Here is a 534,581-nt window from a genome sequence, read left to right as displayed (position 1 = left end):
GTTGATCAACCGGCTATAGCCTGCAATGTTAATCAGTGTATTTTGATGCCGGGAAGTCTCCCCACTGTCAAAATACAATATCTCAGTGGGACGGATTCCCTCAACCAAGTGTGTGAATGGGGGAATCAAGTCAGTTTTTTTCAACCTACTTATTAATCTATGGGCTGCTTTAAAGACCGATAAATGTGCTTGAAGCAGAAGGAGCCTGCCTTTACAGTGTGTCCAATTGCTTGAGGCCCTGGAGCGTTACCGAAGATAGAGGAGGAACAACAGATGAGGCCTGAAATGAAGTACCAGAGGTCACTCTGTTGCTCCTGGGTGAGGAACTCATGGAGAGCCTGGGGATACATCAAGATGGGATTTTAAAGGAGGCTTCTGCTGCTGCTACTACTGGGAAAGATCTGGTCCCTAACAGTGGATAGCTATTACTAAAAAGGTTCAGGTTCCTGGATTCTGCATAAAAGCCCTTTTCTTCTAATGGGTTTTATTGTTCTACTATTAAGTCAGGCTAGTAATGGGTGTTCTAAAATCCTTACCCCCCTTCCCTGGAGTTTAGGTGTGAGTTAATAAACTCCTTTTTGTACATGTCTTAAGGTGACTGGTCTGGCACCCATCTGTTCACATTTTCCACTATTCTTTACTACACCCTGAGGTAAAATGGTAGCCCATCCTGTCTATGGGGGTACCACCATTCCTTCACGGGTCAAGTACAATTACAGTAAGAATTTAGAAGTCTGGTAACATAAACAGTAGACATACGAATATTAAGTTGCATTAGCTTGGTAAGAAAAGGGTAATATGTGCCAATATAAACCATAAAAAATGGGGAAAGAAAATAAGTAGTTGGGAGAAACCATAGGGGTGGATGGGAAGGGACAAAAATGGGGGGGGGGGTGGGGGTGGTGTAGTGCTTTTGGACAAACATTCCAATGCTACCCCACAGAGGCTGCTGGAATTAACTAGTTGCTTCTCAAACACTGTTGAGGCCTCCAGTCACTCAAACAACAGTCCATTCACTCAGGCTTCAAATGAAAATTCTGGAGGTTGTCTTTTTGTATTTTATTGCTAAAATAATTGAAAACAGGAGAGGGGTGGGGATATGGGACACTGCCAAATGCTCAGCAAAATAAGTAAGGGACCCTTTTCTCTCAGTAAAGATAGCAAAGCTTGGCTCCCACAACTGGGAACCATTACTGTAAATTGCTTTAGATTAGTTTAAAGTCTCATTCTGGGGACCATGAGATAGCTTAAAGTATAACTAAAGGCAAAAAACTTTTTTTTTTGTTTTAGTTTTGGATGGAGGGGAAATGGATTAGAACACCTGTCAGATTTTTTTTTGCTTTCTGTGCCCCCGTTAGAGAGATTCACCCTCCCTAGCTGTCCTGTTTACCATTAGCATTGATAGTGAAAAAAAAAAGAAAATCCAATTTTTTGGGTTGTCCCCAGAAAGGCAATAGAGGGTATATCTTCCAATGGGGACACTAGTTCTGATGACCTGGGGGTCCCCGAGGAAATTCCCATAATTTGCAGAGATTTCCTTTCACCTCCTGTTTGGCTTTGGGATAGGAAGTGAAGGGAAATCTCCTCAACGTGATAAAGATGGCAGGGAGAAACAATCAAAATTCCAGCCTGTGAAACCATAATCAGACTAAAGCAACCCAGTTCAGTTTTGGGCACCAGTTCCTTAAAGCTCATCTCCCCCACTCCAAAAAAAGAAAATAAAAAAACAAAAATGCTCTGCCGTCAGCTAAGGCGAATCATCGAATGCCTAGCTTGCCGTTTGACAGTTCGTATAAAGGTAAGGGGCGGAGCAACCTGGCGATGTCACCTTGTGGCACCGCCTCCTTGTGACATTACCAACCAGTGATGTCACCAGGGGCTCTGGCGGGTGGTGGCGGCGGTGTGATTCGATAGATCTACATTGGGGCGAACTGTTTTTTATTTTTAATAAAGGAAATTTCAAAAACTGCCTCCTGTTTTTATTTATTTGTACACTTTTTTGGTAAATGGGTAGGGGTACTATGTAGCCTATACTCATTCACATGGGGGGCGGAATCTGGTGGGTCCCCTGTTAAAGGGGACTTACATATTCCGATAAGTCCCCTCCCGCAGACCCCCACAACCATCGTGCAGGGTTGTCAGAAAGAGGCCTTTGCCCCCACCATGTTGAGGGTATGTGGTCTGGTATGGTTTAGGACAGGGGGGGGCTTGCTCATTCCCCCCAGCATTTCCTGACCTGCTGGGCTGCATGCTCGGATAAATGCCTGGTATGGATTGGGGGGACCTTACACAGTTTTTTTTTTTAACTTTTCTATTGCTGACAATGGTATTGTATTGCGGGCAATCTAAATGTCATTTAATTCTTTTTTATTTTCTTTAGAAATGTCAGTTTTGCTGCAGTAGGTTCTATACATGGTACGGATGTGCCACTTTACAGGCAGACTAAGGGGATCCCCCAGGCACTATATTTAAAAGATTTTTTCATATTTATTGTTTCACTTTAAGCATCATTAAAATCACTTGAACAAGCAGGATAAGAGTTGGCGCATCACACATACCTATATAGCATCAAGGGGTATGCAGTTCATGTATAGTTCATTATTAAAATCACTGGTCCTGAAAAAACGATCTTTTTATAAAAACAACTCTGCATTGATACATATCCCCCAGGACAGTACCCAGACCTCAATACCCTTTTTATGGCCAATAACTTGCACATAAGCCTTCAAAATGGGGACTTTTAATTTTTCAAGCTTGGGTTGCCTTTTGGGGGATATGGAATGAATTTTTTTCCCCTGGGGTGTTTTTGCCTTCCTCGGGGTCAACTCTAGGTATAGAATTGTGTGTATAGGATCATTGGTTGAACTGGATGGTCTTTTTTCAACCAATAATATACATTTATGTTTTTGGTTGTAACATGACAAAACTTGGCAAAATTCAAGGGGTTTGAATACTTTTTCAAGACACTGTAGTAACAGTCAGCAACATGACATGCTGGCGACTGTATTCTGTCTGTAGCTGTCTTAGCACATTAGGTCTACAATCTATGTTGGCTCTGCAGAAATCCATCCATGGCTACCCTGAAGAGCAAGGGACACTGTGCACCTATACTACCTTGGTGGTCATTTATTTTATGCTAATTCAGTACATCTTATTCCACCGGCAGAAGACTGAACAGCACCCACTACAATTACTTAACAAACAATTAGATTAATGTCACCACACAGCAGTTGGTAGTGACCCTGGAGACAAGAAAGAACGCGAGCAGACTCGCTTCCAAGTTCAGTGCCAATACACATCAGAGGTATATTCAGCTTCCTGGCACTGTGCCACCTTTACAAAGAGAATTTTCTCTCCCCTGATAAGTGAGCTGGCAATGTGCAGTCAAAGGCATTATCTCAGCCCCGATAAGGATGGTGACAACTATTTTAGGTGACTGCTAATATGCTTAAAGTGTAAAAGTTTGCTGAGGAAATGACAGCAGCGGTACAAGTCATCCTGACATATCCCAGCCATGTCAGCTCGCCCTTGTTTTTTACCCCCTCATCCTGTCACCCTGTGTGATGTACAAATCTCCCTTGATACCTGACACTCATCAGGGACCTGCATAGCTGCTATGTGCCTTTGCTGTGTAAAATACCATAAATCAAAATGATTGTAACTTTCCAGTCCTTACATATGGTGGCTGCATTCATTTCTTTCTTCAGGATTTCTTTCTCTATAATTTCATCCGGTAATGCTGCCAGCAAGGCACTTTCTGTCTTAGAATGACAATACTTACCCTGTGTACTGTATCAATGGAACAGTGTTGTCACCCTAGGACAGGGAGTGTGTCAGAGGCGTAACTAGAACCTTCAGGGCCCCGGTGCAGGAAACCATGAAGGGCCCCCTGGACCCCTGGCCGGGGCCCTTCCCTTCAAGCCTGGGACTCTTCCCACTGATCCTGGGGCCCTTTACTCTCGTTGCGGGACCCTTTCACAAGTTCTGCAGTGGGCCACCTTCCTGCGATGTTGGGGCCTCCCCACAGTGGTGGAATGCCAGGGCCCGGTTGCAAGTGTGACCTTTACGATCCTGGAAGTTCACTCACTGGTGTCAGTTGTTTTTATTTTTTTGGTATTTTAATTGTATTATTTTTTATCATTTTATTTTATTTTTTTACAATGTCACTGACTATGACTCTGTCCATTCAGAAAACGAAGGAGCTGGCTGGTAAATTACCTATTTACCGACCCCTTCCTGGTTCTCTATTGTGACACATCCCCTGCAGCAGCCGGCAGGAGAGGGTAGGGAGCACAGTAGGGGGGGGGCAGCTCAGTAGGGGGGGGGGCACACAGGGGCCCAGAGACAGCAGAACACAAGTGAACTGGATGGATAGGAGGAGTGGCGGGGGCAGCATACAGAGGAACCAATCTCCTTCATTTTCCCCCTGCAGCTACAGGAGGAAAAAGGAGGGCAGTGATTTCTCTACATGCGGCCCCTGCTGCCCCTCCTATCCAGGTGTACAGGGGAGCCGCACAGGGCCCCCTGGAGCATGGGGCCCGGTTGCGACCGCAACCCCTGCAACCCCTGTAGTTACGCCCCTGGAGTGTGTTAGGACTACAGAACACCCCTTCCCTTATCCATAACATGTGGGGGGGGGGGATTCTGTATTCCACAGAGAGGGCTGGGAACAATTTCATTTCAGAAGCCACGCCCCCACCCCCACAGTTCAAATCACTCCCCTAGGCTCACATTTAACCCCTTGATCACCCATAATGTTAACCCCTTCCCTGCCAGTGTCATTATTACAGTAACAGTGCATATTTTTAGCACTGGTTACTGTAGCAATGTCACTGATCCCCCCAAAAGTGTAAAAAATGTCAGTCAGGGGTCCGATCTGTCTGCCGCAATGTCGCAGTCCTGCAAAAAATTACAGATTGTCGCCATTACTAGTAAAAAAAACAAAAAAACTATTAAAATGACATAAATCTTTCCCGTAGTTAGTAGACGGGATAACCTTTGCGCAAACCAATCAAAATACGCTTATTGTAATTTTTTTTACCAAAAAATATGTAGCAGAAAACGAATTTAGCCTAAAATGTTAAAAAAAAATAGATTTTTACATTTTTTTTTTGAGAATGTCATATAGCAGAATGTGAAAAATATAGCTTTTTTTTTTTCAAAATTGATGCTCTTTTTTTGTTTATAGCGCAAAAAATAAAAATCGCACAGGTGATCAAATACCACCAAAAAAAAGCTCTATTTGTGGGAAAAAGGGACATCAATTTTATTTGGGTACAGCGTAGCAAGACCGCGCAATTGCCTGTTAAAGTAACGCAGTGCCGAATCGCAAAATAGGGCCTGGTCAGGAAGGGGGCAAATCCTTCCTGTCTTAAAGTGGTTAAACAATGCCCAGGTTTTGAATAGGAAGCTTCTTTTAAATATCATACCTGTAGGCTGTCTGTGACCTCTTCCAAACCTGTCCTGAAAAACTCCCAGTTAGGTGACCCTCCCTGTAGTCCCCAAATGACAGACCATGCCAAATATTGGACACGTGCCCCCAGCTTTACAAGAACAAGCTTATTCAAAACTCTGTCAGACAACACTGAACTGAGTTCACTGTGCACATGTGGGTTCTAAACGAAGCCGAATGCTTGTTCCCGAGAAGCTGGAGGCGCATGCCCAACATCTGGTGCATTCTGCCAACAGAGCAGGGTGGGGAGAGGGTTACCTGTCTGGGAGTATTTTGAGACAGGTCACGGGTGGCATACAGGTATTACATTTTGTAGCGCTACCCCCGGAGGAGCCGCTGATTTTCCCAAAATGTGCACAGGCAACCAGGCACGCAGTCTCATTCACTCTTCTTCACAAACAACTGGCAAATGGCTCAATGATTAAACTAAAGATATCCTTTTTTGATGCTTTATTGAAAACTTGAACTTGGATGAATGCAGGGTAACCATAGGATACTCCAGCAATATTGAGAAGTAACTTGAGAACACCTATCTTCCTCCTAAAGATTCTAAACACAGTCCTTGCAGCAGGAAATAATGGGTTGAGCTATGCAGGGACACCATGAACCATGTCGCCTTTTAGGCCCCTTTCACATGGACAATTGGGTCCGCCTATCAGTTTTTTAGGCGGACCTCTTTGGAACCTCCATTCTTCTCTATGGTGCGGCAGATGTCAGCAGACATGTGTCCTCTGACACCCGTTGGCATTCAATCTGGTCTGCTAGAAACAGACGAATAAGGATTAGTTCCCCACCCTCCAGGGGATAAGATGACAGTCAGATGGAAACGGATAGACGATCCAACCGATCGCCCTATAGAGAACACCGGGCTGTATCAATTTCCCCTCTGCAGATGACAGACCTGTCATCTGCCTGCTCAGGGGGGATCAGCGGAGAGATCTCCTACTAAGAGGGGGGAATTCGCTGCGGGCGTGCACCTGTGTGAAAGGGGGCTTAAGCACAAGCTGATTCTTATGTTAGCAGTAGCACTCAGACACTAGAGTCAGTCTAACACAGCTGTATCTACTCAGACCTAATGACCTTGGATAGCTGAATATCTCCTTCCAATATCTGCCAGACATGTTCCTGTGCATTCTTTAAGCAGTAGTAAACTTGCCTAAAAAAAAAAAAAAATGCAAGTTTAGAGCATAATGTGCTTGTATGCATCACATACTAGCACATTATAAAATACTTACCTGTAAAGCTAATCCGTCCAGTGGCGCGCTGTCATCACTGACAGGGATTCCATCTTCATCACCTTCCTCCCGGGTTCGCAGTCTCTGCTGAGGAGGCGGCACTGATAGGCTGCATTGATGGGCACAGATGAGTCAGCACTGATGAAGAGGGACTGGTGGGAGCTGATGAGAGGCACTGATGGGCACTGATGAGAAGGCACTGAGGAGCCTGCATTGATATGCGACAGTGATGGGCATGGAACGGCACTAGTAGGTGGCACTAAAGGGCACTGATAGGTGGCACTGGTGGGCACTGGTAGGCGGCAATGATGGTCTCTGATAGGTGTCACGGATTAGCATTAATAGGCAGCACTGAAGAGCACTGATAGGCGGCACTGATAGGGGGCACTAATGGGCACTGATAGGTGGCAATGATGGGCACTGATAGGTGTCACTGATGGGCATGAATAGGCAGGATTGATAGGCACTGATAGGTGGCAATAATAGGCAGCACTGATGGGCACTGATAGGTGGCAATAATAGGCAGCACTGATGGGAAATACTAATAGGCGGCACTGGTGAGGAAGCACTAATAAGCACTGATTGGGGCTGCACTGATAATCAGGACACTGATGATCAGTGTTCTGATTAGCAGTGTAGATGTCCCCTTTCACATTGCCAGGTTACCGGCTCCTCTCCTCACGCTATGACTGCGCGGGCATCCTATTGTCGTCTTCCCCGAGCTGGACGACTGCGCTGTAGCTGTCATTAAGCTATTGCGCAAGTGGCTACAAACACATTTTCAAACAGGAGCTGAAGGATGCTTTAAAGTCTTATGTTGCAAACTCACCGGCGCCAGTGGCGGCCGGTGTGTTGGGGGCGTAGGGGCGCTGCCCCCCTATCCATGCGTCCGACCCCCTAATCTACATGCAGGCTTTTTTTTTCCATCACCTGATTAAAGCGAGAGGCTCTAATAGGGTGATGCAAAGGGTGGTCCCGGGGCGCAGAGCAGTGCGCCCTGACCCCACCCATTGTGTGACAATAGCGAATGAAAATTTGCTATTGTCACACGGATCCTCCTCCTGGCCAATCAGGAAGCGTGTCCGATATGCGCTTCCTGATTGGCCGAAAGGCAAACCCCATGCCATTGGCTGGGGAGGAGGTGGAGCCGGGAGGACTGAAGAGAAGTCGCCACGACGGGGAACTGAAAAAGCCACGAGCCGCCGCTGGACACCAAGAGCTCACCCAGAGGCTGGCCACTGTCATCATCCATGTCGGTAAGAAGAGCAGGGCGAGGCAGGAGATAGACACAGATGTGAGGTAAGTGCACTGGTCTCGCGCAGGGGGGGGGGGGGGGGGACACACGCTTACGCTGGTCACTCTGCATTGAAAGGGGGCATGCTGGCATCTCTGCATTGAAAGGGGGCATGCTGGCATCTCTGCATTGACAGGAGGCATGCTGGCATCTCTGCATTGAAAGGGGGCATGATGGCATCTCTGCATTGAAAGGGGGAATGATGGCATCTCTGCATTGAAAGGGGGCATGATGACATCTCTGCATTGAAAGGGGGCATGCTGGCATCTCTGCATTGAAAGGGGGCATGCTGGCATCTCTGCATTGAAAAGGGGCATGCTGGCATCTCTGCATTGAAAGGGGGCATGGTGGCATCTCTGCATTGAAAGGGGGCATGCTGGCATCTCTGCATTGAAAGGGGGCATGATGGCATCTCTGCATTGAAAGGGGGCATGCTGGCATCTCTGCATTGAAAGGGGGCACGTTGGCATCTCTGCATTGAAAGGGGGCACGTTGGCATCTCTGCATTGGAAGGGGGCACGCTGGTCACTGCATTGAAAGGGGGCACGCTGGTCTCTGTGCATTGAAAGGGGGCACGCTATACCTTAATTACTGAAGGCCCCTTTCACACTTTTGTGACCTCAAAGTCACGCAATTTTGTACAGAGTTACATTGCCTATTACATTTTTCTGTTTGTGCCCCCCCAAAAATTTTGAGTACCAGTAGCCACTGCTCACCACCTGTTTTAACCCTGTAAATGCTGCACCGTTGTGCCGCTAAGGTGCGCATTACACATTGTAGAGTGGCCCTATTCGCTTGAATAGATTGGTGAACGCGAGTCACGCGACATGGGGTGTTATGTTCAGGGGGGCGCTGGCGGCAAAAATGTGGCTCAACCGCCTGTTTTTGCCACCCCTGACCGCAAGCGTAAATGAGCCCTTACTGCATGGGTTATTTTTTTATTTTTATAAAATGTCCCCCCCCCCCCCCCCCCTCTTAGTTTTAGTTTTTGCCACAAGCGATACCCCCTCCTTCTCACCCCCTGTCCCGTCCTCCCAGGCTGCAGGGAAGATGGATGGAGCCCGGGGTGAGCAGAGATGCGGCGTCTATGAATGGGAAGGTGGGACGTGCGCGGACTGAGGAATCGCTCTCCTCCATGACAGCCGCCTGGACGGAATGCAGTGCCATAAAACAGCGATCACTATGACAGGCGATCACTATGACAGCGATCACTGAGCGATCCCACCGACACAGCTCAGCTCGCTTTAAGACCGGGAAGGATCCTCCCTCGGAGTGAGTCTACCTCTCCTGTGCAGGGGCTGTAAATTACCGCTGGCTGCCCTCCTCTCCTCTCTTCTCTTCTCCTACCTCCGACTCCTCCAGCATCACCTCCCCCTCTTCTCTGCTCAGCACCAGCAAATGTCCTGACAGCCAAGCAGGCTGCAGGGAAAAGTTGGCCTCCTCTATCCCAGCAGATCAGTCACTGCAGATCACAGGAGCCTTCCTTCTATGGACTGATCGCATGCACTCCGCTCCCTCCCTGCCAGCGCTATCTGTCACCCACCCCCCTCTGCTGTCATCTCATCCAACAAGTCCCAGGCTGACATCGCTTGCATGGATCGGATGGAGAAGTCCTGCCATCATTAGCACAAGTTTTGTCCCCTCTCCTGATTTCTTTCACCTTGTCAAGGTAAGGTCCCCCTGCACCCCCTGCACCATGTGCTGTCTCTGACCCCCCTCCTCATTGGACCTTTACATTCAATGAAATGATGATTTTTAATTTTTTTATTAAATTGCACCAGATGAGCTGTGATGAGGATTGCTGTATGTGGATGCTGCAGCCTGTTTAGTGGGAAGATCACACACTCATGGAAGTGATCATGCAGCAGATAGATTGTTTATGAGAGGAAGAAGTGAATGGGGACACTGCATCTGCTGCTGGAGTGTGCAGGGGAATTCAATGACAGGACTGGCTGGATCGATGTCAGTGTGATCTGATCAGGCAGGATTCCCCTTCTCTATCAGCACTGCACTAAACTGCTACTATTGGATCTTGTTTGTATTTATAGTATACACATGATGATGACTAATCATCTGATTCCTTTGGAGATGTTGACATTTTTTTTTGTAAGTGTCTAGCTGTTTTCATAAGAAAAGTTTTATATTTGGTAACTGCTTGCTAAACAACTTTATCAAACAGCTGCCTAACTACATATAGGAAATGCTGCTATAATATAATAGGTTATAATAGGCTATGGGAAAAGTGCAGCAACCTAAAACGACTGATCTCTCATGTTTTAGTTTCTTCCGATCAGATTGTTTAATAGATCAATTCTTATTAGTTTTTAGAATTTACTGCACTTTGCACTGTATACCACTTTCTCTATAGCAAATGACATTAATTACTGCAGTTTGCATGTTGATGTTGCTACACTTTATGCCACATTGTCCTTGGCTTATGCCACAGCTTACTGCACTTTGCACAGTCTTGGTGCACTTTATGTCACTTACTCTTTTGCTAATATTATGGCTTACTGCACTTTGGGCAGTGTTGTTGCACTTTATGCCATTTTGTCTTTGGCTAATATCATGGCTTACTGCACTTGTTGCACTTTATGCCATTTTGTCTTTGGCCAATGACACAGATTACTTTAATATGCAGTGTTGTAGCACTTTATCCCACTTTTTGTTTGGCTAATGCCATGTGTTGTAGCAATTTTCATGGTGTTGTAGCACTTTATACCATTTTGTCCTTAGCTAACGCCATGTTTTATTGCATTTTGCACAGACTTATCGCACTTTATAATTATTTGTCTTCGTGTTGCAGCACTTTACTTGTGTTGCAGCACTTTACTTTATACCACATTGAACTTTGCTAATGCCATGGGTAACTGCACTTTGCACATGGTTGTTGCCCTTCATACCACCTTTAGCTAATTCTTTGTCTTTGTGTCGTAGCATTTTACATGATGTAGCACTTTATACCACATTGACCTTTGCTAATGCCATGGGTATTTGCACTTTGCACATGATTGTTGCACTTCATATCACTTTTTATTTGACTAATGCCATGTGCTGCAGCAATGTTTATGATTTTGTAGCACTTTATACAATTTTGTTTTTGCTAACGCCATGGTTTATTAAATTTTGCACAGACTTGTCGCACTTTATAATGCTTTGTCTTAGTGTAACAGAACTTTACATGATGTAGCACTTTATACCACATTGACCTTTGCTAATGCCATGGGTATTTGCACTTTGCACATGGTTGTTCCACTTCATGCCACTTTTTCTTTGGCTAATGCCACGTGTTGCAGCAATTTTCATGGTGTTGTAGCACTTTATACAATTTTCTCCTTGGCTAACGTCATGGTTTATTAAATTTTGCACAGACTTTTTTTCATTTTATAATGCTTTGTCTTTGTGTTGTAGCACTTTGCATGATGTAGCACTTTATACCACTTTGTCTTCACCTAATGCCATGGGTTACTACAATTGTCATGGTGTTGTAGCATTTTATACCATTTCGTCATTGGCTAACATCATGAGTTAATGCACATTGCACAGTCTTGTCCCAATTTATACTGCTTTGTCTTTGTGTTGCAGCACTTTGCATGATGTAGAACTTTATACCGCATTGACTTATGCTAATGCAATGGGTTACTGCACTTTGAACAGTCTTGGTGCACTTTATGCCATTTTGTCTTTGGCTAATGCCATTGGTTACTGCAATTTACATGGTGTTTTAGCTCTTTATCCCGCCAGGGGTTAGGGGTTACCGGACTTTGCCGAGTTTTGTCACAGTTTATACTGCTTTGTCTTTGCCTAATGCCATGGTTTACTCCGCTTTGCAGTGTTGTTGCACCTTTTTATACAGCTTTATCCTTTGTTAATGCCATGGGTTACTGCTCTTTGAACACAGACATTACACTTTGCTCTGCTATATTGAAAGAAAAAAAAAATTGCATTGGGATTATACAAAACTGTGGATTACATGGTTAAGCAAGGTTCACTCTGCTGCGATCAGAATTTAAGCTGACTTTCAGTGCGATTATTTGATGCAACCTGGATGTGGTTTGCATATTCTATTGGGGCAGAATCATGCTGGAATCACACCAAAGTAGCTTCAGACTCTTTTCAATAATCACTCTACATTGATGTGAACACATTGCTATTTCCATTGTCATGCAATTCTATGTGATTCAAGTCACATCTGAAGCCGCACTAGTGTGAACCAAGCTTTAGTATATAAATTATGCTGCTGCAGTTGTCCTGAAATTTTCTAGATTAGCAATATGTAATTTTTAGTCAGTTATAATTGGTGTTATCCAAATTTCTATACCCCCCCCCCCCCCATTAAATGCTAAACAATCTCGGCCCCCTGACCTAGAACCTCCCATCCAGGCGTTTACTTACCTCTCAATTACTTTGGTGTCCTCCTCCAGTGTTCACATCCTGAGGCCGAAATCTTTGATGGTATTAGCTACGCCTGCTTAGTAACTTCCTAAAGACTTGAAGGCAGGCATACTACACCATTGGAGACCACCGCTTTTACAGAGAGTTACTGTATATTATGGAAAAATGGTGGGCTAGGGAGGGTGGTGGGCTGTTTTTTTTTTGTGCATACTTGTACTTTATTTCCTTACTACCTGCTCCCACAGGCCCTTAAGAGGTTCTTCACGCTGGAGGCATTACTTGGGCTTCCAGATAATATAATCATTGTGATTGGCTGTAACAATGATCATGTGATGGGGAGCCTGTCCTACTAGCTTCTGATTTTACCCGGGAGCCGTCAGTGACAGTGTAGTCACGGTACTGGAGGTACACAATTGAACATGCTCCCAGCACCAAACATATGGTTTGGCATATGCGGCAGCACAGCATAAAACCCACCTTTGTCCTTCCACGTATATGTCCATGACCAGCAACAAGAGGCTAAAGGACAACTTCATCCTAACAATGTTAAGTTACTGTACTAGGCTAGATTGATGGAGGCCTACATGAGATCAGCTCTCCTATAGGAATGAATAGGGCCGCCGTGGTGCACATGCACAGTAGAAAGAAGACCTGGGCAGGATGTTTTCTATGCAAAGGTTGTGAAGCTTCAGGCAGCACAACATAGCAAATATTGCCATAAATTGGAAGAAGGTAAGTATTTTACCGGGTGGACTTTACCCAGAGAGAAGGGCAGTTTCAGGTATGGGGAAACAGCAGCACTCGGGACTTAACTGACCAATCACCAAACCACGGAGCTGTACCATAAAGGTGTAGGGTAGACTGTTACAGGCCATTCTTTGTATTGTTTTATTATTAATCACAGATTTAATTTAACCTTATAAAATTTTACTAGCATGGCAGCTTGCAGTTAGGTGCATTTTGCTGTAAAACAGTCAAATGCCTGATAGTATAATTCTGTACATTTTTCTTTGGCTGCTTACTGCTACAATGTATCACACATCATACATTACCTTTCCTATATGTAATATATATATATATATATATATATATATATATATATATAAAAATTCAGATTTGATGGGTTGCTAGTGTCAGTTGCATAAGCTGGCCATAGACATAACTATCTGATCTTTCAATGTGGTAGTTGCTACAGAGATCATTTGTGCTAGGAGGAGGTAATAGATCAATAAAGAATTGTTTTCATGAAAAGGATACGATCATTTCTGGCAGAAAATCCAGTCGAATTCAGCCAAATTGATTTTGTTTGTCTTGTCAAATGAGCATTTTCAAGGGATCACTTATAAGGATCGACTCATTTATCTTTATGTCTGGCTAGCATAAGCCATTGCATTTTACTTTGCTTTATTAATTAAGACGTTTTTTATACAATTAGTCACTTCAGAAATGAAAGTCGGGTTGATTGGCTTGTTGAAAATGATAATGTCTTGGTATGTGACCAGTTTGATAAATGCAACCTCATTGGTCACTGTATTAGCTACTCTTATCTAGTAACAGGTTAAATTTTCACTGAGAAAATAGTTATAATGTTCTTTAAGGATTTTGGTCACTGCTGATCTATCGTTATACTACCATGACAAGCTTGAACTTTGACGAGCACAAGATAGATCCATTAATCCATGACTCTTCCTCCTGTAATTAAGGCTCACCAGACCAGACACTTTTTTCCAGTTTTAAATCAGTTTTTTGTCTTCCTATGTCCATTTTAGGCTCATTTCTTTTTCTCAGCTTGTAAGCATGGTCTTGAGATTCAATAGCCCATCACCTTCAAGCACTTTCTGCAAACTATTATTGTATTGTCTGTTTAAGCAGCAGTGTCAGGACCTCGTTCACCTGCTGATAGCACTGTGCTTCCTAGAGTGGAAGGTTGTAGTTCTGGTGTCCACCAGCAGGTGTCTCCCAGCAACCAGCAGATCCCAGTAGTAGGCTTCCACCTGAAGCTGGCTGCTAGGAGAGTATTTAGGTCCTCCCTGCTTTTCTCTGTTCTCCTTTTTATAAATTGTTTATATATTGTATATAGTTAATTGCTAGTAATGCTTTCTGTTTGTTTGGTCATTTAGTTAGGTATTCTGTCACTGGGTTTTTTGGTTCACTTATATCTTTATCTTTGCTGTGTGTTGGTCTTTGAATGGATCTTGGTTTAATGAAAATACATCTTACTTTAAACTCTTCAATACAGAGCACTTTTCCCCCCTTCCTGCCCAGGGCAATTTTCAGTTTTCAGCGCTGTCACATTTTAAATGACAATTGCGCAGTCATGCAATGCTGTACCTAAATGAAATTTTTTATCATTTCACACAAATAGAGCTTTCAATTGGTGATATTTAATCACCACTGGGTTTTTGTTATTTGCTAAAAAAAAAAAAAAAGAATGAAAAGTTTGAAAAAAGAAAGTTTTTCTTTGTTTTTGTCAGAACGTTTGGGCACTGATAGGCGGCACTGATGGGCACTGATTGGCAGCACTTATGGGCAATGATAGGTGGCACGGATCGATGGTTCTGATGGGCACTGATGCGTGGCACTGATGAGCACTGATGGGCGGCACTGATGAGCAAGCACTGATGGGCAAAGATAGGCAGCACTGACTTGCATCACTGATGAGCACAGTTAGGCCTCACTGATGGGCACAAATTGTCATCACTGATGGGCACAGATTGGCATCACTGATGGACATAGACTGGCATCACTGCTGGGCACTGTTGAGGCTGCACTGATTATCAGGGTACTGTACAGGTCTCCCCTGTGAGGAGAAGCCACTGATCGGCTCTCCTCTCCACCTGATGCAGCCTCAATAAATAAACGTGTACTGTATTTCTAAATGGGTTTGACTTACATAAAAGAGCTTATATAAAAAAGAACCTCCCCTTTTCTCTATGTGACAGTTTGGGCAGGCTACTAGTGCTGCATTATGAAATGTAGGGGAGAGAAATACAAGATACCCCATTACTGAAAGTAGTGGGTATCTCACAAGGCTTTGGAGGGAGAAATCAGCATAAAAAGTCCATAAATGTATCCCCTAGTTTGTAGACGTCACGCAATAACTTTTGCGCAAACCAATCAATGTACGCTTTTTGGGATTTTTTTACCAAAAAGATGTAGCAGAATACAGATTGGCCTAAATTGATGAAGAAATTAGATGTTTACATTTTTTTTATTGGATATGTTTTATAGCAGAAAGGAAAAAATATTGTTTCTTTTTTTTTTTCTTAAAAATTGTTGGTCTTTTTTTGTTTATAGCGCAAAAAATAAAAAATGCAGAGGTGATCAAATACCACCAAAAAAAAAAACTCTATTTGTGGAAAAAAATGGACATCAATTTTATTTGGGTACAGCGTCACACGACCGCGCAGTTGTCAGTTAAAGCAATGCAGTGCCGTATCACAAAAAATTGCCTGTTTAGGAAGGGGGGAAAATTTTCTGGAGCTGAAGTGGTTAAACTACATCTGTACTGTTGTCCAGCCTTTCTCAACTTTTTCCTCTTCAGTGGAACCTCTAAAAAATCCAGATCTTGATGTAACCCCGTTTAAACCAATTCATCAGGTTTCAGTGAGAAAGATTCTTCTTACATTGATCGTCGGTGGGAAAAATGTAACTCTTGCATTGGTGGTCAGAATGCCACCCATATAGGCAGCTAAAAAGATTTTTGGTGTCATGCTGCTGGCTCTGTCAACTTGCAATGGCCCTGGAGATATGTAGGCACCATCAAATGGGAGGTCAGTCAGCCATGTCTCAAGGAATCCCAAACAACCTTTGATGAAACTGTAGGGTTCCACAGAACACCAATTGAGGCCAGTTGTCCTAGTCCATGTGCAAGCTTAATGTATTACTTTGCAGCTATATGACTTGCTGTTTGGTCATTTACATTAACGAGTCTTAAATAAGTGGCTATAGAATTTATGCCATCAGAGCATATGTAGCCATTACCAAGTACAGTACTTTAGATAGAGGTTTTTTTAATACTTTTTTTATGCATTTTTTTCTGTTTTAAGACAGATCTCTAAGTTTGGGGTTACTTTACTGTGATATACATACATAGACATTGATGTAAAGGACATTTATTATAATTGCTCTTTTTTTTCTGCACTTAATATAATTACTTGTTTGATGATGCTTTTTTCCTGGAGTACATCGGCAATCTACCATCTTCTCAGGGGAAATCATAAGAACAAAATCTATTCACTTCTTCACTTAGTAGAAATGCAAACCTGCCACTGTGTATATAGAGCTATGAGAATCCTATAATGTTGTCCCCTGAGAACCCTGGTTATGATGTCATTGATATGAACATGCTGTCTATTATTTATAATACGAGACCTCTATATCAGTGTTTTATTCCTAGTGAAATCTACAGGTAAGCAAGTTACCAGCCATGACATTTACACACTGATGCTGTGACAATGATTACCTAGACATGTACGCTTCCCTAACCTCCACATATGTGAGTATCTTAAAAATGTATGGTTCTAAGTCACGGAATATGACTCTACCTTAAATCGTATCTAACCCCCTCCCCCCCCCCCCCCCCAAAAAAAAAGGAACACATCGCCGCTTAGTAGTCCTTAGATGTGGTGGTTGCATTAGTTTTTTAAGTCCTTTTTTTCACCTGATAGTCCTGTCCCACTCAGGCGGGCACCCGCGATCCATGTGACCAGTTCAGCACTGCCTCTTCTTTAAAGCACTCTGGCTGCGGTCACATTCCAGCCCCTTTCATCGACAATGGGTTACAAGAGTTAATAACTCTGTGCTGCACATAATAGCACTGAGGGATCATCCACAGACCACAAATAAAGACTTTGCAATTTGACACTGTCCCTGAAATTCATATAGGACATTGTAGACCAGGGTTTCTCAACCCGGTTTCCATGGAACTCTAGAGTTTCTCCAGAGGATACCAGGGGTTCCTTGAGCAATGAACAAATTCTGCCTTCCAGATAAGTTCCCACTGACACCAGCTATCTATAAGTGGGTAATTCTTCCCAGTGACCACAAGTGTAAGGAGCAATCTTCCCACTGACCATCTCACTAATGTATCATGAGTTGTAGATAGTAATTGTTAGGGGTTCCCTAATGGCTGGAATACACGATAAGAAAATTGGCTGAAAATTTCCATTCAGCGAGCGATCGGCCGATATTCTACTCGTTAAAGCCCGGCCATCAATGAGCGATATCGATATTGTGAACGAAAAATACCGTTTGAAAAACACGAAAAATTCTGTCATCTCGTTTGCGAAAGAACGATATTCTATACATTGGTGTTGAGGTCGTTCAGTTTAAATCTGTATAACCTCATCACGCATGGCCGAAAATATTTGGTCGGCGGGCAATGGTCTGGCGATATTCGGACCGTGTATGTTGGCAACGTTTTAGACCGACAAATACTTTTTCAAAAGTTGATGGTCGAATGATCGGGCAATATTCTAATCGTGTATTCACACCATTAGACTAGAAAGTTATTTCAAGGGTTCCTCGGTGTTAAAAAGGTTGAGAAAGGCTGTCATAGACTCTCATTACAAATCTAACTCCTGTTCGTGCAACAAATGGAGCAGCTTGTGACAGATTCATATAACTGTCAGTATGGTGTATCTAAACTTGCTGCAGAATTGCTGTAGACAGATTTTTTTTCTCAGGCAGAATTGTGTCTGCAGCACAATACTTACAAGTGCGACTCCAGTGTTCAAGAGGCCTTATATACCTCCACTTTTCTTATCACTAATATGGTGATATTTCTTAATTTGTTTGTTGTACTCATAGCGCTGAAATGTAAAAGTGTCACACATACTGTAAGAACTAAATGAATTTGTCGCATGTGTCAGAAATAGCAAGAAAACTGTCGCCCAGCTTTCATATATTTGGCACATGACTTTTTAATATGCCAGAAAAGTGTTGCAAAAGCTTTTTTGAATTGCCTCCTGTGCGTCTTCTGTTATTCTTTGTAGTAAATACTCAGATCGGGGATGTGAACAATAACTGTGTTCTCAACCACCCACCAGATGGTATTGACCGTACCTAGAATTCAGGTCTAAAGTGCTTATTAAAGTGGAGTTCCACCCATTTTAGTGAGTTTAGATGTATGTAATCCCCTTTAAAATGACTTTTACCAATGGAAAGTTTTTTTTTTTTTGTTGCTAGTAAATACCTTATTTTCTGCTTTATTTATCCTCTTCTCACTTCCGGGTCCGGTCGGCAATTACGTCATTCTGCGATTCGCAGTGTGTGCTGGGATGTATCTCAGGGCATGAAATCTCGCATTATTACACAGGAGATGAGCTGTACTGCGTGCTCTGCCTTGCCTCTGCCCCGCCTCCTCTCAGTGAGCTGTATGTATGTATTGTATTGAGGCCGTGCTCCGCCCCGCCTCCACCCCGACTCCTCTCAGTGAGCGAGGACTGAAAGCATTATATCCTCACTGAGCTCACTGGCAGGAGGCGGGGCGGAGCACGGCCTCAATACAATACATACATACAGCTCATTGAGAGGAGGCGGGGCGGAGGGGGGGCAGAGCACGCAGTGCAGCTCATCTCCTTTGTAATAATGCGAGATTTCATGCCCTGAAATACATCCCAGCACACACTGCGAATCGCGGAATGACGTAATCGCCGACCAGACCCGGAAGTGAGAAGAGGATAAATAAAGCAGAAAATAAGGTATTTACTAGCAACAAAAAAAAAAAAACTTTCCATTGGTAAAAGTCGTTTTAAAGGGGATTACATACATCTTTGTAATCCAATTTATTAAAAATGGGTGGAACTCCACTTTAAGTTGATTTTCACTTCCCATAGATACGTTTTCCACCCAGTCTTTCTCCCAAGTAATGTAAATAGATAAAAGACTCTAGATAAGCCTTTCTCAACAATTTCAACACAGAGTAACCCTCGAAATAAAAATGTATTAAAAAAAAAAATGATCAAATTTACAACTCATGATACGTTAGTGTGATGGACAATGGGAAGAATGCTCCTTACACTTCTGGTCTGTGGGAAGAATTACCCCTTATAGATTGCTAAAAGCTGTGTTAGTGGGAACTTAATTCAGAGGCAGAAATTTCTCATTGCTCTAGGAGCCCCTAGCAACCTCTGGAGGGACCCTAGGGTTCCACCGAACCTTGGTTGAAAAACCCTACTGTAATACTGTTAAAACCTTTCTTTTTTAAAAAACAAAACCACACTAGTTGTCAAAGGCTTAGGAATGTGGAAAACCCCTGCCGATGATATAAATAATGTTGCTCCACAAAGTCTCTTACCTGCCTGCTGAGACCGTATTGTAATAGAGTTTGGCGTTCCCTTCAGCCAGCTGAGATTTTCTACAAGTGCGTGCTCAAGCCCCTACTCCCAATGTTTTCCATCGCTAAAGGACCTCCAGATGGGGGTGGTGGAGGAGTATAGAGGAGACTTTGGATGGTGGATGGTGGATTTTTGTACAGCTGTGAGGGTGCATGTCAGTATCCTGCCTGGAAACCTGTTGGCAAGGAAAGTTACACTCTCAAAAAGTCGGGGACTGTTTAATTTCAACAGCATTTCTGAATTCTTCAAGTCGTACTTCCTGGTTTTATCTGATGTTGACCTTCCCTTACCACTGTGGCTGGTGAGCCGGTATACACATAGGCATGTGTTGACCACTTTAACATGTGGTCACACAAGATCTGGTAAGCAGGATTTGAGTGTTAGAGGTGTCACTGGGTCTACATCAGGATCTCCTACCTATCGCAATGGTTATGTGACTATCATTTTCACTGTATTTTGGGACTGTTACATATATTTTTTGGACAATTTTTTCACAGCGCTGCACTATTTTCGCTTAAAGCGGAGTTCCGGCCACAAAATCGACATAATCGATTTTGTGGCCATCCGCTTGCTTTTCGGCACCTGAAAAGGAAATGGATAGTTACGATTTATTTATTTTTTTACTTACCTTGTATTGTAGAAAAATATACTCACCTTTCTTCCACTTCCTGCCTGGGCGGCAGAGGGCCGCGCCGTCTCTTCCGGTTTGCAATGATTCCTGGGAGCTGAACGTCATCGCTCCCAGGAATAAATGCGCCGGCACCGACCCCACTTGTCATTCCCTGCTAAACAGCTTCTGGGCATGCCCAGAAGCTGTGGAGGAATGCGGTGTTGCATCGGAAGTGACGAGTGGGGCCGGTGCCGGCGCATTCTGGGAGAAGAGGACACGAAAGAGGACGCAGAAGAGGATCGCGCTGGCTTCAGCTGCCCACATCCGAGATGGCAACGCTGGAGAAGAAAGGTGAGTATTTCTTCTTGCAGGTAAGTGCAACCCGGGACAGTACAGAGGCTATCCATTGTGGAATGTACTAGCACTGACTGTCCCGGGGGTATTTTTATTGAAAATTTATTTTCATGGCCGGAACTCCGCTTTAAGGCCCTGTTCACACCTCTCAAGAGACCACACAGTCTCAAAATGCCCAACAAGCAAATTCTTATTTATTTCAATGGCCCCTGTTCACATATGAGCATTTTGTCCCCCGAAGCAAAATGCCTGAAGCTCAAAAAAGTACATGAGCTTCTTTTTTGGCAGATTACAACCGTTTTTGTTAGATGTCAATGCCTGCCTCCAAACACCTGCAAAAAACGCCTGAAAAAAGCCAAAAAATGCCTGAAAACGATACGCTCAGGTGTGAATGGAGACTTATATTTGTTGTGTTTTTGTATCATGAACACAGTGTTCAGCAGCTTTTTGAGTTTTACTCTGGTGCAGATTTGTTTCTGTTTCTGATTCATAACTGCTCACAATTATTGCCAGCCCCTCTGCTAGGACAAATGTACTACACATTGTATGTGCTTTTTGAAAATTCTTCTTCTAAATGCCTTACTTCACCTCGCCGATCTGCGGTCACATGACCGCCTGGCAGATGTTAGAGAGGGAACTTAGCCCCTCCCTCTGTACTGCATAGATGAGGGGAGGAGCGCGGGAGGCGGTCACGTGACAGCAGATCGGCAAAGTGAAATAAAGTATTTAGAAAAAGAATTTTAACCACTTCAATACAGTGCAATTTCACCCCCTTCCTGCCCAGGCCAATTTTCAATTTTCAGTGCTGTCACACTTTGAATGAAAATTGCGCAGTATGCTACACTGTACCTATATGACATTTTTATTATTTTTTTTCACACAAATAGAGCTTTCTTTTGGTGGTATTTATTACCGCTGGGTTTTTTTATTTCTTACAAAAAGAAAAAAGACAGAAAATTTGGTAAAAAAAAAAAAAAGTTTTTCTTATTTTCTGTGTCTAAATTTTGAAAATAAATAATTTTTCTCCTTCACTAATGTGCGCTGATGAGGCAGCACTGATGGGCACTGACAGGCTGCATTGATGGGCACTGATGAGGTGGCACTTGTGGGCACTGATGAGGTGGCACTGATGAGGAGGTACTAATATAGGGCAGCACTGATGAGCACAGGTAGGGTGCACTGATTGGCGGCACTGATGCGCACTGAGTGGTGGCACTGATGGGCACTGATGGACGGCACTGATGGGCACTGACGGGCATCACTGATGGGTACTGATGTGCGGCACTGATGAGCACTGACGGGCGGCACTGATTGACACTGATGGGCAGCACAGATGAGCAGGCACTGATGGGCACTGACTGGCAGCAGTATAGACACTGATTGTGGGCACTGTGGACACTGATGGTGGGCACTGATTGGCACTGTGTTTCACTTTTCTGTAATCAGGGCACTGATGATCAGTGCCCTGATTTCCTGTCCTGGTCTCCCGCTGATCGTCTCTCCTCGCCCCACACTTTGACAGTATGAGGCGAGGAGAGCCGATAAACGGCACTTCCTCATTTACATGTGACCGACTGTGATTGGACACAGCCGATCACATGGGTTAAGAGTCATGTCATTGTCTCTTTACCAAGATCGGGGTCGTGCCGTGTCCTAGCAACACAGTGCGGCCACGATTGCCGCACCGCGCGCCCCCGCGGGTGAGCGAGAGAGGCTGTTCTGGTGCACCGTCATATGATGGCGTCCCAGAACAATAGCTGCACCGCTCTGCCGTCATTTGACGGTGGGCGGGTAGTAAGCAGTTAAAAAAGCACATACAATTTGTAGTCTATTTTCTCCTAGCAGAGGGGCTAGCAGTGATTGTGAGCACTGCCTTTACAACCAATTTAATATATATGTGTGTGGTTCACAGAATGTGCTGGCTTGCTTTTTGATTTACAGTATTGATAACACTTTGTTGCGTGGTGACATTTATTATTAATTACAGTGGGTATAGAAAAGAATCCCCCCCCCCCTTTAAAATAATAATATTTTGTTGCTTTGCAGCCTGAAATAAAGACAGACAAAGTTTTTGTTTTCATCCAGCTGTATTTACTAGTGCAACTTATAACATCCAAGTGAAAGATATAACACCAACATGTCGGAAAAAAATAAAAAAATAAAAAATTACAGAATCACTGAATTCGAAAAAAGGATTACCCCTCTTATGTCAAAATTTTCTTGAACCGCCTTTTTGTTTTTTTTATTACAGCCTTTAGTCATTTGGGGTGTGTCTCTACTAACTTTACACATCTAAACTTTGCAATTTTTGCCCACTCTTCTTTGCAGAAATTAAATTTGATAGTGACCATTTGTGGACTGCAGTCTTTGAGCCATTTCACAGATATTCAATGGGGTTTAAGTCTGGGCTCTGACTAAGCCATGCAAGGACATTCACATTTTTCTCCTTCAACCACTGTGTGGTCATTTTTGCTGTGTGCTTTGGGTTATTGTCATCAGGGCTGGAAAAAGGGGTGGACAGAAGGAGAAGCGGCCCTGGGCGCAGCCTGTATTGTAGAGATGGGGGCACCGCAAGTCCCTTTTATTATAAGAAGTAGTGACAGTGGCATCACTACTTCCTTCAATCCAGCTGGAATTGCCAAGAAGAGGGGGAGAGAGACAGAAGGATGTGAGTGCTGTGCTATCTCTCCCCCTCCTCCTTATAAGCTTGCATATAATGAAGAAAGGGGGGGCGAGCGCAGTTTGGCATTTTTGCCCTGGGCACTGGATGACTTTGTCCTGGCACTGATTGTCATGTTGGAAGGTAAACTTTCTTTCCATTGACAACATTCTGGCAGAGGGCAGCAGATTTTCCTCAAGAATTTGACGGTATTTTGCCTCATCCATTTTTCCTTCTACCCTGACAAGTGCTCCAGAGGAACACCCCTATAACAGGATATTACCACCTCAATGCTTTACTGTAGGAATTTTTGTAGGAAATTTTAGACTCATCTGACCATAACACCTTTTTCCACGTGGCCTCAGAATCTTCAAGGTGCGTTTAAAGTGGTCAGAAAGGACTAAAATGTAATTATTTTGCCTCAACACCAAACAATATGTCTGGCGGAAATCCAGTACAGCTCAATATCCGAATAACACCATTCCTACAGTAGAGCATGGAGGTGGTAATATCCTGTTATGGGGGTGTAGCAATAGGGAAGGTTTGGGACTTTGAATGAGGTGAAGAATCACCTCCATCCCAGTTCAGTATACAAGAGGGGAGAGAAATGAGACCTCTGATACGGCCATAGTAGTAAAACCATGATAACAAATTTATTGTATAAATGCACATATACATGGCGACTGTAAAATGGATAAAAGAGCAGTAGATATGAGCTGGTGTACATACATATATCAAGATTGCACAATAAATTAACCAAAATTGGACAAAATAGGATATATATCAGTAACCCATAGTACTGATAATGATCTGCATCAATAGAGCTTGACGCGTTTCTGTGGACTGTATTCCACTTCATCAGGAGCATGTGATGCAAATCTGCAAAAAATAGTTGTATAAAGATGTATATCAAAGGGTAAAAATGGTAAAAGAAAAAAGAAAAGACAAAAAAAAAGAGAGAAAAATAAAGGTAGAAACAGTCCACTCAGATCTACTCACAGGGCAGCTGAGATCATAGCAAATCATGTGGGTATATGGTGCTGGAAACGGCCAAACAAACCAGCCTTGTCCCGCTGTGCATTTGCACCATACCTGTGATGTCATACCCTTGGCGCCGCGGTATTGGCTGCGCACCCCCAGCTATGCGTGTTATAGGCACCCTTCCGGGGGCTGGCTGCCAGTTGGCGTCCACATCCCGTGAAGGTATGCCTTCCTCTCTACACGCAAGTGTGGCATTGGGGATGCAGAGGGGGCTGACGGCCGGCATCCTTATCACATTGTCCTAGACCAGCCACCGCACTAGAACAGTCCGGGCCCGACACTTCCCGGTCAGACAGGTTTGTGAAGCGATGATCTGGAAGCTTTGAACACAAAATGGAGAATATTGGGAGGGGGAGAGAAAGAAGCTTCATTTTTCCTCAGCAGGGGGCTCCCATCTTAAAACGCCCACAATTAAGATGGGAGCCCCCTGCTGAGGAAAAATCAAGCTTCTTTCTCTCCCCCTCCCAATATTCTCCATTTTGTGTTCAAAGCTTCCAGATCATCGCTTCACAAACCTGTCTGACCGGGAAGTGTTCTAGTGCGGTGGCTGGTCTAGGATTACGGTTCCCTGCTGGACGTGTCAGAAAGAGGCATTACGCCACCTACAGGATCCCGTTGGAGTTTCTATTATATATTGGATGCTTGTCTTTATCTTCCCTCCGGTAAGCGTGTAGCATGCAGCACTGATTGTGGAGGAAGTCACAATATTTGGTGAAGGATTCCTTTCTTGCACCTGGCACTCATTTTTGGACTTTCAATTTTTCTTTATCTTTATGGACATTATTTACCATTAGATTGTTTCACTGTCATTATGGTATAATTTGAAGCACAGTTTATTATCATCACAATTTTTTCAGTTTGATTTTAGTATCATCGTGTCAATTTAGCGCGGCTCTTCTTTTGCATTTATTCTTTGGTGTTTCCCACTACAACTGCAGCTTTTCACATTTATCATTTATTTTGTTACCATTTACATTGGTTTATTCACTTTTCACGTTTGTGCTTAGCACGGTTATTTTTTATACACATCCTTATCACATTATTGAATGGTCCCGCAGTCTTCTGGGACCTGTGCCCAAATGACTGCGGGGAAGGAAGGGGAGAACTTCTGCTCAGAAAACCAAAACCCGCTGTCAAAACCTGGTACCCAATCCCACCCCCCCAAAGAAAAAATTGCAATTTTCTAAAAAGAGGAGGGGGGGAGCCTTAAAGGAGGAGGTCCTTTGGGGTGGAGCTCCACTTTAGGTATATTTTAATGCATTTTCTGCTGAAAAATATAGGTTTGATGAACAGCTTTCCTAATATTGTATGCCATAAAAGGATCCAACTGCCATATTCTAATTTATAATGTTTTTGTTTTAAGTACAATTTCATATTTAAAAAATGCGTACAGAAAACAAAATAAAAATGGCTCTGGCAGCGATATTGTTTAAGGTTAAACCTTAAAATAACAAAGTGGATTAATGCAACATACTAGGAGTTGGTTCATCTGGTGTAATATTCATAGATTTTTGGATTCACCTGTTACTAAATGCTAAGTGAACATGAGTGCCTTGATCTTGGATTATTTTATTGAGGAGCAGATTCTCCGAGATGTATAAAATAACCAAGAGCATATCACATTCATCTCTGAGGCCAGCTCTTGCACACAGGTTGGCGAAGCCCATTCAGTGTAATTGCTGTTGTATTTCCTCTGCCCTGTGCAGCTCAGGTGCAGTGAACAGCCGGGCATCGACATGGATTGCTGTGTGCTGCTGTACTCATGCATATGGCAATACTCTTGTAAACACAAGTACTTTTTTTTTTTGCATGCGCCCATACGCTGTACTCGTGTTTAGCACAGCTCCACCATCTACAAGAGTACAGCAGCGCACAGCTATTCATGTCAGTGGAAGGCTGCAGGCTGCACCTAGGTTGCTGGGCAGAGGAAAAATGCCGGTAATTGCACTGAACGGGCTCAGCCGGCCTGTGTGCATGAGACCTAACAACAGATTATAGTAAGCTACTCTGAATATCTTTCCAATCCCTCATCCTGGTAGGAATTTTAAACATGAATTTAACATTCTTACCATCACGGTGCTTTTCTGCCACTGATTTGTAAATTTATCTCATACAAGCTATATTAGCTAACTGATACCAGTCCAGATGAGATTGCTGGATTTTAATATAAGAAGAGATATGCAAAAAAAAAAAAAGGTATATGCAGTAAAAATCATATATTTTATTTTATTTCAACATGAAACATTGGCATAGCAGTAACATCTTTTCTTTGCAAAATTAATTCACTGTAACTTATACGTACTGAATGAAACATCAATTCCCCCTGAACATATCAAGAATCTTTAATTGATTTACCAAATTTTAATAAAGTATTTTATATCACTTGACTAAAAGGTGACCTAAAACAAGGAACGTTTTAAACAGTTGATTTTAATTAATTTGCTAATTACTTGTCTCCTAAGTGAAATGTTTGTATTTGTAGTACAGAATAGGTAACTTAACCACTTGCTTACTGGGCACATATACCCCCTTCCTGCCCAGGCCAATTTTCAGCTTTCAGCGCTGTCACACTTTGAATGAATATTGCACGGTCATGCTACACTGTACCCATATGAAATGGGGTTTTTTTTTTCACACAAAAAGAGCTTTCTTTTTGCTAAAAAAAAAAAAGAACAGTTTTTATATTTTGTTATAAAATTTTGCAAACAGGTAATTTTTTTACTTCAGTGATGTGCGCTGATGAGGCTTCACTAATGGGCACTAATAGGTGGCATTGATAGGTGGCACTGATGGACACTGTTAGGTGACACTGATGGGCACTGATGCACTGATGAGGCAGCACTGATGGGCACTGATAGGCCGCACTGAAGCGCACAGATAGGCAGCACTGATGGGTGGTACTGATGGGCACTGATAGGTGGCACTGGTGGGTGGCACTAATCGGCAGCACTGTTGATGAGGCACTGATGGGCACTGGTTGGCAGCACTGATGGGCACAGATAGTTGGCACTGGTGGGCACTGATAGGTGGCACTGGTGGGTACTGGTTAGCAGTACTAATGGGCACTGGTAGGTGGCACTGGTGGGCACTGGTAAGCAGCACTGGTGTTTACTGAGTGGAACTGATGTCCCTCTTACAGAAGCTTTATTTTTTTCTCCTCACGCTGTCAGCGTGAGAAAAAAAAAAAAAAGATTACTGGCTTCTGTTTACATCATGTGATCAGCTGTCATTGGCTGACAGCTGATTATGTGGTAAAGGGCCAGGATCGCCTTTTACTCAGATATGTGATCAGCCATGTCCCAAGGGCTGGGAGGAAATGGGAGGATGTCCATGAACACCCTCCTGGAAATTTAGGCCCGCACTGTAGCCATATTTCAGCTATAGTGCGGGCCTGAAGTGGTTAAAGTATACCTAAAACCAACTTTTTTGGTTTCAGATAGAATAGGGACCAGTAAAATCACTACGAACCAAGGATGTGTGTGAGCCGCTCAGGCTGTATGGGAGTAACCTACTGTGCCCACTGCTGTGAGTGCTGTCTGGGAAGGGAGCTTGCCTATGCTCCAGGCAATGGTAGAGAGTGATAGGTGTCCTGGGAGCCAAACACCAACTCAAGACCTGATGTATGATAGCGAATGGCAGTCTCAGTCTGGACCACCACCAGGCCACGTCTTCAACGTGTTTCACTCCACCCACCAGAGCTTACTCATGGGTACGTGGACCAAGTGAAACACATTGGAGGCATGATCTGGGGGGGGGGATCCAGGCTTAGACTGACATTTTACTATCATACAGCATACTTCAAAGACAGATAAAAAAAATCACCACTTTATGCACTGATCCAAGATTCACCGTAACAGGTTACTGGTCCTTTAAGAACATGGCGTCCGAATGTCCGGACATTGCAGTTAAGCTCCACTGAGTGGTGGGCAAGAAATCTGTACAAATAAATGAAAAAGAGAGCGCACGGCCGCCCCAGCATAATACCGCTTTATTAAAAATTACAATGGTAGTGTGCCATTGACATTCCTCTCCTGGATCGCCACCAACAGTCGCCGACAGCTTACACCTCCGACACCTCCATCCCCAGTTAATTACTTCTGGGTTCTCCTAGGTTAACCACCGACCTGATGTGCTGGAGTGCGCCTGCACCCGGAGCAGCCGGCGCTGCACTCAATGAAGTGAAGGGAACTGTCAGAGAGCACAGGCAGAGGCGGAGGGGGGAGAGAACCAGAACATGTGTTGGCTATGACAACTCATTTCGGAGGCATGGCCTCCTTCTCCAGGTCACGCCCATACTGGCACCCAGCTGCAATTTAATAGTGCTAACCCCTACCATACTCTTCTTCTTAAAATATGAAAACAAAATTTGCAGTGGTCTGATACCCCTTCCATTTCAATATTATCGCTTGCACAGTGCTCCTTGGGATGTTTAAAGCTTGGGAAATCTTTTTGTATCCAAATCCGGCTTTAAACTTCTCCACAACAGTATCTCGGACCTACCTGGTGTGTTCCTTGCTCTTCATGATGCTCTCTGCGCTTTGAACGGACCTCTGAGACTATCACAGTGCAGGTGCATTTATACGGAGACTTGATTACACACAGGTGGATTCTATTTATCATCATTAGTCATTTAGGTCAACATTGGATCATTCAGAGATCCTCACTGAACTTCTGGAGAGAGTTTGCTGCACTGAAAGTAAAGGGGCTGAATAATTTTGCACGCCCAATTTTTCAGTTTTTTATTTCTTAACAAAGATTGAAATATCCAATAAATTTCGTTCCACTTCATGATTGTGTCCCACTTGTTGTTGATTCTTCACCAAAATTACAGTTTTATATCTTTATGTTTGAAGCCTGAAATGTGGAAAAAGGTTGCAAAGTTCAAGGGGGCAAAATAATTTCGCAAGACACTGTGTGTATATATATATATATATATATATATATATATATATTGTGACAGGAAGTCAGGTAAATCTGTGGATGTAGTCACAGACAGGAGATACATTTCCACCTGGTTTAGAAAATTCACCAATTACTATAGGGTATCGGCTGCAGAGATAGTCAGCAGGAAGTTGAAAACCATTCAGCTGTTCAGAATGAGGAAATGAAGGCCTCTATAATTTGTCCAAAGGAAGTCTAAGGATTGCTGCCTCCTGACGCTGTGTGGGCATGGGGAGAGGAGGACAGTCAGATGTGTGCCCCCTGAAAGCTGTGTGAGCATGGGGAAGACCTCCTGAAGCGATGTGCGCTGAGGAGGGTAACAAGTGTAAAGACTACTCGAGGTGCGGTCTTGGATCGTTTCTATGTGAAAAGAAACCAGTGGACATTTCCTGTGTGAAGGGGATATTAATTAAGACTGAAGACTACTCAAGGTGAGGTCTTGGACTATTTCTATGTGGAAAGAAATAAATTCACTGTTTGCTATGTGAAGAGACAAGCAAAGGAATGGTTGCTATGTGAAGAGTGTGAAGAGACAAACAAAGGGATGTTTTCTATGTGAAAGGAAAGTCCAAGGAACATGTGCTGTGAGAAGAGAAAATAAATGGACTATTGAGTGTCTGCTGTAGGATCAGCAAAGTTTGCCCAACAGTAGGTTGGAGACAGACTCCGTAGGTAGGTTCTTGTATGTGAGAAGGTAGCCGCCCACAGTGGCAAGGATTTATTTTGTGTTTTATTTTTATTTTGATGTTTTTGACGCTTGTGTGAAGAAAATTGCATGAATAAACCAAACTGTTTGCAACAAACCCCCTCAAGGGGTCATCCATACCCGCCACCCAGCTAATCTCCCACAATATATATATATATATATATATATATATATATATATATATATATATATATATAAAACACACTCCTTAATTGGAATAATATAATAACCCTGGCTTTTGGGATAATAGTGATACCTGTCATCCAGGGTTATTGTATTATTCCAATGAAGGGGTAATGTGGGAATATTTATATACAGTATATATATATATATATATATATATATATATATATATATATATATATATACTGTATATATTGTTTTCATATTTTTGATTGTGCCTTGCATTAAAGTTATTGTTATCATAAGTCTATTATGGTGGTTTAAGGCCTAAAGTACTGGTGTTCCCATTAGTATCTCCCTCCTGGTATGGTCCCTTTAAGAAGAAGGGTATGGGAGGGGTTAGCGCTATTAAATTGAAGAAGAAGGAGGCCACGCCTCTGAAACGTGTTGTCATAGCCACCACACATGGGCATCGATGGTCTGGTTTTCTCCCCCCTCCGCCTCTGCCCGTGCTCTCCGACTTCATTGTGTTCCCTTCACTTCATTGTGTTCAGTGCCGGCTGGTCCGGGCGCAGGCGCACTCCAGGACACCAGGCCGGTGGTTGACGTAGGATAACCCGGAAGTAATTGACTGGGGATCCAGGAGAGGGATATCGATGGCACACTACCATTTTACATGCTTGTATTGAACTCCCCCATGTGAGTTGCTTTTAATAAGTTGCTTATAATTTTTAATAAAGCGGTATTATGCTAGGGTGGCCGTACACTCTCTTTTTCATTTATTTGTACTATCATATAGCAGGTCTTGACTTGATGTGTGGCTTCCAGGACACCTATCACTCTCTACCAGAAAAAAACACTGTTTTTCTTTTAATCTATGCCACATTCAAGAGATGTTCCTTCACTTTCTGACCTGTAGAAACAAACGGATGAGAAGCTTTCTCTCTAAATTAGAAGAAATCTCCTGTTGGACAGTTGTCCTGTCTACAGCTCTACTGGATCAACTGCCCTTATTTGACGATTTCCCTCTCTATTTCAGTTCTGTTTGCAGCTCAAATTGTACATTTTTCCTTAATTGCAGTCCCAGTCACAATGGTGACCAGGTTAAAAAGAGAGCGTGAATTTTTCCATTAGGGACACTGATGGCAATAAAAACCTAAAAAATTCCATATTTCTTCCATTCTGTGTCCACAACTATGAAAAAGTCTGCAATTTAAAACCTCTAACTGATTCCTGTTACTATAGACAGGGCTGTATTTGCTATAGGGAAGCCATGGGCCAATGTCTAATGCAGCAGGGTAAGCAGAGGGCAAAACAAAGCCTTAACACTTACAAATTGTAATATAGTAAAACCTTTGACTGAGAGTAACTTGGTTTGAGAGCGTTTTGCAAAACAAGCTAATTTTTAAAGTATAAAAGGGAAGAGAGGCACCTCTTAGTGTAGCAATATGGTTACATTTAATGAAGGTACAACATTTATCAACTCACATGGTTGATGATTAAAATAGTCACATCTAAGTATGCAGGCATCTGGGGTAAAGCTGTCCACATAGACCATCCTCCGCACCGCCATCCATGTCATCCCTTCCACGCTGCACTCCACGAGTGCTTCAAGCCTCGCTTTAGATCACTCTACTGCAGGGTAGTCTTCCCGGTCACAACTGCAGACTGACAGCGGTGAGAGCCAGCAGTGATGAGTATGGTCTATGTGGACAGTTTTACCCTGGATGCCTGCATTCTGCATTTAATCATCAGCCATGTAAGTTTCTAAATGTTGTACTTTCAATAAATGTAACCATATTGCTAGGCTTAGAGGCACCTCTCTTCTCTTTTATACTCTATAGCTCCTGATGGATGTTGCTTCTAATCACTGCCATTTGTGGATGGACATGTTATGGTTACACAACCTATCACATTGCTATAATTTATTTATATGGACTCTAAACTGAAGGACTTATGAATAAATGATAATGGAACGAATCATCTGAGCTTCCATTATTTCTTATGGGGAAATTTGCTTTGATATAAGAGTGCTTTGGATTACAAGCATGATTCTGGAACTAATTATGCTCACCCTCCAAGGTTTTACTGTACCTTTTTCCTGATATTGTTTCACTCTTCAGGCCTCCTTTGAACATTTGGCACTTGCTTGGTTGCCTCTTCAATTAAAAAGTAGCTGTGAATATAAAGTAGACCACAAGCTTCTTCAGCAGTCATTCTTGCATTCATTTTCATAAAATAATTGCAAGATAAAAAGACAGAACTAGCACAAAAGGATGTCATCATTCAAGTTTCCTGGACTCAACACCTTGAAATCTTTTTTACTGCAAGTGTAATGCATGTTACTTTTCAATTACATACATTTGTGCTTTTGAGTAGGGCTTAATACAGTGGTTGGCTGGAAGCACCAGGTAGCTAATCTTTTATGGACTACATGTCTTAGCTTTCTTATGTATGGTTGCTTTCCATTTGAGTATGTTTTTGGGACTGGTAGAGTGACTATGAATTTGACTAGGATTTATTTTATGTGTGAACGCTCCACATTTTAGTTGTGAGATGTAGTGAAGTAAATGAATAGGCATAGTGCAGTTATGTTGGAATGGTTACTTGAGCAGTCTGGATGATGCAAGTATATGCATTTGGGGAAATTCAATAAAGCTGCTGTGCCACTTTTCTATTGTTAATCACTCTTGTTAATGTATTGCACCAAACTCGTGAAGCATTTGTAACACTGCTGGTTCTAAGGCCCCATTCACACTGGGGCGATCCGACTTGGGGGGGCGACCTCCGAGGTCGCGGTGCGAGCAGCGCGCCGCGACCTTGGAGCAGCCGGCACGGACTTCATAACATTGAAGTCTATGACGGTCGCGCCGGGTCGCCCCAAAGAAGCTCCGGACCCTTTTTCTAAGTCGGAGCGACTTGTGTTGCTCCTATTAGAACGGGTCCGCAGCTTCCCTATGGAAGGCGACCTACGGCGACCTGTGAGGTGACCAGGTCGCCTCACAGGTCGCCTTAGTGTGAACGGGGACTGACAGTAGCTTATGCAAAAAAATCAAATAGTTTTGTAAGTGACCAGATTTTCTCGGATGTAGGGTGCCACCAGTAGTAGGTCTGGTCTAGGATGGCCACATGATAGTAAGAGCTAATCTGTGGTAGTCCAACACCACCTTTGTGTTGGGATCTTGTTAGAATGAAGCGAGGGCACCTAGGTTTCTTAGAATTCCGAATACATTTAGAGATGTGTCTCTGGATGGAAGAAAAGTAGGATTGGGGGATAGGTATAATCACTGTCTGAAATATGTATAGGAGTTTAGGGAGCACAATCATTTTAATGGTTGCTATTTTGCCTAGGGTAAATAGACCTGTGATACGTAGAGAACTTAGAAGAGAAGATGGTGATTTCTCAAATACATAGTGGTTATATTCTGCCATCAAGTTGGTGTTGCGAGTGATTTGTATTCCTAAATAGGGAATACTTGAGGATGCCCAACTGAAGGGAAGAGAGGCTCTCAATTGAGACTCACATTTTGGGTGTAACAAAATTCAGATAGTTCTAATATATGCCACTTTTTCATTGTGTTTCATAGATAGAGTGTAATTCAGTGTTAATTTTGTTGACTAAAACCGACTAAAACGTTTTTGTCGACTAAATTAACACAATTTTAGTCGACTACAATATGACTAAAACTAAAACAATTCAGATGACTAAAATACGACTAAAACTAAAATGGCATTTTAGTCAAAAGACTATAACTAAAACGAAATCGAAATTTGCTGCCAAAATTAACACTGGTGCATGCTCAAAGCTTAATACCATAAATAATAACATATTCGATTCTTCACTCCAGGACCCGCAGTAGTATATAATGAGTTTGTAAATTGTAGAGAAACGCTTAAATAATGCATTACGAATTACAATTGAACTACACCCATTCGATTATAGATGACTAAAATGAGTTTTAGTCAACTAAAATGTAGGACGTTTTAGTCGACTAAAATGTACTGGAGTTTAAGTCGACTAAATACGACTAAAACTAAAACACTTGCAGAAGACTAAAATGGGACTAAAACTAAAATGCCATTTTAGTCCTAAGACTAAGACTAAAACTAAATTGAAATTTGCTGCCAAAATTAACACTGGTGTAATTACAGCTGAAGTATGAGTAAAGGGTATACAGTGTTACAGAATTTTCAAGCTGTTGGCAATTGTATTCCTCCATTGTGTGCTGGGGACTCTTCTGCATGCCCAAGAGAAACAGTATTGAACCTTAAGGCTCCATTCACACTTGAGTGTAGCAATTTACTGATGTTTTTTGGATGTTTTTTTAAGTGTTTTTGCTGCTTTATATAAGCATATTTAAAGCGTTTTATAACCATATTACAAGCATTTTACAGCTTTAGGCATTGTTTAGCCAATAGATAGCACTAGGGGGAGAAGAGGGAGAGGAAATTAGGGGGGGGGGGGGGAGCTGCTGTTTGAGCAGAAAATGAGCGACAAAACCCTTGTAAAACCCTTGTAAAACGCTTGAGTCAGGTGTTTCTATTGAAGTCTGTGGGGCCAAAAATGCTTGTATGCTGCCAAAAACAAGCTCATGTACTTTTTTGAGTGACAGGTGTTTTGCTTTAGGCGACAGAATGCTTATACGTGAACAGGGTACATTGAAATCAATGGTATTTGGCTTGTTGAGCGTTTCAGAGCTTTAAGCTTTAAACAGAAAATGGCTCAGGTGTGAATGGGGGCCTAATAGAATTATGCAGAGCAGGAGGTTCTTGCGCCTTGTTGGAAAAGTGAGAGAAACCGTCTCACTGTCTAAAGCCTCGTACATACTACTAGTTTTTTTTTCCGATCAACCTAGCGAGTTGAAGGAAAAAGAACTGACAGCTCAGGTTGTTAGTACAGCGATCTCACCTGCTGTACTATTGTGTTCTGACAGGGGGGCGCCACCACTGCCATTGGCTGATAACGCTGACTGGCAGCCGGTTGGCAGATCTTTTTCCGTCAGGACCCTTTGACAAATGACCGGCTTCTGTCGGACCAGCTGCTATACATACAGGCCGAATGCCGGCTGGTTTCTATTGAACCAGCTGATGCTGCTTAAGCGTTGCTGTTTTGAGAGTATCAGCATAGAAGGACATTATGTCATTTTTAAATGTATTTGCCCGCAAAGTGTGCGTATGAAAGTCCTGACTTTGAGTTACACAGTAATTAATGTTACATCTGCGTAATTCATTGCCCTCTGCAGTGTATACATTCCAATTTTCCCAGAAAACTCCTTAAGCTGGGAGAATGTTAACTAATGTTTCTGCTACATTGCAGCTGAGCAGTCCTTTAGAAGCTGGGGAGCTAGGCTTCTTCTACAAGTCTGGAAGAAGAGATCTCAGTCATGTGACTGAATGCTGATTAACCAATCATGATGATAATTTAAAATGTAATTTAAGGCAAAACGTTTTTTCTTTTCATTTTGGATAGAGTAAAGAAGGTTAGAACCCCTGTCAGTTTTTTTTTCCCATGATGTGGTCTGTCAGTGATCCATTGGGGAGATTTCCCTTTGCTTCCTGTCCCATAGCCAAAACAGAAAGTGGGAGAAACTTCTCCAAAGTGAGGGAATCCCAGGGGGTGTGAGCAGGGTCACCAAATATAGTGTCCCCATTGGAAGATTTCTCCTCCATTAGAGTTCTGACAGTAACCCAACATTTTCTTTTACTTTCACTTTTGATGATACAGGTAAACAGAAAAAAATAGAGGGTGAATCTCCCTTGGGGGGGGGGGGGGGGGGGGGCACAGACAGTAATCCAAAATTACAGGTGTTCTAATCTCTCTCCACTCTGTCAATAATTAGAAAGAAAGAAATAATCCTTTATACTTTAAGTTCTCAGCCTTGAGGCTTGGCAGTTCCATGCAGCCTTGATTCCTGTGGAGATTCGGAATCAGTGTTATCTCTTTTCTGGAAAGGAGACAATGGGTCACCTTGATATTCAAAAATAAAAAAATAAATAAGGAAAAGTTCCAAGCCCAGGTCCCTGTTATGAAGTAAATAGATGAACAGTATGTTTGTAAAGAACAGGTAAGTGAAATGTCTATAGCGTTAATATTTATCTTCTCTTTTTAAAATGATTAACCTCTTGCCGCCGGTCATAGGCATATATGGTGCCTATGAGCTGGTGGGCGAGGCTGCATATACACGGCCCTATGTACACACAAAACTGTGCTGAGAGCTCCCAGCTCAGTCTCTGGTAGGGACCGGAAAGCTACCGATGCATGCTTGCGATTAGGAGCTTTTCCAATCATGTCACCACTGTGACAGCCAATCACAGCAGTCACATGACCCGAATGCCCGCCTTCACCTCTCAGAATTTAGGCTCGGTTCACACTATTGCGATGCGGGAAGGCTGCGAATTCGCAGCCTGTTCCCGCATCGCACACGCACCCCCGGCAGTTCACACTGCCATATGCGATCCGCTGGGGGTGTCAATGTAATCTTAACGACACCCCCAGTTTGATCGCATATCGCAGTGCGATCGTGCAGTTCGCACAGGATCGGATCGCACAAGTGTGAACCGCTGTGCGATCCGATCCTGATGCAGCAGCAAAAATGCCTCCTGTGCGTCTTTGCTGCGGGTGCGGTGCGAATTTAGCCATACAAACTGTATGGCTAAACTCGCACCGCACAGCTGATCGCATGTCATGTCGGAGCAGTGCGCTCCAACATGACATGCGAACCCGGCACACGCAGAAGTGTGAACCGGCTCTTAGAAGTTCTTAAAGGGCCAGGTGGGAAGCAGTTAAGAATGCTAAAATATTGTCAGAATGTTTACTACTGAAACGCTGCCAACTAAAACCCAACATATACACCATTATCTACAGTATACGCCCTATAAGACACAGAAACAGCATATATGTGGGGTGGCCTCAAAAACAAATATATAATTCAGAAAAATCAGAGCAGCACCAATGTTACAATTTATTCCATCATAGCTACCATTCAGTGTCATCTTTTTTAAGTTGTGTCATTTTGGGAGGATTTGACACTTTTGGTATCGCTTGGGCCACTGCAAAGAAAGCATGGTGCCAGAAAATGAATTGGAGAATTAACAGAGACTGAAAATAGAAATGGACTCTTCATTCTATGCTCATACAGCAAGTTGTGTTTCAACATAATTCGAGAGTGCTTTATAAGAACAGGTGTGCTTGGGTGGCTACTTTTAGAGACAAAGTCATTTTCTTAGGATTTTTTTTTTAATCTTCAGGGTGCTGGATTAATTGAACACAGAGCATTGTGTGAGAAAAGCCTAACTCCTTGAAATCGACAAATAGCCTAAAGAGCATGCGTTTCAAAAGCTACGCATTCTGTATCTTCAAGCTTCAACACTACTGTTAGTATAGAATGCTTGGCCACCCCATCCTGCACCTTTCTGTTAACCAGTGAGGGCACTTATCATATTTATGGGTTAATAGCAAGGTGCAGGAAAATAACAGCCTTCAACATGATCATAAAGTGTCAAAGCATGAAGAGCACCCCAGGATTTTTAAGGTTCTTGTTTTGAAGTCTGCTAATGGTGAACTTTTTGCATGTGGCCAGTTAACATTTAAAAAAAATTCAGTTGTACTCTAAATAGAACCATTTAGAGCATGGTTGTCCAACCTTTTGGCCTCTCTGGGCCACATTGAGTGTAGAGAAATTTTCTCGGGCCGCATATAAAATATATACTATAGTTTATATGCGTGTAATAAAACGCACCCCTCGCATTACTTTAACACAACTAGAGGATGATCAAATTAAATGGAATCAGTATACAGAGGTTTACTTCTTCTGAGAGACAATAAAGGAACACTCTAACCACCATGACCACTTCAGTGATTTGAAGTGGTCATGGTGGTAGGAGTCAGAAACACTGCACATGCTCGCCCCCCCCCCCCCCTCAGACTCTGCCTCTGCCTACCGTTAGTTGGAAGCTGCTGTGGCCGTGCCCCTGACTTCCTTCCTCCCCAGCAAAAAAAGATTGTCAGGGGGCAGTGGGCTGCATTGTCTGTGGTTCTGGGCCGGCCCTCGGGCCGCAGGTTGGACATGCCTGATTTAGAGCATGTTTTTGCTAATCTGTAAAGAGTACATACTAAGCTGTGTACTTAGTAAAATCCTGATCTGTCTCTATGCTACCTCAGCCTCATAGGTAACTGTCCTAAATCGGTGACAACTGCACTCTGGAGTGATTTTCACTCTACAGGTTACTGAGATGCTTACTGGTTCTCTTTAAACTGGTTATCCAAAACCATTTAAACTCCTCCAAAAATGAGAAAAGAAAACAAGGTCCAACATCAGCCCCTATGGATTTTGAAAGATGTTGCTTGGCATCTAGACTAGTGGATTGGTTTCATATTGATTTGGACAGGATGAAATGTGAATCAGAGGCTGTTCAAAGAACAAAGCACAAACCTAGGCAAGGGGAGAACATTTGCCAATATTTTGAAAACCTAAGTTTTACATAAGTGAGTATACAAATTGTTGTAAATATTGAAAAATGACTATACAAGTTTACAATTTTTTTAACCTTTGCCTTAAACTTTTGCCTATGCCTGTACAGAGCATGGAAGGAAACAAAATGATCTGCTTATTAGGGCTTACAATTTATTAGCTGGCTGGGATGGGGAAACAGGTATATAAAACATTGAGAGGAAAAATACTACACGTTTTTTAGAGTTTGTGTAAATTGAAGTTTGAGACCTAAAGAAGAAGTCCATTTTTCCACACAATTTACATAGTTTGGGCCAAGCTAGCTCAAACGAACAATGTCCCTCACTAACCTGTGAGACCACTGCATGTGCGGTGTAAACTGTATGTAGCTGCGGCCGGGACTTCCTATCTCATACCCGAAACACTGAAGAGTCTACCGTAGTCTAGCAATGAATACAAAGCTTCCTCTGACTGGCTGAGTCAGAGAGGCATGCAGATGATCTCACGACCTCTGATTAAGCCAATCAGAGGAAGCTTTGTATTCATTGCTAGAATACATGGCTTGCTCTTGACAGCTAAGCGTTGCTGCGGTAGACTCTCCTATGTTCTGGGTATGAGACAGAAACTCTCAGCTTGCACCCGGAGCACAGTGCGGTATGCTGTATGTAACCACATTCAGTGACCTCACAGGTTAGTGAGGGACATAGTTGATTTGGGCCAGCTTGGCCCAAATTAACTATGGAAAGTATGTGGAAAAATTGAGTTCTTCTTTAAAGCTGAGGCTAAAGCAGATATCTATTCTAGATGAAATACATATAAGGGAGCTGATTTACAGCACAGCCAGGTAAATAACACTGCTTGCAGTTAAGGAACACAGTGATGTCCCCTCTCCACCTCCAGGTTGCTGATTGGACAGTGAAAGAGCAGCGGCAAAATGGTGAGATCACTCCTATACTTTCTCTTACCAGAATTTTTTCTTGTCAGTACTTATGCATGCAGATAACCTGATTGGCTGCCAGTCCTGCCACTCCCTCTCCAAGTCTGTTATTGTATAGGGGATTAGAAAATGCTGATACTAAAGCCGGGTACACATGGGCCGAATGTCGGGAGACATTTGCCAGTTCAAAATAAAAAAAAAGCCAACATTCAGCCTGTGTGTTTGTCAGTCTGTCCAATGAGCGCTGATCGGAATGTTCTTGCGGGGTGAGGGGCGTCCTTGGGGGTGGACGTCCCCCTGTCAGAACACAATAGCTAATAGGGGGAGATCGCTATACTAAATTTGCATAATTAGTATATATAGCAGCTCCAACCAGAGCTGATGGGTTTTTTTTTTATTCAGGAAAAACGAATAGTGTGTACATGGATTAAGGCAAATATAAGTATTTACATCAGCTGCATTTAAAAGTTACTTTTAATAACTTTTTAAAGTGTAGGATAACTTTACAAAAAAGTTTCTTTATCCTTAAACCACCACCCCTAAGTAGGTCTAGCCCTCCCTCCAAATCATTATAATTATCTAGATCTTACTCCCAAGGACATTGTTTCAATTCTTAATATGATGCCTACTGTACATATGCACAGTTCCCCCCTGTAGACTTCTACTGAAGCTGGTAGATGGATTTGATATAAGTTGTTTAGATCTGGGTAAGCATAGTGATATGTGGAAAGGGTGGGCTAGACCTACTTAGGGGAAAAAATGTCCAAACCCTTTAAAAGAAGAAAAAAAAAAAACGGCTGCATTTGTTTTGTCTTTCATTTCTGCCCAGAGTTTGGCTTTAAATAAATACTAAGAAAGTATTTATTGCACTTGGTCTGCCATTTTTACAGCTGACAAATATTTTAACCTTGGTTACTTAGAAAAGTCAGGAAAATTTGAAATGCCTCCCATGATAAATTTAGAAGACCCACAGTTCACCATCTCAGAGCAATTGCATAATCTCTATGCAACACAGAAGGTGACTTGCAAACCTCGAGCCTAGAAGCCAGGGAATGTCTGCTTCAATGCAGCTTCTCCACTCTGTAAACCTTATTGCAATAATTTTTTTTCAGCTTTGACATTAGGTGAGACTTATCACTTCATGTATCATACAGTACGTAAAACAAGAATTACCTCTGACAAATGATGATCCATCCCAGGGTATAAAAAAGAGTTGGTAGTGGTTTTAGAACAAGCATAAATGTACTTGTTGGTCTAAAAGAAACATGCAACTCTGTAAACTGTGTCCAAAAAAGACAGGCAAAGGACTAGTCACTAGTATTGCGTGTGATTTCCATACAGCCAATCCTTCATCCAGTACTGACTTACATTGCCTTGTTCTATATCTTTACTTTGTGTGGAAGTAGCCATCTTGGTAGAGGCAGGGATTTGTTTCCTCTGAGCTGCAAACAAGGAGAACTGTGGGCAGCACAGTAGTGACATCACCAAATCACACATTAGACCCCTTGAAAAATAGCAGCAAGAGGCAGCAGTGCCTTATGTCTCACACTGCAGATATACAACCGTGAGACTTTAGGCACAGGTGTGCCTAGGCACTCTCAAAACAAGGAAATGCACTGATATTTATTAGGAGGAATTCAAAATGAAAGGTGCAATTTTCTGGGTACTTCTTAGGCCCCTTTCACACAAGCGGACCGTTCAGACTCGCCTGTCCGTTTTTCAGGCGGATCTGAAGGGATGCCCCATGCATCTCTATGGGGCATCGGATGCCAGCGGAGAAATGTCTGCTGACATCTGATCCCATCCGATCCATCCGTCTGGCGGATCGGATGAGAACGGACAGACGGTCCGTTCTCATCCGATTCCCTCATAGAGAAGAATGGGGACCTGACAGCTCTGTCTCCGCACATAGTGCGGAGACACCGCTGCCATCCGCCTGCTCAGCGGGGAATCGGCAGATCGATCCCCCACTAAGAAAAACAGAGTCCCCCGATGGACTACCGTGTGTGAAAGGGGTCTTAGATACAATTAACATATCAATTTTGCCTAAAACATAGCAAATATTCACTGTAAATACTACAGATCTTGCTGAATCCCAGTTCTAAAATGTGACAAAATGTCACATCAGTTGTGCATTGGAGGCCTTAAGTCAGGGGACTACACTGCAGAGCTGGTGCAAACCATGTGACCCTAGGGTGAGTCCTAAACCAAGATGACCGTGAGTGCCACAGGACATGGAATAGTTACGTTTGTTCTCATTCTTACTGTATACCCCAAACCACCATTTCTCCCCTTTCTTATAATTAAGATTTAGTTAAAATGTTTGAGGTTAAAACACCAGAGACATAACTTACCTCTAATAAAGTATACCCTATGTACTGCTGGCTGCCTTTTAAGGTAAAAATCCTTCCTGCACAGTTGCCAGCTTCATAGCAGAGAACTTCTGGCACTTTGGGGGTTAAATTGCACCAGTTGTAACAGTCAATGTGTGCACCACTTGCCCCCCTCCACCCTTCTTCACCATTTACTAAACGCCCTTTTTTTTCTCAGAATAAAAAGCATTCTTTGAATGGCTTAGAAGCAGTTAAATAGCAGAATGTCCCTCCTCCAATAACAGTTTGCTTTGCATTCTGGGAAAATAATTCAAAGAGTTTTGTGAATGGAGGAGTGTTGTGGAAGGGGAGGGTGAGCCAGGACAAGTTAACACATGCAGCGGAATTTCACCCGTGTAAGGAGGATCCGGCATTACTGAAGGACCGGCTTTTACAGTAAATAACAGCCAGCAGAATGTAGGATACATTTCATTAGAGGTAGGTTATGTCTCTGGTGCTGTATCCCCCTAAAAATGTAACTTTAAGTGACTTTGAACATGGTAAGGTTGATGGTGCCAGACGGGCTTCTCTTATGTTTAAAAAACTGCTGATCTACTGGGATTTTTATGCCAGCGATCTCTAGGGTTTATAGAGAATGGTCTGAAAAAGAGAAAATATCCAGTAAACGGAAGCTGTGTTGACCAAAATACCTTGTTGGTGTCAGAGGCCAGAGGAGAATGGGCAGACTGGTTTGAAATGATAGAAAGGCAACAATAACTCAAATAACCACTCGTTACAACCAATGAATGCAGAATACCATCTCTGAATGTACAACACATCAATCCTTGAAGCAGATGGGTGCCACTCATGTCAGCTAAGAACAGGAAACTGAGGCTACAATTAGCACAGGCTCACCAAAATCGGACAATAGAAGATTGGAAAAACGGTGTCTGATGAGTGTTGATTTCAGCTGCAACATTCAGATGATACGTAGGGTCAGAATTTGGCCAAAACAACCATGGATCCATCCTGCCTTGTATCAATGGTTCAGGCTGGTGGTGTAAAGGTGTGGGGCATATTTTCTTGCCACACTTTTGGGCCCCTCAGTACCAATTGAACATCATTTAAACGCCATCAGTATTGTTGCTGACCATATCCATCCCCTTATCACTACAGTGTACCCTTCTGATGGCTAATTCCAGCAGGATAATGCACGATGTCTCAAAGCTCAAATCATCTCAAACTGGTTTTTTTGAACATGACAATAAGTTCACTGTACTCCAATTGGCTCCACAGTCACGAGATCATGGACATGCAGCCGACAAATCTGCTGCAACTGCGTGACGTTATCATGTCAATATTGACCAAAATCTCTGAGGAATGTTTCCAACAATGTTGAATATATGCCATGATGAATTAGGGCAGTTCTAAAGGCAAAAGAGAGTCCAATCCAGTACTAGAGCAAGGTGTACCCAATAAAGTGGATGGGCTGGTGAGTGTAGTTTTACTTAAAGCAAACTTGAACTTTGAGTTCAGGATCACTTTAAACTCAGATGCTTCAACTCTAGAATAATTTGGAGCTCTGGTTTCTCGCATTTTGTAAATACATTTATGTTACAGATATAGCTTCCTCTAAATGTGAATTGATCCTACTATCAACAAATAAATGTCACCTTTAAGCAAACACAAATTCATGACATCGAAGCTTTAAGAGTTACAGTGGCAGCCTACAGAAAACCAATATAAATGTAACTAATATGCTGCCACAATTTACCCAAAGCATCTAAACAGTGTTTTCTTGGAAGTACGTGGTTGCCATGGAAATAAGAAAGCCTGGAATTAATCAAGTAGTCATCCTGTGTTCTCACAGGAATGGGAGTTTCAGTATGATCCTTGTGAGTTACACAGGTCAAACTTTGCTGAATCAAGGCCATAGACTGCACTGAGCTCTAAGATTGCATCTGCTTAATGACCACCTTACTTTTCCTATTTTTTTTTTTTTTTCGTTCTTGTAAATAAGGAATCACATTAAACACTAAATGTGTTAAAATCTTGAGAGGTTTGAAAACAGGTAGTATAAATTAGGCAATTAGAAATAATTGCTGTATTATCCCCTTATTGTGACTGTTGTATGAAGACTTGGCCAGCATGTCGTATTTAATGCAGTTGCTTTGTCTGACATATTAAAGCAAACCTTTAATTAGTAAAACACTGATGGTCTCCTAAAAATTCTAGCTGCCTGGCTGCCATGTGCTGAACAAACCTATAATCTGCACTCTGCAAATCTTTTTCTCCTCCATAAGCTTTGGTGAAGGCACTCCACTTAACTTCCCCTGTGCCTTTTGCCTTCTGCTGGGGCTTAGAGCAAGGGACAGAACAAGTCGGGAAAGAAAGGATGTGAAGTGTCTGTACACCTTGCTTCAGTAAAGCTTATTGGAAGAAAAAATGTGTTATACAAAATTTAGTGGGAGGTTACAAAGCGTAGAATAGGTATGGCACCTGAGGGTTGTGGGGCATGGGGACAACAAAGCACAGACAGAGGTGGTGGCATTTGTCTGGCTGCCATGTTGATCTTGTGGCTTTGACTAATTCAGAGGGACTGACCCAAAACTCCATAGTTGCTTTGCTTCATATTGAAAAGCATCAAGGCATTTGTATCAAAATGACAGCCAAAAAAACAGCATTTTTAGGAAGGAGAAGTTGGGACTGGAAACCTATTTACTTCTTTCAGCACAGGTTTCCTTAAACACCTAAGTTTGCTGTACTTATCTTTCCCCTCAGCAATGCAACACCCCTAGCTCCCTTTCCACTGCTAACATCTTTGCCTGGTCTACTTCAGAGTTCAGCTTCTTTGGACACTTTTGGCGCTTTTCCACTGCATGGAACCAAACGGTTCGGCTCGCTTTTGTGCTTTTCCACTGCTGGTACCGCATGGTATGGTGTAGGAACGGTTCGGTACGGTACGGTATGGCGGCGCTTTTCCACTGCATGGAACCGAACGGTACGGCTCTCAAAAACAGTACCACCTCGATTGTGGTTCCAACAGGTACCATACCCGGTACCATATCCCACAATCCTTTGCATGCAGTCACTACTAGCCACTGATTGGTCAGAGAATCCCACCCACCCCGTTGTTATCCCACCCACTTAACTTTAGTACTACTTTAGTGGAAAAGCAAACCATACTGTACCATACCGAACCGTTCCAACACCATACCATGCGGTACCAGCAGTGGAAAAGCAAACCCGGCCAAGCAGGGCCGAGTAGAGCCGAGCCGGTACTTGCAGTGGAAAAGTGCCATTAGATTGGTCAGCCTAGTTTAAGTTTATAACTTCTGTGCAAATGCATGAGAGTTAATTCATTAATGCACCCAAAGCATGCCAATGGCTGTGCATGCGTACTCAGTGTGCATTTGGAAGAAACAGTGCTGAAAGCAGAAGAAGATGTTTTATTGCAGATGAGATGTACAGCCTCTTCTAAACGAGTAATTTGAAAGCAACCTCCCTCATAAGGCCCTACTTCTACAACAGCTTTTCTAAACCTTTTCAAAGCAGAGGAACCCTTGAAATACACTTTCTGGTATCACATATGAAATAAGCGGCTGTGTACCCTCCCCCGCTTATTTATACTGACGCCAGCATGGCGTTGGCATAGTATGGCTCCTGCATTGTGGCGCACATGGATTTGATCGGACCAGCAATCACTTTTATTGGCGTTTTTTTAAAAAATTGGTAAATTCTGATTTTATTCTTTATCACCACCAGGTTTTTGTTTGTATATCAGCATGCTTTGTCACATCTTCCCCATATTTGCATTCACTTTTTAAATTTTTTGAGCACTTTATTTTCTGATTTATTCCCCGTCTTAGGGGATGTCTTTTTTCCTTTATCATCTAATTCTTAGGTCACTTCCCCATTCTTTTCAGCTTCTGATTCAGCTTATGTGTCACATGGATTTTTTACATATACTTCGCTTGCCATTTCTCTGGGATCTTTAAATCTTGGTGGCTTTTTTGCACTGGCACTTTCTTCCCCCTTTTTCTTTTAATCCTTTATTTATATATATACATTGTTCATATGAGATTGAATTTCTCAGTATATTTATTTTATACACCATATCTTATATATTTATTTTCAGACTGGTCATGCTTTTAATGTGCCTTCACCATCATCCCTTGAAGTGATACTTCTGGAGTCTCTCTATTTCAATTCACCTAGTGAATCACCTGGTCCTCCCTTCCCTGTTTCCCCTTTGCTGGTTGCCATCCATGCCTCAGCCCCGGGTCAGGCATTCCCTGGATCCGCTTCAGTCCCCTTTGTCCTGACTGGACCACCTGTGGATGCATGACACTGTTCTAAGGTAGAGTCTATTCCCATTCATTCCCCATTACCATTCATTTGTCCTCTCTTTACAATAGTATAATAATACAACCCTTATTTTTATTTTTTATTATTATTTTTAGATATACATTAAGTGCCAGTTCACACTAGGGCGACCTGTGAGGCGACCTGGTCGCCTCACAGGTCGCCGCAGGTCGCCTCCCATAGGGAAGCTGCGGACCCGTTCTAATAGGAGCGACACAAATCGCTCCGACCTAGAAAAAGGGTCCAGAGCTTCTTTGGGGCGACCAGGAGGCGACCGCCATAGACTTCAATGTTATGAAGTCCGTGGCGGCCGCTCCGAGGTCGCGGCGCGTTGCTCGCACCGCGATCTCGGAGGTCGCCCCTGCAAGTAGCGTCGCGGTAATGTGAACCGGCGCTTAAGCTCCTGATGAGTGGACGGAGGTCCACGAAACGCGTAGAGCCTACAATTACTCAAATGTTTCATTCAGTCATGATATATTCAAAGACTATGAGCACACAAAGCATTTATATGTTGTCATGGTCAGTTGTAAAAGGACCCTTACACAGTCAGTGGATGGGACCCCCTCATGTTGGTGGTCATTGGGTGAAGGATCCCCTTACATTCATGGTCAGTTTTAAAAGGACCCTTACACAGTCAGTGGGTGAAGGACCCCCTTACATTGTTGATCAATCAGGAAGGTCATTGATGATGATTGGAAAGAATGTCCTAATTGGTGGCCAGTAGAGGAAGGACCCTCTTATGTTGCTGGGCAGTGGGAAGGATTCCCATTTTAAATTTAGCTAAAAATATCACTAGTACCATTTGTTAATTACCTAAGAGAAGAAAAAGAGGCTAAACTGCTTCCATGCCACCGACTTTGACAAGTGACATTGGTGTTGGAACTCTGCGGGTATCCTCTGAAGGAACACTAGGGTTTCAAAAAACTCAGTTAAGAAAGCTACTATAGAATGTTGAGATCTACACTAGCTAACTCTTGACAGTTAGGTTTAAACTGAAATAAGCAGTTTGGCATTGTTGAATACCAGAATGAGTCAGCAGATTAGAATAAGTAAAGTTAAACTCTTACATTAATAATCACAACATAGATTGCTTTTATTTGTATTTAACCTAATTTGCAAAGCTTAAAAGGTTATATCGTTTTACAAAGTCTTTGCTTTACTACATTAAATCTTAACTGTCCTACACAGCTCTGGCATTTCATCAATGCAATTTTAACAGTAAAATAGATGCAGTTTTTGGATTTTGTCAGTAATTTTGTAAAAAAGGTATATACCTATCTCACTATGCAGTCAATTTAGAGGATGGAACTGTCTGGAGGCCCTGCTTTTCCTTTTGCATAGTGACATTGCTTTCAATAAATTCTATTCATCTTCTGTGTTACTATCTACTGCCTGAACCCGTAGGTAGAAACCTAAAAATAACAACAAAAAAATCAAATAAAATAATGAGCAGCTCAAGGGCTGATGGAACTTTTCAAGGTCTTTCTATATGGAGTGACAAATCATGTCCTACTCCAAGGTCTGTGATTTGTATTTACAACATTTTTATTAATACTTACATATGGTATTATGAATAGTCTTTAGGCTACGTTCACATCTAGGCTTGCTATTTTAACAGGTGTTTTTTCGGGCATTTACAGGTGTTTTTGCAGTGTTTTTGTGCAGGCGTTTTTAGCTTGACAAGTGACCAATAAAAAAAAAAAACCCGCATGTAATCTGCCCAAAAAAAAAAAAGCAGTTTTGCTTAAGGCGACAGAACGCTTAGATGTGAACAGGGGCCATTGAAATGAAAGGGATTTCTCTTGTTGGGCGTTTTTAGAGCTAAGGGTTTAGAGCAGGAAATCGCCCAAAAACACATAGATGCGAACAGAGCCTAAAAAGGGACTTGTTTTTAATGAAAACATAAAATGTACAGTAGTAAACAGTAGCGTATTTAGTAAAGTCTGTGGAAATACATTCATTTGGGGCAGATTTTATAAGGTCAGGGGCATTACTGTCCTAAACTTAACTATAAATAAACTATTGTAAACTAATGTAAAGCCACAACTGTTTTTGATTCATTGTTGGGTATAGGAAAGGGAAAGGAAAACTTTCTTCACAAAGTGAAAAAAAAAAAACTGTGTGGATGAGAGGAATTCGGAAGAGAGCAGTTGGAGAGGGGTTCATTTTTGCATGGCAATGAGCTTCAACCACTTTGCGCTGCCTCCCAGTGGACCTTTAGGTGGACCCTAAAGTTGGGAGGGGGAATAACTTCCTAAACCTTTGACCGCTGTTATTGACTCTTACAGCAGTCAGATGATTGGGAGTCAGTCTTGCTGGCTCTTGATCAAAAGCTAAGGGTTCAGTCAGTGTGCTAGGAGTGTGCAGTGGGAATTCTCTCAGCACGCAAACTGAGACCAACATGGACACATTACCACGTGGATGAGCATTTCAGACCCACTTTTCCTGTCGCCACATTACATGGTCAGGAAGAGGTTAAAGTTTTAACATATTCTTAATAAGCTGTAAAAGGGCTTTAAAACAAGCCATCCCTAACATCTCCAGCTGCATGTACTGTGGAGTAATGTATCCTCAAGGATCACAACAAAGACTTGGATGTCTAGTTTTAGTCATTTCCAAACAACTTACAATGCTTCTGTATGTTTATATTAGAGGGCTGCCAAGTTTTTGCTCTTTACAGAAAGTAAGGTCAAATGTAATTGTCTCTATTGCAAACTTTGAAGATTAATCTCTCCACAATGCCTGAAGGTACTGAGGTAAATATAAGGGAAAATGAAAAAAAACAAAAACAAATGTAGTCACCACATCCAAGGAGATGTAAGCTTTCAGTATATTAAATGTTTGTTTAGACACACTTTAAGTACCTTTTTATGTTACCTCTTTGAATAAGCTTGCAGCAAAGGGAATCAAATCAGTGATTACAACATAAGGCACCTTCAGATAACGTGAGAGAAAGGACGAAAATTAGAGAACCCCAATTTATTGTGCTATATGTTATGTTCACACTGGGTATTGAGTAGTATAAAACCCTATGAACGTATGTATTGTTTTAACATTTATATGAAATGAGCTTTCTTGTGTATTTTCTTTAAAGTTTATTGGCATATTGAAACAGTCTGGTAGAATTTTCATAATAAGCCCTGGCTAACACAGAGAACTTCTGTGTTTAAGAAAGCTTATTTTGTGCTTTCACATAGGAGACATCTGTCACTTGAACACAGATATTATATAGAAAACCAGCATCTCAAATATTACAGCAATTGGCTTCTGCCAATCTAGTTAATCAAAATGTCCTCACCAGGGATGACATTGCTAAAAGGATGACTAATACGCAAATGCATTGTGGATGAAAAAAAAAACCTCTTTGCTCTAACATTTAACCACTTCTGGACCGGAAGGTTTTACCCCCTTAATGACCAGGCCATTTTTTGCGATTCGGCACTGCGTTATTTTAACAGAAAAGTGTGTGGTTGTGTGATGCTGTACCCAAATAAAATTGATGTGTTTTTTTTCCCCACAAATAGAGCAAAAAAAGAGCGACAATTATGAAAAAAAAAAAAAAAAAATATATATATATATATATATATATATATATATTTCACATTCTGCTATATAATACCCCCCCCCCCAAAAAAAAAATAAAAAATCAAATTTTTTTAACATTTTAGGCCAATTTGTTTTCTGCTACATATTTTTGGAAAAAAAAATCGCAAAAAGCGTATTTTGATTGGTTTATCGCATCTACAAACTAGGGGAAAGATTTCTGTCACTTTAATTGTTTTTGTTTTTTTTTTACTAGTAATGGCGGCAATCTGCGACATTGTGGTGGACAGATCGGACACCTAAATGACATTTTTGACACTTTTGGGGGGACCAGTGACATTACTACAGTAATCAGTGCCAAAAATATGCACTGTTACTGTAATAATGACACTGGTAGGGAAGGGGTTAACACAGTCGGTGATCAAGGGGTTAAATGTAACCTAGGGGAGTGTTTCAAACTGTGGGGGGAGGGGATGGGCTTTTGAAATGATCACAGAGACCTGTGATCCTATATAGAAGGATCACAGGCGCTCTGTGATCATTCCAGAGAGAAGAACGGTCAGCTGTGTTTACAATAGCTGACCGTCCTTTTCTCTCAGTGGGGAGCGATCGCGGGTGCCCGGCGGCAATCGGAGCCACCAGCCCTTTGCATCGGAGTCCCCGCTGCCGAGTGGGGGTGGGAGTGCGCCGCTGGCGGCCCGCGCTCGCCCCCTAGCAGATGGCGCGCGACCGAGGTAGGGCTACGTCGGTTCGTGCAAGAGAGGCTGCCTGCCGCAGTAAATGTGTGGTGGGCGGTCCTTAAGTGGTTAAAGAGAAGTTGTCACTTAAAAGAGAGCTGTTGGCAAAAATAAAGTGTACACACCTAGAGTCAGCAGCTATCATTGTCCAAATGCTAAGCTGTTCTAAATGGGCAAACATCAGATCCTTCCCACCGCCTTGCTCCGTCATTATGATGAGCTACTTTGTTGGCTAGCGGGAATGCATGTCGGGGATGAGCAAGCTTTGGGAGTGCCAGAATGGGTGGGAGCTTTGTCTGTTCTTAACGGTCTGGCATTTGACGATAAAAGAAGGGAATGAGAGTTACTGCAGCTATTTCCAGGCTCCTCGGGGGCTGCACTTGATACCTGCTAGAGGTTTCCTTTATTATAAATAGTCACCAGGACAAACAGTAATGGTGAGTCTCCCTATGGTGCATACAGACAGCATTAAATACCTGGCCAATAGGTTTTGTCTAGAGATACATTGTAATATGTTTTCCTAATAAACAGCAACACGACAAACACTTGGGACAACTTATGATAGCTAAATTGGGAGATCATTGGTGCCCATATTATTTTATGAGCCGCCCATAGAATTTAATTCTTGTATTAGAGAAAGTGCAGATAAATATATAAGCGATAGTAAAAACGAATAGACCTCTGACACCTCCAAATTTCGTACGTTGGAATGTAATTTGTTCTGCTTATGCTTCAAGCTATCTTCTCTATATCATATCATTTCTGCAACATTTTCCCTGCAACTTGTCTCCGGCAATGCCATAATCATATTTCTTTATGAATAACCAGGCAACACTTGACCCATGCATTAAAGGAAAAACACATAGTAAAGATCCTGAAGAAAAATGACTACAGGGTTCAGTGTACAGTTTTCCCTTTCTGTAAAACAAAGAGGGCTTTTATTACACTGTATGGCAGCTTACTAAAAATTTACTTTGACCCTTTGTGGTATATATTGTATTTCTTCTCATGACTAATGGTTCTTCATATAGTAATGATTAAGTAGGCCGCTGTCCTATACTATGGAAGACATTTAGTAATGTACATTTAACCACTTTAAGACCGGAAGTATTTGCCCCCTTAATGACCAGGCCATATTTTGGGATTCGGCACTGCGTTATTTTGTTGGACAATTGCGCGGTTGTGCGATGCTGTACCCAAATAAAATTGATGTCCTTTTTTCCCACAAATGGTGCTTTCTTTTGGTGGTATTTGATCACCTGTGCAATTTTATTTTTTGCGCTATAAACAAAAAAGAGAGCGACAATTTTGAAAAAACAAAAAAAACAATATTTTTCACATTCTGCTATATAACATTCCCCCCCCCCCCCCCCCCCAAAAAAAAAAAAAAAAATTAAAACCAACATTTTTTAACATTTTAGGCCAATTTGTTTTCGGCTACATTTTTTGGGTAAAAAAAAAAATCGCAATAAGCGTATTTTGATTGGTTTGCGCAAAAGTTATTGCGTCTACTAACTATGGGAAAGATTTATGTAATTTTTTTAGGTTTTTTTTTACTAGTAATGGCGGCGATCTGCGATTTTTTGCAGGACTGCGACATTGCGGTGGACAGATCGGATCCCTAACTGACATTTTTTACACTTTTGGGGGTACCAGTGACATTACTACAGTAATCAGTGTTAAAAATATGCACTGTTACTGTAATAATGCCATTGGCAGGGAAGGGGTTAACCCTGTGAGTAATCAAGGGGTTAAATGTGAGCCTAGGGGAGTGAGTCTAACTGTGGGGGGGGGCATGGCTTCTGAAATGACCATAGAGACATGTGATCCTATATAGAAGGATCACAGGGGCTCTATGATCATTCCATAGAGAAGAACGGTCAGCTGTGTTTACAACAGCTGCCTGTCCTTCTCTCTCAGCGGGGAACGATCGCGGGTGTCAGGCGGCAATCGAAGCAGCCTGCCCATTGTATCGGCTTCCCCGCTGACGAGCGGGGGCAGGAGTGAGCCGCTGGCGACGCGCGCTCGCCCCCTAGCCTCCTGTTTGCGACCGACGTATAGCTACATCGGTTTTCCCAGGATCGGCTGCCTGCTGCAGTATAACTGCGGCGGGCGGTCGTAAAGCGGTTAAGCACAACTTTTATTCTGTATTTAATGCTAGCCAGCCACTTGCTTATAGTGTTCTAAAGTGCTCTAAAGTGTTTAAATTGAGTACATATTATGTGAAATTGTTATGGTATGTCCTTTAACCAATTAAGGACTGCCCCACGTACATATACTGCGTCAGCACGGCCCTTAAGCACAAAATCACGTACCTGTACGCATAGCTCCCAACTGTCACGGATTTTGAGGGACTGTCCCTCATTTGGAACAAAGTCCCCCTGTCCCTCTTTCCTCCTTTTTTGTCCCTCATTTTGGTCTGATCTATATAGTTGTATATAAAATATACTCATTATCTATCAAAAAGTGTTTCCCAGTTTTCAGTCACAGCGGGAGTCGGGCCAGGGGAGGTGCGGCGGCGATCGCCGCTGCCCTTCCCCGATCGTCGGGGAATCTAGTTTGGAGATCCGCCCGCTTGTGTAAACAGAGCGGGCGGATCTCCTAAGTGACAGGGAGTGGCAGATCGGAGTGTTCAGCATAGCTGAACATCCGATCTGTCCTTCTGTCACTCAGTCACCTCCCCCCACACACGTCAGTAAGCACTAGGCATACATTAACCCCTCCCTCTCCAATAAAATTAACCCCTTCCCTGCCAGTGTCATTTTTACAGTAACAGTACATATATATATAGCATTGATTACTGCAGTAATGTCACTGGTAACCCCAAAAGTGTCAAAAATGTCAGTCAGGGGTCCGATCTGTCCGCCGCAATGTCGCAGTCCCGCAAAAAAAAAAATCGCAGATCGCCGCCATTACGCGTTAAAAAAAAACACCAAAAATGACAGAAATCTTTCCCTTAGTTAGTATACTCAATAACTTTTGCGCAAACCAATCAAAATACGCTTATTGCGATTTTTTTACCAAACATAGGTAGCAGAAAACAAATTGGCCAAAAATTTTAAAAAAATTAGATTTTTACATTTTTTTGGGGGGGAATTTCATATCTAAAAATGTTAAAAATATTGTTGTTTTTTAAAATAAATGCTCTTTTTTTGTTTATAGCGCAAAAAGTAAAAATCAAATACCACCAAAAGAAAGCTCTGTTTGTGGGAAAAAAAGGACGTAAATTTCATTTGGGTACGGCGTCGCACGACCGCGCAATTGTCAGTTAAATTCGCACAGTGCCGAATCGCAAAAAGTGGCCTGGACGTAAGACAGCAAAATCCTCCGGTGGTAAAGTGGTTAAGGGAGGCGTGGCAGGGGTTGTGTTATAAGCCTACATACTTTTGCTAATAGGTGCCCCTCATTTCCATCTCAGAAAGTTGGGAGGTATGCTGTACGTTATTCCTCTGATCAGCTCTGGGGGGAGCCCTGCTCCCGCTGTGATTGGACACAGCGGAAACCAATCAGCGGGTCTGGTGGCTGTGATGGCCACCAGGACCCGGGGATCATTGACAGAAGAGGCAGGGCAGTGGTCTGCCTGTGTAAACAAGGCAGATCACCATTCTGTGAGGGAGGAAAATGGAGATTCTGTGTTTTTGCTAAGCAGAAACAAGGATCTCTGTTTTCCTCTACTCACAGCATTCCCCCCACAGTTAGAAAGCACTCCCTAGGAGCACACTTAACCCTTTGATCGCTGCTGATGTTAACCCCTCCCCTGCCAGTGTCATGTATACAGTGACAGTGCATTTTTTTTAGCACTGATCACTGTATTGGTGTCACTGGTCGATGCGCGGTCGATGTTGCAGTCCCGCTAAAAAATCACTGATTGTCGCCATTACTAGTAAAAACAAAAAAAGTCCATAAATCTATCCCATAGTTTGTAGACGCTGTAACTTTTGCGCAAACCAATCAATATACGCCTTTTGGGATTTTTTTTTTACCAGAAACATGTAGCAGAATACATATTGGCCTAAACTGTTGAGGAAATTTGAATTTTTACGTTTTTTATTTATTTATTTTTTATTTTCATTTTATTTTTTATTTTTTTATAGCACAAAGTAAAAAATATTGTTTTTTCTTTTTTTTTTTTTTTTTAATTGTCTGTCTTTTTTTGTTCAAAAAATAAATCGCAGAAGTGATGAAATGCCACCAAAAGAAAGCTCTATTTGTGGGGAAAAAAGGACATCAATTTTATTTGGGTACAAAGTCGCATAACCGCACATTTGTCAGTTAAAGCAATGCAGTGCAGTATCGCAAAAAATGGCCTGGTAAGGAAGGGGATAGAACCTTCCAGGGCTGAAGTGGTTAAGTGTCCATTCACATTGATCCGACTTGTCAGGCGACATGTCAGCCTGGCAAGTCGCGGTCCCCACGCTCCCACTGTGTAGTACAGGAGCCGTTCTAATAGGAGCGACACAAGTCGCTCCGACTTAGAAAAAGGGTCCTGTACTACTTCGGGGCGACATGGAGGCGACTTGCATAAACATTCATGTTATGAAGTCCCTGCAAGTGCACGCGACTTCACAGGTCGCCTCCTAAGTTGGAGCGACCTAATGTGAACGGAGGCTTAATCACAGCTAAATTCAGTATTAATCAGCTACATATATTTCAAGTGCATCAAAACAAATGGAGTTCAAAGTAGTACAGTTCATATCTATGCAAAGCAGCTGCAAAAACCTGTCCCCTGTCAGCATGCTGTAAAAAAGGACCCTTTCTCTATTAAAAGCAGTGGGCTATCTGCAAAGATATAAGTCTGACTCAGACCAAAGGTCCTTTTCTGCAGAATCCTGGCAGGGGACAGCCTTTTCTACTCTGTTGCTGCCCTCCAGACAAAATAAATAAAGCATTGGGAGAGCTCACTGGCCAGGTTAAGCTGCTCACAACAGACAGGACCACTAGAGCAGGGGTCTTCAAACTATGGCCCTCCAGTCGTTCAGGAACTACAGTTCCCATCATGCCAAGTCATGTCTGTGAATGTCAGAGTTTTACAATGCCTCATGGGACGTGTAGATCCACAACAGCTGGAGGGTCGTAGTTTGGAGATCCCTGCTATAATGGGTACCCCAGCAGGATACCAGAAAAGAACATGCACTATTGGAAGGAGTGCCAGACCAAAGGATAAAAGAATCCAGATACTGCTGATCAGCAACTCTCCTGATCCAGCCATTCACTTCCCTACATAGATTCACACAGGAAAGCTCTGTTTTTAATCCATTCAAAGTTCCTATTTTACCTGAAGCCCAGATGAAGGGGAGTTTCTCTGGCGCTGAATCGCGTTGGCTGTTTTTTAGTATAAACAAATTAATTTGGACTATTTTATCCTTTGGTCGGGTGCTCCTTCCATCAGTGCATGTTCTTCTCTATGTAGCACCCTTGTCCTAAACAGGGTTGCTAATAAATTTAGCTGTGCTAGGTGGTAGCCAGCCGGGTTAATTTGTAGTCTTTGTTATCATTGGATTTTCCTCCTAAGCCTGGTTTAGCTGTGGTTTCTCCCCTTTGTTAATAGGTGGCACTGTTACCTTATAGCATTCGTGTGATGAATTACAGTAGGTCTAGGTTATGAATATTTATACTTTTTCTCAGCCAATCATACTGGTCGCTGAGCATGCTGGGAGAAGGTATTTATTTGGAGGATGTCAGTTGATCTGTGTCCTTTCTACCCAGACTCCTGTGTAAAGAACATCTGCTGCTGGGTAGGCCTGAAGCCTGAGGCCTAGCCATGTGCTCAAGGCTCTGTAAGTCCTGGTTTACACTGCCAAGACTTGTCAGGTGACTTGGTCAATGGAACCGTTCTAATCAGAGCGACTCAAGTCGCTCCGACTTAGAAAAAAGGTTCCTGCACTACTTGCGGGCGACTTCGGAGCGACTTGCATTGACTTCTATTAGAGAAGTCGTTTGCAAGCCGCAATGAAGTCGCGCTGCACGGGGTGGCTTCAAAGTCGGGGCGACTATGAGTCACTCCAGTGTGAACCGGCTCTAAGGGAGAGTTTGCTCACTACCTGGAAGCATGAGGGAAAAGATGGAGACCTGAGATGAAGTACCAGAGGTTACTCTACCCTACTCTGAACCAGGAACTATGGAGAGCCTGGAAAAGCATTAAGATGGAATCATCCAGAGAGTTCCTGCACACGTTGTGAGGTGAATATTGTTGCTATAGGAGACAGCTTATGCTATAAAGTACAGATTGCTGGTTAAAGGCTCTTTTTCTGTACCGCTGTCTACCTATTCTACATTTGTGTCTCAGGAGGTTGCCAATCTGTTGTATTTGAATAAGGGTGTCTCGTGCCCTACCCCTCTCTCCCACATTTTTCCTGTTGTGAGAAATAAACTTCTCTTTGTTAAAGCATAAAAGTGACTGGCGCCCATCTTTCTACCTTGTACACCACCCACCATGCCTAGTAACCTGCACCCTGAGGAGGAATGTCGGCCCTCCATATCTCTGGGGGTCACCACTAGGCCTCTGGAGGTTGAGGGGGGGGGGGGGGGGGCGCTACATCTAGACAAAATGAACCGCAGAAACTTTGAACAAATTTTACTTTAAAAACTATAATGAATAAAGATGTGGCGCTTTACCCAATTATCAATGAATTATCCGTTAAGTGACCTGTATAGATTAAGGTGTGCATGACTCTTGCATTGGACTAATCCATAAATTAATAAAGGAAATAACAGATGATGCTATTCTGTGACACATAGATGCAAATATATAAAGTTGATTCTTCACCTTAGTTAAAGGGGCAGCTATTCACGCCTATTGCACATCGAGGACACCATCACCTAACATTAATAAAATGTTACTTTAATGTGCCTGGCATGTATATAACTGATTTAAGCAGTGCATGAAATAGGGGTTAAAGTGATATTTGATAAGGCTTTCACATTTTAACACGCCTGCTCAATGTCTGCTAGTAAATTTACTCTTGTATTGACCCCCATGAGATTTTAGTGATTAAGTCAAGTAGGGGTTTAACCACTTGCCAACCACCCGCCGTAGTTTCCTGCGGCAGGTCGGCTCTATTATGCGTAAATACGTACTTGTACATTGCTTCGTGTAACAGATAGTGGGGCCCAAGTGTGCTGCAGGAGGCGCACGCACGTGCTGATCGGCCAGAGGGGGAGTCAATCAGCGATGTTTGTCGGGCACCCGGGATCTCTCCCCATTGAGACAGAACGGCAGTCTGCTGATGTAAACACGACAGACTGCTGTTCTGTCAGAGATGAACACAGGGGTCTTGCATTCTTCCTATTTAGGAACACAGGTCTCTGTGTTCATCCAGAGAGTAAAACCCCCATACAGTTAGAAAGCACTGCCTAGGAGCACACTTAACCCTTTGAAACCCTGGTGTTAACCCCTTCCCTGCCAGTGTCTGAACACAGAGACCTGTGTTCCTAAATTAGTATTAGTACATGTCCTTAGTACAGTAACAGTGCATATTTTTCCAGTGAGTACAATCACTATACAGTTAGAAAGCACTCCATAGGAGCACACTTAACCCTAGTACAGTACAGTGCATATTTTTCCAGTGAGTACAACCCCCATACAGTTAGAAAGCACTCCCTAGGAACACACTTAACCCTTTGATTGCCGCTGGTGTTAACCCCTTCCCTGCCAGTGTCATTACTACAGTAACAGTGCCAATCAGCGATATCTGTCGGGCACCCGCGATCGCTTCCCATGGAGACAGAACAATGGTCTGCCGATGTAAACATGGCAGACCGCTGTTCTGTCAGTGATGAACACAGGGATCCTGTGTTCCTCCTGTTTATTATTTCACTATCAGTGTCATTAGTACAGTAACAGTGCATATTTTTAGCACTAATTACTGTAGTAAGGTCACTGGTCCCCCCAAAAGTGTCAGATGTCCAATCTGTCCGCCGCAATGTCGCAGTCCTGCTAAAAATCGCAGATCACCACCATTACTAGTAACAAAAATAAGTAATTAAAATAAAATGTCTTAAATCTATTCCCTAATTTTTAGACGCGATAACTTTTGCGCAAACCAATCAATATACACTTATTTGGGATTTTTTTTACCAAAAATATGAAGCAGAATACATATTGGCCTAAATTGATGAAAAAATTATTTTTTTAAATATTTTATTGGGAAAGGTTTTATAGCAGAAAGTAAAAATTATTATTATTTTTTTTTTTTTTTTTAAGAATTGTCGCTCTTTTTTTGTTTATAATGCAAAAGATAAAAACCGCAGATGTGATGAAATACCACCAAAAGAAAGCTCTATTTGTGGGAACAAAAGGACATCAATTTTATTTGGATATAGCGTTGCACGACCGCGCAATTGTTAGGTAAAGAAACGCAGTGCCAAATATCGCAAAAAAATGGCCTGGTTATTAAGGGGGTAAAACCTTCCGGTTCTTAAAGCATAACTCAACTTTTGTTGAGAAAAAAACATTCCCCTCTGGGTGATCTCTGTACAATACAAGGATTGTAACAAACTTTGTTGCAGATTCCTAACCTTTGTTATTCTGAAGAAATCATTGTTTGTTCCTCTGTGCTGAGTGGGTCAAATGGGAGTGGTTTCATAATTATCTGTCAGCTGTGGCAGCTGCAGGGCTCTAATGAGGAAAGCTGCAAGGCCTGCATCCCTTTAGACATGTTCCTATTGGGAGTATCTCACCAAAAATGACATTTTTGTTGCAGGGGATGCCAGAAATCTGACTTGTATCTTAGGCAGACTTCTGGGAAAATTGGTGAGCCAATCACACAAGCAGGAAATTATGTTTCTGGGGTGTGGTCAGTACACATTCTGTGTACAGAGCAGCTCCAGGTAGCCATATTGCATTGCATTTTCAGAAAATTACAACAGCTGCAGATTGAAAAGGAAATGTCATTTTTTAATAACATTCAATTACAATATGATTTGTGTCGCAATTGTATACGTTTTATTGATTTTTCTTTATTTGCTATTTTTTTTCACCATGAAATTGGAGTTACCCTTTAAGTGGGTAAAATTGATCAATAAAGACTGCACGCAAGTCACAAATGTGTTCATTATCTATAAAAATCACCTGTGTGCCCCGGCTCTAATACTGATCAGCGTTATCTGCTGACAGGTAAGAGTAGTTATGCTGTACTATGTGCATACAAGTAAACAAAGTGTATATGTTATTTAATCTCAGGGCTATCTCTATGAGAAATGTCTGCAGCAAATATGGAATGTGGAGCCTGAATATGATGTTTATTTCACTGTGTGTTGCCAGCCTGTGGTGTCAGTGAAAATTATAATGCTAGCCGGCTGAGTCTGTAAAATCCCATTGCCAGCCCTGATGTCAGTAAATGCATAAAGCCAACCTCTGGTGCCTGTAAAAAAATGTAACGCTAATCTTCTAGCATCAGCAAGAAGGTATTGAGATCCCTAGTGCCAGTAAATGTGTATAGTAATGCCAAATTCTTATATATTGCAAACATAGCGGAAGCCATGATGCCAGTCACATATACTTAAACTGTAATATAGCCAGTCGCAAATACTTATAGTGCAGTATTCTAAAGCCGGTTTATACAGAATGCAAACTTCTCAAACTAAAGAAAATATAATTAATTTTCCATTGTCAGTAGACCTCCGTGGCCTCTATTTGCTGTCATTGTGCAATGTGTACCTCTGAGACCTAAGAGAGTTCGATGACAGCCTATATACTGCAAGTCCCCAGCATCAGTATGGCTGAAGTACAGACCCCCGAGTGCTTATCTCTACTGTACTCACTTTCAAACTTTTTGTCAGTGAGTGACAAAACAAATATACGTTGCCACTGATGCGTGGCTGGCTTTTAAGCCCAAGTCAATTGCTGATGACACTTTGTCACCTGAGTTCAAAAAAGTTTTTCTATATTATAGGTAACATCTGAAAGTGTTAATTGTACCTCGGCAGTGCCATGAAAAAAAAAATGACCATATTGTTTTGACAAATAGCATTGCACTTCATGTGGCTAGACACCCCAGGGCTTCAGGGGTCAGAGTATATATTCTGGTCTGGTTGCCATGTTGTAATGTAAATGATAGTTACGGCAGATGTCTTCCTTGTTTCTTCTCTGAGCCCCTGTTGAAGTCATAGTGATGCAAAGCGCAGGGCAGATCAAGGTGACGCAGTCGGTACTTGGGACTGAGACGCCAACATGCCAGCAGTGGTAATGTCCCTCTGCTGAGTGAACTTTCAGATTTGTTTATGCTGTTAAAGCGTAACTCCACTTTTGTTGAGAAAAAAACATTCCCCTCTGGGTGATCTATGTACATTGCAGGGATTTTAACAAACTTTGTTGCAGATTCCTACCTTTTGTTATTCTGAAGACATCCTTGTTTGTTCCTCTGTGCTGGGTCAAATGGGAGTGGTTTCATGATTATCTATCAGCTGTGGCAGCTGCAGGGCTCTAATGAGGAAATCTGCTGGTTTTGCATCCCTTTAGACGTGTTCCTATTGGGAGTATCTCACCAAAAATTACATTTTTGTTGCAGGGGATGCCAGAAATCTGACTTGTATCTTAGGCAGACTTCTGGGAAAATCAGTGAGCCAATCACACAAGCAGGAAATGATGTTTCTGGGGTGTGGTCAGTACACATTCTGTGTACAGAACAGCTCCAGGTAGCCATATTGCATTGCATTTTCAGAAAATTACAACAGCTGCAGATTGAAAAGGAAAGGTCATTTTAAATAACATTCAATTACAATATGAATTGTGTTACAATTGTATACGCAAAATTGTTTTTTCTTTATTTGATGATTTTTTTTCCATACGAAAATGGAGTTACCCTTAACGTATTTGGTACACAATCTGGTGCATAGACCCTTGTGAATTGTTTTTATTATTATTATTTTAATAAATGTGGTACCACTACCACTATGGGGTTTTTATTTGTTTTATTCAATTATTTTTTTTTTTTTTTTATCATTGTACAACAAACAGTGAATACAGCTGCCTGATTTTGAATGTGCAATACCATTTATCCTTATTAATTGGAACAGCCCTCTAAGACCTTTTATCATATAAGGTTTATTTTGTAAGGTGAGGTCCTGTCAACTGGAGGTGTTTCATGGGACCACAGGATTGTCAAAAATTTTACGCATTGTTGGAAGCGGACTACAGAATAATTTGTTGCACAGAGCACAATTAGTAATTTTATTTGTGGATTTTTTGTGATATACTGTATAATATGTAATCGTTGATGGTTTGAAGTTTATTTGCCTCAGAGTGTTGTATAGTTTTTGAATAATTAAATATTCAGATACAATTTTAAGTATACATTTAATAGTTAAATCAGTGTGGCACGTTTTCTTTAATTGTTTAGCCTCGTAGCTGAATATCTGCAGTATGAAATCATCAAAGGCACTTTTCCTGCTAGTCTCGTAGGATTGATTGTGAGATTTGGTATGCCAGTTCTGTGCCACTGTTTGTTCCCTATGCTGGAGAGGAAGCTGTAACTGAGGAGCTGCAATGTAAGGATCTCTCTCTTCTGCTTCGTTTAGGTTGTGCATATGTTCTTTCACAACTTGCTGCTTATTAATTATCCCTGTATTAGTAATCAGATCACCAGTCGTCAGGGAGAGGCGGAGGTGGGCAGTTTTGACATGAGAAAGGAAGCCCTGCTCCTCTCTGCTTCACTAAGATGTTAGCCTCCTCACAGACAGGCCCGGACTGGCCATAGGGCACACAGGAATTTGCCGGGTGGGCCAGGCCACATATTCCAGGGCCGGCACAAGTGGTGGGCAGAGAGGGCATGTTCTCTGGGCGTAGCTGGTGTAATGTGGAGGGAGAGCACCAGTAGCGTTGTTAGCACCAGGCATTCAGCCACTTCCCTGCTTCAATCGCCGGAACCAGCACCATCTCTTACCGCCATGCTAGTCAAACAGAGCCGGGGAACCTTCCTCTAGACTCCTCCTTTACTCTGATGTGCCCTATGAGAGAAGACAAGGAGGTGCCTGGAAGGACAAACATCTCCTGCAGCGGTATTGATCCGCGATGTATATAGTCCAAGAGTTCTGTATGGAGGGAATGGCAGTGGACTTTGATCGATGACAGAAGAGTAAAGTAGAGAAGGTATGGAGGGATGTGGAGGAGAACGCTCATAGAAAGGTAGAGCAGGCATTGTTAGAAAACAATGATAGTGACCAGAGAGGGAAATGGCGGTGGATAGAAGGGAAGGGGAATGATTCAGAGAGGAGAGTGGCATGAATGAAGGTTAAGGAGAATGTTTAGGGTGCATTTATAGAGCAGAAGGATCAATATATATATATATATATATATATATATATACCATATAACTAAAAGACGTTGAGAAACCGGTAGCTGTCAAAGGTGTCTTTCAGTCTAAAATGGCCGGGTCTATTTTTTGTCCCACGACAAACAAACACAAGGGCGCACCGGCCTAGTGCATTATCCTTAAAACAGATTTATTAAAATGATGAATTAAAAATACTCACAAACGAGTTCTTGATAAAAGGCACATCAAACAAGCATAAAATCCTCAGCATCGAGATCGGGATTCCATCGTCCCCCGACTGTGCTGCTAATTTTAACCCCAAAATGTAGCGATACGTTCTGGGGAGCATCGGCCATGCTATTGAAATTGCACCCTTTGATTGGAATGTGCCGGGATGAACATCTGGTGATATGCTTTGATTTATCTATCCCGTTACACTTGTCCACTTCCTGTTCTTTCTCCCCCTTTTTATCCCCATTTATCCCCCTTCCCCTCCTCAGCATTTGTTGTGAAAATTTGTTTGCATGTATAGCCAATAGGTGCTGAGCTTCTATGGAAGGGTGACACAGGTTGATGAGTGAAGGGTCGCCATCAGTACCACCACCAATACCTTTATTATCATCTTTGGATAAGATACTTCCTTTGTAAGAACTATGCCTTACATCATATGCATGTATCCTGTTGGTCAGGATGGTTGTATATTTTTTTGCCTTTATTCTCCTTTCTGAACTTTTTGCTTAGAGTCTATTTTCTGATTATTGTGTGGACCCTCGGGTTTATGAGTGACACTAGTAACAGTGATATTAATCTGAGTGGTCCTACCTGCAACTACATTTCAATCAAGTGTAACCACAAGTAGCTCATATTGGAATTTTTTCTTTTTAGATGTTTTTGTGCGTATATGTGTGTGCATGTGTATGTGTGTGGATGCCTATGTACATTTGCGCATACGTGCATAATATTCATGCATTAAAGCAAGTTCACCTAAACCTAACCACTCAGATTCCATCTGAGTATTGCCTCTGACTATGCCCTCTCATGCCCCTTGGGGCTCTGATTCCATCCACAATAGAAAGGAGCTTGTGGGTGGGCCCCTCATGCACACACCCTGGAGTAGGAGGGACCTTTTCCTACTGCATCTGATCCACTGAGTCTTTGTTCATTGTCCATTATATAAAGCATGGGTTTAGACATGCTTTTCAGGCTCTGAAGAAGAGGCGCATCCTCGAAACCGGTAAGCCTGTACAGATTCGGGGGACGATGGAATCTGGATCTCGATGCTGAGGATTTTATGCTTGTTTGATGTGCCTTTTATCAAGAACTCGTTTGTGAGTATTTTTAATTCATCATTTTTATAAATCTGTTTTAAGGATAATGCACTAGGCCGGTGCGCCCTTGTGTTTGTTTGTCGTTTCACAGTGTTTCCGAACCACCCTGGTCTAGTGAGGGGCTGCAAGGCTGAAGCATTAGAAGATTGCCGAATGATTTTTTCTCATCTACAAGTCGAGTTGGATAGAGGATTGCACCACTTTGAGCGCAGGGAATAGGTGCAGAGCACTGACAGTGTACCTACTTGCTTATTTTTTGTCCCAGTCTGGGCCTGCCCAGAGAGACTCAGTGCTGAACAAGGCATGGTAATAAAAAGATAATAATCAGTTGGAATAACCCCACAGGTAACACTGCTGACTGGTTTTTAGTTGCTCTGTCTGTGTTTTTTTGGGCACAGCTTCCAAATTTCAAGTCTTTTTTAAAGCAAAACTACCAATAAAGGTAAAAAATCAGTTTCTAAACCATAATCACCCATTGACTATGCTTTGCTCTGTGCAGTCCATCTGCTTCTTTTTTACGTCTCCTTTGCTAACATCATTCAGAACCAAGCTGGTGAAACATAGTATGAAGGAACAGAGATCCCTGAGATTTGTAGTTTGCTGGAATCCCATCAACACGACATGCCTGTTGCATTAATTACAGTGTTAGTAGATGCCTCCAGATAACCTTCATATGGATTGCAGCAATGCCAAAAGTCTGCACAGATAGCAGTGTTTTAACCACCTAAAGACCGGAAGGTTTTACCCCCTTAATGACCAGCCCATTTTTTTGTGATACAGCACTTTACTTTACCTAAACATTGTATCCAAATAAAATGTACGTCCTTTTTTTCCCCACAAATAGAGCTCTCTTTTGGTGGTATTTGATTACCTCTGCGATTTTTATTGTTTGCGCTATAAACAAAAAAAGAAGAGCGACAATTCTGAAAAGAAAAAAAACAATATTTTTTACTTTCTGCTATAAAACTATTTCATAATTTTAGGCCAATATGTATTCTGGTACATATTTTTGGTAAAGAAAAAACAATAAGTGTATTTTGATTTGTTTGCGCAAAAGTTAGCGCATCTACAAACTAGGGGAAGATTTATTTATGTAATTTTTATTTATTTATTTATTACTAGTAATGGCGGCGATCAGCGATTTTTATCGGGACTGTGACATTGTGGCCGACAGATCAGACACCTAATTGACATTTTTGACACTTTTGGGGGGACCAGTGACATTACTACAGCAATCAGTGCAAAAAATATGCACTGTTACTGTACCAATGACACTGGCAGGGAAGGGGTTAACACCAGGGGCGCTCAAAAGGGTTAAATGTATGCCTAGCTGGTGCTTTCTAACTGTGGGTGGGTGGGGGGGGGCTCACTGGATGAACACAGAGACCTGTGCTCCTAAATAGGAGGAACACAGGATCCTAGTGTTCATCACTGACAGTACAGCGATCTGCCGTGTTTACATTGGCAGACCGCTGTTCTGTCTCCATGGGGAGCGATCGCGGGTGCCCGACAGACATCGCTGATTAAAACTGTTACTGTACTAATGACAGTGGCAGGGAAGGGTTTAACACCAGGAGCGATCAAAGGGTTAAGTGTGTTCCTAGGGAGTGCTTTCTAACTGTATGGGGACTGTACACACTGGGTGAACACAGAGACCTGTGTTCCTAAATAGGAGGAACAAAGGATCCCTGTGTTCATCACTGACAGAACATCAGTCTGTCGTGTTTACATTGGCAGACCGCCGTTCTGTCTCCATGGGTAGCGATCGCGGGTGCCCGATGGACCCGCTGATTGGCTCCCCCTCTAGCCAATTGGCGCGCATGCCCAATCATAACTGCTACACGAAGTGGCGTACATGTACGTCGTTTCTCTTAACAGAGCCGGCCTGCCGCCATAAAACTGGCTGGTCGACAAATGGTTAAATAGTTGCAATTAAAAAAATCATGGTATCCCAGAAAAATGGTCATATAGTGGGCATCATTCAGCAATAAGGGGATGCTATCATGGTGTTTGGTTAATATTATTTGAAGTTTGTATATTTTTAAATAGATTTTATAATAAACTTTACTTTACAAATTAAAGGTGTAAAAAAAGTTTGCGCTGATAAAATAAAATAAGCTGCAACCAAAGATCCAAATACTGGGTTTGGAAACAATAAAAGGAAATAAACAGTTTGGTGCGCTAAATAATGCTTGTGTCACTCTATAATGATAAATCACAAATATACCAAAACAAATGTTAATAATCCAATATGTCAAACATTGTGACAGTAATATTCCACAAATTAGATCAAATAAATAACGTGAAATCCCCCTCTGGGGTGTGGTGAAAAACCCAATGAAATATTAACACAATCCAATGAAATGTTTGAATGTCTCAATTATTTCCACTAACAAGGAGGAAATAAAACATGTGCAATAACCCCAAAAAGGGTGTGCAAAAAGTTCAGTGAATAGTGTCTCAAAAAAGTCCAAAAACTCCAAAACAATAAGCAAAACGTGAACAACTTCAGGTGGTGGATAAAATTGAAATTAAAAGGTGCTCCGAACAATCCACGTGTCTAATTCCTATAACGTGTCTTCCACACCTCGTGGAAGAGATATAATAGCCTCTTACCAGATGGATGTTAATCTGAAGCATATATCTGTCCCTGTTTAAGGGACTCTCCTCCTTCCGCCACAGTGGGTTAGTCCTTGGGTCCAGTGGCGTACCTAGAGCATTTGGCACACGGGGCGGATCCTATATCTAGCACCCCCCCTCAACTTTAAAATGTAAAAACACCCACAAAAATTTGCTCAGAGACTGCAGACATGATACAGTAGATGGTCAGAGACTGAGGACATGATACAGGAGATGGTCAGAGACTGCAGACGTGATACAGGAGATGGTCAGAGACTGCAGACATGATACAGTAGATGGTCAGAGACTGCAGACATGATACAGGAGATGGTCAGAGACGGCAGACGTGATACAGGAGATGGTCAGAGACTGCAGACATGATAGAGTAGATGGTCAGAGACGGCAGACATGATACAGGAGATGGTCAGAGACTGCAGACGTGATACAGGAGATGGTCAGAGATTGCAGACATGATACAGGAGATGGTCAGAGACTGCAGACGTGATACAGGAGATGGTCAGAGACTGCAGACATGATACAGGAGATGGTCAGAGACTGCAGACGTGATACAGGAGATGGTCAGAGACTGCAGACCTGATACAGGAGATGGTCAGAGACTGCAGACATGATACAGGAGATGCCCAGAGATTGCAGATATGGTACAGGAGATGCTCAGAGACTGCAGACCTGATACAGTAGATGGTCAGAGACTGAGGACATGATAGAAGATAGAAGAGCACTAGGGGGGCCGGTGAGCACAGGCGAAGCAGAGAGCACTGGAGGAGCTGAAGGGCATTGTGGGGGGGGGACTGGAGAGAATTAAGAGGGGGTTTGGAAATCATTGCATGGGGGTTGAAAGGCACAGGGGGTGGAGAGCACGGGGGGGGCAGGAAGCACTTGGGGGCGAGCAGGGAAAACAGGGGGGTGGAGAGCACTGGGGGGGAGCATAGGGGGGAGGGAGATGAAAAGCACTGTGGGGAGCTGAAGAGCATGGGGGGGGCTAAAGAACAGGGGGGTCTAGTGCACTGGGGGGGCTAAGAGCACTGGGGGGGTTAAGAGCACTGAGGGAGGATTAGGAGCACTGGAAGGGGGGGGGGTAAGAGCACTGGGGAGCCAGCAAAAGAAGTTGTATAGGAGGGGGATGGGGCAGCTGCATATAGATAAATTGATCTTTCCCTATTCTTCCTGCAGGAGGGAGAGGAGGAGAATCAGTTATTCAGCAGCTGCAGGAAGAATAGGGAAAGATGAATTCCTCTATATGCAGCTGCCCCATCCCCCTCCTATCCAGCACACACACTTGGGCAATGGGCACTCACCTTCTTCCCGCCGAGGCTTCGTCCCCTTCTTCCTGCCAAGGATCCGCCCCTTCTTCTTCCTGCATGGCACCCGGGGCGGGCCGCCCCCCCCTTGGTACGCCACTGCTTGGGTCACTTTTGGATGATCTTCTGTAGCCATGTATGTTCCTTTCTGGTCCCCAAATATCCTCACATATAATCGAACAAAGGACAGCCAATGGTGCATTACCCTAATTACTTTATTAACTAAAAAGTGTTGCACTTACATAGTCACCGCAATATCTGGCTGATGTAGTATAAATGTCCACGGCTGCCTGCAGTGCAGACCGTGGAAGTATTTGTGACAGAGCGGCTCCTCTTCCCTGACACGTTTCCTCCCTACATGGGTCCTCCATCCATGGGGATGCCCATGTAGGGAGGAAAAGCGTCAGAGAGGAGGCGACGCACTGTCACGAATACTTCCGCCACCCTAGACAAACATCCAAAGGCCCTTTGACTCCCTCTTTTGGGTGCAGGAAAAAAAAAAAAAAAAGATAAAAAGTATATACACGGTGGCGCAAGCAGATAGCATTACACTAAATGGTAGTCCATAAGGTAGCCACGTAGGCTGTCCTAATAGTCTTTGATGTGGGAAAGGAAGCAGTCCATGGACTCAGGGCCAGCCTAGTGGGGAGCGGAAGCAATCTCCAGACATGCAAGATACAAAGAGAGAAAACAGGCGCCTCTGAGTACAGACTGTAACATTTAATGAGCAAGGTACATTAAAAACTTACTTCAAAGTAAGTGTATGTAGGTAAATGGGTCCTCCAGGCATCGATGTTCGGCATGGGGCCACCGCTGATGGTCAATAGTCCTCTGTGTCCTTCCGGTTCCTGTCCCGCAGGAAGTGGGGTGGTGTGTCTGAAGTCAGACTGAGGCTAGGACCGCAGGGTGAGACGCAGGGTGAGCCACACTCGCTTTCTATGGATCTTCCGGCGTGATGACGGCGCGTTTCGGAGCATGCGCACTGCGGTGGAATACCAGCGCGCGCTCCTTTTTCAAGCTAGGAGCGCGCGCTGGTATTCCACCGCAGTGCGCATGCTCTGAAACGCGCCATCATCACGCCGGAAGATCCATAGGCGGCAAGTGCGGCTCAACCTGCGGTCCTAGCCTCAGTCTGACTTCAGACACACCATTCCACTTCCTGCGGGACAGGAACCGGAAGGACACAGAGGACTATTGACCATCAGCGGTGGCCCCATGCCGAACATGGATGCCGGAGGACCCATTCACCTACATACACTTACTTTGATGTAAGTTTTTAATGTACCTTGCTCATTAAATGTTACAGTCTGTACCCAGAGGTGCTTGTTTTCTCTCTTTGGAAAAAAAAAAAAAGAGCCCATTCCAGCTCTATAAGACACTCCTGGGAAAAAAAAAAAAAAGAATTGCCGCACACCAGCACAGCCCGAGTGCAGGGTCAGTAAACAAGGCCGGTGGCCATACCTCGGATGTGTTTTAATTTGAAACTTTGAAAAAACACACTACAGTAATGCTTTCTGACAGTGTTAAGAATGACTGTGAATTGTAAATATAAAAAAAAAAATATTGCATTATTTAAAGTGTGTCTACAGCAAAAATGTAATGTTTGTTTCAGTTATGGATATAGTGGGAAAGATGAGAAACTCTGTCCATTTTTTTTTTACTGCCCCTGATGTCCCCAATGTGGAGGTCACCCTCTCTATTTGTCCTAATGACCACTATCTCTTGGACAAACAGGGAGGAGAAATCTAAACTATTACAGTTGTCCTCTGAACATTTTTATTAAACCCAAAACCAAAAATGTAATATATTGCAGGTATATAATCATTAAATGTGGTGGCAGTATTATTATTTTTTTCTTTTTTCCTTCTTTTTTCCTTCTGTATTCACCTACTGATTTAGCCAGTAACACACCTCCTGTATTAGAGTGCCCAACTCTGCATGAAGGAGCACAGGAGCAGCTTTTGACAGCATCATTGGAAATCTTGGGGGGGAGGGAAGTGCTAGATGTACTAGCAGATCTTGATACACTAGCAAATTAAAGCCAAGCTCCAGCTCACACTTAAGCAAACTGTTTTTTTTTTCCATTTAGGATAATTATTTTACATAAATAAATCAAAGCAAATCATTGAAAACACCCCTTTCAGTGGTAAATGGTTTGTCTCTTCCCTTTAGATGCTACATCTGCTGGGCAGCTTGTTTTTTTGAAAGACAGCAGACTTATTGGCCTATTTACCAGGTGAAAATAAAAGAAAAAAGATTAAAACAAAAAAGTAATGCAGCCACTACATCAAAGAATTGTTAAGCTGCAATATAATAAATGTTTGCTTTTTAATTTATTACCGCTTACTAAAGGGTTTTAAGAACTCCCTACTCTATTTAAAATAATCTAAAAAGTTTTGGTTTTATATATTTACCAAAATAAAAATTTAAAAAATAAATTTTTGTTTCTTAGTATTGACATAACAAATAAAGAGAATATATTCAAAATAATAATCAGAAAAAAATATTTAGCTGCTTTTTTCTGGCAGTTCTGCTTATTTCTTAATACGTTGTTTTAATTATATATATATTATATATATATATATATATATATATATATATATATATATATATATATATATGTTTTTCACAGACACATTTAGTACTGGGATTACTTTCGCCTTCTATTTTGTAGGTGACAGCTGTATCTATTAGTAGCTGCCTGTAGTTATTTAAGAAAAATAAAATTACATTTTAAGGTTATCCACATATTTGCTGCAAACATATCACTTGGCTACCTGTTGTGCAAATTAGGAAATTCTGTAATTAGCCAATAGACTTATTAAATTTGCCCTGCAGGACTTCAGTTAATCCTCCAAGACATACTTAATAAGTCCCACAATGTCTCACCCTTATTCTACACGCTTCTACTCAAGGCCCGTACACACGTACCGATCGTCGGCATACAAACGTCGGTGGACGAAGGATCTGCCGATTGTACGCGTGTTAGTATGGTGCCTCCGACAGATGTCTGCGCACAATCCGCGGACAAAAGTCTTTCGTGCAAACATGAAAATATTTGTATGCCGACACCAGAACGGACGATTGTTCGCCTGTCAGTACACAATTCGGCCGACAGACCGCAGATTTGCAAGACTGGGCATGCTCAGAAAATAGAAAACACAGGGAAAGTTAACCATTACATGACATCACTTCTGCAGTCGGCGGACAAAATTCTTGTGCTGTCCTTGTGCTGTCTTTGCACTTTTCAGCAGACACCGACATCCCGGGGAGAAAAGAGGAACATTTGTAAGCCGACCATCGGTACGTGTGTACGGGGCTTCACTCCCCAGTTGGCAAACCCAGTTTGATAGCCAAAATCCCATCACGTGTGTTGGAGCTGCTAACTATAGCTTCTGCTTCAGATATCACCTTAATAGCTGTCTATCATAGATATTGATCATAGAAACCATGTAACCCGCTCCTTACATTGAAAATGGTTGCCGCTGTTACATACAGATCACATGCTGTAGAAACCGGTTTAGCAGGGAAAAAAAAATCAATGATTTCTTTAAAAAAAAAAAAAATATGATTTTTTTTTAATTTAACCACTTGCCGACCGCCCACCCGCCGCAGTTTTACTGCGGAAGGCTGGCTCGGCTGCGCAAATCGACGTAGAGGTATATCGGTCGTGGGAGTGGGGCTGAGGGGGCGAGCGCGCACAGCCGGCAGCGCGCTCCCAACTCCACTAGGCAGCGGAGGTGCAGATCCACAGGACTGGCAGCCGTGATTGCTGCCGGGCACCCGCGATTGCTCCCTGCTGAGAGAGAAGGACAGTCAGCTATTGTAAACACAGCAGACCGTTCTTCTCTCTGAAATGATCACAGAGCGCCTGTGATCCTTCTATATAGGAACCCAGGTCTCTATGATCATTTCACAAGTCCCTCCACAGTTAGAAAACACTCCCATAGGCTCACAAATAACCCTTTGATCACCCCTAACACCTTCTCTGCCAGTGTCATTAGTACAGTAACAGGGCATATTTTTAGCACTGATTACTGTAATAATGTCACTGGTCCTGCTAAAAGATGTCAAAAATGTCAGTTAGGGGTCCGATCTGTCCGCTGCAATGTTGCAGTCCCGCTAAAAATTGCAGATCGCCGTCATTATTTGTAAAAAAAACATAAAATAAAATAAAAATGACATAAATATTTCCCCTAGTTTGTAGACGCAATAACTTTTATGCAAACCAATCAAAATACGCTTATTGTGATTTTTTTTTACCAAAAATACAGTATGTAGCAGAATACAAATTGGCCTAAAAGGATGAAAATTTTAGATTTTTTTTTTTTTTTTTTTATTGGGAATGTTATATAGCAGAAAGTGAAAAATATATATTTTTTTCAGAATTGTCGCTTTTTTGTTTATAGCGCAAAAAATAAAAATCGCACAGGTTATCAAATACCACCAAAAGAAAGCTCTGCTTGTGGGAAAAAAAAAGTACATCAATTCTATTTCAGTACAGTGTTGCACAACTGCTCAGTTTTCTGTTAAAATAATGCAGTGCCAAATTGCAAAAAATGGCCTGGTCATTAAGGGGGCAAATCCTTCCGGTCCAGAACTGGTTAAATCAGATGTTTTTTATTTAAATCGTTTTTTTTTTTTTATCACATTTATTTTAATAAAATGTTTTTGGAGTAAAAATCTACCTAAAGATAGTTTTCTATTTAAGATACATTAATAATTTAGATTATTCAGCATGAAATTGAGCTTAGTCATGTGTCAAGAGGCTGTATATTCTGCAATATTTACATTTTTGGTAAACTCATTCAATGAATCCAAGCTATGCAAGCTGAGATAACATACTCTGCATTGATGCCTTCACACAATTTAACACTCTCTACCAGCAAAAATAAGTCCTTACATTTAAAGAGCACCTGTCATTTCGGATCCATCATGGCAGCGCCTGTTAGCAGGCATCCACTCACCTGCTGCCGCCACATCCCTCACCTTGTTGTGTCACTGCCGCATCACCAGCCGTCCCAATAAAGTGCATGGGACTCTAGGTGAGTCAACAGCGGCTCAGAGGAGGAGCCACTCCTGGACAGAGATGACAGTTGCTCTTTAAAAATGATGATTTAAATCGAGTTGATTTAAATTAAGCCTTTTTACTAGTGATTTAAATCATGATTTAAATCAATGTGATTTAAATCAATGTGATTTAAATAAAATCCACCCTGCTGTTTAGTGAAATTAATTTTTAAAATTAATTTTTTTTTTAAGACATGGGGTCTTTGGATAATTTTCTTTCCTTGTTTTAATAATTCTGTTTGTTAGTGTTATTCGAATCCTGATTAATTTATCTTTTTTATTCGGTGCTATATGTGACCAGTACTTGCTATAAGGCATGAGTACAGTCATAGGATCATTCCAGATGTAGGGAAAAAAAATAAAAAATGCCAGTCATGCACACTGAAAGCGACCTCAGGAAAGAAGCTGTGGATGCAGGAAAGAATACATTTTACGTCACATCACACCCACATAATACCAGAAACAGAAAGATTTGTATGCATAATATAGGGAATTTACTACTCATTTCTGCTATGAAATATGAAGATTATTTTCTACAAACAACTTGTTTAACTGTGTTATAAATGGCATTTTCTTTACATTGCCGTGTGTTTTAAAGCACTCTATTATATGTAATGTCTTTTGATGCTACTGTGTAATATATGCTCTTTTAAAGTATGCCACTGCTACTAAATGCAAATGTGAAGGGAAAAGAACATTCTGATAAATATTCAAAGCCCACTTTCTGTCTCGTGTGCTGCAAAGACTGCTATGGTAACTGAGACGTGCACTTTATCATTTGATTCACTGTTCGTACGTGAATTCCATTTGGTTATTGTTCTGCCTTCATTTGCATACAACAATGCAAGTGCTATTAAAGTGGATGTTATGTCGAGGAAGACAAATTATATCATGATTCATATTGAGTTATCATGTAAAAACTTTTAATGTACCCCATGAGTTATCAACATATCTTATCAAATTGCTAATTTCTTGTTAGAAAATTATGTTAGTTTACTTTATTTTTATTGAAATATCATATTTCTAAGGCCTCTTGCACATGTTACTAAATGTCTGAGCATCTGCTTTTTTAGGGCGTAAATTCAGGCATTTGTTTTGCACGTATTCACGCATATTTATGGGTGTTCTCGCATTGGCGCACACAAAGTATTCCCAGGCAAAAATGAATTATTAATTATTCTTATATGTGAGTATTTGCACACATTTCAGCGTATTTGCACATACTGGAGCAAAATACTGATTGGGAAAGCAGATTTAAATTTTTTTTCAAGAATAAGCAGCGCTTGTTTACGTGCCTTTGTGTACAGGCACATTGTAAACAATGGGCTGCATTTTAGATTAGTAAAAAAAAAGCACTGTACTGAGCTTTTTTTAAGCTGGAGAGGCCTAAAAGCCACAGATGTTTTCTAGTACATTCCTGTAGTCAATAGTATAGTGCTCATGGAGAACATTTAAAAAAGAGTAGGGTATGGTAAAAACCCTATCCCTATGCATATTTTTAGCACTGATCACTGTATTGGTGTCAATGGTCCCCAAAAAGTGTCACTGAGGGGTTTATTTACTAAAGCTAGAGAGGGAAAATCAGTCAAAATTCTGCAGAGAAACCACTCAGCTTCTAACCTCAGCTTGTTTAATTAAGCTTTAGCAATAAAACCTGAAAGCTGATTGGTTTCTCTGCAGAATTGTGACCCCTTAACCACTTGCCGACCGCCGCACGACTATCTACGTCGGCGGTCAGCCCCTCACAGGCAAAGTGACGTAGGGCTACGTCACTAGCTTGTGAGGGCCTATGGAGCGAGCGCGCGCCGCCGGAGGCGCGCTCCCGCGTGGTCACGGACCCCCCCGTGCGTGTGACCGGCGGACCCGATGTCCGCCGGTCACTCTGCGATCGGCGGGGGAGAGGGAGAAAGTCAGGCGGCTTGTGTAAACAAGCTGCCTGTCATTCTCCCCTGTGTATGAAGGATGATCATACGGTTCTACTATGTAGAACCGTTGATCACTCTTCATACATCTGAAGCCACAGCCAATCACAGTAGAAAGCACGCCCCTAGGGACACACATAGCCCCTCCCTTTCAAAAAAAGTTAACCCCTTCACTGCCAGTGTATTTTTACAGTAACAGTGCATATGTATAGCACTGATTACTGTAGAAATGTCACTGGTAACCCCAAAAGTGGCAAAAATGTCAGTCAAGGGTCCAATCTGTCCGCCGCAATGTCGCAGTACCGCAAAAAAAATCGCAGATCGCCGCCATTACGCGTTAAAAAAAAACAACAAAAATGACAAAAATCTTTCCCTTTGTTAGTAAACGCGATAACTTTTGCGCAAACCAATCAAAATACGCTTTTTGCGATTTTTTTTACCAAACATATGTAGCATAAAACAAATTGGCCGAAAATGTTAAAAAATTTTGATTTTTACATTTTTTTTAGGGGGTATTTCATATAAAAAAATATGAAAAATATTGCTATTTTTGCAAAATTTAAGCTCTTTTTTTGTTTATAGCGCGTGATCAAAAAATCGTACAGGTGATCAAATACCACCAAAAGAAAGCTCTGTTTGTGGGAAAAAAAGGACGCCAAATTCGTTTAGATACAGCGCCGCACGACCGCGCAATTGTCCGTTAAAGTCACGCAGTGCCGAATCGCAAAATACCCCCTGGTCAGGAAGGGGGTAAAATCTTCCGGGGCTTAAGTGGTTAAGCCTCGTACACACGCATCAATAGTTGGCCGTGAATTTTCGGCCAACGTCCGATCTGCCGATTTTCGGCTTGCTAGTATGATGCTTTCGACAACCGACTCCCACTTTTCGGCCGAACAAAATCTGGTGTGCAGGCTATAAAATTTTTGTTGGCCGTCAACAGAACGGCCGATTTTCCGTCAGTCATTACAGATTTCGGCAGACAAAAATCTGATGAGCAAGACTGGGCATGCTCAGAGAAGAAAAAACACACGGAAAGTAAACTAGCACATGACATCACTTCTGAAGTTGGTTTTTGTTGGCCGAGAAAATTCGTGTGCAGTCTAGAACACATTTCAACCAATACAACAACACTGGACAAAAGACGGCCGATCAGTCGGCCGATAATCGTTGCATGTGTACGAGGCTTAAGTGTCAGATTTGTCTGCCACAATGTCACAGTCCTGCTAAAAATGACTGATTGCTGCCATTAGTAGTAAAAACAATAAAAATAAAAAAAAGTCCATAAATGTATCCCATAGTGCAGGGGTCTCCAAACTTTCTAAGCAAAGAGCCAGTTTACTGTCTTTCAGCCTTTAGGAGGGCCGGATTATGGCCACTGAGTAGAAAAGATCTTGATGTCAGTGGTAAAAAACAATACCCAATCTTTAGTGTCATTGGAAGGAATTGTGCCCTATTGTTGGTGTCACTGGAAGGAATTATGCCCCAGTAATGGTGTCATTGGGAGGAATTGTGCTCCTTCATTGGCAAGGAATTATGTACCATTGTTGGTATCAGTAGATAAAATAGTGCCCCAAGGGCCGGATACAAGCAAGCAAAGGGCCGCATCTGGCCCCCGGGCCGCAGTTTGGAGACCACTGCCATAGTGTGTAGACACTATAATTTTTGTGAAAACGAATCAATATACACTTATTATGATTTTTTTAACCAAAAATATGTAGCAGAATACATATTAGCTTAAATTGATGAAAACATTTCATTTTTACATTTTTTTTATTGAGTATGTCTTATAGCAGAAAGTAAAAAAATATTGTTTTTTTTTTAAAAAATTGTGTTTTTTTTGGGGGGTTTGTAGCGCAAAAAATAAAAACCGCAGAGGTGATCAAATACCACCAAAAGAAAGCTGTATTTGTGGGGGGAAAAAGGACATAAATTTTATTTGGGTACAGCGTGGCATGATCGTGCAATTGTCAGTTAAAGCAACGCAGTGCCGTCGTGCAAAAAATGACCTGGTCATTAAGGGGGTAAATCCTTCCAGTGGCTGAAGTGGTTAATAAAATTAATTCAGCAGTCAACCCTAGTGAATCAAATTTTTAAATATGTTCACTTAACGTTCAGAAAAAGTAACATTCACCCTTTTCTAAACAGGACAAATATTGCAAGCTTTTCCAAATTTAAGAACAGGTGTTTCTTGTCAGTAAATGTATTTTACTTGTCAGTAAATGTATTTTCACTCAGCTAATGCTTTGCGTATGAACTGTGCTTTAGGAACTGAATGAATGTTACCAAAATTTGGGTGATGTTTTGTAAAATTTAGCCAGTGTCACTTTTTAACTATATGCATAAAATTACAGCGGTGTGTAAAGCAATAACTGTATATAGGGTATATCAAATGTTTAACAAAATTAGAGTTAACCTTTTTATAATTTTATCTACCATTTTCTCTAATTTAACCTACTTACTTTAGCCTTCCTGATCCTAAAATGGCTTTTTCTCTTTGCAGAGGTTTTTTAATTAATACAATGGGCCTTTGAAATTTTTCTCATTTGTAAAATTTAACAATATGCCATTTGGTTAGGTTACAAATGCATTTGACATTAGTTCAGGTCAGTTTGAAATAAGTTTAGGCTTCGCCTTTATTTCTGAATTCAAATTATTGGGATTACATTGCAAGGATTAAGCCTGATAAATCAGGCATTTTCCATTAAAGTTTTTTATTTAAGTTTTACATGGAGTGGGGAAGGTTTAGAATCCCTATAAAGTTTGTATTATTGTCTGTTTCCCTGCTGGGGAGATTCACCCTCTCTGTTAATCCTGGTGTTCATGACCAGGGTAGGTCAGAGCTCCCATGCTACCCTAAACATATTCTACACCAACTGCTATCAACTCTAACCTCCTGTAACATCCCCCCTTATTAATGATCACACTATTCCAACGTGGAGTTAAAATAGCCGACATGGCCTTTTATTAAACAACAAATCTTTTTAACAAAAACATAATCCAGTTGAAACTTGTTTGCAGGTCCTTGTCAGTACCATATTCCCACCAACTTTGTGTCTGTGTCACCATTTGGCCTAGTTACGCCCCCAGCCGTTAAGCACCGCCTCGGGGACTAACAAAGCCGACCTCAGACACCCACCTGTACCAATTAGAGGACGACATACCTCGAATGGGTCCCCACCATTTTTTCCCAAAAGACCAGCTTTTAGACTCCTGGCGAGGACCCCAAATCGCCACAACACATAAAGCGGAGAAGAAACATAAATACAGCAACAATCAGAGTTCCTCAGTAGAAAGGGCGGGAGGGAGGGACGTTCTTCCATGATTTCTCCTCAGAGAGTGATCCAAACCACTCCTACCCAGCAGCTATACTTCTACAGCTCCACCCCTTCACCCCGTCCGACTGACCAATAAGGTAAGGGTCAGGCACTGACCACCTACTTTTTACTAGTTAACCCCTGCAGCTCAGTTCTCCTTCCACCCAGTCATGTTCCTCCTAGCGCCGGGCATGTCTTTGTCTCCAAGATGGGGCGAAACCAAAGTTTTAAAGTTCACCAGAAGACCAAGTGAGGGAAGCACTTGCTCTGGTGACAACTGTCTCAAAGGGGACATTTCCTTCATGCTCTAAAGGACAATCATATTATATTTGAGACCATTTTGAGATGCCTGTGGTGTGATGGTGGCTGGTATCAGACTCCTGGCCTTCTCATCCAACTCGTGACCAAAGACCAGGCAATCTCACACCCTGCCGTCACTTGCGTAACAATGCCACTCTCAGCTGCACCCAGCACACAGATAGTCCAGCTTGCGGGACCACAATCTAGATGTCAGCAGGCTGAGAGCGATTTTCACCGGGCTAATTAAGCAATTAACCCTTTCTCGGCCACCACCGCTAGGTTAGGATGAGCCCAGTGGACGCTCGTAATTTTAGAAATACCAATTATGACAATTTAGAAGAATAGATAAAGAATTAGAAATGGAAATACTTGCATTCAAAAGTCCTTGTATTATCAGAGGTTCAGAGCTGAGCCTGTGTGATCGGTTCGTCCCTTGAGCGATGTTACTGCTTGATGTTAAAAATTAGAACTGAGAATTCCATCAGCTTCTCTCTTTTTCTCTGACCCGCAGGGGGGGTCACCAGAGGTCTTTGAGCAATAAACACAGGGGCCATGGGTGGCCCTGGGGCTCATAAACTGCTAAGGGACCTCCCGTTTAAACAGATTTATAGCAGAATATATATCTTGAAATATGTAATGCTTACATTCTTTAAACTGTGAGCTCCTCGCCCCGCATGTGATTTGCTTTCAAACGATATCAAACATGAATATTTTTATCACACAAGGAATATCTTATCGCTCTTTTCTATCCCATGTGTGACAGGATGACCATGTGTGGTCTCGTTTCATTCAGTATTTTATTTGGCATTCAAATATATACTTTTTGTTAATATGTTATGTTCCTATATGCATTTATAAATTGGGTATGGATTTGTTAGATATATTGGTTACATTTCTAATTAACAGTTTGGCTTGTGGAATTTACAAGGCAGCCTCACTGGCCATCTGCTCAGACCTCTGTCTGCGTTTGAGATAAGGTCTGCTCGTTATGACCCGGCCAGGATGTGCTTGAGATAAGGCTTTCTTTTGAAGCTCGCATACTAATGTTCAGTGACCCAGGGAGTTAATTAACAAGAGGGGGTTGGGTGACAGGCTGTGTGAGAGAGATTGCTTTGTAACTGTCATGGCAGAACTCTCTCACACAATTTGATGGCTAGACAAAATGGTTGCTTGCGACAGCTTTAAACAAAATGGTTGCCTGACAAAATGGTGTCCCAGCGCACGATACCATTACATGTGGTATCCTTGTGTGTTCCTTCTTGGGGGGCTTCTGACCTTCTTCTAAGCTTCCTTTGAACTCCCATAGACTTTTATGGATAGAAAAGCAGTTCTGGCATTAAACAATGGCAGGCTTGAATGAAACCCTGCTGTTAGGGAAACAGGGAGGTTGCCAATGTCAGTCTCTTCCCTAAAAATGCAAGTTGTTCGACTTCCATGATTACCCTCTTGACTTAGTACCCGAATCATGTACAACAATAACAAGTAAGCAGTAAGGACTTGTTTTGGGTCAGTATTTCAAAAAGTAATGAAGTCAGAGAATCAGTATGAATACCAGGCAATCAGCATTTTCAATGGGAGGTCCGCAATGACAGCCCTCATATATCTTCCAAGGCAAGTTTATTTTAAACTGAGGTCTAACACCTTTGGGATGAGAAGATCCCGTGATATGACCTAACATGAAAAGTTCCATGTCATACAAATTGCAAACTGCAAGCTTTACAACAAATATGAATCAAAAAAAGGCCTTATACCACAAAGGAAAACTGCGAATGTAATTAATCATCAAAATTGTCAGTTCTGGCCTTATAAAAAAGAAGAAAAGTTTGAGTTCATATATAGTCTGTGAAGATGACAGCTGTGTTATTTGAAGAGGAGAGATAGATGTGACAGGTCATAAGAAAAGTAAGGCATGCCTGTGCTGAGAAAAGAAAAATACTTAAAAAAGAAACATGAAAGGTAGGAGGAGAACAATTTGGTTTCTTCACTCTTTGCTGAAATTTAGCAGGTTATGCCAATCAAGGAGAAGTGACAGTTACTTTCTTTTATGGTCCTGGTTAATCCTAATGCAGTACTGTGGCATTTTTATCAACTCTAAAATTCACAGAAAGTGGCCCATATATATTGTACTATATGTAGAAACTCTTGTGTTTTTATATTTTTATAATACTACATTTCAACCCAAGCCCAAAATTCTTGGGTTGCTAGGCAGGTATTTTTAGGCTGCATTTTTTTTCTTTTAAAATTGGTCCCCTACCATCTCTTTTAAAAAAAAAAAAAGTTCCAAAAAATACTCACCATCTCCATTCTCCAGTGCTGTCCTACGTGTCCTTCTTTATGGCTCTGGGAATTGGGACTTCTTCTGTCTCCTTAGACAAAGTTACGACATAAAATAATAACAGTTTTGTGCTTGTATACCTATCTTCATGTAGCACCCTCCTAGATAGGTGCTAGAGAGTGAGTATAGTTTTTGGCTCTGTCTGCCTATCAGAGGAGCAGCAGGTAAATTCTATATTCTCTCTGCTTAACAGGGAGCAGGATCTGTGAGTTAGGTCTGCTCAATGTGCTCAGTGTGTGATTCATCTGGTCTGAGGGAGAATCCCCACTGATCCAATGGGGAGGCACATTGGATAGTGGAGGAAATCTGGCCAATGAGTACACAGGCTTTGATACAGCCCCAGGGATTGGCACAGACTGCTGTCTCGGTGCATTGTGGGGTGTAGTATAAAAAGCCAGGAGCACATGTGCTCAAGGTCTTTAGCTTGTGAGTAGAGTCCCAGAAGGAGGGTGGCAGCTGCCTCCTCTTCTGCAGTGGTTGGTGTATGGTCACAGGCAGTCGGCCTGGTGAGCCAGAAGTGTGGAGCTGAACCCAGAGGTCCAGTAGAGCTCACTGAAGGAGTTGAGGCACTGGTGATCCTGGAAAGCAGTATCGTGAGTGCAGAGGATCCTTCCTAGGGGCCTGACCAGGAAGGTAGCCACTCCGGAGTAGAGTAGTCAGTGGACGGGTGTCACCTGGTGGGTAGAAAAGTGGGTACTAGGTGTGTGCCCTGAAGATAAGTACTAAAAGGAACAATATCTCAGATTCATCTAGTGGCAGGATGAAGCTGCGGCCTGGCCGGATTCTCAGATAGAAGTCCTCAGCATTGTGAATAGTTCATCCCCTGTCCCATCCCCATATCAAATAAAACAACAAAAACAACAACCCCTAGATAGTTAATTGACTGAGCCAAGAAAGTAAGTGTTAAGACTTTGCATTCAGTTGCTACGGGTTACCCAGGGGATTCTAAAAGTGTGAAAAACCAGCAGCTCTCAAGGGGGCAGTGCTACATTCATGTTAGAAAAGCAAAGCTCTTTAACCCTCCAAGGTACCCATTTTCTTCATGGATGATCCCATTACCCAACCCCATACTTATAGCTTAAATAATCTCTTTAGTTCGATGACATCATAGATGGTGACATTACAGGTCCTCTTTGCCTTCTTCTTCCACTGGTGGGCAGATGTTAAATGTAGAGACCACGTAATGACCACGTAATGACCAAGGCACAGGATTGACACCCAGCATCATTCACCCTACAGTAAGTAGGGTGAATGATGCTGGGTGTCAATCATCCCAGAAGACATTGCTGAATTAGTGACTGCGAAAGACAGTTACATAGATTGGGTGACTATAGCATCCAGAGCTGCGTTTTTATTTTTAATCTGTGCTGGGGAGACTTTTTTTAAACTTTAATTAAGCCCAAGATGGGCTTTAGCTATCACACTTGATTTTTGAGCTATAGCCCACAGAAGAGAAGCGGTATAACCAACGTGAACATGCTGTAAGGGGTTCAGGAAGAGTAGCAGGATCTAATAACTCTGTCCTTACAGATGAATTAGAGAAGCACATCTGAGCATACTGTACATTTATTCTGTATGTATTTTACTTTTTTGATTTTTCTGCACTTTTTACATCAAATATCTTTTTTTTTTTTTTTCCCCCCCACAAGACTACAAATGTATATTTATATTCTCAGCGCTTTCTTTACCAACCTACAAATGGCAGAGTACAAGAAAATCAGGACAAATTAAATTACTATTGAAAGACGCATTGAAAATTCTAGCCTTCTCGTAGAAAATGTATGATTCATTCTTTAATAATTTAATACTGCCATCCATTGTTTGAGAACAGAGAAAAAATGCGGGCTGCTGGGATAAAAAGAATCAGCATGGTAGATATTTACAAAATTACCTCGATGGAAACATTATTAACTAAGTGTTTCTTTCTGTATTGAACTAAGTTGGGTGATTACCAGTCGCTGTTGGTGATAACATTTTCAAGAATGAATTATCCTAACTGTGTCCAAACAGAGGGAGATTGTCATCTGATACAGATTATTTTAGCTCCTTTGCATAACATAGTATGTACTAGAAACCATAACATAAGTGCATAGAAAAAGCACTGGCTATTTAGAAATTAGTATATGGAAATAGAGTAGCTGGCAATCAGGTTGAATATTAATTGTATTTGCACTTCTTTTCCTATTATTCTGCCTTCAATAATGGGCAAAATAAAAATTGACATATATGATATAGTTTGATCCACTCGTATTAAAGTGTATGTAAACCCTAGTTCGTCCCTTTTGGCTTGGTAAATATACAATTGAAAGTATTTTGTTATCTCTGTTTTATAAGTACTTGTTGATCTTACTGGAAATCTTGCAAGCTAATAGCTTTGTGAGTTCTCTGCCTGTGCTCACTGTTATCACTGACATTGTTCTCTCTGGACCTCAGGACCCTGTCCCTCTAGGGCAGTCCTATCTTATTTTTTTTGTCCTGATACAGAAAGGTGGGAGAGTGTTGTCAGCTTAGGACTGGAAATGTTTTACTGGCTGAATAATCAGGTGGAAAAAAAAAGAACAAAAAAAAAAAAAAAGCTTGATAAGAGAAAATGAATGCATCAACCACATCCAAGTACTGTACTGGTAAGCTACAATATATTACGTTGTACATTTTAGTTTTGGATTCAGATATATTTTAACACAGCCATTTTTGTTTTTCTGAGTCCCCATCCCCCTTGTAGATTTTTTTTTTAAGCCTATACATTTTTCCAAAAGAAAAGAAAAATCTGAGAACACCCCTGAGGATGAGCATTGGCTGAAAACGCATTGGGCGGAGCTGCTCACGTGACGTCACGCCTCTGCGATCGATGTCCGTGGTGGCGTTTTGCATGTGAGTGGCCGTTACTCATTTGTAAATATTGTTCTATACATTTGGGCGATATTAATAAATAGATTTTTTGTGACACACTGTCTATTCTATCTGGTTTTTATGTGGATAGGACAGAATGTGTGACCCAATGTTATTGAGACCCTGGTGACAGGATGATCAGTGATATGATTATAGTAATGAGCGCTGTGTAATCATTTATCTGGAGAGTTCACATTGCATATGGGGCAACAGGGGTGAAGCACTGAAGTCTGTGTGTTTTTTTGCCTTTTCATCACGGGTGCTCTTCCCTATCTGCTGTGCAGGACTGTACCGTTTCATCTATAAGCTACACCATGAGTGTTTTATTTTCTTTGCTTTTTCCTCATATGTCATTTTATGAGAGAGACTGAATACAACGCGGACATTCCTGATTCCCTTATCGGAGAACGTACCAGGTATTTTTATACCATATTTTTGAGATTTTTGGTGAGTGACTTTTCTATCTTAAGGACCTTATTCATTTTTGGACTTTAAAGACTTTATGTTCACCATTGCAATCAGTAAATCCTACGAGCAACCAGGTAATAATTAATTGCAGCAAGCACTCCACTATAAGGCCCCTTTCACACAGGCGGACCGTTCAGATCCGCCTGTCCGTTTTTTTGGGGGATCTGAACGGTGCCCCCATGCATTCCTATGGGGCATCGGATGGCAGCGGAGACATGTCCGCTGACATCCAACCCGATCCGATCCGTCAAATCTGGACGGATGGAAACCCTATTTTCCATCCGTCCAGCGGATCGGATGGGATCGGGTGAGAACGGACTGACGGTCCGTTGACATCCGATTTCCCCCATAGAGATGCATGGGGAACTGTCAGCTGTGTCTCCGCACACAGCGCGGAGACACAGCTGTCCTCCTGCTGCTCAGCGGGGGATCGGCAGCTCGATCCCCCGCTGAGAAAAACGGACTCCGTCCAACGGACGGAGTGTGTGAAAGAGCCCTTACACACAGTGTAAACAATTATATCAAAAAATGCTGCGCAATAAGTAGCGAACCAATTAGTGACTCAATGTGATCCAATTATCAATAGACATCAAATATATAATGAGCATGAATACATAAATAAATATATTGTTGTAAATGCATGTAAAAAAAAAATAAATAAAATGTTCACAATGTGCATGTAAAAAAAAATAAAATGTTCACAATTACTCTCATAAGCACACTTTTTAAGTGATTTTATATGGATGCTGCAATCCTTTATTTTATTGTTTTATTGAAGGTTGTGTGTTTTATCCTTTGATTGCGAGCAGCTGTATCCTTACCTGCGCTGGTCTGATTATTTATTTTCTTTTATTTATTTTCAAAAAATTGTAACTGCTTAAAAATGCCATATGTGATGCATTCTGTCACTAATACAGCAGTTTATGTTTTTCAAAGTCCCCGATAAAATAATTCCTATAACAGAGTGATTAAGATACAGCTGTATGTTTTGCAGTGAAATATCATACAGCATTGTTGTCCCACTGTAGACAGGGTGGTTTTAGATGAACATATATTTAAAAATAGACTTTAGTTAAAAAAAAAAAACATTAAAATGAATGCTCATCTCTAGCTAATATTGTTAATATTGCCAATTGTCACACTGTAATAGTGTACAATTGTTAACCACTTTACCACTAAGCCCATTTTTGAAATTTTTTGTTCACGAATTAAAAACAGTATTTTTTGCTAGAAAACTACTTAAAGCCCCCAAACATTATATATATTTTTTTACCAAAGACTCTGGAGAATAAAATGTCGGTCATTTCAAAATTTTTTGTCACGCGGTATTTGCGCAGCGGTCTTTAAAACGCCATTTATTTGGAAAAAATTAGAAAAATCACATTTCACTGCATTTAAAAAATACTAAACAGTAAAGTTAGCCCATTTGTATATTGTGAAAGATGATGTCACGCCGAGTAAATACATATGCAACATGTTACAGTTTAAAATTGCGCCCCCCCGTGGAATGGCGACAAACTACGGTCAATAGAGATCTCAATCTGCGACGCTTAAAATTTATTTAACGGTTACCAGTTTAGAGTGTAGCTCTTTTTTTAAAATTATTGCCCACGCTCTGGCGATCGCGGCGATACCTCACATGTGTGGTTTGAACAGCGATTTTATTCGCGGCTCGACTTGCGTATACGTTTTTTTTTGTGCGCAAGCTAATGGTGACGGGGGCGGCTAAATTCTTTTTTTTCCTATTTATTTTTTCTTTTTTTTTAACTTTATTACAGGTTTTTTTAAAAAAAAAAAAAAAATCTGATCACTTTTATTGCTGTCACAAGCAATGTAAACATCCCTTGTGACACCAATATGTAGTGACAGGTACTCTTTATGGAGGGATCGAGGGTCTAAAAGACCCTAGACCCCTCCACTACACTTCCCTGTATGCAAAACGCCGAAAACGGCATTTTTGCATACAGCCGTTTTTCAAATGTGCCGCCTTTTGCAGCACAGTAACCCGGAAGTGACGTCATGGACGCCGCCTCCGGGTTACGTCATCGGAGACCCGATCAATGCCATTTCCGGCATTCATCGGGACTCCATCCAGCCGGTGGTGGGACGGGAGCCCCGAGCAAAGCCACGGAAGGCGGCGGGAGGGGGGGGGACGTCCCCTCCCGCCCCCGGGTAACGATCGAGCGGCTCTCGAGCCGCATCGGTCATTACAGACGGAAAGCCGACCGTCGGCTTCAAACAACGGTACCGGGATGGTGTCTCTAGCTAGAGGCATCATCCCGGTATAACCTCTTAAAGTCAGCCGACGTAGGTCTACGTGGCTAGACGTTAAGTGGTTAAAGGGTAACTCCACTTTCATGGGGGAAAAAATAGCAAATAAAGAAAAAATAATATAGCGTATACAATTGCAACAAATATCAAATTGTAATTGAATGTTATTAAAAATTACTTTTCCTTTTCAATCTGCAGCCGCTGTCATTTTCTGAAAACGCAATATGGTGACCTGGAGGTGTTTTATATGCAGAATGTGTACAGAACGCCACCCAGAAATGTAATTTCCTGCTTGTGTGATTGGCTCACTGATTTTCCCAGAAGTCTGCACCATGATACAAGTCAGATTTCAGGCATCCCCTGCAACAAAAAATGGTCATTTTTGGGGAGATGCTCCCAATAGGAAATCGCATCTAAAGGGATGCAGGCCCCGCAGATTTCCTCAATAGTGCTCTGCAGCTGAAAAGCTGATTGATAATTATGAAACCACTCCCATTAGACTCACTCAACACGGAGGAACAAACTGATTTCTTCAGAATAACAAAAGGTAGGAATTTGCAACAAAGGTTGTTATAATTCTTGTAATGCAATCACTCAGAGGGGAATGTTTTTTTCTCAACAAAAGTGGAGTTACGCTTTAACTATATTTTGTGTGCAGGATAGCATCTCAGATCCCAGAAAAACATTTATTTCATTAAAGAAACAGGAGTTCAAAAAAATGACTTCTAAATGTCTGATTATTTTGAGAGCAAGATTCATATTCAGTCATTTATTCCCAATTTACTGGAGGTTTATTTTTACAACCAAAACTAAAATTTAAATTTTATTGCAGAGTTGAATAGTATTTTCACTGCCAGAAGTAAGGCTCCATGCAAACAGGATGTTTAAAAAAGTATTTCTAGACGTCGGATTGCTGGCAGGAAAGCGTTGCTTTAAAAACACGCTTTTAACAGTGTTTTTTTAATTGCGTTCTTTAGCGTTTTTCAGCGTCAGCTTTTTGGGTGTTTATTTAAATGACATCAGCTTACATTCAGCTCTGCAATGTAAAAAATGCTGAACACTGATAAAAGCACGTTTATGAGCGTTTATGAGTGTTTATGAGCGTTTATGTGCGTTTTTCAGCGTTCATCGTTTTTTTGTGGTAAGAAGAACTGCTTTTAAACACGATTTTTCAAAAAATGTTCAATGTTCATGTGTGCATGGACACATAGGATAACATAGAGGGGAGGTTAAGGGCTGTTAAAAAAAAGGCCCAAACTCTCAAAACTTGAGTTTATCAGCTTCAGTGTGCATGAGGCCTAAAATGCATATGTTATTTATTTATTCACAGGGGGGCAGCTGTCTGATTGGATGCTGGGGCCCCACGTGACCTCGGTGGCCATCTTGGGTCTCTGCTTGGGTCTCCGCTTTCCATTGCAGGGCAGTGTCTATTTAAGTTTTTTAAGGTTTGGCACTCTATGTGTAAGTGGCTAGTGTAGGAACAGGTTCCCCATCTGTCATGGACAGCACATAGGGGCAGGGAGGGGTTCCAGAGGAGTAGGGAAAGGGCAGGGACTACGCTATCTCCTAATAAGAAGCTTCCCATATGGGTGTTGGCCAGTCCGGCTGCATACCCGCTCTCCATAGAAGCAGCATCATCTCGGGGTACGCTCCTCTGGGGAAAGTGCAGGGACTACATTATCTCCTAATAAGAAGCTTCCCATATGGGTGTTGGCCAGTCCGGCTGCATACCCGCTCTCCATAGAAGCAGCATCATCTCGGGGTACGCTCCTCTGCTACAGTTTCGTCTGTGGCTCCGATCAGCTGTGCCTACCCACCGACCTAGTTGTGCATTGTTGGGACTTTCCTGTTCTCATTCACCACGGCCTCTGTGTGATCTCTGCTCATGGACATACCATGCTGCACCCTACTCACAAGATGTCATAGCTATAAAACAAGGTTGACTTGAAAAATTCCAGAAAACCTGGTTTAATTGGCTAGCAGCAACCAATTCAAATTAATAATTTCAAATATTTTGCTCATATCAAAACTCTTGAATTCCACTATTTTGACTCTGCACCTGTTTTTGAAGTCCCAAAAAGATTAATGAGCTCATAGTTCTAGCTGGTGTTTATCAAAATAACGATACTTAAAATGTTACTAAACCCAGGAGCCTGCATTCACTATATCTGTTCTCCCACAGTACATAAAACATGCTAAATACCTTTTTCTCATCAGCAATATATAGCAGTCTTGTGACTTCTATCAGTGCCTGGTTAAAGCTTGTAGGAGGAGTTTTCCTACTGCATTGGTTGTCCTAGCAGGATGCAGGGCCCCTGACCCTCTGTCTGGACAGTGCTGATTGGCCCTGCGTTAATCACATGTACTCTCCCAAGAAAAAAAAAAAAAACTCTCTAGCAATACACACCAAACTGAGCATTTGCAGCCGGAGTTCAGTAACTCATGCATACAGGATCAAACAGCCTTTTTACACAATGCAGAGGATTAACCCCTTAGGTTCCACAGTGAGCATAACAAGCGTGCTTTACTGTATATACCGACTAAATTTCACTGTTATGAGTTTAGTAACACTTTAATACATTAAAGTTTCGATTCTTAGGAAATTTTCCATAATCACATTGGTCCAGCCTGGATCCATGTAAGTATGAATGTGCCATACCTGTGGGATCCCTATAGAAGCTGAAAATCACTGTAGTGGGCACCACTACTTCAGTGATCTCAATTAGCCTCCGGTTACCATGCCGAGTGGCTGCCTTGCGTAGGATCTTTCCTACAACCTAAGAAATTTACACCATCTATGGTAGGGGTGTCAAACTCAATTTAATCTCAGGCCGCATCAGCATTATGGTTGCTCTCAAAAGGGTCAGTTGTATCTGTAATAATAGATGTCCAGAGCACCCCAACCCCCCACCCCCCTTACATCAGATGTCAGGGGCAACTCCACCACCGTCCCTCATATCACATGTGCTGCTGCCAAAAAGAAACTGAGGGCGGAGCTAGAAGCCAGAAAGTGCAGGGTCTGGAGGAGAACCAGAAGAGGGCTTGAGTCAGCTGCCGCAGTCTGCTGAGAAGACGGAGACAAAAGGGTCTTGTCGCTGCACAGAGAGGCGCAGGATCTGTATAAGGAGTTCTGCCCTCCTCTCTGCTGCTGACTGCTGAGACAGGGTAATGGGAGGGACAAGCCTCTCCACAGCTGAGAAGTGTAGGATCTGGCAGATGAGTTCAGTTCCTCCTCCCTGCTGCTGACTGCTAAAATAAGGTGAGGGAAGAGATGAAGAGGGTTTGGCAGCTGCAGGAAAGGTGCGAGGGCCACATGAGATTGTCTGGCGGGCAGGCCTTCTGTTTGACACATGTGGTCTTTGGCCAGCCTAATGCTGAACTTAAGGCAAACAGCTAAATATACAAATAGAATTTGCACATTTTAAGAAAAAAATTAATTCAACTGTATCTGAGCAGCACAAACTGAAAAGCCTCCCTGGTGGTATTCCCGAGTGTGGCTCGGGGTGGAATTTCAGTACCATTAGCGGTAAGGGAGGATCATTGGATCCTGGAAGAGAGGTTACTTGCCTTGTCCCCTGGATCCCGCAATGTATTCCGGCAGTGGACGGCGGCCAGATCTTCTGCCTGATGCTATGTGCCCCGGCTTCCATTCCCTGCGAGCGTCGCGTCGCAGGGGGGTGGAACCGGCGGAAAATTCAAAAAGTAAAAAACACAAAGACACTGATATATTGTAATCCTATTGGATTACATTACTAAATAAAATAAATTGACCTTAGTTTGCCCCCCTGTGCTTTCTCCAGTGCCCTTGCCTGCAGTTTTGGTGGAAACTGCAGAACGACCATGGCATCAAAAAAGCGCGCGCCACCTCAAAAGCGTTATAAGACCTGCTGGAAAACAGCGACAGCGATACAGAATCGCTTGCAGAATGGAGTGATAGCGTTTCTTGGGGAAGTTCGTCATCTGATACAGAAAGCGATTTCAGCGATGATCCTGCGACTGTGCCCAGCGATGTGTGGACTTGGTGCTCGATTGACTGCGGTACGGAGCACGTAGCGCCCCCAAGATTCCCGTTTACTGGAGCACCTGGTATCAAAGTGGATGTTGAGGATGACAACCCCTTGGCATACCTCCAACTCTTTTTGAACGATGAGGTTATTGAAAAAATTATTACGGAAACAAATTGGTACCAGGAGCAACAAGCTGCTGCGCATCGGAGGTTTTCAAGGAGCAGAATGTGGGAACCAGTGACCAAAGAGGACATCTGGAAGTTTCTGGGCCTAATTATTCTTCAGGGAGTGGTGGGGAAACCCCTGCAGAACTGGTATTGGACAACCAACAAATTACTAGCCACTCCTTTTTTTGACACGGTCATGTCGGAATACAAATTTTCTCTCATAATGAAATATTTGAACTTTGCAAATACTGTAATGAAGAATTATTTATAGATATTTAGTATATTATAATTTATGATTTTGTGTTTCAAACTTTATCATACCTGAGATGTTATAAAGAAGAACGCACAGTAAAAAAAAAAATCATATGTAAATAGTTGGTTTGGGCTGCTCGTCCTTAAGAATTACATGCAAAATAATGGTACCGCTTTCAGCACCTAAAATCTGAAATAATCATACCGCCAGGGAGGTTAATTCATTTTTAATATTCAAAGCATACTCACCCATCCATGTCTCCATGCTTAATTTGAATCCATGTGCCCTTAGCTTAGGCATAGAGGCTGGAGGGTGTGCCTAGCTCCCCTCCTCCAGCTAAAATAAAAAAAATGCCCAATGAGACTCCTGGGATATATGACTTAAAAAGGAAGTAAACCCTCCTCAGGAAGTTGTACCTATAGGTAAGCCTATGATAAGGCTTACCTATAGGTACTGTAAATATCTCCTAAACATGTACGGTTTAGGAGATATTTACCTTTAATGCAGCCAGTGACGTCACTGGCGCATGCTCTCTGAAGGAACGGCTGATTGTGCCGTTCCTTCAGAGCCCTGTGCCGTGACCGTCGGCTCCCGTGCGCGGGAGTGACATCACCGCGGCTCCGGCCAATCAGATGGCCGGATGCCGCGATCCTGGAAGACGGGCGACTGAACATGTCGCTCGTCATACAGGTGAGTGAGCGGCACGGCGGGGGCTCGTTCTAAGGTAAGTATTTCATAATGAGCTAGTATGCGATGCATACTAGCTCATTATGTCTTTCTCTTGCAGGTTGTAAAAAAAATAAAAAAATTTTAAACGAGTTTACAACCTCTTTAATTTTTGCCTAGGCTAGAAACCAGGACACGTAAATGTAAAGAAATGTAATAAAAAACAAAATTAAAACAAATAAATATAGTATACCTTCTTATGTATTTACTAAGACTAGCAGCATAAGGATAACTATTGGTAATGTTGGTGGGAAGATCAGTAGTGTATTTAGGTTTTGTGCTGCCCTAGGCCTGACTAAACTTGGGCAGCCCCTAATTTGAATATGACCCACCCCTTCCTGTAAAGGCCACACCCTTTCCTGTTTATGGCCCGCCCTGTCATCCGTAAACCACAGACCACTACCACAGTCTATGAGTCTCCATCAGTGCAGCCTCATCAGTTCCCATTAGTTTAGCCTCATCAGTGCCCATCAGTTCAGCCTCATCAGTGCCCATCGGTGCAGCCTCATTACTGTCCATCAGTGCGGCTTCATCAGTGCAGCATATCCGTGAGGCCTCATCAGTGGCCATCAGGGGGCAGCTTTTTTGCTGCCCCCCTGCAAAGTGCCGCCCTAGGCCTGGGCCTTGTCGGCCTAGGCCAAGATACAGCACTGGGGAAGATTATGGTTTCGATATAGTATTGACCGCCTCCAGTTTCATAGTTTTAGCTCCATTTTCCAGTTATAGCAGTTGTGGCGTGTGTCCAGTAGGCACTAGAGTTTGACCACAATGCCTTGTGCACTCAGTAACCTACGCACCCTCCATCTTCCTCAGCACTGCGGCTTACAAAGGATGTGGTTGCCAGCAGAAAGCACTGGAGTGGGAGTGCAGGTAGTGCTTTTTTTATTATAAAAAAAAAAAATAACTGTTAGAGAGTACTTTGTGTTTTTAAAGTCTTTTTAAATGATTAAGCTTAGAGCTTCAATTATTTCTAAATGAAGATAAGATTTTATTCTAGCATATGTTGTTTCGTTAAATTTTTATGTTTGTGTTAACACCCTTTCTGTCTCCATAGATTTGAAAACTTGAATATGTTATGTCTTGATATGAATAAAGATGTATGATATCATTTAGAGTGTGTATGTTTCTTAAAGAATATTTTTTGGATTAGCATGGAAGGGAAAACATTAACCACTTGCCAACCAGCTGCCGTAGTTTTACGGCGGCTCTGTCCCGCAAAACGACGTACATGTACGTCGCTTAGTGGGACCGCTGGTGGGGGCACGTGCACGCCGCCAGTGGCACACACACACGCCGATTGTCCACAGGGGGAGCCAATCAGCGGGTCCAGCGGCCGCGTTTGCCACCGACAGACGCGATCGCTCCCCCGTGGAGACAGAATGGCGGTCTGCTGTTGTAAACACGGCAGACCACTGTTCTGTCATTTATGAACACAGGCATCCTGTGTTCCTCTTATTTAGGAACACAGGTCTCTGTGTTCATGCAGCAAGCCCACCCCCCCACAGTTAGAAAGCACACCCTAGGGACAAATTTAACCCTTTAGAAGGGGTTAAGACCAGGGGCGATCAGGGTCATTAGTACAGCAACAGTGCATATTGTGAGCCGAGTGTCAATCCAAACATGTGGGCTGATCCCGACTCTATGGTCGTGATGATGCCTGAGCCTGGATTTTGTCTTGGTGCTCACAAATTCCTTGTAGACCACACATCCAGAATACTGTGACCCAACTTTTCTTTATTGCAGTTAAAGTTGTTGTAAACCTCAGACATCACAGTACTCCTTTACATCAGGTGTCCCCATCACAATGTCACCTTACATCAGGCATCCCGTCAGAGTTCCCCCTTACATCAGGTGACATCAGGTGTCCCCATGACAGTGCTCCTTTACATCAAGTGTCCCCATGACAGTGCTCCTTTACATCAGGTGTCCCCATCACAGTGCTCCTTTACATCAGTTGTCCCCATCACAGTGCCACCTTACATCCGGCATTCCCGTCAGAGTGCCCCCTTACATCAGGTGTCCCCATGACAGTGCTCCTTTACATCAGGTGTCCCCATCACAGTGCCCCCTTACATCAGGCTTCCCGTCAGAGTGCCCCCTTACATCAGGTGTCCCTATCACAGTGCTCCTTTACATCAGTTGTCCCCATCACAGTGCCACCTTACGTCAGGCATTCCCGTCAGAGTGCCCCCTTACATCAGTTATCCCCATCAGTGTGCCCCCTTAACATAAATTGTGCCCATCAGCGTGCCTCTTAACATAAAATGTGCCCATCAGCGTGACCCTTAGCATAAAATTTGCCCATCAGCGTGACCCTTATTTTATGCTGATGGGCACATTTTATGTTAGGGGGCAACACAACGTGCCCATCAGCGTTGCTCTTAACCTAAAATGTGCCCATCAGCGTGACCCTTAACGTAAAATAAGTAGCGTAGGATGCTAATGTAAACTTTTTATGGTAAGGGAAACAATGATGGGCACATTTTATTTTATGGGGCACTCTGATGGGCACAACAAAATGTGCCCATCAGTATGCCCCTTAACAAAATATGTCCAACAGTGTGCACTTTATAAAATATTCTGATCAGCAATCCCTTTTGAAATATGCCCCACATACCTTTGGGGCAGGAGTCAGGATGGCTGCGGGGGGGCAGAAAATACAAGACATACCGCAATGTGTGAGACAGGAGATGCGAACAGCAGGGGGGCGGGGCGCACATGTCACGCCCCAATTTGCGGACCAGCTAGGAGTGAGAGCTGGGAGCCGCAGTGAGGAGCAGGGGGGCGGGGCGCGCATGAGATGTCACGCCCCTAACTCGCGGCTCGGCTGCGAGTGAGAGCCAGACACTGGGAGCCACAGTCAGAAGCGGAGGGACGTGTATGTCACTGGTTGCTGGAACACTCGCGGTCTGTCGCAATGACTGCTCGTAGGTGGCGGCCTGACGGTCCAGTTGGAAGCACTGTGTGGTCTGTTCTTGGACCACGGGCCGCCATTTAATGACAGCTGCTCTATAGTGTGTACTTACCTCAATCAGGAACACTTTGCCATTTCTGTCTGCTGCCTCATTCCTCTGTTATCTACATGAGTCACTTCTGACAAGTTTTCCTGACACCAAGAGAAAAAGTGTCAGAAGATGGCACAGTCTGTGATTGAGAGTCTCAGCTCTGTTCCTGTGTGCTGTGTGAAGGGGGTGTGTCCCTTCCCTCCAATCAGCTCTCAGAGCTCCCCTGACTGAGTGCAACTTTAGTAACCCCCTGCTTTGAATAGAAGTATGGGGAAAGAAGATTGCAGATAAACCGGTACAGCTTATATAGGGGGATTTGTTTCATCTATGTGTATCACATGACGCCAGTCACTTCACTGGGCAGAGCCATCTTTAAGGTGGGGAAAAAGCTGCCCCGGGCCCAATCATTGTTGTGGGGTCCAAAGCAGCTGCCCCTTGTGCCTGCACTGCCGGTAAATTGCCACAAATGCTTGCTTGAATTAGGCACAGGTAGTTTTAAGTGCCGACAGGGCAGTTTTGATTTTCACTGATACTGTGCCCCTACCTCCCTTTTTGACATGACAACACACTAGACTGGTGCAGGAAGATTTTGTGAGAGTGTCTTGAGTGTGTTGTCGGAACAAAAAGTATCGCAGATGCTTCATGAATTTGGCGTAACACATTAACAAGAGGGATTCGTGCCAGAAAAGTGTTACAGCAGCTTTAGTGAATTCCCCCCAGAATATTTTCAGCTTTGAATTTTAAACCATGTTTTGTCAGCCCTGCCTGGTCTATTTCTGATGGATTATAGAGAACAGAGACATCTTCTCCACCTCCTCATCTCAATAACCTCTCTTTACGAACAGGCAGAGAGAACTGGAATTTATCAGCTCACAAGATTTCTGGCAGAATCAACAGTCATTTTTTGCACTTATCGAACAGATGGGACAAAACGCTTTCAGTGGTGTGTATATATATATATATATATATATATATATATATATATACTGTGTGTGTGTGTGTATATATATATATATATATATATATATATATATATAAATATATATATATATATATTTTTTTTTTTGCAATTCCCCTTTATTGAGAGTTTTATGATTTTGGAGATGCAAAAAATAGAAAAACATAGCCTTTGGTGCATTCCCCAGCTAAAAAAAAAACAAAAAAACACAAAACCACATACAAAACCTAAGTCACAACTTAACGTGGAAGTAAATCCATCCATTTAACAGTTTATAAAAACAGCTACTTTTCCGGCACGTGTTGGAAATGTAACAAACACTGCCATTGGTTGTGCTCTCAAACTGTCAAGCCATCCAGTGGCTGGTGTTATAACTGATCACATATGCAGCATCATGGCCATAGTAGATTAAACAGGCCAAGATGGCAGCTTCCTTGGCTGAAAACGATAGGAGGGTTTACTTCCAGTTTAACCTTCTAATAACCCATTGCTCAGGCACACACCAACAAAGAAGTACCTCTTAGGTCTATTTATTCCCAAATAATGATATACTCCCTCTCATACACCAGGACAGTCTACAATGATGACATTAATCTTTCGCTGCCCTCATGCCCATATCACTATACTACTATACTGTATATTTTTTCTGAGGACAATCTCAGACTGGGTGTTAGGAATATCATATGTGGTCTAAAACGGAGGAGATGACCAATCACCCCCTAGATCTTAAACTGTGGAGTCAGAGTCTTTCTATAGGTTCCTTTTCTAATTTCTTGGGGCAGCCCCGGGATTAGTAAGTAGCCTTTTAAAGGGGAATTACTGCATTGACCAATTGTTTCCAATAGGATAGGGTAGGAGCCATATCTGACTTCCACTTGATCACGATCACCTTTCTGGCATAAAATAATAATAGACCCACTAAGGTACGTGTGGCCCTGGCAAAAGCTAAAGAGTCAACCAGTCCCAGAAGACAAACACTAATCTTCATAGGAACAGGTATTGTGGTCAAGGTGGATAGAAATTGGGTCAACTCCTGCCAATAACTCTGGGCATTTGGTCCGGTCACATGATCTCTCCAGTGAAGAGAAGAGATTGCCCACAACAGCTGCAGAGCCTGGGCAATGACATCACCTATAGGCCTATTGTGAGAATTCCATAGTCGGCTATCCCTCCCCTACACTGAAACCAGCACTGGGAGCCAATCATTTGACTGGACTGGAGCGCCCTTCAGATAAGTATAGGCGTCTTTCCTTCACAGGGTAGTTAGAAAAGGCTTAGAATGGGGGTAGGGGAAGGTTTAGGTATAATTAGTATTTGAATGGCATTCTACTTTGGGCTTTTTCCTTTATTTTGACTTGGTGGTCCTGCTAGTAACAAACTTATTGCCCTAGGGTGACAATAAGCACTCACTCTAGTATACCTATGGATGAACAGGCTTGTACCCTAGGACAGGAAATGTGTTAGGACTAGAGAAATCTCCAAACTCTACTCATCTTCATTACATAGGATGGTGGAATTTTGTAGTTCACAGGGGTGCTGATAACATTGCTAAAGATAACACTGCAGAGTGCACAGAAATGTACAAGGTCAATGAATTCCTGGGAAGGTCAACAGTTTTTTTTTTTTTTTTGCAGTTGCAAAACAGATTCTGTGGTTTATTTACCAGACCACAAGGGAGCAGATATGAATTCCTTGGGCTTACATAAACTTCACAGCCATGTTTTGCTCAGCTTTATGAAACGAATGCTGCAATTTATGCATATATTGGCCATAATAACAGAGTCACTGAAAGTACATTTTTTTTGTCTTACAGATATTTTTATAGTTCTCTATCTCAAGCACCATATATTTTGGGATTAAGCTCTAGGGTAGGTGACCTCACATGCAATAGTAGTATAGTGTGCACTACAGCATCCAGCAGAGCATGAACGACTGAATGTTCACCTTTCTCTAAGCTGTAGAGTGAAAATGCAAACTACAATAACAGTTGATACAAAAATACTAAGTAGTTGACTAGCAAATAACTCTAGTACTTTTGTCAGGACAATACACACCCATATTCTTTTGATCCTATTTTAAGTTTTACTTTAATAGAACAAGTAACATAGAAGAGTAATGGTGGAAAAAGACCAAGTGGTCTATAATGGGTTTTTTCTTGTTTTTTTCAACCTTTTTGTCTGAGTATAAATTTTTGTCCCAGGTGGTTTGAAGTGTTTGTAAATCCTTCTACATACCCAGTGAAGTGACTAGCCTCACTTGAAACAACGAGATGAAACACATCCTTCTTTATAAGTTGTATCTGTCTATCTGCAGTCTTCTCTTCTCTACATCTGTACAAAGTGCTGAATTTAAAACTTTTCTTAGAGTTCCAAAAAAAGGGGGCAAAGAACTGAAGTTACACTCTGCAGAGCTCAGTGAGGAGAGCACTGAGACTTGATTGGATGGAAGGGACGCACCCCCCTCCACACAGTACTCAGGAACAGAGCTGAGGCTAATAGTCAACTGGAGTTCTCTCCCTGTCACCATTTTTCTCTTGGTGTCAGGAAAAATTGTAAGAGGTGATTTATGCTGATAGCAGAGGAGTGAAGCAGCAGACAAAAGTGAAACTTTATTGAGTGCTCTTTATTGAGACGAGTACACACTAAAGAGGGATATGCTTAGTTCATATTTTATGTCTGAGATTTACAACTACTTTAAATTCACTTACTGTTGACTGACTCACTACATCTGCTGGAAGTCTATTTCAAGTATTAACTACTCTTCTGGTAAAGGAAAAGAAAACGTTTTTGTTGGTTTTGAACTTTCCTTGACCATTTTTTTTTTTTAATTTATAAATCCGTGTTTTAAAAAAAAGCTGGCAAATGCATTGATTTAAAGCAGAAGTTTCAGTAACTTTGCAAAGTTGTACTTTTTGCCATTGAAAGCAGCCCTTGAGCTCCAGACAAGTGACTTTGCCATGCTTAGATAATGTCATCAGTCTACTGCATTTATTTATACACACACACATCACACACACACATCACACACTGATCAGTCTACAACTTTGTAGAAAGAACTGTGCAGGGAACCTGGGTTTGCGAGATTATTTAATCTCTGAGTCTGCAGCTCAGTCCAAAGACAGCTCCATCTTTCTGGAGAGAAAAGCAGATGAAGACATTGCCAGGGTGCGTGCTATGATCCCTGTGAGGGGTAAGAAGTACATATAGATGTTACTGGTGTGCAGTACTTAGCATGCATGTAGTTAACATAACTTTATTGGATTCAGAGGCGTAACTAGAACCTTCAGGGCCCCCGATGCAAGAAACCATGAAGGGCCCCCCAGACCCCTGGCCGGGGCCCTTCCCTTCAAGCCCGGGGCTCTTCCCACTAATCCTGGGGCTCTTTACTCTCATTGCATGGCCTTTTATTATGGTCCCGCATCAGGATCCTTTCACAAGTTCTGCAGTGGGCCCCCTTCCTGCAATCTTGGGGCCTCCCCACAGTGGTGAAATGCCAGGGCCCGGTCGCAAGTGTGACCTTTGAGATCCTAGAAGTTCACCCACTGGTTTGCTACCGGGCCCCCTGGAGCATGGGGCCCGGTAGCGATTGCAACCCCTGCAACCCCTGTAGTTACGCCTCTGATTGGATTGTTTTCAAGTAAACCTGAAAATACATTGATAGTTTTTCTTTTGTGTTTGTTCAGCCTGCTATAGAAAGCAGATAAATGAACCACCTGGTGCGATTATTGTAGTTGGACAGGTGGCCTCACCATCTGTCAGCATACCCGAATAGTGGCTTCATCTAATTAGATGTAGCCACTGTTCAGTCCAACATTTTCCAGCAGGCTTCTCCACCAAAAGTAATTGAAGAAATAGTTTGTCCTCAAGAACAGGACAAAATTGGCACAGTGTATGGCCAGATTTAGATGGTAACAGAAAGTATTGGTTAGTGATAAGGCTAATACATGGCTCCTAACGGTCCCTGATTTAGAGGGACTGTCCCTGATTTTGAACAAAGTCCCTCTGTCCCTCTTTTATCCTCATTTGTCCCTTATGTTGGTCTGATCTATGTAGTTGTATATAAAAGGCAATATTTATCTTGACTGAGGTATTGCAGAAATTATGGCTGCCTTACCTTTCAAACCCAACCTAAGACTTGCCGACCTTAATAAATTACACAAATACTTTTTGGGATTTTGAAAGGCCATAGCAGCCATTTTATTAAACAAATTAAAACAAATTAACATTTTTATTATAACAATACATTGTACTGTTTGTCACCATCTAGGGTCTTGGAAGGCAACTTGTCTTACAACTGGCTGTATCTCCGATCAAAATAGACTTCCAGGCCCTCAGCTGCAACGACACCAGCTCAAGGACTATTACTATTAAGATACCCTCGATACAGCCAAAATGACTCTTAACCATTACTGCCTTCACTTGTTATCAGGGTAGGTACACCCATACCTGAGATGGGCCCCACCCCTCCATGTTCACCTTTTTAAACTGTCACAGCCTTCCAAGACCCTGAGACCCCTGCTAACTGCTACGACAATACAAAAGAAAATCAACACTCACCCTGAACAAATATAGCCCAATAGAACCAAAATTAACATCAATAAATTAGTCCTGTCCTGGCTAGTACCACCCCTAAACTAACCCAGTGACTCCACCTTGCCCCATCCTTCCCAACTCCAATCAAATAACCTGAACTTATACCAACTTTTGTTAACCCTGCGATGGTTCCCATCCTATCCTGCTAACTCAGTCATATCCGGCCTTCCACCTAATGCTGCCCATCCATCTCCAGACCTCTTTCTTTCCAAAAGTTTTATCCAGTGCTAAACCTTTCATCCATTTTCTAAATTGCTGCATTTGGAAATTTTCAAGAGCCAGTAAAAAGGAATAGTAGTGATAAAAATAAAAGCACTTGTGGGTTTAACTAATCACTTTTTTTGTATAATTCTTCTAAGGGTGCGTGGCAAGGTGTGTGTCCTATGCCTACATACTTTTGCTAATAGGTGTCCCTCATTCCCTTCTCAAAATGTTGGGAGGTATGCTAATATATCATGAAACATTAATACTGAAGGCCTTGTTTAGTAAATTGCCAAAATATTCATTATTTTTTGCATCACAGCTGACAGTGATAGCTTAGGAATCTATTTAAACTGTCATAAACAAAGGATAATTGTGAGTCACCTAATTTCTACATATCCAACCAAGGCTGTGACCTAGAGCTATCAACACCACACAGACATCCACATATAACATTGCTGACCATTGAGAACCGTTGTCTTCCCATGTATAATAAAAGGTTCTAGACTTCTGCGCTTCCAGCAAGTGTAATGTTTGGAATATGCATGGGCTGTACACTGCATTACTCAAAGATGTTAATAGCTGATACAAGATCTATATACACTTTCAAATCTCTTTGAATCCAGGCATTGTTGAAGGTACACAATAGTCTAGCCCTGATGAAGAAGGAGTTTGTGATCCCTGAAGCGTGTTGACCCTTTTATTCTATTTTCCCTGCATTGCTGCCCTGCACAGTTTGTGGATTAATGTTAATGGAGAAATGAATTGTGTATTTACAGTTCACCTACACTGGGCTGTACATCTAGAACCAAACTAATAGTAGAGAAAGGTGACCACTCTACTCTTCTAGCAATTGTTTCTAGGTGTGCTGACACAGAGTAGGCAAACTGGGGTTGATTTACTGAAGGCAAATTGGCCGTTCACCCTTACCAGAGCTTAGTGAATATGGTAACATACCACATTGCAAAAAATACCCAATCACATCTAAGGGGAAAAAAAAAAACTGTATTTTTGTTTGCACATCATTGGATGATAAAAGTCATTGGAGCTTAACCTCATTCACTAAGCTTTGGGAAAAAAAACCTCTTGCAAAGTGCAACTTCAATTGCACAGTGAACTGCGTATATGCTTTTAGTAAATCAACCCAAATGTATCTTTCAACCTCTCTGCCCTCAGCCTTGACATACTTTGTCTGACTATGATGTCTGACCTTGTTAGTGTGATGTGTCCGTTTATTTACCATAACCGACAAGCACCATGACTTTGCCTAAAGGCCGCTCCTCTCTAAAATGTTTCACCAGGAAGGGGTTAATTTTTATCTAATCATATGATCTATGATTAAAGTGATTGTAAAGTATTGTTGTTTAAAAAAAAAAAAATAACAAACATGTTATACTTACCTTCTCTGTGCAGTTGGTTTTGCACAGAGTTGCCTGAATCCTCCTTTTCTCGGGTCCCTTTTGGCTGCTTCTGGCTCCTCCCTTCTGTCGAGTGCCCCCACAGAAAGCAGCTTGCTATGGGGGCACCAGAGCCGAGCTGCAGCTCTGTGTGTCCACTCAGACACAGAGCTGCCATTAGGCCCTGTCCCCTCGCTCTCCTGATGGGCTAACTGACTTTGATTGACAGCCGTGAGAGCCATAGGCGCCGAAGCTGTGTCTCAGCCAATCAGGAGGGAGAGTCCCGGACAACCGAAAGACTTGTGGACATCGCTGGAGAGACATGGGGATCAGGTAAGTATTAGGAGGTGCCGAGGAGGCTACTACACCCAGAATGCTTTTTTTTCTTAACCGCTTGCCGACCGCCGCAAGTAGATTTACTGCGGCGGTCAGCCCCTGCCAGGCAGAGTGACGTTAATTAACGTCACTAGCCTGGGAGGGTCTGGGGAGCGCCCGCGCGCCCGCGGAGGCGCGCTCCCGCTCCCGCGCGGTCACGGACCCCCCCGCGCGTGTGACTGGCGGACCCGATGTCCGCCGGTCACTCGGCGATCGGCGGGGGAGAGGGAGAAAGTCAGGCGGCTTGTTTAAACAAGCCACCTGTCATTCTCCTCGGTGTAAAGACACTGATCACACGGATCTACTATGTAGATCCGTTGATCAGTGTCCTTACAGCTCAAGCCACAGCCAATCACAGTAGAAAGCATGCCCCTAGGGACACACACAGCCCCTCCCTCCCAAATAAAGTTAACCCCTTCACTACCAGTGTATTTTTACAGTAACAGTGCATATATATAGCACTGATTACTGTAGAAATGTCACTGGTAACCCCAAAAGTGTCAAAAATGTCAGTCAAGGGTCCGATCTGTCCGCCGCAATGTCGCAGTACCGCAAACAAAATCGCAGATCGCCGCCATTACGCGTTAAAAAAAAAAACAACAAAAATTACAAAAATCTTTCCCTTTGTTAGTAAACGCGATAACTTTTGCGCAAACCAATAAAAATACGCTTTTTGCGATTTTTTTTACCAAACATAGGTAGGATAAAACAAATTGGCTGAAAATGTTAAAAAATTTTGATTTTTACATTTTTTTTGGGGGGAATTTCATATAAAAAAATGTGAAAAATATTGCTATTTTTGCAAAAGTTACGCTCTTTTTTTGTTTATAGCGCAAAAAGTAAAAATCGCACAGGTGATCAAATACCACCAAAAGAAAGCTCTGTTTGTGGGAAAAAAAGGACATCAAATTCGTTTAGGTACAGCGTCGCACGTCTGTGCAATTGTCCGTTAAATTCACGCAGTGCCGAATCGCAAAATACCCCCTGGTCTTTTAGCAGGAAAATCCTCCGGGGCTTAAGTGGTTAATGCATAGAATGCATTAAGATAAAAAAAACCTTCTGACTTTACAACTCCTTTACCCCCTTTCAGGGAAAACATGTTAGGGAGGAGCTGCCTTTAGGCAAGATTATATTCCTTGCTAGTTATGGCTTAATAAACTAACACGCCATTGATGTAACTGGAGTTTGAACATTTGTGTTTGTTACACACGTATGGCTCCTGGAACCAAAGCCCCGTGTTTAAAGAGAGGGGAGTTTAAGAGCTTTCTTGAGCTGTGGTTTTCCTGAGATCCTCATGTTATGTGCTACTGTAAATGATTGTGTCCATATACAAAAATATATTGTATATACGAGGGGTGTTCAAGTCAAATCAGGACTTTTGAGATTATATAATAAAAGAACAAATGGTGGAAACTGCTTTTATTTTTCGAAACATCCTCCCATGCTTCAATTATACACTTATCCCAGCATTTAAATAATGCCTGGAAAGCTTTGGCAAAGAAAGATGTGTCAATTCGCTTGAACTCTCCTAGGACAGCCTGTTTCACTTCATCATTAGTGCTGAAGAGCTGAACTCTTTTAGGGGTGTAAACAGGTGGAAATCGCTCAGAGCAAGGTCCAAATTGTTAGGGGATATGCCAATACCTCCCAGCTGAAATTGTTAGGGGATGTGCCATACCTCCCATCTGAATTGTTGTAATGTGCATGTAGTGAGGTGAGCAGTATGACCTTGTATATAGTCCTGGAGAAACAAGATGCCATTAGTGATCAAAACAGGCCATTTTTTCCGCAGACACTTATACGCATCACTCAGTAATATTACCTGTTGATAGTGACACCATGGGGTGGAAAATCCACATGGGCAATGCCAAGTTTGTCTCAGAAAACCCTTGTCATCACTTTACCTGCAGACGCAATTGTTAGAAATTTTTTTGGTGGTGGTGAGTCAGCATGCCTTCGCTGCTTTGATGCTCATTTTGATCCCTGAGTGAAATGATGTGCCCACGTTTTTGTCACATGTAATGATGCAATCCAGAAAATCCTGGCCTTCCATGTCAAAACGCTCCTTCAATGCAGTGTAGACTTTGCGGAAAGCCATCTTTGCACCCAGGGTGCGCTAACTTTTCACAGATACAAATGTTCGTAAATGATTGTGTTCACTGTTCCCACAGAAAGATTAGTCTCTTGTGCAATTTCACGACAGATTATGCATCAATTATCCAGGATCAGGCATTCCATGTGCTGAATGTTCACAGGAATGACTGCTGTGGGCTGGGAACCACCACGGCAGGGATCATCACTAACAGGCGTATGGCCTTCTTTGAAATGTTTACACCATTCAAATGTTTTACTGCAGCTGAGTGTCTCATCACCATACTTTGCTTGATGTCTTCTGTAAATATTGGTGGGTTTTACACCTTTGTTCACAAGAAACTTCATCACAACACGCTGTTACATGCATACACTAACACTGTTGCCTGCCATCTTGATTAACAGTCTCTGGATTGGCCCATGACATGTACACCGCCTATCAGAAATAGGACACACTTGCCACTTATTACTGCGTGTAGTAGCACCACACTAGCATCTCTTTTTATATCTGTAAAATTAAAAGTATCAGTTTGACTTGAACGCCCCTAGTAGTAGATGATTAATTAATCTAAATAGGGGTTGTCAAGTATGTTGTTACATGTGCAATTTAACTAGATGTAACTTATGCATAGTGTATAGAAATTTCAAGTACAGTTGGGTAAGGCCATAATAAAGCCCTCAGTCAAGGAAATTGATGAACTTCCTACATACGTTTTCATTATCCATTCAGCAATAGATTTCCAATCATTTTATGTGTCACTGAACTTGGTGTGATTGGTTCTTAGTGGAGTGTGACTGGAGAGAAGTGTATTCCACATCTCTGCATCTGTCTACAGATAGTGCTGCAGGAGGGCAATAAAAATGATGGATGAAGATGTTGCAGCAATATACAGCAGTCTGGATTTACTGCAGAGTGCATCATTCTCTGTTTTACAATCTACTTAGAAATTATATATGTCAAACGCCTTCTATAAGGCTTGCTGAAAGAGATCATCGGACTGTTTTTTTCTCCACCTCTACAGCCTTATTTCTCATTTAAATTTAATGACTGGTAAAGTATTATGATTAGCTTCTGTACATCAGCTTCGAAGACAAGGCTTTCTTTATTAGCAATGACTGCAGTGATGGATCTGGTTTGTTGCATTATCTTCTTAAGTTAGACAATTATTCGAAGCCAGTGGCCCAAAGCTTAGTATATAGAACAGTATTTTGTGTACCAAGGATGAAGTGACTTTATTTATTAACATTCAGACAGTGTAATGAGTAATGTGCCAAATATAAGTAACTTGTAATGACCAATTAGAATTTACTTTACTGAAGTTTTCCCGCTGCACTTGACTTTTTGAACTGCTGTATTGAAAAAGGCAATTTTTCTTTTGAAGTGGTTCTAAAGACGAAAGCTTTTTTTCTAACTTAATGCATTCTCTGCGTTACAATGAAACTGCACTGCATATGAGCACCACAAATAAAAAATGCTAATTTATTCATTTTTAAAATTTATAGTAATTTCCTCCATCCATTCATGTCTCCATGCTTTATTTTGCTGGGAAATCACTTTGAAAAACACCCCCTGGCATTTCAGGCAGTAGCTATCTTGAGTAAGGGTAACCGATTCGTGTATTATTTACTTCCTGGAATCCATATGCCATGAGCTCAGTCATAGGCTATGCTGAGAACCTTCCCTCCTCTCCTGAAGACTCCTGGGATGTATGACATCATTTGCTAGGCCTGGAAACTAAGAAGTAACTTTAGAAATGTAAAAAGAAAAGTTTAAAACAAAGTAAATATAATATGCTTTCCCATCTGTTTATTAATGCTTGCAGCATAAGGATTAAAAATAGTCCAAATAATGTTGATTGAGGGAGTAAAGTTCCGCTTTAACCACTTTAGCCCCGCTCACATTGCTGCTACTGCAGAAATGTGGCTCGTTATCGTCCAGCGACGTAGACCTACGTCGCTGGACTCAGTCACAGCGGGAGTCGGGCCAGGGGAGGAACGGCGGTGATCACCGCCGCTCTTCCCAGATCGTCGGGGAATCGAGTCTGGAGATCCGCCTGCTTGTGTAAACAAAGCAGGCGGATCTCCTAAGTGACAGGCAGAGTCAGATTGCAGGGTTCAGCATAGCTGGACCTGCGATCTGTCCCTGTGTCACTCAGTCACCTCCCCCCACACATGTCAGTAAGCATCAGGCATACATTAACCCCTCCCTCTCCAATAAAATGAACCCCTTCCCTGCCAGTGTCATTTTTACAATAACAGTGCATATTTATAGCACTGATTACTGTAGTAATGTCACTGGTACCCCCAAAAGTGTCAAAAATGTCAGTCAAGGGTCCGATCTGTCTGCCGCAATGTCGCAGTCCCGCAAAAAAAATCGCAGATCGCCGCCATTACTCGTTAAAAAAAAAAACACCAAAAATGACAGAAATCTTTCCCTTAGTTAGTAAACGCAATAACTTTTGCGCAAACCAATCAAAATACGCTTATTGAGATTTTTTTTTACCAAAAATATGTAGCAGAAAACAAATTGGCCAAAAATGATAAAAAATTTAGATTTTTTAAATTTTTTGGGGGGAAATTTTATATAAATAAATGTGAAAAATATTGTTATTTTTTCAAAATTTTCGCTCTTTTTTTGTTTATAGCACAAAAAGTAAAAATTGCACAGGTGATCAAATACCAACAAAAGAAGGCTTTGTTTGTGGGAAAAAAGGACGTAAATTTTGTTTGGGTACGGCGTTGCATGACCGCGCAATTGTCAGTTAAAGTCGCACAGTGCCGAATCGCAAAAAGTGGCCTGGACGTAAGACAGCAAAATCCTCCGGTGGTAAAGTGGTTAAGGTATGTCACCTTTAAGGTATGTCACCTTTCTATGTCAGCTCTCCCCAGCCCCCCCCCCTAAATTCTTATCTGAGCTCTCGCGAGATCCAGCGCTATGCTCGTCTGCAGCACTGCTCCTCCCTCCCCTCCACTAACAGGAGACTTGGCAGAGCCAGAGCCATTGGCTCCTGCTTCTGTCAAACAAACATATGAGCAAAGAGCAGAGGAACGGAGCTGAGATGTGCTTTGTGTCTTATTGGACACACACTTCCCAGCTTGGGAGCTGGCCCACAGCTGTGCCCCCATAAGAAGCAGATTGCTATGGGGGCACACTCAGAAAAGGAGGATTCCAGAGCCCTGGCAAGGGACCCAAGCAGAGGAGATTCAGTGACGCTCTGTGCAATACTATTGCACAGAGTTGTTAAGTATAACATGTTTGCACAGAGTGGCTAAGTATAACATATTTGTTATTTTAATAAAAGAAAATACCCTTACAATCACTTTAAACTAGATTTAATTGTAGATTAAGTACAGTATGGCATTCTTAAAATGAACATGCTATCAGTTCCATCATGTTTAACCACTTTAAGTCCAGGGCATTTTAAAATGGCCTAAGAAAGTGATTATATGAAGTCAATAACCACATTAAGACCGCCCGCTGCACATTTACTGTGGCAGGCTGCCTCTCCTACGTGAACCGACGTAGCCCTACGTCGGTCGCGCGTGTGGTGCTGGGGGCCAAACGCGCACAGCCGAGATTGCTGCCAGGCATCCGCGATCGCTTCCCGCTGAGAGAGAGGGATGGTCAGCTGATGTAAACACAGTTGACTGTTCTTCTCTCTGAAATGATTACAGAGCGCCTGTGATCCTGCTATATAGGATCACAGGTCTCTATGATCATTTCAAAAGCCCATCCTCCCCACAGTTAGAAACACACCCCTAGGCTCACAATTAACCCTTTAAATCACCCCTAGGTTAACCTCTTCCCTGCCAATGTCATTATTACAGTAACAGTGCATATTTTTAGCACTGTTTACTGTAGTAATGTCACTGGTCTCCCCAAGTGTCAAAAATGTCAGTTAGGGGTCCGATCTGTCCGCCGCAAAATCGCAGATCGCAGCCATTACTAGAAAATAAATAAATACAAATGACATAAATCTTTCCCCTAGTTTGTAGACGCGACAACTTTTGCGCAAACCAATTAAAATATGCTTAATGCAATTTTTTTACCAAAAATATGTAGCAGAATACAAATTGGTCTAAAAGGATGAAAAAGTTTGATTTTTAAATATTTTTTTTGGAAATGTTATATAGCAGAATGTGAAAAATATATATATTTTTTTTTATTTCAGAAATGTCGCTCTGTTTTTGTTTATTAAACAAAAAATAAAAATCGCACAGGTAATCAAATACCACCAAAAGAAAGCTTTATTTGTGGGGGGAAAAAAAGGACATCAATTTATTCAGGCACAGCGTCGCACGACTGCGCAATTGTCAGTTAAAGTAACGCAGTGCAGAATCACAAAAAAATGGCCTGGTCATTAAGGGGGCAAATCCTTCCAGTCCAGAAGTGGTTAAAGAGACTCTGTCCCCACCTTGTAATCAAACTAAAGGCAATAAGTGAATCTGTTTTAGCAGTATTTACAGAAACATTGCCCACTTCAGTGACGTAACTGCATGTGGTTGAAGCACACTGATATAATGGTCAGGGTTTGTCAGTTGTAATAGATGCACTACATGCAAACTCACTAAGAGATAAAATAAATGGCCTAATCATTTAAATCAGTCAGGGCAAGGGAAATTATATATATTGACAATTTACAAACTTGTAATACCAAGTGATAATGTAACTTGTAATATGCAGTATATATGTTACAGGTTATCAGTTTAGAGTTAATCATGAATTATGGCCCTAGAATTATTGTTCACACTCAAGTTCGCAGTAATACCTCATGTGTGGCAAATTAACCAGTTACAAATACTGTACGTGCGTACCCTATATGTGAGTTCGCATTTTGGTGCATTTACGGGGTGACAGGAGTAATTTTAAACTTTTTAAAAAAATATTTTATTTATGTAATTATAATTCAATTTTTGACAATTTTTTTTTTAAATTTATCTTTACTGCTATCACGAGGGGATACGTCCAGGAACCACCGTGGGGGCACTTGGGGGGGGGGGGGCTTATTTAATGTACTGTAAAAGTGATAGGGCAGCTCTACAGCTACCTGGATAATTTTTACAATACCAAGCTCATCACTGTCTATACATACAGAAATACCCTTGCACCTCTCAGCTGCAATCACCAGCTAGGACTGTATGGTTATTCTCTCACTGACTACAGCTTTGAGGGAAGAAGATCGGTAAGAGTTTGCACAATAAGCCTCCTGTGTATACCGTTAATGGATGGGATCAGTTACAGAGCCTTATGACTAATAACAATAACCAAGGGTGCTGATTATCGGCAACTTCAAATTGCTGTCATTTTAAAGGCCCGATCATCCGTTTTTATGACAAGAAATAAAGTTTTCTGATTTTAATCTTTTTTTTTTTCAAGCAAGGTATTTAATTTCATTTCTTTTATCATTCAATTTAAATGCAGATGCTAGCGCTGTGGTTTTGACTTTCTTGGATTTTTTGTATATCTTTTCTAAGGGACATTTTTTTTTTACCAGTATCTGCTGAAAAGCATTTGACGTTTTTTTCTTTCAAGCACTGCAAGGTTTATATCTGCAGCTGTCGGTTGGTGTTCACTAGGGTCGTTCTGTAAGTTATACAGCGCGCCGTAGAAGTTGGCAAATTCGTCGGCTATGGCCTGCGGGTGTGTGATTTTCGATTTGGTCGAGGGTTGCAGCAGATGTGCAATCCTTGACTTAGCCTGTTTGTGTTTAACCTGATTGGCCATATATTTCCCTGCTTTGTTAGCTTGAAAATAATGTTGTTGTTTAAGGTATTGGAGATGTTTGTCTGACTGTTCTAGGAGTAGGAGTCTAAGGTCCTGTCTCAGCTTAATCAAAGCCATCGAGTCCGCATCGTTCGGTCGTGCTTTGTTGGTCATTTCCAGATTGTGAATGTCAGTCGTTAGGGATGATATCTTGTCCCTCCTCTGCCTCCGAAGCCGCGACTGCTGCTGGATGCACACCCCTCTAATGAAGGCCTTGAGTGCACCCCACAGCACCCACGGGTCGGAGACAGAGGGTTCGTTAATGGCAAGGAACTCATGTATCTCCTTGTTGAGTCTATTACGACACCCGTCGTCCTGCAAGACCCGGGAGTCACATCTCCAGATACGTGTCGGGGAGAGTTTGGCGGATTCCTCTATGGTCAATTCCACCACCGCATGGTCGGACCAGGTGATGTCAGCGATCTCAGAGGAAGTCGCCCTATTCAGAAAAAATAAGTCTACACAGAACAAATCTATCCTGGAATAGGAATTGTGTCTAGGAGAGAAAAAGGAATAGTCCCTTTCCGCTGCATGTTGACATCGCCAAACATCGTACAGCTTCTCTTTATGAAGAAGGGGTCCCAAGGACTGCCGTCGATCCCGGGGGGACGCCGAGGTGTCCAACCCAGGGTCGACGACAGCGTTGAAGTCCCCACACAACAATAAATGACCATATTTAACATCATATACTTGCGGGAGAAATCTCTTCAGGAACCGAAGTTGGTGCGAGTTTGGTGCGTAGAGTACACACAGAGTCATTGGCATGCCATTTATGTCACAGGTGGTGATGATGAACCTGCCGTCAGGATCCAGTACAGTCTTGTGGATTGTGACTGCCAAAGTGTCTCTAAACGCCAGCATCACACCCCGCTTCTTGTCGTTACAGGAGGCAAACAGGATCAGTGGAAAGTTCTTGTGGGTACAGCGAGGTTGATTGTCAACCTGAAAGTGTGTTTCCTGTACAGCTAATATATCAGCTTTCCGTGAGGTAGCCTCCTTCCACAGAGAGCGTCTTTTCGCGGGGTGATTGAGACCGTTCGCGTTGATGGATATCACCTTAATGGTCATGGGTAGACATAGGGATCCTTAGAGCTGACCTTTGGGCGTACAAAACAGAACAAAAATGCATCAGTTGCGAATCATCCTTACTGTCCAAGGAGGAGGTAGCAGGGGAAGGAGGAATAGGTATGAGGGCAAAAGAGAACAAAAAGCATAAGAAATGGACTGTCTCGGCAGTCCGAGAGCGGAACCAACCGCTAGAAAAATAACAGGAGGCCAGATAGAGGTGCTATCCGTGGCCTAGGACAAAAAACGTGGGTCCTCAGTGTGCGTTGGGGCTGGAGTGCGCTGACGGAGACCTGGAGGATCTTTTGCGCGATGCTACTTGCCATTCAGCTTCCAATGGGCGTAAAGGTGGAGAGAAGGGCGGCAAAGCCTGATCCGCCGGCAGTATGTTCCATCTACGGAGCGCTGAAATCCCTTCTTCCAGGGATCTAATAGCCACAGATGAACCTTCATGGGTGACCAGAAGGGTCGCAGGGTATCGCCACTTGTGTTGTACCTGATGGTTGCGCAGAGCCTTAGTGATCGTGGATAGGTTGCGCCTAGCCTGCAGTGTGTGCTTGGACAGGTCCGGCAAGAGTTGTACAGTGCTATATGGATCCGGTAGCTGATTGTTCTGTCTGGAGGCAAGCATGATGCGATCTTTAGCATGGAAAAAATGCACCCTCATGAGAACATCCCTGGGAACATCCTGCGTTAGAAAGGAGGGTTTGGGTAGACGGTGAATCCTGTCTATTAAAAGTTCTGAGTCCGGGATAGTGGGGACCAGAGTTTTAAACAGCTCCGTCGCATATTGCAGAAGTTGTGTGGGGGGTACCGATTCTGGAACACCTCTCAGCTTTATATTGTTGCGCCGACTCCGATCTTCTAGATCGGCGACCTTATTTTTCAGCCATGCGATTTCCTCGGATTGAGAGTTCGTCCTGTCTATAACCATATTGATGGATTCAGCATGGGTATTAACAGTTCTTTCCACTAAATCTATCCTGGAGCCCAGAGAGGAGATTTCTTTAGTTATCTGCCTGGTTTGCTGCTGCATGTCAGCCTGCATAGATGCTCGCAGGGAGTACAGCATGTTCTTCATTGAGGATTCTGAGATAGGGTTCCCCCCCGAAGGGCAGGCTGCAAAGGAGTCTCCAGGAGTGGGGCTGAAGGCCGCTGAGGCCTGATTGTTAAAAGTAAGTTCCATACCTGAATCGTGCAGCGCTGGAGGAGGAGAGTCCCTGCGCTGTCTGTGCTTTGCTGGGCTCCGGGATGACGGAGAAGGTGGCGAAGGTGAACCCGAGGATTGTCCGCTATCCGGGTTTGCAATCATGCGGCGCTGAGGTGGGGTAGTCTGGAGCTGTGGAAGCTTGGGGATCTGCGTCGGGCTCGGCTTCCCGCACTGCCCTCCGCTCGTGGTCCCGCCGCCATTTTGGCGGAGCCCGGAGGCTTGGGAGATGAGATATCCCGTCATTTTACCGGACTGTCCGGTATCCTTCTTGCGCCTAGCCATGGCGGATGGTCCCCCGCAGGTCACGGATCGTGTCCGGGGTGTGTAGGAGCTTTGTGGGCCCTAGTAGCGGCGTTTGTCCTGGGTGGCCGTGCGGAGCTGACTCAACAAGCAGCCATCTTCCGCGCTGGCAGCCACGCCCTCAAGCACTGCAAGGTTTATATACTGTCTATTTATTATTGTACAGAATAAACTTGGTACTATTTCAGGTGTTTGAAAACTGAGTACACAGTGAAGCAAATGCTTTGTCTTCCACATGTTAAAGCGTAACTCCACTTTTGGTTGAGAAAAAAACATTCCCCTCTGGGTGATCTCTGTACATTGCAGAGATTTGAACAAACTCTGTTGCAAATTACTACCTTTTGTTATTCTGAAAAAAAAATATTGTTTGTTTCTCTGTGCCTCTGTGCTGAGTGGGTCTAAGTCCCGGTTCACACTAAGGCGACCTGGTCGCCTCACAGGTCGCCGCAGGTCGCCTCCCATAGGGAAGCTGCGGACCCGTTCTAATAGGAGCGACACAAGTCGCTCCGACCTAGAAAAAGGGTCCGGAGCTTCTTTGGGGCAACCAGGAGGCGACCGCCATAGACTTCAATGTTATGAAGTCCGTGGCGGCCGCTCCGAGGTCGCGGCGTGCTGCTCGCACCGCGATCTCGGAGGTCGCCCCGGAAAGTAGCGTCGCGTGTATGTGAACCGGCGCTAATGGGAGTGGTTTCATAATTATCTGTCAGCTGTGGCAGCTGTAGGGCTCTAATGAGTAAATCTGCTGGGCCTGCATCCCTTTAGATGTGTTCCTATTGGGAGTATCTCACCAAAAAATTTAATTTTTATTGCAGGGAAAATCTGACTTGTATCTTGAGCAGACTTCTGGGAAAATTGGTAAGCCAATCACACAAGCAGGAAATTATGTTTCTGGGGTGTGGTCAGAACATATTCTGTGTACAGAACAGCTCCCGGTAGCCATATTGCATTGCATTTTCAGAAAATCACAACAGCTGCTGATTAACCACTTAAGCCCTGGAAGATTTTACCCCCTTCCTGACCAGGGCCTATTTTGGGCACTGTGGGACTTTAACGGACAATTGCGCGGTCGTGCGACGCTGTACATAAACTAATTTGAGGTCCTTTTTTTCCCACAAACAGAACTTTCTTTTGGTGGTATTTGATCACCTGTGCGATTTTTTGATCATGCGCTATAAACAAAAAAAGAGCGTCAATTTTGCAAAAATAACAATATTTTTCACATTTTTTTATATGAAATTCCCCAAAAAAAAGTAAAAATCAAAATATTTTAACATTTTAGGCCAATTTGTTATATGCTACATATGTTTGGTAAAAAAAAAAATCGCAAAAAGTGTATTTTGATTGGTTTGCGCAAAAGTTATTGCGTTTACTAACTAAGGGAAAGATTTTTGTAATTTTTGTTGGTTTTTTTTTTTTAACGAGTAATGGCGGCGATCTGCGATTTTTTTGCGGGACTGCGACATTGCAGCAGACAGATCGGACCCTTGATTGACATTTTTGACGCTTTTGGTGTTACCGGTGACATTACTACAGTAATCAGTGCTATACATATGCACTGTTACTGTAAAAATGACACTGGCAGGGAAGGGGTTAACTTTTTTGAGAGGGAGGGGTTAAGTGTGTCCCTAGGGGGGTGCTTCTAACTGTGATTGGATGTGGCTTAAGGTGTAAGAACAGATCAACGGTCCTACATAGCAGAACAATATGATTTCAATTCTTACACAAGGGAGGTGGTGTTTACATTAGCCGCCTGCCTTTCTCCCGCTGTAACGGACAATCGCGAGTGCCTGGCAGACATCGGATCCGCCGGGCACACGCGCGGGGGGGTCCGTGAGCGAGCGGGAGCGCGCCTCTGGCGGCACTCGCTCCCTAGAGCCTCACAGGCTAGCGACTTAGACCTACGTCGCTTTGCCTGTGAGGGGCTGACTGCCGACGTAAATTGTCGTTAGGCAGTCGGCAAGTGGTTAAAAAGGAAAGGTCATTTTTAAAACCTTCAATTACAATATGATTTGTGTAACAATTGTATATGCTATATTGTTTTTTCTTTATTTGCTATTTTTATTCCCCCACGAAAGTAAAGTTACCCTTTAAATTGGCCATACATTGATCATTTTTCTTTGATCAGCCAGCAGGCTGATTAAAAAAAAATGGATTCCCTCATCCATACAATCAAGGTGAATGCAGGAATCCTCCCCATTGTGCTATTCTTACTCTGCCAGTTGGAAATCCTCTGCTCTCAGAATACACTGATCAGGTCTGCAATCGATTGGCTGTATGTGCTGATCAAATGAAAATATGGCAGCAGTCCCGTTCAGGAGGAGTTAATCATAGGATTGACACCTCTTGAACAGAAATGGTCATAGATGGATCAGATTTCCGCTGATCCCTGAAAAACTGGACGATTTTCGATCCATCTATGGCCAGCTTTAGTTTACATTTGACAAGTCTCTCTTTCAGTTACATTTGGCATGTCTACACCTTTCAGACACATTGCAGTTGATATGCTAAAGGCAAATGGGCTGATTGCTTTGCAAGGAAATTTTCACTTTGCTTAGTGAATCTGATGAAAATTTAAGGATCTTACTGAGCTAGTAGAAAATTCCCTTGCAACGTGAATAGCCTATTTGCCTTAAGTATATTGATACCATTTTTGGTGTCTCAAGGCCACCAATAGAATTCAGACCTGTGTCAAAAGCCTGAATGTAATTGGTGATGCAGGAAGCAGAAAAAAAAAGAAATTGTAAAGCATGATCTTTAAGAAGTACACTCCTGATCCTTTCCTATTGACCCTGTTAGATGGTGCTGCTGATTATGTAGAACTGAGATTAAGCCAATTTGAGTGAACCTTTTGATTTTATGACAGTTGCTGTGTTAATTTGTTAGTGACATATTGATTGCTTGAATATATTGCCTACATTTCTCTCTAACTGTGTAATATTCTTAAACAGTTATATCAAAAATAGCATGGCACACTGTTATTTTAATTAGATTAGGTTTGTTTAACTCTAAATGCCAGTTAACATTTTCATTTTTACAATTCTGAAACCAGTATTCTCGTATTCAAATATCAATAGCCCCTACAGTGAGCACATAATATATATCCATTCTATGGACGTTTGCATGTCCCAGACACTTGTCATTTGAGTCTGCCACCCAATAGCTGGCTCCTTCAAAATTCATGAAGTTGGTTTTTACATTATATTTTTATATTTTACATTATATTATATTTTTATTATATTTTTTAGTTTAAATAATGTTTATTTAATTTTTGCAATAGCCAGAAGGAATAAAGAAAGGTATACACATCATAAAAGAACAATGCTTTGTAGTTACAATCAACCTATTAAACATGGTAGGTGACAAAAAGTTCAACACTCAAGGAAAAACAAATCGTCATTAAACAGTATTAATGTTGATTAGATAACGTAGTGAGAATGAGATTGGTTTTAATTTTCTAGTCTTGTCAAACAGTAACAAAGCGGGACATGGATAAGTAAAGGGCTCTCGTGATGACAATAATTGTGAAGAGTGGGCCTTTGCATATCAAGCATTCAGATTTAAACTAGTTAAATGACTATAGAAGCTCAGTGGAATAACTAACTATGCATGTAGATGGGATCCTTCCGTTTTCATTCGGTGTGTGAGGGAGTGGTGTTTATGTATACCTAAGTGGGTTAACGATCTTCAGGAAGAAAAAGCCAGTTAATGTGTTTTGGAAAAACTGAATGAATGTGGTAATAATGTGTATGTGTTCATTTTCCCGAGGTATGTATAAGGTTAAGGCATGCATTGGGAGTATAGGGGGGTAATATTTTCAAGATAGGTAGAAGGGAGGGAGAAAGAAGTTGGGAGGGGGGGGGGGAGGGGATGGATTGAAGGGAATGATTGGGGGTAGGGGATCAAGCTTCTCGTAGTGAGGGGTAGAGGAGAGAAAAGAAGAGAAAAGAGAAGGGACAAGGGTATGTGGGGGTGAGCAGGATGAGGGGGTTCCTGTCTGCTCTCTTGTCTATTGGCTAGAAGTGAATACGGGAGGTTTTACTTTTGGTGTTTAGTGAAATCAGCTGTCATTTTAAAATGTTACAGCCATGACCACGTTTTCCAGAATTTAGAGGGGGTGTCTCTTGCTTAAAGTATGAGTTCCTCCATGTCAGCAATTTTTTGAATAAGATTGAACCATTCTGCTATGGTTGGGGGGTTCTCAGAGTACCAATGGTATTGAATGCATAGTTTGGCTGCATTAATAAGGTGCATGGCCAGGGAATGAAAGTAGTCAGATTTTGGGATAGAGGAGTGATGTAGTAAAAATTGTGTTGGAGAATATTCCGGTGGGAGGGTAGAAATTTTGCTTGTGAGTCTGTGGACCTCTTTCCAAAAAGGTTGTATCAGGGGGCATGTCCACCATATGTGTAAAAGCGAACCCAATTCTTCGTTGCATCACCAGCAGTGGGGGGGGGGGGTGAGGGAGTGAATTTATGTAACCTAAGTGGAGTCCTATACCACCTGGAGAAGATTTTGTAGCCATTTTCCTGTGTCGAGACGGTAACTGAGCCCTTGTGTTCTCCCAGTCATAGTCAGAAAGGTCTAGCTCCAGCTCCTGTTCCCATTTGTGACTGGTTAAATTTGATTAAGGGTCATGGTCAGCAAACAATGTGGAATAGATGTCGGAGTGTTTTTTATATTATATTAATACTAATAGTTTATAGAGCATTATTGCCATAATTAAAGAGTTGATCATAAGATAAAATATAAAGTTCATTCACATTTTTCCATGTCTTATTTGCTAAAGTTTATTAGATATGTTTGGTTAATAATTATTTTAATACAAATAGTGCAGCGCTAAAACAAAATACATGGGGAGGATAAGATAGCAAATGTATAAATATCAATTTAAAAAGTTCATCATATACATAAATGACAGTCCATGACCAACTCCTGGAAGACGTCATCTCTGACAAAACTAGTAGGGCATGGTCAGGGACGGTGATGGCATCACGCCCCCTGGCTTGCGATTGGAGGACGTCTCCTTCCCCTCCTGGAAGCCAGGCTTGTGCCGGACGGAGCCCACGAGAACGCCACGGCGGTGCCCCAGTGTCCATGTCTGAGTGCTTTTTGACAACGTTTAAATGGTGAGTGTAATGATTTTAGTGTGTTAATAATTGTAGTCTTTTAATGCACTATTGGAGTTTTCCTTTCCTTTACAAATGATTGACGATTGTCCTGCTTCTGGTGACCTGGAGTATCTGGGGATTTTTATGCTTTGGGAATCGATTTGGAGTCCTTAATCAGTTGTCTTCCCCTGAATGGGATGAGATGCCTGCTTGACCTCTTATAATCTGGTTGATTTTTCATATTGATAAGGAGATCTCTGTATCACCTGGGGTGTGAAGTATGCTCATCCATCTTTTCAGTCACCCCTATCTCCCTGCATGATTTTTTGGCTTTTTCTTCTGGGAGTGCTGTTTTTTTGGACTGTCATTTATGTATATGATGAACTTTTTAAATTGATATTTATTTGCTATCTTATCCTTCCTATGTATTTTGTTTTAGCGCTGCACCATTTGTATTAGATTTGTTATTGGAAACTTGTATTTTTTCCAGGTGCTAGCTGCTTTCCTCATTAGCGCAGTGTTTTCCTTTTGTCTTAGAGCCCATTTACATTAGCGCGACTTGTCAGGCGACTTGTCAGCATGACAAGTCGCGCTCAGGTGCGGTCCATTGATTAGCACAGGACCCATTCTAATAGGAGCGACACAAGTCGCTCCGACTTAGAAAAAGGGTCCTGTACTACTTTGGGGCGACCTGGAGGCAACTTGCATAGACTTCCATTATGTGAAGTCTCTGCAAGTCGCGCCGAAGTCGCGGTGCACAGCGGTGCACAGCGGTGCACGCGACTTCACAGGTCGCCCCCCAAAGTCATGTCGCGCTAGTCTGAATGGGCTCTTATAATAATTATTTTGCTTTCTTTATATTTGAGCCAAATCAAAATAAATATTTTATAATTGCATGCAGACTAAAAAAATAAATAAAATATAATTTATTAGACTTATATGTTAATAATACTAAGTATGGTATTACAGGATATCACAGATGAATTATTTTATATTACTGCTGGCCTTTGGCCATGGGCTTAGGAACAGGGGGGGACGGGGGGGACATATCCCCCCCAGGAAATAATGCGGGGGGGACAGGTATGGTGAAATCCCCCCCAGTTTAGTACTTGGAGAGTGCTGTTAACTATACCACGAACAGCGTAGTCACTGCAGGGATCGGCAAGGTGTTCGTACACGGACACTGGTGTCCGGGATTGGTCCTTGCAGGGTCCGTGGTGGCGGCACAGTCAGTGACAGTCACAGCTGACTTCCACCTCCCACTCCGCTGCCCGCTGGTTAGTAGGATTGTGCCGGTGTAACGTTAAAAAACCATACCCCGTGGAGAAACCATACCCTCGTCACTTCCGGGCTGAAACAGCTGAGCAGTGCAGCAGTGCGCATGCTCAGAGCCCCGAATACGTGATTGAACATTAAAGAATTAGACAAGTGCGCATGCTCGGTGGGCATGAAATTCTCACGGCACTGTGTCTAATGTAATACTTGCGGCGCTTACATTAAAACAGCTCATCTGAAACGTAAATCATCTCCGCTCTTCGCCCTGTCACTGCCCTCATCTCCGGTAATAAATATAAAAGCGGCGGCGGGTGTATGAGATGTAAATGTGACGGCGATCGCGGCTCCGTGATCCGCTTTTATATTTATTACCGGAGATGAGGGCAGTGACAGGGCGAAGAGCGGAGATGATTTATGTTGCAGATAAGCAGTTTTAATGTAAGCGCCGCAAGTTTAACTACCGTGAGAAATCCATACCCTCCGTAGCGGAACCGGAAGTGACGAGGGTATGGTTTTCTCACGGGTATGGATTTTTCACGGAACACCGGCGTCCTAGCCAATCAGGTGAACTAGTGCTCAAGTTGCGCCTTGCGCATCGGTTGCCCCGCCCCCAGGCCCTGAGTGCTTCAGAGTGGAGGACTCGGAGAAGAACGGAAGGAACTTACAATTTCCTCCTCTAACCTGCTGCCCGTGCCTGCCATGACCTGTCTCAGCAGTGCGCAGCATGCCCCAGCTCACCCGAGCTCCAGCTTCTCATGAGAGACGTGGATAAGTCAACTCTTCATTCTTTCTGCATTGTGAGTATGTGACCTCCTATTACAGCTAATCCAGAATTTAAAATCGGAATGGATCATTAAAGGAGAAGTAGATCTATAGGGGACCCTGCCTAGTGCCTTGATTGCTCTAAAGGGGAATATATAGGGGACCCTCCCTGGCCTGGAATGGGGATCTATTGAGAATTCTATGAGGTCTGCCCTAAAGGGGAATCTATGGAGGGACCTGCCCTAGTAAAGGGGAATCTTTGGGGATGCTGGCCTGCTCTAAAGGGGGATCTATGGCAACCTTGCTTTAAAGTGGATCTATGCCATAGATCCCCTTTACAACTCAGTTCCCCTAGATCCCCTTTAGAGCAGGCCCGGGGTCTAAATAGATCCCCCTTTTGAGAAGGGTCCCCATAGATCCCCCTTTGGAGCAGGGTCCCCATAGATCCCCTTTTGGAGCAGGGTCCCCATAGATCCCCTTTTGGAGCAGGGTCCCCATAGATCCCCCTTTGGAGCAGGGTCCCCATAGATCCCCCTTTTGAGCAGGGTCCCCATAGATCCCCCTTTGGAGCAGGGTCCCCATATATCCCCCTTTGGAGCAGGGTCCCCATAGATCCCCTTTTAGAGAAGGGTTCCAATAGATTCTATGAGGATCCTTCTCTAAAGGGGGATCTTTGGGGACCCTTCTCTAAAGGGGGTCTATGGGGATCCTTCTCTAAAGGGGATCTATGGGGACCCTGCTCCAAAGGGGGATCTATGGGGACCCTGCTCCAAAGGGGGATCTATGGGGACCCTGCTCCAAAGGTGGATCTATGGGGACCCTTCTCAAAAGGGGGATCTATGGGGACCCCGGGCCTGCTCTAGGTTTTGATGTAAATTTGTGTCACCGTTGGTTACATACTGTGCTGGTGGAGGTGTTCACCTACAGGCAACAGGGATATGGGATTGGGGGTGGTTGGGAGGGTTTTAGTTGGGTGCAGCTTCCTTTAAACTCTTTTGCTTTTTTTAACTAATTAAAAAAAATTCATGCACACGCACACGCACGCATACACACACACACTCTCTCTCTCGCAGTTTACTGAAAAAGCATATACCTGGCGAGTAAAAATGCTGTCCCCCCCAGATTTGTGTGGGTTCCTACACCCTTGCCTTTGGCCAATTTACCTTGATATTGATTTTTTTTTTTTTTTTTTTTGGGCACATTCTACAATTTTTCACATAATTTCATCATTCTTCTGTCTATGTAATGCAGCTTTAATCGTGTCATTTGCTGCTGTTTTAATACCTCTAAATACATCAGATTTTTTGCTGAAAAACTTCCCTGTCAGATATAATTCCAAATTGTAGTGACTAGACTGACTTGCCAGCAGCCAATGTTCTTATCTAAGATGGCAAAGATTTGTTTTCAGTTTGGATTACATGTCCTCAGGTGTGAACCTGGAAAATGCTGTCTTTTGATCTATTTAAGATCACTTTCCTAAAAAAATGCTGTAGATAGTTCATCCGGGGAGTACCATATTACCTTAAGGGAGCAGGAAGGATTTTTTTTTTATTTTGGAGCAAATTGGAGGACACTTTTTACATTTTGGGTTTTTTATAAATGTATATTTGTCTAATTTTGGTAAAATGGATGAACATGTGTCTGTGTCTTTTTGAAACCTGACTATATAATTATGCAAATAAATACTGGCAAAGGGGTCTTTTTAAAATGTAAATCTAAGTCAAGATAAATGTTTTAGATAGAAAGGGGAAAGGTGTAGAAATACTGTCAAGGTTTTATCACCATCTGATAAATCTTGGAGAAGTCCTGTCCTGCTGACAGAAGAGAGGGTAACTATCCAACAGTAATACAGACAGATATAAAAAAATATGTTTTCTTTTTGTTAAGGTATAGTAGACAAAGGCTGAAACTGCTATCAAATTTTTATTTTGGTCCATGTGCACTTTAAAGCTTGGTCAAGCACATACTACTGTGACTATCTGGATTTATGCACCTAAGGACTAAAAAATATATATTTTAAGCTGGTACCTATGCTGTCACTTGTAAAGGTTGTCAGTTTCACCTCCTTGGTGCCTGTAAATTGGAACTGCTGCATGTGGCTGAAGTCTGTGGTGTTCATCCTATCTGTGAATAGTTCGTTTTTCAGCCCCTGAGATTTTCATTTTGTTTTATGAAGACATTTTACCCATTGTGTGCTCTGCCAGTGTTTTCTGTATATTATCTATTGTGACAATTATAGAGTCACGTATAATGGACTAACTGATTTGTCCACATGATTGTGTTTTTGTGGAACACTAACATTTTTAAAAACGTTAGAATACTTTGCTGTTCCAACCATATCATGTCCCAGTAAATGCTGAACTTTTGCATTCAGAATAAGTGTGGCATTCTTATTTGTATAGAACAAAATGGTGGGATCACTTTCAGACCTTTCACCATTGCTGCAACCTTTTATCAATTAGAAATCCATTTGGCACTGCCATATGAACCGAAGGCTTAATCATAACAACCTTTAGATTGTAGAAGGCAACATTATAATGGCCTTCTACTCGGTTCTGAGCCCAGAATACTGCCATGGAGGCCCACAGTAGTGCTAGTTAAACAATGTAACTGAAATGGAAAATTCAAATGATCCTTGGGTGTCCAAGGGAAGGCGCTGTTAATCCCAGCTCATTTAAGGGAAGTCCGTGGCAGTATTCTGGTGGAAGAGCTGAGTGGGAGCCCATTTTAGTGCTGTAGGGATAGAAGACCTGTACATTTACTGGCACCATGGAGAAAGAAATATCAATGGTCTCTTCAGTAGCTGTACTAGGCTAGTCTATGATTAACACAAGCATTTGTCACAGTAGAACCATTGGGCATGCTCACCTACCTTGGGTTTCCCTAAAATATCACAGGTGTTTTCATTTTTCCCCCAGAAACATTACTGGTCTGCAAATCCACCATGTTATATCTGGAATGGCAAATGTGCAATATCTACCTTCTTCTGCCCACCTAAAGAAGTTTAAGTGTGAAACACATTGAGGCAAGAGACCACTCCCACCTAAACCTTTTTATGGTTTAATGATTGAGGAGTTGGAAAAGGGAATGGTCATTCTTAATTACATGATTAACCACTTGCCTACAGTGCACTTTCACCCCCTTCCTGCCCAGACCGATTTTCAGCTTTCAGCGCTCTCACACTTTGACTGAGAATTACTCAGTCATGCAACACTGTACCCATACAAAAATTGTGTCCTTTTTTTCACACAAATAGAGCTTTCTTTTGATGGTATTTGATCAATACTGGGTTTTTTATTTTTTGTGCTATAAATAAAAAAAGACTGAAAATATTGTGAAAAAACGCATTTTTCTTTGTTTCTGTCATAAAATTTTGCAAATTAGTAATTTTTCTTCACAAATTTTGGCCAAAATTTATACTGCTACTTATCTTTGGTAAAAATAACCCAAGTAAGTGTATATTATTTGGTCTTTGTGAAAGTTATAGAGTCCACAAGCTATGGTGCGAATCATTGAAAATTGATCACACTTGATCACACCTGATGTACTGAAGGCCTATCTCATTTCTTGAGACACTAAAAAGTCAGGAAAGTACAAATACCCCCCAAATGACCCCTTTTTGGAAAGTAGACATTCCAAGGTATTTAATAAGGGGCATGGTGAGTTTTTTGAAGTTGTAATTTTTTCCCACAATGCTTTGCAAAATGAAGATTATTTTTTTTATTTTTTTTTTTTTTTACAAATTGCCGTATTAACAGGTTATTTCTCTCACACAGCACATGTATACTAGCAACTACACCCCAAAACACATTCTACTACTCCTCCTGAGTATGGAGATACCACATGTGTGAGACTTTTTCACAGCCTGGCCACATACAGAGGCCTAACATCCAAGTAGCAGCGTCCGGCATTCTAGGAGCACAAATTACACATATAATTTCCTGACAACCTATCGCACTTTTGAAGGCCCTGGAGCACCAGGACAATGGAAACCCCCATAAAATTACCCCATTTTGGAAAGCAAACAGCCCAACGTATAATTTTTGAGGCATAATGAGTCTTTTGAATATGTCATTTTTTTCCACAAGTTTTTGGAAAATGTGGAAAGAAAATGAAAACACATTTTTTTTACACAAAGCTGTCCATTTATGCAATATTTCTAACACATAGCATGTACATAGCAAAAATTGCACCCCAAAATACATTCTGCTATTCCTCCTGAGTATGGCGATACCACATGTGTAACACTTTTTCACAGCCTGGCCACATACATAGGCCTAACATCCAAGTAGCGCTTTACACAAAGTTGTCCATTTATCCACTTTAAGACTGGGCCTATTTTTGACACTTGGTGTTTACAAGCTAAAATCATTTTTTTTTGCTAGAAAACTACTTAGAACCCCCAAACATTATATATTTTTTTTTAGCAGAGACCCTAGAGAATAAAATGGAGATTGTTGCAATATTTTTTATCACACCATATTTGCGCAGCAGTCTTCCAAATGCGATTTTTTTGAAAAAAAATTCACTTTTTTGAACTAAAACATAAGAAAACAGTAAATTTAGCACAATTTTTTTCCATAATATGAAAGATAATGTTACGCCGAGTAATTAGATACCCAACATGTCATGCTTCAAAATTGTGCATGCTCACAGAATGGCGCCAAACATTGGTACTTAAAAATCCCCATAGGCAACATTTTAAAAATTTCTGCAGGTTACTAGCTTAGAGTTACAGAGGAGGTCTATGGTTCAAATTATTGCTCTCGCTCTAACGATCGCGGCGATACCTCACATGTATGGTTTGAACACCGTTTACATATGTGGGCGGGACTTGCGTATGCGTTTGCTTCTGCGCGCGAGCTAACGGAGGCAGGGCGCTTTAATTTTTTTTTTTTTTTTTTTTTTCTATTTATTTTATTTATTATTTTTTTTATTTTTACACAGTTTAAAAAAAAAAAATGTTTTGATCATTTTTATTCCTATTACAAGGAATGTAAACATCCCTTGTAATAGAAATAGGCATGACAGGTCCTCTTTATTGTGAGATCTGGGGTCAAAAAGACCTCACACCTCACAACTACACTAAAAAAGAAAAAAAAAAAAAAAAATTGTTGAAAGAGGAAAAAAAAAAAAAGCAAAAAAAAAAGCGGCCCTTTAAACCGGTTGCTAGGCAACGTCTTTTGACGTAGCTCCGGTCCTCCAAGACCATAGAGTTGAGTGAGGGCCATCTTGCCCTCACTCGACTTCCTGTCTCTGAGGATCCGGGACCGGATAGTTTTCCCCGCTGCCGGCGGGTCCGGTAAGCTGGGAAAACGTCTGGGACGCGGCAGGAGGGGGGGGGGGGCACCTCTTCCCCTGCACCGTAAGGGTAATTCCGCGGCGAATCCGCCACTGGGACCACCCTTATCTGAAAGCCGACCGCCCGCCGTTTCAAAAAATACCGGGGTTATGGGGGCTATCTGCTGCCATAACTCCAGTATTTAGCTTTTAATGGCCGATGCATATAGTCGTTAGGCGGTCAGTAAGTGATTGCATGTATATGACAAACAGGTGACGATGACTGATGGGGTGACAGGTGACGATGACTGATGGGGTGACAGGTGAGGATGACTGATGGGGTGACAGGTGACGATGACTGATGGGGTGACGATGACTGATGGGGTGACAGGTGACGATGACTGATGGGGTGACAGGTGATGATGATTGATGAGGTGACAGGCGACGATGATTGATGAGGTGACAAGTGACGATGATTGATGGGGTGACAGATGACAATCACTGACGGGGTGACATGTGACGATGATTGATGGGGTGACAAGTGACGATCACTGATGGGGTGTCAAGTGACGATGATTGATAGGGTGACAGGTGACGATGTTTGATGGGGTGACAGGTGACGGTGATTGATGGGGTGACAGGTGACGGGCGATGGTCACTGATGGGTGACAGGTGACGGGCGATGGTGCACGGCGGTACTGATGGCAGTCTCTGGTGACCGGTGAACTTTAGGCTATGTTCACATGTGAGCGCAGCGATCATGGGCAGAATCACTGCGATTCCGCCCGTGATCCAGAAATCATTGCAAATCGCTGGACGCCTGTGCGTTGCCCCGATTTGCAATAGCACCCCAAACGCTGTGCGATGTTGCAGCGATTTCCGCCTGCCGAATCGAGGTAACATCACGCAAACAACGCATGACGCCCCAAAGAAACTCTTGTACCTTTTTTGGGCGTCATGCGATGTTTGCGCGATGTTACCGCGATTCGGCAGGCGGAAATGGCGGCAACATCGCACAGCGTTTGGGGTGCTATTGCAAATCACGGGCAACGCACAGGCGTCCCGCAATTTGCAATGATTTCCGGATCGCGGGCAGAATCGCGGTTATTCTGCCTGCGATCGCTGCGCTCACATGTGAACATAGCCTTATGGGTGTCAATTTCTGGGCACTGATGAGGTGACTGTTGGGTGACAGGGGACATTGGGGGGGGCTGAGGACTGTGTGTGGGGGACCTTTATTTGTGTGATTTTACTTTTACAGGGGTACAGAGCAGTAACTCAATGTTTCTAGCTCTTCTCCCCTCACACTGGAAACTGTATGAGGAGAGAAGAGCTAGTAACACTGAGTTACTGCTCTTTGTTTACATTTTGTGATCGGCTGTGAATGGATTCACAGCCGATCACATAGTAAACAGTCACTGTCAGTGACTGCTTACTACCGCCGGTGACAGCTGTGTTCCTACGGAACACAGTGCCACCGACATGACCGCGCTGCGCGCTCCCGATCGCGCATGCGCGGTCATCTCCCGGGCGCCTCCATTGTGATCGGCTGTGTCATTGGAACACAGCCGATCACGTGGGAAACAGCCATGCCTATTGGCTGTTTCCCCCCTGCCGGTGACCGGCTGTGTCCCGGGGACACGCCGACACCGGCAGTGCACGGCGGCGCGCCCGCGATCGCGCGCCTGCAGTGCATTTACTGGGTCACGTCATATGACGTCCGCCCAGGATAATAGCCGCACCGTCCCGCCGTCATATGACGGCGGGCGGGCGGTAAGTGGTTAAACATATCCTGAAGAGAGGGGACATATAGAGAAGGTCGATGCATAATAATCATGTTATGACATATAGTATGTATTACCAAAGGTTGATCTTTCCTTGTGCATTTTTATATGAAATATTTGTAATTATGAATTAAAAGTGTACGTTTTTATTTACTAACATGGGAAGTTGATTATTTGGCACCTTTAAAGTGGATGTAAACCCTTACATATACCCATTGAAGTGAATATCCTCAGATGATAAACAAATCTCTCTACATAGGTTTTACATGTATATTTGCTGTCTTCAGCTTGCTATAGCCTTTAGAAAGTTAACATTGTGTTAGAATTTGCTCTTTCTGTTTCAGCTGTGGAAGTGAAGTCCTGGCATACACTATGTGACAGCTGTTTGGAGGAAAGGCACACACACCCCCTTCACATGGGCAGAGGAAGGAAGAAACATGCAGAGCTCTGCTGTGAATAGACCAGCTCTCTGCTAATCTATTTATGGCACCCACCCAATTTTCAGCTGCTTTTATCTCCAGTGTCGGAGAACTTGTCAAAGGTTATTATGCTGATAACAGAAGAACGGAGCAGCAGAAAATCATGGGACTTTGGAGAGAGATAAGTAAATACTGCAGATATATGACACTTTAAGGTCTCTTGCATGTAAAATACACAATCAAAGTATCTGTCTTAGCAGGTATAAAGTGCAGTATACATACCTGCAGACGTCTATAAAGCCTTTCTGTCATGGCAGAACACTTTTCTCCAGCACTTTTGGGTAGTGTTCAAGACCAGCCACAACACATTTCTATTGATCTATCACCATGATGGGATGATGCACTGGCCAAATGGAATGTACAGGAGGCTGGAAGGGTTTAGTAGGCTTTACCACCCTCGGGAAGTGCTGAAACTTTGTCTTACAGAATGGCCCGGTGTTCATCCATAAAAGCAGGGAATTATAGTTTGCTGCAGGAATGTGTAAATGTTTACTGTACATTTGCTCTGCACTGCAGACTAGCATTTATAAGCCGAAGCATGTGTAACCTAGACTTAAGTTTTTCTTTAGGCAATTTCTGTCTCTCTTACTTTTCTCTTATCATATAGATTGCATAGGTTGAAAATAAGACACATGTCCATCAAGTTCATCTTCAGGCCTCATGAACCCTGGACATTTTTACAGTTGCTCCTAGGGGCATCTGGAATTTTTTTTCCTTCCTCTAAACTCCCTTGCATGTTAGCCTATTTGTTCATGTATTTTAATGGCAGAAGAGTTTAGAGGTAGGATAAAAAAAAAACCCACAGCCAGTGAGTCCAGGAGCAGCGATGTTTTGTTAGAAAAAACACTCGATGCGTGTTAATGCTTGTAAACGCGTGTTTAAACAAGACGCGATTAGCGTTTGAACATTAATTTATTTTCAGTGGCTAGACTAAATGATTTATTCTGTCCAGTGAAATTACTTAACGCCCAAATGTTTAGCATGGGCAAATCCGGCTAAACGCGTTACACACTGGTGTAACAAGCGTCTGGTGGTTTTTTTGTTGTCAAACCGCTGCTGCTAGGAGGAAGGCTTTCAGGACAGTTTAAAAAACTCATCATTGTAAAATCTGTCCCTGAAGCATCTTGCAGAATAATGTTCAATAGAAGAAAAGGAAATACCCCCTAGGTGGGACTATAGTGGGCAACCACTCACGAATATATAAAAAATTATGACATTTTATTGATACATATAGAAAAAAACATTGTAGAAACAACATACATAGCCATATATATATAAGAATAAATATTAAAAACAAAGTTGGCGACTGAACAATTACATAGTGTGACCACGCATGATATGGGGGAACCTTGCAAGGTCATAGAGACCCTACGCATTTCGAGTTAGCATGTGTTATCTCTTTCTCAGGGGTCTTAGACCATAGTTCCACTGAAGAGTATCTGAAGTAAGAAAAAGAATGTTCAAATATAGGTAATATTTACATCTATAAATGCTTTTATAGCATCAAGAATATCGAACAATATTGAAGTTGAACATAAGATTTCAAAGAAGTAGATAAACATACCATGCATTCGGTCACTGTTATGGGCACAGTCGCTTAATTAAAATGTTTGACTGCGGATACACCAGAGAGCAGTATGCCAGGGAACTCCACAAGGCCCAACACCACCTACAACGCACTGAGTCCCACACAAAGTGGGAGGTGGTAAGACAGCGGACCGTGAGTGCCAGAGGGAGGGAGAGAGGGGCAGACCAAGGCTCCACAGGAAGAGATAACACATGCTAACTCGAAACGCGTAGGGTCTCTATGACCTTGCAAGGTTCCCCCATGTTGTGGTCACACTATGTAATTGTTCAGTCGCCAACTTTGTTTTTAATATTTATCCTTATATATATGGCTATGTATGTTGTTTCTACAATGTTTTTTTTCTATATGCATCAATAAAATGTCATAATTTTTTATATATTCATGAGTGGTTGCCCGCTATAGTCCCACCTAGGGGGTATTCCCCTTTCATCTATTGTCCAATACAGGGATGAGGGCCACCTAACTCATTAACTCTTTAACTCATTAACTCTTATACAAGACCCCACTGCCTCAATTTTTTGCAAAATAATGTTTTCCTTCTACACATTCTACTCTGCCACTTGCTGCCTCTTTTCTGAATGCTGGAGCCAGCTGACAGGTGGAGAACCAGAATCCAGGGCTGGAACGCTCGTGGAGTGCAGCTGTGAATAGAATGACACTGTAAATGGAATGACAGGCGCGCTCATTTGTCGAGCAATAGACTGGGGTTGATACAGCCTTCTGTATACTGTATATTATATTTGGAGTGCGCTCATTGCTGCACCAGTAACAGCTGTTACCGGTGGAGCTGTTAATTGTGGAGCAATGAGAGCACTCCAACTTTACTTAACATGGATCATGGAGAAGTTGGGATGCCTGTGCAACCTCTATAGGGTCCAGGTATCACCTAATGCTACCAATAGTGACACTGACCCTAGCCAAATGCAAAACTAATGAAAAACAGTCAGAAAAGATGAGTATGGAAAAAAATGTCAATGGCCTCCACCTGTAAAACCATTCCTGTTTTGGAGGTTGTCTCATTGTTGACCATCTAGTATACCTGTTGGTAATTTCATTAACACTAAAACAGCCTAAACTAATTAACAACCCCCTCTGCTACTTAACTGACCAGATCAATATCCCAGGAGTTTTATTGGCTTGATGCTATACTCTGATTAAAAAGTGTTCCTTTAATTTTTTTAACAATGTATTTGTGTTTGCAAATTTTCTTTATAAAACAAAAAGTATGATCTCCTTGGCTTACTTAGAGTTCAGCCATTTTCCATTAAATACCTGGCTGCATGTTTAAATCTTTCTCTATTCTCTATTCTCGAATCTCTATTCTTTAACCGGTTGCCGACTGCGCACAGTATATTTACTGTAGCAGTCAGCCCCGGCCAGGCAGAGTGACGTAGATCTACGTCACTCACCTGTCACTGCTATTAGAGCCAATAGCGGGTGAGCGTGTGCCCGCTGAGGCGTGCACCCGCCTCGGCTCGTTCAGGGAGGAGTGCGGGCGTGTGTCAGCCGGTCACTCGCCGATCGTCGGTACAGCGGGAGAAAGGCAGAGCGGCTTATGTAAACAAGCCGCCTGTCATTCTCCCCTTGTGTAAAAATGAAGATCAGACGGTTCTACTATGTAGAACCGTTGATCTTTGTTTTTACACCAATAGCATTGTCCCACCACAGTTAGAATCACGCCCCTAGGACACACTTAACCCCTCCCTGGCCAATACAGTTAACCCCTTCCCTGCCCATTGATCACTGTTCATACATCTGAAGCCACAGCCAATCACAGTAGAAAGCATGCCCCTAGGGACACACATAGCCCCTCCCTTTCAAAAAAAGTTAACCCCTTCACTGCCAGTGTATTTTTACAGCAACAGTGCATATGTATAGCACTGATTACTGTAGAAATGTCACTGGTAGCCCCAAAAGTGTCAAAAATGTCAGTCAAGGGTCCGATCTGTCCGCCGCAATGTCGCAGTACCGAAAAAGAAAAATCGCAGATCGCCGCCATTACTCGTTAAAAAACACCAAAAATGACAAAAATCTTTCCCTTTGTTAGTAAACGCGATAACTTTTGCGCAAACCAATCAAAATACGCTTTTTGCAATTTTTTTTTTACCAAACATGTAGCATAAAACTATTTGGCCGAAAATGTTAAAAAAATTTGATTTTTACATTTTTTTTTGGGGGGGGGGGGGATTTCATATAAAAAAAAGTTAAAAATATTGTTATTTTTGCAAAAATTACGCTCTTTTTTTGTTTATAGCGCATGATCAAAAAATCGCACAAGTGATCAAATACCACCAAAAGAAAGCTCTGTTTGTGGGAAAAAAGGACGTGAAATTCGTTTAGGTACAGCGTCGCACGACCGCGCAATTGTCCGTTAAAGTCACGCAGTAAAAAATCGCAAAAAACCCCCTGGTCAGGAAGGGGGTAAAATCTTCCGGGGCTTAAGTGGTTAAAATACTATGTGATTACGTCATCTAGTCTTCTGATATCATGTAGTATATTTCAGATTAGCATATTATATTCTGGAAGAATATACTCTACATCACTGTAGAATTAATAGGCAATCTGGAAATGTGAGTTTTGGCATTTCAAGAAATAAAGGAATAATTGGAATGGTGGCACAAGTTAATATCTCTACTGAAGTCCTCATATCAGGACAGAGATTAAACTGCAGGCACAAGAACAGGATGGATGATGTGGAAAGCTTTGGTACTCTTTAACAGCACACAGTAATGTAACCCATAAGAGACTAGAGATTCCTAGATTTTACAATACAAATTCCTTGTGCTGAATACAAGTCTTCAGTCTCAGACCCAAGTAGAAGGTTAAAAGCAGTAGACATTTTTAGTATTATTGTTAGAAATATATATTATGTTTTTATCAATCTAACAATATTTATTATGTCATTAGGGTATACAGTTTACAGATATATATGTTTGAATGAGAAGGGCCCTAAATTATCAGTCTCTGTAATTTTAATTTGTTCCAAGTTTGTAAAGGAAGAACAGACTATATTTAACCTATTTTAATTAATAAGTAATGAATACTATTTTTTCTGTAATATTCCCTAATTAGGCATAAATATATGAAAGAACAGTATCTTATGTACAACTGTATTGCTAATTGTAATACTTTGTAATGAGGCTGATACCTTCTCACCGTCCCCTGCTTCTATTGGTTAACTAGTTCTTGAGCAAAGAGATTGAAATTACATGTTACATATGTATCTGCTCTGTACAAGCATTGTGTGGCACTACCACTCACACACATACTTTTGCACACATCCTCATACACAAGTTGACCCTTTCCCACTTTTTATCACTATTATTTTATACTTTTAACTATTTTATTTAACCTGCATCATTCACGGGTTTGCTATTAATTATAACACATTTTTTTTTTTTTTTTTTTTAATGCAAGTAAAGAAGTACTTTTCATCTTAGAGTGCTTGTAATTTTTAAATGTATTTCTATAAAGTGTATAAAGTACCAAAAATCATATTTAACCACTTCTGGACTGGAAGGATTTGCCTCCTTAACCACTTAAGCCCCGGAAGATTTTACCCCCTTCCTGACCAGGGGGTATTTTGCGATTCGGCACTGCGTGATTTTAACGGACAATTGCGCGGTCGTGCAACGCTGTATCCAAACGAATTTGGCGTCCTTTTTTTCCCACAAACAGAGCTTTCTTTTGGTGGTATTTGATCACCTGTGCAATTTTTTGATCATGCGCTATAAACAAAAAAAGAGCGTAAATTTTGCAAAAATAGCAATATTTTTCACATTTTTTATATATGAAATTCCCCCCCCAAAAAAATGTAAAAATCAAAATTTTTTAACATTTTCGGCCAATTTGTTTTATGCTACCTATGTTTGGTAAAAAAAATTGCAAAAAGAGTATTTTGATTGGTTTGCGCAAAAGTTATCGCGTTTACTAACAAAGGGAAAGATTTTTGTCATTTTTGTTGTTTTTTTTTTTAACGCGTTATGGCGGCGATCTGCGATTTTTTTTGCGGTACTGCGACATTGCGGCGGACAGATCGGACCCTTGACTGACATTTTTGACACTTTTGGGGCTACCAGTGACATTTCTACAGTAATCAGTGCTATACATATGCACTGTTACTGTAAAAATACACTGGCAGTGAAGGGGTTAACTTTTTTTGAAAGGGAGGGGCTATGTGTGTCCCTAGGGGCATGCTTTCTACTGTGATTGGCTGTGGCTTCAGATGTATGAACAGTGATCAATGGTTCTACATAGTAGAACTGTATGATCATCCTTCATACACAGGGGAGAATGACAGGCAGCTTGTTTCCACAAGCCGCCTGACTTTCTCCCTCTCCCCCGACGAACGCAGAGTGACCGGCGGACATCGGGTCCGTCGGTCACACGCGCGGGGGGGTTCGTGACCGCGCGGGAGCGCGCCTCCGGCAGCGCGCGCTCGCTCCCTAGACCCTCACAGGCTAGCGACGTAGACTTACGTCGCTTTGCCTGTGAGGGGCTGACTGCCGACGTAGATCGGCGTTAGGCAGTCGGCAAGTGGTTAATGACCAGGCCATTTTTTGTGATTTGACACTGCGTTAATTTAACGGACAATTGCGCGGTCGTGCGACGCTGTACCCAAATAAAATCGATGTTCTTTTTTTCACACAAATAGAGCTTTCTTTTGGTGATAATTGATCACCTGTACAATTTTTATTTTTTGCGCTATAAACAAAAAAAGAACAACAATTCTGAAAAAAAAAAAAAAACAATACTTTTCACTTTCTGCTATATAACATTCCCAAAAAAAAAAACTTTAAATCCAATTTTTTTCATCCTTTCAGGCCAATTTGTATTCTGCTATGCATTTTTGGTAAAAAAAAATCCCAATAAGCGCATTTTGATTGGTTTGCACAAAAGTTATTGCGTCTACAAACTAGGGGAAAGATTTGTGTCGTTTTTTTACTAGTAATGGCAGGGATCTGCGATTTTTAGCAGACTGCGACATTGCGACGGAAAGATCGGACCCCTAACTGACATTTTTGACACTTTTGGGGGAACCAGTGGCATTACTACAGTAATCAGTGGTAAAAATATGCACTGTTACTGTAATAATGACACTGGCAGGGAAGGGGTTAACCCAGGGGTGATCAAAGGGTTAAGTGTTTTCTAACTGTATGGGGGAGGGACTTGTAAAAATGAATGCAGAGACCTGTGATCCTATATAGAAGGATCACAGGCGCTCTGTGATCATTTCAGAGAGAACAACGGTCTGCTGTGTTTACAACAGCAGACCATCATTCTCTCTCAGTGGGGAGCGATCACGGGTGCCCGGTGGAAATCGCAGCTGCTGGCCCTGTGGATCAGCATCCCCACTGTTTATTGGGGGTGGGCGTGCGCTCGCCCCCAGGAGCGCTCCTGCGAACCGACGTACCCATACGTTGGTTTGCACAGCCGAGCCAGCCTGTCGGAGGATGTCTGTGGCTGGCGGGCGGCAAGTGGTTAACTTTTTCTTTAATTCGTTTTCCATCTGTTTAAACCAGTAGGGAACACAAAGGGGAAAGGCTAAAATGAATGACCCAGACTTACCTTCAGCACATACATGTGCATTACAAAGGTGTACCCAGACCAGATAGGACATTTGACATTTGATCATACCAAAGTGTTCTAGCTTCTCCTTCATAATAGACTTGCCTAATTAGGCCTCCTTAAGTTTACCTTAAGGTATTTTGAGTTATAAAAACTTCCCACCCTTTTAACAAAAATAAGTTTAGAAATTCTAAGGGGAAATATTGGTTTCATTGCATGCTATCTATATGCTGAGAAACAATCACATTACCGAAATACAATATTGCTCCAAATGGTATTTAATGCAACATTTTAAAACTTGCTTATATATATATATGTTTTTTTTATTGTATTTTTTTAACAACAAAACGTGCAGTACATTGTTTTTCAGTTGTGAAAGATATATAGAGTAAGTTACTTGCATTTCTGGAATTTTTGGGTTCGTCACGGTAGTTTTAGTCAAGATCACTGTTTATAAACCCAAAGCAAAACAATCATCAATCATGCAAATTATGCCTAATACGCGTCTCCCCAGAGAGCAATCTAAAACAGTAGTCAATTTAAAAACAATTTCCTCTGCTAGAAAACTATTTCTTTTTGCTTTACAGGTCACAATACCATATTGGTGAAAGGGTTATCAATGTGCGCAACAGCTTGAAAACTACCTATACTCACTGCTGTTAGATTAGCTTTTTTCTTATGTTTGATATATAGAATCCTTATGTCTTTCCAGATTTTAATCAGTTTGTTGCCAAGTAGCCATCTGCATTTAAGTTGAGGAAGGTTGGTTTTGGACAGCTTGTATCAGCCATCTGTCAGTCTTCTCGACTGATTTTGGACATGACCTTCATCCTGTTATTAAGCTAGTAACAAAATGAAGAGAGAAAATTATATACCTTGAGTGGAATTTGTTCATTGTGATGTCTTAGGTCGATATGTTCATTTCAATTGCAGTATTTTTTTAAATTATATATACATCACCTTGTGTTTTGCCCATGCAGGACATAGAAATAGATTTGCCTTCCTTCCTACCAACACAGACTCACTTTTCCTGTACTCTTCCCCCTTCAATCAGCCACTGAGGGCAAAGAAAGAAAGCCTTGTGTAACCTCTAAGTATATCCAATTGGTGTTTCCACAGGACTGTTCAATCTCTCCCCATCCTCAGGTGACACCACTAAGAAAATCACTAAAGGCCAGTGCTGTCACTTAAAGTCACATGCTTCTCCATACTCAAAAGTGCAAAGAAATTGCATGACTCCTAATGGCTAAACAGAGAATCTGGGAAGTGAAGATACGATACGTTTGTATTGCAGAAGACTTGGGACACTAAAGTGAGCCTTTCATTTGCCCTGCCTAGGCAAAGTACAGGTTTGCTTGTGTATATTCTGACCTCCTACCTAGAAATTCAAAAGTGTTAGGATTATCTATGAGATAGTAGGCCGGAAATTTTTTCTTAAATAACACTTTTAAACTATAATAATAACAAAGACTTAGTAATTTGGATTAAATTGGCCATGGCCATTTATTATTGGTTTAAATAGATAAATAAATAATAAAATCATTAACTTCTTAAAAACATTTCAAACAGCCTAGCCATTACAGCTCAGGCTGTATCAATAAATAAGCAAATTTTATTTTCTTTAAAATAACTCCCACTCTACTTCAAATACCACTAGCCCCCCTTTGCATAGTTACAAAGGTGACTTACCACATAATGACAGCCACGACATAAGGGGAGGGGGGGATGGGGAACACACAGCTTGCTGTCCTCTGAGGCAAATGAGCCCCTTGAGGACTGTACACTCCTTATATAGACTCAAAAGGATCTTCTAGAATTTTCTAACAAGGGGGGCGTGTCCACTACAGGTGAACCTATCACCTGCCAGCACACACTGATCCCACCTCCTTCAAGCTATCCCTAGGCAAAATCCTGCTTCTATTCCTGAGGAAAAAACCTAAGGAAAAACAGCCTAATTTTCTGACTAGAAATGCTATCCCTTTCTCCTGCCACTTCTCCCATGAGGAAAAAGGGGCATATAAAATGCCCTTTTTCCTTCCATTCTGCTGGATTTGTGTTGCCAAGAATTTTAGTGTAGAAGAGTTTATATATAAATAAAAATGTAAAGCTCCTTTTTTTTAAAACTTTGACTGCTGAGAATGGAGACACTGGAGAGACAGCTTCATAGAAGTCTCCGGGGTTTACTTCACAAGGGTAGGTAGCATTTAAGACATAAGCAAAAAAGCAAAACCACTGTTCAGAGTAGGCCACAGCTGTCCTAAAAAAATAATCAGCTGGGGTTGACAGGTCCTTTCACATGAGCAGTGCGCCAGGCGGACTCCATTTTTCGGCGGATTGATTCCTGCTGAGCAGGCGGATAACAGCTCAGTCTCCACTTACTTTGCAGAGATGGAGCTGTGAGAGCCCCACTCTCCTCTATGGGGGATCAGATGAAAACGGACCGCCTGTCCGTTTTCATCTGATCCGATCCTCCAGACGGATGGAAAATAGGGTTTCCATCTGTCTTGATTTCACAGACAGAATCAGATTGGATTGCAGCGGATGTCAGCGGACATGTCTCCACTGACATCCTCTGCTCCATAGAGGTACATGGAGCATCCAATCAGGTCCGCCTGAAAAAGCGGACAGGCGGACCTGATCGGAAAGCCCGTGTGAAAGGGGCCTAAAAGATAACATAGATCAGGAGGTCTACGAAAGCAGAGGGGGATATTTTTATAAAATGCATCATTACCGTTTAAACCAATGATGTCTTTATGATCATAGACATAACTGTAAATAACCACAATTATGGTCAATACCAAAATGTAAATACTAAGAAGAAACTATATTATGTGCACTGGTCATTTTATATATGCAGAGCTGAACATGAATCTAGTTAAGGTTCTTTCCATTGTGGGTAATTACTGTGTCTTTTGCACAGTGGCCTAATCTGAAAATTCAGTATCCTACTGATGCTTTTACTTCCTTTCACTTTCTCATTATTTTAGCAATTCAGGATAATTTGAATGGAAACAGAGGACGTTGACTAAAGAGGAGTAGTATTGATTTAATGGTTGAACTATTCTTCAGCGTCGAGATTTGAAATCACTGTGCTTCTGATTGCAATAACAATGACTGTCCCCGAAAAAATCTTCTTATAGGAAAGTCAGTTTTGTTACAAAACATTTAATGTGGCAATGACTAATATTGTTTTACACATAGGGTTATATGTGTAACATCAAATACAGCCAACCTATAAAATACATTTAGTGTTATGTTTTGCCACATCTTGCTGCATACATTTTTGTGTGCTTTGGTGTGTTTATAATATGCGTGTTAACATGCATTAAAATACATGAAACTATACAAAAACACAAAAATATACTTACTGAAATAAAGCAAGAAATATCAAAGTACAGCAAAATGCATGCTAAAATGCAGCATTATAACACTACGGTATACATACAGCTTCAAAACCTGTGGCTGGGTCATGTAAAGGAATGGTTAAAAAAAGGTGGTAAAGGAATGTACATACAGTGTATGTACATACATACGTAAAGCCCAATTATAGTCTCACACCTTTTTTTACTCTTCTTTGTCCTTTAGTACTGGATTCAGGCCATGATTCTTAATTTGTTTGTACTTAAAATACCACTAAGTGGAAATGTGTTTTATGCTCTTCCAGTCCAGTGCTCTATGCTATGCTGCCATAGGTGAGTTATGGCACATCCCTTATTAAAAGTGTCCTTGTAATGCGGGGGGGGGGTTGTCTGGCTGAGTCTGTTAGACTATGGAGTGCACTTGGCAGTGCTGTCAGAATCTAGTAGTGCCTTGTTGATGGTGTGCTCAAATGTACTTTGTAGACACACGATGCAACTGCTATTACAGAAGAGTTCAGGTATAACTATGAATATATCTGAATGATAATATATTTCTGTGATATAAAGAGGTTGTAAAGTCACATGTATTTATTACTTTGATTCCCTCTGTTTAAGGTTCTGCTATCCTATCATGTGACCTCCCTCTGCTTCCCTTCCCGAATGAGTACAGTGGGAGGGGCTGAGATTTCCCTCTGATGAATGCAAGCTAGCAGAGGGAGGTCACGTGTCTGCACAGCAGTTCTCTGCAAAGAAGGTACTTAGCACTATAAGTTTAGGAAAACACACACACTGCACTAAACAAGGACTTAGAACATAGAGTATCAAAATAATTAATAAATGTTTCTTTACTTTACAAGCACTGGAGCAGCTGCAGGGAATAGAATTACACAGGCATGAGAGGAGATGATAGAAGAGGAGGGAGGAGATTGGCTCTCACTCAGACTATGGAAGAGACAGGGGGAGTGGGGGGAAGGGGGGGTGCAGAGACGCAGAGAAGATAGCTGGATGACAGAGACACATAAACTGACCACGCTATCAGAGATCAGCAGCCATTATAAATGTGGCTAGTTTACTGAGGGGAAGTCAGGAACAGGCAGTATCAGACAGGTATTGTACAACATAGAAAGGGACAAGAGCATTTGTTTTTTGTTGTTGTTGTTTTTGTTTTTTTTTAAGGTTACAATCACTTTAATGTGAACTCAAAATTAGCCACATTTCAAATGTAAATAAAAAAAAAATGCTGAAGTTTTACTTTAATGCTGTGATGACTAATCTTTTGATTCATTACATTAAAGGACATTTTGTCTCGTTTTGTCTTAGTAATTCCTAGCATTGTGCCTCCTCACTAGGGATGAGCTTCGAGTTCGAGTCTAAGCTAACTTCGACTCGAACATCGGTCGTTAGATCGTTCGTCGAATGACGAACAAATGTGCTTCTTCGTGGGAAATTCGAGATTCCCATAATGCATGCAGCACGTTATGTGATTGGCCACAGCATGCACCCTGACCTGATGCTTTCGCTAATCAAATAATCTCTGCCATGATTGGACTAAAGGCAGGCTGCCTTTAGCCAATCACGGCTCTGGGGCCAAGTACAAAGCTACTCCTTCTGTCGCCCCACCATCATGCACGGAGGAGTCACCTGAACTATTCGATCATAGTGTCAGTAACATGCTGCTGGAGGATGCGCAGCAATTTGAAAGCTGTGATGTTGGTTTGAAGGTTGATGAAGGGAATAACGTGAGCCTAGAGAGAGGGGGTGACAATGACGGACAAGAAACCAGCAGTCATGTTGCCACAGCTGAAGCATATTGCCAAGTTTGCTCCAGTGACGAGGAGGGAGGGAATGATGAGGTCACTGACTGTACTTGGGTGCCTGAGAGGATAGAGGAGGGGGAGGATGAGGAGGATGGACAACTCCAATGAGGCAGGATGTGCTCCAGGGGCCGCCATAGCAGTAGCCAACCTATTGCGTCACAGCACAGAGCTCCACAGGTGCAGGGAGCTGCAAAATGACTCCCAAAAGTTCATTAGTGTGGGCTTTTTTCAGCACCTGTGCAGTAGACCGCAGCGTTGCTGTTTGCAACATCTGTCTAAAAGGGATCAAGCGTGGCCAGAACACCAGCCGCTTGGGCACCACATGCTTGACTAGGCATATGACGACCTGCCATGCAGTCCATTGGCAACAGCACCTGAAAGAGGCACCGGATTAAAACAAGCATACATCACCTTGCTCCTCATCTGTGATCTCTAACCCTACTATACCTCATGCCTTCTCAAATACCAGCATTGAGAGGGATGATGGTATAGCAATGAGTGGCACAGAGACTTTCACCCAATCTGCTAGCAGTACACCACCACTTGATTTGAGCAGCAGGCACATTTCACCACCCCAGTTTTTGAATCGTAGAAAGAAATACTGTCCCAGCCATCCACATGCCCAGCGTCTTAATGCTAGCTTGGCCAAATTGCTAGCATTACAGTTGCTGCCTTTTTATCTGGTAGACTCGGCTTCCTTTTGCGAATTTGTGGAATGTGCTGCACCACAGTGGCAGGTCCCAAAAAGGCATTTCTTTTCACAGAAGGCCATTCCAGCTCTCTAATGTCATGTGGAAGGTAGTGTTTTGGCCTCGTTGGACAAAGCGGTCAGCAGAAAGGTGCACATTACTGCTGACTCTTGGTCCAGCAGGCATGGAAGGAACGTTACATTTCTTTCATGGCACACTGGGCAACTCTGCTGGCAGCTGGGAAGGATGCAGGACAGGGTTCAGTATTGTAGCTTGTTTTGCCACCACGCCTCCAAAAAACTGGTGCTGGTTCTGCCACATCTGGCTACTCCACCACCTCCTCCTCCATGTCCTCTTCTGCTCAATTGTCCTCTGAAGCAGCAGTGCTCCCTAAGCATTCAAGGGGCTATGCAAGCAGTCAGGCAAAAAGATGCCATGCTGTGCTTCAGTTGGTCTGTCTAGGGGATAGGAGTCACACCAGAGCAGAGATTCTGTCAGCTCTGCAGGGGCATGCTCAGAGATGGTTGATGTCATGACAGCTTGAGCCAGGAATGGTTGTATGCAACAATGGCACCAACCTTCTCTCCACCCTCTGACAGGGACACTTGACACATGTTCCATGCTTGGTACATGTTCTGAATCTGGTGGTGCAGCGTTTCTTGAGCAGATACCCGGGCTTCCAAGATCTCCTGAGGCAGGCTAGAAAAGTCTGTGGACATTTCCGCCGTTCCTTCAATGCCAGTGCACACTTATCTGACATTCACTGGGAATCCAACCTGCCCACCAACCGCCTCATTTGTGACATGCCCACCAGGTGGAACTCAATGTTGGCAATGCTGCAGCGGCTGCACACTCAGCAGAGGGCCATCAATGAGTACCTGTGTGAGTATGGCACAAGGACAGGGTCAGGGGAGCTTGGCTTTTTTTCGCCACGCCAGTGGCCTTTGATTAAGGATGCATGCATTGTCCTTTCACCATTTGAGGAGGCCACGAGGATGGTGAGCCGGGATGATGCATGCATCAGTGACACTATACCGCTAGCCTACCTGCTGGAGCACACGCTGCGTTGAAATCATGGACAGGGCACTTGAGGGAGAACAGCGGGAGGAAGAGGAGGACTTTCTTTTCTCACAAGGCCCCCTTTATGCAGATATCATTCCTACAGGGCCACAAAACACACAGGAGGGAGAGGAGGAGGAGGATGAGGATGAGGATTCCCCAGAAACCCCATGAGTTGTACGTGGTTGGGGAGAGGTTGCTCCTGCTGACAATGTCATCCTTAGTGACTCAGAAGCTCATGCCTCCTCCCACTTACGTTGCATGGGCTCCCTGATTCTGCAAAGCCTGTGAAAGGACCCGAGGATTCGTGCTATCAAGGAGAGGGATAATTACTTGTTGGCAACCCTTCTTTATCCACGTTACAAGGTTAAAGTTGCAGAGCTCATGCCGCCTTCGCAGAGGGAGAAGAGGATGAAACATCTTCAGGAGGCCTTGAAAAAAATTTGTGTACCACCTTTCCAGACACTGGAAGGTCAACATTCTCTGGAAGTGTTTCTGAGGCATTGTTCAGCCAAAGGAGAAGCGGTGGAGAAGGCGGCTGGCTGACCGATGCCTTTAAACAGTTCTTTCAGTCCTCAGCAGCACCCAGGGCTGTTAGGTTTAAGCAATCATCGGCAGCGTCTACATCATATGATGCATGATTATCTAGGAGCAAGAGCAGACTTGGAGACCTTTCCAGCTTAGCATCCACTGGGTTACTGGGTCTTGAGGATGGACCACTGGGCAGAACTTGCTCAATATGCAATGAAGCTACTGGCCTGTCCTGCTTCCAGCATGCTTTCCGAACAGACTTTCAGTGCTGCTGGAGGTTTTGTGATGGACAAAAGGGCGTGTCTGTCCACAGACTCTGTTGACCAGCTGACTTTTATCAAAATGAACCAGTCCTGGATCAACCAGAGCTATCAAGGCCCTGATGCTGATGTAACTGATTGAATTTGCTAGGAGTCTGCCATCCCTTGAAGACTGCAAATGCTGCCTATCCTATCCCTCAACCTTGATTCTGCTAGCTTCTAACAATGTTTTGGTTTAGGTCACTACCAACCCCCAAGGTCATATTTTTCTGCACTTGTATGACAGGTGCATACAATTTAAATGTTGTATGTCATTTTTAACAGCAGGCTCTGTCCCTGTGCCCTGCTAACTGTGAGGGGGTACGGTGTTTAGGCACCAACCACACCAAAGGCCCAATATTTTTGCACCTGTATGACAAGTACATGCAATTTCAAATTTGTATAGAATTCTTACCAGCAGGTCCCGTTCCTGCACCCAGCAAGAGTATCTGCGAGGGCTTTTTTTACGATGTTCAGGCACCATCAACAGCAAAGGCCCAGTTTTTGGCACCTGTATAGCACATGCAATTTCAAATTTGTACTGCATTCTTACCAGCAGGTCCCATTCCTGCATCCAGCAAGAGTAACTGCAAGGGCTTTGTTACGGTGTCCAGCACCACCAACAGCAAAGGCCCAATTTTTGGCACCTGTATAGCTCATGCAATTTCACATTTGTATGGAATACTTACCAGCAGGTCCCGTTCCTGCACCCAGCAAGATTATCTGCGAGGGCTTGGTTACGGTGTTCAGGCACCACCAATAGCAAAGGCCCAATTTTTGGCACCTATATAGCACATGAAATTTCAAATTTGTATGTAATTCTTACCAGCAGGTCCCGTTCCTGCACCTAGCAAGAGTATCTGTGAGGGCTTGGTTACGGTGTTTAGGCCCCACCAACAGCAAAGGCCCAACTTTTGGCACCTGTATAGCACATGCAATTTCAAATTTGTATGGAATTCTGACCAGCAGGTCCCGTTCCTGCGCCAAGCAAGAGTATCTGCGAGGGCTTGGTTATGGTGTTCAGGCACCACCAACAGCAAAGGCCCAATTTTTGGCACCTGTATAGCACATGCAATTTCAAATTTGTATGGAATTCTTAACAGCAGGTTCCGTTCCTGCACCCAGCAAGAGTATCTGTGAGGGCATGGTTACGGTATTCAGGCACCACCAACAGCAAAGGCCCAATTTTTGGCACCTGTATAGCACATGCAATTTGAAATTTGTATGGAATTCTTACCAACAGGTCCCGTTCATGCATCCAGCAAGAGTAACTGCGAGGGGTTACGGTGTTCAGGCACCACCAACAGCCAAGGCCCAATTTTTCTGCACATGTATGAAAAGTTCATGCGATTTCAATTTTGTATCTAATTTCTAATGGCAGGGCCCATCCCTGTGCCCAGCAAGAGTAACTGTGAGGGGTTGGGGTTTTCAAGCACCACCAACAACCAAGGCCCAATTTTTTTGCACCTGTATGAGAAGTACATGCAATTTCAAAATTTGTATGGAATTTTTAGCAATAGGGCCCATTCCTGCACCCAGCAAGAGTAACTGTGAGGGGTTGTGGTGTTCAGGCCCCACCAACAACCAAGGCCCAATTTTTCTGCACCTGTCTAACAAGTACATTCGATTTCAAATTTGTGTGGATTTTTTAGCAGCAGGGCCCGTTCTTGCGCCCAGCAAGAGTAACTGGGAGGGGTTACGGTGTTCAGGTACCACCAACAACCAAGGCCCAATTTTTCTGCACCTGTCTGACAAGTACATGCGATTTCAAATTTGTATGGATTTTTTAGCAGCAGGGCCCATTCTTGTGCCTAGCAAGAGTAACTGCGAGGGGTTACGGTGTTCAGGCACCACCAACAACCAAGGCCCAATTTTTCTGCACCTGTATGACAAGTACATTGGATTTGAAATTTGTATGTATATTTGTACATTACATTTTTTGCTTTAGAAATGTCAATATTGCTGCAGGAGGTTACATACATCGTAGAGATGCACTACTTTACAGGCACGTTCAGGGGACCCCCCAGGCACGATATTTGAAGGAATTTTTAATTTTTATAGTTTCACTTTAAGCCTCATTAAAATCAGTAAACCACTGCTCCTTTAAAAATGATCGTTTTTAAAAACTTTTTTTCCATTGCTACTTGTTCCCCAGGTCAGTAACCGGACCCCATACACTTTTTTGGGGCAATAACTTGCATTTAATCCTTCAAAATTAGGCCATTTGATTTTCAAGGTTCGAGTCCCATAGACTTCAATGGGGTTTGTTTATTCGAACAAACTCCTCTGTTAGTGGTGTTCTGGTGCGAACCAAACCAGTGGGTGTTTGGCTCATCACTACTCCTCACCTTAGATTCTTACAGCTGCCACAATAAAGGCTCATGAATGTTGGCTTGAGGTTCAGCAGTACATCAAAGGTGATGTACTTTTGTGTTACTTTGGGGTTGATTTACTAAAGACACATACACTGTGCAATGAAACAATAAGCTGCGCTTAAGTCTATTAAAATAATTAAATAAATAACAGCTGCTGCACAGATGTTGGATAAAACATAAAAAACAGTATAAAATAGAAAAGCAGCGCTATTTTAAATATAGTCCAAATGTATAAGGTAAGGACCAGCTGATTGGTCTCCTTGAAGTGCCACCACCACCAGAGAGAGAGTGACCCCAATCAGGGAAGGTAAGCGGCAGTGTGATTGGGGTCACTCTCTCTCTGGTGGTGGTGGCACTTCAAGGAGACCAATCAGCTGGACCTTACCTTATACCTTTGGACTTTATTTTAAATAGCGCTGCTTTTCTATTTTATACATACACTGTGCACTTTGCAAAGTGCAGTTGCCCTCTGCAAGTGCAGTTGCTCTAGAGCTTAGTAAATGAGCAGAAGCTCTGCTAACTTCCATCATCCAATCATGTGCAAGCAAAAATGCTTTTTTTTTTCTTCCTTGCATGTGATTGGGTACTCTTTGAAAAGTTTAGCTTTGTCTCATTTACTAAGCTCTGGCGCAACAGCACTTGCAGAGGGCAACAGCACTTTGCAAAGTGCACAGTCTTTTTGTCTTTAGTAAATCAACCCCTGTGATTTATATTTGAGTTACTTTGACCTGCTGATGACTTGTCTCTGGGCTTCTTATAATTAGCAAGTTTCTTCAGCTTGTTGCTACTTGTTAAGCTATTTCTGAGTTGCTTTTGAGCTTTTTTGAGTTGCTTCTAGTATGCTTCACATCATTTTTGTATGAAAATAACTTGTGTGAAGAAGGAAAGGAATTTAGAGATTTCTTCGTTATTTTCTTTTTTTTCTATTTTTTTTTCTTTCTTTTGCATTTTACATGTAATAAAATTAAAAAAAGAAAACTATGTTGTGTGTAAGCCACAAAAAAGTAAAACGTTGTGAATCATCATAGACTTGTGAAAGGCCATATGTTTAGTCTAGAAGAAAAAAAGACTGCTGGCTTTAGTCCAAAAATGCTGTGATATTTTACTTGTTTTTCCAAAGCAAACAAATACTGTTTGAGTAACAGTAACCAAAATTCTGCTTAAGTTTTAATGCTAAAGATTGACATTTTACAAAAATGTAAGCTGTTTTAAAATATTGAGGTATACCAAGTGCATTTGCAAATAATAAAGTAATGAATCTTACTGTGTTTGGGTTATCATCTGATGACCTGACTTTTATACTTTTACATGAATTTTATATTTACAAAAGATTCATCACAACCTATAATGACCAATACAGATCAATCTCCAAGATCATCCATAAACACTTTAACATTTTAAATTTGGATTAGAAGTTAGGCTCAATTCTATCACCTGCCTCACATGCCAATTTATATATTGCATGGACGCTCTACCATCAATGATAATAAAGGCAATACCTTTCATATCAAACAATTCATTACATGTTCAACCGAATTTGTGATTTATGTTCTCAGGTGCCCATGCAACCTACTATATGTAGGATGCACAATACAAACCATGCGAAAACAGATAGGTGAACATCGTAGATTCATCCAAAAAGGCTGTGATGAACATAGTGTCCCTTGTCATTTCCTGCAGTCACATAGGAAAGATATCCACTGCCTGGAAGTTATGGCGATTGAGGCTATTCCCAAGGGCACACTGACCGAGAATGAAAGATTCTCCTTCCTCTGCAGGAGGGAGACTTTTTTGATTTTCAAATTCAGGTTGTTGTCCTCTAATGGCGTCAACAAGGACCTTGAATTGCATACTGTAATGAAAATATAGTCTCTGCCTATTCTGACAGTTCTTGGGTCCCAGTAGGCACCATCTTAATATACCCCCATGTGTTACTGTAAATTAGGTCCTGCTTATGCTGGTAGTCTTTCTCCCCGAAAAAAACGTTTTTTATTCTACTTATTCTATATATATATATATACAGTGGGTACGGAAAGTATTCAGACCCCCTTAAATTTTTCACTCTTTGTTATATTGCAGCCATTTGCTAAAATCATTTAAGTTCATTCTTCTTCCTCATGAATGTACACATAGCACCCCATACTGACAGAAAAACACAGAATTGTTGACATTGTTGCAGATTTACAAAATACATTGCAGCGCTAAATAAACAAAATATTGTCCAATAAAGAACTGATAAGATGAGCGAAAAATTAAATAAAAGTGAGTCCCAGGTGTTCAAAGGTTAAACTGCGAAGATAAACCATTGAAGTTCATGTAGGTAATCAAAAAGACAGAAATCCCTAAACCAGCGAAGTAAATAATGAATGCGCTCTCCAGAGGCTATGGACCCAAGTACTATAAAGCAATTGGGTCAATAGAGCTTGGTATTATCCATGGGTCTCCCAGAAGATAGCTGTATCCAGGGATGTTTCAAACAGGTGGTATAATCTTGAACAAAGATTGCTATATCTCCCAATCAGATGTCCACATGTGGAAGTAAGCCAAGTCACACAAACATAGTGTAATACCGCTTTAAATGAATATATTAAAAAGAAAGGATCAAATAAACTTACAAACATCCATATGAACCAGCATGTAAAGTAAAGGAATGATGGCGGATGGCAAGTAGCATGGTCATGATGTGTTTTGTCACAACTGACTTACTCATAGGACATTGCCCTTCAGGTCAGATGTGACGAAACGCATCAGGACCATGCTACTTGCCATCCGCCATCATTCCTTTACTTTACATGTTGGTTCATATGGATGTTTGTAAGTTTGTTTGATCCCTTCTTTTTAATAAATTCATTTAAAACGGTATTACACTATGTTTGTCTGATTTGGCTTACTTCCACGTGTGGACATCTGATTAGGAGATATAGCCATCTTCGTTCAAGATTATACCGCTGGTGGATGTTAGAGACCTTGCGCTCCTCCGCCTTCTGCTTGAGAATGCCCCACAGATACTCAGTAGGGTTTAGGTCTAGAGACATGCTTGGCCAGTCCATCACCTTTACCCTCAGGTTCTTTAGCAAGAGAGTAGTCATCTTTGAGGTGTGTTTGGGGTCGTTATTATGTTGGAATACTGCCCTGCAGCCCAGTCTCAGACAGTGATGGAAGTAACTGCGTTTAAGTAAATGGCGTTACTTAACGCAGTTACTTTAGAGGGTAATGAGTAATCTAACTGATTACTCGTCCCCTCATGGTAACGCCGTTGAAATTACTTCGGTTGTGTTACCGCAATTACATCTACCACCACTAGATGGTAGTAGTGTAATTCCTCCTCTCCTCTATGACCGCAGCACTGGCCTCAGTCGATGAGAGAGAGGCAGTGTGGAGCGGAGTACAGCGTGCCAGGCAGCCCAGGCAGGCCATGAGGAGGGCACTCAGGGGGCAGAAGATGGCCATTAATTAATAAATTAATATATAGGCAAACGGCATTGAAGGCAGTACACCACCGGTCGACCACCGCCAGACTCAACACAGGCAGCCAGCCAGAAGAGAGAGGCAGCAGCACAGACCTGGAGGAGGAGGACGGAGCCAGACAGATCCCAGTGTGCCTGGGCATGCCACACACCACACCACCACCACCAGCCAGGCAGTACTGCAGCAGCAGCTCAACAGGTACCAAAGACAAAAAAAAACTCAGTCACAGACAGTCAAGACAGGAGGACTCAGTCAGGACTCAGACCCCCACCACCAGTGTGCCACACCACAGGACTCAGACCCCCACCACCAGTGTGCCACACCACAGGACTCAGACCCCCACCACCAGTGTGCCACACTACAGGACTCAGACCCCCACCACCAGTGTGCCACACCACCACCAGCCACCAACAGCAGCCAGCCACTCCAGGCAGCAGGTACCAAAAAAAAAAAACAGAATACGGTTACTCACACAGTCAGGAGGACTCAGGACTCAGAACCCCACAGTGCAGCAGACCACCACCAGCCACCACCACCACCTACCCACCCTATACACCCACTGACCCCTATATACACCTACCCACCCACCCTATACACCAACTGACCCCCAAATACACCTACCCACCCACCCTATACACCGGGAGTGTACCACGCAGGTACCACAGCGCCACTCTCAGCAAACACCACTCAGCAAATACCACACAGGTACCACTAAGCAAATACCACGTATACAAGGGGCATACAAGTTATTTGACATATTTGATTATTTTTTTAAAGTAGCGCAATAGTTATTTTCCCTGGTAAGTAGTTACTTTTTTACTGATGTAACTCAGTCACTAACTCAGTTACTTTTTAGGAGAAGTAAATAGTAACTATAACAAATTACTTTTTTTAGGTTACATGACCAACACTGGTCTCAGAAGGGAGGGGATCATACTCTGCTTCAGTATGTCACAGTACATAGGACAGTGTTGGCATTCATGGTTCCCTCAATGAACTGTAGCTCCCCAGTGCCGGCAGCCCTCATGCAGCCCCAGACCATGACACTCCCACCACCATGCTTGACTGTAGGCAAGACACACTTGTCTTTGTACTCCTCACCTTGTTGCTGCCACATGTGTGTGATACCATCTGAACCAAATAAGTTTTTCTTGGTCTCATTAGACCACAGGACAAAGTTCTAGTAATTCATGTCCTTGGTCTGCTTGTCTTCAGAAAACTGTTTGCAGGCTTTCTTTTGCATCATCTTTAGAAGAGGCTTCCTTCTGGGACAACAGCCACGCAGACGAATTTGATGCAGTGTGTGGCATATGGTCTGAGCACTGACAGGCTGACCCCCTACCCCTTTAACCTCTGCAGCAATGCTGGCAGCACTCATACGTCTATTTTCCAAAGACAACCTCTGGATATGACGCTGAGCACGTGCACTCAACTTCTTTGGTGGACCATGGCGAGGCCTGTTCTCAGTGTAACCTGTCCTGTTAAACCACTGTATGGTCTTGGCCACCGTGCTGCAGCTCCGTTTTTGGGTCTTGGCAAACTTCTTATAGCCTAGGCCAGGGCTTCCCAAACTTTTTTGTGTCGAGACCCACTTCTGAATACAGTTATTTTTAGGGACCCGCTTGCTTATAATTGAATATTGTAAAGCGCTACGGAATTTGTTGGCGCTATATAAATGCAAATATTAATAATGCATATTTTAAAGGGAGGGGCATCTTAAATTAAAAATATCAATTTATTTTTGAATACACTTAATATTTAAATATAAGGCTATATAGCACTCACCCTTCTTCCTCTCCCAGCTGTCCACAGTGTAGGTGAAGCCCCTGTTTGCCCTCTCCTGGGCCCAGCACACCTCACCCAGAGACTCCATGATGAGGAGCTCTATATTGGTCTTGGTGTCCTGGCTCTTCTCCTTCAGATCCTCTACTGGGTTCACAGAAGCTGCCATGAACTCCTGACCCCGCCAGGCCACCTGGTCCTCCTATGACACCAAGGCTGCTGTCTCTGTCCGCTATAGCTGAGAAAATCCCGCTGCCAGTGTAGCCACCGCCGCTGCTGCAGGCAGGACCGAGGAGCTGGCTCTGCACCCCATGAACATATCCTACATATCAGCCCACATACGTACTCACTGATGCAAGTATCCTCCTCATGGGAAATGCAGACCAGCCTCCATAAACTGCATGGGCGGGGTCCTGAATCCATCGCGATTTGACTGCTCTGGCTCTCTGCAATTTGCTCGGACTCGCACAGCACAATTTAAGCTAGCCCGCTCTCAGTGATTTCCAGCTCATCGCGACCCACTCAAATGCAGCTCGCGACCCACCAGTAGGTCCCGACCCACAGTTTGGGAACTCCTGGCCTAGGCCATCTTTATGTAGAGCAACAATTTTTTTTTTCAGATCCTCAGAGAGTTCTTTGCCATGAGGTGCCATGTTGAACTTCCAGTGACCAGTATGAGAGAATGAGTGCGATAACACCAAATTTAACACACCTGCTCCCCATTCACACCTGAGACCTTGTAACACTAACGAGTGACATGACACCGGGGAGAGAAAATGGCTAACTGGGCCCAATTTGGACATTTTCACTCAGAGGTGTACTTACTTTTGTTGCCAGCGGTTTAGACATTAATGGCGGTGTGTTGAGTTATTTTGAGGGGACAGAAAATTTACACTGTTATACAAGCTGTACACTCACTACTTTCCATTGTAGCAAAGTGACATTTCTTCAGTGTTGTCACATGAAAAGATATAATAAAATATTTACAAAAATGTGAGGGGTGTTTTCACTTTCGTGAAATACTATATACAGTATATATATATATATATATATATATATATATATATATATATATATATATTTAAATTCTATATGTTTTGCTATTTTTTTATTGTTATTTCCATCTCCACATTTTTAATTTATTCTTCTACACATAGCATCACATTATGTACTTGTACTAGTTGTATATGTGTTATAAGTTAATACCCTTGTGTATATACAGATAACGATGGGTTAATAACAATCTGAGTCTGCAATTTTCTCTGCCCACTCCCTGCCCCCATCACTATGAGCTTTAAATACTCCTGCTGCTGTCAAATCTGTAACTTGACATAGTGCATGTGCGCGAAATGCGTCGTTACTGCAACAGTTTTTCTCTGCGTTCCAGGCTGGTTTGATTGGCAATCCTCTTCGATCCCGCACTTCTGTCTCTGTGCTGCGGTGACGTCATATGGAAGTACCAGCAGGCTTCGGCTCGGCTACCGAGCATCTGTGGCTCTGTGTCAGTGGCTGGTTGCTGTACATCACAGTGGACTTAGGTTTGCCACCTCATCCCTTTAAACCAGGACAGAAATTAATCACACAGGTTCTGAGGTTAATATAATGCACATCAGGCAATAAGTGAGTTTAATTACCACTTTAATCAGCCACAGAACCTGTGTAATTAATGTGTGTCCTGGTTTAAAGGGATGAGGTGACAACCCTAGGTGGACTCCTTCCATCAACTGCCCACTGGACCCAACGTATATTAGCCCATCTACATCCATCCACACCAGCTTGGTATAGTTTTACCTGTTATGGTTTTTAAACTTTCCTGTGAACAATAAACCACCACCTTTTACCCCTTACAATTGGCTTGGTATTATATATTCTGAGGATTCCATGTCAATCACCTACATCCAGACAGAGCTGTCTAAATTCCTGTCCGTAATTCTAGTCATTGTGTATACTATTTCTGACTGTTGCATCGGATTGGCCCTTGGGCAGTGGATCGTGAGATTCCCCATAGGGCACAGTGCTTAGGACACTTTGTTAGTTTTGGAAATGCTCCAAATTTGGCCATTGTCAAAATAACTCAAGTCCTTACTTGTCCATTGTTTTCAGCTTTCAACACATCAGCTTTAGAAAATCATATTATTTTGCTGCCTAATACATCCTACCCACATTCAGGTGCCATTGTAAAGAGATAATCAATGTTTTTCACTTTACCTGTCAATGGACATAATGATATGCCTGATCAGCGTATGTGTACTGTAAACTAAGATTTAAAGCAGAGTTCCACCCAGGGGATACTTTTTTAATAAAAATACCCCCGGGACAGTCAGGGCTAGTACATTCCACAATGGCTAGCCTCTGATCTGTCCCAGGTTGCACTTACCTTTTAGGAGAAATACTTACCTTGAAAAAGTATTCTCCAGCGCTGCCATCTCAGGTGTGGGCAGCTTGAAGCCAGCGCGATCCTCTCCTGCGTCCTCTTCCTTCTTCTTCGGTCCCACGATGCACTGCACCGGCCCCGCCGTCACTTCCGGTGCACGCGCGTCATCCCTCCAGAATGCCCAGAAGCTGTTTAGAAGGGAATGACGCGCGCGCACCGGAACTGACGTCGGGGCCGGTGCAGGCGCATTGATTCCTGGGAGAGATGACGTTCAGCTCCCAGGAATCATTGCAAAAGCCAGGAAGTGACGAATCGCCGTGGCCGCCGAGGGGAGGAAGAAGGAAGTAACGTAAGTATATTTTCTCTACAAGGTAAGTAAAAAAAAAAAAAAATTGCGATTATCCATTTGTTTTTCAGGTGACCCGGAGCAAGAAGATGGAGGTAAGTATAAATTTAGGGTGGAACTCCACTTTAATACCAAGATGAAAAATATATACAGGCAGTCCCCGAGTTACAAACAACTGACTTACATGCAACTTATACTTACAAATGGAGGGAGACAACAGGAAGTTGAGATCTACCCCTAGGAAGATGGTGAGGTCTTGTCTAGCAACCATTTACACCCACTAATCAGACAGGAGTTTTAAATGTGAACCTTAAGAAGAAGAGAACTCCAGGTTTAGGACTACCAAGCCGGCCCAAAACTAACATCCCTAATCTGTCAGCCTGTTGGATGTGCGGTAATTCTGTATGTACCGTAGCTTCGGCTACATATAGTATACCGCGCTGAGCCAATCACGGCAATCAATGTATTCTATTAATAAATACACAGCCAGGATTGGCTGAGTCAGAGGTTGTAACATTATTAGCCCACCTCTCTGAATCCGTCAATCTGAGCAGGCTTTGTATTTATTAATAGAAAACATCGCTCGTTGTGATTGGCTCAGTGCAGTATACTGTATGTAGCCGAAGCTACGGTACATACAGAATTACCGCACATCCAGCGGGCTGACAGATTGGAAAAATTACTTTTTGGGGGGTCCAATGACATTACTACAGTAATCAGTGCTAACAATATGCACTGTTACTGTACTAATGACACTGGCAGGGTAGAGGTTAACACCAGGGGCAATCAAAGTGTTAAATGTGTCCCTAGGGGGTGCTTTCTAACTGTGGGGGGAGGCTTTCTGCATGAATACAGAGACCTGTGTTCCTAAATAAGAGAAACAAAGGATCCCTGTGTTCATAACTGACAGAACAGTGGTCTTCCTTGTTTACAAGGAAAGACCACCTTTCTGTCTCCACGAGGAGCGATTTCTGTGAGGCAGCACTCGGCCACTGAACTCGCTGATTGGCTCCTCATGTGGCGAATGAGTGCACTAGCTAGCCCCCGCTAGCGGTCCTGTGAAGCGACCTACATTTAAGTAGTTTTTGCGGGACTGAGCCGACCTGCCGCAGTTAAACTGTGGCGGGCGTTCGTTAAGAGGTTAAAGTGAAAATCCAGGCAGATATAAAACGCACTCAATAAATGTATTTGTTTTTATAATATAAGCCATGTCAGTACATGTAAAGCCGGGCTATAGTGTAGTAGGAAGAAGCGGGGCAAAGAGCCAATCATCTCATGTGGTGACGAGAAGCATTCTGATTGGGAGAGAGAGCAGTGACATTGTCTGGTTACAGGCTGGGGCGGGTCCAGGACAATCTGAGATCAGAGGAAGTGGGTTGAATATTGCTGGCTATCAGAATGAGGACATCTAGTTGCAGAAAAAAGTATTGCAGGGGAAATCTCTTCACTTAGGCTCCATTCACACCTGGGCGTTTTTGAGTGTTTTTCAGCTCCAAAAACTCTCAAAAAAAACCTTCCAAAACGCCCAACAAGTAAAACCCCATTTATTTAAATGGCCCCTGTTCACATCTGAGCGTTTTGCAAAACGGCTGTATCTGAAAAAAGTACATGAGCTTCTTTTTGGGCTGATTACCAGCGTTTTTGATAGATGTCAATGCCTGCCTCCAAAAACGCCTGAAAAAAAGGCCGTAAAATCGCGGTAAAAATCGCCGTAAAATCGCGGTAAAAATCGCGGTAAAAATCGCCGTAAAATCACGGTAAAAATCGCGGTAAAAATGCGGTAAAACGCTACGCTCAAGTGTGAATGCAGCCTAAAGGTGAATATTGCAGTAAATATTTTTATTTTTTTTTTATTTTATCTTTTAATAGGCTCTTTGTTTTACATTCTGTTATTTTGGCAGGAGTTTTGCTTTAAATTGCATTTCTCTTGCTATCTAAATATATGATTTTGCAGAATATACACATACTGTATAAATGATCAAAATAACAAAAATCTGCAAACTATGTGGTCTCTGCTTGACTGAGTAATATTAAAAAGAACCCTGTAGATCCTACCGTGTAAAAGGAAATTGGAAGTGTATACTTACTTATTCTGAAGCCGCTCCAGTCCGCTCACATGGCTGGCTTCAGTGTGGAGGAGGGACAGTCGAAAATGGATGCCCCATAGAAAGCCTAAGGGTGACGTCATCATGCAAGCATTGTCGCTGTCTCTCCTCTACACTGAAGCCGGTGCTGGGTAGATAGAAAAGTCTTAGAATGGGTGTGGGAGTAGATTTGACTCCACTTTAAGTTATATGGTTGTTAGGTCACTTTCAAAAAGTAGGCTGATTGTAGATGATCTGACAAGGATAATTTAGTTATAAAGTGTGGGTGATTAGCAGATTTTGGCTATCCCCAAAAACTTGGCAGATATAATACGTTTGATAAAATTAACATAGAAATCATTTTAGTGAAATGTTCACTGGTGTATTAATAATGAGATTCATTCAGCCAGAATCTGTTTCAAGGGCACGGAGCAATGTCTTACGTTAGATCATGTAATGATACATTAGTCATAGTATATATACTAGCCTTCTCATCCGGCACATCACAAGGTCACTCAGATCTGAACTTATATGTACTTATATGACATGACTATCACATTAAACAAATGGCTAGCAATTAAATTAAATATTTAAATTATAGTACTTTGTACATATGATTTGGTAAATAACCCATTTGATTGATTTTGTAACATGACTAGACATTTATCATGGATTTTATAGATATTGTCATGAGAGATTGTATTGATCATAGTAACAACCTTAAAGTAGAATAAACCCTCAGAGTTTTTTTAAGTTTAACACATTAAGCACAATAAAAAAAAAAACATTTCCCAGTTTGCAACTTTCATTACTGCTGGCTCCTGCTCTCACAGTATAGAGGCATAGAGGGCATTCTGGGGACCACGCACCATACCAAGCTGAAAGTCAGAAAAATGTTAGCAGCTTCAATTCGCTCCGAAATGTTTTGTCCTACCTCCAGGGCTTAGTCATGAAGGTCACCTCCAAGACTAAGGTACAGGGGCAGGCAAAAAGACTTTGGGGCTTGGCCTAGATGGAGTGCGTTGAGGTTGCTACAATCTCTCTGACATACGGCTTGGTATGGTGTGCGATCACACGCTCTTCAAGCCTCTCTAGCAGTGATGGCGAACCTTGGCACCCCAGATATTTTGGAACTACATTTCCCATGATGCTCATGCTTTCTGCAGTGTAGTTGGGCATCATGGGAAATGTCGTTCCAAAACATCTGGGGTGCCAAGGTTCGCCATTGCTGCTGTATAATATGATTTGAGTAAGGGAGGACTTGCAGTCTTCAGCGGAGCCCACTGAATGAGACTTGGGAAGCCTGACCCGAGTTTCTTTAAGGTCCTCCTCTCGCAGTGTTGTCTCCCTGATCTTCTGGTCTTCACAGTGGACAGTGTAGTCTCCAGCAAGTCAGTTAGTTTGGTGGGGAGGAGGAAGGAGGAGTGGAGAAGTGCCTTGCCACCCCAGGCTATCTGACTGTGTATTTCTATTGATACACACAATATAGGGAGACTCCATAGGACACTGCAAGAGAAAGGAGCCACCATGAAACAGTGAACCCGTTGCCCATGGCACCAGCTTTAGCTAAAACATAGACAAGAATTAAAAGCTGCATACTCAGTAAGTGATTAAATCAGCTGCTGAAAGGGCTTAAAGCGGAGTTCCGGCCTCAAAATCGAAAAAATCGATTTTGGGCCATCCGCTTGCTGAGAGTCACCTGAAAAAGAAATGGATGCTCCTGAATATTTTTTTTGTTCACTTGTTTTTGAAGAAAATATACTCACCTTCCTTCCACTTCCTTCCTCTGCGGCCGCGGCCCGCGCCGTCACTTCCGGCTTGCGATGACTCCTGGGAGCTGAATGTCATCGCTCCCAGGAGTCAATGCGCCTGCACTGGCCCCGCTCGTCACTTCCGGTGCAGGCGCGGCATTCCCTGCTAAACAGCTTCTGGGCATGCCCACAAGCTGTGCAGGGATGCAGCGCCTGCACCGGAAGTGATGAGCGGGGCCGGTGCAGGGCATTCTGGGACTTCAACGTCACCGAAGAGGAGGCAGAAGAGGGCGCGCTGGCTTCAGCTGCCCACACCTGAGATGGCAGCACTGGAGAAGAAATTTTAAAGTTAAGTATTTCTTCTAAAAGCTAAGTGCGACCCGGGACAGTACTATCCATTATGGAATGTACTAGGCCTGACTGTCCCGTCGGTATTTTTATCTAAAATTCGCCCCCGAGGCCGGAACTCCGCTTTAAAGTGTAATTCCAATCAAATACTAAGCAAAAACCTACTCCCACCCCCATTCTAAGCCCATTCAATCTACCCTGTAAATAAAGGAAATAAAGGAAGTCTACACTTACCTATGCTGAGGCCGTCACATGGTCGGCTTCCAGTGCCAGCTTCAGTGTAGAGGAGGGACAGCTGACAGCAGATGCCCCATAGTAGGCCTATACAGTGCTGGGACCTGATCATGTGACCCAACCAAAATGGCCACGGCATAGGTAAATATAGACTTCTTTCCCTTTACAGGGTAGATAGAATAGGCTTAGAATGGGGGTAGGAGTAGGTTTAGGCTAAATTCGTAATTGGCAAGAATTATTTACACTTTAAAAAATGTGAGTTTATTATCACTTTAAAGTTATTATCTTATTACTTACTTGTAGAGGGATATAAATATACATTACATATTTTTTTTCTATTCTATTTGTAATCAAAGTTCATTTTAAAGCTGAACCCCAGGCAGATATAAAAGCTAAAAATGAATGCAGCCCTGTAATCATTAATACAGCATGAAAGGCATTTTTTATACTAGCAGGGTAAATACCTGAATTTGGCTTGGTATAATTTTCTTCCATTCTCTGTAGATGATGTAACAGGGGAGGAGAAGCAGAACAAGAAGCCAATCAGTTGTGCCACAATGCAAGGAGCATCCTGAAAGGAGTGGAGAGCAGAGAAATAAGCTCACCGGAGCACTGCTCTCCTTTCACTGTTACAGGATAAGGGTGGGGAGGAGACCTGAAAGTGAAAGTGAAACTGCAGCAGAGGAAGATGAAGCCCCCTTGTGACACCTGCCTTTACACGCACATGAACTTTAATGGCATCCCAGTCTTAGTCCGTAGGGTTCAATGTTGAGTTGGCCCACCCTTGGTAGCTATAACAGCTCAGCTGTTCTGGGAAGGCTGTCCACAAGGTTTAGGAGTGTGTCAATGGGAATGTTTGACCATTCTTCCAGAAGCACATTTGTGAGGTCAGGCACTGATGTTGGAAGGGAAGGCCTGGCTCAAGGTCTCTGCTCTAATTAATCCCAAAGGTGTTCTAGCAGGTTGAGGTCAGGACTCTGTGCAGGCCAGTCAAGTTCCTCCACCCCAAATTCGCTCATCCATGTCTTTATGGACCTTGCTTTGTGCACTGGTGCGCAGTCATGTTGGAACAGGGAAGGGCCATTCCCAAACTGTTCCCACAAAGTTGGGAGCATGAAATTGTCCAAAATGTCTTGGTATGCTGACGCCTTAAGAGTTCAGTTCACTGGAACTAAGGGGCCAAGTCCAACCCCTAAAAAACACCCCACACCATAATACCACCTTTACCAAATAATTTGGACCAGTGCACAAAGCAAGGTCCATAGTTTGGGGTGGAGGAACTTGACTGGCCTGCAATCAAGAGGAGAAACGGAGTCCTGACCTCAATCCGATAGAACATCTTTGGAATTAATTAGAGCGGAGACTGCAAGCCAGGCCTTCTCTCCAACATCAGTGCCTGACCTCACAAATGCGCTTCTGCATGAATGGTCCAACTTTCCCATAGACACACTCCTAAACCTTGTGGACAGCCTTCCAAGAAGAGTTGAAGCTGTTATAGCTGAAAAGGGTGGGCCAACTCAATATTGAACCCTACAGACTAAGGCTGGCCATACACTATACAATTTTCTTGTTCAACTTTCTTTTAGATTTACCAAAACCATGTAATATAGGGTCAAACCTAAACACTTTCAATTTGTAGGCAGTCAGGCAGGCCCTTGCACTACGTAGTTTAAGGTAAATCTAAAGGAAATTGAATAAGAAAATTGTATAGTGTATGGCCAGCCTAAGACTGGGATGCCATTAAATTTCATGTGCGTGTAAAGGCAGGTGTCCCAATACTTTTGACAATATAGTGTATATATACAGCTCTGCCACACAGTCAAGCCCTTAAATTTTGACAATATAGTGTATCAGGAATAGATAAGCACAAATACAATTATTTCAGTGGGTAAAACTGCTCTCTTATATCTATTTTATCTGTATAATTTGGCTGTTTGCCTGGAGTTCAGCTTTGTTTCATTTCTTTACTTGTTAGTAGAAGCAATGGAATTTAGTCTTGTACAAGTGTACAAAGACTAAAATGTTTCCATCTAGCTGAGAAGAAATAAAAAAACAAAAAAAACATAATTTAGTTTATTCTGGTAGAACAGGGAAGAAAATGCACCATGAAGTAAAATGCAATATTGCTAACATTATTATTCCCAGAAACATTTGAATCAAATAATGTTATTTCCCATAAAGAAGCAATGTTTTAGATATATTATTGGCCATGTTTTACGGGGTAAAGCAATGCATTATGTAAAGATGGCTTTACTTTTGCACAGTGTGATTGCTTGTTTTTCTAAAAACTGCACTTTCAAGGGGGTCAATTAAACTCCTATACACATTTAAATCTGTTGACAGTACTCTTCCCAGAATACCAGTCATATGTTGTAGCTACTTTAAATATATTATAGCTAATCATAGTGCTGTACATAAGTCACTTTCCTGGTGCCTCCATGGCAGCATACTAGTGATAGAGCTCCGCCTCTACTCCTCCCTCAGGACTAGTGAGTAGCATAAAAGAAAGGCCCAGCCCCCTGTCCCATCATTCTCCTTTTTTTCCTCATACCTTCCTGACTGGTGAAGAATAAGCAGTATGTCCATACCTCTGCCTCCAGGCAGCTTTCCGCCGGGTTCAGCCTCTCCTGTGCGCAGTCCCGGTTCTTGGGTCGCTCAAAGCACTAATAAGGCCGGGAACCCCTTTTGTGGATCTTTGGGGTACAATTTGCAGTGTTTCCTCATAGGAACGCATACTGCCACTGTCTCTTTAAAAAATCTTAAAATGTTTGGTTTTGCAGGATTTTGCACAAGGACCGTCTTTTTTTTTTTTTTTCCCCCTCTTTGCAGCTTGGATTCCCCTTTAGGTTTTCCAGTACTCATTTGTTTGTGTGTTAATTGTTATCTTCCCCTTCTCTTTCCCTCTTTTTCTTTTCCCTTCTTGCCTTTATCTTACCTTTTACAGCCTGTCCCTTTAAGTTTTCTGTAAAAAACATCCGATCCCGTGTGAATGGCTCCCAGCCCTGGGATTCCCCCTGCAGCGCCATGTAAATCGAGGCCGCCCCTTACTCCACAGAGTCTCGGCATCTCTGCGGACCGCCTCGCAGGGCGGGGAGTAGGGCCGTACACGAGGAACGTTCTGCGCATGCGCAGTGCGGTTGAGGCTCGGGCGGCCATCTTGGATGTGGGAACCAGGTGTAATTTTGCCCTGAGTTCCCACAGAAGCTAAGGGGAGGGGTTTGGTGCTCTCTTAGGCTGCTCTGCCTATTAAAGGGCCATTCCACCTGCTGTCCACCTGAAGGACAGCATCTTTCCCTGCTCCTACCGACTTGTTAAAGCCCTTGGTAGGTAGCACCTTGTAATACTTTTTTTTTTTTTTTTCCGCCCTCATTCCCATTTATTCAGTTTTTATTTTTTCTTCAATAAAACTTTTTTTTTTTTGTTCCTCCCCCTTTTTCCTCTCTCTCTCTTTCTCCCATTCTTTTTTTTTTTTTTTTTTTCCTTCTTTTCTTCTCCCTTTTTCCCTTTTTCTGTTTTCCTTCTTGCGCTTTCTTCTCACGGCCGGTCTTTCTGCAACGCCCTACGATGAGCCACTCATCACGTAACCAAGATCCTCACAATAGGTATGGGACCACCTTTCTGTAAGTATTGAAGAAAGAAGGAAAAGAGTGCTTGTATGGACTAACAAATGTCCTTTGTTCCAGCCCAACACACTCCAAAAGATCCGGGAAGTCTTCGAGGCACCGCAACCATGACAGTCCAGATCGCAGATCAAGATCTTCCCGCTATAGATCCTCAGAAAGATCTAGGTCAAGATACCGTCACTCTCCTTCTCCGCCATCACATTCATCAAGGAAGAAGTGCTGGGCTTGTGGCGCAGTACCCTTACCTAGAAAACTAGTCTGCCAGGACTGTTTTCGGGACTACGCAGCCAACCGGGAGTTGGAAAACCAACAAGTGGTGGATCTGCTAAAGCAGACAATGAAGGATTCCCTTTCGGAGTTGACAACTCTAGTACCCGCACAGGTGGCTCCCTCTGCAGCTCAGGTTCCGGACAGGGATGATAGCGCTCCAGGCCCCTCTGGGCTAAACCCTTCACGCTCTGAGGCTCCATTACATGGAGAGGCATCTTCAGGTCACCTTTCGGAAGAATCCTCAGAGGAGTCGGACCCGTCAGGCTTTAACTTTGCCTTAATCCCACCTTTTATTCAGGCAGTAAAAACAGCAATTGCCTGGGAAGATCCTGAAGAACCCACTCCTAAGTCAAAAACGTATTTTCCCTTCCTTAAGAGGAAACAAGTATTCTTTCCTCTTATGGGCGAGATAAGAGAAATTATCGAAGAGGAATGGAAGAAGACGGATAAAAAGTTTTCATTGGGCCGTTTTAATAAACTCTACCCTCTAGCCGAGGCTGAAGCGCAATCATTGAATTCCATGCCTGTGGTGGATGCTGCAGTCATACGGCTCGCCAAAAACGTGACACTACCTATGGAAGATGCAGCTTCTTTCAAAGATCCGCTAGATCGGAAAATAGATCTGGACCTAAAAAGGAGCTACCTGGCCTCGGGCGCAGCCTGTAAACCGGCTATTGCCCTTACATCTGTCTCCAATGCCATCAGGGCATGGACGGAAAATGTCGAGACAGCGCTACGCCAAAATGTCCCTAGAGAAGACATTGTCAAGGCACTGGAGGAACTGAAAATATCGGCCGATTTCATCGGAGAGGCCACCATTGATACCATACGCTGTTCCGCACAATCAATGCTCCATACAGTAATGGCCAAAAGGGCCCTCTGGCTAAAACCATGGACAGCTGACCTTGCGTCCAAACAGAGTTGGTGCAAGATTCCTTTCGACGGCAAATCCCTCTTCGGAGAAAAGATGGACAAGGCAATTTCCAGGGTAGCTGGAGGCAAGTCTGGTCTCCTGCCACAAGACAGGAAAGTCAAGAGGACAAGAGTCTATTCGTCTAGATTCTGGCCCTCAAATTCCAGGGATTATAGGCAAGCCAGACAGAACAGGGATAACAGAAGACCCTGGAGAGGCACCCAGGCCTCTTTTTTGAACACACGCAAAACCAAGGCTTTCACCACTCCCCAGGAGGCAACGAAGCCTTTTTGACGCCAGAAGATCGCAATCCCTCCCAGTCGGAGCCAGGCTACAGGCTTTTTTCCCAATTTGGGATTCGCGTTGTCAGGACCCCTGGGTTCTGTCAACAATCCATCAGGGTCACCGGTGGGTGTTTGCTCATCCTCCTCCTCATGCATCGTTTCAGGAGTCAAGAATACCAGCCTCGCCATCAAAAGCATTGGCATTATCCCAATTCCTGACAGATCTTCAGCTTCAAGGTGCAGCCATACCGGTTCCATTGGTGGAGCATTACACCGGTTTCTATTCTCCACTCTTCTTAGTGCAAAAAAAGGACGGGAGGTTGGAGACCGGTGATAGACCTCAAGAGGCTCAACCGATATATAGAGCTCGAGAGCTTCAAAATGAAATCCTTGCAAACTATCATCCAGGTCATTCAGCCAGGAGATTGGTTGATATCTCTCGATCTACAAGATGCTTACCTGCACATCCCAATCTTCCCAACTTATCAGAGATTTCTGAGGTTCGCTGTAGGCGAGATACACCTTCAGTTCAAGGCCCTTCCATTCGGGCTCTGCACGTCTCCGCGGGTGTTCACCAAGACCTTGATAACTGTCCTAGCCCCCCTCAGGGAGAGGGGGTTGAGAGTGTACCACTATCTGGACGACATTCTCCTGTTGGCAAGTAATCCAGATCAACTCAGATCCCACAGGGAAATTCTCCTTCAGACTTTGCAGGAGTTCGGCTGGCTCATAAATTTTCAAAAAAGCAACTTGTCCCCGACACAACAGATGGTTTACCTGGGAGCCATGTTCAACACCCAAGTGGGGACAGTGTCCTTACCCAGCCAGAAGATGGATATTATCATACGGAGGATGTTCACTGTAATTCAGAGTACTCATCTGATGGCCTCTCAGTGTCTGAGTCTAGTCGGCACAATGTCCTCTTGTATTCCCATGGTGCCATGGTCCCACTGGCACCTGAGGTTCTTCCAAACAGGTTTTCTGTCACAATGGAGGAAACAGCACCTCTCCCAGAAAATCCGAGTGACCGCCTTAATGCGCAGAAGCTTGTTTTGGTGGACGAAGAAGGAAAATCTTGCCAACCCCCGTCACCTAGGCTCATTCAACTGGACCATCCTTACGTCCGATGCGAGTGGGCACGGATGGGGCGCCCATTGCAGGGAGGTCAAGCTTCAGGGAAGATGGTCCCACTCAACCAAAGGAGTGGTATCCAACGTGCTGGAACTAAGAGCGGCATTTCTAGCTCTGATTTCCTTGGCACCCCTCCTCCAAGGCCACAGAGTCCTCCTGAGATTAGACAACAAGACGGCAGTGGCATACCTGCTGAGACAAGGAGGTACTCACAGCAGGACCCTCCTCCGGGAGGTCGAACCCATTATGCTGTGGGCAGAAAGGAACCTACGAGATCTCAGGACCGTTTACATTCCAGGCCGGCTGAACACAGTGGCAGATGCTTTATCCAGGAGGTTCGCAGACAACAACGAGTGGTCGCTACATCCACAAGTTTTTCTCCAAATCACCAACCTCTGGTACCCTCCTCAAGTGGACATGTTTGCCACTCCGGACAACTCAAAACTCCCCAGATTCTACTCTCGCCTCCCCTACTCTCAGTCGGAAGCAGTCGATGCCCTGACATGCCCATGGAATTTCTCGACGGCTTATGCCTTTCCTCCCCGCCCACTGATTCTGAAGTTTCTCCGGAGACTTCTCACAGAATCAGTACAAGTCCTGACGATACTCCCTTTTTGGCCGAAGAGACCGTGGTTCCCGCTAGCCATCCATCTCAGTGTGGAACCCCCCATCAGGATTCCACATTTTCCCAACCTACTGTCCCAGCAGGGACTATATCATCCGAACCCGCAGAGATTAGATCTGCGGCTTTGGAAACTGAAAGGCAAAGGTTTCAGGCCTTAGGATGTACTCCTGAAGTCATCTCGACACTTTTGAAGGCCAGGAAGCCCTCTACCAACGCGGTCTATTCAAAAGTGTGGAACAAATTCCTAGCGTTTGCCGCGGGGCAGGACTTCAACCCCGCCCTCCCCTCTACCTCTCAAGTTTTAGCCTTCTTACAGACAGGATTTAGGATTGGGACTAAGCTCCCTCAAAGTACAGGTAGCAGCAATCTCGGCTGCGACCAACAAGAGATGGGCCAAAGATCCTCTAGTGGTTACCTTTTTAAGAGGAGTGTTGAAAATTCGTCCTCCCGTTAGACGCTCTTTTCCACAGTGGGATCTTTCCCTGGTCTTGGAAGTTCTTTGTAACCCCCCATTTTCTCCAGTGGAACAGGCCTCTCTTTGGAACTTGTCATTACAAACTGCCTTCCTCTTGGCCATCACCTCCGGCAGATGAGTCTCCGAGCTACATGCCCTAGGAATAAGTGAGGATCACATCACCTTTTTTCCGGACAGGGTCGAACTTCGCCCTAGGCAGGGGTTCATCCCCAAGGTCTCCTCCTCTTCTCATCTTCTAGAACCTTGGGCCCTTCCGGTTTTCCAAAACACAGATGCAACTCAGCACGACCTAGACATCTCTAGAGTTCTTCGAGCCTATCTGGAAATCACAAGCTCATTCAGACAGTCTGACAGTCTGTTTGTCATCCCCTTTGGGAAAAACAGGGGCAAAGAGTCCACCAAGAGGACTCTATCATTATGGATCATCAAGCTCATCCAGAAAACCTATAAAGTCAAGGGGCTATCTCCACCTTCACAAGTAAGAGCTCATTCTACTAGGGCAGTCTCGGCTTCCTGGGCGGCAAGGGCCAACGTTTCCTTAGAGACGGTTTGCAGGGCCGCCTCATGGTCATCACGTCAAACATTCTTCAAACATTATCGTATCGACCCCGGGTCGCTTACAACTGTGGAGTTCGGCAGAAGGACTATTCAGTCGGCCATGTCTTTGTCCAATTAAAGATTTGCATATTTAGCATTACCCACCCATTTGTCTTGCTAGTTATTTATCACTAGTATGCTGCCATGGAGGCACCAGGAAAACGGAAAATTGTTTCATACTTACCGTAATTTTCCTTTCCTGGTGCCTATCCATGGCAGCATATGCTCCCACCCCTGGTATTCTATATGACAGAGAATGATGGGACAGGGGGCTGGGCCTTTCTTTTATGCTACTCACTAGTCCTGAGGGAGGAGTAGAGGCGGAGCTCTATCACTAGTATGCTGCCATGGATAGGCACCAGGAAAAGAAAATTACGGTAAGTATGAAACAATTTTCCATTTTATTACCCACTTCTGGACCGGAAGGTTTTCCCCCTTAATGACCAGGCCATTTTTTTGCAATTCAGCCATGCTATTTTTTAACTGACAATTGCGTGGTCGTGCGACGCTGTACCCAAATAAAATTAATGTTCTTTTTTCCTACAAATAGTGCTTTCTTTTGGTGGTATTTGATCACTTGTGCGATTTTTATTTTTTGCGCTATAAACAAAAAAAGAGCGACAATTCTGGAAAAATAAACAATATTTTTTAATTTCTGCTATATAACATTCCCAATAAAAACATTTTAAAAATGGAATTTTTTCATAATTTTAGGGTAATTTGTATTCTGCCACTTTTTTTGATAAAAAAAATCCTAATAAGTGTATAATGATTGGTTTGCACAAAAGTTATTGCTTCTACAAACTAGGGGAAAGATTTATGTCATTTTTATTTATTTATTTTTTTACTAGTAATGGCAGTGATCAGCAATTGTTAGCAGAACTGGGACATTGTGGCGGACAGATCGGACACCTAACTGACATTTTTGACACTTTTTGGGGGGACCAGTGACATTTCTACCGTAATCAGTGCTAAAAATATGCACTGCTACTGTGCTAATGACACTGGCAGGGAAGAGTTTAACACCAGGGTCGATCAAAGGGTTAAATGTGTGCCTAGGGGGCGCTTTTTAAATGTGTGGGGATGGGTTGAATAGGAGGAACACAGGATCCCTGTGTTCATTGCTGAAAGAACAGCAGTCTGCCGTGTTTACATTGGCAGACCGCCGTTCTGTTTCCATGGGGAGCGATCGTGGGTGCCCGGCAGACATCACAGCCCCCAGAACCCTGATTGGCTCCCCCTCTAGCCAATCAGCGCATGTGCACACCCGCATTAACTGTTACACAAAGCGACGTACTTGTACATTTTTTCGCGTAACAGAGCCGACCTGCCGCAGTATAACTACAGCAGCTCGTTAAAGGAGTTGTACAGTCAGAAGGTTTTTTTTATCTTAATGCATTCTTTGCAGTAAGATAAAAAGCCTTCTGTGTGTTGCAGCCTTCTCAGCACCCCCTAATACTTACCTGAGTCCCATCTCTGTCCAGCGATGTCTACAAATCCCTCAGCCACCTTGGACTCTCCCACCCGATTGGCATTTTTATGTATTTATTATTTTTACTAGTAAAGGCAGTGATTAGCGATTTTTAGCAGGACTGCAACATTGCAGCGGACATATTGGAAACCTAACTGACATTTTTGACACTTTTAGGGGAACAGTGACATTACTACAGTAATCAGTGCTAAAAATATGCACTGTTACTGTAATAATGACACTGGCAGGGAAGGGGTTAACACCAGGGACGATCAAAGTGTTACATGTGTCCCTAGGGGGGTGCTTTCTAACTGTGTGGGGGGATGGGCTAGCTGAATGAACACAGAGACCTGTGTTCCTAAATAAGAGGAACACAGGAGCCCTGTGTTCATTGCTGACAGAACAGTGGTCTGCCGTGTTTAGAACGGCAGGCCGCCGTTCTGTCTTCACAGGGAGCAATCGCAGGTGCTCGACGGACATCGCTGATTGGCTCTGTTACTGTACTGGTAATACTGGCAGGAAAGGGGTTTACACCAGGGGCGATTAAAGGGTTAAATGTGTCCCTAGGGGGTGATTTCTAACTGTGTGGGGGATGGGCTTATGGAATGAACACAGAGACCTGTGTTCCTAAATAGGAGGAATACAGGATCCCTGTGTTCATTGCTGACAGAACAGCGGTCTGCCGTGGTTACAACGGCAGACTGCCGTTCTTTCTCGACGGGGAGCAATCGCAGGTGCCTGGTGGCAAACGAGGCCGCCAGACCCGCAGGTCAGCTTCTCCTGTTGTGAATGGGCACGCGTGCCCCCACTCGCGGTCCCGCGAAGCGACGTACAGGTAAGTCGTTTTGCGGGAACGAGCCAATCTGCCGCAGTATATGTAGGGCAGCTGGTCGGCAAGTGGTTAAATTAAGTGGTGTGGATGAAGGGTATGTGTATATTTAACCATATATACTGTAGGTGTTTAATAATGTGAATGTGTATAGGCTGCTCCTTTGGATCTCTCAGAAATAAATGACATTTGTTTCCTAGAGGCAAAGTCTATGAATTAATGTCATATAAGTACAATTTCATCTTTGGTCGATTACACCAAAAAACTATTACAATCTCTGTGGGACATCGTTCCTTTAATCCCTGTGGCACCCCCTGTCGCTTTAATCATAAAATTGCCAAACTAGATTTGCTGTGTTCCACAATCCTTTGATGTTGATGTGAGTTTTCTGTCATATGTTTGTATTGTGGTTCTCTAATCCCCGGCCAAAGAGTACGGGTCGTATCTAGGATATACAGTAGATGCACTGCACCGTTATTCCTTAGAGCTACAATACAGCTAATTATTTTAGCAAATGCTTTAGGCAAAGGTAAGGTGTATCAAACTAAAATATGTAGCAGTTTTGATTAGTGCAACTTCAAAGGCTGTTGTACTGGTGTTGCACATTTAGAAAGGTGTGTTATTACTTGCCTACTTGAAAGATATACAGTCGACCCCCCACAAAGTCGCAGTTCAGAGTTTGCGGCCTCAGTCGTTCACAGATTTTTTTTTACCTTGCTTATACCAAAGAAAATGACAGTGCATACCAAAGAAAAGGCTCTTGCATAAATTACAGTACATATAGGGGTAACCAGGGCTGCCATCAGGGGGGTATAGGCCATATACATGTAGGGGGCCCGGACCTACCAAGGGGCCAAGCCACCCAGGCCCCAACCAATGAGACTGAGTTGTTGCTGCTGTAGTAACTAGCAAGTGCTAGAGCAAGGCAGCCCCAGAGTGAGCCGATGCAGCCAGTGGGATGTCTTTTTTTCTGGATTGGGATAACTCTTTGCTGAATATATGGGTCTGTCTCTTTCTGGATTGTGATGTCTCATTGCTGGATTGGGATGTCTCTTTTCTGCATATATGGGGCCTTCTCTTTTCTGGACTGGGATGTCTCTTTTCTGCATTTGGTCATCACTTTGATGATTATATGGGGGTGCCTCTTTGCTGGATTGAATTCATTTTCATATATTAAGTTGTAAGAGTGTTAAAAAAAGTGGATGCACTGAAGGACTCGGTAGGATGGCCAGGGGGCGGATTTAGTGGGACAGCCATTAAACGGGCCCTGGGGGGCCCAGACCTAAAGCTGTGTATGGGGCCCAAAAATTTCTGATGGCTGTCCTGGGGGTAACATTGGTATTTTACATTCTAGCACTATATGGGTTTACCTTTATATTCTTTTTTATTTTATTTTATTTTTTTAAGGGTAGTGTATTAAGCTGAGTTTAAAATGAAATGAAAGTGTTTTGGGAGCATATTTGGGGGTATATTTAGGGTTTAAAGTTTAAACTATAAAAATAGGCATTTTTAGGCATTTGTTTGACCACATCCAAAATTTGGCGGTTTTTCACAATTCGTGGGTGCTCTAGGAAAGTAACCCCCAAAGTTTGGGGGTTGACTCTAACACTTACAGGAAGTTCTGCCAGTACCCAATATAGTAAGATTTAATACATTTAATAAATATAATAAAATATATCAAGCTACTCATCCTAAAGCTGGATACACACTATACAATTGTCTTTAGATTTTTTCCTTTATATTTACCAAAACCATATAATATGAGGTCAAATCTAAACACTTTCACTTTGTATGCAATCAGACAGGTCCCTGCACTACATAGTTGAAGGTAAATCTAAAGGAAATCTAACAACAAAAGTTGCATAGTATGTATCCAGCTTAAGTGTCTGTGAAGGTTTTCATTTATCCAGGTTATTGAATATCTAGTAGTAATTAGTCACAGTTAGCTGAGTTTGTTCTTTAACCTCCCTGGCGGTATACCCGAGTATAGCTCGGGGGTTAATATACAGTGCCAAAAGCATTAACCCTGAGCCACACTTGGGATTACCCCACAATTACACTTACCTTCCACTACGATCCCCCACCATCCTCCCCCCGCCGTCCTCCAGCCATCCTACTGCTGTCCTTGCTGTGTGATCCAGCCGAGGCCATCACCTGTCTTCCAGTTCTCTTCCCTGCGAGCGCCACGACACAGGGGGATAGAACCTGCGGGAAATTCAGAATATAAATAAAACAAATGACATGATACAGTTTAATCTGTTAGGATTATAACTTTGTATCGTGCCATTTTACCCCAAGTTTTCACCTAGTGACTTTTCCAGTACCCTGTCTGTACTTTTGCAGTTCTTTGTGCCTGGAAAATTGAGAACGTCCATGACGTCCAAAAAGCACTCTTTTAGCTCAAAAGCACTTTTAGATGAACTGGAAAACAGTGACAGTGAATCAGAATTATTTGAACTGTGCGATAGTAATTCCTTGGGAAAATTTGTCATCAGGTACTAAAAGTGACGACAGCGACGATTCTGCGACTGAGCTTAGCGTTGTGCAAACTCTTTTGACTGCCGGTACGGATCAGGTAGCGCCCCCAAGATTCCCATTTATTGGAGCACCTGGTATGAAAGTTGATGTTGACCATGACAACCCCTTGGCATACCTACAATTATTTCTGGCCGATGAGGTTATTGAAAAAATAGTTACCGAGACAAACTGGTACAAAGAGCAACAATTGGCTGCGCATCTAAAGTTTTCAAGATGTAGAAAGTGGGAACCAGAGACCAAAGTTGACATTTGAATAAAATGTATTATTATTATTATTATTATATTATAATCTATGATTTTGTGTTTAAAACTTTATCATACCCGGGATGTCTACTAGACTCTTGTTTGGACAGATTTAAGGTGAGTTATTCCTAAGAATTGCAGGCTTAAAATATAAAACAACAGATTTCCATGCAAAACAATGTACCGCTTTGAGATAAAAAATTCTGACATGAACAGACCGCCAGGGAGGTAATGTTCTGTAATGTTGAAGATTTTTCATAGATTATCCAGCCACTTCTTCAGTTCCTAGAGTGTTAGGAAAATACCCTAGCATTTATATTCACACCTTATGACACCCTAATCCAAACCATGGGACATGGTGAATGTCCAAGATTAGGATGGGAGGTGTGAAATTGGTGGTACCATCCTGTCCTAGTTATATAGCCTCTTTGTAGTGTGGTGTTGTGGGTAAGTCTTAAGCCACTGCACATTGGCCGAATGGCAGGCGAGATCGGCTGGTTCAATAAAAAATGTCCAACATTCAGCCTGCGTGTATGGCAGCCGGTCCGACAAAAGCAGCCATTCGGCCGGTTTATGTCAGATGTGCACGCTGGAAAACCAGCAGCTGACCGACTCCCAATCAGCGCTCTCAGCCATTGGCTGGAGTGTTCTGGCGGGGACACAATAGCTCGCTTATAATGGGTGTTTTTCATTTCTGATTTTTTGTTTGTAACCCCTGCACATGTATAGTTTACAAACATACCCCCCCCCCCCCCCATCATCCATTCCAAAATGTGATACCTTATGAAAATTTCTCTAGGAACTTTCGATTTTCTGTGACCATTTGCCATCAGAGTGTAAACCCAGTTAAACATGAAATACTATATGTGAAATATATAAATAATGCATGAATATGTTAGCTGAACACAGAGTACCATTTAGAATATAACTTCTTTTCGACCTGATTTTGCCACCTGGACTATTATGATGTGACAATATTTATCCTTTACGATACTGTTTATATGCTGTGTGTTACATGATCACCTTATTATGTATGACTATGTAGTTAGATATATTTGTTATGCTGACATAACTTGAAAACCATCAAGAAAGTTCCAATAAAATCCTTGGAAAAGAAAAGAACACATTAGCTCAGCAGGGGAGATTGCTGTACTAACGTTGGATAGTTAGTACAGTGGCTCTGACCTGACCTGCCAGGTTTTTTTTTGTTGGTTCAGCCCACTGGGTTAAACGAAAAACAACTGATAGTGTGTACTAGGCTTTAGTTCCTCAATTTACATGGCTAATGGTTTGAATTATTGTCAAATCGGGGTGGGGGGGGGGGGTTACATTATGTAATTAGGACAGAATGGCACTACCACTTTTACACTTCCCATCCTGTTTATCAACATTTACACATTCCATGATAAATGGATTAAAGTGTCTTAAGGTATGGACATAAATGCTAGGATATCTGAAAAAACATCTTCAGTATTACAGAACAAGTCCAGAAAAATGTGACTAACCACTACTAGATACTGATCTTAAGGAAAACATGCAAAGAAGTTAAAAAAGTAGAACATGTATTATGTCACTATAAGCAACCAATGCCATTACTGTATACTTAGGAGAAAAAAGCTTTTCCATGAGGCATGTTAAGGACACATTTGCACACTTGACTACTTGTTACTGTCACGTACCTGGTCAGATGCCGAAGTGATGAGAGGGCTTCTCTTGCTGTTCTGGCCTGAATACCCCTGGAGGTGGTGACAGAAAGTGGAAAGCACAAAGTCCAGTTTGCTGGTGGCTGCTCCTGGAGGTGGTCAGAAAGGTAGCTCTGCAGCCAGGAGATGGGAGTCTCAGAGGCATCATGAAGAGACATTGTAAGGGAGCAGGTGGGCTCGGCAACTGGAGAAATGTTGACACCTGCGGTAGGAAGGGATGATGCAGGATAGGAAAAGAAGGTAAGGACTGGAGGGTAGTGGTGGCAAGGTCAAGGGCCAAGCCGAGGTCATACACAATAGGATGTAGATGAGAGAATCTGATCTGGAACCAAGCCAAGATCATACACGGGTGGACAGTAGGGTTGGCAATAACAGAGTGGTCAGGAGCCAAAGTCAGGGTCATACATAGTTGAATGGTAGAAAAAGGGTCCTAAATGAGCCAAAATCACAACTAGGAATCAGACAGAGGGAAATCCAGGGGCCGGCCGAGTCGATAACAGGATAACCACAAGGATATATACCAGAACAGGGGTCGCTGACTAGCTAAAAATCATCCAGCAACCATCTGTCACTACTTCCTTTAGGGCCAGGTCACACCAGAATCGGGTGCATGTTTTCCGCACTGCGTTCACAACGCACTGCTATTGCAGACTGCTTTGGGTGCAAAGACATTATTATCAGCACCCCAAACACAGATTGCATGGCACTGCAGTGTGGTGTGGTGTGTGGGTTTTTGAAAAGTAGTGCCTGCACTACTTTTTGTGCGATCCAGCGTGATTTGCAGCCTATTCAAATGAATAGACATGCAAAATTGCACCACACTGAATTGCACAGGTTTGGGTTCAGGTGTGAAATGAACCTTAAACTGATTGTTTGGCATCAGTTCTAGAATTGGATGCATGCATGGAATCGGCTGTACGTACAGATGTCTGTGTAATGCGCTTGTGCATGTTTTTGCGCAAACGATCAGGCCCACGCAGAATACTGGTGGAAATTCCTAGCCTGCATATTGGCACGCACTTCTCTGTTCTGGAAGATATCCTGACAGTTACATGAAATAATTATGTTTCTTGCATTTTCATTCTATGTTTAGCAGTCAGATTTTGTTAATCTTGGCCAACTTGTAATTGAAATTATTTTTTCCCTACATAAAAAATAGTCTTCTTGGATACTTCTATGGTTAGGTTGTAATTATACCATTCAGTTTAAATCTACTAATATCAGACTTCTGTCAGTAGATGATCGGTCTACAGAGGAAGTGCCTGGACAATAATTTCTCCTTGATTTAATTGAAAACCCTCCATTAAAGTAAAGTGATACTTTAGATATTGGCATAGTGAACTTCACACCACCCCTGGACGTGTAATGGTTAAAGTGTATCTAAAGCCAAAACTTTCTTTATTTTCTTGTGATTACAGTGTGAAAGAATTAAAACCCTTTGTCAGGTTTTTATTGCTAACATTTACCATCCTGTCCTGCACTGTTGCCCACAATCAATATAGAAAGGTGTGCAGCCAACGGTGGCACGATATAAATTCTAATAAAAGGAGTAGCCAGCACTCCTCAAACACTGTATTAGCTCTTTCACTGCCAAAGCTATTTTTGCATTCTTTGTTAAAATACATATTTTAGGCCTGAAGATTAGTTAAAAACCCCCAACATTATATATTTTCCTGAAAGCAGAGACTCTGGAGAATAAATTGTGGTAGTTTAAATGTTTTATGTCAGATGATAATGCATCAGTTTATCAAATGCTTTTTTTTTTTCCTGTAAAATCTTAAAATTGCACACATTTATAATATAGAAAACTTTTTGTGTACAATATTGTCCATAGGAAATGCTATAAAAGGTCATCAGTTTAGAATTAAAGTGTGAGTTTACCTTCGGGATGATTTTCAGAAAATCCCCATATGCAATTTTAAATTCAATGAATAGTACATACCAGAGCTCCTCCTGTTGGAAATGGTGAAGTTCCTCTCATTACAGATACAGCTGTTTGGGGTCCTCTCCAGAAAAACTGGTGGCCACTCATACCACTCCATCCTTCTTTTTGCTGGATGGTCTGAATATCACAATGATGTGCAGTCTAGTAGACATTCAAACTGCATGAATGCGTAGTGTGTCCAATTCTGGCTTCAGTTTACTCTTAGTAGCAGCTGTTCTGGGCCATGAAAAGTGTGGGTGTGCACAGTGCGTGGCCTCCATTTCTAGCTGAGAGGTAGAGATCCTCATCTCTTGTACTCAGCACCTAGTCAGCTGTAGCCTGCATGGGTGTGCTTTCCAAGCACACCTCCATCTATCCTGGAGGCTGCTAAGATGGTCCTTGATCCCCAACCATATGTAACAGGTTGGTTGTCCAAAGAGCTAGCAGACTTAAAGCAGAACTTTACCCATAACAGCTTGATAAAAAATAATGTTCTTTAGCAAGGAAAATACATTCCACATCAATAATTATGCTACCAAAATTAGTGTGTGCTGTAAATTGCCTCTAGCATTGCTCCTGCTTGTTCTTGCTGAAGTCCCTGAACAACAGAAAAATTACAAAGCAGAACTAAACTCGGTTTCAAAAAACAGTTACATTCCTGGAATGCCAGGATTGCTAACTGTCACATTTGCCTGTGTCCTCCACCAAATTGTCAAACCATCAAATGGCTGGTGTCCTAACTGATCACATGTGCAGCAACATGGCAGTTGCAGATCAAACAGCAGCAGAAGCAGCTTCCTTGGCTGTAAAGGATAGAAGGGTTTTATTCCGCTTTAAGGCTGTCAGCAGATCGGCCTCTACAAACTCGGCAAGGCCTAAAAATAGAAACCCACTGTGCATGTGTAGAGCAGGGAGAGACAGTGTATTGCTGGATTTTAAACAGTATAGATAAGTGATGGCGAACCTTGACACCCCAGATGTTTTAGAACTACATCTCCCATGATGCTCATGCACTCTGCAGTATAATTGAGCATCATGGGAAATGTAGTTCCAAAACATCTAGGGTGCCAAGGTTCGCCATCACTGGTATAGATACTTATTTTTGATGTTTTACATAGCTATACTTGCAAAAGGGGCCAGCCTCAAGTTATCTAGCAGGACTTAATTTTCTGACTAAAGTTCCACTTTAAAGTACAGTTTCCTAACTGATTCGAATCTCTTCATGTGCAGTTTTTCCTCTTTCCCTATTCTTTCCCTACAGCATTTTCCAGTACACTGACACCATGACTGCCCTCCGTTCACCCTTTTATAATGAGTAGGCTGGCTTATCTAAAAGTCCCCTTATTGGCCCTTCTAAGCCTACCATCCATTGTTCAAAAGCCATGTAATGCACTATGGTTTTATTTATTTATTTATTTTTTTCATGCCCATGGTAGCAACGAACCCAAACCTGAACTGTCGTAAACACCCCTGTCTGCATTATGTAAGTTTGTCCCAACTCCAGTAACTGTCACTTTTCCTGGACAGCTTAGTCTGCATGTAAATGTGGAAGGAAAGAAATGTTAATTTAAATTTTTCAAATAAAAACAGATTTTGATACTGTATATTAAATATCATCAATGCAGTTAATAACTCCACACAGTTATCAGAATACAGTAGTTTTTATAGTGATCTTTTAAAGCAGAACTAAAGTTTATTAGAATTAAAACATGTCAAAAAAATCCCAATAAGTGTCTTTTGATTGGTTTCCTGTTAAAGCTATAACATTTACAAATGACAGTATATATACTGGAATTTTTTTTACTTTTTATACTAATAATGGCAGTGATCAGCAACTTATAGTAGGGCTGTGAGCAGTGAAAAATCTGACACTAACTGATACTAAGTGAGAACTGACTAACAAATGACAGTGATCATTGCTAATAATATGCACTGTCACTGTATTAATGACATTAGGTAGGAAGGGGTTAACATCTGGCCAATCAAAGGGTTAGCTGTGTGCCTAGCAAGTGTTATCGTGTTAACTGTGTGCTGTATTTACTACGGGATGTGAAGGTTTTTATTCCCTGCTTTGAAGGGAGACAAAAACCCAGTACATTCCTGCTGTCAGGAGAGAGATCTGTGTTGTTTACGAACAGATCTCTCTTCTGTCATCCGCTCTGCCGATCGGTGAGTCCCGGTAATTAATCTTTGGCTGGTACGCATCTAAGGGAGCCAGTTTGAGTGCAGACAGGTGGGCGGGCTTGTGCACATGCGCCCCCTACCCGGAAATAGACAATTACATATATATACGTGATTCTGCTCAGCCGGCCCACACCGTAGCAGTAAAACTACAGCGCACAGTCGGAAAGCAGTTAAAGGGGTCAACAGATGCCAAGGTAGAACATAGGGCAAGAATGAGAGGGTCCACATTGTTCTTTGCAGTGACAGTCTCTGCCCCATATGCAAATATTGGAGCATACTAAGAGGGAGATGTGGAAAGCCTATGACCTCTGCACTGTGAAGATTGCATAACTGAAGCCAAGCGGTCATAGGGAATCTCAGATGCCTGTACAGCAGCTGTAAGTCCTTTTAGATAAAAAAAAAAAAAAAAACATTTATGCCCTATGATCATCAGCTCCATATTATGGCCACAATGCAGTATTTTCCTGATTCACTTTATTGTATATGAATGAATAACATTTAACCTGTAAAAAATATAGCCTAGTAACATTCAAATTTTTCCGTTAATCACGCAGAATAAATATACATGCAGTTTCTCAAGAAAAACAGCTCTGCCAAAACACACCCCATAATTTTGCAAGTGAGCATGCATGCTATTTTTAATTTTTAATTTTTTGCAAAGTGTTTTCATCAAACAAAAAAAAAAATCCTTTAAATTTATATGCCAGAGCTCAAGAGAAGTTGAAGATGAGACAGACTAGAGACTAAGCTGTGGATGAGTTCATGATGCTTTGATGGAAACAATGACTGTAAGTATGCTGCATTCTTTTTTGCTGGGGGTTAGTTAGGAGAACTGACTGTATAGAAAAAAAAGATCAAAGGAACTGGTTTTTCTTTTTTCTGTCTAACATTTTGTTGAACTGTTTACCCAAGCCTGAAGCTGCTGTGGTATCATGGAACTGCGGATCGTCCACAATAAAGCACAGGTGAAGACCTGGCTTTACTTTGATACTGGTGACTTTGTGTCTTGTGTGCAGACTGATCCATCTGTATCTGCCCCATGACGCTGATCGCATACAATATATATACAGTATATATTGCGTCTAGTGTAGCTGAATAATTGCCGAAGGAAACTAGAATGTTTAGAGAGGGATGCTGTGTGTCTGTCTGTAAATTTTCCTGGCACGCTGTAATCTTCTTGTGAGAGAAGAATAGAATTTCTGTTGCCATCGTATTGATTTTGTTTGAGGCAGGAGTGAAGAAGGAAGTGGTTTTATTAATGTCAGGCACTGCTTTCGATAACATTGATGAACGTTGTAATGCTTGAAGAGCTGAAGGGGATTGGATTGTGTTCACAGAGATAGATGCTTTTTTCTATGTATTTCACAGATGGTCAGCAAAACACAAAGATATGAATAAAAACAATGTACCTCTATTTTGTGATTGTTTTCAGTTTTATATTGCAAGTGATTTCAATGTTCTGCAGACCTGATAGGGCCCCAAGAACTGGATAAACCCAGGATGAACTAACTATTACCTGTTAAAAACCTGGAAGCCATCATAAATAATTTTATCGATTGTCATCTGGGGACATCTGATGCTCAAATGCAGTGTACTGGTTGATACATTTTTAAAGGGAAGGTTTGAATGTTAACAATTATTTAATGTCTTATCTTTGATTTCTGCCTTGAAATCACAATTTTCCTGCCATGCTCAAAGATGCTTTAAGAAAACTAATATTCTATGAACTCTTTAGACCCTTCAATCTCCTGTAACCTCTGCTATCCTAATGCTTAAGACCCCCTTATCCTAATTCCTTTATGAAAAAAGTGCATTCAGAACATTAATATGGGTGCATGAAAGTGCTGGACCGGTGTTTGGTATTGAGAAGGACAGAGATAATTTGCCCTTCAAAAAGTTCTGTAGCTAATGGGGGTATGGTATCGGTGAGACTGATTAAGATCTCTGACTGCTGCCTCTCTAAAAGCGACTGAGAGATGTTCAATAAACAAGAACAGGGGGTGAGCGGTGCGCCCAGAGTAGAAGTATGTCACAAAGTTGGATTTTAAGAGGTTAATTGAAAAACTTAGTTCACAGATAAAAAATGTAACAAGTTTCAATGAATTGCCTTCCCCTTCATCAGGGCTAGTGTACAAAAAAAATTGAGATGACCGATGATCATATATTTAAAGTGTATAAATGTATATGGTAAGCAATAGAATGCCTTTTGAAAACAGATCAGGTCGGAAATATATTGAAAATATACACTATATGAAAATATATATATATACTTTGTATATATATATATATATATATATATATATATATATATATATATATTTATTTATTTATGTTATACTATACTATACTAATATTATTATTATTATTATTATTATTATACAGGATTTATATAGCACCAACAGTTTGCGCAGTACTTTACAACATAAGGGCAGAGGATCCTGCTTGTTAGAGATTATAATCTATACTATCCTATACTGTACTGTACTATACTATATATGGATATATATAGTTATGTGCAGATTCGCCTGGGAGAACTTTTTTAAACAAATGTGATGCACCGCATGGCCTTTGAACTATTATCAGCAGGCTTAGAAGGGTTGATAAGGTTGCTTTTGGATACGCCAGCCCCTCACTATAAAAGGAATGGGGCACAGAGCAGCCATAGTGTGTGTTGGAAGCTGCTTTAGGGAAAGGATGGGGAAAGCTGACAAACTCCAAAGGGAGAGATTAGGGTCATTTAGTAAACATTTCTTTAACTCTAATTGCTAGCTCATTAGGTATCCATTTCCCTCATTTTCATTATTATTATTGAAGGCTCTGTCTTTAAATGTAGTTTGTGGTTAAATTGAGGTTACCCTTCACTTATAGCTGCTCCCGCATCTATGGCAACCATGTATGTAAGACTTTACATTTAAAAATAAGAAAAATGGGCTTTTGTATTAGGAGTCAGTTTTGGGGTGTTTTTTAATTTTATTTATTTTTTAATGGTATATGGTTTTTATTTTATTTGTGCCTTCTTTTAAGTTTAGGGTGCTCAAAGAGCAGCATTCACTTTTTAAGCAACCTTTTTTTTTTGTGCCCATCCGCTTGGTCTCCTTCACCTGAAAAGGAATTGGATAGTTAGGCATTTTTTTTTCACTCACCTTGTAATTGTAGATTGAAAATACTCACCTATTCTCTATTTCCTCCCTCGGTGCCGTGGCTCAGACGTCACTTCCTGTCTCGCGATGATTCCTGGGAGCTGAACGTCATCGCTCCCGGGATCAATGCGACGGCACCGGCCCCGCTTGTCACTTCCGGGGCGACGCCACATTCCCTGCTAAACAGCTTCTGGGCATGCCCAGAAGCTGTGGAGGAATGCGGCGCTGCACCGGAAGTGACGAGAGGGGCCGGTGCAGGCGCATTCTGGGAGAAGAAGACGCGGAAGAGGACGCAGAAGAGGATCGCGCTGGCTTCAGCTGCCCACAACAGAGATGGCAACGCTGGAGAAGAAATTTTAAAAGTGAGTATTTCTTCTTGTAGGTAAGTGCGAACCGGGACAGATCAGAGGCTAGCCATTGTGGAATGTACTAGCCCTGACTGTCCCGGGGGTATGTTCACTGAAAAAAAGTTTTCGTGCCCGGAACTCCGCTTTAATTCATAATGAGAGTGTGATAGAAATTGGACAGTTTTGGATCGGACTCAGCAAATGACTGTCCAATTTCTATCTGCCAGTCGAAACAGGCCTTTAACCTCTTGCTAAGAACTGCTACGTTGCTGGGAGAGGAAACACTCACCACGTGGTTTGCAGGGCATTGTTCCAGAACTCCCAAGCAGCTGCCAGACAGAGGGAGCCTGCATCTTTCAGCCAATACAGCCTGTCAGGGGGCTGGGGCTTTACCAGACAGGCTCCGAGGTAAACGGAAGTTCAGGTGGGTAAACATCCCTCCCTCACATTTCCGCTCCGTTTTCGTTCGTTGCCAAAAATTGGAATTTATTTATGTCAAAGTTTTCATCATCAATTGACGTAATTCAAATTTTATTTTCGTTTAGTTTTCGTCACTGAAACATGCAGCTGACAAAAATTATGCTGAAAATATTTTCAATGACGAAATTAACACTGCTTATAATTAAAAGAGTTTACTAGCAGGGTTAACCTCCCATGGACTTAAGTTGGGTTTGCTAAAATTAAATTAGGATTCACTATGTATACGTGAAGTCTCTAATATTAAAACTAATTCTAGAAGAGGGGTAACTTATGCTGCCGAGGAAGTAGATAGAGCGGAGAGAGACTTTTTAGGCACCCTCTACAGATACAGAAAATAAATGGACAATGGCACTAAAGGTATATAAGGAGGTACAGCTTCAACAGGCATCTAATAAGAGATTCTTCTCGTCACAAGCATTTTTTGAGGAGGGAGAGCGGACAGGACATATGTTATCTATTATTTCTAAAGCACAGCGTCCATCTGCGGTAGTACATAGGATAGTGACAGGTACGGGGGAGGTGGTTAGTGACACTCCATCTATTATACAGGAGTTCAGGTCCTACTTTCAGGACCTTTACTCCTGTAAGGTATCCTATATCCGCCCAGACCTAATATGTTTTCTGGACGGTATATCCCTACCAACAGTTGGCGAGGTGGATAGGCAGAATCTGAACGCCCCCATTACATTGGAGGAACTGCGGAGTGCCTTGGCCACTTTGCCAAATTCTAAGGCCCCTGGTATTGATGGTTTACCGATGGAACTATATAAAAAATTTGAAGGCATATTATTGCCAGAACTCTTGGATACTTTCTTAGAAGCCCAAAAATGTGGCTCACTACCGAGCTCAATGTATGAGGCGGTGGTGGTGCTACTATTGAAACCTGGGAAGAACCCTGAATGTCCTGAGTCATATAGACCTATCTCCTTATTAACAACTGATTTTAAATTACTCACTAAGGTCTTTGCTATACGACTGTCAAAAATCGTAAGCAAAATTATACATCCCGATCAATCTGGATTCATTCCAAACCGTTCTACAGCTAATAATATTCGTAGAATGTATCTTAATTTACAAATACCTGTTACCAATCAGGGACATAGAGCTGTTTTATCTTTAGACGCCGCTAAGGCATTTGACAGTGTGGAATGGCATTATTTATGGTCAGTATTGGAGAAATTTAAATTAGGGGATTTATTTATATCATGGATTAAATTATTATATAGAGCCCCTGAAGCTCGTATCAGGGTAAATAATACACTTTCTTCCTCATTTACACTTTATCGGGGGACAAGACAGGGATGCCCTTTATCCCCATTACTATTTGCCCTTGCGGTGGAACCACTAGCAGCAGCCATTAGGGCACATCCCCATATTACTGGTTTTCGTAGAGGGGATTTAGAAGAAAAAATAGCATTATATGCAGATGATGCTCTTATATTCTTGGGAGATACAAATAGGTCTTTGACATCACTGATGACACTTATACAAACTTTTGGATCCTATTCTGGATTTAAAATTAATTGGGATAAATCTGTATTATTACCTTTAGACCCCCCTCACTGCTCCACTGCCGCAAATGGCATCTCAGATCCGAGTAGTGGAACAGTTTCGGTATTTGGGTATTGTTATCCATTCCAACCTTAATAATTATGTCAAACTCAATATTGAACCTCTATTGGCTAAGTTCAAGGAACAAACCACCAGTTGGCTTAAATTACCTCTCTCAGTAGTGGGTCGTTGTAACCTGATTAAAATGATTTGGAATCCACAATTGTTGTATGCTCTACATAACGCCCCTGTATGGATACCTATACATATTTTTAGGAGGTGTAATACCTTATTTCGTGCGTTGATTTGGAGGAAAAAAATTCCCCGTATAAAACTGGAAAAGCTACATGAAGTGAATGAGGCTGGAGGTCTTGCAGTCCCTAATCCTTACTTTTACTATATGACTGCTCAGCTTCAGCATTTAGCAGGCTGGGGAAATGTTGAGTGTCGGGAACCAAACAGGGAGATTATATCCTCTTTTTTGTCTAATAAAGATGTAGTGGAGTGCCTGGAGGCAGGAGAAATGGGGAAACTGACAATGTGTCCTACACTGCTCCTGCTAAATAGATTGTGGATCAAAACAAAGCAACACTTCAAATACGAGGGATATACGAGATATTCTCGGCTTTTCTATAATTATAACTTTGTTGAATTATTTAAATTGAAAGGTTTTTCTACGTGGTCTGAATATGGATTGCGATATATCCCACAAGTATATGAGGGTACAACACTGAAGGATTTTCAGTCACTTAAAATGGAGTTTGGACTTCCAAATGTTGTGTTTTTCCAATATTTACAGTTAAGACATGCCATATCTGCACAGGCAAAGATTTCCCTCTGGACTCTGTCTAATCCGGTGATACTATATAGGCTTCTGGGAAAGAATATTAAAAAAGGTACTATCTCATTTTTGTATAGCTCCTTTTTGAATCAAGTATCCAATGGGATGTCTTTAACATGTAGGAAGGGATGGGAGGAGGATAATGGTCCCATGTCTAATGAGGAATGGTTCAATATTCTGAAAAATGTGACTAAGGTCTCCCTCTCATCCACACAGAAGATAACACAGCTATTTATTGTGCATCGTACATACCATACCCCTACTCGTTTATACAAATAGCAAAGGAGGGACTCTCCGCTATGCCCTTGTTGTAAGATTCATAATGGTACGCTTATTCATATGTTATGGAAATGCCCCAAACTTACTGTAACGCTCCTGCGTTTCTTACATGGTGTGGATTTTCAGCTGCAGAAATAGTTCCACGTCAGTTGTCATGTAAGAGATATGCTGAGATACCATTCCCAACCTCAATGACTCATCATGTGTGGAAGGTCTTATTTCAGCCAGTAAATACACACAATTAGCAAGCTGGTTCCTAGAGTGACTTTATATATGTGGTAACACAATGATGAAGGTTTGAGGGATAGGTTGAGTGGAGGTGGTAGGTGATAGACACTTGAAGGTGAGACAGTAGCAGATGGATGCAGGAAGGTTTAACAATGTTGTATGATAGCAGATGATAGAATAGCAGGTGGACATACAAAAGAGATCAACCCAGTGCAGAAAAGTAGCAGTAGTCTCAAGAGCTAGCAATCTAGTTTATGCAGATGTGATAAACAGTCTCTACTATGCAGAGCTAGATAGTGTAAGCTTAGTATAAGTTTATAGAGAATTCCCCTGCGGGGTACTTAGCACTATTAGCGATACAGCCGAAGGGTGGTTCAGGAGAGGCGGATGATCCAGTAGCGGGATACAGGGATCAGCGCAGCGAGGTTCCGTCAGCGAAGTAAGCTTGCAAGCATGGAAGCTTCAAGCAAGGTTAGCATCCAGATAAGGGTGTTTGAACGAACACATGTGAGTGAGAGCTGACGCCTTAAATAGCCATCTAGTCCGGCGCTGAGTGATGACAGCTCCAGTCTTAAAGGTGTATGCGCACCTTTCCAAAAGTAAATGGTAGGGTGCATACACTTGTGGAAAGTGTAATTTAGGGTACCAAAGGTACCGGAACATTACAATACCCCCCCTTTAAGGCCTGCTCCTGAAGGCCTCTGGATCTGGTTTGTCTGGGTATCTCGCATGAAAATTGCGGATTAATCTAGGGGCATGTATGTCAGAGGTGTTTAGCCAGGTGTCGTCTTGGGGCCCATAGTTCTTCCATCTAACCAAGTACTGAAGTCTTCTTCTGTAGATACGAGAATCCAGAATCTCTTTTATCTCGTATTCTTCTCCACCTTCAACTTGTACAGGAGGGGGAGGTGGAATATTAGGCCTTATTCCTTGGTCCGGAACATGGGGTTTTAGTAGCGACACATGGAAAATGGGATGGATTTTTAGGTCCATTGGCAATGTAAGCTGCACTGCAGCTTTTCCAATAAGTTTCTTGATTGGGAAAGGTCCCAAGAACAGAGGTCCAAGCTTTTTGCTAGGGATCTTCAGTCTCAAGTTTTTTGTTGAGAGCCAAACGAGGTCCCCGATAGTATACTGTGGAGAAGGTCTTCTACGAAGATCATAGTACTTCTTTTGTTGACTGTGAGCGTGTGCAATGGTAGTATTTAGTAAACCCAGAGAATCCTTTATTTGGGAAAGATAGTCTGAGGCTACTGGGTTATTTGAAGGAAGGATGCGTGGAGGGAGAATAGAGGGATGGAACCCATAGTTTAAGTAGAACGGACTCTGCTTGGTTGTACTGTGAGTTGCGTTGTTGTAGGCAAATTCTGCCAGGGGGAGAAGATCCAACCAATCATCCTGTTGGTAAGAAGTGTAACAACGTAAATACTGCTCGATGCATTGGTTGACTCTTTCAGTCTGTCCGTTGGTCTGCGGATGGTAAGGAGAAGTGAGCTTCCGCTCAATCCGTAGTATGTGACATAGTTCTTGCCAGAATTTAGAAATAAATTGGGATCCACGGTCAGACAAAAGAGTTTTTGGGATACCATGTAATCTGAAGACATGTTTCATCAGGAGTTCTGCCGTTTGTTTGGACGAAGGTAGTCTGCGAATAGCAATGAAATGTGCCATCTTTGTCAGATGGTCCACTGACACCAAGATGGTATTAAATCCTTTGGAAGGAGGCAATTCTACGATGAAGTCCAATGACAGAACCTCCCATGGAGTTTGGGGTATTGGTAGACTGCATAGTAGGCCGGATGGTCTCGTAGTGTCAATTTTGGACCTGGCACAGACATTGCATGAAGAGACGAATTTTTGTATAGATGTTTTCATGTCAGGCCACCAGAATTGCCGAGAAATCAAATTGAAATTCTTTGTCATACCCATATGTCCTGCCATAGGCACATCATGCGATAATTCCAAGATCTTGGTGCGTAGGGTAGGTGGTATGTAAAGTTTGTCGTTGTAGTAGAGGAAGCCTCGGTATTTAGTTGTGGTGGGGGGTGAATCCAACCTTATACCATGCAGAACCTCTTCCTTCAAGGAACGGACAACTCCAATAATGCGTTTGTGAGGTATTATAGGAACGGAAGGAATTTCAAAGTAATTTTCTTCAGTTAGTCGTGATAGTGCATCCGCCTTTTTGTTCTTATCTGCAGGTGTGTAGGTCACTAGGAAGTTAAACCTTAGAAAGAATAGTGACCATCGTACCTGTCGATGCGAGAGAGTTTTGCTAGTCTGAAGATATTGGAGGTTTTTATGGTCCGTGTATATAATTATTGGTAATTGGGTGCCTTAGAGTAAATGTCGCCAATTCTCCAGAGCCAATTTTATAGCAAGCAGTTCCTTCTCACCCACGGGGTAATTTATCTCGGGACTGCTCAGGGATTTAGAAAAAAAGGCGACTGGATGAAGTGGTGAAGTGGGGGTAGGTCGTTGGGAGAGTATTGCTCCTACTGCCAGGTTTGACGCATCTACCTCCAGAATGTATTGGAGGGATGGGTCTGGATGGCGTAATATGGGAGCGGAAGTAAACCTTGTCTTTAACAAGTGGAAAGCCTTATTTGCTTCTTCTGACCATTTAAATGGTATTTTTATGCTAGTGAGCTGTGTGAGGGGTCTCACAATAGCAGAAAAGTTTTTTATGAACTTCCTGTAGAAATTTGAAAATCCCAGGAATCGCTGTAGCGCCTTGCGTGTAGTTGGTGTAGGCCAATCCTGAATGCAGGATATTTTACTCATGTCCATCTCGATTCCTGTTTTGGATATGATGTAGCCTAGAAAGAGTACCTCATCTTTATGGAACAAGCATTTCTTCAGCTTCACATAAAGATTATGTGCAAGCAATCTCGATAATACAAGTCTTACATGTCTTATGTGTTCAGACAGGGTCCGTGAATATATAAGTATATCGTCCAGATATACCACAACACAGACATCTAGTAAGTCTTTAAAAATATCGTTTATAAATCGTTGGAAAACTGCAGGGGCATTGCATAGGCCGAATGGCATCACAAGATACTCGAACAATCCGTATCTAGTTCTGAACGCAGTCTTCCACTCGTGTCCATCACGGATTCGAATGAGATTGTATGCTCCTTTCAGGTCTAATTTTGAAAAATAGGTAGCTCCACGCACCTGCTCAATGAGCTCAGGGATAAGTGGTAGAGGATAGCGATCTTTTATTGTGATAGCATTCAATTTACTGTAGTCGATGATAGGTCTGAGACTTGAATCTTTATTGCGAACAAAAAAGAGTCCTGCTGCTGTGGAAGAAGTGGAAGGTCTAATAAAACCTTTTTCCAAGTTCTCATCCAAATAGGTTTTGAGATGGGCAAGTTCATCCTGTGAAAGAGGATAAACATGACCGAACGGCAATTTGCTATTTGGGAGTAGATCAATGCTACAATCATAGTCTCGATGAGGAGGTAATGCTTGAGCATTTTTCTCAAGAAAAACCTCAGAAAGATCCTGATAACATAGTGGTGCAATCTCATCTGTCACCACAGACAGAATCTTCCCGGAAAACGGGAGGTTACACGTTTCCTCGCAATAACAAGAAGGGAAGGTCAAGGACCGTTTCTTCCAATCTATGGTTGGTTGGTGTGTGTGCAACCAGGGAAGTCCCAACACAATGGGAAAGTGGGGTGATGGTATTAAATCGAAGGTAGAAGTCTCCCTATGAGACTCGTTAATAGTGACTAGAAGTGCTTGTGTCTGATCGGTGATCGGACCAGAGGATAACGGAACACTGGTAATAAGACTTACTGAGACAGGTTTGAGTTTAGAAATAATAGGAATTTTATTTAAAGCAGCAAAACATATATCCATATAATTTCCACAAGATCCTGTGTCAATCATGGCCTTAGTAGTAATCCTGTTCTGGTCCCACTGTAATGTCAAAAAAACAGAAATGTAGGGGTTAGTGAATGAAGTTGTCAATCCTCCTAGAGAGACATGTGAACACTCACCCTTCTTTTTGTTGACTAGGGGACAGACGTTTATCTTGTGATCCGGGGATGCACAGTACAAGCAGAGATTTTCATTTCGTCTTTTGGCTTTTTCCATAGTTGATAGCGGTGGGCGTATGGTTCCTACCTCCATAGGAATGGCCAGACTCCGAGAGGAAACGGATAATGGCATTCCCATCTTTTCAGCCTTTCTTTCTCGTAGTCTTCTATCTATGGTAATACTGAGTTGTATTAATGCATCCAGGGTTTTTGGCAGATCCGCTCGGGCGAGCTCGTCCTTAGCGGCTTCTGATAGGCCAAGCCTAAATTGGGTTTTCAGAGATGCATCATTCCATTCTGAATCAAGGGTCCATCTCTTGAACTCTGCGACAAAGTCTTCCACAGGCCTCCTTCCTTGTTTCAAGGATCTTAACTGAAGATCAGCAGTACTCTGCCTATTGGGGTCATCATATAGGCTAGTGAGCTCTGCCAGGAACAAGGCATAGGAGTTGAGAAGCTGGTCGTTTTTCTCAAAAAGAGAATCTGCCCAGGCTCGAGGATCGCTTGATAGGTAAGAAATAATAGTACAAACCTTAATGTGATCAGTAAGGTAGGTACGAGGTTTTAGCAAAAAAAGTAACTCACATGCGTTTTTAAATTCGCGAAATTTTTTGCGATCGCCTGTAAATACCAAAGGGGGATTTATCTTGGGTTCAGGGGACTGAGCAGAGGTAAGTTGTGTCAGTCTAATTACCTGCTGCGACAGAGCCTGATTGTCTTCTTTTAATTCAGCAAGTGCGTGTATTAACGCAGATACTTGCTGTTTTAATTGTGTCACCTGAGTGGCTATTTCTGCTGAATCCATTTTTTAGGTTTGTTCAATCTGTAACGCTCCTGCGTTTCTTATATGGTGTGGATTTTCAGCTGCAGAAATAGTTCCACGTCAGTTGTCATGTAAGAGATATGCTGAGATACCATTCCCAACCTCAATGACTCATCATGTGTGGAAGGTCTTATTTCAGCCAGTAAATACACACAATTAGCAAGCTGGTTCCTAGAGTGACTTTATATATGCGGTAACACAATGATGAAGGTTTGAGGGATAGGTTGAGTGGAGGTGGTAGGTGATAGACACTTGAAAGTGAGACAGTAGCAGATGGATGCAGGAAGGTTTAACAATGTTGTATGATAGCAGATGATAGAATAGCAGGTGGACATACAAAAGAGATCAACCCAGTGCAGAAAAGTAGCAGTAGTCTCAAGAGCTAGCAATCTAGTTTATGCAGATGTGATAAACAGTCTCTACTATGCAGAGCTAGATAGTGTAAGCTTAGTATAAGTTTATAGAGAATTCCCCTGCGGGGTACTTAGCACTATTAGCGATACAGCCGAAGGGTGGTTCAGGAGAGGGATACAGGGATCAGCGCAGCGAGGTTCCGTCAGCGAAGTAAGCTTGCAAGCATGGAAGCTTCAAGCAAGGTTAGCATCCAGATAAGGGTGTTTGAACGAACACATGTGAGTGAGAGCCGACGCCTTAAATAGCCATCTAGTCCGGCGCTGAGTGATGACAGCTCCAGTCCTAAAGGTGTATGCGCACCTTTCCAAAAGTAAATGGTAGGGTGCATACACTTGTGGAAAGTGTAATTTAGGGTACCAAAGGTACCGGAACATTACACTTACCCAATACTGGAAAACAATAATATTAACTATTAATAATACATGGAATATTACTCTCCCCTATGAACCAAAAATAGGATTGTTAGGTTGCTTGAATGGGAAGGATTATTCTTCAAATATACAGATGGCAATTCTTGGGGTGCTTTTTTTAGCCAGAAAGCTTGTTGCGAGAAAGTGGCTTTCTCCTTCTCCCCCCAGTCATTCCGAGTGGGTTGAGGAGGTTAACATAACACTACTTCGTGAATATCTTACATACAAACATAGAGGCAGTCTTAAAAAAAAATTTGATCGTATTTGGGAACAATGGCTAGCTGGCCCGGGGTTGGCCCCGGCACAGATGGCCGCTATTAGAATTTTTGGAGGCACACCTCCTTAAGTTTACAAAACTGTTCACTCTCAGAGACCCTAAAAGGTAGACCAATGTAATGTGTTAGGAGAAAACTATATTGATCTTCGAGTATATACCGATCTTGGCAGAGGTGCTTTTTTTTTTTTTTTCTCTTTGGGGGGGGGGGGGGGGGGTTGTGTTAAGAATGTAGTTTGTTAGGATGTAAAATGGAAAAAATAGTTATATACTGGAGTATATGTATGTGACGAGATGAAGGTATTTTTGTACAGGGATACATAATGATCACATATATATGTATTGATGGATGTACATAGATTTGTTGCGATACTGGTGTATATATATATATATATATATATATATATATATATATATATATATATATATATATATATACAGTGGGTACGGAAAGTATTCGGACCCCCTTACATTTTTCACTCTTTGTTATATTGCAGCCATTTGCTAAAATCATTTAGGTTCATTCTTCTTCCTCATGAATGTACACATAGCACCCCATACTGACAGAAAAACACAGAATTGTTGACATTGTTGCAGATTTATTAAAAAAGAAAAACTGAAATATCACATGGTCCTAAGTATTCAGACCCTTTGCTCAGTATTTAGTAGAAGCCCCCTTTTGATCTAATACAGCCAGGAGTCTTTTTGGGAAAGATGCAACAAGTCTTTCACACCTGGATTTGGGGATCCTCTGCCATTCCTCCTTGCAGATCCTCTCCAGTTCTGTCAGGTTGGATGGTAAACGTTGGTGGACAGCCATTTTTAGGTCTCTCCAGAGATGCTCAATTGGGTTTAAGTCAGGGCTCTGGCTGGGCCATTCAAGAACAGTCACGGAGTTGTTGTGAAGCCACTCCTTCGTTATTTTAGCTGTGTGCTTAGGGTCATTGTCTTGTTGGAAGGTAAACCTTCGGCCCAGTCTGAGGTCCAGAACACTCTGGAGAAGGTTTTTGTCCAGGATATCCCTGTACTTGGCCGCATTCATCTTTCCCTCGATTGCAACCAGTCGTCCTGTCCCTGCAGCTGAAAAACACCCCCACAGCATGATGCTGCCACCACCATGCTTCACTGTTGGGACTGTATTGGACAGGTGATGAGCAGGGCCTGGTTTTCTCCACACATACCGCTTAGAATTAAGGCCAAAAAGTTCTATTTTGGTCTCATCAGACCAGAGAATCTTATTTCTCACCATCTTGGAGTCCTTCAGGTGTTTTTTAGCAAACTCCATGCAGGCTTTCATGTGTCTTGAGAGGCTTCCGTCGGGCCACTCTGCCATAAAGCCCCGACTGGTGGAGGGCTGCAGTGATGGTTGACTTTCTACAATTTCTCCCATCTCCTGACTGCATCTCTGGAGCTCAGCCACAGTGATCTTTGGGTTCTTCTTTACCTCTCTCACCAAGACTCTTCTCCCCCGATAGCTCAGTTTGGCCAGACGGCCAGCTCTAGGAAGGGTTCTGGTCATCCCAAAGGTCTTCCATTTGAGGATTATGGAGGCCACGGTGCTCTTAGGAACCTTAAGTGCAGCAGAAATCTTTTTGTAACCTTGGCCAGATCTGTGCCTTGCCACAATTCTGTCTCTGAGCTCTTCAGGCAGTTCCTTTGACCTCATGGTTCTCATTTGCTCTGACATGCATTGTGATCTGGAAGGTCTTATATAGACAGGTGTGTGGCTTTCCTAATCAAGTCCAATCAGTATAATCAAACACAGCTGGACTCAAATGAAGGTGTAGAACCATCTCAAGGATGATCAGAAGAAATGGAAAGCACCTGAGTTAAATATATGAGTGTCACAGCAAAGGGTCTGAATACTTAGGACCATGTGATATTTCAGTTTTTCTTTTTTAATAAATCTGCAACAATGTCAACAATTCTGTGTTTTTATGTCAGCATGGGGTGCTATGTGTACATTCATGAGGAAGAAGAATGAACCTAAATGATTTTAGCAAATGGCTGCAATATAACAAAGAGTGAAAAATTTAAGGGGGTCTGAATACTTTCCGTACCCACTGTATATATATATATATATATATATATATATATATGTGTGTGTGTGTGTGTGTGTGTGTGTGTGTGTTTGAGTTCGAGTTCTGATTATTGTACCTATCTTGTTGTAGTGTTAATTTTTTCTTTAATAAAATATTATCTGATTGAAGGATTCACTGAAACTGTAGCAATCCAACCCTGGCAGATTCATTCATTCCTAGCCACCAACTTTTATTCCAAAAGTCTTCTTCTGTCTGCATCCCTCCTCTCCTATCCCAGAGCTACTTCGGATATGTAATTTCCTTCACATGCTGTCACTAAGAGAGAACACATTTCAGCATTTCATTTACAAATTTGAAAGGTTCTCTCCAGCTTCCATATGACTTCACCTTAGCTGCCAGTATCTCACCAAAGCATAACCTTTCCCTCAAGATCTGATCCTCACTCTTCTACTCTAATCACATTTCTACACTTTCATCTCGTGGGCTTTTATTTCCTTCTCATGTGCTCTGTAACTCCCTTACAAATGCCACCTGGTATTCTCCTATTCTTCTCTAATATCCTTAGATTCTAAATTAATATGGACATTACTCAACTCTACTTTTATCATATATTGTTATTCTTTTAAAATGTTTGTTATGCAGTTTTTGTTCAAATATGCTTACTCATCTGTATTGTTCACTCTTATTGATAACACAGGGAGATGATGGAGATGTATACATTCTTAAATTTGAACAACAGTTTTTTATACTTTTTTTACCCGATGCCCCTACCCTTTTAAAATTAAAAGAATGCAGCTTTTGCTGCAATGCTCATACATAGTACATGGTTCATTGTTGATAAGGTTGAATAAACATACCAATTCATCCTGTATGTTCATGTGTTAGTGTTTGTGTGTTATTTCACTATCACTTTCAATATCTCTGTACATTGCGCTTGCTAAGAAACAAATGTAAAATGTTTTTAAATGTATCTACACTCCTCGTTGACACTACTATATGTGAAAGAGTGTTCCACATCCTTACCACTCTAACAGTAAAGAACCCTTCCTGAAGTTTAAGATTGAACCTCATATAGTCTAGCTTCTTTGTGTGGTCGTGTACCTTATTTAGAGATCTTAAGTTATATACTTTCTTCCCAATGCTGGAGTCCCCATTTAAAGATTTGTATATTGCAATCATATCCACTCATATTGCAATCATATCCACTCTTAAGTGTCTCTTCCCCAGGGAGAATACGTTTATGGTTTGTAATAGTTCCTCAAAACTGAAGCTTTTCAGTCCCCTTATTAGCTTGGTTGCCCTCCTCTGGACTCTCTGGTTTGGCCTGGTTCGGCCCGAGCATAAGTTCCGGCTAAACATTTGCCTGGCGCCACGTGACGTCAGAAGGGGCGGTGCCACTGAGTGATGTATCTGGGTGGCCCTGCCCCTTGCCTACATAAGAAATGTCAAAGCTCAAGAGCAGTCATAAAGCAGGAGGCCTCCCAAAAAGGCATGAGCGTTTTTTATTTTTTCTATTTTTCAGGTTCGGCAGGCAGTGTGATTGATGATGGATTTACATTGAGGGATTTTTTAATAAAGGACTTGTCAAAAACAGTTTCATATGGTTATTACTTTTTGACACTTTTTTGGTGAATCGGTAGGGGTACGACCCCGACAACCACAGCCTAGGGTTGTTGGGAAGAGGGCCTTCCCTCCATCAACAGAGCCCCCCTGCACCAAAGCACCCCCCACATGTTAAGGGCATGTGGCCTGGTATGGGTAAGGGGGGGCACTCGCTCGTCCTCTCCCCTTTCCTGACCTGCCATGCTGCATGCTTGGATAAGGGTCAGATATGGATTTTGGGGGGACCGCACGCTGTTTTTTTTTTAATTTTGGTGAAGGGCCTGGTCTAGAAAAAGGGGGGGGGCAATTGTAACCGCGAGTCATTTTAGATGGGGTATGACTTGTTTTTTGTTTTCTTTAGAAATGTAATTTTTGCTGTAGAATGTAGTATGCATGCTACAGATGCACCACTTTACAGGCTCTATATTTAAAGGAATTTTTCATTTTTATTGTTGCACTTTAAGCATAAATAAATTGCTGCTGCTGAATAAACTATTGTTTTAAACAAAAAAAAAAAAAAAAAATGATACATGTCCCCCAGGGCAGTACCCAGACCCCCATACCCCTTTTATGGCCAATTACTGCATATAAACCTTCAAAATGGGCACTTCAGATTTTTCATTTGATTTTTTACAAACAGGCCTTCCTCTATCCAAATTACATCATATCTCTTCATAGAATATTAAAAGGTTGGTCTGGCAAGAATAGCCTTTCATAAAGCCATGTTGGTTACTACTAATGATACTATTCTCATCAGCAAAATCTTGGATATGGTCCCTTATCATTGCTTCCAATATTTTACATACTATAGATGTTAGGCTGACTGGTCTGTAATCCCCAGGTATATATCTTGGCCCTTTTTAGAATATTTATACCACATTTGCTTTTTGCCGATCAGCTGGTACCATTCCAGTTGGTAAGCTTTCCTTAAAAATTATAAATAAAGTGGGACTATCACATTGCTAAGTTCTTTGGGAACTCTTGGGTGTAAGCCATCCAGTCTTGGTGACTTATTTACATTAATATTTTTCTAGTCTTTCTTGAACGCTGTTCTCTGTCGGCTAGAAGTATACGGTTATGATGCTCAAATATATATAATATATTATATATTGTATATGGTTCTGTACCAAGCAGACTTACCATTTTGAAATCTAGTGCCACTTTTCTTAGAGGTTTAATGATGCCAGGCATCTTTAAACCCACTTTCCATGGTTCCACGCTGACATGGACACGCACACCAGGGGGTGCATCATCCCGCAGCCTAGGCTAATAGTACCCCTGGACTGAGCGATGCTCACATGTCATTACATGAACACCATTAATAAAAAAGAGTAGGGACATGTCACTAGCTTGACTGGCCTGAAGACTGCAGGAACTCAGGTTAGCAAAAGGGTATTCATTTTTTTTTAAATATCAGTGAAGGACTTCAGAAAGGGAAAGGGTGTTAAAAAAAACTAGAGTTTTTTACTCCATAAAAAAAACAAAAAAAAAACACAGATTCTTTGCTGGTAGGGAATAGTAGTCATATAGGAGAACCTTTCCATAGAAAAGATTGTAAAATGTCTCTACAGTTACCAATAGGTTTGGTCAAAATTTGAATTAGCACAACATGTTTTTAAATGCTTGTTTGAATTAATAATATACTGATAACTTCCAAGAATATCAGTGGTATCCATATACAATATATTAAGAATGTGAGCAATGTATATTTCAACACTTAAATTAATTCTGTAAAGCTAGTGGGTGAAATTTGCTTGGCTTGTCGAATGTGACTTGCCACTGAACCATATGCCATACTAAGGCTGAAATATCAAGCAAAGAACAGTTTTCAGGTAGCAATTCCATTATTCCTCAGATTAAAAGCAGTGATCCATTAAAAAGGCCCCGGCTCCCTTTTATTTGGCCATTACATTGGACATGGCTGCTAATCACAAGCTCTTCCGCATTATCAAAATATGAAAATCCTTTATGGGTCAAATATTCGAAGAGCTCCACACTATACCGGTTCTGAAAAATGAAAGGAATATAGACACTGTAATATCTTTTAATTATATGCATAGAGTTATAATGCAACTTTTATCATTCAGTCACATGTTTACGCTGGAGCAATTTAAAGATTAAAATGACATTAGGTTAAGCCATTTTGCAATTTCTTGCAATTTACTCTACAGTGACCTTCCAAGGATTGTCATGCATCAGTAGATAGCTCAGCAAATAACAACATAGAGCAGAGACAAACCAGAGCTAACTACATAAATCTACCATATTGTACTTCATGTTTTTGACTGTGTGGTATTGTGTTTACGATCTGGAGAGCTGTTCCTTGTATACATGCTACCAGTTTGTAATGCGTAAGATTTGGGAACTTATCAGTTCAAAGTGACAAAGGTTGGTTACGTTCTTAAGGTCTATGCTTTAAGACATGATTTCCATCCTGCAAAATGGGTGATTGGCTTTGGAGTCTTGTTGTACCAACTAGTTTGCCTTGGCTGCTTCCTTCCTTATTTTCATCAGGCTAGTGCTGGTTGTTATAGGCAAAGTAGAGTATTTTCATTGGTTTTCTGATCTGTTGTGCTGGTAATACCATGCCCTCAATATATGTATTCCAATGCTTCAGCATGACATTGTATGACTATGAATAGAACTAAAGACTTTGGTAAAACTTTCAAATTCCATTGAATCAAACGAAGAACCATTCTCTAATACAGTCACTTCTGGAATTATGAAAGACGCTGTTTGGTTTTGTTTAAGGTCATGTGGAAGGTTCTTTTCCCTGTACTTTTTTCTCCCATTCATTAAAATGAAAAGGACTGTGCTTGCTTCTGAGTCCCAAAGCAAGCAACGTACAAAGCACATTTATGAGGTACACACAGTTCTTTTTAAATGTGTCAGAGTGAGAAAAGTAGCGGTATAGCCAGGGTTAGGGCACATTGCTTCATAATTTGGTCTTTATATTTCTATTAATAAAAGCTTCACTTTTTCAATGCCAGTGAAGGCCAGTGGATGTCAAAGTGTTTTTTAAAGCATATCTATCTATGGTCAAATATTTAAATCATCATATATTCATTTCCACATTGTATTTTAATTAAACATTTTATTTCTAGCCTGCCTATATTAACCTGAAGGATCATGAAGTTTATAAACTTACTTTTTGAAGATCCTCACCCATTTACTTCCTTGAATTCTGTGACATGTATTCACTATGGCTTGTGAGTAGGCACTGCTTGTCATATATTTCACAGAGCCTGTATTCGGACCTGCAGAGGTGCTGAGAGGAGGAGTTTCAGGATGTGTAGTCAGAATCACTACTTGCAGGCAGCAAGGTACCATGGGATATGTGGTCTTTAGAAACTGTAAAGTAAACAGCAGAAGAGAAGCTGCAAAGCATGCAGGGAAATCCAGGAAGTTTTAGAAAGAGATGGCCAGCAAACAGGGAGCACTCACAATATGAAAGGATATTTTTCAAGTAAGCTTATAGTAGATCGTCAAAAATAACTATTGTTTGTGTTGCTATTTCAACACTGATGTTATAAAAGGGATCCCTGTAAGCATTAAACTTCTTTTCTGCTATAATCCACAACCAGAGAATAATTTACACTCCATAGCACAAGGCATGACATTTATACCATGGTTATGAGATATTGCTTATACAGGGTAGGTTTCCTTTGGTTAGATGTTCTATGCTGGAATCAGTGTGGATTTTGCAGGACAATTTTCTCAATTGAAGCGTTTATTGCTGGCAAATGAAATATATTCCATGCTTCTACAGGTATTTACAATTCTCAACTCTTATGGGTTCTTGGTACAACTGTTTGATAAATTTAGCCTTTAAGTTTTGCATATCAGATCATTCAAAATAACCAAACTCTTTAAAGCTCCAGATCTCTGCAACTCTGGGTACATGTGTTGGTATTTGGCATTTGCCATCCAGTTAGTATTGCCTTTTTCAGAGGTAACAAGTGCAGGTAAATAACGCAAATCACATTATGTTTTCTGAAATCTGAAAGCAGGATATATTTAGATGCAATTGAACCTCATCTGTTTCATCATCACTGCCCTTTGGATTGTGTGGTGACTGAAATCATGAATACGTTTCAAAGCTTGTGTGGCACTACAATATGACATTTTGTAAATTAAGCATCATCTTTTGTAGCGCATCTGGGGCAAATGTAAGACTGTTTTTCATTATTACCTTCTAGGGCTTGTGATCTGATGCAGTTTTTCATCTATATATGTAGCTGTATAGTTGCTTGTTTGGATCCACTAACCCCAGTTGTCACTTCTGTTGACATTATCATAGTATAGTTTTAGTATTTGTAAGCTGTTGTTTAATTTTCTCAAGAGCATTATGCCCTTCATATTGAGTCAGAGGTCAGATCTATGCATTTTAGTGTGGACTTTTTAAGAAAAATCCATATTGCCACAATGGTGATGATTTATTAAAAGCAAATAGGCTGTTCACTTAGTAAAGTCAATTTCCACTTTGCAAGTGAAATTTTCCCCTAGCTTAGTGAATGAGATAAAGCTCTGCTGACGTTTATAATCCAATCATGACAGCAAATCATGTTTTTCAATTGCATTTGCTTCTAATACTCTTTGCAAAGTGAATTTTCACCATATACAGTATAATAAGCTGAGTGAAAATTCCCTTGCAAAGTGAAAACTGAAAACTACAAAATGAAAATGTTCTTTTACTCTGTTAGAAAAATCTCATTACTTCTTAATTGTCTAAAGCATTAAGTGTAACTGCATAAAAACATACCACGGCAAATGAAAAAAATTGAATGGGCCTTTGGAGTTTATGATATAGCAACATGATTTTAAGTGAAATTTGCTAGGTTATTGCCTATTTCTTTAACCATATCTTGTGCTGATAATTTTTCAGGTAGCATTATGTGGAGCTTACTACAGGTTTAGCTGGATTTTGTATTATGACTATTTATGAGAAAATATGACTTCCTGTGCATAACAAATACCAAAGTATAAGGATATGAACAGTAACTATCCTGTGTTGTATTAAAGGCTATTTAAAGCTAAAACCTTTTTTTAATAGAGTGGAAAAGGATTAGAACCCCTGTCAGGTATAGCTGTCAGTGTTTCCACTAGGGAGATTAACTTCCTTTCTCTAAAATGTTTCTAGTGGTAGTCGGTTAAAGAAGCGCCCAAAATCAGCAATAAGAATCCCACTTGGTTATGCTGTTGGTTGCAAATACGAATAGCAACATTTATGCCCTGAAGAAAGGGGAGTCTCTGTTCCCCCTTAACGCATTGGCTTTAACATGTTATGCTACCAATAAAACGACGATCTTTTGATCCAAATGGGGTTCCTTATTGCTGATTTTGGGCGCTCCTTTAACCGACTACCACTAGAAACTTTGGAAACGACCACTAGGCCTTATCTTAAGGTAGCAGCCCAGACCCCTTAACACGGGTCCACTGCCTTTTTTCATCCAGTCGGGCCATATTGATTGGGAGTTAATTTCCCCAAGTGGCCCTCTCTCACCTACCACCCACCCACAGACCCTCTATTGAGCAGGTCAGTCCAGCGCAGCCACCAACTTTTCAAAAACATTTCTCTAAAATGTTGAATTGTCACCAGAACAAAAATAGTCAGAAAACTGTAAGAGTAGGACCTACATAAGGACTATGTTATACCTATGTCCTACCTACTATTCCTCTGATCTTCACTCACTGTTCAAATGTTATGGCTGCCTGAACAGCCTAAATGTCAGATGCTTGCACCCTCCACTTCATGGTGTGGTTTCTTCTGCTGAGCCCTACATTACTCCTGTGTCCTATAGTCATTTACAGAAGAAACCACAGAGTACATACGGGTAAAGGGCATCTGACACCCGTAAGATTAGAAAAATTGATGGCAGGACAGGTCAGTGTAAACTCTCTTCATTTGACCTGCTTTTGGATATGTTTGAACTTGGCAACAGTGTGTAACGTTCATGCGTTTTTGTTTGCGGATGGATTTACAGCTGCAGAATTATTACACTCAGTAGCCTTGTAGAGAATCTGTTGAACAACATATCCAACTCTCAGGACTTCATCACCGTGTACAGCCTGTTATATACTATATATATATTAATAGATGTTTAATGGAGGGATAGAGTATATGAGGATATATAGATGAGAGACAGGCTATTGTATGGTGAGCACTAGAAGTAGTATAGGAGAGTTGCAGGTGATGGTAAGCAGATAGGTTCTGATGTAAAGTATAGTGCAGATGGTAAGAGGACACAGATGGAGTATACTTTAGACAGAGTAACCTAGTGCAAGGATAGTTCAAGGTAGTCCCAAGAGCTAACAGTCTTATGCAGATGATAGTGAATAGATAGATACAGATAGTCTTGGTAATTGCAGTAGATGACAGTAGGAGATTGGTTAGTAAGAATCCCCTGCGGGGTACTTATCACTTAGATAGGTTAGGAATAACAGTGTCCATTGGAGAGGGGTGATCCCGTAACGGGATACGGATCACCAGCGAGGTTTCCGGCTTTAGTTCAGCAAGGAAGGTATGTCAGCAGCTCCGACTTCTCAGGCGTAGGTGCGATGAACATGTGGGTTTGAACGAGCGATGAGTGAGAGCAAACCGGCGATTGAAATAGCCGCTCATAGCGGCGCTCGGCAGTGATGTCATCCGGTCTTAAAGGTGTATGTGTCCTTTGTTATACAAGATGGGACGCAAAGAGAGGAGAAATATAGGAACAAGGGTACCATAGGTACCGGAAAATTACACAGTGTTGCTTTAAAGGTTAAGATGAAACTGTGTGCACCATGTATCTATCACTAGGGAGATTGACTTCCTTTCTCTAAAATGTTGAATTGTCACCAGAACAAAAATAGGCAGAAAACTGTAAGAGCAGGACCTGAATAAGAACTGGGTTTATACACATGTCCTACCTACTATTCTTCTGATTTTAAACCACTGTTTAAGCGTTAGGGCCTCCTGAACAACCTCAATGTCAGGTGCCTGCACCCCCCCCCCCCTCCACTTCATGGTGTGGTTCCTTCTGCTGACCCCTACATTACTCCTGTGTCCTATAGTTATTTACAGGAGAAACCACAGAGTACATCTGGGGGAAAAAGGCATTTGACACCCGCAAGGTCAGAGAAATTGACAGGAGGACAAGTCAGCATAAACCCTCTTCTTTTGTCCTGTTTTTGATATGTTTGTACTTGGCAACAGTGTTGCTTTACAAATGAAAATTAAACTGTGTGCACCATGTATATTTGTAGCCCATCTATAACCCATTATCTTATTCACCTAAAGTGAACCTTTGGACAGAAAAAAAAAGAAAAAAACGAATACCTTGTGCTACAGGCTTCTGTCATTGGATTCCCAAAAACTGATGTGCTTTTCTTCTGCAAACCATAACCAATTAACTGGTATTTGGCTATGTCCTACCCCTTTCCACCTCCTCCTGCAGCTCACTGCTGGCCAGTGCTGTGAAGGGCAGTCTCAACAACTAATAATGAAGCACCGGAGGCTTAAGGATACAAGAAAGAACTATTGACAGGAAGTGAGTGGAACTGTATAGAGCGTGTTTTGCACAATTCTGCATAGGAACAAAGATTTGGTATTTAGTAACTTTTAAAATCTGACCTAGACACAGCCAACCTTATGCAGTGTATATACTGAAAAATTGTGTGAGGCAAAAATGATTTTGCATGTCTCCTTTGCCCCAAAAAAAAAACCTCTAGTGCCTAGCAATTTTTCAGAGTGGAACTTTCGTTCCACCTTATGAATGGGTCCTCTTTAAGTGAATCACTTTTATATCATCACCTATTGGTTTGTGAGGCTTCCAAGAGAGAATGCACTATGAATAGCTATTGTCCAAGAAACACTTGCCTAAAGAATACATTGCGGTGGCAAAACATTGATTCTTGATATTCAGATGCAAATGTACCTAGACAGAGCTGTCAAATATTGGCAAGTGTTTTTCTCACCTCTGTCTCTTTTTCAATTAATAATGACAAGTATACTTTACATTTCCTTTTAGAACCGATTACTTTTTTTTTTTTTTTACCTTGAAGGCAAATAGTAAGTAAGATGGGCAATCACTATTTGATTATGCACAGTTTGTTACAGTACAATAATAAAACAGGAGGTTGTTTTCTAGACTTTATAGCAGACTTATGCTTAAAATGTAAATGTATCTAACAGGAATTCATTAGCAGAATCTAATGTAGCAAAGCAGTTAGTAAAAAATGTACCTTTAGTGAATATAATTCCCAATTAGAATCAGTAGAGCAATTCTATATATATATATGTAAAAGTTCCTAGGTATCCTCCATTCCTTAAGCCCAGGGGTGGGCAATTAATTTTCCCAATGGGCCACACACAGACATCCCAACCTGCAAAATCTCACTTCAGGGAGCTGGCAAACTATTTTCAGGGAGGTGGCATCCGCACCCCTCTCCACACCAATTTAACACACAATGCAGTGCCCATAGCAGGACAGCAACCTCACAATACAGTGCCTGGTGCCCACAGCAGGACAACGACCCCACAATACAGTGCCCTGTGCCCACAGCAGGACAGCTACCCCACAATACAGTGCCCTGTGCTCATAGCAGGACAGCGACCTCACAATATAGTGCCCACAGCAGGACAGCGACCCCACAATACAGAGCTTTGTGCCCACAGCAGGACAGTGATCCCTTACAGTGTAATGGTATACTCTGGGGACCCCTTACCATCATTTGGATACTGTAAAGCAGGCACGCCTGATTTGGAGGGGCAGTATAATGATTGCAGTGCCAGTGCCCAAGGCAAATCAGAATGCCAAGATCACAGGGCTGGATTCCTCTTAGGGCAGCCCAGACTCCAGATCAGGCTGCCTACTGCTGCCATAGATCAGAGGAGACAGAGGTTTGCTGAGTGGAGTCTCCCCCCCCCCCCTCCTCCTTTTCAGGCTCAGCAGGGGCTCCCTTTTGAAAAGAACAATGCCTGAAGGCTGCAGCCAGCAACCATCCTACTAATCCTTCCTCCTCCTCCTTGGACCACAGCCTGCCTGCCACAACAGGAAACCCCCCTTCTTCCCCCCTGCTCTTGTAAGATGACAAGCACTGCAGACTCAGTCAGCTCTCTGCATTGCACATCAGCTCTGCTCCCTCCCCAGAGGTCCACCATATAAGGAAACAGCCAGTAGCTCAGCTATTAGCATACCTTCCTTTCCTTTAGGCTCCTGGGATGGGCTCTGTCTCTGCTCCATACTGCTTCCTTCACTCCCCTCTTTATTCTTTTGGGTGCCAAATGCAGAGGCACCGCGTATCACAAGGGCTTTTATAAGGTAGCACCTCTGCACAATACTCTGGATCATTCCGCCCCCTGTCAGCTGGATCTAAGTAAATAATATGCGGGAGTATCCCTCCTCTTCAAAGAAGAGTCCCCAGCCAAGTAGCAGACAGAATTCACAGCAGGTACAATATTACTTTTTAAAATTGTGCAAATTTTATGCCAATACGGCAGTGGAATTTTTGGAGGTGCAACGAGGACGCTTGAAGATTTTTGTTCGTAAGCAGTGCCATGCCAAGCTGACCTAGATTTCCCATAGACATAAATGTTAAAGTCGGGAGCAGTGCCATGCCAAACTGACCAATATTTCCCATAGACAATGTTAAAGAGGGAGAGCAGTGCCATGCCAAGCTGACCAATATTTCCCATAGATGCCAATGAGCACTGAAAGCTGAAAATTGGACTAGGCAGGAAGGGGGTAAAAGGGTCCTGTATTTAAGGGGAACCCTAAGACAGAATAAAAAAAAAGCGGCATGGGGCCCCCCCCCCCAAAATCTATACCAGGTCTGGTACAGATTTTAAGGGGAACTCTACACCAAGATTTAAAAAAAAATGGCAAAATCTATACCAGACCCAAAATCTATACCAGACCCTTATCCGAGCATGCAGCCTGACAGGCCACAATATGAGGGGGGGATGAGCGAACACCCCCTCCCCTCCTGAACCATACCAGGCTGCTTGCCCTCAACTTGGTGAGGGTGCTTTGGGGTGCCCCCCAAAGCACCTTGTTCCCATGTTGATGGGGACAAGTGCCTCTTTCTGAGAAGATTTCCCCCCTTAATGACCAGGCCATATTTTGTGATTCGGCATTGCGTTATTTAACGGACAATTGCACTGTCACGCAATGATGTACCCAAATAAAATTGATGTCCTTTTTTTCCTACAAATAGGGCTTTCTTTTGGTGATATTTCATTGATTCTGTGATTTTTATTTTTTGTGCTATAAACAAAAAAAGAGCGACAATTCTGAAAAAAAACAATATTTTTCACTTTCTGCTATATAAAATTCTCAAGAAAAAAATTTAAAATCTAAATTTTTTAACATTTTAGGCCAATTTGTTTTCTGCCACATATTTTTGGTAAAAAAAATCGCAATACAATCCTCTGCAAACACAACTCCACCTAGTCCCAGCCCACCTCACGCGTAGCGCTCAATGGGCTTTCTCAAAGGTCCAGGCTGGTGGACTGCATCATGCTGCCTGTTTTTATGCAACCCGTCGTCATGATACCAGAGCCTCACAGATCCTATTAAACTTGATACAAGCTATCCAGGCAGATCAAATACCTATATTTATTATCCTACAAACTATCAGAGGCAATTACTGAAGGGTTTCTGGTGTATGCAACTGCAACCTTTTTTTCACAGACATTGAATCATTTATTGATGCACTGTATATAAATTTAAATAAAAGATGGACTCACGTTAATTTATTATATATAGATGATTTTTACACTGTTTTCAGATATTTTTTTATGCACTATAATTTGAATGTACTTTATTGAAGGAGAGTGCTGCACTTTTTTATGACCTATACTGCTTTAAAAGAATACCAGTTTTAACTAATCATAGTTTTATATGTTTTCGCTGGAAATTAAATACTGTATATGCTAAAAGATGTCTATGCAGACAGTTTATTGTCATCGTGCATTTGTTTTCAAACATTACTTAACTTGGAGATAAATGGGTCAAAAAGTATAGACAAAATGGAGAGATCTTAGCCGAAAGTAATCAGAATCCAGGGCATGTCAAGAATTTGTGTCAGAAAACTGTATGTTCTCCATAACTTTTATTACCCAAAGAATTAATTATTTAGGAATTGGTCATGCAATCAGCATGTTCTGTTGATGAGCACAAGAGGAATTCCTTTAACCACTTTACCACTAGAGGATTTTGCTGTCTTATGTCTGGGCCACTTTTTGCGATTCGGCGCTGTGCGACTTTAACTGACAATTGCGCGGTCGTGCGACGCCGTACCCAAACGAAATTTACGTCCTTTTTTTCCCACAAACAGAGCTTTCTTTTGGTGGTATTTGATCACCTGTGCGATTTTTACTTTTTGCGCTTTAAACAAAAAAAGAGCGTTTATTTTGAAAAAATAACAATATTTTTAACATTTTTTTATATGAAATCCCCCCCCCCCCCAAAAAATGTAAAAATCAAATTTTTTTAAAATTTTTGGCCAATTTGTTTTATGCTACCTATGTTTTGTAAAAAAAAATCACAATAAGCGTATTTTGATTGGTTTGCGCAAAAGTTATTGCGTTTACTAACAAAGGGAAAGATTTCTGTCATTTTTGGTGTTTTTTTTTTAACGCGCAATGGCGGCGATCTGCGATTTTTTTTGCGGGACTGCGACATTGCGGCGGACAGATTGGACTCTTGACTGACATTTTTGACACTTTTGGGGGTACCAGTGACATTACTGCAGTAATCAGTGCTATATATATGCACTGTTACTGTAAAAATGACACTGGCAGGGAAGGGGTTAATTTTATTGGAGAGGGAGGGGTTAATGTATGCCTGGTGCTTACTGACGTGTGTGGGGGAAGGTGACTGTGTGACACAAGGACAGATCAAGGGTTCAACTATGCTGAACCCTGCAATCTGACCCTGCCTGTCACTTAGGAGATCCGCCCGCTTGTGTTTACACAAGCAGGCGGATCACCACACTCGATTCCCCCGACGATCGGGGAAGAGCAGCGGCGATCGCCACTGCTCCTCCCCTGGCCCGACTCCCACTGTGACTGAATACAGCGGGAGGGAGCCTCCGGCGGCGCGCACGTGCCGCCGAGAAAGGGGAGTGTCTGGCGACGTAGGTCTACGTCGCCAGACGATAACTAACCACTTTGCCGCAGTAGGTTCAACGTGAGCAGAGGTCAAGTGGTTAAGAACGGAGGATTTTCCTGCTTAATGACCAGGCCACTTTTTTCAACTTGGCACTGCGTGAATTTAACTGACAATTGCGCGGTCATGCGATGCTGTACCCAAACTAAATTTACGTCCTTTTTTTCGCCACAAACAGAGCTTTCTTTTGGTGGTAATTGATCACCTCTGCGCTTTTTATGTTTTGCAATATTAATAAAAAAAGAGCCAAAAGTTTGCGAAAAATTTACATTTTCTACTTTGACTGTTAAAAAATATCCAATATATTCAATTTTTGTTCATATATTTTGGCCAAAATGTATTTAGCTACATGTCTTTGACAAAAACATTTTCAATGAGCGTATTTTTATTGGTTTGCGCAAAAGTTATAGCGTCTACAAACTATGGTGTAAATACTGGAATTTACGCAGCTTTAATTTCTGACTGCCTATCTCAATTCTTGAAGTGGTAAAATGGTAGGGCAGTACAACCTCACAGTTTCAGAGGCCCTGAAATTTCAAGATAGCACAAACCCCCCCCCCCCCCCCCCCCGATTACCCTATTTTGCAAAGTAGACACTCCAAGCTATTTACTGAGAGGCATGGTGAGTCCATGGATTATTTTATATCTTGCCACAAGTTCCGGAAAATTTATTATTTTTTTGTTTTTTTTACACAAAGTTGTCACTAAATGATATATTGCTCACACATGCCATGGGTATATGTGAAATGACACCCCAAAATACATTCTGCTGCTTCTCCTGTGTATGGGGATAGGGGATACCCCATGTGTGAGACTTTTTTGCAGTCTAGCCACGTACAGGACCCCGAAACCAATTACCGCCTTCAGGCTTTCCAAGGGCGTAAATTGTTGATTTCACTCCTGACTACCTATCACAGTTGTGGAGGCCATGAAATGCCAATACAGCACAAACCCCCTCCCCCCCCAAATGACCCCTTTTTGGAAAGTGGACACCCTAAGCTATTTGCTGAGGGGCATGTTGAGTGTTTTGCAGATCTCACTTTTTGTCAAAAAGTTTTGAAAATTGAAAAAAGAGGAAAAAAATGCATTTTCCTTTTCTTTCTTCATTTTTCAAAATAAATGAGAGCTGCAAAATACTCACCATGCATCTTAGCAAATACCCTGGGGTGTCTACTTTTTGAAAAGGGGTCATTGGGGGGGGGGGGGGGTTTGTGCTATCTTGGCATTCCATGCCCTTCAAAACTGTGATAGGTAGCTAAGAGTGAAATCAACAATTTACGCCCTTTGAAAGCCTGAAGGCGGTGATTGGTTTTCGGGGTTCTGTATGGGGTTAAACTGACAAAAAGTCTCCCCATACTCAGGAGAAGCAGCAGAATTTATTTTGGGGTGTCATTTCACATATACCCATGGCATGTGTGAGCAATATATAATTTAGTGACAACTTTGTGTAAAAAAAAAAAAAAAAAAAAAAACTTGTGGCAAATATACATATATATATATTCCATGGACTCACCATGCCTCTCATAAAATAGCTTGGAGTGTCTACTTTGCAAAATGGAGTCAATTGGGGGGGGGGGGGGGTTATTCTATCTTGAAATTTCATGGCCTTCGAAACTGTGACAGGTAGTTAGGAAGTAAAATAAGCAATTTATGTCATTAGAAAACCTGAAGGTGGTGATTGGTTTTTGGGGTCCTGTACACAGCTAGGCTCCCAAGAAGTCTCACAAATGTAGTATGCCTGTACTTAGGAGAAGCAGCAGAATGTATTTTTGGCTGTCATTTTACATATACCCAATGGCATGCGTGAGCAATATATCATTTAGTGACAACTTTGTGTAAAAAAAAAAAAAAAAACAAATTGTAATTTTCTTGAAACTTAGGGCAAAATATAAAATACTCCATGGACTCAATATGCCTCTCATAAAATAGCTTTGGGTGTCTACTTTCCAAAAAGGGGTAATTTGGGGGGTGTTTGAAATGTCCTGGAATTTTATGCTCAATCTTAGCCACACATCACCCACTCTTGTTTACATGAAAAAATATTTTTTTTTACTAGAAAATTACTTTTAACCCCCAAACATTATATATTTTTTAAAGCAGAGGCCCTACAGAACAAAAATGGTGGATGTTGCAATTTTTTTCGTCACACGATAATTGCGCACAGATTTTCCAAAAAACACTTTTTTAAAATTTAATGCAGTAATGCAGTAGTATAATTCCTAATTGTTTGATAAAATTTAAAAGATGATCTTATGCCGAGTACATAGATACTAAACATGACATGCTTTAAAAAGTGCGCACGCCCGTGCAGTGGCAACAAACTATGTACATTTTTAAAAGCCTTTAAAAGTCTTCACAGGTTACCACTTTGGACTTACAGAGGAGGTCTACTGCAAGAATTACTGCCCTCGACCTGGCATTCGTGGCAATACCTCACATGCATGCTGCAATTGTAGTTTACATATGACACTAGACCAACGCTTGTGTGCGCCTTTGCACGCAAGCACGGGGGGACGGGCTTGAATTTTTTTAATATATTTATTTTGCTTTTTTATGTTATTTTGACACCTTTCTTTTATTTTTTTTTTTATTATTTTTATTGTTATTACAATTTAAATATCCCCTATGATAGCAATCTGTAGTGACAGGTACTCTTTTTTTTAAAAAACCGGGGTCTTTTAGACTATAAATCTCTCCTCTGACCTTAACACATCTAACCACACCAAGATTGGTGTGATAAGATGCTTTCCAAATTTCCCAATGGCGCTATTTATTTCTGGCGAAACAGAAGTCATGAAATGCTTATAGCTTCCAGGATCTTAGGCCATAGAGATGATTGGAGCCATTCTCATCTCCAATCAGCTCTATGGTCAGATAATGGAACCACCGGCTGCACTCTCGGACAGGAGAGCCAGAGAAAAACCACGGAAGGCAGTGGGAGGGGGGGGGGAGTCCCCTCCCACTACTTGTAAAAGCAGTCTAGCGGCTAATTATCCACTAGGATCACTTTTACATGTAAGCCGAGATGATGCCTAAATCTACAGGCATCATCCTGGTATAAGCACTCAAAGTCCAGCAACATACTAATACATTGCAGGTCCTTGTCTGGCATATATTGTAGGTTTTTTTTTTTTTTCATGCAGCCTGTGGGCTGAACGAAAAAAAGAGAACCTAACAGATTCCTTCATCCACATCGATCAATGTGGATGAAGAAATATCCGCCAGAAAAGGTGTAGTATACCCATCATTAGCTGACCAAAACATCCAAACCCACTTCCTAATGACGGGTATACGTGACCCAACACCATGTATATCTAATATGTTTTAACTGTGGTGGTGAAATCACCTCCTACAGCGCTGCCATCAGAGATTTCCATATATGCTGAGCGCAAACACTGTTTGTGTCAGAATATATACAAATCAGTGTGGCAGCTGATGAGTGTACCTGCAAGGAAAAGTGAACAGTAAACATAAAACATTACATTGGTACCTGAAAAGTACCAATGAAAAACAGTAAAAGTAGGAAGAGTATAAGTAGAAGAGCAGAGTAAGAACAAAAAAATACCTCAGACGACAACTATTTTTGGCTTTTTTATTTTATGTTTTTTTGTAATTTTTATTTTATGTTTTTATGTATTTTTTGTAATTTTTTTTTTTTACACTTTTTTTCTTTACCGTTAAAGTTCCAGGTTAGGGTCTCTCAAAATGATGATAGCCATTGAACATCTTTGAGACCCAGTGTTAGTGTGCCCTACACTGTGTCCTGCTGTACCCTATGCTAATAATCCACTAGTGTGGGGTAGTGACGGAAACAGTCACTGTGCAAAGACCAGCTTGGTCAGGACAGTCGGGACAATAATTACGGGTGTCACGCCTAAATCTGCGCTTGCTGCAGACACGGCATCTTTTTTGGGGGTATCTTTGGGTAGGGGTGCTCAGGAGGAATTCCAGAAAATGCCTCTCATGCAGCCGGCTCACTGCATCTGGTTGGGGAAGTTGGGCAGGAGCACCTGCTGGAAACAGAAGGGCTCTGATTGTCTCTTCTTGGTAGTGTAGGAAGGATAATGTTCCGGCAGACGCTTTGTATAAGACAAATGTGTTGTAAATAACCAATTGAAATAAGTATACAGACACTTTTTTGTACCAGCGTCTGGCCGTACGGGCAATCAAGTACGGTCCCATCATCTGGTCGTTGAAGTCCACCCCTCCCATTTTATGGCTATAGTTGTGGACACAGAGGGGCTTCTTAACAACACCAGTGACCACAGAAATTTCGACTGCTGTGTCTGGGTGCATGGAGGACAGAACGAAAACGTTCCATTTGTCCCTCCACTTCACTGCAAGCAATTCATCGCACCTCAAGCAGGCTCTCTCCCCCGGACTCAGTGGGGCATTTACCAGCCGTTGGGGGAAGCCCCGGCGATTAGATCGCACAGTGCCACATGCGCCAATTTGTAATTGAAAGAGGTGTCTAAAAAGTGGCACGCTCTAATAAAAATTGTCCATGTAGAAAGTGGTACCCCTGTCTGAATAAGGGTGACACAAAGTCCCAAACTCTCTTGCCGCTGCTGCCTATGTAGTCTGGGCAGTTGGGGGCTCCACAGTGCTATCTTTTCCCTCGTGAATACAGAAACTAACTGTATAGCCTGTGGCCCTGTCACACAGCTTATACAGCTTGACCCCGTATCTGGCACGCTTGCTGGGGAGATACTGTTTGATAGCAAGGCAGCCAGTAAACTTAATCAGGGACTCGTCAACGCAGACATCTTGTTCGGGGATAAACAAGGAGGCAAACCGCTGATTAAAGTGGTCTACGAGGGGCCAAATTTTGTAGAGCTGGTCATATTCAGGGTCTCCCTGAGGACGACAGAGTTCATTGTCATTGAAATGCATGAACCAAAATATTTGTTCGTATCGAAGCCTGGACATAGCAGCAGAGAACACGCCCATTTGGTGAATTGGGTCAGTGGACCAATATGACCGCAACTCACTCTTTTTTGTAATGCCCATGTTGAAGGATAGGCCCAGAAAGGTCTTAAATTCAGAAACCGTTATAGGTTTCCAGCCGAACTCTCTGGCAAGGGGCGAATTTGGATGATGAATTGGTTAGCATACAAATTACTTTGATCCACAATAGATCTGTAATGATCTTCAGTGAAAAACAGCTCAAAATAATTAAGGGGATTAAAACCAGCTGTTTCCACTTGAATTCAGGGTTGGGAAGTGAATAGGGAAAGTATGGGCACTGTAGTATCAGTGGGCTGCCAATTAGGTTATGCCAGCGATTCAGGGAGGGCACTATGGGCTCTATGGGCCTGTCTTCGAATACACGGTGGCTGCGGGCCACTACTCGTGCTAGCCACGTCACCAGCTTCAACTGCACTTATGGGACTCGCCACGTCACCAAGTCTTACTGCAGTGCTGGTATGTCTAGGTCCAGGGTGTACTAGGCCGCTGGTGCTTGCCAGTTCACCAGAATGTTGAGCGACACTAGTACTGGCACTCTGCTGCATACGAGAAATACCCGGTTCTTGCATCTCAGCAACTCCAGAATGGGGTCGGGTACGCCTGACCTTAGCAGGGACCCATCCATCGTCGGAGCTATCTGTCAGGGAGCCACTGTTCTCTAAAGGTTAGTATACTGACCCTGATTTTGCCAGTGAGGCTTCCCCATCGCTCCCATCTGACATGGTCAGTATATTGCAGGCCTCTGCACTACTGTACCACTGTTTGGACATTTTAGCAATTAGACTTACTTTAGACTTAATTTAGACTTACAGGTAAAAAAGCACCTGGTTGTCAAGGACTATTTGGTCGCTACAAAAAAAATTGCTAGTGCTAGCAGAGATCAGGCCTGACTCTGCTAACGCAGTGGTTTTGTGTGTTTTGTGTTTTTTGGAAGTGACAATAATCTATTGGTTACTGCACTTGCCTGGGTGGGGTGGGCTGGGCTGAGGGGCTACATGCAGGTGCTGGCAGGAATCAGTGCTGATCGTGCAAACACAGCGTTTTGGGAACACTAAACTATGGGAACGCTAGTATAGTTCTGATCAGATCAGAAATTGATCTATTCAAACACTATACTAGTAATGGAGGTGTATGTATGTATGTGTGTGTGTGTGTGTGTGTGTGTGTATGTGTGTTAGTGTAATTGACTCTAACTGACGCTAAATAATGGTGGTGTGGTGGGACCACGGGCGTACCTAGAGCATTTGGCACCCGGGGCGGATCCTATATCTGGCACCCCCCCCCCAGGCAACGAACATTGACGTGTCATGTGTAAAATGTATGGAGACCCCCTTTTACATTACACAGAACCCTTACCCCTGGACCCCTTTACATTACACAGCCCCAGTACCCCTGGACCCCTTTACATCACACAGCCCCTGTACCCCTGGACCCCTTTACATTACACAGCCCCCTTACCCCTGGACCCCTTTACATTATACAGCCCCTGTACCCCTGGACCCCTTTACATTACACAGCCCCCTTACCCCTGGACCCCTTTACATTACACAGCCCCCTTACCTCTGGACCCCTTTACATTACACAGCCCCTGTACATTACACAGCCCCCTTACCCCTGGACCCCTTTACATTACACAGCCCCCTTACCCCTGGACCCCTTTACATTACACAGCCCCTGGACCCCTTTACATTACACTGCCCCCTTACCCCTGGACCCCTTTACATTACACAGCCCCTGTACCCCTGGACCCCTTTACATTACACAGCCCCCTTACCCCTGGACCCCTTTACATTACACTGCCCCCTTACCCCTGGACCCCTTTACATTACACAGCCCCTGTACCCCTGGACCCCTTTACATTACACTGCCCCCTTACCCCTGGACCCCTTTACATTACACAGCCCCCCATTGGAACCCTTTACATTACACAGCCCCATTCCCCATACAACCCTTTACATTACACAGCCCCCCAATATAACCCCTTTACAATACAAAGCCCCCACCAATAGAACCCCTCTACAATAAATCCCCCCATAGAACCCCTATACAATACAAAGCCCCCCCCATAGAACCCCTATACAATACAAAGCCCCCCCCCATAGAACCCCTATACAATACAAAGCCCCCCCCATACAACCCCTATACAATACAAAGCCACCCCCCCTCAAAATAACCCCTTTACAATACAAAGGCCCCCCACCCCCCCTCAAAATAACCCCTTTACAATACAAAGCCCCCCCGCCCCCCCTCAAAATAACCCCTTTACAATACAAAGGCCCCCCTCAAAATAACCCCTTTACAATACAAAGCCCCCCCCCCCGCCCCCCCTCAAAATAACCCCTTTACAATACAAAGGCCCCCCTCAAAATAACCCCTTTACAAAACAAAGCCCCCCACCCCCCCTCAAAATAACCCCTTTACAATACAAAGCCCCCCCCCTCAAAATAACCCCTTTACAATACAAAGCCCCCCCCCCCGCCCCCCTACCTTTTTAGGAGGAGAGCGGAGGAGGAGGAACTGTTTAAAGCAGAGAGGATGTGAGAGACTCACTGTCACTCCCGAGCCCTGAATACACAGCGATCGGCGCCTCGGCGGGAACTGCAGAAGTTACTATGCTGGTTAATGAGCAGGTGATTGGTTGATAGGCGGTCCTAGCAACCAATCGCCTTCTCATTAACCAGCATAGTAAACTGCGGCAGCGCCGATCGCTGTGTATTCAGGGCTCGGGAGTGACAGTGAGTCTCTCACATCCTCTCTGCTTTAAACAGTTCCTCCTCCTCCGCGGTGGAAGCAGTCTGGCGGCCAGCCCCGGGTGTCACCCTGATCTTCCCTGACACACTGACACCCCCCTAATGTGTGGCACCCAGGGCGGACCGCCCCCCCGCCCCCCCTATTGGTACGCCACTGGGTGGGACCCTGGCACTAACTAGCCTAACTAGCGTCACCCGTGACACTAATACAGTGATCGGTAATCACTGTATATAGTTAACACTGTGACAGGGCAGTGAAGGGGTTAACTGGGGGAGATCAAGGGGTTAAACCTTTTTAGGGAATGTATGGCGGGTGGCCTAAACCTATTTGGGCCTAGCACAAGCGCAAACTGGGGTCACAAGTGACACTAATACAGTGATCAGTAGTTAGCTGATATACTGTTTATATTAGTGCACAGTGTGATAGGGAGTGAAGGAGTTAACTGGGGGATATCAAGGGGTTAAAAGTTTATTAGGGGATAGATGGCGGGTGCCCAAAACCTATCTGGGCCTAGCGCAAGCGCAAATTAGGGTCACAAGTGACACTAAATACAGTGATCAGTAGTTACCTATATACTGTATTTAGTGCACAGTGTGATAGGGAATGAAGGGGTTAACTGGGGGTAATCAAGGGGATAAAACTTTATTAGAGGATAGATGGCGCATGCCCTAAGCCTATTTGGGCCTAGCGCAAGCGCGATTTAGGGTCACAAGTGACACTAAATACAGTGATCAGTAAAAGATATGTATACCACTGTATATAGAGTACACTGTGAAGGGTTTGGGGGGGTTTGGGGGGTAGTCAGGGGTAATCAAGGGGTTAAATGTGTACCTATGTGTGGTAGTGTCAGTGTAGTGTTTGTGGAACTCACGTTTAGCTGTCTCTCCTTCTTCTCCTGGAACCGAAAGGGCTCCAGGAGGGAAAATTACATCACTTCCCCTGCCTGTGTTTACATTACACAGGCAGGCGAAATGATGCCATTGGGCAGAACCGATCACCAGATCCAGACCAAAAATCATTGGTCTGCATCTGCTGACTGATTGGTGACTGATCACACCAGAATCGGGCTCGCAGGGCCTAGGAAAGCCTCTCCGCTGCAGTAGCAGCAACTTTTACGGATGGCAAGTGGTTAATGGCCTTATATCTCTCTTTGGACAAGAATAAACAGAAATAACATTGTGAATTTGTACCTGGCAGGGATGTTACAGTTATGTAGACGCATCTGCCAAATTAGGTAAACATTGATGAACAACTTGATATACTGTATACTATATGAATGCAGGGTAAGTTAACAATACAGCTAGAATGGTGGGAAGGTATGCACAAGTTTTGGACAAAGAATTACAGTTGATGAATTAATATCAGTAACAGGGATGCTAAAGAATAGTTTCCACACCTGACCATTAGTTGGCAGCACACTAAAATATGCACAGTGTATCAGAAAAATTTAGAAAAGAGTGTAAGGGAGGCCAGAGGATTGCAGGGAACAATGTAAAGGAGCCCAAAGCTGTGGCTGATGAAAGTGAGTAAAGGGGCACTCTGCAACATTACTAAAAATGATGGGGTTTCACAGCAAGCAAAGAGTTTGCACTGATTACCTCCAGTGGTATGCTTATTGCCGTAAGTCTCAACTGTACCCTGCACTCTAGGGTTTTGTATTAGCCCTTTGGGTAGTGGATTTAAAAATGTTCTTGTTAACAAACATTATTTTCAAACTGTTCCATTAAAACAAATAATTTATTTTAGGGCACAAGTTCAGAAATGAGTGTGTGTCAGTAATAACAAAGAAAAAAGTCCTTGTACAGTAAAAAAAAATTCAGAATGCTGGCATAAAGTGGCAAAACAGTGATGCTGTCTGTATTTTATTTTCTCTTTATAGCCTCATTGGTCTCACTCCATTATATGATATTATTATGACCATGGATAATACAACCATGATTATTGGGGTGAAAAGAACATTTCAATGGATGGCAAAATAGTTTCCTTCTGCAATAATATTATGTTAATTTCTTTAAAGGGTGTCCTTCGTAAACTAAATGCAATATTCGCCCACAGTGTCCATCAGGAAAAAAATACATTTGCCATATTCTTCATAATGATTTAAAGGGCATTTGTAAATTTAAATAACAATGGTAAGGAATATATCATCAGAAAAATGTGCATATTTACACTTTTACAGTCAAATGTGGGAAAACACTACTATATGTTTTCTATGTGTACCCATTCACACAGCATACCCCCCTGAAAAAAAAAAGAAAAACTATCTCTTACCCTTTAAATATTTCTCAGGAGAATGTGTCATTGTAGACTGTAAGGATTTCTGAACTTCTGAACTAATCATAGTGAGTCTGTCTGAATGGAAAAAAGTGATCTACCCCTAAGCTCACTTAGCCCTGTATTCCCCCTGAAGCTACTGCAATATAATGCTCAACCCCTGAGCATCTGAACATTAACCAAAATGCAATTTTATAATTAATAATTATTACAAAGTAATTAACCTCATTGGAGCCGGTGCCTCCCGGCTCTTTAAGGGGTTTAGAATGCCAGGAGGCGGGGTTTATGATCATGTGACCACCAAGATCGCCAAGATTGCAAGCAGAGATCGGTAGCTTTCTGTTAGCTTCCGGTAACTGTGTTGGGAGCGCGCAGGGCATGCGCTCTCGGCACAGGTGTATTTGCAGTAATGCATGCAAATATGCAGCCGTCGGCAAGGCATACGTGGGGGTGACATCATCGCTTGCTCGGCCAATCAGCTAGCCGAAACCCGGAAAGAAGACCAGGTGAAGATGGAGGTGCAGACCTAGCCCTCTGCTTGCCCGGGAGGTCCCGGGACTGGGGCCTGGGGCAAAGTCTGGCCTCTGTCGTCAGTCTCCGGACCCTTTCTGATGGGGATTTGAATTGGTTAAGATTTTACATTTGCACATGTCTATTTGAGCTCAAGGCTGGTATCTCACGTCTTTCCCACCCTGGCAGTCCTCAATAGAGGTTTTAAGGAGGCAGGTAGGTCTCCACTCAGTGATGCATGTTCCATTGTCTCTGATCCATGGCCTCAACTAAAGGAAACTCAGCACCTATCAGAGTAGCCTCACATAACGTGCAGGGCTTCAATTCCCCACTGAAATGCCGCAAATATTTTCAACACTCCCATTCTCAACATCTTGAAGTACTTCCTTTACAGGAAACCCATTTCTCCAAACAATATAGCCCTAAATTTTTGCATTTTAAATTCCCCAATTTCTACTTAGCTAATGCTTCAGACAAGACTAAAGGAGTGGGGATCTTTTTGTCCAAAAAATATTGCGTTTTCACCTCAGCAGGAAATCAGAAACCCGGAGGGGAGATACATTCTCATTGCAGGGTCCTTAGAGGGGGCCCTTTACGCGTTTGTCTCATACTATGCCCCAAATCGCGGACAAGCCGCCTTTTTCAAATCTATGTTAACTTCTTTGTCCCCTCATTCTTAAGCACTCTAATTATGGGAGGAGACTCCAATGTTGAATTGGACCACATGTTGGATAAATCTGGGAATGGTCAATCTTGTTTACTACAACCCCCTAAACAAAGTTTAAAGATAGCCAAGCTTCTACACTCTTATGGGTTGGTGGATATATGGAGGGAATTTAACCCTACAGCGAAGGACTACGCACATTTTTCTGCTCCCCACTCAACCTTAGCAAGAATAGATCATATTTTTACGACAGCCTTGACAATCCCCTCTGTCTCCAAATCGCTTATCAGGGACTCCCCCTTATCTGATCACTGAATCCCTGTTAAACAACCCGGTCCACTGTACCATGATAGAAAAAGACATCAGAGAATATTTTAGAGTCATTGAGAATGAGGAAACTTCTTCCTCAACTCTATGGGCTGCTCACAAGGCTATGATCAGGGGGAAGATTATCTAACTCTCCACTAAGCCTATGTGGAAGCGGGAGCAGTAGGCAGTTATAAAACAAATGGGAAACAAGAGTTTCACAAATTCTCTAAAAATCAAGTCGCGAGCCTTTTTAGAATCTAGTTGGGTTTCCCCAAATCTTGCCCTGACCACCCAAGCAGAAAAATACCTCCGGTGGACGCACGCCCGGTTCTATCTACATAAGGATAGAATAGGCCCCAAAGTGGTTGCTAAGTTATCTCCTAAGCCCCACTCCTTCTCATTGCCCAAAGTTTGCAATCCGTTGAAGATCATGGATACATTCTATGATTTCTATGCTAAATTATATAAGGCAGATGAGGGACCTCATCCCCACTCACATCTGAGTTTTTGGATGAGATCTCGCTACCCAAACTTAAAAAAGAGCATAGACTAAATCTTGAAAAACCTATAACAGATTCGGAAGCTCTGGAAGTTATCAAGAACCTTAAAAATGGATCTGCTCCAGGTCTTAAGGGGTTTTCTTCCTGCTATTATGACACTTTTGCACACACTCTCACCCCTACTTAACGCGATTTTTTTTAGTGGGAGGGCTCCAATTTGGATAGTGCAGCCAATCTGGCATATATATCGGTCATCCCCAAACTGGGTAAAGACCACTCGGATGTGTGCAATTATAGGCTTATATCCTTGATCAACAATGACCTAAAAAGTTTGAGCAAAATCTAGGCCAATGGACTATCTACATTTAAAGGAGGCTACATCCAAAAAAAAAACAGATAGGCTTCATCCCCGGGAGACAAGGCTCAGACCAAATACGTAGAGCTGTGTATATAATTTTACTCTTGCGGATGCGATGGGATGGGGACACTCACCAGGAAGGGTGTTTATTATCACTGGACCTACAGAAAGCCTTTGATATTGACGATTGGTCATACTTGTTCGAAGTCCTTTGCAGGTGGGTATTTGGACCGCAGCTCTTGCAAATTTTACAAGCCTTATATTTGAACCCGATAGCTCAAGTCAAACTTCAGGGCTACTACTCGGATCCTTTCCATACTGTAAAAGGAACTAGACAGGGTTGTCCTCTCTCTCCTATTATTTTTGCCATTGCAATTGAAATCCTGGCTATTGCATTTAGGAATCACCCGGATATACACGAGGCGAAGTGTGGCTCTCACAATCATAAGAGAAGATCTGCTACTATTATAACTTCCCCGCTTATATCCTCTCCAAATATTTTTAAACTCTTTGAGAAGTTTGGAAGGGTCTCAGGACACCGAGTAAATACGACCAAATTGGTCACGTTAAATGTTACAACACCCAGCACTTTGGACGAGGGTCTTCAACGAAATTTTGCATTCTCTTGGAGCACCACATACATTCCTTACTTGGGCTTTAACTTAGTAGCCAGGATAGACCAGCTCTACAGTGTTAATTATCCCCCTCTGTTTAAAAACTAGGTGGAGGCAACTAGGTGAGGAGGGTGGGGGGGCTGTTCTGACTGGTCAGGGTGCACTCTATAAAAATGACCCTTCTCCCAAGGACCCTATACTTATTTAGGTCGCTCCCCCTTCCGGTCCCAAAATCCCACCTTCAGAGTTTTCAATCTAAGATATCAAGATTTATGTGGGGAAATAAAGGCTATCACTGCCTGAAGAGTATCTTATATAGAAGACGTACAAAAGGTGGTCTAGGGGTTCCTAATCTTTGGAAATATTTTCAAGCAGCCCAATTAGATCAGTTTTCTGTTATTTACTACCGGGGGGGGGGGGGGGGGGAAACCATGTTGGGTAGATATAGAGAGACAGGCAGTTCCAGGACATACTATTGATTATTTGGTATGGGTCTCTCCTCCACCCTCTCTCATTCAACGGCCTTATGTGATTCCTTATATAAATCTTCTTACCTGCTTGCTGGATTCAAACATTTAGCACATCTCTTTTATAACCCTTTTTTTCCCTGGGTCTTGATATTCGGGTGTTTCAGTGGTGGACAAATAAGGGCCTATATAGGATTGGTCATTTCCTTTCCTCCTCAGGTCATCTGTCAGCTAGCCACTGTATCAGTAAATTTGATATGCCTGCATCTGAACAATTTCACTTATATCAAATTCACCATTTTCTTCTATCTATGTGGGATTCTAAATCTGTTCCTCCAAGAGTTACTGCTTATGAAAAATGGTGTTCTAAAGCTTTGGATCAATGCCTCACTGACAGAGACCTTGGATAAACCCCAGCATGCGTTGAGCTGAGAGCAGGACTTAGAGATCAGTTGGCAGACAGAGACCTGGTTCTCTTTGTTTGAATTTTTTTTTAAGGGAATGGTAAATGTCTCCCTTATGGAGGCTAACATAAAGGTTATAAAGGTTATAACTCGTTGTTATCTAGTGCCCTCCTGCCAGGCCAAAATTTCCCCGGATTCCTCTCCACTATGTTTCAGAGGTTGTGGCCTCCTGTGATCTTTCATACACATTTGGTGGGAATGCCCTTGAATCCAGGGCTTCTGGAATAGGATCTTTTTTTGCTGTGTAAAATTACTGGGTTAACCCTACCAAAATCTCCTGAGCTGGCCTTACTTAATAGTAGGCCAGACAGCTGTTCCAAATCACTCCAGAGACTCATACACTTTATTTTATTGGGGGCTAAAATTTTGGTAGCCCGGGCTTGGAAACAACCTTCAGTATCCTTTACAGTAGCTAAGCAAAAAGTATCCTGGATTATGGTGCAGGAGAAGACAGCTAATCTTCTACTGGATACATCAGAAAAATTCAAAGCAGTCTGGGATCCTTGGAAGAACTACATACAGCATCCTTTGTGATTCCTCTCAAGTTTCTTTGCCTTGTAAGACTACTAGGTGCCTCTTATTCATTTCCTTATATGGACGCCCTGTCCTTCACCCATCCCTCTTGCTGAGATCTTCTCCATTTTTCCTGTTCTATTCTTTCTTAACTGGCTCAAAAAGTATTAACATATTCACGTTATCAGTCATATCAGTTACTTCATTAGGGGTTTGGTCTACCCATAGGGCAGAAGGGCTGACCTCTGCTTATTTGAGTGGCTGGTCAGTTCCTTCTTCACACACCGGTATGCCTATAATGTATTATATCTAAGAACTTTTATTGTTTATTTCATCAACATGCCTTCTGTATATTTTGGTTTCTCTATATATATTAGTAACCTACGGCATATATCTTAATTTCCATTAGGTTGGAATGTTGTCTGTCCCCCTTGACACAGTTTGTTCCCACTGGGGGTGTCGGGGATAACGGACTTCCCCAAATAATTTGATCTCAGTTCAGATCACAATACTAACGATTGCTTGTTATCTTTGTTCTGTCAACTTTAAGCCTCAGGTTGAGCCATTGTACATGCCATAACATTTATTGAATTATGTTTATTTATTTTTTTGCTATTCTTCTAAAAAATCTATAAAAATGATTAAAAGAAGAACTACAATCCCCATCTTCCACTGTGGCAGACAGCTTGTAGTTCTCAATGAATTGTGAGGGTACTGACTCCTAGTTTATTCACAAGCCATGCAGCTTTCAAACTGACAGCCTGAGATATGGGCTGAAAGCTGTGGAGCTTTTCTGCCAGAGTCTAATATTGCATCTATGATCCACTCGTCGCAGTTGCAGCGCTTTGCATGTTTCTGTGGGAGAAAATGTAAAAAATGCACTTTTCTCTGTAAAAATGTGTGCATTTATTATTTTTTCCCAAACAGTGTACTTAGCCTTTATTCTTTTCCCATTTTACTGAAAAAAAAATGTTTTGTGTATTGAGGTGTCTCCACTGTAGAGTTTTCCCATCACTTACTGTCCTGAAAGGAAGGGGGCAAAAATCTCATAAGTGGGAACATAGACCACAACTTAAATCAGTAGTAAACACTGCTTCCTAAATTGTGCCTACAGGTAAGCTTATAATAAAGCCTACCTGTAGGTACAATGTGCCCCATTTAAGGGATATTCACTACTTCTGCAGCCAGTAACATCACCGATGCATGGGTGCTGTGTTCTGAAGGGACAGCATGCCTTCCCTTCAGAGTGCTGGGCTATGGCTGTTACTCCCATGTACAAGTACAGGAGTGACGTTATTGCGGCATGGCCATTAATACAGCTGGAGCCTGCAAACCTAGAAGAAAGCTGCTTATGGGTTCTGTTACACTACTATCTGTAGAGGGAGCTAGATGTTCAGAGCACATAGCCTGCATTGACTCGGGTCCTCTGCCATTCCGGTGATGTCATTTCTGCCTGTGCGTTTCCTGCTGGATAGTGTGGACTTCTGGGGTTTGTCCAGGCTCCTGAGCCCAGCTGAATACAGCTAGAGCAGTCAGAACCCCCAATAACAGTCCTGCAGGATGGTGAAGAGGGAAAAACACCCTCTTTACAGATGAGCATGTTTATATTTGTTTCTTGTGAGTAGTTTTAATCCTTTTTATATTAAACTTCTTTCCATTGCTACACTTAGCAGGTGCTTTCCCTTTCTTTCTTTTTCTCCTGGTACTACACAAAGCTGGTCAAACTCTGAGGATAGCAGCTTCAGGTGTCAATTGCCATTACCTCACCAAGCCTATCATGGACACATGAACTTTATGAACATCATAGCACCTTGCAGTGCTCCCCCCTTTTAGGATATTAATGATTGCTGGACTTTACTCGCTGTGCGTCAGATCTAATTTCCTTGTATACAGTATCTAGTTGTTGTAAAGAGAAGGATGGGGGGGGGGGGGTTAGAGAAATCTTTATATGGCTGCATTAGCGAGGGGATAAACTGTAAGCTATATAGGGTTGCTGTAAGAGAGGCTGGTGTGAAGAGAACTTTATTCATGATTGCTGGGTGGAGAAGGGGAACTGAGAATTGCATAGGTCAGAATAAAGCTGCATTGTTGTTGGACCTTACTTCTTGGAGCAGAATATGTTTGCGAGAAGTCCTCTGCAGAAGTTTGCACAAAACCGGACACTTTATGAAGTTTTGATCTCCTTGGTCCTCCCCCAGCCCTTAGTGGTTCCTTACACCAATCTCCATAGCAATCTTGTCTACACTATGGGAGAGCAATTGGATTGACGTTTCTGAAAGTGTCTGTTTCCCAGAAGACTTCAGCTGAGGATTTCTCTTGAGTAAAGGAGATTCTGGTGGTGTGTGCAATGGGAAAGGGAAGCATTTGCATTTTTTCCTGCAAACCTGTATGAAATGATGTTAATGGCTGGCTTTAAAACAGTTGTAAAGTAACCTAGGCATTTTAACATGAAAAAAACTCATACAAATGTGCTAAAAATGCATATTAAGAACACTTGGATTTTTTTAGGTGTAAAAGTGTAAATGGATCCTGAGCACAAACAAGCCAACTTCTGTTAAGATATATTATTTGCAGAGCACATAAAATGTACTTCACTCTTAATAGATTTTGTCATTTGCTACTCAGTACATAGCTTGGCATGAGGTATTTGAAAATAACAAAAGCTTATAATGTTTCTGTCAGAACAGCTTTTCTGAAAGGGAATTAAAGATATCAGGAGTAATCCTTTGTATAAGGATAACCTCTGTGAGAAAAAAGGGCTAATCTGCAGATGATTTTCCTTTACTCTTCATATATCCTGCTGTGAGCTCACTGTTAATCTTTCATTTTGGAAATAGCATGTAATATCATTAATTCTCAACTACTATGCAAATGTAAGTTAAAAGTATACATTTCATTGTATATATACACAAAACGCAGTTTTTTCCAAAGCAGAAGAGCTTTTTAAAAATGTGCTATTACATCATTACTATAAAATTTCCATGTGTTGGTGGGAATTTATGTTTTTTTGAGGGCTCACTAGAAAAGAAAGGAAAGGAGAGTAATTCAAAATAGAAATTTGACAATCAAAAGTAAGTGTCCATATCATGCAAGCACTGACTTAGACACTCGAAGAAAGACCCTTACAGGAAGTTACCTGAAGAGGAAAAGACTCTCAGCTGCGGTGTCACGTGACCGCCGCATTAAGTCCCCAAAACTTACCTCTCCTTCAACTATCTGATGTTCCTCACCAGTGCTGAAATCTTCTACCCAACTTCTCCTGACTGCGACCATCTTCTTTGGCCATCAAAGGATGACATCACTCCTGATGGATGCGCAGGAGTTCAGTCATCCCGGCAGACAGAGTCTAAGCTGGAATATAAACTAAGCTGCGCTTGTGTCTGGTTTGTTTGATACTGTTTGTCTGGTTTGGATACCATTGGGTGTGTTGGAAGCATTGTTCTATGGATTGTTGAGTAGCCTGAGTTTAATTTTTCCACGTCGCTGCCTGATCTCTGCTAGGAAACCATTTATCCAGCCTAAACCATAAGGTCATATCATGACTTTGGTTTTGGACAATTACTGTTTAAAGTTGTATTCATTCACTGAAGCCTGGGGCACTACACATTCTTAATATGACTTCAAAGCCATGTATTCATTTCTATAGTAAATTATTTAGCTATCATAAATAAAACATGTTATAAATGTTGGTAATGTTGTTGTGTAGTCTTCAGACTGACAGTGAAGAAACATTGCCACCTTATTAATTCACTGAAGATAACCTATATAACTGGTATGTGTGCAATTAACTCTTTAGTTTGAAGCTCAGCTTGGGGATTTAATGCATACACTTTATGCATCCAATTGAGTGACATCAATTAGTGAAATATATTGTGTTTCTACGCAGCATGTTAACTTTAATTTATTCTCCTGTCAAATGTGTACGTTAAAATTCCTGATTTCTGAATATTTTTTAATTATTAGTAAATGTGTATGTGAAGAGTTACTAGTAATATAGTTTTATCTGTCCTTTAATAAGCTACTGTGTATTCTTTGGTTTGTATTTTATTTCTATTGCCCTGTGATTATTGTTCATCATTTTAAGGCCTCTTTCACATGGAATGGACTCTTTTTTTTCTACAAGCAGGGGATCTGTCTGCTGATCCCCTGCTGTTTAAAGAAGAGCAGGAGGATGACAGGTCAGTGTCCAATCAGTTTCTGCCAAGGGACAAGGACAGAGTCTGCTCTGCTCAATGGGTGGCTGGGTGTAAACAGACTCCACTGTCCACCTGAATGGAGGGGGACGGAACCCCTTCCATTTTTTTTAAATTTCATTGACTGAACGGGATTGAAGGAAATGGGTTTTAATGGACACAAGTCCATTTACACCCGCCGATCTATAGGAGTGAATGGACCATCTGATCAGGTCCACCTGAAAAACTAGGAGGACCTGATTGGAACAGTTGAGCGAAAGGGGCCTAAAGCTGTTCATATGTGGAATGATCTTTTAGAAACTAACTTTAGTGAAATTTCAGCAAAAATTATTTACCATAATGACCAAAAGTGAATGGATAATTATAGCCAGGATTAAGCTCAGGCGTGTTACGATCCTAGTCTGAAGACACCTGAGCAATCCTGGCAGGAAGCTGTACAATGTACTGTGCCAGTCATAAGTGGGCAAGGTATTTCCTGCCCCTCAGATATACAAGAGGCATATATATGTGTAGCTGCAGGGCAAAGGCTGCATTGGCCACCTATAGTTAGCCAAGAATAGTGACATCTTCCTTCCAGAATCACTCAGGTGAGTTTGGACTAGGATCCAAATCCACCTTACCTCATCCCTAATTATAATATATATTGTGTTTTTTTTTTCCACTTTTATAACATTAGGATAAGGTCTTTGCTTCTTATCATTTGTGTTGAGAAGTAGGAGTGGCTGCAAAGAAGGAAGGTACTAGTGCTAGCCATACACACTTTGATTTCTCTTGTTCAGCCTGAACAAGGGCTGAATGAGAAAAAACAATAGATTCCCTCATCCAGGCTAAACAGTGTGGATAAAGGGAATCTCTCTTGCTGGCTGTTGTATTCAGACCGCCTGCAGCTGTCTGAATACCCAAACAGTGTCTGCATCTGACTGGATGCAGTCATTGTTTGGCCAACAATTTTCTACCCAGCTCCTTTTTCATTTATTTCATTCTTCAATTTGTTGAGCCAGATGGTGCCTCCAGAGCTGTTCAATCAGCCTAAATTACTAGCCATGTACAGACAATAGACAGATGTAAAATGTGGGTCATTGTTAAAAAATTGTAGATACAATGACAGTGTGGTTTTACAGGCTACAGTTTAATTGAAATAGACCTTTAGCACCTAATTGCAGTATACACCACCGTTAAAAAGCAGAATAAGAACTGTAAAATTGTAGAATATCACAAAAGAGATGTCAACTTAGTACAGTAGCATAAGGGATATCAAGACAGACCTGGCATCAGCCTCTCTCAGTCTTCTGAAAAGCAGCAGTGGGAAAGGGAGGGGGATAACTGGGAACCAAATAAATGTGCTGCAGGCAAATACATTCCTACTAACTTGGCCAAAGTTCAAGCAGAAAGTGACCCTGTCATCACCACTTGCCTTGACAAACTTCAATCTGAAAATCAGCGGAGCCTGATTGAGGATTTTTAACCAAATGGTGACTGCATCCAAGCAAATGTGGTCACTGTTTGGGTGTTCTGACAGTAGTGGGAGTATCAGCTGTCAGAATATAAAATGGCAGAAAACCTTCTCTCCATTTTATCCTTTCGATGAACTCAAATGACTTCCATCCTCTGTCACTAATCTATCAACCAATTTGTATATCCATTTTGCCACTTAAGTACTTACTCCTAGGTTTCTCAGCGTGTTTATGAATGTGTTTTGTTGCCAGCTCATTACTTTTTTATCCTAGGTTCTTTTCATTCCAAATGAAATGCTTTACACCAAGTTGCTGTTAGCTACATCATTAAATTAGATTAGCAAAACCCCTGTGCTATGGAACGATCAGCATGGATCCCTTGGTTGCCATAACTAAATAAATGATTTGATGCATTTATATGCATCTAATATTGGCGCTGCTCCCACTTGACCAGAATATAATAGATAGCAGGGGAGATTCCTCCACCAATGCTGATTAGCATGGATGGGAGAATTTTTTTGAGTTTCCTTAAGGACCTTAGCTGGCCATAGAAATTTGGCCAGTTCAGTAGGGACCCATCGAAATCCAATCTATGCGTGGATGTCCCCGCTCAACAGAGGTCAATCATTTGATTGACTTCTGATGAAGGGACAAATTGGAAAACTTTTGTCAAACAGCGGCTGCAGCCTCTTGGAATGCAATGTCCTGGGGCAAAGGGATTCTTCCATCCACCTTGTTCGTGTGGATGGAGGAATATGTTTTTTTTTTTTTTGTACAGACCTCTGGCTTAACAAAAAACTACTCGTCTTTGGCCAGCTTTAGTCCCGTCATTCATTACAGCCACTTCTACTACTCAGCAAAAGCCATACACATGTAAGTTCATTGTGCATTCACTTATAGTCATTTTGGTAAAGAATTTTCTTAAATTTTCACTAAATCCTAACACATACAGTATTGCTAACCTAAGCAAATAGAAAGCATCATTGGTCACATGTTACTACTTCTTCTCAGTCTGATCACAGGCTGGAGGCAGAAGGTGTTATTCCTGTATTTCTCACCATTTTTATCATTCTTTGGCAAATAAAAGAGTGTATCATATTTAGCTGTTTGTCTAGAGTTTAGCTTTGAACTTTTGTTTGTGCAATAAAAATTGTCTATGCATAATAAAAAAGAATATAAAAAAAACTGTTTATTAAATTGTAAGCATTCTTAATAGTAAGGCAAATCTATAGTGGAATCTCGGCGTAATGAGAGAACGGCGGTCTGCCTATGTAAACAAGGCAGACCTCCGTTCTGTCACAGAGGAAGAGTGAGATCTTGTGTTTCAGCTAAGCTTAAACACAGATCTCTCTTTTTTTCTCTAATGCATGCACTCCCTCCACAGTTGGAAAGCACTCCCTAGGAGCACACTTAACCCCTTGATCACACCTGGTGTTAACCCCTTTCCTGCCAGTTTCCTTTATACAGTAACAGTGCATTTGTTTTAGCACTGATCACTGTATTGGTGTCACTGGTCCCCAAAAAGTTTCACTTAGATTCAGATTTGCCTGCCGCAATGTCGCAGTCCTGCTAAAAATCGCTGATCGCTGCCATTGCTAATAAAAACAATAAAAAAAAAAAAAAGTCTATAAATGTATCCCATAGTTTGTAGACGCTTTATAACTTTTGCGCAAACCAATCAATATACACTTATTAGGATTTTTTTTTTTTTTTACCGAAAGAATGTAGCAGAATACAAATTGGCTTAAATTGATTAAAAAAAAGTGATTTTTAAATTTTTTTTTATTGGGTATGTTTTATAGCAGAAAGTAAAAAAAAATTTTTTTTTTCAAAATTGTGTTTTTTTTTTTGTTTATAGCGCAAAAAATAAAAACCGCAGAGGGTTTTAAATACCACCAAAAGAAAGCTCCATTTGTGGGGAAAAAGGACATCAAGTTTTTTTGGGTACAGCGTCGCACGACAGAGCAATTGTCAGTTAAAGCAACACAGTGCCATATCGCAAAAAATGGCCTGGCCAATGAGGGAGTAAAACCTTCCGGAGTTGAAGCTGTTAGAGTGAAATATTAGCCTCCAAGACTGTGGTTCCTCTAAATGCTCAGTTTAGTTATGTGCATTTCAGATTTACAAAAAAAAATCTGCTCAAAATCTTGTTTTGATTCTTGACAAGTTTGAGGTTTTATATTCATGTCCCCTGATAATAAAGCTGCCCATACATAAATTGAATCTCAGGACCGACCAAGATTCAGTCCATGTAGGGGCAGGCTGGTTGTACTGAAACTGATCCATCAGTCGACTTTAGTCCAACCAGCCTGTTGGATTTTTGGCATGGGATTTTTGCCTGTGGCTATAGAGTGGGGAAAATATTTATTTGATCCCCTGCAGATTTTATAAGTTTGTCCACTTACAAAGCAATAAAGGGTCTATAATTTTTATTAGAGGTGTATTTTAAATGATAGAGATAGAATGTCAACCAAAAATCCAGAAAAAAACACATAAAACAAATGCTATAAATAAGTTGCAGTTCAGTGAGTAAAATAACTATTGGATTCCCAAGCAAAACATGACTTATACTTGGTGGAGAAACCCCTGTTGGCAGTTACAGCTCTCTCCATACATTTTCTGTAGGATTAAGGTCCGGAGACTGGCTAGAACACTCCATGACCTTAATGTGCTTCTTCCTGAGCTACCCCTTTGTTGCATTGGTGCTTTGTTTTGGGTCATTGTCATGCTGAAACACCCATCCACAACCCATCTTCAGTGTTCTGGCTGAGGGAAGAAGGTTCTCATGCAAGATTTTACAATACATGGCCCCGTCTATTGGCCTCTCAATGTAGCAAAGTCGGCCTGTACCTTTAGCAGAGAAACAGCCCAAAAGCATGTTTCCACCTCCGTGCTTGACTGTAGGGATGGTGTTCTCAGGGTCATAGTCAGCATTTTTCTTCCTCCAAACATGAGTCGAGTCGAGCTACTGCCAAAGAGCTTAATTTTAGTCTCATCTGACCACAGTACTTTCTCCCAATCCTTCTCTGAATCATTTAGATGTTCATTGGCAAACTTCAGACTGGCCTGTACATGCGCCTTATCTAGGAGGGGGACCTTTGTGGGCTCTGCAGGATTTTAAGCTATGGCGGTGTATTGTGTTACCAATTGTTTGTTTGGTGGCTTTGGTCCCAACTGCCTTGAGATCATTCACAAGCTCCTCCTGTATAATTCTGGGCTGATCCCTCACGTTTCTCAGGCTCATCCTTACCCCATGAGGCGAAATCTTGCATGGAGCTCTAGACCAAGGGCATTTGATGGTAATTTTGTACTTCATCCATTTGTGAAAAATCGCTCCAACAGTTGTCTCCTTCTCACCAAGCTTCTTGCTGATGCTCATTGAACTGCAACTCAATTTATAACATTTGTATCATGCGTTTATTTCTGAATTTTTTGTGGATATTCTGTCTCTATCATTTAAAATACACCTATGATAACAATTATAGACCACTTCATTTCTTTGTAAGAGGGCAAACTTGCAAAATCTGCAGGGTATCAAATTATTATTTTCCCCACTGTATGTTGGTGGTTACGCATTTGCACATCCTAGCAAATGTGTCTGACCAGCATCTGGGCATTAAAGAGCTTTCAGTTGTTTGCTACTCTTTTTGAAGACACTAGAGCTAATAATGTGAGCTCAGGTCATCTAAAAAGATTTATTGAGTTTCTTACAAGGAGTTTTAAAAATAAAAGTATAACTAAAGACAAAATTTTTTTGGGTTTTGGTTTTGAAAGAGTGGAGGAGAGGGATTAACCCCTCCCCCCCCCCGAGAGATTCACCTTCCCTAATGGTCCTGTTTACCATTATCATTGAAAGTGAAAGTAAAGGTAATCTGACATTTTGGGTTTTCCCCAGAAAAGTAATAGAGGGGAAATCTTCCAATGGGGACACTAATTCTGGTGACTTGGCGGTCTCCAAGGAATTCCCTTCATTTTCTCTCACTTCCTGTGTGGCTATAGGACAGGAAGTGAAGGGAAATCTCCTCAATGGAACATAGATGGTGACAGAAGTTAAAACTCTCCCTTACTCTATACAAAATGTAAAAAAAAAATTGCCCTTAGTTCTACTTTAACCCTTTTTATGCTATAATATATATATATAATGCTATAATTTTTCAGGTTTGTGATTAGGTAGGTATACAGCACTAGTACAAGGGCTGGCAACTAGAACTTTTCCCTAATGCTCTATATGTAGAAATACATGATAACTCCATTGCACAAAAAAATATTGAAATGGCTACAGTTTTATGGTACACAAAGCCCTTCATCAGGTCAGTACCAGATCTGGACAAGATATTTTCCTAAACAGTATATAATTTCAATTAAGACCCTTTAAATAGTATATAGACTATAATAACAATTACTCAAATCACAAAATCATATAAATAGGGTTGAGCGAACACCTAGATGTCCGTGTTCGACGGGTTCGGCCGAACTTTAAAAAAAAGTCCGGGTCCGTGTCCCGGACTTTTACCGAACTTTTCCCGGACACCGAACCCCATTGAAGTCAATGGGGACCCGAACTTTAAGGCACTAAAATGGCTCTAAAACACCAAAGGAAAGGGCTAGAGTGCTGCAAATGGCAGCAAAACGTAATTAAGAGCATGGCAAGTGCTCTGCAAACAAATGTGGATAGGGAAATAACTTAAAACAACAAAAAAAAACAGAAAAATAAAACAATGTTCTTCTTCATCTCTGAAGGACGAGGCCCATATGGAGTAGGAGGGAGGTTGAGGTGGTGGTGGATGTGGCGGTGACTAGACATATGCCGGTTTTCGGTAATTCGATATATCGCGGTATTGCATAGCCACGGTATTGTTATTGTGGCATTTTTAAAATACCGAGTTTCTCTGTCAAGTCTGCCTGACTTGTGAATTGATACATTTCAGTGAGCTGGATGACTCATTCACTCACTCAGCTAACACCTTTCAGCATTAAGTCTCCTAACTATAAACAAAAATGATTACATTTGTATCTTTTCCTTCCCTCTGCCAGGGAGAAAGGAAGTTTAACCTCTTAAAGACTGGATCTTTTTCTGACACTTGCTGCTTGCAAGTTAAAATCAGTTTTTTTTTTGCTAGAAAAGTACTTAGAACCCCCAAACATTTTATATATTTTTTTAGCAGAGACCCTACAGAATAAAATGGCGATTGTTGTAATATTTTATGTCACACTGTATTTGCGCAGCAGTCTTTCAAACGCAATGATTAGACTTTAATGAATAAAAAAAAAAAAAAAAACGTAACAGTAAAGTTATCCCAATTTTTTTTTTTTTTGTTACACAGAGAATCGTGAGAGAATCGTGATCTTTATTCCAAGCTAAAAAATCGTGATTCTCATTTTGGCCAGAATCGTGCAGCTCTAATAAATATATATATACACACACACACGCCTAGCAGCCCACATTACATTATTATATAGCCATCAAGCAGTGTCTGGCCTACCTGGTGATGACTGGTCCTGGCGCTCTGATCCGATGGCCTGGTCTTTAAAGGGGCAAATCCTTGCGATCCAGAAGTGGTTAAACCTGCAGGAGGACCGGTGTTTTTATCTATTAATGACTTTACTATTGCTTTAGGCCTGGTTCACATGTATGCGGGTTGGTGGTTCACATGTATGCGGGTTGGCGGTTCACATGTATGCGGGTTGGCGGCCCACATTTGCACAGGCATAGCAGCCCATTGATTTGAACGGGCTGCTATGCCCTCATTTTCCGCAGAAAAAAGGTGCATGCAGCATTTTTTTTAAATTCAGTGGCCTTGAAATCCATCCTGCTTTTGCACCATGCGACTAACCTGCAGTTCCTGCTCTGGCAAGCTTTCTGCATTTTTTGTATACGTGGGCACGGCATTTAAAAATAAACAGTTTGCGTGTGCAGCAACGGCAGGTAAGTCGCATGGTGCAAAAGAAGGATGGATTTCATGGCCACTGCATTTTTTTAAATTCTGCATGCACCTTTTTTCAGCTGAAAACGCAGGCATAGCAGCTCAAGCCCATTCACATCAATGGGCTGCTATGCCTGTGCAAATGTGGGCCCCCAACCCGCATACATGTGAACCAGGCCTAAAGCAATAGTAAAGTCATTAATAGATAAAAACACCGGTCCTCCTGCAGGTTTAACCAATTAATGACTTTACTATTGCTTTAGGCCTGGTTCACATGTATGCGGGTTGGGGGCCCACATTTGCACAGGCATAGCAGCCCATTGATGTGAATGGGCTTGAGCTGCTATGCCTGCGTTTTCAGCTGAAAAAAGGTGCATGCAGAATTTAAAAAAATGCAGTGGCCATGAAATCCATCCTTCTTTTGCACCATGCGACTTACCTGCCGTTGCTGCACACGCAAACTGTTTATTTTTAAATGCCGTGCCCACGTATACAAAAAATGCAGAAAGCTTGCCAGAGCAGGAACTGCAGGTTAGTCGCATGGTGCAAAAGCAGGATGGATTTCAAGGCCACTGAATTTTAAAAAAATGCTGCATGCACCTTTTTTCTGCGGAAAATGAGGGCATAGCAGCCCATTCAAATCAATGGGCTGCTATGCCTGTGCAAATGTGAACCACCAACCCGCATACATGTGAACCAGGCCTAAAGCAATAGTAAAGTAATTTATAAACAACACCTCCTTCAGGTTTAACCACTTCTTGACCACAAGGATTTGCCCTCTTAATGACCAGGCCATCGGATCGGAGCCGAGCGCCAGAACCAGTTATCACCAGTTAGGCCAGACACTGCTTGATGACCTATTTTAGGCCTGGTTCACAGAGTCTGTACTGACTGACTATATAATAATGTGCATAAGTGAACCAAAGCCCCTAAATTCAGCAATGAAATTGAAGTGAGGTGGAAATTTAATAATTTAAATTTAATAATAGAATACCGTGATAATACCGTATACCGTGGCAAAACCTTAATCAATTAATCGCAGCATGAAAATCTGATACCGTCACAAGCCTAGCGGTGACATAGGCGTGCGCACAGGGTGTGCTGGGTGTGCCTGGGCACACCCTAATCACCTAGGGCACATAGCATTGCCAGTGAGGAGATGGGAAAGATCTCCCTGGGACCTGCTCTGCTCTATTTCTCCTTGCCTACAGGTACATGGCCCCGATACATTACTCTCCCTGCTGGCAAACACATGCATGTGTATTTCAACTTTGGGGTGCACACCTTAATGCAATAGGCTGCGCACACCTATGGGCGGTGTAGGTGGAAGCGGCGGTGGAGGAGGACCAGGGCCGGATTAACAGCATCATGGGCTTGGTGCTGAGGATTTTGAAGGGCCTTAAGGGCCGTGCCTTGCCATGCACCCAGAGGAGGAAGGGTGCAGCCATGCATGCCTAATTCAACATGGGATGCTGTCTCTGAAGCCCATAAACACATCCATGCATCGCCAACTGTCCCTCCTTGTCCGGCCTTCACGCTGTGTGGGGAGGTTCTGAGGGTGCTGCCTGGGGAAGCGAGCATAGAAGCCAGACTTCTGTGTTTACAAGTGACAGAAGAGCGGTAACAGTGAATATGGCCAACCCGGGGCCTATATAAAAGGTAGGGGCCTGGAGCTGCAGCTCCAATAGCCCCTACATTAATCTGGCCCTGAGGAGGAGGACGAGGTAGCCAACACTGCTTCTTTTCAAAAATTTTAAATGAGGGTACACCCCAAAAGAGTGAGAAAGAGCAAAAATGGAACAATGGGTGGGTAAGGTCGGTATCCATTGCTATTCTGCATAAGGTACGGAAAAGTCCCGTGGGATCCATGCCTGGTTCATTTTAATGAACGTGAGCTTGTCCACATTGTCTCTGGACAGGCGGCTGCGCTTGTCTGTTATAACGCCCCCAGCCGTGCTAAATACCCGTTCAGATAATACACTGGCTGCAGGGCACGCCAGCACCTCCAAGGCGTAAAGGGCAAGCTCAAGCCATGTGCCCAATTTGGAGACCCAGAAGTTGAAGGGGGCAGACCCGTCATTCACTACATGTAGGCGTGTGCACACATACTGCTCCACCATGTTGGTAAAATGCTGCCTCCTGCTAAGACGTTCCATCTGAGCTGCTGGTGCTGCTGTTTGTTGTGGCGTGCTGACAAAGCTTTTCCACATTTCGGCCATGCTAACCCTGCCTTCTGAGGTGCTGGCGGTGCCCTGGTTGCGTTGGCGACCTCCTCCTCCTCCTCCTCTGCCTTGTGCTTCCACTGTGGCCCCGCTGTCAGATGGGAATGCCAGCAGCATGGCGTCTACCAGCGTGCGCTTGTACTCGCGCATCTTGCGATCGCGCTCCAGTGAGTGAATTAAGGACGGTACGTTGTCCTTGTAACGGGGATCCAGCAGCGTGGCCACCCAGTAATCAGCACAAGTTAGAATGTGGGCAACTCGGCGGTCGTTGTGGAGACACTGCAGCATGTAATCGCTCATGTGTGCCAGGCTGCCCAGAGGCAACGAAAGGCTGTCCTCTGTGGGAGGTGTATCGTCCGTGTCCTCTGTATCCCCCCAGCCACGCACCAGTGATGGCCATGAGCTGGCCTGGGTGCCACCCTGCTGTGAACATGGTTCCATCTCCTCCTCCAGCTCCTCCTCCTCCTCATCCTCCTCATCCTCCTCATCCTCCAGAACTGTGCCCCTGCTGGACAATTGCGTCCCTGGCGTTTGCGTGTGCAGGAACCCACCCTCGGAGCCCCTTGCGAATGACTGCCCTGAAAGCCTTGGAAATGTTACCTCTTCATCCTCCTCCTCCTCCTCATCCTGTGCCACATCCTCTTCCATCATCGCCCGAATTGTTTTTTCAAGGAGGCATGGAAGTGGGATAGTTAAGCTGAGAACGGCGTCATTGCCACTGGCCATGTTGGTGGAGTACTCAAAACAGCGCAACAAGGCACACAGGTCTCGCATGGAGGCCCAGTTAAATTAAATAGCGGAATAGAAAATATGATCCAAAAAAAGTGTATGTATATCACACGTACACAACCACACTGGGCCCCAATTACTATTGTTTGTACCCCTAAAAGGCTAGATGAGGAGTAGGGGGAGTATGGAACAGGCAGCACCCTCAAACCTTCAGAAGTATGAGATGAACCCCAACAACTTGGAAAGGTGGATCTCTCTCACACGTACCGACACAGACTATCCCGCAATTCAATTGATCCTCAAAGGTTTTTATTGAATAGCGGAATAGGAAATATGATCAAAAAAAGTGTATGTATCTCGCACGTACACAACCACACTAGGCCCCAATTACTATTGTTTGTACCCCTAAAAGGCTAGATGAGGAGTAGGGGGGGTATGGAACAGGCAGCACCCTCAAACCTTCAGAAGTATGAGATGAACCCCAACAACTTGGAAAGGTGGATCTCTCTCACACGTACCGACACAGACTATCCCCCAATTTAACTGATCCCCAAAGGTTTTTGATTAAATAGCGGAATAGAAAATATGATCCCAAAAAAGTGTATGTATATCACACGTACACAACCACACTGGGCCCCAATTACTATTGTTTGTACCCCTAAAAGGCTAGATGAGGAGTAGGGGGAGTATGGAACAGGCAGCACCCTCAAACCTTCAGAAGTATGAGATGAACCCCAACAACTTGGAAAGGTGGATCTCTCTCACACGTACCAACACAGACTATCCCCCAATTTAACTGATCCCCAAAGGTTTTTGATTAAATAGCGGAATAGAAAATATGATCCAAAAAAAGTGTATGTATATCACACGTACACAACCACACTAGGCCCCAATTACTATTGTTTGTACCCCTAAAAGGCTAGATGAGGAGTAGGGGGAGTATGGAACAGGCAGCACCCTCAAACCTTCAGAAGTATGAGATGAACCCCAACAACTTGGAAAGGTGGATCTCTCTCACACGTACCGACACAGACTATCCCGCAATTCAATTGATCCTCAAAGGTTTTTATTGAATAGCGGAATAGGAAATATGATCAAAAAAAGTGTATGTATCTCGCACGTACACAACCACACTAGGCCCCAATTACTATTGTTTGTACCCCTAAAAGGCTAGATGAGGAGTAGGGGGGGTATGGAACAGGCAGCACCCTCAAACCTTCAGAAGTATGAGATGAACCCCAACAACTTGGAAAGGTGGATCTCTCTCACACGTACCGACACAGACTATCCCCCAATTTAACTGATCCCCAAAGGTTTTTGATTAAATAGCGGAATAGAAAATATGATCCCAAAAAAGTGTATGTATATCACACGTACACAACCACACTGGGCCCCAATTACTATTGTTTGTACCCCTAAAAGGCTAGATGAGGAGTAGGGGGAGTATGGAACAGGCAGCACCCTCAAACCTTCAGAAGTATGAGATGAACCCCAACAACTTGGAAAGGTGGATCTCTCTCACACGTACCAACACAGACTATCCCCCAATTTAACTGATCCCCAAAGGTTTTTGATTAAATAGCGGAATAGAAAATATGATCCAAAAAAAGTGTATGTATATCACACGTACACAACCACACTAGGCCCCAATTACTATTGTTTGTACCCCTAAAAGGCTAGATGAGGAGTAGGGGGAGTATGGAACAGGCAGCACCCTCAAACCTTCAGAAGTATGAGATGAACCCCAACAACTTGGAAAGGTGGATCTCTCTCACACGTACCAACACAGACTATCCCCCAATTTAACTGATCCCCAAAGGTTTTTGATTAAATAGCGGAATAGAAAATATGATCCAAAAAAAGTGTATGTATATCACACGTACACAACCACACTAGGCCCCAATTACTATTGTTTGTACCCCTAAAAGGCTAGGAGTAGGGGGAGTATGGAACAGGCAGCACCCTCAAACCTTCAGAAGTATGAGATGAACCCCAACAACTTGGAAAGGTGGATCTCTCTCACACGTACCAACACAGACTATCCCCCAATTTAACTGATCCCCAAAGGTTTTTGATTAAATAGCGGAATAGAAAATATGATCCCAAAAAAGTGTATGTATATCACACGTACACAACCACACTAGGCCCCAATTACTATTGTTTGTACCCCTAAAAGGCTAGGAGTAGGGGGAGTATGGAACAGGCAGCACCCTCAAACCTTCAGAAGTATGAGATGAACCCCAACAACTTGGAAAGGTGGATCTCTCTCACACGTACCGACACAGACTATCCCGCAATTCAATTGATCCTCAAAGGTTTTTATTGAATAGCGGAATAGGAAATATGATCAAAAAAAGTGTATGTATCTCGCACGTACACAACCACACTAGGCCCCAATTACTATTGTTTGTACCCCTAAAAGGCTAGATGAGGAGTAGGGGGGGTATGGAACAGGCAGCACCCTCAAACCTTCAGAAGTATGAGATGAACCCCAACAACTTGGAAAGGTGGATCTCTCTCACACGTACCGACACAGACTATCCCCCAATTTAACTGATCCCCAAAGGTTTTTGATTAAATAGCGGAATAGAAAATATGATCCCAAAAAAGTGTATGTATATCACACGTACACAACCACACTGGGCCCCAATTACTATTGTTTGTACCCCTAAAAGGCTAGATGAGGAGTAGGGGGAGTATGGAACAGGCAGCACCCTCAAACCTTCAGAAGTATGAGATGAACCCCAACAACTTGGAAAGGTGGATCTCTCTCACACGTACCAACACAGACTATCCCCCAATTTAACTGATCCCCAAAGGTTTTTGATTAAATAGCGGAATAGAAAATATGATCCAAAAAAAGTGTATGTATATCACACGTACACAACCACACTAGGCCCCAATTACTATTGTTTGTACCCCTAAAAGGCTAGATGAGGAGTAGGGGGAGTATGGAACAGGCAGCACCCTCAAACCTTCAGAAGTATGAGATGAACCCCAACAACTTGGAAAGGTGGATCTCTCTCACACGTACCGACACAGACTATCCCCCAATTTAACTGATCCCCAAAGGTTTTTGATTAAATAGCGGAATAGAAAATATGATCCAAAAAAAGTGTATGTATATCACACGTACACAACCACACTAGGCCCCAATTACTATTGTTTGTACCCCTAAAAGGCTAGATGAGGAGTAGGGGGGGTATGGAACAGGCAGCACCCTCAAACCTTCAGAAGTATGAGATGAACCCCAACAACTTGGAAAGGTGGATCTCTCTCACACGTACCAACACAGACTATCCCCCAATTTAACTGATCCCCAAAGGTTTTCGATTAAATAGCGGAATAGAAAATATGATCCCAAAAAAGTGTATGTATATCACACGTACACAACCACACTAGGCCCCAATTACTATTGTTTGTACCCCTAAAAGGCTAGGAGTAGGGGGAGTATGGAACAGGCAGCACCCTCAAACCTTCAGAAGTATGAGATGAACCCCAACAACTTGGAAAGGTGGATCTCTCTCACACGTACCAACACAGACTATCCCCCAATTTAACTGATCCCCAAAGGTTTTTGATTAAATAGCGGAATAGAAAATATGATCCAAAAAAAGTGTATGTATATCACACGTACACAACCACACTAGGCCCCAATTACTATTGTTTGTACCCCTAAAAGGCTAGGAGTAGGGGGAGTATGGAACAGGCAGCACCCTCAAACCTTCAGAAGTATGAGATGAACCCCAACAACTTGGAAAGGTGGATCTCTCTCACACGTACCAACACAGACTATCCCCCAATTTAACTGATCCCCAGAGGTTTTTGATTAAATAGCGGAATAGAAAATATGATCCCAAAAAAGTGTATGTATATCACACGTACACAACCACACTAGGCCCCAATTACTATTGTTTGTACCCCTAAAAGGCTAGGAGTAGGGGGAGTATGGAACAGGCAGCACCCTCAAACCTTCAGAAGTATGAGATGAACCTCAACAACTTGGAAAGGTGGATCTCTCTCACACGTACCAACACAGACTATCCCCCAATTTAACTGATCCCCAAAGGTTTTTGATTAAATAGCGGAATAGAAAATATGATCCCAAAAAAGTGTATGTATATCACACGTACACAACCACACTAGGCCCCAATTACTATTGTTTGTACCCCTAAAAGGCTAGATGAGGAGTAGGGGGAGTATGGAACAGGCAGCACCCTCAAACCTTCAGTATGAGATTGTGTTCACTGTACCCCACAAAGATTGAGTTCACTGCACCCCACAATGATTGTGTTCACTGCACCCCACAAAGATTGTGTTCACTGCACCTCACAAAGATTGTGTTCACTGTACCCCCCAAAGATTGTGTTCACTGCACCCCACAAAGATTCTGTTCACTGTACCCCACAAAGATTGTGTTCACTGCACCCCAAAAAGATTGTGTTCACTGCACCCCAAAAAGGATGTTGTTCACTGCACCCCAAAAAGGATGTTGTTCACTCCACCCCAAAAAGATTGTGTTCACTGCACCCCACAAAGATTGTGTTCACTGCACCCCAAAAAGATTGTGTTCACTGCACCCCAAAAATGATTTTGTTCACTGCACCCCAAAAAGGATTTTGTTCACTGCACCCCAAAAAGGATGTTGTTCACTCCACCCCAAAAAGATTGTGTTCACTGCACCCCAAAAAGATTGTGTTCACTGCACCCCACAAAGGATTTTGTTCACTGCACCCCAAAAAGATTGTGTTCACTGCACCCCAAAAAGGATGTTGTTCACTGCACCCCAAAAAGGATTTTGTTCACTGCACCCCAAAAAGATTGTGTTCACTGCACCCCACAAAGGATTTTGTTCACTGCACCCCACAAAGATTGTGTTCACTGCACACCAAAAAGGATTGTGTTCACTGCACCCCAAAAAGATTTTGTTCACTGCACCCCAAAAAGATTGTGTTCACTGCAGCCCAAAAAGATTGTGTTCACTGCAGCCCAAAAAGATTGTGTTCACTGCAGCCCAAAAAGATTGTGTTCACTGCAGCCCAAAAAGATTGTGTTCACTGCAGCCCAAAAAGATTGTGTTCACTGCAGCTCACACACAGAAAAATGGATGTGGATCACTGACACCTGCCTATCTCCAATCCCACACCACACAGCAATATCGATTGTAGTTTGTAGAACACAGTTTCCCTAAAATTCAGCAGACTCTGTCCCTAACAGGATTGAGAAGAGATCGTAGATCAGGATTGAGTGCAGACCCCACCCCCCACACAGCAATATCGATTGTAGTTTGTAGAAGACACTGACCCTATATAATTCAGCAGACTCTATCCCTAAAATGCCTACAACTCGCCCTGCCTAAACACTCCGACCTGTCCCTCAATTCTATCCGGACACAAATGGTTTTTTCCTGCCTATCTTTCCCTAATCAGCAGCCAGCACGTTGATGTGTGCTCTGTCCCTGAATCTAAGCAGCATAATGACGCCGCTGCGGCTGCCTCGAACTTATAAAGACTTGGTCACATGCTTCAGACGGCCAATCACAGCTACTGAGACATTTGCAGGCATGGCTGGGATGGCTTAAGGCACACCAGTTAAACGATTGTTGATTGGCTGTTGAAAGCCCGCCATGAAAAGAGCGCCAAAGCATGCAAAACCCGGAAATAAAACGACCGAACACGGATTTTTACCCGAACATACAGTAAAGTGTCCGTGTCCGTGTTCGGGTACAAAAAATCCAATTATTCGGTACGAACACGAATAATACAGTCCGTGTTCGCTCAACACTACATATAAATAAATCATATCAATCAAATAGTGGAAATACTTACAATTCTACATGCTAGCAGAAATATATAGGGACAAAATTTATATATCTTTATTCTAATAAGGTTATTCGTATCCACAAAGTTCAAAGAGATATCTAAAAAGTTAAACAAAATTAAAATAACACAGCATTTAAATAAATAATAAATTTTCTGGAAAATAAGTACGTGTATAAAACAAACTTATAACTCAATCCTGAAGAATATAATGTATTTAGCCAATAAGTTTATTGTTTATGTATTAAACACATATGTAGTTATGACAGAGTACATCTCCATGATAATATGGGTTGATAAATGATTGTAATTGGGTTTATATTCACTTGTGGACTTTTTTTATGTTCAGCTATGATAAAAAAAAAAAAAATGTTTTTCCAAGCGAAATATTATAAATAAAGTGACTAATCTTTCCTTGTAGTCTGTTTGTTGTACACACTTCAAAAAATTGTTCTACTTCAGTGTGACCTTGTCTTAGGTAATGGTTTACTAATTTGGCACTTTCATGTTGGTTTTTAAGCGCACAAGTGGTTCGCAAATAGACTTAAATTTGGACCGACAATTATGAAGACAGTTGCAGAATTTGCATAATGAAATCTGGCACTATATTCATTTGAGTTTTGTGTGCTGTAAAACACAACAAGGCAATTCATCAAATGAATTAATAACTTCTTTTATCTCTTGTCTTTGCCAGCACAGTTACGCAGCAATTCCCCTATTTTTAATGTTATATGTTCATATGAGTAGCGGAGAATTTTCAGATTAAGTTATTTAATTCAATTAAGACATTAAATATCTGTGAGTCATAGTATATGGGTCATAGTTGTTAGAACTAAACACAACTGAATTATAGGGTAAGGTTAAAATGCAACATGTGTTATCAAGCCTAATGACTAAATTACATTGACCTGTCTGAATATTCATTTTAGATGTCGCTGGCTTGCATTCCTGTTTTTCTTACATCATTTATTTTTACTGCTTTCAGGAAAACCAAAGCCATTAGGCAAATGTGACCTGCATTTCCCTCTATAACTGGAGCCACAGAAACAAGCAAAACACACATACACAAAATATGGATGGTTTAATTGAACAGAACAGTGTGCTTATGCATAATAAAATCACAGAGGCTGGGAAAAGGAATGGCTTAATCAACACAAGAAATTTAATGGCGGAGAATAAGGATGGAATGGTGTCGGTTTATCCAACCCCCCAATATCAGAGTCACATTGTTGGAACTATTTCAACACAGACTGCCATAGACAACATAAAAAATGACCCAGTTCAACAATTGTTGGATCCTAACATGCTGCAACAGACTGTGGAGTCCCACTATCGCCCCAACATCATTCTGTATTCTGAGAATGTCTTACGTTCTTGGGGAGAGAATGTCAGCGCGGAGTGCTGTGAAACCACCTTTATTGAAGACAGATCACCAACCAAAGACAGTCTTGACTACCCAGATACCAAGTTCATTGACCTTTCCTCTGAAGACATCAAAATCCACACCCTTTCCTATGATGTGGAAGAGGAAGAGGAATTTCAAGAGTTAGAGGTTAGTTTCACCTGCCAATTGGCTGCCAATCATATCAAAATAAGAATGACTATTGTTGGGAGGGCATATGTCTTTCACAAGAATTCTAATTGTTTTAAGGAGATACGGATCATGAAATGTTATTTTTTTTTTTTTTGCTATTATGTCTTTAAGCACATTTGTTTTAAATGTAATCCATCCATTTTTTAGTCTTGGAAAAAATTGGGAAGAACTAGCAAATTAGTACTGATATTTGGGGCTCTGTTAAAGGGATTTCCCTCTCGAACTGTGTCAATGACAAAGATGTTATCAAACATGAAATGAGAGAAAATATGCAACAGGGACACAGTCATCAATAAAAAGCTAATGGCTGTTCTAACGTTTCCCTGCTATAACCAAAACCTAAAAAATAAAGTTTAGCTGCACATACAGTTTAGACTTTTCTAAATGGAACATAGACACTGATGTTGCTGACCTTCCTTCTGCAATAGCTATTTGCTTGGCTATTATGCAAATCCTCTGGCATCAGTACTTTCACTACACTCTAATGCTCTCAACCTACATGTTCCCACAATCAGGCAGTGAATCTGAAATGAGCCCCCCAGGTTAAGGGAAGCTATTTTGGTACAATTATAGAGACCTCAGATAATGGGCAATCAAGGTAGGTCCCTGGGCCCAGCTATTCCGACTGTAACACATAGAATTAAAGCTACACCCCTCAGCACAAGCTTCCACATGCACACTTGTAGTGCTATGCAATAGAAGGGGTGTATCTGACCCCATCTTATAAACCATAAAGTGCACTGGACAGTGTGGTCAACCTCACCTTGACCTAAAAAACTGCCTATGCAGGTAGGGTGTACCTATAGATAAAAACAAACTGTAAAACTCTGACTAAAGATGCCCTTACTATAGGTGTAGGCCATTTACATATCTCACAAAGACTGACTGGAATACTTCCAGGACATTGCTAAGTGAGTTACTGTATCAGGGGAGCGAAAGCACATGTAAGGAGGTTTGAATCAGAGAAAGAGCTTGCTCCTGTGATGGTGAAGGTAAAAATGAACAGCTAGGCATCTCTTAGCAACATCCTGGGAGTGTTCCAGTCAGGCTTCAGGAGGTCGGTAAATGTCGTACATCTATCGGAAGGTCATTATTTAACCTTAAGGCTCGTACACAGTGAACGAAAATCGGACGAAATATCGTCCAATTTTTCTAGCTCTTGCTCAGCGGTCATAACCGTTTTTATTTGACAGTGCATAATGTTACACAAATTTTCTCACCCAATCTCTTTTTTTTTTCTTGGGACGTTTGATCGCAGAGTGTGATGTAAGTACATATACGTGTAACCCATGAGGCCACATTGGTGTATAGACTTTATATATCCCCTGTACACTGTATGTGTGGATAGAGATAGATAGAGAGAGTGAGAGCTCAGTTCATATTAGTGCAACGAATATAGATACGAATTATCAATTTGTGTTGTTTTTTATTGATAAACTTCCCGGTTGTCAACAACTTCCGATCATGTGCGGTCTTTAATATCCGATTTTTAGCGGACATATTGCATACACATTAAACGAAAATTGGTAGTGCTCCTGAGGACGGACGATGAAAATTTTGGAGTTTGTCCCTCCATTTTTTTTCGTTGAGAATGTCGGAATCAGCTGCTGAAAGTTGTGTACACACTAGCCGAAAATCGTTTGATCTTTCCTCGGACAAAGATTTTCGGCCGATTTTCTACTAGTGTGTACCCCACTTTAGTCAGAGCTGCAAATTTTTTTGTATCTACAGATGTTCCTTACCTCCATAAGAGTTTTTTAATTGTTTTGGTCTGGCTATAAACTTGAACAAAAAAAAAGAAACTAACAGATTCCTCCATCCACACAAAACGAGATGAATGGAAGAATTCCTCTTGCTGGGACATTGGCTATAACCTGATTGAGAAAAGTTCTTCAACATATCCCTTCAACAGAAGTCAATCAAGTTATCGACTTCTGAAAACAGGGACCCCCACATATTGTTAGAAATTCGTCCCTGCTGAACCAGGTTATTTTCAATCAGTGTATGGCCAACTTTAGGCTACCCAATTGCTATAACAGTTAAATTGTGGAAAGAGTATATGAATAGAGTTTGTAAGTAAAGTGTCTATCTAATGGGGTTCTGATCTTTGTGACTTCAGCTGGGCTTTAAATGCTTCCTTCCCTGCTTTCTGTATAGTATGGATGAACTCTGGCTTACTGTCAAATTCTATAAAAACATTTTCACCAACAATACTTTGTTTTTTGGAGAAAGCATATGTAGCACAATGTTTTTATGGCATCATTGATTTAAATATCCCATATATCTGCAAGGAAATATTTATTTGTTGACTTATTCAATCCTTTTTCATGATGTGAACAAACAACATATTGTAGTTGTGGCCTGGTGCAGCTTCATCACTGATGTACCCTACTGGTTTGCTTTGCTATATTTTAACCAGGTTTTATATATAACTGCTGTATATTTTAAGGAAAATAATTGACATGAGATGATAATATGACATGTTGCGCCAGTAATTTGATTTAGAAGTATAATGATGAGTTGAGGTTTGATGAGTTGTCACTTCTAATAATACTTATCACTTGTCACTTATCATCTGCCACTTCTCATACTGATCATTGTTGTTTTTCTGTGACAAGTGAGGGTGGACCGTAGAAAATTCCAACCTAAAATAGACACTGAGGCATAAGCCAAGGCTAGTTCCTAAGCATTTTAATTAATGGACCGTATTTATCGGGGTATAACACACACAGGCGTATAACACTCACCTTCATTTTAAGAGGGAAGTTTCAGGAAAAAAATTTAATTTTAAATAAAGAACTTTGAAGCAAAATAAGGGTAGCTCAGAACTTTTTTAAATTAATATCTATACCACTTATAAGGTAAATATCGTAATAGTAACACATATTAAACAGCCCCCCTGCAAATTCCTCAGCCCCCTGCAAATTCCTCAGCCCCCCTGCACATTACACAGACCCCCGTGCACATTACACAGATCCCTGGCACATTACACAGACCCCCTGCACATTACACAGACCCCCTGCATATTACACAGAACCCCTTCACATTATACAGTCCCCCTGCACATTACGCAGCCCCCTTTACATTTCATAGCCCCCCTTTACATTACACAGCCCCCCTATACATTGCACAGCCCACCTGCACTTCTAGGAGACCCCCAGTCTCCTGGGACAACCCTGCCAATGTACTCCAAAGTAAAAAAAAAAAATCACTGCCAGCCCCTTTACATAGATCCTTCCTACATTGTGACATTGTTATTGTAAAGAGCAAAGGGCTATATCGGTGCTGGATCAACCGCTATGAGACAGAAATCAAACAAAAGGTATAAAATAGAAGATATTTTATTTAGAATACATCTAATAAAATACTATACAGCAAGTAAAGTAAACTGACAAACACATATAAATAGAGACACAAAACATATGTGGACCTCACAATATACCCTACCCACACAAGGTAAGGGTGTCCAATGCATTTCGCCTACTCGGCTTCTTCAGGGAAGGGTAGGTGTAGAGGTTTCACAATATTATTATAAAATCAGAGAGGGTCCCATAAATAGAGGAACGGAAGCCGCCTATAGATATTTCAAAAAAGGCTGCTGTGAGTGCAGACTGTATGGGCTGGAGGGGCTTATCAGCACATGTCAAGGGTCGCTAGTATGGCTTACCCATGAGGTCTTTTACAGCATCCTTCTCAGACTTTCAAAAAATTCCCTGGAGAGAGACGTTGTCTGAGGGCTGTGTATGTGCCAATGAGGAAGGGCTCTAATTTTTGGTGCCTTGCGGTTTAATGCCCCAGCCTCTCTGCATGCCTCTACCCCGACTATGGTGGAATAATACGTTTTTCCTGTCTAAAGCCCTGGTGTTTTGAAATCCATTCTTTGTCGGAAATAAATAGTACCACTGATTTTTTCACTTGTCTCAGGTTCTGAGACAAGTGCGATTTAATGTTATGCTGTTGGCAATTCAGCTTTTTTGAAATATCTATAGGCGGCTTCCTTTCCTCTATATATGGGACCATCTCTGATTTTATAATAATATTGTGAATCCTCTATACCTACCCTTCCCTGAAGAAGCCGAGTAGGCGAAATGCATTGGACACCCTTACCTTGCGCCACTATAGGGCATTAATTTATGTACCTGTATGGGGCGGGGTGTGGGTAGGGTATATTGTGAGGTCCACATATGTTTTGTGTCTCTACTTGTATGTGTTTGTCTGTTTACTGTACTTGCTGTATAGTATTTTATTAGATGTATTCTAAATAAAATATCTTCTATTTTATACCTTTTGTTTGATTTCTGTCTCATAGCAGTTGATCCAGCACCGATATAGCCCTTTGCTCTTTAAAATTGTTTTTTGATTACTCTCTTTGGGGTGATGGTGCAGAAATGTGATTGTGTGGATGTAAAAACATTTTTTGGGAAAAACATTTTTTTTTTTGTATATTGGTATTGTAAACCGATGCCTCTAAAAACCTTATTAGCTCGGTACATTCATGGCCAGTCACGTGGCTACTTTGGAGGAGGAGGAGGAGCGGCTGGAGAAGAGTGACCAGAAAGAACAAATCCAATAAGGTTTTTACAGGCATCGGGTTACAATGACACTGACACAATGTAGGAAGAATCTATAAAAAGGGTCTGGCAGTGATTCTTTTTTTTAACTTTAGAGTACACTGACAGGGCTGCCCCAGGGCCAGGAGAGGCAGGGTGGCCAGCCTAACAACCCCCCCCCCCCCAATGTGTGGTACACACCCTCACCCCCACTCCATCAGCATGCCACTGACTAGCAAGCAAGGTCCAGATTACCGGTAAATCAGGAGTTATGTGATTTTAAAATATCGGCTTATAACACGCAGGTATTATTTGCACTCTATTTTCAGGGGGAAAAGTGCGTGTTATACGCCGATAAATACAGTATTTCAAGATGCAGAATAGCATGAGTTTTTTTTAATTCAACATTAGTGCAAAGTTTGCTGTTACATATATTTAAAGCTCTAATTCTTGCAGTCAGATTCTCGCACAATATGGCCAGTGTAAGCATAGCTGTATAACATCATTAGTTGGGTGGGTTGAAAGAGATTATATAAATGCAAGGTTTGTCTACATGCACGCCACTGAATAAACATGTCAGGGAAGGAAATTAACTTCTGAGGAGCATTGTTAGCAGTTGCATGATAAGTAAATAATCAGATGAGTCTTGGAATGGAGGAATACACATGCCAAACTGTGCCGCCTCCCCAAGACGTATGAGCATTATTTGTCAGCAGAACCCCCCCCCCCCCACCAAAAAAAATAAAATTTGGCCACTAATCTGCCTGGTTACCCCTAAGCATAAATTCTGCCTTCTCCCAGTCCAAATCTCTGCCCCTCCACCCCCCACATCTTCCAGGCACAAATGCCTCCCACCAAAAAATGACCCCTCCTAGCATAAATCTTCCACCCCTCAAATTTCCCCTCTGAGTATACATTCCCCCCCCAATCCAAATCCCCCTCCTAGCACAAATATTCTGCCCCATCCCCCTTCCTAGCACAAACACCTCCCAATCATCCCTACTAGCACAAATTCTCCCCCCTCTACCATATCACCTGTTCTAACACAAACCCCCTAAATCGACCACAACGTTAGTTTCTTTTGCGTTCAACCCAGCGGGCTGAACAAAAAAAAATGAGGAGGTCACTATACTAACAATGCGATATTAGTACAGCATTCTCTCTGCTCAGGGCCGGCCCTACATTGGATCCCGCTGATTTCATTGGACTCATGCAGCATTTGAAAATGGGCAGCAAATTGATTCCCAAGATTTTTTTTTTCCAGTAGTTTTGTGTGTCATCAGTTTGCGGCACGTTACGAGTGGCATTTCTTCATCTCATACAGCCATCTGTAGTGCAAACTGATGAGTATGAAGAGGCAGAGCGTCTCCTCTGGGGAACGTGGTGTGCAAAATGACGTCAGACATCTGCGCACTCCATTTCACGCAGGGCAGGCTGGATCTTCTAGGGTGGTGGCCTGCGGCAGACAAAGGAGTAACAGGAGGACTGAGGACAGACAGTGGGTGTTTGGTGGACCAGTCCAGTAGTGAGTTATGGAAGAAGATAACAGTTTATATAATATTTTATAAGTGTTATATTTATATTAAAAAAATGGATGTGGGGGCATTTTGGTAGTCATTATTTTTTTTTTTTTGGGGGGGGTGTGGGGGGGCAGCATTTTTCATTCCTGGACCCATGCAGCACAATGGCCAGCCCTGTCTCCACTGTGCTATTGTATTCTGACATGGCGACCACCCCCTCTCCAGAACACACAGGCCAGCATTTGCAGCCATTGGCTGCTAGTGCTGATCAGATGGCGATTGGCTGCTAGTTTTCCAGCTCGTGAACTCGACTTCTATCTGACAAGCAACTGTACACAAATGTTGGATGACTTCCATTGTAACTGTGTGTACAGGGCTTAACACTTGCTGTTCTACTGTAGCTTCTCTTATCTAGAAGCTTATCTATTAGCTATCTGCTAATCTCAAAACCTTGTCAGGCAATCAATCCCCCCACCCATGGCTGACTAGGAAAGGCAGGAAGGGAATTTTCAGTTTTCACTAATGGTAAAAGGGTATTTTAACCACTTGCCGTCTGCCCGCCGGCATTTTACTGCGGCAGGGCTGCTCGGCTGCATCAAATCACGTAGTAATACATGACTGGAGTGCATGTGTTTAGACATAGCGTAAGGCGGGCCACGGGAGGAGAGGCGGCGATCGCCGGCTTCCTCCCACAATTGTCCGGGAAACGGAAAGAAGTCCCGCCTGCTTATGTAAACAAAGCAGGCGGATCTTCTCTCAGACAGACAGGGAGAGATCAGCAGTTTCAGCTAAGCTGAAACTGCGATCTATCTGTGCCTGTCACAGAACCCCCACACACACACACACAGCGAGTAAGCACACAGGCTTACATTTAACCCCTTTGATCACCCCCAGCATTAACCCCTTCCCTGCCTGTGTCATTTATACAGTAACAGTGCATATTATTTAGCACTGATTACTGTATTAGTGTCACTGGTCCTCAAAAAGTGTCAAAAATGTCAGTGAGGGGTCCGATCTGTATGCCGCAATGTCGCAGTCCTGCTAAAAATCACAGATCGCCGCCATTACTAATAAAAAAAATAAATAATAAAATAAAAAGTCCAAAAATCTATCCCGTAGTTTGTAAATGCTATAACTTTTGTGCAAACCAATTAAAATACGCTTTTTGGGATTTTTTTTTACCAAAAATATGTAGCAGAATACAAATTGGCCTAAACTGATAAAAAAAATGTATTTTTAATATTTTTTTATTGGGAATGTTTTATAGCAGAAAGTAAAAAATATGGCGTTTTTTTTTCAGAATTGTCACTCTTTTTTTTTTTGTTTATTGCGCAAAATCTAAAAACTGCAAAGGTGATCAAATACCACCAAAAGAAAGCTCTATTTGTTGGAAAAAAAGAAGATCAATTTTATTTGGGTACAGTGTCACACGACAATTTTCCGTTAAAGTAACGCAGTGCCGAATCGCAAAAAATGGCCTGGTCATTAAGGGGGCAAATCCTTCCTGGGCTGAAGTGGTTAAGACCTTTCTAAGTGACATTCATTTCTATATCAAGTGTATACATAACATATGTGATGAAGAAAGAAAAAGATGTGAGACTTTATCTGACTTTACAATGGAACTACACTGCACCTGAGCACCACAAACCAAAAACACTATTGAATTCATTTTTAATATTCAAAGCAAACTCACCTATCCATCCATGTCTCAATGTTTTATGTTGTTGAGAAATCATTTTGAAATACACTCCCCTAGCATTTCTGGCCATGGCCACCTTGAATAAGAGCAGATGATTCTCAACGCTGTTATTTCCTGGAATCCATCTATGCTTAGCTCGGGCATGCAGGCAGGAGGGTGTTCTTAGATGAGAAACACCCTCCTTCCCTTTTGAAGACTCCTGGGGCTTATAACTTTAGTAACGGAAGAAATGTAAAAAAAAGAAAAAACAAGTTTAAAAAAAGTAAACATGATATATCTATTTACTAATGCTAGCAGGATAAGCATTAACAATTGTCAATGCTGACTGAATGCTGAGAGAGTAAAGTTTCACTTAAAGGTAGGCCTTTTCCTTTGCATATAATCTCATAATAAATGCATGATTACAGGTTGAATACACCTGAAAATGAGTTTGTCCCTATAAAAAGAACAGTTAGTAATTTCAATGTAAGCTATTTTTAAGGGAAGCTGTCACATGTGAGATCTTCCAATGCCCAGGGAAAGGGTTTGGAAGAAAGGATTTAGAGGAAATCAGATTTATTTCTCTGTATTCCAATTTCCTTTTAGACATTTGTTTCTAGCTTCTGTTAATGATAACAACAAAATATTCAAGTTCGAAATTCCATTATCTGACAATTATAAATTGCAATTTAAAATTCGGTATGCAAGCTTAAACTAGTACAGAATCTTCATTCACAATATGCTGAAATAATTACAAAATTATACATTGTTTCATACCTTTATTATCACAACTTTCAATATAAATAGCAATGCTCCCATTGTAGTGCTGACTGATTATTCACTTCCATATTGCCAACGGCATACATTGTATAATACAATTAAAGAAATAATAGAAATGATCTGTCTATAGTTCCATATCTCGCCTAAATTACAACTTCGTATATGAAAAATGGCCATAATAGATGTTTTTTACAATTGTTCTGTGAAGCAGGAGAAGCATCAACATGCCTTTTTAATTGCTATCTTTCATCTGTATAGAATTAATTAATGACCCCTTTATTAAAGAGACCCCTTTCTGGCACAGTGACAGGTTTTGACAGATCTTTTGACAGAACAATTGCACAATCCAATGATGCTCACCAGCCCTGCATTGCCCCGTGGTTCTTGGTTTTAATCAATAATATTTTATTGAAAGGTAGTAAGTACAACATATTACAGTACCAAGAACAAATTTAAACACATACAAAAAGAATAATTGATCACCAGGACCCATTGATCGGCTCCATCATTCACGTAAGAGAGTTCTGTGTTGGTAAACCGCACAGAGCTCTGTACACAGACAGGAGATCTTGCTGTATTTTTATTCCCTGCAAAGCAGGGGAAAAAAACAACAAGATCACATAGTAAAAGCAGTACATATTACTCACATTACACAGTGTTAGGCACACAGTTAACCCCTTGATCACCCCTAGATGTTAACCCCTTCCCAGCCAGTGTCATTAGTACAGTGACAGTGTAGAGTATTAGCACTGATCACTGAATTAGTGTCACTATTGATGTCAGAGTCAGTTAGTCAATTAGTGTACCCCCCCCCCCCCCAGTTAGTGTCAGCTAGTGTCAGATTTCCCACCACGCTATCACAATCCCACTAAAAGTAGCTGATCACCGCCATTACTAGTATTAAAAAATTATTATTTAAAAAAATCCAGTACTATACTGTAGTTTGTATAATACGCTATAACTGTCACGTAAACCAAATAATATACACTGAGGGGATTTTTTTTTTTTATCAAAGACATGTAGCAGAATACATGAAGAAATTAGATTTTTAACATTTTTATTGGATATGTTTTATAGCAGAAAGTAAAAAATATTGTTTTTTTTTTTTCAATTTTTTTTTCTTTTTTTGTTTTATAAAATAAAAATAAAAAAACCCAGTGGTGATCAAATACCACCAAAAGAATGGCCTATTTGTATGAAAAAAATATATACATTTTATTTGTATACAGTGTTGCATGACTGTGCAATTGTCAGTTAAATAGCGCAGTGTCGGAAAGCAAAAAATGGCCTGGACATAAAGGGGTAAAACTTTTCAGAGGGCAAGTAGTTAAGGCCCTGTAGGGCTAAAACATGTCAGCTGGCTCAATTTCGGAATGCATGCACACCTTTGGATTGAATAAAGATTGATTTCTTTTCTCACCTTGTTGCCGATTCCACTTTAACAAGGCTTTTCTGTCCAGACAACGGCCGCTCACTGAATATTTTCTCTTTTCTTTTATCATGGCTGATAATTGTCCCAAAATAGGTGCTATGGCATCCTTATTAAGTGTAAAGTTACTTGCCTTTCTTCTTCTAATTGTTGGTTTTCTGAACTAATCTGTATTCAGAATTTCATCTTTTAGAGAGGATGGACCATTGTATGAGTGAATTCTCAACTGTAATTAACTAACTTTGATACATCTAGTAATATAGAGAACTATATCCTTTTCTATCCTTTTCTACAATTTTATTTATTTATTTATCCTTACAATATACTCAGAGGTCAGCTAGCCCTTTTTAGCCCTTTTTAATGGCTATGTTTAATGCCTGTAAGTTTTAACTCGGTACATTCTTGCTATAACCCAAGAACTGGTCCTTAGGTTTTTTATTATTACAGTGATAGCAATTGCACATTGGTAAAATCCCAATTATAATTAGTTATAGTAAAAATTGCTTCAACTTTAAAGGTAGTTGACTATGTCCTAGGGTTCATTTTATTTTCGTTTATACTTACTTTTAAATTTTGTTTTTGTTGAATTTTAGATACACATCAGGCAACCTTGTACACAGAATAAATTAAGTATGGTACAAATATCTGAATAATTTAAAAGGTATTTGATAACGATTTGGGGTTCATTTTATTTTCGTTTTTTAAAGTTTCCATTCATTTTAAATCCTACTGTCAAATTTAAAATAAACATAGACAACCATCACAAAGACAGGATTTTAAAAATATTACAGATTTCTGAATAATTTAGTCAAGGAAATAACCTCAGTGTTTCTGCAAATTCTTAACCTAATTTACTCTAGACTTCTGTAAATCAGCCAGATTAGTCACATTATTGGAATGGCAAATACAATGGTAATCACATCGATATTGCTTTGTTAATATAAAAGAGAGGCAAGTGAGATGAATTAAAAATGTATATTGTGGTTGTCAAAGATTCAGGGTGCTTTTCTCATTGTTAATTTTATTTTGTTGGATACAGTGTAATTTTTCTAGATTAGCGTATTCAGACATACTGTATATTTGCTCCATTATCAAGATTACATTAATAAATATGAGTCACATAATACATTTTTTGATTTTGATCAAGATGGTGATCCGTACTATACTAGTAATGGCGGTGATCAGTGATTTAGTGGGACTTTGATAGTGTGGCGGACAATCTAGCGATACCTGGCACTGGCTGGGAGGGATGCTAACTGATGTCGCTAGTGACACTAATACAGTGATCAGTGATAATACTGACCGCTATACCAGGGACTGGCTTGAAAAAGGTTAAAATCAAGGGGCAAACAAGGGGTTAACTGTGTGCCTAACAAGTGTAATGTGTGCTGCTTTTTCTAACAGACTGCTTTTTCTCAGTGAACTTAGAGTTGGTTTCAGGGAGAAGAAACAAACAGATCACTATCTGTGTACAGAGTTCTGTGTGTTTGTCAACACAGAAGTCTGTGCTGGGGTTGGCCAATCACAGCATGGGTCAGCAGGGGGCGCAAGCATGCTTGTCAAACCAGAAGATATACTGCAACATACGGGTACGTTGTGGTGCCTGACTGTGCCGCCCGCTCGTATATCTAAACTTGAATCTTACTAATGCTTTGTATGGGGGCAATATTATGGGGTTGGTTTACTAAAGGCAAAAGGACTGTTCATTTTGCAAGGGAATGGTCACTTAGCTTAGTGAAAATAGTGAAAATTCACTGTGCAAAGAATATCCAAACACGTGCACAAGGGAAAAAATAATTATTTTTGCTTGCACGTGATTCGATGTTGGAATTCAGCAAAGCTTGACCTCATTCACTAAGCTAAGAGGAAATTGCCTTGAAAGGTGAAAATTCCCTCGCAGAGTAAACTGCCTATTTGCATTTACCCCTATGTTTTTCTAGCTGGGGTCTTTCTGTATGCAAAAAAGCATCACATCTAGAAGCTGTAGTCTGGCTTTGTATCTTATATTCAGTTTGAGAAGCACTATCTGTAGCCATTTTTTAGTGGATTGACCGTTGAATAGGTTAAAACATCTACCTAGGAGTCATATTGAGTTGCAATGGGTCAGGGCCCTCAGTAAGTCATGCTGGTTGTCTTTATAATTCTGGGGAAAGAGTTAGCCCTCGTTCACACTGAACTCGCACGATTTCAAACCCGCATGTCAGTGCGAGTTGGGGGCGATTTGACAGACCTCTGTGCGGGTTCCTGCACAGAGGTCTATTGAAATCGCCCCCCGGTAGTCGTCAAAAGTAGTGCAGGATCTACTTTTCGGAATCAGAGTGGTGCCACAAAGTCAATGTTGCACTGATTCGGACGGTGCTGTTGCAGGCAATGGGCTCCGATTTGGCATGCAATTTAAAAATGTCAATTCGCATGTCAAAATGGCCCGATATGAATGGAGGGTTAGGGACAAATGTGTGGGGGCCATATTTAACCAATTGCCAACCAGTCGCTATCGATATACGACAGCAGGTAGACAGGTTCTGATCCTGGGGTCGCCCACTCGCCAGTGGGGAAGCTGAACCACGGGGCCGGCGGCTTCAATTGCCACCTGGCACTTGCGATCGCTCCCCGTGAAGAGAGAATGGCGGTCTGCTGTTGCTGTTGTTGTTGTTGTTGTTGCTGCTATCAACACATTGCTCCTGTGTTCCTCCTATTTAGGAACACAGGTCTCTGTGTTGATGTCACATGCCCATCCCTCTCACAGTTAGAAAACACCCCCTAGGCTCACATTTAACCTTTTGATCGCCCCTTGGTTAACCCCTTCCCTGCCAGTGTCATTATTACAGTAGCAGTGCATATTTTTAGCAATGATTACTGTAGTAATGTCACTGGTCTCCCCACAAGTGTAAAAAAAATGACAGTTAGGGGTCTGATCTGTCCACCGCAATGTCGCAGTCCAGCTAAAAATCGCTGATCCCTGCCATTACTAGTAAAAAAAGAAATAAATAGATTTTTCTACCAAACAATACGTAGCAGAATACAAATTGGCCAAAAATGATGAAAAAAATAGATTTTATTATTTTTTTTTATTTTTTTGGGAATGTTATATAGCAGAAAGTGAAAATATTGGGATTTTTTTCCAGACTTGTCGCATTTTTTTGTTTGATGAATGATTGATAAACCCACGCTAGGAACAAAAATGTGCTAAAAAGTTTCTTGTGAAAAAAATAGCTAAACTTAGGAAAATGGTGTACCAGAAAAACAGCGCTCGCAAAAAAAATTTTTTTTAGTCTTAAAGTGCAGTAAAGTTAAATATAGTTAATTAAGTGCAATAAATACCCATGTTTATAGCGCAAAAAAATAAAAATCGCACAGGTGATCAAATATCACCAAAAAGAAGGCTCTATTTGTGGGAAAAAAAGGACACCAATTGTATTTGGATACAGCATCGCATGACCGATCGAATTGTCAGTTAAAGTAATGCAGTGCCGAATTGCAAAAAATGGCCTGGTCATTAGGGGGAAAATCTTTCGGTCAAGAAGTGATTAAAGTAGGATGGGTCTCACTGGAGGAAGAAACTTACACTTAGGAGTTACTGTGTTCATTGACAGTTTTTTTTTTTTTTATAGAAATAAATATAGAAATTTGCAAGGCTCTGATTTTTCCTGATTTAGAAAATAATTTAAAACATTCTTTTGTAGTGTTTCTGCAATATATTAAAATCATATTTGTGTTATAATATGGCTATACTAAAAGCTTAGATAAAATAAAAACATAACTGTGAACATTCAAATCATAATGGGTTTATTCTGAAGATAAAAAAAGAAGTGGCCATTTCTGTTTCTTAAGTTGTAAAATTAGGAGCCACATAGCGTATTCTCTGTTCCACATCCAAAAATGAACCATTGTGAGCAAACCTGCAGGGAATCTTCAAATTAGACTTCTGTTTTGCTGCCAGATATTAAAGAGCAATTCACATTTTCTCCTATAGTCATTTGCTGAAGTGTGACTTTTATCCTTTGGCTTCCAGGACTAGGTACTGCACAGTGGTGCTGATAAATGTCTTCTTTAAAATGAATAATCATTGCAGGAGGGGAAGCCTTAGGCAAGTCTTTTCTATTGTGATGCAAAATGAAAAGGCTTGACATAGAGTTTTCTTTTTAGTATAGTATAATCACCCAAAGTACATTTCTAGGACTAAAGTACTAATCTGCAAACCATTTGTGCAAAGAATTTTCACTGCAAGGTTTGCTTAATATTTTTGCACAAAGAATTTAAGCAAATGAATGTGTGGAGAGAAAATTGGATAGTAAAGAGGTAAATGGTAATCTTCATTATCCTTATTTTATAAGTAAATCAGGGAATAGTGGTTAAAGGGAATGTACACTGTTTTATATTTTTTGCATTACACATTATGGTCATGACAAAAATAAAATAATGCTAAACATATTTTTTATTAAGATTAATGTGAAAAATTGCATATGAATATTATGTGGGCATTCAATTAGCCAACAGGTGGAGCTCTGAGCTGCTTTTTACATGTTTTTTTTTTAGTTGCTCTTTACCACAGTGTTTTAACCACTTAAGCCCCGGAAGATTTTACCCCCATTCCGACCAGGGGGTATTTTGCGATTCGGCACTGCGTGAGTTTAACGGACAATTGCGCGGTCGTGCGAGGCTGTACCTAAACAAATTTGGCGTCCTTTTTTTCCCACAAACAGAGCTTTCTTTTGGTGGTATTTGATCACCTGTGCGATTTTTTGATCACGCGCTATAAACAAAAAAAGAGTGTCAATTTTGCAAAAATAGCAATATTTTTCACATTTTTTTATATGAAATTCCCCCCCAAAAAATGTAAAAATCAAAATTTTTTAAAATTTTCGGCCAATTTGTTTTATGCTACCTATGTTTGGTAAAAAAAAAATCGCAAAAAGCGTATTTTGATTGGTTTGCGCAAAAGTTATCGCGTTTACTAACAAAGGGAAAGATTTTTGTCATTTTTGTTGTTTTTTTTTTTTAACGCGTAATGGCGGCGATCTGCGATTTTTTTTGCGGTACTGCGACATTGCGGCGGACAGATCGGACCCTTGACTGACATTTTTGACACTTTTGGGGTTACCAGTGACATTTCTACAGTAATCAGTGCTATATATATGCACTGTTACTGTAAAAATACACTGGTAGTGAAGGGGTTAACTTTATTTGGGAGGGAGGGGCTGTGTGTGTCCCTAGGGGCGTGCTTTCTACTGTGATTGGCTGTGGCTTCAGCTGTAAGGACACTGATCAACGGATCTACATAGTAGATCCATGTGATCAGTGTCTTTGCAGCGAGGAGAATGACAGGCAGCTTGTTTACACAAGCTGCCTGACATTCTCCCTCTCCCCCGCCGATCGCCGAGTGGCCGGCGGACATCGGGTCCGCTGGTCACACGCACGGGGGGGTCCGTGACCACGCGGGAGCGCGCCTCCGGGGGCGCGCGCTCGCTCCCTAGACCCTCACAAGCAAGCAACGTAGCCCTACGTTAGTTTGCCTGTGAGGGGCTGACCGCCGACGTAGATAGTCGTGCGGCGGTCGGCAAGTGGTTAAAAAGCCTGAGCAACTTAGTGTAAGGTAACCTCAAAGTATTTTTTTTTTTTTTTTTTTTTTACTTTTAACAGTGTCTTAATAAAAAAAATATGTTTAGCATTATTTAAGACACTGCGTAAAAGTAAAAAAAAAAATATATACTTTGAGGTTACCTTACACTAAGTTGCTCAGGCTTTTTACAGCACTGTGGTAAGGGGCAAATAAAAAAAAAAAACATGTAAAAAGCAGCCAAGAGCTCCACCTGTTGGCTAAATTAAAGACCACATAATATTCCTATGCAATTTTTCAAAATAATCTTAATAAAAAAAATGTTTAGCATTATTTATGATTATTTTGAAAAATTGCATAGGAATATTATGTGGTCTTTAATTCAGCCAACAGGTGGAGCTCTTGGCTGCTTTTTACATGTTTTTAGTGTAAGGCAATCCCAAAGTATTTTTTTTTACTTTTAAGCAATGTCATACTTTCATTTATAAAGTATTTGTAACTTCATAGGTAATCTCTATTTGGCAGGCACAGCTGTATGCATATTTACTGAAGGACTGCTGCAAAAAAATAAAAAATAAATAAAGCAAAAAATAAAGTGAAACTGTAGCTAGGATAGGAACATTTGCACATTTGTATATTGTTAAGAAGCAGTAAATATGCTTAAACAGCAGAAGCACTGAAGCAAGCCATTCAAGTCATTGTCTGTAGCTGATCCAAATCTGTCCCTCCCAGAACAACTGATTTGTGTTTGCCCTAGACCCGCAAGAGTGTCAAACTGGCGGCCCTCCAGCTGTTTCCGAACTACAAGTCCCATCATGCCAATGCCTGTGGGAGTCATGCTTGTAACTGTCATTCTTTCAATGCCTCATGGGACTTATAGTTCTGTAACAGCTGGTGGACCGCTAGTTTGACACTATGCTAGAGATTAGAAAGCTGGAAGGCTGCCGAGTTACTTCTGGGATCAGGGGGAGCTGAGTTGCTGAGAAGATGATTTGATTGGCTTTAGTTCTGATGGTTTTAGTTTTGAAGAATTCACGCAAATATGTGGCCTCTCGGTGCCCAGGCCAAATCTGTCCCTCCCAGAGCAACTGATCTATATTTGCACTAGAGATTAGAAAGCTGGAAGGCTGCCAAGTTACTTCTAGGAGCAGGGGGAGCTGAGTTGCTGAGAGGATGATTTGATTGGCTTTAGTTCTGATGGTTTTAGTTTTGAATAATGATTTCTTCATATTGCCTGCAGCTATGGAGGTCAGTGAAAGCTTGTACTTAAACTCATGTACTGCTTGTTAAAAAAAATGCAAATACTTGAATTTTCATTGCCTGGCAACAGTTTTACTTTTAATTGAATGTGCTTTCCTTATATAGTGCAAAACAACATGTTTACTTAACCTCTTCACGCCTCCCAAATCTTTAAGAGATTTAAGATGCCGGGAGACGGGGCGTGGCTTAAGATCATATGACTGCTGTGACTTGCCGTCACGTGATCCCAAAACTCTACATCGCATGCAGCGATCAGGAGCTTTCAGTTAGATGCTGGTCACTTTGCCGGGAGTGCGTAAGGCGCACGATTTTGGCCCAACTCTATTGATCGCAATTCACGCAAATATGTGGCCTCTAAGTGCCCAGGCCAAATCTGTCCCTCCCAGAGCAACTGATCTATATTTGCACTAGAGATTAGAAAGCTGGAAGGCTGCCAAGTTACTTCTAGGAGCAGGGGGAGCTGAGTTGCTGAGAGGATGATTTGATTGGCTTTAGTTCTGATGGTTTTAGTTTTGAATAATGATTTCTCCATATTGCCTGCAGCTATGGAGGTCAGTGAAAGCTTGTACTTAAACTCATGTACTGCTTGTTAAAAAAAATGCAAATACTTGAATTTTCATTGCCTGGCAACAGGTTTACTTTTAAGTGAATGTGCTTTTCTTATATATAGCACAAAACAACATGTTTACTTTACCTCTTCATGCCTCCCAGCTCTTTAAGAGGTTTAAGATTCCAGGAGGCGGGGCTTAAGATCATGCAACTGCTGTGACTTGCTGTCACGTGATGCATGCAGCGATCGGGAGCTTTCCATTGGATGTTAGTCACTGTGCCGGGAGTGGGCAGGGCATGCGCTCTCAGCCCAGCGCTATTGATCACAATTCACGCAAATATGCGGCCTCTCGGCGCCAAGGTCCAGGTGCCGAGAGGCGGCATATTTGTGTGCAGCTGGAGCCTAGGGGTTAATAGTAGCCCCAACAGCTGCTCAGTCTTAAACTGGCCATGCATGGGTCAGTTGTTTTTGTTCTGACCTGAAAACTGACTTAACTCCCCCATCCACACAATAGAGGTGGATGGGTGGAATCCTTCCCACTGTGTCATTGTAGAAGCTCAGTTTACCAATTAAGGACCGGAAGATTTTACCCCCTAATGACCAGGCCATTTTTTGCGATACGGCACTGCGTTACTTTAACTGACAATTGCACGGTCGTGCGACACTGTACTCAAATAAAATTGATGTCCTTTTTCCCCACAAATAGAGCTTTCTTTTGGTGGTATTTGATCACCTCTGCAGTTTTTATTTTTTTGCACTATAAACAAAAAAGAGCAACAATTCTGGGAAAAAAAAAAAGTTCTGCTATAAAACATTCCCAATAAAAAAAATTCAAAAATCTAATTTTTTCATCATTTTAGGCCAATATGTATTCTGCTACATATTTTTGGTAAAAAAAATCCCAATAAGTGTATATTGATTGGTTTGCGCAAAAGTTATCGCGTCTACAACCTAGGGGAAAGATTTATGTTATTTTTATGAATTCATTTTTTTTTTATTAGTAATGGCGGCGATCAGCGATTTTTAGCAGGACTGTGACATTGCGGCGGACATATCAGACACTTAACTGACACTTTTGACACTTTTGGGGGACCAGTGACATTACTACAGTAATCAGTGCTAAAAACTGTTACTGTACTAATGACAGGGAAGGGGTCAACACCAGGGGCGTTTAAAGGATTAAATGTGTGTCTAGGGGTACTTTCTGACTGTGTTGGGGATGGGCTCACTGGATAAAAACAGAGACCTGTATTCCTAAATAGCAGGAACACAGGATCCCTGTGTTCATCACTGACAGAACAGCGGTATGCCGCGTTTACATCAGCAGACCAGCGTTCTGTCTCCATGGGGAGCAATCGCCGGTGCCTGGCAGACATTGCGGCAGCCAGACCCGCTGATTGGCTCCCCCTCCAACCAATTGGTGCATGCCCACACTAACTGCTACACGAAGGGACGCACGTGTATGTCGTTTTGCGTAACAGAGCCGAACTGCCCCCGTATAACTATGGCGGCCTGTGGGCAAGTTGCAACACAGATGAAGTACCTTTTGTAGGACAGTGTTGAGAGGCAGAACATCCTGTGATTGCCCATCTTGGTGCTGTTGACTTAACAAGCTATGTAGAGTAAGGACTCTATGGGGTTGATTTACTAAAGGTACATAGACTGTACACTTTGCAAAGTGCAGTTGCACTCTGCAAGAGCAGTTGCTCCAGAGCTTAGTAAATGAGCCGAAGCTCTGCTGATTTCCATCATCCAATCATGTGCAAGCATAAATGCTGTTTTTTTTTTTAATTTTCCTTGCATATGCTTGGGTATTCTTTACAAAGTTAAGCTTTACCTCATTTACTAAGCTCTGAACCAACTGCATTTGCGGAGTGCAACTGCACATTGCAAACTGCACAGTCCTTTTTCCTTTAGTAAATCAACCCCGATATGTAGAATATGACCATAAAAATGAAAATGGAGTCTATTTCTTTTTTTTTTTTTTTTGTTTACAAAAGATTTTATTAAAAAGTCAATAAAAAAAAAATACAGTTTCTTTTACACAGGTCAACAGTGTAACATCATACAAAATAACACTTATATATTGCATAGAAAAAATACTCTGAGGAAATTGCAGGTATATACCAAGCATTGGTCATAATATAACAGAATATCCAAGAGTCTGATATATACATAGAGTCAATACTATCAAATTAGATGTTGTATAAAAAAAAATAAATAAATAAATAAATACATTTTCAAGAGGTACCATCAGGCCTAACACAAATATCCCAAGGATCCCATTTAGCGTGGAAAGTCATCATGGAGCTATGAAGGGAATGAAAAATCTTTTCTGTTAACTTGATGCATTCCATCCTGGAAAGTAATTGAGGCCACCATGGAGAATCTGATTTCCAGTTAAAGGCGATCATCCAGTGGATGGAACACATCAAAGTATGGATCAGACTGGAGGTAGACTTCGATACACCTGGGATTTTTGCAAAAAGTAAACATATTCTTGGGGAGAGCGAAACCGAAGTCTCTGCCAGTCTAGACACAAGCCTCTGTGCATGATCCCAGATGGGCCGCAAGAGATTGCAGCTCCAAAAAAGATGGTGTAAATTACCCTCTTCCGAACAGCCCCTATAACAGAGAGGAGAGACTGAACCATAGAAGGTGTGAACCAAGGAGGGGGTCAAATACCATCTTGTAACCAACTTAAGAGGTGTCTCCCTGCATGCACTAGAACATGAGCATTTACGCATGTTGGATATCATGTGATGCCATTCAGGGATGGAGAAACTACAGTTAAGGTCTTGTTCCCATTTAATCATGTACTTATACTTATCTGGGAGGGTGAGGGTAACAATATGCGAGTATAGGATAGATATAAGCCCCCGATCTCTGGGTGAGGATGAACAAATGTTCTCAAAAATAGTAAATGGAGGGTTTAGTGAAAGGAGGCCTTGTGACTGAAAAAATGCCCTCACAATGGTATAGTGGTCTTTTTCCGAGCAGGGGAGTCCATAAATGTCTACCAATTGTTCAAACGAACAAAAAATATTGCCCACAGAGAGTTTCTTAAAGTTCAACAGGCCTCTAGCTATCCAAGGAGATAAGTCCTCTCTGCTCAGCGGGAGTAAACAGGAATCAATATGCCCCAGAAAGGAAGTTAACGGGGAAACCTGAGATATCAGGCCCAGGGGGGTTTTCAGCTTTAGCCACAGCCGGTATAAATGGATTATTATTTTGTTCACCCATGAGTTGTATTTAACCGGCTGTGAACCACTCCAGAGAGCCGCCGAGAGATAGCTCGGGGAAACTGTAGCTTGTTCAAATGAAAGCCAGGGAATGCTCTCAGGATCTGCATTCCACTGTGCAATTTGTATAAGTATGGCAGAAAGGTAATAAGACCATAGATCTGGGACACCCAGACCACCCAGGGATTGGGGAACATAAAGAATATGATTGTTGTATCTGAATCTCTTGCCATTCCATATGAATCTAGAGATCTCCCGCTGAAAAGAGCTGACCTGGGATCTAGGGACATTAACCGGAAGGGCTCTAAAGAAAAACAAGACCTTTGGTAAAATGATCATCTTTACGGCCATGACTCTCCCCAAAAATGAGATGTGGTACGAAGACCACGTCTTTAATAACAGGCCTAATTTTTTAAACACTGGGGGGAAGTTAGAAATAAAAAGGGATTCATAATGAGGCGTAATCTGAACCCCTAAGTAACGGAATGAGCTTGTACACCAGGTGAAAGAAAAACTCTCCCTTATAGAGGTCTGCATCCAACTAGGTAAGTTAATTGGCATCAGAGAGCATTTGGAGAGGTTGACCCCTAAGCCCGACATGGATCGAAATCTTTCCAACTCAATCAACAAATGAGGCAATGAGATATGAGGTTTGGACAAAAATAATAAGACATCATCCGCATACATGCTTAGTTTGAATTCTTTCCCCCCTCTGTGGTACCCCGCAATAAGGGCATTATTTCTAATGGCCGTTGCCAAGGGTTCGATTGCTAGAGCAAACAGAAGGGGGGAAAGTGGGCAGCCCTGTCTTGTACCTCTTTGTAAGGGAAAAAATTCAGAGTTACACCCCGGGAGGCGAACTCTTGTTTGTGGGGACTCATATAGAGCTTTGAAACCATGTATAAACCCGTCACCAAGCCCGTATTTAGGTAGAAGGTGTTCCAGATAAGGCCAGCTAACGCTATCAAAAGCCTTGTGAATATCTAAACTCACAAGGCAGGTAGGGGATTTGCTGAGATTAGCATCATTAACAATATTAGCGACTAACCTAATGTTGTCTGAAAGCTGTCTCCCTGGAAAAAAACCTAATGTTGTCTGATCAGGGTGGATCAATTCATGGATAATATTAGACAGTCTATCAGCTAACAGTCTGCCGAATAGTTTAAAGTCGTTATTCATGACCGAGAAGGGTCTGTAATTTTGAGGGAGGGAATGATCTTTATCAGGTTTTGGAATGAGGGACATGTTGGCCAGGAGCATTTCTTCAGGGAAACTGCCTCCCTGAAGAACGTGGTTAAATAATTTAGTTAGTCTAGGGGCAAGAATTGTGGCAAAGGATTTATAATAAGAAGAGGAGAAGCCATCAGGGCCGGGGGCGGTGGAGGTTTTTAGTGCCTTAATCATAACCAAAGCCTCGTCAACTGTACAGAGAGCTTCCAATGCATCCCTTTGCGCAGCCGACATGGATGGGACAGATAGTCCATCAATCCAGGGGTGAAATTCGTTTAGAGGCAGGGTGGAAGGCACAGAGAGAAGATTCTTGTAGAAGTTAGTGAAAATGTCCAAGACTTTTTTGGGGTGCGAAACCATCCTCCCATCAGACCTTCTAAGCTTGTATACATGAGTGGGTCTAGTTGTCTGGGTTAATTTTTTGGCAAACATAGTAGATATAGAGTTGCTGTGGAGTGTAAATTTGGCTTTGGACCACCTAAGGGCCTTTTCAGAGTTACTGGAAAGGATGTCATCCAATGCCTTCCTTTTAGTTTGGATTAGATCCATAAGTGAAGATGAGGGGGAGAGACTATGCTTGTTATATAATTGATCTAATTCTTTCGTGAGGGATTTAATGTCAGATAGTCTAGACCTGTTCTTGGCTGAGGCTAAAGCAATCAATTTTCCCCTAATAACCGCTTTGTGTGCTGTCCACACTATGGGTGTAGGTGAAATCCCATCCTCATTAATTTGGAAATACTCCTCTAGTGAAGAGGAGATCTGGGCAACAAACGCAGGATCATCAGCAGAGAATCATTCAATCTCCAGTTATATGTCGTGCTACCAAGACCTACTCCCCTTGTTTCAAACAGCACAATTTGGTGATCAGACCAGGGGCAGACATGGATAATTGCATCTGAAGAATTTGCTAACCAAACCGGGGTACAAAAGATATAGTCCAGCCTGGCTGAGCTATCGTGAGGATGAGAATAAAAGGTGTAACCCTTTACTCCACTATTGTGTGCTCGCCAGGTGTCTATCAGTTGCATTATATCACTTAAGGCACGTGTCAAGCTTTTCGGAAAAGCCTTAGAAGAGGCAGTAATGTTACTTATATCCAGTGAGGGATGAGCAGCAAGATTAAAGTCCCCTCCTACCACCATATGGGGGGATACAAACCTGTCTAGAACTTCGAAAAAATGTCTAAAAAATGAGGCATGTGTGTCATTAGGTGCATAAAGAGAAGCTATGGTAATAGCTTTGCCAGCAATACTCCCTTTTATAATCTAAAATCTACTCTCTGGGTCGCAGTACGTGGATGAAATATCGAATATTATACTATTGCGTATGAAGATGGCAACCCCTCTTGTCTTACTCTGGAAAGATGAACATTTAAACTGTCTAAAGGACTTGTCAAAAAATTTTGGGTGTTTATCTGTTGCAAAGTGCGTCTCCTGTAGCAAGATTATGTCAGCGCCTAATCTTTTATATTGTTTGAAGGCTTTGTGCCTTTTATTGGGGGAATTGAACCCTTGAACATTGTGTGACAAAATCTTAATCCCCATGATCTAAGTAAAAAGAGCCACTCTCAATCTGAACACTTTGAAGGTTGGAATGATGATAAAAGGGAAAAAGGACCAAAGCCGATATTAGTTGAGCTAACACATGAGACACTAAGGGGACCCAGGGGAGGGGACCTGGTCCAAGTGAGGGCTGAATCCCTGACTCGGTGGGATGTGATCCCTGCTGCAGAACAGAGGTTATAAAAGTGTATATCAATCAAAATACTTGCATGATGTATATAAGGACCTGAAAAAATGACTTTCCGTTTACAAACGAATATTTTCTGAAACAACAATTGACAATATCAGTAGTGATCAACCAAAAATTTCGAACCTGAATAAACTTTTTGGAGATGGGCAGAAAAATAGAACCCATCCAAAAAAACATTACCCATTGGACAAAACCGTCCAAAAGCCGTGTGCGGAGACCCGGACACCCAGGGTGCGGATGGTCCTGGGGGACCACCCACTTCCCAGGTGCACAAGTCCACGCAAGACAGCACATAGGGGACAAACCAACGGGAGAGGAGAGAGAAAGGCCAAGAAGCAAATTTTAAATAAATGCGTCAGTAACGTTTAAACCGATAAAGCATCTTTGCCGACATACCGGCGGGCACAGTCACCCCAGCACAGCCGCCCCACGGTAAAGGAGCGACCACACTAGAGCAAGGGCACACCAGCATCCAAGAACATCCAAAAAAGCACTTATGTGAACTCTAGTGTAGCATCAGGAAAAAAAATTCTTCTCCACAGGGAACATCCTCAGAAACCTCCATCTCTAAACGGATTACGCCATCTGTGCTGGTCTCTTCTGGTTGCAGGAGTGGACCAGGAGGGTGAAGGCCTAGGGGTGTTCTGTGGATGAACTTCAGGAGCAGCTTCCAGGAGGCCTAGCTTACAAAGCAGTTCTTTTCCTTCGGCCAGGTTATACACCACATAAACTGTGCCATTGTGAGGGACTGATAGCTTGAAGGGAAAGCCCCATCTGTATCGGATTCGGCCTGCCTGCAGCACAAAGGTGACCTCTTTCATTTTGCGCCGCCTTTCAAGTGTGGCCTGCGATATATCAGGATATATCTATATGCGTGTGCCCTCCAGTAAAATATTGGGGGTGTTTCTGGAGGCTCGCAAAATGTCCTCTTTGATCAGGAAGTCTTTGAGACACAAAATGATATCTCTTGGAGGCTTATCAGGAGGAGGTTTGGGGCGCAGAGCTCTGTGAATCCTGTCACAGGTGAAATCAGATTCCTGTTTATCAGGTAGCAGGTCTGTGAAGAGCTTGGAAACTGCATGGATCAAATCTGTAACCGTTTCAGGAATGCCTCTAAGACGCAGGTTATTCCTGTGATTCCTATTGTCCAAATCCTCCACCTGCGTTTGCAACAAGCCATAGTTATCAGAAAGCAGCTCAAAGTCCTTTCTAAGGTCGTTATGGGCGATAGAAAGTTTGTCGTGCTTGGTCTCTAATAAGTCTGTGCGGCCTCCCAAAGCAGCTATCTCTTGTGTTAATGTATTAGTAGATTTGTGAATTTCAGTTTGAAATTTGTCTGCCAGCTTTTCATAGATAGCAGCAAACCCTGCATCCAAATCCGCCTTTGAAACCACACATGAGTACTCACGAGTCCCTGGTTGAGAGCTGGGAGAAGAAGGTGGCTGTGCTGGTTCTGCCTGAGGCGATGGGAGGGCCTGGGTGCCATCTTGAGGCATCCTGGTGATTTCCTTTGTGCGGAGCAAATAGGTCGTCAGGGAGTGCTTTGGCGGACCCCCCCGATTCTTCTTCTTGGCTGACGGCATGCACCAGGTATTCCCACAGGGGTGCTGAAAGTTATGGGTGAATATGAGCTAAATTGGCCCCGGGGATCCCGCTGTTCTCTCTCCTCTCCGACGGAGCTGTGCACTTAGCACCCGACCAGCTTTGCGCCGTGCATGCGCCCCCCTGGAGTCTATTTCTATACACTTGAGTTAGAGTTGTTTGTGTTCAGCCACTTGTACACAACAATGAGAGGCTTTGGCTGTAGCGGGTAAATGCCCATCCAAGCATATACATGCATACTGGGATGAATGGGCACTAGAGTTGCACGATTCTGGCAAAAATTAGAATCACGATTTTTTGCCTAAGAATAAAGATCAGGATTCTCAAAATCTTTATATATATATATATATATATATATATATATATATATATATATACACTGTATATATATATACACTGTATATATAAAATATATAATTAATATAATAATTTATTATTATTATTATATCAATATATATATATATAATATATAATATAATTTTGCGTTAAAGATCACATTTGGCTTTAGCATAAAGGGAAACTATGTGTTTCAATTATGTAGAACATTTTAACTTAAAAAAAAAAATATATATATATATATATATATATATATATATATATATATATATATATATATATATATATATATATATATTTTTTTTTTTTTTTTTAATGAATCATTTGAAATAAAGCACTGTGACTAGGATTACCCCCTCCTCTGTCATGGCTTACCCCCTCCTCTGTCACGATAATAATGGGTTAAAATAGCTCACATTTGAAAAAGCATGGCCCCAGGGGCACTTCACGGAGGGATGAAGGGTGCAGTGTCCCCGGGGCCTCTGTCTGAAGAAGAAACGCGGTACCGCCCATCCACCACATCACATTGTCTCTCAGATGATGTCAGTTCCTGTGCTGGCGCCATTTGCGCTCCACGCTAGCTCCATCGCGGCTGACGGCTCCCCTCCGGTCCAGGCTACCTTACCAATCCCGCCACAGTACCAATGCCAGCATCCCGGGGACACCCTTGATCCCAGCATCTACACAAATGTGAGCTGATAATTTTGTCACTGAGAATCATGGAAATTCGCAGGAGGGGGAGGAATCGAGATTGCGATTTTTATACGATTAATCGTGCACCCCTGGATGGAGGAAGTTTGTGTCCATGACGGTTTATCTATTCCTTTAAGCATGTGAGTGCTCTAGTCTGTGGTTACCAATGTACAGCCTTATTCTGTCAGTGATTTATACATGCTGCTTCCCACGTCTGTATGCAAACACCCGTGACTCCTGGTCGCAGACATCTGCACTTTTTTATGGTGTATGGCCCTCTGCACCCATGTGAATAAGCTCTAAGAAAAGCTAAGTACTTTTCCAGTACCAGCCAAAAACAATCATTTTTACTCTACTACAGCATGCCAAACAAAGTGAGAACTTGAATAATAAAATTCCCATACCTACTCATGTGAGAATAAACCATTTGCATGTTTTAGTTTCTTGTAATTTAATTGACAGCGCATAATGTTAATGACTTGGCGTGCAAACCCTGTGACTTATAGGATATAATATCAACTAAATCAATTTATTTTTTCTTAAGGGCATTAGTCTCAGCTCCTGAGTAAACATGATTTCTTTTCCATGGTACAGTGGGATCCCCGCAGTTTTACTTAGCGAATATAAATTCATTTTCATTCCAAATGCCTACACTGACCAACACATTTCCCACTGCATTCCTTTAGCTGAATATCTTCTCGCGGCATGAAGACTGTTTAGGATAATGTATTAAACCTCTGCTCAGTGCACTCAATTTTTGAAATATGTAATTCAGTCCACGATTATGTATAAGTATATTGCATTAGCCAGTTAAAATGGAACATGACTGGTTTAATAATAGATACATTTCTAATGGTATAGTGCAGTGACATAGACACACAAACACACACACTGATATTACTAAAGGAGTTAAGAATCTTCACTCAAAACATTTTGTGAATATTCACTTAAATTATCCTGTCATGTGGAAAAACACTAGCTCATGGCTGGGTATTCAAAGTGAACAAGAATTTTCTTCTATTTGCATGATTGGATAATTAAAATGAATATTTACACAATATTTTAAGCGAAGATTTTCAGCCTTTTTTACAGCCTCTTTGCTGTTTACAATATCGATTCATGCAAAAATACCTTTAGCATAACAGCGCTGTTTGAATAAAACAGGGACCCTACTGTGTAGCTTATACACTTGATTGCCACAACACAATTTCATATCAGATATGCCCAAAACACTCATATTAGTCAGCAGAATGTAAAAAGTAGCAACTGGTTTTGTACTCACATGGTGCTGTTGGCAAACCTTGTAGAAGTACATACGCCATCTTACCGACTGTTCCATAGACAAAAGACGTCCTTGGATGGAAGTGGATTACCACTTATGGCTAAAGTAATATGCCTTAACCCAAGTATTGTTTTTGTCAGCTGGCGATTCTCTAATCTGATAAAAGTGGTCCAAGCAGTTGATTTTCCACTAGATAACTTTTATAAGCAGCGGGAGGGGTTCCCCCACCAGTTCCCTTTGGGTCTCGGACTTACCTGGATGATCGGTAGCCCTGAGAACCGATCCGACGGTTGCGGCAGCTGGTAACAGAGATGAGCATAGGAAAGATGGATTCCGCTCATCTCTATAGTCTAGGAGGACCAGAGCGACGTCAAGATGTCTTTCCGATTCTAGCCCAATGTAAACTAGACCAATTTTTTTTAAAGCACTAGATCGATGTTTTTTTTTTTTTTTTAAATCAAATGCTTTACATGTTAACCCCAAATCTCTCCATAAAGAGGACCTGTCAATTGTTATTTCTATCACAAGGGATGTTTACATTCCTTGTGATGGTAATAAAAGTGATAGAAAAAAAAACATTTTTAATGGGAAAGTGTTAAAAAAAAAAGTAATAAAATAAATAATAAAAAAAAACATAAGAAACCCTAAAAAAAAAAATACTCCTGTCCCTGTAAGGCATACTATATAGTATATATATATATATATATATATATATATATATATATATATATATATATATATATATATATATATATATATATATATATATGTATATATATATATATATATATATATATATATATATATATATAGTGTTTCTGTAGTGTCATTTGTCCCATTCTATGTTGTACAATACCTGGTTGAATCTACCTGTTCCTGTCTTCCCCTATTTACACTGACCACATTTATCATGGCTACTGATCCATTATACCATGGTCAGTTCACATGCCTCCATCATCCTGCTCTCTCCTCAGTCAGTGTCTCTGCATCTCACTTCTTCCCCTCCTGTTCTCCCTGTCAGTTTCATAGTAGGAGTCGATCTTCTCTCCGCTCCTCTTCTCTCATCTCCCCTCCTCTCCTCTCCTCTCATGCTTGCGTAATTCTATCCCCTGCAGCTGCTTTAGGTCCCTGTTCAGTATAGCATGTGCCTGTTTTGCTAAAATGATAATGCTAAATACCTTCTTTGCAGAGCCCGGCTGTGCAGTCATGTGGCCTCCCTCTGTCAGCTTGCATTCATCAGAGGGGAATCTCAGTCCCTCCCACTGTACTCTCTTACTCAGGAAGAAAAGCAGAGGGAGGTCACATGACAGCACAGGAGAGTATTTAGCATTATAATTTTAGGGGAAAAAAACACACTGCACTGAGCAGGTGCCTAAGATAGAGAGAATCAAAGTAATTATTAAATGTGACTTTACAACCAATTTAAAGGATAAAGCAAAAGTAAAATGTAAAAATGTTTTGAAGAAATATCATCTAGTTAGATTGTCACTAAAACCCACATCATAAAAAAACTATCAATAAATGCTGTATTACATGCTGTTCATACTCAGTCACTATGAGGTTAGTTTTCTGCAAAAAAACTGGTTGATCTTGTTGTTCTCTATCTCCACCTTCTGTTCATGTCCCCATTTCAGCTAAGGATTTTGCAGCTGTGGAGGCTCAGTTTTCAGTGCATTTTTTATATTGAGCATATACTCCCTATAACTTTTGAGCAGCTCATGTGACTATAAAGTCACACATGTGGGCATATACACAGGGGTAAATGACAGCCCACTCCCTCCCTCCCTCCTCCATGCCTACTAACCAGCTAAACACAATGGGGGTGGGATATTACATGTAGATTAATGGAGGCTTCTCCTCTCTCTTATCCTAAGACACAGGCTGAGGGGACATGACACAGCTGGGGATAGGCAGAAATCTGCCCACATCATGTTATTTCCAAAAAAAATAACAATTTGATTTTCAAATATATATTGTTATGCCAATTTAAAACAATTTATTGATATTAATTATTTACTTTTACTCTGTATTTCAAAGGTTGTTTTTTTTTTTTTTTATATATACATGTGACCAGCAGCAGAGGAGTAGAAGCTCTTCCTGGTTATGTTTCCTTGCAGACAGGCTGGGAAAGAGCTGGGTCATGTGAAAGCTGTATATCATTTTGGAAAAGGTTCTTTGATGTTTTTTTTTTTTTTTTTCTCAATAAAATAATTACAGTGTCATCATCCACATACAGAAAGAGAAGGGGCAATGTAAATTAAACAGTGTGCATTTAGTATCACTTTAAAGAAATAGCTATAATAAATAGCTGGAGTCTGCCTGCCCAAAGTCAGCACGTCAGCACGTCACTATTCCCCATAAAAAAGCAAAGCACGCAGCAAGTAAACACTGTACTGGCCCCAGGCAGAATGAACAGTGGTGAATAATGTTACTTTGAAATAGAGGTGCATTTTTATATGCGCTTTAACGCTACAGAGAACGGGGAGGCCAAACTCATTTTTCCACTAAGGTGTACTTATCCTTTAAGTTGCTACCCAAACTGTCCTTTGGATTTTGCAGTGTGCAGAGCCATTTAATGTGTCATATGCGCAGGGATGGTGAAAGGGCATATAACACCTAATCCTGACAACCTAAGCAAATCGTTTCTCATTCTTCCCCCTTGAAACATGTTATTAAGAGAATAATACATTGTGGTGCTCCTTCTGCTCTCATCCTTAACAAAAGCTGTGAAGCTTTTGAAAGCAATTCCCTGAAAATTATTGCTGTTGTATGCAGCTCTGTTAAATGGAGGGAAAAATGATCTTTCAGACAGAATATGAGCTAATCATTTTGCATAAGACATGGCAGGATATATGTGCATTGGTCTTCACTGTAATGGGAACCTGTGCTGAATCAGGTTATTTTAGCATGAATATCTGCTGCTTTATTATACCATCACGCAGCCAGAATGTTATATGAAAACGAAGTTCTAGGAAGACAAAAAAAAGTTTATAGTTTATAAAACATCAGAACTACAACACCCATGAGGATCCCTATGACTTTTCCACATCAGTGATTGTAGCTCATTGTTACATGCTTAAAGTGGAAGTATACGTCCTTCTCTTGCTTTTACCTATAGGTAAGTCTTTAAAGCGGAGTTCCACCCAAATGTGGAATTTGCTTTTTCTTCCTCCCCCCTCCGGTGCCACATTTGGCACCTTTCAGGGGAAAGGGGGAATGGGTACCTGTTTTTGAAAGGTACCCTTCACCACTTCTGGGAGGTCCCCTACTTTAAACCCCCGCCGCCGAGCCAATACGAATGTGCAGCACGCAGCGCGCATGTGCAGTAGGGACTCGCCCGTGAAGCAGCAAGGCTTCACTGCCGGGTCCCCTTACCGGCAATGGCGGCGGCAGCACCTGACAACTGATGGAAACATCGGCTGCAGTGCCGACATCGCTGAACTCCAGGACAGGTAAGTGTCCTAATATTAAAAGTCAGCAGCTCCAATTTTTGGAGGGGGGGGGCACCATTTAGGAGATATTTACATTGCGTGCAGCCAGTGACATCACGGGCGGCCATTCCTTCAGATCCCCGTGCCGTGAATGGCAGCTCCTGCGTGCAGGGAGTGACATCATCATGGCTCTAGCCAGTCACAGAGCTGGAATCCGTGAACCCGGAAGCAAGATGGGTAAAGATGGAGGCGCCTGCACCGCTGACTTCTTGGCGTGGGAGGGCTTTGGTTCAGGTAAGTTTAACATGATGTGCTAGTATGCAATTCATACTAGCACATTATGACCTTATCCCACAGGTCCCCCCAAAAGAAAGAAAACTCCAGCAGTTTACAACTGCTTTAACTGCACCCAGGATTCTCACTAGACATTGTAATAGAGGTTGGACAACTGTGTACAGCACCATATATGACACACTAGATGTAGTAAACAATATCTATTTACCTTTATATTAAAATTTACACTGACAATTTACGCTCATTATAATATCTCTAAAGCTAAGGGAACTGCAGGTGTAGAGAATACCCACATCCCTGAATTTTACTTAGTGCCCATTTTGGCTGAAAGGTTGGTAAGTGGAAAGAACTTATATTACTATATAAGATTATACAAAGCATGTCCCATGTTGCCTAAGCTATGACAGTGTCAATGTTCTACATTAGAATTGGAAAGTCTGTGGATCACTATGTATTAATCTTAAAGCGGAGTTCCACCCTCATTTTCTTCTTTACGGATTCCTGTAGGGATAAGCATGTTAAAAAAAACTTATATTACTATATAAGATTATACAAAGCATGTCCCATGTTGCCTAAGCTATGACAGTGTCAATGTTCTACATTAGAATTGGAAAGTCTGTGGATCACTATGTATTAATCTTAAAGCGGAGTTCCACCCTCATTTTCTTCTTTACGGATTCCTGTAGGGATAAGCATGTTAAAAAAGAATTGGCCAATATTTTTTTTTTTGGGGCTCACTGACCTTATTTTAGGGGAATCTTTGTCCGACTTCCTCCTTCTGCGGTAAAAGAAAATAAAGTGCAGCGCTATAAAATTACAAATAGTGCATAAAATCATTCACATTAAAATGTATAAAATGCACAATAAAAAGCATGTGGATCATAAATCATAAAGTCCTTAAAAGCTGATTTCCAAAGTGAAAAACAGGAATATTTAAAACGACACTGCAAACGTGACTCCTCCACCACAGATAATACAGCCTCTCACCTCCTGTATTCGACCACTAGGGGTCACAACACTTTGTATCAGTAAGCCAGAGGCAGCCAGAAGATCTGTATATCCAGGATCCAACAGGTTCACAGAAACTCGTGTATGGCAATCCGGAAAAGATAAATAAAACGATCTAATGCTCTCCGCTTAATTAAGGACATTTATTAAAGTAAAAAATAAAGCATCACTCACAAGCAAGGTGTAACGTTAAAAAACCATACCCCGTGAAGAAACCATACCCTCGTCACTTCCGGTCTGAAACAGCTGAGCAGCGCAGTAGTGCGCATGCTCAGAGCCCCGGATACGTGATTGAAGAAGAAAGAATTTGAGAAGTGCGCATGCTCGGTGGGCATGAAATTATCACGGCACTGTCTCTAATGTTATACTTGCGGCGGGTACATTAAAACACTTCGGTTGCAACATAAATCATGTCCTCTGCTATCGCTGTAACTTCCCTCATCTCCGGTAATAAATATAAAAGCGGCGGCGGGTGTATGAGACGTAAATGTGACGGCGATCGCGGCTCCGTGATCCGCTTTTATATTTATTATCGGAGAAGAGGGATGTTACAGCGATAGGAGAGGACATGATTTATGTTGCACCCGAAGTGTTTTAATGTACCCGCCGCAAGTTTAACTACCGTGAGAAATCCATACCCTCGGTAGCGGAACCAGAAGTGACGAGGGTATGGTTTTCTCACGGGTATGGTTTTTTCACGGAACACAAGGCACTGTCACAGTGCCAGATGAAAGCGAAAGTGCAGACATGTATTCCAGGATCTCAGAGAGCTGCGGGTGACATCAGACTCCTTCCCCCGTGCATTACGTCAATAAGCATGACTTCCTCAGCAGGGGTAAGGAGGGAGACCGCACCCGCTCATTATAAAGGCGTCTCATAGCAACCAGAAGCCAGGTCATTACAAAACAGGAAGTGAAGGGGAATGGAAATCCTCCACCCCCTTCAACCAAGGACCAGCCCAACTTCCTGTAGACACAGGAAATAAGAATAACAGAGCTGAACAGCAGTGGTCAGAGGAAATAAACAACACGGATTAACCCCTGAAGCTCCGCTGCAGCTCACCATCAGTGACTAAATAAATTATGGCAATATAATTGGAAATGCCCGAATAATTCACTGCCTAACATAGACAGTCGAGCAAAATATTAAATATTAAAATAAATATCCAATTTAAAACCAATATAAAATCGGAATATGACAACAACCGCAGCTCTCCGATTGGAACATCATACAGATTAAAAACATATACATATAAAACCTGCGCATAGAGAAATACATATATGTATAAATATAAATATAAAACATACAATATGCATGACCTACATGATACATGCAATACAATTCCAAAAGAAAAACTGAATAATAAATAAAACAGATCTATTAACTATTAGAGATAAAACAATTCAAATCAAAATCGGCATTTAAACCTCCTGGTGACAGCACATGGGTCCGATAGATCCAGAAGGATTCTCTGCGACTCAATTGTCGCACGAAATTCCCACCCCTCCAATGATGGGCTGTTTTTTCAATGCCCCAAAATTTTAAACTGGTAGGGTTGCAATTGTGGTGTTTCTTAAAGTGTCTCGGCACGCTATGATTAGTCTTTCCTTTCCTGATCTTACTCATATGCTCACCTATGCGTACATGGAGCGGTCTAGTAGTTCTACCCACGTATTGCAACCCACACCCACACTGGAGCATATAAACTACACTCCGTGTGGTGCAGGTGACAAAATCTTTTATTACGTGGGTCTCATGAGTGGCAGTAGCAATAAACTCCTTTCTCCTTTTTAGATTTGCTTTAGAAGTCTTGCAAGCGGCACATCTGCCACAAGCGTAAAACCCCTTTAAATCTGGGAACAACCTGTTCTCAGCTCTAGACGGGGGGTCAACAACCCCAGGTGCTAAGCGATCCCTGAGAGTCGGAGCCCTCCTATAGATGAACTTAGGTCGTTCTGGAAGGGCGGGGCCTAAAATACGATCGCTTTTTAATATGAGCCAATGTTTAGCTACAATGCCCTCAAACTTTTTAAACTGGACATTATAGTCCAGAACCAGACTGAATTCATTATTGGCAGGTGTCCTTTGCGTTCCAGCAAGAACTACCTCCCTATTCACTGAGCTGACCTTCACTATTTCATTATCAATAAGTGCCGGATCATAACCCTTCTCAAGAAACCTCTTAGCAAGTACTTGCGACTGAGACCGGAAATCCTCTTCCGAGGAGCAGTTGCGCTTAATGCGCATGAATTGCCCTCTCGGGATATTACATAGCCACAGATGGTGATGGCAGCTGTTCTTAGGTATGTAGGAGTTCCGGTCCGTCGGCTTGAAATAGGTGCGAGTTTTTAGGGCTCCATTTTCCTTAAATATCTCCAGATCCAAAAACACGATTTTTGAGTCGCTAACATTCCATGTTAACTTAATGTTTTTGGTATTGGCATCAAGCCTCTGCATAAAACATTCCAAACTGGACATATCACCCTTCCATACCAAGACCAGATCGTCTATATAACGACGATAGCAGCTTAACTGGGGGGGACGGTTAGCAAAAATGGCTTCCTCCTCCCAGTGTGACATAAAGATATTAGCCACACTGGGAGCAAACCGTGCCCTCATAGCTACTCCCTTTGTCTGTAAGAAATACCTCTGGTCATACCAGAAGTAATTTTTCAGCAGGCAGAAGTCGAGACACTCCAGCAGGAATTTACAATGCCTAGAAGGTAATTCAGACTTGGATAGGGCCCATTTCACAGAGGTCAGGGCATCCTCGTGATTAATGATAGTATATAGTGACCCTACATCTGCGGTCACTAATATACTATCCGAAATGTCAGGTAAGTCAGACAACACTTGTATCGCATGCTTAGTGTCTTTTAAGTATGCAGTGGTGCCAACTACTATCGGTTGGAGGAAACAGTCGATGTACTGACCAAGTCTGGCCGTCACAGACTCAATGCCATTAACGATCGGGCGGCCCGGAGGCCTGGTTTGATGTTTATGGATTTTGGGTAGGAAGTAGATTATAGGGGTTCTACAAAAATGGGGATTTAGATAGGCCGCTTCCTTAGAGCTTAAAATCCCCCGTACTTTGCCCCTATCCACAAGACCTCCCAACTCCTTTTTAAACCTAACCATAGGGTTACTCGTGAGAGGGGAATATGTTTCCCCATCACCGAGCAACCGCTGCATCTCCTCCCGATAATAGGCACCACTCATAACAACCAGTCCTCCTCCCTTATCCGCAGGGCGGATCACAATGTCCTTCCTACCTTATAATGTTTTGATACCTTTCTTAATCTGCTGAGGGTCATTTGCCCTCTTCAGCTTAAGTAAATCAAGATCTCTGCAGACCAGATTTTTAAACACTTCCAGATGTCTGGTATCAACATTCGGAGGATTGAACACAGACTTATTCCTCAGTTGTGAATGGATAGTGGTGTCCGTAGACACATTTCTTTGGACTGGGTTTGATAAAAAATACTTTTTAATATTCATTGACCTGACAAATTTTTGAATATTGATATAAGTATCAAACTTATTCATATTTTTTACAGGTGCAAATTTTAACCCCCTATCCAGGACTCGGACCTCATCCTCCGTTAGGGTAACACCGCTAAGGTTATAAATCCCTGTACCTATTGGGGTTTTGGCCTTTTGTGCCCTGCGTCCTCCCCTACATCCTCTTTTTTTCTTTTCCCGATCTGTTCATGGGATACGATGGGGGGTGCCTCATGTTGGTTCCCTTTGGGGTTGATGGACCCGGTGGAGGATCCCTCCAGGGGGTCCTCTGCACCCCTAAAAAAATGAGAGTCATCATTATAATTTTGCAATGGCTGGAACCTATTATCCATGGGAATTGGACGGTTAATAGTTGGATGGCCACCCCTCGAATAAGTTAAACTTCCTCTATTCTGATATGGGACTGTTTGCCAATAATGGTCATCCTGATGATATACACCACTATTCCAATCGTCCCTAGATGATGATCGATAACTAGGTAGATTACCTCTACCTCTGTTGCTCGGTGATGGGGAAACATATTCCCCTCTCACGAGTAACCCTATGGTTAGGTTTAAAAAGGAGTTGGGAGGTCTTGTGGATAGGGGCAAAGTACGGGGGATTTTAAGCTCTAAGGAAGCGGCCTATCTAAATCCCCATTTTTGTAGAACCCCTATAATCTACTTCCTACCCAAAATCCATAAACATCAAACCAGGCCTCCGGGCCGCCCGATCGTTAATGGCATTGAGTCTGTGACGGCCAGACTTGGTCAGTACATCGACTGTTTCCTCCAACCGATAGTAGTTGGCACCACTGCATACTTAAAAGACACTAAGCATGCGATACAAGTGTTGTCTGACTTACCTGACATTTCGGATAGTATATTAGTGACCGCAGATGTGGGGTCACTATATACTATCATTAATCACGAGGATGCCCTGACCTCTGTGAAATGGGCCCTATCCAAGTCTGAATTACCTTCTAGGCATTGTAAATTCCTGCTGGAGTGTCTCGACTTCTGCCTGCTGAAAAATTACTTCTGGTATGACCAGAGGTATTTCTTACAGACAAAGGGAGTAGCTATGGGGGCACGGTTTGCTCCCAGTGTGGCTAAAATCTTTATGTCACACTGGGAGGAGGAAGCCATTTTTGCTAACCGTCCCCCCCAGTTAAGCTGCTATCGTCGTTATATAGACGATCTGGTCTTGGTATGGAAGGGTGATATGTCCAGTTTGGAATGTTTTATGCAGAGGCTTGATGCCAATACCAAAAACATTAAGTTAACATGGAATGTTAGCGACTCAAAAATCGTGTTTTTGGATCTGGAGATATTTAAGGAAAATGGAGCCCTAAAAACTCGCACCTATTTCAAGCCGACGGACCGGAACTCCTACATACCTAAGAACAGCTGCCATCACCATCTGTGGCTATGTAATATCCCGAGAGGGCAATTCATGCGCATTAAGCGCAACTGCTCCTCGGAAGAGGATTTCCGGTCTCAGTCGCAAGTACTTGCTAAGAGGTTTCTTGAGAAGGGTTATGATCCGGCACTTATTGATAATGAAATAGTGAAGGTCAGCTCAGTGAATAGGGAGGTAGTTCTTGCTGGAACGCAAAGGACACCTGCCAATAATGAATTCAGTCTGGTTCTGGACTATAATGTCCAGTTTAAAAAGTTTGAGGGCATTGTAGCTAAACATTGGCCCATATTAAAAAGCGATCGTATTTTAGGCCCCGCCCTTCCAGAACGACCTAAGTTCATCTATAGGAGGGCTCCGACTCTCAGGGATCGCTTAGCACCTGGGGTTGTTGACCCCCCGTCTAGAGCTGAGAACAGGTTGTTCCCAGATTTAAAGGGGTTTTACGCTTGTGGCAGATGTGCCGCTTGCAAGACTTCTAAAGCAAATCTAAAAAGGAGAAAGGAGTTTATTGCTACTGCCACTCATGAGACCCACGTAATAAAAGATTTTGTCACCTGCACCACACGGGGTGTAGTTTATATGCTCCAGTGTGGGTGTGGGTTGCAATACGTGGGTAGAACTACTAGACCGCTCCATGTACGCATAGGTGAGCATATGAGTAAGATCAGGAAAGGAAAGACTAATCATAGCGTGCCGAGACACTTTAAGAAACACCACAATTGCAACCCTACCAGTTTAAAATTTTGGGGCATTGAAAAAACAGCCCATCATTGGAGGGGTGGAAATTTCGTGCGACAATTGAGTCGCAGAGAATCCTTCTGGATTTATCGGACCCATGTGCTGTCACCAGGAGGTTTAAATGCCGATTTTGATTTGAATTGTTTTATCTCTAATAGTTAATAGATCTGTTTTATTTATTATTCAGTTTTTCTTTTGGAATTTTATTGCATGTATCATGTAGGTCATGCATATTGTATGTTTTATATTTATATTTATACATATATGTATTTCTCTATGCGCAGGTTTTATATGTATATGTTTTTAATCTGTATGATGTTCCAATCAGAGAGCTGCGGTTGTTGTCATATTCCGATTTTATATTGGTTTTAAATTGGATATTTATTTTAATATTTAATATTTTGCTCGACTGTCTATGTTAGGCAGTGAATTATTCAGGCATTTCCAATTATATTGCCATAATTTATTTAGTCACTGATGGTGAGCTGCAGCGGAGCTTCAGGGGTTAATCTGTGTTGTTTATTTCCTCTGACCACTGCTGTTCAGCTCTGTTATTCTTATTTCCTGTGTCTACAGGAAGTTGGGCTGGTCCTTGGTTGAAGGGGGTGGAGGATTTCCATTCCCCTTCACTTCCTGTTTTGAAATGACCTGGCTTCTGGTTGCTATGAGACGCCTTTATAATGAGCGGGTGCGGTCTCCCTCCTTACCCCTGCTGAGGAAGTCATGCTTATTGACGTAATGCATACGGGGAAAGGAGTCTGATGTCACCCGCAGCTCTCTGAGATCCTGGAACACATGTCTGCACTTTCGCTTTCATCTGGCACTGTGACAGTGCCTTGCTTTTGAGTGATGCTTTATTTTTTACTTTAATAAATGTCCTTAATTAAGCGGAGAGCATTAGATCGTTTTATTTATCTTTTCCGGATTGCCATACACGAGTTTCTGTGAACCTGTTGGATCCTGGATATACAGATCTTCTGGCTGCCTCTGGCTTACTGATACAAAGTGTTGTGACCCCTAGTGATCGAATACAGGAGGTGAGAGGCTGTATTATCTGTGGTGGAGGAGTCACGTTTGCAGTGTCGTTTTAAATATTCCTGTTTTTCACTTTGGAAATCAGCTTTTAAGGACTTTATGATTTATGATCCACATGCTTTTTATTGTGCATTTTATACATTTTAATGTGAATGATTTTATGCACTATTTGTAATTTTATAGCGCTGCACTTTATTTTCTTTTACTGCATATTATAGGTTTTGGTAGGTTTGACCTATCCTGGTGTACAGCTGCTTACCCATCCATTTGATTTTAAGCGCTGAATTTTTATTTTTATTGTATATTCCTCCTTCTGCGGCCGCGGCCCCAGACGTCACTTCCGGTTTCACATTGCGTCACTGGAGATGTGCGTCATCCCAGTAGGCAATGGGCATGGCCGACCGCTCCTCTGATTGCCGATCGGCATTCTGGGTAGCCAAAAAACAGGAAGAGGGACACAGCGGGGGGACACAGCAGCTTCAGACGCCCACACCGGAGATGGCCACGCTCTGCAATCAATTTTAAAGGTAAGAAATTATGTACATTAAAATACTGTACTGTACTGTAATGTGGGAATAGTGTTACTGTAATTGGCGATATGTTAGGATTAGGGAGGTATTTTTATCTTAAAAATGTATTTTTGGCCAGAACTCTGCTTTAAGAAAAAAAAATCAAATGGTATTTACAAATGTAGGTTACAGAGCGGGAACAAAGGTGTCCATGAGCTGCTTCCATTTATATGTCTTTTGACGATCTGTAACTTATATTGTTTATTGTGAAAAAAAAGTGCACCTATCCACAGCTGGAACACCACTTTAACTGTTTACAGAGGTATAAAACAAGCCATACCTGACATCTCTAACTGCTTTTATTGTGAAGTTATCCTCAAAAATAACAACATAAATAGATATCTAACATGTCATGCTTTATAATTGCGCACACTCGTGGAATGGCGCCAAACTTCGGTACTTAAAAATCTCCACAGGCTACGCTTTAAAGATTTTTACAGGTTACTTGTTTAGAGTTACAGAGGGGGTCTTGTGCTAGAATTATTGCTCTTCCTCTAACATCCGCGGCGATACCTCACGTGTGGTTTGAACGCTGTTTACATATGTGGGGGCGACCTACGTAGGCTTTTGATAACGCTCTGTGTGAGGAGCGAAACGCGTCAAGATATTCGTCCGAATATATACTACGCCTGACTGCATCCAGCTTCCGGATTACGGGGACACGGGGAGTGAGTACAGCCTTCTGAGTGGCAACCCGTGGGATGGTTTTCAGGCGTGTGAACCTCTGCTAAATTGTAAGTGTAACCTGTATTGTGTGCATTGAATAAAGTTTTTACATACTTCACGATGCCAGCATCTCTTTCTTTTTTGAGCATCACCTGGATATTGTGATCTACAGTATACCTTCAAAGCTGTTGAATTGGTGGTCCAATAAGGCATTTATCTTCAAAGGATATTCTAAAAGCGCTTTATTATTTGGCTTCTGGTGAGTAGGGGGACCAAGAGGGGAGCACCTACTCGTGTACAGAGAGCACCAGCACTTTTTATATGAGCACGCAGCACTTTGGACTTATGTTTATGCACAAGACTGTCACTGTTTCTAATCTTTTGAGCACAAGAAGAAGACTCACATTTATTGTGTCATATTTATTTATTCACGTTTGTTATTTATACATATGGACTGGTAGTTTTGATATAGGTATTACGCATATTGAGTTAAGCACTAGCACCTTAAGCACAATATTTATTTATACATATATATATATATATATATATATATATATATATATATATTTATTTGGTTCGGGGAGCAGCGCAGGTAGTTTTATATTTTACACTTTTTAAGGCACGTCCCTTCCTTATACCGAGCAGCAGCTCACCCTATTTTATTCTTCTAATAATTTTAATCCTCAGCGCTAGCCTTTTACAACTTACGTATGCGTTCGCTTCTGTGTGCAAGCAGGTGGAGACAGGGGAGCTTTACCTTTTTTTTTATTTTATTTTAATTTTTTTATTTTTACACTTTCCCTTAAATTTTTCTTTTTTTTATCACTTTTATTCCTATTAAAACGAAAAACATTTGCCTTAGTGGGACTTTAACTGAGGTGGACGCATAGTCACTTGGGTAAGTATATGATTTATTGAATAAAATCGACATACAATAAATGCATAGACCAGTATTACATACAGGCATCAATGCATAACATGTATAGCATGATAGCAAGATAACAATATCAGCATAGCATAAATCATGTCATATATATAGTGTTTTGAACTCGACTCATTTCGTGAGTCGGGTGCTCACTCATCAGTAGTAACTGTACATGAGCCTGTCTATAAAAATAAATATATACACAAGGTATCAGTGTTGACATGAAAACATATCATTGTGCTGACCAAGTGCGGATAACTCAATTAAATATATGACCCATGTGGGGAGGTCCACACTTACATACAATTAGGCCAGACTGACGGGTATGATGCTACTATAAGGTGGAGGCAACACAGCCCGACCCGGGAGCTGAAGGGGCCAGGATATGCAGAAGCGGATGCACGCTGATGGCGTGCATGTGCATCTTCACCATCCCACATGGCGTTAGGGATCAGTCTTGCATGCATTCCGGATGGGCTCTCAGGTGAGAAACCAAGTTTGTTGCACCATAGGTGTCCTCAACTATACACGGCACATACTTTATTTCTGTCGGCAAACAATGGTGATATATTCCTATGTTTTCTACACATGGACCCTTTCTTCACTTCTTCGGTATTTCACTAGCAGGAAATTTTATAATTTTTTCTCACCATTTTTTCTCACTGGATCTATATCTACACATATGTACATATATTTGTGTAACCCTTGGGTCCCTTTCTTAATGGTCTCCATACGCTTGTGCTGCTATATATTTCCATACTATTAAATTCCTTCTGTTATCACTACAGTAATAAAGTATATACAATACTTTGATATATATATATATATATATATATATCAATGTACATTTCATTTCAGCCAGCCTTATGGAAACCAACTATTGACAACACAACCTTCACACTCGTTCTTGCCTGGCCCCCGTTTGACTGCTGCATATCCTGGCCCCTTCAGCTCCCGGGTCGGGCTTTGGTGCCTCCACCCTATGGTAGCATCACACACATCAGTCTGGCCTAATTGTATGTAAGTGTGGACCTCGCCACATGGGTCATATATTTGATTGAGTTTTTATTGGTCAGCACAATGATATGTTATCATGTCAACACTGATACCCTGTGTATATATTTATTTTTATAGACAGGCTCATGTACAGTTACTCCTGATGAGTGAGCACCCGACTCATGAAACGCGTTGAGTTCAAAACACTTTATATATGACATGATTTATGCTATGCTGGTATTGTTATCTTGCTATCATGCTATATATGTTATGCATTGATGGCTGTATGTAATACTGGTCTATGCATTTATTGTATGTCGATTTTATTCACTAAATCATATACTTACCGAAGTGACTATGCGTCCACCTCAGTTAAAGTCCCACTAGGGCAAATGTTTTTCATTTTTCGTATTCAATTGGGGATGGAGGTGTACGCATGTGGCGGTATCTGACCATTTTTATTATTTTTATTCCTATTAAAAGAAATGTAAACATCCCTTGTAATAGGAATAGGGCACATCAGATTCTTTTTAAAGAGAGATCCTACTGTTTATAAGTCCCCACATCTCTCCTCTATGCTGGAAAGCCTGAGATAAAAAAAAAATGATCTTAGCCTTTCCAGCCGAAAACACGGCAGTGTATACATCTACCAGTGTCGGTAGTGATGTCATAACTTCACAGCCCCCGGGGGTCATAGAGATGGCCGGAGATCATCTGGTCGGCTCTATGGAAAACTTCATTTTCTGGCTTGCCAATTGCACGGGCAAACCGGTAGAAGCACCAGGGGGTGGCAGGAGGAGGGGGGCACACCCCCGCTGCCCATAAAAACAATCAAGCAGCTGAACAGCCGCTATGATTGTTTTTACTGTGCAGGGAATCGCAGGTGGAAAAGAATGATGTCTGAATGATGCCTGCAGCTGACATATGACATCCTATGGGGGGGGGGAGTGGTTAATCTTCATTTAGAAAAAATGTACATCTGTGCATCCAGGGACAGATTGGACACTCTGAACTCACCTAAGCATGTGTAAATGCCTATACATTTAAACAAAGGAGCACTTGATCTGGGAAGTATACAGTTTATTTATGCCTCCCAGATCCTTTTTCCTGCCTTTACATTACACAAGTCTACTTTATTTTTATCATGCAGGAGATTCAGATTTGATCTATTTTGCAGGATAAATCAGGGTGTGTTCTTTTCAACATTACAAGTGCTCAATGGCACAGAACCTCTGCAAGACCATGGAAGCCACTTTAGCAGCTTTTTTCAACCAGGGTGCCTAGGCACCCTGGGGTGCCTTGAGGCTTCTTCAGGAGTGCCTTGGCAAATGCCTAAAAATATTTCATTATGCACCATTACAACCTTCTAGACACTGGCATCCTAACAACCAATGATGTCATCAGTTGATAAGGAGGATGTCCGTTGCCTCCACAGCTTCCTTGTTTGAACCTCCTGCCTTTCTCCCTCAGCACAAGGGTGACATTAGCTGACTGATGGAGAGAAACTGAGGGAGAAGAGAAACATTGGAATACTAGTATTACCAGCTTGCGAAAGTGTATTTGCTTTTGGAGGAAAAAAAAATCACCTCTAACGTTGGGTGTCCTACATTTGTGGATGTTGCTGCATTATGTAAAAATGTTTAGAATAGTTTTTTACATTTTAGAATGGGTGCCTCTAAACTGTCCATAATTTTAAAGGGTGCCTTGACTAAAAAAAAGGTTGAGAAACGCTGCACTATTGCTTAGAAAATGGTTCCTGGAAATGTAATCTTCATTCATTACTTGGAAAGGTCAGAGTACAAATTGTTTTATTCTACATGTAATTCTTTTAACTAACAGTAAAATGCCTAGTTAAATTTCAAAAGTATTGCACAGATAAACCCAAATTAGAAAGCCGCTGGCAAAAACAATACAGATAAAATTGTAAACAGCATATACAAACAGAACATTGCCATGCTAAAATGACAAAGAAATAAAGTCCCATAAATATTACAGTCCAATTAGAAGTGATATTGTCCAATTATGAAACTAGTAAGTCACTCCAAGGAAAATGTGAAGGAGTGTTCAACATATATGAAAAAAAAACATCTGAAAAGTAAATATCGTATAAAAAGGTGAAACACCCGGGTGCGCCTCCACCATATAAAACGAGATGGCTGCTCACTAGAGGAAATGGAGTCAGGAGCGCAGTATGATGACAAAAACAAGGCGCCTCTAAGTGCAGTATTGACCGTTTATTGTGACATCAAGGGGTTAAAAATTAATGGTTAAAAATACTGCATAGGTGAGACAATGCGATACGGTACATATAGGAGCAGGTTTCTAGGTGTAATAAAAGCCAGGGAGAGTCCCAACGGAGCAACAGCCAACTGGCTTCAGCAAAGATAAGAAAAAGTAGAAAATACTGGCGCTTCCATGGGGCGGAGCCCTGGATCCAAAGGGTGGTTTTGATCAGCATGCACTCGGGCAGCACGAAGGAGGAGAAGCAGCTCTGCGGAATGTGTGAGAAAAATAAGGTGCCTCTAAGTGCAGTATGATGGAATATCCTTAAGACAGGAGTCATCAAACTCTCTTTCCTTTGCAGTGAAAGGGGAGACCTCTATGGCTTTTCTTTGGTGTCCAATGGGAACACTCACATAGGGAGTAATTGATAGTTCAAGAGGAATCAAAGAAACTCCCATAGTGTGAAACCGTATAAAATGTATTAAAGATAAAAGATAACAACAATTACATAGAGGCAGTTAAAAACGAACATACATGCAATGTATATCCGTCCCGGGGTTAAAGCCAACAGCCTTGTGGGATCAGTGGGCATGGTAACTTCACGAGCATGGACTTTCCCCCAGGCTATTTTTTTTTTGTATATGCTGAGTAAAATGCCCAGGCAGCTCAAAATACACATATGTGGGAAAAGTATGGCTTGCCTTTTATAACTTCTACAAAACGTTAGGTTCAATTCATTAGATTCTACGGCGTGTAATATTTGCCAGAGAGACCAATATTTTCAGCCCCCATTGACTTTCACTGCTGAGAATAACAATCTTTATTTCATTTAATGGCCATTATCGCTCAGTCAATTAAGCCTATTTTGTGTTTTCCTTTAGCATTCATGTATTTCTATCTAGTTGATATTCGCCTATACAGCATCCCCATCAACCATGCCACATCCTTCCTGTGATATTGCTGCCATTTGTATATTTTCTGTTTACCATTACTAAAAAAGGATACAAAGTCATGACTCAGTGACCTGTTTGATTCCCTGATCGTCTCGGGTAACTCAGCTATTTTAACACCAGTAACCAGTAAAAGTCAATGGATCATGACTATCTACGCCATAAATGCTTTCAGCCCTTTCTTGGGGAATGCATTGACTGCAGAAAAATCAATCAAATTAAGTACAGATAATTAACTCCCCACAAGCCTTTGAGCTATATGCCTTCTTTCCATGTTGTCAAAGGATCCCTTATGGTAAGTGGAAAACCATTCTTATCTTTAGTAATCTGTAATAATTATTACTGTACAGATGAGTAATTACTAACATAGCTCCTTCATGTGGTCATCTGACTGTCCTTCAACTACTTTTTCTACAATAAAAATTAAAATATTAATCCGGAGGGACATCCATATTGCCTTTGCAGTTGAACATGGACCAAAATGACAAAAAGATGACCAATCATGGAACCACGATACCTACATGGGAGGGGCAGAGTGAAAGGAACATCAGACAGGAGAAGACATTGTTTTAATACCTTCTGCTCGATTGCCCTATTTTATTTTTACCTTTTCTAAGAGAAATATGGAAGTTGCCATTTCTGATCTCTTCTGAAAGTACGAGTTGCCTGTAATGCTCATTCTCTTCAGTACTTTCTGGTTCACTGACCTGGAGAAAATATGCATATTATGAAAATCAAGAATGTTATTGACTTTACCTAGTGAATTAAAGAGACCCTTTTACCAACTTTAACATTGCTATCAAAAGCACAATGAAGTCAAGTATATTAAATTCTTACTTGGAGTGTTTTACTTTCCATAAACAATATTCCCTGCTGACCCAGCGCGTGTGACCACTCGCGATCTCCCGCAGGAGAGGGAGAAAGACAGACGGCTGATATAAACACAGCCGTCTGTCATTCTTACTAAAGTAATCACAGAGGCTATGCGATCCTGCTATGTAGGCTCTTATGTCTCTGTGATTACATCACAAGCCACGCCCCCCCACAGTTAGAATCACGCCCCTAGGGACATACTTAACCCCTTGATCACCAATAAAGTTAACCCCTTCCCTGCCAGTGTCATTTTTACAGTAACAGTGCATATTTATAGCACTGATTACTGTAGTAATGTCACTGGTACTCCCAAAAGTGTCAAAAATGTCAGTCAGGGGTCTGATCTGTCTGCCTCCATTACTAGTTAAAAAAAAAAAACAATAAAAATGGCATAAATCTTTCCCGTAGTTAGTAAACGCAATAACTTTTGCGCAAACCAATCAAAATACGCTTATTGCAATTTTTCTTTACCAAAAATATATAGCAGAAAACAAATTGGCTAAAAATGTTAAAAAATTTAGATTTTTACATATTTTGTGAGAATTTCATATAAAAAAATTTGAAAAATATTGTTATTTTTTCAAAATTTTCGCTCTTTTTTTGTTTATAGCGCAAAAAATAAAAATCGCACAGGTGATCATATACCACCAAAAGAAAGCTCTGTGTGTGGGAAAAAAAGGACATCAATTTTATTTGGGTACAGCTTCGCATGACCACGCAATTGTCCGTTAAAGTCACGTAGTGCCGAATTGCAAAATAGGGCCTGGTCTTTTTTTTTTTTTTCAATCAATACATTTTTTATTGAGTTTCAAATACAGATGAAAAACAGAAAATCACAGTAACAGAATGTGATAAATAGGGCCTGGTCTTTGAGCAGCCAAATCCTCTGGGGTTAAGTGGTTAAAAACAATTTGCCAATAAGATTATATGTGCCTTAACATGCCCAAAACATATCTTTTGGGTTTACCCCTATTCATTTCTCTAAAACATCTAAGTGACTGCTGTCACATATTCTCATGGTAGCACTTAAATAGAAATAACATTTCAACACTCCCTCTATGAGGGAGCTTCTTGCTAGGATCCGAGATATCCAAAGGAAGAAATATTTAACAGCTATCTTCAATGACTCTTTTGGCCAACATAATAAAAAAAGGGACCTGTGGCATATCATGGAATATCCTCCTTGATTATGCTTGGATATTAACATGTGCTTCTCTTTCTGCCCTGGGACTGGATAGTGGACTTGCGGATCCCAACAGGTCCCAGGGAACATCGGATACTCTCCTACCTCCTGTTTTTTTCTCTTCCTCCTTTCCTTTTCTTTCCTGAATTCACTCTCACTTCCGCTAAACTCCCAATACAATTTTGTTTGCCTACCTGACATTTATATGCTTGCTGTCCTGCCAGTGCCCTGGCCACATCTACTCAACTCACCCCAATTTTCATGGAATCACTTGCCTCTGTACATATACCGTTATCTATAACATAATATATGACTATGTGTTGTTGACTGATCATTATGCCTTACTCTCACCTCAGGAAGCATTGTATAACTGTACTTATTCTTTTTTCACCCCCCCCCCCCCATGTATTGTGGAGCTCTCTTTATATGTACTGAAAATTTTCTTTAAAAAAAAAAAACAGAAAAAAAAAAGTTATATGTAAGTCTCACTTATTTTTTGGCATGTTATTTACTTGTAAAAGCCATCCAAAAGTCCTGAGAGTGCTGCTATGTAGGATGGGATAATCGATTAGTTGGCCGATTATTAATTCGAGTAATCGATTCATCGGATAAAAACCTGGGGTATAATTTAATCAATATGCAAAGTTTAAAAAAAAAAGACAATTTTTTCTTAAATTTCCCTATGCAGTGGTAAATATAAATACCCAGCTATTTGGTTGGGGAACAAAATATCCAATCTGCTCTGAGAATACCAGGCAGAAGAGAGATATACTGTATATACTATTATAGGTTGAATCTGGTACAAATCATCTGACTCCAATATCAAAATTTTTATTTAAAGAAAAAAAAAAACTAAAGAAACCTAAAATCCTGTTTTGCAGATTTTCAGACATGACTGAAAAAAATATAATGCAGACACAACTTTCTTTTCATAGGTAGGTAGCTTGGTACAACCTGTGCCTGCTCTCTCTTATGTTGGCTATAGACGAAGAATTTTTTTTCTTTCTAAAATTTTTATTTTAAGAACATTTGTTCAATTTTCTGATTATTAGTGGGGTCAAATCAACGTTCGTTTTCGACCACAAAAATTTAAGGGAACAGAATAAAAACTTCTCGGGCAATAACATTTTCAGACAGTGTATGTGGTTTTAGTTCAGAAGTGACATTCATTTTAAACTTGAATGTTAAAAGCAAGTGAAATTTTTGAATGTACAAAGAATATTCGTCCGAAAATTCTCATCTGAAAATCGATACGTATATGGCCAGCAAAAGACATTTAGTAGCAGTGGCATGTTTGTTTTTTTTTTTTTTTACCTGTTATGATGAGGTTAAAAAAACAAAAATTAGCCCTTCATAGTACAAAAACAGTAGATAATCACTACTATAAGGGGTTCATTTATACTGTGAAAAAGTAATAATATATATAACATATATAACAGCTATAGCCAGAAGTCGCATATACAGGGTATTTTAACTGGGAGTCAAACGTGAAGCTATATGGGGGGGGGGGATATAAATCTTTTATAATAAAGTAGTACTAAAGGCTGAGACTTTTTTCATGGATATAATCATTTTAAATAAAATGCACAATACTGGTAAACTTTTACTTTAAATATTAGTTGTAATGCCTTATATCACCTCCAATCTTTCAGCCTCCAGATTCTCTGGATTCAGATGCTGATCTTCCCTAAAGCCCGGAAGTCAGAGTAAACGTTGGATTTTTTTTTTTTAAACAAACACCTTGTCATACTTACAAGCTCGCTGCATTGGTTTTGCACAGAGCAGCACTGATTCTCCTCTTCTGAGGTCTCCCACTGATGCTTCTTGCTCCTCCTGCGTTCAGAGTGCCCTATAGTAAGCTGCAAAGTATGGCATAGAGAGTCCGTATAGCAAGGTAAACAAAAATTCTGCCTTTAGATCACTCACTTCCATTTCCTGGCCCGGACTACATGTCCCATAAGGCATTGCTTTTCACACATTCACAAGCTCTCAGTCACGTACTGACATTACTGGTGTGCTGCACTGTATTTTCTGATATGTAAACAAATAATGTGTACTTTATGCAGGACAACTAATTGTCTGACCAACTAATCGATTATGAAAATAGTTGAAAACTATTTTCATAATCGATTATAATAGATTATGTTGATTAGTTGTTTCAGCGCTACAGTATTCTCCTTCATGCCTTTCTTCAGTTATAGTACCACATAAAAGGTTATGTAGGAAGGTAAAGGGACAGTCAGATGGTTTGGGCCAGCACAGATTGTAATTAGACACTCTCAATAAAGGAGAAAGCTATGACATGCAAGAAAGGAGAGGGCTGTGCCAAGGAGCTGACACTTTCTGGAGTGGCACAGGAAGTTCAGAGGTACATTACAAATCAATAGAATGAGCGGGGGTGGGAAAGCGCAGCGCGCGCTCACCCTCTACAGGCTCGTGGGCGAGCGACATAGTACTACGTCGCTTTGCCTGTAAGAGTGCAGCAGTAAATATACAGGAGGCGGTCGGTAAGTGGTTAAAAGAATGGTCTGGTGCCAGGGCCTCTTTAAGAGAGCTAGCATAATATTCAAGCAAGTAGCAATTTTACAATCGTAAAGTCTGCAGTGGCAGTTTTTTATTTTTGTAGGAAAGGTTCACTAGCTTGCTGGGAAAAACCTCAGTCTTAGAGGATTTATGAAAGTAACCAGGTTATTCATTTCCCCAGAGGTAAGACAACACTGGAGTTGTCTGCCCACAGTGTTCTCTCAGTGCGTTTTGTTAAACATGCACGCTTGGGACACCTATTTGTGACATAAACAGTGGGAACAATCATCGGAGAACAGTAAGATCATGTAGGTAGGTTTGCAGAATTCTATTTATGATACAAAGTGACAGCGTTCACAAAAGACATTCTCCAGCAGTACAGTTTGTTCAGTGTGGGATCTGTATCCGAGAATTCAGATGAATAGCTCTTTATGGTATTTATTGAGGAGGAAGATCACAAAACACTTTTTCAGAAAATCTTGAGATTGAAAGTTTAAAATAATAAAATCGTCAAAGTGACTGACTGCCAGTCAAAATGTCATCCTAATGATTTCATTATGCAACATATGTTGCTGGCAGTTTTATAAACATCTGTTCTATGTTTCTAATTTCATTTATAAGTAAATTTAGTGCCTGTAAAAAAAAAGCATTCAAATTGACGGATCATCTCTTCAAAATAATTAGAAAGTAAGGCTTAATTTGCAGATCTAACGCTGGAGCTTAGATTAGTTTTCCCTTAATGATGAAGCTGTGTCATCTATGTGTGTAAAGATATGGATGCATAAACACTCTGTACAATTACAAAATGTAGCTGTGGGATTACAGTGCTAATTCTCTCTGTTTTTCTGAATGTAACTTTCAGAAAGTACTTGTATGAGCCATCAGAGGTCTTGTTTAATGAAAAAAAAAAAGTTTGTTGGTGCAAAATGATTAGCTCCTTGTATTTTTGAGCTGCTTGCCTTTGCTGCAAGAACTACACAGGTTCTTACTGGGGAAAATTTTAATTTTTCATGTGAAGAACAAGCCTTATGTTGCAAATTTTTCCCTCAACTTTTAGCTGGTAGAACATTTTCATTGTCATGAAAGTAAAGCTGGCCATACACTGCCCAAATTTATTCTGAAATAATTTCAATTCTTTTTTTTGGCAACAATCTGAGCCAAGGGTGGCTCTGCTACACCATCCATCTTGACAGTATTGGATTGAGAAATCGAAGAAGCCAGGCAGAAAAGATTGGCAAATTGGTTGTAGTCACTGTTTGGGTTTTCTGACACTGCTTAGCTGGGAACGGGAATGGGGAAATCTCTCTATCAAAGCCCAGGATAGCAGAGTAAACTCAACATGGATTTAATCCTTTCCAACTTTATTCAAAATTTAAAATAAAAGTTTTGGCTAAACATAAAATTTAAACTTTGAATAAACCTGAAAGGCTCAGATGGAGAATATCATACAAAATGACAGAAGGTGAAAAATAAAGTACTGTTGATCTAAAACCAAAAGCATTTATCCTAATCGTACAGTACAGGACACAGGAATTATTCTTAGACCGATGGTTATATGCCTCTACCTTCAGGTAATTGGACACTGGCAAAAGTGTTGATGCAGTAATTCGTGCAAAAGGAGCCACAAACAAGTATTGAGTGCATACTATACTGTACACAGAAATACTTTTCAGTAAGTTAACATTTCTGTAATACAAAACCTTTTTTTATTTTTTTGTTACTCTTCTTCTTCTTTCTGTGGGTCTCCATGTCTTTATGGACCTTGTTTTTACACTGGTGCGCAGTCATGTTGGTACAGGAAGGAGCCATCCCCAAACCGTTCCCACAAAGGGAGCATGAAATTGTCCAAAATGTCTTGATATACTGATGCCTTAAACTGATAATAAAGTCTAATTTTTTTTTGCTTAAAAATAACAAACATCTTATACTTATCTGCTCTGTGCAGTGGTTTTGCATAGAGCAGCCCAGTTCCTCCTCTTCTCAGGTCAAACTTCAGTCCTCCTGGCCCCTTCCTCCTGATGAGTGCCCCCACAGCAAGCAGCTTGCTATGTGGGCACCCAAGCCAAGCTACAGCTCTGTGTGTCCATTCAGCCATGGACCCCCGGCTAGACCCCGCACCCTGTCTCTCCTCATTGGTCTACCAACTTTGGTTGACAGCAGTGAGAGTACTGCCGCTGCTGTATCAGCCAATGAGGAGGGCATCCTGAGCAGCCGAGTCTCTCTTGGAACATCGCTGCATAGAGATACATCTCAGGTAAGTATTAGGGGGGCTGAGGCACACAGAATAGAATGCATTAAGATAAAAAAGAAACATTCTGCTTTTACAATGATTTTAGGAGTTCCCTTCACTGGAAGGAGGGGGCATAGATCAACCCCTGAAAAACAATCCCACACCATAACCCCACTCCATCACATGATTTGGATCAGTGTACAAAGCAAGGCCCATAAAGACATGGATAAGTGAGTTTGGGGTGGAGGAACTTGACTGGCCTGAACAGAGTCCTGGCCTCAACCCGACAGGAAACCTTTGGGATTAATTAGAGTGGAGACTGCGAGCCATGCCTTCTCGTCCACACCATCGCCTGACCTCACAGAGGCGCTTCTGGAAGAGTGGTCAAACATTCTTATAGACAAACTCCTAAACCTTGTGGACAGCCTTCCTAGAAGAATCAAAGCTGTTATAGCTGCAAAGGGTGGGCTAACTCAAGATTGAACCCTACGAACTAAGACTGGGATGCCACTAAAGTTCATGTGCGTGTAAAGGCAGGCATCCCAATACTTTTGGTAATATAGTGTATGTCTAGACTATGTTCCACAGAAGTGGACTTCACTTACTCGTTACTTGACAGTGAAGCTGAAAATAAACTAAAGTGTATTTCTCTGTCGCTCATTGACAGACGTAGTCCTCGTTGATTAATAACAACTCGGGTTATACTGCCCTCTACAGGAGTAGGACTAGACAGGAAAGAAAACGTTCTGGCCACACCCTAGGGGCAGTCCCAGAGGGTATATCCTCTCACTTCCTGCTACAGCAAATCAGTTTTTTTCTGTCTAGTTAGGAGTAAGGACCTAGATTCCTTGCTAGGATCTTCGGTCCTGGCAGGATTTTTTTCTTAGAAAGATTTTTTAGGCAGCTTTTTTTCTCCAGTTTTCTGTGAGATCTTCAAGCAAGTAAGCTGGAACTGGGCGACGGGCTGGATGTTGAGATCCAGTGGTCACCCCAGTTCAGCCTACGAGCGCGTGCAGGCCATAGCTCCGCGCTGGGTCGGCCGCGACATAGTCCCACTGGACGGGGACTGACCCTGCGAGTTAAACGTCTCGCCTGGACGCCAATGACCAACAGAGTCACGGCGTCCGTATTGGTCGACAGCCCCCCCACCCCGGTGGAGAGGGGTTCTGTCAGAAGTTGGCGCCGGCCTGGTTCCGGTATGGTGAGTAGTATGTTCCCCCTCTCCCCCTGTCGGGTTTGTGGTGGACGCGGGCCCCTCTCTGGGATGGTAGGATGGATCTCCCCTCTATCCTATAATAAGTCACAGATCCCCCAATTTGAGTGTGATTTTTCTGAAAAATAACCAGGAGGCTTGGTTTGGGAGCTGACGATCTAAAGTCATTGTAAGTCTGTAAGGATGACTGAAGTCAGTGGCAGCACTAAAAGGGGCGTTACTATTGAAGTAAGAGGTATCCTACCTGTCAGAGGTACACAGGCTGATGCCTATGCCTGAGTACTGCAGTCCAGATCGCCATTCCTCCAGCTTCCACGGGCTGCACAGCACTGTTTTGTGGCATCTCCCGACGACCCACGGACCGCATGCGGCCCGCCAGGGTCCTGTACCGTTGGCCAGGCTTATCACCATCCAGGGTGAAGTTTGTGGGGCCGATGCACTCCCGCAGGCTAGCCGCCGCTATCCTAACAGGCCGCCGCCATTGTCTTGCAGATCACACGAGGCCGCCATATTGGCGTAGCCTCGTGTCTCCAGCATGGGGGCGGCCATGTTTGAGGTGACCAAACACCTCGTGGAGCCAGGGGGAGGCGCCGGAAGGCGTGTTAAGGGGCGGAGCCGCCTCCTTTACCCAGGAAAAAGGGCCAAAGACTTCCTGTCTGTAACAGGACAGCACTGAGCAGGCTGATAGAAAACTTCTATGCATCAGGGATGAGCCTTGGGGTCTCTCTCTGTGGGGTCCAAAAAGGCAGGTAACACTGAGGGGCGCTGTTGCGCTGGGGGATTACAAAAAAAAAAAAAAAAGTTTTTTACTTTGTCATTTTTTTTTTTTGTCGCTGGCAAATGTCTTGTATAATCATTGACCCTGCTGCATATGTATCCCCACCTGATCCCCTCAAGGTGGCCGCAGGACCCTCCAGTACCCCACTTGTTTTAATGCATTTTCGGCAGTTTTGGAGTCTTTGGTATCCCGGGTGGAGGTGGCCTGTCAGGGACGGGGGTCAAGAAGCGACCCCCGCCTACCCCTATTTTTTATCTGATACTTTAGATACGGATTCGGAGCTGGTCAATGCAGCTGCAGGTCCCTCTTATGGGGCTGTTGTCTCAGGTAATGTCTCCTCAGCAGTGAGGAGAACGTTTCTGCCTCCGCCATAGCAGAGTGGTGGATGCACTAGTTGTGTCCGTCCGGGAAACCTTTAGTCTTGAGGTTACACCGGCAGAGGTAGCTGAGACTGAGCTTCCTTTTTGGTACTTGTTAGCCTACCAAAAAGGGCGAAGGATTTTCCTTTACCCAAATGGGGTTGTTTTGAAACGAACCCCTGCTATTTCCAAACGCATGGCTAGGCGCTATCCGTTTGAGGAATCCCTCTTTAAAAGGATAGACGGTACCACCTGTAGTGGACTCACCAATTTCCAAATAAAGCCACCGTTATCCCGTTGGAGGAAGCTGCGTCCTTTAGGGATCCGGTGGATCGAAAAAGTGGAAGCGGAATCCCGCGTCATTTTTTCCCTGATAGGGTCAACCCTTAGGCCAGTGGTTGCCATTTAGTTTGGTTGAGATTATAAAGGATCTCACTAGGGGCAAGAGCACGGTCTTGCCACAGACTGTTAGGATAAAAGGACCTCGTAACTAACGAGGACCTTCCTTTTCTACTCATAAAGAGTTTGTTCGTTCCGCGAGGGCGGGCGATAAGGCGAAACCCTCCAAACCCCCTTCAGAGGGTTTTCAAAGGGCGCTGGTCGGCTAAACAAAAAGTCCGGCTCAGCCAAGCCTGAAGAATACAGCCTGATGCGCCCCTACCCATCTCTGGGGTAGGGGGATGGCTTCACCGATATCCGGATCCATGGCTTGCCAGAACCCCGGACTACGGGGTTCTCGAGGTCATACGGTCAGGATACAGGATCGAGTTTTCGATCACTTCCACCGGTGCGATTCTTCCCTTCTAACATTGAACGGTTTCAGGGGGTTCTATTCGAACCTGTTCACAATGCCCAGGAAAGAGGGCAAGGTGCGTCCAATTTCTGGACTTGGGGAAAGATGGAGTCCATCCGAACAGTGGTGGCCTCCCTGCATCAGGGTGATTTCCTGGCGTCCATAGACATTTAGGATGCCTATCTTTATATCCCCATCATCGCAGGACATCAGCGTTTTCTTCGCTTTCACAAAGATCATCCCTGGTTCCCACCAGGAGACTGAACTATCTGGGCCTAATGTTGGATACATCCTGGGCAAGAGAGTTTCTCCTTGCGGAGAAACTCCAGAAGGTTCAGTCAACGATTCGGATGTTGCTGTCCGTCAATTGGCTGGGACTGATGGCTGGGAATTCCGATTCCCTGGACAATCGGATCCGGTTGAGCGAGCGGACCAGGGAGTCTCCGATGCTCAACCAGGGGAAGTCATTCCTTACGATAGTATCCAGGTTACCAATAAGGGTATCGGAACTGAGAGCGATCAGATTTTGTCTGATTTACTGGACCGAGCAGCTCTAGAGCAGCCCGATTCGGATCCAATCGCACAATGCCACGGTCGTGACTTATGTCAAGAAAGGGGCACTTAGAGTGTCCTGGTGGCCATCGAAGCGACTAGCATCTTTCGTTGGACGGAACGGTTTGTTCCAGATCTCCCCGCAGTGTTCACTCCGGGGGTGGGAAATCGGCAGGCAGATTATTTCAGCCGTCAGATTCTGGATCAAGGGGTATGGCCTCTTCATCCAGAGGTTTTTCACTAGCTGTCCCTTCATTGGGGAACCCCGGATGTGGATCTGTTGGCACCTTGGCTCAACAGGAAGGTGCGGAGGTTTGTAGCTCGCACCCGCGATCCTCTAGCGGACGCAGCAGAAACGCTGATCGCCCCGTGGGGGCAGTATCAGCTACGGCATGCCTTCCATCCTCTCAAGTTACTGCGGGAACTTCTTCGCAGGATAGAGATGGAGGGAATTCCAGTTATTCTGGAAATTCCGGACTGACCTCGTCGAGCCTGGTACGCCGACTTGGTGAGGCTAGTCGCGGACGCTCCTTGGAGACTTCTCTCAGGGAGGATTTGCGGTCTCATGGACCGATCTTCCATCTTGCTTTACAATCGCTGGCTTAATGGCCTGGCCATTGAGACCCAGGTACTGAAGGACAAGGGAGTGTCAGCTTCAGTTATTCCTACCTCTAGTTAAAGTTAGGAAAGCGACTTCCAGCACATGGAAGTCTTATATTGCGTGGTGTGAATCTCTTGGATTTCCCCCACATACCTATTCGGTGACCCGAATCTTGGTCTGTCTGCAACAAGGGGTTGAGCAGAAACTGTCCTTGAGCACTATCAAGGGTCAGGTTTCAGCGTTAGCAATCTTCTTTCAGAAACCTTTGGCTAATCATTCCTTGGTGCGGAATTTCATCCAGGGGGTGCGACATCTGGCTCCGCCAGTGCGTGCACCCTTACCGCCTGGGATCTTAATTTAGTGTGGTCGGTTCTTCAGAAACTTCTCTTTGAAGATATTAGGGAGATTCCCTTGCTTACATTATCCCAGAAGGTGGCCTTCTTGGTGGCCATTACTTCTGCATGCAGGGTGTCAGAACTGGCCGCATTATCTTGTCGTTCCCCATATCTGGCGGTTCATAGGGATAAGATTGTTCTTCTTCCGAATCCATCCTTCCTTCCTAAAGTGGTTTTCAGAGTTTTCATCTGAATAAAAATATTGTGTTACCTTCCCCGTGTCCTAAGACTAGCCATCCTTGGGAGTTTGCATTACACTCCTTGGATGGGGTTCAGACAATCAGGGTACACTTGACTACTACGAACTTGTTTTGTAAGACGGACTCACTTTTTGTGATCACGGATAGCCCTAGAAGGGGGTTGCCTGTGTCTGCCGCGACCATATCTAGATGGACCAGACGGTGGTACAGGCTTATTCTATTAAGGGTCGGAATCCTCCGTTCCCTTTTAAGGCGCACTCTACTCGGGCGCCTAGTGTTTCCTGGGTCTTCCGCCATCAGGCGTCAGCGATCCAGGTTTTCAAGGCGATGACTTGAACGTCGGTTCATACCTTTTTTATAAAGTTGATGTGATGGCATCGTCAGATGCCTCTTTTGGCCGCAAGGTTCTGCAGGCCGCAATCTGAGGAGACTGTTGGTCTACCTCAAGGGTTTGTTGGGTTTTTCACTTAGGTCTCATCTTTTGCTCGATGAGTCCTTGATGCTTCTGGTTGGCTCCGGTTGGGCCTTCTGGATTTTGATTTCTGTTATCCCACCCCTCATTTGTGGTACTGCTTTGGGACGTCCCGAGTTGTTATTAATCAATGAGGACTACGTCTGTCAATGAGCGACAGAGAAAAATGGATTTTTGTAAAATCTTACCGTAAAATCCTTTTCTCTTAAGCTCATTGACAGACATAGTACCCGCCCCTCTGTTTTTGAGTTGGGTTGGGTTAAATTCTCTAAACACTGCTTTGTGACATAACTGATTTGCTGTAGCAGGAAGTGAGAGGATATACCCTCTGGGACTGCCCCTAGGGTGTGGCCAGAAAGTTTTCTTTCCTGTCTAGTCCTACTCCTGTAGAGGGCAGTATAACCCGAGTTGTTATTAATCAACGAGGACTACGTCTGTCAAAGAGCTTAAGAGAAAAGGATTTTACGGTAAGATTTTACAAAAATCCTTTTTTTCTGTTTTTTGGAACCTGATTTAGAGCTGTGCATATACAGAAGTCCCAACCTTATCAGTTATAATAGTTGTACACTACTAACTGGAATTTATTAGAAAATACCAGTAGAAAAAACATTTTAAAGAACTAGTCAAGGAAATAATCCAAATGCTAGTTAGCGTGTGCATTATACATTCTATAACAGATTATTGTAAACTGAAACATACAGAAAACCACAAGAGACTGCTGGGATGGTGAAACTCTGTTTATTATATAATCACTATTATATTAATCAAACCCAGTTCAAATGCATAAACCTTAGAGGCAGACATGTATACTATATAACATTAAATTAGATCTCAAGGGAGAGCTGAAAAACTAGATTCATATAGTTTACACAGCTATATACTGTAAATGAAATACGTAAAAAATAAAAATGTAGAAAAGCTTGGAGGGTTAAGTAGGTGGGTGTAGTCATCTCAGAATTGTCAAACCAAAGCTTAAACTAACTCACAGTAAGCACTGAAGTACAGAACTGCCATAAATACTACAGTATAGTACAGTAGTTATAAGATGTGAACAATAAAAAACATGTGTAGCACCACTATAAGAAGTGTACAAAGTGCAACTTATAACATTTAAAAAAAAAACTGTGCATAAATCAATCAGCAAATGAATCAAAATTTACACCGAATCCCTGTTCACACCGAATCCAACTTTGAAATCATGCGACTTCACTTGAAGTTGCACAATTTCAAAGCCGCAGGTCAATGCAGCTCCAGGTGCGACTTGACTGACATCTGTGCAACTTTATGCAAAGATGTCTATGCAAGTTGCACCTGATATCACAAGGAAAAGTGCAAGGACCTTTTTTCAAATAGGTGCGGCACCGCCAAGTGGGTGTTGCACCGATGTGAACAGTTCCATTGCTGACAATTGGGTGCGACTTGCCAAGCCATCAAACTGCATGATAAGTGGCACTGGTGTGAATGGGGGCTTAGGCTTTTCTCCTTTTATTTTCACCAGGAGATCCTACCAGTAAGACTGGCTTTTCTAAAGCTACATGTACACTAGCCTACCCTGATGTTTTTTGCCAAGATTTTGCCGTGTTTTGCATTTTCCCGCAGCCAGTGGTAAAAAACGTTCCTATTCTGAATGTGATTCTTCTGCATTCAGGAGAGCGAAGTTTAACCTCACCTAAACACGGCAGCTCCTGAACTCAGCTTAAAGCCTATATCTACATGAATATATAGACTTTTATGGAGTTGAGTTTAGGAGCTTTGGCAAAAAAACACCAAAAGCTTCTATACTTAAGTTTAGGAGCAGCCAGTTTACATGAGGCCTAGGGTGGAGGAGCAACAGGGACACCTTTGGACAGCAGCATTGCAAATCTGTGGATGGACTTGACTAACAAATTAAACCGAAAACCAGCTGGAACTTTAAGCAGATACAGCAACAGTTTTGTTTTCTTTTTGTTTTTTTGGTTATTTTTTTTTTTTTTTTTGGAGGGGTTCCCCTTTTTTATTAAATGAAAAAGGCTGACCATCGTAAGAACCTATGTCCGTGCTAAATGGAAAAAAGAAGAAAAAATGAAATGAAAAAAGAAAATGAATGCAGCCACCATATCAATGAATTGGTAAGCTACAAGATATTGAATTTTTGTTTTTACGTTTAACACTGTATGCAGTGAAAATCCCACTATATGTTTCCATTCACACAGCATGTCTAGTTTAAAAAAAAAAAATCTTACCTTTTAGATGTTTTTAAGGAGAAGGCGTCATGGCTGACTGCAAGGTTTTTTGATCAGTGTCAGAGTATGTCTTTCCCAAGTCTGTTCTCATTACCATACAATGCAAGAAGCCCAGTCAAGGCGCCCTTTAAAATTATGGACAATCTTGAGGCACCCCATTCAAAAATGTAAAAACGATTCTAATCATTTTACATAATGCAGCAACATCAATTCACGTACAGTAGGACACCCAACATGAGGTTATTTATTCTTCCAAAGCAACTTGTACTAACTAGTATTCCAATGTTTGTCCTCTCCCTCAGATATTCTTTAACCTCCCTGGCGGTCTGATTATGCCAGAATTTTTGTGCGAAAAGTGGTAAATTGTTTTGCATAGAAATATGTTATTTTATATTTTAGGCCTGTAATTCTTAGGAATAACCCACTTAAATCTGTCCAAACAAGAGTCTTTTAGACATTAGAGATGTCCCGAACTATTCACTGGCGAACAGTTCCCGGCGAACATCGCTTGTTCGCGTTCTCCTCGGCGGGCGAACATATGCGATGTTTGGTCCGCCCCCTATACATCATCATTGAGCAAACTTTGACCCTGTACCTCACAGTCAGCAGACACATTCCAGCCAATCAGCATACCCCCCCCCCCCAGACCCTCCCACATCCTATAAAAAAGCAAGGACAGCATCCATCTTAGATTCATTCTGAAGCTGCAGAGTTAGTTAGAGCAGGGAGAGTGCTGCTGACTTAATAGGGAAATCATTAACTAGGCCAGTGTTCTGTGTCCACTCCTGCTGTAAGGACAGCATCCTGACAGCACCCAAAAAGCCCTTTTTAGGGCTGGTATATCAGTCCGTTTTTATTTATTTATTTCTATATATATATACAGACTGTACTGTGTGCACACCACTCATATTAAGTGGCACAGTACCTTGCAGATAAAAAAGTCATTTAATTTTTACCCTTTAATATAATTGCAGTTGCCTGCCAGTGTGTGTCAGGCCCACTGACTGAACTGTGCCCACTGCCAGTGCCCACCACTTATATAGGGTGGCACAGCACCTTGCAGATAAAAAAATTAATTTAATCTTACCTCTGTAATATAATTGCAGTTGTCTGCCAGTGAGTGTCAGGTCCACAGACTGTACTGTGCCCACTGCCCACCACTCATTTAGGGTGGCACAGCACCTTGCAGATAAAAAAGTAATTTCATTTTTTCTCTGTAATATAATTGCAGTTGCCTGCCAGTGAGTGTCAGGTCCACAGACCATACTGTGCCCACTGCCCACCACTCATATAGGGTGGCACAGCACCTTGCAGATAAAAAATTAATTTAATTTTTCCTATAATAAAAAATAAAATTCATCCAGAAAAAACAGGAACTGGCTTTTTCATTCGAATTTCAGTAGCTCAGGGATGGTGATAACCCCTTACCAAATAAATAGGATGATAACATATACCAAAATATTTGAATCAGATGTGATAAATATAAGCATAAAATCATAAATACATAAAAGCATGAAATCACATCAATAGGAGTCCATAAAGTCCATAGGTATAAAGTGCATAGAGCAATGAAAGTGCAAACATGAAGGATCACAGGTGCGACTCATGGGGACCACCCTTGCTTGCCACCATCACACAGTGCCGGGAGAAGTATCTGAAATTCAGACTCACCAGACGCCTATGCCTAACCACTCTCATGGACTAGGCAACAATTTATAGTGCACTATAAATTTACTAGTAAATCTTCCAGAGGAGTCTTTGCAGCACAAATCAGAGATCTGGAGGAAATCTGATTTTACTATATGCTGTTGTTGGCTAGTCCATGAGAGTGGTTAGCCATGGGCGTCTGGTGAGTCTGAATTTCAGATACTTCTCCCAGCATTGTGTGGTGATGGCAAGCAAGGGTGGTCCCCATAAGTTGCACCTGTGATCCGTCATGTTTGCACTTTCATTGCTCTATGCACTTTATACCTATGGACTTTATGGACTCCTATTGATGTGATTTCATGCTTTTATGTATTTATGATTTTATGCTTATATTTATCACATCTGATTTAATATCAATATGATATCAATATGTATCAATTTGATATCAATATACAAATACTGTACTGGTGACCCTAGCATAAGGAACAAACTATTCAGAGTAAGAGAATACAATAAGACACGTGGCCACTCACTAAAACTAGAGGAAAGGCGGTTTAACCTTAAAATGCGTAAGGGGTTCTTCACTGTGAGAGCAGTAAGGATGTGGAATTCTCTTCCACAAGCAGTCGTATCAGCAGGGAGCATTGATAGTTTCAAAAAACTATTAGATGGGCACCTTAGAGACCACAACATACAGGGGTATACAATGTACGGTTAAAAGCAAACACACACACACATCATAGGTTGAACTGGATGGACTGTTGTCTTTTTTCAACCTCACTAACTATGTAACTATGTAACTAGAACCTCATAAAGTTCAGGAGATGTATAAAAGTTATTCGTTGTTACATAATAGCCCTGATTTAGCAATGGCTCAATCAGTCAAAGAACAGAAGATATTGCCATTCCATAATTACTGTATTTTTCTTCACATTTTGTTCCCTTTCCAGTGTATATCACTGAATTCCAAATGTAGCCAGTTGATGATTCGCACAGCATGTAGCATTTTACACCAAATCCTAACCTCTTTGATGCAATGTATTGCACCCAGCTGAGCCTTCCCTTGTAGGCCATTAGACTTTCATCTATGCTGATGTCTCTTTCTGGCATATAGCTCCATTGGAAATTCTGAAGAATCATTTGATATACTTCCCAAATTTTTTTTAGTTTTGGTGCAGGATGAGTAGTTTCATCAAATTCTTCATTATTTTCAAAGTGCAGATATTTCATTATGAGGGGAAAATTGGTATTCTGACATGACTGTGCCAAACAAATGGAGTGGCAAATAATGAATTGGTTGTCCAATACCACTTCTGCAGGGATTTCCCCACCACTGCCTGAAAAATTATTCGGTCCAGAAATTTCCATAGGTCATCTTTGGTCACTGGTTCCTACTTTCTGCATCTTGCAAACCTCTGATGTGTAGCGCATTGTTGGTCTTTGTACCGGTTGGTCTCGGTAACAATTTTTTCAATAACCTCATCTGTCAAAAATAATTGCCAAGGCGTTGTCATAATCAAGATCAACTTTTATACCAGGTGCTCCTGTAAATGGGAATCTTGGGGCCGCTGCCTGATCTGTACCGCAGTCAATAGAGCACAAAGTCCGCGCATCGCTGACCTCAGTCGCAGAATCATCGCTGTAGTCGTCACTTTCCGTACCTGAAGAGGAATTTTCCCACGAATCGCTATCGCTCAGTTATACAAGAAACTCAGTTTCGCTGTTGCTGTTTTCCAGTTCATCTAAAAGTGCTTTTGTGCAAAAAGAACGCTTTTTGGACGCCATGGTCGTTATCAATTTTCCAGTCACAAAGAACTGGAAAAGCACAGGCAGGGCACTTGGAAAAGTCAGCAGGTGAAATTCTGAGGTAAATTACTTGATACAGTGTAATCTGTTAGGATAACAACTTTGTATCATCTCATTTATTTTATTTACTTTTTGAATTTGCCGCCGGTTCCACCCTCCTGCGTCGCAACGCTCGCAGGGAAGGGAACCGGAAGACAGGTCCCAACATCGGCCGAACACACAGTGGGGAGACAGAGTGAGCATGCCTGGAGGACGGCGGGGGATTGCAGGGGAAGGTGATGAGTTAAAGGGGGGGGGGTTATTTTATGCCTTAAATGGTAACTTCACTTTCCTGGGGCAATAAATAGCAAATAAATAAAAAAATAATGTAGTAAATACAATTGTGACACAGGTCATATTATGATTGAATGTTATTGTTATTAAAAATGACCTTTACTTTTCAATCTGCTGCCCTGTAATTTTCTGAAAATGCAATGCAATATGGCTACCTGGAGGTGCTCTGCATACAGACTGTGTACAGAACACACCCCAGAAACATAATTTCCTGCTTGTGTGATTGGCTCACCAATTTTCCAAGAAGTCTGCACTAAGATACAAGTCAGATTTCAGGCATCCCCTGCAACAAAAATGTTATTTTGGTTAGATACTTCCAATAGGAAATCACGGCTAAAGGGATGCAGGTCCAGCGGCTTTTCTCTTTAGTGCCCTGCAGGTGCATAGCTGATTTATAATTATGAAACCACTCCCATTAGACTCACTTTCCCACATACTTACAAACAAACACACAGGGATTTCTTCAGAATAACAAAAGGTAGGAATCTGCAACAAATGTTGTTAAAATCCTTGCAATGTACATAGATCACCTAGAGAGGAATGTTTTTTTTCTCAACAAAAGTGTAGTTATGCTTTAAGCTGGGTACACACGGGCTGAAAATTCTCCAAAAATGGTTGGTTCTGCAAGAACAGGCCTGACTTTTAGTCCATGTATACTGTACAGCTCCTCATCCAACAGAAGTCGGTCCCATGACCGGCTTCTGTCGAACAAGCATGCTGCAAAACCAGCATCCAATCAGATGACTTCAAGCGTTGCCCACTGTGTTCTGACGGGAGGGGCAGTCTCCCTTACAGAACTTAATAGCTCAGCTGGGGAGATTTCTGCACTAACATCAGATGCGTTAGAACAGTGATCTGTAAGGTTTTTTTCATTCAGCCCACTAGCTTGAACGGAAAAAAAACTTACTGTGTGTACCCAACTTTGGATACATCATCAACCCATTCCCTCTGACATTATCCCTATTGTTCACTTGGGAATTTTTTGATTGTTTGTGACAACCTTTGTGTGTTCCACTATCTCCTGTGAATAACCAAAATAATTACAAAATCCAGCAACAAGAATGGGAATTTTGATACATTTGATATTTAATTCAATTATGTCATCTAATGTAACAATGGCCAAAATCAAAAATGACATACAGTATATAATAGTCTGTCACTAGCATTAACAGCAGTCTTTGTTTTTCTGAGTCTCCTTATAACAAAGTTTTTATTACCTGGTGATTTAGCCATTAAATCTGTTGTTTTTCAATTTTCTTCTACAGCCCAAGCCACCCAGCAAAGGTGGCAGTTAAGCTTGGGCATAGATGAATATAAATTTGGTCGGTTCAGTGAGTTTGATTCATCCATCCTCCAAGGCTGTTCCCATTCCAGAGAAGTTGATCTAATGATCGACTTCTCTCAAACTGGCTTGTTGAAACATTTTTCTTAGATCTGCGCTGCAGCCAAATGGCTGCAGCGCTGATCAGTGTATTCTGACAGTGGACAAGTGCCTGCTGTCAGAATACAATAACACAGTGGAAAGGATTCCTCCATCCACCTCGCTTGTGTGGATCGGGGAATCCTTTTTCCGAGATATTCGAAAAGAAACAAATGTATTGTCAGCCTTAGACGGTTGAGACAAACCATTTAACAACGACAGGGGTGCTTACAATGGTTAGCTATTAATTTTTTATGTAAAACATTTATCTGGAAAGGAAAACCAAAACTATTACTGTAACTGCTTAGTGTTAATAGGAGTTGGGCTTTACTTTATTAGTGTTAGTAACTAGTGTAAAGTTCATTTAAATCTACTAGTCCAACCAACACCACCCCCCTCTACTGATTAAGAATACTCCTGTCCAAGGGTGGCTACGTTGCTTCTACATAGGTACAGTGGGGGAGTGAATGTAGCCACCCTAAGACAGGAGGTGTGTTACTGGTCAATCACCAGATTAAAATAAAGGAATAAATACCTTAAAAGAATAGAATCAATGCAGTCACCACATCGAAAGATTGGTAATGTTTAATATATTACATTCTTGTTCTTGGATTTAAATATACTTTGTACTAGTTCCATATATTTGGCATTTCTTATATCAGTGGAAGACATCCCTGTAATGATCCAGGCAAGAGTGGGCAAGTCTGGATTCAATTTTCACCTATTTTTAATGGCATTTTTAACATCACAGTCATGATCCAGCCATTAAATCATGAAATGTAATTCAGAATATACAGGACATTCTTACAATACAGTATTGAAAGAAGGTCAAATTGTTCATACATGTGCCTCACAGTTGATGGGGGGTAATTTAGATCTGGTTTGCTATCATTGGAAAATCTAGACAAGTCACCCATAATCAATCAACAAGCTATCATAATCTTCAGCCTGTCCTAGGGGTCTGAATACTACACCAATTCAAAGGGAAGATTCATCTTTGGGTGGGATGAAGGCCCCAGAGGGTTTTGAGTATTTAATTTGTTTTTTTAATTAATGTCAACCATATGCAATTTTTGACATATATGGTAACTCCACCTTTTCTCTTGCCTACTCTGTCGTTCCTGTATAGTGTGTACCCTGGTAGAGTTATATCTCAGTCATTTGAATCCTTGAACCATGTCTTTGTAATTGCAACAAGGTCCAAGTTGTCCCTAGACATAAAAGCTATCAGCTCACATAGCTTGTTGCCTAAACTACAAGCATTAGTGCACATAACATGACAAACACTGCTACCTACTGCTTCAATTTTACCACCAGAAACTTCAACTGACGTGACAAACCCATCAGCCCAGTCTAAGCAATTCAACCCCTCACATTTGTTTCACAGAAATTGGGACAGAAATGCTACTCATCAATTACTTCTCTGCCCCCATTTTCCAGTTTAAATGCATGTCCAAAATACTATTAAACGCTATACTAAGAAGCTCAGCGCCCTTGTGTAAGGGAGGCAGACCATCTCTTTTGTACAGCTCAATGTCACACCACCTGATAGCATCATGTCTAACATAACCAAAACCTTAAGCTTTACACTAATCCTTTACCCAAACATTGAACTCTGCAATATGAAGTACTTTCTCTTGTTGTTCATTATGCACAAGTAAGATCTCTGAAAAATGTAACAGTACACCCTAACTGTTGAAGATCCTGGCCCAAATTCTGAAAACCCTTCTGTATAGAACGCACATCATTTTAGGACAACTCATTTGTGCCAAGGTGCATAACAACATCAACATTGCACTCTTCACTAGCTTTTTTGACAATTTTCAAAATGTGCCTTTTATCTCTCCTCACAGAAGCCCCAACAAACACCGAACTTCCTTTGACACTGCCACATGATTTCGTAAAAAAACACTTTTTCTTTTTGGAGCCTTACTGAGCCTTATCCACAACAATTGCCTGGTTTCCAACCCCAGATGCAACAGTTACATTTGGCATTGCAATTTTATTCTCAGAATCCTCCTTACTTTGGAGAGAAGGGTTGTCAATCTCACAAGCAGTTATGTGTGCAACTTTTGTTCCTGCTTCTAGCTCACAAAGAACACTATAGGGGTTATGCAGTGTCACACCAAAAGCTACATGTTTATGGTCCACAGGCCTCACTCTTCCAGACCCAAGAGTCAACACTGCCCTTCTCCTGCATAGTCTTTGAGAAAGAGGTCTTTTTTTTTTCTTTTTTTTTTGCAGGGCAGCTAAACAGAAAAAATTGGCTTAGACAGCCTCTTGATCTCAAACTTCAGGGCACAAACCAAGGAATTTAGACAAGTAATGTCATCACATAGGTTAGAAATCTGCATACAAATGCCAGCTTCCAAAAAGTACCACAAAAAAAAAAAATTCCAAACGAGTGCTGCACTGAACTAAACCAGACATTTGAAAAAAGATTTACTTAAACTCAAACACAAGCACTAACCAAAGATAGTTGTCTGTCTCCAAACTCCTGCTGTTTCCAAACTACTGCTGTTCAAACTATGCACTTTTGTACTGCTGCACTTCGAAAGAGCAAACTCTACAGAGTTGGTACCCCACCTAAATACAACACTAATTAGGCACCAATTACGACAACAGCTCACCACTCCTATGTATACTAATTGATATCCCCCAGTACTCAATACCTCAGCACCCAGTACTCAACACCTCAACAGCATGAAACAATTACTCCAGTACTTAGCAAACAATCACCAATAGCAACACAGCCAAAATACCAAGGTTAAAAAGTAAACAATGTAGAAATGCAATTAGAAATACTTTAAAAGAAATTTGAAATAATTTAAACGTACTGTTTAACTACTTGCTTACTGGGCACATATACCCGCTGCACTGATATATGCACGGCACTGATGTGCACTAATGAGGCAGCACTGGTGGGCACTGATGAGGCAGGACTGATGAGGCTGCACTGATAGGTGGCACTGATGGGCACTGATAGGTGGCACTGATGAGCACTAATAGGTGGCACTGATATGTGCCACTGATAGACACTGTTAGGTGGCACTGATTAGCAGTACTGATGGGCACTGGTAGGTGGCACTGGGGGGCACTGGCTAGCAGCACTGGTGGAGACAGCGTGGGACTGATGTCCTTCTTACAGAATCCGGTGATCAGCTTTTTTTTTTGCCAGCGTGAGCGTGAGAAAAAAAAAAGCCAATGATCGGGTTCTGTTAACATCACGTAATTAGCTGTCATTTACTAACAGCTGATCACATGGTAAAGGACCGGGATGAGCCTTTTACTCCGATCTGTGCGGCACTGCACTTCAATGCTGCACTTTAAAATTGCAAACTCTACAGAGCTGTTTTTGTGTTCCAAATTGCGTACAAATCTGAAGAGACTGTTCTGTGTTTAGTTGTACTGTATCATCAGTGCCTCTAAACTCAGTGTAGGTCCTTGCCAGTCTTTGTGAAATTACATAGTGTAGCTGCATCCCTGTGTTCCCCGCATTGTAGTAGCTGACTGACAGAGGATGAGATGGCCAATTGATTGCATACAGATTAGTGTTAATGTGGAAGTTATCATATCTGCCATGGGCAGGGCCAAATTTAATTGCCAGATGGGGAACTGTGTGTAGTTATGTGTGTGGGCAGTGGAAATGTTACTGCATAAGTATTCCAGCTAACAGCATTGCTTGAGGAATCTTGGCGGCCATTAGAATGCACCAGATTGTATGTGAAATTTGTACTACTTGTGAATGTTTATTAGATAGATTTTAGTAGTCTTCCTCTAGTGGTGGCTGGTGGTAAGAGATTACAAAATTGTGTTTGCATTACACTGTAAGTGTTATTGCCTGGTTAAGCTAACTAGGTGCTAGTGAGGGTAGTTTGTGTATATTAACAATGTTTGTGCAAAGTCCACCATCCAACCATGTTATACTCAGCTCTCCAGTGCTTTATTGTTACTCTTTCCTGTGTCACAGCCAATACCAAAATGCCCAGTGTCAGCTGTTGTCCCAGAGGAGCTGTGAGAATACATTGAGGAAGGAGATCAAATGCTCCCCCATACTCAGAAGCACTAGTTAATGGTAGCCACTGAAGAAGAGCTACTGAAGTGGCAGAGCATTGGAGAGGGGTGTATAATGTGGTCAGGGGTACACTTTATGCAGACATGTTAGCTGTACCCTAAGGTGACAAGATATGCAATATAAGGTGTGGTAAAAGCAGAGAAGGCGCATGGTACTTTTGAGTTTCCTTTTGAGTATTCTCTGCCCTGAGACCGAAGGAGAAACACAGGCGCCACTCGAAGTGCAATAACTTGAGATTAATTTGGTAAGATCAATGGAAAAGGAATACTCACAAAGGTGATAAAATATAAGGCTCATAACAAACACTCCGGTGAGGATCAGGATGGCTGGAGCGGTAACCGTGGACAGGCTGTGAACGGTGACTGGCCGCACTTCCTGGTCCGAGAACACTCAGATGCCGATCCGTCATCACTTCCGGGAGTGTGCTTACGTCATGGCGCCGGCGACGCGTTCTCGGAGCATGCGCTCCTTCCTCAGGCCGATATCTGCCCTGAGACCACTTCTGATCAGAAGGCTGGAAAGATCAAAGAGACCGAAAGAGAGAAAGGAAAGTTAGAGGAAAGAGATGGCATAGAGAATAAAAGACAGTCACATCCAATTTTCATCATGGTGTGTTCTATAACCTGGCTATCCTGAGGTGCCCTAGGTCTTTTGGGATCCTAGAAACATCTCTGATGATGCCAAAACAAATATGGAACTATTCTAGATTCTATCATTTAGATCAAGGTATTCTAGGGTGGGGTGGGGTACTGTGACCTCTAAGAAGCAAAAAATATATACAAGTATTTCTTATACATACTCCTTAGCATGTGTACATTTACAGTAGCATAAAACATTTGTGATATTAAGTCCACTATAGAAAGCACTACAACTTTTCATTTACTCACCGATTATTAGAAAGAAATAAAAACATCAGTTGTTTATTTAAGACAGTTTACCATTTCATATTTTATGCTGCTTGATTTTGTCATAGTGTTTACATGCTTTGAAGCTTCAGTAGATTCTTTACTGCTCCACTAAGGGCCATAGAGACAGAAAGATGTCAGAAGGTTTCAGAAAACGTAGAGTTTAGCATTTTCCAAACCTCAGTGGGCTCATCCAATGCATGCACCAATGTTGATGAAACAACTTCTGACAGGAGCAGTTCACCAAACCATCAATCACTGCAAAGTAGCATTTTACATTTGTAAGTAAAATTCTTCATATCAGGGTCAGAGTGACAACGGGAGAAAAGGGTGACATGGCTCCCTGACTGAAAGCTTCAAAAGGCAACATGAAGCTTAATTTTGTTATTTGCAAGAAAATCGTCTTTCTTTGGCCCATAGGAATCAAGATGTCCCTGTGCTATGGATTGGAGCTAGAAATTAGCCAGCTGAAACACTCCAGTATGCTTGATTAATGGGACTTTCTTGAGATTTATCCCAAAGGTTCTAACTTTGAAATGCCTTATGATCTTTACACTTGTGGTTTCTGAACCCATATTGTATGGTTCATGAGTAAAGTTGATCAAAGTATAATCTCTTGATAATAAAAATGTGTGAGGCTCTTGAACCAGCATAGAAATTACAGATTGCCAAGTGCTTTTGCCAACTCAGATACATCCCTAGCTGCAGTAATATATTACAGCAACATTGTTTTACTGTCTTTTACCGCTAGTTTCATAGAAAACAGATGTTTCAAGTTCACTAACGATGCAATTACTGTAAGAAAGTTAATTCTTACATGATCACGATTCTGTGATTTAGCTGGATTATATAGAAGCCATTGCACGATAGAGTGTTTAGTACTGTAATTTTAATATTGTCTTTTATGCTACTTTGCTTTTAGTTTATTCAATTTTGTGTTAAGTTTATAAATTATTTTCTACCAGTCATAATTGCTGCACTTCTGCCAATTGCATATTGCAGCTTGGTCCAAACACAGAATCCAACCAAATTTTCCTTTTTGGCCATTTATCCAAATGCTGGACTTTCAGCCCATTCAGCAGTAGCCGGCGCATCATATACTGCATAGTAGTAGGTTTTCCTCCCTCTACTGTATACAACCCCAATTCCAAAAAATTATAAGAGGGTCATAAATATGACCCTGTCCCAACTTTTTTAAGATGTGTTGCCACCCTGTTTGTTTCCTAAAATGGTATATTTTCTCAGTTTAAACATTTGATATGTTTTTTTTTTTTTTTTTTCTATTGTAAATAACTTATGGATTTATGAGATTTGCAAATCATTGTATTCTGTTGTATGTAGACTTTACACAGCGTTCCAAATTTTTTGGAATTGTGGTAGTATGAAAGCTTCTTTCTTCCACTCTAAAGGTTGTTAAGGAAGTGGTGTGTCCCAGTCCACCCTAGCAAGGTATCCCCCCATGTTAAGGATATATGGCCCAGTATGGTTGAGGCAGTAGGGAATGCATGCCCATCCCCTTACTTTCCTACATGTTCGAAGGGTCTAGTATGGACTTTGGGAAACCATACCATTTTTATTTATTGAATTTGGGGGGGGGGGGCGGGGGACCTCACGCTGTTTTTTGTGTGGATTTCCTAAAAATTTATACCAGACCTTTATCTAAGATAAGGACATAGATGAAAGAAATCTTACATAATCTAAAATAGTCTGACATAGATGAAAGAAATCTCAACTGTTTGTTTACAAAAAAATGTCAGTTTTACTGCAGTAGGTGGTATTAATCATAAAGATGTGCCACTTTACAGGCGGGTTATAGACATCCCCAGGCATGTAATTAAAAGCATTGTTTTTTTTATTGTTAGGGCTCTTTCACACGGGCGGTCCGATCAGATCCGCCTGTCAGTTTTTTAGGCGGATCTGATCGGATCCTCCATGCAGCTCTATGGGGCAGCGGGTGTCAGCGGAGGTCACCTCCGCTGACACCCGCTGCCATCCGCATCCGATCCTGTGCTGAAATCTGGACGGATGGAAACCCTATTTTTCCATCCGTTCAGTAATCGGAGCGGAGCGGATCTGATGAGAGCGGACAAGCGGTCCGCTCTCCTCCGATCCCCCATAGAGGGCAGCGGGGGCTGAGACACCTCCCTCTCCGCTCTGCAAGCGGAGACGGAGCTGTCATCCGCTCCCGGCTCAGCGGGGATCGCGGATCGATCCCCGCTGAGCAACACGGATCCGCCTGCGGAGGCGGACCGTGTGAAAGAGCCCTTAATGCTAAAATGCTGCTCCCCACCAAATGGAAATGTAAACAGGTTTTTTTTTTCTACTTTGGTACATGTCCCCCAGGGCAGTGCCAAGTGTTCAAATCTCATGTCATTTACATGTCATTCACAATACATGTCATTTGTTTGACAATCCCTTGCCTATTAGCCTAGAAAATGGCCAGACTTCTGTGGAGTTGGGATTTTCCAGGCACAAATTCTGTAATGTTTGAAGTTAAACTTGTTAAATATACAGCAAATGCTATTTAGAAGCATATAGGCTTGTATGATAAGGGCGCTGTGAGCATGTAGCTACATGTGGCTGATGATACATGTTTTCCGGCCTTAAAATTTGGCATTGAGATATATATGAAATAATTCAGAAAAAAAAAGAAATACCCCTCCTAGAGCACCAGTACCCAGAGATGATGGCTAATTGGTAATTCAGCACCCTGGATGTCCAAAGAATGGTTGCCAGCATAGAGAATGTTTAAGTGTCACCTATCTACCCCCAAGTAGGTTGCAGCCCCCTCCTCAGTAATCTTGTGAGAGGTGTTAATACTGCTTTTCAGAGCTAGTTGGGGTTTGCTGCTTCTTCAAACAATACAAAGTTACTTAGTTTGCTGATTTTTTAAAAAAAACAACAGTTCACAAAGTGCTTGTATTTGTGTGTGTGTGTTTTTTTTTTTTTTTATCTATTTGCTTTATTTTAATTTCTGTGAACTACCAAACTGGGCTTTCCTCTGGTAACATCAACAGATTACATTTTTTTTTTGTATTATGGCTGAAATTAAAATATACTGTTTATTTATATATACAATAAGTTTAGATTTATCACATATATCGTTTTTACTGTGGCCCCAATGTCCTGCTGTGTAACTTACCTATCACCATAGGAGCACATGTGTTTACAAAGGTCATGATTCTAGGCCAAAGGTGCACACTTGTAAGCCCCTAACAGTCATTGCGTGGCTAAAGCTGGCTATACAGCATTACATATATGAATTACTTTTATTCCAAAATCAAATGTTAAAATCAAAAGGCATTTTTAAGTACTTCCAAATGACATTCCTTATGTAGTGTATGACCAGGTCACCATCAAGTGCAAATGGGTGCTATGCAGTAGCATTAATTAGCATATGTCCAATAGGATATTATAATGCAGGTCTGAAATCCTTTGGCCCCTACAGGTTTGGTAGTTTTCATTTTATAAGCTCACCATAAATGAACCAATAAAGGCATGCAATGTTCCCAATTTAGGGCTTCAATTTCTTCTCCATTGATAATGAGTTCCTTAAAGCGGAGTTCCACCCATTTTAATAAGTTGAGATGCACGTAATCCCCTTTAAAGATGTTTTTAACAATGCAAACAATTTTTTTTTCTTTTTTGTAAGGAAATACCGTTTTTCTTCTTTATTCATTCGCACTTCCGGGTCCTGCTGCCTATAGGCGATTACGTCACTCAGCGATTCGCAAGGGCTCCTGGGATTGCGGCGTCATTTATCCTAGCAGCCCTTGCGAATCGCCTAGCGATGAAATCTCACGTTATTTCCAGATTGGCACCAGCTGTTTTCAGGGATGTATTGTATTCAGTCCGTGCTCTGCCCCGCCTCCTCTCAGTGAGCTCTACGGAATGTAATGCTTTCAGTCCCCACTCACTGAGAGGAGGCGGGGCGGAGCGCGGACTGAATGCAATACATCCCTGAGAACATCTGCTGCCGGTGTGGAAATAACGCAAGATTTCGTCATTAGGCGATTCGCAAGGGCTGCTGGGATTCATGAAGCCTCTATCCCAGGAGCCCTTGCGAATTGCCGAGTGACGTAATCGCCTATAGGCAGCAGGACCCGGAAGTGCGAATGAATAAAGAAGAAAATCTGTATTTCCTTACAAAAAAAGAAAAAATAGTTTGCATTGGTAAAAGCATATTTAAAGGGGATTACGTACATCTCAACTTAATAAATGTGTGGAACTCCGCTTTAAGCCCCGTGCACGCGGGTCGAATATTGGGCTGTATCGGCCTGTTCAATAGATGCTGGCTGGCATTCGGCCCACGTGTACAGCAGCTGGTCCGACAGCAGCTTGCCTAATTTCTGGCTTCTGTCGAAAGGGCGTGATGGAAAAAGGTCTGCTGATGGTTATCCGATGTGTAATCTGGCGGGGAGAGGGGGGTGTTTCCCTGTCGGAATAAAATAGCTCACTAGGGAGAGCGCTGTACTACCATCAGATTGTTAGTACAGAATCTCCAACCAAACTCTTCAGTTTTTTTTTCGTTAAACCGGCTGGGTTGAATGAAAAAAAACTTATAGTGTGTACTAGGCTTTAGGTGGAGCACTCTGGGCACCACAGACTTTTGGCCAAGGGTCATGGTAAGTAAGTAATTTACCTTAAGCAAGGATGGGCAGTAGTGTTGAGCGAACACGGACTGTATTATTCGTGTTCGTACCGAATAATTGGATTTTTTTTACCCGAACACGGACACGGACACTTTACTGTATGTTCGGGTAAAAATCCGTGTTCGGTCGTTTTATTTCCGGGTTTTGCATGCTTTGGCGCTCTTTTCATGGCGGGCTTTCAACAGCCAATCAACAATCGTTTAACTGGTGTGCCTTAAGCCATCCCAGCCATGCCTGCAAATGTCTTAGTAGCTGTGATTGGCCGTCTGAAGCATGTGACCAAGTCTTTATAAGTTCGAGGCAGCCGCCGCAGCAGCGTCATTCTGCTGCTTAGCTAAGGGACAGAGCACACATCAATGTGCTGGCTGCTGATTAGGGAAAGATAGGCAGGAAAAAACCATTTGTGTCCGGATAGAATTGAGGGACAGGTCGGAGTGTTTAGGCAGGGCGAGTTGTAGGCATTTTAGGGATAGAGTCTGCTGAATTATAGGGTCAGTGTCTTCTACAAACTACAATCGATATTTCTGTGTGGGGGGTGGGGTGAATCTGCACTCAATCCTGATCTACGATCTCTTCTCAATCCTGTTAGGGACAGAGTCTGCTGAATTTTAGGGAAACTGTGTTCTACAAACTACAATCGATATTGCTGTGTGGTGTGGGATTGGAGATAGGCAGGTGTCAGTGATCCACATCCATTTTTCTGTGTGTGAGCTGCAGTGAACACAATCTTTTTGGGCTGCAGTGAACACAATCTTTTTGGGCTGCAGTGAACACAATCTTTTTGGGCTGCAGTGAACACAATCTTTTTGGGCTGCAGTGTGAGAGAGATCCACCTTTCCAAGTTGTTGGGGTTCATCTCATACTTCTGAAGGTTTGAGGGTGCTGCCTGTTCCATACTCCCCCTACTCCTAGCCTTTTAGGGGTACAAACAATAGTAATTGGGGCCTAGTGTGGTTGTGTACGTGTGATATACATACACTTTTTTTGGATCATATTTTCTATTCCGCTATTTAATCAAAAACCTTTGGGGATCAGTTAAATTGGGGGATAGTCTGTGTTGGTACGTGTGAGAGAGATCCACCTTTCCAAGTTGTTGGGGTTCATCTCATACTTCTGAAGGTTTGAGGGTGCTGCCTGTTCCATACCCCCCCTACTCCTCATCTAGCCTTTTAGGGGTACAAACAATAGTAATTGGGGCCTAGTGTGGTTGTGTACGTGTGATATACATACACTTTTTTTGGATCATATTTTCTATTCCGCTATTTAATCAAAAACCTTTGGGGATCAGTTAAATTGGGGGATAGTCTGTGTTGGTACGTGTGAGAGAGATCCACCTTTCCAAGTTGTTGGGGTTCATCTCATACTTCTGAAGGTTTGAGGGTGCTGCCTGTTCCATACTCCCCCTACTCCTCATCTAGCCTTTTAGGGGTACAAACAATAGTAATTGGGGCCCAGTGTGGTTGTGTACGTGTGATATACATACACTTTTTTTGGATCATATTTTCTATTCCGCTATTTAATCAAAAACCTTTGGGGATCAGTTAAATTGGGGGATAGTCTGTGTTGGTACGTGTGAGAGAGATCCACCTTTCCAAGTTGTTGGGGTTCATCTCATACTTCTGAAGGTTTGAGGGTGCTGCCTGTTCCATACCCCCCCTACTCCTCATCTAGCCTTTTAGGGGTACAAACAATAGTAATTGGGGCCTAGTGTGGTTGTGTACGTGTGATATACATACACTTTTTTTGGATCATATTTTCTATTCCGCTATTTAATCAAAAACCTTTGGGGATCAGTTAAATTGGGGGATAGTCTGTGTTGGTACGTGTGAGAGAGATCCACCTTTCCAAGTTGTTGGGGTTCATCTCATACTTCTGAAGGTTTGAGGGTGCTGCCTGTTCCATACCCCCCCTACTCCTCATCTAGCCTTTTAGGGGTACAAACAATAGTAATTGGGGCCTAGTGTGGTTGTGTACGTGTGATATACATACACTTTTTTTGGATCATATTTTCTATTCCGCTATTTAATCAAAAACCTTTGGGGATCAGTTAAATTGGGGGATAGTCTGTGTTGGTACGTGTGAGAGAGATCCACCTTTCCAAGTTGTTGGGGTTCATCTCATACTTCTGAAGGTTTGAGGGTGCTGCCTGTTCCATACTCCCCCTACTCCTCATCTAGCCTTTTAGGGGTACAAACAATAGTAATTGGGGCCCAGTGTGGTTGTGTACGTGTGATATACATACACTTTTTTTGGATCATATTTTCTATTCCGCTATTTAATCAAAAACCTTTGGGGATCAGTTAAATTGGGGGATAGTCTGTGTTGGTACGTGTGAGAGAGATCCACCTTTCCAAGTTGTTGGGGTTCATCTCATACTTCTGAAGGTTTGAGGGTGCTGCCTGTTCCATACCCCCCCTACTCCTCATCTAGCCTTTTAGGGGTACAAACAATAGTAATTGGGGCCTAGTGTGGTTGTGTACGTGTGATATACATACACTTTTTTTGGATCATATTTTCTATTCCGCTATTTAATCAAAAACCTTTGGGGATCAGTTAAATTGGGGGATAGTCTGTGTTGGTACGTGTGAGAGAGATCCACCTTTCCAAGTTGTTGGGGTTCATCTCATACTTCTGAAGGTTTGAGGGTGCTGCCTGTTCCATACCCCCCCTACTCCTCATCTAGCCTTTTAGGGGTACAAACAATAGTAATTGGGGCCTAGTGTGGTTGTGTACGTGTGATATACATACACTTTTTTTGGATCATATTTTCTATTCCGCTATTTAATCAAAAACCTTTGGGGATCAGTTAAATTGGGGGATAGTCTGTGTTGGTACGTGTGAGAGAGATCCACCTTTCCAAGTTTTTGGGGTTCATCTCATACTTCTGAAGATTTGAGGGTGCTGCATGTTCCATACTCCTCTTCCTCATCCTCCCTTTAGGGTAGGAAAAAATTTAATCGGGCCTAGTCTGTGTTTGTACGTGTGAGATACACAGTTTTTTATCCTATTCCGCTATTCAATACACACCCTTTTGGTGTAAAAAACATTAAATTGCGGCATAGTTTGCATATTTGACATTTGCATATATTGTGCCTTGTTGCGCTGTTTTGGGTACTCCACCAACATGGCCAGTGGCAATGACGCCATTCTCAGCTTAACTATCCCACTTCTATGCCTCCTTGAAAAAACAATTTGGGCGATGATGGAAGAGGATGTGGCACAGGATGAGGAGGAGGAGGAGGAGGATGAAGAGGTAACATTTCAAAGGCTTTCAGGGCAGTCATTCGCAAGGGGCTCCGAGGGTGGGTTCCTGCACACACAAACGCCAGGGACACAATTGTCCAGCAGGGGCACAGTTCTGGAGGATGAGGAGGATGAGGAGGAGGAGGAGCTGGAGGAGGAGATGGAACCATGTTCACAGCAGGGTGGCACCCAGGCCAGCTCATGGCCATCACTGGTGCGTGGCTGGGGGGATACAGAGGACACGGACGATACACCTCCCACAGAGGACAGCCTTTCGTCGCCTCTGGGCAGCCTGGCACACATGAGCGATTACATGCTGCAGTGTCTCCACAACGACCGCCGAGTTGCCCACATTCTAACTTGTGCTGATTACTGGGTGGCCACGCTGCTGGATCCCCGTTACAAGGACAACGTACCGTCCTTAATTCACTCACTGGAGCGCGATCGCAAGATGCGCGAGTACAAGCGCACGCTGGTAGACGCCATGCTGCTGGCATTCCCATCTGACAGCGGGGCCACAGTGGAAGCACAAGGCAGAGGAGGAGGAGGAGGAGGTCGCCAACGCAACCAGGGCACCGCCAGCACCTCAGAAGGCAGGGTTAGCATGGCCGAAATGTGGAAAAGCTTTGTCAGCACGCCACAACAAACAGCAGCACCAGCAGCTCAGATGGAACGTCTTAGCAGGAGGCAGCATTTTACCAACATGGTGGAGCAGTATGTGTGCACACGCCTACATGTAGTGAATGAGGGGTCTGCCCCCTTCAACTTCTGGGTCTCCAAATTGGGCACATGGCCTGAGCTTGCCCTTTACGCCTTGGAGGTGCTGGCGTGCCCTGCAGCCAGTGTATTATCTGAACGGGTATTTAGCACGGCTGGGGGCGTTATAACAGACAAGCGCAGCCGCCTGTCCAGAGACAATGTGGACAAGCTCACGTTCATTAAAATGAACCAGGCATGGATCCCACGGGACTTTTCCGTACCTTATGCAGAATAGCAATGGATACCGACCTTACCCACCCATTGTTCCATTTTTGCTCTTTCTCACTCTTTTGGGGTGTACCCTCATTTAAAATTTTTGAAAAGAAGCAGTGTTGGCTACCTCGTCCTCCTCCTCAGGGCCAGATTAATGTAGGGGCTATTGGAGCTGCAGCTCCAGGCCCCTACCTTTTATATAGGCCCCGGGTTGGCCATATTCACTGTTACCGCTCTTCTGTCACTTGTAAACACAGAAGTCTGGCTTCTATGCTCGCTTCCCCAGGCAGCACCCTCAGAACCTCCCCACACAGCGTGAAGGCCGGACAAGGAGGGACAGTTGGCGATGCATGGATGTGTTTATGGGCTTCAGAGACAGCATCCCATGTTGAATTAGGCATGCATGGCTGCACCCTTCCTCCTCTGGGTGCATGGCAAGGCACGGCCCTTAAGGCCCTTCAAAATCCTCAGCACCAAGCCCATGATGCTGTTAATCCGGCCCTGGTCCTCCTCCATCGCCGCTTCCACCTACACCGCCCATAGGTGTGCGCAGCCTATTGCATTAAGGTGTGCACCCCAAAGTTGAAATACACATGCATGTGTTTGCCAGCAGGGAGAGTAATGTATCGGGGCCATGTACCTGTAGGCAAGGAGAAATAGAGCAGAGCAGGTCCCAGGGAGATCTTTCCCATCTCCTCACTGGCAATGCTATGTGCCCTAGGTGATTAGGGTGTGCCCAGGCACACCCAGCACACCCTGTGCGCACGCCTATGTCACCGCCACATCCACCACCACCTCAACCTCCCTCCTACTCCATATGGGCCTCGTCCTTCAGAGATGAAGAAGAACATTGTTTTATTTTTCTGTTTTTTTTTGTTGTTTTAAGTTATTTCCCTATCCACATTTGTTTGCAGAGCACTTGCCATGCTCTTAATTACGTTTTGCTGCCATTTGCAGCACTCTAGCCCTTTCCTTTGGTGTTTTAGAGCCATTTTAGTGCCTTAAAGTTCGGGTCCCCATTGACTTCAATGGGGTTCGGTGTCCGGGAAAAGTTCGGTAAAAGTCCGGGACACGGACCCGGACTTTTTTTTAAAGTTCGGCCGAACCCGTCGAACACGGACATCTAGGTGTCCGCTCAACCCTAATGGGCAGATATCTTTTTGTCTGCTGTTCTTTAGGAAGATATCTGTAATCGGGTAATCCTTAAAGGGTAAAGGGAGGAGGCCCCCGCCTTTTCTCCACTAGGAGAGAAAGGCAGGGAGAAAGTGGGGGATTTTAGTGTACCTAATATTTTCTTGTTTTTGTTTTTAATGAATCTTTAATCCACACATATAAAAACATGAATAATTTATTGATACATCAAAATGTAAAATCATAATAAAGACAATCAGTGGAGCACAATTTATTACACATATATTAAACCCGACTTAGCGGGATCAAATGGATACAATGTGGGGAATTCGGGATCAATGCATTTTGTCCACTTCAGGGGCTTCTTCAGAGTCCAAATGTGAAGAATTACCAGCACTTGTAAGGCATTGAGGGTAAAACTGATAGTCTGATAAATGAATATTTAGTAACCACCAACGACCATACTTTACATCAGATCCATCAAGATTTTTAAAAAGAAGTAAACTGTGACGGGCCAGTGAGCAGCACCCAGTGAGCATGGGAGACAAAATTGTTGTCCCACTCCTTTCTCTTAATTGAAGAATAATATACCAGTGCTCAATTATATGGACGGTTCTAGATCCCAATTAGCCTATATTCATGTTCAGGATAACATCCATTTGTACACAAGCCAAAGGTATCCCGCCTTAGCAAGGGGAGATCAAGAGTGATACTCCTCATGTGTCTGTAATCTCATCCTTCTCAATCCTCTGAGCAATACCAACAGCTAGCAGTTACACCAACTCCGTCCGTCAGCTGTGGGCGGAAATGACGCTCTAAAGGGTAAGTCCACTTTCGTGGGGAAAAAAAAATAGAAAATAAAGAAAAAATAATATAGCCTATACAATTGTGACACAAGTCATATTGTAATTGAATGGTATTAAAAATTACCTTTCTTTTTCAATCTGCAGCTCTGTAATTTTCTGTAAAATGCAATTCAATATGGCTCCCTGGAGGTGTTCTGTACACAGAATGTATACTGACCACACCCCAGAAACATCATTTCCTGCTTGTGTGATTGGTTCACTGATTTTCCCAAAAGTCTGCCTAAGACGCAAGTCAGATTTCAGGCATCCCCTGTAACAAAAATGTCATTTTTGGCAAGATACTTCCAATAGGAGATCACATCTAAAGGGATGCAGACCCAGCAGCTTTCCTCATTAGTGCCCTGCAGCTGCACAGCTGATTGATAATTAGGAAACCACTTCCATTAGACTCACTTTCCCACATGGATACAGACAAACACACAGGAGGGATTTCTTCAGAATAATAGTAGGAATCTTCAACAAAGTTTGTTAAATTCCTTGTACTGTACATAGATCACCCAGGGGGGAATGTTTTTTTTCTAACAAAAGTGGAGTTACGCTTTAAAGCTTCCACTGATTGCCTGAGATGTAGCCACAGCTACATACAGTTTATACCGCACATCTAGCAGCCTTGTGGCCAGCTTGGCCCCAAGAAACTATGTAAAATGTGTTGAAAGATTGAGTTTTTCTTTATTCTTTGTCAGTGTAGTTAATCTGCATCACGATCATTGATTAATGAAAGGAAATGCCAGTGAATTTTTAGTGAGCAAATATTTTGAGTTATTATTGCAACTTTCCTCTTAAAGTAATTTTTGATGTGAATGTCACATTCTATACTGACAGAGGCGGCTCTAGGCTCTGTGAGGCCTAAGGCAAAACCTGGACATGAGGCCCCACTCACGCCCATAGTTGGAAAAATAATTCAAGCGATAAAAATTAACTGTATAAATTGCATATATTAAGAGCCTTAACCTTTGTACTATAAATTCACAGTTTCTAGAATTTTCTCTAACCAATTCTTCTTTAATCAAAGATCATTAAACATCGGGTATGTATGTATATATATATATGTCTGCTCTTACATCACAGTCCCCAGAATTTCCCTATAGATCATGATTCCCTGAGTCCCTCCTTACATCAGAGTTCAGTGTCCCCCCCTTACATAAGAGTTCTCCTTTAAATCAGATTCTCCCCAGCATCTCCTCCTTACATCAGAGTCCACAGAATTCCTTTTTACATTAGAGTCCCCCTCTTAAATCAAATTTCACAGAGCCCCCTTTACATCAGAGTCTCCAGAATCTCCCCCTTACACTGTAAGAGGGAACTCTGAAGACTCTGATGTAAAAGGGGTTCTGGGAACCCTGATTTAGGGGGAATGTTGGGGACTTTGAAGTAAGGGGAGTTCTTACACAGTCCCCCTTACACTTCCCTTCTTCAGTCCCTTCTTCAGTCCGCCAGAGTCTAGGGCACGACAAGTCCCACTGCAGAAGGCTGCCATACCTGAGTCCCCACAGAGGGCACTGTAAATTCCAATATAGTGCACTGCCATTCCTCCCTGAGGAATGGAAGCCTGCTATGCTTGGACTTGTACTGCTCTCTGTAGGGGACTGAGAAACTACTGCCTGCTATGCTAAGACTTGTAGTGCCCCCTGTGGGGACTAAGGCATGGCAGCCTGCTATTCTGGAACTTGTAGTGCCCTCTCTGAGGGACTGAGGATTCTAGGGCACTATAAGTCCCAGCATAGTGGGCAGCTGGGGGGAAAAACAACACAGAGTTAAACATCTAAAGGACAACTCCAACCAAAACTACCAATAATGTACAGAGTCCATATGCTATATAATGTCACAGCCCTGGCAGAACTGGCACAGCTCCACTCTCTTCCCTGGCAACTGACTCTGGCGTCACGGGGGGCTTCTCCTCCTCCCCCAGCCACCCAGGGGCCCTCTCCTTCTCCCCCAGCCACCCAGGGACCCTCTCCCTCTCCCCAGCCACCCAGGGGCCCTCTCCTTCTCCCCCAGCCACCCAGGGACCCTCTCCTGCTCCCTCAGCCACCCAGGGGCCCTCTACATTTCCCCTAACCACCAATGGACCCTCTCCTTTTCCCCTAGCCACCCAGGGTCTCTCTCCTTTTCCCCTAACCACCCAGGGGCCCTCTCCCTTTCCTCTAGCCACCCAGGGTCCCTCTCCTCCTACTCTTTCAGCCACCCAGGGTCCCTTTCCTCTTCCAGCCACCCAGGGTCCCTCTCCTCCTTCTCCTCCAGTCACCCAGGTGCCATCTCCTTCTCCCCTGGCCACCCAGGGGCCCTCTCCTCCTCCCTCAGCCACCCAGGGGCCCTCTCCTTCTCCCTTAGCCACCCAGGGGCCCTCTCCTTTTCCCCTAGCCACCCAGGGGCCCTCTCCTTTTCCCCTAGCCACCCAGGGGCCCTCTCCTTTTCCCCTAGCCACCCAGTGGCCCTCTCCTTTTCCCCTAGCCACCCAGGGACCCTCTCCTTCTCTTCTAGCCACCCTCTTTACACCCAGCCACCCAGGGCCTTCTTCTCCTCCTCCTCCACCAACCATTCTAAGACTCTTCCAACTTCCCTGGGGCTACTCACCCCCTTTGCATAGTAGACACCACAAATCTATGACCAGCCTGCATAGTGACAAGTCGGGGCCTGGTTACCTCTATGTTCCCGTGCCAGGGCAGAGCTCTCCTCCCAGAGCAACAACCGATGATAGCAGAGTGAGCTGACCGGGCAGTCACTTCCTACTAATGCAGGTACACGCCCACCGATTCCTCCACATTTTAGGATTACATGATCAGAGGGCCAATCCCCAGGCAGATAAGGGGGGGGGAAGTGTCAACGGACAACAGACACCTGGCAGCTGCAGTAAAGGGACTGCAGCACACTGCTGCAACTTTTATATCTGAGGATTTAAAGCAATCTTTTACTTGGGAGATTTCCCTGACTGCGCCATTCTAAGTGTTGTCGCTCTGCAACTGCCCACGAGGCCCCTGTAGGTGCGAGGCCTTAGGCGACTGCCTAATTTGCCTAATTAGAGAGCCGCCTATTTATACTGTCATTGTTTTATTAAAGCTGAGTTCCAGACATTTCTGTGTTTATTAAGTCAGCAGCTACAAAAAGTGTAGCTGCTGACTTTAAATAAACACACACTCACCTGTCCCAGGATCCAGTGATGCGGCCACCCGAAGCCTCGCTCCTCTCCCTCTACTCTCGGCAGCGCTGGCCTAAATAGTGTGGGCACCTGACTGTGACAACTTGCGGCTTCACAGATGGGTATGCACTGCACATGCACGAGTCCTGATGCGTGTCCTGAATGGACGGGCAATCTTCTGGGACCTCTGACGTCTGGGACCTCTGACGTGGTCTGTTTTAATAGATATTTGTACATAAGCCACTAAAGGAAACCCTGCATTACACTACAGGCCTCCTTACTTAAAGCGGAATCCCAGCCTGTATTAAAAAAAAAAAAATTAAAAGTCTGCAGCTACAAATACTAGCTGCTGACTTTTAATATAAGGACGGAGCCCACAATGTCGGCACCCAGAGCCGACCCATCTATCAGCTCTGGGTGCAGGCACCGGCATCCTTACTAAGGGAAACAGGAAGTGAAGTCTTGCGGCTTCACAGCCTGTTTCCTACTGCGCATGTGTAAGTCTCGCTGTGCTTTCTAAATGGTCCCGTTGTCTTCTGGGACCTGTGTGTGTCTCCTAGAAGGCAGCGGGGGGAAGGAGGAGGGGCTACAAATGACGTAGGAGGCTGTGGTGCCCTTACACGGAAGTGAGAGCGGGTACCTGTTTTTGATGGGTATCCACTCCCCCCCCCCCCAAAAGGTGCCAAATGTGGCAGTGGGGGGGGGGGGGGATCAGATGAGCGGAAGTTCCACTTTTGGGTGAAACTCTGCTTTAATATCCATGGTCTGGATAGGTGCACTTTAGGACACAATTAACAATATAAGTTACAGATCGTCGAAAGATGTATAAAGGGGAGCAGCTCGTGGACTCCTGTGTTCCCACTCTGTAACCTAGATTTGTAAATACCTTTTGATTTTTTTTTCTTAAGTTTAATACATAGTGATCCACAAACTTTCCAATTGTAGTGTAGAACATTGACACTGTCATAACTTAGGTAACATGGAACATGCTTCCTATAATCTTATATAGTAATATAAGTCCCGCTGTTTTCTGAGACCTGTGTGTGTCTCCCAGAAGGCAGCGGGGGGGAAGGAGGAGGCGCCACAAATGACGTAGGTCGCTGTGGCACCCTTACATAGAAGTGAGAGTGGGTACCTGTTTTTGACAGGTATCCACTCCCCCCGAATGGTGCCAAATGTGGCACCGGAGAGGAGGGGAAAGCAGATAAGTGGCGCTTCCACTTTTTGGTAGAACTCTTTTGTACCATTGCAACCCTCATCCCCCTCCAAATTAAAAAAATATATATGTTTTTTTTAATGCTTTAGCCCACTCCCTTTTCCTTCATTCTTGTCAGGCAAGAATGATATCAACCCTGCTTTTGGTGCCTCTTGGGGTTATACACATTAAATATCCACAAAGCACTGACTTCTACACTAGATCCCGAGGAGACAGGATCCTTAAAGCAGTGGAGGAGCAGAGGATCACAGTAGATCAATGCTGGATTTGCTGATCGTGTGAGTATGTTTACAGTGGATAACCTAGGGAAAAAAGATAAGAGGAGGATTATAAAAAAAAAAAAAAAAAAACATGAGAAGTAAAGTTCCTCTTTAAATGCAGTTACGATAAGATGTCAGCCACATAGTGAATGTATTGTTTCATTGGGTTTCTGGAGCTATAGGCTTCCATTAAAAGAAGGAAGTGTAACATACAACATACAACAGGAAATAGAGCCTACATATACTGAGAAAATATGGCTGACCCCAAGTACCTAAATAATTACTAACTATACATACTTGAGGTGATTGTAGCCAGGGGAGGACTGGGCCAGAGGGAAGGGGGGGAAATGCCCCCGGGCCACTCTGATGCCCCATAAAAAGGCTGAACCGCTTCTGCCACAGACATGCCTAAAGGATTCCTGGTGAAGAGAAGTAAAAAGTCCCCACCGCTGACCTACAATGGAGTGCAGGATAAAGAGAGGGACAGAGCGCAGCCCAACTCCCCCCCCCCCCCCCCCCCCAGCATGAATGGTGTAAACTGTGTCTGAGTAGAGGCCGATTCCATGCCCTACTGGAGAATCTCCTCCTCCAGCCAGCCCCCAGCCAAACTGGCCCAGCTCCCCCCAAATGCCCCTGCTGGCCAGTTGGGAAAGCAGATTCGGCGGGTGGGTAGAGAGCACCTGGAGTGGAGCTTCAGGCTGAAATGGGGATCAGGAGGAGGCCGGGAAGAGAGAGAGTGGGAAAGTGACTGAGTCGCTGCACCATGGGCCTCTGGTTTGTACTTACCCCCCCGGCTGAAAGCTGCCAGTCAGCCCCCAATTGTAGCCATATTAGTGCACTTGCGACAGAGACAATTGAGTACTGTCCATAATACTTTTTTTTTTGCACTAACATAAAAACTAACTTTTTGTTCTGAAAAATTTATGTTAGTGCAAATAAAAAAGTATCACAGACATTACTAAACTATACATAGAAAGGACTTTAAATTATTTACACATTTTGATAAGGTTATCGACATTAAGATGATCTCTTTTACACATGTGCCAAATATAAATTATACAATCCCCTTAAAAAAGTTATATTTGAAACATCTTCACATTAATTGAGTACCTGCATCCTAAACGCGTATGCTACTGGGCGCTTAATATCCTTGGCCTAATATCTCCATCCCCATTGACACGGAAGAATTGGCATACCAAATTTTTTTAGTGAAGTCACAAACGAATGCGTGTTGCAAATCTGTCAATCACCACTGTGCTTCTAAAACTTCCATTCTGCAAATCTTGGCATCACAGGAGACAAACACTCTGTGGCACAACTTCATAAGTCAAAGTGCTGACTGATAGGCACTTACGATGATTGCTTTCCTATTGCTAGGTCACAGCCTGCAACTTCTGTCTCCTGACTCATCTCTGTTTTCCGTTCTTGTCCTATTGTGCTTATCGCTTCCATTTCTTCAAGCATCTTCTTGTTCCAGCTGAATTTTCTTTATGTGCTTTAAAAATACTTGCTTTAAGAACTAATTATCCTTACAGTCAGAGAACCCACACACACCTCCTCCCTCCTGTCATCTCCTAGTTTTTCATTAAAGCTAAACTCTAGATGGATAAAAAAAATAGCAATTGATGCAGCTATGTGTTCATTAAAAGATTACATTTATTCTTAAATACAATCAGTGTTAGTACCCACATTCAAATTGGTATTAACCTCACGTATTCCTATTTACAGCATTGCTCAGACTGGGAGAAAGAGAGAAGCATAAATTGCATACAATCTTTTGTGCTGCTATATACAGATAATGACAAGACATATGCTGACAGGAGTAGAGAGAAAAATGAGAAATGGGGTGAGCGCAATAGGCTGCTGCTTCTACTTTAATTTTCAGTCACAGACTGGGGGCAGGGAGGGGTGACCAGGCTTTTTTTTTAAGCATGTGATTAGAGCCAGAGGCTCTAATAGGCTTAAAAAAAGGGCGCCCTGAGCCCACCCAGTTGTGTGACGATAGCGAATGAATATTCGCTATTGCTGCACTGATTCTCCTCCCAGGCCAATCTGGAAGTGGGTCCTGAGACCTGTTTCCTGATTGGCTGAAAGGAGAAGGCATCCTATTGGCCAAGAAGGAGAGAGGAGACGGCTGCAGAGTGGGAACATGGAGACTGAGGGGAAAGCCGCCACTGTCGCCGCTGCCTGTCAGTCCCGCGGAGCAAGGTAAGTAAACTGGCATGGAGGGAGGACATGGTGGTGCGGGCTGGAGTGATTGGGGGGGGGTCCCTCTGCTTCCCGATGCCCCCCCCCCCCCGACTGATGGAGCACCAGCCGCCACTGCTAAGGACCTTTTCCTAATCGGTATACAGGTGTTGCATAACCCAGATCTTTCCCAGCCTGTCTGCAGGGAAGCATAAGCAGGAGGAGCTTCTAGTCCTCTGCTGCTGGTCACATGTTCAACATAAAATAAAAAAAAAACAGCCTGGAATACAGAGTAAAACGAAATAATTTAATATCAATAAACTTTTAAATTGTCATGCACATATATACACTGCTCAAAAAAATTAAAGGAACGCTTTGAAAACACATCAGGTCTCAATGGGGAAAAATATTATGCTGGATACCTATACTGATATGGACTGGGTAACGTGTTAGGAACAAAAGGATGCTATTGTTTAATGGAAATGAAAATTATCAACCTACAGAGGGCTGAATTCAAAGACACCTCGAAAATCAAAGTGAAAAAATGATGCAGCAGGCTAGCCTATTTTGCTGAAATTTCATTGCAGCAACTCAAAATGGTACTCAGCAGTTTGTATGACCCCCCACTTGCTTGTATGCATGCCTGACAATGTCGGGGCATGCTCTTAATGAGACGATGGATTCCTCCCAGAGCTGAGCTCCTGATCAGACTGAGGTGCAACCTGGCAGCGTCGGATGGACCGAAAGGTTATGTCCCAGAGGTGTTCTATTGGATTTAGGTCAGGCAAGCATGGGGGCCATTCAATGGTATCCATTCCTTCATCCTCCAGGAACTAACTGCATACTCTCACCACATGAGGCGGGGCATTGTCATGCACCAGGAGGAACCCAGGACCCACTGCACCAGCGTAAGGTCTGACAATGGGTCCAAGGATTTCATCCTAATACCTAATGGAAGTCAGGGTGCCATTGTCTAGCTTGTAGAGGTCTGTGCGTCACTCCATGTTTTTGCCTCCACCAGACCGTCACTGACCCACCACCAAACCGGTCATGCTGAACGATGTTAAGGTAGCACAACGTTCTCCACCGCTTCTCCAGACCCTTTCACATCTGTCACATGTGCTCAGGGTGAACCTGCTCTCATCTGTGAAAAGCACAGGGCACCAGTGTTGGACCTGCCAATTCTGGTGTTCAATGGCAAATGCCATTCGAGCTCCATGATGCCAATCAGTGAGCACAGAGCCCACTAGAGGACCTTGGGTCATCAGGCCATGAAGTCTGTTTCTGATTGTTTGGTCAGAGACATTTACACCAGTGGCCTGCTGGAGGTAATTTAGTAGGGCTCTGGCAGTGCTCATCCTTTTCCTCCTTGCACAAGGGAGCAGATATCGGTCCTGCTGATGGGTTAAGGACCTCCTATGGCCCTGTCCAGCTCTTATAGAGTAACTGCCTGTCTCCTGGAATCTCTTCCATGCTCTTGAGAATGTGCTGGGAGACACAGCAAACCTTCTGCCAATAGCATGTACTGTATTTATCTGCCATCCTGGACTGCCTTTGCAACCTCTATAGGGTCTAGTTATTGCCTCATTCTACCAGTAGTGACACTGACCCCAGCCAAATGCAAAACTAGTGAAAAACAATCAGAAAAGATGAGTATTGAAAAAAAATATCAGTGGCCTCCACCTGTAAAACCATTCCTGCTTTGGAGGCCGTCTCATTGTTGCCCATCTAGTGCACCTGATGTTAAATTCACTAACCCCAAAGCAGCTGAAACTGACTGACTGAAACCTCCTCTGCTACTTAACTGACCAGATCAATATTCCAGGAGTTTACTTGACTTGATGCTATACTCTGATTAAAAAGTGTTGCTTTAAATTTTTTTTTGAGCAGTGTATTTGAAATCAAACCTTTATTATTTTTTGTTAAACACATGGTGTGGGCAGATTTTTGCCAGCCACAGGGTGTGCCATGCCCCTCCAACCTGTGTCTCAGAATAAGCAGGTGGTGAAGCCTCCATTAATCTACATGTAATATCCTGCCCCCATTGTCACAGGCTGTGTAATGCCCCTCCAGCCTGTGTTTCAGAATAAGAGGGTGGTGAAGCCTTCATTAATCGACATGTAATATCCTGCCCCCATTTTGTTTAGCTAGTTACTGGGCTTGGAGGAGGAGGGAGGGAGTGGGCTGTAATTTACCACTGTGTATACACCCACATGTGTGACTCTATAGTCACATTGGCTGTTCAGATATGATAGGGAGGAAATGATCAGCATAGAAACTCACTGACAATTGAGCATGTGCAGAGTTGCCCCCAGAGCTGCAAAATCCCTAGCTGAATTGGGGACATGAACAGAAGGAGATAGAGAACAGCAGGATCAACCAAGTTTTTTGCAGAATACAGGAAATTAATCTCAGTGACTGAGTATGAACAGCATGTAATAAACTTTTTATTTTTTATGATGTGGGTTAAGTGACACTTTACACAGCTGCTGATTTATTCACTTTAAGTGTAACTCCACTTTTGTTGGGGAAAAAAAACATTCCCCCCTGGCTGATCTATATACAAACCCGATTCCAAAAAAGTTGGGACACTGTACATATTGTGAATAAAAACAGAATGCAATGATGTGGAATTTTCACATTTCAATATTTTATTCAGAATACGACATAGATGACATATCAAATGTTTAAACTGAAAAATGTATAATTTTAAGGGAAAAATACGTTGATTTTAAATTTCATGGCATCAACACATCTCAAAAAAGTTGGGACAAGGCCATAATTACCACTGTGTGGCAACCCCCTATTCTTTTTATAACAGTCTGCAGACGTCTGGGGACTGAGGAGACAAGTTGCTCAAGTTTAGGAATAGGAATGTTGTCCCATTCTTGTCTAATACAGGCTTCTAGTTTCTCAACTGTCTTAGGTCTTCTTTGTCCCATCTTCCTCTTTATGATGCGCCAAATGTCTTCTATGGGTGAAAGATCTGGACTGCAGGCTGGCCATTTCAGTACCCGGATCCTTCTTCTACACAGCCATGATGTTGTAATTGATGCAGTATGTGGTCTGGCATTGTCATGTTGGAAAATGCAAGGTCTTCCCTGAAAGAGACAACATCTGGATGGGAGCATATGTTGTTCTAGAACTTGGATATACCTTTCAGCATTGATGGTGCCTTTCCAGATGTGTAAGCTGCCCATACCACACGCTCTCATGCAACCCCCATACCATCAGAGATGCAGGCTTCTGAGCTGAGCGCTGAGAACAACTTGGGTTGTCCTTGTCCTCTTTAGTCTGGATGACATGGAGTCCCAGTTTTCCAAAAAGAACTTCAAATTTTCATTCTTCTGACCACAGAACAGTTTTCCACTTTGCCACAGTCCATTTTAAATGAGCCTTGGCCCAGACAAAACACCTGCGCTTCTGGATCATGTTTAGATATGGCTTCTTTTTTGGCCTACAGAGTTTTAGCCGGCAACGGCGAATGGCATGGTGGATTGTGTTCACCGACAATGTTTTCTGGAAGTATTCCTGAGCTCATGTTATGATTTCCATTACAGTAGCATTCCTGTATGTGATGCAGTGCTGTCTAAGGGCCCGAAGATCACGGGCATCCAGTATGGTTTTCCGGCCTTCACCCTTACGCACAGAGATTGTTCCAGATTCTCTGAATCTTTGGATGATATTATGCACTGTAGATGATGATAACTTCAAACTCTTTGCACATTTTTTCTAAAAAAAATTCCTTTCTGATATTGCACCCTTATTTTTCGCCGCAGCATTGGGGGAATTGGTGATCCTCTTCCCATCTTGACTTCTGAGGGACACTGCCACTCTGAGAGGCTCTTTTTATACCCAATCATGTTGCCAACTCACCTAATAAGTTGCAAATTGGTCCTCCAGCTGTTCCTTATATGTACATTTAACTTTTCTGGCCTCTTATTGCTACCTGTCCCAACTTTTTTGGAATGTGTAGCTCTGATGAAATCCAAAATGAGCCAATATTTGGCATGACATTTCAAAATGTCTCACTTTCAACATTTGATATGTTATCTATATTATATTGTGAATAAAATATAAGTTTATGAAATTTGTAAATTAGTCCATTCCTTTTTTACTCACAATTTGTACGGTGTCCCAACTTTTTTGGAATTGGGTTTGTACATTACAAGGATTTTAACAAACTTTGTTGCAGATTCCTACCTTTTGTTATTCTGAAGAAATCATTGTTTGTTTCTCTGTGCTGAGTGGGTCAAATGGGAGTGGTTTCATAATTAATTACCAGCTGTGCAGCTGCAGAGCTCTAATGAGGAAATCTGCTGGGCTTGCATCCCTTTAGCCCCGATTTCCTATTGGGAGTATCTCACCAAAAATGACATTTTTGTTGCAGGGGATGCCAGAAATCTGACTTGAATCTTAGGCAGACTTCTGGGAAAATTGGTGAGCCAATCGCACAAGTAGGAAATTATGTTTCTGGGGTGTGGTCAGTAAACATTCTGTGTACAGAACAGCTCCAGGTAGCCATATTGCATTGCATTTTCAGAAAATTACAACAGCTGCGGATTGAAAAGGAAAGGTAATTTTTAATAACATTCAATTACAATATGATTTGTGTCAAAATTGTATACGCTATATTATTTTTTCTTTATTGCTATTTTCCCCATGAAAGTGGAGTTACCCTTTAATGAATATGCAGCTTCTTTATTTTTTAATCCTTGACTATGTTCCAATTTAAGCTGATGCCATGACTGCTACACCAGGTTTCCCATTTCAGGGTGGCTCCTTTCTCTAGAGACTAGGGACTCTAGGGACTAGAGATGTGTATCTGTGCACTGTGTGCATTAATAGAAACACACAACTTCACAGCCAAGGGTCCCCTGTTCCTCGTCCTCCCTTCCTGCTCCTTTCTCCAAACTGACAAACTCGGGACTGTACTGTTCACTATTAACTATTTCCTGTGAAGGTGGGAAGTTCAGGGAAGCAGCACTAAGAGAGTAAGAGCCAGCTGCGTTGAAAGTTGTAAACTGCAAGTGCTGGGTTTAGAATTTTACCAGTTTATTGATGAATGTTTCTCTTTTAGCGCTCAATTTGTTAAACTAAAAAACACTGCGGGTTATTTACTGCTTTAAGTGAAACAGAAAAAGTCAGGTGACTTGACTTTACTATCTGTGTAAATCTTAAGACTGGATAGGCAGAAATACAAATCATTTAACAAGTAAAACAGCTCCAACACATGCCATTCAGTTATGCATTTAGCTATTCAGGTTTCAGTGCAGTGTGTGTGTGTGTGTATTACCGGATCGGTAAACCCAAACGTTTGCAACCATTTGGTCTGCATGATAGCCGGACAGTTAGCATTTTCTCCATCTTTTTTCTGTCTCTTTTGACAGGTTTCCTTTATATTTACCTTACCATATAATTTATAACAAATTGTTCTACTCTTTTATCTGATGAGGTTTACTGTACATCTTTGTGTAAGTTTTGCCTTTCTTCAATAAACTTGTGTTGAATACAGTTCTTGAATTTCAGAATCTGCACACTGTTCTTAGACTCTAAAGTTTGAATAAAGTGGATTGCTTATTAAACTTGATAAAGTGGTTTGCAAGATCTTTACCCGTGGGAGATAATTTGGCAGAATTACTTACAGTACAAACTTAACATTCATTGGAACTGGCACTCTAAAAAGCTGAGCATATATCTAGATTTTGTAAAATCTCATTCTCCCCTTCCATGAGGGAAGAACTCATTGGTGGTGCTGTTGCATCTGTGTTGGCTTTGTGCTTCCAAGATGCTATTCATTCTCTATACCACTTGCTTCCTTCGTTTTCTAATGGCCAACTTTGACTGCTGCGCTCAGACAGAACAAGAAATTTATCAAAGTGCAATTGCAATCCATAGTTTGCTATAATGCCTTGTATCATCCAAATTTTTTTTTTTATATAAAATACTTTGACTTCAAATGTTTTACATCTGAGCGCATCTGATCTCCTCTAGGCTTTTTTAGCCACTTTCTGTCACTACAGCATCTACTGTACACTATTGCTCAGGACCAGCTTCCTGATAGTGACAAAGGTAGACCATGCCTGTGCTAAGTGTATTGGCACAGTCACTTGTAGTCTCCAGCAGGGGCATGTGTAACAGGGGGACATGCAAAATCGGGAGCCAGTTGTCACTCCATAACAAGAAGTGCTTAAGCGAAAACCTTGTATGGCAGGATCACCAGATATTTTTTTACTAGAATTGCAAATTTAAAAAGATGAAAAACAGCCTTTGGAATTAAATTAACATGTTAAAGCTTGTATATGATTAGGCTTTATGATGAGGGTCTGTTTTTCTATGACTCTGAAGGATTCCTCATGAGAGAAGGCTACTTCGCCCATTCTTTCTCCTAATCTCGGACAAAGTGCCTTTCTGTCTAAAATTGGAGCCTCTGGAGTCTGTCTGACCTAAAGTTACTAGCATGGGTTCCAAAAAAGGTTCCTGAGCCATCAAAAACCTTTCCTATGAACCCTGTGGTTGAGAAAGCTTTATATGGTGACTTCTCACATCTTGAAAATATATTCTTAGCTTTTCCCCAAAGAAGAGGAGTTTTTTGTAAAAATGAAACAGCTCCATCTGTGGGTCCAGCTATTTCCCTGCCTTAATGTCAATAACTGTTCCAGTTGAGGATATTCCAGTCTTTAAAGATGCAATGGACCAAAAACGTGAATCTACTTTCAAATATTCTTTTATGCGGCTGGACACTGTCAAGAAACCTGATTTTTACTTCCATAGAAATCTGAGACCCTTGCAGTCTGGTCCAAGTGGACAACCTGTAACCCTGGTTCCATTCCCATGGATCCTTCTATCCTTCACCGCTTCCAGGCCTTCTGCCCATTCAGATGCATCACATTCTCTGGATCAAATACTGGTCTGCTGAACTGGTATGTAAAAATGCCTGGAACTTATGCCCTTTGCAGGGCAAGGTCTCTTTGGAAAACATCTGGAGCCCTTTATCAAGAAAGTCACCGGTGAAAAGAACACACTTTTGTCAAGCAAAAAAAAAAGAAGCTAAGGCTCCTGTGAGCAAATTATTCTCTTCTGAGTTTAGAAGGAGTTCCTTTTATCCCTCCCAGACCTCTTCCTCCAAATCTAAGCCCAGAACTCCTTTTTAGCACAAGTCCTGGATTTCCAAGCTGACTAAGTCCGCCTCTAAGTCCCTTGTCAGTGACGAGAAATAAAATATTTATATATTTGAAAAAAATGAATACAAATTCAAATTGTGATAGTGATAGAATCATGCAAACACCAATCCTTTAATCTTCCCAAAATCGTATGTGCAGGAAGTCCATCGGTGAACATCAGTATTCAAAAATATGTGAACTCCAACACCACCTTATGCTCTATTTGTGAATGTGCTCACCCTAAAATTACCTCCAATAAATGTGAGGGGAAGATAGGCACTATATGATGTAAACAGAGAATATCTGCACATCTCCACTCTTAATAGGAACTGGAATCTTGACACCAATATACTCCAAACTCATTCACAGGATATTCAGGGCAAAGGTTCACATGTGCCCTTTGAAATAATAAGTTGCTCTCAGTTTAATTTTTTTTTTATTATAAAATAAAGCCATAAAATCTACTCACAAAGGTAAAGAAAAGCGGCAGCAAATAATGTCAAATGTAAAAATTTTCCTGGATATCGGGAAAAGCCTTGGTATAGTCAAACAAGAAAGCCACTATACCCGACTATACCTTGGGCTGTTTCTGATTCCAGGGGAAGTGACGCTATCTGCCATTCTATGCTGGTGCGTATACAAATATAATATAATATGCCAGGGCTTATAGTTCTATGAGATGATTAATATGTGTATATTAATCATCTATATTATAGTGTGTGTTATAGTCTGTGCTGGGTGGACAGTGCATTCCATCTTTTGGTATGTGGCAGAACATTGGGGAAAATGTATAAATGCAGTTGTGCGTTTTAGCAGTATTTGAAAGTATGCAAAACATTCAAAGCACATATTCTACTTGTTGTGGCTTGTTGATAAATCAATGCATCGAGACTGTGACAAACTGGTTAATGTCAGCCTATTTTCGCATATTTATTGTAAGTACTCTAAACTAGTTTGTGGCAAAATTAGGACACGGATTTGAAAAGCATTGCGACAAATTGGTGTTGATTTACTAAAACTGGAGAGTGCAAAATCTGGTGCAGCTGTGCATGGTATAGATCAACTTCTCATTTCCGCTTGGCAAAGAAATATGGAAGCTGATTGTTTTCTATGCAGAGCCGTACCAAATTTTGCACTCCCCACTTTTAGTAAATAAACCCCAGTGACTGTGACTGTAATAATAAATGTCCTTTATTATGAATGATGTGGGAACAAATATAGCCACAATCTGTTTCAGAGACATACCCAACACACCAATTCTGCAGAGCTCTGCTTCATTAACCACTTGCCGACCGCCGCACGACTATCTACATCGGCGGTCAGCCCCTCACAGGCAAAGTGACGTAGGGCTACGTCACTAGCTTGTGAGGGTCTAGGGAGCGAGCGTGCGCCGCCGGAGGCGCGCTCCCGCGTGGTCACGGACCCCCCCGCGCGTGTGACCGGCGGACCCGATGTCTCTTGTGTAAACAAGCTGCCTGTCATTCTCCCCTGTGTATGAAGGATGATCATACGGTTCTACTATGTAGAACCGTTGATCACTCTTCATACATCTGAAACCACAGCCAATCACAGTAGAAAGCACGCCCCTAGGGACACACATAGCCCCTCCCTTTCAAAAAAAGTTAACCCCTTCACTGCCAGTGTATTTTTACAGTAACAGTGCATATGTATAGCACTGATTACTGTAGAAATGTCACTGGTAACCCCAAAAGTGTCAAAAATTTCAGTCAAGGGTCCGATCTGTCCACCGCAATGTCGCAGTACCGCAAAAAAATCGCAGATCGCCGCCATTATGCGTTAAAAAAAACAACAGAAATGACATAAATCTTTCCCTTTGTTAGTAAACGCGATAACTTTTGCGCAAACTAATAAAAATACGCTTTTTGCGATTTTTTTTTTACCAAACATAGGTAGTATAAAACAAATTGGCCGAAAATGTTAAAAAATTTTGATTTTTACATTTTTTTGGGGGAATTTCATATAAAAATATGTGAAAAATATTGCTATTTTTGCAAAATTGACGCTTTTTTTTGTTTATAGCACGTGATCAAAAAATCGCACAGGTGATCAAATACCATCAAAAGAAAGCTCTGTTTGTGGGGAAAAAAAAGACGTCAAATTTGTTTAGGTACAGTGTCGCACGACCGCGCAATTGTCCGTTAAAATCACGCAGTGCCGAATCTCAAAATACCCCCTGGTTGTTTAGCAGCCAAATCCTCCGGGGCTTAAGTGGTTAAGTCTGCCCTGATTGAAAAGGGGGTAAAGCATAGCTAAGACCTTTGTTAGAAGTCTGAGAAGTGACCAAGGAGGAACTTCTCAAAGAATATGGGCATTAACCACTTAAGCCCCGGACGATTTTACCCCCTTCCTGACCAGGGCCTATTTTGCGATTCGGCACTGCGTGAATTTAACAGACAATTGCAACGCTGTACCCAAATGAAATTGACGTTCTTTTTTTCCCACAAACAGAGCTTTCTTTTGGTGGTATTTGATCACCTGTGCGATTTTTACTTTTTGTGCTATAAACAAAACAAGAGCATAAATTTTTTAAAAAATAACAATATTTTTCACATTTTTTTATATGAAATCCCCCCCCCAAAAAATGTAAAAATCAAAATTTTTTAACATTTTTGGCCAATTTGTTTTCTGCTACATATGTTTGGTAATAAAAAATCGCAATAAGCGTATTTTGATTGGTTTGCGCAAAAGTTATTGCGTTTACTACCTAAGGGAAAGATTTCTGTCATTTTTGGTGGTTTTTTTTTAACGAGTAATGGCGGCAATCTGAGATTTGTTTTGCAGGACTGCGACATTGTGGCAGACAGATCGGACCATTTACTCACATTTTGACACTTTTGGGGGTACCAGTGACATTACTACAGTAATCAGTGCTATACATTTGCACTGTTTCTGTAAAAATGACACTGGCAGGGAAGGGGTTAACTTTATTGGTGATGCAGGGGTTAAGTGTGCCCCTAGGGGGCGTGCCTCTAACTGTAAAGGGGTGTGGCTAGTGATGTAACCACAGAGACATACCATCCTACATAGCAGGATCGTATGATCTCTTCAGTTAGATCAGGGAGAATGACAGGTGGCTTTGTTTACATTAGCCGCCTGCCTTTCTCCCTCTCCACGGAGAGATCACGAGTGACCGGCGGACATCGGGTTCGCCGGTCACATGCGCGGACTTGTTAGGGAATGAGCGGGGGCGGGAGCGCGCCTCCGGCGGCGCGCGCTCCCCCCCTAGAGGCTCACAGGCTAGCGACGTAGTACTACGTCACTTTGCCTGTACGGGGCTGACCGCCGCAGTAAATAGTCGTGCGGCGGTCAGCAAGCGGTTAAGAGGTTTTCTTGTGTGTATAATAAGCTAGTCATAGGGCATTTCTATGGTACACCTTGGTGTATACTGGGTTAATCACAGCAAATTTCCACGGTACACGTTTGTGTACACTGGACTTATAACAGCACATTTGCATACTATACCTTTTTTGTACACTGAGCTAGTCACTGGGCATTTACATGGTATACCTATGGGATGGCAGACAGGACTCAATACTATGTTTAGCTTATTCTAAATAAATGATGAGACCACACACCGATCTGGAATTTAAAAGGCCGCGGCCGTTTAATGCTTGTTTAAAACATTTTAACATCAGTATACATCAAATTGACCTGATTACTACAATCCGGGTCAAACCAAATCATAATAACTTCAAATAAATATCCAACATAGAACATATTAACATTAACCATACCATGAACATCGTCCCCCTTTGCATTACACAAAGGTGACCCTTACAAGCAAAAACTGACCGCGACAAAAAAGGGGTGGGGGAGGGAGGGAGACAGAAAAACTGGTGCTTGACACGGAGTTCTCTCCTGAGGCGAGTGACGGCTTATGCGAATGAGCCCCATTTTTATAACCCACAGGCAGGCTCTGGAAGGCGGGAAGAAAACAGGTTATAACTGGAAAATAGCCTAAACTCCCTAGCTACACTGCAAACCTAATGTGATTGGGGCTTATTTTAACCAAACATAAACATGTATGCCTAATCTACCCTAGTAACAGCTTGAGCCTGGATAATGTCTCTTAAAATGGTTTCTTTGAACTAAAAATGGCCTGTCACCATCCCATCTAGAAAAAGGGGCTTATTCAAACCCCTTTTTCTTTACATTTTTACAATAAACTAGGCTCAGGACATTTACAGGGTGTAAGTCTGTGTATATTTAAGTGACAATAAGCAATATTCTTATTCTCCAAAAATAATTCATATACATCCACTACTTGGCTCTGAAATCAGTTTTTCATGAAATTGTTTCTTACTGTGTTTTTTTTTTTGCCTCCTTGTAACATCCTCCGTGAGCTCGCTCCCAGACTTCTCCTTTTCCACTTCTTTTCATTTTTTAACCATCAGTGCACATTAGTTGCAGTCATGTGCACTGCTCTATACGCACTACAAATCAAATAGTCCATAGTCTTTAGCAAGCAAGAGAGGGTGGCTCCGTTCCTATATACAGTGTGACCATGGAGAAGAAACGTAGCCACCCTCTAACAGGGAGTTGGATCATAGCAGCATACAAAAAGGAAATTAAAGATTTAAGGGAGGCTGTGAGCAGTAGAAGGTACTGTGTGTATGCTAAGTTAGTCATATGGCATTTAAAGGTTATACCTGTGAGTGTTTGTGTGTATCCTATGCAAGTCAGAGTGTATTTACAAGTTAAAGGGGTATATAAATTAAGCTAGTATGAAGAAATCATCATAAATGAACTCTCCTCCAGTTATTCTTAATAATGTTTCAGAACATTCCCAGTAATCTTGCTTATGTGATGTGAGAATAATTACAAAAGTACATTTGCTGTGAGCTGTGTCTAGGGTTTGCCAAAAGTCCCTTATTAGCAGACACATCTTTTTTTCATTAAAACCTTCTCTTCATATTCCCTTTTTATCATCCTAAAATCCTCAAATAATTAAAAGTATTAGCTGTGCAGTTTGTGCACGAATCTCATACAGACCTGTTGATAGTTCACACAAGTTTCTTGCTTTTTCTTTAATGGGGTTGGTTGTGACTGCCAAAATAAACAATTTTAATGTGTCATTTTATCACAAAATGGGTATAAATATAATGCATACTGTAAAAAGCTAATCATTTGGCATCCTGTCAGGAACTAAGAAATGTTTTTTGCTGGCTTTTCCACATCAGATTACAGTTTATGTTTTTTGAAGTGCATCAAAGAAAGATAAATTCAGTAAAAAATGGCTGAATGTAATGTGATCAAAGTCCTGTTCACACACGTATTGGGTGATCGTATTCCTCCTTTCCATGATTAGGTTATGTGGTTTCATTGCTGGCAGCAAGATTAGCAGGAAATAAACGAATATTGGCAGGTGTAGATAATTATGTATGAAATGAACAGTGGGCACTAATGATTAGTTAACATACATTTGCATTTACACAAAAAGTGATGAATGGCACCAAAATGTCTTATATCCTCTTTTTTGTCCATCAATAAATGGTGCCAGAATATTTTATAAACTCCCCTTCTCCAGTGCTGACTGGCACCAAAAAAAACTTATATCATCTCCTTCCCAAGAGATACTTGGCACCAGAATTTCTTATATCCTTTCCTTCCCCAGGGATAACTGGCACCAGAATTTCTTATATCCTCTCCTTCCCCAGGGATGACTGGCATCAGAATGTCATATATCCTCTGCTTCCCCAGGGATGACTGGCACCAGAACATCTTCCTATTCTCACGCAGGGATAACTAGCACCATAATTTCTTATATCCCCCCCTTCCCCAAGGATGACCGATGGCAGAATGTCTTATATCCTCTCCTTCCCCAAGGACCCTGAGAACTAGATCATCTTATAGCCTCCCTTCTCCAGTGACGACTGGCACCCGAATTTCTTATATCCTCTCTTTTCCTGGTGATAAATGGCACCAGAATGTTTTTTAACCTTCCCTTTACCAGTGATGACTGGCACCAAAAATCTTATACTCTCTCCTTCCCCAAGGATGACTGGCACCAGAATTTCTTGTATCCTTGGCTTCCATAGGTTTGACTGGCACAATAATGTCTTATATTCTGAGCTTCCCCATGGATGACTGGCATGGGAATGGTTTAAATCCTCTCCTTCCCCAGGGATGACTGGCATCAGCATTTCTTATATCCTGTCCTTCCCCAGGGATGACTGACATCAGCATTTCTTATATTGTCTCCTTAAAAGGAAAAGAGAGGGTTTTTTAGGAGAGATATCTCCCCCACAAATAAAAATTGGACTTTGAAGGATGTAGAGTTGTCACAAATGGATAAGCACATCAAAATGCAATCATTAATATAAAAGGTACATTTTATTCACAATTGTATTCATGATTAGTGATTAATAATTGCATTTTGATGTGCTTATCCATCTAGATCCTTCAAAGTCCAATTGTTATGGGTGGGAGAGACATGTCTCCTAAAAACCCCTTTTTTCTTTTTAATGTTTAACCAAGGATGTAGATGTAGACATTGTTCCTAGGACTGATACACTCTTTCATCTTCATATCCTCTCCTGACTGATACCAGAATGTATTTTTTTCGTCTCCTACCCCCCGGGATGACTGCCATAAGAACTTCTTATATCCTATCCCTCCCCAGGAATGTCCAACACCAGCTCATCTTATATCCTCTCCTTCCCTAGTGATGACTGGCACAGTCTAATAACCTGTTCCCCTACAGGGATGAGCCATGCAACTAGCCTGCCAACCTCTGTTGTCTGCCTTCCCTTCTTTCCAGCACTGCAGCCCCCTTCAGATTATTTAGAGTTTGACATTTCTGGATGTGTCTGATGCCATGTGCCCTTCTGCACCTTGTGGTTGCATTATGCAACTCTTATTTAACTACAGGATTGAGGGGCAAGATGTAGGGGTTGGAGGATGGAACCACAATGCACAACAGGGACATTGGCAGTGGACACTTCCCAGAAAGTCAAATCCTGAAGTGTCTGACTAAGGCTGCATCACAGGAACTGTGGTAACTGTAGGACATAGACGCTGCTGGCGAGGTGAGTATGCAATGTCTTCTGTTACAAGGACTTCCTTTTGGCAATTTGAAATAAACACAAATTAACATAGTTACTTTACATTAGTGTTTATAAAAAGGTTCTTGCTATAAAGAATGTTTGACTTATGTTCGAAACATTCTGTCTTTTTTAAATAAACCTAAACATGTGTACAAATTCCTCTATGTTAAAAGTTCTGAGCTGAATATGAAATCCTAGTGTTTGTTGTTTCGGTTTGTCTTTATAATACCTTGTATGTTCCTTTTTCCACATCACATTAACACAGTCATTGTTTTTGCTCTATGCAGAGTGACTATTCAAGTGACACAGAAAGTGAAGACAACTTCTTAATGATGCCACCAAGGGACCACCTTGGCCTCAGTGTATTTTCCATGCTGTGCTGCTTCTGGCCTCTGGGAATAGCTGCCTTTTATTTGTCACATGAGGTAAGTTTGATTCTGGTGAAAATTCTGAAAACATAGCTGTCAAATACTGCAAATAATGAATCCCTCTATTTCATGTCTCACAGAAATCCTCCAACTTGCTACAACACATTAATATCGTGTTCATTTTTAGCAGCAGGGCTGCTCTATCACAAGGATAAATTATTCATTTATGAAGCTTTCTGTCTTTAATTGTATGAAGATATTTTAGCAGCCGGAATTTGTATGAAAAACCTAATAGCCTCTATAACTCATTTTAGTCATTACCTGCATTTTCTTCACTTGGCGTACTCACATACATGGCTGAAACTGTTTTTTTCCTAACAACAGCTAAAGAACAATGGAGCTGTGAATGGGAATCAATTACTGTCACATCTCCAACTGCTGGGAAGGTTTAGCTGTAACAAGCAAAATTCATTATTTCATGGTCAAGGTTATAACACAGCTGTGTACATACAACCATTTATGTGCGCCTATGTTTGTGTACCATCCACAAGGATTTATGAAGCATATTGAAGAACCCTTTTTCAATTTGCAGCTTGCTAACCCAATACCCTGGTAACAGTACTTTGACAGCTGCTTAGCACTATCCTGGCAACTAATGCCACTGAGGCTTTAGTTCTAAGCTCTGGTGACTGTCATTTCTAGCTTTCTTTAGTATTAATTGCTTATTTAACCTCTGCAGATGTATGTTTTGGTGCTATAATTGTTTTGGCAGGCCTCTTGGTTGTAACGAATTTACCAATGGCCATTTCATATATGCTTAGCAGTTACTGTGAATTCAGGAACTGAGATAAATGACTTATAATGCTTTGCTCATTTCTCTGTGTCTGCCAAATGTATTGACATTTCAGATCTTACATTTTCATATTTAGGGGCAATTGTAGTTGGCACTAGGTTGTTTAGCTAAAATCAATACATGGCATTAACTCCATTGCTCTAAACTGTCTTGTTTTAATAAGCTTTTTCAACATTGACACTCAGCCATCCTAAACAGCTTTGTACTGGTCTCTACCTTCATCAGCTAAATTTTTAGTCTTGCTTTTTTATTGACTTGTGGATGCATAGCTAAAATGAAGCACTGGCCCATAAAGTAGACTTAAATACTTTATACTGCTTTACCTTTCTTGACCCATTTGCTTCTTTCTACCTGAGTGTAAATAAGTTGCTCTGAATATTTACCCTTATAGACCTGGCTCTATCCAATTATCATCAGCCTACTTAAACTCTGATCATTTATTTTGTGCGAGGTAGAGGCACTGATTGGCTGCTCCCTTCTGCAGCTTAGACCAACAAATACAAACAGCATCAATACACCAATAATTCTAGAGAGCAGATCTTGCTAAAAATGCACAGTAAGTATTTGAAGCATAGATACATTATATTACCTACATGCTCTGTACTTATTTTTTTTTAATCCAAGTATTGATATAGTGCATTGGGCTGCCCTGCTCCCTTTTGTCAGTTATTTAATGAACTGGGAACACATGATGTTTCTGGTTCAGGAAATTATGATTCCGAAGAGTTATTCTCAATCACTCCCACTGCGGTATTCCTACTGCTTGTCACATACAGAAAGTTAAAAAATGAGACATTTCTGACAGCCACCATACAGAAAGCAGAGGGAAATTACACAGAACAGAATTCAGGGAAATGCACTTCCAATGACCCTGTTAGGTATTTGAATTTTAAAGATGATTTGTCACCGATACTGCCTGACCACCACTCCACTCCTCAAAATCTAGGTAACTCACACAGGACACAGATTGCATAGCAGACATTAACAAAATGTATAGATAACAGAATAACATTCAATACAATAGGAATGGAGCCCCAAGGCCCTTGTAGGTGTAGCGTTACCCTTGTGAGGGCCAGTTACTGAATCTGTACCCCACTGGTGGCTCCGACCCTGCAAGTCCTCTGACACCTCTGACACCCTGGGTTCAGACATTTTTTGGTGATAATAAAGGTATAGCAGGTAATAACGTTGATATAAGACAGTAGAACAAAACAGTAACTGATTGCAGAATATGAAGGCTACTCACACAACACTCTGTTTAGCTGAAAACATATGGGAACAGGACTGGGAGAAGGGCAGAAGAATGATCTTTCTTATGTCAAATAGGGATGATCGAACTTTTGAAAAGTTCGGTTCGACCAGAACACCCAAATTTCCCGAAAAATCGGTTGGGATTCCAGAACCCCATTGAAATCAATTGGACCCGAACTTCTGGAATCAAAAAACACCATTTTGAAGCCCCTAAAAAGTGCCTAGGGTTCTGGGTCATGCCCCAGGGACTATGAATCAGGCAAAAAAAGTTCTTAAAAATTGTCGTTTTTGATAGAGAGCCAATTATTGAAAAAATTATTGAAGCGCAGGGATGGTGTTACCCTCCTTTAACACATGGGCGTTTTTGTTTCAGGGTTTTTCAGGCGTTTTTTTAACTTCTGTATAGGGGTATATATATATATATATATATATGTGTGTGTGTGTGCGTGTGTGTGTGTATATACATATACATATATATACACCTACATATATATACACACACACATATATACACACATACATATATATATATGTATACCCCTAACCCAGAATCTGCATAGTGGGGTCACCCTGACATGGCAGAGTTTGTTCACCCTGGCATGGCAGAGTCAGATCACCCTAAACTACACTACAGTTACCCGGACATGGCAGAGTCAGATCACCCTATACTACACTACAGTCACCCTGACATGGCAGAGTCAGATCACCATAAACTACACTACTGTCACCCTGACATGGCAGAGTCAGATCACCCTAAACTACACTACTGTCACCCTGACATGGCAGAGTAAGATCACCATAAACTACAGTACGGTCACCCTGACATGGCAGAGTTCGCTCACCCTGACATGGCAGAGTCAGATCACCCTAAACTACACTACGGTCACCCTGACATGGCAGAGTCAGATCACCCTAAACTACACTACAGTCACCCTGACATGGCAGAGTCAGATCACCATAAACTACACTATGGTCACCCTGACACTTAAATCTATCCCTACAAAAACTAGATTTTTGAATCTAACTATAGTGGTATATAGTACCCTAACTACACTGCATATCCCTTTCCTCACACTAATAATTGCAAAATGACACTGGAGCTTTATAAGCAGCAGGAGTAACAGAAATGCTTCCACTCTCTTCCACAGCCTCTGTATTACAATGCTAGAGGTTTGGCGGGGCTATGTTACATACTGGGGGCGTATGGGGGGCGTACTCACTCCTGATTGGCCTCTGGACCCCGTAGTCACTCCAATCACATTCCTAGCAGACTCCTGCCCCCTCAATTGGCTTTTACCGATGTTTCTGGGCCAATCACGGGCTTTTAAAGCCCAGTTCCTGTCCCATTGCATTTTGGGCGGTTCTGGTGGCTGAATTCCGAAATTTTACTGCAAAAAGTTCGGAATTCGGCCGAATTTTGAACACCCAATGTTCGGGTCGAACCGATGGTCGACCCGAACCCTTCGATCATCCCTAATTGCTCCCTCCTATGCTTAACACCACAGGCCAGATAAAGCAGCAAGTTACAACACTGTTCCTAAATCAATGAAATGATTAAACTTTTGAGTACCTAAACCCACTCAATTAACAGATGAAATTAGTTGTCCTTCCAGCACTGCTTTAATCCCTTAGTGGGGGGAAATATGATGTTGTCTCCCAGAGGAAAGAAACCCTTTTGTCCTCAGCTCGCTCTTTAGTAAAGTACTCTAAATATTCTGGTAATTAAGAGGAGGTTAAGAAGTCTGGTGATACCTTACCAGGCAGTGTGTAGCAGAAATGTACTTGGGAGGTCCCGTGAGAAGAGGAACGCTGTTGCTGCTCCACAAAGAGTCAGTGTAGCACCAGGTTCTGCGCGCTTAGGCAAAGGAACGAAACAATAGCAAAACAATAGTGTCTCTTGTGGTAATAGAATAGGCAATTGCCGTTAACCAGTCCCATCGACTTTTGGTAATGGAAGTGGCATGGGTCTCCGCGATAGGCCTCAGTAGATCCCTGTTAAAGGGATAATGTGGTCGGGCAGCATCCTGTACTTCCGAACAGCTGGATCTGGAGTGGATGTGTAAAGAGTGGTCTCCAGGCTGCCGCTGGACAGTCAGAAGTAGTTGGCAGTGGATGCTCCTGCACCTGCATGTGATGACTCTCTCTCTCTCTCTCTCTCTCTCTTTCTCTCCCTGTGGTACAGGCCATGACTCGGCCACAGCACACATTAACACAGAGTCCTTTGCTCGCAGTTCCAGGTCAGGGTCCCAAGAGGAAGATCTTTCCTGACCACAGGCCATTTATCACCTCTCCCAGCACTCTGTTCTTCTTCCCCAGCAGGTTGGTATTTGTAGTTCAGAATAGGTAAGCTGAATGCAAATCTTGGCTCTCTGGACTACATGTTCCAAGATGCTTTGCTTTACTTTTTTAGAACTTAGTCACTCTGTCTTCAGGTTATGACAACAGAGTCTGAGCTGAACACTAGGAGAGAACAGCTTCACTAAAGCAATGCTGCACAGTGTCTCCTGACAGTGCAGGCAACATCAACCAGCTCCTCGCTACTTTGGCATCTCTACTTAACTGAATATCTGCATAAACCCGTAAGGTAGGCCTCCAGCTGCACAACACAACCCGGAAGCATTGACCCCCATAACTGCAGATGCAACCGTAAATGACCCCCAATGTATTTTCACTGAACTATGCCAAATAAAGGAAGCCTTGCCTAAGATGGGTCCCTACCCATTTAAATTTGGCCCTAACAACCACTCTCAGGAACTTTGTATTTGGCCAGCTGCTTTGACATATCCGGACCAAACCTGTAACTATCAACAGAAGAATGCAACAACCATCAACAATACATTTTAGAGGGGAGGGAGGATGGGAAGTTTTCCTGACATCATCTTTCATCCAACTGAAGACCTACTGGAATCATACTCCCCACCATCCACTGAAGCCTGTTTCTGTCTGTCTCACCAATCTGGTAAGTACTTCTAATTCCTTATCCAATTTTAAATTTCAAACCCTTCCTATGCCTAAAACCCTGTTAAACCCAGTAACGTAGGCCTTGTGTCCATGTGTCTCCTTCTTACTCCAAGCTTAACTTTTTAGTGTCTGACTGCAGGGCAGTTCAGAGAACTTTAATTAGGGTAAAATGAGTGAACATTATTATAGCCCATCTGTAGTGTGCTGGAATGTACAGTATAGTAGGTCAATGATTGAACTGCTTATGCAGCATTATGTTATACCCAAATAATTGAAAGTTTATTTCTGATATTTTTAGGAGTAGCTGAGAGTTTTAATGGGTATTAATGTACCTTGGGTGCAGAGCTTAAAGCAGTTGTAAACTCTCTCATATACCCAATGAAGTGAATGCCCTCAGGCGATACACAGAGATAAAACAGATCCTCCTAAGTTTTACTTGTTTATCTGCAGCCATCTCTTTTTTACATCCATTAAAAAGTGCAGATTTGTGACAGATTCCTTCTTCATCTGTGAGGAGCAGAGAGGAGGGGTGGAGAGCTGCAGTTACAGCTCTTATACACTGTGAGAGTTTTATCTTATGTGTCTGGAAAACTTCTCAGAAGTGACTCATGCTGATAACAGAGGAACTAAGCACTATAGAGAAACAAAAATTAGAACTTTAGAGAGAGAGACAAGTAAACACTACATATATATGTGCTTTGTTTAGATTTCATGACTGAGGTTTACAATCACTTTAAACATTTTTTATTTCAAATCACCTTTTTTTTTTAAACCATGTCTTGTACATTAGATTACACAAGTCAGCACTTCTCAGAATATAGTATGGTTGCAAGGCATATTGTGTAGCTATGCTTGATGCATGTCTTCCCCATGCACTGAATATGTTCTGTTTAAGCCATTACTGCCTATTATAGATGGGCCTTCTAGACTCACTGAGGTGCTAAGAGCACTGGTTTCTTCCCTGGGCACCATGAAAGACACAACCCCCAGGACGTCCTCAGCCTGAGCCGACCGGCACCACCTAGTAGTATGTTTCATACCTTTCTCAGCAATGGATCCCAGCAGCAGCCTTTCCAGCACAGGTTTTATTTCCCGAAATTAAAGGGTTTTTTGGATCGGACCAGAACCATCGGAGATTATACCTGTCCCTGGCCTAATTTGATACGATGTGTGCACACAGAGGAAGATCATACACTGACACCAGGTTCAGAGTTAAGATACTTCTGTTTTATTTGTTCCGCTTTTTAAGCTTATAAAGCATCAGGATATACTTTTCAGGAAATGCTTGTATAGACGTAGCACAGATAAAATGCAGCAAAGAACATATAAGCTCATGATTGGATGTATCTATGTGACTATGATTTTCTTCCAGGATATGACAATCTCTGTCTTGGGTGTAGTCTCTCTGGAGGCATGCCATCTTTGTTTCCATATTGCTTCCACAAAGGCAGGGGTGATCTAGCAGCCATTTTGAGTAAGGTGATAAGTTGCAGCAGTAACATATATGTACATAAGGCATATGGTATGCATCATAAGATGAAATAGGCATTTCATTATAACCATTGATTACATCCATTACAGGGTTAGGAGGAAGGAAGAGATCATGCAATCTTCATGGCAGTCTTTAACACTATACTGGAACACAGTTGATGTGCATAATTACACCCTTTCAGTCTTATGGAATAGTGATGGCAGAATTCTTTAGTTACAAACAGATAACAGCAGAGGGAATGTAAGTAATAGCAACGTCCTTACCTCTTCCTCCCTGCTCGCCCCCCTTAGAGAAGCCCAAAGCTAGATCGAGAAAAATGACATCTTTGCTGTCATGGTCCTTGACCTGCATCCCATAGCGAACCAATGACCCCAGGCAGACTCCAATATTTATACAGGACTTTCTTTTAGCCAGGACACCCTAGACTGGCAAGGACAGGGCTTGCACTTACTCATTATCTATGGTACACCCCATTCTGTACTCTGGGGACTCAGCCTCCTAGACACCTAGGGTTGGCAACCCTAACTATGGAAAATTCTAGTGGCCAATCTGGGTAGCTACCCTGGGCACCTCCAGGCTCCAACCCTACAATGGCATACCATATACAGACAGTGCAGAACTTTTAATTCCTGGCCTTGTAGGCCATCTATCTTTTGCTGCCCTGACTGGCTAGCTGTAGTATCAGGGCTAGAAATCCTGAAATAGTCATTTTCCCAACCCTGCATCAGGACACGTAGAATGAATAGAAAATGACTTGAAGAGTAAGGCATATTGTTGCCATGCTCAGCATTTTAGTTTGGTGAACTGTTCTCACACACTGCACTATATTATCAGCGAGAGCACATAAACTGTGCAGGGTAGCAGTAATGAGAGCCTTGCTGGATCGCTCTGGCAGCCAACACAGCAGTCTGTTACATAAGAATGTACATATACATAAGAATGTCTTGACATGTGCTTAGTTGAGCTTCTGCATTATGCAGCAATTTACTAAGCTGTGTGGGTTTTTTTAAACTTCTTTCATTACCTTATCTAACCATAATTTCATCACAAAGTTCAAATAATGCACGTAAACATTACACGTGTACTTGTTTTTCCTTTGCTTGGAATCAGTTCTGAAATAAGTATTTTTCTAATAAGAACTAGCTTTCTGTTCACTTTATTTGGTTCATTTTTATGTTCTACTCAAAGATACCTGACAAGTAACACCAGTCAGAAGATAGCAGATAGCAGTATAGTAATAAGGCAAAAAAACAAAAAAGCAGAACAAAAAAAAAAACAAAATCAATTGATTTGTGCAAGAAAACCATTTTTGAATTTAACATGATGCATTCTATTCTAAAATATCAGATAGCTGAAACAATTTTGTGCATTGTTTTTTAGTGAAATGCCTGTTTAATTGTTTAGTCATTTTTTGAAAGGATTTTTTTTTTTTTTTTTGGCCTCAGGATGATTCAGACAAGTATGAAGGAGTTTCTGAGAAACTTTCTAAACTATGAATGAAAAATAAAGCTGAGCTCCAGGCAAACAGCTAAATAAACTGATGGAATACATATGTAAGAGCTGGTTTACCTGCCAAAAGGATTTGTACTTCTTTTCATCTAGTTTTGAGATTTACGTAGCTTTGCCAGACAACACCGCTCCGTCTGACAGGCAACAGACCTTATTTTTACCTGCTGCAGCTCAGTTAACAACCCACACGTTGTGTCCCTGCCCTAGCCTCTGGATGGACAGTAAAATGAGAAGCAGCACACTGATGAGCCCATCTTTTTGTCACTCTGCTCTCACTTCTTGTCATATTTGTTTTATTGAGTTTTAACATGGTATACAAGGAGGTTTGGATGCAACAATAAGAAAGTAACATCATAAAGTACTGGTATAAAGATAATTACAGATACAATGTAATATAATGAATACCATGTAGTTCAAAAATAGGTAAAGCAAATAGGAAAATTCATCCTTGAAAATATCTAGAAAGGATCTAAATCTAGTATATCATAGCCGACTAAAATGTGAAGCTTATTAAAGCACAACAATATAATTTTACAAGTATAGAAAGCATAGGTATAAATGCTGCTACCTGACCACATGGGAAGAGTAAAAGACTGGAAAAAGAGGATAAAGAAAAGTAAGAAGAATAGGAAAATGAAATAGGAATAAGAGAAAAAAAAAGAAAAAAAGGATATGGATAAGGTTAAGGCTCAAGCGTTTAATATACATACAAGAAGCTCAAATGTAAAAATACTCACCAAGGCATCCAAAAGGATTCATCAAAGTTGGAGGGTAAACAGTGTGTGACCCAAGGGCGCCAAATTTTCTCAAAGTTGCAAATTTTGTCACGAGTGATGGCTTCTATTCTAGGTTTGGCTTCAGCCATTATCAGCGATGGGGATTTCCAGGCTTTGGCGATGGTCTGTTTCGCAGACGTAGTGACTTGCAGAAGGAGTTTAAAGTGGGATCGGGTGAGGATAGCCGGTCTTAAATTCTACTCTCACTTCTTATTATTGTGCTTATTCTTACCAAATGACCACTGCAGCACAACTGACTATCTCCTTGCGCTGCTTCTCCCTTTCCTAGTATGAGCTCTGTTGTGCAGAAACTGTAAGAGATTGCATTCAAAATTAATTTAATGATGAATTAACCACTTTCTGCCAAATCACGTACCTGGTACGTCATTTGACTTCAAGTAGTTGTACCTGGGCCAACGGCCAGCTCTTTTGTAAAAGCATCTGGAGCAGCTGAATAGCCACTCGGTTTCTCTCACTCCTGGCTCTCTCTGGCTTTCCTGTCCCACCAGTAGTCCCAAGCTACTAGCCGCCATGTTCGCCGGCTAGTCTGAGACCCATACAAAGCTGGAATCGGCTTTGATGGGGTCTACACTATGGTAGCCCGGAAGCGAAATAAATAAATAATAAAAAAAAATAGTAAAGTGCCTCCGCCCCCCCCCCCCGTGCTAGTGTGCAAAGGCAAATGCATGTGTTGATCCCGCAAGCACACAAAGAGCGATCATCCCACACATTTGAGGTATCGCCGCAAAGGTCGGATCATGGGCAGTACTTTTAACACTAGACCTCTTCCGTAGATATAAAGGGATAACCTGTAAAGGCTTATTAAGCATCGCCTATGGATAGAAAAATTTACGTTGTTTGTCGCCATTGCATTGCACGGGTGTGCGAAATTTTAAAGCGTGACATGTTTGGTACATAATTACTTGGCGTGATATCATCTTTTATAGTGTACAGAAAATTAGCATAATGTATTTCGTTTTTTGCATTAAAATTTGAATTAGTGTATTTTTTCCCAAAAATTGCATTTGAAAAACGGCTGCGCAAATACCATGTCACATACAAGAATTGAAAAACCCACCAATTTATTCTCTAGGGCCTCTGCTTTCAAAAATATATAATGTTTGGAGTTCTTAATTTTCTAGTAAAAAAAAAGAAAAACTGATTTTCACATGAAAACATGGTCTTCGAGTGATTAATGAATACAGAACTATAATAATTTACGTCTTTTATATTTGTCTGGAGTTCAGATTTAATGGAAATTCCTTACTGTATATGAAAATTAGGACAGCCAACATTGATGCAATAAAGTGCAGCGTTTACTCCAAAGTATGGGTAAATTACCTTTCTCTTTCAAATTTTTGCTACATTAGGAGACCACAAAAGGGATTTTTTGCATTTGACGCACTCACACTCCCTAAATCAAGTAAATTTTTCTTATTAGAAATATAACAACGATATTATTGTTATAAAAATGTTATTTGCCTGGCTGTCATGCCGATTAATTGGCATCAGTGCTTTCTGAGTGCCCTGGAACAAGTATAGAGAAAAAGACAGAGAATTTGGACAATCATTTACAGTAAACCCCCCTCCATTGCGGGGGTTACGTTCCGGACCCAGCCGCGAAAAGTGAAATTCCGCGAAATAGAAAAACCCTATTAAAATGCATTGTAGGCATGTTTTTTTACTGTCACTGTATGTGTAGAAGCATTTTAAGGTCTTTAAACACACTTTTAAAACAATAGAAACTCATTTAAACACATAAAAGATACTTAGAGACAGAGCAAGAGCTATGAAAAACACAAAAATCTTTCATTTTTAATGATTTATATAGTAAAATAACATTACAAAAAAAAATGCGAATTACCGGGACCGCAAAAACTGAACCGCGATGTAGCGGGGGATTACTGTATAGCACATTTCAAGGCCTACAATTCAAGAAGTACTAAGGTGAGAGCCCCAAAACAATATTTTTTTAAAGGAGGCCAGCAATGGTATCACCAGTACTTCTCCCATTACAGGTATACTTTAAAGTCTCTTTTTTTTTTTAGTTTTGGATAAGGCAAAGGATGGTTAAGACCTCTATTAGGTCTTTTTTTTTTACTGAACGTGCCCCATCAGGGAAACTATTCTCTTCAGGACGGATAGATAGAGTGAGTGTCCTCAGCAGTGACATCGACATCAGTAAAGACCTGACTGGTTTGAACACTTTATCCAAAACTAAGAAACACAGTTGTGGGTTTAAATACCCCCAGCTTTAGTAATCCTTGGCTGTTGTGCTGTTTAACAGCTGCAATGGCAGGAGGAAGCTCAGCTGCACTGAGGATGGAGTGTACGTGTGGACATTCCAGCCTTAGTGTGCTTATAACAGGTGTAGCACTGTCCCCATAGGGCTTGCTGTATGATGACTTGTTGGGCCTCCTCTAAATACCAGCACGCAGTCATTTAGGGTACAGTTCACACATCCCTCCTTACTCCCGATGGCTTGTCACTCAAAAAACAGTCCAAGGGTATTTGTTTTTAGTGTTTATTTTGGAACTTGGATGGCATAAGAGAATAGTGGGATACTCCAACTGTAGCTATTCACAATGGATAAGGACAACTCTCACTTGGCCTCAGCAGGTTGCTTGTGGAAGCAGCTGCACTGTTTGAACCATACTGCCACATGTATGGAAAGGGTTAAGACTCCTTGCTCTTTCTCTCCAGCAATAGACTTGGCGAACTATATTCTCTTCAGGACACTCACTAGCATCCCCTTTACTGATACCCATCCCCTGACTCTTCTAGCTGCAGGAGTGCCCCCCCCCTCAGGTCAGGCCCCTTGACACAGATCTGTACTCACTGTACTGCAGAATCAGATCCTCCAATGTCTCCACTTTTAGTCAGCTTCACAGCATCTCTAGGTTCAGTTCCTCTCTAGCTCTCTCTAGGCCCTCAGGTCGACTACCTGAGGCCGCATGGCACCTCTACAGAGGACCAGGCAGTCACCCCCCTCCCTCCAGGACTCTGCTATCCAGCCAAAACACCTTGAACACATGTGCTCCTGGCATTTATACAGTATCCCAGCATGCAACGAGGCATATTTCTCTGCCAAATCACCAGGGCTGTATCAAACACCAGTGCACTCATTTGTCAGGTTTCCTCCCACTGTCCAACATGCCTCTCTATTGGACCAATGTGAAACACTCTGCAGACAGAATGAGTTGCACCTGAGCACATTGAGCAGACCTCAGTAGCAGATCCTGCTCTCTGGTAAGCAGAGAACAATATTGATTTACCTGCAATCTCTCTGGTAAGCAGACAGGATTTTAAACTATACTTTCCCTCTCTAGCATCTACTTAGGAGGACGCTACACAGGTATATACATTTTTGGCCTGCACCAACATTTGTCATGCATAGCCACACTGGAATCATAAAGAATTATTTAGACACTCTTTCTGAATTCCTCTGATTGTCTGCAGAGCAACGAAAAAAATGTCATGAGGGATTTTTATTGCAGTATTACACTTGATACTATAGGTTTTTGTATTTATAGTATGTTCCTGCAGATTATTGACCTGAGTCAGTGACTTCCAGGAAAGTATAAACTTATGCAGAAAAATGGCCATGAGCAATAAGCAACATAAGTTAAAGCGGCATTAACGTTAGAAAACAGCATTGTTCATATTACTGTGCACAATTTCCAAACTAATGAACAGCAAAATTCTAAATTAACTAATTACAAGCCTAATGCTCTGCACACGAGATTTAAAATGCAGGGCTCTAGGCAACCCTCGTACTCTGCTAAAGTCACAAATAGACCGTGTGCATCTTCCACCACTTCCAATAAGAAACATTACTTTGAGAAATGACACCATGTTCCAGTATGATACCTCTGAGCTTTCTGAAATGAAAAAGAGAGGGCACCTTTCAGCACAAAATGTGCAGATAAAAGACACACCAGTGCCATGCTTGTAATTTTGCGGACCAGTAAAAATGAATATGCAAAAAAATGATTAGTGAAACCCAGAAGTGCTTTATGCACCACTGCTTTTCCCTGGGACTGGCTTTTCAAAATAAGAAACGCAATGATTTGGAGGTTGAATGAAAGATGTAGCAGTATAACACTTTCCATATTTAAATAGTAAATTTTTATTAGCGGCCTTCAGACCAAAAAGGGGTTCAGCTGAAAGAGGGACAGATGAATTTGTTTCCCGAAGAGGAAAACAAGGGACAGTTTGGACCTATGCATCAAAATGGCACTGGCAAAGTTTGTTTCAGGTGGCCAAACTCTGACACACATATACACTGTGTGTGCAATTATCAGGCAAGTTGTATTTTTGAGGATTCCTTTCATTTTTAACCGGTTGCCGACCGCTTACTGCATATTTACTGCGGCAATGTGGCTCTCCCAGGCAAACCAACGTAAGGCTACGTCGGTCGTTTGGAGGCAGCTAGGGGGCGAGCACGCACCGCCGGACGCACGCTCCCACCCCCGCTCATTAGCGGGGAAGCCGATGCAGCGGGCAGGCAGCTCCGATTGTCGCCTGACACCTGCAATCGTTCCCCACTGAGAGAGAAGATTAGTCAGCTGTTGTAAACACAGCCGACCGTTCTTCTCCCTGGAATGATCACAGAGCCCCTGTGATCCTTCTATATAGGATCACAGGTCTCTATGGTCATTCCACAAGCCACGCCCCCCCCCCCCCCCACAGTTAGAAACATGCCCCTAGGTACATATTTAACCCCTTGATCACCCACACTGTTAACTCCTTCCCTGCCAGTGTCATTATTACAGTAACAGTGCATATTTTTAGCACTGATTACTGTAGTAATATCACTGGTTCCCCAAAAAGTGTCAAAAATGTCAGTCAGGGGTCCGATCTGTCCGCCGCAATATTGCAGTCCCACAAAAAAGCGCAGATCGCCGCCATTACTAGTAAAAAAACAATAAAAATGACATAAATCTTTCCCGTAGTTAGTAGACGCGATAACTTTTGCGCCAACCAATCAAAATAGGCTTATTGCATTTTTTACCAAAAATATGTAGCAGAAAACAAATTGGCCTAAAATGTTAAAAAATTTTGATTTTTACATTTTGATTTTTTTGGGAATGTCATATAGCAGAATGTGAAATATATTGTTTTTTTTTTTTTTTTCAGAATTGTTGCTATTTTTTTGTTTGTAGCGCAAAAAATAAAAATTACACAGGTGATCAAATACCACCAAAAGAAAGCTCTATTTGTGGTAAAAAAAAAAGGACATCAATTTTATTTAGGTACAGCGTTGCACGACCACGCAATTGTCTGTTAAAGTAACGCAGTGCCGAATTGCAAAATATGGCCTGGTCATTAAGGGGGAAAATCTTTCGGTCCAGAAGTGCTTAATCAACTACAGTGCTCTCGGTCAATCCAAAACGTTAATAAACCTCAAACCTGAATATTTAAGAAAGTAAAAATTAGGTTTTGGCTTTCTTCGGACAAAATATATGTGTGCACAATTATTGGACAACTATTAATTTGCATAATTATTATGCAACTAAATGAAAAACCAAAATTTTCCCATTTCACTTGTTTATTTTCATCTGTTAATGTAAGAATAATGAACAAACAACTGTACCTTGCATTATGTTAGGAGTGATTGGGAGGTTTTGCAGCAAATTACGTATATGCTTGTATATAGTCTCCAAAAATTTGGCAAAATTGCTGGAGAAAATAGATATATTTCACTGCATGTATATGGGTGGATTTACTAAAGGCACATGGATCGAGGACTTTGCAAGTGCAGTTACTTCTGAGCTAAGTAAATGCTTGGGATCTATGCTGACTTCCATCATCTAATCAAGTGCAAGCAAACATTTTTTTTTTCCTTGCATGTGATTGGGTATTCTTTGTAAAGTGAGGCTCTATCTCATTATCTCACTATAGGCACAACGTTTTTTGCATTTTGGATAGGATATGAAAGGGTTATAACTCCTGTCAGTTTTATTTTTATTTTTTTGCCATCTGTGTCCCATTGGAACATATCCCCTCTATTACTTTCCTGGGGACAACCCAAAATGTGGGATTTTCTTTTTTTCTTACTTTCAATGATAATGGTAAATAGAGAGAGACTCCCCCTAATGGGAGCACAGACAACAATAAATACCTGCCAGTTGTTCACCTCTACTCTATCCAAAACTATTCTTTTTTCTTTAGTTATACTTTAAATAAATCAACCCCAATGATTTCCATATTTCCATATTTAGGTTTCTATGCATTACTGTTGAGAAAACTGATCCAGAAAGGCAGAGACTACTCAAAATTGACTATTATAATTTTACATTCCTTAAATACTGCATGCCTGGACCATTACTTAATTAACTCATGCATTTAAATATTTGTTTCCTTCTGTGAATTGAATTTAACCACCCTGCCAGTTTTGAGCGTTTTTTTTGGTAAATACCATGAAATGGTATAGCGAATGGACAATTTCAGGATTGCATGCGATATTTAGGGAAAATGTGTCCAGACACCCTAATACCGCATGCTAGATGCTTTTGTAATTTGAGCCCAATATACCAAGTTTACTTTTACTAACTTTCTTGGTGCCTGCTTCTTGGACAAGCTATGAATGGCAAGTGCTATTTTCATTGATTTTCTGTGCTGAGGGAGCTGAGGTTTTTGAGGAGGTCGAGGCAAGGAACAGGGTCCCATTCTATCCCGCGGATCCTACATGTTATCAAATATGTTTTAAAGCAGTTCAAAGTTTTAAAAGGTGGATTCTAATTATTAACAGATATTGAAAACCACATACATTATAATTGTCTTATAATTGGTTTTAACTCAAAATAAGGAGACTTTCAAACTGCAGTAACTGTTGGTTTTCTCACTCTTTCTCTCTGTCTCAATGTGCTGATCTCACCCACCCTCCATTTATATATTTACATTCTGACTCAATGTTGTCCTATGGCATGTTATATGTTATGCTTCCTTGTGCCTGCTAGTGTGCCGTAGAACCCCACAGACTTTGAAAGAGCCAGCAGACTAATCTGACCCTTAAAAGTCTAAGAAGCTATGTAGGAGCTGGATATGAAGCCAGCATGTAGTGACAATGCTGCTGATCTCCTCTAAACTCCAGTGATATCTGCACATATCAGCAATCTACTGTCTGCACAGGAAATCTCCCATCCCTAAAGCACTCTAATTCCTGGCCTGTCAGCTCACACAACCATTGCCCTAACCAATTTCTGCTGCTGGCTGGGAGGACTGCATCTCAAGTTGCAGTTAAAAGCTCCTCAAGGAGGCACCATCATGCCTGCAACCACCTGTCTTACCACCCTGTACTAACGCCTCATCCCATAACCACTGTGCCTGCACTCACCTTCTCACCAGCTTGCTTGAAACCGCCCCAACACTGCGCCTTCATGTCACTGTCTCTCCCAACATTCTCACCACCATAGCTGACCCCTGTGCTCACCCATTCTTCACTCATTACTGACCCTTATCAGGCCTCCACTTCACTCGCCATTGTATCATAGCAAGCTTCTGTGCTTGCTGCTACTGCACCGACACATGCCTCAGAACTCGGCGCCATTGTTCCAATGTGTACTTCTGTGCTGTCTGCCACTGTACACACTTGGGAAGGGTGATTTCCACGCTAGGATATATAACAGAATGCAGCCTACCTCACATATCCAAATAAAGAGATATGAAGAAATTAGAAGTCAGAGGGTGGGATAGTTGGCACTGCCTGAAAAAGGAACTGTGGGTGTATCCAAGCAACCCATTAATGCGTAAGGATCTTAAATAAGTATTAGACCAGAAAGGAGGTGTTTGTAATTATTAGACAAGAAAGGAGGTGTTTGTAACCAATAGGAAATCCTATATGTGTCTATACTGTATAAATCAATGAGTTAAAGTGCTCTAGTGACACATAATGGATAAAGAATCAATAAACAAAAATCTCATAAACCTATATTTGACCAAGGTGGTATATAAAGTCATCTTTGTGCAAAGCGCATACAGTGAACTCAAGAAATATATCAATAATAAAGTGATTTGTGCCAAATAGGAAAAAAAAATAAAAATTGGTAAAAAAGCACAGTCTATAGGTGTGAACCATGCAAAACCACAATAGGTTGCTCTTCAAGCCAGTGAATAAATATATAAGTCCATACAAAGGTGATAAAGTGCAGAAGCCTGTGCAAATAAATTGCAATCTCAAGTGGTCAACCGTGAAGGTGGATACAATCGTGCTTCCCCTCTTTCCAAGATCCGCACTCACCAGAATATGGAACCCCTACAGGGGTCATAGGCATCAATGAGAAAGCTGTACGTTTCATCTTCTCCTCTACATGTCTGGTCATGGGGGGTTGAAGACAGAACAGGGGCCACAACCACCAGCTAGACCGCAATATCCTGATATGCTTGATTCCAGGACATATCATCACAGGTATATGGGATAGAAAAAAGTATCTCATAGTGTGAAGCCATAAAAAAATAATTTTATTTCAAGGCAGTAAAGTTGTACTTACAAACAAATAAAATCAGGCAGGTGTAGCGTGAGAATTACCTACCCCGTGAGAATTACCTACCCCTCGTCACTTCCGGCCAGGAACAGCTGAGCAGCGCAGCAGTGCGCATGCTCACAGGGCCGGATACCTAAAGGGACGACAGAGGAGCTGACTAGAGCTGACTAGTGCGCATGCGCACTAGTATGGAAATAGGACGGTGTACCGTGGGAAAAACCGTGGGTTAAATAAAACAGCGGGGTTGCAATACGAATCATCTCCGCTCCTGTCCCGGTCACTTCCCTGATCTCGGCAAGTAAATATAAAAGCGGCTGGCGTCTCCGTGATTTATGTTTACATACACCCGCCGCCGCTTTTATATTTACTTGCCGAGAGCAGGGAAGTGACAGCCACAGGAGCGGAGATGATTCGTATTGCAGCCCAGTTGTTTTAATGTAACGGCTGCATTCCATACAGTGCCGTGAACCGGAAGTGACGAGGGGTAGGTTTTTCTCACGGGTAGGTAATTCTCACGGAACACAGCCACCCTCAGTAGTAGGTCCCGCCCCTCAACCACCAATTAATGGTGTATAATACTCACTCTCCCAAATGGCTCATGTCAGGTACTAAGCTCCCATCAGTGTACCCCAGACACACTTGTCAATGTTTAGCCCATAAGGGAAAATCTTTTTAGAGATCCTGAAACCAATAAAAACAGAGAGAGGTGCAAACACTTCCCCCTAGTCTATATGAAACTAAAAAAGTAGTTTTGGCTGTCACACTTTAAGGGTACGTTCATGTAGGTGCAGAGGCCTGTACAGCATGTATTTATGTACCTGTGAGTGACAATAGTTAAAAGCCGTCAGCAGCCTGTAAAAAATAAAAAAAAGTTAACCGACACAGCGGCCTTAAAGATTCCTGGGTTTCTATCTGTACAGAGATAGAGGCACAGCCCTAGATACACAGACTGTGTCCAGGGATGTGCATCTGTCCCTGTATGGATGTAGACAATTTGATGTGCAGGAAGATCCATACAGCCGATGTGTCTGTAAGCCTATCATTGATGTTTACCATGCTGCTGACAGTAGCTGCACGGAATATCTGTCACTTCCTGGCACATAAATACACATATAAACACATGCTGTGCGGTCCTTCGCACCCATGTAAATGATCCTTACTTTTTTTTTAACTGTAAAAAAAAATTATTTATTTTTAATATAATTTCAGTAAGTTTTTTTTTTTCAAATTCTTGAGGCTCCGTTCACATGTGAGCGTATGGATCGCGGGCAGAACCGCCGCGGTTCCGCCCGCGATCCGGAGATTTATTGCAAATCGTGGGATGCCTAGCGTTGCCCGTTGATTTGCAATAGCCCCCCAAACGCCGAGCGATGTTGCCGCGATTTCCGCCTGCCGAATCGCGGCAACATCGCGCAAACAAAATCGTGGGATGCAATACGCTCCAAAGAAGTACAAGAGCTTCTTTGGAGCGTATTGCGTCCTGCGATTTTGTTTGCGCGATGTTGCCGCGATTCGGCAGGCGGAAATCGCGGCAACATCGCTCGGCGTTTGGGGGGCTATTGCAAATCATCGGGCAACGCTAGGCGTCCCGCGATTAGCAAAAATCTCCGGATCGCGGGCGGAACCACGGCGGTTCTGCCCGCGATCCATACGCTCACATGTGAACGGAGCCTTATTTAGGTAAAAGGAAACAACGTAAACAGGTTTCACACTCATTAAAACAAAAACAAAAAAAAAAAGTTACAACATAAACATAGCTCATAACAGGTATGTGAGAAAAGCAGTTTAGAGTAAATGGTGCATACATTCATGGTGGAGAAATAGTAGCGTAGAAATGGTCCACATAAAGTCCATGGTGAGAGGAAATATAATGCACATCAGCTATTAAACACAATCATACATCAACGACACCACTATGTGTTAAGATATAAGAGCAGCATTCATCGTTGTCTAATACGTGAAAGAGGTCAACCGAAAAATCTTTTCTCACCAAAAAAAGGGGAAGCCAGGAGGGGAAGGGGGGAAAAGTAAAAAAAGGGGGGGGAGAGCAGGTAGTAAGTAGGGTGTAGTTGAGGTATTAGCAATCCCTGAGGAACAGAGAGCTAAAAGAGGACAGAAGGAAAGATAAGGAAAAGGGAGAAGCCGAAGGGATCCCACGGGGGCTTCCAGGTCCATATCTCAGAATATTCAGGTAACACCCTGAAGAGCTCTGCCCTCATCCGAGAGGATGAACATATTCCAGCATCCCCAAGTCGCCGTGTAGTGTTCCCTCCTGCCCTGCAAAGTTAGGATCAGGTCCTCGAAGTCATTAATGAGCTTAACCCTGGACAGCCAAAGCGGAATCGAGGGAGGGGCCGCGGACTTCCAGCAGAGGCCAATGCATACCTTGGCTGCATTGAATAGATGGTGTAGGACTGATTTCTTATAGTGGTTTGGCGGGATAGAGGAACAGTGCAGAAGAAAGAGAGCGGGGTCATCCTGGAGAACAAAGTCAGTCATCTGTTGGGAGATCCTCCATACCTCTTTCCAGAAACCGCTGAGCCGTGAGCAGCTCCAGAACATATGGAGCATGGAACCTCGGTGGCTCAGGCACCGCCAGCATCTGTCCGATGCCTCAGGAAAGAAGCTGGCCATTCGCACCAGGGTTGAGTACCAGTGCGTCAGTATTTTTTAGTTAGTCTCTTGGAGACGTGTGCAGATCGAGGAGCGCAGAGAGAAGCAGAGAATGTCCCTACGTTGGGTCACCGTAAAGGTCCTCTGTAGGTCCCTTTGCCACCTTCAAGAGTCCCAGAAGGACAAACACCCTCGGGGGCTCCGAAAGCAGGGACAGGGCGTGCGGCAAGGGGGTGTTCCCCGATATAAGGGCCTCGAGTGGAGACAGTGGTCTCTCGAAAAGCGAGCGGGTCCCAGTTTGCGGAAGAAATGGAGCAATTGAAGTGCCTGCCACCGGGTAAGCTCAAACCGGCCACCCGCCGCCGTTAATTTCAGTAAGTTATAAAATTGTATTTACTTATAATATATTTTCATTAATGTATTTTTTTATTTATTATTCATTATTTTATGAAAGGAATATAGGTTACCATGTAAAGTTTCAATTTTTATTTATTTTTTAATACATTTTTAGTAATTTATAAAATTGTATTTATTTTGAATATTTTTTCAGTAACTTTTATTGTTTTTTATTGTTCAATAATTCATGAAATAAATCTAGGTTAACATGTAAAGTTTCAATTTCTGAATGTCTCTCATAATTAGATCATACAGTAGCTCAAATGAGTATGCGTAACAGACCATGGTCATGTTTACAATGAAAATCATATGAAAATAAATGCTTGAGCTGTTGTACCCTTTTCTTTGAGCATATATATATAGTTTAGTATTTGTATTTTTTATCAGCATAGCCTCCCTGTATGGATGTAGGCAATTTGATGTTCAGGAAGATCCATACGGCCGCTGTGTCTGTAGGCACAGTAGCTGACAGTAGCTGCACGAAATATCTGTCACTCCCTGGCACATAAACACACACATAAACACATGCTGTGCGGTCCTTTGCACCCATGTAAATTATCCTGACTTTTTTTTTTTTAACTATAAAAAAAATGATTTATTTTTAATATATTTTTAGTAGTTTAAAAAATTGTATTTATTTTTAATTCATTTTCAGTAATTTATTTTTCTATTTATTGTTCAAAAATGCATGAAAGAAATTTAAGTTACCATGTAAAGTTTCAATTACTAAATTGCTCTCATAATTAGATCATACAGTAGCTCAAATGAGTATGCGTAACAGACCATGGTCATGTTTACGATGAAAATCATACGAAAATAAATGCTTGAGCTGTTGTACCCTTTTCTTTGAGCATATATGTATATACTTTGGCATTTGTATTTTCTATCAGCATAGCCTCCCTGTATGGATGTAGGCAATTTGATATCTGTAGGCCTGTCATTGATGTTTAACATGCTACTGACAGTAGGTGCATGAAATATCTGTCACTTCCTGGCACATAAACACACACATAAACACATGCAGTAGGTCCTCTGCGTCCATGCAAATGATCCCTACTTTTTTTTTTTTCTTTACTGTAAAATTTTTTTTTTTTATATATATATATTTTTTTTAAAGTAATTTATTATTTTATTTGATTGTTCATTAATGTGTGAAAGAAATAGAAGGTAACATGTAAAGTTTCAATTACTGAATGTCTCTCATAATTAGATCATACAGTAGCTCAAATGATTATGTGTAACAGACCATGGTCATGTTTACAGTGAAAATCATATGAAAATAAAAGCTTGCATGCATGCTTATGCATGTTGCCTTGTATATGTTGCTGATTTTTGTGAAGAGTGGGTATCTCAAAAATTAAATGTCTTAAACGAGACAATATTCTAAATGTAAAAAGTGTGATCTATGAAACTTTGTCAAAGCCAAAGAATAAATGAACAGCAGTATGTGTAAATAGAGATAAAAGTAATTTAAATGTATTGGTAAGTAGAGATGTCGCAAACCTAAAATTTGCCGTTCGCGAACGGCGAACGCGAACCTCCGCAAATGTTCGCAAACGGGAGAACCGTCAATAGGCATGCGAATTTTAAAACCCACAGGGACTCTTTCTGGCCACAATGTGATGGAAAAGTTGTTTCAAGGGGACTAACACCTGGACTGTGGCATGCCGGAGGGGGATCCATAGCAAAACTCCCATGGAAAATTACGTAGTTGACGCAGAGTCGGTTTTAATCCATAAAGGGCATAAATCACCTAACATTACTAAATTGTTTGGAATAACGCGCTTTAAAACATCCAGTGTGTGTATACGATCAGGTATGATGTTGTATCAATCAGGTAGTGTAAGGGTTACGCCCGCTTCACAGTGACAGACCAAACTCTGACAGACCAAACTCCCCGTTTAACGCACCGCAAACAACCGCAAACAGTCCATTTGCAGTGGGTACAGTACAGTCTGTGGACCTGACACTCACTGGCAGGCAACTATAAAACATATATTTTTTTTAATTTGCAAGGTGCTGTGCCACCGTATGTATGAGTGGTGGGCACTGCAGTGGGCACAGTACACTCTGTGGACCTGAAACTCACTGGCAGGCCAGGCAACTGCAATTATAAAAAATATATATTTTTTTAATTTGCAAGGTGCTGTGCCACCGTATATATGAGTGGTGGGCACTGCAGTGGGCACAGTACACTCTGTGGACCTGACACTCACTGGCAGGCCAGGCAACTGCAATTATAAAAAATATATATTTTTTTAATTTGCAAGGTGCTGTGCCACCGTATATATGAGTGGTGGGCACTGCAGTGGGCACAGTACACTCTGTGGACCTGACACTCACTGGCAGGCCAGACAACTGCAATTATAAAAAATATATATTTTTTTAATTTGCAAGGTGCTGTGCCACCGTATAAATCAGTGGTGGGCACTGCAGTGGGCACAGTACACTCTGTGGACCTGACACTCACTGGCAGCCGGCAGGCAACTGCAATTATGACAGAGGAAAAAACAGGTACTTTTTAATAACTATGAATAATTACATTTATAATATCTCTCTTCCACTCCAAAACTTGTTGAACCTCCAGATGCCCTTTTTTCCTGACCAAAAAATATTTTAAAGGTCAGTCCACCATAAACATGTAATTTTAACAGATGCTGAAATCTTAAAACACCTAAGAGTTTCTCCAGTGGTAAGATCTCAGCCTTTGGTTCCTAGGCTTACACACCTGCCAAAGTCATTATGGGGGGGGGGGGGGTTCCACTATTATTTTTGGGCATTTATTTTACCTTCTTTATTTTAACTGTAAGATTGCGAACACACCACAGTGGGCAAGAACATCTCATATCCTAAGTTGGGCAGAAGCAGAACCAGAAACAATGGCAAACAGATCTTACATGCAAAGCTAGGGGGTGTCTCAGGCCACCAGACTCCAAGTATAACTAAATATTATATTTGGGTAGATTGGCATTTCAAAGGTCACTCTGAACTGAATCTTCAAAGATGGTCTGACAAGAAACACCCTTTTTAGGGTTTGCCTCTGGTTTTAGCATTGTCGTGTTTTATTGGCTAAACTCGTTTCACAATCCAATGTCCAGCCCATGCTGCTCACCCTTATGTGGGGCAGTTCTTCCAAACTGACTTTGCAAAAATAAAAAAGTCCAATGTGTTAATACTTTTATGTGCTATTTACTCCTGCATTTGATGAGTAGACGTGCACTGCCAAAAAATTTGTTTCCTGTCACTTTAATTTAATTTTTTTTTTTTTTCAGTTATCGAATAATTCGTTATGACCAGCATTCCTTACTTTGGATCATTCGTAACTTCGGATGCATTCGTATTCGGATATTGGTTATATTCCTAACCTTCGTTAGTTCAGATTTTCCATATTTTTACATTTATTCTGTCATTCGTTATTTCAGATTTATTAGTTGATAAGGAAATATTCGTCATTTCCGAGTCGAACTCAGCGTGCGGCACTGGGATTTATTTAGTAGGCCTTAGCTATCTACTAGCACATGTATTTAAGGAACAAAACTGACAAATAACAAATATTAATTGTATAAGGCCCCTTTCACACATGCAGACCATTCAGATCCGCCAGTCAGTTTTTCAGGCGGATCTCAACTGATGCCCTATGCATCTCTATGGGACAGCGGATGTCAGCGGAGACATGTCCGCTGACATCTGATCCAATCCTATCCATCAAACTTGGATGGATGGAAACCCTATTTTCCATCCGTCTGGCGGATCGGATTGGATGAGAACGGATAGGCGGTCCGTTCTCATCCGATTCCCCCATAGAGGACAGCAGGGATCTGACACCTCCATCTCTTCACACAGAGCGGAGATGGAGCTGTCATCTGCCTGCTCAGCGGGGATCGGCAGATCGATCCCCCGCTGAGCAGAACGGCTCCATCAATGGAACGGAGCCATGTGAAAGGGGCCTTAGACTTGTGTATAATAATAAATTATAATCACATAATTCGTTTTTACATAGTTGTATTCATTTTACTGCAGTGCAGCCAATCAGGTAGCATGACCAGCATGCACCACTCCCTTAAATATCCCCATCCATGTAGCTATTCCTTGTGGGAATTTAGGAGCAGAGAAGAGAGGATTTCCACTATTTTTAAATAGTACTAATGAATTATTATTTTTTTTTCTTCTTAATAATAAAATAAATGAATAAATTGTATCAGGAAAAAAAAGGGATAGAGAAGGAGTATTACCGCCCAGTCCTTAGAATTGGCCGGGCTTAAGATGAAAACAAAGATCCACCAATATCATTGTAGCACTGCCCCCTAGGGAGCTGCTGAAGATTACACTTTAAGGATTCCCCTGGTTTATCCGTAGCAACTGCAAGCAGAAATCTTAGTACTTTATATTCTTGGCTTAGTCAAAGATTAGTCCAGAGGATGTTGTTTTTGTGGTTTTATTGTAATTGGGATGGGAGAAGGGATGAGTGGGATACTCCAACTGTTAACTAGGCTAGACAAAGCTGAGGACTCTAAACTTGAGAATACAGTATGGCCGCTACTTCATCCTGCTACTTGAATGAAGATAAGGTAAGTGTTTCTAAAGTATTTTCTCTTCAGGGGACTCCCCTAGTACCCCCTTTCTCTCTGGGCTAGCTGACATCCGTCCACTGACTCTACACTCTGGAGTGGTCCCCTTCCTGAGCAGACCCCTGGGCAAGCTCCTCTGTACTCACAGACACTGTTTTTCCAGATACTGCTGTGCTCCAACTCCTGCAGTCAACTTCTCCTGGACTTCCGGGTTCAGTCTCACGGCCATGGTGCAGGCCGACTGCCTGTGAATACCACCAACCGTTGCAGAAGAGGAGGCAGCCACCACCCTCCTTCTGGGACCTGGCTTCCTGCCCAAATACCTCTACCTCATGTGCCCCTGGCTTTTTATACCCTGTCCTATAATGCACCATTGTCTGTGCCAACCCACTGGGAAAGCACCAAAATCTGTGTACCATTGGTCAGGTTTCCTCCAGCATCCAACGTGCCTCCCCATTGGATCTGCCAGGGACACTCCCTAAGAACAAATGAATACACACTGGGCACTCCAGGCAGACCTGACTACCAATCCCACTCCCTGATAAGCAGAGTGCACAGATGTTTTACCTGCTGCTCTTCTGGTAAGCAGAGAGAGCCAAAAATTACACTCTCTTACCTAGCACCTGACTAGGAGGGTGCTACATCATTATCTAGTGGATGGTTAACAACAGAACCCACACTGTCTCACTAAAGGAAGCTGCAAGAAAAAAATAATCATGTTTTTTTTTTAACTATAAAAAATAAAATCTGCAGTGCAGACACAGCAATATAATAAAACCCACACTGTCTCACAAAAGGAAAAAAAATAGAACTGCAGGAAATCCTATTTTACTACTAAGAAGAAATAATATAAGCTTAATTAGAAAGGAATAATGTCTCTCTCACTCCACAACTCACAAGACCACTGGCACTGCAGGGCAGACTGCTGTAGACAGAAGGAAATAAGGGATAAGCTCATTCGTCAGAGATAACACATGACATCCCCAACACTGCCCATCCGGAAATCAAATGAATCTGAATAAATCCAAAAGAAATACAAATGCATTCATTATTTCTTTATAGTCAGCGATAACAAATAGAATAAAGAACGAAAATACAAAAAACTAAATTATGTGAATGTAATCGATTCGTTAAACTCATAGGTTGAATAGTTTTTCGTTCTTTTGGATTTTCATTCTTTCGGATTTTCGTTCTTTCTGACAATTCGTTTTCGTACGCATTCCTCAAAGAGTCTTTCGTTTTTTTCGAATGCTCCTGAATGAACGAATATGCTGAATTTCGTCCAAAAACAAATTAGTAACTAAACAAATTGAACATGTCTATTAATAAGTATGGGCCTCCTGGGGATAGGACACTTAATAAGTTGTACCCTGTTCTTTCAGCATATACTTAGTTTGGCATATCTGTATTTTTTTTTTATCAGCACAGCCTCTTAGAATGATTGAAATATTTAGAACTTTAAAGAATTTATATAAATAAGTTCAAAGTAGTCTGATGTTTTTCTATTGCAGATTTGAGTACATGATTTAAAAATGAGTCATCACAAGAGCACTGTTTATAGAGTGACTAGTGGAGTCAGAAATTGTGCTGTAATTTTCTTATCACAGGAAAGTGTCTGCATCGTTTTATTATGAGCATTTCTGCTGTACCTACAGAGATGAAGCGCATTTGTGTATAACACCTAATAGCCGAGATCCAATTGTTAAAAAGCCTCTTAAACCTAAAAGGGAAGATCTATGTTCACTGTTGGACTTTGATCGTGTCATTTTCTTACATATAATGGAGTCAATTTGCTAAAGGCAAATAGGCTGCTTACTTTGCAAGGAGATTTTCACTATGCAAGACAATTTTTCCCTTAGTTTGAATGAGATGAAGCTCTGTTGACTTCCATCATCTAATCATGTAGAAGCAAAAATACTGTTTTTTTTTTTGTTCCTTGCATGTGATTGGGTATTTTTTGCAAAGTGAAATTGTACCACATTTGCTAAGCTTGAGAAGAATTTCCTTGCAAAGTGAACAGCCTATTTGTCTTTAGTAAATCAAACCCAATGCCTTCTTGTACAACCCCCCAATTTTAACAATTGCATGTTAGCTCTAGCAGGTTTATCCAATGAAACAATGCATGGAAAAAGACATTAAAGCGAAGTTCCACGCAAAAGTGGAACTTCCGCTTATATGCTTCCTCCCCCCTCTGGTGCCACATTTGGCACCTTTCAGGGGGGATACCTGTTTTGACAGGTATCCCCTTCTCCACTTCCAGGAGACAGCGCCACGGCTCTGTCCATCGGAAGTTCGGCCCCCCTCCTTCTTCCGCCGGGCCAATTAGAAAGTGCAGTGCGCTTCACGCATGCACAATAGGGGACCAGCTCTGAAACCCAAAGGCTCCACTGCCGGGTTCCCTTACCCTGAATGGCGGCAGCATCACCCGAGAGCCAATGCGAAAATCGGCTTCAGGTGCCGATATTGCGGGAACCCTGGACAGGTTAGTTCTAATATTTAAAAATCAGCAACTACAGTATTTGTAACTCCTGACTTTTATTTTTTTTTCCCGGGGCGGAACTCCTCTTTAAAGTGTTTGTTACCCCAACATTTCATATTCCTGATATGTGCCCACTGTTCCATGTACTGGTATAAAAAACTCTTCTGTTCTCTTTGTATTGCTTCCTTTGTGTGAAATCCCTGGTGATCATGCCAACTCCTCTGCTTTCCTATTAAAAAAATGACCACACTAGGCGTGAAAGAACAGTGTGGTCAGTTCTCTAGCTATGCTGGGCTGCTCTCCTCCAATGAATAGGCTTGTCTTGACACGCCTCCTCTGCACAGCCATTCACTAGGAAGTTCAGTGTGCTGCTGCTTCTCCTCCTCCCCCCCAGCTCTTATGCAGCTTATAACAGAGGGAACAGGGGGTATGTGATCACTTATAAAAAAAAGTGGAAAAGGTATTTATAATATTTTTTTTTATATCTATACTCAAATGTTTTGCCTTTCATTTCTATTTTAAATTGAATGTTTTTTTTTTTTTTTTTTTACAAGGTGATTATTTATAATCACTTTCAGCAGTAAACCAATATTCATAGTAACTAATTAAAAACTATTAGGTACGAACTGGACTTCCTTAATGGTTGCTATGGGTTATTACATATTCCACACTTTGTTCTTTGTAGCAGAGATTGACATATTACACAGCTGGTAATCGCTTTGGAAGAGGAGGTGGGATCATAAAGAGCAACTTACAAAACATATGCAGAATGATGAGGTTGTCTCTTTCACTCTGAAAGTTTGCTGAAAAGGTGCCTGGAGACCTTTACAGATGGTTAGATGTGCTAAGTGATGGTGTATTCCTAAATGTCAAGATTTAGCTTACATTGTTGAAAACAGCTGAATCAAGTGACTGTCATCTCACATCTATGGATATCTTTAAGCAGACCTCTAGCTTCATTAAACACATACCTTCTTGCCAGTATTAGGAAAAAAGATGCATTGCAGGAGATTTGATAAGACAGCAGCAGCCAGATCTGTAGAAGCTGTGCAAAAAAAACAATCAGCTTCTAGTCTTCTAAAATTTAGAGAAAGTTTGAGGCGCTGTATCTTAAAGTGCTAAGTGCAATAAATAAACAATTGATAAACCCTAGTGAATAGAAATACATTTAATGTTACAATTCTAATTCATATAAATATATAATTAAGTCCAATGAAATTTCCAAAGCAGTAATTCCACCAAAATTGTGCCAAAAAGTGCTCAAAAAAATCTTCAGGTGCTAGTGCCTGATAATCCTTCACCCATCAGTATGAGGGTCACTCACCAGACGACCAAGGGCCTCTAGGACCCAGCTTGCTTTTTTAAATATTGCAAAGGGGTTATCCTCCTTGGGGATGGAATGGACTTCCTAGATAGCCCCCTGGGCTCACAGTGGATGTATTGGCGCTTGTCCCACAATTAGATGATATGTAACGTCCCCCAAGAAGATAAAATAGGTGATTGTGCAATACCGTTTTATTATAAAGTTAAAAAGCACATACAATGGTTTTACTTACTTTTTAAAGTGCCTATTTTCGGCACACAGTAACAGGCAGTGCAAAGGAAATATGGAACGGCGCTCGATTCCGGCATGCATTCCAACAAAAGGCGGAAGTGACGAAAACTGTAAGTGGTTTTTAAACAAGCAACCTGGGTCCTAGAGGCCCTTGGTCATCTGGTGAGTGACCCTCATACTGATGGGTGAAGGATTATCAAGCACTAGGACCGTAAGATTTTTTTTTTTTTAGCACTTTTTGGCACAATTTTCGAGGAATTACTGCTTTGGAAATTTCGTTGGACTATTTCATGACTATTTAAACACCTAGATCTTTCATGTCTAATTCTTAAACACCTATATATATATATGAATTAGAATTGTAACATTCAATTTATTGAATGCTAGGGTTTATCAATTGTTTATTTATTGCACTTAGCACTTATACAGCGCCTTAAACTTTCTCTAAATTATAAAAGCTTTGTTTATACAAAAAATTGATGGCTGCTGTATCAATATATGTAAAAAAGTATAAATACCGCGCTAACCATAAAAAAAGCTGCTGGCACTGCCAACTGACAAAAAATTGGTAGAAAAATAATAGTGTAAAAAGTGCAGCGCTAATAATAAAAGAGTGAACAATGATTGTTCATGTATAGGGTGTATAAGAATTAATTGTAAATAAACACAATAACTCTAAACAAAATTAAAAAATGAATAGTAAATAAAGTGAGTCCCATGTGAAAATAGAGTCCATATGTGAAAATATCTAATCAAAACTGTCCATGGAGTGGAAGAAATCTGTATTGATCAGACAGAGTAGATCTGTGATGGCATAAAATCTTAAAGACCTGATACACCAGGAAATCTGTAGAGAGGGTAAAGTCCAAACATGTGTGTGGAAAATTAAGGAAGATGTTCAAATCTTGCTATCCATTTGTAGTGGTATATATATATATATATATATATATATACACGCTTACCGGAACAAGTTGACTTACACTACCTTACAGTAAGTAAGTCAATTGAACCAATATAAATTGATGTAAGATGTCTCAGGGAAAGGTGTCGCCAGACTTTATTTCACAGATGTATGATCTTCAGAAGAAGAAGGAGGATTGGTCCCTCATCCGAACAAAGATGTTGTAGGCAGACAGAAATTAATGACATTTCTATGTAGCATATAGATGAAACGACCAGACAAAATTAATCGTCCTGGGAGAATGTTAGGATCCACCAATGAATCTTTAACACCTAGGTCCCATCTCCATTGGGAAGATACCAATAATGTGTACGCTTACCAGATAAAATGAGCCTATAATACCTTATAGCATATAGGCAAAACACACTTTGCAGATAACATCCACATGCAGGAAAAGTGGGATCAGTGAGAGGGTAATCAACCAGAATGCATGATGTGCCGTCACCAGATAGGATTAGGTCTAAACACTCTTACCTCAGGGAATTCCCTGAGGAAGTCACGTGATATCGTGACACAACACGTAGGATACCCGGAAATGACATGACGGAACGTAATGGAGCTCCCACTGCGGTTAGTGATATACAGCATATAGCGGTTCTAAATGTAAGTTTGAGAGATTTTTTCAATAAAAAGTTTTTAACAAACTACACCATGATGGCCCCATTACTTTAATGAGCCCTAAGAAGCAGAGGGATTAGCTAAGGGGACGAACCCAGAGGAAACCAAACAAAAAGCCCCCATAGGAACATCAGCCCCAGGAAAAGAACCGACAGATCCCAGGAGAGATAGCGATTCCCCCCACAAAAGTTTGGAACCACGCCGGGATAAGGAGTGAAAGGAACCACGGCCAGTCTAGGTCAAGTGATACAAGCATATTACTGACCTCATTGAGGTGAGCATTTTGTACACCTAGAAGTGAGAGCACTGAACAAGTTCATGCCACAGAGATTTTATTTTCATTTTTATTTTTAAGTTCATTTAATTTTGTAAATTTATATTTTTTTCACCATCTGGATTGGACACTATTTATTTATTGTTTACTTTGGTTGTAATTTGATGAAGAGTATATGGAATACCACTGTATCATCACTGGAAGGAATAACATATGCTTATAGGAAGAAAGTATTGGCACCATTATACACAGAGCACTAATACGGTTTAGAGGCTGCACAGATTCACCTTTTATTAAATACAAGCACTTTGAGTCTGATATTAACACTAGGGATGATCGAACGGTTCGGGTAGACCATCGGTTCGACCCGAACATTGACTGTTCGAGGTTCGGCCGAATTCCGAACTTTTTGCTGAAATAGTTCGGAATTCGGCAACCAGAACCGACCAAAATGCAATGGGACAGGAACTGGGCTTTAAAAGCCCGTGATTGAACCAGAACCATCAGTAAAAGCCAACTGAGGGGGCAGGAGAATGCTAGGAATGTGATTGGAGTGACTAGGGGGTCCAGAGGCCAATCATTAGTGAATACGCCCCCCAGTATATAAGATAGCCCAACCAAATTCCTAACATTGTAATACAGGGACGTGGAAGAGAGTGGAAGCAGTTCTGTTACTTCTGCTTCAAAGTGTCATTAGCAATTATTAGTGTGAGGAAAGGGATATCTAGTGTAGTTAGGGTACTATTTTCCACTATAGTTAGATTTAATAATCTAGTTTCTGTAGGGAAAGTGTTAAATGTAAGGGGACCGTAGTGTAGTGTAGGGTTAACTGACTTTGACTGCTGTGGCAGGGTGACAAAACCCTTCCATGTCAGGGTGACCGCTGATAGAGAAAAGATCATTTCTCTTAGAACACTTATAGAACAGAGATATGGCTTCGCCCCTGTCACCCTGCTTTTTGCTGCAGGCGTTTATAGGGCTTTTTTGAGGACATGTTTGGAGTCAGGCATGACATCTGAACTTCTTTGTAGGGGTATATATACACACACACATGTATGTATATATACACATACACATATATATAGGTGTGAAAGTAGCAGAAACCTATGCTTGCGCTAATGAAATAATTAACACCCATATGGCTTCTCTGCTATAACACCTATATATGTGTATGTGTATAAATACATATAAGTGTGTGTGTATATACCCCTATACAGAAGTTGAGATGTTATGCCTGCCTCCAAAGACGCCCAAAAAATGCCCAAAAAAACACCAGCTACAAAAACGCCCAGGTGTGTTTTTGCAGCAGGTGTTTTTTTTGGGCATTTTTTTGGGAGTATTAATTCTAATACAAACAAACTTTTTTTTTCTGGTTCTGGACATGCTACAGAGCTGAAACTTCACAGGTACACTTTTTAGACCCCCCAGACACTAAATCCAAAGAAATCTCATTTTTGTTTTCAATAATTGGCTCTCTATCAAAAATGACAATTTATAAGAACTTTTTTTCTGGAATCCGAACTGAACTTTCAGGAAATTCGGGTGTTCTGGTCGAACTGAACTTTTCAAAAGTTCGATCATCCCTAATTAACACCAGAACCTTATATTTATTATCTAGGATATTAATTGATTTATTGAGATTTAAGCACAAAAGCGCTCTATATTTATTTACACAATTGTTTTGGAACAAAAGAGATGCACAGTAGCACTTTTACTTAGATTATATTTATGCAACTTTTACCTATATCCCTGAAGCACATTACACCCCCCCCCCCCCCCCCCATATTGTGAATATTTAAACTGTTTTATGGTATCAGTTATTGTATATGCAGCATTAGGGTGAGTGGTATCTATCCAAGATAGCGCAGGAACCACACTCCTAGAGTATATACTTAATAATATATATCATTATAGTGGAAAAGGATGCAGGTGTACAATGCAACCTCTTCAAGCAAAGTTCCAGGCACCCCTGGTTCTTGTCCAGAGAGTGTAGCATTTATTGGATCCCAAAACTAAATGATCAGATATAATACAATGATCAGAAGCCCTATGAGTCCCTTCAGACAACTGAGTTCTTCCTTCCTTTTCATGAATTTGGCAAGGATATATATGCTCAACATATCCAACATGTCTGTCCAGTCTATATATCCACCTATGTGTCTTACATGTATCCTTATACTCTATGCCAGGGGCCTCCAAACTTTCTAAACAAAGGGCCAGTTTACTATACTTCAGATTTTAGAGGTGCCAGATTGTAGCCAGTGGGAAGAGAAAATGTCAGTAAAAATGCCCCATCATTGGTGTCAGTGGGAGGAATATTACCCCATTATTGGTGTCAGTGGGAGGATTAGTGCCCCATCATTAGTGTCAGTGGAAGGAATAGTGTCCCATAGATGGTGTCAGTGGGAGAAATATTGCTGCACTGTTTGTGTCAGTTGCAGGAATTTTTCCCCATTGTTAATGTCAGTGAGAGGGAAAGTGCCCCAAGGGCTGGATAAAGGCATGCAAAGGCCTACCCAGGCCACAGTTTGGAGACCACTGCTCTATACCTTGGTCCATTCCTCCTAACATCCTCGCTTTTAGAAGTTAAATATTCACCTGACATGCCCATTTCCCTCATTTACTAAGATGTAGAGGAAGCTGATGATTGTTGATCAGACAAACAGTTTTGATGTAGAACAATATTTCCTTTCAAATGCCTAAAACATATCCAACCGTTTTTGTTAATAACAAATATCAATAGCTGAAGTATTTACAACCATCATTTTCTAAGACCACAAACAATTAAAAATTACCCATTTGACCAATTACAATAAGCCTTTGGTGTTTGACACTACAGTTTGCATTTGCCTTTTGCATAGGATTAGAAAAGGAAAAGTCTGCCAATTCTATTCCATCAGTCCTGAGGACATTCCTTTTTAATGTGTAAATTTAGGTCACACTTTCTACTAGACAAGCCAACACAATGACATGCACATTCAAAAAATATATACAAATACTGCATGTATAATATAGATTTTACTTTTTGCCTACTTGGATCAGTTCTAACTAGAATTGATCCACAACAAATAAGCAGACAAATATCAACTAGGGTTAAGGTTACATTGTGGTTTAAAGAGGCAATAAATGTTTCATAATGGCTTATATAAAATATCTACTTATTTTAAAATGGGTTATATTTCTCTTCACCAGCCTCTTAAAAACTTCAATAAAACAGTTGGTAGATAATATGACTTTAGAAGATGACAAGAAAATGATTTGGGCAAATATCAGCAGTTTATATAGCTTTTAGGCCTCTTTTCACAGTTTGGATTTCTACTCTGTTTACAAAAATATATTGATTATTGGGTAAAGACAAGCTGATGTCATAGTCCAGTCTGCTGGTCTGGCCAATTTGTGATTAGTGAATGGCCAGTTTAACCACTTCCCCCAAATTGATGTACCCATACTTCCTTGGGGTTCAGTGGTAATACTGGGATGATGCCTGCACCTACAGGCATCATCCCAATATCATTATGTTCAGCTGGCAATTCCTATTCAGGCAGAAGTGATCTTAGTGGCTAATTAGCTACTCGATCACTTCTGCAGGTGGTGGCAGGGGGTCAAACCCCCTTCCTGCTACCGCCTCTCCCAGGCTCTCTGGTCCCATTGCGGAGGCCGGGAGTGATGCAGCCAGTGGCAATGGCTGCCCTGTACAGAGAGAGTGGAACTGACATTGTTTCCCTCTCTCTGTAACCCTAGAAACTGGGAGCAACGAGTATTCATCACTTCCGGTTCCGCCCCTTGTTTACCTGGCCACCAGCAGCCAGAGAAGCATCCGATCAGACCAATCTCAGTCTGATTGGCTGTATGGGGAGTCAGAGGAGAGATAGACCCCAAATCTCCCCATAAAGAGGACCTGTCATGGCCCATGCTGTTACAAGGGATGTTGTTCATCCCTTGTGATAGCAATAAAGTTATTACAAAAAAATTTAAAGAAATGTGAAGTTTAATTTTTAATAAAATAAATAATAAATAAAAAACGTAAAGCGCCCCCAGTCCCTGCTTATGCGCACAGTGGTGCGAACACATACATTACTCATGCACACATATGTAAATGGTGATTGCACAGGTGAGGTATTGTCACGAACGTCAGAGCGAGAGCAATAATTCTAGCACCAGACCTCTTGTGCAACTCTAAACTGGTAACCCGTAAAGGCGTTTAAAAAATTTTTAAGCGTTCATTTTAAGCACCGTAGTTTGCCGCCATTCCACGGGCAGACGCAATTTTAAAAGCGTGCCATGTTAGGTATCTATTTACTTGGCATAACATCATCTTTCACATTATACAAAAAAATTGGGCTAACTTTACTGTTTTGTTTTGTTTCTTTTATTCATGAAAGTGTTTTCATGAACACTTTCATCCACCATTTTATTCTTTAGAGTATCTGCTAAAAATAAATATATATATATATATATATATAGATATATATATATATATATTTATATATATATCTATATATATATATATATATATATATATATATATCTATATATAGATATATAGATATATATATATATATATATATATATATATATATAATTTTGGGGGTTCTAAGTAAATTTCAAGCAAAAAAAGTAGATTTTTAAATGTAGGAGTGAAGAGTGAGAGTAGGCTTGGGAAGGAGGTAATTAAAAACTCCATCACTGTTGCTATCCTGTATGACAACAAGAGAAACTGGTTTTGCATTTGTTTATTCTTGTAGTGACGTCAGATCATGAATGAATACATAACAACAATTCATTGAATATACTGTATATCTCATTCTAAGAGCCTGAGGACAAAGATCTCCTCACAGGACTTCTGTCCTGAATTCTAGTAAGAAATGATCAGTACTTCTTTTGGCCATTATACATGGCACCATAATGGTGTCATTAATACAATATAAAGTATGATTGGATGAGAAAATTTAGAATATTATTCAGTTATCAAATTCAGTTAACATATCCGAACAACCTTGATTCTTTTTCAAAGAGTGTAGCTTTTTCTTTATGTGTTTATTTTAGGTAAAAAGCGGTTCACATTATAGCAGAACTTAATTGTATCTGAGCACTACAAACCAAAAACGCTATTTAGTTCATTTTTATTATTTTACTGAGAAAATCACTTTTAAAACACCCCTCTAGCATTTCTAGCCATAGCCATCTTGAGTAAGGGCAAATGATTAATGCAGCATTTACTTCCTTTAATCTGCCCTTGGGTTGACTATATAGGCAGAAGAGAGTGATTAGCTGAAAAAGCCCCTCATCCCCTCCTCCAGATGAAAGAAAAAAATGTCCATGAAGACTCCTGGGATGAATGATATAATTTTGGCCTCAGCCAGAAACCAGGAAGCAGCTGCAGAAATGTAAAAAAAAAGTGTAATACAAGTAAATACACTATATTGTCAAAGTATTGGGATGCCTGCCTTTACAGGCACATGAATTTTAATGGCATCCCAGTCTTAGTCTGTAGGGTTCAATATCGAGGCGGCCCACCTTTTGCAGCTATAGAAGCTTCAACTCTTCTGGGAAGACTGTCCACAAGGTTTAGGAGTGTGTCTATGGGAATGTTTGAACATTCTTCCAGAAGCGCATTTGTGATGTCAGGCACTGATGTACGACAAGTAGGCCTGGCTCACAGTCCCTACTGTAATTCATCCCAAAGGTGTTCTATCGGGTTGAGGTCAGGACTCTGTGCAGACCAGTCAAGTTCCTCCACCTCAAATTCGCTCTTTCATGTCTTTTTGGACCTTGCTTTATGCATATATACTCTGTATCTCACTTCATTATTGTGCTGTGATCAACGCGGTTTACCGAAACATGTTAGCCTCTTTTATGCTCTTTTCCTGTAACAAATACATTTTATATATGGATTTGGAGTTGCTGGCTCACTTACTGGATTTGTTTGCTCACTTGTGGTATGGAGGGCATCAAAGCCAGAGCACCCATCTGTGGATTCCTTCCATGAACTTTATATAGAGGTTCCCCTGTTCAGAGCGCTGCATCTGTTGGGACTTTTTCATATCTTTTTCATATCTTCAAAATCCACATATCCACATTGGATTTTAATGTAAGTTACATAAAAGAGTATTTATGTTACTGAGATTTTACACTGAGTTTGCTATACAGAGTTGGTATGGACCGGCATTTGAAAAAATCCCAGGTTTTACCAAGGACCCTATACCTCCATTCGAGGACTCTGTATGTACTACAATATTTGAAAATGTGAGGACTAAAACCATCAAGGAGACTAAGATCTGGTTGGACCTCACTGATCTAAAACAATATGTTTTGATGATCCCCAGAGTACTAAGAATAAAAAAATTCCCCTCCACTCATTATTCAGATGAGTTTCGAATAGGAATGGTATTCTCACAAAATGTTCTTTAGATTTGATGAGACTCATCATCAAACAAGAGGAAAATATACTACAAACCATTAATGCTGAGATTGAGTCTATCAAAAATCGTTCCACTCTTTGAAGGTGTTCACCACTTTGAATAGTGATCTTACTAGCTCCCTGAATAAGCTTTAACAAGAAATCAATAATACAAAGAGAAACAAATATTTGCGGGATGTACAGGACGATGCACAAAGTGCAATTTATGTTCGCAATAGAGCTGGTGGACTGCAATCTCCATGTTAAGGGATAAAAGGAAATGGTGCAGAAGTCGCAAGCCTGTTAACTTTAGCTCACCAGATTTAACAGATTCGCAATCGGAGTTGTCTGATACCATGGATGGGAGATCATCATCTAGGAGCTCAGTCTCCTTTGTTTTCACCAAGAAACACAGATGAAAATACTCCAAAAAAACAGTTGGCAACTTCGGATATCAAAGCCAAAAAAAAAAAATGGACAAGGAGGGGCAAATGCTCTGCCAAGAAGACACAACTATCCTCGCCAGGCCCGCAACAAGGATTGACACAGGTGACTGATAATCGCACTAATATGTGTAATGTATTTAATCTCTCCTAAACCTCATTGACTGCTTTAGAAATTTCACTTTTGTCCAAGGGTCTTTCTTTTTCACAGTCAAGTCATTTTGATTCATTACAATACTTGATATTAATAGATATGTACTTAATCTCCTACTTAGGAAACATTTTGCTATTTCTGGTGATTCCTTGGAGGTATCTGATGAGAAAGGCTCTAAATCCAATAGTAATGACACTGACGCCTTTCTTTTCCAGGATTTGGTGGTGAAGTCTAGTCTGGATAGTTTGTTATCTGAGTCTATAGGTGGTGTGTGTGGGGTAGAGACCGATACAATACATACTGGCAATAGGTATTTCTATCCCATACACACCAGGAGTACCGCAATGAAGACGTTCCAGGCTCTTATTGAAAAAGATCTCAAAGAGGTAAGTACGGGGACCACAACAGTTTCCACCCCTGGGAGAGATAATCTTACCCAGTCTGAAAGATTTTTTTTTAAATCTCTTAGCTCTCGCTCTGATATTGTCAATGGAGAAGTGGATAAAGGTGGTTCTGTTGTGGTGCTCGATTCAGAGGATTACAATAAGGAGGCTCTGTGCCAATCAAAGGATACCTCAACTTCACCCACAAGGGTTTTCACGATACGATTATCATGTCTTTTGGACACAGGCATAGAGATAGGAGTTCTTACTCCCAAAACAGTGTCTCCTTGTTGATAGTCCATTAGTCCCAGTCTTTCATCATTTACCCAAGCTACATAATAATACTGTTCCTTTACAGGGCCTCCCAATAGTTGTGGGCAATGGCTCTTTTTTTTGAAAGGCTGGGACAATAATAGATCAGTATATGCAGCCCCTAAAAAACAGATCTTCTGGCTCTATCAAAGATTCATCTACACTATTGTCTCACATACAGGATATTACTTGGCAGGACTCTTCTCTTTGGGTCACTATGAACGTAAAATCTCTTTACTCCTGTATTCCTCACAATCTGGCACTTCAGGCTCGCAGATTCCATTTACAGCGCTACAGTATATATGGTATGGATCTGAGGGAATTTAATGTCATGTCTATGGTCTTCCTTTTGTAACTTATTTTCGACCAGACATATTATCTGCAGTGCAGTGTTGCTTCCATGGGGGCAAAATTTTCACCCTCCTTGGCCAACTTGTACATGGGATGGTGGGAGGAGGAGTTTCTCTTCTCCCGCACCAACCACTGCACAGGTGCCATCAGATGGTATGGTCATTACATTGATAATCTAATTGTAGTGTGGGACATGACAGCTTGAGACTTGGCATTCTTCAAGGCATATGTAAATAATAACTCTTTGAACTTAGAATTCAGTTTTGAGAGTCATCCCACTCACATAAATTTTTTGGATGTCACTCTCACGGGTGATCTGAACGGCAATATTGTCCATTCCTGCACTTTCTGTAGGGAATGTGATGGAAATTCTTTGCTTTTGGCTACCAGCTGTTATCCAATGCACACTATCAAGTCTGTCCCTGTAGGGGGGAAGGGGGGGGGGTATATTAGAGCAAGGAGAAATTGTTCTGATATGGATTCTTTCCTTCATGAATGTAATAGCATAACCTCTAGGCTGAAAGTATGTGGCTACAAACAGTGGCATATTGATAGAGCCACCCGTATAGCCTCCATAAAGTAAATAAAACAGGGAAAACTGACAAAAAGCAATACAAGATAAAAGGTTTTTCTTGTTCTTCCCAAAATCCAATCACCTTTGTCACTACCTTCTCACATGAGTTCAGTTTCACCAAAGGTATAATTTCTTAGTATCTACTGGTTTTATATGCAGATCCTGATCTTGTTCCCATTTTGTCAGCGGGCTGCAGCTTTTCAAGCCGCTGTTCAAGTACCCTGGGGAATATTTTATCCCTTAACCTATTTCTGTCTTCATGACAGAATAAGACATGGTTGACTGTCTCTGGCTCATATATATGTGGCTTGAACACCTGCCGCTTTTGCAAGAAGCACAGCAGTAAACATAGGACATCACTGCTTGTGCTACTGGGAGAGAATTTACCATCCATAACTATGCCAACTGTGGCACTTCTAATGTGGTCTATGCCATAGAATGTACATTATGTAGGCTACAGTATGTAGGGTGTATGTCATTATCATGGCGCTTCTTACACTAGCAACAAGGGATTGTCCAAAGTCTCAAAACACTTTAAACATACTCATGCTGGCAACATGAGCTCTTTTAAATTCTGTGGTTTGGAAAGAGGTAATGGTTCTCTCCAAGGGGGTGACACCCACAGGATGCTCCTTGAAAGGGAGGTCTGGTGGATTGTTAATCTCCAAACTAGGATTCCTGCAGGTATAAACTACAGATATGGTGTGGACCTTTTTCTGAAATGATACCATAATTTAATCTAGTGTATTGTTAGTGCTTTGAATCATGGATAATTTATCTTGTGCTATTAACTGCCCTTTAATTATATATTTTTTGGCCCTTTTATACACATTGGAGCCATATATTTTCACACAGGTTATTGCCGTTATGTACCTATATATGTATTTGTATTTTCATTTTTTTTTTTATTTGTTGTTTGATTTCTTTGAACTTTTTTTTATTTCTTGTCTTAATATTGTGTTTATGTCCATAGGCTTTCTCAGTGTTATGCCTGGTTACCAATTAGGCAATTCGTATTTATAATTAGCACAATTGTCTAATTGCTTGTATCTTACTTCATTATTGTGCTGTGATCAAGGCAGTTTGCCAAAACATATTAGCCTTCTTGTATGCTCTTTTCATGTAACAAACACATTTTCTATATGGATTTGGAGTTCCGGCTCACTTACTAGATTTGTGCAGTGGTACGCAGCCATGTTGAAACAGGAAGGGGCCATCCCCAAACTGTTCCCACAAAGTTGGGGGCATAAAATTGTCCAAAATGTCTAGGTATGCTGACGCCTTAAGAGTCCCCTTCACTGTAACTAAGAGGCCAAGCCAAACCCCTGAAAAACAACCCCTGACCATAATCCCCCCTCCACCAAATGATTTTGACCAGTGCACAAAGTAAGGTATCATTTTGTGGTACATTACGGCTTTGATTGTTCCTTAAGAACTGCCGCGACTTTAACCACTTGCTGACCGCCGCAAGTATATATACTGCGGCGGTCATCCCTGTGCAGGCAAAGTGACGTACCGGTACGTCACTAGCCTGTGAGCCAATAGGGGGCGAGCCTACGCCGCCGGAGGCGCGCTCCCACCCCCGCTCGTTCACGGACACCTCCGCGCGAGTGACCGGCGGACCCGATGTCCGCCGGTCACTCGCGATCGTTGGTTACAGAGGGAGAAAGGCAGGTGGCTAATGTAAACACAGCCGCCTGTCATTCTCCCTTGTGTAACAGCAGAGATCAAACGGTCCTGCTATGTAGGACCGTTGATCTCTGCTGTTACATGAACAGCCACATCCCTGCACAGTTAGAAACACACCCCTAGGGACACACTTAATCCCTCCTTCTCCAATAAAGTTAACCCCTTCCCTGCCAGTGTCATTTTTATAGTAACAGTGCATATGTATAGCACTGATTACTGTAGTAATGTCACTGGTACCCCCAAAAGTGTCAAAAATGTCAGTCAAGGGTCCGATTTGTCTGCCGCAATGTCGCAGTCCCGCAAAAAAATCGCAGATCGCCGCCATTACAAAAATCTTTCCCGTAGTTAGTAAACGCAATAACTTTTGCGCAAACCAATCAAAATTCGCTTATTACGATTTTCTTTACCAAACATATGTAGCAGAAAATTGTCCAAAAATGTTAAAAAAATTAAATTTTTACATTTTTTTGGGGGGAATTTCATGTAAAAAAATGTGAAAAATATTGTTATTTTTTCAAAATTTACGCTTTTTTTTTGTTTATAGTGCATGATCAAAAAATCGTACAGGTGATCAAATACCACCAAAAGAAAGCTCTGTTTGTGTGAAAAAAAGGACGTCAAATTCGTTTAGGTACAGCGTCGCGCGACCTCGCAATTGTCCGTTAAAGTCACGCAGTGCCGAATCGCAAAATAGGGCCTGGTGAGGAAGGGGGTAAAATCTTCCGGGGCTTAAGTGGTTAAATACCTGACCTGGGGGAAGTATAGTCCAGGGGTTGACAATAGAAGTTGTATACACTGGAACAGTTTTTTCTAAATCATGATTTGGGTACCCCAGGAGTGTGTCCAATGGAATTTCTTAGTCTGTTTGAGAGAGTTTGTTACTAGTGGAAGCAATACAAATGTTTGCCTTTAAAATAATTGTATTTAGGGGTAAGGGCTCTTTCAGACGGCCGCTCCGCTGTTCTTATCCGCTGCGGGACTTTTTTTTTTTCACGGAGCGGATGACACTTGTGTCATCCGCTCCGTGTGTCCGCATATCATCCCATCCTTTTGCGGATGATATGCGGACATAATGTAAGTCTATGGGCATTGCGGATGTCAGCGGATGACACCGCTGACATCCGATTTTCCTTCCTTTCCGTTTTTTACACGGAGGAAAAATAGGGTTCTGTTCCGTTCCAAAAAACAATTTTTTTTTTAAACCAGAGATTTGCATAGTTTAAATGGGGATTTCCAACATGGGAAGCCTAGAAGCAGTGTGTTTACATCCTCTCTCCCTACATCAGCTTCTCCTGAACACCAATAAAGGGAGCTAAAAGGAAAACAAGAGATGGACTGCTCATTTATCCTCAATACAAAGTTCATCTATAGCAGTGATGGCGAACCTTGGCACCCCAGATGTTTTGGAACTACATTTCTTATGATGCTCAACTACACTGCAGAGTGCATGAGCATTATGGGAAATGTAGTTCCAAAACATCTGGGGTGCCAAGGTTCGCCATCACTGATCTATAGTCATGCTCCCTTCAGACTCCTGTAGTGGGGGCCAGGAGCAGCTGCTGCAAGAACAGACGATTCATACAACCACTTACAGGCTGGTGTCTGAAACTCCTGTTTATTAGCAAAACAAGAACTATTGCAATTTACTTTTTGTGACCAGGGTACAGGGATAAATAAATAAAAAATAACAATATGTGCTTTAGTAAGTGCATTTATTCATTAACTAACCTAACCAACCCTATCTCCATAAAGTTTCACTTTCCTGTACGAGCACTAGATGGCATTGGATTTTGGACCATATTAAAACTGTAAGATACTCTATATCTAAGTCTGGATGTAAGATAATACAAAATCCATTGTCTCCAGATCTCAATAAATTGATCTGAGATTTCCAATATCTCTGAAAACCTTATTCCATTTTATAAAGAAAGCAAACTCTATTCATTAGCTAAGTTAAAGTTGCAGATTGAGGTGTCTGTTTTCCCATCTTATGCTCAGAGGACATTTTCTTCAACCAGTATAAAGCAGGTAAGCTTCTAACCTTTTTTGCTTATTAAAGGTACGGATGGCTGATAGTTGGATTTTCAGATGAAGAGGACTTATGAATATTTATATAAACATTTTGAGAATAATACCTTTAGCCCCCTAGACAAAAACAAGCCTGGAGTGCCACTATGATGAGATTATATTTGCTGCAACCTAATGATCAGAAAAATGGTATGAGGAGTGCCGCAGTTGTTTTCTGTGTTTATGGAAGTATGATGACAAATGGCATATCAGTGATTCACTGAGTTGCATCTTATCTTGACATTTGGCTTGCTTGGAATGCTTTTCAGAGGACAATCATTAATGCTCCAGAAAACCCACTACAGAGCAAAATATAGCACCGCTCAAGATGAGATCATGAACACAAACTATATTTCTGGATGTGCATGCATGTGTGCATTGAATTAAAGAATTATACTTCCAATACAAATACTCTTTTTTGTTTATTCATTTTAATTTATTTCTGCTTCTAATGAAAACAATGCTTTAGACATGATACATATTGTAGACTGTAGTCTGTCTTGGTAGTTTGGCCTTTTAGAGAAAAAAAACTCCAATCAGCAGCAGCAAAAATACACTGACTTACATACATGTATGTGTTTTGCCTGTTAACATATTCATCCAACCACTTTTGACATTCATACATCCCTCCCACATTATATAGAAAGAGGGCAACCCCAGTATATACAGTGCTCAGCATCAATGTGTACACCCTTTTTGAAAATTAAGATTTTAATCAATATCTCAATAAACACAAGAACAATTTCCAAAATTTGGACAAAACTGAGTTTTATAGAACATTTGTTTAGCTCATTACATGGAAGTAAGGCTAATAATATAACTTATAACAGTGAAAAACTATCAGCGCAGCAATGGTGCAAAGTGCATATAATCACAAAAAAATATATATATACGTGGTGAAAAATAATGTGCAACTATTAAAAGTAATTAAATATCCAGCAGTATACACCAAATGTGTTCACACCTCACAATACAGTATTAAATATAATCAAACAGTGTTGCGCCAGAAACAAAACGTATATAAATCATCATAAATAAATACTCAAACAATGAAATATATAATGTGCACATATAGTGAGAGAAATTAGATAAAGTCCAATAAAAATAATCTCCAGCGGTTTCCACCTCAGTGATCGTGTTAATAGACCCTCCACCAGTTACAGTGGCCTCTCACCTCACTCTTACACCCCAGATTCACCAAGGGTCTAAAACAGCTATCCCCTCACTGGGGTAGAAAGATGATGGTCAACCCAGGGAAAACGGTGAAGATCCATGCTCCAGTCCAGCTCAGTCAGGGGCACATATGAGGGAGATAAGGAACACAATCTAATGCTCTTTATTCAGAGATACACTTACAAGATCCAGCACTCAATAGTGCATAACAAAGTGCAGTTCCGCATAACAGTCTGGAGGGGATGTGACGTCCGACATGCAGGCTCCACCACCTATACGCATTACGTCAGCTCGTAAAGCATTGACTTCCTCGGTAGGGCCATAGTTTGAAGACCCCTGGCTTAGAGGCAATAACATGAGATTTAGATGCCAAAGTGGATGGTAATAAAGGTGAAGGGTGGGGCATAAAATGTATCTACCCCCACCACCTATGTGTTCCTGGCAGACAAGACATTTCTAGAAATTTTCAGTTATTAATAAAAAATAAATAAATACATTTGAAATGAATACTTACCAGTGATTGGTGGATAGATTGACAGTTGCTCTAAAACAGTCCTCTAGCACAAGTTACTACCTATAAAAAGTGAGAGGATGTGTCATTAGTGGGGCAGAAGATGACAAGGATGCAGCTGTTAGAATGAAGCACATAACAGCTTCCCACTCTATCGTGGCTCATTTTGTGAGGTTTGTCTTTCTTTGAAAGGGCATATTAAAGTTTAGGTTAAAGAGGTAGCTCGAACTTCAATAGCTGAGTTACAGTGTATATATGGTTGTGTAAAAAGGTAAATATATATGCTATGAGTGTTAATTAATTATTCATGTGTTATTGAAGTTTAGTGTTGAGCGAACACGGACTGTATTATTCGTGTTCGTACCGAATAATTGGATTTTTGTTACCCGAACACGAACACGGACACTTTACTGTATATTCGGGTAAAAATCCTTGTTCGGTCGTTTTATTTCCGGGTTTTGCATGCTTTGGCGCTCTTTTCATGGCGGGCTTTCAACAGCCAATCAACAATCGTTTAACTGGTGTGCCTTAAGCCATCCCAGCCATGCCTGCAAATGTCTCAGTAGCTGTGATTGGCTGTCTGAAGCATGTGACCAAGTCTTTATAAGTTCGAGGCAGCCGCAGCGGCGTCATTATGCTGCTTAGATCAGGGACAGAGCACACATCAACGTGCTGGCTGCTGATTAGGGAAAGATAGGCAGGAAAAAACCATTTGTGTCCGGATAGAATTGAGGGACAGGTCGGAGTGTTTAGGCAGGGCGAGTTGTAGGCATTTTAGGGATAGAGTCTGCTGAATTATAGGGTCAGTGTCTTCTGCAAACTACAATCGATATTGCTGTGTGGGGGGTGGGGTCTGCACTCAATCCTGATCTACGATCTCTTCTCAATCCTGTTAGGGAGAGGCTGCTGCTGAATTTTAGGGTCAGAGTGTTCTACAAACTACAATCGATATTGCTGTGTGGGGTGGGGTCTGCACTTAGTTCTCCTGATCTACGATCTCTTCTCAATCCTGTTAGGGACAGAGTCTGCTGAATTTTAGGGAAACTGTGTTCTACAAACTACAATCGATATTGCTGTGTGGTGTGGGATAGGAGATAGGCAGGTGTCAGTGATCCACATCCATTTTTCTGTGTGTGGGCTGCAGTGAACACAATCTTTTTGGGGTGCAGTGAACACAATCCTTTTGGAGTGCAGTGAACAAAATCTTTGTGGGGTGCAGTGAACAAAACCTTTGTGGGGGTACAGTGAACACAATCTTTGTGGGGTGCAGTGAAGACAATCCTTGTGGGGTGCAGTGAAGACAATCCTTGTGGGGTGCAGTGAACAAAATCTTTGGGGGGTACAGTGAACACAATCTTTGTGGGGTGCAGAGAAGACAATCCTTGTGGGGTGCAGTGAACAAAATCTTTGGGGGGGTACAGTGAACACAATCTTTGTGGGGTGCAGTGAACAAAACCTTTGTGGGGTGCAGTGAACACAATCTTTGTGGGGTGCAGTGAAGACAATCCTTGTGGGGTGCAGTGAAGACAATCCTTGTGGGGTGCAGTGAACAAAATCTTTGGGGGGTACAGTGAACACAATCTTTGTGGGGTGCAGTGAACAAAACCTTTGTGGGGTACAGTGAACACAATCTTTGTGGGGTGCAGTGAACAAAACCTTTGTGGGGTACAGTGAACACAATCTTTGTGGGGAGCAGTGAAGACAATCCTTTTGGAGTGCAGTGAACACAATCTTTGTGGGGTACAGTGAACACAATCTTTGTGGGGTGCAGTGAACAAAACCTTTGTGGGGTACAGTGAACACAATCTTTGTGGGGTGCAGTGAACACAATCTTTGTGGGGTGCAGTGAACAAAACCATTGTGGGGTGCAGTGAACACAACCTTTGTGGGGTACAGTGAACACAATCTTTGTGGGGTGCAGTGAACAAAACTTTTGTGGGGTACAGTGAACACAATCTTTGTGGGGTACAGTGAACACAATCTTTGTGGGGTGCAGTGAACAAAACCTTTGTGGGGTACAGTGAACACAATCTTTGTGGGGTGCAGTGAACAAAACCTTTGTGGGGTACAGTGAACACAATCTTTGTGGGGTGCAGTGAAGACAATCCTTTTGGAGTGCAGTGAACAAAATCTTTGTGGGGTACAGTGAACACAATCTTTGTGGGGTGCAGTGAACAAAATCTTTGTGGGGTACAGTGAACACAATTTTTGTGGGGTGCAGTGAAGACAATCCTTGTGGGGTGCAGTGAAGACAATCCTTGTGGGGTGCAGTGAACAAAACCTTTGTGGGGTACAGTGAACACAATCTTTGTGGGGTACAGTGAACACAATCTTTGTGGGGTGCAGTGAACAAAACCTTTGTGGGGTACAGTGAACACAATCTTTGTGGGGTGCAGTGAACAAAACCTTTATGGGGTACAGTGAAGACAATCTTTGTGGGGTGCAGTGAAGACAATCCTTTTGGAGTGCAGTGAACAAAATCTTTGTGGGGTACAGTGAACACAATCTTTGTGGGGTGCAGTGAACAAAATCTTTGTGGGGTACAGTGAACACAATCTTTGTGGGGTGCAGTGAACACAATCTCATACTTCTGAAGCTTTGAGGGTGCTGCCTGTTCTATACTCCTCCTCCTCCTCCTCATCCATCCTTTTAGGTGTACAAACAATAGTAATTGGGGCCTAGTGTGCTTCTGTACGTGTGAAAAACATACACTTTTTTTTTATCATATTTCCTATTCCGCTATTCTATAAAAACCTTTGGGGCTCAATTAAATTGCGGAATAGTCTGTGTCGGTACGTGTGAGATCCACCTTTCCAAGTTTTTGGGGTTCATCTCATACTTCTGAAGCTTTGAGGGTGCTGCCTGTTCTATACTCCTCCTCCTCCTCATCCATCCTTTTAGGTGTACAAACAATAGTAATTGGGGCCTAGTGTGCTTCTGTACGTGTGAAAAACATACACTTTTTTTTGATCATATTTCCTATTCCGCTATTCAATAAAAACCTTTGGGGCTCAATTAAATTGCGGAATAGTCTGTGTCGGTACGTGTGAGATCCACCTTTCCAAGTTTTTGGGGTTCATCTCATACTTCTGAAGCTTTGAGGGTGCTGCCTGTTCTATACTCCTCCTCCTCCTCCTCCTCATCCATCCTTTTAGGTGTACAAACAATAGTAATTGGGGCCTAGTGTGCTTCTGTACGTGTGAAAAACATACACTTTTTTTTGATCATATTTCCTATTCCGCTATTCAATAAAAACCTTTGGGGCTCAATTAAATTGCGGAATAGTCTGTGTCGGTACGTGTGAGATCCACCTTTCCAAGTTTTTGGGGTTCATCTCATACTTCTGAAGCTTTGAGGGTGCTGCCTGTTCTATACTCCTCCTCCTCCTCCTCCTCATCCATCCTTTTAGGTGTACAAACAATAGTAATTGGGGCCTAGTGTGCTTCTGTACGTGTGAAAAACATACACTTTTTTTTGATCATATTTCCTATTCCGCTATTCAATAAAAACCTTTGGGGCTCAATTAAATTGCGGAATAGTCTGTGTCGGTACGTGTGAGATCCACCTTTCCAAGTTTTTGGGGTTCATCTCATACTTCTGAAGCTTTGAGGGTGCTGCCTGTTCTATACTCCTCCTCCTCCTCCTCCTCATCCATCCTTTTAGGTGTACAAACAATAGTAATTGGGGCCTAGTGTGCTTCTGTACGTGTGAAAAACATACACTTTTTTTTGATCATATTTCCTATTCCGCTATTCAATAACAACCTTTGGGGCTCAATTAAATTGCGGAATAGTCTGTGTCGGTACGTGTGAGATCCACCTTTCCAAGTTTTTGGGGTTCATCTCATACTTCTGAAGCTTTGAGGGTGCTGCCTGTTCTATACTCCTCCTCCTCCTCCTCCTCCTCATCCATCCTTTTAGGTGTACAAACAATAGTAATTGGGGCCTAGTGTGCTTCTGTACGTGTGAAAAACATACACTTTTTTTTGATCATATTTCCTATTCCGCTATTCAATAAAAACCTTTGGGGCTCAATTAAATTGCGGAATAGTCTGTGTCGGTACGTGTGAGATCCACCTTTCCAAGTTTTTGGGGTTCATCTCATACTTCTGAAGCTTTGAGGGTGCTGCCTGTTCTATACTCCTCCTCCTCCTCCTCCTCATCATCCATCCTTTTAGGTGTACAAACAATAGTAATTGGGGCCTAGTGTGCTTCTGTACGTGTGAAAAACATACACTTTTTTTTGATCATATTTCCTATTCCGCTATTCAATAAAAACCTTTGGGGCTCAATTAAATTGCGGAATAGTCTGTGTCGGTACGTGTGAGATCCACCTTTCCAAGTTTTTGGGGTTCATCTCATACTTCTGAAGCTTTGAGGGTGCTGCCTGTTCTATACTCCTCCTCCTCCTCTTCCTCATCCATCCTTTTAGGTGTACAAACAATAGTAATTGGGGCCTAGTGTGCTTCTGTACGTGTGAAAAACATACACTTTTTTTTGATCATATTTCCTATTCCGCTATTCAATAAAAACCTTTGGGGCTCAATTAAATTGCGGAATAGTCTGTGTCGGTACGTGTGAGATCCACCTTTCCAAGTTTTTGGGGTTCATCTCATACTTCTGAAGATTTGAGGGTGCTGCCTGTTCCATACTCCTCTTCCTCATCCTCCCTTTAGGGTAGGAAAAAATTTAATCGGGCCTAGTCTGTGTTTGTACGTGTGAGATACACAGTTTTTTATCCTATTCCGTCATTCAATACACACCCTTTTGGTGTAAAAAACATTAAATTGCGGCATAGTTTGCATATTTGACTGTGAGATACACCCGTGCGATACTGATGTTCTTTTGTTCCGCTATTCAATAAAGACCTTTCTAGGGCAAGATCTTAAATTTCAGAAATATGAGGAGAGCGTCAAATAGGGGCCGTGGCCTGGGTCGTGGTGGTGCTGCTGCTAGAGCTCCTGTTGCAAGGAGAGGACGTGGTCGATCTGTGCCAGCTACACGCACAAGTGAAACACCTTCCTCAAGTGTGAGTAGGCGACAGAACCTGCATCAGTATTTGGTAGGGCATCATACGCCCCTAGAAGTGATGAGGCCAGAACAAGTGGAGGCGATAGTAGATTGGTTTGCTGCTGACAGTGCCTCCAGTTCCTTCACATTGTCTCCCACCCAGTCTACTGCAGAAAGGTCACAGTTGGCACCTGCAGCCGATGTCCAACCGTCTTTCACCTCACCCCCTTGCAAATCAGGCAAGCAGTCTGAGCCCCAAGCCATACAGCAGTCTCTTCTTCTTTTTGATGACTCTGTCAGCAGGGTTTCCCAGGGCCATCCACCTAGCCCTGCCCCAGAAGTGGAAGAGATTGAGTGCAGCGATGCCCAACCACTTATTTCTCAAGATGAGTACATGCAAGGATCATCGCAGCACGTCTCCGATGATGACGAAACACAGGTGCCAACTGCTGCGGCGTTCAGCATTGTGGAGACCGACAAGGAGGGCAGGGGTGAAGACTGGGTGGAAGATGATGTGGAGGACGATGAGGTCCTCGACCCCACAGGGAATGAACGTCATGCAGGTGACCTGAGTAGTTTGGAGGAAGAGGCGGTGGTCGCACAGAGCCACCAGCACAGCAGAAGAGGGAGCAGGGTGCAGAAGTGGAGCGGCCGTGCCCTAGACACTACGCCCGCTACTGCCCAACGCAGCAAGGGAACGAGCGCACCAAAGTCAGCTCAAAGGAGTTCTCTAGCGTGGAAGTTCTTTAGAAAATGTGCTGATGACAGGACACGAGTGGTTTGCACCCTGTGCAATCAGAGCTTGAAGCGAGGCATAAACCTTCTCAACCTGAGCACAACCTGCATGATCAGGCATCTAAGTGCAAAGCACGAGCTGCAGTGGAGTACACACCTTCAAAACCAAGAAACGTCTCTGGCTCATCCTGCTTCCTCTTCTGCTGCAGTCTCGGCCGCTCCAGCCACATCTCTAGTGATACCGGCACCTGCCACCCCGCAAACAGACGATCTGTCAGCAACACCACCACCTGGGTCACCAACAACCATCTCCACAATGTCCCGTGGAAGCGTTCAGATTTCCATCTCCCAAACACTTGAGAGGAAGAGGAAGTACCCCCCTACCCACCCGTGATCCCTGGCCCTGAATGCCAGCATTTCAAAATTATTGGCCTTTGAAATGCTGTCATTCCGTCTGGTGGAGACGCACAGTTTTAAAAACCTTATGTCGGTGGCTGTCCCACAGTACGTCGTGCCCAGCCGCCACTACTTTTCCAGGCAAGCCATCCCTTCCCTACACAACCAAGTGGGGGAAAAAATCAGGTGTGCACTGCGCAACGCCATCTGTGCCAAGGTCCACCTAACTACCGATACGTGGACCAGTAAGCACGGTCAGGGGCGTTATATCTCCCTAACGGCACACTGGGTAAATGCAGTGGCGGATGGGCCTGAGGCGGATAGCAATTTGGCACATGTCCTTCCACCACCGAGGATTGCAGGGCGCTTCAGTTTGCCTCCTGTTCCTAACTCCTCCTACTCCGCTTCCTCATCCTCTACCGCCTCCTCATCCGGACAGCGTAACACCTTCACCACCAACTTCAGCACGGCCAGGGGTAAACGACAGCAGGCAGTTTTACAACTTGCCTGTTTGGGGGACAAACCACACACCGCGCAGGAGTTGTGGAGGAGCATGGAACAGCAAACAAATGAGTGGTTGCTGCCAGCGAGCCTCAAGCCCGGCCTGGTGGTGTGCGATAACGGGAGAAATCTCATAGCAGCTCTGGGCCTAGCCGGTTTGACGCACATCCCTTGCCTGGCGCATGTGCTGAATTTGGTGGTGCAGAGGTTCCTTAAAAACTACCCCGATATGTCAGAGCTGCTGCAGAAAGTGCGGGCCGTTTGTGCGCACTTTCGGCGTTCTCACCCTGCTGCTGCTCGCCTGGCAGCGCTGCAGCGTAACTTCGGCCTTCCCGCTCACCGCCTCATATGTGACGTGCCCACAAGGTGGAACTCCACCTTGCACATGCTGGAAAGACTGTGCGAGCAGCAGCAGGCCATAGTGGAGTTTCAGCTGCAGCACGCACGCGTGAGTCGCTCTGCGGAACAGCACCACTTCACCACCAATAACTGGGCCTCCATGCGAGACCTGTGTGCCTTGTTGCGCTGTTTTGAGTACTCCACCAACATGGCCAGTGGCAATGACGCCGTTCTCAGCTTAACTATCCCACTTCTATGCCTCCTTGAAAAAACAATTCGGGCGATGATGGAAGAGGATGTGGCATAGGATGAGGAGGAGGAGGAGGAGGATGAAGAGGTAACATTTCAAAGGCTTTCAGGGCAGTCATTCGCAAGGGGCTCCGAGGGTGGGTTCCTGCACACACAAACGCCAGGGACACAATTGTCCAGCAGGGGCACAGTTCTGGAGGATGAGGAGGATGAGGAGGAGGAGGAGCTGGAGGAGGAGATGGAACCATGTTCACAGCAGGGTGGCACCCAGGCCAGCTCATGGCCATCACTGGTGCGTGGCTGGGGGGATACAGAGGACACGGACGATACACCTCCCACAGAGGACAGCCTTTCGTCGCCTCTGGGCAGCCTGGCACACATGAGCGATTACATGCTGCAGTGTCTCCACAACGACCGCCGAGTTGCCCACATTCTAACTTGTGCTGATTACTGGGTGGCCACGCTGCTGGATCCCCGTTACAAGGACAACGTACAGTCCTTAATTCACTCACTGGAGCGCGATCGCAAGATGCGCGAGTACAAGCGCACGCTGGTAGACGCGATGCTGCTGGCATTCCCATCTGACAGCGGGGCCACAGTGGAAGCACAAGGCAGAGGAGGAGGAGGAGGAGGTCGCCAACTCAACCAGGGCACCGCCAGCACCTCAGAAGGCAGGGTTAGCATGGCCGAAATGTGGAAAAGCTTTGTCAGCACGCCACAACAAACAGCAGCACCAGCAGCTCAGATGGAACGTCTTAGCAGGAGGCAGCATTTTACCAACATGGTGGAGCAGTATGTGTGCACACGCCTACATGTAGTGAATGAGGGGTCTGCCCCCTTCAACTTCTGGGTCTCCAAATTGGGCACATGGCCTGAGCTTGCCCTTTACGCCTTGGAGGTGCTGGCGTGCCCTGCAGCCAGTGTATTATCTGAACGGGTATTTAGCACGGCTGGGGGTGTTATAACAGACAAGCGCAGCCGCCTGTCCAGAGACAATGTGGACAAGCTCACGTTTATTAAAATGAACCAGGCATGGATCCCACGGGACTTTTCCGTACCTTGTGCAGAATAGCAATGGATACCGACCTTACCCAGCCTTTGTTCCATTTTTGCTCTTTCTCACTCTTTTGGGGTGTACCCTCATTTAAAATTTGTGAAAAGAAGCAGTGTTGGCTACCTCGTCCTCCTCCTCAGGGCCAGATTAACGTAGGGGCTATTGGAGCTGCAGCTCCATGCAGGCCCCTACCTTTTATATAGGCCCCGGGTTGGCCATATTCACTGTGACCGCTCTTCTGTCACTTGTAAACACAGAAGTCTGGCTTCTATGCTCGCTTCCCCAGGCAGCACCCTCAGAACCTCCCCACACAGCGCGAAGGCCGGACAAGGAGGGACAGTTGCCGATGCATGGATGTGTTTATGGGCTTCAGAGACAGCATCCCATGTTGAATTAGGCATGCATGGCTGCACCCTTCCTCCTCTGGGTGCATGCCAAGGCACGGCCCTTAAGGCCCTTCAAAATCCTCAGCACCAAGACCATGATGCTCTTAATCCGGCCCTGGTCCTCCTCCACCGCCGCTTCCACCTACACCGCCCATAGTTGTGCGCAGCCTATTGCATTAGGGTGTGCACCCCAAAGTTGAAATACACATGCATGTGTTTGCCTACATGTACATGGCCCCGATACATTACTCTCCCTGCTGGCAAAGAGAAATAGAGCAGAGCAGGTGCGAGGGAGATCTTTCCCATCTCCTCACTGGCAAACAGAGCGATAATGCTATGTGCCCTAGGTGATTAGGGTGTGCCCAGGTACACCAGGCACACCCTGTGCGCACGCCTATGACACCACCACATCCACCACCACCTCAACCTCCCTCCTACTCCTTATGGGCCTCGTCCTTCAGAGATGAAGAACATTGTTTTATTTTTCTGTTTTTTTTTTGTTGTTTTAAGTTATTTCCCTATCCACATTTGTTTGCAGAGCACTTGCCATGCTCTTAACTACGTTTTGCTGCCATTTGCAGCACTCTAGCCCTTTCCATTGGTGTTTTAGAGCCATTTTAGTGCCTTAAAGTTCGGGTCCCCATTGACTTCAATGGGGTTCGGTGTCCGGGAAAAGTTCGGTAAAAGTCCGGGACACGGACCCGGACTTTTTTTTAAAGTTCGGCCGAACCCGTCGAACACGGACATCTAGGTGTCCGCTCAACCCTATTGAAGTTATTATAATAAATTAATTATTATTTATACCTATAAATAAAGGGCCACGACCTATTCAAACCACAGGTTTTTTGAGTAAAGAGTGTTTATTTAGTAAAAGGTAATAATTTCTGACTACGATCCCATATATCTATGGGAGACCAAATTAATCCGCTATAACACCAGAGAAATCCTATTAAAACGTTCCAATTTTATTGTGAATAATAACAATCCCATCCCCCGCCACTCGCTGGTGTTTCTCAATTTTACTGTTTCCGCCCGAGAAATGATCAGACAGTGCTGCCAGCTGCTCCCATAAGAGATCCAAGAGTAGATACTCTTTTGTTGACTCTATGGCCTTGGAGGACCTGAGGGACGCCATGACTCCAAAGAGAGCGATACCATTTTGCCCCTGTACAAATCATTAGTAAGACCTTATCTGGAATATTCAGTTCAGTTTTGGCACAAGTTCACACAAAGGATATCAGGGAACTGGAGAAAGTGTAGAGAAGACCAACTAAACTGATAAGAGGCATGGAGGAGCTAAGCTACGAGGAAGGATTTGAGGAACTGTATGTACTCAGTATGTACTGAATGTATTCTCTCTTGAGAAGAGGAGATTAAGGGGGATATAGTCAACATGTATAAATACATAAGTAGTTCATATAGTGAACTTGGTGTTGAGTTATTCACTTTAAGGTCATCACAGAGGACATAGGAAAACTCTTTACATGTGGAGCAAAAGAGATTTAATCTCCAAATACGGAAAGGTTTCTTCACAGTAAGAGCTGTGAAAATGTGGAAGAGACTCCCTCAAGTGCTGGTTCTGCTAGCTTCGTAGCTTGCTTTAAAAAATTACTGGATTCTTTCCTAAATGTACATTATATAACTGGATATTAATATTTATAGGTAAAGGTGATCCAGGGAATATCCAGTTGCCTTTTTGGGGATCAGGAAGGAATTATTCCCCCTGATGGAGCAAGTTGGATCATGCTCCATCAGCATGATGGAGCATACACAATCCCATGGATAGGATTGTGTACATGGGATTGTATGATTCCCCCCCCCCCTTTTATTGGTTGAACTAGATAAACTTTTACCTTTTTTCAACATGACTAACTTTGTAACTATATAAAATGACGTCACTTCCGGGCCAGGCTGGAAGAATATACTGTGTGTGTATATATATATATACTGTATATACAAACATTTTTTTTTTTATCTTTTGCTTTTAAAGGTAAAGAAGAGATTTGGGGACATGTCATCCTTATTTCTATTACAAGGGATGTAAGGAATAAGAGTGATAAAAAAAATAAATAAAATAAAATAAAATAAAGGGACGGTGTAAAAAGAAAAAAGTAAAATAAGTAATAATAATAAAACATTTTTTAAAGCGCCCCCATCCTTCTGTGCTCACGCACAGAAGCAAACGCATACGTAAGTCAAGCATGCATATGTATGTAAGTATGCATACATATGTAAATGGTATTCCAAACCACACATGTGAGTTATCACCGAAAACTGTTAGAACGAGAGCAATAATTCTAGCGCTAGACCTCCCCTGTAACTCTAAACTGGTAACCTGTAAAGGGGTTTAAAGTGTCACCTATGGAGATTTTTAGGTACTATAGTTTTTCGCCATTCCACAGCATGCGCAATTTTAAAGTGTGACATGTTATGTATTTATTTATTCGGTGTAACATTATATTTCACATTATACAAATAAATTGGGGTAACTATTTTGTTTCAATTCATTAAAGTGTATTTTTTCCCATAAAATTTGCAAAACCACTGTGCAAATAGCATGTGACATAAAAAATTGCAACAGGCGCCATTTTATTTCCAAGGATTTCTGTTAAAAAATTGTAATTTGTTTGGGGGGTTATAAGTATTTTTCTAGCAAAAAATACTGATATAAACTTGTAAACAAAAAGTGCCAGAAAAAGCCTGTTTGGCAAGGGGTAAAGGGAACAACTTACTACAAACAACTAAGTTTACTCTTGCAAGATTGCCAGAACTTGGATCACATGAAGATTGAAGGACAAGCCTTTAGTTTGTATATAGAAAATACAATAAAATAGACTGTAATAATATTATAAAATGCCCAACCTGTTTGTGGGCTTTATTCACACAGGCCTTTGTCAGCACTCCAGAAATACATTGATTTCACATGGATGAAGGAGTTAGAAATTATTTTTTTCTTATATAATAATTTTAAAGTGGTCAGTGCTGAACTCTACTTACAGCTAAAGATCTGCTTTAGGTAATGTGTACAATTTCATTTTAAACTGAACTCCAAAATAATTTTCATTGTTTTGCAAACAAAGCAGTTCCACAACATTTTATATTGATTTTATATTCCATTTTATATATAAGAGCATGTTAGCATTAATTATAATGAGCATTTATGTAACTGTTGTTACACAGCTAAACCGGGGACATTTTCCAATATAAATAAATGCACAAAACAAGACTGCTACATTTCACAGATCTCAACTTGATCTAACTATTGACATGTTCTCAAAATCTTTCTTTTAAAGAACTTAGTTGCTTCTGGCAGCTCCAGGACCTGCCGTTCTTGGCACTTGCATTTGTCCAAACATGAATAAGCTAAAATGAATTTTACAGATTGCCATTTCAGTAAAAGCCTTGAGGAAGAGTACCTACAGTGTGTAAATATATTCCTCACAGCAGTAAAATGCGCCATCCCACTGGCAAACAAACAAAGACCAGAAGAGGCTATCAAGTCATGCTGCCAGAATTGAATAGAGGAAGCAGCTGACACTGGGGAGAAAGATGCCTAATAACTCAGTCTTCTTTTGTGTTGTGAAAGTTTGTATGAATATTATAAATCTGTCTAAAGAATACATCCACTTAGTGCTGCCATACCACCAAATTCTTGTCTCTTTTGACAGTAAAACTTTATGGAATTACAATAAAGGTTATTGCTTTTCTGCAGTTTAATATATATTTGTATAATTGAAACACAGGTATATTTATTTTTTCTTTAACCACTTGGCCTTCAGTCCAATTCTGACATTCCTTACATACATGTAAAATTTCAGCATGTTTGTACTAGAAAAATTACTTCGAACCCCCAAACATTATATCTTTTTTTGAAGCAGAGGCCCTGGAGAATAAAATGGTTGTTATTGCCATTTTTTTATGTCGCACAATATAAGTGCAACAGTTTATCAAGTGCAAATTTTCTGGAAAAAAATACACTTTATCATTTTCTTTTAACGGAAAAGTGTTTATTTATCTCAAAAGTAAAGATATAACACATATACAACACTTTTGGTGCACGCAAACACAGTATAACAAGTTTTTTTGGAAAAATATATGTCAGACTTTAAAATTGCGTATGCCCATTACGGTAGTTTTATCAGCTGCTTTAAAGCCGGTAATGGATTTTAAATAATCAAGCCGTAAGTGAAGAAATCCTCATTGCTTCTGGTTTGTGAAGTCATAGAGGGGGAGGAACAACGTCAGTTCCTCTCTCTCTGTCCAGTGCAGTCGATAAGGATTGGTCCACCTGAAAAAGTCATCAAGCAGCTGTGTAGCCACTCGATTACTTTTACATGATAGGTAATAGCCATCTGAAGAAAACAGTACAGGGGATTAATGGTTGTAGCCTGAACCATAATCCCAATATATCCACCTCAATATGAGGCCGTATAAACACACATGGCGGTATTGAGGTAGGTAAAATGTCTTACATCAAACACTCCATTTAACAGCATCAATCAAAGTTAAAGGGTGGACATTACAATAAGTGAATATTGAAAGTATTATGAAAGGTTTTTAATTTTCCATTTTGATCTACAGTAGGCATGCCGCCTGGCTGGTATTCAACTGTCCTAGCTAGTAGAAACAAGACTAGTAGTAAAAGTAAAGAGATCGTATTGTTTTTCCCCTAAAAAAATAATAATTTGCAATATTTGTAATATTGTAATATTGGTCTAGTGATATAGCAATAATAATATCAATACAGTGAGTAGGAGCTCTACATGGCCTTATGGAACCAAAATGGCATTCTTTGTACCAATTAATTGGAGGCAAGAATTACACAAACATTTTTGGTAGCATCAGTAGAACCAGGCAGGGTTTGATGTCCTGCCAAATCATGTTATTGCTGGTAAACATTCTGCTACCCCTATCTGGAGATTATTTTTTATTAATTCCCCTATAGATTCCCTTAGGGGCTGGTGACAACATAAAGGTTTGTCGTCTTTAGAAAGGTTGTAAAAATAACTGCTTTTCTTTTTTTATGAATTGAATGATGTGAAAACCTGTGAGCTTGTCAAAGTGAACATTTTCATCATGAAAAGTAAAATTGCAAAAAAAAAAAAAACCACAGCAAGAAAAAGCATGATAAAATATGGTGTAAAAAAAATTAAACGGTAATGCCCTCTTCAGAAAAGTTCCCTCTGGCATTCCAAGTACAAGTTAGTCAAATTCATCTGATTTTTCTAAAATGTTGAAGCTGTTCACCACTCATCCAAGTAGCTTCCTCAATTTTATGTCAGATACTTACCCCAGGTCTAGGCACACAGATAACTCACAGTCACCTCAGTCCAAAAACAATGTTGAGAGATTGTTTTGTTTCCCCATTGTAAAGGTACCGTATATTACAATGTATATTTTGCATACCTAACTGAGAAAGTTACTTAGATGAGTAATAAAATGTTTTCAATATTGCAAACCAAAGCCAGTTTAATGTGGCAAAGCAATGCCATGGATAAATGAGAACGCGTTACATAAATTGTTTTGCATCCCACAATTAAAAGTAATGGATTGTGCCAGTTACTGCAACTTACTGTTACCATACTGTTATGCCAGTTATGCCTGTTATTGTTCCCTACATACTGAAACTTCAGCTGACCAAATCACCTGCTTCAAGACTCAGCTAAATACTTCTCTTATAGCAGTGATGGTGAATCTTGGCACCCCAGATGTTTTGGAACTACATTTCCCATGATGCTCAAAATACACTGCAGAGTGCATGAGCTTCATGGGAAATATAGTTCCAAAACATCTGAGGTGCCAAGGTGTTCCATCACTATCTTATAGATATTAACTGGTAATGCTACAGCATTGAAGGTTCATATTGATGCATTTGCTCCAACATGTCTTTAAACCTCCAAATGTGTTTCTCACTAAACTATGTAGACTATGTTTAAAACAATGCACTTCTTGACGTTGTTTATCTAAAAACATGCCCTGTGTGCACTTCATTTGTAAATTATAGTTTTGTATATAACTCTGTAAAGTGACTTCATGTTAATGAACTATTCATAAATAGATTTTTTACTCTTCTCAATGACCATCCATGACTACCCGTAACTCCTTACTGAATTGATTCCATCTACAGACCCCTGGACTGTGCCCTATCTCTAAGCTCTCCGAGTCCACAGGACCAAAAAACACTCAATATCTCCAAAAATTATGACAATTCTCCCCTACTTAATGAGGAGAGTCTCTTTGATTGCTTCCTTCACAACTCATAAACCCCTCCAAAGTGATGACCACCTGCAAATCAACACACCCAGTTTTCTGACTTCTGTATTCTGGCATAGAGAAAGACATGGCATATTGTGGCACTGGGACAGGTGTGACACATTGCAGTAAAGAGACAGGCAACTTAATGTGTTTTTACATAGTACTGTATTCCAGAAATGGGAAGGTTGCTCATTTTTTGGTCTTTTGTCTAATTTCATAAATACAGCAGAGAGGTAGCTGATGGGTCATTAGCACTGCAAGATCACATGAGACTAGAAACCTGTTGTTTTCAAATCCTTCAAAACCTGCCCTGAGCATATCTTTTGTATAATACATGGGCTAAGATCAGACTAGTTATGAGGTACAATTTGTGGGTGAGACAAAAGTACAACTGTTTTGGCAACAAAGGTTTTCAAATTTTTTGAAAAATCTCTGAGCCACCTGGCTGATGCTTACTAGCAGTGACCAAAGTGTGTGCCAATTCAACTGTTTGGTAGTGCGAGTTACATCAGGTGGTAATTGATGTGTGCAAGGACAGACATTCATCTCCTGTTCATCTAATGGACATACATAACATAAATTCCTCAAATATATGCCCAAAAAAGCCCAAAAAATATATAAACCAAATTTTTTTTTTACCAAACAATTGAAAGTATAATTTAAGGGTAGTGTTGATCAAATAGCTAGCATCATAGAAAAGATGTTTAACTTCATCAGTTTTCTTACTGTACTTCTGAAACTTTTTTATTCGTTTGAAATTTCACTACACTCTTCCTCATCTTTGCTAGTAGGTGGAAAACTACTTACCATTTTACATGAAAAACACTGTTTCGCTTATGTTAAAAGAAGACTGTTGTTAACAAAATCAAGGGAGCCAAAGCATTTGTAACCGATCCCCTTTCAGAATGCTGAGTCACAGGTTTTAATTTAGACAACAGGAGTTGCAAAGAAAGCTTTTCTGCTATGTTGTATCTTTAGCTAATCTGTGGTGCTTTGGGAATCTTTTGCAATGTATTAAATGCCTGTTTGTTAAGGAAATATTATATATCGGAAAACTGTTCCCAGGTGTTACAGGTGTGCCAGTGCCTTATTACAGGTGTGCCTCTGTCCCTGCAGTCCCTCTGGAAATCACTGCTTATATTGTCTGCTGATCCCTTACTAATTACCTGCTAATTTTGCTGTTGGCCTTTAGGCCCCTTTCACACATACGGTCCGTTCAGTTCATCAGTTCAGTCACATCAAAATGTATCAGTTTTCCATCCATTTTTCATCCATTTTTCATCCTGTGTCATCTGTTTTCATCCGTTGTCATCCGTTTTTCTTCCGATCCGTTTTTTTTGACGGATGAAAAATAGGGCATTCATCCGTTCAAAAAAACGGACATTGACGGAAGCAGATGAAAACGGATGTTAACTGATGATCATCCGTTGTCATCCGTTTTTACATAGAGATACATTGATGTCCATTTTCCATCCGTCAACGGATGGATGGAAAACGGACAAACGGACAGCATGTGTGAAAGGGGCCTAAGACAAAGTAAAAAAGGTATATGTGTCAGAGGAAAGAGAGGAAGGTCAATGCTTTAGTTATATATCATAAACTTTCTTCAAATTTAGTGTTAAACTTTACATTGCAAATCAGTAAAATCCAATATATAAAACTATATAACCTTTTCATTAAATAAACCTAAAAACTGTCTTGATCTTTACAGAAGAACCTAAGAGAAGCAACATGCAGAATAAGTATGTGTGAAAGCAGTTTAACAAATGTAAACAAGATAAGAATAATTTGTTACACGGTACATTTAAATCCCAAACGTAGATTTACATACAAGGAAATAGATTTGTAAATAGTGCAATAAAGAAATTTATGAATGTCTTGTTTTTTGGCATAAAAACCAGCCCTGGAGAAAACAAAAGTTCCTCTCCCCAAAGCAGCTTTCTGTTTTAAAGAATCGATCCTTCTGTAGAAGAGAACTGTAGCAGGGATGATAGGGCAGTATTAGACTGATTCAGTGAGATGGCTGCTCTCACATAGGTAGCTGTGGTCTTATCTGCAGACAGCTGTCTTGGGGAGAGGAGTTTGTACTTTCGTTGGGGCTCTTTTTATATTACTCTTTCAGTGGATCTATTTAATATATAAACTAAACCTGCAACTGGGCTGTAACTAAAACCTATACATTTATACAATTATTCAAATATTAACTGTGCTAAAATCTTCCTACGTCTATACTGTTCCATCACATTAAGCTTTCAAGAAGAGCAAAAAAAACACATTTGTCCCTTTCTACAAGCAAGTGAAATGACAGCACAGGCAACAGTTCATGGGGATATTCCATTTGCAAGTGTGTCTGCATTGCGGTTCCATTTTTATTCCTATCGATCCCTGCATGTACTTGATGCAGACAGGAAGCTTTTTATAGTTTGAGGAAGACACAAGAAAGCTGAAGCAAGAATATGCAAGAAAGAAGGAGGATAATGAACTACGTACATGATCTAATATATCCACGAGGTACAGAATAATATATATTTTATACCATACTGCTGTACTCTGAAATGTGATATGCTTTGCTAAAACCTTGTTAAAGTGAACCTGTCCACAATTTTAAGCTTTAAAAAGAAAAAGTCCTGCCTCAGAGCATGTACTAGCACAGAACTCAGGACTAAGCTGGTTACAGATCTTCTCCCTGTCCGATAAGAGCACATCGCAGCATTCTTACTAGGCAGGTCAATAGGGCGTAGCTCAAATTCAAATTATATCAGTGATGCACAAAGGAAAGCTTTATGTACACAGGAAAACACATTGGGGTTGAAATATTGAAACTCAAATAGCTTGTTCACATTGGAAAAGAAGTTGCACTTTACAAGGGAATTTACCCCAGAGCTTAGTGAATGAGGTGAGTCAATTATTAGAAGGACAGATAGGGTAATCTGCACAAAGACTGTGATCGCCGAACGATATTTTGTTTACCGGACAATCAGGTTCGACACATTGCAATTTCGATGGACAGATTATTGGGTGGGGCTGGGGAGGACCCAGCTGTCATGGCACACATTGGTACTAATGACAAATTAAGAGGAAGGTGGAACGTCCTAAAAAATTACTTCAGGGACTTAGGAGCTAAATTGAAGAGAAGAACCTCCAAGGGGGTATTCTCAGACATATTGCCAGTACCTGAAACGACATCAAAGAGGCAGCAGGAGCTTAGGGAAATTACCAAGTGGCTGAGAAACTGGTGTAGGAAGGAGGGTTTTGGGTTCCTGGAGAATTGGGCTGACTTTTCAGTTGGTTACCGACTCTTTAATAGGGACGGGCTTCACCTTAATGGGTATGGTGCGGCTTTGTTGGGAAAAGGATGGCCAAGATGTTGGGGGCGGTTAAACTAGGTGTTGGGGGGGTTCAGAGGAAGTAATAGCCAGCAGCGAGTATATGACAGAGGGAAATAGTGGAGTTACTAGTGATAATATATCCATAACATCTAATCCCGGGGTTAACGAGGTACCAATTTAAAAATTGAGAAAATAACATGCTCTAGTACAGAACTCAGGGGAATGTTCACAAATGCCAGGAGCCTAGTCAATAAAATGGAGGAAATGGAGCTGCTATTACAAGAGGAGGATGTGGACTTCATGGGAATATCAGAAACTTGGTTTGACAGGTCACATGACTGACTGGCAAACATCCAGGGGTATTCCTTGTATCGAAGGGACAAGGAGGGTAGAAGAGGGGGGGGGGTTTGTCTACATATATCAGGAATTATCAGTGATGGGGCAAGGTGGGAGATGGTGTCCGTATGGGTAGAACTCCAAAGGGTAGAAGTAAGCAGGAAATTATTATTAGTGGGGATATGTTACAGGCCCCCTAACCTGAAGGAAGAAAAGGAGTTGGATCTTCTTTCACAGTTGTAAATGGCAGCAAGGCAGGGAAATGTTGTTGTGATTAAACTATCCCGACATTGACTGGGCGGAAGAGACAGCCCATTCCTTAAAGGCATGCCATTTTCTAAATGTCTTACAGGCTTACAGGACAACCTCATGTCCCAATTGGTGGATTCCCCGACTAGTAATGATGCATTGATAAATCTATTAATTACAAATGATACAGATCTGATTGCAGCTATGAAAATACGGTATGACTTGGGATCTAGCGACCACAGGATTATTACATTCAGCATACAACATACTAAAGGGAGGCATGAGGGGGGTACAAGAACACTGATATTGGTACCAATATTTAAAAAAAGGGCAGCGATATATTGCTGGAACCTACAGGCCTGCCAGTCTAACATCAGTAGTATGTAAACTATTTGAGGGGATGATAAGGGACCATATGCAAGAATTTGCTGATGAAAACAGTATCATTAGCAGTAATCAGCATTGGTTTATGAAAGGTCACTCTTGCCAAACCAACTTATTAACATTCTACATTGAAGTGAGCTGCCATCTGAACAGGGGTAGGCCAGTGGGTGTGGCGTATCTGGATTTTGCAAAAGCATTTACTACTGGGGAGAAAACAACACATGGTATGGAGAAGCCTGCGCACCCCAATAATAGGAAGAAAAAAGAAAAGCCCCCAGGGGTTTTCAGGCAGCAAATAGAAATTGGACTATAAATTCAATATGACTGATATATGTCTGTAACCAAAGCTCATATTTTACGCCTTTTGATTTTCATGAATATTTTAAAAAATTTTTAATAAAGATGAATAATTTTATACATTTATAGTCTAATTTCTATTTTCTGCCTGAAAACCCCTGGGGGCTTTTCCTTTTTCTAAGCATTTAATACTGTCCCCCACAAACACTTAATCTGCAAACTGAGGTTGATGGGTATAGAACATAGGGTTTGTTCTTGGATAGAAAACTAGCTGTGGGGGGGAATTTAAAGGGTAGTGATAAATAACGTATACGTAGAATGGTCTAGAGTGCTTAGTGGGGTACCCCAAGGCTCTGTCTTGGGACCAATTCTGTTTAATTAATTTATAGTTTAATTAATTTATAAATAATATAGTAAATGGGATAAATAGCTCAATCTCAGTGTTTGCTGGTGACACAAAAATATGTAGGGCAATAACATGACTGCAGAAAATAGAAACTTTACAAGAGGACCTTAATAAACTAATGGAGTGGGCTACTATATGGCAAATACGTTTAATATCGGTAAATGTAAGGTAATGCACTTAGGGGGTAAGATATAAATGTAAGTTACTCATTAGGGAGAGAAACCTAAGTGAATTTCAGGATGGAGAAGGATCTAGGGGTCCTAGTAGAAGACAGACTGAGCAATAGCATGCAGTGTCAAGCTGCAGCTACCAAAGCCAGCTGAATATTAACATGCATTAAAAAGGGAATTTACTCCAGAGATAAAACGGTAATCCTTCCACTTTATAAAACTCTGGTTCGGCCGCATCTGGAGAATCCTGTCCAGTTCTGGTCATCAAGCTTCAAAATGGATGTGCTGGAGCTGGAGAGAGTCCAGAGAAGGGCAATTAATTTAACATGGGGACTAGAGGACCTCAATTATGAGGAATGACTACAAGTGCTAAATTTATTCTCCCTGGAGAAGAGACGCTTGAGAGGATATATGATAGCAATATACAATTATCCTAATGTTAATCCCAGTGTAAGTATAAAATGTTTAAATCCCAGGGAGTGTAAAAGGACAGGGGGACCACACAATGAGACTGGAAGAGAAGCGGCTTAACCCCCTGCCTAGGGGTTTTTTCACTGTTAGGGTGGTAAGGATGTGGAACTCTCTTCCACAATCAGTGGTGTCGACAGGAAGTATGAATAGTTTTAAAAGACTCTTGGATGTGCATCTTAGCGAAAACAATATATGGGGATTTGGGAAATTAATTTCTACATGGACACACACCAACACAAGTTGAACTGGATGCGACTGTTGTCTTTATTCAACCTTACCAACTATGTAACTATGTAACTAAGTGAATCTGTGCTGACTTCCATAATCCAACAATTTGCAAGTAAATATGCTATTTTTTTCTTGCACTTAATTGGGTATTCTTTTCTTGTTCAAATGTTTTATCAACAATAAAGAGTAAACATATATAGGAAAAAGACAAAAGAGAATTATCCCCAAAAGAAAAGCAACAAAATAGGGTACACAATAGTGCTGTACAATTACATGGATTCAGCCCATCCTAACAACATGAAACAATTGAAGAGGTACACAAATCAAAACTGAGAAGCAACACGGCATGTGTATATAGGAAATATCACAGGTGGTTTGGGTATCTTTTTCAAAGTGGCACTTTATCACATTCACAAAGCTCTGGGGAAACTTCTCTTGCAAAGTGCAATTTCTCTCGCAAAGCTTAGTTGCTTTAGTAAATCATCTTCATTGCAATGCTTCCTCTTAGGCTGGGCTTGAAAGTGTAACCTGGCTGACAATTTTACTATAAGATTATAATATACTAAAATGTTTACAATTTTGTTGTTAGAGTTAGCTGTTTTATAGTAGGAGTTATTTAAATTAACAATAAAGATTTAAAGTCTAAGTTCACCTTGGCAGCTGAAAACTGGAAACAAATTGAGGCTTCATCTGTGTTGAGACTTTATTTTACATATGTTTTTCAATTTTTCAATTATCATTTGTATTTTAATTCATGTGCTTAGGTACTTAAACATGTCTTTGATATAGTTACAGTAAGGTAAATTAAAATTGGAATGCCAGGCATAAAGGTTAATACACATACAAAATGCATATATGGCCATGTGAATTACATGCATCTGCCTATATGAACAGCTGGGAAGATCACTCTACTTTTTAATAGCTAGTAATTGGGCAGAGGTGATGATGTTGATTCATTGTCCAATGAACGGGCTAAGTGAGCTGACATAAAAAGCTGAATTGTTGAACCAGAAAGTAAACTCATATGTTGCAGCAATCTCATATGTTTTCAAACAGTGAATTAGGTCAAGTGCCCGCTGTCTCACTTAAAGTGGTTCTAATGGCTTAGGGATTCTTTTTTTTACCTTAATACATTCTCTGCATTAAGGTTAAAAACCTTTTGAGTGCAGCTGATACATACCGCCTTTAATTACCTGATCTTGATCCAGCACTGTGCACGAGAGTATCTCCCTACTTCCTCATTGGTTCCCATTGTTGTCAATCTTAGCCAGTGAGGAGTGAACTGGGGGAAGGTGGGGCTGAGCCCTGCTCTGTGTGTCAATGGACACTCAGAGCGGTGCTCAGTTAGCAGGTCCAGACGAGTGCCCCCATAGCAAGCGGCTTGCTATGGTGGGCACTTGGCAGGAGGGAGGAGCCAGGAACACTGGTGGCAGACCTGGGAAGAGGAAGAGGATCGGGGTTGCTCTGTGCAAAACCATTGCACAGAGCAGGTAAATAAGACATGTTGTTAAAAAAAATATGGGCTTACATTTCCTTCTAAATAAAGAAGAAAACCACAAAAAGAAAAAAAAATTCCCTGCTGTAATTCTGAGAATCTCTTCTGAGGTCTATGTAACCTGTATTAGCTATACACGACTAACAGTTACAGTCAGGCTAGGTTGATTCCTGGAGCCATTTTGTTTGCTGACATAGATGATCCATGGGTCAACAGCTCTCAACTAGTCAACAGAAGGACCAAGCAAATGGAAGAATTTTGTATTGGATGTTGTATGTGGTATAAGGTAAATCTAAAGTAAATTCAATAAGAAAATTGTAATGTATGGCTAGCCTTACTCTATCTGGCACAGGTTCACAGAGAAAGGTTCAGGAAGAATCTTTTGTATTGTGCATTTATTTTTTTAGGGGTTGATTACATGCCACCACTTCATTACAAATACTGAAAAGGAGATTATTCTTTATTTACAGTTTTCTGAGAAGACTCTTTAAATTGTTTTTTTTTTAAGTGAACCTAGGATAGCTGTGCCTCTAAAATTCCAAGTCCCTAGCACAGACTTGGGCAACAAGTCTGAACTCTAGAAGCTGTACCCAGAAAAGACGGGCAGAATGCAATCATGGTAAAGGCAGGACTTTGCTTTCTTAAAGTGGAGCTCCAGCCCCCCCCCCACCAAAAGATTCAAAGTCAGCATCTACAAATACTATAGCTGCTGACTTTTAGGGGCACTTACCTATCCAGGGATTCCGCACCCCAGATGGTTTTCGGCTCTCGGGTGCTGCCCCGCCATTCGTTGTAAGGGAAACCGTCAGTAAAGCCTTGCAGCTTCACAGCTGGTTCCCTACTGTGCATAGAGAAGGAGGACGGAGGTCAAACTTCTGAGGGATATCACTGCTGCAAGGTGGACGGGTACCTGTCAAAATAAGGTACCTGCTCCCCCTGAAAAGTTACAAATGTGGCAGAAGAGGGGGGAAGGAAGCTTCCCCTTTTGGGTGGAGCTCCGCTTTAAGTCAGAGACTCGAGCAAGGTATTCCAATCCAAATTTCATTTTAACTCTCATCAGTCAATGGTGCCAGTGTGCAATAGCTCTCACACTGCAAAATATACACTTTTTCAGGGCTGTAGACACAGGCGTGCCTAGGCACTCTAAGAAACCAGGGAGCACACTAGTGCTTTTGAGAAGGAATTCCAGACATATGTACAATGCTTAAGCACAATTACCATTTCTAGACATACCTATAACATAGCAAATCTTCACTTTTTTGAGTCCAGGTCTCATTTAAACTTCTGTATGATGGACTTTACATGGTAGGCAACATTTGTGCTAGAAACTAGTAGTTCTGAATTGGAAAATTGACCATATGGGCTTTAAGAATTCTTTGGATGGTTTATTCTACAATAATATAATGTTAATACATTCTATTCTTCTTTTACTTGGATTTGCAATATGTTAATACATTTTTTTTAAGTGGCTGTACTGTGAAAATGAGTGAATGAGTGAAAGCCTTTTGCTTTGACTCCTCTCACTACAACACTTTGGAATATTGCCCTATATGTCTGACTTACCTGTAAGGTGGTAATAACTGTTTTAATAATAACTGTTGTACTAGTCTTATACCATTGCTATTAGATGGGCTGGACAGTAAATGAGAAGTAGCAGAGTGAGAAGCTCAACTCTGTGTCACTTTTTTCTCTCTTCCTATTAACATGCTCATTGCATTGCAGCACATCTAACTGGATCCTTGTCCCCATCCCCAGTCTAAGCTCTATACAGGGACTGTAAGGGGTTGATGCCAGGTAAAATTTAGATATACTGCCATATTGAAATGATATATTAATGAATACAAAGCTGCAATATTTGTGTCTTTAAAATATTATTAGAGTTCAGCTTTAAGTGAGCCTAACTGAATAAACCTAATAGAGCTGCAGCTTTTGAAGACATGGCAGTTTTAGCTGATAGTATTTGCTAGTTTACATAAAAGCAATGTGCTTCTGTTAATTTGGCTATGCTTGAATTTTTGAGGTAATATTGAGAAATGCAACATACAGTATCTCACAAAAGTGAGTACGCCCATCACATTTTTGTAAATATTTTATTATATCTTTTCATGTGACAACACTAAAGAAAGTACATTTTGTTACAATGTAAAGTAGTGAGTGTACAGCTTGTATAACAGTGTAAATTTGCTGTCCCCTCAAAATAACTCAAAACACAGCCATTAATGTCCAAACTGCTGGCAACAAAAGTGAGTACACCCCTAAGTGAAAATGTCCAAATTGGGCCCAAATGTTAGTATTTGGTGTGGCCATCATTATTTCCCAGCACTGCCTTAACCCTCTTGTGCATAGAGCTCACCAGAACTTCACAGGTTGTCACTGGAGTCCTCTTTCACTGCTCTTTGACGACATCACATAGCTGGTGGATGTTAGAGACCTTGCACTTCTCTACCTTCCGTTTTGAGGATGCCCCACAGATGCTCAATCGGATTTAGGTCTGGAGACATGCTTTGCCAGTCCATCACCTTTACCCTCAGCTTCTATAACAAGTGGCCATCTTGGTGGTGTGTTTAGGGTTGTTATGTTGAAATATTGCCCTGCGGCCCACTCTCTGAAGGGAGGGGATCATGCTCTGCTTTGGTATATCACAGTCACAGTACATGTTGACATTCATGGTTCCCTCAACTAACTGTAGCTCACCAGTGGTGGCAGCACTCATGCAGCCCCAGACCATGACACTCCCACTACCATGCTTGACTGTAGGCAAGACACACTTGTCTTTGTACTCCTCACCTGGTTGCCACCACACACGCTTGACACCATCTGAACCAAAAAGGTTTATTTTGGTCTCATCAGACCACAGGACATGGTTCCAGTAATCCATGTCCTTAGTCTGCTTGTCTTCAGCAAACTGTTTGGGGGCTTTCCTATGCATCATCTTTAGAAGAGGCTTTCTTCTGGGATGACAGCCATGCACACCAATTTGATGCAGTGTGCGGTGTATGGTCTGAGCACTGACAGGCTGATCCCCACCCCTTCAGCCTCTGCAGCAATGCTGGCAGCACTCATACGTCTATTTCCCAAAGACAACCTCTGGATACGACCCTGAGCACATGCACTCAACGTCTTTGGTCGACCATGGCAAAGCCTTTTTCTGAGTGAAACCTGTCCTGTTAAACCACTGTATGGTCTTGGCTGTAGCTCAGTTTCAGGGTCTTGGGAATCTTCTTATAGCCTAGGCCATCTTTATGAAGAGCAACAATACCATGTTGAACTTCCAGTGACCAGTATAAGAGAGTAAGAGCGATAAAAATTTAACGCACCTGCTCCCCATTCACACCTGAGACTTTGTAACACTAACGGGTCGCATAAATCTGGGGAGGGCAAATGGCTATTTGGGCCCAATTTGAACATTTTCACTTACGGGTGTACTCACTATTGTTGCCAACAGTTTAGACAATTATTGGCTGTGTGTTGAGTTATTTTGAGGGAACAGCAAATTTGCACTTATACAAGCTGTACACTCACTACTTTACATTGTAGCAAATTGTCATTTCTTCAAAGTTGTCACATGAAAAGATGTAATAAAATATATACAAAAATGTGAGGGGTGTACTCACTTTTTGAGATACTGTATATCGTCACAGCTAACACTTATATAAAGTGTGCATTATTCTCAATCCATTGAGGGTCACGAGAATTCAGCAAAAGCATGGTTTAGACCGCTACTTACAAGACGTTAGGACACTGACAAACAAATAGATGGTAAGCCAGATTTGCTAGTGTCATAGGAGGTCGGATGCCTTCTCTTTAAACCTGCTGAACAAATGTATATTTTGTGCTAGCCTTCCTTGCTTCTTGGATTTTTTTCCTCTGTAACTTTATCAAGTTTTTTTAGCTGACACTAGTGCTTGAGCTGATCTTTATGTAGCAGCTCTCTGGATCTCTGGATCATTCAGACCCTGCTGGACTGGATGCGTGGCACTAGACTGAAATGTTTCTTTAAGGCACTGGGCCCTACATTGTGGTGTTTTCCAGACCTACTGTGTTGGTTGGCTGCAGAACACTTTTTGTGTACGGAGCGATGGCACAGCCTCAGCTGTGATCCTGTCTCCTAAGATTCAGTTTGGAAAGACCAATCAGGCTGAAGCACTGAAAGTTGCCTAATTGTTAGCCACACTGGGTGCCCTTTTACATTTCTCATCACTGATGGTTTTGTCACGGTAAATTTTAGGGCTTAAGGACTGAGTGTTAATGTTAGACACTTGATGGAGTTATGCATGTTCTCTGTGATCTCATTCTGGATGTTCAGCCTGAATAAAGCACCATTTTGATGCTGGTCCTGAAGCACTGTGTAGAACTCTGTCTGTCTCCACTGCCCACCTACAGTGACCTGGTCACCTAAAATCCTCCTCAGCACCAGCTTCCTGGGTCTGTGCTGAGGCCTCACTTCACATTAAACCTAGTTGCATTACCACTGCACAGCTACTACATATCTTCACTAAGATTCAGAGGGGATCGTTCCACTGCCATGGATGTCTTCAGCCTATACTCCCTTTTTGGTTTTTAGGGCATTTACTCAAGACCCTCAGAGGGATCAGCCATTGTAGTCTGGGACCTCTATTGCTATAGGGAAGTCATCATTGGAGTCTTCCTCAGCAACATTGGATGAGGTAGAGTCCTCCCTCATGTCTTCAGGGACCTCCATGTCCACTTAAAACATCTTAGCTGTTTGTGATCAGTTATTTGGGCACTTTGCTTGCAATTCCCAGCAGAATCTGACCCTTCGGAGCCCTAAACCAAGTCTGGCCTGTGGCCCTTATCACATGTCTGACTCAGATTCAGAGTCCCAACAGTTTATCTCTGAAGAGACTATGTTTGAGGCTCTTCAATCTCCTGCCATTGATTGAGATTTTTGTTTCAGAACTTATAAATACAGTACAAATTAACCAGCAAATGGTGAATTAACTTGATCCAAGCCATGAGTCTTTTAGAGCTCCTACACTTTCAAAGGCCTTTTCAGTACACATCTATTATAGACATTGCTGTATGTGGACGAAAACATCATGATGAGTCTTGGGCCTCACCTGAGAGTGAGTCAGAACTTTTCTCTTTTGAAACAGAGTTCCTAAATCTTTGCCCTGTTCCCAGTGCGTTATGTGTCAATGAACGCAGTATATTTATGTGCGTTACTGCACATTTACCGCAGCATATTTCTGTGCTATAGTGCACATTTAACGCAGTATATTTCTGTGCATTAGTGCAGTTTTACTGCAGTATATTGTAGTGTGTCGGTGGAGTGTGTCTGTGTATTAAGTACTCAGGTTAAAGTGCACCAAACACTACTTTCCATTGAATAAAGTGCATCCACGGACATATTTCCACATCTTTACTACATCTTGTTATTAAGCACATTCCCATCATGTCTGGGAGGCCAACAAGGAGAAGCAGACATTCCCATGGCACTGCAAGGGGGCCAGTATCGTATGTGTCCACAGCCAAAGGTGGACGTGGTCAGTCCCCAGCAGGGCATCATTTCCTCTGTTTAGTGATGCTGCCCATGCTATCCAGCCACAGCATGCAGAGGAGGTAGTGGACTGGCTTACTAAACCATCCTTATCCTCCATCACCCGAGCAGAGACTAAAATGCAGCCCACTGTTGCTGCCAGAGTGGCAACATTTGCCTCCTTGTCCACAGCTATTCCTGCTATAGCCCCAACATCAGGCATGGAGGAGTCAGCTGAGTTATTTAAACACAGCGTCAGCCACTTGCTCCTTGACGATGCGCAGCAATTAGGCCTCTTTCACACGGGCGTTCGGTATGTCCGTATATCACCCCATCTGTTTGCGGGTGATATACGGACATAATGCATGTCAATGGGATTGCGGATGTCAGCGGATGACCATCCGCTGACATCCGATTTGCGTCCTTTCAGTTCTGTTCCCTTTTTTGAAACGGAACAGAACCCTATTTTTCTTCTGTTTAAAAAACGGAAAGGACGCAAAATCGGATGTCAGCGGTGTCATCCGCTGACATCCGCAATCCCATAGACATACATTATGTCCGTATATCATCCGCAAACAGATGGGATGATATGCGGACATACGGACCGTATGACACAAGTGTCATCCGTGTCCATATAAAAAAAAAAAAAAGTGACTGAACGGACGACAAAAACAGAGCGCCCGTGTGAGAGAGGCCTTACTTGATTCAGATGTTGGCTCTGAGGTTGAGAAAGGTAGGAACATGAGCCTACAGAGAGGGAAGAACACCGGTACATAAATTGGCAGTCATGTTCCCCCAGCTGCAGCATATTGGCAGTTGTCTTCAATGACCAATTTTACACCTGTTACTTCTATGAAAAGTCTGCGGAAGAGACACCAGAATTTAACCAAAAAATCTCTAATCTTGTTCCCAGTGCACTACATTGTGGCCTCATTATACAGACTGGCTCCCAAAGCTGTTGTTTATAAAATATAAAGAAAGCTGGTAGGGAAAATTGCTTTATGAATGCAATTTTTTTCTGCAGCAGCTTCTATACACAGTACAGACTAAGGGTACCCCGCCCCCCAGGCACTATATTTAAAGCCATTTTTCATGTTGATTGTCTATTTTTCTCATTTTGATGCTTTCACTTTAAGCATCAGTAATTCACTGCTCATTTGAAAATGATGTTTTTGATAAACTTCATTTTCATTGATACATGTCCCCCATGGCAGTACCCAGACCCTTATAACCATTGTATGCCCAATTACTTGCATATAAGCCTTCAAAATGGGCACTTTTGATTTTTCCAGTTTTAATCCCGTAGACTTCAATGGGGTTCGTTATTCGGTTCCGAACTTTCACAAAGTTCGAAAGTTCTGGTGTAAACCGAACTGGGGGTGATTTGGACCATCCCTAGCCTGAGCTCAACACCATGATTAGTGCAAGTGGCCAGAGTGTGCTCCATCATCATCTGAGGAGCTCTGTGGAAGGGTTGGAGGAATCCCACTCTTCTTTTTTGACTACTTTGGCAGTAGATACTTTTAGGCATACAGAAGAATTCCAGAGTTCTTCTGTCAGGGACCAGAGACACCTGTGGATGGTTTTTGCACATCCCCTTGTTTTTCAGGTGTCTCTTGAACCAGTCTGAGGTTGTGGTATACCTTTCATTCCTTCCTACCTTGAAAGGGTACCTCTTGTACATTTTACCTTCTTTTTTCAGTCATATGAGCTTCCTTGTTGGGTTCCCTTAAATTCTGCCAGTGTCAGAGTTCACTAACTATCCTTATGGGCTATTAAGCTGTGAGGATTCCCTAATTTTTATAATGTATAAAACTGAATTCTAAGTGTTGGGAGTGCAAGGTTTGTAGACCTGCTTTTGTCAAAGGTTCCGTCCAGGGACCTGTTTTCCTGAGAACTTGTCCCGGTTTTATTTTTTTATCACATCACGTTGATGCTTTATTTCTTCTGTATCAGGTAGTTATGTTGTTCCACCTGTTTTGGTAGGTTGACTCACTGTTTCAGGCACAGCGTTTCTTTTGGTGGAGTCATTCCTCTTTGGCAGTAATCTGCTCTGACCTGGTCTGGAGCATCAGATTGAGCCTCTGTGATCTCCCATTGGTCCTTGCAGGGGGCTTTTTCTAATCTGGCTTGATCCTTAAGGTAGTTCTGAGTTGTAGTTCCCATTTTTTTTGTGCCTCTCAGTGACTGGAACTCATATCTCAGTTTGACTGCTTTTGGACATATCAACTGTTTCTAAATTCCTGTGTTTCTTAATGGATGAGACAGAATATAAGCTTTTTTGTGCTTACAATAAAATGTATTTCTTTTAGTCCATTGAGTGACACAAGTCCCATGCACCTTTGTATTCTATTTGCCTTTGGTATTGCTTTTCTTCAAAACTGAGGCATGCTAGATAGAGGAGGGGATTTGCGAGAGCTGGTTTACAAGTTTTTTGTTGGCAGTGTCTTAACCACTTCTGGACCGGAAGGATTTGCCCCTTAATGACCAGGTCATTTTTTGCGATTCGGCACTGCGTTACTTTAACTGACAACTGCGCGGTCGTGCAACGCTGAACCCGAATAAAGTTGTCGTCCTTTATTTTCCCCCATTAACAGGGCATTCTTTTGGTGGTATTTGATCACCTCTGTGTTTTTTTGATTATGCGCTATAAACAAAAAAAGAGTGACAATTTTGGAAAAAAAAAAAAAAAAGCCGTGTTTTTCACTTTCTGCTATATGACATTCCCAATAAAAAAAATGTTAAAATGTTAAAATAGAAATTTTTCATCATTTTTAGGCCAAATTGTATCCTGCCATATATTTTTGGTAAAAAAAATCCCAATAAGTGTATTTTGATTGGTTTGCACAAAAGTTATCGCATATACAAACTAGGGGAAAGATTTATGTAATTTTTATTGTTTTTTTTTTAAATGGCGGTGATCTGCATTTTTAGTTGGACTGCGACATTATGGTGGACAGATCAAGCCCCTAACTGACATTTTTGACACTTTTGGGGGGACCAGTGACATAGCTACAGTAATCAGTGCTAAAAAATATACACTGTTACTGCAATAATGACACTGGCAGGGAAGGGGTTAACACCAGGGGCGATTAAAGGGTTATTTGTGTACCTAGGGATCGATTCTAACTGTGTGGGGGCCAGAGTTGGTGGATGGAAACAGGGCTTCTGTGTTCCGAGATAACAGGAACACAGGAGCCCTGTTTCAATCAGTGACAGATGGGCGGTGTGCTGTGTTTACAACAGCACACCACCTTCTGTCAGTCTCTGCAGAAATCGCAGGGTTTCCATCGGCCATTGAGGCCACCGGACCCATTGCTTAGCTGCAGGGCTATAAAGTTTGTGCACGATCGCGCCGCCGATGGTGCATGCGCGCGCCTGAGACCCGCTCCAGAGAACCAACGTACCCCTACCTTGATTTGCGCAGGAAAGCTAGCCTGCCGCAGTATATAGTTAACCTCCTGTTTATGAATTCCTTTGTTTATGTATGAATGGATGCCAAGAAATTGATTTTATAGTAAGTACAAAAATAATATTTTTTCTTTAAGCTTCTTTAAGTTTCTTGACATCTTTTTTTATTACCCCATAGGTGCTTAAAAAGGTTAGATGGAAGTAAGGCATTTACAAATAATATGACTAGCAAAAGATCTATGAGGGATAAAAATAAAGGAACTTTAGGCTGACAATGAAAATTTAGGTTGATTTGAGAAGAAAATAGAGACTGTTTACTTAGCAAAGTTATTGTTCTCTAAGCTTAGTAAATAAGATAAAATAGTGTTCACTTGAATCAACTGATCATGTGCTAGCCATTTTTTTTCTTGCACAGATGCCTAACAAATGCAGCATGTGACCTAAGATGGCTACAAATGTAGCCCAACACAAAATTGTAAACATACTTAAAAATGTTGATTTTTTTTTTCCGTACATTATTGTAAGAATGTGTTTACATTTAACAAACACATGCAGCCAAAGTAACATTTGACAGTGTTTCTTTACTGTACTCTGTAATCTCCTCCTCTTCAGTTATATCTTATTCATTTCATCAGTTTTCGTCAGCACCTATATTTATGAGCAATGATTTTAAAGAATGAAGCGCATGAAGGGCAAAATTAGAACCATAATATCTGATGAGAACTTTGAGAATTCATTGAGAATTGCTACTACATCCATCAAATCAGATATTAATGATATCACAATAGTATTACAAAAAAATTAAGACTTATTACTCAGATAGGTACATTATCTATATCAGTGATTGTTAACTTGTGATCTGACCGACTTTTTCTGCTCATCAGCTATCCTTATTGTTAGTGTATTTTATGAGTGGCCCATAACAATTGCTTTTCTTCCAATGTGGCCCAGGAAGTTCAAAAGTTTGGACCCCCTGCCTTTCATCTTAGATTAGTAATGTTGGGGGCAGTCGTTTGACTGCTGGGCTTTAGAGCACAGAGGATTTGGTACATTACATTTGCCACTGTGTTTTGTTTTTAGTAATTTGTGTTATTGGCAATGTGATGCTCCAGTTTTTAACCTGATTATTGGCATGATTCTACAGTTTACTAGGGTTAGAGTTAAATTAGTTTATGTAAAATTTAAGCTTAGGGATTAGATTAAAAGTTGGACTAAAGTTTGGTGATATATTTTAGTGGTATGATTAGCCTAAACTGCATCTGTGCCCAAATTATGAACACTACTTTAACGTAAGTATAATTACCTTAAAGAGGAAGTAAACCCTCATAAAAAAAAATGAGAAAAAAAAACTGTAAAGACAAAGGCATAATGAGCTAGTATGCATCATTATGAAATACTTACCTTAACCACTTTACGACCGCTCACATTGCTGCTACTGCGGCAATGTGGCTCGTTATTGTCCAGCGACGTAGACCTACGTCGCTGGACTCCTCCCCTTGTGGGCGGCATGCGCGAGCCGCCGGAGGCTCGCTCCCGCTGTATTCAGTTACAGCGGGAGTCGGGCCAGGGGAGGAGCGGCGGTGATCACTGCTGCTCTTCCACGATCATCGGGGATCGAGTGTGGAGATCCGCCCGCTTGTGTAAACAAAGTGGGCGGATCTCCTAAGTGACAGGCAGGGTCAGATTGCAGGATTCAGCATAGCTGAACCTGCGATCTGTCCCTGTGTCACATGGTCCCCTCCCCCCACACACGTCAGTAAGCACCAGGCATAAATTAACCCCTTGATCACCAATAAAAATTAACCCCTTCCCTGCCAGTGTCATTCTTACAGTAACAGTGCATATTTATAGCACTGATTACTGTAGTAATGTCACTGGTACCCCCAAAAGTGTCAAAAATGTCAGTCAAGGGTCTGATCTGTCCGCCGCAATGTCGCAGTCCCGCAAAAAAAATCGCAGATCGCCGCCAGATTGCCGCCATTACTAGTTAAAAAAAAACAATAAAAATTACATAAATTTCCCGTAGTTAGTAGCTGCGATAACTTTTGCGCAAACCAATCAAAATACGCTTATTGCGATTTTTTCACCAAAAATATGTAGCAGAAAACAAATTGGCAAAAAAAGTTAAAAAATTTAGATTTTTACATTTTTTGGGGGGGGGAATTTCATATAAAAAAATGTGAAAAATGTTGTTATTTTTTCAAAATTGTCACACTTTTTTGTATATAGCGCAAAAAGTAAAAATTGCACAGGTGATCAAATACCACCAAAAGAAAGCTCTATTTATGGGGAAAAAAAGGACATAAATTTAATTTGGGTACAGCATCGCATGACCGCGCAATTGTCCGTTAAAGTAACGCAGTGCTGAATCGCAAAATATGGCCTGGTCAGGAAGGGGGTAAAATCTTCCAGTCTTAAAGCGGTTAAAAATACGCTCATTGAGAATTTTTTTGTCAAAGACATGTAGCTAAATACATTTTGGCCTAAATATATGACAAAAATTGAATATATTGGATATTTTTTAACTGTCAAAGTAGAAAAATATTGTTATTTTTTCAAAATTGTCGCATTTTTTTATTAATATTGCAAAAAACGAAAAGCACAGAGGTGATCAAATACCACCAAAAGAAAGCTCTGTTTGTGGGGAAAAAAGGACGTAAATTTTGTTTGGGTACGGCGTTGCATGACCGCGCAATTGTCAGTTAAAGTCGCACAGTGCCAAATCGCAAAAAGTGTCCTGGACGTAAGACAGCAAAATCCTCCGGTGGTAAAGTGGTTAAAATGAAGCCCTCGCAGTGCCGCCCACTGAGCGACAGGACGGCCGACATGTCTGGCCATCCTGCTTCCTTGTTCGTGTCCTCTGGTCATCTGATTGGCCGGAGGCACGATTACATCACTCCTGCGCATGCGCACAGGAGCCGCCGTTAACAGCATAGGGCTCTGAAGGAACGGCACAGGTGGCATTTCCTTCAGAGCGCATGCGCTGATGACATCATCGGCTGCATGCACTGTAAATATCTCCTAAACTGTGCATGTTTAGGAGATATTTATAGCACCTATAGGTAAGCCTTAATATAGGCTTACCTATAGGCAAAATACTTTAAAGTGGGTTTACAACCACTTTAATGTAATCTTAGCAAGCAGTGAAAGGGCAAACTACACAACTGTAAAACAACTACAATTCACCTCTCTAGCTGACTGGATTATGAAGTAATTTATTCTCAAATTTTCTCAAAGGTAATGTAAAAGGACTCTGCAGTCCATTGCAGTCAGTTTCTAACAGTTTACAAACATCTCCTGTGTGTCTACATTAGAGGACTGGCAGGCTATCATGTTTCTGGTGTAGTACCGGTAGACAGTAAAATAAGTAACAAAGTTGTGATTTCAATGACCCTGTTTTGAATGTTGAAGATTAGTTTCTCCACAATCCTTGTTTTAAAGTGAATTTACTGTTTGTTTAGAGTATCTGAATATTTTGGTGTGTATTTCTGAGTGCAGGTTCACTTTAGGGACAGGGATTAAGAAAGGAAATTAGAGTATTTAAACTTATCTGTCCCTTGAAACTTTACAGTCTTGCAGAGCCAAACTACCAGCAGAATCTTCAAGTTCCAAAACATATTGAAGTCTCTTAAATGCTTGGCCCCCATCTGCAGTGTTACAGTATAAGCTGCTGGATACTATGTCGGTAGTAGGTCCCAAGGACAGAGTAGTAATTTAGAGGCCGGTAGGTGTAAACTGTAGTGGGTAATGCAGACATCCTACACACTTGAAAGTGCTGAAGGCTAAAGATTCTGTCAGCAGCCAGTCAAAAATCTGAAAGAGATGGCGGGTCCAGTAAATAGGCAGGGGGTACAGAAAGTTTAACTACTCTTCATTTCCAGGATGTATTTTTTAAATTGGTAACAGGGCTTTTTTTAAGTTTTAAGATTAAAAAATGATTTTTTGTTGTGAAAAGTTATATTAAACCAAACTCCGTTTGACTGGGTATTATTTATTTTATTTATACATTTCATTGGAATCAATTTGTCAAAAAATATCATGATTTGATAATTTATCTAATTGATAACAGCAGAAAACATACTGTATTTTTCTGTCATTGCCAGATCATGTTTAGATTAAATCAATATGTTTTAAAAAGAGAAAATTGCAGTATATCATATATTCCAATAAAAATAACTTTACAGTACTTGTAACAAAAAAAACCTATAAAAAAACATAAATGGTCCTTATAGTATAGCTGCCAGAGGTTTAACTACAATATGTAGAAAGGGTTATTTGCAGTGAGAGCTATGAAAATGTGGAATAGTTTTCCTCAAGAGTTAATTCTAGCCGGCTCTGTAGATTGCTGGCAATGTTTCTTAATGCAGAAAATGTAATGGCTATTTATAACACTTTATATTGTTGATCCAGGAATTATCCCGTCTTCTTTAGAGATTTTTTTTCCCCATTGAAGCAAATTTGATTACGCTTTATAAGGTTTTTGCCTTCCTTTGAATTAACTGTGGGTTTGGAGTTTTGAGAATGCAAGGCTTTTAATTTGTAATATTTCTTTTTTTTGTCTTTTGGTTGAACTTGATGGATGTGTATGCGCTAGTACAACAAATTCTAGTTATTGTACATTAATATACACGTACAAAGAATTTGGTTTGATTGCTATGGGTTTTGCACTTTGTCCAGTGCTGTTTACACTGTTTTGTTGGACAAACCCATTTATATCTACCTAGAGAAGAACAATAATTAAATTGTGTAAATATGCATTGCAGTTATCCAGTCAATTACTTAGATCCCCTATGCTAACAAATATGCAGAAACCAGTTTCCCTTATATAATGAATTTTAGAGAAATAGTACCAAATTTTAGGTATCTCATAATTAAGAATGCAGAAACCTCTTAAATGTCATATATTTTATTTATGCATTATACAAAATAATTATATATTATTATTATGTATATATTGGTAATGCCTTACATTTGTATGTTAAAAACAGTTAAACACTTCAAATTAATTCCTTAATTTTCTCAGGTCTAGCTAGCTCTACATATGATTTATTTTTCACATGTGGCCTGTTATATTGCTTTTGGCACCACTCAAAGTAGAGGTAAAAGTATATCCCTGAGTCCCAGATCATGGGGTGCAAGTTTATCCTAATACTAATCCAGAGGAATAGTAAATTAGGAGGAAGTGATTGCCAGCCACTACTCCCAACTGTGGCTAAGGCTGTTTCTTACCGTTTGTTCAACTGGGCTGGTCAGAAGTAGTGGGGATCCTTTCCTTTTTACATCCATATTTCAAATATTAATGTTTTAGATGTATTTGATAGTCTATAGATCTGAATTTTTTTTTCTTCATTTCATGAATAAGGTTTTTTTTTTTCCAGAGAGAGATCTATATTATACCATGACAAACATATTATAATACTTCCGTACTTTTGAACTTCTATTTAAATCTAAACTGATTAAGAAAAATTCCATGTACCTGAAATTGTACCCCATAAGTATAAAAACAAGTGCCACACTGTTATGCAAACGTCTGTGAGCTGTATACGATGAGGAGAGGAGGAGAGAAGAGAACCCACAGAGGATGTCACATCCAAGGTGAACAAATCACTTATATTGCAATAAATCCATAAAAAGAAAATGTCATCCAACTCATCTTAGAAACCACATAATAGTTCCCATATCTCAAGGAGGTATAAAGGGTGTACCGCTGAGTAGGGATGATCGAACTTTTCAAAAGTTCGGTTCGGCCAGAACATCCGAACTTCCCGAAAGTTCGGCCCGGATTTCAGAACCCCAATGAAATCAATGGGACCCGAACTTCGGTAATCAAAAACCCAATTTCGAAGCCCTAAAACCCAATAAATGCCCCTAAAAAGTGCCTAGGGTTCTGGGTCATGCCCCAGAGACTATTAATCACACAAAAAAAGTTCCTAAAAATTGTCATTTTTGATAGAGAGCCAATTATTGAAAAAATAAATAATTAAATAAATAAAAAAATTCTTTGGATTTAGTGTCTGGGGGGGGGGGGGGGGGGTCTAAAAAGTGTACCTGTGAAGTTTAAGCTCTGTAGCATGTCCAGAACCATAAAAAAAGATGGTTTGTATTAGGTCACTTATAGAACAGGCATAGGGCTCCGCTATTTGCACACCTTGCCGGTTTAGTAGCAAGCGTTTTTTTGGGCATTTTTTGGGGGACTTTGGAGGCAGGCAAAACCTCTAAACTTCTGTGTAGGGGGTATATATACATACACCCATGTCTGTATGTCTGTATGTATACACATACACATATATAGGTGTGAAAATAGCAGAAATCTATGCTTGCACTAATTCACACTAATATGGCTTCTCTCCTATAACCCCTATATATGTGTATGTGTATAAATACATATAAGTGTGTGTATATATGTGTGTATATATAACCCTATACAGAAGTTCAGATGTTTTGCCTGCCTCCAAAGACCCCAAAAAAATGCCCAAAAAAAACGCCTGCAAGAACACACCTGGGCATTTTTTTGGCGCAGGCATTTTTTCGGGCATTTTTTTTGGGGTCTTTGGAGGCAGGCAAAACATCTGAACTTCTGTATAGGGTTATATATACACACACACTTATATGTATTTTTACACATATATAGGTGTGATAGGAGCAGAGACATATTGGTGTTCATTATTTCATTAGCGCAAGCATAGTGTTCTGCTACTTTCACACCTATATAAGACGCCCAAAGACCTCCAAAGACGCCCAAAAAATGCCCAAAAAAAACGCCAGCTGCAAAAACACACCTGGGCGTTTTTGTAGCCGGCATTTTTTTGGGGCATTTTTTGGGCGTCTTTAGAGGCAGGCATAACATCTGAACTTCTGTGTAGGGGTATATACACCCATGTATGTATATATACACATACACATATATAGGTGTGAAAATATCAGAAATCTATGCTTGCGCTAATTCACACTAATATGGCTCCGCTCCTATAACACCTATATGTGTGTATGTGTATAAATACATACAAGTGTGTGTGTGTGTATATATACATAACCCTATACAGAAGTTCAGATGTTTTGCCTGCCTCCAAAGACCCCAAAAAAATGCCTACGCCAAAAAAAATGCCCAGGTGTGTTCTTGCAGGCGTTTTTTTGGGGCATTTTTTGGGGTCTTTGGAGGCAGGCAAAACATCTGAACTTCTGTATAGGGTTATATACACACACACACTTGTATGTTTTAAAAACATACACACATATAGGTGTTATAGGAGCGGAGACATATGCCTGTTAATTATTTAATTAGCGCAAGCATATGTTTCTGCTACTTTCACACCTATATATGTGTATGTGTGACATGGGTGTATGTCTATATATACATACACAGATGTTCAGATGTCATGCCTGACTCCAAACATCTCCTCAAAAAAGCCCTATAAACGCCTGCAGCAAAAAGAATGCTCACAGGCGAGAAGCCATATTAGTGCACTGAATGTGACCTAAGAGAAACGATCTTTTCTCTATAGCGGTCACCCTGATATGGAAGGGTTTTGTCACCCTGCCATAGCAGTCACAGTCAGTTAACCCTACACTACACTACAGTCCCCTTACACTTAACACTTTCCCTACAGAAACTAAATTATTAAAGCTAACTATAGTGGAAAATAGCACCCTAACTACACTAGATATCCCTTTCCTCACACTAAAAATTGCTAAATGACACTTTGTAGCAGAAGTAACAGAACTGCTTCCACTCTCTTCCATGTCCCTGTATAACAATGCTAGGAATTTGGTGGGGGCTATCTTATATACTGGGGGGCGTATTCACTAATGATTGGCCTATGGACCCCCTAGTCACTCCAATCACATTCCTAGCATTCTCCTGCCCCCTCAATTGGCTTTTACTGATGGTTCTGGTCCAATCACGGGCTTTTAAAGCCCATTTCCTGAACCATTGCATTTTGGTCAGTTCTGGATGCCGAATTCCCAACTTTTTCAGCAAAAAGTTTGGAATTCGGCCGAACCTCGAACAGCCAATGTTCGGGTCGAACCGATGGTCGACCCTAACTGTTCGATCATCCCTACCGCTGAGGAGGATTGTAAACATATGCAAAAGAATACTCATTATGGTCATGATCCACCTGCTAGCTCTTATATTAAAGTATATAAGATTTCCCAGGTAGCTTTAAAATAAGAAGAAAACAGGAATAATCCCTATATACTGTATGTGTCTATGAAAGAAACACAAACATCACTACTAAAACCAAAATGTGAAATAATGATCCTTATTCAACCCCCAATGCTGTAAAGGGTTTTAGGGAATTTAGTGTATATTTGTAATTGTATTCAGAATGAAATCCTACAAGGACTTCTTAAAGAACCATATGCAACTAAAATGACATGAATTGGTTTTGTAATACAGTAGTAAATGTTTCTTTTGTGAATTCTTCATTGACACAATTATTCAACCCCTTAAAGACTACCACTCTGAAGAACAGAGGTTCATTGAAGTGTTTTCAATCAGGTATTGAAAACACCTGTGGATGTCAGGGAGCAGCAATAAAGCCTAATAAGCACCAATTAGGCAGCTTTAAAATGACTGTGATACTCAGCTCCTTCTAGACATTTACTGGTGTGGTTACAAACATGGTGAAGTCAAGAGAATGGTCCAGGAAGACAAGAGAAGAGGTGATTACTCTTCACAGGAAGGGCAATGGCTATAAGAAGATTGCAAAGATTTTAAACATACCAAGAGACACCATAGGAAGCATCATTCGCAAATTCAAGGCAAAGGGCACTGTTGAAACGCTACCTGGTTGTGGCAGAAAGAAGATGCTGACTTCGACTGCTGTGCGCTACCTGAAGCGTAGAGTGGAGAAAAGTCCCCGTGTGACTGCTGAGGAACTGGGAAAATATTTGTCAGATGTGGGTACTGAAGTTTCTGCTCAGACAATATGGCGCACATTGCGTAATGAAGGCCTCCATGCCAGAACTCCCAGGCGCACCCCCTTGCTGTCTCCAAAGAATAAAAGAATAAGAAGAGTCGACTGCAGTATGCCAAAAGTCATGTGGACAAACCACAGAAGTTTTGGGATAGTGTTCTGTGGACTGATGAAACAAAATTAGAACTGTTTGGACCCATGGATCAACGCTATGTTTGGAGGAGGCCTATGAAGAAAAGAACACCTTGCCTACTGTGAAGCATAGCGGGGGGTCAATCATGCTTTGGGGCTGTTTTGCTTCTGCAGGTACAGGGAAGCTTCAGCGTGTGCAAGGTACCATGAATTCTCTTCAGTACCAGGAGATATTGGATGACAATGTGATGCAGTCCGTCACAAACCTGAGGCTTGGGAGACGTTGGACCTTTCAACAGGACAATGATCCCAAGCATACCTCCAAGTCCACTAGAGCATGGTTGCAGATTAAAGGCAGGAACATTTTGGAGTGGCCATCACAGTCACCAGACTTAAATCCGATTGAGAACCTCTGGTGGGACTTAAAGAAAGCAGTTGCAGTGCACAAGCCTAAGAATGTGACTGAACTGGAGGCTTTTGCCCATGACAAATGGGCGAAGATACCCGTAGATCGCTGCAAGACACTTGTGTCAAGCTATGCTTCACGTTTAAAAGCTGTTATAACTGTAAAAGGATGTTGTACTAAGTACTAAGATTGAATGTCACTTGGGGGTTGAATAAAACTGATAATGATGTGAGCACAGAAAAGACATTTGTGGTTATTTCATTATAAATTTTATGTTATATTTGTCTGACCTACACGTGCCTCTTTGATTTAATTGTAAGCAGGATGACTGAATGATCAAAATCAATGTCAAACTGGCCAAAACAATCAATTTCAGTGGGGGTTGAATAATTTTGAACACAACTGTGTATATATATGTATATATATATATATATATATATATACACAATATCCTGACTACACCTAGTGTCTTTTTGAAGGAGCATAGCATTACTTGAAAAAAATGTAAGTGCATGCACTGTGCACTTATCCCCCAAATTTCATGGATCCAAGAAGGTCCAAACATGACCTTTTACATAATTACCTCACTTTTTAGACATCAATAGAAACATACACTGTATACCCAAGTCAAATAAGAGAATGTCTGGATTGATAAGGTCAATATACAGTCTACATAGTGTCCTGCAATGTACCCCAGTCATGATCCACCACCATGTAGGACTTTATTGAATTTTATGAGGTATTTTTGTGTTCCTTCAAGACGACACTTGGTAGGGTCAAAATCTAAGGGTTCAAAGATGAGTTAGAGGACATTTTCTCCTTATGGAGTTATTGCAGTATTGGATTTATTGCAGTATTGCAGTTTTGGGGGATAAGTCTGTCCTGGATGTGGCATCCTCTGTGGGTTCTCTTCTCCCCTCTTTTCCTAATTCTTTACAGCTGGTTAGACATTTGCACAACAGAGTATCACTTATTTTTATATCTGCTGGATGCAACTCCAGGTACATGGAACTTTGCCTATTAGTTGACATTTGAATAAGAGTCCATATGTATATGTTTTTCATTGTTAATGTCAATTATTAACATTCTCTTGAAGAAATGTATGTTGTTCATGAAAAGTGTTGAGAAAGAAAAATGCTGGGCCTATGGAATTTCGGAATCTCCTAAAACATCAGTATGTGAAATATGAATACGCAATGCTAACTTGACCAAGAAACAATCAGCAATTATTTTGTAGCGTTTAATTGTTTTAAATAAATATGACTGTAAGAGGAATTACCAGCTAAAATATCTGTTTTTAATATTTGTAATTATCTTATATGATGCATACATTAGCCACTTTACCACCGGAGGATTTTGCTGTCTTACGTCCAGGCCACTTTTTGCGATTCGGCGCTGTGCGACTTTAACTGACAATTGCGCGGTCATGCGACGCCGTACCCAAACTAAATTTACATCCTTTTTTTCCCACAAACAGAGCTTTCTTTTGGTGGTATTTGATCACCTGTGCAATTTTTACTTTTTGTGCTATAAACAAAAAAAGAGTGTTTATTTTGAAAAAAATAACAATATTTTTAACATTTTTTTATATGAAATTCCCCCCCAAAAAAATGTAAAAATCAAAATTTTTTAAAATTTTTGGCCAATTTGTTCTCTGCTACCTATGTTTGGTAAAAAAAATCACAATAAGCGTATTTTGATTGGTTTGCGCAAAAGTTATTGCGTTTACTAACTAAGGGAAAGATTTCTGTAATTTTTGGTGTTTTATTTAACGCGTAATGGCGGCGATCTGCGTTTTTATTGCGGGACTGCGACATTGCGGCAGACAGATCGGACCCCTGACTGACATTTTTGACACTTTTGGGGATACCAGTGACATTTCTACAGTAATCAGTGCTATAAATATGCACTGTTACTGTAAAAATTACACTGGCAGGGAAGGGGTTAACTTTATTGGAGAGGGAGGGGTTAATGTATGCTTGGTGCTTACTAACGTGTGTGGGGGGAGGTGACTGAGTGACACAGGGACAGATCGCATGTTCAGCTATGCTGAACACTGCAATCTGTCACTCCTTGTCACTTAGGAGATACGCCCGCTTTGTTTACACAAGCGGGCGGATCTCCAAACTCGATTCCCCGGCGATCGGGGAATAGCAGCGGCGATCGCCGCCGCTCCTCCCCTGGCCCGACTCCCGCTGTGACTGAAAATAGCGGGAGCATGCTTCCTGTGGCGCGTGAGCGCCGCCTACAAGGGGAGGAGTCCAGCGACGTAGGTCTACGTCGCTGGACGGAATCGAGCCACTTTGCCGCAGTACTGTCCCAGTGACTGGTCGGAAAGTAGTTAAAGGTATGAAATTTTAGATTTTTATGCATTCTATATTGACTATGAGCCTATGAGGTATCTAAAAGTCACATTCATTTCAATAATTGAATCAATAATTTCATCACATAAAAGGCAACATTAGGAAACATTATTTAATTTCCATATGATTGGATTATTGAGGTAATTATTCACACAGTTTTTTTATTATTTTTATTATTATACAGGATTTATATAGTGCCAACAGTTTGCGCAGCGCTTTACAATATGAGGGAAGACAATACAGTTACAAGACAATTCAATACAGGAGGACTTAGAAGGCCCTGCTTGTTAGAGCTTACAATCTAGAAGGGAGGGTCAAGCAAAACAAAGGCAAAAGCTGTAGGGGATGAGCTGATGAGGGGATGAGCTGAAAGGGAGTAGAGTGTTAGGGGCAGGTAGTATAGGCTTCTCTGAAGAGGAGAGTCTTCAGAGATCATCAAAAACTAATAGAGTAGGAGACAATCGAACAGATTGAGGTAAGGAGTTCCATAGGATTAGAGAGGCTCTGGAAAAGTCCTGGATGCGAGCATGGGAGGTGGTGATGAGGGAGCTAGAGAGCAGGAGGTTTTGAGGGGATCGAAGAGAGCAATTAGGTTGGTATAATGAGACCAGGTTAGTGATGTACTAGGGGCTAAGCTGTGGATGGCTTTGTAAGTTGTTGTAATGATTTTGAATTTAGTTTGGAGTGAAAATTCAGAACTCCCATAGTAAATCAGCCTTAATTCGTCTATACAATTTATAGGAGCATAAATATCTAGGTTAATGTCAGATACACTGGGGGGGGGGGGGGGGGGTTACTAAAACTGGTGCACACACAATCTGGGGCAGCTGTGCATAGTAACCAATCAAATCCAAGGTTTTATAGTCAAAGCTTAATTGAACAAGCTGAGGTTAGAGGCTGATTGGTTATTATGCACATCTTCACCAGATTCTGTGTGCACAATTTTTCTAAATCTCCCCCACTGTGTATGTTTTTATCCTTGACAAAAAAAAGGCTAATTAGTCTTTTCCCCAAATGACATCTACTGATGGTATTGGCTGAGAAGTTTGCCAATGCATAGTAATAGTAATGTTTGCCCAATCTTACTCTTTAAATCCTGGCTGGACAAATGTAATTTAATGTGGATGTGTCTTTGCTGTCCTTGCTATGGTCAAGATGAGGCATTCAATAGAAAAATCTTAAAGAAGAAGTCTCACCAGAAGTTAATATAGCTTTTTAAATACCCCATGGGACCCTGTGCTGTTAAAATTGGTGCTGTGGAGCCATGTTGTCCGATAGCTATCCCCTCCCTTCGCCCACTGATATCCGACAATACTGGTAAAAGGAGATGAGCTTAAAAATGATGCACAGAGGGGAGGGAATAGTGTAATAATTCTGTCTGAAGGCTGCAGAACATCTGCAGTCTTATTTTCCATGCATCCCTGTGCCTCCTCTGCTTCATTTGTACAAATAAAATACTGAGTCTACAACCTCCCACAAACCTCATCTTTCTTCTAAAGTCATGCCTTCTTTTCTACTGGTAAAAAAAACAAACTGAGCACATAGCTCCGGCAACCACCAGCTAGTTCCGAGGATAATAACAGCAGTAGCTGATTGCTTTTGCTGTGTAAATGACAGCAATTGGGGAGCAGCACTGGTAATTCACAACAATAGAAGCTGACAACAGCCCATGTTGGCAGCTATTACATTTGCCTTAGATAGTCTAGTGTAGTAGCTGCCAGTGTATGCTGCCATTGGCTTTTTTTTTGTGAATGACTGGAGCTGCTTCCCAGCTGCTGTTAGTCACACAACACAAGCCACCTTCTACTATTCTAATACTCTCCTCAGAATTGTCTGGCAGAGATTGTAGGCTCAGTCTCTAATAAGTTGTACAAGATGCTTGGCTGCAGAATAGAGAGGTGGCTGTGGGAGGTTGCAGGCTTAGCCTTTTACTTTCTTCAAATGGAGGAGAGGAGGCACACGGATGTATTGAAAGGAGGGCAGGACATAGAGGAGGGCCATGACTTCAGTGCTGCTTGTACCTTCCCCATAGGAACTTCTACAATTTGGGCTTCTGATGGGGTGGAGCTAAAGTTAGTATTGACAGTAATAAAAACTGCATTTTATTTCCCCCAAACTAGCAATAATGTAAAACAAGAAGAGGGCTATGAACACAGGGTCCCCTGGGGAGTTTAAGAAGTCTTTCTAATGTCAGGCGAGGGTTCTTCTTTAAGGAAAGAAATATTTACTTTGATCTAGGAAGAGCTCTTTTGTCTGTAGTAATTTGCATAATGCACATACTTTTGTTAAAGTGTATGTAAATCGAAAATCTATATTTCAGCATGTTTAGCATTATACCTCACTGTAAACAGTGTTCAAATATTTCTGTGTGAATCTGTTTCAAAGTCTCTTTGGAGAGCCTGTCAATAATAGCACTTCCTACGAGCTAACAATGCTAAGCCTGTTCTCACATTTAAAAGCAATCAGGTCAGATGGTCATTGGTCTACCCATCTAATAGACCCAATCGGCAGCACAGTGGCCAACTGAGGGACACATGGCAGGCTGACAACATTGCTCCGATCTGCTAGACAATGGCTTGACATAGTCAGCCTGCAACAGGATGTACTGCTACTGATTGCATCTTTATTTAAAAAAAACTTTTTAACAGATTCACAAAAAAAGATTTTTTAAAGAAAATTGTATAACTTGTATAATGACAAACATACTGAACAACATATTTAGGGTTTACACACACTTTAAATGTTTGTCTTTAAAAAAATGTCTAAATAAACTATTAATAAAAAACATTACTTGTTATGCATGTGCACAGTTTAGATGGCCTGTCTGCAATTATACAAGTAAGAATGAAATAGAGTGAAAATGTATCCAGACGGTAATCTATTTTCATTTGCAAAAATGTAATGCATAACATAATATTACCTAAAACATTATCTTTATAGTATTTAAAGTACATAACATTTATTTTAGAATGTTAGAATGTAAGTCAAATTTCTGAAACAATAAGGCCTGTATTACAGTATATAGTTGCTAGTTTGTTCATTATTGTGCATTTTACTGAATAATATATCTTTTTATTAAAAAAAAAAGCGAAAACATATGGTTTGGACCTTATTTACCAAAAAAGGTCCCACCTCGTGGCGGGTATAAAACAATTGGAAGCCTGTTTATGATGTAGATTGTTGTCACCCTAGTCCAGCCATGGCGAACCTTGGCACCCCAGATGTTTTGGAACTACAATTCCCATGATGCTCAACTACATTGCAGAGTGCATCAGCATTATGGGATAAGTAGTTCCAAAACATCTGAGGTGCCAAGGTTCGCCGTCACTGGCCTAGTCTATTTAAATACCCATTTAGGTTTAAAAGAATTTAAAAAATGTGAAATATGCCCTGAGCCTGACTTGGCATTGAAAGTGCAAATGCTATCTCTCTTCTTATGTTAAAAATGCAGTAGAAAAAAAACTTTAATTATATGGTTTGTTGATTAATGTGTACAAAGACCAGGTCCTGTACCCCCAATATTAATAACTGTGGTGGGTTTATAATAGTCATTTTTATTAACTTTACAAGAATGCTTTAATCATTTTCTGACATTTTACAATTTACATTGTTTAATTTGTCAAATAAATACTTTTTAATATTAAAAGCAGCACCTAAATTCCATTTAAGCTATTTGTTTAGGCTCAAGTAATGTCACCAGTCAAGGTTGAATAACTGTAAGTTAAACTTATGGATTACTTAGTTTTAATGCTCCTAACAAAAAAAATATATAATTGACGATGCACAGAAGGGTGTATAGAGCTGTCTAGTTACTTAGTGATTTACTCAGGTAGCAATAGCATTTGCGCAATATATTACTGGCTACCAGTTGCTCCACCCGACCCCTCCCTGCCCCTTCCCCAATTCCCTAAACATGCCCTCGTAAGTTATCGCATGAAATGAAACTGTTAAAAGTTTTATGCAGAATTAAGTTACAAAACTAAATATTAACAGCAACAACTTTAATAATAAACTTAAAGCATACTTCATTGACCTGACTGTTATAAATAAAATAAGGATAACATATGATTGGCTACTATAGGAACTGTAAACATCATTACTGCCTTGTTATGTAAATATGCGCTTTGTACAGAATGCAGGGTTGAGAGGTATGCTAATTAATGAGTGCAGGGTTGAGTGGTGAACTAAGCACTGAGTGCAGGGTTGAGAGGTGCGCTATGTACCGAGTGCAGGGTTGAGAGGTGCGCTATGTACCGAGTGCAGGGTTGATGGGTGCGTTAGGTACAAAGTGTGGGGCTAAGAGGGGCACTATGTACAGAGTGCAGAGTTGAGGGGTGCGCTACGTACAGAGTGCACGGTTGAGGGGGTGCACTACGTACTGAGTGCAGGGTTGAGGGGGTGCACTACGTAACGAGTGCAGGGTTGAAAGGTGCGCTATGTACAGACTGTAGGCTGGGTAGGTGCGCTGCGTAATAAGTGCACCGTTGAGAGGTGCTCTATGTATCGAGTGCTCTATGTATCGAGTGAACTAAGCACTGAGTGCAGGGTTGAGGGGTGCGCTACATACAGAGTACAAGGTTGAGGGGTGCGCTATGTACAGAGAGCATGGTTGAGAGGTGCGCTACGTACAGAGTGCAGGGTTGAGAGGTGTGCTATGTACTGAGTGCAGGGTCGAGAGGTGCGCTATGTACTGAGTGCAGGGTTGAGAGGTGCGCTACATACTGAGTGCAGGGCTAAGGGATGAGCTGTGAATTCCCAGGTTCTCCCCAAATACAGAGCTCACCCCCCCCATCCCCAATTCCAGTATAGAGCTCTCTTCACCACATATACTCTGAAAGAGTCAGACTGCTGCGAAAGAGCAGCTACAACTTACCCATTACCACCAGCAACCTGCATGGATAAGAAGGAGCTTTTGCCGTGGAGCTGGCAAGATCTTCTTCTCCTCCCACTTCCCCTCCTTGCAAGGCACACCAGACCACCCTCCCTGCCCGAGCTGAGCGGACTGGACCCGAACCAGCACCCCCACACGAGCTGGACCAAGTGGGCCTGTCCCCTGCCCGAGTCGAGCTGGCCAGCCTGTCTCCCCACCCAAGCCGACCTGGGCCACCTCCCGGCCTAAGCCAAGCAGAACCTGCCCGAGCAAAGCCAGAACACTCACCCTCAGCTTATTTCCACTCTCTTAATGTGAACAGGCAAGTGAAAATTTTGAGGGCAGGTAATATTGTTTTTTTTTTTTTAGAACTTGCACCTTGGCCTGAGCAGAAGTCCTCTCCTTACAGTATGCTCAAATAGGGTTCGGTATCCATGGAGAAAGAGATAGTCCAGGAGATTGCAAGAGTGTACCTGAAGGCAGAGAGGCAGCAGAGGTTACTGATGCATAGCAGGTCAGACAACTTCAAGGCATGTTCTGTGTTACACAAGGGAACACTTGGAGATGCAGGGTTGCACAGGCGTATATTTGGAGTCAAGGGCACTGAGTAAAGAGGAGTACACAGGGATCACTTTAGACACAGGGGTGCATTGGAAACATGGATGTCACTGGAGATACAGCAGTTCGGATGGGACACTGGAGTCCCTGGAGTCAGCTGTCTCCTAAAACCCAGAAGTGCAGGTGGATGCCCACCAAGGAGAAAAATTTAAGCTGGATCCCTGTGAATGTGAATGTAACACAGTCCTACAGCTCTCCAATCAGCAACTCTTATTGAGGAGTGTATACAGTAATATACTGCTCATTGGAGAGCAAATATGTACAATTAGGGCTGAAGCTTTGTTTGGGCTTTAGGGTATATCAACCACCATTTCCCAAAATAAAAACAGTTCCCCTTTAAATAACTCAAATATGCTTTTCCCTAATTTATCTTATTTGAGAAATTTGAGCTTATCAATTTTCCAGCGGTATTTAAAATGCAATTAAGTATTTCCAACTGCGTGATAAGTAAAACATTGCACCAGATAACATAAATTTAGCGAAGCAGTGGAATCTAAATTAAAGATTGTTATAATGACTGAATATATAACTCCCACATGCATTCTCTTTTTCTGTTCTTTCTTACAGAAAGAAGATGGATCGGCAGAAAAAATGCTTTTACTGAAACAAGAAAAAGAAAATAACTTATTGATTGTGTAGAGCTAGCTCTGTTCATGATCATTAGGACTGCATGGTGGGATTCTGTTCATTATCCTAATGTGTGCATGTTTTTTTTCATCCCACTGGATTGCTTTCTGTTGTAAAAGTGGACAGGCACTATCAGAAACTAAATCCCAGAATTGAAATAATGTGGTTCCATCAGAGATTACATCACTGTTGAATTTTGCGGACAAGGACAAATCTTCATCTATAAACAGTATGCTATGAATTGCTTTCGGCTCACATAGAAAATCTTGTACAAGTAACATTACAGTGTTAGATTCTGTTGATGTAAAAATACCTGATACCATAAATATGCTGAAATGTCTGACCCTGTTTCAGGTGAAGTATTAAGCTGAATTTGTATTATATCCTCTCAGCACAAAATAAATGCTTACAAAAGCTTATGCAATAAGGAAGTGCAAAGAGCAGTGAGGATGTGTAGTAATGCATAGCAAATCTCTTTTTAATGGAGTCACATCAGCTTAGTGAATGTTCTTATGGCACATTACAATGTTCTTAACGGTGCAATACCGGAGCAGTACTTGGTGTCAAAGTATGACTTTAGACTTGGTGGATCATAACTTTAAGTTGGTTTCACATCAGCACTAAAAGCCTTTATTTTTACACTTCTTATTTAAAAAAAAAAAAAAAAAAAAAAAAAGAAGCTTGCTGCCATTGGTTATGCCTTTGTAAGCATGGTAATAACATGAAGAGGCTTTATAAGGAGTCAGACTTCCTTCCTGAAATGGGTATCAGAACATTTGGGAACTATCTAGTCTTTAAGCTTAGTCTCATTTACAATAATGATTTTTAGTATCATTTGACTATAGAATGCAAGGAAATATTCATAGGGTATCAACTGATGTATGTATTTTTTTCAACATACCTAAGTAAATTCAGACTAAATGCAATCCAGTAATTAATTGCAACTGCCTAAAAAAGTTCAAAAGGCTACTAAAAATTAGTGAATTTGCCAGGTAGGAGCTAAAATATTCCCTAAACGCTAAATTAAAATGTTTTGTTATTGGAATGGAAAGAACCATGGAAACCATTGAGTCTTTAGGCTTAGCCTCAGTTACAATAGTGATCCTTATTATTTCTATACTTTGTAGGAAGCTAGTAAACATTCATAGGGGTTCAGCTGATGTATGTATTTTTTTCAATGTAACTAAATGCAAGCCAGTAATTATCTGTAATTATCCATAACTGCCTAAAGGTATTTCACATTGATACTTTAACATCAGAATATGCCAGAATATGCCAGGTAGGAGCTGAAATATTCAATAAACTCTAAAGTAAATTAAATGTTATGTTATTGAAGAATGTTTAGGGAAATTCACTGCACTGGGGAACATCTGGTTTAGTATATGCTAGCATGTCACTGATGTGATGCTGAATTACATACAGTAATATATAGTATCACTTTTACCAACTGTACAGCACCTGTTGCCAGAATCACATATGGAGACATTATAAAAATGTGGGACAAGAGTCTTGGGTATTAGGTTTTTTTTATGTTATTGTATCCTTTTGCATTTCCTGTATTTTTTTATGTAATAATTAAGTACGTCTTAGCACATCGATGTTCAGATTTGTCTGTTAAATAAGGCAATTTAAAGAACATTGACAACATGCAAATGCAGTAACAAGATCTCAAAAAGCTGTGGTCAGATTAATTAAAAAATGTATGCAAAATGGTTCCCATACTTAGGATAGTGCTCTTTGCAGCTTCACCTTGATTGTATCCAAAAGTACATAAAATCTATACATCATAGCAGTAACACAAAATCAACAAAAAAAAAATCCTTTTATAATAGTAGACGAAAAAAATGTAATGTCTTTGACAGCATAAATTGTGCTAATTAGTATACTATCTTTTCAGCTTCCTTTTTATTTAAGGTACAGGAATTGTTTACACACTTTACCAAACATTTAAAATAATGAATTGCCTTGCAGATCTGATTTATTTTGTATGAAAATTTTAATTGCCGCTGAAAGACCATAATAATAATAATGATACTTTTAAACCATTTAACTTCTGATAAAAAACATTTACTAAGTCAGAGCTCAGTTTTTAATCTGAGCAGATATAGTGAATATACAGTAGGCTCTCCATACAGTAAAAAAAAAAAAAAAAAACCTGTGTTACATCTTTATTTTAAGTATACTTAAGGGCTCTTTCACACGGGCGTTCCGTATGTCCGTTTTTCATCCCATCCGTTTGCGGATGAAAAACGGACATAATGTATCTCTATGTAAATACGGATGTCATCGGATGATCATCCTCTGACATCCGTTTTTTGTCAGTTCAGTTCAGTTCAGTTTTTTTGAACGGAGGAGAACCCTATTTTTTCTTCCTTTCAAAAAACGGAACGGAAGCAAAAACGGATGTCAGTGGTGTCATCCGCAGACATCCGTATTTACATAGACATGCATTATGTCAGTTTTTCATCCGCAAATGGATGGGATGAAAAATGGACATACAGACCGGATGACACAAGTGTCATCCGTGTCCGTTACAAAAAAAAAAAAAGGACCTGATCGGGCAAAAAAAAAGGAACGCCCGTGTGAAAGAGCCCTTACAGCACAATATTTAAATTAATGTGTTATTCGCTTGAACAATGGATTAAATCTTTAAGTGAACCTGAAAGCTGTTTAGGCAATTTATCATTCTATGATTGTAAAAAAAAAACAACTTCAAAATTATGTATTACTTGAACATCCTAAAGAATAGAATTGTGAATGCTGAGTCCGATTGTAAAACACTGTACAAAATAAGAATAAACCTGTTTCTCTTCCAAGATCTGGTGTCTTTTCTTTACATTGCTTCTTGTATGCCATAGTTATTTATATATCAATGCATCATTGTAACATCAGTTGTATATATGGTGTACAGCTGATCTAAGCACCGAGTTCCATTTGCAAATAAGAAACTGCATTTGTCAGTATTCAATTACAGAAATACCTGCAAATAATAAAATGTGTGCAACTTGTAAGTGTAAATGAATTTATTATAAAGATTATTTAACTTACACATACATGTTGCACACATTTTATTATTATTAGGTGGGAACATTCAGATAGACCTGAAATGTTGTCTATACATAAAGGAAAAATTAACTTTTGAGACGTAAAGTGGACCCAGCATCAGTTACATTTTTCAAGAATGTGCATATTTGCTATATAGTGTGTAAATGTAACACAGTTATTCATTACCTATCAAGGGGATCAGAGTATTCCCCCAACAATTCCTTTGCCAAAACTATCTTTGTTTAGGCCTCAGTCAGGGTCAGCATCTGGGCTAACATTCCTCCCTTACATGTTACAACCATAAATAACCATCCTGCTATAAAGTAGATTTTATGTTATAGGCCATGTGTATAACAAGGTTACAATGTTACAGCCTAATCACTAAGGGGGAAGAGACTAAGTCAGCAGACTGATTTAGACTCTCAAAGAATGCTTTTTATTAATAAGAAGGTACAGCCTTTTCTTAATGTGTATAGTTGCTGTGTATTAAAACATATCAAGAATTTTTCACTTTTGCTTAATTTGTGCTTTCTGATCCACGCAACAGATTAAACGTCAAAATCCTCCTGTTAATAAATATGGATGTTTAGTATTACAATGTAAATTATTTCTTTTTACTACTATGGTACTGAAATAACAAATAAAGTCAAAATACAATAAAGTTTGGAAATGCGAAATATTTATTGCATATTTTTGACAAACACTAAAGCCTTGTAGACATTAAGGCCTCTTTCACACGGGCGTTCCGTATGTCCATATATGACCCCATGTCATATGATATACGGACATGATATATGATATGATATGATATGATATATGATATATGTCGGATGATATACGGACATAATGCATGTCAATGGGATTGCGGATGTCAGCGGATGACCATCCGCTGACATCCGATTTGAGTCCGTTCAGTTCTGTTCCGTTTTTTGGAACGGAACAGAACCCTATTTTTCTTCCATTTAAAAAAGGGAAAGGACGCAAAATCAGATGTCAGCAGTGTCATCCGCTGACATCCGCAATCCCATAGACATACATTATGTCCGTATATCATCCGCAAACGGATGGGATGATATGCGGACATACGGACCGGATAACACAAGTGTCATCCGTGTCAGTAAAAAAAAAAAAAAGTGCCGGAGCGGATCGCAATACCGTCCGCTCCGTATGAAAGAGGCCTTAGAGAAGTGGAGGTAGTCCCATCCTTGAAAAAGTATTGAAGCCATGAGCCATATTACCACTGGAGTTGGCTACTGTTGGCCTGCACACTGATGCTGCCAAGAGGGTAGAGTTGTGTTATGTCTTGGTACTGCTGCCCTTTTGTTAAATGCTGCAAAAAGGGTAGAGTTGTGTTAGGTCTTGGTACTGCTGCCCTCTTGTTAAATTCCAATAGACGGTAGTGAGATGATTTTTATGTAGGTCAAGAGGCATGATCTAAGTCTAGTGATTGGAAATATTTTTTGTATTCCAGTCCAGCAACATTTATTCCTTGGGCTATAGTTGGAGTGATATACAACTAGTAGTAGGAATATATATGGCAGTTATACATCCATGATAGAAGTATTTGTAACCTTCAAACCTCTTAATTCATGATGTGTGGGTTAGAGTGAGTGGGGAAGTGCTAGGACTTCTATCAAGTCCTAATGGTTCTGGTGTCTACTTTTGGTGAATTTCCCCTCACTAACACCTTTCATCTAGACAGAAAGGTAGAGTAAAACTCACAGGTTTAACCCTCTCACCTTTTTTCTAAACAGAGTTTTTCACTGTCTGTAAGTTTACATGGGAGAGATTTCCTTCCTGTTCTGTATAAGGCCCTCAAACTTTAAGAAATGAAGGCAATTGTATCAAATAACATAAAAACTAAAATTAACAGGAGCACAAATAACAATAAAACCCCAAAAAGGGGTCTAACCCTCATTGTATCCAAAACTAAAGGTAAAGTTTTGATTGGACTTGTATACTATTATGAATATAAAAAGCTGTGCTTCTACCAGGGACTTTAGAGAAAATGCCCCCATTGTCCAAGGAGGACCAATATTGAAATGTAATAGTGAGATATGAGAACAAAGAAAAAGACCTACCATGGTTATGATATTTACTCATTGTCTGCTTTAGGGTTGGCAATCATCAGTACATTTAGTACAGTTTAAAAAAATCTGTGTTTTTTATTTTTTACAGTTGTCAGTAAATGTCCAGTAGAGAAATTTTATATCAGTAAAAAACAGTCCTTTTTTTTCCAGGCAGGATAGTGTTGGCTCGGCAAGTGTAAGAAAGAACCCCTTGACTGCTTGATGCAGCACCGTCAGTCACTTATCCAGGCAGAGTTAAATAATGCCAGGCTTGAACTAGTGGCTGAAGGAGAAGGTGGCTGCATTTGCCAATCCTGCTCCTCTAGTTCCGGGTGCAGAATGATCTCAACAGTGCTCTGCCTGCCAACCCTCTGCATAGATTGGTAGGTGGAACCCCATGCTTGTCTAGCAGGAACAGCTCCCGAAGCCTGTGCCACAGCCCCACGTGTCATAAGGTACTGTCAATGAGGGGGATTTGGGGGTGGGAGTAGAGCACAGTACTGGGGGTGATTTGGGGGAAAAGGGAGCAACCCTATACTCTGCACTCTGTACACAGCAAGCCCCTAAACCCTGTACTCTGTTTGCAGTGCACACCTGAACCCTGTCTTTTGTATGCAGTGCACCCCTGAACCCTGCCCTCTGTATGCAGTGCACCCCTGAAATCTGCACTCTGTAATGCACACTTGAACCCTGCACTCTTTACGTAGCACGCACCTGAACCCTGCATTCTGTACTTAACGCACACTCCTGGTATTTAATGCCCCTTTAAGACCCTTCCACGGTTAGTGCAGGAAATGGAACTGTTGCCTCCTGAATGTTTTTTTTTCCAGCCAAAATGGAATTTTGCAATGAAATACTGTGTAATTGACTTGTAGCTGCTGCGCAACCCCATGGAGCTCAACTGGCAAGTTTGACAGGCGATGCTGCTTGTAAAACTTGACATGTCGAGTTAAAATTGCCTCACTATGAAGCTAAGATTTGAGGCCATGGCAATGTGCACTCACCCAAGCAGCTACTATGTTCATTTTGAGGTAAGTGGTCAGGGAGCGGTTCTGTTTAATCATCCACGTTTGGGTCACTCCCTCTATTAGATGCAATCTGGTCCATTGCTCTCTTTGGCATGCATAACATGACTTGTTTCTCAACTGTATCCCGGCAGGGTGGCTGATAATTTGTCATGCTGTGTTGACTTTTTAATGTAAACCAGGCCTGATTTGGCTGTTGTCACTGTGTACAGATCATGTTTATACTGTTTGAATATTGATTGTTTTCATTTCTAGTAGGAGCTCTGTCATTTTCTTCAGGTTGTCGGTAAAAGATCTGCTCTGTCAGTAAAATAATTTGTGGGAGGTTGGCAACCCTGGTCTGCTTGTGTTTTATATACCTAAGAAAATTTCACTTTTGAATTGAAAGGGGAACTTTTCCAATATGCACAACATAGGCAAAGACGGCTGGAAGGGAAGACACTGGGTGTGGGGCTTAGTGGAATACAACAACAGGAGAGCTAGGATATGTAAAATTTGCCCATCTAGGGTATTTTACCCCTTTAACCACTTTAGCCCCAGAGGATTTGGCTGCTCAATGACCAGGCCCTATTTTGCGATTCGGCACTGTGTGATTTTAACGGACAATTGTGCGGTCGTGCGATGCTGTACCCAAATAAAATTGATGTCTTTATTTTCCCCACAAACAGAGCTTTCTTTTGGTGGTATTTGATCACCTGTGCAATTTTTATTTTTTGCGCTATAAACAAAAAGAGAGAGACAATTTTGAAAAAATAACAATATTTTTCACATTTTTTTTATATGAAATTTTCAAAAAAAATGTAAAAATCAAAATTTTTTAACATTTTAGGCCAATTTGTTTTCTGCTACATATTTTTGGTAAAAAAAAATTGCAATAAGCGTATTTTGATTGCTTAGCGCAAAAGTTATTGTGTTTACTAACTACGGGAAAGATTTATGTCATTTTTACTGTTTTTTTTAACTAGCAATGGCGGCGATCTGCGCTTTTTTTTGCGGGACTGTGACATTGCGGCGGACAGATCGGACCCCTAACTGACATTTTTGACACTTTTGGGGGTACCAGTGACATTACTACAGTAAGCAGTGCTAAAAATATGCACTCTTACTGTAAAAATGACACTGGCAGGGAAGGGGTTAACTTTACTGGTAATCAAGGGGTTAAGTGTTTCCCTAGGGGCGTGATTCTAACTGTCAGGGGGCGTGGCTTGTGAGATCATCACAGAGACATACGATCCTATATAGCAGGATCTCAGAGCCTCTGTGATAATCTAAGGGAGAATGACCGATGGCTATGTTTATATCAGCCGTCTGTCTTTCTACCTCTTTTCTACCTCTGCTGTGGGAGTGGGAGTGAGCGACGTAGCCCTGCGTCGCTTTGCCGCAGTGAATGTACGGTGGGTGGGGCTGAAGTGGTTAATAAAATTAGGTGTATCTTTTTTAGTTTTAGAAAGTAACACTTTGAGTTTTAGCAAAACTGCGATGCATTTTTGTTCCACAAAACAGCAGTAGAAATGACCTAATTGTCCCCAGTGGCCTTGGTTATCTAAAATTTTATTACAATAATAAGCCAGCTGAGGAGCAATATGAAATGTTCTGTGCATTATAATGTTAATGGAATTTTTTATGTGCTCTTTAAAGTGTCTTAGTCACCTCTGTGCTACGTATTTTCCTATGTGACATTAAGGTTTATTTATTTATAATATATTTCAACAAGGAAAGTGCATCAAGAGCTGTCTTTTTCATTACCAGTTCCACCCTGTGTAAAGAATATTAATCTGCACTTGTTTATTGATATGCATCATAGAGTCTGCTTTGTGTCTAGGACTTTTGTTGACAACTGACATTCATAACATTAGAATCTTTACTACCAAATGTTTGCATCTTTAAATTGTACCAAATCTTACAGTAAACCTGTCATGAACCTGGGTAATTCAGACTTAGTTTATGATGAAAAAAATGCATAATCAAAGATTAACTTCTGTGAAAAATGTTTAGAAGCTCCAGAAGTAAAGTTTGCTAAATTTATATGCAGGTTTTAACTTTAACTGTAAAAGTCAGACCTGCCACCTCCTGCCTACTGAGCCTTCCTATTGGTAATTGAGATCACTGATCTCATTAAAGTATAAATAAACCTAGAGACAAAAATGTATTGTTTTGTAGCTTATCATTGCTCAGAATAATAACATGCACAGAAAATACTAGTTGGTCTTGCCAGAAATGCAGTGCCTTTTTTGCAGATGAACCAAGACAGACAAATTTGTAGTCCAGTCTAGGTGGCAAACACGGCTCCATCTATTGATACAGTTGAGGAGTATGCATTGCCACATGGGGACAGAAAGCGCGTTGTTAGGAAAATTTTAGGTAAAAATAAATGGAACAAGCCTGAAAAAGAAATCAAATGCAGCCACTTCATATACGGAATCGCAAGTTGCAAAATATTTTTTTTCCTTTTTCTTGTTAGATAAGCTTTAAAAAATCAACAAGATTCATGACTATCTCTGAGCTGAAGTTAAAACATGAACAGGTGGAGATTACCACTCTTAAGTAGTCAACCTTGAGGTTGATTTGATGAAGTTTTTCTCTTCACAGCCAGGCTTATCTTTCAGGCCCCTTTGACACAGGCGGACCGTTCAGATCCACCTGTCAGTTTTTTTGGCGGATCTGAACGGTCCCCCCATGCATCCCTATGGGGCATCGGATGTCACCGGAGACATGTCCGCTGACATCCGATCAGTCAAATCTGGACGGATGGAAACCCTATTTTCCATCCGTCCAACGGATCGGAAGGGATCAGATGAGAATGGACCGACGGTCCGTTCCCATCCGATTCCCCCATAGAGATGTATGGGGCTCTGACATCTGTGTCTCTGCACACAGTGCAGAGAACAGCTGTCATTCTCCTGCTCAGCGGGAGATCGGCGGATCGATCCCCCGCTGAGATAAACAGAGTCCGCCGACGGAGCAGATAGTGTGAAAGAGCCCTTAGTCTTAGCATCCTCCTGCACCAGCAATGTGTTTAGCTGATTTAAGCTAAATGCTCAATTGGGCTTTACCCTTTTTCCTTCCAGGAATGTGCCTACTCTCCACTTTTAAACTTAGCTGGCCGGGCCATTTGTGCAATTTTTCCATTGCTTTTTTGTTTTTCCCTTATGCATTTTAGAGTTTGTAAAAGACCCCCAAACCATATATTTTCTGAAAGCACATGACCAGTAGAACTGATTTTTAAGACCTCGTGATATTTGCGCAAACATTTATCAAAACAATATTTTCACTACAAAATACACTAAAATCATTATTAGCAGATAAAAACACAGCAAGTTTTAAAAAAATCCCTGCTAAATTCCTACTAAATATAGAAGCTGAACCTGTGTTGAGTTAATCAATAACAAATATTCATCATCTTTAAATTGCTCCTTTTTGTAAAATGGTGAAAATCAAATGTACATAAAAAATGTTAATATCCAAATTTCTCTAAAAACCTGGAGGTTTTCTTTTTTTACTTACAGAATTCAGAGTTTGTAAAAGACCCCCAAACCATATTTTTACCTACAATCACATGGTCTTTAGAAAAAATAGAAGGTGCTACTGATTTTTAGGACCCCACGTTATATATATGTGCAAATGTTTATCAAAACAATATTTTCGCTAAAATACCTGCGGAGTCTGCTGAAAAATTGTTCTGCTGAACAATTCTGCTATAAGTTTATGGTCACTAAATTGACTATGAGCTTATAGCAGAAGGAGGAATGAGTACCTGCTAGGGAGATGATTTTTTGACTTCTAATAACTCTCAGCAGAAAGATCTACCTGCTTTGCAGTTTAGTCAATAAATGTTGCTTTCACATAATGTAAATTAAATAGACACAGTAAGTAGGTCAGGAAGACCACTTGTAGTGGCAAAACCAAGTGAGCAGCAGTCCTGGTAAATTGTATAAAGATTTATTTAATGTGATATGACATCATTTAAAAAGTCCATATATCCTGTGTGGCCATTCTTTCTTCTCTGCACTGTAGACTATTGCTAGCATGTTTGGGCTATTGAAAAAGAAAAAAAAGAAAAAAAAAAAATATATATATGAAAAAAAAAAACGCATCCCTTGTCATCCTGCTGATGTTCTTGGGCTTTTCTTCACCCCTTAGGACAATAGATGGTGCTGAGCATACAAGAATATGATCAGCAATACTAATAGAAAAATAAAAAGTCAACAGAGTTGTGGAAATATATGTAACTCGTTCCTGGGACAGGTCAGTGACTCATAACAGACATCTAACTGTAGTGAAAAAGGGTAAATTTCCACGCTGATGGATGTGGATGAGGCTGCAGCCTACCCCAAAATATAGTCCAGAAGGCTATATTAGACAATATAAGGGTGAAGCGAGGTATTTTGGCGCTGCCTATTAAAAAGTGGGGACTGATATAAAAGGTATATAAAATATAGAATATTGAAAAAGAAGGGATGCAGATATATGGAAGGGATGGTAAAGATATGTGTGTGAAGTGATGGTGCTTTATCAAAGCAATAAATCAAAACCATACAAAATAGTGATGAAAAATAATCTACACATTGACATATGACTCATTAGATAATAAATATAAATTATATGTGCAACTGATTAAAGGTGACAATGCTAAAGTGCTAAAGTGCTGCTGTGTAAAAATCCAGTAAATCACCAAGATTGTAAAACAAATTCAAATTCAAATGAGTCCAAACATAGTCCATAAAGTGCTTATGAAGAAAAAATCTGTGCTTCAATACAGCCAGTGGTGAAATAACTTGCAAACAGTGGTCCGGTGATAAGTGTGGGGTGGGGAAAATTCATGCACCCCTCCAATATATCCCGCACTCACCAGAGGTATGCACCCCTACAGGGGTAATAAGCCTTGGGTATTAAGCCTTTTTCCTAGGGATCTCGATATCGGGCTCCTGGAGTGGAGATGTCCCTGGATATGGTCAAATATCCTCAGTGGGCAGGGTCACCATGATAATCCATATTCCCGAATTGGGGGAGATAAACCCAGGTACCATATGTAAAGGAAGACCTCGTATAGTGAAGTACCGTTTTCAATCGTTTATTAAAGTAATAAAAAAAGAGACTGTACTCACATTTAAACAAGGTATTAAAAACGAACGAGGCAGTAGGGGCCGCGAGTCCCTCGTTGGCGGCTACTTCCAGGACGCTACTGTAACCAGCGACCGGATCTGCGTTCCAGTGGGGCGGAAATGACGTAACCACGCACGACGCGTTTCGTCACAGCTGACGTCATCAGGTGCGTATGGTCACGCCATTCCCGCAAGCTATTTATGTTAGATGGTTACCAGGCTACCGGACATCGTAAGCAAATAGAAAAAAAGGAAGGAGGTGCGTCATCTGTTACTAGGCAAGGCAACAGCGAGTCTCTCCCGTACCTAATCCATTGGAGTCAATGCAAACCAATCAATGGGAAAAAAAAAAGGGCGGAACGGCCAATAAGAGAAGATGGCTAGTAATGGGGAACATATATTTTCAAACCGACAATTGTGGTCTGCGTGTGTATATGGAATATATGGTCAGCCAGTGTGTTTTGAAGGGATGAATCAATGCTCTGATTGCGGCATAATATGAGACGCATTGGAATTTAATGAAAAATAAATATGTGCGTGTGAGAAAAATTATATATATCTTAAATGTATATATCGTTGAAATATTATAAGAAGGAGTGGCTAAATTGATGGAAAAATACCAATAATGGAATTGATAAAAATAAATTTATATGGCAATAATATTGGTGTGGAGTGTGGCCGGCCATATAAAAACCATATCAGTGATAAAAAAAGCTATTATTTAGTGGTTATATTGAGACACTTATTAAATAAAATAATTAGTTATAAATAATTAATAAATGGTTTATACAGTAAAGTGTCATATGTGCAAAGGGTGCAAATAAATGCAAAAAAGTGCAACAAATATATGTTATTGAGGGAGGGGATATTGAAACATATGGGGCCAAAATGATTTTGGTTGGTGAGGGTATGGTCCTGTGATCTGATAACCATATATCGCCCACAACATATATATATATCCCACTTCGCCAAACTGCGTCTTGACCATAATCACAGCATAGTATTTAGACTATCATTTTATATAAAAACATATAAAAACATAAAGAAGATGTTAATCATAAAAATTGGCACAGTTTCTAAGATCACGGTTAATGTATAATATAGAGTGTTGGTTTTAAAATAAATAGTAAAGAGGCCATAAAATACAGATAAAAGGACTAAAAATCTATAAAAGAGGGTGGGACTTGTTCAAAAAACTTTGTAAAAGATGGGACCTATTATGTAAACGAGTTATAAAATACCCCATAAAAGAATAAGAGAAGTCAGAAATTGCATATAAAGCAATTTAGGTCTATATCCCTATTCATTCCTTTAGGTTGAAGTGTATCGAGTTGGTATATCCACTTTGTCTCATCTCGTCTTATTCTCTCCTCTCCAGTTCTCACTAATAGTATCTATCCCATAGAATATTAGGCCTTTTGTGCTACGTCGGTGTACATCTCTAAAATGCCTTGATAGGCTGTGCTCAGGAAAGCCAATTTTGATATTGTTCAGATGCTCTCTGATTCGGACACATAGTGGCCTAGTGGTCCTCCCCACGTATTGAAGCCCGCAAGGGCATTCAATGACGTATGTCACGTGGGTGGTATGGCAGGTGATGAGCTTTCTTATCTGAAAAGTTTTTTTGTTGGCAAAGGATTTGAAATGCATAGTTTTCTTGTTTTGTGCTGGATTGTTTTTGCACGCCAGGCATTTCCGACACCTTATGAAGCCCTTTAAGTGTGGGAAAATCTTGATTTGTTTTGGTGGGTACACCACATTGTGGACTAACCTATTCCTTAAGGCTGGGGCTTTACGGTAAATGAACTTGGGTTTGTTAGGTAGAATTCTGGAGAAGGTCTTATCTGATTTTAGGATTGGCCAGTATTTTTTGATTATTTTCTCAACTGTTTTGTACTGGTTGTTGTAGCCAGTAATAAAGGCGCACACTGATTCATCCCTTCAAAACGCACTGGCTGACCATATATTCCATATACACACGCAGACCACAATTGTCGGTTTGAAAATATATGTTCCCCATTACTAGCCATCTTCTCTTATTGGCCGTTCCACCCTTTTTTTTCCCCATTGATTGGTTTGCATTGATTCCAATGGATTAGGTACGGGAGAGACTCGCTGTTGCCTTGCCTAGTAACAGATGACACACCTCCTTCCTTTTTTTCTATTTGCTTACGATGTCCGGTAGCCTGGTAACCATCTAACATAAATAGCTTGCGGGAATGGCGTGACCATACGCACCTGATGACGTCAGCTGTGACGAAATGCGTCGTGCGTGGTTACGTCATTTCCGCCCCACTGGAACGCAGATCCGGTCGCTGGTTACAGTAGCGTCCCGGAAGTAGCCGCCAACGAGGGACTCGCGGCCTCTACTGCCTCGTTCGTTTTTAATACCTTGTTTAAATGTGAGTACAGTCTTTATTTTATTACTTTAATAAGTGATTGAAAATGGTACTTCACTATACGAGGTCTTCCTTTACATATGGTACCTGGGTTTATCTCCCCCCATTCGGGAATATGGATTATCATGGTGACCCTGCCCACTGAGGATATTTGACCATATCCAGGGACATCTCCACTCCAGGAGCCCGATATCGAGATCCCTAGGAAAAAGGCTTAATACCCAAGGCTTATTACCCCTGTAGGGGTGCATACCTCTGGTGAGTGCGGGATATATTGGAGGGGTGCATGAATTTTCCCCACCCCACACTTATCACCGGATCACTGTTTGCAAGTTATTTCACCACTGGCTGTATTGAAGCACAGATTTTTTCTTCATAAGCACTTTATGGACTATGTTTGGACTCATTTGAATTTGAATTTGTTTTACAATCTTGGTGATTTACTGGATTTTTACACAGCAGCACTTTAGCATTGTCACCTTTAATCAGTTGCACATATCACTTTATATTTATTATTTAATGAGTCATATGTCAACTTGTAGATTATTTTTCATCACTATTTTGTATGGTTTTGATTTATTGCTTTGATAAAGCACCATCACTTCACACACATATCTTTACCATCCCTTCCATATATCTGCATCCCTTCTTTTTCAATATTCTATATTTTATATACCTTTTATATCAGTCCCCACTTTTTAATAGGCAGCGCCAAAATACCTCGCTTCACCCTTATCTAACTGTAGTGGTCACCAGACTTGTCAAGGGAGGTCATTTGCGTAATGAGGACTTTTTTTTGTTTACTTCCATCTGTTGACAATATGTTCATGCACTTTTGGCTGAATCTGGAGTTCGCTAAATAATGAAAAGTCCAAATTTTTACCAGACTTCAGCTGCATGTATATCTGAGTCTAAAAATAGTTTTGAGATACAGGTAATACTGAAGATTATCATTGTTTATGCATTTTTGCATTACATGCCTAATGTTAATTGTCCACGTTTACTTTAGAAGGAATGTTTTTGTATATCTTTTCTTTTTTTTTAATTCTTTAGGTAGTGCATTGTGAAATTACAGTGTCAACAAATAAAACACAGTTACCTCCCAGACTTAAAATTTCCATTGATAAAACACCATAACTATGTTATAACATCTTGTCAAAAGGAGTAAGCTTCTGGGCAGTAACTAATCAAACATTTCCAAAAATCTGTCCAATTGTTTAATCTCATTAGTTGCAAAACAAGAATATTAAATCAAAGTTCATTGGGAAATATCCCATTAAAACTAACATGGACTGCATTACACAATGAGATTTTTCATTTTTTCTTTTTCCTTCCTTACAATCTAGAACAATCAAACAAAAGTAAAAACATAAGGGAGGGGTAAAAAACAAAGGGGAAAAAAGGGGGGGGAAACAAAGAACAATTTGTAGAAAAATGTTGAGGGCAAATAACGAATAAGAAGGGAGGGGAAGGTCCGCACCATCTATCCCTCTCCCCCTAAGAGAAGCATAGAGGAGTCACAGCGTGTCTGTAGATGTTCTATTGGACTATTTTTAGCTATGTAAAGAAAACATTGGTATATTGGGACGAGCATGGGAAAGTCGTCCATGGCAACCATGTATCTCTGTACTGGTCTTCTCTTCCGCAGAGAACCTATGTCAAATTTTCCATTACCTATATTTCATCTATCCTTAAGAACCAATGTTTTACCATCGTCATAGTAACACTTTCCATAGATTGGGGATACAGGCCCGAGCAGCATATAACAAATGCACTGTCATTTTTTGGTGTTACGCGTTATGTGGCTGGCTGCAGGCAGGATGAGCCTTATAAGGTAGGTTTTACCTAAACAAATACAGGCAAGTAGGTTACCTATGAGTTCCTGGTTGTAGGGTCAACAGTGACTAGTGATAGTATATATTTAAAAATGACAATAGATCACAGATCAATATTAGATCAATAAGATCATAAATCAATAATAATAAATGCCAGGGATGTCAAAAGTATCCTTCTATGGGGTATTGTGACTTATAGTGCAATTTATATAACAGGTAAATTGATAAGTTCATAAGGTAAGTATGTTGCAATATAGGTTACCTTATTTCTATGTTATATGTAGTCCCTAAAACACACCAAAGAAAACATGTTTAGACTAAATTGCATTACATTTCTTTTATTTAAAAAGAGAGGTCTCAGCTGTACCCAAGATGTGTGTAATGGGTTGCCATACCATATTGCATATGTGTGTACATATATTTCATTCTTCAGATTATAAGTGTTATGAGATAAAAAGCAACCCTATTTTTCAGTGTGAAGTGATTATATATATTGGTACGTTCAGACACCATAAAGATTAAAGTTATAACTTTTTTTTTTTTTTTTTTTAATCGTTTTATTGAGAAAAATAAAAATGCACATTAACATTAACAAGTGATGGCAATATAGTACAGTCAGCAGACACAGGTACAAATAACAGTATACATCCAAAATAACCATAGACTGTATCAAGGAGCAGAGAGATGCCATCTGCGGAAGATACTGAGGTATAAACAAAGCAAAAGTGACCCGGCCTCCTTAAATACGTGGCCAATAATTTAGTATATTATTGCAAGTACGGAGGGCCTCTGCGGCTCAGGTTCATGTCCCAGCCGCATGGGCCGAAAACAATATGGGGTATTGGGAATTACGGGGTAGGAGAGTAATGAGGGAAGGAGAGAATTCCGACCCCTCAGACTGGAGAAGTGAGGATGGGGGCGGCCAGGAGGCAGGAAAATGAATGTCTTGGAAGGGGCACCCCCGAAACGGACACCCCCAAGGGGAACACGCTGTGTCCAGGGCCGGGGGCGCACCACCCATACATGCATATAGACCGCCCATCGCTGCACATGGGTATGGTAGGCAACATGAGGTAGGGGAGAGGGGAGTCTCAGGGAAAGCAGGTGGGGGCGGAGGACGCTGAGAGCATCATGAGACAGTGTGGAAAGAAAGCAATAGCAGGAAAAGAGGGGATAGAGGGATAGAGAGAGCATACTAGGTAGGGAGAGTAGAAGGGAGATAGGAAATGGGGAAGGGAGGAGAAGAGGAGTGCGGGCGCACTTCCCCGGAAGACGACCGAGGAGCAGGTGGGGTGTGGCAAGCTTATGTCAGACTAAGTAGTCATCAGGCGACGGTGTTCATCCGATGCAGCAAAATCGATCCACGGGGAGAAAGTCTCTGAGCTGCAAGTGATTGAAGAAGCGAAGCTTAAAGTCCGGATATTTCTGCGCCCAATCATGGAGAGAGAGCAGTGTGCCCGCTTGAAAGCAGTGTTCGGCCCTGCATGGAGCGTCGGAAGCAGATCCCTGTGGAGGGATGTAGGAGAGGCCCGGAGGGAAGTCTGGATTTTGAATAAGGGGTACCATAGGGCCAGGCGAGGATGCCAGGTGTAAGGTCTTGCACAACTTGCGAAAGATCACGATCGTGGGGTTGATGGTCGGGTGCTTGTAGCATGACGTCGGAAAGGAAGGTATTGAGATCCAGGGCAGGTGTTGTACGGGGAAAGGGGAGAAAGAGTCCTCCAACGTGACCCAGGCTTTGACATGACGATGTTTATGCCAGTCCACCACCCTCGCCAGGTGGCAGGACCAGTAGTATCTCTGAAGGTGCGGCAATCCCAGGCCACCCATCTCCTTCGAGGCAGTCAAGACGTCCCAAGACAGCCGGGGGCGTCTCGAACGCCAGATGAAGGACGTGCATGCGGAGCGATACGAACAAAAAAACGCCAGAGGGAGCTTTAAGGGGACGGCTTGCATAGTGTAGAGAAGTCTGGGAAGGATATTCATTTTGACCACCGCAATCCTGCCGAACCAGGAGAAGGAGCCAGATTCCCATTTAGAGAGGTCTGCTTTTATAGACTGCAATAGCGGCAGATAGTTGCGTGAGTAAAGGTCGGCAAGAACTGAAGGGATTTGGATGCCTAGGTATGTGATGGCGGAGGGTTCCCAGCGAAAAGGGAAGTTGTCTTTGCAGAATTGCACCCTGCATGGCGGGAGGGATATATTCAGGGCCTCTGATTTCGCGTAATTAATTTTAAGATTGGATAAAAGGCGGAAGGCATCAAGGTCCCGGAGAAGGTTAGGTAAAGAGATTGCAGGGTTCGACAAAAACAACAACACGTCGTCGGCAAAGGCCGCCAGCTTATAGGTTTTATGGGCTATGGTTATTCCGTTTATATCGGGATTAGAGTTAATGCGGCGGAGGAGGGGCTCAAGGGTAATGATGTATATCAAGGGGGAAAGGGGGCAACCCTGTCGGGTCCCATTCGACACGGAGAAGGCGTCCGACAGGCCCCCGTTGACCCGTACCCTGGCCGAGGGCGACGAGTAAAGGGCTCGTATAATAAAGTTATAACTTTTTATGAGAAGATAATTATAATACACCTACATTAAAAATGTTTTACTGCTTTTGAATAGAGCAAGTGTTGCATTACGCCAGCCTAGGTATTTTAATTGGGCTCCAATGCAGGTGAAATTGTGGTTCTCTGCTATGCATTGCACATTTGCACTGGTGGGCCATTCCAAGTGAACAGGAACACACATATAGTACATAACATGTTGCAGGGCATTGGTACTACATTACTGGTAAAAGTGCAGGGACTTTGTGGTGCCTAAAAAAGTGTGCAGGTCTTCAGATATGTTTCTTTGCGCTTGGATTTTATACAGGGCCTTGACATCTCTATTTCATTTCAATTTCAATAAAAAAAATATGAATAAAATGTATTAAATTTCAACATGTGATTTTTGATTGAGTTATTGGCTCCTTAAAAAATCTCAGCTCTTACCAAAAGCATCCCAAGTGTCCTGTTTTCATACAATTAAGGATGAAGTACCCTTGAGATTTCCTCTGACCATTCTATCCTGTCCTATTTAATTTCAAGTTAAGATAACACTAACCCCACCACTAACATTCAGCTATCAAACACCAAACCCTCAGTGGCCAACAGAAGCTGTCTTTTTCGACATATATGGATAACATAGGGATATGCATTACTTTTGACTCGGAAGATGGTCAAAACCATGCAGCTTTTATAGAGGGATCTAGTAACAGGAGGGAACAGGAAATAGTGGAAACAACCACAATGAAGTCAGAGAACTTGTGTCAGGAATTAAAGGAGGGAATTAAAGGGAACCTCTAAATTAGGTTCAACAACCATAAAAAAACATTACCCTCTATATCGAAACAAAAAAAATATATATTTAGCTGGTGTAGGCCCTTATTTTATATGTTACACATAAAATAACTGATGAAAAAAAGCATATGCTATTGTATAAAAAAAAAAAAAAAAAAATCCAAAAAAACATTGAAATGGGAAAATATACTACACAACTTGAAAATAAGCAAAGTCTTTATTTGTAAAAGCTTAGGAATTTCACTTGTAAGGAGTTACCTTGAGCTACAATTCCAGTTTATGTAGAGTAATACAAATTTATTCCGTTTACCGTTAAATAGTCCATAGAGACTGGCGATTAAAGCAGAATGGTTGTATATGCCATGTAGGAGTTTAAGCTTTGTAGGAACCTTTTATAGCTCAGTAAAAGATAATTAAAAGCAAAGCAATTGGTAAAAACACATGATCATTCACTACATGGGCCATTCATAATATAATGCTTGTTCCATTAAGTAAATGAGAATGAGTACATCATGCTTGTTAGCCCAACTCCAGCTAAAACAATGTTTTTATTTTTAAATCTCTGTCATGTTTTCATACCTCTGGCCACATTTTGCAGATTCCCTTTCACTTCCAGTCCTTGCAACACCAGGGCAATAAATTAGGGGTGAGGGGGTCACCGGGACAGGAAAACAGGGACAGCAATGAAAACTTCCTTAAAAAAGTTCTAACCATTCCATGCTCTGCTAGAAAAATGTTGTTGGTAAAGTCTCCTTCCCCTTTAGAGAGATTTGCTATAACATTTAACCTTTTTCTTTTATACATTGTAATAGGAAGTAAGGGAAAATTTCCTTAACAGGGATCATAATGAAACAAAAACATGAAACTTAATGCGTAACTCCACTTTGATGAGGAAAAAAATAGCAAATAAAGAAAAAATAATATAGTGTACACAATTGCGACACAAGTCATATTGTAGTTAAGTGTTTTTAAATATGTACCTTTCCTTTTCAATCTGCAGCCGCTGTAATTTTCTGAAAATGCAATGCAATATGGCAACCTGGAGGTGTTCTGTATACAGAATGTATACTGACCACACCCCAGAAATAGTGATATCGCGAACCTAAAATTCGCCGTTCGCGAACGGCGAACGCGAACATCGGCAAATGTTTGCGAACCGGCGAACCGGGCGAACCGCCATAGAGTTCAATAGGCAGGCGAATTTTAAAACACACAGGGACTCTTTCTGGCCACAATAGTGATGGAAAAGTTGTTTCAAGGGGACTAACACCTGGACTGTGGCATGCCGGAGGGGGATCCATGGCAAAACTCCCATGGAAAATTACGTGGTTGACGCAGAGTCGGGTTTTGATCCATAAAGGGCATAAATCACCTAACATTCCTAAATTGTTTGGAATAACGTGCTTTAAAACATCCAGTGTGTGAATACGATCAGGTATGATGTTTTATCGGTCAAGTAGTGTAAGGGTTACGCCCACTTCACAGTGACAGACCAAACTCTGACAGACCAAACAACAGTCAGTCAGTCCATTTGCACAACCGCAAACTCCCCATTTGCACAAGGTTGGATACCAAGCTAGCCATGTCCCGTTCCTTGTCCTCACTGACATCATTGAAGGTCTCTTCCTCCACCCAGCCACGTACAACACCAAGGGTCCCCGAAAGGTGAGAACAAGCCCCCTGGGACGCCTGCTGTGGCTGGTATTCCACCTCCTCAAAGCCACCTTCCTCCTCTGACTTCTCTTCTTCAGACTCCTCTCTCTGCGTTGCCACAGGTCCAGCAATTGACAACGACAAGGCTGCTTCTGGTGGTGATGGGGAGTGGACCACAACTCTTCCTCTTCATGCTCATCTACAGCCTGATCCAGTACTCTTCGCAGGGCACGCTCCAGAAAAAACGCATATGGGATGAGGTCGATGATGTTGCCTTGGGTTCGACTGACCACCAGGGTTGTCACCTCCGCAAAAGGACGCATGAGCCTACAGCCATTGTTCATGAGCATTCAGTAACGCGGCCAAAAAATACCCAGCTCCGCAGAAAGAATGAAAGAAAATGAATGTTTTTTCTATGAAAAATTATCCTGCGGATCGCTTTTGGTCTGTTCACAATGAAGCAACGACCTTATCATCTGGGGTGTGCCAACACACTCCTAGAGGTGATTGCTTCATTGTGATACGCAAGCCCCTTCACCACGACAAGGTAACGATCACGAAGGGGAATTGACACATGTATGTGCCTTTTTTTTTGTTTTTTGTTTTTTTGCAGCCACAGAGGCCAGAAAAATTAGGCATGTACACATGCATGAAAAAGTAGGTATTGTTGCAGCCGCTGCTGTAGCAGCGGCCTGAAAAGTTGAGGTTTTCAAGGCAGAAAGTGCACTAAAACATTGCGGCTTGAACCGTAGTTGGTGGCGGAGACGTCACGTAAATCATCCGGCATGCAGAGAATGATTAAAGACAGCAGCGTGTGGACCATTTTTAGGCCAAGGCATCTCAGTCATCACCAGGCCTTTTCTAGTCAAATGCATCCCCCACTGTCAGTCCCTTCGGGATCCATGCCTCATTCATCTTAATAAACGTTAGGTAATCAAGACTTTTTTGACCTAGGCGACTTCTCTTCTCAGTGACAATACCTCCTGCTGCGCTGAAAGTCCTTTCTGACAGCACACTTGAAGCGGGGCAGGCCAGAAGTTCAATGGCAAATTGGGATAGCTCAGGCCACAGGTCAAGCCTGCACACCCAGTAGTCAAGGGGTTCATCGCTCCTCAGAGTGTCGATATCTGCAGTTAAGGCAAGGTAGTCTGCTACCTGTCGGTCGAGTCGTTCTCTGAGGGTGGACCCCGAAGGGCTGTGGCGATGCATAGGACTAAAAAAGCTCTGCATGTCCTCCATCAACAAGACGTCTGTAAAGCGTCCTGTCCTTGCCGGCGTGGTTGTGGTGGTAGGAGGAGGATTACTTTCACCTCTTCCCCTGTTGGATTCCCGTTGTGCTGTGACATCACCCTTATATGCTGTGTAAAGCATACTTTTCAACTTATTTTGTAGCTGCTGCATCCTTTGCGACAGCCGGTAATTGGGTAACATATCAGAGACTTTCTGCTTATACCGGGGGTCTAGTAGCGTGGCCACCCAGTACAGGTCGTTCTCCTTCAGCCTTTTTATACGAAGGTCCCTCAACAGGCATGACAGCATGAAAGACCCCATTTGCACAAGGTCGGATGCCGAGCTACTCATGTCCAATTCCTTGTCCTCACTGATGTCATTGAAGGTGTGTTCTTCCCCCCAGCCACGTACAGCACCACGGGTACCAGATAGGTGACAACGAGCACCCTGGGATGCCTGCTGTGGTTGGTGTTCCTCCTCCTCAAAGCCACATTCCTCCTCTGACTCCTCTTCCTCACACTACTCTTCCAGTGTTGCCGCAGGTCCAGCAAGCGATGGTAAGGCTGTTTCTGGTGGTGGTGATGGTGACCACAACTCTTCCTCTTCCTCTTCACGCTCATCTACGGCCTGATCCAGCACTCTTCGCAGGGCACTCTCCAGGAAAAAAACATATGGGATGATGTCGCTGATGGTGCCTTCGGTGCGACTCACTAGGTTTGTCACCTCCTCAAAAGGACGCATGAGCCTACAGGCATTGCGCATGAGCGTAACGTGGCAAAAAAATACCCAGCTCCGCAGAGGCTGTCCTAGCACCCCGATCATACAAATACTCGTTGACCGCTTTTTCTTTTTGGAGCAGGCGGTCGAACATTAGCAGTGTTGAATTCCAACGTGTCGGGCTGTCGCAAATCAAGCGCCTCACTGGCATGTTGTTTCGCCGCTGAATATCTGCAAAGTGCGCCATGGCCGTGTAGGAACGCCTGAAATGGCCACACACCTTCCTGGCCTGCTTGAGGACGTCCTGTAAGCCTGGGTACTTCTGCACAAAACGTTGCACAATTAGATTCAACACATGTTTCATGCACGGCACATGTGTCAACTTGCCCAAATTTAATGCCGCCAAAAATTGCTGCCGTTGTCACACACCACTTTGCCGATCTCCAGTTGGTGCGAGGTCAGCCACTGATACACCTGTGCATTCAGTGTGACTCTCTGCCTTCAGGCAAGTCAACCCCAAGACAGCGTGACACTGTCGTATCCGGCATGTGGAATAGCCCCTGGGGAGCTGGGGGGGTGCAGTTGGTGTGGAGCAAGACGCAACAGCAGAAGAGGACTCAGCCGAGGAGGTTAGCAAAGAGGATGGAGTAGGAGGAGTAGAGGAGGTGGCAGCAGGCCTGCCTGCAAGTCGTGGTGGTGTCACCAACTCCTCTGCAGCAGAGCCACGCATTCCATGCTTGGCAGCCACCAGCAGGTTTACCCAATGCGCAGTGTAAGTTATATACCTGCCCTGACCGTGCTTTGCAGACCAGCTATCAGTGGTCAGATGGACCCTTGCCCCAACACTGTGTGCCAGACGTGACATGATTTCCTTTTCCACAATAGAGTACAGGTTGGGGATTGCCTTTTGTGAAAAATAATTTCGGCCGGGTACCTTCCACTGCGGTGTCCCAATAGCGACAAATTTTTTGAAGGCCTCAGACTCCACCAGCTTGTATGGTAAAAGCTGGCGGGCTAAGAGTTCCGACAAGCCAGCTGTCAGACGCCAGGCAAGGGGGTGACTCTGTGAGATTGGCTTCTTACGCTCAAACATTTCCTTGACAGACACCTGACTGTGGGCAGGTGAGCAGGAACTGCTGAAGGTGAGAGGTGGAGGGGCGGGTTGTTGATAGGGGGCATGGAGGACAGCAGTGGTTGACGTGGCTGAAGATGCTGGACCAGGAGGAGGATGGTGGCTTTCAGTTTGTGTGCTGCTTTTACTCATGTGTTGATCCCATAGGCGTTTGTGATGTGAGATCATGTGCCTTCGCAAAGCAGTTGTACCTAGGTGGGTGTTGGACTTCCCACGACTCAGTTTCTTTTGGCACAGGTTACAAATGGCATCGCTGATATCAGAGGCAGACACACAAAAAAAATGCCACACTGCTGAGCTTTGCAAGGACGGCATTCTGGTGGTGGCAACAGCTTGCGTTGATTGGCGTGCTGTCTGGCTGACCCCGGGTGCCGAATCTACATGCTGTCTGACTGCGCCGCTAGCTCCTTGCGATGACCTCCTCCCCCTGCTTCCAACTTGTCTCCTTCTCCTCTCTGTCTCCCCATCTGAACTTTCCCCCTCTTCTTCTGCTCTTCGAGCAGGCACCCAGGTGACATCCACAGACACATCGTCATCATCAGCCGCTTCACTTGACAACTCAGCAAAGGCAGCAGCAGCAGGTACAACATCATCATCATCATCATCACAATGTACGTCCATGTGTATAATGCTGCCTGACTGAGACATATCCCCGTTATCTACATCCTCTGGCACTAATAGTTGCGCATCACTTATTTCTTCCAACTGATGTGAAAATAACTCCACTGACGGATCAAGTGAAGCGGCTGTGGTGCTAGTGTTGGTGGTGGTGCCGGCGGGCTGGCGAGTGGTAAATTGAGAGGTGCCCGAAGCTGAGCTGGAGGAGGATGGTGCATTAAGGTTCCGAGCGGAAGCTGTAGACGATTGGGTGTCCTGTGTAAGCCAGTCAACTATGGCCTCAGAATTTTTTGAGTTCAGGGTCTGTGGTGGCCTCTGAACACTGGGCATTATTCTAGGGTCTAAGGAAATCACAGCACCATGACCACGACGGCCCTTGCGGGGTGGCCTGCCTATGCCTGTCATTTTTTTTTTTTAATGTGTTGTGTACTATGAGTGCAAGGTGCTGTGCCACCCTATAGGAGTGTTGGGCAGTGGGTACAGTACACTCTGTGGACCTGACAGTCACTGGCATCCAGGCAACTGCAATTAAAAAATATATATATTTTTTTTTACTTTGCAAGCTGCTGTGCCACCTTATATATCAGTGGTGGGTGGGCAGTGGCACAGTACACTCTCTGTGGACCTGACAGCAGTCACTGGCACCCAGGCAACTGCAATTAAAAAATATATATATATTTTTTTACTTTGCAAGCTGCTGTGCCACCTTATATATCAGTGGTGGGTGGGCAGTGGCACAGTACACTCTCTGTGGACCTGACACTGACAGCAGTCACTGGCACCCAGGCAACTGCAATTAAAAAATATATATATATTTTTTTACTTTGCAAGCTGCTGTGCCACCTTATATATCAGTGGTGGGTGGGCAGTGGCACAGTACACTCTCTGTGGACCTGACACTGACAGCAGTCACTGGCACCCAGGCAACTGCAATTAAAAAATATATATATTTTTTTACTTTGCAAGCTGCTGTGCCACCTTATATAGCAGTGGTGGGTGGGCAGTGGCACAGTACACTCTCTGTGGACCTGACAGCAGTCACTGGCACCCAGGCAACTGCAATTAAAAAAAATATATATTTTTTTTACTTTGCAAGCTGCTGTGCCACCTTATATATCAGTGGTGGGTGGGCAGTGGCACAGTACACTCTCTGTGGACCTGACAGCAGTCACTGGCACCCAGGCAACTGCAATTAAAAAATATATATATTTTTTTTTACTTTGCAAGCTGCTGTGCCACCTTATATATCAGTGGTGGGTGGGCAGTGGCACAGTACACTCTCTGTGGACCTGACAGCAGTCACTGGCACCCAGGCAACTGCAATTAAAATATATATATATATTTTTTTACTTTGCAAGCTGCTGTGCCACCTTATATATCAGTGGTGGGTGGGCACACAGTGGCACTGCAGTGGGCACAGTACACTCTGTGGACCTGACAGTCACTGGCAGCCCAGGCAACTGCAATAATAAAAAATATTTTTTTTTTTTTTCAATTTGCAACAAGATGCTGTGCCACCGTATATATATCAGTGGTGGGCAGTGCACTGCAGTGGGTACAGTGCACTCTGTGGACCTGACACAGCACTCACTGCAATTATGACAGAGGAAAAAAAAAATATTTTTTAAAATGCAAGGTACTGTGCCTGTGCCACCCGAAATGAGTGTGGTGTGCACACAGTACAGTCTGTGGTAGGTCTGTGGCCTCTCACACACAGCGGGCAGGCAACTGCAGTGTACAATAGATATATATATATATATATATATAAAGAAAAAACTCTATTACCTTACCAGCCCTTAAAAGGGCTTTTGGGGACACTAGATATATATATATGTATATATATAAATAAAAAAAAATCCTCAATTACCAGCCCTTAAAAGGGCTTTTGGGGACACTAGATAGATATATATATATATATATATATATATATATATATATATATATATATAAGAAGAAAAAACTCAATTACCAGCCCTTAAAAGGGCTTTTGGGGACGCTAGATATATATATATATATATATATATATATATATATATATATATATAAAAAAAAATAAAAATTACACAAATACCAGCCCTTAGAAGGGCTTTTTGGGGTGCTGTCCTTACAGCAGTAGTGGACCAAGAACACTGCAAGACCAGGAACACTGACTAACTGTCCCTAGCTTAACAGCAGCAGCAGCAGCAGCAGCTCTCCCTACTCTCACTACACACACTGCTTCAGAATGATCTAAGATGGATGCTGCCCTTGCTTATTTACAGGAGGTGGGAGGGTGTGGGAGGGAGGTATGCTGATTGGCTGGAAATGTGCCTGCTGACTGTAAAGTTCAGGGTCAAAGTTTGCCTCAATGATGTATTATGGGGGGCGGACCGAACATCGCATATGTTCGCCCGCAGCGGCGAATGCGAACATGCTAAGTTCACCGGCGAACAGTTCTATACATCTCTACCCAGAAACATAATTTCCTGCTTGTGTGATTGGCTCAATTTTCCCAGAAGTCTGCCTAAGATACAAGTCAGATTTCTGGCATCCCCTGCAGCATAAAATGTCATTTTTGGTGAGATACTCCCAATAGGAACATGTCTAAAGGGATGCAAGCCCAGCAGCTTTCCTCATTACAGCCCTGCAGCTGCACAGCTCACTGATAATTATGAAACCAATCCCATTAGACCCACTCAGCACAGAGGAACACACAGGGATTTCTTCAGAATAACACAAGGTAGGAATCTGCAACAAAGGTTGTTATAATCCTTGTATTGTACATAGATTACCCAGAGGGGAATGTTTTTTTCTCAACAAAAGTGGAGTTATGCTTTTATCTAATCCTTCCCTACCTTAAAGGTTACACGTAACAATTTGATCAAATGATTCTTCACCAAATCAGACAATATGATTGAATCTATGAATTATGGAAAACACATAGCGCTGTATCATCTATCTATTTTATGCAAAACCAATTGATTTCATTCAAATTATTCTGAACGGTCTGGATGGAAGATCAGATCATAGGAAAGTAGATAGACCGATATGATGGTCAAAATGTAAAATCTTATATTCATTTCCACATTGTATTTAAATTATTTCTAGCCTATTCCTATAAATCTGAACATTCTTGAGGTTTGTAAACTTACTTTGTGAAGATCTCTACACATTTACTTCCTTGGATCCTCTGACACAAATTCACTTTATCCTATGTGTAGCCAATGATATGTCACACATTTCACAGAGCCTGCCTTCTGAACTACAGAGGTGGTGAGAAGAGGAGGAGGAGGCGGAGCCATTACAGGAATTACTGCTTGCAGGCAGCAAGGTACCATTGGATATGTAGTTCCTAGAAATCGAATTAAAGAGCAGAGGAGAAGCTGCAAAGCATGCAGGGAATCAAGGAAGTTGTGGAAAGAGTTGACCAGCAGACAGGCAGTACTCCCAACATGAAAGGAGATTTTTAACCACTTCAGCTCTGAAAGGTTTACCCCCCTTCGTGACCAGGCCATTTTTTGAGATATAGCACTGCGTTATTTTAACTGACAATTGCGCGGTCCTTTTTTTTTTCCAACAAATAAAGCTTTCTTTTGGTGGTATTTGATCACCTCTGCATTTTGTTACATTATAATCAAAAAAAGACTGATAATTTAGAAAAAAAAAAAAACAATATTTTTTACTCTCTGCTATAAAACACATCCAATGAAAGAAATGTAAAAAATTGAATTTCTTCATAAATGTAGGTCAATATGTATTCTGCTACTTCTTTTTGGTAAATAAAATCCCAATACATGTACATTGATTGGTATGCGCTAAAGTTATAGAGTCTACAAACTATGAGATATTTTTATGGAATTCATATTTTTTTTATTTTTTTACTAGTAATGGTAGTGGTCAGCAACATATAGCGGGACTGCGACATTTCGGCGGACAAATTGGACACTAAGTGACACTTTTGACACTTTTATGGGGACCAGTGACACCAATACAGTGATCAGTGCTAAAAAATATAACACTGGCAGGGAAGGGGTTAACATCAGGGGCAATCAAAGGGTTAAATGTGTTCCTAGGGAGTGCTTGCTAACTATGTGGGGGTGCTTTAACAGTGGGAAGACAGAGATCCGTGTTCCTGGTTAGCAGAAACACAGGATCTCTATCTTCCCTTGTCACAGAACGGCAATCTGCCTTGTTTACATAGGCAGACCGCTGTTCTGCCTCTCTCGGGAAAGATCGGTGGGATCCGGTGGACATCGGGTCTGCTGGACCTGCTTATTGGCTCCTGCTGTGTCAAATCACAGCAGGTCGCAAGCGGCGCGCATACGCGCCCCAGACCCGGAAGTGCAGAATGACGTACCCGTACGTGATTCTGCGCACAGGAGCCACTGCCCTGCAGAGAATGTGCGTGGGGCTGTCGGCAAGGGGTTAAAGTATGCTTATATTGGAATCTCAAATATAACTATTTTTTGTATTGTTGAGATTATAAAAAGAAAATGTATGCTGTGACAATATAATTCCTTTAAGTGTATGGCGAACCAAACAATCATTGCAATCTTCTGATTATATTTTTCTACCAGACAGTAAATTGATGAAAATTAAAATCCTATAAAAATCACCATAATAATTTAAACTTTAAGTTTAGGCTAAAAATAATTTTGCTCCTATAGCTGCAGTCATATCACTTAGCTATAATAAATGATGTCCCACATCTGTCAGGCAGTGACGACGGATCCTCTCTCTACTGCTACCAAACCCCCCCCCCCCCCCCCCCTATCTCCTCTATAGAGAAAAGCCCAAGCATTGCATGTAACATGGTCTGTGCAGGGTGGAGAGTCTGATGGAATGACAAGGTTCTCCCCTCATTTACAGATTGTGTAACCAATGCACAAACTTTTCATAATGAAGAAGGAGGAGGGAGGAAGGGGCGGGTCCCCGTCTGGAACTTTTTTGCTGCAGCTCACAGAAGACTCCCTCATTGTTCTAAGTTCAGCAGCGGAGAGAGGGCCTGTCATCACTGTACATACGATTTCTACAGGATCTATGTGGGATATCCTTCATTTCAGGTAAGTGATGTGACTGCAGATATGGAAAGTTATTATTATTGTTTGACAAAACTTTTGGTTTAATTCCAGGGGTGGTAAAAATAATGTATTAAAGCTTTTGAAAGCATGAGTCGTATTCTACCAGAGGATATTAGATCTAAAATATACACATTTATCACATCAACATCATCATATGGTTATATTCATAAATCCAATTGTTTCAATGAATAATACCTGGATCTGTCGGCTGAGTAGAAAGGTCACAGATGCATCTATGATTTATGAAATTGCAATATTTTGTGATATTAATATAACTATTTGATGTGCTCATGTGAAAAATGTGAATATTTTAGATCTAATATCCCTGAGAATATTTAGGACTGAACAAACAGAAATACAAATGGTTTTGCAGGTAAAACAGCTGTTATACAGTATATGTAATTCATTTGAGTTTTTAACTGTTGCTTGCATTCAGCTTAAAATCCCACAACAGTAAAATCAGACTGTATATGCAGTTAAGCATGCTTTTTATACTCACTGTGGAACCTGAGGGGTTAATCCTCTGCATGGTATAAAAAAGGCTGTTTGATCCTGTCTTCTCTGATCCTCCTCTTCTTCCACTGACTTCTAGTAATTTCCTGAAAACACAGAATCTTTGGAGTCAGACTGCACATGCTCAGTTTGGTGTGTATTGCTAGAGAGGTTTTTTGTGATCAGCACTGTATAGGCAGAGGGTCAGGGGTCTTGTAGTCTCATAGGATAGTCAGAAAACTCCTCCTACAAACTTTGACCGGTGCTTGGCTGAACACTGATAGAAGTCACAAGATTGATCTAACTGCTGATGAAAAATGGTATTTAGCAGTTTATATTTACTAAAGATTGTATATAACACCAGAGATCCATACATAAGTACAGTAAATACAGTACAGAGTACATAAACATCAAATAGGAAAATCAAGAAATTGCTGGAGAGGTTGTGAAACAATAGAAAATATGGCCCACATATGGAGGGATTGCCCCAAAATAAAGAGAAGTATTGATACATATAAAGGAGATCACAGATATAGAAATTCCAAAAGATTCATTGGTTTGTGGCGAAAAGTTTAATTTAATGTGAATGGCAAAACCAAGACTGGTTGAGAAATATGGAAATTCGTTATAATATGGAACATTTGCGATGTAGCGAGAGGGAGGAGAGGGTCAAATTATTTAATCTATGGGAAAGGTTGATTGAATATAAAAAAAAAAACAATAAAATATATGAAATTAATGGGAGTTTAGAATATAAAAGGATGAGAATAAGGACGTTTATATGGAGGAGAAGAAAGGGGAGGAGGGGTCTGGGTGATGGGGGATCGGGGCAGAGGGTTGGGAAGGGTATTTTGTATATTGTAAATGTCTGATGATTGACAGTTCGTTTTTATTTATATTTGCATATATGTATGAAAATCAATAAATATATAAAAAAAAATAAAAAATGAACTAAAATAATTGCATTTCCATGTTCTGTGTACTGTGTGAGACCAGATATAGTGAATGCAGGCTCCTGGGTTTAGTTACACTTTAGGCATTAGGCTTTAGAATGCATTTTTAAAATAATTTAATAAAGTCTGTACAGTTAATTTTATAAATATGTTTAATTTATGAGTACTTTGACAGTCCCACTCAGTGTGCTTTGGTTTAGAATTATTTAAATGTATATGGAATGTTGGTACACAGTGCATTGACACATATTGCATTTTGATGCTATTTTTTAATAAGCCATTAACTATCATAACTAGCATTAGATATTTGGATGTAGTTGTGCTTTAAAGGTTTTTTTTTTTTTTTTTTTTTCAAATTTGTCCTTCAGCTTTATCCAACACCCTTCTGAATCTCTTGTTAGCAAAATATACAGTATAGTTTTCACATTCACATTCATTACCAGTTATATTGCTTCATCCTCACTGAAGCTGACACCCCTTCCAGTGTTTTCATAATTCCTGCGTGTGAATGGGCAGGCAACTCAAGCAAAGCAGCATCCTTTGTACCCTCATTCCAAGGTTTGTACCTCCAAAAATTTACCAAATTATCAGTGCCATTTTAATAGCATCATGGGACCCTGGGCAAAGTAAGGCACTAGGGCCCCTATCGGCTTGCATCAACTGTGCCCATCACAGCGCCCCAAACATTAGGTGTCCCTTATCACAGGACCCATTTATATCAAATGTCCCCATCACAGTGTCCCCTTACATCAGGTCTCTCCATTCACCAGTTGTCCTCATCACAGTGTCCCTATACATCAGGTGTCCCCATCGCAGTGCCCCCTTACATCAGGTGTCCCCATCTCCCCATCACAGTGCCCCCATTACAGTGCTCCCATACATCAGGTGTCCCCATCACAGTGCCCCCCATACATCGGGTTTCCCCATCATAGTGCCCCCTTACATCTGGTGCCCCATTACAGTGCCCCCTTACATCAGGTTCCCATCACAGTGTTCCCATGCTTTAGGTTTCCCCATCACAGTGCCCCTATAAATCAGAGTTGTGCCCTCCCTTTCCCCTTGTACTCACAGATCACAAATGCTGTTCCCACCTGCAATGAAGGCATCTCCTTCTTCCTGAGGGGAATTCTCAGTCTCAGTGCCGACCCTCTTTCATCCCCTGCAGGAGGGAGGAGAAAGCTGAATCCTCTGCCCTGAAGAAATTAGCCACTGCTCCTTCTAACAGGAGTGACATTGCAGTTGCTCTTATCAAAGAAGAGCACCACAAGTGGCTCCTTCTAACAGGAGTGACATTGCAGTTGCTCCAATCAAAGAAGAGAACCACAAGTGGCCAAATTACCTGTGCACCCCTCCTCCAACACAGCGCCTGCCACTGCCCCTTTTCCTGGCCCTGATCATGGGGTCCCCATGCACTTGGGGCCCCTGGGCATTGTCCAGGTGTGCCCTATTATTAAGATGGCCCTGCTAATTATCAAACAGTGGGGTTGATTTACTAAAACTGGAGAATGCAAAATTTGGAGCAGCTCAGCATATTTTTTTTATTTTTCAAAACCTAATTGAAAAAGCTGAAGTTAGAAGCTGATTGGCTAAGCTATTGGCACAGCTACAACAGGTTTTGCACCCTCCAGTTTTAGTAAATCAACCCCCGTGTCTCACCCGAAAGCAATAAGCCAGTCACACTGTTTTGTGTAAAACAATAAGTTATTATCCGCGCTGTGATGTATAATTTAGTGAAAATAAAAAATAAAAAACAATATATAAAACCTGAAGCTGCTGTTCACTAGGTAAAATACCAGAAAAAACTATAAACATAAATAGACAGCGCTAACAGGTGACAAATTATTAAAAAATATGAAATATATTATAATAATTAGTGCTTTCAAAATTAATGCTCTAAAAATTAATTAGTACAACCAAAAGTGCATTTATAACAATAAATATATAATAAAGTGCTATAAATAGCATTAGGTGTGAGTGCATCCCCACTGGGGGTCCTTTTTTTCCTGAAGAGCACTTGGGCACTTTTTTGGATTTGAGCACCTGTTTGGCACTTTAGTTTTCTGTTGAAGAAACAATTTATTGGACTGCACCTTAACAAAACTACTTTGCACTTTAATGGTTATATTATGGACACCTAATTATAGCACTTTATTATATATTTATTGTTATAAATGCACTTTTGGTTGTACTAATTAATTTTTAGAGCATTAATTTTGAAAGCACTAATTATTATAATATTTTTAATAATTTGTCACCTGTTAGCGCTGTCTATTTATGTTTATAGTCACACTGTTTTGGTCAAACTACATTGTAGAAAACGTCATAGTAATGGAGGCATTAAGATGATAAAAAGGTCCCTACTGGATCTAAATCTAAAAATAAAACTTGAATATATTGAATCCAGTCTTTAGATATGGTCGCTGCATTTGTTTTTTCATTTTTTTTTAGTTTGTTTTCTTATTTTTATCCTGTGATCCTGCTAATAACCCATTTCTTGTTCTAGGGTGGCAATCAGTGTAGGCTGGTGTGTTGGGGGCACAGGGGCGCCGCCCCCCCCCATCCATGCGTCTGGCCCTCTAATCTGCATGAGGGGCGCCGGACGCATGGAGTTCCATGGGATTTTTTTTGTCACCTGATTAGAGCCAGAGGCTCTAATAGGCTTCAGAAGAGGGTGGGCCCAGGGCGCAGAGCAGTACACCCCAAGCCCAGCCATTGTGTGACAATAGCGAATGAAAATTCGCTATTGTCACATGGATCCGCCTCCTGGCCAATCAGTAAGCCGGTCCGAGACCCGCTCCTGATTGGCCGAAAGGCGAATGCATGCCATTGGCTGAGGAGGAGGCGGGAGGACTCGAGGAGACGCCGGGGGACAAGAGAATCCACGGCTGCAGGTAAGTCTCTCTGCATTGAAGGGGGCACGGCACGCTGGTCACTGCATTGATGGGGGGCACGGCACGCTGATCACTGCATTGAAGGGGGCACGGCACGCTGGTCACTGCATTGATGGGGGCACAACACGCTGGTCTCTGCATTAATGGGGGCACAGCACGCTGGTCACTGCATTGATGGGGGCATGGCACGCTGGTCACTGCATTAATGGGGGCACGGCACGCTGGTCACTGCATTGATGGGGTGCACGCTGGTTACTGCATTGATGGGGGCACGGCACGCTGGTCACTGCATTGATGGGGGGCACGCTGGTCACTGCATTGATGGGGGCACGGCACACTGGTCACTGCATTGATGGGGGGCATGCTGGTCACTGCATTGAATGGGGGCATGCTGTGGTAACTCTGCATTGAATGGGGGCATGCTGTAGTAACTCTGCATTGAATGGGGGAATGATGTAGTAAGTCTGCATTGAATGGGGGCACGCTGTGCTAACTCTGCATTGAATGGGGGCATGCTGTAGTAACTCTGCATTGAATGGGAGCACGCTGTAGTAACTCTGCATTGAATGGGGGCACGCTGTAGTAACTCTGCATTGAATGGGGGCACGCTGTAGTAACTCTGCATTGAATGGGGGCACGCTGTAGTAACTCTGCATTGAATGGGGGCACGCTGTAGTAACTCTGCATTGAATGGGGGCACGCTGTAGTAACTCTGCATTGATGGGGGCACACTATACTTTGATTACTGAAGGCTCCTTTCACACTTTTGTGACCTCAAAGTCATGCATTTTTTTTGCCGCGTTTTTTGTCGCAAAGTAATGCCTATTCAATTTTTTCTGTTTGCACCCCCCCAAAAGATTTTGAGCACCAGCCGCCACTGGTGACAATGCTCACTTAGTGTACTAAAAATAGAGTGTGTTAGGACTACAGAAAATATCTCCCCCATCCTGATCTTTACAACATAGGAGGCTTGCGGAGAAAATCCAGGCAGAGCTGATAACAATGTTTGGGATTTCATTACAGCAGTATCATCTTGTTGTCAGTTGACAAGATTTTTAGGATTATCAGGTACTATTTGTGCTTATCAAAAAGATATAACAAAATGCATCCAATGGTGTATTTAGCAAACCAGAAAGGAGCATATAAGTAAAGATCATTGTTAGGTTTTCCACACCCTTTAACAACATATTTATATATTGCAAAGTGGTCATTTGGTCACTTTGAAAAAGAAAAGGTATATACCAGAATCCCCCTTTAAGCTAATTTTTCTAAGTTAATACAGACATTTTCTGGGACATACAGTGTTAAAGGCATCTAAATCGGAGCAAATTCAGAAAAATAAAAGCAGTATTTAACCCAAAAGCAACCATTTATTATATTTCAGCTTACCAATTCATAGATGTAATGGCTGTATTAGTTTTCTTTTTTAGGCTTTCTTTCTTCTATTTTCATCTGGTGATCCAACCAGCAAATCTGTTGATTTTCACAGCTCCAACTCTACAGCAGAATGTATCCATTTACATGGATGATACAAACCATGTAACACTGGCAGGGGTGATTATTAAAATGACCAGCTTTTATCTATTCAAGCAAAACCTTTATCCTAAAAGAAAAACAACTATTTGCTGTAAGTGATTATAAAGTGTGAGCTGGCATTTGGCTTCAATTTATCAGTGGTTTTAAATCTGCTAATTTATTTAACACGCCTCTCTCCCCAGACTGACAATGCTGTTACTGATCAGATCACAAGGTTAAAACAGAAGGGAAAATGCCACAGAAAAGAAAACTGATGCAGTCACCACATCTAGTCAACGTCAAAGGGATTCAAAAATCATAAATGCAAAATTTCTAAGCAGTAGGTTACAGTTTATTGCACTTACCTTCGCATATCAAGTTCTGCACCTTATGTAAAAATGTATCAGACAGCTAAATATTAGATTGGTTAGTGTCTCCTGAAAGGGGTGTGGTCACAGCATTTTAGCATGTTCATGTGGTTTTAGATATTGTGGTATAGTGGATCCAGGTAAAATAGATCTTAAAGTTTTCAAGTCTACTGTTACAAGTTGCCAGCCATTGTTCTGAGTCGATAATGTCCATTACTTTCTTAATCCATTCCTTTCTTTTAGGAACTTGTTTTCTTTGCAATAAATTGGCAAAAGAAGCTTACCACCATCAAGAACGTCTGGTAAACAACACAGTTTATAATGGTTAATTGGAACACAGTTTTTTTTTTTTCTTTTTAAGATAAGGTTGTGGTTGCCAATTTCTCTTTACATTTTTCAAAACCTCTATGCATTGGTTCTGTCCAGATGTCGAAAAAGGGATAGATATACAAAAGCTTTTTCTAAAAATTTAACTGTCAGTGAAATTTAAAAAAGTGTCATGGACTGTACTCATATCGTCTCCAGACAAGGATTGGTTATGAAGCAAATATGGAAAGATGGACTCAGTCCAGATTGTAGCCTTCTGCCAGGACCTGTTCTAATTTTTTGATCTTCCTTAAGAATTCTCTCTATTGTTGTAGATATCTAAATTCAAATGGTGTGCAGTAGAATAGCTCAGACTCTTTGTTTAATACTATTTCTAAATACTGCTTCCAACAAATAAAAAATAAACATTTTCTGTGGAGTCTTGATGGTATACATAATAAATTAACAAATACCTTTTTTGGCACAAAAAAAAGACCCCTTTCATACAGGCTGTTCAATCAGGTCCGCCTTTCAGTTTTTCAGGCTAACCTACTTGGACCTTGCACTCTCCCCTATAGATCAGCAGATGTCAGTGGATACATGTCCGCTGACATCTGCCGATATCCGATCCTGCCCGCAAAATCCAGATGAATGGTGTTACTATTTTTCATCCATCTGGCAGATCAAGTAGGATTGGATGAAAACATTTCTGTATTAAAAATCCTTTTTTTTATTGGTCTTATGTAATATTCCAATTTTCTGAGATATTGAATTTTGGGTTTTCACTAACTATAAGCCATAATCAATTGAAATATACCACTATGAGTGTAACGCATCTATATAAAATATATGAGTTTCACTTTTTGAACTGAATTACTGAAATAAAATAACTTTTTGATGATATTCACATTTTTTTAGATGCACTTATATACTGTCACTGAAAAAAACATTCCCAGGAACTCTTACGAAGATCTCCAACATTCTGGTTGACCAATTTAGGCTTCTAACCTTCATTGTAATTAGGGTTGAGCGAACCCGGACTGTATTGTTCGGGATCATACCAGACTTTTGGGTATTGGGTACCCGGACACGGACCAGAACATTTCACTGTATGTTCGGGATACTGTCCGTTGTTTGGTAATGTTATTTGATGTTTTGGTTCGGTTTTAATGTTTTGGCGCAATTTTAATAGTGCGCTTTCAACAGGTGCAAGGCAGCCAATCAGCAAGCGTTTAACTAGTGTGTCCTTAGAAGCCATCACAGCTATGCCTACTAATGGCATGGCTGTGATTGGCCAGTGCAGCATGTGACCCAGACTCTATATAAGCTGGAGTCACATAGCGCCGCGCGTCACTCTGCTATTACTATACTAGGGAGAGGTTCCTGATGCTGCTGCTGAGGGAGAGATAGGAGATTATTGTAGGGTCAGGCTGGAGATTGCTTTGAGGGAAAGAATAGGAAGAATCTTCTTTAATCAGGCAGCGATCTACATTGATTTTATTGTGTGGGGATGCAGTGCACGATCTTTTTGCCCGGAGGGAGAGATAGGAGATTATTGTAGGGTCAGGCTGGAGATTGCTTTGAGGGAAAGAATAGGAAGAATCTTCTTTAATCAGACAGCGATCTACATGATTGCATTGTGTGGGGGTGCAGTGCACAATCTTTGTGCCCTGACCTGAGCCCAGTGAGGAGGAGGAGGGAGAAAACAAAACTTTTATCAGTCTCTTAGGTGGGCGGCGTGCAGTGTGTAGTGGCCATTTAATGCAAGCTCAGTGCATATGTGTCTGCTTAATCTGCATTTAAAAAAGAAAAAACTTTTTTCTTAATATTTTACTTTGACATGCAGTGCTTAGACACTGCTTTTTCTAATCTGCTCTTCAAAAAGCACCAATGTAAGGGAAAAATAATTAATTTTCAGTATTTAGGGAAAAATAATTATTTTTCAGTTTTTCATTAAAACCTTTTTTTTTTTATTCAATAGCGGAATAGAACAACAACAGTATCCAACCTGTTAGGCGTGTGTAGCGGCCATGTAATGCAAGCTCAGTGCATATGTGTCTGCTTAATCTGCATTTAAAAAAGAAAAAAACTTGTTTCCTTCATATTTTACTGTGACTTACTGCTATTCAACAAGCACCAATTAAGGGTACAATTATTTTTCAGATTTTCATTCATACGTTACAGTGAGATACACCCATTGCATACTGTTGTTGTATTCCGCTTTGCAATAAGAACCCATTTAGGGGGAAATAAATAAATTGCAGCCTAGTCTGCATATGGTACAGTGAGATACACCCATTGCATAGTGTTGTATTCCGCTTATCAATAAAAACCCATTTAGGGGGAAAAAAATGAATTGCAGCCTAGTCTGCATATGGTACAGTGAGATACACCCTTTGCATACTGTTGTTGTATTCTGCTTTGCAATAAAAACCCATTTAGGGGATAAAAAAATAAATTGCAGCCTAGCCTGCATATGGTACAGTGAGATACACCCTTTGCATACTGTTGTATTCTGCTTATCAATAAAAACCCATTTAGGGGAAAAAAAATAAATTGCAGCCTAGTCTGCATGTGGTACAGTAAGATACACCCTTTGCATACTGTTGTTGTATTCCGCTTTGCAATAAAAACCCATTTAGGGGATAAAAAGTTATTTGCGGCCAAGTCTGCATATGGTACAGTGAGATACACCCTTTGCATACTGTTGTATTCCGCTTATCAATAAAAACCCATTTAGGGGAAACATAATAATTTGCAGCCTAGTCTGCATATGTTACAGTGAGATACACCCTGTGCATACTGTTGTTGTATTCCGCTTTGCAATAAAAACCCATTTAGGGGGAAAAATAAATTTGCAGCCTAGTCTGCATATGGTACAGTGAGATACACCCTTTGCATACTGTTGTATTCTGCTTATCAATAAAAACCCATTTAGGGGGAAAAAAATAAATCGCAGCCTAGTCTGCATATGGTACAGTAAGATACACCCTTTGCATACTGTTGTTGTATTTTGCTTTGCAATAAAAACCCATTTAGGGGATAAAAGGTAATTGCGGCCTAGTCGGCATATGGTACAGTGAGATACACCCTTTGCATACTGTTGTATTCCGCTTAACAATAAAAACCCATTTAGGGGAAAAAATAATTTGCAGCCTAGTCTGCATATGTTACAGTGAGATACACCCTGTGCATACTGTTGTTGTATTCCGCTTTGCAATAAAAACCCATTTAGGGGAAAAAAATTTAATTGTGGCCTAGTCTGCATATGTTACAGTGAGATACACCCTGTGCATACTGTTGTATTCTGCTTTGCAATAAAAACCCATTGAGGGGATAAAAATTGAATTGCGGCCTAGTCTGCATATGTTACAGTGAGATACACCCTTTGGATACTGCTGTTGTATTCTGCTTATCAATAAAAACCCATTTAGAGGAAGATCCAAAATTCGATACATGTGAGGAGAAGGTCAAATAAGGGACATGGCCTGGGTGTTGCTGATGGAGCTCGTGTTGCAAGGAGAGGACGTGGTCGATCTGTGCCAGCTACACGCACAGGTGAAACACCTTTCTCAGCTGTGAGTAGGCACCAGAACCTGAAGCAGTATTTGGCAGGGCCTATTAAGCCTCTACAAATGTTGAGGCCAGAACAAGTATAGGTGATTGTAGATTGGGTTGCTGACAATGCCTCCAGTTCCTTCACATTGTCTCCCACCCAGTCTTCTGCTAAAAGGTCAGAGTTGCCACCTGCAGCCGATGTCCATCAATCTTTCACCTCACCCTCTTGCAAATCAGCCAAGCAGTCTGAGCCCCAAGTCAGGCAGTAGTCTCTTCTTCTTTTTGATGACTCTTTTAGCATGGTTTCCCAGGGCCATCCACCTAAACCTGCCCCAGAAGTGGAAGAGATTGAGTGCACTGATGCCCAACCACTTATGTCTCCAGATGAGTACACGGGAGGACCATCGCAGCACGTCTCGGATGATGACAAAACACAGGTGCCAACTGCTGCGGAATTCCGAATTGTGGAGACCGACAAGGGTTGCAGGGGTGAAGACTGCGTGGAAGATGATGTGGAGGACGATGAGGTCCTCGACCCCACATGGAATGAACGTCATGCAGGTGACCTGAGAAGTTTGGAGGAAGAAGCGGTGGTCACACAGAGCCACCAGCACAGCAGAAGAGGGAGCAGTGTGAAAAAGCAGAGCGGCTGTGCCCTAGACACTACGCCTGCTACTGCCCAACGCAGCAAGGGACCGAGCACACCAAAGCCAGCTCAAAGGAGTTCCCTAGCATGGCAGTTCTTCAGAAAATGTGATGATGACAGGACACGAGTGGTTTGCACGCTGTGCAATCAGAGCCTGAAGCGAGGCATAAACCTACTCAACCATAGCACAACCTGCATGACCAGGCATCTAAGTGCAAAGCACGAGCTGCAGTGGAGTGCACACCTCTAAAAACAAGAAAGGCCCCTGGCTCCTCCTGCTTCCTCTTCTGCTGCTGCAGTCTCAGCCTCTTCATCCACCTCTGTAGTGACAGTGGCACCTGCCACCCCGCAAACAGAGGATCCATCAGCAACACCACCACCTGGGTCACCAACAACCATTTCCACAATGTCCCGTGGAAGCGTTCAGCTTTCTATCTCCCAAACACTGGAGGAAGTACCCCCCTACCCACCCGCGATCCCTGGCCCTGAATGCCAGCATTTCAAAATTCCTGGCCTTTGAAATGCTGTCATTCCGGCTGGTGGCAGTGGCTGTCCCACAGTACGTCGTGCCCAGCCACCACTACTTTTCCAAGCAAGCCACCCCTTCCCTACACAACCAAGTGGATGACAAAATCAGGTGTGCACTGCGCAACGTCATCTGTGGCAAGGTCCACCTAACTATGAAATCGTGGACCAGTAAGCACGGTCAGGGACGTTATATATCCCTAACAGCACACTGGGTAAATGCAGTGGCGGCTGGGCCTGAGGCGGTTTGGCGCATGTCCTTCCACCACCGAGGATTGCAGGGCACTTCAGTTTGCCTCCTGTTCCTAACTCCTCCTACCCCGCTTCCTCATCCTCTACCGCCTACTCTTCCGGTCAGCGTAACACCTTCACCACCAATTTCAGCACAGCCAGGGGTAAACGACAGCAGGCAGTTTTAAAACTCACCTGTTTGGGGGGAAAAACCACACACCGCGCAGGAGTTGTGGAGGGGCATTGAACAGCAGACTGATGAGTGGTTGCTGCCAGTGAGCCTCAAGCCCGGCCTGGTGGTGTGCGATAACGGGCGAAATCTCATAGCAGCTCTGGGCCTAGCCGGTTTGACACACATTCCTTGCCTGGCGCATGTGCTGAATTTGGTGGTGCAGAGGTTCCTTAGAAATTACCCCAATATGTCAGAGCTGCTGCAGAATGTGCGGGCCGTCTGTGCGCACTTTCAGCGTTCTCACCCTGCTGCTGCTCGCCTGTCAGCGCTGCAGCGTAACTTCGGCCTTCCCGCTCACCGCCTCATATGTGACGTGCCCACAAGGTGGAACTCCACCTTGCACATGCTGGCCATACTGTGCAAGCAGCAGCAGGCCATAGTGGAGTTTCAGCTGCAGCACGCATGCATAAGTCGCTCTGCGGAACAGCACCACTTCACCACCAATAACTGGGCTACCATGCGAGACAGATGCGTGTGCCTTGTTGCACTGTTTCAAGTACTCCACCAACATGGCCAGTGCCAATGACGCCGTTCTCAGCTTAACTATCCCACTTCTATTCCTTCTTGAAAAAACACTTCGGGCGATGATGGAAGAGGATGTGGCACAGGATGAGGAGGAGGATGAAGAGGTATAATTTCCAAGGCTTTCAGGGCAGTCATTCGCAAGTGGCTCCGAGGGTGGGTTCCTGCGCCCACAAACGCCAGGGACACAATGGTCCAGCAGGGGCACAGTTCAAGAGGATGATGAGGAGGAGATGGAGGAGGATATGGAACCATGTTCACAGCAGGGTGGCACCCAAGCCAGCTCATGGCCATCACTGGTGCATGGCTGGGGGGATACGGAGGACACAGAGGATACACCTCACACAGAGGACAGCTTTTCGTTGCCTCTGGGCAGCCTGGCACACATGAGCGATTACATGCTCCAGTGTCTCTGCAACGTCCGCCAAGTTTCCCACATAGTAACTTGTGCTGATCACTGGGTGGCCACCCTGCTGGATCCTGTTACAAGGACAACATACCGTCCTTAATTCCCTCACTGGAGCATGATTGGAAGATGCACGAGTACAAGCGCACGCTGGTGTAGGGTGTACCCTAAATTAAAAAAAATTTAATTATAAACCAAAACCAGTGTTGGCTACCTCGTCCTCCTCCTCCACTGCCGCCACCGCTTCCACCTACACCGCCATATTCACCGCCACCTCAACTTCCTACTCCATATGGGCCTCGTCCTCCTCCTAAATCATTCAAGAATATTATTTTTTATTTTTATTTTTTTATGTTATTTTAAGTTATTTCCCTATCCACATTTGTTTGCAGAGCACTTACCATTCTCTTAAGATGAATTTGCTGCCATTTGCAGCCCTCTAGCCCTTCCCATGTTTGTTTTAGAGCCATTTTAGTGCTCAAAAGTTCGGGTCACCATTGACTTCAATGGGCTTTGGGATCGGGGTAAAGTTCACGAACCAGGACTTTTTTTTTTCAAGTTCGGCCGGACCCGCCGAACCCGGACATCCAGGTGTTCGATTAACTCTAATTGTAATGGATAACAGGAAAATTCTGGACAGTTTAGTAATCCGGCACTCCAACGGTCAAACAAATTAAACAAAAAGTGGCATGCTAATAAAAATAAATAAAACTCAGCTCAATCAAACAAAACAAAACCATATACATAGCATATAAATATCTTTCAAATGCATGAATAATAAATGCATGTGACAAAAAAACATATTATCTGAATATCTTACGTCGCAAAATATAAAGTGCCAAGTTCAAAATGCAGTGTAACCTCCACTTATATGCAAATAATAATGAATAGTGAAAAAAAAAAAAAATATATATATATATATATATATATATATATATATATATATTTAGTGAAAAAGTCATATATATATATATATATACTGTATATAGACGTAAATATCTAATATATCTACATATGTAAATTAATAGTACGTCTCCTCTTTCTTCCTCCTCAATTTGAGTCCATAAAAAATAAAACGTGAACCAGTGAGTATTCTAAAAAAGGGGCATGGTATCTGGTCAATGAGAAGCTGAATGCCATCTTCCATGATGGAGCTGACACATTTCAAAAAATTGGGACTCCATGGATATTATGTTGCTTTCTTGGAAACAATAATGAATCCTCCAGGGCCCATCTAATACTCTAACAGACACAGGGATACAACACTATGTCAGCCTGGCTTTACCACTATAAGAACCCGCCCCTAACCCCCTTCCCCACTTCTGTCCTCCACTTACATAGTTACATAGTTACATAGTAGGTGAGGTTGAATAAAGACAATAGTCCATCCAGTTCAACCTGTGTAGGTGTGTGTGGCTGTACTCATCTCACATACCCCTGAATGTTCTGATCCTTGAGATGTAAGTCTAAGAGTCTTTTGAAAGCCACCATACTACCCGCAGAAACCACCTCTTGTGGTAGAGAATTCCACAATCTTGTAGCCCTAACAGTAAAGAACCCCCCACGTTGCCTGTGGTTAAAACGCTTCTCCTCTAATTGCATTGTATGCCCTCGAGTCCTCATGCAATCCCTTCGAATGAACAGCTTTTTTTCTAAGCTGGGATCCCCATTAAGATATTTATAAATTGCTATCATGTCCCCCCTCAGACGTCTCTTCTCCAGGGAGAATAAATCAAGCGATTGTAGACGCTCTTCATAGTCAAGGTCCTCCAATCCCCTAATTAGTTTAGTTGCCCTTCTCTGGACTCTCTCCAGCTCCAACACATCCCTCCTGAGGACTGGCGACCAGAACTGGACAGAATACTCCAGATGCGGTCGGACCAGAGTTTTATAAAGTGGAAGGATTATAGTCTTATCTCTGGAATACATCCCTTTCTTTATGCATGCTAATATTCTGCTGGCTTTGGCAGCTGCCGTTTGACATTGCATGCTGTTGCCTAATCTATCATCAACCAAGACTCCCAGATCCTTCTCCATTTTTGATTCCCCCAAGGGTTCCCCTCCTAACGTGTATTGTGTTTTTATGTTTTTAGTCCCCAAGTGCAAAACCTTACACTTCTCCACGTTAAACCTCATTTGCCATGTCGTTGCCCACTCTGTAATTTTGTCCAGGTCACTCTGTAGGATATCTGCTTCATGCTGTGCAGTTATTGCCCTGGCCAATTTTGTGTCATCTGCAAAAACTGATAACGCACTACTGATCCCGTCCTCAATGCTGTTTATGAATAAATTGAACAAGGTTGGTCCCAGGACTGAGCCCTGGGGCACCCCGCTTACAACCTCAGACCAGTCTGAGTATGCGCTGTTTATTACCACCCTTTGGACACGCCCTTTAAGCCAATTCCGTATCCAAGAGCAAACCCTGCTTTCGATACCTGCAGACCTTATTTTATAAATTAAGCGCTTGTGGGGAACTGTATCAAACGCCTTAGCGAAATCCAAGTACACCACATCCACTGGTCTCCCCCTATCTAGCTCACAGCTCACCTCCTCGTAGAATGCTAAGAGATTGGTTTGACAAGAACGCCCATTTGTAAACCCGTGCTGATTACTGCTGATGATGTTGTTGTCTTTAGCAAACTCTACGATATAGTCCCTTATCATCCCCTCCAGAAGTTTACATACTATTGATGTCAAACTGACAGGCCTATAATTTCCCGGGATATGCCTCTGGCCCTTTTTGAATATCGGAATCACGTTAGCTTTCTTCCAATCCCCTGGTACATCTCCTGTCCTAATACTGTCAGCAAAGATCAGGAACAGTGGTCTGGATATAACCTTACTGAGTTCCTTGAGTACTCTCGGATGTACGCCATCCGGGCCTGGTGATTTGTTTGTGTTAAGTTTATCCAGCCTTTCCCTGATTTCACCCTCTGTTAGCCATAGTGGCAAATCCTGTGTATTACTACTAACCATACAGTCATGGTCAGTGTACCCCTCCGTTTCCTGTGTAAAGACTGACGAGAAAAAAGCATTCAGCACGGTTGCTTTTTCAGTGTCCTCTGTAACCATCCCCCCATCATCGCTAATTATGTGTGCAATATGCTCTGCCCTAGTTTTTTTGCTGTTGATATATTTAAAGAATTTCTTTGGGTTTTTTTTACTATCCTCCGCTATTTGTCTCTCAAAGTTGATTTTAGCCATTTTGATTTCGTGTTTACTTTTCTTATTTGCCTCCTTGTATTGCTCGAAAGCCAATACAGTGCCCTCTGATTTATATTTCTTGAAGGCCATTTTTTTTTCCCTAATACGTTTTTTAACGTTACGGTTTAGCCAGCCAGGTTTGGCTTTGTCTCTTCTAAATTTATTTCCCATAGGAATGCACTGCAAGATGCCTTTGCCTAATATGTTCCTAAAGCATTCCCATTTTTCCTCTGTGGTCAGGGATCCCAGGGTTTGGTCCCAGTTTACCCTTTCCATCAATGAGTACAATTTTGGAAAATTTGCCCTTCTGAAGTTTAGGGTTCTTATGTTCCCCACTTGCCTTGTTATATTGTTATTTATACTAAATGTGATCATCCTGTGATCGCTAGAGCCCAGGTTGTCCTGAACTACTACCTCTGAGATTATGTCTGGGTCATTAGTGATCAATAGATCCAGGACTGCATTTTCTCTAGTCGGAGAATCCACCAACTGTGACATGTAATTATCCAGTAAGGTTTCTGTGAATAGACTTGTTCCTCTTTACTAAACGTTTTTATTTTGTCATCTTCTCTTACTTTATTTCTCTACATTTCTACTTCATCCAGTTATGCACCTTCCTTGCTCTAGTCCAGGGAAATTTCCTGATGTAGGGCCATCTCCCCAGTAGACAGATAGTATACAGAGGTTCTGCCATGCAGAAACCCTAATGCTCTGTTAAGTAGTATACATACAGCCAAATGTTACACTCACCAGAACCCAAATTACTTTGGTTAATGTAAGAAACCACATAGGGAAACACCTGACTAACTCTCACTTGTTACCCACCCACCAATGGATTGATTTTATTGCATATATACAGTATCACTACAAAACTGGAAATTGTACTTTATTGTATTGAAAGAAAAAAACAAGTGACTCCATCCATAGCATATGTATGTAGAAGATACCACTCACAAAGTGCAGTCCTGCCTAATCTTTAAGAGGAGCAGGACCATGGCATATTTTGAAATTACCTAAACTAGCCATGCCACTAATCACAATTTGGCTGGTTCAGCAGCGGCCAGGAGAATTTTAATTATTGTTTTGCCGACCCTGTTTAATAGAAGGTTCATTGACTTCTTTTGAAGAGACATGCTGAAAAACTATTTGTGACCAGTTTAAGCCAAGATAAAATCTTAACCTGGAGATTACTCAAGTCTCATAAGTGTATGGTAAAGCTTGGGAGGCCAGACTTGCCTTCAGTGAAATAAAGGCAAAGAGCTAACCAATTTATAACTAGCCAGTTAGGTGCACATGTAAGGAACTAATCACCACATATGTAGAATAGAAGGTCTCCAGCACTCAGGCCTGCCAGCCAGCAAAAAGGGACAGAACAAAAAGTAAGTAATGGGTGTATAGCAGGCCATAGACCTAAATATGGGCACAAACCTTACAATCCAATTGTACAATTGCCTTTAGATTTACCAACAACTATGTATCATAAGGTCCTACCTAACTGGATGTGATTTGAATTAAATGTTTAAGTAGGTCCTTGCACTATATAGAATGGGGGAGAATTACAATTTCTATCAATTTTTTATTTCTGTCTTGATCCAATTGGGGAGATTTTTCTTTTCATCCTGTTCCTGTGTTGCACATTAAAAAAAGGCACAAACAACAGTAAACATATCTTCACATTTTAGGCCTTTCTTATTCTACGAAAAACATGTTTTTGAATTTGTCTGTGCCCCTGAAAAAGATTTCTCATCATTTCCTGTCATGATACTGTATGTTGTCACCAGAAATGTTGACAAAAAATGTGTACCGTTCAATCTATACATTATTTTAGCTGGGTGGATAATGTACTATTTGTTAGGTATGTATACTATTTATTTATTATATTATTTATTTATATCTAAAAATAGACTAAATATAAATATATCAAAGATAACGCACTAGATGTGTGCTAAACCTGCTTAATTGTAAAAGTAGTAAAACATCTTAGGGTTACTAAGAGACGTGCTTAGTTCTGGAGAGTGAGAGGGTTCAGATAAAGTGGTGAGGCAGCTTCAGTAGCAGGTTGAGAGACCCGAATACTGTCAAAACAAGATGCAGGGAAGGGAGAAAAGAATCGCCAAGCTGCCTATAGCACAGTTTTGTTTAATAAGAGCCAATATATTAAAGCAAGTAAAAAACTCACAAAGTTCCCAGTTAAAAGCGCATGAAAAGCTGATAGGATGTCAGGGCTGGGGAGCCCAGGTACGTAAGATGAGCGTTGTGTGTCCATATCCACCGTGGCAGTGTAGGTAGGAGATCGGGGAGATGCCAGCCAGTGCCGTCGATGGGGAGAGTTGTCAAACACTGTCGGAGCTTAGTTCAGCTTGGGATGATGCTAGCCAATCACCATTACCCAGGCTCCCCAGCTACCCAAGGCAGCTTGGCGCTTCTTTCCTCCCTTCATTAAAACTTATAATGACTTGAATAATATTTTACTTGGATCTGGTTTCTGTGACCAGAAATGGATGCTGAGAGTTGTGGTCTTCTGGCAACATTAAGGGTAGTAGATCATCCATCTTTGGTTTATTATTTCCTTAGAAACTGTTCAGTTGTGCCCATAAATACCTATTTAACAAATTACTCCCCAATAAGTAAAACAATCATTTTGTTTGTGAAAAATCTGAAATGTCTAAAACTGTGCACAAATTAAGCAAAAATCATAAAAACTGAAGAATAAAAAGGATTACTTGTAGGAATTGAAGTTGTTCTCCAAGCAGAATTCCTTTTTTCTTTTTTTTTTAAGGTGTATAGTACCGCAGAATTACTTCAGGGCTTTCTATTGAGGATGCCCCTGGCTCTTTTGGTCCCCAATTATTTAGGAAATATGGCTTATAACTGTGATAGAGGCCACTTGGCCTTTTGATGAGAGAAGTCATCAAACCCAGCTATCCGTGTGCTTGGTACGCTGGGTAATAGGTCTACCCGACACCCTCACTAGTTCTGCAGGGCATGCTTACATGAAGTAGGGTACCTTGCAGACTATTCCTTTATGTAATGCTGGAAGAAAGGAAAGATTGAATTCAACTTATAATATTACTATGATCATATTGTTACCCCTTTACATTATTTATAAAAACCTATTTGTTATGCACAGAAAATATATTTTACAACAAAAATTGCTTTTGACATCTACATGACTCCAAGGATTTTACATTTATGCTGTGATTCATCAGTTGATATTTTTACAGTACCATGCCTCAATTATATGTGCTAACTCATATATTGTGCACTCTGTAGTAATCACAAAGTTATAAATTATTGAAGGTAGGTGCATGTTTTTCTTAATGTGTTGTTTTATGCTAGTGAAGAGGAAAAAAAATTCAGTGTTCCTGGATTCCATACTGTATAATTCTAAATTATTAGGATATGTTAATAATTGATAATGGTATAACATAACATCACAAAGGACTATGTAGATTTGTTTCTCTCTTTTTCACATCCTTGAAAAATAAAGAAATGTAGAGGTTGCTATGCAGATACGTTTTAGAACATTTTATAGTAAACTAATAAGAGTGCCCTGTAGTTAAATAACAAAACTGAAGAATGAATGGGTGTTAAAATGTATGTATTTATTTGTTATTTATTTAAACTAATGTATTTATTCGAAACATAATTTACCACACCAATAATATTTGTGTAAATTATGTAGGCACAAAATAAAAAATAACACATTTTTATTATGAGGAAAACAAAATAGTGTCTATAGTTTGTAATAAAAAGGTGTAAACTTATAAAAATAAATACATAACCTGGGTTTCAGCATATTATTGGTACTGGTTTTTATTAGAAGTAATTGCAATTGTACTCAAAAGGGATTCAGTGTCTAGGGTAGGGTAGGGTAGGGTATGGTATGGGTGCTCTTCAATTAGAAGAGGAGACATGGGCAGTCATTAATCTGGTGAGGAAGTCATGGGTGCTATTCATATGATTGCTGCTCATTGGTATCAGGTAAGTCACAGGTCATCAGTCGGAGAAGGGAGGTGCAATCAGTTGAAGAGGGGTAATTATTCAAAAATGGGTGCTTGGAGTTTATAGGCAACAAAAGTCATCTGTTCAGTGGTGTGGAATTAGGGCTTCTTATCAGTTTGGGGGGAGAAACATATGATCATCAGTTCAGGGCAGGAGGTATAGGTGCACAGGGTGAGTGAAAGGTGCTAATCATAAAACATATCAGCACAGGAAGGGAGAAAGAATCATAAATAAATATGCCTATTCCATAGGCGTAGAACATTGGAAGGAGGAAGACTTTAAGACCATAGTATAAATAGTCTAGAATACACTCATAGTATATTGAGTGGAGAGCCTAAAAGAAAAAAAATGAAAGAACAAATTAGTAGAATGTATAAAGAGAGGAGAGAGGAATAAGATATTGAATAAAAAGAGGGCCAAATACTTAATATTGGAAGCCCCATAAATACTGACCATCCACCAAGTCCCAAAAGTTCACAAAAATGTTAATAAACCGCCAGGTCAACCGATCATTAGTGGCATAAACTCTTTTTATACCCATATTGTAGAATATATTGATATATATTTGCAGCCACTAGCCAGGAACAGCCCCGACAGTTAACAGATCCCCATTTATACTATGGGGAAATAAAATTCCCACTATACATTCTTAAAGTCTTCCTCCTTCCAATGGTCTTCGCCTATGGAATAGGCATATTTATTTTTATACAAAATAAGTAGTACACTGGTGTCAATTGACGTAGAGTCGCTTTACACCAATATCAAACAAGAAGATGGCCTATCAGCAGTGAAATGGGCATTAAAGAGATAGTCGAGTCTTGAAAGAAAACAAAGGAAGATTATCATTGAAGCCTTAGAAATGGTGATGAACAACAACTATTTTTGGTGTGACAAACAGTTTTCACAATCAGGAGAAAGGTGTTGCAATGGGGGTAAAATATGCTCCCAGTGTGGCCAACATCTTCCTGAATAAATAGGAATCAGAAGAAGTTTACGGTAGGAACTGTCCACAGTTAAAAGCATATAAAAGTTATATTGGTGATGTCCTAGTGGTGTGGGAGTGCACACTGGAGAGTTTAGATCAATTTATGGCACAGTAAAGCAACAATGTATATAGGATAGAATTCCCAGAGAAAAGTCACTACAAAAGAGTTAATTTTTTTGAACTCTGAGATTTTTCAGTCTGAAGGAAAATTGAGTACTAGGACATACTTCAAATACACTGATAGAAATGGGTAATTCCCTATAATTAGTTGCCATCACCCAAAATGGGTTACTGACATACCAAATGGACAACTTACCAGAATCAGACACAATTGTACTAACAGAGAGGACTATAACACCAAAGCAGAAGTGCTCACAGGCAGATTTTTAGCCAAAGGGTGCAAAAAAAGAAATTTAAAGGAGGAGAAAAGTAAAATGGGGGCTGTAAACAGGAGTACCCTATTAGGGAGTAACACAAACAATAGGGCTAGAGTAGGGTCAAGCTAAGACCTAGCATTCATCACAGGGCTCAATAGGCAATACAAGGCAGTAGAAACAATAATTAAGAAACATTGACCTATTTTAAAGAGAGGTATCTAGACACTTCCCACAACACCATAATAAGGATCCACCCTTACTTAATTTTTTTTGGCATGGTTAAGATCCAGGGGTTAAAATATTAAGAGAGGTTTCAAAAAATGAAACATGATGAATTTTACAACCTGACCCCTGAATGGTTAAAAATTGATATTGATTGGAACTGTTTTTAGTGGACTATTAATAGTAGCAATAAAACACATTTTAGGTTTTTTTGGATAGTAAAGGTTCAGTAGAAACATTGTTCATTTAATTGTCATTAATGAGGTAGATACAAGAATATATATATATATATTTGTCAGAAAGAGATAGATATGGTTTTAAACTCTCCTTTTATTTTACCAACATAAATTGTGCATTAATTCCCCCCTTTTTTCAGTATCAGTTCATCCACCTAGGCATAGTTTATGATAGTATGATTATCGGTCAAGTAGCATTCATTATTAATCCCTTCAAGCTTACAACAGAGTGGTGCTCCAGTAAACTTCCATACCCTTAAATATAGTTTAATAAGAGTGTGAGTATTGCCCCTAGCATACTGAATAAAAAGAAGAGTAGTGGATGCAATTAGTCATTTGGCCACAAGATGGGGCTGATGGAAATAACAGACCATGTTTTTAATATGTTTTATGTAATTAACAAATGGTAATTTTTATAAATTACTGTTAGAAAACCCACCAGGAATAGAACATGTAAGCTAAACGCATCAGCATAATCCAATGAGGAGCTTAGATAGGGTATATAATGGTGGCGATGGTGAGCATGACCACGCCTCCTGATGATGTCTTGATGATGAACGTCGCTCCGCTCAAGGCTGATGTCACCTCACTTGAATCCCGGAAACTTAAATTTGATTCTAATGCGATTATATGTTCTCCTTGTCGTAAGTGCAATATTTTATATTTATAATAAAATGTTAAAGATTTTTTATACTATGGTGAGCTTTTTATATTTTGGGGACCGTTTGTGATATCGATACTTGGATGGGGATTTCACATGCCCTAAGAGACTTCTGGGATGTTTACAGGCCCTAACTGGGTTTAGAGCCACAAGTGTCACTGACTTTTCATGATAGAAGGTCCGTGCAATCTGGTAAGCGACCATTTTGCCTATGGTGGAGGGGATTAACACTGAATCCTACAACTTAAGGTGGTGGATGGTGCAGATGTTATCACAGACCTTTTCTTCACTTTTGAGACTGTAATTCTGTTTTATTTGGTGTCTGACTCAAAATTTTTTAGCCCAACTCTTTGTATGAATCTTTTGCTTTAGGACTGTGCTATATCTCACAGTAGAGGCTTTTTTGATGTTTTTTATTTTAGCACAATAGCGCAGTTTTTTATGATTTTTGTTTTGGTTTGCATTTGTGTCATACTCTTTACATTTTCAGATGATGGATTGAACAGTGCTTCATGAGATGTTCAAAGCTTGGGATATTTTTTTATAACCTAACCCTGCTTTAAACTTTTCTACAACTTTATCCATGACCTGTTTGGTGTGTTTCTTGGCCTTCACAATGCTATTTGTACACTAAGGTTCTCTAACAAACCCCTGAGAGCTTAACAGAACAGCTATATTTATACTGAGATTAAATTAGTTTAAAAGGTTAAAAGTAAAGATTAAAAGTAAAGTGGACTCTATTTACAAATTAGGTAGCTTCTGAAGGCAATTGGTTCTACTAGATTTTATTTAGGGGTATCAGAGTAAAGGAGGCTGATTACAGATGCACGCCACACTTTTAAGATATTTATTTGTAAAAAATTTTGATAACCATTTATCATTTTCCTTTCACTTCACAATTATGTGCCACTTTGAGTTGGTCTATCGCAGGGATCTTCAAACTACAGCCCTCTAGCTGTTGCGGAACTACATGACCAAGAGGCATTGTTAAACTCTGACATCCCACAGACATGGCTAGGCATGATGGAAATTGTTGTTCCTGAACAACTGGAGAGCCATAGTTTAACCGCTTGCCGACCACCGCACGACGATTTACGCCGGCAGTCAGCCCCTCACAGGCAAAGCGACGTAGGGCTACGTCGCTAGCCTGTGAGGGTCTAGGGAGCAAGCGCGTGCCGCCGGAGGCGCGCTCTCGCTCCCATGCTGTCACGGACCCCCCCCCCCGCGCGTGTGCCCGGCGGATCCGATGTCTGCCGGACACTTGCGATCTTCCGTTACACCGGAAGAAAGGCAGGCGGCTAATGTAAACAAAGCCGCCTGTCATTCTTCCCTGTGTAAGAATGGAGATCAAACGGTTCTGCTATGTAGGACCGTTGATCTCTGTTCTTACACTAGTAGCCGCAGCCAATCACAGTTAGAAACACGCCCCTAGGGACACACTTAACCCCTCCCTCTCCAATAAAGTTAACTCCTTCACTGCCAGTGTCATTTTTACAGTAACAGTGCATATGTATAGCACTATATACTGTATAAGTCGCGCTAAATTGAAAAATAAACAAATGAATGTCCAACTGTTTAAAGTCCCAAATAACATAAAGTGACTGGTGATGTATGAAATCTTGTGCTGCTTCCAAAAGATCCCGTAGGAATTGTGCTTACCAGAACGGCAATTTTAAATTGCAGAATTCATGTGATGAGATGAGTTCACGTGCCCAGATGATCCTATGGAATTCTAGCGCAAGGAACTCCCAATGTTGTGGTCGTGTATCATGTGAAGGAAAAATAATAATCCATAGCGTGATACCGTACAAAATTGTCAATATTATAACTGTGTAGGACTACAAATACTGTGAATCCTTCACCAATTGTGCAGCCGCTTACCAAAATGACTAGTGAAAAGGCATGTAATCAAATCAGAAGAAAGGACCGCCACCAAACGTAGAGCCTCTTACCAGATAGATCTGTATAGATGTGTTCTATCCAAGTATAGAAAAGGTGAACCACCACCAGACATAAGGCCTCTTACCAGATGGAAATGAAAAGCCAGCAGAACATTGAATCCACATGCACCAATATCAGCAAGCCACCCAAGAGCGTATAAAGCCTCTTACCAGACCATAAGAAAAATGCTCGATAACACTTGGTATATTTTCCCAATGGAGAGGTAACTTCAAGGTCTCAATGAAAATCCGGGCAAATCACTGATAAGTACCACGATGTACCGCTTAATGTGCCTAGGTGGCCTCTCAGACCCCCTATGCCACAAGCTGAGCCACTGTGTTTCTCAGGGTTGCAACGCCAGACCAGCCTGTAGAGTGAGTTTACACGTCTCCTTATTGGGAAAATATACCAAGTGTTATCGAGCATTTTTCTTATGGTCTGGTAAGAGGCTTTATACGCTCTTGGGTGGCTTGCTGATATTGGTGCATGTGGATTCAATGTTCTGCTGGCTTTTCATTTCCATCTGGTAAGAGGCCTTATGTCTGGTGGTGGTTCACCTTTTCTATACTTGGATAGAACACATCTATACAGATCTATCTGGTAAGAGGCTCTACGTTTGGTGGCGGTCCTTTCTTCTGATTTGATTACATGCCTTTTCACTAGTCATTTTGGTAAGCGGCTGCACAATTGGTGAAGGATTCACAGTATTTGTAGTCCTACACAGTTATAATATTGACAATTTTGTACGGTATCACGCTATGGATTATTATTTTTCCTTCACATGATACACGACCACAACATTGGGAGTTCCTTGCGCTTGAATTCCATTGGATCATCTGGGCACGTGAACTCATCTCATCACATGAATTCTGCAATTTAAAATTGCCGTTCTGGTAAGCACAATTCCTACGGGATCTTTTGGAAGCAGCACAAGATTTCATACATCACCAGTCACTTTATGTTATTTGGGACTTTAAACAGTTGGACATTCATTTGTTTATTTTTCAATTTAGCGCGACTTATACAGTATATAATTTTTAGGGGTGTGGTCACACTTGAAGTCGCAGCTCACTATCTGTTGCCTTTAGCGCGGTTATAACCTTCCTTTTATATGTATAGCACTGATTACTGCAGTAATGTCACTGGTAACCCCAAAAGTGTAAAAAATGTCAGTCAAGGGTCCGATCTGTCCGGTGAATGTCGCAATCTCACAAAAAAAATCGCAGATCGTCGCCATTACTTGTTAAAAAAAACAACAAAAATTGCAAAAATCTTTCCCTTAGTTAGTAAACGCAATAACTTTTGCGCATACCAATCAAAATACACTTTTTGCGATTTTTTTTTTACCAAACATAGGTAGCATAAAACAAATTGGCCTAAAATGTTAAAAAATTTAGATTTTTACATTTTTTTGGGGGAATTTCATATAAAAAAAAGTGAAAAATATTGTTATTTTTGCAAAATTTACACTTTTTTTTGTTTATAGCGCATGATCAAAAAATCGCACAGGTGATCAAATACCACCAAAAGAAAGCTCTGTTTGTGGGAAAAAAAGGACGTCAAAATTAGTTTAGGTACAGCGTCGCACGGCCGCGCAATTGCCCGTTAAAGTCACGCAGTGCCGAATCGCAAAATAGGCCCTGGTCAGGAAGGGGGTAAAATCTTCCAGGGCTTAAGTGGTTAAAGACCCCTGGTCTAACACAAAAGATCCTAATAAAATACATTTACGTTCTTGGTTGTAACATGACAAAATGTGGAAAATATTACGGGCTATGAATACTTTTTAAGGCAATTAATATATATAACATTGTATTATATTTGATTGCACATGATTGGATGATGGTGGTTAGAAAAGCTTTACCTCATTCACTCATCTCACAACCATATCCTTTGCAGAGTGAACAACCTATATTTCTTTAGTAAATCTACCATATAGTCTATATTTTTTATTGATGGCAGATTGTCTAGGAAGCGGCAAGGGCATGTCTTTTTTTTTTTTTTTCTTTAAGATGTTGGCACTAAGAGCTCTCAGAAATGTCCCATAATCTTGAAAGGTCTTATTCCTAATTAGAAGTTTATGAAACAGTTATACTGCCATCGATATTATTATACCTTACTGTTTTATCTACTACTTTGGCTATGTTGCCACCACTTCGTGAATATTTATCCACAACTTATGGTTCTTTAATTACCTTTCCAATGCATCTCTGAATTCTGAACTTCATCTATTATACTGTAGTCAATATTACTGTAGTGATATTGGGTTAGAAATGTGTTATTCTGTTGTACTTCTAAAATGTTTTTTTTTTTTGTTTTCTTATTTACAGACAAACAAAGCGGTAGCCAAAGGGGACTTTCATCAAGCAAGTTCTAGCTCCCGACGAGCACTCTTCTTAGCAGTACTATCCATCACTATAGGAACGGGAATATATGTTGGAGTGGCTGTAGCTCTCATAGCCTATCTTTCCAAAAATAATCATTTATGAACCAGTCAAAGCATATTTATGAACCAATTTAAGCAAGGCTTCAGTGATGAAAAGGCACAAGACTGGACTAGGAAAGGTAATACTGTCAAGACATGGAATATTTTAGGATTGGTCTACTTTGGGAATGATATCAAACAGTCTTGAATCGGATTTTCCCTGGATGTACCCTCTGTTTGGATGTACCTTCTGTTTTTATCAAGAGTTTCTTTGTTCTTTATTTATATGTCTTGCAATCATGCTAAGCATTGAAACAATTCAAAAACTGCCAAGACTTTTTTTTACTTATGAAATGTCGAATGGCAATCATTAAAGTGTAGACTCAACTCTTGGCTGTAACTGCAAGTTTGACTTTTTGACACACAATTCATGCATTTCAGTGTAAACCAGCCTTTCTGCCTTGTAATCTTAGAATAACAGCAATATATAAATAGTGGACTTCATGATTTATTCTCATGGGCTGATGAAATCAATTATTATCTGGCCTGGCGCTAGTTACTGTATGAAGCAACCTTTCATTCAGTAAATCGGCATGATGTACTCTGGCCTTTTTGACTTAGACTCAACCGTATAAGTTCCTTTCACATTGATTTTTAATTGGGCTGAATTGAAATAATACTGAGCATGTTCGGTATAAAAAATTTTTAGTGCTATGTTATCAGATATCTATTTTGAAAAGAAATACATTGGCAGGAACCTGCAGTTCTTGCAACAGAAATTTAATGTACTTTACAATTTCCAAAAATATTTTTTTTATTGCATATACATATGAACTAACAAAAGTATTGGCAGTTGTGCAGCTAACAGAAATACATTGCTAAACAGTCTATCCAAAATACAACGTATAATACTGGAGTAGAATTGAGACACCTCTTTGTCATCAAAAACATCTATTTCCCAGCACATTGTATTTTGTAGAGAAGGTGTCTAATAAGCCATTATCATCTACACAAGTGTTTAGGTCATCTTATGTTTGGAATTTGGTTGCATGGAGGAGGTTATGGGTTCTACTAACTGTTCTGTTATTCTTATTGTGAATTTAAAAAAGCAAAAATATTTTTGTCTCCTCACTCAAATCGTTATATTTCAGGAAAAAAAAATATGCATTTGTTTAGTATGTTTTTAATTATATTTTTTAAGACCATTTTAACCACTTTAAGTCTGCTCACGTTACTGCTACTGCAGCAAAGTGGCAGCCCTGGGTCGAGTTCCTGCCTCTCTCAGCCGCGGAGGCTCGCTCCCGCTGTGTTTAGACACAGCGGGAGTCGGGCCGGAGGAGGAGAGACGGCGATCACCGTCTCTCTTCCCCAATCGTCGGGAAAAGAGTAAAAAAATCTTCTCTGCGACAGACAGGGACAGATCACAGGATTCAGCATAGCTGAACCTGCGATCTCTGTGTCTGTCACAGAACCCCCTCCCCCCACACACGTCAGTAAGTATGAGGCACACATTTAACCCCTTGATCACCAACAGTGTTAACCCCTTCCCTGACAGTGTCATTATTACATTAACAGTGCATATTTTTAGCACTGATTACTGTAGTAATGTCACTGGTCCCCCCAAAAGTGTAAAAAATGTCAGTTAGGGGTCCGATCTGTCCGCCACAATGTCACAGTCCCACAAAAAATCGCAGATCCCCGCCATTACTAGTAAAAAAACAAAAAAAAAAATAAAAATGACAAATCTTTCCCGTAGTTAGTAACTTTTGCCCAAACCAATCAAAATATGCTTATTGCGATTTTTTTACCAAAAATATGTAGCAGAAAACAAATTGGCCTAAAATGTTAAAAAATGTTGATTCATACATTTTTTTTTTTTGGGAATGTTATATATCAGAATGTAAAAAATATTGTTTTTTTCTCAAAATTGTCCCTTTTTTTCAAAATTTAAAAATTGCACAGGTGATCAAATACCACCAAAATAAAGCTCTATTTGTGGGGAAAAAAGGACATAAATTTAATTTGGGTATAGTGTCGCTCGACAGCGCAATTGTCCGTTAAAATAGTGCTGAATCGCAAAATATGGCCTGGTCAGGAAGGGGGTAAAATCTTCCGGTCTTAAAGTGGTTAAAAATACACTCATTGAGAATTTTTTTGTCAAAGACATGTAGCTAAATACATTTTGGCCTAAATATATGACAAAAATGTAATATATTGGATATTTTTTAACTGTAGAGAAAAAAACAAGTAGAAAATGTCAATTTTTTTTGCAAAATTTTAGCTTTTTTTATTAATATCGCAAAAAATAAAAAGCGCAGAGGTGATAAAATACCACCAAAAGAAAGCTTTGTTTGTGGGAAAAAAAGGACGTAAATTTTGTGTGGGTACAGCAATTGTCAGTTAAAGTCGCGCAGTGCCAAAATGAAAAAAGTGGCCTGGTCATTAAGCAGCCAAATCCTCCGGGGCTACAGTGCTTAAAGTTGCCACATTCAAACAGAAGAGGACAGGAGAGCATTGGTCACAATCTGACAACAGGTTCATTGTAAGGGAAAAAAAATGTGCTCTGTGAATAGCTAGGATCAGTAAGAATGTCCATTACTCAGAAATAAGGTATTTTTTGTTGAATCTTACAGTCATGATTTTGTTAAATTGTTATTACAGGCCCTCACATAAAATTTCAGGCACTCAAAATGTGAAATAATAATTAGCATGTTCAAGGCCCCAAGGTACACAGCCAGCTTTCTAGTGGTGGCCTAAACCATGTTATTGCTTAGGACTCCTTTTTCTGAACCCCCTTTCCCCTTCCATCCCTGGAAGAAATGGTCCAGGTGCTTGCTGCCACTTTTCTCCCCTTACATTTGCTTCTGCATTTAGATTCTCGACAAAGGGGTTGATTCACTAAGAGTTAAATAATGACCAAAAAATGTGGTAAAATACTGCATGCGGTAAATCAGTTGTGAAAGTTAAATTTACTGAATTTACTAAGAATTTACTGTTAAATACGGAATGCAGTATTTATTCGATTTATTGACATTATTTAATGCGGTAATATAACGCATTGGCCGGGATTTGTCAAAAGACAGCCTGGAGTTAGGGACCACCAGGTTGTTTTTGACAATGCTGGTTGCTAAACAGCAGTCCGGTTAGCTGGCCACCGCATCCTTAACAAAGTAACAAAGGTAACGATGACCAAGCAGGGTTTACTACTGCTTGAATCACCCATACAGCAACACGCTGACTATGAGAGGAAAGGGTAGTAGCCTGTCGGGTGTGTTGCATGTATAAGTAATGACAAGGAGTATGCAGGTAGGAGGAGAGAGTGGAGGGATTACTTTAACAGTCTTCTGCTGAACTTCTCTGGAGAGACCACCCCTGTATAGCTTTCTTCAGTATAAAAATAAATCATTGCCTGTTCATTTTTTAGGTTTTCGAATAACTTTCTGAAAAATATTGCAATTATTTTAGCAAATTGCTTTGTAGATTCTTGCCTTTTTCTGTTGTGAAGAAAATTATGTTAATCTTGCTATCCACCTGCATCTATTTAGATGTGCAAGAGTCTTAAAATGTAAATCAACAAAAATCGAAGGAAAACTGTGCTCATTGAAATATTCAAGCTTCTATTACCAAACTTTGTTTGAAAATCCTGGAAGCCTAGTAGTCATGCTGATCCAGAATCTTCTGTATTTTTTGAGTCACTGACTTGGGACATGTGTAGATCTGTGGCTGTTACTTCACTTTAACTTAAATATCAGCATACATATTTTTTGCCTGTGACTCAGAAAGTACTGAAATGGGAGAGAGCTATGCAACTAGCAATTTTTTAGCAAATAAGCAATGGTATCATGTGTTTTTTTGTTACCTACATATTTTCTCAGTTCAGGTTTCTGTTAAACATTTTTTGCAGCTGATGCTCCTAATTAGACTTCAAGCTCTGTGTGGGCTTCTGATAAAAGGCATGAGCCACTTATATGAGCAAGAAATTGGATTTCTAAGGGCATTTTGCCTACAATATACAGACTGACCTCACGTTTCCATATAACAAGAAAATATCTGCTTAGTGGCATCAGACTGAAATGGAAAAGTAATGTTTTAACAATATTAAAATGCAAAATGATGTAATAATTATACATATATTGTTTTGAGTGAACATGGAAATTTCCTTGAAGGTGTTATTATAGCCGTTTATTATACAAAAACAAAGGGTGTAAAGAACTGATCTATGTAGGTTAATAAAGGAACATAATCTGCCTTTTTAAGTCCTTTTGTACAAAGGTAAGAGCATTCAATATCTTACTATCTTAAGTCTAGTTATGGCAGTAGTGCCAGCATTTGACTGTAGCGGGGCACTAGATTTTCTTAAAAAACATGGCAAGATGGCACTGAGCCTTTTTTCAAAGCTGCTTACCACTAGTATTGAATACTCATATAGGTAAGCCACTTTCATTTTGGTTCAGGGCCCCATTCCCTCCAAAAGAAGCCTTGCAAAGGTTAAAGAGTTCCTATGCCCTTTTTGGAAACCCCCTTTGTATACATTTTGTTAAGGTCATGGGCTCTTGAACTATCAAGCTTGTTTATTTACCAAGCAAGTACCGTGAACAGACGTCAAACATTTTTTTCTACATACAATATTCAAAAAAGATGTGCTTGATATAGGCATTTGTAAAGAATGAAACTAATTGTGTAAATATACAACTAGAAATGGTTTCATTACTTTAATATTCCATATTTTTGTTCTCTAAGCCTTTTCATGTGCCAAACCTAAAATTTAGTAGACCAATTTATGTCCACTTTTTCTAACCATACCATTTTTACTTTAGGTGCAACTTTTTCCAGTTTCAAGGTAATGTGTATCATTGTAATGCAAAATTGATAGGATTCCTCTTTTAGCTGTTTTACCAAATTCAATGAACCCATGTAATATACTCTTAATTTATTATGTGGTATCTGTTACCAGATACCAAGCATCTGTATTTATTGTACATTAGTGTATGTTATGTGTTGTAATAAAGACAATGTTTTGTTTGTTCTTTACTTTTTATTTAATAATCTCAAATTTGCATTCTTAATTATATATACTATATATACTGTACATATATGGCTATCTGGTTCTTAAAAATGTTCAGAATAAAAAAAAACATGGCTTGGCTCTTTCATTAAAGGACACTGAATACTAACCTCTCTGGCACATAGCTGGAGTTCCAACTCCGCTGTCTTCAAGCAGTACAACCTTTGGCACAGTCTTTAGAATTTAATACTTCCTGTAGTGTTGACTGGCTCCTACACCACAATGCTGCAGGTCCTCCCACTGGCCCCTAGGTCATTTACTGCTGAGGTTCCTGTAAAGACCAGATGGTTGGTATGATGGTCTGTGCGGAAATGATAGGTAAAGATTCCTACTCAAGTATATTTCTATGTATTTAGCTTTACAAGGATCAAACATTGTCAATGTGATTAAGATGCCCCTACTGCCCAAGATTTTATATAAATTCAAATGTTATCAGTTGATATTCCGCCTATGTTTTTTAGGATTTTTAAAACAATGTTATTGAAATATATATGGCAAGGAAAGAAGCCTAGGGTCCAGTATGCGGTTCTCACTAGAAATAAGTAACAGCCCCCCCTGTCAGTCCCAGATATAATAATTTCATGAATGATTGAATGGACAAAGGGAAATTTTGGAAAAGGGTGGATAGAAATTGAATTTACACAAAAATACACTCAACTAGATAAAACTATATGGATTCCACCAAAATTCAGAGAAACACAGCAAGATACATTAGAATTCACAAAAGTAATTTATAAGATTTGGGATAGGGTCACTAAGCAATTTAAATAGGAATATAATTCACCTTTGATATCACTAAATTCCTTCAGGAATGAAAAACATTTTAATAATTGGATAGAGGACACGCAGTTAAAAGATATCATGCACAACGTTATAATTAGGACATATCAAGAATTCAGTTTTGTTGAAAATAAAATAAAATTAAATGGATGGAGGTACCTTCAGCTGGAGCATTTTGTAAATTCATTATCAAAACCATTCAGATCTGAGAAAGATCTGAATACAATAGAAAGACTGTGTAATTAGGCTGGAAAGCAAAAACATAGCATTTCTAAGATATATGAAATGTTGACAGAGTGCTTGAGTGTGGAGATACCTTCTTTCATTACAAAATGGGAAAAGGAAATAGGGACCCCTTTGTTAAACCATGAAATAAAAATGGTATTGAGGGCCTCACACTGCACCGCACTGGATGTTGGGACTACTGAACAGAACTATAAATGTCTGCCCAGATGGTACATAACACCAGTAATAGCACATATGTTTCAACCAGAAAAAAACAGATCGATGTTGGAGAGGCTGTGGGGGATAGGGGACGAAGTTCCACATCTGGTGGGAATGTCCCATGATTCGAGATTACTGGTCGAAAGCTCAGCAAATTATTAGGGAGATCACTGGAATGGAAGTTCCAGACGACTCATGGGGGTGTTTGTTCCATAAAACAATGATCCCATTAAAACAATATAAAACCCCACTGATACCAATCTTATTAGACGCAGCTAAAGGAGCCATTCTGAAAAAATGGATGGAAATACAGAGTCCTACTCTGATAGAATGATGTAATAGAGTCGATCATGTTTATAATATAGAATATCTGGGAAAAAGGGAAGGGGGTTTACCAAATAATATATTGGAACAATGGAGTAGATGGACAGATTTTAAAAATCCAGTTATTATTATGAAATTTTCATAATGGACCTGTAATAGAGAAGGGAACAGAATTTGAAAAAAAAAAAAAAAAGTAAAAATGTGAGCATAGACAGAGGATAGAAAATAACATCAAATTGGAAGTTGTAATGGGGGGGTCTAGATGGGGGGGAGGGAATGAGGTAGGAGGAGGGATAAGGGAGGGTGGTAAAGGGGATATTGTACATGGATAATGTTATATGAGATTTCTGTTTTTCTTTCTTTAAAGAAAAAAAAAAAGAAAAAAAATAGGTTGCTAGGCGCCACATTCTGTGGATGCATGTACACGCACATGCCCGCACGTATGCGCCAATGTGCATTTCTGTGTGCATTCTAGTCTTTGCTCGTCTTGGGCTTTTATGCTCAACATTTTGCACATGCGCATAAGAATGAGCACCTGCTGCACAAAATCCCTGACCTGATTTGTGGAACTTCACTCTCTCAATAAACATTGATTATTTTTAATCCTCATGCTGCTAGCATTAGTAAATAGATAGGAAAATGTATTATATTTACTTGTTTTAAACTTTTTTTTTTTTTTTTTTTTTATATTTCTTTAGTTACTTCCTGGTTTCCTGCCTAGGCAAATGATGTCAAACATCTTAGGAGTCTTCAGGAGGGGAGGAGAGGAGGAGGGGTTTTCTCACACACTCTCCTGCATGCATACTTGTACTAAGGGCAGGAAGTAAATGCTACATGAATCATTTGCCCTTACTCAAGATGGCCACAACTGGAAATGCTAGGGGCTGTTTTTCAAAGTGATTTCTCAACAAAATAAAACACAAAACATGGATGGATGAGGGAGTTTGCTTTGAATGTTAAAAATGAATTAAATAGTGTTTTTGGTGCACTGATGCAATGAAGAACCGCTTCAAAGTGGAATCAAAGTCTGAAATAGAAAATAAAATAGGATCAGGCAGCCTTTTAATGCAGAAAGAGACATGCAATGCCTGCCCACAGTCTTTTGTAGAGTGTACACTGAGCTGCATGTGTGCTGCCTTTAGTTCCACTTTAAGTATTGTTGTCACCATTTTTTACTGTACTGTAAAAGTTTTTTTTTTTTCTTTTTTTAATTTCATGTTAACGATCATGTTCAGGGATCGTTTTTTATATTCTAAACTTACAATTAAAAAACACAAGTCTCGTTTGAGAGACGCAGCAACCATCTCTGTTTGAAAATATTTCCAGCACTCACATGACAAGTCACAGTCACTCAGATGCAGAAAATTTCAAAAAGGTTTCATTCTAGTGGGGCTTCCTTACCTCCTCTGTAGGCAGATCTGAGAAAAACAAAAAGATAGAAAACTCGGCATCCTTTGCTTCCTGACAGACATAAAATTCCAATTGTACATATAGACAGTATATGATCTGCAGAATCAATAAAAAAAAAAAAAAATACAAGTTACTGGGGCTTCTGAAAATACCTAATCCATTCCGCCATAACCCTGGAAGGAAGCTTGTTGGCAAGGAATTATTTAGTTGGGTTCACCAGGAGAGCTCTTTGGCATACTGAGGCTGATTTTTGCAAGTACAAATACATTATTACTGTATTTTTCCACATATTTCTACTATGATCTAGTATGGTCATGAAGGTGAATAATGTGCCTGAACCTGAATCTCTTTAAAGAGTAACTCCACTTTTGTTAAGAAAAAAAAACTCCCCTCTGGGTGATCTATGTACATTACAAGGATTATAACAACCTTTGCTGCAGATTCCTACCTTTTGTTATTCTGAAGAAATCCCTGTTTGTTCCTCTGTGCTGAGTGGGTCAAATGGGAGTGGTTTCATAATTATCAATCAGCTGTGCAACTGCAGAGCACTAATGAGGAAAGCTGCTTGGCCTGCATCCCTTTAGACGTGTTCCGATTGAAAGTATCTTGCCAAAAATGACATGTTTGTTTCAGGGGATACCTGAAATCTGAATTGTATCTTAGGCAGACTTCTGGGAAAATTAGTGAGCCAATCACACAAGCAGGAAACAATGTTTCTGGGGTGTGGTCAGTACACATTTAGTGTAAAGAACAGCTCCAGGTAGATATATTGCATTGCATTTTCAGAAAATTACAGTGGCTGCAGATTAAAAAGGAAAGGTAATTTTTAATAACACTCAAATACAATATGACTTTTGTCGCTACTGTATATGCTATAATATTTTCTATTTTTTTCACCACTAAAGTAGAGTTACCCTTTAGGTCACATTCTTTAGTGACTATTCTGTAAGTTTGTATTATTTTAAGGGCAATTGCACATTAAATATGTATTTATTCACAGTCTAAATTGTGTTTAAGCATTTGGGAGAAAACAATAACTACAAAAAAAATATAAAAAAAGGAAAATTAAATTGCTACTTCAAAGTTCTGTAATAATTGCTTTTAATTAGCATGGTGCCTAATCCCCACATGAAAGCATATTCATTAAAAAAAAACCTTCTTATACTTCTGTAGACGCATTTCATTTCAAACAATATTGAGGTCAAACAATGCAGAGTGACAAATCTAAACAATACTCCTTGTCAGAAGGTCCCATATGCTGAACCGTGTTTGAAAACAAAATAATCACTCACCAAGATAAAAAATGAACTGCAATAATCTGCGAAGCCCTGAAAAGCTCTAGCTAATCCCAATGATTATTATTATTGTCTTTTTTTGTCTAAAGTAATTACACTTAGAAACTGGAAGTAATGAATAATATACAGTTACATGAACCTACTCTGCACACTCCTACAGGATTATTATGCAGACGCAATCTGTATATAAGGTTAAAATTAGGGCGGAAACTTGAATTCCATTTTTCTTCTTTTATTTCTCCTATAAGGGGTTTATGTCAAATGTGGTACATTTCGTTTTATTTCTCCTTTTAGGTTTATGATCTTTGGCACACAGCTGTAGATATTTCTGGTTTTTGTATAGTATCTCTAGTGATTAAAGGTGCCTACAGATATTAGAGAACCTTTGCCTAATCTTGTTGGTTATAGTTGGACTTCGCAATAGTTACAGTATGTCTGTAGGCCCTTCCTAACCAATGAAAACTTTCCCTGGGATTGGTTAGGTATGTGTTTCCAGTAACATATGGATGTATGAGACTATAGTGATATCCTAGAACAGGGGTCTCTAAATTTTCTAAACAAAGGGCCAGTTTATTGTCCTTCAGACTTTACTAGGCTGGACTGTGGCCAGCTGGAGGGGACATTTTCCTGGCATCAGTGGGAGTAAACATCGCTACATTTTGTATTAGGGGGAAGAATAGTGCCCCATTGCTGGTATCATTGGGAGAAATAGTTCCAGTTGTTGGTGTCAGTGGGAGAAATGGTGCCCCATTGTTGATGTCGGTTGGCAGAACAGTGTCTTCTGTCAGTGGAAGGAGTAATGCCCCAAGGGCTGGATGAAGACAAGCCAAGGGCCGCACGTGGGCCCTGGGCAACAGTTTGGAGACTACTGTCCTAGAAGGAGCTCTAACAGAAGCCCCCCCCCCCTCCATGGAAGGCCCAACCAGACCATATAACTGGAACTTTTCTTCTAGGCTCTTGTTATATGGGAGTAAGGTGAGAGTTCTGTGAACACTGAGATGTTTGGTGGAAGTACAGTGTCTAACCCCCACAGAAAAAGAAGAATATACAGTATCTCACAAAAGTGAGTATACCCCTCACATTTTTGTAAATACTTTCTTTTCATGTGACAACACTGAAGAAATTACACTTTGCTACAATGTAAAGTAGTGAATGTATAGCTTGTATAACAGTGTAAATTTGCTGTCCCCTCAAAATAACTCAACACAGCCATTAATGTCAAAACCGCTGGCAACAAAAGTGAGTACACGCCTATGTTAAAATTTCCAAATTGTGCCCAAAATGTCAATATTTTGTGTGGCCACCATTATTTTCCAGCACTGCCTTAACCCTCTGGGGCATGGAGTTCACCAGAGCTTCACAGGTTGCCACTGGAGTCCTCTTCCACTCCTCCATGACAACATCACGGAGCTGGTGGATTTTAGAGACCTTGTACACCTCCACCTTCCGCTTGAGGATGCCCCACAGATGCTCAATAGGGTTTAGGTCTGGAGACATGCTTGGCCAGTCCATCACCTTTACCATCAGCTTCTTTAGCAAGGCAGTGGTCGTCTTGGAGGTGTGTTTGGGGTCATTATTATGTTGGAATACTGTCCTGCGGTCCATTCTCCAAAGGGAGGGGACCATGCTCTGCTTCAGTATGTCACAGTAGATGTTTGCATTCATGGTTCCCTCAATGAACTGTAGTTCCCCAGTGCCGGCAGCACTCATGCAGCCCTAGACCATGACACTTCCACCGTCATGCTTGAGTGTAGGCAAGACACACTTGTCTTTGTACTCCTTATCTGGTTGCCGCCACACACACTTGAAACCATCTGAACCAAAAAGGTTTATTTTGGTCTCATTAGACCACAGGACATGGTTCCAGTAATCTATGTCCTCAGTCTGCTTGTCTTCAGCAAACTGTTTGCGCGCTATTCTTGTGCATCATCTTTAGAAAAGGCTTCCTTCTGGGACGACAGCCATGCAGACCAGTCTGAGCACTGACAGGCTGACCCCACCCCCCATCCCTTCAACCTCTGCAGCAATGCTGGCAGCACTCATATGTCTATTTCCCAAAGACAACCTCTGGATATTACGCTGAGCACGTGTGTTCAACTTCTTTGGTCGACCATAGCGAGGCCTGTTCTGAGTAGAACCTATGCTATTTAACTGCTGTATGGTCTTAGCCACTGTGCTGCCGCTTAGTTTCAGGGTCTTGGCAATCTTCTGGTAGCCTAGGCTATCTTTATGTAGAGCAACACTTCTTTTTTTCAGATCCTCAGAGAGTTCTTTGCCATGAGGTGCCATGTTGAACTTCCAGTGAGCAGTATGAGAGAGTGAGAGCGATAACACCAAATTTAACACACTTGCTCCCCATTCACACCATAGAACTTGTATTACTATTGAGTCACATGACATCGGGGAGAAAAAATTGAAAATTGGGCCCAATTTGGGGTGTAGTTACATTTGTTGCCAGCGGTCTAGACATTAATGGCTGTGTGTTGAATTATTTTGAGGGGACAGCAAATTTACACTTTTATACAAGCTGTACATTCACTACTTTACATTGTAGTGTCATTTCTTCAGTGTTGTCACATGAAAAGATATAATAAAATATTTACAAAAATGTGAGAGGTGAACTCACTTTTCTGAGATACTGTTTCACTTAAGTGGACTATATATATATATATATATATATATATATATATATATATATATATATATAGTAAAATCTTGGATTGCGAACATAATATCTTTCGGAAACATGTTTGTAATCCAAAGCACTCGTATATCAAAGCAAATTTCTCCATAAGAAATAATGGAAACTCAGATGATTCGTTCCACAAACATTTATCCATAAGTCCTTCAGTTTATTGTCCATATAAAAAGATTATAGCAATGTGATAGGTTGTGTAACCATAAAATGTCCATCCACAAATGGCAGCCTCCACAAGGGGATCAGAAGCAAAATCCAACAGGAGCTACAGAATATAAAACAGAGGAGAGACGCCTCTATGTGTAGCAATATGGTTACATTTAATGAAGGTTCAGCATTTACCAACTCACATGGTTGATGATTAAAAGAGGCACCATCTAAGAAAGCAGGCATCCGGGGTAGTGATGGACGAACATCGGCCGGGGCGATTCGCGAACACCAGCCGCAAATTTTCCCCCTTAAAACACTGCAGCAGGTAGGCCCCCATTCCCACTAAACTGGAAGCGGTATAGTGGCCTGCTTCCAGCTCATCATCCAGGATAATTTTGTCCTCGTTCTCCTCCCCCCATCCACGGATAACACAAGGGATCCCAGAAAGGTTTAAAGCATGCTCTTCTTGCTCCTCCTCATCCCCCCAGCACCATCCTCCTCCTCTGACTCCTCTTCAGACTCTGCTGTTGATTTGTCTCAGATGGAGTAGCACCCCCTGGGAATTCATTCAACATTGCGACTTCCTGATTTTCCTTCTCCTGCTCCTCGACGGCTTGATCAATGACACGACGCAATGCACGCTCCAGAAAGAAGGCGTAAGGTATGATGTCACTTATGGCACACTGGCCGTGACTGACCAGTTTGGTGATCTCATCGAATGGCCGCAGAAGTCTGCATGCGTCCCGCATGAGCAGCCACTGGCAAGGTGAAAAAAACCCAAGCTACCCAGAACCTGTCCTGCCTCCGAGTTCGAACAGGTAGTCATTAACTGCACGTTTCTGCTGGAGCAGCCTATCGAGCATATGCAATGTTGAGTTCCATCGTGTCGGGCAGTCACAAATAAGACACCTGAGGGGCAGGTTGTGTCGCCGCTGAATCTTAGCAAGGCGAGCCATGGCTGTGTAAGATATTCGGAAATGGCCCGAGATTTTCCTGCAAGACGTCCTGGACCTCAGGGTATTTGGCAAAGAATCGCTGCACCACCAAGTTCAGGACATGTGCCATGCATGGCACGTGTGTTATTTTGCCCTGTTGCAGCGCGCTCAGCAGATTGGCACCGTTGTTGCACACCACTTTACCAACTGACAAATTCAGTGGTGTCAGCCACTAATCTGCCTGTGAACGCAAAGCTGAAAGGAGTGCAGGACCAGTGTGGCTCTTGGCTTCCAGGCACAACAGACACAGCACAGCATGGCAAGCAACGTCTCACCTGGAATGTGGAATAGGTTCTGGGGATCTTGGGCGGCGCAGGAGAAGAGACGGTAGCAGTGGAGGAGGAGGAGTCAGCCGAGGAGGAGAGGAGGATGGAGGAGGAGAAGAGGCAGGCCTGCTTGCAATCCATGGCGGTACAACTAAATCTATACGGGTGCCACGGGTTGCATGCTTAACGGCCGTCAGAAGGTTCACCCAGTGGGCAGTAAAAGTGATATACCTTCCCTGCCCGTGTTTGCTAGACCATGTGTCTGTGTAGATAACACCCAGCTTCAATCTGTGGTATTGGGGGGGGGGGGCACAGGTTTATCACACCAGTTCTACAAATAATTGGCCAGTATCTGTTGTCAATGTGTGTAGCACAGTTAACATAGCAAAAGAGGCCAGATTTTTGCAGGACTAAAATACAATCTTAGAAAAGTATACTGTTAAATAACCCCCCAGCTTCAATGTGTGCTATTGGGGGGCCACTGGTTTATCACACCAGTTGTTCAAAAAATTGGCCAGTGAGTTTTGGCACTGTGTATGTCAGACTTCACTCAGCAAAAGAGGCAATATTGTTGCAGGACACAAATACACTTGTAAAAGTATACTCAGATAGGCTCCAAAAATTAGCTCATATGGTTTGAACTGACAGCAAAAAACTTAGTTTTTGATGGCTAGAGGTACAGTAGGAGTTCACAGTATACACAAGTTGGTGGCAGGCTGTTTAGGCCACAAAAATGAGCTCACATGGGTTGAACTGACAGTAAAGAACGTAGTATATGATTGCTAGAGGTACAGTAGGAGTTCACAGTATACACAAGTTGGTGACGGCCTGTTTAGGCCGCAAACATGAGCTCACATGGGTTGAACTGACAGTAAAGAACGTAGTATATGATTGCTAGAGGTACAATAGGCGTTCACAGTATACACAAGTTGGTGGCGGCCTGTTTAGGCCGCAAACATGAGCTCACATGGGTTGAACTGACACCTTTTTTTACGTTCCAACATTTGAGCCACAGAAGCCTGCCTTTTTCCAGAAAAACGTGAAGATGGCATCATGGAAGGTGGAGTGTTGGACAACTGTGAGGAGACAGGAGAAGGAGAAGGGGGAGGAGAAGTAGAAGAGGCTGGACGGTGAGAGCATGGAGTGTGGCTTTGTGGGTTCTGACAGTTTTGCTCCCACTGGACTTGGTGATGGGATTTCAGGTGCCTTCTTAAGGCGGTTGTCCCTAGGTGAGTGTTGGGCTTACCGCGACTTATGCGTTGACTGCAAAGGCTGCAGATGGCAACACTGGTGTCAGCAACGGACACATTAATAAAAGCCCACACTGCGGAGCCATGTGCCGGCGTCCTGGGAGCGCCAGATGTGACATTACATGGTTGATGGCTCGCTCCTGATACATTTGCAGTCTGCTTCCTACCTCTTCTGCAATGCAAGTTCTGCCTGCCTCTCCTTCCTATCTGCCGGTCCGTCAGTCCGCCAGTTCTACAAATAATTGGCCAGTAACTGTTGTCACTGTGTGTAGCAGAGTTAACACAGCAAAAGAGGCCAAATGTTTGCAGGACTAAAATACACTCTTAGAAATATATACTGTTAAATAACTATATAAAAAATAATGCATGACACAAATACACTTGAAAAAGCTTACTCAGAGAACACCCCACTTCAATATGTGGCATTGGGGGGGAGAATTGGTGTAGCACACCAGTTCAAAAAATCGTCCAGTGAGTTAGGCGCTGTGTGTACCAGACTTCACTCAGTAAACTAGGCAATATTGTTGCATGACACAAATACACTTGAAAAAGCTTACTCAGAGAACACCCCACTTCAATATGTGGCATTAGGGGGGAGCATTGGTGTAGCACACCAGTTCAAAAACTTGGCCAGTGAGTTTGGCGCAGTGTGTACCAGTCTTCACTCAGCAAACTAGGCAATATTGTTGCATGACACAAATACACTTGAAAAAGTTTACTCAGATAACACCCCACTTCAATATGTGGCATTGGGGGGGGGGGGGCATTGGTCTATCAAACCAGTTATAATACATTATAAGTGCATTTGTCACTGTGTGTAGTGTTGCTGCAGAAACGCTCAGTCTCACCAACACACCTGTCACAATGCTGCACAGTGCACAATAATAGTACTAATCCACTATAATATGCTTTCTACAAAGTATATTATATTACCCCCCTCCCCCCCCCCTTTTTAGTGCACTGCACAGCAATACCGAAAAATTTGCAGACCTTTACATGACTTTTGTGGACAGTGAAAAAGCGATTTCTGTGCGACTGCAGCCGATATCTTACTGCCCCTAAAGCAACCACAGGATACCTGGCCCTAATGTAAAAGAGACTGTAATAGACCCTAAAACGACATTGGAGCATTTTAAATGACTTTTGTGGAAATTGACAAATCGATTTCTGTGCGACTGCAGCCGATCTCTAACTGCCCCTTCAGCAACCACAGGATACCTCTCCCTAAGCTCAAAAGATACTAGACCTATACCGAAATACCAGCCCTGAGAAGGACTTTTGTGGACATTGACAGAGCGATTTGTGACTGCAGCCGATCTCTAACTGCCCCTAAAGCAACCACAGGATACCTGTCCCTAACCTGAACTGTAGAAGGCCTATACCAAAATTCCAGCCCTGGAAAGGACTTTTGTGGATCTTCTCAGCGCTATATGTGTCTAGCAAACTCTCCCTGATGAGCACAGCAGACCTCTCCCTACACTGGCAGAAAACGGAATGTGAAATGGCCGCCAGGTCAGGTCTATTTATAGGGTAGGGGGACTGTCCATGTGCTGGAATGTTTCAATTGGCTGTCCTGTTCCACCTGACGGCTGTGTCATGGGTCAAAGTTCTCCCCAATGTAAACAAATATGGCCGCCGCAAACAACGCCATGTGTCCGAAAATTTGGCGGGTAGCGAACAAGCAAAGTTCGCCGCGAACCGACCGCTGGGCGAACCGCAAGCCCATCTCTAATCCTGGGTAAAGAGTTGTGACCAGGAAGACTACCCTGCAGTAGAGCAATCTGAAAGCAAGGTTTGAAGCGCTCGTGGAGCGCAGTGTGGAAGGAATGACGTTAATGGCTGTGCGGAGGATGGTCTATGTTGACAGCTTTACCCCAGATGCCTGCATACTTAGATGTGCCTGTTTTAATCATGAACCTTGTGAGTTGCTAAATGTTGTACCTTAAATAAATGTAACCATATTGCTACACTTACAGGTGCCTCTCTTCTCTTTAATACTCAGTTGTGACATGACGCTATATCAATGACGTATCATAACGTAAATCAAGACGGCGCTTGTTTATCAAGTCAAAATTTATAAATAAATGTTGTTGTCTTGCAAAACACTCTTAAACCAAGTTACTCTCAATCCAAGGTTTAAGACCCCGTTCACACTGGGGCGACCTGTCAGGCGACCTGGTCGCCTGACAGGTTGCCTGCCATAGAGTAGCTGTGGACCCATTCTAATAGGAGTGACACAAGTCACTCCGACTTAGAAAAAGGGTCCGGAGCTTCTTTGGGGCGACCTGGAGCGACCTGCATTGACTTCAATGATATGAAGTCCGTGCCGGCCGCTCCGAGGTCGCGGTGCGAGTAGCGTTGCCCCAGTGTGAACAGGGTCTTAGTGTATATTGATTTCAGCACATTGGGACTACATGGGACTACCAACACTTGTTTTATATTGGTGCACTTGACATTTTATGTTATATTGATTGATTCATAATTTGATGCAACAATTATTCATTGATTTGGAGGGCACATGTCACATGCATTTACCTAGAAATTGCACAGCACCATCCACATTTTAAAAGTCTATGCATTAGAATAAAAAGCCTTCTGTGTGCAGCAGCCCCCCTCAGCCCCCCCCCCAATACTTACCTGAGCCCCCTCTGGATCCAGCGATGTCCACAAATGCTCTGGTGGTCAGGGAGTCTCCCTCCTGATTGCCTGAGACACAGCAGCCCCGCCATTGGCTCCCGCTGCTGTCAATCAAACTCAGCTAGCCAATGAGGAGATAGAGGGGGTGGGGCCAACCACAGCTACATGTCTGAATGGATACACAGAGCTGCGGCTTGGCTCGGGTGCCCCTATAGCAACCTGCTTGCTTTGGGGGGCACTCAACAGGAGGTAGGGGCCAGGAGCTCCAGCCAGGGATCCGAGAAGGGGAAGATCTGGACTTCTTTGTGCAAAACCACTGCAGAGGGAAGGTAAGAATAACATGTTTGTTATTTTAACAGAAAAAAAACAAGACTTTACAATCACTTTAACCATTGAACACATTGGTGTCGCAGCAATTTCCCTATTTGAATTCTATTTAACTCATATAACACTCCTTATTATTTGTTAATTATTTTAATAACTCTATAGAAGTTTATCACTATCAACACTACCAGGTAGCACAGGGGATAACACTTAAATTATGAGCACCATTGTCTTCTCTCTGAAATGGAGTAGTCAGTTTAGATTACTCCCTCTCCATTTTGTATATCTTACCTCTAGTCTAGACTAAAATACAACCTAGCCTGTGTTTTACTACAGTGTGGGAGGGGCTTTTACTAGGGGAAGACATTGATCCTTTGACCCGGCTTGTCAGAAGGGTGATCTGCCTTGTTTACATGCAAAACGCCGTTCTGTCTGTCTGCAGAATAATCAGCGGGTGCCGGCAGACATCGGCTGATCAGCTCCCACTGTGTGTAATCACAGCAGGAGTGAGCTACCGGCATCGCGCATTCGCGCACGCTACGCGGAAATGCAAGGATCCTGCGCACAGCTGCTGCTCTGTAGCATTAAAACTGCTATAGGGTAGTCAGCAAGTGGTTAAAGTGTCACTAAAGGCAAATGTTTTTTTATTTTAGTTTTGAATAGAGTGGAGAGGGATTAGAACCTGTCAGGTTTTTATTGTTGGTCTCCCATTAGGGAGATTCGCCTTCTCTATCCGCCTACTCTATGTGTCCTATTTACCATTATCATTGGAAGTGAGGGTAAAGGAAAATCCAAAATTTTGCGTTGACGTCAGAACATTATTAGAGGGGAAATCTTCCAATAGGTACACTGGGGGGAGAGTTACTAAAACTGGTGCACACAGAATCTGGAGCAGCTGAGCATAGTACCCAATCAGCTTCTAGGTTTTAGCCCTCATTCACATTGGAGGTAGGTTTGAAATTGTGCAAGTTCGGAGGCTATTTGAAAGACATCTGTGTGGGTTCATGCACAGATGTCTATTGAAATCGCCCCCGAAGTCGCCAAAAGTAGTGCAGAAGCTAGATGCTAGCAATTTACCGTGATAAAAGGCCCATACCCCTGAGTATATGGAGAACATCAAAAAAGAGGAAAAAAGGATGGGGCTTTGTAAAGGTCAGTGGAGAAAGGAGGATCACAGGTAACACACAATTTGTAAAATAATTACGTCTTTATTGCAAAAACACATAATAAAAAATATATATCATGATGACATATATCCAATCACAACATATAAAAGAAAACACATGTGTAGAAATATATTCCCATATGGGAATGCCAATACTCTATATCAAAAGATGGTATGGTCTCAATGTAGCACTGTCTAAGGGTCCCCAGCAATCCGACGCGTTTCGCAGCAAGGCTTCCTCAGGGCCAGAGAGACCAAGACAGACCGATATTTCTACAGAAATATATACACAAGACATACATTGCATCCATGAACAAAAAAAGAAGAAAATTAATTAATTAAATAACCATTATATTACGTGAAAATTGTATTCATATTCATTAACATATTGTATGCAATTATATGTGAGTGGCATGTACTGACCCCACTGCTAAAGAGACCACGACAGACACATGCGCTGAAGGCAGACCAGCCAGGATGATAGAGATAAAAGGCTCACGCTGAAGTGATTGCATTTATATGGATCAACTCTACATTCCATTAATCTTCTGGGTGTCACAATCCACCTGCAGCTCAGTGCATTTATATCAAGGAAGTTCCTCTCATAATCTGTGTCAGTGGTGGCGACACCTACTGCAAATAAATAGTACAGATTAGGGTTGGAAAGACGTTTGCATCCAACTGCATGTGGCAACAGTACAGCCACAGCCGGCACAAAGATCTCACATACAATGACACATACCTTGACTTAACCCACTACCAGTATGAGGCAGGCAAAACCCAGATGTATTTTAAGTAATTCAGCTCCACTCAAAAAGGTCATAGATAATATATATTTTTTTTTTTTTGTCAAAACATTTTATTGAAGTAAAGAACATACATATTGCAAAAAGAACAATACAGTAAGGGCATGTAAAGGAGCCCTTAGTAATGAACCAAGTACAAAGGTTATACACATGTAAACAGCATAATACACGTAAAGAACATCAAGGGATCACAGGTAAACCCAAATGGGGTATACAACATAATGGTGCGGTTAACAGAGGGCCTGTGGGAATACCAAGTGAACGTGGGCCCATCTGAGGGGTCCGCAGTGTAGGGCAACCTTCCAAATGGTGAAAACCGGAACAAGAAGGTTATAGATGAAATAACGCAGTGGTTCCCCCAATCCCGACACCGCTTAGAGGGAACTTTCTGTGTCAGGGAATAGGGGATCCACATCATGAAAGTAGGGGATCCGGTACGTACATCTCTGAACATGGGCGCCATAATCATTGTCAGTGGGGGCAGAGCCGCCACAGAGTGCAAAATAGAGAACCCTGAGTAATATATGGGGAGGAATAATAGGGAGGGAGTGAGTAGGGAGAGGGATGGGGAAGGAGGGTGGGAGAGGAAACAGGTAGGGTAAAAAAGGGGAACACAGAAGGGAGGAAAGAAAGAGGTTGTGGAGATAGAGGCATTACACTCGAGCATAAGACAAGCACTAAGAAAGCTAGAGGGAGCTGAACATCCAGGAAAGCACCCCATGGCATGGGAATCGTCATCAGTACAAGATCAAAGAGCTACAGAGTAGCTATCAAGCTTCAAGTGCTCAATCTTTGAAATTCTGGCAGGGATTGAAAATGGGTCCAGGGCGCCCAAGTTGTATAGTACTTGTGATGGGAGTCCTTGGCCTGAGCAACGATGTCCTCCATCTCCGCCACCCGCCGAACCCTGCGTAGCCATTCAGCAACCGTGGGAGGTGTGGTGGACAGCCAATGGCATGCTACACACATCCGGGCTGCATTGATCAGATGTAAGGTCAGGGATCTTTTGTAGCTGGCGTATGATAGTGAGGTGTGGTGCAAAAGGTATTACGCCGGCGTGTAGTCCGGTGTGTATGTGGTGATACGGCAGATTAAGGCATGGACATCCTTCCAGAACGGCTGTAGAACGGGACAATCCCACCATATATGCTGCAGAGTCCCCTTATGTTGCAGACACCTCCAGCACTGTGGGGAATTCGAAGCGGAAAATCTTGTGTAATAGGTCTGGGGTCCTATACCACTTGGAGTAAAGCTTATACCCAGTTTCCTGGGTCAGCACATTCAAAGAGCCCTTATGCAAGTGAAAGAGTACACAAGACCAATCCTCCTCTGAGATGTCCACTCCCAACTCCCGAGCCCAACGCGCTCGAAGAGCTTCTGTGGGGGCGTGAGAGGCGGGGAACAGCATGGAATATAAAATCGAAACCATGTGACGGTGCGGACCAGAGGCAGCACAGAGACGTTCAAAGGAGGTCAGGGGCCGGCCCCAGTCCGTTAGTGGCTGCGTGTGGGTCAAGAAATGGCGAATTTGGAGATAACAATAGAAGGGAATAGAGGCTTTAGGGAATCGCTGACAGAGATCCTGATAAGAGAGTAGTCGAGAGCCATCAAGAAAGTGGCGAGCCTGGAAGGGTATATCCGAGGAAGGGCCCTCGGTAGGCACAAATGGGAGGCCAGGGGGGAAATCGGGGAAGGAATGCAAAGAAGTTAAAGGGCTGCGTTGCGGGGAAAGATCTAACTGCCCACGAGTGGTGTGAAATACCCGAAGGGTCGCCCCAGTCAGGGGATTAGCTAAGGTGGAGCGCGGAATCTTAGAGAGAGCTGACCAAGGCAAGTGATGGGCGGGGAATGTGGCTAAGACCCCCTCAAGTGGCACCCAATCCTTGAACGCTGTGTGGGCATGCCAATCCACCACTCTGGAGAGATGGCACGCCTGATAATATTTGAGTAGATGTGGGAATCCCAATCCCCCCTCCTGTTTAGGACGCGTGAGCAAGTCCCAACTAAGCCTGGGTTTCTTTGAGGACCATAAGAATCTGGAGCACATAAGCCGAAAAGATTTGAAGAAGGCAGGAGGGATATGTATGGGTAGGGCCTGAAGGATGTAGAGCAAGCGTGGGAGAATGTTCATTTTGACAATAGCAACTCTGCCAAACCAAGAGAAGTGACCCTGCGACCAGGAATGCAAGTCTCTTTCAACTGTGTTCAAGATCGCCAAGTGATTTTTGGAGTAGAGGTCTGACAGAGCACTAGGTAGCTGAACGCCGAGATACGTGATAGAGTGGGGGTCCCATTCTAATGGAAAATTGGATTGGCAGAGTTGCAGAAGAGAGGGAGGGAAATGTTGAGGGCCCGAGATTTGGAATAATTAATTTTCAAATTGGAGAGACCTTGGAAACGTGCAAGAATGGATAGAAGATTGGGGAATGGAGAGCAGAGGATCGGTGAGGAAAAGCAAGATATCATCAGCGTATGTGGCCAATTTGTATGTTTTGCCTTTCAGTGATATCCCCTTGATATCTAAATTGGCTTGGATCTGGCGTAGGAGGGGTTCCAATGTGAGAATATAGATCAGGGGGGACAGTGGACAACCCTGCCTAGTGCCGTTCGACACGGAGAAGGCGTCCGACAGGGACCCATTTACTTTGACCCTGGCTGAGGGGTTAGAGTAGAGGATAGAAACAAAGCGTAGGAACCGGTCCGTCAGACCAAGGGCTTTAAGCGTAGCAGACATGTAGTCCCATGCCACCCTGTCGAACGCCTTCTCCGCATCGAGGGACAGAAAGAAGCCAGGGGTACGTGACGTGGACAGCCAATGGTGTAGGTGAATCGCTTTGGTGGTGTTGTCCCGGGCATCCCGACCGGGGACAAAACCAACCTGATCAAGGGACACCACATCGGGAATGGAGGGGAGAAGGCGGTTAGCTAGCACTTTTGCAAATAATTTGATGTCCACGTTGAGTAAGGAAATGGGGCGGTAATTGGGTACCAAAGTCGCATCCTTTCCCGGCTTGGGAAGGACAGCAACATGGGTCTCTAAGAAGTCCGGCCCCAAGGCAGACGTATCAGGAAAGGCGTTGAAGGCCTTAACCATGTGTGGAATCAATTGATCCGTGAAAGTCTTATAGTAGCCCACCGTCAGTCCGTCTGGACCAGGGGACTTCCCGGGCTTGGACTGCTTGAGGGCCACCAAGACTTCCGTGGCGGATATGGGAGTGTTGAGAGTTGCCAATACTTCCTCCGAGAGCGGCGGGGGAGAGTATTGGGACAAAAATTGGTGAATCTCATGTGCCCTAGATTGTGAAAGTTCTGGCGAATCTGCTCGTGGCAAATTGTACAGGTCAGAGTAATATCGGACGAATTGGGCTGCTATATCGGGGGTAGATACATATGTCTTGCCCGAGGAATCAGAAATGGAATGGATGGTGTTGGCCGCTCTTTTCTTTTGGAGAGCTCTGGCAAGGAGTTTACCCGGTTTGTTGGAGTGTTCATAGAAGAAGCCGTGAGAGAGAGAGCAAAATTCCTGCGTACAGATCTACCAAGGTCCTCCAACAACTCCTGGCGGGTCCTAGTGAGTTCCTCAAGGGTGTTAGACGCTAGGGATAATTTATGAGAACGTTCCAGATGACGTATTTTGGACAAAAGCGCCTCCGTATGGGCTGTACGTTCCTTTTTCCGCTTAGAGGCTAGGGCTATGAGTTCACTGCGGATGACACATTTGTGTGCAGCCCACAGAGAGACGGGACTGACATCTGGGGACACATTCTCCGAGAAATATAGCGTTAAGCGGTCTGAGAGGGCCTTAACGAAAGTGGGGTCGGATAAGAGGGAGCCATCTAGGCGCCACGCTCTTGAGCAGCGTGGGAGGGCCGCGAAAGAAAGGGTAGCACTAATGGGGTGATGATCGGATAAGAGCATTGGCTCTATAGTCGCCGAGGAAAGAGCCGGCAACAAGGCCTGGGATACAAAGATGCAATCAATACGCGAGTATCAGTTGTGTGGGGATGAATAAAAGGTGAAATCTTTGACACCTGGGTGGAGGGTACGCCATGAGTCGTGGAGGAGTAGTGTTGTGAGCATTGTCTTGATAGATCGTAAGGCCGCATATTGAAGGGTTTAGGATCCCACAGAGGTGTCCAAAAGAGGTGATAGGGCCACATTAAAGTCCCCGCCTAGGATGATCTGGCCGGAGCAAAAGTCTGTCAACCGCTGAAGAGTAGAGCGGAAGAAGGGGACAATGTTTTTATTGGGTGCATATATATTAGCCAGCGTCAAGGCTCTGCCATGTAGGGAGCCGGTAAGGAAAAGGAAGCGCCCATGCTCATCCGCCAAGGACTCAGACACAACGAGGGGGCAGCGCCTGGACAGGAGGATGGAGACCCCCTTGGATTTGGAATCCTTAGAGGTCGCATGATAAACTGTAGGGTACTGTTTTGCGTAAAGTTTTTGGATGCTATCCGAGCGGAAATGAGTCTCCTGTAAAAAGATCACATCAGCCTTCGTCCCGCGAAGGGAGAGGAGAAGCTTGGAACGCTTTTCGGGGATGTTCAGTCCTCTCACGTTAAGAGAGTAGACTTTCAGTGTATCGCCCATGACAAAGATGCAAAAGGTTTCTAGAAGGAGGAAAGAGGGACAGTACAGCAGAGGACACGTAGAGGGGGGAAACAGACACAACAGGGAGAGACGCTGGGAAGGAGAGTACACGTCAGGGGAAGGGGGGGGAGGGTTAAGCGGTGTAGGTTCGGGAAGGGACCACCACCAGACTCGGCAAGCCGAGGCCGGGGGAGGTGGTAAGGTGAGTAATCAGAAAAAAAAAGAAATTTAGCGGTAGGGAATAGCAGCACTACTGGTAAACAAATAGATAGGGAGCAACGACCGCTAAGCGGGGTTGGAGTAGGGCAAACCGGAAGACGGGGTGAAAACCAAGAACTCAACCGAGAAGAGCCCGACCAAGAGTCCAACAAAAAATCGTGAGCCCAAGTTCAGAGATCATCCGAGATGAGGAGACCGGTAAGGGAAAGGGAAGTCATAGCAACAACAATAAGAGCAATAATGATAACAATAACATTAATAACAATAACACCATAATCAGCACCAACTTCCTGAGAAGGGTCCCGGCCCAACTAGGTAGGACAGTAGTGGGGGGATGTATCCATCCGGGGGGACACGACTACCGCGTGGGTTGCCGTGTACTAAGGCAAAAGTGGTAAGCCCGAACAGGGAATCGGTGAGGAGAATTGGCCAATGACCGCCTCCCCCAAAATTCCCCCTGCCCACCCCCCGCCCCTGAGTAAACGGGTACTTATAGCCTACAAGCTAAACGAGGGAGGGGCGAACAGAAGAGGATCCAGGACGCCCCACCAGGGATCCCGAGGGAGGGTTGAGGAGGGGGGGGGACGAGGGGGAAAACCCGGGGGAGTCTAAAGATTAAAAAAAACAATAACCTCGAACACGGCCTAGAGGACAGCTTAACAACATAAGGATCCAGGGCTATCCCGCAAGGTCATAGATAATATTAATTCCAGACCAGCAGGACAGAGGTAGCCTACAACAAAAAAAATGAATACAACGGAGATATCACCAATATCATCATGAGGCAATAATAACAAAAACCGATCCTTATGATGTGTAGTTTACATACCTACAATACACCAGCACTTCAGGAGCCTGCCTGTCAGTCTGCCAAATAACAGCGCTTTAAATAGTGGGTTTTCCCCCCTCAAAATTGGCGCCAACCAGCCCAACATTAGTGCCCCCTGACCCGGAACACTCAGCCGCACAGAAATAATTAGCAAGCGTCATATGCACCGGGTGGTGGAAGTGACGCCGCCAAGCACACATACAAGCACGGAAACAGGAACAAAGGCTCGGAGGTTCAACCCCGGAAATGCGCTTCACAACGGGCATGGCAGCAACCAGAGGGGGCGCCTGCGCACTCCATGGCATATGGTTGACGTCAGATCCGCGAATAGGCGGAAACAGCGCAGCCAATCCACCCTACAGTGTACTACCAAAACACAGACTAAGGAGCACTATCTCAAGAGATGCACATCATCCATGATCACAGCCACAAGGAGGGGCACCCGCGCAATCTACAGGCCTTTGTGTCATCATATCCCTCACAGGGAGCCAGCACAAACCAACTAGTGCAGAAGCTACTTTTGTCAAATCGCCCCGATGTGAAGGGAGGCTAATTGTCAAAGCCTAATTGAACAAACTAAAGTTAGAAGCTGATTGGATACGATGCACAGCTGCACCAGATTCTGTGTGCACCAGTTTTAGTAAATCCCCTCTATTGTTTCTGTTGACCCTGGTGACACCCTGGGATTCTCTCAGTTTGGAGGGATTTTCTCTCACTTCATGGTTTGGCTATAAGACAGGCAGTGAAGTGAATTCTTCTCAATGGGACATATACAGTCAAAACAAAAAGAAGAAAAAAACTGACAGAAGTTATTACCCTTCCTTACTCAAAAATGAAAAAAAAATAAAGTTTTGCCTTGAGGACCACCCCACACAGATATACTGCGGCAGGGCAGCCTTCCTATGTGAACTAACCTACCTGTATGTTGGCTTGTGCCCTGGGGCCGAGGCGCACATGCCGCCAGCGTCCCACTCCTGCTGTGATTGGACACAGCTGGAGCCAATCAACAGGTCCGGCAGACGGGATGTCCGTCGGGACCCGCTGATCGTTCTGCAGACAGACAGAATGGTGGTCTGCCCATGTAAATCAGGATTTACATAGATTTCGGATTAATTCAGGATCATTCAGAACGGCAGTCTGCCTATGTAAACAAGGCAGACCGCCATTCTGTCACAGAGGAAGATGGAGATCTTGTGTTTCTGCTAAGCAGAAACATGGATCTCTGTCGTCCTCCAGTTAGGCCACCCCAGACACAGTAAGGATCCTTTCACACGGGTTTTCAACCCGGTGGACTCCATTTTGCTCAGCGGGGATCGATCTGCCGATCCCCGCTGAGCAGGCGGATGACAGGTCCGTCTCTGCTTATTTTGCAGTGACAGAGCTGTCAGAGCCCCCCTCTCCTCTATGGGGGATCGGATGAAAATGGACCTTCTGTTTGTTTTCATCCAATCTGATCCTCCAGACGGATGGAAAATAGGGTTTCCATTCGTCTGGATTTCACAGACCATATCGGTTCGGAGAGCAGCGGGTGTCAGCGGACATGTCACCTCTGACATCCACTGCCCATAGAGGTACAGTACATGGAGATCTGATCAGGTCCGCCTGAAAAAACTGACAACGGACCTGATTGGAAAGCCTGTGTGAAAGGGCCTTAGAAAGCATTTGCTAGGTGCCCCCTAACCCTTTGATTGCCCGTGATGTTAACCCCTTCCCTGCCAACGTAATTTATACACTGACAGTGCATTTATTTTAGCACTGATCACTGTATTGTTATCACTGGTCCCCAAAAAGTGTCACTTAGGGGTTGATTTACTAAACCTGGAGAGTGCAAAATCTGGTGCAGCTCTGCATAGAAACCAATCAGCTTCCAGGTTTTCTTCTCAAAACCTAACTGAACAAGCTGAAGCCAGAGTTTACACTCTCCACTTTTACTAAATCTACCCCTTAGTGTCAGATTTGTCCACCGCAATGATGGAGTCCCATTTAAAATCGCTGATCGCCGCCATTACTAGTAAACAAAGAAAAAAAATCCATAAATCTGTCCCATAGTTTGTAGACGCTATAACTTTTGTGCAAACCAATCAATATACACTTAATGGGATTTTTTTTCCCAAAAATATGTAGCAGAATACATATTGGCCTAAATTTACGAATAAATTAGATTTTTTAATTTTTTTTTATTGGGTATGTTTTATAGCATAAAGTAAAAATTATAGTTTTTTTTTTTTTTTAAACTGTCAGCCTTTTTTTTTTATAGCGCAAAAAATAAAAAACACAGACGTGATCAAATACCACCAAAACCACCAGCGTCACACATCCGCGCAGTTGTCAGTTAAAGTAACGCAGTGCCGTATCGCAAAAAAGTGGCCTGGTCATTATGAGGGTAAATGGTGAACAAAGGGAAATAGTAGCGCTTGACAGAAATAAATAAATAAATATAAACCGTAGACAATGAATCCTGCAATAAAGTTTTCTTTCTTTTTTGTTAATAATTCACTCCTTGACATACGTTTAACTTCATCTCTTGTTTTTTGGACGTCCTCTAGTTTATATCCCTTCTCTACAAATCTAGAAGTTAGTAGGTTTGATTGGGTATTGTAATCATCCTCATTCCTACAATTTCGCCTGATACGCATATACTGGCCTTTGGGTATGGCACCCAGCCATTTCGGGTGGTGACAGCTTTTAGTGGGAATATAACTATTCCTATCGGTTTCTTTGAAATAACTTTTAGTGGAGACAATATTACCCTGTTTCTCCAAAGTTAGATCTAGAAAGTTGATTGTTTGTCTGTCCCACGTTGCAGTGAATTTTAGGCCATATTTATTGTTATTTATTCTCTCCACAAACTCCATCAGAGACTCTTCGGATCCACTCCATAAGACCAGGAGATCATCGATAAATCTCTTGTAAAGGGTTAAAGAGGGGTCCCGTCTCCGGAAAATTTCCTCTTCTTCCCATTGTCCAAGGAGTATATTTGCTGCGCTGGGGGCATGTTTTGCCCCCATCGCTACGCCCTTGATTTGGTTGTAGCAACAACCATCATGCCAAAAATAGTTGTTGCTCATGGCCAAATCAAGGGCGTCGCATATGAATTTTTTTTGGGCAGGTTTTATTGTTGTTTTGGCATTTAAGGCTGATATAGTGGTGTCAATCACGTCCTTCTGTTTCAGACTAGTATACAAGGACTCAACGTCAATTGTAACTAGAAATGTTTTAGGCTGCACCTCTATCTTTTCCAATATATTAATTAAATGTTTACTGTCTCTCAAGTGAGACGGATAGAGGGGTACCACTGGTTGCAGAAAGTGATCTACATATTCTCCGATCCGTGAAAAGAGAGATCCAATACCACTAATTATTGGCCTGCCTGGGGGTTTGGTTTTGTTTTTGTGGATTTTCGGTAATTGGTATATCGTAGGAAGTTTCGGGCCATTTGGTATGAGATATTTGGCTTCCTTTTTACTCAATATACCCTCCTCTTTAGCCTTTTTAACCAATTTTTTAAGTTTTGTTTTTAGTTTTAAGGTGGGGTTTTGTCTCAATTTTTGATAGGTAACCTGATCTCCCACAAGTCTATCAAGTTCCTCTTTGTAGTCACATTTATTGAGAACCACAATCCCACCACCTTTGTCCGCTCCCCTAATCACAATGTTTTTCCGTTGCTCTAAATCCTTCAATCCTTTTTGTAGATTATCCTTGTTAGGATGTCTCTTTGTTTTTATTTTGCGAACATCATCCTCAACCATATTTTTAAACACCTCTAAACAATGGTTAGAGGCTTTTGGGGGGTTGAAGATAGACCGATTTCTCAGTCCACTATCCTGATATTCCGAAACAATGTTATTTTGACTCATAGGTTTTTCAAGAAAATGTTTTTTGATTTTCAATTTTCTGATGTACCTCTCTATATTAATGAAGGTATTAAATTTATCAACTCCCCTATCAGGGGCAAATTTTAGGCCCAATTCTAGGATTCTAAGTTCATCAGGGGTAAATTGGACATTGCTTAAATTGAAAATCCCTTCACCTAGGATTCCCTTTTTCTTTTTCCTCTTTCGTCCACCTCTACATCCCCTTCTCTGTTTTCTATTCTTCCTGGTGGGGGGCCATTCCTGTGTGGGGTATCCCTCTGTTGATATTGGGGATAGGTATCCCCTTGCCACTGTTGCCAGTGGTTCTCTTGGGGCCAGGGTTGATGGGGTCTCCCCCAATGCTGGTAACCTCCCCGATGCCATGGTTGACCTCTCCTCCCACCTCTGTGGCCTCGAGGTGCTCGGTTTGGGTGGCCAGAGCCTCTCCCTCTTGGTCCAGGGGGACCACCCCTTCCCCTCCCCCGAAAAACCTCCCTTTGTTGGGACTGTTCTGGGGTATAAGTCAATGGTGAATAGCTGTTATAGGTGGATACAGCATATTCTGTGCTGGGTGGATTAGGGTATTGAAAATTTGTAGGTCTATTTTCCAGATTTCTCTGGGGTCTAACTGAGTCAAAATTTGGTGTTCCTCCGATTGGTGTAAAACTCGGGTCAGTAAATCTCTCAATCCCAACTTCCCTAACAACTGGGGATTGGGTGGGGATTAAATTTTGCCCGTCTGGAATCTCCTGCCATCTGTAGACTTTAGATTCTTTGTAATCAATTAAATCCCTTTGGTACTTGGTCATCTTTTTATTCCTGGTGTCTTTATCGACTTTATCCAGAAATTTCTGTGTTAAGGCAATTTTTTCTTTAAATTCAGCGGTCTCTTTAAACGGTTCTAAAACTATTTTCAGCTCCTTAATTTTATCTTCTAGTTTAGCCATTTTTGTTTTCCTGTGTGTTATGATTAAACTAAGCAGTTTGGCTTCACTAAGATTGAAAAAATTAAACCACTCCTTAGTGAGATCAGGATCTACAAGTCCATCGTTAGGACCTAAGTCCCACCGTAACCTCCTAGGCGTCATTTTCATTTTGGAATACTGTTCCAAGGTGGCTATATCCCACCAAACCCGGATTTTTTTCTCAAGAGTGTTCTTGAGGGTTTTAATATTTTGTTCCATATCTTTGGAAACAGTACTCTGAGCTGCAAATAAATCTGTGGTATTTCTATTGTTCTTAAACTCAAAGATATCCATTGCTGCAAGTTTAAACACAAATGGAGTGCAAAAAGTGCATTATGAGGGTAAAACCTTTCGGGGGCTGAAGTGGTTAAGTAAGTAAATGTGAAAAGTGAGATACAAGGATTTGTGTTTAAAAGTCATGAAAATGGAAATATAGTGCTATATAATACATCCAACACTACTGTCTTCTACATAAGCAGTTTTAATCTCTACAAAAATGGCAGGTCCATTTTAAGGAAAATAAATCTGCTGACTCTTTTCCCCTGTAAATGGTTATTGTATTAATTATATACGGTATGCTGCTGATTACTTGGCTAGAGAATGTGGGCTGTTTGGTGACTGACTCTGGTATAAGATGGATTTGGCAGCCTGTATTTCAATGGACTGAGCTGTCTAATCTCGTCAGAGGCAAAGCTGTGTTCTGCATGAGATGACTAGTGTGCTTCATCAAAGTCGCATAATGAAACTCTTAGGCATTGCATCAAACCGAGCATGCATCTCACCCTAAGCATTAGCTGTTTATTCACTCAGCTCAGCAACTACAGCTGATCAACTAGACCGTGAAATGAATCCAAAAGACATTTTGATGCATGAGTCTAACAGAAAAAAATTAAGATATGGTGTTAATTTGTCACGCTTCCAGCTTACCACTATACACTAATTATCAAGACTGATTTTTGCTAATGCTTTTTTTTCAGAACAATACATACGTAGTTTTGCACTGCAAAAAATAGTATAACTGCTACCCAGCGTATATATATATATATATATATATATATATATATATATATATATATTTATATAGATTTACACACATACATATCTTCCTAACCAGCTCAGCATCCTTTTTTCGCAGTCAGTGATACAGAAGTCAGCCAGGCAGCCTGCATTTTCAGGAGATGAGTAACACCAGCCTACTGGGGGAGATTTGCTAAACCTGGTGCACACAGAATATGTGCATAGTAACCAATCAGCTTCTTACTTTAACCACTTTAAGACCGGAAGATTTTGCTGCTTAATAAACAGGCCTTATTTTGCGATTCGGCACTGCGTTATTTTAACGGTCAATTACGCGGTCGTGCGATGCTATACCCAAAGGAAATTGACGTGCTTTTTTTCCCACAAGTAGAGCTTTCCTTTGGTGGTATTTGATCACCTGTGCGATTTTTATTTTTTGCGCTATAAACAAAAAAAAGAGCGACAATTTTGAAAAAAAAAACAATATATTTCACATTCTGCTATATAACATTCCCCCAAAAAAAAAAAAATGTAAAAATCTAAATTTTTTAACATTTTAGGCCAATTTAATTTCAGCTACATATTTTTGGTAAAAAAAAAAAAATCGCAATAAGCGTATTTTGATTGGTTTGCGCGAAAGTTATTGCGTTTAATAACTACAGGAAAGATTTATGTCATTTTCATTGTTTTTTTTTTTTTTTTACTAGTAAAGGCAGTGATCCGTGATTTTTTGCGGGACTGCGACATTTTGGCAGACAGATTGGACCCCTAACTGACATTTTTGACACTTTTGGGGGTACCAGTGATATTGCTACAGTAATCAGTGCTAAAAATATGCACTGTTACTGTAATAATTAAACACTGGTAGGGAAGGGGTTAATGCTATTGGTGATCAAGGGGTTAAATGTAAGCCTAGGGGAGTGATTCTAACTGTGGGGGGGTTGGGCTTGCGAGATGATCATAGAGACATGCAATCCTATATAGCAGGATCTCATGGTCTCTGTGATCATCTCAGGGAGAAGGACGGACGGCTGTGTTTACGTCAGCCATCCGTCCTTCTCTGTCGGGGGGGGGGGGGGGGGGGGAGATCGCGTGTGGCCTGCAGGCCCTCGGAGCTGCCTATCACACACGCACTGGCTTCCCCACTGATGAACGGGGGTGGGGGCAGGAGCGCACCGCCGCCGGCGCACGCTCGCCCCCTAGCTCCTCCCAGAGGCAAGTGCCGTACATGGCTGACCTGCTGCCGTACATCTGCGGCGGCTGGTCAGCAAGTGGCTAAAGAAGAAAATGGTCGCACACCACCAGGGAATCCAATGAAGAAAAGTTCCTTTATTCACATAAGTGGTACAAGGTACAGCAGGGTAGGACAGTAACTGCTGTACCTTGTAACACTTATGTGAATAAAGGAACTTTTCTTCATTGGATTCCGTGGTGGTGTGCGACCATTTTCTTCTTTAATGCTTCTCCTGGTGGCGAGCTGAGGTTCAGCATTCTCCTTGAATCGTGGACTTTGACTAGCCTGAGTGGTGTTATCTCTCTTCATTGTTCAGCTTCCTACTTTAGCTTATTCAATTAAGCTTTGACAATATAACCTAGAAGCTGCATGGTTACTATGAATAGCTTCACCAGATTCTGAGTGTACTAGTTTTAGTAAATCTTCCCCACTGTGCATCTCTCAGTGCAGGTTTTTTTTTTTTTTTTTAAGTATGTAAACTCAGTCCCTAAGTCCCTAAGTCCCTAATTTCCCATATAAGTTTTAGAGTGTATGTAAATCCAAAACTTTTCTAGTTGTGAATTAAGTGGGGAAATGTTAGCCCAGGGGTTGGCAAGGATCGGGATCTAGCCATCGATCATAGCCATGCGACCGGTATTCCTGCTCTCAGCACTCAGAATACAGCTGCCCCGCTCTGATTGGCTGGCAGTTGTTCATCTCACCTCTAGACTTTAACTGTCAGTTAAGGAGAACTGCTGGTGATAATGAGGGGCAGCAAGGGCTGGATGAGGATTATAAGGTGTGGATGCTTCAAGGAATTATGGTGGGAGAAACCAGCACTGCATGGGTCAATTGAAGAGAGATGTGTGTTATGTACTACTGACTTTCTTAGTAGTGATGGACGAACATCGGCCGGGGCGGTTCACGAATGCCAGCCGCAAATTTTCTCAAAAGTCCGCGAACCGCGAGTTTGCGACGGGCCCCATTGACTTTAATGGGAGGTGAACTTTAACCGCTTGCCGACCGTTGCAAGTACATATACTGCGGCAGCCAGCCCCGGCCAGGCAAAGTGACATATCGGTACGTCACTAGCCTGTGAGCCAATAGCAGGCGAGCGTGCATCCCCGAAGGCACGCTCCCGCCCCGCCTCGTTCCCTAACGAGTCCGCGTGTGTAACTCGCGATCATCCGCCGTGAAGGGAGAAAGGCAGGCGGCTAATGTAAACAAAGCCTACTGTCATACTTCACTGTGTAAAAATGGAGATCATACGGTTCTACTATGTAGGACCGTTGATCTCTGTTCTTACACCAGTAGCCATGTCCAATCACAGTTAGAAACACGCCCCTAGGGACATACTTAACCCATCCTTCCCCAATAAAGTTAACCCCTTCCCTGCCAGTGTCATTTTTACAGTAACAGTGCATATGTATAGCACTGATTACTGTAGTAATGTCACTGGTACCCCCAAAAGTGTCAAAAATGTCAATCAAGGGTCCGATCTGCCCGCCGCAATGTCGCAGTCCCGCAAAAAAAAATCGCAGATCGCCGCCATTACTCGTTAAAAAAACAACAACAAAAATTACAAAAATCATTCCCTTAGTTAGTAAACGCAATAACTTTTGCGCAAACCAATCAAAATACGTTTATTGTGATTTTTTTTTACCAAGAATATGGAGCAGAAAACAATTTGGCCAAAAATGTTAAAAAAATTAGATTTTTATATTTTTTTGGGGGGGGGGGGAATATCATATAAAAAAATGTGAAAAATATTGTTATTTTTGCAAAATTGTCGCTCTTTTTTTGTTTATAGCGCATGATCAAAAAATCGTACAGGTGATCAAATACCACCAAAAGAAAGCTCTGTTTGTGGGAAAAAAAGGACGTCAAATTAGTTTAGGTAGAGCGTCGCACGACCGCGCAATTGTCCGATAAACTCATGCAGTGCCGAGTCGCAAAATAGGCCCTGGTCAGTAAGGGGGTAAAATCTTCCAGGGCTTAAGTGGTTAAAAACCTTTAGGTCATATTTGCAGCCACAAAAGACGTACTAGCTGTGCACAAATAGTCCCAGCACATGGACTATGTCATAACAGAAGTATTGCAATTGAAAAAGTTGCCCTACATTTTTTTTTTTTTTTACATATATATATTTTTTTCATAAATCAGCCAGAACTGACAGCAGCCGGTAAATACATTGTCTAATACATATAGGGTCCATTTACACATCTGTGGGTCCGCATCCATTCCACAATTTGGCGGAACCTTTACAGATCCATTGTTTTTCATTTCCAGTCTGAAAAATTAGGCATTCACAGGATAAAGAAGTGTCGGCCATTCCAGGCCTCAAAAATTAGCCCGCATGGGTTTACCTGACAGCTAAGAACGTAGTATTCTGTGGCTGAAGGTACATTAGGCATTCACAGGTAACAGAAGTAAGTGTTCGCCATAAAAGGCACCAAAAAATAGCCCACATGGGTTTACCTGACAGCTAAGAATGTAGTATTCTGTGGCTGAAGATACATTAGGCATTCACAGGATACAGAAGTAAGTGTCGGCCATAAAAGGCACCAAAAAATAGCCCACATGGGTTTAACTGACAGCTAAGTACGTAGTATTCTGTGGCTGAAGGTACATTAGGCATTCACACAGTATACAGAAGTAAGTGTCAGCCTGTATAGGCTGCAAAAATTAGCTCACATGGTTTGAACTGACAGCAAAAAACGTAGTTTTTGATGGCTAGAGGTACGGTAGGCGTTCACAGTACACAGAACCGTAAGTGTCGGCCTGTATAGGCTCCAAAAATTAGCTCACATGGTTTGAACTGACAGCAAAAAACTTAGTTTTTAATGGCTAGAGGTATGGTAGGAGTTCACAGTACACAGAACCGTAAGTGTCGGCCTGTATAGGCTCCAAAAATTAGCTCACATGGTTTGAACTGACAGCAAAGAACTTAGTATTTGGTGGCTGGAGGTACATTAGGCATTCACAGAAAAAATAATTGTCGTCCCTGAAAGGCCCAAAAGATTTGCCATTCAATGGACAGGAAATGCCTTTTATGCCGCTGTATGTAGCGAAGCCAAGGACCAGGAATTGTTGTGGGTGGAGGAATTTCGATGAAACCTGGTCTACTGATCACATGTGTTGAATTCCTCAGAGATCCATGCCTCATTCGTTTTTATAAATGTGAGGTTGTCTACACTGTCATGAGCTAGGCGAGTGCGCTTATCGGTCACGATCCCCCCTGCTGCGCTAAACGTCCTTTCGGACAGGACACTTCCATTGCAAATTGTGCAAGCTCTGGCCAGAGGTCAAGCCTGCCCACCAAGTAGTCCAGGGGTTCATCACTCCTCAGAGCACAAATAAGACGCCTGAGGGGCAGGTTGTGTCGCCGCTGAATCTCAGCAAGGCGAGCCATGGCTGTGTAAGATCTTCGGAAATGGCCCGAGATTTCCCTGGCCTGCCGCAAGACGGCCTGGACCCCAGGGTATTTGGCAAAGAATCGCTGCACCACCAAGTTCAGGATGTGTGCCATGCATGGCACGTGTGTTATTTTGCCCTGTTTCAGCGCGCTCAGCAGATTGGCACCATTGTCGCACACCACTTTACCAACTGACAAATTCAGTGGTGTCAGCCACTGATCTGCCTGTGAACGCAAAGTTGAAAGGAGAGCAGGACCAGTGTGGCTCTTGGCTTCCAGGCACAACAGACACAGCGCAGCATGGCAAGCAACGTCTCACCTGGCATGTGGAATAGGTTCTGGGGATCTTGGGCGGCGCAGGAGAAGAGACGGTAGCAGTGGAAGAGGAGGAGTCAGCTGAGGAGGAGAGGGAGGATGGAGGAGGAGGAGAAGAAGAGGCAGGCCTGCTTGCAATCCGTGGCGGTACAACTAAATCTACACTGGTGCCACGGGTTGCATGCTTAACGGCCGTCAGAAGGTTCACCCAGTGGGCAGTGAAAGTGATATACCTTCCCTGCCCGTGTTTGCTAGACCATGTGTCTGTGTAGATAACACCCCGCTTCAATCTGTGGTATTGGGGGGCCACAGGTTTATCACACCAGTTCTACAAATAATTGGCCAGTATCTGTTGTCAATGTGTGTAGCACAGTTAACACAGCAAAAGATGCCAAATTTTTGCAGGACTAAAATACAATCTTAGAAAAGTATACTGTTAAATAACAAAAATTGGCCAGTGAGTTTGGCACTGTGTGTATCAGACTTAACTCAGCAGAAGAGGCAATATTGTTGCAGGACACCAATACACTTGTAAAAGTATACTCAGATAACACCCCACTTCAATATGTGGTATTGGGGGGCCACTGGTTTATCACACCAGTTGTTCAAAAAATTGGCCAGTGAGTTTGGCACTGTGTGTATCAGACTTAACTCAGCAGAAGAGGCAATATTGTTGCAGGACACCAATACACTTGTAAAAGTATACTCAGATAACACCCCACTTCAATATGTGGTATTGGGGGGCCACTGGTTTATCACACCAGTTGTTCAAAAAATTGGCCAGTGAGTTTGACACTGTGTGTATCAGACTTAACTCAGCAGAAGAGGCAATATTGTTGCAGGACACAAATACACTTGTAAAAGTATACTCGGATAACACCCCACTTCAATATGTGGTATTGGGGGCCACTGGTTTATCACATCAGTTGTTCAAAAAATTGGTCAGTGAGTTTGGCACTGTGTGTATCAGACTTAACTCAGCAGAAGAGGCAATATTGTTGCAGGACACAAATACACTTGTAAAAGTATACTCAGATAACACCCCACTTCAATATGTGGTATTGGGGGGCCACTGGTTTATCACACCAGTTGTTCAAAAAATTGGCCAGTGAGTTTGGCACTTTGTGTACCAGACTTAACTCAGCAGAAGAGGCAATATTGTTGCAGGACACAAATACACTTGTAAAAGTATACTCAGATAGGCTCCAAAAATTAGCTCACATGGTTTGATGACAGCAAAAAACTTAGTTTTTGATGGCTAGAGGTACAGTAGACGTTCACAGTATACATAAGTTGATGGTGGGCTGTTTAGGCTGCAAACATGAGCTCACATGGGTTGAACTGACAGTAAAGAACGTAGTATATGATTGCTAGAGGTACAGTAGGCGTTCACAGTATACACAAGTTGGTGGCGGGCTGTTTAGGCCGCAAACATGAGCTCACATGGGTTGAACTGACAGTAAAGAACGTAGTATATGATTGCTAGAGGTACAGTAGGCGTTCACAGTATACACAAGTTGGTAGTGGGCTGTTTAGGCCACAAACATGAGCTCACATGGGTTGAACTGACAGTAAAGAACGTAGTATATGAATGCTAGAGGTACAGTAGGCGTTCACAGTATACACAAGTTGCTAGCGGGCTGTTTAGGCCGCAAACATGAGCTCACATGGGTTGAACTGACAGTAAAGAACGTAGTATATGATTGCTAGAGGTACAGTAGGCGTTCACAGTATACACAAGTTGGAGGCGGGCTGTTTAGGCCGCAAACATGAGCTCACATGGGTTGAACTGACAGCAAAGAACGTAGTATATGATGGCTAGAGGTACAGTAGGCGTTAACAGTATACATAAGTTGGTGGTGGCCTGTTTAGGCCGCAAACATGAGCTCACATGGATTGAACTGACAGCAATGAACGTTGTATATGATGGCTAGAGGTACAGTAAGCATTCACAGTATACACAAGTTGGTGGCGGGCTGTTTAGGCCGCAAACATGAGCTCACATGGGTTGAACTGACAGCAAAGAACGTAGTATATGATGGCTAGAGGTACAGTAGGCGTTCACAGTATACAAAAGTTGGTGGCGGGCTGTTTAGGCCGCAAACCTGAGCTCATATGGGTTGAACTGACAGTAAAGAACGTAGTATATGATTTCTAGAGGTACAGTAGGTGTTCACAGTATACATAAGTTGGTGGCGGGCTGTTTAGGCCGCAAACATGAGTTCACATGGGTTGAACTGACAGTAAAGAACGTAGTATATGATTGCTAGAGGTACAGTAGGCGTTCACAGTATACAAATGCAAAAGAAATTACTACAAAATCTGAAGAGAGTCCATAAATAAAAATGGGGGTTTGGTCCCACCATATGGCCATATCGTGCTCAAGCCCACTACTGCGTCAATGTACCCCATTATCAGTGGGTCCTACACTATCCATGAAAAAAGAGATGAATCCAGCCTTTCTAACCCTTGGAGATAATACTCCTTGCTGGGAAAAATGTGCAAATGCACTACAGGGGACTCCTCCTATATCCACTTGATGGTGGACACTGATTGAGTACAGGTGTATGTGGGGGGTGGGGAGGGCTGCTCAACCTCGATAGTCTGGTCAGACTGAATACATAATAAACAGGCAAAAAATTTGGGGGAGCATACCCATGTATTTCCAAAGCTGCTGCAGCTATGAACCAAAAGACATGTATATTAAAAAAGAATAGCGCGCAAATGCAAAAGAAATTACTACCAAATCTGAAGAGAGTCCATAAATAAAAATGGGGGTTTGGTCCCACCATATGGCCATATCGTGCTCAAGCCCACTACTGCGTCAAAGTACCCCATTATCAGTGGGTCCTACACTATCCATGAAAAAAGAGATGAATCCAGCCTTTCTAACCCTTGGAGATAATACTCCTTGCTGGAAAAAATGTGCAAATGCACTACAGGGGACTCCTCCTATATCCACTTGATGGTGGACACTTATTGAGTACAGGTGTATGTGGGGGGTGGGGAGGGCTGCTCAACCTCGATAGTCTGGTCAGACCGAATACATAATAAACAGGCAAAAAATTTGGGGGAGCATACCCATGTATTTCCAAAGCTGCTGCAGCTATGAACCAAAAGACATGTATATTAAAAAAGAATAGCGCGCAAATGCAAAAGAAATTACTACCAAATCTGAAGAGAGTCCATAAATAAAAATGGGGGTTTGGTCCCACCATATGGCCATATCGTGCTCAAGCCCACTACTGCGTCAAAGTACCCCATTATCAGTGGGTCCTACACTATCCATGAAAAAAGAGATGAATCCAGCCTTTCTAACCCTTGGAGATAATACTCCTTGCTGGGAAAAATGTGCAAATGCACTACAGGGGACTCCTCCTATATCCACTTGATGGTGGACACTGATTGAGTACAGGTGTATGTGGGGGGTGGGGAGGGCTGCTCAACCTCGATTCTCTTCAGATTTGGTAGTAATTTCTTTTGCATTTGCGCGCTATTCTTTTTTAATATACATGTCTTTTGGTTCATAGCTGCAGCAGCTTTGGAAATACATGGGTATGCTCCCCCAAATTTTTTGCCTGTTTATTATGTATTCGGTCTGACCAGACTATCGAGGTTGAGCAGCCCTCCCCACCCCCCACATACACCTGTACTCAATCAGTGTCCACCATCAAGTGGATATAGGAGGAGTCCCCTGTAGTGCATTTGCACATTTTTCCCAACAAGGAGTATTATCTCCAAGGGTTAGAAAGGCTGGATTCATCTCTTTTTTAATGGATAGTGTAGGACCCACTGATAATGGGGTACTTTGACGCAGTAGTGGGCTTGAGCACGATATGGCCATATGGTGGGACCAAACCCCCATTTTTATTTATGGACTCTCTTCAGATTTGGTAGTAATTTCTTTTGCATTTGCGCGCTATTCTTTTTTAATATACATGTCTTTTGGTTCATAGCTGCAGCAGCTTTGGAAATACATGGGTATGCTCCCCCAAATTTTTTGCCTGTTTATTATGTATTCGGTCTGACCAGACTATCGAGGTTGAGCAGCCCTCCCCACCCCCCACATACACCTGTACTCAATCAGTGTCCACCATCAAGTGGATATAGGAGGAGTCCCCTGTAGTGCATTTGCACATTTTTCCCAGCAAGGAGTATTATCTCCAAGGGTTAGAAAGGCTGGATTCATCTCTTTTTTCATGGATAGTGTAGGACCCACTGATAATGGGGTACTTTGACGCAGTAGTGGGCTTGAGCACGATATGGCCATATGGTGGGACCAAACCCCCATTTTTATTTATGGACTCTCTTCAGATTTGGTAGTAATTTCTTTTGCATTTGCGCGCTATTCTTTTTTAATATACATGTTTTTTGGTTCATAGCTGCAGCAGCTTTGGAAATACATTGGTATGCTCCCCCAAATTTTTTGCCTGTTCACAGTATACACAAGTTGGTGGCGGGCTGTTTAGGCCGAAAACATGATCTCACATGGGTTGAACTGACAGTAAAGAACGTAGTATATGATTGCTAGAGGTACAGTAGGCATTCACAGTATACACAAGTTGGTGGCGGGCTGTTTAGGCCGCAAACATGAGCTCACATGGATTGAACTGACAGCAAAGAACATTGTATATGATGGCTAGAGGTACAGTAAGCGTTCACAGTATACACAAGTTGGTGGCGGGCTGTTTAGGCCGCAAACATGAGCTCACATGGGTTGAACTGACACCTTTTTTACGCTCCAACAGAAGCCTGCCTTTTTCCAGAAAAACGTGACAACGGCATCATGGAAGGTGGAGTGTTGGACAACTGTGAGGAGACAGGAGACGGAGAAGGAGAAGGAGAAGAGGCTGGACGGTGAGAGCATGGAGTGTGGCTTTGTGGGTTCTGACTCCCACTGGGCTTGGTGATGGGATCTCAGGTGCCTTCTTAAGGCGGTTGTCCCTAGGTGACTGTTGGGCTTACCGTGACTTATGCGTTGACTGCAAAGGCTGCAGATGGCAACACTGGTGTCAGCAACGGACACATTAATAAAAGCCCACACTGTGGAGCCATGTGCCGGCGTCCTGGAAGCGCCAGATGTGACTGTACATGATTGATAGCCTCTTTCCTGATACATTTGCAGTCTGCTTTCTACCTCTTCTGCAATGCAAGTTCTACCTGCCTCTCCTCCCTATCTGCCGGTCCGTCAGTCCGCCAGTTCTACAAATAATTGGGCAGTAACTGTTGTCTCCTGTTTGTAGGAGAGTTAACACAGCAAAAGAGGCCAAATGTTTGCAGGACTAAAATACAATCTTAGAAAAGTATACTGTTAAATAACACCTCAATTCAATATGTGGCATTGGGGGGGGGGGGCACAGGTTTATTACACCAGTTCTACAAATAATTGGCCAGTAACTGTTGTCATTGTGTGTAGCAGAGTTAACACAGCAAAAGAGGCCAAATGTTTGCAGGACTAAAATACACTCTTAGAAAATTATACTGTTAAATAACACCCCACTTCAATATGTGGCATTGGTGTAGCACACCAGTTCAAAAAATTGGCCAGTGAGTTTGGCGCTGTGTGTACCAGACTTCACTCAGCAAACTAGGCAATATTGTTGCATGACACAAATACACTTGAAAAAGCTTACTCAGAGAACACCCCACTTCAATATGTGGCATTGGAGGGGAGCATTGGTGTAGCACACAAGTTCAAAAAATTGGCCAGTGAGTTTGGCGCAGTGTGTACCAGATTTCACTCAGCAAACTAGGCAATATTGTTGCAT

The 534,581-nt window shown here is 41.8% G+C and overlaps 1 protein-coding gene across 2 annotated transcripts; it reads left to right on the top strand.

The window, feature by feature from the left end:
* Positions 1-240,301: 240,301 nt before the first annotated feature.
* On the top strand, positions 240,302-493,536 carry SYNDIG1 (synapse differentiation inducing 1; the record flags this gene model as incomplete). Of its 2 annotated transcripts, none has more annotated exons than XM_082252064.1 (3): positions 240,302-240,781; positions 342,806-342,943; positions 492,690-493,536. In XM_082252064.1, 3 exons carry the CDS (start codon positions 240,302-240,304, stop codon positions 492,846-492,848), a joined length of 777 nt encoding a protein of 258 aa, XP_082108190.1. In that variant the 3' UTR covers positions 492,849-493,536. The 2 variants fall into 2 exon arrangements, with proteins under 2 accessions (XP_082108190.1, XP_082108191.1); XM_082252065.1 differs by lacking the exon at positions 492,690-493,536 and adding an exon at positions 436,810-437,475.
* Positions 493,537-534,581: the final 41,045 nt, after the last annotated feature.

The sequence above is a fragment of the Pelophylax lessonae genome, assembly GCF_965119305.1.
Source record: "Pelophylax lessonae genome assembly, chromosome: 3".
Taxonomy (NCBI): domain Eukaryota; kingdom Metazoa; phylum Chordata; class Amphibia; order Anura; family Ranidae; genus Pelophylax; species Pelophylax lessonae.
The sequence above is the reverse complement of the archived record's forward strand: the minus strand, read 5'-3'. Positions and strand labels throughout refer to the sequence as shown.